Source organism: Bombyx mandarina, chromosome 28, assembly GCF_030267445.1.
Source record: "Bombyx mandarina strain Sakado chromosome 28, ASM3026744v2".
NCBI lineage: Eukaryota > Metazoa > Arthropoda > Insecta > Lepidoptera > Bombycidae > Bombyx > Bombyx mandarina.
Window position 1 is genome coordinate 1,221,799 of NC_143233.1, and position 536,766 is coordinate 1,758,564.

The 536,766-nt window shown below is 39.8% G+C and overlaps 8 protein-coding genes and 1 pseudogene across 15 annotated transcripts; 2 read left to right on the forward strand and 7 right to left on the reverse strand.

The window, feature by feature from the left end:
• Positions 1 to 3,437: 3,437 nt before the first annotated feature.
• On the reverse strand, positions 3,438 to 4,853 carry LOC149499672 (uncharacterized). Its single transcript, XM_089739128.1, has one exon. The coding sequence runs from the start codon at positions 4,507 to 4,509 to the stop codon at positions 3,439 to 3,441; it is 1,071 nt and encodes a 356-aa protein (XP_089595254.1). The 5' UTR covers positions 4,510 to 4,853; the 3' UTR covers position 3,438.
• Positions 4,854 to 26,751: 21,898 nt separating this feature from the next.
• On the forward strand, positions 26,752 to 403,372 carry nolo (ADAMTS-like no long nerve cord). 8 transcript variants are annotated; one of them, XM_089739120.1, is made up of 32 exons: positions 26,752 to 26,977; positions 83,755 to 83,782; positions 176,711 to 176,736; positions 251,608 to 251,697; positions 296,826 to 296,921; positions 315,684 to 315,830; positions 323,471 to 323,653; positions 324,903 to 325,019; positions 349,186 to 349,330; positions 355,779 to 355,908; positions 356,716 to 356,831; positions 358,049 to 358,149; positions 361,412 to 361,564; positions 363,015 to 363,139; positions 365,012 to 365,053; positions 365,792 to 366,034; positions 371,807 to 371,930; positions 373,273 to 373,394; positions 373,769 to 373,850; positions 375,390 to 375,557; positions 376,528 to 376,710; positions 377,333 to 377,485; positions 378,544 to 378,722; positions 379,649 to 379,755; positions 386,482 to 386,588; positions 389,574 to 389,666; positions 391,927 to 392,177; positions 392,876 to 392,987; positions 393,626 to 393,782; positions 395,263 to 395,408; positions 395,770 to 395,959; positions 397,276 to 403,372. In XM_089739120.1, exons 4-32 carry the CDS (start codon positions 251,656 to 251,658, stop codon positions 397,380 to 397,382), a joined length of 3,921 nt encoding a protein of 1,306 aa, XP_089595246.1. In that variant the 5' UTR covers positions 26,752 to 26,977; positions 83,755 to 83,782; positions 176,711 to 176,736; positions 251,608 to 251,655; the 3' UTR covers positions 397,383 to 403,372. The 8 variants fall into 8 exon arrangements, with proteins under 8 accessions (XP_089595246.1, XP_089595249.1, XP_089595248.1 ...); XM_089739123.1 differs by having other exon boundaries at positions 26,753 to 26,977; positions 386,485 to 386,588; XM_089739122.1 differs by having other exon boundaries at positions 26,753 to 26,977; positions 371,810 to 371,930.
• On the reverse strand, positions 41,891 to 43,120 carry LOC149499673 (uncharacterized; annotated as a pseudogene).
• On the reverse strand, positions 43,324 to 44,791 carry LOC149499674 (uncharacterized). Its single transcript, XM_089739050.1, has one exon. It carries the CDS (start codon positions 44,038 to 44,040, stop codon positions 43,324 to 43,326), a length of 717 nt encoding a protein of 238 aa, XP_089595176.1. The 5' UTR covers positions 44,041 to 44,791.
• Positions 208,501 to 215,622, reverse strand: LOC114240966 (uncharacterized). The gene is made up of 3 exons (XM_028171671.2): positions 215,494 to 215,622; positions 212,081 to 213,356; positions 208,501 to 208,682 (listed from the first exon to the last, which is right to left on the reverse strand). Exons 1-3 carry the CDS (start codon positions 215,573 to 215,575, stop codon positions 208,583 to 208,585), a joined length of 1,458 nt encoding a protein of 485 aa, XP_028027472.2. The 5' UTR covers positions 215,576 to 215,622; the 3' UTR covers positions 208,501 to 208,582.
• On the reverse strand, positions 282,313 to 285,664 carry LOC114240973 (cilia- and flagella-associated protein 298-A). The gene is made up of 4 exons (XM_028171676.2): positions 285,413 to 285,664; positions 285,007 to 285,177; positions 283,363 to 283,606; positions 282,313 to 282,681 (listed from the first exon to the last, which is right to left on the reverse strand). The coding sequence occupies exons 1-4, from the start codon at positions 285,617 to 285,619 to the stop codon at positions 282,428 to 282,430; spliced, it is 876 nt and encodes a 291-aa protein (XP_028027477.2). The 5' UTR covers positions 285,620 to 285,664; the 3' UTR covers positions 282,313 to 282,427.
• LOC114240967 (uncharacterized) lies at positions 366,030 to 370,897 on the reverse strand. Its single transcript, XM_028171672.2, has 2 exons — positions 370,060 to 370,897; positions 366,030 to 367,880 (listed from the first exon to the last, which is right to left on the reverse strand). Exons 1-2 carry the CDS (start codon positions 370,855 to 370,857, stop codon positions 367,419 to 367,421), a joined length of 1,260 nt encoding a protein of 419 aa, XP_028027473.2. The 5' UTR covers positions 370,858 to 370,897; the 3' UTR covers positions 366,030 to 367,418.
• Positions 403,373 to 504,477: 101,105 nt separating the features above from the next.
• On the reverse strand, positions 504,478 to 505,071 carry LOC149499675 (uncharacterized). The gene has a single exon (XM_089738941.1). The coding sequence runs from the start codon at positions 505,069 to 505,071 to the stop codon at positions 504,478 to 504,480; it is 594 nt and encodes a 197-aa protein (XP_089595067.1).
• Positions 505,072 to 509,480: 4,409 nt separating this feature from the next.
• LOC114240888 (uncharacterized) lies at positions 509,481 to 517,812 on the forward strand. Its single transcript, XM_089738943.1, has 8 exons — positions 509,481 to 509,533; positions 510,206 to 510,348; positions 511,956 to 512,027; positions 512,887 to 512,969; positions 513,481 to 513,600; positions 514,778 to 514,928; positions 515,833 to 515,948; positions 517,090 to 517,812. Exons 1-8 carry the CDS (start codon positions 509,481 to 509,483, stop codon positions 517,480 to 517,482), a joined length of 1,131 nt encoding a protein of 376 aa, XP_089595069.1. The 3' UTR covers positions 517,483 to 517,812.
• Positions 517,813 to 536,766: the final 18,954 nt, after the last annotated feature.

Genomic DNA, 536,766 nt, shown 5'->3' on the forward strand with positions numbered 1-536,766 from the left:
CAGTATATCATACTATATATACATCATTATACATTTTTACAACACGACTTGTTCTGTTTCAAAATAATCTAAGTTTAAGAGCCAAAACTTCAGATTATTTTTAACGTCATACCTATTTAAGCCATCTATCTGCTGAGATATATTTACTTTATTATAAATTCTGCTACCTGACGAATAAATCTGTCGTCTGGCAAATTCCGTCCTACAAACAATAGTGTCAAAGGCCGGTTTTCGTCTCCTCGTGGAAAGTGAAGTTTCTGGCATTGATGGGAGGCCGGAGTGCTGTCGCAGAACGGACCTGTGGATAAACAGTTGTCTAACCGTCAGCACTCCTGCGTCACGATACAGTTGTCTAGTAGAGTACCCAAAAGGCTTCCCCAGCATCACCTTAAGCACTGCCCTTTGCGCTCGTTCGATATTAATAAACTTTGTCTTGCAGGCACATCCCCAAATAGGGATGCAATAAGTTATAAGCGACTCGCAAAGGGAAGTGTATACGGTAAGCAATATTTGCTTATCTGCCGAGCCTCTTAGCTTTTTAAAAATAAAAATTAAACTTCGAATGCGCGTCGTCACAAGTTCCAGTTGATCATACCAATTGAAACAGCTATCCACCAACACCCCCAAGTATCTGATATTATCAGTCCTAGCAATCTCCGAGCAATTACATGCGGAATATCGTCCATTACATACATGGGCCTTGAGAGTAATGGAATCACGCGGGGGTTGGACAGATTTTCTGCTTGCAAATGTTAAAAATTTGGTTTTGTCAATGTTTAGAGTTAATAGGTTGCGGTTCAGCCATGTCATCGTCTGGTTCATTGCAAACTCAGCATTCTCAATTGCCTCTACCCACGTGTTGCCTGAAACTATAAGTGCTGTATCATCAGCATATGCAAAGAGACGACAGTAGGGGTAAGATTGACTAGAAAGATCGTTTACATAGAGCAGGAACAAAGTGGGCCCAAGAATACTGCCCTGCGGAACCCCGTACTCAATTTGCTCCGGCTTGCTTATATGAGGGCCGATCTTGGTACATTGTGTACGATTTGACAAATAGTCGCGGAAAAGAGACAGAACGTTACCTCTGACTCCCAGAACTTCCAATTTATTGATCAGAAGAGGGACACAGACAGTGTCAAATGCCTTAGACAGATCTAGAAAGATACCAAGACACTTTTGTTTGCGTTCAATTTCCGCAACAGTGTGCTTAACTAGCGAACTTACCGCATCTTCAGTGGAAATGTTCTTTCTAAATCCAAACTGATAATCTGAAATTATTTTATTGGAATCTAAAAAGCCACTCAATGCTTTATTCAGAATTTTTTCCAGAACCTTCGATAAAGTTGGCAACACTGAAATCGGTCTATAATTGTTAACACTGTCTCTGTCCCCACTCTTGTATATTGGATGGACAATTGCCTTTTTGAGTGAGTTGGGAAATTTTCCGGATTCAATAGCGAGGTTACAAACGTAGGTAATTACTGGGGCTAACGCAGGACAGGCGAGCTTGAATAACTTAGGGGGTATACCATCCCAACCAGAAGCACAGTCACCACGAAGGCAACGTATTACGTCAATGACTTCCTGTTCGGATACTCCCGGCAGAACCATTGAATTCAGTTGAGAATATGTCAACTTGGGAACAGTGGTTTCAGTAACCGAAGCATGAATTATTTTACTAGCAAGCTTTTTCCCAATATTTGAAAAGTAGGAGTTAACTGAGTTAATGGAGACCTGGCTATCACTAAAATTATTAAGAAGCTCTAGAGGCGGAATAGTTTCTTTTCCAGTTTGAGTGATACTCTTAATTAGCTTCCAGGTCTTTTTTGGGTTATTTTTTACTTTATTAAACTCTGATCTCTCAAACTCTCTCCTCAGCCTTTTAAGTAGATCATTGCAGAAATTGCGGTATCTTTTGTAAGTCTGGACAAGAATGAGGTTATTGGGATTTGCTTTTACACTTTTGTGCATGTTATCACGATTACGCATGCATCTTACTAAGCCTGTGGTTACCCAGGGTTTTATAGTTCTTAATCTACATGGGATTACAAAAGATATTGTGTGTGTTTGAAGCAGCGAGATAAGTTTGTTTAAAAATAGATCCGTAGCCAGGTTAACATCATGAGAGGTGTAGATTTCTGAAAAATCGTACACTTTTAGTTCAGCAATTAGCGTAGGATAATCTATTTTAGTACCAATTTTGTTAACGAGCCGTCTCATAGGTTGGAAGTTTAAGTTAAAAATTATAGAATAATGATCAGTTATAGTGGAGTCTGTGACAAGAGTCGTAGACTCCAGGCTCGACTTTATGAGTACGTGGTCCAGACAACTATCTGCTCTCGTGGGAAACAAATGACCAGGTAGAAGTCCATGAGATGCAGTTGTGTTCAAATACTCGTGCGAATGAGGATCTTTATTATGGGCCTTGATGTCAATGTTGACGTCACCAATGATGACGATATGTTTAAAAGAAGATAAATTTAAAAGAGCATTATTTAGGCTAAGAATAAAATTGTCTGTGTTTTTATAAGAAGGTGATCTGTACAATCCAATGATAGCAAGTTCATCATCAACTTTACATATTAAACAATTGGCATCGGTGAAAGATGGTTCTAAAATAACATGTTTCAGAGTGTTTCTTACATATATAACCACCCCTTCATTTTGGTTCCTCGCGTTTTTCGATGAATATGAGATAAAGCCGTCAAGTTTTGGTAAGTGTACAGTATTCATCAACCAACACTCCGACAGCACAAGAATATCATGTACAAAGCTAAAGGAGCTCAAGAGCACATAAAATTCGTCAAAATTTTTGTGTATGCTTCTGATATTCATATGTATAATCGTAAGAGACTTTGAGTGCGGGTTCAAGTACCTATCACAATGCTGAGAAGGACATTTATAAGCGTGAGAAATGACTAGCTCTTCGAGTTCATGATTTAAATTATCTAAATCAACCATTTTGACAGTGAAGTAATACGAAATAGACTACTCGCCAGCAAAGAAAGACTGAAGTATAGAGCCCGTGAGAATATAGGAAGACCTAGTAGATAAGATACTATAATTTTTATACTTGAAAAAGAACAAGAACTTAAATAAAGTGTCGCATTAAACATACAATTAATATATGTTGTGAGTAGGTTATGTTTGAGCGTGAATGTCCTTTGTATATATACTTTCCTAACGAAATCAAATGGTTCAATATCTGTAATAGGGTACAGCCAAGTTTCAGATAAACAAAGAATGTCTGGATCATTAGTATCCATTGACTCTTGGAACTTGTCCCAGCCAGTATTCATTGAGCGTATATTTAACAGTCCAAGCGAAAATGTTTTGAATCCTTGATGATTAATTTTTTTATGAGTAACCATTATTGATACATATATTTACTAAGACATGCATTAGAGTCCACAATTATTAACATACTAAGCTAACTTAAACTGCTAAATTGTCTAACGCACTTTTATTTAGCACTGGGATGTGACTGCTTTCCTCATTTTTTCTTATATATATCCGTCCGTTCCTAACCCACACAAACATGTAGTTTAATTCTTTCGCCTTTGCGCGTGCTGCTGCATGGAGTTGTTTATTTTCAGGCGTCAGGTGCTCTGCTATGAATATAGCTGACTTCTTTTCTTCTGCGATACCGAGATGGCCTGTATTGAGTCGGTTACTGGGGTTATTTTTATTATATTGTATTGCTGCTTTATGAAAAGATTCCTTGAAGCGGGGGCTGCTGAACTTCACTAAGATCGCTCTTGGACGCGGATTAGCAGGATTTAGTTTTGCTATTCTGGAGCAATATTGTAGGTCAGTGTCCTGGACAGGGTGGTTTATAACGTTACCAAGTTGTTTAACCGTTGATATCAATGATTCCGTTTTAAATTCCGGTACACAATGTATCTCCACGTTTGCCGCTCTCATTTGTTGATCCAAAGTCCTCAGTTTGGCAGTAATTTCGAGATTATTAGTCTTTAGTTGCTCGTTTTCTTTTTGTAGGTTCTCAACTATTGTTTTCTGAATAGACGCCTCATTTTTCATTTCTTCAAATTGTTCGTTAAAGAAAGTTATGGACGCCTTGAACTCCGCGATAACTTTCTTCATCTCTTGTAGTTGAGTAATGTTTCCTTCGGTTATTTGCCTCATTGAACTTTGGAACTCGGCTCTGAAGATTTTACGGATTTCATCAGCTGAAATGCATGGACAGATTTTCACATTGCTGTTCTTACGAAATGTCACATTGTTCTCTGACTCGGAAAAGTGATCGTCATCTCTTCCTGTTCGCGCAGGTGAATCCGTGTTATCACTCTTTGGTTGTTGCGACTTGCATAGCTGACAAATCCATTTCTTTTTATGGTCTTCCGTCATCGTACTATAGAACCGTGTTTCGGGAACATTTGCGCACAATAAATCGTACAATCTACTACATTTGGAGCATTGTAAGAATCTTCGGTCTTCAATATTTTCTTTACACCCAGAACATTTTTTCTTTGCCGGTGGCGCCATAACGTATTTGTATGTGCTAATATCAGAGTTTAAGCTCTTGGGACGCTTACTTTAAGGTTGCATTCAGTCTGTGGCGCGGTCAAATGCGCGTGTGTGAGTAGCAGCGAGCGGCCCGCGGGTTGCCCTAGGTCAAGGTCGCCGGCCGTTAATATTCAATAATAATATAGTTTTTCAATTGCTACTCACAGGTTTTTATGTATTTTGGAAAACTAATTTCACCAATATGTAGTCCAATAAACAAGCTTTCTTTTGATATATAGCACAGTAGGCACAATCCACTTTTAGCATGAAATATTTACAAAAAACCGTAGAACAAAGAAATATCGTGTTATTCGCACAAGACTCGGACAATGTATCATAACTTCATACGCGCGTATATAACATAATATAACTTCTTACGCGCGTATATAAGTACACGCACCCTTTTCTTTTGTTGCAATTACATTTTTATTGCAGACGGTAGGCGATCATACGGCCCGTCTGATAGAGAGCAGTTGATGATGTGGTGGACAAGAATAACGTGAGGAGCATAACTACCTTTGTCTATCCTTTTGAACTATTTTGAAAGATCGTTTGAAAAAGTGAAGCTATTATAATATGTGGTATGGTATTATATATTGTACCTTTGGGTCATTGGTTCATCGATAGGAAAAAAACCAAAAGTCGTCAATAGCTACTTGGACTTCTTTATGAGACGGCCAGGAAAGAAGTTGTCTGTTTGTTTTTATTTTATTTTTTTATAGCTTACATGGGTGAACGAGCTCACAGCCCACCTGGTGTTAAGTGGTTACTGGAACCCATAGACATCTACAACATAAACGCGCCACATACCTTGAGATATAAGTTCTAAGGTCTCAGTATAGTTACAACGGCTGCCCCACTCTTCAAACCGAAACGCATTACTGCTTCACGGCAGAAATAGGCGGGGCGGTGGTACCTACCCGCGCGAACTCACAAGAGGTCCTACCACCAGTAACATGCCTTGTAAATACCTTCTGATTACTGATTTGTGAAAAAAGTGTACTGTGCCGGACAAAAATGTTTTGAGAATAAACGTGTGAGAGAAATTGTCGGTCTTTCGGGGCCCCCTGAGAATGGGGGGGCCCTGGGCACGGGCCCCGTGTGCCCTTATGGTAAAGACGGTATTGCTCTTAGGCTACCAGCGAAGATTTAGGGAACAAAAAAGGTGTGGGTAAATGAAACAGAATTACTGAATGTGGTTTCTCAGCTTCTTGTAAAAAGTTCATTGAACTCTCATTAAATTATTATCATTTCGTTGGAACATTAACTCCTCTTACCTCATTCTTCTTCATCCAGTAAACAATTACGCGAATTCACAATTTTACGACTATGATTTCTCTTAAGCAATATTCTTGATGCACCATCATCATTCCAGAATTTTCTGAAATGAAAAATCAAAAGCGGTATTAAGGTTAAGCGATCGAAGTGAAAACGCCTTGGCCTTTAGCCATAGACCAACAAATCCGTGGACACGGCACGGCCGAAAGATCGTCGAAGAAAAAGAAAAAGAAAAAAAAACTCGATCCAATTTCATTACCGTAGTATTTTATGGGAGGCGCGTCCTGTCTGCGTACAGGCCGTATGTTTTACCGTTTACAAATAACTGAGTTGTGGATGATGCGAAACATTGGATATGCTTAAAGAAATAATTGTTATTGTTTGCTCATTGTCTAGGTTGCGGAGAGTACTCAATGGTAGGCTGCGGGATGGCTCTGCCCCTGGCATTGCTGGAGTCCATGGGCGACGGTAACCGATTATCATCAGATGGGCCGTATGTTCGTTTGCCTGCAAAGGCAATAAAACAAGTGTTTATTATCTATCATCATCATCATTCTCCTGCCCTTCTCCCAGTCACTTGAGGTCGGTGCAACATGTTTTCTCCTTCCATACTCGTCTATCATATACCATTTCTCCGCTCACTTCCCTCTTACACATATCGTCTTTCACGCAATCCATCCATTTATTATTAGGTCTACCTCTTCCTCTATATCCTTCCACATTTATGAAGGCGTCGTGGCCTAAAGGGTAAGACGTCCGGTGCATTCGTGTTGAAGCGATGCAACGGTGTTCGAATCCCGCGGGCGGGTACCAATTTTTCTAATGAAATACGTACTCAACAAATGTTCACGATTGACTTTCACGGTGAAGGAATAATCGTGTAATAAATAATATACATCGTGTAATAAATAAAAATCAAACCCGCAAAATTATAATTTGCGTAATTACTGGTGGTAGGACCTCTTGTGAGTCCGCGCGGGTAGGTACCACCGCCCTGCCTATTTCTGCCGTGAAGCAGTAATGCGTTTCGGTTTGAAGGGTGGGGTAGCCGTTGTAACTATACTGAGACTTTAGAACTTGTATCTCAAGGTGGGTGGCGCGTCTACGATGTAGATGTCTATGGGCTCCAGTAACCACTTAACACCAGGTTGGTTGTGAGCTCGTCCAACCATCTAAGCAATAAATAAATAAAGTTAAAACTCTTACCAACCTCATTGTCATTTCGTCTCATCACATGTCCATAACATCCCAAACGCGCACTTCTCAACTTTTCTGTCATAGGTGCCACTTTCAGCCTTCCTCTAACGTAATTATTTCTAGTAATTTAAGGTTATTGTTAATTGAGTGTTTGTGGCCGCATGAGACTCGTATCGATTGAAGACATTTTGTTAGGGCTCAAACCCTGGAGGCATATTGGATGTTTTCGAAAAAAATTCCCACGACGACTGGTGGTAGGACCTCTTGTGAGTCCGCACGGGTAGATGCTACTACCCCGCCTATTTCTGCCGTGAAGCAATAATGCATTTCGGTTTAAAGGGTGGGGCACTCGTTGTAACTATACTGAAACCTTAGAACTCATATCTCAAGGTGGGTGGCGGCATTTACGTTGTAGATGTCTATGGGCTCTAGTAACCACTTAACCGAGTGGGCTGTGAGCTCGTCCATCCATCCAAGCAATAAAAAAAAGCATTAGCATCATGTAAAAATGACGTCTAAGTTTAAGTTTGCCACTTCGAATAAAAGTGCCGCGTCCAAAATTAATGTGGTCAAAGTCACACATGACAAAAACTAAGTACAATCTAATATTTAATTCGGTTTAAACATGCGTAGGGTGTATTGCAAGCTCGCACTGATAGGTACTACAATCCTGTGTGCTAAGTCCGAGTTTTTTAAAGTTCTCGATAGCGTAAAAGTTAATTCAGATTTGTATGCAGTTGAAACAGCGCCCCTAGCGGCAAACGTAGGCAAACGTTCCAACTCGCATTAAGCACACTGATTAATGCTGTCTGAAGCAATCGTGCTTTCCGATTTGAAGGGTCCGACGGTGAGACCTCTATCTCATATCTGAAGGTAGGTGCTAGCATTAGCTTTTAGATGTGTATGGGCTTCGGTAAGCTCTAAGTAATAAGAGTCTGTGGGCCCATTAAATTATGCAAACAATAATGAAAAGTATCTTTCCTAAATAGTTGGAAACAGTAATAGTTCCTTTATTTGATTTTGCGCTTAATTCTTTGAAACAAGTGGTTTTGATACGGTTGTCATTAATATAGCGATAAATAAGAATAAAATCATTTATTGCCTTTCACATAAATTTAGATTATTATAGATAGATAAATAAAAGAAAAGAAAAAAAAGGCAAAAGGATTTGTTGGTAGTTTATGAATAATTAGACAAAACGGTTGAACAATTACGGTGTTATGTTAAAAATGTTTTTGTATGTCTACACGACAAACCCAGGCAACTGTTGAGACGGGCGAATTTGTTTGGGAAAAATTCGTTTAATTAGAATAGATTTTTACAAACAACATTTAAAACATCAGCCTATATATAGGACATTTTAAAGCAAGTTATAAAGTTTATAGGTCCGGCGCTATTGATACGAAGGCAACAAGACGTTAACGCATCCTTGTGCCTTCGGTGCGTTGGAACAAATGTTGGTTGTTGGGACAAAAGTATACAAACATTGGAAAACTACACTGTTTTGTTGGTCATCTTTTAATGTCTAGTCTTCTTTTTATTCACCTTATCCTACTAGGTAGGGTCGGCGCAGCTAATTTTTCTTTTCCATTCTCTTCTATCAGCCGTCATCTCAACACTCACTCCTCTCTGTCTCATACCGTCATTCACACACTCCATCCATGTCTTCTTCGGTCGACCTCTTCCCCCTCTACCTTGCACTACCATTTCCAAACGTCTCCTAGTCACATGCATTACATTTAATGTCTAGTATTGGAAGACTAGGCGTTATGTTAAATGTTCAATATTCCTAATGCAGCTAGACGCCACATTGACGCTGTCCACCTGAAGACATTAGTTTGAAGTATTGAATTTCATTAGCTCGGCGTCTCTTAAGCAGATTGCAAGGCTTAATCGAGCATCAATTTAATTTTTGCAATTTACAACATCTCGAATGCGCTACAGAATATATAAACTTTACTGTTACTGATGGTAGGACCTCTTGTGAGTCCGCACGGGTAGGTACCAACACCCTGCCTATTTCAGCCGTAAAGCAGTAATGCGTTTCGGTTTTAAGGGTGGGGCAGCCGTTGTAACTATACTTGAGACCTTAGAACTTATATCTCGAAGTGGGTGGCGCATTTACGTTGTAGATGTCTATGGGCTCCAGTAACCATTTAACAGCAGGTGGGCTGTGAAGTCGTCCACCCAAATAAAAAATAAAAAATAAAACAGATTTTTTAGCCTGATTTAGAAATGCGTTTGGAAAAGCCAGCCGTTGTTTATCATCGTTGTTCACAAAGAAAGTTTTGATACGGCCACTCTCCAACCACCACTGGTTCAACATCGTATTAGTAGCATTCATCATCTCATCTAACTTCCTCTAATCTTGCCTCAAATTCCTATTTTGACACCGGCATGTTGTGAACCCGCTCGGCTTCCACTGCTTAGTTCGACTTTAAGGAAATTGTCAGTCAAGAAATCCTTTAATTCAATAACTCAGACTCTGATGATTGGCGACCGAACCATCTCTTGTCTATGGGCTACCGGAGCCTATAGACTTCGCAATGCGGATCCGACCAGCTAGATTATTAAGGTCCGGAACAGTTGTCTCATCCTTCAAACCTGAACGCAATGTGTGCTTCACGGCAGAAATAGGCCATCTGTGTAGGCTCAAAAGACGTAGGATTACATTAAAAAAACTGAATATATCTTTCTAGGCGTGACCACAGGAGAGTGTGTACTTAGACTATATTGAGGCCTCCTTCGGAGGTGCTCGGGCAGTTGTTAGCTAATCCCACACCTCCTGGCTGAGCCTTTGCTCGCCCACTTGTCCTGGTGAAACTGGAAAGGCCTCAGGGCCACCAGTAATCCTTCAATCATAAAAAAAAAACTTTATTGAAAGTTACCAAGAATACAATCTTGGACTTATTGTTTCCAAATACTAAAAAAAGGGTAATGAATGCTTATGTTACAGGTTCCTGGAGATCTTTGAATTTTCATAAAATTATCAACCAACATTGGATCAAACAGTAATCATCTAACCAAATGTTTTATGGGCATGTAATCTTTATTACGAGTAACCCTTAATTTTAGGGGTTTGGCTTGTTGATCGCCTTTATGTCGGACGAGCATTCTGTAAGGTTTTAGTGGAATTAATGTTTATGTTGGCTTGTTTCGCGTTTAACGCACTCAAAGGATAATAACCGTTATTTCACTACAGTTAAGACTTCTTTTAAATCAAGTACAAACATATTTTTTTTGTTTTTTTCTACTTTACTGTAATAATAATGTCCCTGTGATATGACTGTATTTAGTTTATTAAGTTATTTTTTTAATTAAAATAACGTATAACATGAAAACATTAAGAATGTGCTCTTTGGCACTTTTATAACACTGTCTTTTTAATTTTTTTTGTAGCCTCTATAGGCAGACGAACACACGGCCCACTGACGGTAAGTGGTTACCGTCGCTCACGGACGTCAGCAATGCCAACTACCATTAAGTACTCTGCACAAGCCTCGTTTGAAGAAGGGCATGTCATAGCCCTCGGGAAACACTGTAGAGGTAGTTCATACCAAAGCCGGCTGGTACATGGCAGAAAAGATCTTTGGAAACGCACTGTCGATGAACGCAGCGGTTCCAGATAATATGGATGAACTCTGTCTCTGTGAGGACGAAGACAAAACTTCTGCGCGTTTATTGTTATATTTTAGAACTCACTAAACAACTTCTACATTCCTTTATCTATCCATAATGCAAATGGGTAAGTTCTTGTCCGTGAACTTTTTTTTTTATTGTATAGTTGGGTGGAAGAGCTCATAGCCTACCTGGTGTTAAGCGGTTAGACATCTACAACGTAAATGCCACCACCCACCTTGAGATGTGAGTTCTAAGGTCTCAGTATAGTTACAACGGCTGTCCCACCCTTCAAACCGAAACGCATTACTGCTTCACGGCAGAAATAGACGGGGTGGTGGTACCTACCCGTACGTACTCGCAAGAGGTCCTACCACCAGTAATATGTAATGTAAGTAATGGAGGGATCATCTCGAAAAAATTCTCAAAATACTCCCCATGGAACATACGGTATGGAACATGGAACATAATAATATGCCTTCAACATTCACATGGCCATGAAGTCTTCGTTCGGGATTTATGGGCTTATTCTCCTTCTGCTGTAATCATTTCGACAACTTAACTTCTTCATAGTAATCGATTCTAATTTACCATAGCACTCCTAGGGTTTCTCACAGTGCTTCATTTTCGAATCTCTGGATTATTGTACAATTGAGGCCTATGAAATCAAAGACAGCTAAACGCCATAATGTCGTAAAATTTATTAACAATGGCTCTATCTTGTTTAGTTAGTTGAACATGTTTTAGTGTTTTCATGTTATAACAAATGCAGCTAAATCTCTAAGAAATTCAGTTCAAAAAAGTTAAGTTTACTCTGTATTAAGTACTAATAAACGAAGTTTTATCATTTAAAATTCAAATTATTAGTAATATTCTCATTCTTTATAAATCTGTTTTAAAATAAAGAATATCGTAGCTATCCGGACAAAGTTATTTCAGATTCTCAAACCGGGAGTGTTGCTAACACTGGCTCTAGCAAGAGCAGTACTTCGATGGATCGGGAGGATCCGTAATGACGTGTTTAGGGCCGATTTTTGTAGTTTACCTGAATATTTGACAGACTTGGATAAGCTGCCTTTGATTTTATAGGCCTCAATTGTTTTTTGCAGTCTTATACTCGTAGTTGAGGAATGATAAGGATAGATTTGCGTCCGTCGTGCGTAAAACGAATTAGCTCCTGTAAAAACTTTTCTCGCTATAAGAACAACAGGAATGTGAGTTAAGAAAAAAAAGATTACATTGACAAGAATATCCTGAACTGTGCAGACGAGAGGCTCGACACAAAGTTCTCAACATTATTCTTACTTATTTCTGGGCCATAAAGATTGCGAGATAGCTAATGACCCGCATTGAGAAACTTTATTTTTGCCTACCTCGAAGGGCTTTTTTTTATTTTTTTATTGCTTATGGACGAGCTCACAGCCCATCTGTGAGCCACCAGCTTACAACGTAAATGCGTCACCCACCTTGAGATATAAGTTCTAAGGTCTCAGTATAGTTACAACGGCTACTCCATCCTTCAAACCGAAATGCATTACTGCTTAGCGGCAGAAATTGGCGGGGTGGTGGTATCTACCCGTGCGGACTCACAAGAGGTCCTACCACCAGTGTCAAGACAGTCAAGTGTTGGACAATCGGTCTATCAACGCAAGACCACTCAACTTTACACAGTTGAAGAATTTCTCTCTGTCGTTTCCCCGAAATATGCAGCCTCGCGTCATTGAAATATCAAATTTAAGGTGTCAATATTTCGGAGCAGTTGCTGTATCAGTAGAAGAATTTAAATGACTTCCGTTTTTTGGGTCGGAACATAGATCCAGAAATAGAATAGAATAGATAGAAATAGAGGAAGTTCTAATGATGGGCACACTGTTATTACTATAATAAAGCTATTCTTGAAATTGACTGGTATTGAAAATAAAATTTAATCTGGACAAAAATTCAATGACTTAGTTTACTGATTACGCTTGGTTTCTTAAAAGAAAGAAAAAATAAATGAATGTCGGGTATCCTTTTAAATCTGAAATTTAAAATGTAAGCTAATTTACCGCTCATGCTTTCCGCTGGTTTCATAGCTCCGGTCCAAGGGTATGTATTATTGTTGAATACGAATTGGCTTATATATCAAAATTGTGATGATATCGTCCCAACTTCGCCTCATTCCGACAATTTTTCTTTTCAAGGGATATTGTATTTACTAAAGCTACGTCAATTTTGATTTATCTTAAAATCTTAACATAATATATTTTCTTTTATTTTCCAACTCTAGACGGGATAGAAACATTTTTAGTCAAAAAATACTGGTGTTTTGTATTGTAAGCCCACATGGGTGGGTAACATCATCCTGTATATTTTAATGACGTAGTGTCATGCTTTCGGGTTTTAAGTGTGAGACAGATATTAAATAATACAACCGAGAGACTGATAACTTAACCCCAGATGGGCCGTGAGCTTATTCAGCCATCCGCTAATCTAGAAATATTTTTGAAGTGAAACTTCTTTAGGCGCGTTGAGAGTAAAATTTAACTCGTGACAGATTCGTTACGGCTAGAGAGAATAGATACAATTTAGGACAAGCGAGAGTGAGAAAATAGAGAGAGCGTCTCGCGAACCACTTGACCGTGGAGAGAGGGAACGGACAAAGCGAGCTAGGTCGTTTCTCTTATACACAGCATTTCCTCTGACAAGAGAAATTTTATTTAAGGACGAAAAAAAAAACCACAATAATACACACCGAAAAGAAATAACTCCGCAAATGTACTTACTGGTGGTGGGACCTCTTGTAAGTCCGCACGGGTAGGTACCACCACCCTGCCTATTTTTGCCGTGAAGCAGTAATGCGTTTTGGTTTGAAAGGTGGGACAGCTGTTGTAACTAAACTTGAGACCTTAGAACTTATATCTCAAGGTGGGTGGCGCATTTACGTTGTAGATGTCTATGGGCTTCGGTAACCAAAGGTGGGCCAAAAAAAGGCCAAAAAAAACCATCCTCCTAATCAGTTCGGTGCAGAAATCGCCCGCCTTATAGTAAAACAGCAAGCAAAACAATTAATTACAATAAAACAATTCAATTTGACTAACGAGTACTTTCTGAAGGATCTAAAGGAACAGGAAAATAGATTAATGGTGAAGTCCGGTGGTCTTAAACGAATGATAGGGCCATTCTTCACGAGTCTAGTTCCGGTAGAGGATATAAGTAATTCTGAAATACGCTGTGCTATCTTAAACTAGAAAAATAGAGCATCGTAGTGATTGTCATTTTAAAATGTTATAATCCTTGGTATGGGGCATATGAAGTCGCTCATAATTTAAAAAAGTTTTCTGTCTATCTATTATGGTATTTTTTTATGTATTTATGGTTGGCAGCGACTTATCTATAAATCTAGCATTGCTGACATCCTTGAGCGACTGGAACCTTTTACCGTCAGGTGGACCGTACGCTCGTCTACCTCATCACCGTCTCAGCCTGTCTACTGTCCACTGCTGAACATAAGCCTCTCCAACTTATGTCCAGTGCGGCCAGTCCGTTGCCACCTGCATCCAACGTGACCCAGCAATTTTCACCAGGTCGTCGTGGGTTCACCCCATCATTCGTAGGTGGCTGTCCCACACTGCGCTTGCCAGTACGTGGTCTCCACTCGAGGATCTTTCTGCCCCATCGGCCGTCCGCTCTTCGCGCTATGTGACCTACCCACTGCCACTTCAGCTTGCTAATCCTATGGGCCACGTCAGCAACTTTGGTTCTTCTACGGATCTCCTCATTTCTGATTCGATCTCGTAGAGAAATACCAAGCATAGCCCTCTATATAGCTCGCTGCGCGACACTGAGCTTCCTAAAAAGATTCCTTGTGAAGCACCACGTCTCGGAACCGTAAGTCTTCACTGGTAGCACACATTGGTTGTATACCTTTGTCTTCAGGTACTGAGGGATTTTGGACGAGAACACATTTCTTAATTTACCGAACGCTGCCCAGCCGAGTTGGCTCCTCCTACAAAGGCAATTAAAAAAAAACGATATATTTTAAATCAATTTCCCACCGAATCTTCGTGAATAGTTGGGATAGCCTCTTGCGCTACATACGATTAGCTAGGAAAAAAATAATCAATTATGGTTTCCTTTTGTCTTTGTGTTCACAAATCGGCAAAACTGCCAAATTTTAACAAATTTCTATTTTCTATTTAATATTTCGTGATAGTCTCAAATTGTGTCGGTAATAATTGGTTTTCTTATAATTAATCCAGTAGTAAAACTAACAATATTAAAGGAATTAAAATCAAATAATTGTCGTTTATTGGAACTTCAGATGAATACATTATCAGAATGTAATAAATCAATATTCCAACTACAATAACGGTCTAAGGCATTAGACGTTTATTAATTTCCTTCCCAAAAATATCAGTCACAAATTTTCTAATTTATTTTTTATTCTAGCCTACCAAAAAAAAAACCTTCAGAATTCGTAATTACAGTATCAAATAACTGCTTCAATTTCAGGCAACAATTTATCATGGACATCGTATATAAATTGGATGTTGTTAAGTGTGAAGGAACCAACACGAAAATAAATATTTATTTGTGAAAAAACCGTGTTATGTACATAAGTAAGTTTTTTTTTATTGCTTAGATGGGCGGACGAGCTCAGAGCCCACCTGATGTTAAGTGGTTACTGGAGCCCATAGACATCTACAACGTAAACGCGCCACCCACCTTGAGATATAAGTTCTGAGGTCTCAGTATAGTTACAACGGCTACCCTACCCTTCGAACCGAAACGCATTACTGCTTCACGGCGGCAATAGGTGGAGTGGTGGTACCTACCCGTGCGGACTCCCAAGAGGTCCTACCACCAGTGAAGTCAATGCACTTTTATGATGTGATTGAATTGTTTTAATATCCACATTGTTGTTTATTTATTGATATAGCCTCAAATTTTGACTACGAAACAAATTATTGGTTAAATTTTAGAATTCTGTTCTTCTTAATCTGTTTTTCCTAATGCAGAAAAATAAATATAATTCTGAAATCTGGCAATATAGGAATTGTGAATTAATGGTATGTTCTTAACCTTAGATTTAATTGTAAATAATTTTTAATATGCGGGACAGGTGAAGATTTTCTCTACGAGTAATTTTTTTGTCATTTGCGTTTCCAAAATCAAATCTTAGCCTATTCATATTTTTTCAAACTCTAAATACCGGTGGTGCGACTAGCTATGGAATTTGTTTATTAAGATAAGCTTGGTGTATGAAATTGCGATGTTAGTTGAAGTAAAACTTCTAACCAACAAGGTTGCGTTAAACGTTTAACGCTACCATACTAGAAAGAGAGTGAGATACGCATTTAGCGTAGCACTCGAACGCAAGCGCGTAGTTATACCTGTTAGGGTCAGCGCAGAGTATTTTTTGTCGGGTTCAAGCATTTATGCACTTTCTTTTTATAATTTGAAAGCTTATTTTCAAGTGCGTTAATAAAATCCTCTCCGCTGCGCTCCGTTCTGTCTGCGCTGACGCTTACAGGCCAGCGCGAGCGTAAGCAACGAGTAGCGTCCAATATTATGATGAAGTAATTAAAAAAAAAAAAAAAAACTATCTATAATTTAAATTTATACTAATATAAATGTTGAAGATGTCGCATCTCTTAAACACAGCATTCCTTATCACAAGAGCAATCTGATTTAAGGATGAAAAATGAAGAAAACCACAATACTACACATCGAAAAAGAAGTTTCACTTCATTGCATCAAGTTGTACACGCACCGTCTTTTAGCGTATTTTCTTAAAATCTTATGAAAACTGTTTGAATACATACCGCGAAGATAGGTTGCTATAGGAAAATAATATTGAGAACCATTATTGATGGCCTTTTACAAGTATGGTCACTAAGCATTCGTGGAATCATTCTGGCAACAAAAACAAATATGCATCATGCATCGACGCTGGGAGTGTTCAATTTCGAAATTTTGATTCAGTATTCCTTGTATCAACTACCATAATGAGTTTAGTTGGTTTAGCTATAAAAAAATGGCCTATTGATGAATTCAATGAATTGTTTGACCACTCTTCATATACCGTTGTCATTTGATAGGCTGACTGGAAATTGGGAAATACGTTTAATTAATTTTTTATACGAAAAGTAGGCGGTTGCTTTAATTTGTAACGAAACATGTGAAAGCACATAAGGCTGAGAGGCCTTGACCTCAAGTGAAACTTATATCGAAGAAGATTCTTCGGAATTCTTACCAGTATTTAACAAATGGCTTAGCGCTTTTTCGTTGGATGAAGCAAACATCTCTTTCGATACGTGATATAATATCTATATTATTGTCCTTATAGGCAGACTAGCATATGGTCCACCTGGTGGCAAGTGGTTACCATCGCCCATGGACGGATATAACGTATCTACATAAATTTGCTGTAATTGCCGGTGTTTGAGTCTATTATCCTGGACTAAATCAATCTTAGAGAAAATAAAGGCTCTTCACAAGATGGTACCAAAGTGTCTTGGGCTATTTTGGTAATATAGCCCGTCCACAACCTGATAATTACGATTCCAATTGCAGTGGAACGCAGCCTCAAGCTTGGTGCTATCTACAGCTGAAGCAACTTGAGGCAATAGATTCAAAATGGGACCAAAAGTCATGCCGCAAACAATCTTCAGAACACGAGTAAAAGAGAGATTTTATTATAAAAACTTGCCATTCTGGCCTAGAAGCATTCATATATTGTAAGCAATAGTAAGACTATTAAATGACATTTTTGCAACTTTACAGGAGAGACATTCCGAGTTTAAAATTTGAAAAAATATCATAACAAAAAAACTTCTTCAGCTATTTAAATCTGTTCCTCTCTCTCTCTCTTCCAAACTATTTATCCCTCATGGTGGTGGGGTCAGCTTTCCTTACTTGTAGATATTATTGCGGCCCACGTATAGGCCCAAGGAAAGGTACTTGAATTAAACTCCTCTGTTCAATGCCTGGATATGTTTATATTCAAATTAGTCAAGAATTCAGCAATAGAAAACTAATCATGATTATCACTCGCAAAGCTGAGCTTACGAGCCCATAAACACCACAACCTGATTGTGATTGTGGACCTTGAGATGTAGCCGTAAAGTTTCAATTGTTTTATCATAATGACGCATCGCATACGACTGCTTCGTCACAGAAATAGACATGTTACCTATACAGATTTACTACACGACGACATTCTCGTCAGCAAAATTGCATTCCCCTTTGTCCTTCAGCACTACATCCTTCCATCCTGTCTTGGATCCACCTCTAAGTCTCCACCGGGGAAGTCGAGCAGTAGTGCCAAATTTCCAAATTATCTTCAGCTGTTTGAATGCGGTAACTTAATTGAAGTTCAATAAAAAGTATCGTACTGTTGATCCTAGCACCAAATAAAACGGACTTTGAATTACAAAAATAAATGTCGTTAATATAATAAATATACTCACCTCTCAAATTATGTTCTCCGTATTTAAGATCAAATCATAGTTATAGATAATTCTGCCGTATATCTCAAGAAAGGAGATGAAATTTGCTAAGTGAAGTCAATCAACTACTACATATATTCAGAGTGGACAGCAAGCTCGTCTGCGCGTCCATTGTTAGTGCTTTTTCTTTAATTAACACGACCGAACAGCAGCAACAAATAATGTAAATGAAAAAATCAAAGATTAAACATTTCAATAAGAAAGCCGTGTTTGTGAAATCAATTGACGTACCTGTGTGGCGATTTACATTTTGATAGCGGTCCGGTCACGCAATGACACCGTAGCGCAACCGGATAGTTACTCATTCGATTTGCAGACGGGCAAATCAGATCACAGTCACCGATTTTTTTTGGAACGAAGTTCCTTATGGGACGATGCGGAGGGGTACCTTAACCGGGAAAAAACGTCCGTAACGTAAGATTTTTATTATTTCTATTTTTATTAATAAAAAAATCATAATAAAACATGTATACCCGAATAATTATTTTCTTTATACCTCGAATAGAACTTAAAATTAATATTTTTATAATAAGGAACTTCGTTCCTACCCGGTGTCCCACGACATGAACAACTTTTTTTTCCCTCCGGACGAAGTAGGCCGATTTCTGAAAGCGCATAGGGAATCGTTGGACGAGGTAAGTTATAGTCGAACTGATTAACGCCCCGTGTTACTCCACGACCCAGCAGGTAAGGCTTAGGTGAAGGCTTCACCTAGGCCCTGCTCTTCACCGTGAAGCGCTTAGCGTGAATTGAGTCTCTCGATTTTTTTTGTTTCATACCTATTCTGGGGATCTCGAGGGGTCATACCAGATTCACTGCACGAGTGGGTAAGCTCACGGGGCTCGAACCTAGCGAATTTTCTAACACTAGCCCTAGCAAGAGCAGTACTTCGCAAAATCTACCACCGAATCGGAAACGTGATCCACTGAGAAGATCCAGCGAGAAACTCAGTGGGCTGCGTGTGAGTTAGTTTACACGCCTTCATCAGAAGCGACAGGTTCGACGAGAACAGTGACCGGTGCTTGTGGTACCTAAAAGCACCGCTAGTGGATCGGGAGGATCCGAAATGACATGTTTAGGGTGACGTCAACTGATTACCATTCGGTCTGCAGGATCGCGTATGTCTCCCATTTATTTTTCCCTATCTATCTATGTATATAAAACAAAGTCGGGTTTGTTCGAACACTTATAACTCGAGAATGGTTGGACCGATTTTCATGGTTTTTGTTTTGTTCTATTTGTCTTCACCCCGAATAGCAGAGTATTTATTAAAAACATTGAACAATTCACGAAAAAAAATCAAATATTTAATATTCATTCGGTCGATACCGTTAACTCTTCTTAAATTAAAGTACGTATTTAAATAAAGGTTTTGAATCGACAAGATATATAAATAAATATTTATGGATGTTCAGGGAAGGTTAAAGCGGTGAGAAATATAAATAATAAATAAAGTAAAATAACGTCATCGAGGTCATCAAGGGAAAATACAAAGGAGAGATTATTTTAATTATTGCTTAGATGAGTGGACGAGCTCACAGCCCACCTAGTGTTAAGTGGTTACTGGAGCCCATAGACATCTACAACGTAAATGCGCCACCCACCTTGAGATATAAGTTCTAAGGTCTCAGTAAAGTTACAAAGGACACCCCGCCCTTCAGACCGAAACACATTACTGCTTCACGGCAGAAATAGGCGGGGTGGTGGTACCTACCCGTGCGGACTCACAAGAGGTCCTACCACCAGTAAAATGTCTTGATCCAGCGTATACCGATGATAACCACAGATCAACAACAAGAGAATAGCCTGCCTCTACAATTACCCGTGCGTCTGGCTTTTACGGTGACCGTTAATAAATCGCAAGACCAGTCGTTGCAAGTTCGGGGAATCAACTTGGAGTTTCACTGTTTCGCCCAGGGGCAATTATACGTCACGTGTTCGCGAATCGGAAAACCATCGTCTTTATAAAAATACTAGCAGACCCGGCTACGCGTTGCTGTGGCTAAGGTTTTTGTTTCTAAATAACACGTGGCCGGCTATACTAATACCAAAAAATAACAAAGTAAGAACAATTGGACTTCACTGTATTGCGTTTACTACGAAATAAATTTCACTTATACTTTAGCCTCGGCAACACGTGGTGTTAATGTCATTAAATTGTAGCTTATGTGAAGCGTTGGTATTTTTAACACAGCGCCATCTATGAGTTATTAATGTCAGACAGTATTACAATCGTCTGTAAAAACTGATTTAAGACGCCATCTGTTTTAGACTTACGAAACTTACAATTAATAACAATAATCAACATCAGAAAGCATTTTATTATTAATTAATAAATATTGCGACCATTAATCGAAATAAAAACCATCTTATTATGGCTTAAGTTGGAACAAAACACATATTTAAAAAAAGTTAAAGTTAAAATCGGTTCAGTAGTTTAAGTGTCCATCGCGGACAAACAACGTGACACGTGATTTATATATACAGTCAAACCTGGGTAAGTGAGAACTGGATAAGTGAGAAAACTCTATAAGTGAGAGTAATAGCCAGGACCCGTCATTTTAAGCTCCCAAAACCTCTATTAGCGAGAAACAGAAACCTCTGTAAGAGAGAGTCGTTTGTCCCTCATGGACCTCCGTAAGTGAGACTGCTACTTATCTATACCTCTATAAGCGACAGTCGAGCTTTATTTAAATATATTATTTAGGAGGAACAAATGACAAAACAAATTCTGCTATTTTATGACTCATTCTTAGCTTTCGTGGAACTTCCTACCATTGTTTTTGTATTGTTTTCTCGTCAATATTGAACCTATTCTATTTTGTGGAACTAAATAACGTTGTTATTTTATCGCATTCTTTTCGAATGGACACGTGTCCCTGTGTACCGTCCTGTTTGTCGGACTTACTCTTTTTTTTTTAATCGTTAATTGCGAAGGAAAGTTCTGTTCTGCATCATATCAAAACGGAAAATTAAAGTACTGTCATTAAGTGATAAACTTAAAATAGTGAATGCGTTTCAATCCGGAAAATCGCGAAATGAAATTCAGAGAGTGCATTAGCGAGAAACTCGGTTTAGTGAGAAACCTCTATAAGCGAGAATGAGATTGTGCTCCCTTGAAATCTCGCTTATCCAGGTTTGACTGTATTAAGATTTAGGCAAAAAAAAGTATATCAGAAAGCTTTACATTGATCAAGTGTATAATTAATTATGTTGCATTTAAAAAAGTAGATACAAAAATTGTATTATGTTTTGATTACATTTTGTACAAAATATAATTTAGGTGATACGAAGTTCACCGGGTCATCTAGTTTTATATAAATAACCGTAATACGATATAAGATGTCAAGGTGACGTTAGAAGAGAAGGGTTATCAAATGAAGATTTAAGAGTCAATATTATCTAATATATAAAATTCTCGTGTCACAATGTTCGTTCCCATACTCCTCCGAAACAGTTTGACCGATTCTCATGAAATTTTTTATGCATATTCAGTAAGCCTGAGAATCTGCTACTATCTATTTTTCATACCCCTAAGTGATTAGGGTTGTCCACCCCTAACATATTTTTTTTTATATGGATTTTTTTTTTGTTATAATGAGGTATTATGTGGTTGAATGAGGTTTTGTTATTTTTATTATATATTTCCTCATCGTTCACAGCACTACATACCTCTTTCACTCATTTACCACATCCTTACACACTTACAATAAGTTAGTTTTTTTTTCTACACTAGAAATTCCCTAGAAATCTTATTTAAGGCAAAACAATGTTTGCCGGGTCAGCTAGTATCTATATATTAATACGTGAAGCAAAAACTTTGTATCCCTTTTTACGAAAATTTCGCGGACGGAGGAGTATGAAATTTCTCACACTTATAGAGAATATAGAGAAGAAGTGCACAACGCTAATATTTTTTAAAAATAATGCATAAAAGATACATTAAATCAATAAAGAAAACATTACACACACTACATACCATGTATTTGGCGCACACACGCATGCATACTATAGGTATTTATTGTCAAGCTTTTGTTCTTGACGTCGTTGTCAAATTGAGAATAGATTAAATATTGTTTGTCTTTGTTAATCTTTTTTATAGTGTAGTCTTGGCGAAATTTGTGATTATAGAAGTATAAAATACAATCATAATAGTGTACAAACTTACAATTCCAATTAATTATAGTCGAATTTCGACTACTGCGGGATCGCTAGTATTTATTATTCAGCAAACAAGAAATTATTAATTAAAAAAAATGAATAGACAGTTCTGTTCTAATTTAACGCTCCGATCTAACATACATTTATTATAAATAATAAACGAAAAAAAAAAAGCCTAAGATATTAATCACTACTTATTGAAAAATATTACCTATGTCCATTTTAAGTTAGTTGTTAACTGCAGAGTGAAAGAGAATGCCTTGTCTCTATTTCTTTCCCTTTCCCGCCAAACACAATTCGGCATAGAAATTGTATCGACTTATTTTTTTTTAAGATTGAAGGATTACTGGTGGCCCGGTGGTCTCCAGTTGCACCAGGACAGGTGGGCGAGCAAAGCCTCAGCCAAGAGGTGTGGGATTTGCTAACAGCTGCCTGAGCGCCTTTGAAGGAGACCTAACAGCTCAAGAGCAGCTGCTTCGCGAATGAATCTACTACCGGATCGGAATCGCGACCCGCTGAGAAGATCCGGCGAGAAACTCAGCGGGCTGATGCATGGGTTAGGTTGCACGTCGAACTCTTTGTCGAGCTCGACGAGTACGGTTACCGGGGTCCCTAAGCCTTATCCTAGTGTTAGAGCTGAAGACGTTATCGACTTCTCGAAGGTTGATATAACTACGTATAACAATATCCTCTCAATTTTTGTGGCATTGCTGAGGTCCATGAGCCACGGTGACCACTCACAATCAGGCGGGCCGTAAGCTCGTTTTATATGGTTACAAAAAACAAGCTTGAATTATTATAGCAATTATATTACATTACGGTGTGAGGTGATGCCGATGTGCCGCATAAGTCAATACAGGGTTGTCTCCTAACGGTTATCTACAATCTGACGATAACATTGTCTAACCTGAACTTCATAGTCAGTTCATAGTGTTTTGTGTAATAATTACATTCCCGTCCACCCAACTTCAGCGCCGTCGAAGGTGCGTTATGATTTTAGCATTGTAACCGTTTCCTTGTAGCCAGCGGCTGTCAAAGTGTTTCAAAGATATTCTATTTGAGAATCTCTATAATTCAAATACGAATAGATTCAACGTAATTGTTATATGTTTATGTTGTGTTTGAGTGTGTATATATCATATGTGTATGTGAATATATATGATAGTGATTATATATAGATATATTTGTAAATTTTATATTATCATAGTTACGCGCTGGAGTTCGGGATAAATAAAATTCTACCGAATTACAAGCTAACACTGCATTAGCACTTAGAACACTTAAAACAAACACTTTAAAATATATATTTTATTATATTTAATATATTTAGTATATATTTTCCATGATAATGTATTATCTGTATTACACCGCAACATACCTGCTATATTTTTACATTTTCTAGAATTTCTGTAAATTAAACGGTTGTCTGGAAGAGATCGCTTTTAGCGATAACACCACCTATTGTACAAATGTATCTCCTTTTTTTGATTGTTTTTTTGAATGTAAATTGTGTTTTGGTGTGCAATAAAGTGCATTTTCTCTCTCTCTCTCTAAAACTCTCCATTCGCTTCTTCCGCTTCGCTTCTGGTGATTCGTCTTCGAGTAGTTCCGATTACTCACTGACTGCGTGCCCTCTCTGCAACACTTTTATAGCCGATACCACATCCCTAGAATTATCGAGAATTTTTTTTTATATTTTTTTTATTGCTTAGATGGATGGACGAGCTCACAGCCCACCTGGTGTTAAGTGGCTACTGGAGCCCATAGACATCTATAACGTAAATGCGCCACCCACCTCGAAACTTATTAACGAATATATATTAACGAATATTCCACACATTTCGAGTATTGTGTTTCCGCTATCTGACAATAGATGGCGTTGTACTTCTCGAGCGTTCTCGATGTTACTAGTTCCTTTGATATTGTTTCTGCTATTCGGCGATAAATGGCGTTATTTTTACCGGCGTAACATTATCATGATATAATATTGTGTACGTTGTTGTATGTGATGATATATATATATATGTGTGTATACCGTGTGTGTTGTATATGTATGTAATATTATTACCAATTTGGTTATTTTTGCATTAAGTAAGGCACCTACCACAGGTCTCTACACCGCCCTTGGTTGACTGGTAGAGAATGCCTCAAGCATTAAGTCCGCCATTGTAACTTTGTGCATGAAGTTGAATAAATAGATAACTAAATAATTCAGTTATTTGAGTAATTCAAAAGTTTTCTCAGTATTTTATGAGAATCGGATAGAACTAACGGTAATCTACATTAAGTAGATTGAAATGTTTGTCATCAGCGTCACGTTCGAAGTTATATTGGTGAAGCGTGCGTATAAATTCCGAGCAACTCGTTTTTAAATGATAAAATAAATTAAGATTTGACAATAATGCCGAGACCCTTTCCATACCGTGTGTCCCTTTATCTTTCCGAACCCTTTTGCAGGAAGTCTTATTCATATCGAGTGGAATTTAAGTAAAGGGCACGCGGCCCTTTTCATGCGAATGAAAGTCAAAAGATACATTACGGATTTAAAAGTTTAAAAGGAATTTGTGGACTTGTTGTTTTAAACGTTGTTACTATGTTAGGCATTGACAGTTCGTTGACAGTGTCCAAGCATTATTAATGCCTTGGGGGCCTTAACGACAAAGGATGATGACCGAGTTGGTGATATTGCTCGGTAGACCGACGGTCCGAATGTTGTTGTTCGGAACCGACGCCTTCAGCTCTAACACTAGGAGCAGGCTTAGGGACCCCGGTAACCGTACTCGTCGAACTCGACAAAGAGTTCGCCGTGCAACCTAACCCATGAATCAGCTCGCTGAGTTTCTCGCCGGATCTTCTCAGCGGGTCGCGATTCCGAACCGGTAGTAGATTCATTCGCGAAGCAACTGCTCTTGAGCTGTTAGGTCTCCTTCGGAGGTGCTCGGGTAGCTGTTAGCAAATCCCACCCCTCCTGGCTGAGCCTTTGCTCGCCCATCTGTCCTGGTGAAACTGGAAAGGCCTCCGGGCCACCAGTAAATCTTCAATCAAAAAAAAAGTTCGGAACTTGTATATGTGCAACCTTATCTTGAAAATGTCGTAATCTGGACATATCTGTCACATAATAAGTCAGATTTTTCTTGTCGAATAACGACATATTTACCGCAAATTTCACCAATGATCTTTAGCTCTTCATACGTGCTTAGCTACTTTTAGACAGGTATCTTAGTGCGAATTTTTGAACGTTCTCGGCAGCGTTAAAGTTAACGCAAATTCGTATGGAGTTGGAACGTTTGTTTGTCGCTAGAGGCGCTGTTGCAACTTCAAACAAATTTGAGTTAACTTTTACGCTATCGAGAACGTTAAAAAAACTTCAGAGGTGTCAAGGGACACCCGGAGGGAAAGAAGTTCCTTTCGATTAATTAGTGAAGGAATTGTAATTTTTTTTTTAAGTTATAATAATAAATTACGGCTTTATGAAGAAGAAAAAAACAATACTATGAACTAAATTACTATTGTTGAAACGCTATCTCGAGAAACTGTACTCATTACGCGGACCAATCGGATACGAGCAATGTCACGCGATAAGCGCCTACACGTTGATTGGTCAGAATGACGGATCTAAAAAGTGTCGTGACAACTTTTCGTAAGAATTTTTTCCGTCTAGCCCCCTTTCACAACGCGCGATAAGGGACTTCGTTCCAAAAAGCACGTACTAAGAACACTGGTCTCTTCTTAATTCTCTATTCATCAAACTGTCTTCTTTTATCTTATTCAATCTATCTTACATACATTTTTGTCTATCGGACATTTTTTATTTTCCCATCTTTCCGGCTCTTTTCGGTGACAACTGAATTCCACATGTCATATTAACATCACGAATTTAATTAAAAACTACATAATTGAGTCGACTATTATCAAAGCCGGCAATGTGACTTTTGTACAATTATTGGTAAATCAGAAAAACGAATTATTGACTTTGTATTCCATTGGCAGTCACAAAACTCTTCTGAAAGACATCTTAGATAAATAACAGGTTAAGTATTAACCTTTATTTAATGCAGGTTTTGAACCGTATTCTTTGAAGGAGACGATTATATTCAAATCAATCTGTATTGACATATCAATAACATTTTTTTGTCCAAATACACAGATTGCCACCTTTGATAATAGACGACTCAATTATCGTCCAAAACAATCTGTATACGGAAAATAAAATTTATTCCAAACTTGGACTATGCGTGTGTAACTTTTAGATTCAAAGGTTTCGGGATACATTTCGACATTATAATCAGTTTAAATTCGAAGTTTCCAACAAAACTTCTAGATTGTTTATTTTTTTCTTATTTTTTTCAATTCTCGAAATACGTTTCTCTATTATCGGCGAGTTTAGGGCCAGTTTTAAATATAATAACGCATTGCGACGTAAGCTGTTTCAGACATAAATGTAGAACCATGCGCATAAGGCATTCGGGACTTGGCTCTCGTGGGGTCAGGCTGCGTACTGGCTCGTCGTCAGCGCGGATACATCGGAAATAATTCGGTTGCAAACGATTATAATAATAAAAGCGTATGCGTTTTCGTGGGTGGAGTGCGTGCTTTTAGATTTGTGGTGTGTCGGGTGTTATTTTTTGGGGTAGCAGCAGAAAGAAGTGTGTGTGAATTTTTAGTGAATTATTTTTGAGCTGTGGAAATCAAAGAGCTGAGTGAGTATTTTCATGTTTTACGTGTTAAAAGTTTTGGTGTTGTTTTTTTTTTTTTTTTTTATTGAACTCACTACGAAAAAAAATGTCGCGTTGTTTACGACCGTCAAATGTAGCGAAAGAGATTAACGACCCTAATAAAATGAGCACTACAATGAAATTCCCGTGAAATTCGGTCGCCACCGGAATTTCTACGGGAATTTCTTTTTTGAGTAGCTTAATGTAATTTTTTTTTTTTTTTTTTTTCGTTACCAATATAAGGTTTTAGACATGCAATTTTTGGGCGTTTTAGAGCGTAAAAGTTTTGTATCTTGAAGTTTGAAGATTTTTAATGCGTAGTGAGTCTTGTGAGACTGCACGGGTGAGTTCCATAATTCTGCACATTTCAGACTTGATACAGTCATACGTTCTTGTTTGGAGGGTGGGGGAGACGCAATACAACAAAATTTCAAATTAAAAAAAAAATTGCTTAGATGGGTTGATGAGCTCACAGCCTACCTAATGTTAAGTGGTTACCAGAGCTCATAGACATCTACAACGTAAATGCGCCACCCACCTTGAGATATAAGTTCTAAGGTCTCAGTATAGTAACAACGGCTGCGCCACATTTTGAAACGAAACGCATTACTGCTTCACGGCAGAAGTAGGCAGGGTGGTGGTACCTACCCCTGCGGACTCACAAGAGGTCCTACCACCAGTAAAGGCGGTTGGCGATATTCTTGATGCGATTTCCATGGGCTCTGCTAACCAGTTAGCATCTCTCTCTCTTTCTAGCTATTTATCCCACATGGTAGTGGGGTCAGCTTTCCTTATTCTATTCCACCTCTTCGCTCTGTCTTCGACATCCTCGTCAGCAATATTGTATTCCTTTTTGTCCTTGAGCACCACATCTTTCCAAATTGTCTTGGATCTACCTCTAAGTCTCCGACCAGTAGTCGAAATCCGACTATAATTAATTGAAATTATAAGTTTGAACATTATTATGGTTCTATTGTCAGAGACTACTATGTTTCTATAATGACAGATTTCACGAAGATTACACTATAGACAAATAAATATTAATCTATTCTCAATTTTGACAATAAAATTAAATAAAGAGTTTAACACTGATCTACTAACACTTACTGATACCTATTTCTACCATAGCGGGTAGGTAACGGTATCCGATAAGTATTACTCAAAATAAACAAAACAACACAAAAAAATTATATAACTAGCGACCCGCCCTCGCTTCGCTTCGGAAACATTAAAACACACATGAAACAAAAACAAAAAAAAAAAGTAGCCTATGTTTATCAGGGACAATGTCGGCTTCTAATGGAAAAAGATTTTTTCAAATCGGTCCAGTAGTTTCGGAGCCTATTCGAAACAAACAAACAAACAAATCTTTTCTCTTTATAATATTAGTATAGATAACGATAGATTAATTGGTAAGAAAAAGTGATGAAGTCATATGTGCAAAAGCAATAAGATGATACGTGAATTGTTCAATGCAAAAGTTCAAAATTTTGACCCGTTACGGTATCTTTAGTGTTAAATATATTTGTTGTTTCAAATGGTAGTGAGTGTAATATTTTTTAATTGATTTTATATGGATATTTAAAAAAAAACTTAACATTCAACATTCCTTCCCTATATTCTCCATCAATGTGGAAAATTTCATACTCCTCCGTCTGCGCAATATTCTTAAAAAGGTTATAAAGTTTTTGCTTCACTTATTAATATATAGATATCAAATCGAATTGACTATAACGCGAGTTGTGCTTGAGAAATGAGGTCGGAGTCTCAACGAAGCAAACTTTTAAATTCACTATTAATTTTATTTAAAACTAGCTGACCCGGCAGACTTCGTAGTGGCTCAATCGATGAATAAAAGACCAAAAATTTTGTATAAAATAAACTTAAAACAAACAAAAGGAATCCGTCCGACGGGGGACACATCAAAGGAAAAACAAAATTGTTATTTTTATTTAATTCCTGAGCATTTTCATATTTATCTACCTATTAAACCTTCGCTGGACTTCCACAAATAATTGAAGACCAAAATTAGCCAAATCGGACCAGCCGTTCTCGAGTTTTAGCGAGACTAACGAACAGCAAATCATCTATATAATATGTATATAAAAGAAAGTCATGTTAGTTACACTATTTATAACTAAAGAACGGCTGAACTGATTTACTGAAAATTGGTGAGGAGGTAGCTAAGAACCAGGAGAATAACATAGGATACTTACTTTTTATCACGTTCCCATGGACCGTGACATAAAACGTGGTATAACAAAACGCAACTGATATGGAATAACAAAACGCAACTGACAGCTAAACGTAATTTAATCTATGGTTAATTACAGTAGAATTTTGAAGTTGACCGGTTGATGTGTTTGAAACAAACCGTGTGGCGGAACAAAGTTCGCCGGGTCCACTAGTTTTTATATATATAGAAGATTTGTAATCATTTAATTAAGAATTTGACTTAACCACACGCACGATTGGCATTTAATTATCAACGTGTTAAGAAAGTTAAAACATGGCGATGCGTTTGAATCGTTTAGTTTACGGGATATTACACGTGAGGTTTTTCTTTTCTGGTTTTGTTTCTTCGACGAGTATAGGAGATCACGGCCCACGTGGTGTTAAGTGGTTACTGGAGCCCATAGACATCAGCGACGTAAATACCACCCACCTAAAGATATGAGCTCTAAATTTTATTTTTATATCCCTTGTAGGCAGACGAGCTTACGGCCCACCTGATGGTGAGTGGTTACCGTCGTCCATGGACTTCAGCAATGCCAGAGGGAGAGTCAGGCCGCTATCTACCGAAAATTCTATTGCAATTTCATTTCTATTACAATGATCTGCCCCACCATTCAAACACATAGGAAAATGCTCGTAGTAGAAATATGCAGGGTTGTGGTACCTACACATGCGGGCTCTTAGGACCATTACTAAGTAAGGCAAAGCTACAGGGCAATAACAAAAAAGTATATTTCGAATTGCCCAGTTATAGTTAACGGGTTGCCGGAGTCTACACCACCCTGCCTATTTCTGCCGTGAAGTAGTGATGCGTTTCGGTTTGAAGGGTAGGGCAGCCGTTGTAACTATACTTGAAAAAATAAAATAAAAAAAAGAACACGTTTATTCCAAAAGTTATCCATTATCCGGCTAATATGACCACGCCATTGCCACTTCAGCTAATTAATCCTCTTGTAAATTGACTATTCTTAATAAATATTGAAAGTCCAGACGCTCCATTCTGATTATAGCTAAACAGTACCTACATGTCTATGCTGTAAGTACTACCACCACGCCTATTTCTGCCGTGAAGCAGTAATGCGTTTCGGTTTGAAGGGTGGGGCAGCCGTTGTTACTATACTGAGACCTTAGAACTATATCTCAAGGTGTGTGGCGCATTTACGTTGTAGATGTATGGGCTCCAGTAACTACTTAACACCAGGTGGGCTGTGAGCTCGTCCATCCAACTAAGCAGTAAAAAAAATAAAAAATAAAAACACGAAAACGATTAAGAATTGAACTTAATGTCTGTAAGGGCGCGACTATTGGTAATGATTCCTTCGCAGCAGATATAAGAAATATGTCACCAGTCCTTACTAATCCATATTATTATTCACACTTTTTGTTATTGCTCTGCAATGAAACAAAAAAATAGGTAGTTTAAAAACTATAAAAGCACATTTAAATCACGAATTGAACTAATAAATTAGTTTGATCTTTTCACTTGTCTTGTTGATGTTGGGTTATTAGAGCGATATTATAAAATTACTAGCTGTACCCGTCCGCTTCGCTGGGCATTTAAAATTAACATTATTATTTCTCACCCCCACAAAGATTCTCATCATTAACGTCCCCCGCAACTGGTGTAGGGAGTCCAACACTCATATAAATATTAGCCTATCCATTAAGTACATGTATTTTCTACGTGGATACCAAGTTTCAAGTCAATCGGATGCATGGTTCAGTAGTTATAACGGAACATCTGTAAAAACCACTCTAGATTTATATATTAGTTTTTAGTTATTATATATATTAGTATAGATTGTATCATCATTCGTCCTTGATGCGTGTGAAAAATTCAAGTCAATGTCAAGTCGTCCGGAAGTCAGTGAAAATGACGTTTAAATATTCTGTTACATATTTAAGTACCCACATAACCATAACGAGCAAATAAAAGCGTGTAAAAATATTTATTAGCCGGCGACGCCCGTCGAATGTTTATAGTATCATTTCAAAAAGTAGAACTTTGAGTTTGTCTACACCTATAGCTAAGGCCTTATGGGTGACGATCTTGTCTGATAGTCTTTGAGTAGTTTTAAGGTTGTTGATATTCACTTACAAGCTTAGTTGTTAGCCAGCGAAAGTAGATATATTTTTTTACAGTCCACCCGGTGTTAAGTGGTTATTGGAGCCCATAGACATCTATGATGTAAATGCGCCACCCACATTGAGATATAAGTTCTAAGTTCTCAAGTATAGTTACAACGGCTGCCCCATCCTTCAAACCGAAACGCATTACTGCTTCACAGCAGAAATAGGCATTAATAGGGTGGTTTACGCAAATTATAATTTTGCGGGTTTTCATTTTTATTACACGATGTTATTCCTTCACCGTGGAAGTCAAACGTGAACATTTGTTGAGTACGTGTTTCATTAGAAAAATTGGTACCCGCCTGCGGGATTCGAACACCGGTGCATCGCTCAACACGAATGCACCGGACGTTTTATCCTTTAGGCCACGATATTTAGATACATATGTGATCCTGAAGTACATTCCGTCTCTTTGTGTACACAACTCTGTTGTACGATAAGAATACCGAAACAGAATCTTTTATTTGCCAAGATAAAGAATACATGTTTATTTTATGGTTCAGATATGTCAGCGTTTTTGACTTACTAACGCGTGTAGTTCCATTTGTTTGTTTTAACAGAGAATACATTTCGTGATACGTCAAGAAAATGAACGGTAATTTTTTAACAATACTAGCAGACCCGACAGACGTCCTGCAAAAATTCATTCAAGTCGATCCGGCCGTTTAGTTGTAGTGTAGATAAATAACTGCAGCGCCATTTGCCGGGCTGATTTGTCAATCTAAACCATCCAGGGTGCCACCTAAACGCATACAAAAAAAAATATTCAAATCGGTCCAGCCGCTTAGGAGGAGCTCAGTGACAAAAACACGCACAGAAGAAATCTATACTAATACATATATAAATCTACAGTGGTTTTTACGGATGTTCCGTTATAACTACTGAACCATGCATCCGATTGACTTGAAACTTGGTATCCATGTAGAAAATACATGTACTTAATGGATAGGTTAATATTTATATGAGTGTTGGACTCACTACACCAGTTGCGGAGGAGTTAATGATGAGAATCTTGGTGGGGGTGAGAAATAATAATGTTAATAATAATTTTAAATGCCCAGCAAAGCGGACGGGTACAGCTAGTTTATATATAAAGATGTATATCGTTATCATCACCATCATCAGCTCACAGAACGCCTTTGATGGACATAGGCCTCCCCAAGGTTCGCCACACTGACCGCTCCAAAGCAGCTTGTATCCAGCGATTCCCACGATCTTTAGCAGGTCGTCGGTCTACCTCGTGGGAGGTCTACCTACGCTGCGTTTTCTGGTATGCGGTTGCCATTTGTGGCCATCTATTCTTCGACCTATGTGCTCTACCCGTTGCCACTTCCACCTCACTGTTCACTTTCGACCTTTAGGCTGTGTCAGTTACCATGGATCCTCTGCGAATATATCGAGGGGCGAAAAGCGAAATTTTTGTAACATTACAAGGTAGCCAGTTTAAATTTTGAAAGAAATATCATATTTAATTTTCATTAATCATTTCTGGAGCTAGAAGTAGCGTTGAGATTCGATAAGTTAAATTATTGCAACAAATGATTTTGCATCGATTCCAATTTAACGCCACGTCAAAAAATATTGTAATTCGTAGGCAGCGGCTTGGCTCTGCCCCTGGCATTGCTGACGTCCGTGGGCGATGGTATCAGGTATGCAGGGCCGTCTACCTACAAGGGCAATTAAAATATATATATATACATATTAACAGGAGAAACTGTGAACACTTTTGCATTCGTCAGTACTTAATTTAAGATTCCTTTTACAACCAATAACAACAAAATTTTCTAATTAAAATCTTTCCAAATGCGTGTCGGATGACCCGGGTTGCAGGGTTCCGTAATTTGCGCTACGTAAAACGAACACGGTTAGAATTTAAAGTAAATCATAAGTTTGATAAGTTTTGGTTAGATAGCGTGCTTACATTAAAACGTACTTTGTTCAAACTTCTATTAAATTAGGAACCTTCATGATGTTAAGACCTATTTGACCATAGAATACGTGCACGTTACAACTGGTCTAACAATTTTTATTTATTACTAGCTGACCCGGCAGACTTCGTAGTGCCTCAATCGATAAATGAAAGACCTAAACTTTTGTATAAAATAAACTGTAGCTGTACTTAAAGCTGCGTTTGAAATGTTTGGGGGGTGTTCTTCAAGTGACCTCTGGACACGTACTACGGATGACCCTACGATTCCCTTTAGTACTGTTACGCCGGTAAGAGTAACGCCATCTATCGCCGAATAGTCGAACGAATATCAATATTTTGTAATTGGCTCCCAATGTCGCGGTAGTCATCATATAACGCAAGATATTTGACAGATGCCTGAATTTCGCTTACGACATTTTCAAGATAAGCCTGCATATTGTTACACCGGTAAGAGTAACGCCATCTATTGCCGAATAGTCGAACGAATATCGAAGGATCTAGTAGCACCTATAACGCTTGAGAAGTACAACACCATCTATTGTCAGATAGCGGAAACGCAATACTAGAGATGTGTGGAATATTCTCGATCATTCTAGGGATGTGGTATCGGCTATAAAAGCGTTGCAAAGATAGCACGTAGTCAGTCAGTAATCGGAACTACTTGAAGCGAAACAGCGAACGAATCAACTGAAGCGAAGTGGGAGTGGCGAATTGAGAATTTTAAAGTGTTTGTGAAGTGTTTTAAGTGTTGAATGCAGTTTTTACTTCGGTAATAGCACGAACGAAATTTATTTTTGTGGTGGGTGGTACGAGTATTGACGTAAAAAGAAGATATGACGTCATCCTCTCGATTACTTACAAGCAAACGTGACATACAATCTGCGGACGAGAATAAAAAGGTTAAATCTTTCTCACTAAGCCAAAGGAACTCCCGAGATCTAATTCCAATTAGTGTACAATCAGAGAGAAGTTTGTATTGTGTGAAGCGAAAGTCATTTGTTTTGCGACCGTTCTCGAAACTTCCCAACTTTTAAAGGTTTTCCTTTGATTGAATATAAATTCGCAACTAATCAATACAGGTGAGCGAAACTGTAGAGCTATTGTATTGTAAGCTAAGTCAAATGTCTAAGCTGCCAATTACGAACAACCATGTAGTTTGAATGCAGGCGAACGTGGATATTTTAGGAGCGACTGGAATATAATCTCGGAAGACGAAAAATAATCTGATGACTTCTAGAACGTGATGATTAATAAAATTAAAATAAAAAAAGCGAGATCAAACTGTCGGAGTACTAAATATAATCAAGGTTTAAGCGACATTGCGCTTAACACGTGACATTTATCTTTGTAATTAAAGTTGCGTTTTATTTGGTACAAGCGGCCCGTTCCGGCTCCGCTCGAGTTTTTAAGAAAAATTTCAACGATATTTGACGTTGTTTCACTTTTTTAAATAAAAGAACACTTATTGCGGCATAACTATAATAGTTAGACATTGCTGTCGCGACACTTTTTGTAAATAATAATGTATTCTACAAAGTCGTGGTACATTATTTTATTCTATCATCAATAGTTTTCGCCGGGCACGCGATGTAAAGAATATTTTAGGTATTTTTTTTACACCTTGGGTTACATTATTGGAGTTTTAGTAGGGATTCCTATTTTTTTTTCAAAAAAGATTATAAGCCTATGTCACTCGGGAATAGTGTAGTTTCCAAACAGTGAAAGAATTTTTCAAATCGGTTCAGTAGCTTCGGAGCCTATTCAATACAAACAAACAAACAAATCTTTTCTCTTTATAATATTAGTATAGATTAGCATCAACAATTCGATGTTTTTAATTGAACTTCGATTAAGTTTGCCACATTCAAATAGCCGAAGAAGATTTTTTGTTATGTTATTTTGTGCAAATTTTAATCTATATATGGCTCTCCTTTAGGGATGCAAAAATGACGCTTAAAAAAAATTTCCTTTCACCACTCGTTATGTAAGCATATACGTCCATACAAACTTGGACTTTATTTATTACTAGAGGTCCCGCAGTAGTCGAAATTCGACTATAATTAATTGGACTTGTAAGTTTGTACACTATTATGATTGTATTTTATACTTCTATAATCACAAATTTCGCCAAGACTACACTATAAAAAATATTAACAAAGACAAACCATATTCTATTCTCAATTTGACAACAGACGTCAAGAACAAAAGTTTGACAATAAATGGTATACATGCGTGTGTGCGTCAAATACATGGTATGTAGTGTGTGTAATGCTTTCTTTATTGATTTAATGTATCTTTTATGCATTATTTTAAACAAAAAATATTAGCATTGTGCACTTCTTCTCTATATTCTCTATAAGTGTGGAAAATTTCATACTCCTCTGTCCGCGCAATTTTCGTAAAAAGGGATACAAAGTTTTCGCTTCACGTATTAATATATAGATATGATATTTCTTGACGTTTCACTAAATTTTATCGTCAATACTCAGACTGTCACGTCTCATTCTAGCGAAGAAAGAAGCCCGCTAACTCTTTCTGAAAACACAGTTCTAGTTCCCACGTTATGTGCGAATAATAAACTCGACGGAACGAATTAAACAAACAGTAAACAGTAAAGTATTACTGGTGGCAGGACCTCTTGTGAGTCCGCGCGGGTGGGTACCACCATCCTGCCTATTTCTGCCGTGAAGCAGTAATGCGTTTCGGTTTGAAGGGTGGGGCAGCCGTTGTAACTATACTTGAGACCTTAGAACTTATATCTCAAGGTGGGTGGCGCATTTACGTTGTGGATGTCTATGGGCTCCAGTAACCACTTGACACCAGGTGGGCTGTGAGCTCGTCCACCCATCTAAGCAATAAAAAAAAAAAAAAAACAACAGTGAACAGTAAAGTCTCGCTTCTTATATCACTCGAGATGTGTTAACGTACAGAGCGCAGAGCTTATAAAATTTGAATGCACCAAACACAGTTCAATTAAGTTCATAAGAACGCATGTGTTGTAGCTTTTCACGTTTACCGTATAAGAAATCACACGTGTGCGTATTTTGTACACAGATTTAGTTTAATTAATGACCATGTTGACATACTACGGGAATTATCCCACACTATTGTAAACGAAAATTTTGGAAGGCGCGCTCCGCGGTCCTGCTCGACTTATGACAGTAGATCAATTGAATTTTGTTTTGAAGATTGATTTTTGAAGTGAAAACTTCTTTAGAATCGTTGTGATTTCAAACCGAATGCAATGGAAAAAACGACAGGTAAAAGACAAATACAAAAATGTGTAGAATGAAGCCAGCAAAGAATGAGACAGAAATATACATACTATTTAATACAGCGCCATCTGTGAGATTTTTTAATACTAACGTGTGTATGAAAGCTCTTGTAGTGAATTTTAATTTAGGATTATACGTGAAATTAAAATATCAATTCACAGAGGGCGCTACCTTACAATTATTTACTAATGACAAAATTTTACATATACTTAAGACGTTTAGGATAATTGTATTTTAATTTTGGAAGGTTTCACTTCTAGCACGTGTGAATTGCACACATGTAATTTTTTTCTCCTACTTAAGCTGATAACCTTGAGAGGCTATTTTAGCTTCACCGTAACATGTAGGTGAGGAGGGGCTCAAACCGGAAGTATTGCTAACACTGGCCCTAGCAAGAGCAGTGCTTCGCAGAATCTACCACCGAATCGGAGACGCGACCCACTGTGAAGGTCCGGCGAGAAACTCAGTGGGCTGTGTCTATGTGTTGCTAATACTGGCTCTAGCAAGAGCAGTGCTTCGCAGAATCTACCACCGGGTCGAAGACGCGATTCACTGAAAAGATCCGGCGAGAAACTCAGTGGGCTGTGTCTATGTGTTGCTAATACTGGCTCTAGCAAGAGCAGTGCTTCGCAGAATCTACCACAGGATCGGAGATGCGACCCACTGGGAAGATCCGGCGAGAAATTCAGTGGGCTGTGTCTATGGGTTAATTCACTCATCGAGCCCTTCGTCGCAAGCGACGGGTTCGACGAGAACGGTGACCGGTGAAGAGTGAAACAAAGCCCTCAATTCATTTGAGACAGAGCTAGCTACAAGTCTCGTTATACAGATATTTTTAATAAAAAAAAAATGAAAACTTACTTCAAATAAAATGGAAACATCATCAATGTAGCATAGGTATGAAAAAAAAAGATGCTTCCTTCATAAAAAAAAGTATCGTAATAGTTTAAGTCTAAATACGACCCTGCATTCGCGTGTGATAATTCTCGGCTCATTACACACACACACCCTTGACGAACGCCGCTTACGTTTTCCTCAGTCGGTATTGATCAGAATACTGGAGCGTTCATAATTTATACACGCGTAATTAACATATGGTGCCCGATTCGTTATTTCTGGATCCGACTCTGGAATCAATAATGTTTGTTTGGCGTACTTTAATTTAAGAAATTGAACGCCTAAAATTCTAAACAGGCTCATGGAACACTTTATGGTATGTGATTCCTTTTTTATATTGCTTAGATGGGTGGATGAGCTCACGGCTCACCTGGTGTTAAGTGGTTACCGTAGCCCATAGACATTTACAACGTAAATGCGCCACCCACCTTGAGATATAAGTTCTAAGTTCTCAGTATAGTTACAACGGCTTTCCCTCCCTTCAAGCCGAAACGCATTACTGTTTCACGGTAGAAATAGGCAAGGTGGTGGTACCTACCCGTACGGAATCACAAGAGGTCCTACCACCAGTAATATTCGCAAGAGGTCTTACCACCAATGTGGTTATGGAAGTTCATTAATCTTTGATAATAGAACCATAATAGTGTACCAACTTATAATTACAATTAATTATAGTCGAATTTCGACTACCCGGGGACAACTAGTTACTCTAAATCGATATAAAATATTCTCTAGTACAATTAAGTGGAATACCACTCTATGATGATACGTCAGCTACTTTAGCTGAACTAATTGACTGCACGAGCACTTACCGCTAATTGCTACAACAATTTAACTATTCTGTTATTATTTAGTGAATTATAAAGTGTCACGATCGATATTGAATAAGCAATACGGCACTACGGGACCGGTGTATTAAATGATAAAGACGTATATATTTAAACAGAGTCGTACTCGGGTTCTATTAGTCAAGTTTCATGTCGCTGTGATAAGAGCATAAATTGTCCACTGATCTATCTGGTGTGTGTTTTTATATTATTGTTACGCGCTGGGGTTCGAGATAAATAAAAATTCTACTGGAGTGCAACTAAAAACTATTCAACACTTAAAACACTCAACAAACGCTTTAAAACTCTCAATTCGCTTCAGGTGATCCGTTCGCTGTTTCGCTTCGAGTAGTTCCGATTACTGACTGACTACGTGCTATCTCTGCAACGCTTTTATAGCCGATACCACATCCCTAGAATTATCGAGAATATTCCACTCATTTCGAGTATTGTGTTTCCGCTGTCTGATAATAGATGGCTTTGTACTTCTCGAGCGTTCTAGGTGCTACTAGATCCTTCGATATTCGTACGACTATTCGGCTATAGATGGCGTTACTCTTACCGGCGTAACATTAATTTCATTTCGCGTTAATTAAAAATCTCGATTTCAATTCGCGAGAGTTTTAGACATTTTCACCATAAAACTTATCATGGATGACGACAACTCATCAGCAGAATAGAGCTTTGCTTATTGCGGTGTGCTGTTTGGAAGGTTCGGAGACCAGCAATCATGACTATACTAATCGAGATGTTTTCTGCCAGTTACCATCCGAATTTGTAATTAACTTTCCTCCACGGAGTTTCCTAAGCGGAATGATATATCCTTTTTACTTAACTCACGATGTTTGAGGAGATTGGTAGATTCATTGGTAGACTACGGTTCGGTTGTGCCCCTGACATTTCTGACGCTCATTAATTCATGATTAGGTAAGTCCTATATTCGCCTATAACCCACCATAAAAAAATAATTACACACCAGCTTAAGTCAATGATGTTTAGAAGCTGAACTGCCATTTAGTAGAAACTAGAGACACATTACTACTTAAAGTACTTTTAGTGGTGGTAGGACCTCTTGTGAGTCCGCGCGGGTGGGTGCCACTACCCTACCTATTTCTGCCGTGAAGCGGTGATGCGTTTCGGTTTGAAGGCTGGGTCAGCCGTTGTAACTATACTTGAGACCTTAGAACTTATATCTCAAGGGCGGTGGCGCATTTATGTTGTGGATTTTTATGGGCACCAGTAACCACTAACCAGGTGGGCTGCGAGCTCGTCCACCCATCTAATCAATAAAAAAAAGTCGGTATCTTCATTACTGAAGCTCTGATTGAACCTTGCGTTGATGTGTATGGACTTGACATTGTAATCTATGGCTTCTACGGGGTTAAATACCCGTTCTCCTTCACGTGACCTTGTCTGCCCAAGCATCAACAAGCTAGTCGGGCCAGACAGTTGCCTTGATAAATTATCATTAACCAAGTCTAGGTTTGACTGCGTCAATGTCTTTCGTGTTCTGTTAATAGAATTCAATTGAATTATTTAGTGAATCGAATTATATTGAGCTTGATCAGTTTTAAATTTGAAACGTCTTTCTTGAAGTTAACCGTCCCCTATTATTACTGTTTAGTGCGTTGGGTGGATAGACCAGTTCACGGCTCTCATTGTATTAAGTCAGCGGTCGGGGAGCCGGGGTAAAAATGAAACTTTTGTGAGTAAAAAGTATATATTGAAGTTGTCGTCGTAAGTTGTCGTGGCCTAAAGGATAAGACGTCCGGTGCATTCGTATGTAGCGATGCACCGGTGCTCGAATCCCGCAGGCGGGTACCAATTTTTCTAATGAAATACGTACTCAACAAATGTTCACGATTGACTTCCACGGTGAAGGAATAACATCGTGTAATAAAAATCAAACCAGCAAAAATATTAATTTGCGTAATCACTGGTAGTAGGACCTCTTGGGAGTCCGCACGGGTAGGTACCACCACCCCGCCTATTTCCGCCGTGAAGCAGTAATGCGTTTCGGTTTGATGGGTGGGAGTAGCCGTTGTAGCTATACTGAGACCTTAGAACTTATATCTCGAGGTGGGTGGCGCATTTACGTTGTAGATGTCTATGGGCTCCAGTAACCACTTAACACCAGGTGGGCTGTGAGCTCGTCCATCCATCTAAGCAATAAAAAAATAAAAAAAAGTGAATCTTCTTTAGAATCGTTGTGATTTCAAACTCGATGAAACAAAATGAAACGAAACGAAAAAATAATAATTTTTTTTCAAAATTTTCATGGGGGCTATAATAATATGAAATATGCTGAAAAGAAGCGATTTCGTTTTTTTTTGTTCTTCGTCATGGGGTAATATCACACTTACACAAAAATATTTTGGGGTAATAACAAAAAAGGTTCCCCAACCGCTGCATTAAATGGATACTGGTGCTCCTACGCGTTGTGACCAGAGAATCTGCTATCCAGAGAAATGACGGAATTCTCTACGGTCTCATATGACAGTCATAACACACTTCAAAAGCTGTGTACGATCTTAGACTGAATGACAATTCACTATGGCCATTTAATACAGCGCCAATTTTTGAAGTGAAACTTCTTTAGGCGCATGAGGGTAAAATTTTTACAGAACGTCACGCAGGTATGCAACGAAAGTGACATCAAACCATAGACCTATATAGTAGGGACACGACATAAGAGAGCGAGATAGAGCATAAGAGAGAGCTAAGACGAGCTTAGATTTCACATAATATCTAAATCACATCATCTTTGCACATAACAATATACTTACTTCCTATTAAAGTATAAATTCTACAAATACATTCATACTCAACAATATTTAAAATAAAATAAGCCAAGAACGTTTATCGATAACACCTACTAACATTAAAATCTTCTGGGCAGCACTAAAACCGCCATGTTTTGTGGCCAGATGACGTCACAGTGGCACGAAATCATAGACCTATATCGACGGCAAAAAGCAATCCTGCTATAACCCACAAAATGAAAAATGTTCACCAGAGGCAAAAGAAAATTATTTATTTAAAAAAAAAAAAAAAACTCCTAAACTATAAAACTTAGAAGTATCATTTTAAGAACCAAAATGTATTTTTTTGTTTTCTATCAAGCCGAATACTAAGATTTTACCAGAAGTAAGTTTTATTATGTGTTTGTGTTGGTTACAACAATAGCAACTTTTTGTCTGTTACGTGAATTTGCTGTAAATGAAGCATATAAATGTATGGGAGACTCAAAATCAAACATTTACGCGTAAAGAATATTTGATGTAATTACATAAACCAATAAATTATCTGTGTCAATTCTGAAGTAAATGATATTCTTGTGTATAACTAGATGCATTTCATTTGTAGTTACTGCTAGAAATACTGAAAGGATGGTAAAACATAACGCTGTAACTATGGAAATTTATTTATTTTGTAGAGAACAAAATAAAATATTTATCTGGAAATTATCTGGAAAGAGCAAAAACAAAAGTTTATGTATGTTTTGTGAACAATAAATGTTGAATAAATAAATTATTTTAGGGTAAATTAAAAACATTATAAAATATCATAAAATCAAAATGTAATCAGTTTAACAATTTTTAAATCAATTTGCACTATCTATTTCTTTTATGTCTTCTTCATCTGTGTCCATTAAGTAATCCTTTGCTTTAATGCTTACTTTTTAAATTGTATTGTATTCTGCAGCAAACCTTGAAGGAATTATGTTTTTATTGACTAGACTCGTTAAATCCTTGTATTTTTTGGCAGATATTCCTAATGCTGTAGGGTATAACATATCCTTCAAACAATTTTTTAATGGACTCAAAGGAATTGTTATGGTTTCTGCGTCAGGTAACATTGAATTTTTAATATACATCAAGTTGGGTTCTTGATTCTTGAAGGTAGCAATACATAGTTTTGAAATTGATAGCTTTTGTTTTTTATTAAATGTAGAGTTAACAAGATCGTCAAAACCAGTGAAATCTTTTCCATTGAGTACTTGAACTTTGTATGGCTCTGGATCCAGACGTGCCAATTCCATTATAGTAGGCCATTGTGATGGGGCCCAAACGATACACTTTCTTATTTTAGTCTCAATGGTAGCGTGAACACTATCCACCGGCATATAGGTATGGCCAGGAATCAAATAATTAATTTGAATTGTCTTTATGTTCTTGCATTGAGACAGTGCGTAACGTATCATGCTAAGGACAAATTTATTTTTGTTCTGGCCATAACAAGAATCGCAATATAATAAAAAGGTTCTTGTTAAACCACATGACTCAATCTTTTTAATATAATTATATAAGCAAGTACAAATTTCGTTAGCTCCACGGTTTGCATCTATATCTGTCCACACATTGCAGTATCCTCTTCTAGTAGAGCTTTCGTAAATCGTAAAATTATAAACCGATAATTTTCGACTGTAATAGAGCATCATTGAATCTCCATGTGGAGTATTTAAAACTTTTTGCATGTCAAAACTTGCACAAATTATACTTTTATCCTTTTTATGTATATTTTGATGACATTTAAATCTTTTATATGATTCATCCTTTTCATTAGCATGATGTTGTATTTTTTCTGTTTCTTCTCCGGATTTCTCTTCATTATTTTTGGTACTCACACAAATGGCACATTTATCTTTTTTCGGCACGTGGAAACCGATATTGTAAGATTTTTTAAACCAGGTCCTAAATACTTGAAAAGACATTGCTTTTATTTCACTTTGCCTGCAGTTATCTTTGTATATACGATACAGGTTAGATACGTTCCTAAATTCTTCGGGAAAATACAATCGTTTTGAGTCTTTCCTGCAATAGTGCGATGGCATTTTCGGCAAAGATTCTATAAAGTTATTTGCATGTTCTGTAACTATTTCGTTAGTTCTATTAGATCCACCATTTGATACACGTCCATCGGTTTTCGCATACCCACCATCTGTGTTTTCCAATGTGTACAGAATGAATCGCTGAGTTATGTCCAAAGTACTTAGAAGATATTTTTTACAAACTCTTCTCCTTCCTTCTCCTTCATTTATGAAGTAATTGTAAGCGCAACTTCTTGTATCCTAGCCTCATTTTCTGATCTAGGCTCGTTGTGTATTTGTCTAGAGTCTAAGTCTAGAGAAAATTTCCCTTCACCATTATTATCTTCATGATTCTGTTCAATCAACGCTAATGTAATGTTATTTAAATTACTAAAACTATGTTTAATTTCCTCATTTTCTTCAGAATCGTACGGAGGAATAATTTTAAAGGCTTCTTTTATATGCGTCTTGGATGGTGTAGGGAATAATTTTATTGGTGTAATAATTTTCATCACTTTTTTAGTTTCTACTAAAAAACAGTCGGGTTTTCTGAATGTTGGAGTTAAATTTTCTACATCTAATCTACGTGATAACTGTCGGGGAGTCATTTCAATATTCTCATTGTCCTGTTTTTGTGTATCAGTATCATTGTTAGTGGGGACCACATCATTGTTCATAAATTGAAATTTTTCTTCAACATGAGACATTTCAGGAGTACAAATTACTGACCTGAGTGTACTTGTGCATTCTTGTATGGTATTATTTTTATTAATCGTATTTGTTTGCGTGGATGTCTTTTTAGTCTTAATACTAGACACAAGAGTCAATTTACCATTTTCATTTTTATAGGTTTCATCTTTTAAAATGTTTATTTTTCCTCTTTTTTTGCCAACAGTAACATCCGGTTTTAGCGATTCTTTCCAATCAAGACGGCGTTTAGACATCCGAAATCAATTAATGTTTATAGTTATACGAACTTACTTTGCAGTAGGTAGGAAACTAACATAACATTTTTAAATTATATAATAACAAGAACAATACTTACCTTTTAAAGTCACTCCAATTCCGCGAAGACACACAGTAACAGCAAATACGTCATACCTTCCTGGGTGCCGCGAAGCGACTGAGCGATGCGGTAAGCCGCGACCAAGTGAGCGCGAGCGCGCGTATTTAATGGCGGTAAACGCACATAATCAACACAGTAATATTGTATTAAAAATGGCATAGATAACAGGAATCTAAAAACTTTTATGTGTTTATGTTGCCGTAATTAGCGATTGTCTACAATATCATAGTTGTTATTCTTGTAGTACACTACAAGGATCAATTGTTTATTATATACTAAATGTCGTAAACGTGGTACCTTGCTAAAAAATAATATGCAATTTTGCTGTAAGCCGCACTAACCAGCGTACAACGGTGCTGTAACTACAATGATTACTTTATTAGGAAAAGCAAAGTTGGTGTAAATAACAAATGCTAGGAAAATGCTGTTTTTCATGTTATTTACTTCAAGTAACCAGTTGTCTTTTTGAAAAAATTGGATTAATTCTATTGCTGTACAAAAATTTCTAATCGTCGTTGAGCCACGGGAACAGAACCATTCGACTGAGTTTTTTTTTCTGATTCCAAATATGAAATAAAAAAAAATCGTGACTGATGTGGGTTACAGCAGGTTTGCTTTTTGCCGTCGATATAGTAGGGACACGACATATTGTTCTATACGTACAATTGCTTATATAAATAGCACCCATTTTGAAGGCACATACATAAACATATATCTATCTCGTTCTTACTCAGCACTTTAACTCGCAGGAAAACAATATAACAGTATTTCAGTGCGTACATAAAATGAAACATGAATATACGTAAATATCTCCGTCTCCGTCTAATGAGGCCGAAAATCCGCCATGTTTAGCGCGCCAAATGTCATTGTCACGTCAGTTCGGCCGTCTGTTTTGGGTTGTACATTATTTATTGACTTTGATATCGATTTAATATGATTGATTATATAAAATTTCATAATTTATCATGCTTAAAACATACAAAAATAATAATTAAAACGTATTTTATAGGATCTCAAGAAAGTCGATGCCCTAAAACTATTATCTATATGTATTTAAATTCATTATGGAGCCCTCATCCGAAAAATCCATTTTTCGGTCGGAATCTATTGATCATGACACTAATCATAAATACCACTTTAAAATATGTCATCAAAACATATTTAGACATTCTGTTTAGATATTTCGGGAAAAAGGCTACCGACAAAATCTCTTCGGAACTATTTAAATAAAATAGTTTTATTCCGCAGTGAGTAAAACACTATTGTAAATTTGTTAAATATTTAATAATTAAGTGATTTTAGAGAGGAAGTCACAAGGAATGACGTTTGTAATTAATGAATAAATGTTCTGTAGGTGTTTTTTTTTTCACGCGGTCCCTTGATAAGTTTAAAATTTGAATCACTCTCAAGCGAAAGTGATTCAAATGGTGCGGCGCACCTTCCTTGGGGTGCGCTGCGGTAGTATGTTACGGACTTTAGAGTCAGCAAAACAATTAAAATAGATTGTAATAGTCTAAGAAAAACACGTACTCAAAACACGATAACATTTAGCATGCTAGAAATGGGCTGATGGCTTTGAACTACGCCATATCTTTGTGTTTTGCGACAAACGACAACTTTATAAAATCAGTGTAGCAACTTTTAAAAATCATCATATCGTTTACTTGGCAAATTCGAAGGACGAACTTGTCTTAGATTTCACCCATCTAAATCATATCATATTTGCACATAACAATATACCTACTTACTTCCCATTAAAGTATAAATTCTACAAATAAATAATACTCAACAATATTTAAAATAAAATGAGCCAAGAACGTTTATCGATAAAACCTGATAACATTGAAATCTTTTGTACAGCACTAAAGCCGCCATGTTTTGTGGCCAGATGACGTCACAGTGGCACGAAATTTTGGTTGACGTTTCATTTCCATAGGTTTCCTACTTCATTGCATCAAACTACTATTGAAGTTAAGTACTTGTCAAATGTGAGTAGTAGTAGTTGTTGTATTTTTCCAACTGGAAAGGCAAATGTATCATACCATACAGCCTAATTTTTTATATTTTTTTTGTGAATGATGTTAATAGGAATTGAAACGAAATGAAAAGAATTTGGAACATTAATCAAATAGCATGAAATTAAATTAGTCAATTCAATTGGCAAAATATTAGTCATTTACAATTTAGAAATCTAAACATAATGTGACTGTCAACACTGAGGTTTGAGATTGACATTTGACAGACTTTTGGCGGGAAAATATCTTCCTTTTTCCCTTCCTCTAAGTCTCGGAAATCTAAACTTTTAGATTTGTATAAATATAAGCAAGACTTATAAATTAGTTCGCCAAAAATGTTTCACTTCTGACATGTGTACTTTGTACGCAGGCACTTTTTTTTGGAATGTAATCAGCATGGAGGGACATAATGAAATTAATAAACGTTAAAGGTTATGTACGCTAGGGTTGTCACACGTAAGATCTATTAAAATGAAAACGCAATAAAATTCTATAAAACGTTAACATTACTTGTTTATCACAAAAAGCCACGTCTTAGTTTTGACACAATCAGCCATTTTGTGTTGGTTATAGCAACTCCAACCTCCTTTATACAAATAAATGGAATCACTGCATTACTGCATATTTAACGGTAGGCAGTGGCTTAGCTCTGCCCCTGGCATTGCTGAAGTCCATGGGCGACGGTAACTACTCACTATCAGGTGGGCCACTCGTCTGCCTACAAGGGCAATAAAAAAACCTATACAATCCATAAATGTAACTTAATATTCACATGAAATATTTTAGTGATTTTTACATGACTCTGACATTAATTTATTTTACATAAATTACTTTTAACTAATATAAATTAATATCATTATTATCCAGCCTAATAATAGATGGCGCCAACAACATGATTTGCATAACAATTACAATACGTAATCAAATTATTATAACACTAGCGACCCGCCCTCGCTTCGCTTCGGAAACATTAAAACACACATGAAACAAAAAAAAAAAAAATAATAAAAAAAAAAGTAGCCTATGTTCATCAGGGACAATGTCGGCTTCTAATGGAAAAGGAATTTTTCAAATCGGTCCAGTAGTTTCGGAGCCTATTCGAAACAAACAAACAAACAAATCTTTCCTCTTTATAATATTAGTATAGATAATTTATTATTAATATTTATTCTTATTAATATTTGATTATTTGATAGTCATTTGTGTTTTTAAACAATAAAATAAACGTTAAACATACACATCAAAACAGTATCTATTAAATATTAAATATGGTAGAATAACAGTTCCTTTTTATTAATAATGAATAAATAAATAATAACATAGAATAAACTAAACTACATATAAGTATTTAGGTAAAGCTACTTATAAATAGAAAATCTGCGTTAGCTCACCGCCGGTTGGCAGAGTTCCCAGAAGGCTGGCAGCATTTCCACGCTGGATAGCAATGCTAATTCTTTGTGCAAAATACGTACCGGCCTTCTGGTCTCCCGAGGCCTCAAAAAGTTTTTTTTAAGGTCCTTAAAAAAGCTTTTAGCAGATGGTTATTTAAGTTATGTTAATTATTATCAATAGAAGTATTTGCGCTCATATGTACGCTTAGCGAAAACCTAAGAAATGACTATAGCATGGTTTGTGTTAAAATATCCTCAAATTGGGCGATCGACATTTTCAAGGAACGTGAGAACCCTATGACTACCATCCTCATTTCGAGAAGGCGGCACGATATGAGAACCCTCTTGTCGTGGCCGCTGGAAACTCTATACCCGATCCTGTAGACCGAATGGTAAACAGTCGACGTCGCCCAAAGCACGTCATTACGGATCCTCCCGATCCATTAACGGTGCTTTTAGGCACCACAAGCACCGGTCACCGTCCTCGTCGAACCCGTCGCTTGCGACGAAGGGCTCGACGAGCGAATGAACCCATAGGATATTCTCAGTGGTTTGGGTTTCCAATCCGGTGGTAGATTCTGCGAAGCACTGCTCTTGCTAGGGTCAGTGTTAGCAACACTCCGGTTTGAGCCCCGCGAGCTCTACTACACACACACGTTAGGGTGAAGCTGAAATAGCCTCTCAAAGCTATCATCATAGGTAGGAAAAAAAAGGCTACCATTTTAATCCTATGCACTCGAGAGGTGAGTCTCGCTCAGCTCTTTGTTTGGTGTGGACATCCGATGCGCTGTGTGAACTATTTATTTATGTTACTTTATTTCATGATTGACATCTTGTTTATGTTTTTGACCTCTGTTCCGTAACGTTCTTTTTGTCGTTTGTAATTAGACTATCGGCACGCTATGATGGCCGTTTTGACAGATTACAATAGTGATGTGAAATGTCGACTAATTCTCAAAAAAAAAAAAAACTTTTTTATTGCTTATATGGGTGGACGAGACCGCAGCCCACCTGGTGTTAAGTGGTTACTGGAGCCCATAGACAACTACGACGTAAATTCGCCCTCCACCTTGAGATATAAGTTCTAAGGTCTCAAGTATAGTTACAACGGCTACCCCACCTTTCAAACCGAAACGCATTACTGCTTCACGACAGAAATAGGCAGGGCGGTTGGTGATTCCGGCCAGGATGCTCGGGTTCGATTCCCGGTACGGGAACCACAAATGTTAACAAAACCAACTAAATGGTCCGCGGAAAACTCCTTTATATGAAAATTAATTGTGTACATGACAAAACGAATGTAATGACGCCGCCGCCGGAACAGGAAGAGAAAGAACGCGGTGCTGTTTTTGACAGATGTCAAATTCTAGCGCATTCCGATACACGGTGTCTCATATCAAATTGAATTAAACTAAATAAAAGCTTTCTTAACAGCGGTGGTACCTACCCGCACGGACTCACAACCATGGGAGGTCTGGAACTATCGTCGTGTGGTAAGCGATACTCACCTCTCGAGTGCAAAGGATTAATAACTAACCCACAATATTTGTTTAAGAAAACTTTATTTTTATTATTCGACCGAAATCATCACGGCAAACGAACTTAAACTGCATACGTAATCCTTCTATCTATATACCTATATAAGTATATAAAAATGAATTGCTGTTCGTTAGTCTCGCTAAAACTCGAGTACGGCTGGACCGATTTGGCTAATTTTGGTCTTGAATTATTTGTGGAAGTCCAGAGAAGGTTTAAAAGTTAAATAAATATGAAAATTCTCGGAATTAAATAAAAATAACAATTTTGTTTTTCCTTTGATGTTGTCCTCCGTCGGACGGATTCCTTTTGTTAGTTTTAAGTTTATTTTATACAAAAATTTAGGTCTTTTGTTTATCGATTGAGGCACTACGAAGTCTGCCCGGTCAGCTAGTTATTTATAAGTTTCACTTCTACCGTGTGTGACTTGCACACACACACACACACACTTTTTTTTATTATTCGACAAATATCATCACGGCATCACCTTAAACCGCATACGTGTAATAACGTTAATAAAAATAGCGCTTGAAGTAAGGCTCACTCATTACAGCCCTGTGTCGAAGCGGAGTTCGGACGCGCCTTGAATATTCAGACAATGAAATAAAGTTCCACACAGAAAGGGTTAGCGCGTTACCTACAAACGGCTTTAGAAGAAAACGCTTCTCGCATCGTGTTAATGAATTAATTTCGGGATGAATTCTTTTTGTTCGTACGATTTTGTTTTTGAGGTTGCTTTTTTTTGTTTTTTTGTTTTTTGTACATCTGTCACGGGTGATATGAAGCGTGCTTATGGTGTTTCGGACCGGAAAAGAAGATAGGAACAAAACGGTGTTGGTTGGCCGCTAAAATAATTGTTGTCTATTTTTTTCTACCTATGGTGATAGCCTTGAGCTCAAACCGGGTGTGTTCCTAACGCTGGCCCTAGCAAGAGCAGTGCTTCACAGAACCTATCACCGGATCGGAAACGCGACCCACTGAGAAGATCCGTCGAGAAACTCAGTGGGCTGTGTCTATGGGTTAATTCACTCGTCGAGCCCTTCGTCGTCAGCGACGGGTTCGATTAGGACAGTGACCGGTGGTTGTGCTACCTAAAAGCACCGTTAATGGATCGGGAGCATCCGTAATGACGCGCTTAGGGCGACGTCGACTGTTTACCATTCGGTCCACAGGATCAGGGTATGTAATTTCCGGCGGTGTTTTGCGCGACAATAGTCACTCGTATTTATAGTAGAAAGTAGGGGAAATTTAGTCTTGAATTCTCATGAATATCTTCTTAAACAGTTGTTGACATAAGTAACATTAAGGAAACAGTGATTTTTAACTATTTTTAGCTAACTAAATAGTGACGTTGCGCTCACATGTATAATAAAAATATATATATGTAGAATATTTATAATACATAATGGCAGTAAAAATATACATAAAAAAAATTTAACCTAATACATACCTATCATAAATAGTTAATATTCTATATTTAAAAAATAATTTTGAAACGATTCCGTCCATTTCCTTATGGCTTCGTCAAACAGAACGCGTACTTAGCGCTGCGTTTTAACGTCGAGCTCTTTTCTTACTTATAGCGCTGGGGCTCTGTTTGACGGAATGTTACCATAGTAGTACAACACATCTCGGCGTCATAGCGCGCCGTCAGTTTAGCGCTCTGATGCGCGCTAATTACGCGTTCTGTTTGACGAAGCCTTTAAAGTTGAACATATTCATTCTTAATATAGTTGATGTACATGCATAGGGCTGCCTCACACGATCCCGAAGTTAACCAATCGATTCCCCTCTATTTATAGGATGTGAGTATCTGAACGATTGTTCCACTACCCTACATTCGATAGCATCGCGTGACTAATGGCAATTAAACGAACGCTATTTTGTTAAAACTTAAATACGTGTACGGAATCATGTTTTAGGGATGTTCCGTTAATTTTATTTTTCTAAATACCTTCAATAAAAACAAATTTGTTTTTTGTTTGGAAAGCTTAAACGACGGAGGGAAGATCTTTTTTTTTTTTATTGCTTAGATGGGTGGACGAGCTCACAGCCCACCTGATGTTAAGTGGTTACTGGAGCCCATAGACATCTACAACGTAAATGCGCCACCCACCTTGAGATATAAGTTGTAAGGTCTCAATATAGTTACAACGGCTGTCCCACCCTTCAAACCGAAACGCATTACTGCTTCACGGCAGAAATAGGCAGGGCGGTGGTACGTACCCGCGCGGACTCACAACAGGTCCTACCACCAGTAATTACGCAAATTATAATTTTGCGGGTTTCACTTTTATTACACGATGTTGTTCCTTCACCGTGGAAGTCAATCGTGAACATTTGTTGAGTACGTATTTCATTACAAAAATTGGTACCCGCCTGCGGGATTCGAACACCAGTGCATCGCTTCAACACGAATGCACCGGACGTCTTATCTTTTAGGCCACGACGACTTCGTTCGATCTTCCACCGAGCGGGTGATATTGCTCGGTAGACCGACGGTCCGAATGTTGTTGTCCGGAACTTGTATATATGCGAGCTTATCTTGAAAATGTCGTAAGCGAGATTCAGGCATCTGTCAAATATCTTGTGTTCTGTGATGGTTACCGCCACATCGAATACGGATCTAAATTTTATTTAGTTTACTGGAGATGGGCGGGTTGCGATTCTACACGGTAAGGTACCCTTTGCATATTTCTGTTGTTTTTTTCCTACCTCTGCTGATAGGCTATATCAGCTTTACCCTAGCGTGTAGGTGAGCTCACGGGGCTTAAACCGGAGGTGTTGCTAATACTGGACCTAGAAAGAGCGGTGCTTTGCAGAATCTACCACCGGGTCGGAAACGAGACCCACTGAGAAAAGCCGGCGAGAAACTCAGTGGGCTGTGTCTGTGGGGCATATGCGAAGCAATCATGAATTCAGATTTCAAGGGTATGTTAGAAAATGTATTAAACTTACTTTGAGATGGTCTTTCTGTTGTTAACCGAAGCCCATAGAAATCATGACGTCACTGCTGGCAATCATGAGGCATAACATTGATGTGACAGCTGTATTGTAGAACGGATATCCTGCCGTCCAAATCGAAACGTATGGCTGCTTCGTTTCAGAAATAGGCAGAATGGCATAGGATGGCATAAACGGGAACTCTTATATGCTCTTCTTAAATACAAATAGTGTTATAAATTTGTATGGTTGGTAAGAACGGAACATATGAAAAGAGTGTGGAACGAAGCGTTAAGATCTGAGTGAGAGAAAACGGTAAGAACGGGAAAATATAATGATAGAGAAAAGCAAAATGGCGAAAACGATTGAATGAGCAAGGCGTTTATTTAGGATATTTTTTTTATTGGTTAGAAGGGTGGACGAGCTCACAGCCTACCTGGTGTTAAGTGGTTACTGGGGTCCATAGACATCTACAACGCAAATGCGTCACCCATCTTAGATATAAGTTCTAAGGTCTTAGGTATAGTTACAACGGCTGCCCCACCCTTCAAACCGAAACGCATTACTGCTTCACGGCAGAAATAGGCAAGGTGGTGGTACCCACCCGCGTGGCCTCACAAGAGGTCCTACCACCAGTAAATACGCAAATTATAATTTTGCGGATTTGATTTTTTATACACGATATTATTCCTTCACCGTGGAAGTCAATCGTGAACATTTGTTGAGTACGTATTTCATTAGAAAAATTGTTACCCGCCTGAGATTCGAACACCGGTGCATCGCTCAACACGAATGCACCAGACGTCTTATCCTAGGCCACGACGACTTCGAAGTTATATTAACATTTTGGAAGAGTACAATAAAAGTGCAATAAAGGAATAGTTTTATTTTATGCGCCGCCATCCCAATTCTACATAATTATATAAGAAGATAATCTTCTTCTACTGGTCCTTATCTAATGCTAATACAAGTAGTACTATATAACGTATAACTATTGTTATTCCGTAAGAGTTACGCCATCTGTGATTAAATAGCAGAAGCGAATATCAAAAGAACTAGTAATATCTAGAATGCTCGATAGGTGTAATGCCATCTATTATCAAATATCGGAAACACATATCGAAGCGACTGGTCCTGCCGGGAATGTTCTCGATAGCTGTAGACTTGTCGTGTCAACTATAAAAGTGTTGCAGAGATGACATAAAGGCTTAACCTACAGACACAGCCAACTGAGTTTCTTGCCGGATATTCTCAGTGGGTCCAGTGGGACCAGTGTTAGCAACACTCCGGTTCGAGCCCTGTGAGCTCACTTACATGTTAGGGCGAAGCTGAAATAGCCTCTCAAGGCTATCAGCATAGGTAGGAAAAAAAACACAAAGGCAGCTAGTAAACGGTTTTACTCGAAGCGAAACAGCGAACGGGTCATCTGAAGCGAAACGGAAGAAGAGAATTGCGAATTGTAAAGTGCTCCTTAAGTGTTCTAAGTGTTAAATAGAGTTTTAATTTGTACTTCGGTGAAAGTTTTATTTATCTCGAGCCCCAGCGCGTAACACTATTTATATTAATTATGGTATAGTATGGTCTGGACGATTGTTTTTTTTTTCCTACCTAAACTGAGAGCCTTGAGAGGCTATTTCAGCGTAACCTTAACTAGTAGCTGAGCTCACGGGGCCCAAGCCTGACGACGTTGCTAACATGAACCCTAGCAAGAGCCGTGCTTCGCAGAATCTACCGCCGGATCGGAAACGCGACCCACTGAGAAGATCCGGCGAGAAACTCAGTGGGCTGTGTCTGAGGGTTAATGTATTTTGGTGAAACGCGTATGGATTTCACAAAAAAAAAACGTGACAATCAACAAACTTCATTGATTTTAAACTACGCCATTAAAACCATAACAATGTTTGTTGTGTTTTAATAGTTCACTCCTATGAAATTGGCTGTTGGAAAATACGCGAATACGCACAAGCTAATGTGTCCCTTGTTGATGTGCGAGATAAGATGGAAATTCGTTTGTCAATACGAATCAATAAATACCGTAGAATAATGGGAAGTTAGCGGGTTATCTCCGAAGCGATCGTATCGAAATGCGATTACAAATTCAAATATTCGAATTATTTTTATCGTTTTTTTATTTTTTTCAATCGGTTACGAGGTCGCATAATGAGATTTAACAAGAATCACCCGACTTTTAGAATGGTTGGTTGCTATTTTTAGCCGACTTCAAAAAAGGAGAATTTTGACAATTCAACTGTATTTTTTTGTTGCTATTGTAGGCAGGTGAGCATACGGCCCACCTGATGGTGAGTGGTTATCGTCGCTCATGGACGTCAGCAATGCCAGGGACAAAGTTAAGCTGCTTCTTACCTTATCTTATCATTAAAGCGTCCAATTTGTTTTAATTACCTTATAACTTTTTCTAAAATAATGTAGTATTTGAGGGACGCAGTGATTCATGCGGTTTCCGACTTAAATTTGGACCGACCTTCTCGTGGGTATCGTAGAAGGCGACCAAGGTAATTTTACTGGCTACCATCTTATCTCAATGTTAGCATTGCCAAGGAGGGTCGACATTAGATAGGTGGTTGTGAAACTCATGCCAAATTCCTATGCAGTATGAAAAGATACATGTGTAGTAATGTAGAATAAAAGCAACAAGAAGAAGATGACCATAAAAGAGAACTAGTAATTCGAATTTTGAGTGACTGAAATCCCAGCCGGGTAATATCCTATAAACATTTAAAATTCATTTTTATCGCGACATTTTAGGGTCCTTTCCTAAACTTATTATACTTAAAGACCTGTTATAAATTTAATATTTTTCTCATTTAATTAGAGCCCAAGCTGCCTGATTACTTGGCTGGATCATTGGTATTGCGAATAGCAATGACAGCAATGACAGCAAGGCGATTAAGATTAGGTGGGATCTAGTCTTTGCCAATAAAAAGCTCGTGTATGCGAAATCGAAATTTTCAATTCATTTTAAATACTTCTATTTTGTCTTGATTCAACCTCTGCAAACCATTAAATCCCACATACCCGTGACGATGCGTGATCATTTACGAGCGCATATATCTGCCGCAAGCAAGCACGGCGTATCCGTCCTTCCACTGCAACTGAGACTTCAAAATTGACGTTTAATACAAACTTAGCCGGATTAGCGGATTGAAACCGCTTACCAACCAAATTTATGCTACTCTCACAGACGCTGCACTAGGTCCATAAATAACGCAAGTTTTTTTCGCGGCTTACGTTGCATTTTTACCTTTTTTGTAGTAAAATTTTAAAATGTATCGAATTTCTTCATTAGATTCACTCATCTTGACAGCACGAAAAATAAATAAAAATCACACATTTGAATTTGGAATTATCGTCTCTAAAATTTTAATGATACCAAAACCAGCCAGATACAAATAGTATATAGCCAAAGAGATTTTATTACAAGTGCATACATACTATAATGCGAAAAGACTTTTTCCCCAACCTATATGTATTATACATACGTTTAAATATATACCTAGTCAGGTCATAAGTATTGTCACACAGTAAAAACTTTTCTTTTAGAATGCTGGCCACAAAAAAGTTTATTGAATTCGAATTTCGAGTTGTTCATGAAAATAAAAATGTATACTTTTAGAATTTTTACTCATTTTTAAATATGGAGTAGACGCTTAAAGAAGACCGTGTTGCAGTTATTGCGTTGCATCGTTGCGGTTACGCGCCAATTAAAATTTTTAACATACTAAAAAATTTGAATATAACCAAAAGATTCGTTTATCGTACCATCAAACGATACAATGAAGACTCTAGTGTAGATGACAGGTCAAGAAGTGGTCGCCCTCAGTCTGTTAGGACTCCAGCAGTGATAAAAGCTGTGAAGGCGCGAATTCAAAGAAATCCCAAACGTAAGCAGAAACTGTTGGCCCTTCAGATGGCGTTAAGCAGAACCACGGTGAAAAGGGTGTTAAATGAAGACTTAGGGCTTCGGGTATATCGAAGAAAAACAGGACATCGTTTGAATGCTCGTCTAATGGACCTGAGACTGAAGAGATGCCGCGCTTTGTTGAAGCGGTACGCGGGAAAAAAAAATCCAGAAATTCTTTTTTCGGATGAAAAATTTTTTACCGTAGAAGAGAGCTACAACAAACAAAATGATAAGGTGTACGCACACAGTAGTGAAGAAGCGAGCAACCGTATTCCGCGTGTCCAACGAGGTAATTTTCCATCCTCGCTCATGGTATCGTTGGGAGTTTCTTATTGGGGCTTAACAGAGGTACATTTTTGTGAGAAAGGTGAAAAAACGAATGCAGTTGTGTATCAAAATATAGTCCTGACGAACCTTGTGGAACCTGTTTCTCATACCATGTTCAATAACAGGCACTGGGTATTCCAACAAGATTCGGCGCCAGCTCATAGAGCGGAGAGCACACAAGACTGGCTGGCGGCGCGTGAAATCGACTTCATCCGGCACGAAGACTGGCCCTCCTCCAGTCCAGATTTGAATCCGTTAGATTACAAGATATGGCAACACTTGAAGGAAAAGGCGTGCTCAAAGCCTCATCCCAATTTGGAGTCACTCAAGACATCTTTGATTAAGGCAGCCGCCGATATTGACATGGACCTCGTTTGTGCTGCGATAGACGACTGGCCGCGCAGATTGAAGGCCTGTATTCAAAATCACGGAGGTCATTTTGAATAAACTTTAGTGTCATAAGAATCTATGTTTTGTTAAGTTCATTTTGGTATATGAATGGTTACATAATGAATAAACTTGTTTCAATTATTTTACATTAAACATGTGACATAATTTATGACCTGACTAGGTACATATATAGATAATAAACAACCAGGGCAAAAGTAAACAAACCTGTTCATCACACGAATGTTTACCCGATGTGGGAATCGAACCTATGAACCTCGGTCCAACAGTCAGCAACTCCATTTGTTGCACCGTCAGCATATAAATATTCCTTCGTGAACTTCCTTTGCGTTAGTACTCATGAATACAATTTTCTTTAACAGAGATTTCGGTACGATATTGCCAACTGAAATTAATGATTAAAGAACTTTAAGCTTGGCACGAGGCAATTAACTTTTACCTAACCCCAAGTTCCAGCGGTCTGGCTCTTGAATGTATCCCTGGGTGTCTTATCTGATTAAATTTTACTATGAAATTTACAAAATGGATTCATATTAACTTTATTACATCTGCAGCGTCTGGTGTTGGCTAAAATAGGGATTTTATTCGTTAGCTATAAAGAACATGTACAGGAGTGTCTGTAGTTGTGTGAGAAGAACTCTTAATCAATAGAACTGCAGGGTGCTAGATCTATAGTGCTTGTAGTACAGGACTTTTGTCAAGATAAATATATTATGCTAAAGCTGTGATTTTATGATAAGATCTTTCTTCTTCATCCAATTTTTCTCTTTATTATTTTGTTTGAAATCAAATTAACATGCGGTCCACCGATGCTAATGGACATCGGCAATGCGAGGGGCATAGCTGAGCCTGTCCCTAATGCTTGAGATTTTTTCAGTTCTCCTTTGTGTTACGACATGCACTTTCTCCACCGATAAAGAAATTTGGAGTTGCTTCTACCGCTGCTTAGGTGACCTGTTTGTTCTGAGACTCTATGTTCGATCCCTAAAGTAGGTAAGCAATTATGGAAAGAAAAGTTTTGGAAAACTGACTTAAGCGGGGTCGCTCAAGTCTATAACAGTCTTAGTCATTGCGATCTGCAGTGCCTTTGATGCAAACCGGCTCTACCATTCAACTATAAAGGATCTTGTCCGCTAGTAATAATGACGTAATTACAATTGTCCTTGATGATTTTTTAAGTGCTTTTCAATTGATTATCCTGTAACAACAAGAAGATTCCAGAAGTCTAGGTTGATCACATTAGTGGACATTTGTCTCGGCCAATAAGTGGCTATTACATTCGTGAATTGGTAAGTTTCACAGCCAAGTCGTTTGGGGGGTAGGGTCCATAAAACACCATTAGGACTGTGGTCTGCTACCAACATTTGAAGTCGTGATACCTCACGCGTCCCCAGGCGTGGAAACCTTAAGTGAAATTCAGCCCTCTACCCGAAAAAAAGGCTTCACAGCATCTCTTTAGAAACCATTCTCTTTCGGGGGCGTTCAGTTAGTGAAAATTTTACGTAATGCGGTAGGGCCCTATAAGCCGGATGGCTATGGAAATAATTTCCTACCCAGAATAAAAAAAATACGTGGAACCAATGGAAATCATCAAAGGACAGTACATTTTCCCTCAACCAATTCGGATCGGGGGTAAAAAAAATACTTCTCTCACCGACGTTATAAAAATTGAAATTGTTTCGTGACGAATTAATATTGAATTTTTGTTTTCATTTCTGTTGTAAACGTCGAAAAAATTATTCCTTTGATATTCTGGAATTATGGGAGTACGTTTGGTGCTTTTTTTTTTGAGGGCAAATGTTAATTTAGGAACCTTTTCTGTTATAATATACTTGGATATGATGTAATACTAGCGAACCTGGCGAACTTTGTTCCGCCTTAGAGGCAATAAATGAGCAGACTTTTGATCAAGGTCAATTTTTTATTTGGATAATTAATGTAAATTAAAAAAGCAAGTATTTTAATGATCCTTTATTGGCCATGTATTTTAGTTATTATTATTATATTTTATTGTTCTTCTTCAGTCCTTTCACTCGCAAAGTTTCGAATCCTAGTTGCATTACGGTTTCGTCGGGAAAGATTTGATCGTGTTGGTCGCGGCATGGCTTTGTTAATGATTACCTATCTCGGCACAATAAGCTAATAGAAACTCGAAATAAACACATCAACCGATCAACTTCAAAATTCTACTATAATAATTAACCATAAACTACATTACGTTTAGCTGTCAGTTGCGTTTTGTTATTCCATATCTGTTGCGTTTTGTTATACCACATTTTATGTCACATCCCACAGAAACGTGATAAAAAGTATCCTATGTCCTTCTCCAGATCCTAAGCTACCTCCCCACCAATTTTCAGCCAAATCAGTTCAGCCGTTCTTGAGTTATAAATAGTGTAACTAACACGATTTTCTTTTATATATATAGATGTTATTGCTTCGACTTCACCAAGTAAAAGCCTTTAAAAGGCATAGGATTGACGACGCAAAGGCGCTTAATATTAGCTATCCTGTTCCTTCAGCGAGAATCAAAGGTTTCCAAATGATTCTTGTCCACCTGATGGTTGTCTGGCGGAGATCGCTCTTAGCGATAAGACCGCCAATTGTACTTTTTTTGTTTTTAATCGCATTGTTTATTTGTTTTTTGGTGTACAATAAAGAATACTTTCTCTCTCTCTCTCTCTCTCTCTCTCTCTCTCTCTTTCTCTTACTGTGGGTTGATGATGTACTCTGAAGTGGCTATGGCTTTGCTCTGTCTGTGGCATTTTTGATGGGCAGCTACAAGCATTTTTATTAGACGCCCGATCGCTTATCGACTTTGCTAAAGAATCCAGTACACGCGTTTAACATATTTCGTATCCGTGAACACGTCGAGGGTCAGAGGAGGCAACGCACACACAAGAGAACATTAATATGTATCTTTGAGTACCGTAATTTATTTAGATTCGATGATAAAATCTATCGGCTTCACTGCGCGATACTAGGTTAAGGGCCGTATACATTTTTGTTTTTTATTGCTTAGATGTGTGGACGAGCTCACAGCCCACCTGGTGTTAAGTGGTTACTGGAGCCCATAGACATCTTCAACGTAAATGCGCCACCCACTTCGAGATATAAGTTCTAATGTCTCAGTATAGTTACAACGGCTATCCCACCCTTCGAACCGAAACGCATTACTGCTTCACGGCGGAAATAGGCGGGGTGGTGGTACCTACCCATGCGGACTCCCAAGAGGTCCTACCACCAGTGATTACGCAAATTATAATTTTGAGGGTTTGGGTTTTATTACACGATGTTATTTCTTCACCGAGGAAGTCAATCGTGAACATTTGTTGAGTACGTATTTCATTAGAAAAATTGGTACCCGCCTGCGGGATTCGAACACCGGTGCATCGCTAGATACGAATGCACCGGACGTCTTATCCTTTAGGCCACGAAGACTTCGCCTAAAGGATCATATGAAGGTATTGTCGCATATTTCTATTGTGTTGTACTTGCCTATTATGTTCCAATTAAGTACAAGTAAGTAGATAGTTTGAAAATCAAAAAATTCATAGTTTACTTCACAATCTAATCTATGAAGGGTAGAGGTAAGGAGAACCGTCTCATATGGGAGAAGCTTGAAAAAGTGTCCCACTTTCAGCACTAAATAATAGTTCAAAAATCCTCCTGAATGGCGCTAGCATAGACACAGGGTATGATGATATGAATTGAGCAGTTGTTAACTGATTGAAGTATGCTGAGTTAGGAAATTTAATATATTTAATGACTAAAGTAGTTAGTGACAGTGTAATATATACAAGACCTCACACGTTTACGTAGTCCATAATAATTTCGTCAATATAACCTAAAATTATTGTTGTGGTAAAACGTGGAGACATCGATTGCATTTTCTTATCAGCTTTAAATAAAATACTTTTTGTGATTTTGTAGTGCTTACTGTTGTAAAAGTTTTTTCGTCCTATTTTATTTCTCTATCTTATTCTAATAGCTTTCAGCGCCTTTTTTAAAATTTACCCGGTTGCTAGTGTAGCGCCACTCTTATTTAGCAGATTTTAACGGACACTTTTTCACACACAGAGACTGTTCCCCTGACCTCTCCATAATCGAATCTAAGCATTTCCTATTTCTCAATAAATATACCGAAAAACAAAAAATATATGTACCAAATTTTTTTATCACATAATCTTTATCAACTGCATCGCGTCTTTGCGTATTAGATATGACGTATTTGTTGCTGGCATTGATTTAATGAGTTTACGACTCAAACACCGTACGAAAGTATCACTACTAGTGGTCCCGCAGTAGTCGAAATTCGACTATGATTAATTGAAATTATAAGTTTCAACATTATTATGGTTCTATTGTTACAGATTTCGCCAAGACTACACTATGGACAAATACTCGTAATATTAAAGATAAATAATATTAACCTGCTCTCAATTTGACTACAGAGTTTAAGCAATAACAAAAGTTTGACAATAAACAAAGAGTATATGTGTATGTGTCAAATACATGGTAGTGTGTGTAATGTTTTCTTTATTGATTAATGTATTTTTAAACCATAATTAAAAAAAAATATATTAGCATTCTGCACTTTTCTTTGTTCTCTATAAGTGTGGAAAACTTCATACTCCTCCGTCCGCGCAATTTTTGTAAAAAGGCGTACAAAGTTTTTGCTTCACGTATTAATATATAGATAAATCCTCAATCAGATACGCTGTGTGTTGTGATGAGTTGGTAGTATCATTTCGCCTATTTTAGCGATTTGAAGACAATAAATTTAATGAAACTTCTAATGCATGTAATGTCTTCGCATGGTCCGTCGCCGGAGTAGACATCGACGCATCAATTGAATAATTAACTAATTGATTATCTTTTACCCATAAAAAAAATTTGCACTTAGATAGAATTTTTATCCCGAACTCTAGCGCGTAACAATATGCTATGAAACTTTGAACAGTTGTCTCCCTTGTTATCTATGGGCTAAGATAACCAGAGCTATCCTCATGCATCCCTGCAAGAACAGGGAAGTCAAAAGCCTGCGATGTTTCAATAATCTCCACATAAACACAAAGTAAGATCGACCCGATTACGCTCAAGAGAGATTACTTTGCTCACAGTTTTGGTTGTAACGATAACTTCTTATAGCCGCCTTCTAAGTGAAATTGGGAAGTGAATTATAATAGCCTTTTAGGGCAATAAGAGTTTAGTTAAACGCGAGGAGTGAACGAACTTTCAAGACTTAGTTTAGGTACTGAATTCGACTTATTGAATTGACAAGGCATTGAAAACCATCCAGCCTGTCAAAATAAGAATATCGATGCTCAAACTCCTGAAACAGAAGGTATTCTCAATGGATAAATACTAACCTTCACACGACTTAGACGCCAATGCATGATGCAAGAGCATAAGTATTTTTAGTCTTATTATGTTCGATAATCTATTCAAGGAATTTTGGAACGAAGTTCCTTATGGGACGATGCGGAGGGGTACCCTAATCGGGAAAAAGTGTCCGTAACGTAAGATTTTTATTAGTAATGCACACAGTGTACGACTTAACTTTGTAATAACGTACAAAAAGTAACATATTTTTTTATCATTCATTGACCACGATCTCAGAGCGTTCGTTTGCGCAATACACTAACTCTTATGCAAACAACCGTGAATGAAGTGTACCACAATAAGTTCGCACGTTACCGAATGACCGTGGGTTATTGCGAAACCTCCAGTTTTGTTTTCTTTATACCTCGAATAGAACTTAAAATATATTTTTTTATAATAAGGAACTTCGTTCCTATCCGGTGTCCGACGACATCACACATCTTTTTTTTATATTTTTATTTTTATTGCTTGGACGGGATAACGAGCTCAAGGCTCACTTGATGCTAAGTGATAACCATCACGCACCATTAGACGTAAGTTGAGACTAACTTCTAGAGTGCAACGGCTGCCCCACCCATCAAACCGGATTCGATAACTGCTTCGTGGCGGTAATAGATATAGACTCCCCCTTTTAGTAGGGCGGTTAAAGATAGCCATGAAAAGCGAAACAAAGCCTAGTTTGAAATTAGTGTACTCGTAGTGTGTAGTGGGTAACGACATCGACCGGCACAAAGCGACCGTCTGCCAACACGGGAGCTTTTGACAACTTTGCTAATGTAGGGTTCGAGTACTAGCGGTTTTTAAAATTTATTTTTATATTGCTTAGATCAGCCTTTCCCAATGGGCGATGACGCCCCCTTGTGGGCGCTGCAGGCCTAAAGGGGGGCGGTAACCCAGAAAAAAGGGGCGTTGTGTAGAGGCTTGGGAGGCGATTTGTAATTTTATCTAGGAGGTCTCTTAGATACCAACTGAGGTCTCGCTATAGTGGTTTTTAGGTACGTGGGCGCGCTAAAAAATAATTTATTCTCAAAGTGTTTTTTTATTTTTTTTATTGCCCGAGCAGGCAGACAAGCATACGGCCCACCTGATGGTAAGTGGTTACCGTCGCTCATGGACGTCAGCAATGCCAGGGGCAGAGCCAAGCCGCTGCCTACCTAAGTGGGCAGTAGACAAAATAAGTTTGGGAGCCCCTGGGTTAGATGATTGGACGACCTTGTGTTGAGTGGTTACCGAAGTCATCTACAACGCAAATACTGCTACCCATCTTGAGACATGAGTTCTAAGGTATAGTTACAACGGCTGCCCCACCCTTCAAACCGAAACGCATTAGTGCTTCACGGCAGAAATAGGCGGTGGTACCTACCCGCGCGGACTCACAAGAGGTCCTACCACCAGTAATTACGCAAATTATAATTTTGCGGGTTTGATTTTTATTACACGATGTTATTCCGTGGAATTCAATAGTGAACATTTGTCGAGTACGTATTTCATTAGAAAAATTGGTACTCGCGTGGGACTTTGAACACCGGCGCATCGCTCAATACGAATGCACCGGACGTCTTTATCCTTTAGGCCATGACGACTTCAAATCTACCTACTTCTATCTTTCATTATCATTGCCTGCAATGATTGTATTATCCAATCATTCATTAATTAATTAACACGTGAAACTAGTTAAAGTTTATCTTCTTCGACTCAAGCCACTATCAACTAGAGCACGCTTAGAATTTTGGAACAGATAAACTCTAGAAATTTCAGTATGAAATTTACAAACTAATATAACTCAGATTATATTAGTTAAATTAGCCTAACTCGTACTATTATGATATTGTATACGACGCGCATATGAGCACTTAAAACTTTGATTTTGCGTGTGGGCGCAGTGTTAGCGTATTTCATTTTTTAACTGACTCCAAAAAAGTAGGAAGTTCTCAATTCGTCTGGTTTTTTATTTATTTGTTACCTCATAACTTTTGACTGGGTGAATCGATTTTGATGATTCCTTTTTTATTAGAAAGCTGACGCTTCCCGTGTGTTCCCATTTCAATTCTGATAATGGTATTCGCGAGAAAACCATTTAAGACGTAAATTTGCATTAAGTACGTGCGCGACAAATAGATGAATAACTCAATATCACGCCAACCGATTTCGATGACTATTCTTTTTAGTGTAGGTATATTAATTTGTTTTGGAATATCTTTTTTTTTCTATTTGAAGTCGGTTTTTGTTAAAGCATATCTATTTACAATTATTATCAAATATAGTCGATTTCAAATGCCTTAGGTAATTCGTTTATATCATCGTTTAGACAAAAAAATATTAATGCTTAGATGCCTGGACGAGCTCACAGCCCACCTGGTGTTAAATGGTTACTGGAGCTCTTGTTCTAAGGTCTCAAGTATACCTAGTTACAACGGCTGCCCCGCCCTTCAAACCGAAACGCATTACTGTTTCACGGCAGAAATAGGGCAAGGTGATGGTACCTACACGTGCAGACTCAGAAGAGGTCCTACCACCAGTAAACAGCTAACTTTCATACAGCACTTTTTTTAGAGTAGCTTCGCCCCATGGCGTCAACCGCGGTACGATAATAACCGCGGGTAACATCGCGGGACTCAGCTATCATCAGCAGCTCTATACTTCTATACTAATATTATAAAGAGGAAAGATTTGTTTGTTTGTTTGTATTGAATAGGCTCCGAAACTACTGAACCGATTTGAAAAATTCACTGTTTGCAAGCTACATTATTCCCGAGTGACATAGGCTATAATCTTTTTTGAAAAAAAAAATTGGGATCCTTACTAAAACTCCATGTAACCCAAGGTGTAAAAAAATTACCTAAAATATTCTTTACATCGCATGCCCTGCGAAAACTATTGATGATAGAATAAAATAATGTACTACGACTTTGGAGGACATATTATTATTTACGAAAAGTGTCGCGACAGCATATGTCTAACTATTATAGTTATGCCGCAATAACTGTTCTTTTATTTAAAAAAATAAAACAACGTCAAATATCGTTGTTTATTTTGGTACAGACCCGAGCGGAACCGGAGCGGGCCGCTAGTCAATAATCAAACACATACAGGCATAGTTAATTAATGTATCATTCAGAAAAATTACTCACCTTTTTGTTTTGACTTCTAGTCTCATATAACACGGTTTCGCACAACACGGGACTTTATAGGAATGTATCTACCGCGTTATAAGAGGGTTATCTGTACTGAAAATTAATAACGAGAGATAACCTCTGGGCTCTATAACAGTTTGTAGGTGTGAAGCATCTAGGAACTCAGATATATATGCCGCAGACCCGAGTTTTTTTTTTTTTGTATTGCTTAGATGAGTGGACGAGCTCACAGCCCACCTGGTGTTAAGTGGTTACTGGAGCCCATAGACATCTACAACGTAAATGCGCCACCCACCTTGAGATATAAGTTCTAAGGTCTCAATTATAGTTACAACGGCTGCCCCACCCTTCAAACCGAAACGCATTACTGCTTCACGGCGGAAATAGGCGGGGTGGTGGTACCTACCCGTGCGGACTCACAAGAGGTCCTACCACCAGTGATTACGCAAATTATAATTTTGCGGGTTTGGTTTTTATTACACGATGTTATTCCTTCACCGTGGAAGTCAATCGTGAACATTTGTTGAGTACGTATTTCATTAGAAAAATTGGTACCCGCCTGCGGGATTTGAACACCGGTGCATCGCTTCAACACGAATGCACCGGACGTCTTATCCGTTAGGCCACGACGACTTGTGAAAAAGTAAAAATATAAAAAAAAAACTCAGGCTACGGAGGGCTGTTTCATGAAAAATATTTCTTATTTAATCCATAACTGAGTCTGCCTTTGTATTCAAAACAAAATGGAATTTCGTGTTTTTTAGGCGTCCCTAGACTAAAAGGCTGTTATTACACTGGCGTTAGGTAAAATGAGATTTGCATGGACTAGGTTAGCAAGGCGTGTCGGCGCAAAGCAATAAACATGTACATTTTTCAGAACTATGCTTGTGGCGTGGTTTGAGTTACAGCGATTTTATAGGTTTATTATCATAATTTATTTTTGAGTTGGAATAAGATAGGTGATGTATTCGTTTGGCTTTGGCGACAATTCCTTAGTTAAATTCTAGGAGTTTTATTGGTAGTGATAGTAGGGTAGTTATGGGACACAGTTGGGATATAGTATTTTCTATGGTGAGACGGTCACCATTCATATAATCGGAATTTCGTGACGGTATTCACTGTAAGATATATATTGACTTCGGTAACAAGCTTCGACTGTCGAGCGTGAGCTTACCTGCCGTTCGAAAGCAATAAAAAAGGCTTAGCACGTGTTGAAACAATGTAAGCTTCAGGTATATTTTACAACTTTGTCCGTCTTATGGTCTGAGTCTTCGCGATTTTGTTCTAATAGAGTGAACTAAATGTGTTTATTAGAAAATCAGGGCGGGATAAGCGACTTTCATCAATTCACATAATGTAAATCTTTGAAATTCATATTAAAAAAATAATATTGAAATGTATATTGACAAACAGTAAGGTGGCTATTAAAGCTTATTATAAAAAGAATTTGAAATGTATATTGACAAACAGTAAGGTGGCTATTAAAGCTTATTATAAAAAGAATTATGTATAGGCAAATGGATAGAGCGATGCTACTTAGGCATGAAATTAAAATATGTACAAACAACAACAAATTCAAAACAATACTGGTTGCAAAGGAAATGAAAATAAGCAGGCGGTCGTTTGAAAGATGGATTACACGATCAAAAATATGAACTGGTTCACGAGGTACTAGAATGGGAGAGCGACCATACTGAAGCAGATAAAAAGTTGCCACGTCAGGTCGAAGTTAGTGACAGCTATAGAGACAGAAAATTTGCAATGAGGAGATTTTTTTTTGCCGTGAATCAGTAACGTTATATTTTTAAACAGTAACAAAGCAAAACATTAATTAACCGGCGTTGTTCCAACTGCACACACTGATAAGATCCAAACTAAAGTTATACTATATTAGTTATACTATGGTAGGACCTCTTGTGAGTCCGCGGTACCACCACCCTGCCTATAGCTGCCGTGAAGCAGTGATGCGTTTCGTTTTGAAGTGTGGGCAAACCGTTGTAACAATATTAATACCTTAGAACTTTTATCTCAAGGTAGGTGTCGGTATTTACGTTGTAGATCTCTATGGGCTCTAATAACCAGGTGGGCTGTGAGTTTGTCCACCCATCTAAGCAATAAAAATAAAAATAATCAGGTGTAATCAGTAATCGATAAAATCGCTATAAAACACACTGCGCCCTCAACCCGCATCTAGTTTGAAACTCCGCTCATATAAAAGGATTTCTTTAGGAAATTTTCATATTACTTTAGCGGCAATAAGTGTAGCCGAGGCCTTTATAGCCCCGAAGCGAAAGCCAATTTCAAACGGGGATTACTTGAACTGAAATGATCAATTTATTAAACAACAAGTACATATTACGGTTATTTTTTGTTGCTGTATACATAATTTTATTGGTTCGGTTATTAAGATTTGAGGTGGAAGGCTTAGAATTATTTGGGTGACGGAATACGAAATGACTTTTCTTTAAGCAAATCGAACTTGTGACTCAATTGGCTCTGTTTTAAATGACTCTTTACTACTGAGAAATCACCGCTGTAACAGTTACAGAGGCTATAGACAAAACAAGGCGAATGTCACCAATGTGTTTTCTACCAAGCTGGTAACCTAAGAGGTTTATACCAGCATAACCTGACTAGTAGGTGAGCTCACGGGGCTGTAACCTGGTGACGTTGCTTACGCTAGTTGACGACATTCTCTCCATCATTATCATTCCTTCCATAGCGGCAGTAATTAAGACTCACTTTTCCAATGAATTTCATTTATTACATTTCAAGTGCACAACGACAACAGCAGAGAGCTCCGCCTCCGTCGGTTGTTCGAGTCGGACTGTTTTGTACGTTTTTTCTTTTCTTTTCCTACAAATGCTGATAGCCTTGAGGCTGTTTCAGCTTTTCCTTGACGTGTAGGTGAGCTCACGGAACTCAAACCGGGTGTGTTGCTAACACTGGCCCTAGCAAGAGCAGTGCTTCGCAGAATCTACCGCTAGATCGGAAAGGCGAACCACTGAGAAGACCCAGCGAGAAACTCAGCGGGCTGTGTCTGCGCTTTTCAGGATATTATCAAAATAACCCTTCTACTCATATTTGTTCACAAAATATTTGTAACTAGTGATACCGTGCACCCCACGCTTTTTTTTTACATTAAAAACATTTTTTCTTACACTATTTTTAATTCAAATTTATTAAAATCTATTTTCTATTTTTTAGTTGGATTTTCTATAAAAGTGTATTTTGTTAGTTTCTTAAACTATTGTTTATTTTGCATTTTTTAGTTGAATTTCAATTATATTTTTTTCAATTTTTAATATTGCATTGTTATCGGTCCTTAATAAGTATACCAAATTTCGAGTTAATCCAACGTTTTGAAGGGGGTCAAAATCATGTTCAAAGATTCCGTTACATACTAACATACATACGTCTGAAGTTAATAAAAGCGTATTAAAAAGGAATGAAATTTTATTGTATTACGGCTGCAAACTCCCACTCGTGAATGTGCAAGAAATAGACACGAGCTGTCAAACCCCGTAAAATTAATATGGCTATTACATTAAGCGCCGGAAACTTTTTAGCAAGAAGAAAGAAAAAAATAATAAACTCACAGATTCAAACTTTAGACAACATCTGGACACTAGGCATATTTCTTGTGTCGAATAAATTCTGCTCGAATTGGAGAAGGGGTTTCGTGTGAGCGATTTTTGTAGCGGAGCGATAAATATAATAGTGTTTATTTGCATCTATTTCACACGATTTTAAGCACATGGCTTTGTTTGTTTACTATCTATACTGATATATAAATCTACAGTGGTTTTTACGGATGTTCCGTTATAACTACTGAACCATGCATGCGATTGACTTGAAACTTGGTATCCATGTAGAAAATATATGTACTTAATGGATAGGCTAATATTTATATGAGTGTTGGACTCCCTACACCAGTTGCGGAGGCGCTAATGATGATAATTTTTGTGGTGTGAGAATTAATAATGTTAATTTTAAATACCCAGCTAAGCGGACGAGTACAGCTAGTTTGTTATAAATATTAAGCTTTAAGATGTTTGTTTTAAATATTAAATTTGTTATCTTTTAAATTTCATGATTTTATAATTTATCGACAATGAAATACGTTTAAGGTTTGGCGAATGAAAATGTGAATAGTTGAGTAGCTTTAGTGATAGTACCATATATTATTATAATTCAACTATTTATTTTTAAACTGTGACTGAGTATGTCACTATTTTTTTAAGTTAAGAAGATCAGAAGAGCTTTTTATTCCACCTTTGAATTGCAGACTAGTTACCTACATAATTTCAATGGCGGTATTTCTATATTAAAATTTCAATTGGAGTAGAATGTTCATCAGAATCCATCAGAATCAGACAAAACTCGCTTGCCTTCACACCACCCTCAATAAGCACTTAAGTTAAAAATTAGCTGGAAATTAAGGAAGTCAGGTGTGACTGTAAATTCTGATACAAGATGAAGATCCCAGATGGAAGATGTCAGGGATGTGTAAATTCAGATTAGTACCATGCACAAACTTTAGACCCTAGTCTTCCTACTGGCTCCCCTACTATTGTTGTTGTAGTCCTAGGGTACCCCGCTGGTACATAGGCCCCTCACAAGTTGTCTCCACTTGACCCTGTCTTGTGCTTGCTCCTTGACATCACTCCAGGTCACGTTGGCAGTCCTCATCTCACTCTCCACAGTGCGTCGCCAAGTGTGCACAATACGATCAGGTCTTCTCCTGCCAAGCGGTTGCCACTCAAACGCGATTGATGCTGCGTTGACTCCACTGCGCCGTGGAGTGTGTCCTATCCAACGTCATTTTCGATGGGCATTGTCTTGTGCGATGGGGTTTTTGTCACATTTAGTATGTGACCCACCACTAATGTTAAGCATAAAGTTATTAGAGTGGATTCCATGTGGTGTTGTTGGCTTCTAATGGGAGAAGCAGGTGGCTGAACTGAAAGTGTGACAGCGACCTACATGTACGTTATGTCTATATTGGTCCATTGAATAAGAAACTGAAACTCCGAAAATGAAAATGAAAATCCATTGTAAGCATCCATTGAACAAATCGCTAAATGCTATGTAGAAAACGCCACAAGAAAACCTTTACCTTACATTTGGACATAGCTATAAATTTCTAAAACGCTGTTAGTTATTAGAACCTTTTTGTTTCAAGTACTTTAGAAACACTAGTATTTCATTGTGGAACTCAAAATTCCAGACAAATTCAAATCTAAAATTAGTTTGTTATTACCGAATTTCGTTTTAACATTTCCAATTTTAATCACGTAAATGAAAATTTGATTAAATCTTTTCTGGAAGACTTTGTATCAATTCAGTTCGCTTTTATTGGAAGGCGGTAGGTAGATTAATATTTGATTAATTTATTGTCTTTTATCGAGCTTTTGAGTCATTTTAGACACAGACAGACAGCAGGCAATTTAAGTGCAACGATTTTTTTTCTCCTACCTATGCTGATAGCCTTGAGAGGCTATTTCAGCTTCTCTTTGATGTGTAGGTGAACTCACGGGGCTCAAACCGGGAGTGTTGCTAACAGTGGCCCTAGTAAGAGCAGTGCTTCGCAGAATGTACCACCGGATCGGAAACGCGAACCACTGAGAAGATCCGGCGAGAAACTCAGTGGGCTGTGTCTATGGGTTAATTTACTCGTCGAGCCCTTCGTCGTTAGCAACGGATTCAGCGAGGACGGTGCCGGTGCTTGAGGTACCAGCGCAACGATCAGAAAGACTACGACTACTCTTTTTGACAATATTAGTAATAACACTGGCATCAGTACAATTTTTTACTAACTACCTTCAAACCTGCATTCTAATATAGTTCTTGTGACCTTTATCGGACCAACGAACAGAACGTAAATGCCACCAACCTTGACACATGAGGCCGATATCTCAATTATATTGTATAACAACTGTTTTGTGGTATAATTAGGCAAGAGGCGTACTTACAATACGTCCTACCGAAACGTATCAGACACAGCAATACAAGTGCCAATATCCAACCAGAAATACCAGATCAAGTTTATGTTTGCTCTGCAGTAACAGCTTCCGAACCATCTAATTGCGATGTGTGACTGCTTCGCGGGCCAAGCAAATTTACCAATCTGTTTAATTAAATTGACAGAAAGTGAGGTATCCATTTAGAAAAGCCACTGGTAGCAGACAAGGTATGTGGAAGAAGGCCCAGAGGCAAAAGTGCAATGCGTTAGCTAGCTGCGCAGGTTAGCAATTCTCTCAGGTTGAGCCCGTGAGCTCACCTATCCGTCGGGGCGTAGTCGGAATAGCCCCTTAGGCTTTTTTTTATTGCTTAGATGTGTGGACGAGCTCACAGCCCACCTGGTGTTAAGTGGTTACTAGAGCCTATAGACATCTACAACGGAAATGCCGCCACCCACCTTGAGATATAAGTTCTAAGGTCTCAGTATATAAGTAAATAGGCAGGGTGGTGGCACCTACCCGTGTGGACTCACAAGAGGTCCTACCACCAGTAAAAAGCGAACAGGTACCAGCAGGCTACCAGCGAATAGGTAGGGAAAAATAATAATTGCGCATCTGTTTTTTTGGGTTGAATAATATAGCATTTGGTCGATTTCAGAAAGTTGAAACTACATAATGTACGAACCCTAACAAATGACCTCCTAAGTTATAACCGAATTACGACACGAAACCAGATTTATCAAACAAACGCCTGTATATCCGGTTACGTCCGGTTACATCCGGCCTCGTCCGGTTCGACCTAATACAATTTAGCCGGTTACCCGGGGCAGTACCGTCTCAGATTATGACCGGGATGAAATAGATTCAGTTTGGCAACGCCCGGCTACAAGAATTACAGCGACGAAAAATGGTTTACCGTAATATCGGAGCTATGATTGAATTAACTAAAATATTTTGGGTTACTGATTTATTTGAAACTTTAGCTTGTTCAATATATACATATACTTCTAAGGTTACGATGTTAAAAAGTACTAAAATTAAATCAGCTATTGATATGGCCAAAATATTTTGCATCGGTACCCACCAGCGAACTCATAGCTTGATTGGTAATAATAGCAGAAATCATCTACATTGAGACACGACCTAAATGTTTCCACCCATATTGAGACGCGACCTTATCACCACCCACACTGAGACGGGAGTTCGTGAGCTCATCATCATCATTGTATAATCCCATCCTTATAGTCTTCCTACCCTTCATAGGAGAACTCATACCTGTTTCGTTGCAAAAATAAGCAGGATAATCGAGTTATTTTTACCAAACATTCTTGCTTTGATTTCGAGTGGTGTACATTGTAATTTGGTATTTATTACGCCTATAGGAGGATATAGCATCTACTTTTTCTCAGTCGTTTGCACTCTTGGCAGAGTGATCGTGGTCATCATTCCGGGTGGTGGTGGGCTTGATAAGACGTAGCCATTCCTCGTATGCCACGGCTTTTCTTGTGAGATAGGACTGCGTAGATCTGCCTTTATTTGGTCGATCCATCGTAACGGTGATTTGCCGGGCGGTCTTGTACCCTCAATCATGACCTGCACCAAAAGGTGCTCAACTTAATCATCACTCGTCGCGACACATGTCCGCATGCGGTATGGAAAATAAAAGCTAGTGAATCAAGCTATCGGCTAGTCAATTTTTCATTTAGCATTTTTTCTTGTGTGGAAATCGTTAACATTTACTTCTAATCGAAATATTGGTACATAAGCAGAGATCTGTTTAATATTAGTTTTTAAAATTCACGTTAAGATGTTGCCTTCAAATCTGAAGGCTAGCTGACGAATCAATGGTCTCTAGTTAACCACGCAAACCGAGATAGAAAGGTATTATTGAAATCCTGACACGTTTCAATTGAATCGTAACTATTCGCAAAATCCACAGAATAAACCTATTATTGATTTTGCTAACTGACCTAGTGAAAATTCGACACTGGAGTCTCGTATTTATTCGTATCGAGCCAGAAGGCTTTAGCTCAAAGTATTGCTGAAATTGAATTTCACGTGCCGTTTGACATTACGTTCAATCGAAATCTGAAATAGGAATGACAGCTGTCGAAAAGTCAGTTTGGCAAACATGTCAAACAAGTGTTGCTCGACTTTTGTCACGAAAAGGGTTGAGTGGTGAGGTTTTTGTATGAAACTAGTTGAACAGTGATGGCGGGTTTTGCCTAAAAATAAATTACATATTATGTTCTTAAGATTTGCCTGTTCTTATGTATGGCAGCGAAACACGGGCGGCAACCAAAAGGAACGTGCATACCATTCAAGTTGCTGAAATGAAGATGCTGAGGTGGATGGGCGGCGTGACTAGGCTCGATAAAATCCGCAGCGAGTACGTGCGTGGAAGTCTAGGTGTACGGGACATCGCCGACAAGATGCAGGAGAGTAGGCTGAGATGGTATGGTCACGTGAAAAGGAGGCCACCTGACTACGTCGGAAATTTGGCGCTACTGCTCGACTTCCCCGGTTGGAGACCTAGAGGCAGACCCAAGATAAGGTGGAGGGACGTAGTGCTGAAGGACAAGAGAGAATGCAATGTTGCTGACGAGGATGTCGAAGACAGAGCGAAGTGGAGGAGTAAAGTCAGGAAAGCTGACCCCACTACCATGTGGGATAAATAGCTGGGAAGAGAGAGAGAGAGAGAGTTCTTAAGATTTGCGATGATCCGGTTTTCATTTTGCTTTCTTATTATACATCATCGTAGTGGAGTATCTACCTGGAACCACTGCATTCATTAACAGTTCTTAGTTTTACCAAATACGATCTGACTTTGGAAAGAACTTCTCTCCACAATGGTCCCTGAGCTCTATGAGATGGCCCTTTTGGAACGAGATACAAAAAGTCTTCTTTTTTAATGCTTAGAAAGTTGGACGAGCTCACGGCCCATTTGATTTTAGGTAGTTACCGAAGCCCATAGGCATGTACATCTTAAATGCCGCCACCCACTTTGAAGTCGTCGTGGCCTAAAGGATAAGACGTCCGGTGCATTCGTATGTAGCGATGCACCGGTGTTCGAATTCCGCAGGCGGGTACCAATTTTTCTAATGAAATACGTACTCAACAAATGTTCACGATTGACTTCCACGGTGAAGGAATAACATCGTGTAATAAAAACCAAACCCGCAAAATTATAATTTGCGTAATCACTGGTGGTAGGACCTCTTGTGAGTCCGCACGGGTAGGTACCACCGCCCTGCCTATTTCTACCGTGAAGCAGTAATGCGTTTCGGTTTGAAGGGTGGGGCAGCCGTTATAACTATACTGAGGGCTTAAAACTTATATCTCAAGGTGAGTGGTGCATTTACGTCATAGATGTCTATGGGCTCCAGTAACCACTTAACACCAGGTGGGCTGTGAGCTTGTCTACTCATCTGAGCAATAAAAAAAGCCAAACAAAGAACTCAATTTCATTTTGTATTTTAAGCTATGACATGTCCTTCTTCAAACGAGGCTTGTGGAGAGTATTAAGCGGTAGGCAGCGGCTTGGCTCTGCCCCTGGCATTGCTGACGTCCATGGACGACGGTAGCCACTCACCATCAGATGGGCCGTATGCTCGTTTGCCTACACTGGCAATAAAAAAAAAACAAATGCTAACTAAAAAAAACGCTACAGTCTATAACATGGATCGCTTCTCAATAACAACCAAGGGATGGTCCCTATCAACTGTCAGAGGGAGAAATATATATATATATATATATTTTTTTTCTGGGCGTTTTTCCTGCTTCGATAGCGTCCCAAAACATTCGTACATGTCTGAGAGTAGAATACCAATAAATATCACGGTTTTATTGTTATACTGAGAGTGAATCGGGCGTTCTGTTCTTTTAAAAGATTTACAGGGATGTTACGTGTTTACAAGGTATGCCGGAAATTGGGTTGTGCACATCCTTTGGAGCACGCAAGGGCAAATTATTAGTAGGTACAGACCGATATATTTTTGTGTTCTAGTGCTAATTGTTTACCGGAACCGATAGACATGTACAGCGTAAATGCCGCCACCCGCCTTGAGATATAAGTTCTAAGTTCTCAGTATAGTTACAACGGCTGTCCCACCCTTCAAACCGAAACGCGTTACTGCTTCACGGCAGAAATAGGCAGGGCGCAGAAATAGGCAGGGCCCTCTTTCTTTTTCCTAGTGGGCCCGTCCATATTAGTACTTTTTTGTCCATCTCTGATCCCGAAGGCGTGCTACATGTCCAACCATTTCCATTTTAAAGTTAAGACTTGAACTAATACGGACTAATAAGGCTTAGAACGCAAAGTATACCAAAACTAGCTTTTGCCCGTGACTACGTTCGCGTGGAATACTTACTTTGGCGTATATCTACATATATCGTAAGCTCTGAAAAGGGAAAACTACCCCGATTTTGAAACATTATTTATTGGTGCTCCACTTGGTCATATTGATTCTATTGGTCTTAGCGTGATGTTATATAGCCTATATATAGCCTTGCTCAATAAATGAGCTATCTGACACTGAAAGAACTTTTCAAATCGGATCAGTAGTTCCTGAGTTTAGCGCGTTCAAACAAACAAACTCTTCAGCTTTATAATATTATAGTATATATAATATTAAACGAAAGTCATTAAAATGTAATTTTTTTTATTGCTTAGATGGGTAGACGAGGTCACAGCCCGCCTGGTGTTAAGTGGTTACTGGAGCCCATAGACATCTACGACATAAATGCGCCACTCACCTTAAGATATAAGTTCTAAGGTCTCAAGTATAGTTAGATATTATTACTTTTTTATTCATTTTCAAGAACACTAAATGATTTGAGCATTAAATGGCTGTATCGTTGTACGTAATACGGTTTTTCGATACGGGGCAGCTGACACTCCGGCTAGACGGTCAAAGAACTGAAGGTGACCCGGGGAATTTCTTAAGGCTACGTCGAGATGAGTGTAGAACTTACGAAACAAGACCCAACTAGACTTAATAGGAATCGCAACTGGAATAACAAAACAAATTCGTTTATAAATAATCTTAACTGAACGAACTTTTTTTTTGGAATTATTTAAAAATTTACTAGTGGTAGGACCTCTTGTGAGTCCGCACGGAGCAGAGTTCATCTAAATTATCTGGAACCGCTGCGTTCATCGACAGTGCGTTTCCAGAGGTCTTTCTTGCCACGTATCATCCGGCTATGGAATGAGCTCCCCTCCACGGTGCTTCCCGAGCGCTATGACATGTCCTTCTTCACATTTGAAGAAGCCTCGTTAGGCTTGTGGAGAGTATTAAGTGATAGGCAGCGGCTTGGCTCTGCCCCTGACATTGCTGAAGTCCATGGGCGAGGTAACCACTCACCATCAGGCGGGCCGTATGCTCGTCTGCCTACAAGGGCAATAAAAAAAAAGGTACCACAACCCTGCCTATTGCTGCCGTAAAGCAGTTATGCGTTTCGGTTTGAAGGGTGGGGCAGCCGTTGTAACTATACTTGAGACCTTAGAACTTATATCTCAAGGTGGGTTTACGTTGTAGATGTCTATGGGCTCCAGTAACCACTTAACACTCAGTAGGCTGTCAGCTCGTCCACCCACCTAAGTAATAAAAAAAAGAATAATTTTTTATTGTTGTATAACTAATCTCCAGACTCCCTCTTTCTTAAAATAGATTTGGTCGGGTTGTGTCGTGAACAGATATTATAGGTGTCTTTGGGATACCTAATTAGTCTTCGTTTCCAGTTCCCAATAGGCTGAATACAATTGTCTACACTGGAACCTGTATAAAAGTTCAGTTAACTAAAGCACAAGACAAATGGACTCTTACTAGATGATATTTATCTACAGAACCTCATTCGGTAAGGTCGAAAACTTATTGGACAATTTATTTCGTGTTCGCAATCGTCCTTAGCCCCGTTCCGGCGCCAATCCCGCAAGATATTGTGCGGGATTATATTTTGCTTTGAAATTTCTTAAAGCTAGAACAGTGTTGATTCAAATTTTCGGTATCGCGACATCATTGACCAGGCATTGATATAGTAATGTGTATTTCTATTTATTTATATGTTACGATAGTTTTATCTATATATTAATACGTGAAGCTAAAACTTTGTATCTCTTGCGAAAATTGCGCAGACAGAGGAGTATGAAATTTTCCACATTAATAGAGAACATAGAGAAGGAGCGCAGAATGTTAATATTTTATTAAATTATGTATAAATAAATAATACTTTAAAAAAAAACTAACAAAATGCGCTTTTATAGAAAAACCAACTAAAAATTAGAAAATAAAATTTTAATCAATTTGAATCAAAAATAGTGTAAGAAAAAATGATTCTATTCTAAAAAAGCGTTTCTATAAAGGCGTATATTGTTTGTTTTTTTAAACAATTTTTTATTTTTTATTTTTTAGTTGAATTTCAATTTTTTCATATTTTTTTAAACTTTTTTTTAATATTAAATTGTCCTCGGTTCTTAAAAAGTATACGAGTTATTCCGACGTTTTGAAGGGGGTCAAAATCATGTTCAAAGATTCCGTTACAAACATACTCATACGTCTAAAGCTAATAAAAGCGTATTAAAAATACATAAAATCAATGAAAAAAAGCATTACACACACTACCATGTATTTGACACACACACGCATGCATACTATTAGTTTATTGTCAAACTTCTCTTATTGCTTATAGTCTGTGGTCAAATTGAGAATTAAGATAAAATATTGTTTATTATTAATATTTGTCTAAAGTGTAGTCTTGGCGAAATCTGTGATTATAGAAGTTTTTATACGTCTTTGACAATAGAATCGTAATAGTGTACAAACTTATAATTACAATTAACACTAAACCATAACGGGACAAATGACTCATTTTGTATAATATTTTTACATTGAAAATGCACATATCATCTTAGTGCTTTTGCAAATTTTACTTCATGGCTTTTTCTTACCATTTAATCTAATTCTTTATTCTTTATTGTACACACAGTTAATATTACAGTAATTGCGATAAGATATAAAAATGGCGAGCTTAACTCAACAATTGAGTTTTCTACCAGCTAACCGTTCTTAAAGAAGGAAAGCTTTACATGAGTGAGTAGAAGAATACAATCTAATCAATTTACTTATTGATACAATACACAATAACAATAATAAAAATAAAAAACACTAATACATAATGTATCAGACTATATACATAAACATATACATACAAGTACATATATAATGAAATACATAAAATAAATACATATAAATAATACTAAATTGATAGATAGTGCTCCCTTAATACCTTCCTGAATACTTCAAGTGAGGGACTTGCACGGATTGAGTGTGGAACTGAGTTCCACAGACGCACAGAGTGCACAGTGAACGAACCGCCGTAGCGGCTGGAGGAGTGAGGGGGAAAATTAAGGAGAAGGGATCTACTTGTACGACAGGGTACACCACGGGGCATCTGGTACTCGAAGCGCTCACGGAGGTACTGGGTCTACAGTTCTCATCTGCAGTTTTTATACAATTTTTTTTGTTGTTGTTTTGTTTATTTTGAGTAATACTTGTCACGTACCGTTATCTAACCGCTATGGTAGAAATAAGTACCAGTAAGTCTTGGTATGATTAGTGTTAATTAAAGTTGAATTTCGACTACCGTGGGACCATTAGTTACTGTAAATGTGTAGACGAACTTACCACCTGATTGCAGTCAATTAGGCGGTCCCAAAGATATCGCATCGTGAATAGAGTCATTTTAGTCGATATCTAAACGAAATACAGACATAAATAAGAAGAAGATAGAAGTCGTCGTGGCCTAAGGGATAAGACGTCCGGTGCATTCATGTTGAGCGATGCACCGGTGTTCGAATCTCAGGCGGGTACCAATTTTTCTAATGAAATACGTACTCAACAAATGTTCACGATTGACTTCCACGGTGAAGGAATAACATCGTGTAATAAAAATGAAACTCGCAAATTTATAATTTGCGTAATTACTGGTGGTAGGACCTCTTGTGAGTCCGCGCGGGTAGGTACCACCCTGCTTATTTCTGCCGTGAAGCAGTTAATGCGTTTTGGTTTGAAGGGTGGGGCAACCGTTGTAACTATACTTGAGACCTTAGAACTTATATCTCAAGGTGGGTGGCGCATTTACGTCGTAGATGTCTATGGGCTCCAGTAACCACTTAACACCAGGTGAACTGTGAGCTCATCCACACATCTAGCAAAAAAAAAAAAGAATTAAGAAAACTTTTCTCCTAATACAATAATAATGTAACTTCATATAAATTGACGCTCGAAGATTCGGCTCCTTCGGTAAGGGCACTTCTCAAACTCGCCGATGTAACAAAACTAACGACAATAAAAGTGCGAACATGTAAAAACTCGAAAGGAACATCGTATTTTCCGCCTTCGTTTACAGGAAGCAAACAGCCGGCTGCTAGTGTTGGGACAGGCACGATAATATTCATGTCGACTCACTAAATAAATTAAAACTTTTATTGTGTTTTCTCATTTTTTTGTTTTTATTGCTTAGATAGGTGGACGAGCTCACAGCCCACCTGATGTTAAGAGTGGTTACTGGAGGCCATGGACATCTTACAACGTAAATGCGCCACCCACCTTGAGATATATGTTCTAAGATCTCAGTATAGTTACAACGGCTGCCTCACCCTTCAAACCGAAACGCATTACTGCTTCACGGCAGAAATAGGCAGGGCGGTGGTACCTACCCGCGCGGACCCACAAGAGGTTCTACCACCAGTAAAAACGCTTTCCGCTTTCCGTTTTTGAACGCTTTTGAACGCTTTCCGTTCGTTTTGATTAGAGACAGAAACGGGATTAACATACTAGTCTGATATAAATTGAAACTGTCATTTAATAATCTTTATATAATACTGGTGGTAGGACCTCTTGTGAGTGCGCGCTGGTGGGAACGACCACCTTGCCTATTTCTGCCGTGAAGCAGTTATGCGTTTCGGTTTGAAGGGTTGGGCAGCCGTTGTAACTATACTTGAGACTTTAGAACTTATATCTCAAGTGATACCTTAGATCTGAACTGATATACTGATACCTTAGAACTCTCAAGGTAAGTGGTGGCATTTACGTTGTAGATGTCTATGGGCTCCGGTAACCACTTAACACCGGGTGAGCCGTGAGCTCGTCCATCAACCTAAGCAATAAAAATAAAATATCGTAGGACTCACATGCATTCGCACGGACTCACATGTATTCACTATCATGTGAATGTGGAGGCTACTCAACTCCTCGACAACTCAGGCTTAGTAAGAATAGTCAAGAGGACTAATCCTTTTCAGTTTGTGTAGTGTTTTTCATTTTTCGAATTGATATTAAAGTGATAGCGACGTAACTATAGACATACGAACAAAGTGCTTACACTTAATCGTCACTAAGTAAGGTCAGTAGACTTTATTCTTAGATACATTACCTTAAATAAAAATTACTTATTGGCCTTATTGAGCTATATTGTAATTCTAGTATTATCGTGTGTTTTGGTACATTATATTAATAAAAAAAGAAAAAAATATCGCATTTGTGACGTCTATGAACTCCAATTATCCGGTGATGGTCGCGGGGCAACCTAAGGGGTTGAGGCTGCGCCGCACGCTACCGTCACTCTAGCGCGCTGGAACCAGGACGACGAAAGGGCGCGTCGGCGGCTGCGGACTGCGATGCGGTCAGCATTTTCGTAGTCGCCGTCGTCGCCGAACATACTGTTGAAGAACAACCCGGTCGGCGGTGTATCGCGTTCCGACCCGGCAGGCTGGTTCTGGTCCAGCGGGGTATCCCGGAACACCAGCGGCACCGCCCGGGCGGCCTTGTAGGGCCGCCGTACCGCGGAGACCGACGTCGTTGGTCGTCGACTATCGCCTCGACGACCCGTCGGTTGGGCGTCCTCGGGGTGGCGCCGCGTGTCTGGTTGTAGTGTTGGCCGCGGGAACCCCCCTGCTCTGAACGGGTTCTGACCCCGGACGGAGATCGGACGTCGGGTGTAAGAGCGCAGGGGAGTCGTTTAGTGAGTGGGCCCTAAGATCCTTGGGCCCGCGATCTGCTCTCAACACCTGCAGATCGTTGAGTCTCACATACCACGCGCGCCCCCTAGGCGCGGGGACCTCGTAGAAGGTTCGGCCCCCGGCCCGAAAAAAGAAAAAAAAGATCAATCCAATCAACCCAATCGAGCAATATAATATGTAAAACACTCAATGACTCACAGTTGATAAACGATGACTCAATATAGTCTCTTTCCCATCCCTATTTGTATTTTCGTGTTTTTCGTTTGCTCCTTTTCTTTTTTCCCTCTAAAAGATGTTTTTTTCTTAAACGTTTCTTTTGTAAGGGACTTCTATGAGAGCTGTAGAACGGCGTATTGAGCGAAATGAACGTCGACGAGTCCCGTTGACGGAACAAAAGCCGCGACGAGTCGTCAAAGAAAACGAGCTGAGTGCTGATCTGATAACGTATTAACCTGTATCTTTTGTTTATTAAAAAAAAAAAAACAAAAAAAAGATGTGTGGTGTCGTGGCACACCGGATAGGAACGAAGTTCCTTATTATAAAAATATTAATTTTAAAGTTCTATTCGAGGTATGAAGAAAATAAAACTGGAGGTTTCGCAACAACCCACGGTCATTCGGTAGCGTGCGAACTTATTGTGGTACACTTCATTCGCGGTTGTTTGCATAAGAGTTAGTGTATTGCGCAAACGAACGCTCTGAGATCGTGGTAAATGAATGATAAAAAAATATGTTATTTTTTGTACGTCATTACAAAGTTAAGTCGTACAATGTGTGCATTACTAATAAAAATCTTACGTTACGGACGTTTTTCCGGTTAGGGTACCCCTCCGCATCGTCCCATAAGGAACTTCGTTCCAAAATCTTTAGTGAAGCAATCATAATTATCGACGTAGCAGCTCATGCTTTGCTACTCCTATTATAGCCCTACAGACGGCCAATGTTGGCCATAGGCTATATGCCACCTCAAGGCCCTGTCAAGGTCAACTAACAGGTATTGTGCCGCCTGCATCCAGCGTATTCCCGTGATTTTCAACAAGTCGTTGGGAAGCCAAGCTCCGTTACATTACGTTCTTCATTCGACGGGACCTAATTGAAAAACGCTTAGAAATGTCAGCTGTTCAGAAAAAAAATCTTCTTTCCACCACCTGAATTATAGTTTCCATTTTTTTGGAGCACCAAAAACCTCTGAGTCTTTGAAGATATTCCAGTTTCCTGTGTTTGTGGTGTATATTCCGAGGGTGGTTCTTTCAGAGCATTCATAGAGATAATTCCGTTACCTCCAGTGCGTAATTTCTGGTGTTAGCCATGACTATTTAGTATTGCATATTTCTGCTGCGAATAAATCCGGCATTGTGGTCTTGAGAACGGGATAGCTGTTATTTCAACGTAATTGAGACGTTGACGCAAGCTTGTAATAAATGAACACTTCTGCCATTAGTCCTGTCTAAGCGTACTTTGGCGCAATCGTATCCGTCTGCTCTTTTAGCTAGTAAGCATTAGATTGAAGGCAAGCTAGTGTGCCGTTCGCTAAATAATGGTTCGCATGCAACTTGATGCAAGTAAAAGAAGTGAAACTTCTTTTGCGGTGTATAGTATTGTAGTTTTCTTCATTTTTCATTCTTAAATCTAATTTCTCTTGTAATAGGAAATGCTGTGTATAAGAGAAATAACCTAGCCCGCATTGTCCGTCTCTCCACGGTCGAGTGGTTCGCGAGACGCTCTGTCTATTTTCTCACTCTCGCTCTTCCTAAATTGTATCTTTTCTCTCTAGCCGTAACGAATCTGTCGCGAGTTAAAATTACATTCGACGCGCCTAAAGAAGTTTCACTTCAATAATAGTCAGTATTAAAATACAAACTACACTAAATTGAGAATGTAAGTGTGTAATTTAAGTTTCAAAATACTTCCTATATTTGTCGTATTAAGTAAATATTTATAGCGTTGAACTCACAGAACTTAAGACGAAGGAGTCCTTCTAATAATTTCTGCTTCCATTAGGGTATTGTTTTAGTGCAAGATATTTAATGTAACCCCTATATAATAGTAGAATTGAGATTGTGGTACATAATATAAAACTATTCTACTGTTTCAAATTGTTCTCTTCCAAAATCTTCTTTAATAATATAATAAAAAATTAACTGACAGCTTTTTTACGCCTGGCTCATTCCAATCGTCTTCGCCATCTTGCTTTTCTCTGTCATTCTCTTTTCCCTTTCTTACAGTTTTCTTTCACTCACTCTCTCTAACTCTTTTCATACGTTCCATTCTTACCCCTCCTACATATGTATATATTTATAATCGACTAAAATAAGAAGGCTCTCAATTCGTATCGTATATTTTAATTTAAAAATTCTAATGGAAACGAATTTTATGATCGGTCCTGTCATTGTGATACACAGTATTTCATTTTACCATTATTATTCACCATGAGTTCGAGGATTTTCACTGCTGGTCATATGGAAGTGAAATTTATGAAACCAATTTAATATGTTCTCGTATTATTGATTATAAAGTCAATATACATTGATGTTCTTTCTGTTCACAGATATCTGAACCACATTAAAGGAATTAAGGTAAGATTAACTATTTCATAATTAGGTAAGCAGAAAAAGTCTAAGATAATGTTTTTCAAATATTAATTTTTAATGAAATTATGGCGGGTTGCCATAACAGAACACAAGATATTTCGACAGACGCTTGAATCTTGGTTACGACATTTTTAAGATAAGCTTGCATATATACAAGTTCCGAACAACAATATTCGAACAGTCGGTCTACCGAGCAATATCACTCGCTCGGAGAAAGATCCTCCCTTTAACGTTAAACTCCCAAAAAATTAATGAAAATCAAATCCTATTTATTAGAATGTATACCGCGAATCATTCTCAGACCCACAACTTTTTTGTAGCAATAAATTAGAGCACATCGTTATCTAAAACTGTCAGAGAATTCTTTATAGCTAATCGCTTACGTTACAGTACGGAGCTAACCATTATTATCGTTGGCAAACTGAATTGCCTCCCCTATTCTCCTAATACCCTGTAATTGGAGCTTATTAAAAGCGACTCAGCTTTCCGGAGTGCACCTACGTAGTGCTTGCTTTGAAAGCCCCGTGCCGAAATACAAATATGCTCTGATTAAATTTGTGCTTTTAGGTGTGTAATTATTGGAAGTTTCCGAACTTAACAGCTGTGGTTTGTTTATTACATATTTTATTAATTATTAATTTTCAGACCTAAAGGCACGTGAAATTGTGAAATAATGAAAATCAGTTCATTTCAGAGTTATAATTTATTATTATATTTTTGTAATCGTTCTTAATTGCTGAAGTCCATGGGCGACGGTAACCGTATGCCCGTCTGCCTACAAAGGCAATAAAAAAAAAATCTTTTTTATTATTAATCGTTTTGTATTCGACTAAGTAGGTAATTTTAATTAAGAGCTGGTAACACCGAATAGAGTTGTGTTTGTAATGGCGGTCGCATTTGGTACCTAGTCATACATAAACCGATTGGCTCTAAATCACTATCACTAATTATATTATTATTGTAATCTCTCATTGTTTAAGTTATTTAATCGAGTGTATAATTAAAATAGTGAGCAGTGAGCCCTACAGTACTACGTGTCCGGACGTAGCTGAAATAACCCTTTATACCAGGGATAGGTAGGGAATATAAAAAAAAGAAGAAATTAAATTTAAACCATTAAGCAGCAAAAGCAAAGTCACTAAAAATGGAGGTCAATTATACATTTTTTTCTTTTTCTTAGATGAGTTGACGAGCTCACAGCCCACCTGGTTAAGTGGTTATTGGAGCCCATAGAAATCTGCCACGTAAATGCGCCACCCACCTTGAGATATAACTTCTAAGATTCCAGTATAGTTACAACGGCTGCCCCACCCTTCAAACTGAAACGCATTACTGCTTCACGGCAGGGTGGTGGTGTCTACCCGCGCGGATTCACAAGAGATCCTACCACCTTTTAAATAAGTGGGGCAGTTGTTGAAATATGAAGTGATTGATCTTTTTCTTTAAGGAACGATAGCCTCTTCAATACTGTATGAAAATCATTCTTTGTTAACGAAATACAAATACTCCCATGCGAGCCATGTCTCCACTCCATTACGTATGTCAAGTTACAAACGTTCCTAAACATTCGCCAATTAAAATGTAATTAAAATAGAAGGGATGGACGGGTTAAACTTTAGAATTCTAATTGAGTTTCATATTACACGTCTCCGCTTACGATTTGTTGAGCATCCGTAAGGGGAATAATGAAAATCTTTTTAGAAACCTTTTAACCCGTTTTGTTAGAGAAACGACGGTGAATACGTGAGCTAGAAAGCGTAATAATGTAATTGTGTCAGATTGGCTTCGTGGAATGTTTTGTACGGTTGAATTGTTAATTTTCCTGGGGCTTACTGATGTAGAACGCTGAAGAAAAGAAATACTATGTATTTTACTATTTTAGAACTTCGCTTCCAACAGTCAGGAAATAATACACAGATTGCAGTAGTTCACTTAATTCTGTATTGCTTTAACATGTCATTACGGATCCTTCTGATCCATTAACCATTAACGGTGGTGCCACAAGTACTGGTCGCCGTCCTCGTCGAACCCGTCGCTTGCGATAAAGGGCTCGACGAGCAAATTAACCCATAGACACAGCCCACTGAGTTTCTCGCCGGATCTTCTCAGTGGGTCGCGTTTCCGATTCGCTGGTAGATTCTGCGAAGCACTGCTCTTCCTAGGGTCAGTGTTAGCAACACTCTGGTTTGAGCCCCGTGAGCTCACCTACACACGTTAGGGCGAACCTGAAATAGCCTCTCAAGGCTATCAGCATAGGTAGGAAAAAAAAAAGAAAAAATTGCTTTAATTATAACTCCACTTGTACAATCTTTAGATATCTGCTCACTACTGAATGCACTGCTTTCTGTCCCGTTTTTTCAGACTACCGCCTTTTTTATTATGTCACGTCCCCACTACTGCCATTGCTCCCACCAACAATGTTGCTATTTGGCAATCTGAAAATTGCCATAACCTTAACATGTTAAATTTGATTTAATTATTTTACAACAAACCTATTTAATTACTTTTCACATAGCACATTTACAAGTCACTCTGCTACCACGTACGGGAATTCTCGTCTCATGTTAGCTGTGCCCCGCTGAACTTAGGCCTCTCCAATCGATCTCCAGTGCAGCCGGTCCTGCATCCGACGTGTCCCAGCGATTTCCACTCGGTCCATCTGGTAGAACAGTACATTTGCCAGTACCTGGTCTCCACTCATAAATCTTTCTGCACCATCGGCCGTCAGATCTTCGCGCTATCTGGCCTAATCACTACCACTTCAGCTTGCTAATCCCACGGGCTATGTCAGCAACTTTGGTACCGATCTCCTCTACTCTGATTCAGTCTCGTAGAGAAATACCAAGGATATCCTTCTCCTGAGCGTCCTATAAGATATTTTGTGAGGCACCATTACCAGGATTTCGAAAGGTATCATTACGGATTTTTTGAAGGTTTAGTCGGTAGTTCTCGGAAATCAGACACACGACGTAGATTCCACTGCTTTATCACTAGGGAGTCGTAGTTTCGATTACAGAAGAGCTGTGCTACACTTCGAACTCGAATTGAAGAAGGGTAATAGGACTGCTTAGCGCAGGACTGTAGCTTTTCTTTGGTCGTATCACCCTTGTGAGAGCGGTCGTGCTTGCCATTCAGTATCATTGCTTCGGGCAGATGCTAGGTGCCTCACGAGCAATCGCCACTTCTCCCGATTTGTGGTGAGCCTAGTACACTCATGTAAACAACCGCCAACTGCCGACTTGACTTGGTCGGTTGGTCGCACGGGCAGCCTTCCACTTGGTCTGGTGCCTACTAATTTGCCCTGGACGACAAAACGCTCTATGGAGTCATTTCCTCGCCTTTTTTTGTTGCATATATGTTTGGACGAGCTCACAGCCCACCTGGTGTTAAGTGGTTACTGGAGCCCATAGACATCTACAACGTAAATGCGCCACCCAACTTGAGATATAAATTCTAAGGTCTCAAGTATAGTTACAACGGCTGCCCTACCCTTCAAATCGAAACGCATTACTGCCACACGGCAAAAACCGCGCAGACTCACAAGAGGTCCTACCACCAGTAATAAAACATGCGCTCATGCACGTACGCCGACAGATGCTGCGTAATGCAGATTTCTTAAACAATGGAGATATTGGTGCAAAGTTCGATTCATGAAATACCAAGCATTCGTCTCCTGTACTACTGTACCTACCCACGTGGAATCAAGATACGCCCAGACGTTACTAAAAAATAAATTATATTACTTACACGTCTGTTGCTCCAAGCTGTATCCTAATTCCTACATCCATAGAAATATGTTGCTTCATTGTCTGTCATTGTTAAAGTTCAAACAATAAAAGGGAACACAACAAAAGCAAATCAAACATTTCTAAAAACATTGGAGACGGCGGTGCGTAATAGTTTTGAAATTTACACACGTCTACAAAATTTGTCTAAGTTACGTAATTTAACGAGCTAAGTCTGTGAAAATCAATAGCTTTTCATTTGGTTACCTCTAAAGATATCTTTCGTTCACGGAACGGAACGTCTCGATTCAGGTAAATTAGTTCAGGCATAATGTACTTTAGAGCAAAGGGCTTGGGGTGGAATTGGATTGAAGAAAATCAGTACTTGTTTTATTATCGATATGGAATCAAATGCACTCGGCTATTATGAGATAGTTTAGGACTTAGTGCTATTTTAAATGTAATAGTTTTATTGGTTCGAGATCGCTATAGAGCTGTAGAGTATTGTGACGTGTGTGCTTTCATAGCGGCATGGGTAAATGCGTCTAAAGTAACTAAACGGATTGATCTAGTGTTTATTCATTTGAATATAGTCTTTATTTTCTTTGGTTAAAGTTCTTTTAAAGTTCAGTTAAAGTTCTATAAGCTTTGTCTACAGTTTTTTAAGATGGCTTTCACAACCATGAATATGAGCTAGTAATACTCGTATTGTCCTGTGTCATTGCCCATGTCACCTTAAGAAATTGTATAATATAGCAACTGAGATATGAGGATAAATTATTTAAAAACGGTCATTCGGTAAGTAGTTTTTATTCAATTTAATAAGGTTTGTAGAAAAAAATCTATTCTTTTGTGGCGGGTAGCCATCATACAACGCAAGATAATTGACAGATGCCTGAATCTCGCTTACGACATTTTCAAGATAAAGCGCATATATACAAGTTCCGAACAACAACATTCGGACTGACGGTCTACCGAGTAATATCACCCGCTCGGTGGAAGATCTTCCTTTCGTCGTATACCTAAACTATTGAATAAAGAATTTCTATTGAATCGTTGAAATTGGATAAATAGTCTGGGTAATTAATGGTGGACCATTAAAGGGGCGGAGGAAAGGCGATTGCATGCAGCAGAGATGCGAATGTTGCGATGGATGTGTGGAGTAACGAGAATGTGTAGAATACGGAATGAATATGTTAGAGGAAGTCTGAAAATGGCACCCGTGACAGAGAAGCTGAGAAGTGCGCGTTTGGGATGGTATGGACCTGCGATGAGACGAAATGCCAATGAGGTTGGTAAGAGAGTGCTAACTATGAATGTTATAGGCTATAGAGGAAGAGGTAGACCTAAGAAGAAATGGATGGATTGCGTGAAAGACGATATGTGTAAGAGGGGAGTGAGCGAAGAAATGGTATATGATAGAGGAGTATGGAAGGAGAAAACATGTTGCGCCGATCCCAGGTGACTAGGAGAAAGGCAGGAGAATGATGAGTGTGGGTAATTAGGAAGTTCGTATTTTTAATAAAATAACTATGGTAGGGGCGGTCACGTGCACTGCTGCAGGAAATCAATCCTGGATGTCGGACCAGGGAGCCCAGCCACTGTGTTTCCCGGCTCACAGAATAGCTGAAATAGCCCTTTATAAAGCGAATAAAAGGTTATATAGGAATATGTTGGGAAACAAATTGATTTGAACATAGTTCTTGGAGATTTTCCGATAAAATTTCGCTTCCATAAAAGTCAAATAATGGCACAGGCCATTTACAGGTCTTTCGCCACTTCATTTGTGGGTAGTCTTATTTAAATTATATTCATTATAATTACAAGTTTAAAAACATGTACAATTCAATTTGTATCTATTAAAATATTGAAGTGTAGTCAAAAAATTGTCTTTTTTTTAGCCATTAACGAAACAAAAATGAAAATGTAGTGAACGAAATTAATTTAGATTTAGAGGTGTCAGTTATTTTGGTAGACCTTACTGCAAACATTAGCCAAACACTTGTAGAATCAGAAAAGGTCAATACTGTTCTTTCAATTCTAAAGTAATGGTGATAAAAAATACAACAATTCGTCAAACAATAGCGGGTCGTTGTGATCGTGCTTGGTTCATTAGTGCTCCGTAACATCGAAGGCTCCTAATTGGAAGACGTTCAAGGATTGTAGTATTGAAGACGAACTAAAAAAACAAGCTTGTAATGAAATATTGATAGAGTCTTCTTATAATGCAGAATAAGGACGAATTTATCTTAAAACTAAAAAAAGATGTTTGGTGTCGTGGGACACCGGATAGGAACGAAGTTCCTTGTTATAAAAATATTAATTTTAAGTTCTATTCGAGGTGTAAAGTAAATAAAACTGGAGGTTTTGGAAATGGACTGGAATAAAACTTGACCATGGGTTTCGCAACAACCCACGGTTATTCGTTAACGTGCGAACTTATTGTGGTACACTTCATTCACGGTTGTTTGCATAAGAGTTAGTGTATTGCGCAAACGAACGCTCTGAAATCGTGGTCAATGAATGATAAATAAATATGTTATTTTTTGTATGTTATTACAAAGTTAAGTCGTACACTGTGTGCATTACTAATAAAAATCTTACGTTACGGACGTTTTTTCCCGGCTAGGGTACCTCTCCGCATCGTCCCATAAGGAACTTCGTTCCAAAAATATTTCGTGTCCTCGACATCGGCTTTCGAGTCTTGGGAATAATAAATACTACATTTTATATTATCTTAGTGGCTTAACACGTCGACTGCCATGTAGGTCACCGGTACCCTACGCGGCGCCGTGAAGTAATTTTTTTTTATTGCTTAGATGAGTGAACGAGCTCACAGTCCACCTGGTGGTAAGTGGTTACTGGAACCCAGAGACATCTACAACCGTAAATGCGCCACCCACCTTGAGATATAAGTTCTAAGGTCTCATTATAGTTAGAATTATGTCTATTTCTCTCTTCGATATTGTTACTAAGACGTCCTAGGAAGAGCAGTGCTTCACAGAATATACCACCCGATCGGAAACGCGACCCACTAAGAAGATCCGGCGAGAAACTCAGTGGGCTGTGTCTGCGGGTTAAGTTATTCGTCGAACGCTTCGTCGCATGGGTTCGACGAGGACGATGACCGGATCGCATTTACTCATCATCATAAATGCTGATGCGATCCCGGATAAATCCGGGACCACGACAACTATGTCCCTGAAAGCTTATATAATTCAATTATTGTGTGATAACGAAGAGGTTTTTTTTTCCTACCTTAGCTGATAGCCTTGAGCGGCTATTTCAGCGTAACCTTAACCAGTAGGTGAGCTCACGGGGCTCAAGCCTGACGACGTTGCTAACACTAACCCTAGCAAGAGTCGCGGAATCTACCGCCGGATCGGAAACGCCGCCCACTGAGAAGATCCGGCGAGAAACTCAGTGGGCTGTGTCTGTGGGTTAATTTACTCGTCGAGCCCTTCGTCTCTTGCAACGGGATCGACGAGAACGATGACCGGACCGAGAGGATGTTTACAAAGAATGAAAACATTTTGAACACACGAAAAACCGCACCATATCTTTTGTTTATAAGCTTTAAAATGTGTTTTGAAATACAAATATGTAAAGTGGGCAGTACGTGAGTTACGTCAAAGCGAATGTCGTGAAATGTCGATCAGTCATCAGCAAATGTCGCGCATTCCGACCCGTGAAGCATTATGAGCATGTATATCTTTTTCAAGACATTTTCCCCCCCCACCCGATCCTCTCGTAAGCAATGAGCGGTAAGGTCAAGTGTCTATGAAAAAAAATGCTACTTCGTCCTTATGTCTCAATGTCAGAGGATTTTTTTTTATTGCCTATATGTGTGGACGAGCTCACAGCACACCTGGTGTTAAGTGTTTACTGGAGCCCATAGATATCTACAACGTAAATGCCGCCACCCACCTTGAGATAAGAGTTCTAAGGTGAAGCAATAACATCGTGTAATAAAAATCAAACCCGCAAAATTATAATTTGCGTAATTACTGGTGGTAGGATCTCTTGTGATTCCGCACGGGTAGGTACCATCATCCTGCCTATTTCTGCCGTGAAGCAGTAATGCGTTTCGGGTTGAAGGGTGGGGCAGCCGTTGTAACTATACTTGAGACCTTAGAACTTATATCTCAAGGTGAGTGGCGCACCTACGTTGTAGATGTCTATGGTATCCATTAACCACTTAACACCAGGTGAGCTCGTCCACCCATCTAAGCTTTAAAAAAACGGCTTAGTTTCATGTAGTAGCTTTGGTTTATCGAAAAACATTACGCAATGTTGCCTTACTGAAACATCACAACATCGTTCGCCAAGCAACGATAGACCAAAGACGCTATTGGCACGCAAGATTCACGTAACTCAATGATTAGTTCTGTTTTATTGGAAAAGTTTGAGTCTAGAGTTTAGTTTAAGATTTCGATTCATACAAACACGAACCGGTCCGCAAAGATTTTAATAATTAGTAAAATTTATAATACAATTAAAATGATATCAGGAAGTGAAATAATGAATGGCTTAAGCAATATTTTGGCGGCTTGACACGAGAGCTGTTTAAAGTTTAATATTTGGAAAAAATATCATAACAAACAATCTTCTTCAGCCATTTAAATGGACTAAACTTAATTGAATTTCAATTAAAAATATTAAACTGGTGATGCTAATACCAAATTACATACAACTGAATAATACATACACATTTACACATAGGTGTTAAAAGCCGTACTCGCCCGCTTTGCTGTGCGTTTAAAATTAACATTATTATTTATTGTCATTATTATTAGGGAGTAAGTATATGTATTTTCTTCATGGATACCAAGTTTCAAGTTAATCGAATGCATGGTTCAGTGGTTATAACGGAACATCCGTAACAACCACTGTAGATTTATATATTAGTATAGATTATAAAAAGAAAATTACCATTAAGTGAGTTGTAGGCTCGTCTGCCTATAGTGCAATATAGTGCATGCAAAACCCAAGAAACTAATTATATTTTTTTCATAAAATTGAAACCTCAAAATTTTTTTTACACTCCCATTTAAAACTCTACCCGAGTTTTTATAGTTTGAAATTATCATCTGAATCACGGAAAATTTCCATTCTTCTTAATCCGCGCCGATGAAATTATGCGTCGCGAGTAGCATCCCCCAGAAGATTCGGGGGCGGACCAGTAAAACCGTCCGATTACCCCATTAACATAATTAATGTCGGATATTTGAATTTAAAATCGGGTAATTCAAGTAATTACCGGTACAGTTGTAATGCCGAGACGTTTCTCGGGAGCACTCGCGAGCCGTAAAAGACATAATTACGATTGTTTCAATTTGAAGGTTCGACTTTTCTTTATCGGCAACGAATAATGTAATTTTTTATTGCCGGAATCGTGGGGCTGTTGAAATTCGTTGCGAATTAACGTTGAACAGAACTGAACTGATAAAACGATTTAACGGATAAGACGTCCGGTTCATTCGTGTTGAGCGAAGCATCGGTCGAATCTCAGGCGGGTACTAGTTTTTCTAATGAAATACGTACTCCACAAATGTCCACGATTGATTTCCACGGTGAAGGAATAATATCGTGTAATAAAAATGAAACCCGCAAAATTATAATTTGCGTAATTACTGGTGGTAGGACCTCTTGCGAGTCGGCGCGGGTGGGTACCATCACCCCGCCTATTTCTGCCGTGAGCAGTAATGCGTTTCGGTTTGAAGGGTGGGGCAGCCGTTGTAACTATACTGAGACTTTAGAACTTATATCTCAATGTGGGTGGCGCATTTACGTCGTAGATGTCTATGGGCTCCAGTAACCACTTAACACCAGGTGGGCTGTGAGCTCGTCCACTCATCAGAGCAATAAAAAAAATATATATATATTGCTTCATAAAAAACTGTATTATAACAGTTTGAAGGGCCCTTAGAGTATCGCCATCAATGCAAATGTAGCCTGCGAGCTCGGCCCAAAATGGCCCGGCCCATCGCGTTGGCCATTTGATCGCGACAGCAAATGTCAGAAAGAAAGCCCACTGAGTTTCTCGCCGGATCTTCTCAGTGGGTCGCGTTTCCGATCCGGTGGTAGATTCTGCGAAGCACGGCTCTTGATAGGGTTCGTGTTAGCAACGTCATTAGGTTTGAACCCCGTGAGCTCACTTACTAGTTAAGGCGACGCTGATATAGCCTCTCAAGGCAAAAAAAACAGAAAGAAATCGTAATAAGCAATCATATAATTTCCTTAAAACTTCTGAATAATATTGATTCACTAATACATCGTTCCACGTCGTGAAAAAAGTGTATACACCTGAAAGAATAATTGTTTTTCACGAGCATTACAAATAGCAGGCGATCGTTCAAACTGGATGCTCTCGGAGGCGGCGCGTTCGCCTCGTTTTCGGAATGTGGGGAATTCGTGTGGTTCGAAATGTAAGCGGAAGCGTTTGTCAAGTAAATACTGTTATCGAGATCGGATAACACTTCCAGCTTCACATAATATGTGAGCCAATATTTAATCATTGTTTTATAATATAATTAGTAATTTTATAATTAAGTAAATAGTTGATTCATATTTCTTTATACATATAATATTTTATTGGCGCCTTCCGCTAGACAGCTTCCGGGGCAATAAACCTTTTTATGCTATTTATGTTATATAATTCGATATTATTATTATTATTGTTTTATTGCTTAGATGGGTGGACGAGCTCACAGCCCACCTGGTGTTAAGTGGTTACTGGAGCCCATAGACATCTACAATGTAGACGCGCCACCCACCTTGAGATACAAGTTCTAAAGTCTCAGTATAGTTACAACGGCTGCCCCACCCTTCAAACCGAAACGCATTACTGCTTTACGGCAGAAATAGGCAGGGCGGTGGTACCTACCCGCGCGGACTCACAAGAGGTCCTACCACCAGTATAAAATAATTATTTAATATAATATTAAATAATTTTTGTACGTAAATAATCAACAGACAAACAACAACAATTAAAATAAACAATTGTTATCGAGTAACACTTCTGGCCTCACATAATATGTGAGCCATTATTTACAAACTAGCTCAGGTATATCCTAATGATTAGGTAATTTATAGAACTTATTGTTGTTTTAAAAGTAGTAATTTTATAATCAAGTAAATAGTTGATTCATATTTCTTTATACTTATAATATTTTATGGCAATGCACTTGTGTATATGAAAAAAAATAAATTAAAGCTTAATAGATATTCCTTAGATATTCCCCTTTACCAAAGATTTGTAGTGAATATAACCAAATATGTGCATTAATTGAGGGCATTGACATTTTTAACGACACGTGTCCTGGTCTCAAAAACAAACTAGTATCCGAGTTCCTTTGTTTATAATTGATGAGAGAATGTTAAGTAGTTAACTCTTGTTTTCATGTTATTTTCAAATATTCTTTTTTTGTCGTACTGTTAACATTTAAATTTAGCCTATTTTTCCGCTATTTGTAAAATTGCTGTAACATGTCATAGTGTGTTATAAGAGATTGTTGTACATGCCTGTAACAGGCTTACATACCAGTACTTAATTATATACATGTTAATTTTAAGCTTGAATGTTTTGTGTGTATTGCTGTTGGTGTGTCTAAATAAATAAATAAACACAAATCAATAAACAAAATACGCTCGTCGCTTACTCTCGTACCGCGGCCCACAGTTTTATTGCAAAAGTTTGAACATCCACGCCGCTCGGTGTTTGAACGTAAGTGGGAACTTTGTCCATTCGTACAATACAAATTTGGGTTCGTAATAACTAAACTGAAAAATATTTTTCCGTGAATTTTCATGGCACTTCGCGACTCGTGAAGCGTCGTGAGTGTTGGATAATGATTTTTGAAACGAAGTTCCTTATGGGACGATGCGGAGACGATACCCTAACTGGGAAAAAACGTCCGTAACGTAAGATTTTTTGTATTTAGTTTGTTATCAACAGATGTCGCTGCACGTAAGTTCAACAGTTCCTGCATCGCGGTGCTTCGCAACTTTCAAAGCTTTTCAAACCGGAAATCATGAGTGATTCGTTGCAGAAATAGGCAAGGGTACAAGAAATAGGCAGTGCTTTTTACGTACGGGTCACAACGAGTCACATCTTAAATTTACTTTTAAAGCTATTTGCCATTAATACGATCGGGCTTTCGCTTAACATTAAATGGACTGCGAAAACATGTGCCGTCTATAGAAGAAAACGTTAAGAGCTAGCAGTCCTTAGCCTTAAGCACTCGTGAACGCGTATCGCGAACAAGAAATATTTCATTTAGATCGAAAACAGCGTTTATCGTAAAATAGTCACGAGTGAAGCCGCTATAAAAGGAATACGTATTGTTTATTATAATATTTCTTATGTGCGCATACTACAAAAGTCCACGTTCGGATCGAAATAAACGAATCACAGATTAAAAAAAAACGGTTATCCACACGGCTACCTAACCGCGCGAACTCACAAGAGGTCCTACCACCAGTAAATTAATATATATAGATAGTATATAGATAGTCACGTATTAATATATAGATAAACAAGGCCATGTGAGCTTTCAATACAGCCGTCTTTTTACGACCGAGTCGCAATTAAGTCGGCTTTCGTATTGCGAATAAATAATTGGAGTGCAGTAATTTGTCTGAAGTGCTTAGGAACGAACAAGCTTCGCGGAGTCAGTGCGGTGCGAACTATTGTGATGAACACACGCTTCGTATCCTCGCGAATACTGCTGCTCATAATAAGGTTTTGTGTTACATAACAGTCTCATAACAGAGCTTATAAGGTTAAGGCTAAGGAAGCTCTTTTATGATTCAAACTTAGAAAGGCGTATTAAAAAAAAGAACAACTTAACGATATATAGTAATATATATTTCTTAGGGTTTTTCGCTAGGCTTTAGACATACTTATAATTAAACTAGCGACCCGCCCTCGCTTCGCTTCGCTTCGGAAACTGTAATTTATTATTGATTTCTCCACTATTTAATGGATGTTATTATACATATAAACCTTCCTCTTCAATCACTCTATCTATTAAAAAAAAACCGCATCAAAATCCGTTGCGTAGTTTTAAAGATTTAAGCATACCTAGGGATTTAGGGACAGAGAAAGCGACTTTGTTTTATACTATGTAGTGATACTAATTAGAAATTTAAATACAGGTATATTTGGGTTTTTTTTTAAATGTACCCCTAAGAAGGTAAATTTAGGAAAGCTTAGAAGTAAAACCACGAAATTCAATATCAAATATTGTCATGTATATTTTTTAATTTATATAAATTTTAATATTTTAATAATAAAAATGCGAAAGTAGCCTTATTTGTATGTAATGTTTTCACGTCTTAGCTATTCAATAGATCGCCAGGCAAATTTGGAAATACGTTGTACAGAAAATACGAAATTTTAATTAACAAAGAAATTCAACTTCAAAGTCGAAAGTCGAAGTAAATTGAATATGCATTATTAAGGATAACTCGATTATTAGCGGGCGTTACAATTAATAGTAATTACCTAATGGTAAGTAAAAAAAACATATTAGGGCTATCAACGTGCCATATTAATGACTAATGCATAATATGCGATATTAAATGAATGTAATCTATTCCTAGGTCGGTTATAGTCTAGATGTCGCTTTGGGCTACAGAATTCGCTGCTCCTAATGAGATATCCACTTGTCGTTATTTAATAAAACTAGCTCTATAAATAATTAAATCTCCAAGATTATAAATTAATATAAATTATAAAATACAATAAAAAATGCTTTATTGGACTTATGTACACCGAAATAATGACAATGTCCACGTTCGGGACAAATAATAAGTCGGTTTGTGGAAACGTTGTTATATATTTATTATTTATAGTCCAACAATCATTTGAAAAAAATATTTGAAAATTTATAAAAAAAGGCGCCAAATTCGTGGTTGAGTGAAAAATCCACAGATAATATAAAAAATGAGGTTATGCGTCTTGTTTCAAGCTGTTAAGATCTTGAACAGACAGTGTACAGGTACAAGTAAATGAAGAAAATTAACTTAAAATCGAAAGGGAGTAAGCCCTATCGTGGAAATGCATTGGGAACAGCGCCCCTAGCGACAAACGTAGGCAACGTTCCAACTCCACACAAATTTGAGTTAACTTTTACGCTATCGAGAACGTTAAAAAACTCGCACTAAGCAAACGGGTAGCTAGTTTTAAGATGAATTACACGCACACAAAGTAGCGACACAACAAAACAAACATATTACATTCACAATCCGCCCACAATCAACAATCAGGTGCTCCAGATTATTATACTACGTGACCCTTCCGCGTGAGGGCGCGACCTCTAAAACTTTTTCCATCTAACCTCGGTGTTTACTCGGCAACCGTCTCCCGGGTGTTTTAATTTTTATTTCGAACATTTACGACAGCTAAGCTTAGGGGGAAACCAAGTTTTGTTTCGCCGTGGTTTACATATAGGTATATATTATTATTATGTATGCATTGTCTATTCATGATTTTGTTTTCAACTTTATACAAGAATAAGTAAAATATTCTGTTAGTGAAATAGTTTTTATGCAATTATATATTTATTCGGTTTGGATGGTGGGTTAGCTGGTATACTGTAAAAACTGAGACCTTAGAACTCACATCTCAAGGTGGGTGGTGGAATTTACGTCGTCGATGTCTATAGGCTCCAAAAACCACCTTACATCAGGTGAGCTGTAAGCTCGTCCACACATTTATGCAATAAAAAAAGACATGCAAAATTTCAAATCACATGTGTTTGGAACGCCGAGGCTTGTGGAGAGTATTAAGCGGTAGGCAGCGGCTTGACTGAGTCCCTGATATTGCTGAAGTCCATGGGCGACGGTAGCCACTCACCATCAGGTAGGCCGTATGATCTTCTGCCTGCAAGAGAACTATAAAAAAACGTGCAAATTTTAAACATTAGCGGATTTGATTTTTATTACGCTACGTTCACCTTAGAAGTCAATCGTGAATAAGAGAACATAATAATATGTTTACTGGTGGTAGGACCTCTTGTGAGTCCGCGCGGGTAGGTACCACCACCCTGCCTATTTCTGCCGTGAAGCAGTAATGCGTTTCGGTTTGAAGGGTGGGGCAGCCGTAACTACCGTAGCCGTACTATACTGAGACCCTTAGAACTTATATCTCAAGGTGGGTGGCGCATTTACGTTGTAGATGTCTATGGGCTCCAGTAACCACTTAACACCAGGTGGGCTGTGAGATCGTCCACCCATCTAAGCAATAAAAAAAAAATGTACGTATTTCATTAGAAAAATTGGTAGCTGCCTGCGGGATTCGAACACCGGCACCGTGGCATCGCTCAATACGCATTCACCGGACGTCTTATCCTTTAGACCACGACGACTTTAAATTTAATTTAATCCAACTCTTATTAGGCGTAGATGAAAGTTCACCTCCACCAAACCTCACAACAATCAATCAACCGGGACGCAAGTAATAAATTATTTCTTTATTTAGCGACATATTGGGTAGGTATAAAATATAATTGTATTTTATAGCAACGAAAAAAATAAAACAACAACAAAAAAAAACTAGTCAAACTACCCTCAAAAGTCATTATTAAATAAATTCCATTATTAATATTTTATATTAATTGTAAGTATGATTAAGTTAAATTTAATAACTTAATTTGTAACGTATAAATGAGTTCATGAATGGCTTCAATAAAAAAGTAACGTAGTTTTTACAATATTTGTATCCTATTTTTATCACACGCATTGTAGTTATGAACAAAATATATATCAGTCACTAAAAAATTAATACGACAAACATCAGGAAATGCTTTTAACAACGCACTAGTTTTTGTTTTATGGTTTACTTAAATGTGATTACGTTATTACCCATTTAGGCGAGGCCGAGTCACAAAACCGACCTGAGATCGTAAGTTTTATCATAATGCGTCACTAATTAAACAGTTTTCGTTCAAGTTAAAATGGATTCGGGATGTGTGTTTGAAGGTGCTAACCGTATGCTTTATCGATCTACCGTTATCCACTTATTTGAACGAAACTGTGCTGAATTAGCACAATTTTTAAGCTTTTGCATAGCTTTTATCGCGGGCCTTGAGCGCGGCGACCGAATCATGAAATTCCGTAACGAAAAAAACCTTACACCCCTCACTCCGCCTACCATGTAGCTCGTGTTCAACACATTCACACGTTGCGCTTGTGTAGTGTATGTGAATAAGCACGTGGCGTGACGTCACACTGCATGCGCATCATGAAAAGTCGCCCATCTCTCTCTCGCGCGGTCTAGCTTATGAGTGTGAAGGGGACAGTTAATGTTTTGCTTTTGTTAATGTTTTTAAATATAGCGTGGTCGTATTTTTATTATTGTTTTAATATTAAATTATCATTGTCTAATTATAATTGCATAAGTTGATAAAAAATGCTATGCAATAGCTTTATCGCGGCAGTTCCCGAGTGCTACACGTTTTTTTAAATATAATTTTGACGTAACTACATGGGACCCGACGAAATCTTTGTCAGGACAAGGAACTGGATAAGTAATAAATAGCTTTCGTAACTTTTGTCAATCATTTCACTGCGGCTATAGCCCTATATAATGTTCTAGCCATACTCGCCCGCTTCACTGGTCATTTAAAATTAACATTATTATTTATTGTCATTATTATTAGGGAGTCCAACACTCATATAAATATTAGGCTATCCATTAAGTACATGACATGTATTTTCTACATCGATACAAAGTTTCAAGTCAATCGGATGCATGGTTCAGTAGTTATAACGGAACATCCGTAAAAACCACTGTAGGTTTATAGTTTTTTTATTTTTATTGCTTAGATGGGCGGACGAGCTCACAGCCCACCTGGTGTAAAGTGGTTATTGGAGCCTATGGACATCTACAACGTAAATGCGCCACCCACCTTGAGATATAAGTTCTAAGATCTCAGTACAGTTACAACGGCTGGCCCACCCTTCAAACCGAAACGCATTACTGCTTCACGGCAGAAATAGGCAGGGTGGTGGTACCTACCCGCGCGGACTCACAAAAGGTCCTACCACCATATAGATATAGATTAATTAAATTATTTTCGGGGAATTCTGTGAGCTCGCATGACTCTGTAGAACACACCTTACCTATCTATATAACATAAAATCATGTAAATTTTCTGATATATTATCCCTTCAAAACATAGCTCAGATAGAAATTAAAACAACGGATCAAACGAGATTCTTCACTTGTTTTAAAATGGAGATCTAATCGTCTGTTCTCTGTCAACGAAAACAATGTCATTCTGACAGCGACACTTGACACAATGACAGCTGTCAAACACGCGTTAACTCGTCAGGGAGCGCGTTAGAGGCCGGTAAATGTGTTTGTTAGTTTATTTTATGGTTTAGTTTAGCTTTATAGTTCACCGGCTTACGCGGGATCGTGTCAAAAAGTCGGCGCCGGCCGTATATTACAGTTTCGTAAAGACGGGCTATTGATTGTGAATGTAAGGTCAGAGGTAGTGAATTACGATTAAACTTCGCAGTGTAAGGATACTTTTTTTTATTGCTTAGATGTGTGGACGCGCTCACAGCCCACCTGGTGTGAAGTTGTTACTGGAACCCTTAGACATCTACTACGTAAATGCCGCCACTCACCTTGAGATACGAGTTCTAAGGTCTCAGTATAGTTACAACGGCTGCCTCACCCTTCAAACAGAAACGCATTACTGCTTCACGGCAGAAATAGGCAGGGTGGTGGTACCTACCCGCGCGGACTCACGAGAGGTTCTACCACCACTAAAGGTCCTATCACCTCTATAACAAAACAAAAGAAAAAACGTAATACGTGAAATTATTGAATAATTGTCTTGAGGTGTTAGTAATTATGATCGCTGTTTGGGGTTCCCACAGCGATCCCACAGTGGTCTTATTACTACAACTGTATTGGCGCAACGACCTAAACTGGATCTTGGCCTCCAAGATACGCCATTCTGCCACTGCCACGGGATATCTTGGAGTTGTCATTGGTCCTATTACACCACGGATTTCAAATTTGTCTAGCGCGTTCTCTACTCCCTACGGTATCTCAAGAATAACAGCAACTGTTTATTAATGGTAGAACAGTTTTTTTACCCATGCTGGTAACCTCAAGAGATTATGCCAGCTTCACCAAACGAGTAGGTGAGCTCACGTGGCTCTAACCTGACGAGTGGTTAACACTAGCAAGGGCAGTGCTTCGCGGAATCTACCACCGGATCGGAAGCACGACTTACTAAGATGATCCGGCGAGAAACTCAGTAGACTGTGTCTGAGGGTTAATTTGCTGGTCAAGCCCTTCGTGGCAAGCGATGGGCTACCTAAAAGCACCGATACTGGATCGGCAGGATCCGGAATCACGTGTGGAACAAATGATAATACACCCGATACATTCGATGCAAATGATATTATGTTAAATGCTTATGCAATCATACAATAAATAATTTGTACGACATTTGTGACAAAATCATCGACCAATCGCATCTCGTTTACACAATTAACCCAATCTAAGCCACGAATTAAATTATGGACACGGTTAAACATCGAAAAATTATAGTGTTTTAATGTAAAACGTATTGCGATGCGATTTTAAACGAATAATTTATAATCGATAGTTTGTCATTCCCGTGTATCATATTAAATTTCGATTATAATATTTTAATTCGATTCTATCGGATTCGAATGATGAATCGATTTTTATTTCGAACGTATTTTAGATTTGATTCGTAAAGTCCTCAGTTTCATTCCCGATTCTGCGGAAAGAATGGAAAGCAGTCGACGTCGCCCAAAACACGTCATTTCGGATCCTCCCGATCCACTAACGGTGCTTTTAGGTACTTCAAGCACCGGTCACCGTTCCCGTCAAACCCGTCGCTTGCGACGAAGGGCTCGACGAGTAAATTAACCCTCAGACACAGCCCACTGAGTTTCTCGCCGGATCTTCTCAATAGGTCGCGTTTCCGATCCGGTGGTAGATTCTGCGAAACACGGCTCTTGCTAGGGTTCGTGTTAGCAACGTCGTCAGGTTTGAGCCCCGTGAGCTCACCTACTCGTTAAAGTTACGCTGGAATAGCCTCTCAAGGCTACCAGCTTAGGTAGGAAAAAAAAAAAGTCCTCAGTTTTCGGCTATACGGCGACAGGTCGGTGACGAGAGAAAAGCGTTTACTCTTTATTCTTTCACCCTCGCTGCTTGTTTCATCAAGATTGTGCACTCGCAGAATTCGTGTATCGCTCAGTCGATGTGACGTTGACATTGACATATGCAATGAGGAAATGGCACCGCCCTAATGCGGGGCAGACTGCTAGCGTATATGTCAACCATGTCTCAATCGCATATACAGAGCGGTTCAGTTTTGATCCGGTGCAGGTTTTTTTTGAATAAAACCGTGCTCAGTTAGTCTATAGGTCATCGTCATCGCGGCCTAAGACATCCGGTACATTCGTATCTAGTGATGCACCGGTGTTCGAATCCCGCAGACGGATACCAATTTTTCTAATGAAATACGTACTTAACAAATATTCTCGATTGACTTCCACGGTGAAGGAATAACATCGTGTAATCAAAATCAAACTAGCAAAATTATAATTTGCGTAACTACAGGTGGTAGGATCTTTTGTCAGTCCGCACTGGTAGGTACCACCACCCTGCCTATTTCTGCCGTGAAGCAGTAATGCGTTTCGGTTTGAGGGGTAGGGCAGCTGTTGTAGATGTCTCTGCGTTCCGGTAGCCACTTAACACCAGGTGGGCCGCGAGCTCATCCACACACCTAGGCAATAAATAAAAATTTCGGGAAGTATCCTCAGTCTCCATTCACCTAGACTCCAAGGAGGAGACGAGTCACCTCAATTCTTCATAGGCCGATTGAAGGATCACTTGACCGTCTGGATAGAACCATGCGTATGGTACGGAACGCTCTGATAAGGCCTTTCTCGCGTTGACGACATCCTGATAGGGGACCAAGCCCTGAGCAGGGAGGTCGTTTCCCCGGTTGTAATTAGCATCGAGAGTCAACCATCAATAATCTTAATTATCGCGCCCTTAAAAGTAAAAGGTTCTTCCATCAGTAGCTAGTTAAATTTATAAATTCAGTTGGTTTATTTTATTACAAGATGATTTTTTTATCTTATTTACATATTAATACGTAAAAACTTTGTACCCATTTTTACGAAAATTGCGGCGAACGGAGGAGTATGAAATTTCCCACACTTATAGAGAATATATAGAGAAGGAGTGCAGAATGTTAATTTTTTTTTAAATTATGCGTAAAATATACATTAAATAAATTAAAAAAAAACATTACACACACTACCATGTATTTGACACACACATGCATGCATAGTATTTGTTTATTGCCAAATTTTTCTCAATAGTACGTATGTGGTCAAATTGAGACTAGAGTAATATTGTTTATCTTTAATATTATTTGGCTATAGTGTGATCTTGGCGAAATCTGTGAATAAAGAAGTAACGTATAATAGTCTTTGACAATAGAACCTTAATAATGTTCAATTTATAATTTCAATTAATTATAGTCGAATTTCGACTATTGCGGGACCGCTAGTTATTGTAAATAGGAAAAATATTATCTGTTTTTCTATTTGATCCCTAGTACTAGTTGTCGCACTGCGTATGTATACCAGGTATTTGCCGAATAGGTACCGGTATGTCACGGATGCTTCAGTCAGTAACAGTTATCCTACTCTTCAAACTGTAACGTGTGGTAACTAAATGGCAGCAATAGGCACGTTGTCCAACAAGAATGTAGCATACGAACCAACACAATTTAGACTAGGTATCCTGTACAGTGAAGTTCTTCAAAAAGTAAGAGGGGTCTGCGTCCCTTTGCGACCCTTGTTACGCGCCAATTATCATAAGTGTGGAACATTAGCGAATTGTTCAAGTTATTACATCGTTTAACCCCTTACGGTCGTCGAGTTGCGAGTTTGTTACGGCCTGATGTTGTGGCTGTTTCGTTAGTAGTGCCTATATGTTTTGAAAGTTTTTAAGCTATTGCATAGCTTTTATCGCGGGCCTTGAGCGCGGCGACCGAATCATGAAATTCCGTAACGAAAAAAACCTTACACCCCTCACTCCGCCTACCATGTAGCTCGCGTTCAACACATTCACACGCATGGCGTGACGTCACACTGCATGCGCATCATGAAAAGTGTGCCCATCTGTCTCTCGCGCGGTCTAGCTTATGAGTGTGAAGGGGACAGTTAAGGTTTTGCTTTTATTAATGTTTAATATAGCGTGGTCTTGTTTTATTATTGTTTTAATATTAAATTATCATTGTCTAATTATAATTGCATACGTTGATAAAAAATGCTATGCAATAGCTTTACCGCGGCAGTTCCCGAGTGCCACACGTTTTTTTTTTTAGAAAGTACCGTGTTCTTCTGTAATGTCGTTTTGAAATCTATTCTCTTTAGGTTGATAGCTGATATTAATTTGCATTTACGAATTATTTTTTGGAAGTAGACGCTTTAATCTTTGTTCATTTAACTTGTTCAAAGTTTGTTAACAGAAGCTACGTAGATTAGAAAGGAAAAAGTCTGAAGTGAAAGATCAAAGAAAGTACTATGCGATCAATTGTCACGATTACTCTTGATCACGATACCATGTAAATTGAGACCAGACTTAACCTTCGTTGGATAGGCTCAAAGAAGCATTGTTTTGTTTTCTTCTTCTTCTTCGTCGCTTTCTTCATTGGTGAAGGTCGTGTCCCTGAAACATGACCGTTGCCTGTCTCGTGAGCTGTTTCCGTCTCGTCCGGTCCTCAGCTGCTCGAATGGCGGTTTTGTTTTAGTAGTGTAATATTTTAAATAGTCATTTTCGTATTATTCTTTATTTATGATTGTACTGTGTATGTTCATTCTGAACTTCAGCCGATTGTCAGATGATATAATACTCAGCAGTCCTAGTAAATTTGTTTTTAAGGGGAACCCGAGAAATTGTACTCTTGGACTTAATTATCTTACACGTTGAGAAAAAATTGTAATTTTTTTTTATTGCTATATAGGTAGACGAGCTTACGGCCCACCTGGTGTTAAGTGGTTTCTGGAGCCCATAGACATTTACGACGTAAATGCACCACCCGCCTTGAGATATAAGTTCTAAGGTCTCAAGTGTAGTTACAACGGTTGCCCCATCCTTCAAATCGAAACGCATAACTGCTTCATGGCAGAAAGAGGCAGGGCGGCGGTACCTACCCGCGCGGACTCACAAGAGGTACTACCACCAGTAAATCATCATTCATCAGTCATTTTCGAAGAGGTAATAAGGGTTCCGCGCAAAAATTTAAAAACGCTTAATGTCTCCCTATTTATAATTACTTGAACTAGTTCGATTGATATCGAATTAAATCCAAAAAAAAATCATTAATTCAATTGAAAATTTCCCACGCTACAATTCAAGAAGTGAACGCGTATAAAGTAATTTTATATTCAAACATGCGTACAATTTCACTCTATACAACATAATATGTTGGTTATGCGGAGAGACCTATGCCCTTAATAACATTAATATCAAATAGTGACTTTCTAAACGGAATCCACTTTGGTGTGTCTAACAGAAAAGAACTTGGAAGTTTTTATTTCTTAACTAAGCTCTGTGGGTTGCTAGAGTGGTGGTAATTTTTTTTTAAAATACAAAATTACATTTTTTTGAAGTGAAAATTCTTTAGAATCGTTGTGATGTGATTTCAAACTCGATGAAACGAAAAAATGAAACGTGAAGTTAAAATATCAATTCACAGAGGGCGTTACCTCATACTATAAAAGATTATTTACATTTATTTTAATTTAGTTTCAGTTATCAACAGATGTCGCTGCACGTAAATTCAACAATTCCTGAATCGCGATGACGAGATGTTATACAGTTGATAGACGTTCTCGTATTTCTCTTGCTAAATCTTGCTTACGTGGTGTAGAGATACCGAGATAATGCAGGCGGTTCGCCCAGGGTGAGGCTGCTCCATTGCACTGCGGAGTGGTTGGTGGTTGACCCTTGCGATTAATCTTATTTTTTATAAGTTTCACTTCGGCACTTTTTTTTTGGTTTCCTTTTAATTTCGGTATATCGACTTAAGTGCGAAAGTCTATTATCGGCGCAATATCACTATTTGGTTAACTGATATTAGTTAAAGTTAACTGTTTCTTTAATGCTGAAATTGTTGGTTAACTATAATAAGTCCAACGCATGTAAACAATTGTTTAAGACGGTATTCAAGAGAATTTATGACTAAGCTACCACCACATTTCTATTATAAATAGAAGTGATAATTGTCGCACAAAACATTCCGACTCGAGCATCCGACAGAAGCGGAGCTTTCTGTTGTTATCGCTGTACACTTTGATTGCAATAAATGGAACTCATTGGAAAAGTGAGTCTTAAATATCGTCACTATGGAAGGCTATGCCAATGATGAAAAAAATAGCGTCAGCCTCGCTGACGTCATGATTTCAAAAAGACAATGGAACCAACCACTCCGTCATATATATTTTTTAATTGTATATGTATGTTCGCACCAAGGTCTTGTAGGGCCACGAAAGCTTTTAAGAAAGTTTTTAGAAGGTTCTACATTTGATCATTCTTTCACTCCCGTATATGAATTTGGTTATGAAGAACTTCAAACTTTGAAACTTGGAGAGAATCGGTAACATCCCTATAACCCCAATTTAAAAGGGACCCGGACAAACCAAGAACTCTCATTAATTAAGAGCTCTTTAAATATTAGTCACGCATCGACAACACAATATGGGATAATATGTTCAACGACGAGCCAGTTTGTTTTCATTGAATAAATAATTCAGTATTTTAATTTTAAATTCTTATATTTTTTTCACTTGTAACAAAAATAACACATAATATAAAAATGAAAGTGGACGCTTTCGTTTGGGAGCTTTTTATTAAGGTCGTATCGAAGTAACCTGGAATGGTAATTGATTACATTACAGCGTCATTAAGAGTGAGAATTTTAGTTTTTTTTTTATTGTGTTGGATCGGGGTACGCGATGTTGACAATTGAGCCTCTGTAGCGATTTTTTCGAGCTCACCGATTTCTATTCAATCCAATTCAATCACAGGCTTCCACTGCTGGACATAGGCCTCTCCCAAGCCTCACCACAAAGATCTGTCCTGCGCTACTTGCATTCAGCGGATCACCGCGGTCCTCAATAGGTACTAATAGGTAGGTGGTAATAATACCACTGATGGTAAGACCTCTTGTGAGTCCTCTTGTGAGGTGGGCACCTGATGCTGAGTGGTTACCGTCGCCCATGGACTTCAGCAATGCCAGGGGCAGAACCAAGTCGCTGCCTACCGCTTAATACTCTCCAAAAGCCTCGTTTGAAGAAGGACATGTCATAGCGCTTGGGAAACACCGTGGAGGGGAGCTCATTCCATAGCCGGATGGTACGTGGCAAAAAAGACCTCTGGAAACGCACTGTGGATGACCGCAGAGTGGCTCAAGGTAGTATGGATGAACTCTACTCCGGTGGCGGGCGGTGCGATGGTAAAAACGAGATGCCGGTATCAATTCGAACAATTCCTCAGAGCACTCCCCATGGAACATACGGTACAAAATACAGAGGGAACCGAAGTCCCTCCGCAAACCCAGAGGTTCCCAACGATAACTGGGAACAATTCACGCACGGTCATCCAGCCCCTAATTAGGATTCCCTGTGTTCGACTCTGGAGCGTTTTCCCTCCATCTTGCCTGTTCTCCTCTTTAGGAAGAGTTTAAAGTACAAATGGAATGAAGCCCTTTGATTTAGATTGAGGTATTTGCGTGTATCATTTCTTTATCTTTACGATCGTCTTCCCAATTATCACCGAACCAGACGATAACGTCCTTCGCTGACGTCCACAATTATCATCTATACATCTATACATATAAATAAAATTGTAGTGTCTGTTTGTAATATTGAAATAAACGTTTTTTACTACATGCATATGAATATATATACGGTACATACACCAAAATAACATTTTTTACAATTTTTGTCTGTCTGTCTGTCTGTTTGTTCCGGCTATTCTCTGGAACGGCTGGACCGATTTTAACGAAACTTTCAGTGATAGGTAGCTGATGATATAAGGAGTAACTTAGGCTACTTTTTTTTAGACTAGCTTCGCCCCGCGGCGTCACTCGCGGTACGACAATAACCGCGGGTAACATCGCGGGACTCGGCTATTAATAATAATATTTAATGTTTCCGAAGCGAAGCGAGGGCGGGTCGCTAGTCTTAGATAATATCCAAAATATTGAAGTTGCTCTTTAAATCATTAACGGCTGAAAACATAAAGCGCCACACCTAAATCCTTTTAACATATCTAATCCAACGAGAAGGCGCACTGAGCACATAAGTATATATATAAATAAATAAATATGGATGGAATTAATTAAATATTCATGTTTGTGTGTGTAATATTTAAACCGATTAGTTTGACGCGGAACCATTGAGTCGGATCGTTTCGTCTTATCGTTATACACCTGTTAAAAAAAATTTTTATTGCCCTTGTAGGTAGACGAGCATACGGCCCACCTGATGGTGAGTGGTTACCGTCGCCCATGGACTTCAGCAATGCCAGGGGCAGAGCCAAGCCGCTGCCTACCGCTAAAATTGAGGCAATAATGATTTGATTTGAGAATACTATAATGGACAGGTGATGTTTAATTTAAAATGGTTGCGACTTCTATTGTACCCCCAAGTGACGTCACTTTAACCGAATTAAATGAAAGGAAGGGGGTTCTTAATTCAATTGTATTTTTATGTATGCTATCTCTGATCTCTCTCTATGTGAACCGATTTTAATAAAGCTTCTTTTTTTTAGAAGTTATTACTTCTCATGTGGTTCCTTTTTCTAAAGATCTGACCAGTACTTTTGAGTTAGCCTTAATAATCCATATTAAATTGCCTTCGACTCTATTGACGGTATTCTAATATTATATTGTCTAATACTGTTTTTTTAAAATCGTTTGTGCCGTAATGTACGACTTTTACTGGTGGTAGGACCTCTTGTGAGTCCGCGCGGGTGGGTACCACCGCCCTGCCTATTTCTGCCGTGAAGCAGTAATGCGTTTCGGTTTGAAGGGTGGGGCAGCCGTTGTAACTATACTGAGATCTTAGAACTTATATCTCAAGGTGGGTGGCGCATTTACGTTGTAGATGTCCATGGGCTACAGTAACCACTTAACACACCAGGTGGGCTGTGAGCTCGTCCACTCATCTAGCAATAAAAAAAAAAACACAGTCGCAGCCTTAGATATGAGTGCAACGGACACCTTACCCAAAAGAGTAATTTTTCGTTACAAAAAAAATCTGGACCGAACAGCTAATCAAATATTACGAAATGAATTTAAAAGAAAAAAAAAACAAATCTAGGCCGGCCAATAACTTAATCGGATTGAAATTTACGACATTATTAATAAACGATTGGTTAAGAATCGAGTAGGGTTTATGGGATCGCGCCGCGGGAGGCGAGCTGACAATTGGCCAGCGCTTTCGTCATGTGCCGTTAAGGTGGTTTTACACTGGGCGGTTTGACGCTGCGATTTTTCTCGACCGCTTACTAGAAGAGGTTCATCTGTTTTTTTTTTTGAAGTGATAATTTCATATGGATGGGTGAACCGCTTCGTTACGTGACGCGTTACGGTGCCAGTCTGTCTGGCATCCCTTTCTCTCACGCATACGGTAGCGGTACTGAGAAGATATCGACGCTTGAAAGGCAAACGTGACTAAGCGACAATGCATGAACTTTACAGTAGACTAATTTCAAGTTGAATTACCTGAAAACGAAATTTATTTTAACGAATCCAGCTGTAGTAGAATCTAGCTAGTAGCTGTAGGATTGAAATGATATTAATAGACCTAGAAATAAAATTTTTTTGCGCATCGAATATGGTTATTGCCTATCATTTATGTACAAAGCAGTTATTGTCGCTTAGTCACGTTTGCCTTTCAAGCATCGATATGTAACTCCTAACTATTTCAATTTTTTTTTTAAATGATGTTACAGATTTTCCTTACGAACGATGTATGGAAATTGTAGTGCAAGGTAGAGTGGGAAGAGGTCGACCGAAGAAGATATGAATGGAGTTTGCGAGTGAGGATATGAGAGAGAAAGGAGTCAGTGTTGAGATGACGGCTGATAGAAGAGAATGGAAGAGAAAAATTAGTTGTGCGGACCCCACCTAATGGGATAAGGCGAAAAAAAAAAAGAGTTACAATTTTCCTTAAATTATCAAACTATATCCATAAAGCTTAAGTAACTAAGTTTTCTCCAGTTAAACAATTTAAATATTAAATACTTCAACTTGGATTAGTTTAAGTTACTTCTACACTACACTTCTTTCGGGCGTCTTAAGACGCACCCCTTTTTTTAAGTTATGTACCAAATTTCTCATATGGAATATTCTTGTAAATAGATAAACGAAATCGGCCGTTGTAATGAACTTACTCGGACTAGAGGTATCACAGCTTTAATAACATGAGACCTTCAGGTCCATGTCTCCATTGTATACTAATTACGTACACTACTTTATGGCGGCTTTGGTTTTTGTTTTAGGATGTTATTCGTTTTTTTTTAATCCGTACGTCATTATACATAAAGCATGTATTAATTATGTAAATGTTATTAGATTCTTGCGGAATTTGAACATCGGCACAGACGCATCGCTGGGCACGAGTACATCGGTTGTCTTTCTTATCGATATTGGGACATCGGTAATCACTGCGCTTGGTGACAGTGTAAGCTAACGAGGGTTGGCATATGATATAAAATAATACAGAAGCGACAAGCCTTCTGAGTTATTCTCAGCTCTGTGGTTTTTTTAGGGAAACGGCTTAGGAATAATGATCGATTTTTTTAATTCAATAAGTTCTAAGGTCTCGGTATAGTTACAACGGCTGCCCCACCCTTCAAACCGAAACGCGTTACTGCTTCACGGCAGAAATAGGCGGGGTGGTGGTACCTACCCGTGCGGATTCACAAGAGGTCCTACCACCAGTAATCGAAGTGTGATTTTTTTAGGATTACTAACCGCGAATTTGCAAGCGTAATGCAGGACGCCTTCAGGATCGGTGGAGTGTTGATCTATGCAGGATGGCTGCTTTTTCTGAAATAGTCTGAAATACCTCTTAGCGTTTATTCCAGATCTATGAACTTCCGTTACTATTTTAAATAGTGTTAAAAAAATCACGCTAACTGTCAATTTTCCAATTATTTACTCAAAAGCAGCTTTTTCTGACCTAATCTGAAATACCTCTTAGCGTTTAGTCGCTTCCCCGCTGCGTCTTCGCACTGAAGATAATATATATATATTTTTATTTCTTCTTTTGACAAATTGGGTATTTTATGTTCAGTCGCGCAAGCTACAACCCGCCTTTGTTTTATTACGTTCAATCGACAATTAGAATTTTTATTGTCTTTTCGAATGTTTATCGTTTCAGTGTCTTACTTCGCAATAAAAGAGAAAATGGTTTTGTAACCAATGTGTGACGTATGTTATGATACGAACGTTTTTAACTAACAAGAAAACCGATTAAGACGAAATAAAACGTGATTTTTTTTTTATTGCTTGGATGGGTGGACGAGCTCACAGCCCACCTGGTGTTAAGTGGTTACCGGAGCCCATAGACATCTACGACGTAAATGCGCCACCCACCTTGAGATATAAGTTCTAAGGTCTAGTTACAACGGCTGCCCCACCCTTCAAACTGAAACGCATTATTGCTTCACAATAGAAATAAGCAGGGTGATGGTGGTACCTACCCGTGCGGACTCAAAAGAAGTCCTACCACCAGTAATCGAAGTCAATTAAGTATGATTTTTTTAGGATAACACCGCGAATTGTCAAACGCTATGCAGGACGCCTTCAGGATCGGTGGAGTGATGATCTATGCAGGATGGCTGGTAGGAACTGGATGAGAAAAGGCGGGGATCGTGCTCAATGGAGAGCATTTGGAGAGGGCTAAGTTCAGCAGTGGACTGTTATAGGCTGATGATGAGTATGAATACCTCAAAAGGGTATATCTCGAGGTGAAGTTCATGATCCTCATCACGAGAAACGAGACCAGGAGAAAGACTATGGACTGTGGTAGCCAAAAATTCAACATCATTTATTTATTTATTAAAAAGTAAAAGTATTTTACGTTAATTTATCAGTTAAAATCGATAATAAATTATAATGGAAAACGCGGCAAAACGAATTAATGAACTTATAAATTGATTTCGAATGGATATAATCGATTTCTCGCGATCGGAAAAAAATAATTTAATCATTCGGTTGTAAGCACATTTCCGTTTCCTAATTTTTATGATGAGTTGATTTAAAATAGACGATTTCAAAGCTATAGAGTAGATTACTTGAGAGCTTTTCCTCTAGTAGAGTAGATGATACGTACAGTGTTAAATAGAGGAAGGTAATACATTCTTCTTTTGTGCCTCTGGCCAAACCTTCCAGTGGTTTGGCTCTGCCCCTGGCATTGCTAAAGTCCATGGGCGACGGTAACCACTCAACATCAGGTGAGCCGTGCGCTCGTCTGCTTACTTTCTTATCAGCCCACAGACGTCCACTGCTGGACATAGGCGACCCCCAAGCCTCGCCACAAAGATCGGTCCTGCGCTGCCTGTAGTGGATCCCCGCGAACCTCAATAGATCGTCGGTCCATCTTGTGGGAGGCCTACCCGCGCTACGTCTTCCGGTACTAACGTCTGCTTACTAGGGCAATAAAAATAGAATTTATTTATTTATTAAGTCGCACCAACAAAGTGATCATCAATACAAAACATTGACAAATTGACAAAATTGGCAGATGTCACCTCAATTATAGGTGCAATCGACAGTGCATTAACATCAAAAATAAAAAAAATATACAGCTAAGATTTGAATACATTTCATTCATTGCTTAAGATTAATTTAATTGGGAGATGATCCGCGACAGATTTTTCCTGTAAGTAGTGAGACAATCAGAAAAAACATCTATTTCACTTACAATAAGAATAAAAGAGAACTTCCCGCGTTGAGTATGTGAAGCTTGATGGTCGAAAATATTCAGGATGAACTGAAGATGGAAGAGACCCAAGAAGGCAATTTGCTTTTTGCACTTATCCAACACTATGCGGGGTCGGACAGCATGTCTTTTTTTTCTGTTCAGGCTTATGGTAGATCATCTATGGTCACCCATGTCCTTCTCTTGCATTTCTTCTTTCACACAGTCAATCCAAGTCTTTTTGGGACGCTTCATCAACAAATTACCGTCTAATTTCATTCACAGAGTATTTATGGCCATGCTATCTATCATCTTCTCTCGTAAAGGCAATACCTGCCCGGACGTGATTTTATAATACACTATGCTACTTCCTCACCATGGAAGTCGATCGTAATGTGCCCAATACATCAGTCCTTAATGATGGTTACTTGTCTGCAGGGTTTGAACACCGGCACAGCAGCATGGCTCTATACGAGTACACTTTTTATGATTGAGACATTACTGGTGGCCCGGAAGCTTTTCCAGTTTCACTAGGACAGGTGGCGAGCAAAGGCTCAGTCAGGAGGGGGAGGGGGGATTTGGTAAAATATGGCCGAGCGCCTCAAAAGGAGACCTAACAACTCAAGAGCAGCTGTTTCGCGAACGAATCTACTACCGGATCGGAATCGCGACCCGCTGAGTCAAGTTGTTGGATGTGATGGATCCGCAAGGACTTATCTAGGGCACGAGTACACCGAGCATCTTATTCTCTTATTTTTTTTTTGCTTACATTTGTGGACGAACTCACAGTTCACCTGGTGTTAAGTGGTTACTGGAGCTCATAGACATCTTCAACGTAAATGCGCCACCCACCTTGAGATATAAGTTCTAAGGTCTCAGTATAATTACGACGGCTGCCCCACCCTTCAAACCGAAACGCATTACTGCTTCACGGCAGAAATAGGCAGAGTGGTGGTACCTACCCGCGCGGACTCTCAAGAGGTCCTACCACCAGTAATTACGCAAATTATAATTTTGCGGGTTTGATTTTTATTACACGGTGTTATTCCTTCACCGTGGAAGTCAATCGTGAACATTTGTTGAGTACGTATTTCATTAGAAAAATTGGTACCCGCCTGAGATTCGAACACCGGTGCATCGCTCAACACGAATGCACCGGACTTTTATATATATTATTAAATCACGAGATGCTTCGTTGTTTTAACAGAGGAAACCGCAGGGTGTGTCGAGTGAAGATTATTGAAATACATTTATTTTTATCGACCATTCTCCGAGTACGCATTAGTGCATTGTCTGATCATGTCATTATCACAACATCGAGTGCTGTCAATCTAATCTGTAATAGCATATTAGGATTTGTAAATATGTTTACGAGAACACGGTTTTGTAATTATGAAAAACGAATTGCGTCATACCTTATTAGCAATTTGTAAAGTAAGTGAAGTATTCGTCGTAAGTAAAGTAGTCGTCGCGGTCTAAAGGATAAGACGCCCGTTGCATCTGAATAAAGGCGATGCAATAGTGCCGGTGTTCGAATCCCGCAGGCGGCTACCAATTTTTCTAATTAAATACGTACTTAACCAATGATTACCATTTAATTTCACGGTAAAGGAATAATAGCGTGTAATAAAAATCACACCCGCAAAATTATGATTTGCGTAATTACTGGTGGATAGGACGTCTTCTGAGTCCGGACGAGTAGGTACCTGCCTATTTCTGTCGTAATGCAGTAATGCGTTTCGGTTCGAAGGGCGGGGCAGCCCCGTTGTATCGCAAAAACAGAACCTTAGAACTCATGTCTTAAAGTGGGTGGGCGGCGTTTCGGTTGAAGATGCCTCTAGATGGACCGAGAGATTGTCAACCCATCTAAGCAATAAAATAAATACAGGCATAAACACATTTATAATAAATTTGGAGTAAACTTTTCGAAACATTCTCTATACCCTCCGTATCCGCCAGACCTTGCTCCAACGGACTACCATTTTAAGATCAGTTCAGTAGTTCTATCGCAAAGACATAAGTGATCTTCCTATTCGATGGCAGCAATGTATAATGGTAGATATTTTTATCAAATAAATATGTTGAATGAAAAAAAAGCAATTTCAATTTTTCAGTACAAATCGTCAATTTCACACTCTAACCCCTATTATATTCGAGAACTCTAGGGCAACTTCGGTCTGTGGAATGTACTGCGTACCCTAAGGGACTATTTTAACTACTCACGGACCAAACTTGAAGTCGTCGTGGCCTAAAGGATAAAACGTCTGGTGCATTCGTATGTAGCGATGCACCGATGTTCGAATCCCGCAGGCGGGTACCAATTTTTCTAATGAAATACGTACTCAACAAATGTTCACGATTGACTTCCACGGTGAAGGAATAACATCGTGTAATAAAAACCAAACCCGCAAAATTATAGTTTGCGTAATCACTGGTGGAGGGACCTCTTGGGGGTCCGCACGGGTAGGTATCACCACCCCGCCTGTTTCCGCCGTGAAGCAGTAATGCGTTTCGGTTCGAAGGGTGGGGTAGCCGTTGTAACTATACTGAGGCTTTAGAACTTATATCTCGAGGTGGGTGGCGCATTTACGTTGTAGATATCTATGGGCTCCAGTAACCACTTAACACCAGGCGGGCTGTGAGCTCGTCCATCCATCTAAGCAATAAAACATTTAATATTCAGTTCATAATGTAAATAAATCTATTTATGTATGTAACCATTTATGCAACCATGAATAAAATAGAATAGAGCCATTTTATTAAAGACCCTTTAATTTTAAGATCGGTTTTATTATTTTTGTCATAATCCTAATTAATTGTCGTCAAAGTTTTATAACATAATATGTTTTTTATTAATGTTTTTTCAATAAAACTAGCATTAAATTCTAAGTAGGTCTTAACCTATTTTGCGAATCATAAATTATGTACTAATCTCTCATTCTATAACATTGAGTATCTAAGATGATATCGCAGTGAACATTTTCCACCAAGCGGGTGTTGTAGTTTCTTTTGAAGAATGTATGAACGTTTTTCGGAATTTTTATGCAAAATTTCACGAATCAATTGCAACCGTGATTCAAAGTTTACTAGATTTCTTTAATTAGATGTTAATATCGATAGTACTAATCGTTTATCTCATTCTAAGACAAGTTTAAGAGTCAGGAAACTCCGCTCTCATCAGGATGGAATGCCTGTTATGAATTTTACTCACAAACAAAACGTGATATTAAATGAGACTAAAAAAAAGACGTGTGGCACTCGGGGACTGCCGCGGTAAAGCTATTGCAAAGCATTTTTTATCAACTTATGCAATTACAATTAGACAATAATAATTTAATATTAAAACAATAATAAAGATAAGACCACCCTATATTTATAAACATTAACAAAAGCAAAACATTAGCTGTCCCCTTCACACTCATAAGCTAGACCGCGTGAGAGAGAGATGGGCAGACTTTTCATGATGCTCATGCAGTGCGACGTCACGCCACGCGCTTATTCACAAACACTACACAAGCGCAACGCGTGAATGTGTTGAACGTGAGCTACATAGTAGGCGTAGTGGGGGTGTCAGGTTATTTTCGTTACGGAATTTCTTGATTCAGTCGCCGCGCTCAGGGCCCGCGATAGAAGCTATGCAATAGCTTAAAAAAACGGTTTGAAAGCTAATTATTATTGTGCTCATTTGAAACTAAACTTATGTCATCACTGGAAAATGCAACACCTCTCAGTCTTGGAGACAACCGAACGATTGAAATATTTTATTATATTCATGCGAACGAAGTTCATCTCTTAATGATACCAACGGGTCGGTGATAATTTTACGTAAACGGCGATTCGTAATCGAATCTGCCATATAAATGTTGATCTTACGATTGTAGCTGTCACGTCTTAAATGAAGAGCGCCACCCATCACATAATAGTGTCGCGACACGGCGGATTCGATTTGCATCTATAATTCAATCAGTTGTGTAAAGACCGGATTAATTTATTGGTTTCGATTTATAATCGGAGTGGTGATTCGCTCGATATGATGTTACAGATTAAATTAGATTTTAGGGTAGATGAATTAGATGATAGCAGTCCAGGTTATTTATCACAAAAATTTGTGACTTCGGGCTTTGAGCTTCTCGTACCGAGAATGATATCCTTCTGTAAAAGCAAAATCAAAATAATTAGATAAGACTTAATTCCCCCGTAGGGGTTCTATTAGATTCCACAAAGGATTCTTTATAGAGTAAATGAAGTAGTAGGAGTAGTAAGTTAAGTAAATACAGTACAAACTCCAACCTTAAACTCTTTGAAGTAAAAAAATGTGCACGTGGTAGAAGTGAAACTTCTTTTGCGATGTGTGTAGTATTGTGGTTTTCTTTATTTTCCATCTTAAAATCAAATTTCTCTCGTAATAGGGAATGCTGTGTATAAGAGGAACGACCTAGCTCGCTTGGTCCTCTCCCTCTCTCCACGGTCGAGTGGTTTGTGTGACGTTCTATCTATTGTCTCGCTCTCGCTCTTCCTAAATTGTATGTTTTCTCTCTAGCCGTAACGAATCTGTTGCGAGTTAAATTTTACTCTCAATGCGCCTAAAGAAGTTTCACTTCGAAAAGAAAGAACGAAAGCTACTCGCGTCCAAGGGTGTTGTACCCTGTAGATGTTTGAACTCGTTATGCATCCCATCGATATAAATATCAAAAACATTTCAATAATAAGCTATTCATTTATACAACAGTTCAATTAGACTTTCTTAATATTTGTTAAAATGGAAGATCTGTTAAAATTGGAAGCTAGTTCAATTTTATTAATTGCTATTTTTTTGTCTTTTTTAATTGCTAATTTTGATTATCCTAGTAAGGATAACGGGTCTAACTAAACAGATATTGAATTTGTCATCGGTCCTTTATAAGTATGTCGAATTTCGAGTTAATAAAATAATATTAATATTAATAAATAATAAGAATAATAATTTCATAACTAAAATATATTATTAAAAGGAGTCCCTTTAGGCAAGGTTCCGAAGATACTGGCAGCGTTCTCCCTTTGAATAGCTAGACTAATTCTTTGTCCAAGGTAGCTGCCAGCTCTTCGGTCTCCTGTGGTGTCGACTAACCTTTTTGCTATTTCTTTAAAAAGACTTATAGCGCTAGGACCCCACGGACCAAGGGTCTCGACACCGAATGGCATAAAAACATGTATAATGTAATAATGGCGAGTTAATTCATCGTTTTGAAAAGGGGACAAGATCATGTTACAAATTTCCGTTACAAGTTACATACTAACATATGTACGTATGAAGGTAATAAAAGCGTGTTAAAAAGATGATATTTTCTTGTTTATATTTCTGTGGTGCCCTTAGGAAATACGCAAATTAGTTAATTATTTTGATATGAGGGTTTTTGTTCAAGCTCTACCATCATAGGTAGGTGGAAGGTATTTGAGGGTCTTATAACGTTTTAAAGTAGATTAGAGAGGTACCAAATGAATAAAATGATTAGATTCAACTGAATCGTTAACGAGAACCGCGTCTACGTCACTAGACCTCGGTTTTGACACAGCGTAAATTAAAATTTGATCTATTTTGTCATTCAGACACCTGTGGTTACGAAACAAGTTGTAGATAAAAACCATGAAATAGTTAATTATCAGATAAAATAACTTATGAATGCATAATTAATTCGTATTAATATGTAAATCCGGGCTATTTTAGTGTAAATGAGTTTTTTGCCAAACGTAGGCTGGTGAGCGAACGGTTAACCTGATGTTAAGTGGCCAATGGATCTTAAATGCTATCAAGTGGTGGGCAATGTGCATTATGGGCATCATCAATAATGACTAAGGGATTTAATCTTCTTCCTAGTCGTACACTCTTGACGGAGTGGTCGTGGTCATGCATCAGTTGAAATCCTGCAACACCGATGTTCTGTGATGTTTCGCAGAGTGGGAGCAATCATTTATGTTGGAGTGAGTAACAGATTTTATGAGGTTGGTCTATGGTGCTGGAGATCGTCCGCGAAATCTTTTGCCCTCGACTTTCCCTTGCGCCACCAACCGCTCAATGGAGTCCTCATTACGATTTAAGGGATTTAATAGAGAATGGAAAATACTATCTTACTCCTCATCCTCGAGTCGCATTCCTCATGTCTGAGGGTTGTGACCATCTTCTCCCATTATTTTTCTCTGTATGATGTTTCGCCACCTTCCTCTGTCCTCAGCGGTGAGTATGGTATCGTAGACTATGGTATCCAGAGTGGTGCGGATTTGGTCGGGCCAGCGCATTGGATTGCGGACACGAGATCTTTTGCCTGCAATCTTGCCAGCTACCATAAAATTTTCAAGATTGTCATCACTCTTTCTGGCAATGTGGCCGAAGAACTCAAATATCCTCTTGAAGCAGGTAGTAGAGAGCCTGGTTTGGATATTGAGCTGCCTTAAAATGGATACGCTAGTCCGATATGCTGTCCACGGGATTCGCAGCATCTTCCTCCAGCACCACATCTCGAAGTCATCAATGCGGTGGCGATCTGTTGATTTCAGAGTCCACGTCTCAACACCATAGAAACATTCGCCTATAGAAGACCAAAAATATTTTTTGTTGTTGCTTATATTGGTGAACCCACCTGGTGTTAAGTGGTGGCCCATAGACAACAGCAACTATCGCCACTAACCTACGGTAGGCAGCGACTTAGCTCTGCCCTAGAATTGCTGAAGTCCACGGGGACGGTAACCAGTCACCATCGAGTGGCCTGTATGCTCGTCTACAATAAAAAGAACAACAGAATTAAAATAAAGTATTTAACGTAAAAAGCACGTAAAGCGTAACGTGAAACAACTTTGTTAATTTGAAAGTTTAATCGTTTATAGTGAGGGCTCGTCACAAGGTCTGCCCGTAACATGTTCGCGTGATTGATGACTCGGCTCGTACACTGCGAGCCAAAATAATTGTACGCTTTGATTATTTTTTTTGTCAAAACGTATTTGTGGTGTTTGTGCCATGCTGTTACGGAATGTATCCAGAATTTGTTTTATGAAAAATGAAACTTACTGACACTGAGTTTATTGAAATTAAGATATAAATGAAATAGTACCAATTACATCTAATATATAAAATTCTCGTGTCACAATGTTCGTTCCCATACTCCTCCGAAACCGCTTGACCGATTCTCATGAAAATTTTATGCATATTCAGTAAGCCTGAGAATCGGCTACTATCTATTTTTCATACCCCTAAGTGATTAGGGTTGTCCACCCCTAACATATTTTTTTTTATTTGGACATTTTTTTTTGTTATAATGAGTCGTGGTTGAATGAGGTTTTGTTATTTTTATTATATATTCCCTCATCGTTCACAGCACTACATACCTCTTTCACTCATTTACCACATCCTTACACACTTACAATAAGTTAGTTTTTTTTCTACACTAGAAATTCCCTAGAAATCTTATATATGGCAAAACAATGTTTGCCGGGTCAGCTAGTGTGTTTATAATACTAAAGCCAAATCTGTTCCGTTCTGTTTTTAGTAATAAATTGTCTTTGTATAATGCATCCGGGAATGCCTTAGTCGGCATTTTTATTTATATTGCGTTGGTGTTCAGGAGCATATGTAACTACCTACCTGTTTTTGTTAGATCTTTAAGCCAAACGATGTCCTACAGAGATATTGGTAGCGGAAACACCTCAGAAGGCACAAAGGGGTGTACTTCGATCATGCCTTTGTTGACCTTGTATATCAAATCGTATTAATAACAATGGCAGTCTCGACAGTGGGTCCACTAGACCAAAGAGACGACCATTGGGAGCAACTTGCATTTGGTACCTTGTAAAGATCGCGAGGCTGTTAGGTCGTATGGTACTTCTATCTGTTTTCAGGGGTTAGAAATTTTCAGTCAGTTAATCATTGAGACTTCCAATGTAGTCTCTATAGGTGGATGTATTTACGCTAGGACACAATATTGGCCGCCTCTGACTACTCCCCGACTCCGGCTCACGCAAGAATTAGCCACCATCAACGCCCTAGATACGTCCTTACGGATCCATCTGAACCACCAACACTGTTATTAGCCTGCAGCTTTAGCATTAGGAGCAGACATGAGGACTCTGGTAACCTAAACCTAACCTGCTGCTAAATAGCATAAATCAGCCCGCTGATTTTCTCGCTGGATCTTTTCAATAGTTCGCGATTCCAATCCGATAGTAAATGCATTCGAAAAGTAGCTGCTCTTTAGCTGTTAGATCTCTTTTGTTCAGGAAGCTGTTAGCAAATCCATCTCTCCAGGCTAAGCCCATGCTGATCCACCGATCTTGGTGAAACTGGAAAGGCCTCCAGGACGCCTGTATCTTCTCTTCGCTATCGGGAACTCTTTCTTTCCTTAATTTATATTTACGCCTTTCCGAAAATTGTGAAGCTCATTTTCTTGGTTGTTGTTATCACTTGGATCTTTATAGTATATTTTTTCGTGAAATTATGAACGCAATCAATAGAACGAATATAGAAACGGATTTTTATTTAGAAACACAACTTTATTCGGCCTCCCTTCTGTATAATATATGTTACTCCAAGACCACTCTTACTTGAGTGGCCACTTTTTTCTCGCTTCCAACAAATCTTGATGAGGACGTTATCAGACCAAAACCATTGGTCTCAAAATAACTATATTTACAAAATCGCATAATGTTGGTGTGCACGATTTATAACTCAACCGTTTAATAATTTTTTTGTAAATGTTCGTTGAGGTAGGTATCATAAATGTGTAATAGGCATTGAAGGGAAAAGAAAAGGAATGTCATCCATGCGCTCCTATTTAACTGCGAAGATTTTAAAGTGATGCATCCCTTGCACATAGTGTAAATAGTCATGAAAATTAAATATACGTGACCAATTTTTTTTCGTGCAAGTGTATCAAAGATTTCCCTCATACGTTTTCCTCAATTTAGGGTAGAAAACGTTATGGAGCAAACGCATTAGTTTTACAATGTCCGAAAACACGGGCTTAATATTAACGATGCTTCGTCTAATTTAACATTTTTGAAATATTTCGTAACTTTTCATTTTTTGTGTGCAGTTTTTTTGTTTGTTTTCATATCTTCTACCACGAAGCAATACTTTGACGTTATTTATGCAGTTACTCGAATTAGTTTACGGGCCGAAGAGAGTGATACAGGTTCATTTGATTCGGGGAATGATATGTACTTCTAAGTGTCCTTGCTGGTGGTAGAACGTCTTGTGCACTAGCACAGTTAACTAATGCGTTTAGCTCTGAAGAACCCAAGGCTTAAGGTGAAGGTCGTGGCATTTCGTGGAGTCCCGTGCGCTTACCTACGTAAGCGATCGCTTACGCTGGCATAGCCTCTCAAGGCTCCCAGCTTAGGAACGCAAAAAAATGTGTGGTGTCGTGGGACGCCGGATAGGAATGAAGTTCCTGATTATAAAAATATTAATTTTAAGTTCTATTCGAGGCATAAAGAAAATAATTATTTGGGTATACATTTTTTATTACGAATTTTATATTGATAAAAAAAAACTACTTTACAAAGTTATCAATTTTATTTTATTCACAATGATTTATAAAAAAATATTTAATAATAGTATACAAAGAAACATCTATTTATATGAATAATATAACCGTCATCACGTAGACTATACATTAGACACTATATAGCCATCATACTAAGACTACATAAATAATGAAAATCTTACGTTACGGACGTTTTTTCCCGGTTAGTGTACCCCTCCGCATCGTCCCATAAGGAACTTCGTTCCAAAAAAAAAGAACGCGTATGAGCACCTTTGAAATGTGAGCCTCGCAAGCGTTTCACATTCCGAGCCAATTAACAAGCTGACCCTGTACGGTTCAGTTAGGGAACAGCTTAATCCCTTAAGTAAGCTCGGGTTCAAACGTTACGAGGATCACTTTATAGATCAATCCAAACAAGGATATGCGAATTTCTAAAGAATCTACTGCAGTTGATACGTTGAACACAAGATGGATTTTTGGAACGAAGTTCCTTATGGGATGATGCGGAGGGATACCCTAACCGGGAAAAAACGTCCTTAACGTAAGAATTTTTCTATTTAGTTTGTTATCAATAGAGGTATGCATGTAAATTCAACAATTCCTTTATCGCAATGACGAGATGTTACACAGTTGATAGGCGTTCTCGTATTTCTCTTGCTAAATTATACTTAGCTGGCGTAGGGGATGCCGTGATTATGCAGGCGGTTCCCCCAGGGCGAGGCTGCTCCATTGCACTGCGGAGTGGTTGACCCTTGCGATTATTTTTATTTTTATCAATAAAAAAATCATAATAAAAATTATTTCCTTTATACCTCGAATAGAACTTAAAATTAATATTTTTATAATAAGGAACTTCGTTTTTATCCGGTGTCCCACGACACCACACTTTTTTTTTATTGTCTCATAGAATACCATGAATGGGCCGGCGACCTATTGAGAATCGCTGGATCACGTTGGATGTAGGTGGCATTGGACCGGCCGCACGCTTCTTATAAGATAAGCTGGAGAGTGAGATGATGCATAGGCAGACCATACCACCACTCACCATGATTACCGTCGCTTACGTCAGCAATGCCAGGGGCACAGCCAAGTCGCTGCCTACCGCAAATGAATGGTAGCTTTTTAGTTTTAAATGTCTGAATACCTTAGATTGGTGAACGATTCACGGCCTAGTGTGAAGTAGTTATCGCAGGCCGTAGATATGGAGCGCCGCACGCTACCGTCACTCTAGCGCGCTGGCACTAGGAGGACGGGACGATGCGTCGGAGGCTGCGGACTGCGATGCGGTCCGCATTTTCGTCGTCGCTGTCGTCGCCGAACATACTGTGGAAGAGCAACCCGGTCGGCGGTGTATCGCGTTCCGACCCGGCAGGCTGGTTCTGGCCCAGCGGGGTATCCCGGAACACCAGCGGCATCGCCTGGGCGGCCTGGCAAGGCCGCCGTACCGCGGAGACCGACGTCGTCGGTCGTCGACTATCGCCTCGACGACCCGTCGGTCGGGCGTCCTCGGGGTGGCGCCGCGTGTCTGGTTGTAGTGTTGACCGCGGGAACCCCCCTACTCTGACCGGGTTTTGACCCCGGACGGAGATCGGACGTCGGGTGTAAGAGTGCAGGGGAGTCGTTTAGTGGGTGGGCCCTAAAATTCTTGGGCCCACGATCTGCTCAACACCTGCAGATCGTTGAGTCTCACATATCCCGCGCGCCCCCTAGGCGCGGGGACTTCGTAGGAGGTTCGGCCCCCGGCCCCGGAAAAAAAAAGGCCGTAGATATGGAAACTTGGATACTGTCACCCACCTTGAAAGATGAGATCAAAGTCCTTTTACTTTTACTGGTGGTAGGACCTCTTGTGAGTCCGCGCGGGTGAGTACCACCACCCTGTCTGTTTCTGCCGTGAAGCAGTAATGCGTTTCGGTTTGAAGGGTGGGACAGCCGTTGTAACTATACTTGAGACTTTAGAACTTATATCTCAAGGTGGGTAGCGCATTTACGTTGCGGATGTCTATGGGCTCTAGTAACCACTTAACACCAGGTGGGCTGTGAGCTCGTCCACCTATCAAAGAAAAAAAAAACCCAGACTCGTTCGGTGGTGCAATTACCTAATCTGATTTTTGCGCCGTGGTTCGTGGGTTCGATCCCCACATTGGACAAACATTCGTGTGATGATTAGATTTGTTTGCCCCTTGTCTGGGTACTTACTACTACGTATCTAATGGTTGTCAGTTTCTGGTATACATAGCACAAGAAATTCTAATTTGGGGCCGGATGAACGTGCGTGTTTTGTTCCCGGTTATTTATTAGTTATTATTATTATATTTGTATTGCGACCATCATATCTTCCAGACAGGAACGTTAGACTGCTTTACGGCAGGATTATGTCCACACGTCGTGTTATCCTAGGATAATATATACGAGAACTTAATGCTATTACTGAGAGCAGTAAACACAACTAGTGCTCCCCCGGTTGTCTAATTTCGACCGTAATAACTGGATACATCAAATTATAAATTCATTATTTAGAGTATTTACGTTTGTATTCGCGTGTCGCAGTCGTAATTAATTGTAAATAATTTTACTAAATAATTATGAAATATTATTTGCGTCGTTACGAATACTATGATACAGTTTTTAAATTTAAAATTGCAAATTTTATGTACACGCTACATTTTAGCTTTTGTTTTGTTATTGAATTTTTAAAGAATATAAATTTCTATTCTATTGATATTACTAAAGTTCGTAATAATAATTAGATAGGTATTATATTATTATATATAATGTATTTTTTTTTATACTAGAGGTCCCGCAGTAGTCGAAATTCGACTATAATTAATTGGAATTGTAAGTTTGTACACTATTATGATTGTATTTTATACTTCTATAATCACAAATTTCGCCAAGACTACACTATAAAAAATATTAACAAATACAAACAATATTTAATCTATTCTCAATTTGACAACAGACGTCAAGAAGAAAAGTTTGACAATAAATAGTATGCATGCGTGTGTGCGTCAAACACATGGTATGTAGTGTGTGTAACGTTTTCTTTATTGATTTAATGTATCTTTTTGCATTATTTTAAAAAAATATTACCATTGTGCACTTCTTCTCTATATTCTCTATAAGTGTGGAAAATTTCATACTCCTCCGTCCGCGCAATTTTCGTAAAAAGGGATACAAAGTTTTTGCTTCACGTATTAATATATAGATCAAAATATAGTTTAGCTCAGTAAAACTATAGCACAAATTGAGTTGTTCGAAGAGAAACAACATTTAAAGTTATTGCTTCACCACTATTCTTATATCTTTTTTTATTTCAAAAATGCTTTTATAATATGTCTAATGTTGCTTCTGATGTTTTTTATGTTTCAATATTCGAAATTCTATGTATGTCATCTTTATATCATATTAACCTCTTTTAAGATTAATCGTATAGAGGTTACATATACAAAAAAGTTGTCGTGCATTCATATCTCACGATGCAACGGTGTTCGAATCCCGCGAGTAGGTACCAATTTTTCTTATGAAATGCGTGCTTAACTAAATGTTCACGATTGACTTCCACGGTGAAGGAAAAGTATCGTGTAGTAAAAATCAAACCAGCAAAATTATAATTTGCGTAATTACTGGTGATAGGACCACTTGTGAGTCCGCGCGGGTAGGTGCCACTGCCTTGCCTATTTCTGCCGTGAAGCAGTAATGCGTTTCGGTTCTAAGGGTGGGGCAGCCGTTGTATCAAAACTGTGACCTTAGAACTCATATCTCAAAGTAGGAGGCATTTTTTACGTTGTAGATGTCTATGGGCTCCGGTAACCACTTAACAACAAGTGGGCCGTGAGCTCGTCCACTTATATAAGTAATACAAAAAAACGATTGTCAATTAGAAAGATATTGCATAGTATTGTTTGCCAATTTAAATCTAAGCTTAATTTTTTTTTTTTATGTCTTAGTTGGGTGGACGAGCTCACACCACACCTGGTGTTACTGGTGTGGTGTGAGTGGTTACTGGAGCCCATAGACATCTACAACGTAAATGCGCCACCCACCTTGAAATATAAGTTCTAAGATCTCAAGTATAGTTACAACGGCTGCCCCGCCCTTCAAACCGAAACGCATTACTGCTTCACGGCAGAAATAGGCATGGTGGTGGTACCTACCCGCACGGACTCACAAAAGGTCCTACCACCAGTAAATAATTGTCGCTCTGTAACTAAATAATTGTCGTAATAAATTTACCAAGACATTTGCCGTTTTAATTGTTCGATTTGATGTAGGGCGGTAGGTAATATGCAAAAACTTGGATATTCGTTAACTTCAATGTAATAATAACGTATCCGTTTTTGGGCTCCGGGAAATTTTAGCGGGAATTTTCTCTTGGCCGCACTGGGTCTCGTGCGCGGCGCGAGATATAAGCTTAAGCGATTTTGTTAAATTAAGACAATGTTCACTGGCTGTGACCTGCAATTTATTTTGTCTATGGTAGTAGTTGTTAGTACGCGCTACCAAAATCACATGAGCTGATGGAAAATCATAGAGTGTTAAAGGAAGTTGTTTGTAGGAGTTTCAAGGAAGAACTGGACTAAAGTAAAAAAAAAAGAATTACTTAACTAAGCACTTTATGCTTAATTTTTTTTTATTGCTTACTTGGACGTTGATGGTTACTTGGGTGGTGAGATCGTCCAACCATCACAGCAAAAAATAAAAAAAAGATGGCACAATTCTCTTACTACTTATTTTGTGCGGGTCGCTAATCATCCTAAGTCACAATTGGTATTAAGATGCATCAGTACCAACGTCAGTGTTATACTGGATTTGCCACTACAATTTATTAAAACAAAAACCTTATAAAATCTTTTTTAATTGAAAAACTATGACCACTCGATTTAGCACTTTTTTTCTTTCAAATCAAAGAAGGAACATCGGAAATTTAAAATAAATTCCATCAGTACGACTTTTAACTAAAAACTTGTTTTTAAAACATTCCTACCTACTATAATTAAAATTTTAAATTTAAACTCGGATCGTAATGAGTTTGATAGCATTTTTAAATTATTGAAATCTTCAAAAACGCCTTTCGCTTATGACTTTAACAGGCGAACTTAAATAAGAGACATCACTCACAAGTTTAGGGAGAAATTCCCTATCTGTCAAAATCGTAACGTGGCGCCAACTGTGCTCAGACGTTCGCCACGATTCCAAATGTTATGGGACATTAACAATTTAGATAATTAAAGGGAATATTGGATAGATAATTATCCTTAAAACGTTTGAAAACAAATTATATATCGTATTTTCCCATTAAAAGTGTAAAATTTCCTAAAATATTCGAAATTGAGTTAATAATAATATGCGGAATCATTTGGTATCACCAGAATTTTTCTCATAAATACTGTCAAAAGAGCGTAGTTTAGTTTTAATTTTTTTTTAGTTTTACCTATGTTTTGACTACTATTAACAAAATTAATACATAATTTTATCTTAATTTTAAAGGCAGATAATGTAACTGGTTAAAAAAAATGATGCAAAGATGATTAATATTAAAAATATCACAATGACATGTTAAACCTCTAAAACACTCTCTTATAAAATTAGTACGCTTTGAGATTAAACAGTTTTAATGCGAGAAGACGATATATTCAATTCCGTTGGTCTTTTTAATAATTTCACTATCTAGTTAACTGTTTTACAGCAGTGTGCTTAGTGCGAGTTTTTAACGTTCGAACGTTACGATCTCAATGGTTATTGGAATTTTATTAAGGATCCCTAATTTCTGTTAAAAAATAATATAGCCTATGTCACTCGGGGATAGTGTAGCTTCCAAACAGTGAAATAATTTTTCAAATCGGTTCAGTAGTTTCGGAGCCTATTCAATACAAACAAACAAACAAATCTTTCCTCTTTATAATATTAGTATATAAGTATAGATAGGTACGTTGACACTATTTTACGATAATTCCTCGTATTCGCCATATTTATAACCACCAATATTTTATTCAAAATTTTGGTCGCCACAGCAAGCCATCTGCTTCATAAGGAACGAGGGATTTGTGTTATTTTAATGTCCTGCATAAACTTGTCAAACATTGTCGCCCCGCACAACCCAGCGAATGTTTGAGTACGAGTCATTTGCGTTTACATCCGGCCGCCGGATTATCCGGTTTCATGACCGGTAGTTATCGGCTTTCGATCAGTTTATTTTCTAGTTTTAAATTGGTTTTTGTTTGGGAATCCTTATTGATGATGAAATATGGTTTCAGTTTACTATATTACGTAAAGTTAGATTAATTGCTTTCCATTGGCTGTTATTATGTAGAGACGTATTCTTGGTTATCTTGTTGATTGTAGATTTTTTTTTAATTGTTTACGTGGGTGGACGTTATCGGAGCCCATAGACATCTGCAACGTAGACGCGCCACCCACCTTGAGATATAAGTTTTAAGGTCTTAGTATAATTACAACGGCTGCGCCACCCTTCAAACCGAAACGCATTACTGCTTCACGGCAGAAATAGGTAGTGCAGTGGTACCTACCCGTGCGGACTCACAAGAGATCCTACCACCAGTAAGCCTGTGTCGACATCATCATCAACCCATGTTCGTCCACTGCAGAACATAGGTCTCTTAATTTACACCACTGAGTCCGGTTTTCGCCTCTTCTAGTCCATTTCTCATCAGCCACCTTTCGCAAGTCCTCGCATCACCTAGGCGGAAGCGGCTCAGGTTTCATTGGACGCAGCGCGGTTTCCACTCAAGATACCGTCTGCTCCAGACTATATCATAGGAATAAGACAACAATTTTGTATCCGTTCCATCGAATTCTTATTGGCGCCGAAGGCAGCCCAGCAACTAAAGTATTTTTTTTAAAAACTCATGTAATAAAGACAGTGTTTAACACAAAGGACTAAAGGTGGGTATATGTTAAATTGTCTCTTGAAACATTCCATCGTGGGTCGATTTTAACAGTGATACAGAGATGGCTAAAAACTTGAAAGGTATGTTTGCTTTGCGGCCGAAATATGCAGTCAGGTGAGACTTTCCCGTCTGGGTTTACAATAGGTCCACCAAGCAATGCTGCTGTCGTTTCTCCTCGCTCTTAGTCACTTTTTATGCCCCTCCGGGAAGATAAGGTAGTGCTTCTCAAGACACCATACAGCAAGCACGTCTACTGCACAGCACGTGATAGTGTTCAGACGAATAGCGTGCATACGATGGCATCAGCAACAAACATAAAACGTGCACTGAAATTGCCTCGTTGTAGCGTAGTAGATAAGAGTTGCTTGATACCCGGATTATCCGGTAATAATTTATCCGGAATCCATGCCAATTGTCCGGTTTCATGGCCGGTTGTTATCAGCTTTTAACCGGCTTTAATAGTTTATAATTGCTGTTCAACTCCGGCGTTTTAATGTACCTTTGGGGATAGATGGAACTTTAAAGCTAGCGCAAATGGGGTGCTTATTTGACTAAGGGGACTGTAATTATTCCTGTTATTTACGAATATATTTTGAGCTCGATCAAGGTCAGAATATAGGTAAGGGCAAAGACTAGGCTGTTACCATATCAATATCTATGATATATTAGATAGAGTATGATATTTTGTGTGCCGAATGGGCTGTCGTTTTATGTATGAGGGTATTTGACAAAAATATTAAAACATTCCTTTTGATTTGTTCTTCGATGGGTTGTACTTCCTACTGCCTTTCTATTACACATTGATTGATTTTGATCTCCCTGACCGAGCACAAGTTGAAGGTTTACTCTGTAGTGTGTAAACATTCAACCATGTATACAGCCTTATTTAAAGTGCTTATTCAGCACTACTGTCTTACTGTCTTGTAACTAAATACATCTTTTACACAATAAACCGGACCATCAAACTGAATGGACGTATTATTTACACTCGTCTAATCCATCGTGACCAGACCATACCACAACTCCATAATCGCGCAGTTTTGCAAAAGTTGCCCGCCCACATCAATGCGACTATCGCCTGGCAACTTTCAAAACGTCTTTTAGTCTTTGTCATTTATGAACGAAAAAAAAAAATCAACACAATAACGTCATAAAGTCTCGATTGAGAAAAGAGCCCGCGAATTTTTACGTTGGAAGTCAATTTTTTATCCATCGCTCTCCCCTCCCTTTCCTTGTTTGCCGAAGTGAGGAACATTGACGTAACATTTGTTGTCTGTATTCTTTTTGTTTTTAATACGCTTTTATTAGCTTCAGACGTATGTATGTTAGTATGTAACGGAATCTTTGAACATGACTTTGACCCCCTTCAAAACGTCGGATTAACTCGAAATTTGGTATACTTATTAGGGACCGATGACAACTCAATATTTAAAAAAAAATGAAATTTTTTTTTAACGAATTGATGTACAACTATAAAATGAACAATAAATAATAGTTTAAAAAAAATAACAAAATACGTTTTTATAGAAAATCCAACTAAAAATAGTAAATAAATTTTAATGAATTTGAATAAAAAATACTGTAAGAAAAAATGATTTTATTACAAAAAAGCTTGGGGTGCTTTTCAGGATATTATCAAAATATTAATTCTATTCATACCATGCACCCCGCATCTACAATAAAATCATTTTTTCTTACACTATTTTTGGGTAGGTGAGCTCACGGGTTCAAGCTGAGAGAATTTGCTGCTCTTGCTTCACAGAATCTACAACCGGCTCGGAATCGCGACCCACTGAGAAGATCCGGCGAGTAACTCGGTGGGCTAGCGCTGTGTAACGTCAATGCTTACGGATAACATTTTATTGTTCCCGATTTGTATGAAAAATCCCATTGTTGAAACGAACAATATGTCGCCAGGCTTTTATCATAATCACTTATTTGGAATTTCAACTTGTTCCATCCAACGTCAAATTTGTTACGACAAAATCTCATTTTTCAGTCCATTTAGGTAGCTCCATCGCATCATTGTGCATACACATTGTGGTTTTGACATTGATAGGTGTTGTTCGCTATCGATAATTGTTCACGGTTATCATATTTATTTATTTACTAGCGACCCGCCCTCGCTTCGCTTCGGAAACATTAAAACACACATGAAACCAAAAAAAAAAATAAAAAAAAATAAAAAAAAGTAGCCTATGTTCATCAGGGACAATGTCGGCTTCTAATGGAAAAAGAATTTTTCAAATCGGTCCAGTAGTTTCGAAGCCTATTCGAAACAAACAAACAAACAAATCTTTCCTCTTTATAATATTAGTATAGAAGTATAGATTGCATATGTGTCTAAATGAGCTAGCTCATTGCGGCACATCCGGTGTAAGCTGGTTACCGGAGATCATTAGAATTAGTGTTTCATTAAGTACATGTATTTTCTACATGGATACCAAGTTTCAAGTCGATCGGATGCACGGTTCAGTAGTTATAACGGAACATCCATAAAAACCACTGTAGATTTATATATTAATACTAACTTTTTTTTTTTTTTTTTCCTACCTATGCTGATAGCCTTGAGAGGCTATTTCAGCTTCGCCCTAATGTTTGTAGGTGAGCTCGCGGGGCTCAACCGGAGAGTTGCTAACACTAACCCTAGCAAGAGCAGTGCTTCGCAAAATCTACCACCGGATCGGAAACGCGACCCACTGAGAAGATCCGGCGAGAAACGAGAAACTCAGTGGGCTGTGTCTATGGGTTAGTTCGCTCGTCGAGCCCTTCGTCGCAAGCGACGGGTTCGACGAGGACGGTGACCGGTGCTTGTGGTGCCTAAAAGCACCGTTAATGGATCAGGAGGATCCGTAATGACGTGCTTTGGGCGACGTCGACGGTTTACCATTCGGTCTACTGGGTCGGGTATGTAGTTTCCAGCGGCTACGATGAGAGGGCTCGTGGTCGAGGCGGTTGGCCAACCCCACGTGGGGTCTATGGACCGTCGAGGCGGTTTACCCAGTGTTTTATGACTGGGTGAATCGTGGCCGAGGACGCCTCACCTTCCGTCTGGTGCAGGTGCTGACTGGGCACGGATGCTTCGGAAAGTACCTGCACCGGATAGGAGCTGAGCCGACGACGAGGTGCCACCATTGTGGACACGACCTGGACACGGCGGAGCATACGCTCGCTGTCTGCCCCGCATGGGAGGTGCAGCGCCGTGTCCTTGTCGCAAAGATAGGACCAGACTTGTCGCTGCCTGGCGTCGTGGCGTCGATGCTTGGCGGCGACGAGTCTTGGAAGGCTATGCTCGACTTCTGCGAGTGCACCATCTCGCAGAAGGAGGCGGCGGGGCGAGTGAGGCAAAGCTCTCCTCACTACGCAGAAACCCGTCGCCGCCGAGCAGGGGGTCGGGACCGGGGTCCCGTCCGTAACCCGGCCCCCTAAGGGCTTCGGGCTCCACCCGCTTTGTGCGGGGAGCAACCTAGGCGTGGGGCGGCGTGGTAGGTCGCGTTCCCCCGACCGCTCCGGGGGAAGGTGTAGCGCGGCGCTATCAATCGGGCTCTTGGCCCGTCGACCGAGGGAACCGGCGGTCGTGTTGCTGGCGGCCGCCGGTCCGGCGTCTGGGGGACGGCGGGATGGATGTAATGTGCACTGCGTAAACCCTGTCCCGCCGTCTCAATAGCTCCGACTGGGTTCCCACCCGGTCCGGGGTAGGGCGCCGGCTGTGAGCGGCAGGAGTTTTTAGTGAGGTTCGACTCCCACATACCCCACCTGCTGTGCGGGTGGGGATCCGGCGATTTTCTCCTGTGGAAAAAAATAAAATAAAAAAACGATGAGAGAGTTCTCATGTCGTGCCGCCTTGTCAAAATGGCGCAGTTAATACTAACTGACCCGGCAGACTTCGTTGTGTCTCAATCAATAAATAAAAGACCTAAAATTCGTGTAAAATAAACTTAAAACAAACAAAAGGAATCCGTCCGACGGAGGACACATCAAAGGACAAACAAAATTGTTATTTTTATTTAATTCCGAGCATTTTCATATTTATCTTTTACCTTTGAAACCTTGTCTGGACTTCCACAAATAATTCAAGACCAAAATTAGCCAAATCGGTCCAGCCGTTCTCGAGTTTTAGCGAGACTAACGAACGGCAATTCATTTTTATATATAGAGATAGAAGATAGAAGATTTCGAATTCCCAGATCGTTTTCTCATATATGCGACATTAGCATAACCATTATTTAACTAAAGTAATAATAATTCGAATTATCTCTATTCCGATCTGTTTCGTGATGTTCCGGTAACAATTATATCGTCTGATTCTAGAGATATGATATGAGCATTTTAGTGGTTTACTTTGAAAATTAACGCTTGATACTTGCTTTACACTGGCGGGAGATGTTGACACGTATTCGTTCAATTAATTCAATTGACAATAATTACGCAAATTTTATGATTATTAACGACTTTGATTTTTAAACTATGTTATTATTTTCTTTGAGAAATTGTATCGAGTATGTAATTGCTTTTTTTATTTATTGCGTATATGGGTGGATGAGCTCACAGCCCACCTGGTGTTAAGTGGTTACTGGAGCCTATAGATATATACAACGTAAATGCGCCATCCACCTTGAGATTTAAGTTATAAGATCTCAGTATAGTTACAATGGCTGTCCCACCCTTCAAACCGAAACGCATTATTGTTTCACGGCAGCGTGGTGGTACCCGTGCAGACTCACAAAAGGTCCTACGCAAATTATAATTTTGCGGGTTTGATTTTTATTTCACGATGTTATTCCATCACCGTGGAAGTCAATCGCGAACATTTGTTGAGTACGTATTTCATTAGAAATTTGGTACCCGCCTGCGGGATTCGAACACCGGTGCATCGCTACATACGAATGCACCGGACGTCTTATCCTTTAGGCCACGACGGCTTATTCATATTGGTATGCCTGCAGGATTTGAACAACGGTATAGGCCGGCGCATCTTTTGATACCAGTTCGTCGGGTGTCTCATCTATTACGCTATGACTTATTCCGGAATCTATAGTCCGCATCCACACTCTCATAATTACGATTTCGGTTAATTACCAACGTAGACGCGGAGATGTCGTCAAACTTCTCAAAAAATACGCAGTGCATTTATTTACCGAATTACCGTTTTTTTTTCTGTCTAAAAAGATTAACGGCTGTGAATATAAATCAGTAACACTAAACCAAGCACTCTCGGTTAGTTTATTTCGATGACTTTACAAAAAAAAAAAAGTACTAAACGTGTCAGTTAGATTAAGATTCGACGCTCACCACACAAATACGTAACATACGAACGATTGAGAGCTTATCATTATTTCAACGCAAAGCTCTAAGTCACGCATCAGTCCACTGAGTTTCTCGCCGGATCTTCTCAACTGGTCGCGATTCCGATCCCGTACTAGATTCATTCGCGAAGCAGCTGCTCTTTAGTTGTTAGGTCTCCCTTGAAGGCGCTCGGGTAACTGTTAGCAAATTCCACCCCTCCTGGCTGAGTCCGACCACGCCCACCTATCCTGGTGAAACTGGAAAGGCCTCCAGGCCACCAGTAATCCTATATTCATTAAAAAAAGTTCTAAGTTCGCTTTTCGAGGTAGCAGCATAATCAGCTTAGGTCACGAAGCGTTCGTACAGTTTTCGTTTATACGACAGAACACATTTTGCTATATATTTCCATTAACGGTGCTTTTAGGCACCACAAGCACCGGTCACCGTCCGCGAATTAACCCATAGACACAGCTCACTGAGTTTCTCGCCGGATCTTCCCAGTGGGTCGCATTTCCGATCCGGTAGTAGATTCTGCGAAGCAATGCTCTTGCTGGGGTCAGTGTTAGCAACTCTCCGGTTTGAGCCCCGTGAGTTCACCTACAAACGTTAGGGTGAAGCTGAAATAGCCTCTCAAGGCTATCAGAATAGGTAAAAAAAACTTAGCTATATACTAAGATCGAATACTCCACAGTTTTCGTAATCACTGACGAGAATGTCCGCCAGGCGAACCCGGTCCGCTTAGTGAACGGCAAACCGTCGCCACTTTAATTTAGTTAACGATACTTACTTAAGAAATAGTTTTATGATTTCGTTAGTAAATCTCTTTACCGAGTTTAATAGCAAATAAAATGGTTTAGAAAGTATTGACTTATTCAATATAGAATAGTCTTTTTTGACGCATTACTTAATTAGTTGTAGTATGGAATAATTAGAAATAAAATGCAAATTAATTGTAAGCTGATATAGCTTCCGAGCTATATAAGTCAATGTGAGAAAGAAAGAGATAAAACTACCAATCATAGAAACACAAGTTGAAGACGAAACAAACATTCTTTCTCTGAATTTTCTTGAATTTCTTTCGCTATGATTTCAATCACCAGGTTCAAAGACTCGTTTCAAATAATTGTAAAATTTCATCAAAAAACAAAACTAAAATAAGCTAACCAGGGGCGTATTGTGAAATCGCACGTGTAGATACCATTATTGCCCCCGTTTCCGCGGTTTGAAGGCTAGAACAATGATAGGTAGTGGTTTAGCTCTGCCCCTGGCATTGCTGAAGTCCATGGGCGACGGTAACCACACACGATCAGGTATGCTCGTCTGCCTATAAGGGCAATAAAAAAATTATAGAATACTGCTTCTATATTGTATAAAGTGAAGACTTTGGGTGTTAGCTTTGATGTGTATGGCATAGCGAAAACACTAGGCGGATCGTGAGCTTTTTGACCCATCCAGCGCTAAAGTAAAGTTACGTAACTCTCGGAAAATTCCCCGAAATTCAGTGAACTTAATTCCGGAATATTTCTTAATTTATTTTGCTTTACAGCCGGCTATTCTATTGAGAGTATTACTTCCCTAAGTTTCCTCGGGGAGGGATGAGTCATATAGAATTTCGTTTTTGGGGAGTTGTATTTTTCTTTCCTTATTCGACTTCGCCCTGTTTTAGCTACGTATTTTTCTAATTTGATGTATTTTTTTATTATTTTTGTAATTACATAACGATGCATCACGAATTGTGATTTTTAAGCGGTTCTAATGATTGTTGTTGTTATGGAAACCGAAGCCACACTTGAGAAGTGTTGAGGCCCATCCACGGACATATTATATGTTGAGGCATCAACCTCATTTCTCAAGTTGGGTTATTTTTTTATTTTTTTTATTGCTTATATGGGTGGACGAGCTACGAGCCCATAGACACCTACAACGTCAATGCCGCCACCCACCTTGAGATATAAGCTTTAATGTCTCAAGTATAGTTACAACGGCTGCCCCGCCCTTCGAACCGAAACGCGTTACTGCTTCGCGGCAGAAATAGGCGGGGCGGTGGTACCTACCCGCGCGGTCCTACCACCAGTAAAAACGGAATGGTGACGGAATCCACATTATAGATTGAGGGGCGCTAGTAATAACGCCCATTAGCAAATAACGTTAGACGACTTGTAACTTCGTTCATTTATCGATACAACGAAAAAAAGGTGCGTGTACTTATGTACGCGCGTAAGAAGTTATACTTTATTTTTATTAAATTTATTTCTTTTATTTTTTTATTTTAATCAATTTGAAAAAAAATCGATTAAACAACATCCTCAAACACGCACATTGGACATCCCTTTTCTTGACATCGTATAAATTCGGTAATTCTCGGTACGGTTCGGAAAGTTCACCTGCGACTATATTCAGACTCGCCAAGCTACGTCGGTCGTATTGTAATGAGCGATTTAGTGGGCAACTTCATTTGTGTTAATTTTGTGTCACGGTGCGCCCTCATCGTAAAATTTCACTCTCATAAATTTTTCATAACGCGCCTAAAGACTGGTCTTTTTTACTGGTGGTAGGACCTCTTGTGAGTCTGCGCGGGTAGGTACCACCGCCCTGCCTATTTCTGCCGTGAAGCAGTAATGCGTTTCGGTTTGAAGGGTGGGGCAGCCGTTGTAACTATACTTGAGACCTTAGAACTTGTATCTCAAGGTGGGTGGCGCATTTACGTTGTGGATGTCTATGGGCTCCAGTAACCACTTAACACCAGGTGGGCTGTGAGCTCGTCCACCCACCTAAGAAATAAAAAAAAAGAAGAAGTATAACTTCAAAATAATCTATAAAATTGCCTCGAATCGTTGTATTTTATCACAGAACGTACGTATGTATACTGTAACGTCGAAATCTTCAATCCTGTTTGTTCGAGCATCCTTCGTTTACGCAGAGAAAAATCGGCTACACTGTAAATAGTAGTCGTATGACGAGGTCCAAGTTATAAGCGAATGTATTTATGTCGATAAAAAGATTGGTGAGATTGGAAGATAAAAAGATCTGGTGGTAGGACCTCTTGTGAGTCCGCGCGGGTAGGTACGACCACCCCGCCTATTTCTGCCGTGAAGCAGTAATGCGTTTCGGTTTGAGGGGTGGGGCAGCCGTTGTAACTACACTTGAGACCTTAGAACTTATGTCTCAAGGTGGGTGGCGCATTTACATCGTAGATGTCTATGGGATCCAGTAACCACTTCACACCAGGTGGGATGTGAGCTCGTCCTCGAATTTAATAATTTTTGTTCTTCGCTGCTTTTACTGAATGTTTTATATAGATCACTGGTCTGGTCCCAGCACGCAGCTACCGATTTGAACTAAGATTTCATTCTTAGACCAAAACACAATAGCAAAAATTCTTTTGTTCACGTATATTCGGGACAAATAATAAATTAGTTTTGTGGAAGTAATGTTTTATTTTTATGTTTAGTCCGACAAATTACAATTTGCTTGTACAATTAAAAATAATTATAAAAGGCGCCAAGGCGGTTGGTGAGTGATGGAATACACAGATAATTAAAAAAAATCATAAACGTCAAACCTCACTATGCGTTTCGTTTTACGCTATGTAGATTTTGAACATCTTTAAGCTAGTAACAAACTTTTCAGCTTAGCTTAAAGCGTTTTCAAACTGTACCTTGGATTATAAATTAAGAAATAGTTAATGGGGTCCATTTAAAATTGATTTAAAGCACGTCGGCAATAAAAAATAAACTGATATTTATAATTCAAGAGAACATTTATTGTTATTAAAATAAAATCTCCGAAAAATTTAAAAGAAAGTCTAACTCAAATTGAAATACGATAGGCTTATATTAAGTTTCGTAAAAAAAATTAACGAAGCATACCAAATAAAGTAAATTTATCAAAAAATATTTACTAAATCCCGCTTCAGCTTACGTTTTGAGCCAAACTCGAAACAGGCAAGCGCTTAGGCCTCGTTACACATCGCCCTCCGTTCTCCTCGCTCCCTCAAGCGCTTAATTAGAGACACGCGGCTGAACCCTCGACGTCAACGCTTGTGGATTACGCCAAACTAAGATCCGATGTGTGCCAAAGAGATTCCTTGTTTAGGCTCTCTTTCACAAAGGGGCTGATCAAATAATTTTGACTGAATATTCGAACTATTGTGCGTATCATTTCGAAAGTAATTAGGTTTTTTTGTTTATTGTACACGACCAAACATTAACTAATTTATTGACAGTGTTCACATTAATGTTATTCAGTTGTGTAAAATAGTCAATAAAGAGGCTTCGCTTTAACACGTTGAATACGAGACTATACGACGGATTTTTAGACAGTGCTTATGAGGTCTTTCCGAGGCAAGATTGGACTTGTTTACGTTACTCATACAAGTCTCAAGCAGATAAATTTGAGGAATTGTTTGAGATGATAACATCATCTCGTTTTTACCATCGCATCGACTGGCACCGGAGTAGAGTTCATCCATACTACCTGGAGCCACTGTGCTCATCCACACTGCCTTTCCAGAGGTCTTTTTTGCCACGTGCCATCCGGCTATGGAATGAGCTCTCCTCCACGGTGTCTCCGGAGCGCTATGACACGACCTTCTTCAAACGAGGCTTGTGGAGAGTATTAAACTTGGATCTGCCCCTGGCATTGCTGAAGTCCATGGGCAACGGTAACCACTAACCATCAGGTGGGCCGCATGCTCGTCTGCTTACAAGAGCAATAAAAAAAGCAAAGATAGGCCTCAAAAATGTTTTCGAATATACCCATATTTATAGAAATGTAGACTTTTCGCCTTACACACCAAGCGAAAAGTTATGACTGCGGCATCAGGGAATAGTCGCGTGTGGGGCTTTGAAGTCACATAACGTAGTCAACGTGTTAAGGATAATTAATTCGATGGCTGTCAAAAATATGGTACGATTTGTTTAGTTTGCATGTGAGTCCGTTTGACATACGTACAAGACAAAGGGCCAAGGATTTTGTTCACAGCTTGCCACATTTTTTTTCCATTTCTCCATGTTCTCGGACAGCTGTTAGCAAATCTCCCCTCGTCGATGAGCCCCTGGGAACGACCACCTGTTCTGGTGAAGCGAGAAAGGTCTCTGGGCCACTATCGTCGCTTGCGACGAAGGGCTCGACGAGCGAATCAACTCACAGACACAGCCCACTGAGTTTTTCGCTGGATCTTCTCAGTGTTCGCTGGATCTTCTCAGTGGGTCGCGTTTCCAATCCGGTGGTAGATACTGCGAAGCACTGCTCTTGCTATGGCCAGTGTAGCAGCACTCCGATTTGAGCCCCGTGAGATCACCTACACGCTAGGGCGAAGCTGATATAGCCTTTCATAGCTATCAGCATAGGTTGGGAAAAAAAAGAAACGGGCCACCAGAAATGCTTAATGTTTCCATCTTAAAAAGCGGTTTCCTCATTGTTCGTCACGGCTGCATTGGCTCTAGGTAGATTTTTTGTTGATAAATTCCTATTGCGGGTCTTCATCAACTTCTAGCCATCATCAGTGTCGAAGGTAATGATTTTTAGTACCAAATGCTCTGAGTATTCAATCCAAATATTTGTCCATGATATCAATTTTAATTCTCTGGTTCAGACGTAATTATAGTACAGAAGAAAGTTTAACTATAAGACGTTTATTTTAATCATAAATAGGATATTAATAGAATTAAATTATATTCTCATCTAATTTCAGCTGTTGTGTTATCAACAAACTTTGTAAATGTGTTTCTGACGACAATACAATTAGTAATGAATCGTACTACTAAACTATCCAGCGATTGTTTCTGAATGGAAAAGACATATTAATCACATTCAATGAACGAAAAAATTCAAAATTATTTGATTTAAATTATAACTTGCGTAATTACTGGTGGTATGACTCCACGTGAGTCCGCACTAGTATTTTTTTTATTGCTTAGATGTGTGGACGAGCTCACAGCCCACCTGATGTTAAGTGGTTACTGGAGCCCATGGACATCTACGACGTAAATGCGCCACCCACCTTGAGATATAAGTTCTAAGATCTCAGTATAGTTACAACGGCTGCCCCACCCTTCAAACCGAAACGAATTACTGCTTCACGGTAGAAATAGGCAGGGCGGTGGTACCTACCCGCGCGGACTCACAAGAAGTCCTACCACCAGTTGCAGTAAGTACCAATTCTGCCGTGCAAACTATTTCTGCCGTGAAGCAGTAATATGTTTACGGTTTAAAGAGTGGGGCAACCGCTGTACTGTAAAACCTTAGAGCTCATCTCTCGAGGTGAGAGGCGGCATTTACGTTAGAGATGTCTATGGGCTCCAGTAACCACTTAACACCAGGTGGGCTGTGAGCTCGTCTACCCATCTGATCAATAAATAAAAAAAACGTTAATACAGATCGCATAGATCAATCACGAGGTCTTTTGACATTCAGATCATCCTTACTTTTAATTAATTCTTATTAATTCTTTTACTCTTCCATTTTTAGGCTGGACCCGTTAAAGCCTAAAAGCAGCGTGGGCGGTGAGCCGGTGAATACCTGAAACATTGTAACAAGCGCGTCCGCTCGGCGACTGCGTGCGACCAAATATAAATATTGCCGTAGCTCCACCGGAGATTTGTTTAATTTGACACGCCCGATGTCTGTCTTTAAGTCATAGAATACGCAGATGTAGATGTCCCTATCTTTTTTTTTCTCCCTACCTATGCTGATAGCCTTGGGAGGCTATTTCAGCTTCTCCTTGACGTGTAGGTGAGCTCACGGGGCTCAAACCGAAAGTGTCGCTAACACTCGCCCTAGCAAGAGCAGTGGATCGCAGAACCTACCGGAGGATCGGAAACGCGACCCACTGAGAAGATCTGGCGAGAAACTCAGTGGGCTGGGTCTATGGGTTAATTTACTCGTCGAGCCCTTCGTCGCAAGCGACGGGTTCAGCTAGGACGGTAACTTGAGGTACTTAAAAGTACCGTTAATTGATCGGAAGAATCCGTGCCGTGACGTGCTTAGGGCAACGTCTATTCACCATTCGGTCCACAGGATCGGGTATTGTCCCTATCAAGGACTTGCTCTGTAAAGCTTAGACTATCTTTATTGTTATTTACTGACGTGCTTACCTGATGATAAGTTGTTTTCTGTGGGCCTGCGCCACCATCCTAGTTTTCTGCCGCGAAGCTTTCACACGTTCCGGCCATATGATCAAATTTAAAACAAAACTAGGGAATCTCAACCCGCTGTAACTGTTACGAAATAAATAAAATCTACTCATTTATTGAAAAGACTCTAGCGCCATCTATTTTACATTAATGCGTTATATTGAAAGCCTTTCATGAAATATCAAATACCAAGTTATCATATAGACTCAATTGGCATAATAATAATATATCTGGAAAAAATCACGCATGGTCATTCGGTCTCAATTTAGGGTTCGCTGTGTTATGGGTACCAAAGACTGATGAACATTGATCAAGTTTAAATATATACATTATAAATACCCAGAAAAAGAGTAAAAAAACCTGTTCACCAACAGTGTTTGCTCGATGTGGGAATCGAACCCACGACCCTCGGCACAGCAGCCAGGGCTGCTAACTACAACACCACCGAGTCAGTCAATAGCATAAAAACTGGACAAATCATAAACTAATAAAATTGGAGAGTACTTATCAGCAGGCAGCGGTTTGGTTCTGCCACTGGCATTGCTGAAGTCCATGGGCGGCGGTAACCACTCACCATCACTGGTGGTAGGTTACTGGTGGTAGGACCTCTTGTGAGTCCGCACGGGTAGGTACCACCGCTCTGTCTATTTCTTCAGTATAGTTACAACGGCTGCCTCACCCTTCAAACCGAAACGCATTACTGCTTCACAGTTGGTCTCAGGACCACAAATTTTTTTTTCTGTGACTGAGACTTTAGGCCTTATATCTCAAGTGGGTGGCGTGTCCACCCATCTAAGCATTAAAAAAAAGGTGGGCCGTATGCTCGTCTGCCTACAAGGGCAATAAAAAAAAAAAACAGCGAACGACAAATGTTTTAAAACACACATTCTAATAAATCGCATAACCCGCACCATCACTTTTAGTAATAACTAAAACTAGCTATACAAATACGTAGGAACTATAAATACGAAATCGAATATGTACTTACCACTAAAATGTTTCTCGTTCACACTTATATTCCGTTCGAAAATATCCAATAAAAATATGATCGTAAACAAGGCATTAACGCCGAATAACCCATCTATTCCGATTTATACATCGTAATCTATGACGCGCGCTGCGAGCCCGAGATAAGCCGGCCAAATAGAGAGGTAATCTTGCATGACTTTATTATGGAGCATTACTCGATTTAAATACGCCGGTTTATTAAACTTTTTTTTTGACTTAGGCATCAAACTCTAGGTTTCGTGTTTATACAGATACATACAATAAACAAAGAGCATATATATGTGTTGTGTCAAATACACGGTAGCGTGTGTAATTTTTTTTTAATTGATTTAATGTATTTTGTAGCCATTATTAAAAAAAAAAATTAAAAATAATAACTTTCTGCATTTCTTCTCTATATCACTACATAGTATAAAACAAAGTCGCTTTCTCTGTCCCTATATCCTTATGTATGCTTAAATCTTTAAAACTACGCAACGGATTTTGATGCCGTTTTTTTTAATAGATAGAGTGATTGAAGAGGAAGGTTTATATGTATAATAACATCCATTAAATAGTGGAGAAATACTGTTATTTTTGAGGTTTCTAATGTGATGTCGTAAATAATCGATAATAAACTTTCATGTTTCCGAAGCGAAGCGAGGGCGGATCGCTAGTTCTCTATAAGTGTAGAAAATTTTGTACTCCTCCGTCCGCGCAATTTTCGTAAAAAGGTGTACAAACGTTTTTGCGTCGCGTATTAATATATAGATACTCAGGGGGTCGCGATTCCGGTGGTATATTCTGCGTAGCAATGCTCTTGCTGAGCCCCGTGAGCACACGTAAATGTTCAGTGAAGCTAGTATAGCCTCATTAGATTACTAGCAGTAGATAAGTGTATAAGTAAGCTGGTGGTAGGACCACTTGTGAGTCTGCGCGGGTAGGTACCACCGCCCTGCCTATTTCTGCCGTGAAGCAGTAATGTGTTTCGGCTTGAAGGGTGGGGCAGCCGTTGTAACTATACTGAGACCTTAGAACTTATATCTCAAGGTGAGTGGCTCATTTACGCTGTAAATGTCTATGGGCTCCAGTAACCACTTAGCTCCAGGTGGGCTGGGAGCTCGTCCACTCATCTAAGCATTAAAAAAGAAATAAGAAAATAAAAATTTTACGATTAGGATTAATGGAATATCATTGAATGATACTTCTAGGTAATCATTTCAAGCAATCTTCTGATTCATGGACAACAAAACGATTGCGAATCTAAAAAATATCAAGTAATTAAAACTATATTCAGATTGTTAAATGAAGGTTGCTTTTTTTTTGGGTCATAACCTCCTCCAACTTGCTTCGATAATCCTCAATGCTGAAGGTCGTGGCCTCATTTAATAACTTTCTCCTGGATTATCTTGCGCCAGGTATTCCCTATTCTTGGCTGCTCGGATGGTATCGTAATATATCAGGTATTAAAGCAAAGAAAAATGAAAGTTTTTAAGATGTATAGGCAGGCGATCGAATTAAAAAGGGGTGCGTGTACTTACGTACGCACGTAAGAAGTTATACTTTATTTTTATTAAATTTATTTCTTTTTTATTTAAATTTTAATTCATTTTGAAAAAAAATCGATTAAACAACATCCTCAAACACGCATATTGGACATCCCTTTTCTTGACATCGTATAAATTCGGTAATTCTCGGTACGGTTCGGAAAGTTCACCTGCGGCTATATTCAGACTCGCCAAGTTACGTCGGTCGTATTGTAATGAGCGATTTAGTGGGCAACTTCATTCTGTTAATTTTGTGTCACGGTGCGCGCGCATCGTAAAATTTCACTCTTATCAATTTTTAATAACGCGCCTAAAGAAGTATAACTTCAAAAATATACACAAAAATCTTCGTTTTAAAAGCTTATTCAAAGTGAAGCTTTTACGACAATTTTCTCTGTTTGGACGCTTACGAAAACACGATTAGAAATTCTTATAATTACATAGTTAATACAATGTTTGCTTTTCATAATGACGCCTTAATTCCAATACGTTTGTAAAGGCCGTAACTACCATATAATTTGGTGAATAATTAAGAGACACTAGCTCTTCGAAATTTCTAGTATTTTTACATCATGGATGTGTGGATGGATGGATGGATATACTCTTGACTAAACCAATGCTCGCCCACCTGTCCTGGTGAAATTGAAAAGGCCTCAGGGCCACCAGTAATCCTTCAATCATAATAAAAACAACAGAGGCAAAACGAAATGATAAATATAGCTTTAATTATGTCTATAAGTCGCAAAAGCCGAAGTAAATACTAATTACATTTCATTTTCGCTGATATCTAACAGAAAAACGAATAATTAGCCTAAAAACAGTTGACTGATAACTAAACCAAAACATTGATAAATTAATTATCTGAAGCTTGGAGATCCATACAAGGCCAGAATTAAATATATCAATGTTTGTGATTAGTAATTATTCAAAGCAAAAGAACATTCACACACATATGCACGAATTACAATGAAGACTTTGGTAATAAAGAAAAAAGTAAGATTTTCCACCGAGCGAGTGAATTAGCTCGGTAGACCGACGCTCCAAATTTTGGTTTTTAGAACTTGTATAAGCATATGCTTATTTTGAAACTGTCAGATATTTTGTTTATCATATTATATTGCCTTTATAGGCGACGAGCACACAGCCCACTTGATGTTGAGTGGTTACTGTCGCCCGTTGGCTTCAGGAATGCCAGGGACAGAGCCAAACCGCTGTCTACCGTTAAATATTCTCCACAAGCCTAGTGTCAGTGATAGCTATTGCCACAGCACCAAGTTAAAACCAACTGACCGCGCGCATAAGCTTTCTACTCATAGTCCCACCTGAAAATTTACATCTAAACCAATATTGGCTTTAGAAAGCACCCGACTGTCAGGATTGCGAACATAAAAACTCGAAAATTATCATACAAAAACAACAGAATTAAAAAAATAGTACTTAACGTAAAAAAGCACATAACACGTAACGTGAAACAACTTTGTTAATTTGAAAGTTTAATCGTTTATAGTGAGAGCTCGTCACAAGGTCTGCCCGTAACATGTTCGGGTAAACAGAATTAATCAAAAAAGGTGCACGTGAAAGAAGTGAAGTTTTGCGGTAGGCAGCGGCTTGGCTCTGCCCCTGGCATTGCTGAACTCCATGGGCGACGGTAACCACTCACCATCAGATGGGCCGTATGCTCGTCTGCCTACAAGGGCAATAAAAAAAAATCCTATTACGGTTTCACGAAAACGTTAATGCTTAAAACTCCTCCCGAAGCTTGCAATTTGAAAACTGAATTAAAAATCTAAAAGCTATCAAAATTTAATTCAACTTGTTTTACGGTGTGCAGTATTGTGGTTCTCTTCATTTTTAACTCTTAAATCAAATTTATCTTGTAATAGAGAATGCTGTATATAAGAAAACCACCCAGTTCGCTTTGTCCTTTCCCTCCCTCCACGGTCGATTGGTACGCGAGACGCTCTATCTATTTTCTCACTCTCGCTCTTCTTAAATTGTATCTTTTCTCTCTAGCCGTAACGAATCTGTCGCGAGTTAAATTTTACTCTCAAGGCGCCTTAGGAAGTTTCACTTCAAAAAAGTATCACATATCTTATGTTCTGTGATAGCTACTTGCTACAAAAGTGTGTGATTAGTGTATAAGATTCAGTTATTATGTGCAGCAATTAGTCTCAGGATAGTAAGCAAGACAATAAAGTAATTACTGCAATTGAGTCCTAGGCTATATTCCACGCGTTCAACAAATCACCGCTCCCAACCAGAGACCAGCTGTTCTTACTTAAACTACTCCAGCCCACTGAGTTTCTAGCCTGATCTTCTCAGTGGGTCGCGTTTCCGATTCAGTGGTAGATTCTGTGAAGCACTGCTCTTGCTAGGGCCAGTGTTAGCAACACTCCCGATTTGAGCCTCGTGATCTCACTTACACGTCAAGGAAAAGCAGAACTAAGCTTCTCAAGATAAGGTAAGACATAGCGGGCATTGCAGTGGCTGATAACTTTACACTTAAATTAAGAGAAACAATAAGAACCTTAGTCTAATTAGGGGCCAGTGTATAGGATTTTTTTCTAAATAAATACAGTACCCGGCGATAAATATCACACATCAACTGCTAGAAAGAAACAATCGGCTAATTTCGGCTTCGTAGAGCGTTGTCTCTGTCGCACGAAACACTAACAGTTAGCTTAGTGCGAGTTTTTTAACATCTCGATCGCGTAAAAGCGCCCCTAGCGGCAAACGAAGGGAAGCTGTTCCAACTTTTTTTTTATTGCCTTTGTAGGCAGACGAGTACACGGTCCACCTGATGGAAAGTGGTCACCGTTGTTCATGGACATCAGTAACACTAGGGACAGAGCCGAGCCGCTGCCTACCATTAAGTACTCTCCGCAAGCCTCGTTTAAAGAAGGACATGTCATAGCGCTCGGAAAATTTTAGTTAACTTTTACGCGATCGAAAGGTTAAAAAACTCGCACTAATCATACAGGGTCTGCATCGATTCCTGTTGGAATCAATTAAAGGTATTTTTTTTATTCCCGATCCTGCGGACAGAATGGAAAGCAGTCGACGTCGCCCCAAACACGTCATTTCGGATCCTCCCGATCCACTAACGGTGCTTTTAGGTACCTCAAGCACCGGTCATCGTTCTCATCGAACCCGTCGCTTATGACGAAGGGCTCGACGAGTGAATTAATCCTCAGACACAGTCCACTGAGTTTCTCGTCGGGTCTTCTCAGTGGGTCGCGTTTCTGATCCGCTGGTAGATTCTGCGAAGCACGGCTCTTGCTAGGGTTCGTGTTAGCAACGTCGTCAGGTTTAAGCCCCGTGAGCTCACCTACTAGTTAAGGTTACGCTGAAATAGCCTCTCAAGGCTCTCAGCTAGGTAGGAGAAAAAAGGTGTTCTTAGTACTCGTAGCATTGATGGAAATCTCTGGTTTGCGACGTCCCTGTCTACCCCGGAAACATAGATGAATAAACAGTAGCGAAACGTGCTTGATGTTTGTCGAACGCGTCACTCCGTGATACCCCTCGTACAAACATACAAACACATTTCTTTCCATCGACAGCAAACATTTGACATTGAGCTCTGTTGTTCATTTTGGGTTCGTTAAATAGGGTGGACAGACGAGCCGTTTTTGAAGCAGCGTATGCGATTGAGACGACTCAGCACTCTATTAAATCACAGACTAACCTCGGGAGATAACGTAGCAATTGATTTTAAAACAGCTGATATTCTGATATTTACTAATATTTAATTCAGCAAGCAAGAAATGAGTAAGAGAGGAGTAAGTGTTGAGATGACGGCTGATAGAAGAGAATGGAAGAGAAAAATTACCTGTGCAGACCCCACTTATTAGGATAAGGTGGAGAAAGTGAGACAGAGAGAGAGAGAGCAAGCGAGAGATTAAATTCGAATTTTCCAGATTTTTATACATAGGACTATGCGAATATCAATGCCACAATACACTCTGAGATATATAGTCGAAGTTACATTTAGTTTTAACTGAAACCCATGACTGCTTCGCGATAGAAAAAGGTGAAACATTACTAATAGTGATTACATAAATTTATAAACCGTTTATTGTACTTCTATTTAGGGCGGTTAATGGTGACGACGGACGCGCGTTAAAAACGCGGCGTTTTCCCGCTCGTTAGTAACACGTCAAGTTCGTTAGCCTTTCGTACCTGTACGCGATGTCTTTACTTTATCACTTCCTAGAAGCGAAGATACACAATATGCTTATGAAGTCATTGTATACCATGACGTATGTTAAAAAAGCTTTTCAATGTATAGAGCTTTTTGACGCGGATTTAACTGAGCGGCTTTGAGTTTTCATTAGTATTTAGTGGAGATAATAATTTATTTTCTGGAGGTGTTATTTTCTGTATGTAGATTGACGACCTGCAGCCTACGTGCTGTGAAGTGTCTACTAGAGATGCTCCAAAGAATCCTATTACTCATATTGAGACTTGAATTCTAAGTCACTTACATATAAGCACTGATTTATTTTTAGGAATTTAACCTATCAATGTGTCGGAAATATAAAAGGATTGGTAGCTTTTTGCAGGGCCAGGACAAAACTTTTTTTTCAAAGTGATTGAGGTCTTGGAAAAGCGCTGTATTCGGTGTGTAGAGAGACTATGTAGAAAATTAAATTATTAAGTTATCAATAGTCATTATATTCTTTCTCATTCTCACTACTTTTTGATCATAGTAATTAACAATTTTTAGGGTGTTTTCTTTTTTTTTCTTTCTCACCTCTAAATCACGAATGGTTTCCATGACCTTCGCTTCAGATCTGCATTTGAAATAACTATATCGAGGGGTTGAAGGTTATTTATTTTTAGCGACATTTCACTTAACATGCGACATTTATTGTAATTAAAAGTTTCTTTTATTTTGCATCAGCATCAACAGTTTGATGTTTTTAATTGAACTTCAATTAAGCTTATTCCATTGAAATAGCTGAAGAAGTTTTTTTGTTATGATATTTTTCCAAATTTCAAATGGTGCTCCTGTGAAGTTGCAAAAATGTCACTTAAATCTAATAGCATTTCACCCGTCAATAATATTCTATAATATTCTGTTCATTTTCCTCTTTTGTCCCTTAGGTCGTCATCAAAATATTTCGCTTGATGACTAAACAAAATACAAACATCTTTCGAAGAGTTATATGCGTTCACTCAATAGAGTTGTTATGATGCCTTATTCTTTTCTTTTTTCTCCGCCTTATCCGACTAGGTGGCGTCGGCGCAGCTAATTTTTCTCTTCCATTCTCTTCTATCAGCGGTCATCTCAACACTCACTCCTCTCTCAAATCGACATTGACACACTCCGTCCATGTCTTCTTCGGTCGACCTCTTCCCCCTCTACCTTGCATTACCATTTCCATACATCTCCTAGTCGAATGCATCTTCTCTCTACGCATCACATGTCCATTCCACGCTAACAGTCCGCTCTTTAATTTGTTGATTACCGGGGCTACTTTCACACTACCTCTTCCTTTATGGTACCTTATTCATTTATTATATCGTGATCAAACTGTTAAGGCTCATTGTATCTTATGTTCGAAAGCGGTACTTTTTAGATTCAATGCTCAGTTTTGTATCTATTGATACGTTAGATACAGATACATTATAATGATACATATAATGAATTTCTTTTGAAGAACTAGATCCAATAAAATGAGATGACGGAATAATTTCGAATGATTCCACATAACGCTTACCATAAAACAAACGTAACAGTAGATTGAGACCGAAAATTCCATCAAAAATTCAGAATTCAGCAAAATACTAGTCAAGACACAGCCATGTCGTTAAAAGCCCATAACATTCGGTATTAACTAAACAAAGTCGCGCCATTAGAAATGCCCTTTAGAACGATTAAAACGGAAACGACAGGACGATTGTATTGAGATAATTGGGCTCAGAAATGGTAGCACTACAGCGATGAGCCGAGCATCGAATTCTGTATTGAAGAGTAAGAAATTTTGTGTCAGTCAACAAATTTGGAATAAATGCCAACAAAACGGTACTCAATAAGATAAAGTACGTTTTTCTCGTTTCTTTAAGTAGTCGCCCGCGCTGGCTTCGCCCAATTGTGTTAACAACTTCTTACGCACGGTTTAGTATGAGAGAACAGTATGTTAGAATTTTCATTATTATTTGCGTAATTATTATAATTTGATTAATTACTGGTGATAGGACCTCTTGTGAGTCCGCGCGAGTAGGTATCACCACCCTGCCTATTTCTGTCGTGAAGCAGTAATGCGTTTCGGTTTGAAAGGTGGGGCAGCCGTTGTAACTATACTTGAGACCTTAGAACTTATATCTCAAGGTGAATGGCTCATTTACGTTGTAGATGTCTATGGGGTCCAGTAACCACTTAACACCAGGTGGGCTGTGAGCTCGTCCACCCATCTAAGCAATAAAAAATTTTTTTAGACGTGCTGACGAGCAGTCAATCCGTCCGATTCTTAGGCCAAAATTGGAGCTTATGGCCCAGGCTGATGGCCTATGTGAGACACGAGACATGAGGTCACGTACTGCTTCTAAAAAAATAAGCTGATAAATGAGTTTACTAACTATTTCTTGTGAAGTAGTTATCGGTGTTCATATACCTCATAAAATGAATGCCGACTTGATACTTGGCAGAAGGTCGAAATTTCAATGATATTATATAGTGGCTGTTATTCTCTTCAAACAGTAACCCGTGAGTGCTACGCGGCAGATTTAGACAGTAGTGGGGGTAGAAGAAGAGGAAGAGGTAGACCTAAGGAAAAATGGATGAATTGCGTGAAAGGCGGTATGTGTAAGAGGGGAGTGAGCGAAAAAATGGCATATGATAGAGGAGTATGGAAGGGGCAGACATGTTGCGCCGACCCCAAGTGGCTGGGAGAAGGGCAGGAGAATGATGATGATGATGATGAGTGTTCCTACAATTAACCCTAATACTACTAATTACAAATTTTCAAGGACGAGTCTTATAATAAGTAACGATAGATGTGTAAAAACGTAATCGAAAAATGTTGTGTTACTGTTCTCATTGTACATTACGCCTACGGTGAAATCCCTCTCGAGAACGCAGTAGCCTATTTGTACAACTGTAAGATCAGTTTTTTCTCTCTAAAGAATTGTTTAATTTACGTACTTCTGTACAACAGAGACTGCGGTTTCTGATATCTCAAAAAAACAGCGTTGTATTGCGTTTCGGATTGGTAGATTCCCTCACGGGTTCAGCCTGGGAAGTCGTCGTGGCCTAAAGGATAAGAAGTCCGGTGCATTCGTATATAGCGATGCATTGATGTTCAAATCCCGCGGCCGGGTACCAATTTTTCTAATGAAATACGTACTTAACAAATGTTCACGATTGATTTCCACGGTGAAGAAATAACATCGTGTAATAAAAATCAAACCTGCAAAATTACAATTTGAGTAATTACTGGTGGTAGGACCTCTTGTGAGTCCGCACGGGTCAGTACCACCACCCCGCCTATTTCTGCCGTGAAGCAGTAATGCGTTTTGGCTTGAAGGGTGGGGCAGCCGTTGTAACTATACTGAGACCTTAGATCTTATATCCCAAGGTGGATATCTATGGGTTCCCATAACCACTTAACAGTAGGTGGGCTATGAGCTCGTCCATCCATCTAAGCAATAAAAAAAACTTGCTAACACTAGCTCTAGCAAGAGCAGTGCTTCGCTGAATCTACCATCGGATCAGAATCGCGATCCACTGAGAAGATCCGGCGAGAGACTCAGTGGGTTGTGTGTATAGGCTAGTTTTTACAGCGAACTATTGTCGACGTCGCTCTAAGCACGTCATTACGGATCCTCCCGATCCGTTAACGGTGCTTTTAGATACCACAGGCACCGGTCACCGTCCTCGTCGAACCCGTCGCTTGCGACGAAGGGCTCGACGAGTGAATTAACCCATAGACACAGCCCACTGAGTTTCTCGTCAAGGAGAAGCTGAAACAGCCTCTGAAGGCTATCAGAATAGGAAAAGAAACACCGAACTCTTCGTCGTATTCACCGAGTTTGACAGGAAATGTGACCAATGCTTGGAGAGCTGAAACGGATCGAATATGGATCCGACACAACTTGTTTAACAGTTTTAAATTGACAACACCGACAATAAAATTGTAACCGTTAATGTAACTTTACTAATTGATGTACATAAAAGTTTATTTTTAATTAAATCAATAAAACAGGTTATACTTTGCTTGTTCGTTAAATATAGGAAAGTAAATTAAATGAATTAAAATAAGATTTTTGCCCATCAAACTTGTAGCCTCACGATCACATTACCACTAGGCCATAAGCAAGTCTTGTACTAAATCTAAATACATTATATAAGCGTTCTATACATAACAATAAATACCAGATGACCCAATTTCTAAATTATGCCTTTGACATTCTTACCCCTATATTTTACTTTCAACCGTTTTTCTCTTCTAGCCTTGTATATGTAAGGGTTATTCTCCTATAACGATATCATAACTTAGGCTTTTATGTAATTGCTTTAATGTAAGGCGGTTTTCAGGGAGTGAGAAAAAAAAGTGAGTGTTTCTTTTTGGGTAGGTTTGAGATAGAATGGAAAAGAGCTAGTACATAAAATGCATTAATTTTAACATAGTAAAATGATGATGGTTAGCCTTAAGAATAATGTGATACGTCACGTAAGTAAATGTGCGGTAGGCTCATCTGATAATAAGTAGTTATTGGGGCCCTTACCACCTTATGACATAAGTTCGAAGGCTAAGGAATCTTATACTTAAGATACTTTTACTTACTCACCCATGCGGGTGCTACAAAAATCGAAGAAAAGTTTCTAGAAATGTTTATTTCAATAACATTCAATAATTCAGTCAATTTGAGTAATTCAGTAATCCTAGACATTCCCGAATGAATCGCAAAAAGTACAATTGTAGTTCAGACTTAAAAAAACTTAACAAAATATACTAAATTTTGATATTCCCATGTGACATAGCCCAAAATGCACTTTTTGTTTTCATATTTTTCAAAGAATTTATTCCAAGATTAAAAAAAATTCGTGTTAATCTCTGTTATATCTCTTAAGCTATTCAACAATGAAACGTTTTTGGAAGATATCGATGCAATTCAAATCTTGTATAGAAATTATCGGGTAGGCCCGAATGTTGTTGTACCGGACTTGTACATACTCAACCTTATCTTGGTAATGTCGCTAGCGCCATTCAGGTATCTGTCAAATGTCTTGTGTACTATGAGGACTACTGATAAACATAATTACACATACTCCTCCACCTTACGTCCTAAATCTCCAACACTGAAAATCGTGACCTCTGTGGGATTTTAGAATCTTCCGGCAGACAGAATTACACATATACACCCTGAAATCCAGAGACGTAATGTTTAGAATTAAATGAAATATTCGCTCAATTGGCAGTTACAACGGCTGCCCCACCCTTCAAACCGAAACGCATTACTGCTTCACGGCAGAAATAGGCAGGGCGGTGGTACCTACCCGCGCGGACTCACAAGAGGTCCTACCACCAGTAAAGTTACTGGTGGTAAGCCGTTGTAACTATACTTGAGACTTTAGAACTTATATCTCAAGGTGGGTGGCGCACTTACGTTGTAGATGTCTATGGGCTCCAGTAACCACTTAACACCAGGCAGGTTGTGAGCTCGTCCACCCATCTAAGCAATAAAAAAAAGCTTTTCCTTGGTTGGGTAAAAATAAAGGGGCGACATATGCACGAGCCCCTACTATAACTATTTAGAGATCAAAGGGTTCGACAGTTTCTCGATATACCGTTACTTTCACATAATGATATTTGATGTTTTGAATTTTCACTTAATGTCGGTTTTTAGGTGGTTAGGTTCAGGTGTGCTGTGGCTTTATTATTGTTGAAATAGCTCACAGCTTTTCACGGCAGTTTTAAATAGTCATCGGAGCTTATAGATGTTAATCTATATATTAATACGTGAAGCAAAAACTTTGTATCCCTTTTTATGAAAATTGCGCGGACGGAGGATTATGAAATTTTCCACACTTATAGAGAATATAGAGAAGAAGTGCACAATACTAATATTTTTTTAAAATAATGCATAAAAGATACATTAAATCAATAAAGAAAACATTACACACACTACATACCATGTATTTGATGCACACACGCATGCATACTATTTATTGTCAAACTTTTGTTCTTGACGTCTGTTGTCAAATTGAGAATAGATTAAATATTGTTTGTATTTATTAATATTTTTTACAGTGTAATCTTGGCGAAATTTGTGATTATAGAAGTATAAAATACAATCATAATAGTGTACAAACTTACAATTACAATTAATTATAGTCGAATTTCGACTACTGCGGGACCTCTAGTACTATGAATGTCACCATCAAATTTAAGACATGAGTAAGGTCACAGTTTTAACAGTACACCGGCTACCTAACGCTTCAAACCGAAACGCGGTACTGCTTCACGGCAGAAATAGGCAGGGCGGTGGTACCTACCTCTGCGGATTCACAAGACGTCCTTCCACCAGTTTTGATCATCGTTTTTACATAGATCGAATTAAAATAGCCATTACAATATTAGTGACCAACATAGCGTAGCTACGTCGTAAACAGTATCACGAAACTGGATTTATAACTGGAATATTCCTTTGAACCGTGTGGGATGCCGCAGGGACGAAAGGATAGCTTCGTAAAACGAGACGCACATTGTCCGGTTGTGGTTTAAATTTTTAACAGACTTCTAAATTCAAAATAAGACTGACTGGTGGTAGGACCTCTTGTGAGTCCGCACGGGTAGGTACCACCACCCCGCCTATTTCTGCCGTGAAGCAGTAATGCGTTTCGACTTGAAGGGTGGGACAGCCGTTGTAATTATACTGAGACCTTAGAACTTATATCTCAAGGTGGGTGGCGCATTAACGTTGTAGATGTCTATGGGCTCCAGTAACCACTTAGCATCAGGTGGGCTGTGAGGTCGTCCACCCATTTAATCAATAAAAATAAATAAATAAGAGAAACGTTCTTAATTCGACTGTATTAACTGAAAGTATATCCAATCTTGTTTTTTTTTCTTACCTACGCTGTTAGCCTTGAGAGGCTATTTCAGCATCGCCCTAACATGTAGGTGAGCTCGCGGGGCTTAAACCTGACGACGTTGCTAACACGAACCCTAGCAAGAGCCGCGCTTCGCAGAATCTACTACCGGATCGGAAACGCGACCCACTGAGAAGATCCGGCGAGAAACTCAGTGGGCTATGTCTGTGGGTTAATTTACTTCGAGCCCTTCGTCGCAAGCGACGGGTTCGACGAGAACGATGACCGGTGCTTGAGGTACCTAAAAGCACCGTTAGTGGATCGAGAGGATCCAAAATGACGTGTTTTGGGCGACGTCGACTGCTTTCCATTCGGTCCGCAGGATCGGGTATGTCAATCTTGAATGTATACCGGTATAAGCAACTTTATTGGCCAATAAAAGAATAGAAAATGATATACAATATTTTGTGGTATTAAATCATTTTCTTATAAGCGAACGTTGAGAAAGAATCATTTCTCAAAAGCCTCGACGTCTCAGCTCCAAGATAAAACAGAATGTATCTTATCGAGTAATTTACGACAATTAATCGGTAATTAATCAATGCCCCTCTATATTTCATTAATCTTATCAGAGGCCGTTAATTAAGTATTTGGAAACTGTATCAGATTTGTGTTTTGTTTGGATTTGATTTACTATGTCTTTGATCTTCTTTCAGGATTTGAAAGAAAAAACTATATTAATTAAGACTTTATCAGAAATCTGAGGATATATTCATTAGATGAACAGAAATTGTCGGGTAGATCTGAATTTCACCATGTAATATGAGGTTCAAAGGAAAGTCAGCACCAATCTATCAGTAATGCTAACAACAGGAGATGTAATCATTTATTTAGTTGTATCAATTAACTGATCGGCGATTTAGAGTCGAAACATTGTTCTAACCCATGCATCAACCCGCTGAGTTTCTCGCCGGATCTTCTCAGCGGGTCGCGATTCCGATCCGGTAGTAGATTCATTCGCGAAGCAGTTGCTCTTGAGTTGTTAGGTCTCCTTCGGAGGCGCTCGGGCAGTTATTAGCTAATCCCTCCCTTCCTGGCTGAGCCTTGGCTCGCCCACTTGTCCTGGTGAAACTGGAAAGGCCTCCGGGCCACCAGTAATCTTTCAATAATAAAAAAAAGAAACATCGTCACCAAACTAAAGATCTCGAAGTATTCGAAGTATATTTCTTGAGTAGTCGTAACGTTAAAAACTGTTCTAGAACAATAAAAAACGTTGACTTTAAATATTAATCATAACTACAAACATATCACGCACGGTTATTCGGTCCCAATTTAGGATTCCCATGTGTTATTTTACCAGAGACTGATAATCATACTGACATACGTTAAAATTATGGAGGGTAGAGGTAAGGAGAACCGTCTCTGTGTGTGAAAAAGTGTCCGTTAAAATCTGCTAAACAAGGGTGGCGCTACACTAACAACCGAGAAAATTTAAAAAAAAGGCGCTGAAAATTATTAGGATAAGATAGAGAAATAAAAAAGGACGAAAGAACTGTAAGCACTACAGAATCACAAAGAGTATTTTATTTAAAGCTGATGATAAGAAAATGACATCGATGTCTCCACGTTTTACGACAGCAATAATTTTAGGTTATATTGACGAAATTAGCTTGGACTACGTAAACATGTGAGGTCTTGTATATATTACACTGTCACTAACTACTCTAGTCATTAAATATATTAAATTTCCTAACCCAGCATACTTCAATCAGTTAACAACTGCTCAATTCATAATAACATACCCTGTGCCTATGCTAGCCCCATTCTGGAGGATTTTTGAACTGTTATTTAGTGCTGAAAGTGGGACACTTTTTCAAGCTTCTCCCATATGAGACGGTTCTCCTCACCTATACCCTCCATAGTTCAAATATATACATATATAGATAATAACCATCCAAATAAAGAGCAAATAAGACTGTTCATCACACGAATGTTTGACTGATATGGGAATCGAACTCACGATTCTCGACGCAAAAATCAGGGCCGCTAATTACTGCACCAACAAGTCTTAAATAAAGAACTCATTAATTCTTGTAATTCAATCATCGGCGTATTTGATTTGGACCCAAACTGGCGCTGGGACGATTCGAATTAGAATGAATTATTGCATCAGTTGCCTATCGTATTTAAAATTTAATTATTTAAATTCGTTCTCGCCACAGTAATAACTTTACAATAAACCATTGACAAGGGCTACTCGGATTTATTTTCACTACACAATGGTGGTAGGACCGACCTCTTGTGAGTCCGCGCGGGTAGGTACCACCACCCTACCTATTTCTGCCGTGAAGCAGTAATGCGTTTCGGTTTGAAGGGTGAGGCAGCCGTCGCAACTACACTTGAGACATTATAACTCATATTTCAAGGTGGGTGGCGCATTTACGTTGTAGATGTCTATGGGCTCCAGTAACCACCTAAGACCAGGTGCACTGTGAGCTCGTCCACCCATATAAGCAATAAAAAAAAAAAACACACACACACACGTGACAGTTATCTAAAAAGATTTTATCCATGAGATCTGCGAAAGAGGTAGGCGTATACTTACTACATTTTATGCCGAACTTAAAAAGAAAATTCTCACAATTTCCATTAGAATTTTTCGACTATCTTATTGTGGTTAGATTAATGTGGTCCGGTCCGTTTGTTTATCACTTCACATTGATTAGATTTTGGTCGAGTATCCGGACGATCTCATCTTATGTGGGTGTGAGATGTTATCTCACACGTCGCACGGGATTGCGCACACTACGCTGGCTATTCGATTTTTCTCAAATTATAGAGCTAAACTTTCAAATTCACTAACTATTAATTTGGAATTTCGCTTCATCCAAAAAAACAATACATTCCACACAAGAATAAGATCCCAAATGCTAGATATATTTAGAAACATGCTGAGATCTAATTGGGACTAAGAACCTCTTAAAATAGAAAGGAATTAGCAAGCAATAAAGTGATTATATCCGACAGTCTTTTGTTTTTTGGGGTGGCCAAACCTCCAAGAGGTCCCCGCGTTTAGGGGGCACGCGGTGTATGTGAGAATGGGCGGTCCGCAGACCCAAGGGACGCAGTTTAGGACCCTAAGGTCCTAAGTTCTCTTAGTCAATACTACAACCAGACTCGCGGCGTCACCCTGACGACGCCCGACGGGTCGTCAAGGCGATTGTCGACGACCAATATCCGTCAGCCTGGCTTAGCTTAGCTTTCCACACGACCCTTACAACTATCGGAAGCGAAACATCAACTAGTGGGCGTACTAGGAAACTGGAATTGCTCCTAAATTTACATATTTAAGTATCCCTTGTACTTGTCACATGCCCTATTGATCGTATCGCTAAGTTTAACAGCATATTTTATTAACGTTGCTTTGTTAGTTTATAAATTGAAAATTAATTTTTATTTTTATTATCGAACTCGTTTTGGTAGTCGTGAGTTCTTTTCTAACTGTATTTATACTTTTTAAATTACGGCCTTAGAATTTGTCCGTCTTGTCCGCGTTATCGCAATGCAAGCAGGATTCGACCCTATTACTTAAAGTTATGACACAAATTCGTACTGTGTTTTCAGAGAACATTTTCTCGCGTTCTTTCAGCTCTGGAACGCAATTTTATGTAGCTATGTCGTAGTCTGGTACAGCAGTCAAATCGGTAACTTAGCTGTGAGCTGATGTTAGTTTATATAAAGGCCCACAGGTCTTAAGTAGACAGCGGATCTCCTCGACCCTGCCACATCATCAGCCTTCTTCGTAGGGACCCTACCCACTGTACTATAATACAGAGACTCATGTCATTGTCCCAAGGTGGATGGTGCCATTTACGTTGTTGATACCTAAAGACTCCGGTAACTATTTATCACCAGGTCGGTCGAAAACTCGTCCACCCACGTAAGCAATTAAAAACTAACATCATATTTGTGGCAGGAGACATTTTTACCGATCACTACAATCTTAAGAGAGAAAGAGGTAGTCGTAAGAAAAAATTGATGGATTGCGTGAAAGACGATATGTGTAAGAGGTGAGTGAGCGAAGAAATGATATATGATAGAGGCGTATGGACAGAGAGAGCATGCTGCGCCGACCCCACGGACTGGGAGAAGCGCAAGAGAATGACTACAAACTTAAGTGATTCCATTATTACAGATCTCGTCCAAAATTAATAGAGTATCCTTTAGGCCACGAAGACTTCGAATGTAATTTATCCATGAATTAACTTAATGAGCTTATGGGCGTTTTCAAGACAAATAGGAAATTATTCTTTAATATTTTGGGCTTCTGTAAAGGCTTGCGGTGTAGGCTGGGAAATGTGGTGTTAGTTTAACGTCAGCACTCTTGAGTACGGCCGCCGAAAAAGGTGTGTCAGTCCGAATCGCAGCAATAACATTCAATCCAGTAAAAGCCATTGCCGCAGACTCGCGTTCAAGGGTAAGGCTTTTGGCGGTAATGGCGTAGCTTCAAATATCAGAGCTACTTGCTAATCTCAAGCTCTTTTGTTCTCTTCCTTCCACTAATTAGGTAGACGATATAATGTCTTACAGAGAACTAGCAGTTGTACTGCTGTAGCTGTAGCAGATTTTTTTATCTAATATTAAGACGATTGTCAATATTTTTGTGGGTTGGGTATTAACGTGTTTTACTTTATACTAGCTGACCCGGCAGACTTCGTTGTGCCTCAATCGATAAATAAAAGACATAAAGTTTTGTATAAAATAAACTGAAAAAAAAACAAAAGGAATCCGTCCGACGGGGGACTAATCAAAGGAAAAAACAAAATGTTTATTTTTATATAATTCCAAGCATTTTAATATTTTTCACCTTTCAAACCTTCTCTGGACTTACACAAATAATTCAAGACCAAAATTAGCCAAATCGGTCGAGTCGTTCTCGAGTTTTAGCGAGACTAACGAACAGCAATTCATTTTTATATATAGAGATTTTAAAGAGGTTTTTGGAGCCTATTGGCACCATACGCAAAAGCGGTCAGGCAAGTCGCAAAGTAGATAAAAAAAAAAACGCTTTCCACCCAAATTGGGACCACAGGGAAATTGACCCAACGACTCGCTCTCTGTAATTTAGGCTGTAATCACAGCCGGCTCAGGTGTGGACTCGTATGGGGTTATGATACGACCTGTCTGATTATATGAGCTGAGCCTATCTCAGGACATCTGTTTATCCGCTCCTTTTGCGCACGCGAGAGGAAATTTCGCTGGCTCCGTGGAACGTTGTTTGGCTTTCGCAGATTTTCGGGCGCGTCGTATCTTTTTCGGGTCGCGAAATTTGTTTTTGTCGAAAATCTTGATGGTTTCAGCGGATCGGGGTCGTTGCAAGTGTTGTGATGCAAAATTCAGATATGCTGCTCTAATTATACTTAAAATCGAGTGGTTTAAATGGAGCTATGCTTGGCTATGCTCCTAACATTGCTAATGTTCATGAGAGCCGGTAAACTTTGCTGGTTTGATTTTTATTACACGATGTTATTCCTTCACCGTGGAAGTCAATCATGAACATTTGTTAAGTACTTATTTCATTAGATAAAATTTGGTACCTTGCTTGAGGGATCCGAACACCGATGGATCGCTACATACTGCTACGCGCTGGGGTTCGATATAAAATTCTACCAAATTACAAGTTAACACTGTATTTATCACTTAGGGCACACTTAAAACACTCAACAAACACTTTTTAACTCTCAATTCGCTCCTTCCGCTTCGCTTCAGGTAATCCGTTTGCTGTTTCGCTTCGAGTAGCTCCGATTACTAATTGAATGCGTGCCATTTCTGCAAGGCTTTTATAGCAGATACCACATCCCTAGAATTATCGAGATTATTTCACACGTTTCGAGTATTGTGTTTCCGCTATCTGACACTAGATGGCGTTATTCTTATCGAGCGTTCTAGGTGCTACTAGATCCTTCGATATTCGTTCGACTATTCGGCGATAGATGGCGTTACTCTTACCGGCGTAACAATACGAACGCACCGGACGTATTATCCTTTAGGCCACGACGACTTCAATGTCTGCCGTTAAGCATTCTCCAGGGACCGCAAACCACATATCATTTATCAGTTCATAATTAACTGTAAACTCATTATTCAAAATAAATAAATAAATAAATAACTTCATTTTAATTCGGAAAGCAAAAACGTAATAATTATACACAAATCAAAACTCATATTAATTATATTCGTATTTACAAATTGAACACAAACAAACTAACTAAATGATGATAAACGTTTTAAGTTATTACGTACATATGTACATACGCTAACAACTGCATGTAAATTATGTGGGGTCATACTTTTATTTCTGACTCCAAAGGCGGTATAAATTATACGAAATTTCATGGTTTAAGTGTTGAGATTTTCGCGAGATAAGCAAAAAAAGTCGTCATTTGTTGAACAGCGTTTTCTTTCTCTTAACCTTAACCATACTGAGACCTTAGAACTTATATCCCAAGATGGGTGGCGCATTTACGTTGTAGATGTCTATGGGCTTCAGTAACCACTTAACGCCAGGTTGGCTGTGAGCTCGTCTACCCATCTAAGCAATAAAAAAAATACTTGATCTTATTGCCTGATTGATCGAGTGGTAGCGGTATTGGGAAAGGGACTTAGACTACATTGGGGTACGGGTCTTTCTTCTTTGTGGAAGCAGTTTACTATTCGGGGTTTGGTCTTAGCTCTTCATGTCTCGTATGTTTCTGTTATCAAAGATACAGGAGATAATGTTAACTTAACAGTAGATAGAAGGTGAGCTTTTTTATTGAACCGCTAAGTCAACATCCATTACCATCACCATTCTGCTTATATCTATCACGAAGCATTTATACCAACCGGTTCCTAAGGATGAAATAGCCGTTATACTGTAGAAACTCAGACCCCATAACTCAAGACGGCTGCATTCACATAGGGATGTCTATGGACTCCGAGAACCGCTTAACACCAGATGGACCCAGTACTTGTTCAATAATATAAGCAATAAATGAAAAAAATACATGAGCAAAATTTTATTTGAGTGAGTCATCATAGTACACAAGTCATCATCATCATCATCATCATCAGTACACAAGTAGTCAATAAATAAGTATATAATCAGGAATATATTACAATCGCTAATCTGGTCCCAAATTAGGATTCCTTGGACTATTGGAACCAGTAAAGGATGCATACATCCTTAAGTGTTATAACCATGTATAAATACAGCAAATAAATCTGTACATCATCCAATTGTTACTAAGGGGAAATCGAATCTACTCTTGATCTAAGATTGAAACATCTTAACTATTGCGCTACCGAGTCAGTCAAATAATAATAATTTTTTTTTTTTTTAAACTGTATTCTTAATAAATAAAAAATATATTGTATAATTAATAAGATTCTAATAAATATAGTATCTATATAATAGAAATCACCTTATTCGTCATAAATTGGACTATCCAAATTCTTTTAACTTACACCACACACCTCTATCACAGAATAGACTTAGAGAAAACATAAATATCACTAATTCACCATACCGGGATTGTGTTATGATTATAAATATTTTTTTCTAATTCTAACGTTTCATATATATTATTATGTATATACGAGAAATGTTTACATTGTATATGATATTATGTATCTGTGTTAATTTGTATATTTGGTATTCAATGATGTTACCGACATTAAAAAAGGAGGGAGTTTAGATTGAACAAGATTATCTGCCGTTTCATGTTATCTTTAAATTATTAATATATTATATTAATACGTGAGCAAAAACTTTATATCCCTTTTTACGAAAATTGCGCGGTCGGAGGAGTATGAAAATTTCCACACTTATAGAGAATATAGAGAAGAAGTGCACAATGCTAATTTTTTTTTTTAAATTATCCATAAAAGATACATTAAATCAATAAAGAAAACATTACACACACTACATACCATGTATTTGACGCACACACGCATGCATACTATTTAATTTTATTGTCAAACTTTTGTTCTTGACGTCTGTTGTCAAATTGAGAATAGATTAAATATTGTTTGTCTTTGTTAATATTTTTTATAGTATAGTCTTGGCGAAATTTGTGATTATAGAAGTATAAATTCAATCACAATAGTGTACAAACTTACAATTCCAATTATTTATAGTCGAATTTCCACTACTGCGGGAGCTCTAGTAGGTCTCAAATACACAAAAATTGTGCGTAATATTTCAGAAAAGCGATCAGTCTTCAGATAATAACAAGTCTAACACCAGAGTAAGAAATATCATATCTTTTTAATGATTTTAAATAGTCATATATCATGTTTTTGACAACATTTTTTTCTGTTAAAATGATTCACAGATTCTCACATTTTACATTACATTCTTACTGGTGGTAGGACCTTTTGTGAGTCCGCACGGGTAGCTACCACCAGCCCGCCTATTTCTGCCGTGAAGCAGTAATGCGTTTCGGTTTGAAGGGTGGGGTAGCCGTTGTAACTATACTGAAACCTTAGAACTTATATCTCAAGATGTGTGGCGCATTTACGTTGTAGATGTCTATGGGCTTTACTAACCACTTAACACCAGATGGGCTGTGAGTTCGTCCATCCAACTAAGCAATAGAAAAGACCACACAATCTATCGACAATTTCCATATATAAAATTGTCGCCTAAAATATCTAAGTGATCCAACACCTTGCTCGGTGAACTGCAGACGCGAGCAAAGACAGTAATATATTAGTATTGCCTTTTTATTTGTCGGACGCACGGACTCGCAATCAGGACCGGGCGTAAATGGGAGTCAGGATCGTAAACTGTCTCGGAGTTTGTTGGGCACGCGGGCCCTATAAGATACAAGCGTGTTTTTCTGGAAACCGAATAACATTCTTCCAGTTTTAATTGGATTTAGTTTTATTAGTCCCGTTTCAATGGAGGTAAGACGTTTCTATTTATTCCTCTTCTTCGGTATCGCTTCTCTAATTCGGCTGCGCGTCTGGCGTTTATGTGTGCAGGGTGTAAAGCTTTAGGACGAAAGGAAGATCTTCCACCGAGCGGGTGATATTGCTCGGTAGACCGACGGTCCAAATAGTGTTTTTTTTTTTCTACCTAAGCTGATAGCCTTGAGAAGCTATATCAGCGTAACCTTAACTAGTAGGTGAGCTCAAGGGACTCAAACCTGACGACGTTGCTAACACGAGCCCTAGCAAGAGCCGTGCTTCGCAGAATCTACCACCGGATCGGAAACGCGACCCACTGAGAAGATCCGGCGAGAAACTCAGTGGGCGGTGTCTGAGGGTTAATTTACTTGTCGAGCCCTTCATCGCAAGCGACGGGTTCGACGAGAACGATGACCGGTGCTTGAGGTACCTAAAAGCACCGTTAGTGGATCAGGAGGATCTGGAATGACGTGCTTGGGGCGACGTCGACTGCTTTCCATTCTTTCCGCAGGATCAGGAATGTAGTTACCGGCGGCCACGATGAGAGGGTTCTCGTGTCGTGCCGCTTTATCGAAGTGGCGCATCGACGCCGACGCCAGCACAAATCTTGTTGTTTGGAACTTGTATATATGCGAGCTTATCTTGAAAATGTCGTAAGCGCGTTTCAGGCATCTATCAAATATCTGGCGTTGTGTGACGGCTACCGCCACATCACTTCCCTCCGAGACTGGAGGTCGTGTCATTTAGTTAGCGTTGTGCGTCCTGAGATTAGCTTGCAAGTGTCAGTGATGCTCGAAGTCTGCGGTGAGTCGAAACTGAGCTTGAATGCTGCGTGAGTACCGTGAGTAGTCCATGTATGCAGAGCTGCATACCGGAGATGTGTGACCTCAAGCGTTGATGATCCGGTCGTGGGCTGCCATGAACTTTTCCTACACAGGGCTATCCCTGACTTGGTCAGTCTACCTGACGAGAGATCTACTGTGCTTGATACTCTATATTGCTTTATACTACCAGAAACTCGATCGAAAGACCCTACCTACCCTGTGATACATGTTAAAGAATGTTAGCAATTTGAGTTAGATCTTGAAGGCATATGCAAAATCACTTCATAACATCCCGAGCATTTTTCTCCAGAGTAATCTCCATCTTAAGTTCTCTAATCTTGCATTTCTCATTATCTCTCTCTCTCCAAGGTTCAGGTTTCGTTGGAACAAAAGAGTAGAAGATGTATGTTTTATAATATGGAGTTTATGAATAAAATGCGGTGAAAAAACTCTCTCAGAACATCAGTTCTGAGAGAGGTCTCAACCAACCTTCTTATTTTTGGCTTAGATGGGTGGATAAGCTCACAGCCCACCTGGTGTTAAGTGGTTACTGGAGCCCATAGACATCTACAACGTAAATGCGTCACCCACCTTGAGATATAAGTTCGAAGATATAAGTTACAACGGCTGCCTCAGCCTTCAAACCGAAACGCATTATTGCTTCACGGCAGAAATAGGCGGGGTGGTGACACCTACCCGTGCGGACCCACAAGAGGTCCTACCACCAGTTCAAATCTATAAAAGGCTAACGCAATAGAGACTTTCAATTAGACATACCAAGTAAAAGAATGCATAGTTTTAAAAAGATCACCCCGCTTCGGCAGTTTGATAAAACATCTGGACCGAAATTTTGTTGGATTGGATTATTTTCGGAGATCCTTCCCCAAAAATCTAGGCAAAACAAATGTATTATTCATGAGGGCAACTCCGGGCTAGTGAGCTGTTTATTTTTATTATTATCGTTATTACTGTACCAAGGGTGCTTATTGTCACCCTTTTTAATGGGACTAAATCGGATAGGACACGAAAATATTTATAAACTGTTCATTGACCTCGCTAAGTCTTTTGATGGTGCTAACATGAACTTTTCTCAATTCAGTTGAGTAACAAAAAAAGTGGAAAAAACTTAAGAATTTTTTAACCGACTTAAAAATGAAGGCGGTTGTCATTTCAAGACAAGTCAAAATAAAGACTTAAATCATATGGTACATAAATATTTTCTTTAGTGTTATCATGTCATCCAGGGTTGATGCAGAGGAATGCATTTGTGTGCACTAAACACAAACTTTCGTTATTTTAGGTGTTGCACTACCAGTCTTATGGAAATATTCTCTCCCGATCCACTAACGGTGCTTTTAGGTATTCCAAGCACCGGTCATCGTTCTCGTCGAACCCTTCGCTTGCGGCGAGTAAACCTTTTTTTTTTTTATTTTTTTTTTATTGCCCTTGTAGGCTGACGAGCATATGGCCTACCTGATGGTGAGTGGTTACCGTCGCCCAAGGACTTCAGGAATGCCAGGTGCAGAACCAAACCGCTGCCTTTAACCTTTAACAAACACATACTTTTTTTAATCGATCTTAAATAAGAAAGTTCTAGGTTCGGAATTTCTATCTTTTGAAACAGATGAGACTAATGCCTGAACAGCCTTGACCTTACCCAAAAGTTAATCTTTATCTACGAGGAAATACAACGTGAATGATAATTAATTCAACAAACCTAATCGAATCTTTGATCGGTCTTAACATTATAATTTCAATAATTATTGCAATTATTTTACCCCCTGATTGCTATGCGTCCCTTGTCCTGATAATTCCATTAGTACAATGAAATTCAAGCGATTTCAACTCTCATTCGCAAGGGTTAGGGAGCATTTTGGTTTGAAAACTAAACTTTGTTTAAGCTCTTGTGTTTTTCACGTAAAAGGCCGTAAGTGAATTTGTTTAACGAACCATTTTGTTCTCTAATTCCGAACGTAATAAAAAGTATTTTAGTTTGCCGGACTGATTCGTTTAGTTTCGACTACGTATGAAGGTTTGTTGATTAAGCTTTTGTAATCCCATAAAGTCGTAAGTGACAAATGGCGAAGAATCAAATTTTATCTTTCTATGTAGCTGTTATAGAATTCAGAATCTATTTCTTTATCTTATAAAATATATTTATTTATTAGAAATAGTATTATTCCGTTACCAATAACATTTAAATATATATTAATACGTGAAGCAAAAACTTTGTATCCCTTTTTACGAAATTTGCGCGGACGGAGGAGTATGAAATTTTCCACACTTATAGAGATTATAGAGAAGAAGTGCACAATGCTAATATTTTTTTTAAAATAATGCATAAAAGATACAATAAATCAATAAAGAAAACATTACACACACTACATACCATGTATTTGACGCACACACGCATGCATACTATTTATTGTCAAACTTTTGTTCTTGACGTCTGTTGTCAAATTGAGAATAGAATATGGTTTGAGTTTGTTAATATTTTTTATAGTGTAGCCTCGGCGAAATTTGTGATTATAGAAGTATAAAATATAATCATAATAGTGTACAAACTTACAATTCCAATTAATTATAGTAGTATTTCGACTACTGCGGGACCTCTAGTTTAAATTAATCTAAAAAGGAAATTAGTACGAGACTTTCAAAGTTATTGAAGTTTAATATTTTTATGTCAAATTAAGTTTGGAACAACAGAAAATTTAGTACCGAAATATATTAAAATCTATTGAAAGGTGAGGTACTAAAGAAAATCTTGTTAGGGCACGATCGGTGCTTGGTGGATGAGCGAGCGATTTTATTTAATGATCGCTAATAATACGAAATGCAAGGTGTGCTTGCTTAAGTGGCCGGGCGATTTATGAGATCCTACGGGTACTTAGGAGTATCCTACTTATTTCTGCCATAAAGTATTTCCTTTGTGCGAGTTTTGATGTAAAACATCTATAGCCGCACGTAAAACCGATTTCTGGTCCATATGATGGTATATACAGTCTATATTATGCAGTAGTGTGTACGGTGTGGCGACGCGTCGCCATGCGCAATCGACTGTGCGATTATCTCCCACTCGATCCGGCGTTAAGCCATCTCTCTCGCTACACTGAGCTCGGATACCTATAGTGTATACTCCGTAGTGTATACAGTGTTGTTTACTACAGTACACATAACCTGTGTTTTACTTGAAAACAAATTATTTTTTCGTAATATTTTATTTTTTCATTATGACATATTTAGTTCCTATCACAATCTGTTCTTTTCTGCATATTACTTTTACAAAATAATGTCGATGTCGAACATCTGCCAGGCGTCCCGTGACGGCTCACATTTTTTTTATGTTCTCGATAGCATAAAAATTAACTCAAATTTGTATGGAGTTGGAACGTTTGCCTACGTTTGCCGCTAGGGGCGCTATTACAACTGCATACAAATTAAAGTTAACTTTAACGCTATCGAGAACGTTAAAAAGCTCGCACTAAGCACACTGATTATTAATCGAAGAGAATTATCGTCGAAATCATCTATTTAACTTCAAAAACATTTCATGGGCTTCGACAGATTACTGGTGGCAGGACGTCTTGTGCGTCCGCACGGGTAGTTAACACCACCCGCCCATTTCTGGCGTGAAGCAGTGATGCCGTTCCCTTTGAAGGATGCGGCAGCCGTTGTGATGTAAAAACTGAAACTTACAACTCATGTCTCTTAAACAAGAGTCGAAATTAGCGTCATTAAGGTCTCCGTGGTACGGACATGTGATGCCTAGAGAGAAGATGCACGTGACTAGGAGATGTATGGAAATGGTAGTGCAAGGTAGAGGGGGAAGAGGTCGACAAAAGAAGACATGGATGGAGTGTGTAAATGACGATATGAGAGAGAGAGGAGTGAGTGTCGAGATGACGGCTGATAGAAGAGAATGGAAGAGAAAAATTAGCTGTGCCGACTCACCTAGTGGGATAAGGTGGAGATAAAGAAGAAGAAGTTCTCCGATAAGCACTTAACTTAGAATTTTTCTTACTGTGAAAGATTAATGTTTTTTTTTTATTTTTTTTATTGCTTAGATGTGTGGACGGGCTCACAGCCCACCTAGTGTTAAGTGGTTACTGGAGCCCACAGACATCTACAACGTAAATGCGCCATCCACCTTGAGATATAAGTTCTGAGGTCTCAAATATAGTTACAACTTAACTTTCGTCGTATTAAAACTTTCAAAACCACTGTCGCCTATCAACAAAAACACGATTCGAATCCCCGTGTTTTCTATAGTATAATGGATCTGGCGTCAAAAACAGCTGTCGTCTTCGGTTAGTCCGTTGGAAATTAATTTTGCTCTTGCATTGTAATCGACAATATTTGGCGCGTTGGATCAACATCGGCGAAGGTCGAAGGATATTTTTTTATTGCTTAGATGGATGGGCGAGCTCACAGCCCACCTGGTGTTAAGTGGCTACGACGTAAATGCGCCAGCCACTTTGAGATATCAGTTCTAAGGTCTCAAGTATAGTTACGGCGGCTGCTCTACCTATCAAACCGAAACGCATTACTGCTTCCCGGCAGAAATAGGCAGGGTGGTGGAACCTACCCGCGCGGACCCGCAAGAGGTCCTACCACCAGTAAAAATTAATGTTTTCATCTTAAATATTTCCCAGTTTTCCATATTAAGAAAAATAGGTATGTACAGCAAATTTCTTTTAGTGGTTACCAAAGCCAGCGGACGCTATCGCTGAAATTGGGAGACGAAGACGCAGTGGTATTGCATAACGATTGCGCCTTCGCGACTTCAAGTCGAAACACTGCTTCGCTGCAGAATGTCTGTTGGCACCCAGAATATGCCCCTTCCACCAGTATAATACCACTCAATGATAGCATTCAAAATTAATTATTATATAGGTATTAATAAAATAACCGACCCTTCGGGAGTTGTCTGGATGCAGGGTATTCTGCGTCCTTTTCTGATAATGTACGTACGTACGATATACCAATGCACTGTTACGCGGGTAAGAGTAACGCCATCTATCGTCGAATAGCAGAAACGAATATCAAAAGAACTAGTAAAATCGAGAACGCTCGAGAAGTGCAACGCCATCTATTACCAAATAGCGGAAACCCATATCGAAACGACTGGCCTTCCCGAGAATATTCTCGATAATTCTAGGAATGTCGTATCGTCTATAAAAGCTTTGCAGACATAACACGGAGCTAGTAATCAGATTTACTCGAAGCGATACAGCGAACGGATCACCTGAAGCGAAAGCGGAAGAAGTGAATTAGGAATTGTAAAGTGTTCTTTCAGTGTTCTGTCTATTAGATAAAAAAAAAAAAACATTACCACGCTTAGTTTCCGAGCACGACATTCACGGAACCCTCAAAGATACACATAATTTGTCCCATAAATATTCTAATTAGCGATTTCAGCTTTGATAACAATAAAACGAGTTCAATGGAGGGCGAATTAATTAATAAAAAGGTCCATCTGTGCTTGATCGGTCGAGGACAAAGGGAAACACGTTCCGTCTAATTATGAATATTAATTTTTGTTTCGTTGCGATAATTAGGAGGCCTGGCTTTGAGCGCACCCGGATTTTTGGGCTGTAAGCATTCATTGATTTCGCGATGTGATATATCTTATAGGACAATCGACCTGCTATTGCTGAATATATGAAATAAATCCACTTAGACAGCGGCTTGGCTCTGCCCCTAGCATTGCTGAAGTCCATGGGCGACGGTAACCACTCACCATCAGTTGGGCCATAAGCTCATCTGCCTACAAGGGCAATAAAAAATAAATAAATAAAAGCTTTGCATCCAAGCTATGAAATGAATTCCACCTATATCAAGGGGACTTTGTATACGCCATTACCCTCTTTGAGCATATAATTTGGGTGCTCACCTAGTAACACAAGATGGATCGTGAATTCGTTTGCTCGTCTACAGCTTGGAGCGAAGCAATGAAAAAAAAAATTGCGTTATCAGAAATCTCCAAACGCTTGAAGAAGGCTTTTTTATTTATTTTTTATTGCTTAGATGGATGGACGAGCTCACAGCCCACCTGGTGTTAAGTGGTTACTGGAGCCCATATACATCTACAACGTAAATGCGCCACCCACCTCGAGATATAAGTTCTAAGGCTACACGTGATGCTAAAAGCTTGTCCACAAGGAGCAAATTCGCCTCGATTCTCTCGTGCGTATCACGCGTGACCTTTTCGCCCAGAAAGAGCGTACCGACGCGCGAGCATTTGGGGATATTTGATACATGCACTCGCCCTGGAGTTCGCGCGTTAACTGGGCGCAACAAGGCGTCCCTAGTATCTCGACTTCTAGTATCAAGGCTGGTACTTTGTACAGAGTTGAGTCTGGCTGTCCAACGAGGTAATGCAGCCAGTATCTTGGGAACTGTGCCTCCCTCAAGCGCATTGATTTGTTCTACTGTATGAATTGATTTATGTTAAATTATTTTGATTTGTTATCTATATATCTATATATATAAAAATGAATTGCTGTTCGTTAGTCTCGCTAAAAACCAAGAACGGCTGGACATAATTTTGGTCTTGAATTAAGTATTTGTTTCCACAAACTTCCGTCCAGAGAAGGTTTAAAAGGTAGATAAATATGAAAATGCTAGGAATTAAATAAAAATAACAATTTTGTTTTTCCTTTGATGTGTCCCCCGTCGGACGGATTCCTTTTATTTAAGGCACTACGAAGTCTGCCGGGTCAGCTAGTCTCTATATATAAAAATTAATTGCTGTTCGTTAGTCTCGCTAAAACTCGAGAACGGCTGGACCGATTTGGCTAATTTTGGTCTTGAATTATTCGTGGAAGTCCAGGAAAGGTTTAAAAGGTTGAGAAAATATAAAAAAGGTTGGAATTATATAAAACCAACCAATTTTGTTTTTCCTTTGATGTGTCCCCTTGATGTGTCTTTTATTTATCGATTGAGGCACTACGAAGTCTGCCGGGTCAGTTTGTTTATTAATAAAGATTATTTGCGTAATTATTTCAAGTTCACGCGTCTTGAAAATTAGAAATGCATACCTTAAAGTTAAGTTCCAATCGAACTTCGATTTAATTTCTCAAGATGCTTGGCCGTACTTACGTTGTAATGCTTATAAGCTCAATTAGCCCTCAATGACACGTAGGGCGTGAGCTTAACCACTCTTCGACATCAAAACCTGCCCAACCGTTCCCAGTCATCCGTGACTGATCTGAGTCATCGACGAATTCTCCGCCATCGAACTACGAATAGGCACCATCCATTACCGTTCTTAAATCGCTCTAATTATTACAAAACGCGTACGAGCCACGAGAATCCGAGTGCACTTCCTTCAATTAGACCGTTTCAAAGGCATTTTAACACTTTAAAGTCCGGATATGCCGTTTTAGGTAATAGCACCGCTAACCGACACACAAACATCTCGGTTTCGCTAATATATAACGCAAGTTACGTGTTTGTTGGAGCTAATCGGCTTTGAGGAGAGACTCAACTGTTATTTTTGAGGATTTGTTGAATTAGATATAGGAATATCTAAAGATACCAGATCACAAACTGAATTCCGCCATCCGCCTTAAGACATAAGGTCTTTAATTTAATGTTATTGAGTGTATTCAAGTCAATGTGCTTAGTGCGAGTTTTTTTACGTTCGCGATAGCGTAAAAGTTAACTCAAATTTGTATGTATTGTGTAACATATTATACATATTAAGGCTTTCGTCGATTGTGCAATTGCGAATCCTTAATATGTTTGGACATATCATTCGTAATGAAAGCTCATTGGAACGTTTAGTGGTTCAAGGAAGAGTAGACGGTCAACGCTCTCACGGCCAATCATCCACAAGGTGGACAGACTTGATTAAGACATCTACTAAGTGTTTCCTTACTGAATATACACGTACCGCCACAAATAGAGAGAGATGGAGAAGTCTCTCAAAAGCCGCAACCAAGCATTAAGACATACGTAACCACGACCACTCCGCCAGGAGTGTACGACTGAGAAGAAGAAGTAACATAACGACCTTTGACCTTTCTAACAAATCATCAAAATAATTAGCAGCCAAAAAGAAAGCCGCCGCGGTAATGAAACGCGTTAAAACGCCCTTAGCTTTAATTTAATTAAACATGTCATCTGCTTGACATTGGGGTCGTTATAAAAAAATTATTCTACGTAAATTCATTTTAGATTCGAAGTACAAAATGTTTTTGTGTGTACTTGGAAATTTTAACGTTCCTTTGTGGGTATGAGCGTGTATTTATTAAATTTAACACCTTTTAATTGAATAAAAAATTATAAATACATATGTGTTTGGGGCGACAGCGACTGTCTACCATTCGGTCTGCAGGATCGGGTATGTAGTTACCGGCGGCCACGACAAGAGGGTCACGTCCACGGATCCATCAAATCCAATAGCCTTTGCATTAGACGCCTTCAGCTCTAGCACTAGGAGCAGGCTTAGGGACTCCGGTAACCGTACTCGTCAAACTCGACAAAGAGTTTGACGTGCAACCTAACTTCTTCTAGGATCTTCTCAGCGGTTCGCGAGTCCGATCCGGTAGTAGATTCATTAGCGAAGCAGCTGCTCTTGAGTTGCTAGTTGTCCTTCGAAGGCGCTCGGGCATTTGTTAGCAAATTCCAACCCTCCTGATTGAGTCTTTGCTCGCCCACCTGTCCTGGCGAAACTGGAAAGGCCTCCGGGCTACAAGTAATCCTTCAACTAATAAAACAAACCACACAAACACAAAAATTTGTAGAAATTCTTATTCTCGAAATGTGCACTGATGCCGACTGTAAATACTTGCTAATGGGATCCAATTCCAGGTCTCCGTGAAGATCCACGTTCTACACGAACCACGGGGCTCCGACGGCTATCCTGCAAAAACGGAATTGAATGACTTGAAGGGGTTTCTAATTAGTGCGGGCCGCGTGAGCGAACACTACACTTGCATAGGTCATGACGGGGCGTAAGCAAGTTTTGTAGAGTGTCGCCTTATTATGAAGGGACAATTTACATTGCTTGCAGATCATCGGATAGACAATTAAATGTTTAGCTTTTTTTTTCATACAAATAGAAAACCAACTTCTGTAACTTAATACATATCATTACGACTTTGAAAATAGCGCCAAACAGATTCTTAGACTTAGCCAATAGTTCAGCTTTGTATATTCATGTAGTAATTTTCTAAAATTAAATTATCTCATGCCGAGGGATCTTACGTGAATGTTTTCGGTTAGTCAGCCTTTTGTGGTTCATAGATTAAAGTTGTGACACCAAATAATTTGTGAACAGGCATCCTTTGCACCGAAAGTATTGTTAAAAACCGCACGAAATAATGCTAATAAATAACTACAATAACAAGGGACGCCATCTGGTGGAGAGTAGACGAATTACATAGAACGATTTTTTTTCCTACCTATGCTGATAGCCTTGAGAAGCTATTTCAGTTTCGCCCTAACATGTAGGTGAACGGGGCTCAAACCGAAGTGTTGCTAACGCTGGTCCTGGTAAGAGCAGTGCTTCGCAGAATCTACCACCGGATCGGAAACCCAACCCACTCGAAGATCCGGCGAGAAACTCAGTGGGCTGTGTCTATGGGTTAACAGAACGATCGAGATTATACTAGATTGAACGCGTGTCGCGCGAAGAACATACATCGAAAACGTTAGAAAGTCCTAGGGTCGAGCTCTGCCGCTGGCATTGCTGAAGTCCATGGGCGACGGTAACCACGGTGGGTAGTAAAAAAAAAGCGTAAATAAGCATGAACCAAAATGAAGATAAGGGAGAAACGGGGAAAGGGAAATGCGTATTAGTTCTAGTGATTACGAAGCAATATCTTGCGCTTTTGATCTGATGTCCGAACATGTTAATAAATATGCCAATTTTTTAATCTTTTCAATATTTTCCCCATTTAGACCTAAAATGACATATGCGTTAAAATTGCGCCGATATTAAGTTACGCATTGGTGTGACGGTCGCCCGTTTTAATTTGCGATCCAAGAGTTCATTTGAGGTCAGCTGGTCTCCATTTAGGATAGGGTCGGACATTACCAAAGGGAGCACTCTCCTTTTAACGTCGTTCCGCCATACACTGGTTGTGTGGCATAATTGCTGGTTATTTGTGGCCATACACACCCTTATTTTGGTAGGGTCGTTAGTTTTAATTTTATGAATTTCGGCGCTCTTTGTGTGGTTTTCGGTATCGATGTTTTGGGTCCAAGGTTGGCCGTTTGGGCCACAATATCGGCATAGATTGTTATGTTGATCGATGCTCCATTCAAAGCTGAATTCGGTACAAAAGATTGGTTGCGCTATTGTAGGAAAAAATTGCTATTAAAATCAATGGATATTCTGAAAGTAAGTAAGTCCGCACGGGCAGGTACCATCGCCCTACCTATTTCTGCCGTGAAGAAGCGTAAAAATTCATTAGTTTCCATTTGAGGAAATTAGCAAATAATTTACAAGACAGTAAATAGTTAAATATCCCATTTTATTATATACAGTTCCAAGCTAAGGTGAAAATGCATTATTATACGTTAAATATCTCTTCCAAAAAACCTACTTCCGACGTAATATGCAAAAAGGCTTGTTATTGTCAGTGCAAACTAACCTATCTGAAACTATATCGTCTAAGTTTTTTTAAAATAAATATCCAATTCAAAACATCTTTAGCACTTAATAAAAAAGCATATTACGAAATAAATAAAACCTAAGACTTATTTTTTTCTCCAATAAAAATCTCCTTTTAATTTTGGAAGTTCATCACAAACGTCCACTTCACTGAGACATGTTTTACTTAAGAAGAACCTAGCCTTCGTAGTTCCTTTCAATTTGGTAATTGTTTCAGCAGTCCATTTTACAAAGAGACATTTTTCTTAAGTGGATTGTACTTGTGCGAGGTCCAAGTTGTTTAGACGACTTAACAGATTCGCGCTTTCATTTTGTTTGTCGTGCAAAGTTGTTTAAAAGATTTCTCTTTTTGTTCCAGACTTTTGGAGTTCGGCGGGACTAGAGGTGAGTATTTTTGTACGATTAAACTTAAAAAAATGAGCTTAAATATAAAAGGTACGTAATTATTGGAATGCCTTCGGTCGTGGAAGCCACTCGTTAATGTATTTCAGGTACTTCTGAAATATGAAATGCGTGCCGAAATTTTTATTGCACTATTCTTGCTAAACCTTAGTCTATTTGTTGTATCCTTGTGCAAGATTGTAGTGTTTGCGCCATTACTCTACGTGTATCTTGCAACGTCTCCGCAAGTAGAAGGTTTAAGGGTATCGTAAAAACGTCTTTTACAGGATAAAATTATGCAGTTAAAGCATCATTTTGGCTTGCAGCCAAGTTTTGTGGCGGCTTCCCGGGATTAATTTAATCTTAGATAAGTTAACCTATTTTACCTTTTTGCACCCGGATATGGCCGTATTAAAGGCCCGTTTCGTGGTCACAGAAATCCGGATAATTTTCCATATTGTGACAGCTCAATATCCAAACCAGGCCCTCTACCATCTGTCTCAAGAGGATATTTAAGTTCTTCGGTCACATTGCCAGAAAGAGTGGTGACAATCTTGAAAAATTGATGGTAGCTGGCAAAATGTCTGGCTGGTAAAGGTCTCGTGGCCGCAAACCAATGCGCTGGTCTGATCAAATCCGCACCACTCTGGATACCAATGTCTATGATACCATACTCACCGCCGAGAACAGAAGAAGATGGCGAAACATCATCCAGAGAGGGATAATTGGAGGAGATGGTTACGACCCTCAGACATAAGGAATGCGAGTCAGGGAGGAGGAGCTCCGCTGACTTCTAGCAACGTTGCGAAGTCTCAGTTGCATTGTTCGACTCTAAGAATCGCTAAACACCAATATCACCATCTTGTTGTGTCTTTAAAGCGGTTAGTTGCCCTCAATTAAGAAAAATAGTATTATTATTCGCCAGTAGATGTCGGGAAGAATTGATTATTGAAAAACACGAATAAAACAACATTTTCTGAAAATAAATCGTAGCTAGATCGATTTATCGCCCCCGAAATCCCCTGTATACTAAATTTTATGAAAATCGTTGGAGCCGTTTCCGAGATTCAGATTATATATATACAAGAATTGCTCGTTTGAAGGTATAAAGATAAGATAATGAAGATCGAAAATTCTAAGAAACGAGAATCAAAAACATTGTTTAAACAGAATTAAATGAAATTATTTGTCGAAAATAATACAGCGCTGAATCATCGCTGCGACAGCGCGAGTTTTTAGTACGATTTCACGGCCGCCGTTACCCAAGTGACATCAGGAGCGCAAATGAATATTTGAGTATCGTTCTCAGGTTTCATTAGCTGTAGCCTGAATATTTAATGGTCACGGCTGTGTCGGAAGCCTTTGTATTATTTACATTCGTATTGTGCTCGCTATGATGTAGGTTATATTATGATTTTTAGAGAGTGCTCATGGCTTTACGCCGCTGATGTCGTGTTCGCGGGTATTTTTTTACGAGCATCGATAGTTTTTTTTTATTGCTTAGATTGGTGGACGAGCTCAAAGCCCGATCTGGTGTTAAGTGGTTACTGGAGCCCATAGACATCTACAACGTAAATGCCACCACCGACCTTGAGATATGAGTTCAAAAGTATAGTTACAACGGCTGCCCCACCCTTCAGACCGAAACGCATTACTTCTTCACGGCAGAAATAGGCATCTACTGGTGTGGACTCACAAGAGGTCCTACCACCAGTAAATAAGTTCAGCAGTTCACGTTCACCAGTTCAGGTTTGGTTTGTTATAATTTATTGCTCTGGTGTTAGGGTGTGTTGAATTCAGCTCAGAGGGGTGTGAGTGCAGAGATGGCCTGAACACAAAAAGAGGGCATACTGCGCCAACCTCTCATAGTGCAGTATTGTGTAGACATTACAATATTGGCTATTCTGGCCTCGAAGCAGTCGTGCGTTCTAGTTTGATGGATAGCAGGGCCGTGGTACAATACGATCGAGATTTCAACCCATGCACCTAAAGATATATCTCAAGATGCATCTGGGATCTGCGTATATGATTATTTATCTCAAGATGCGTGGTGGCTAATATGACGATGTGCATCTCTACGACAACCTCTTCTCACGAAGTGTTCGTCGACTGATCTGTTTTCTATAGTTTTAGTCTAGTTTCTATTCTATAGACAAAGGTATATCTATAGACTATACATCTTAGTTTGGAATATTTCGTTTTATTAAATTCCAAATGTAATTACTGTTTAGAGGCAACAATTCCGGTTCATTTTCTCTTATTTTTTCCAATTAGTTTTAATCGTAGCAACGAAATTTTTAACTTAGCATAACTTGCTATTGTCAATTTTATGATGGATAGAATCAACTGTCTAATCCCAGGGGCACTTTCCAGAATGGATCCATTTACCAAATATTTATGAGATTTTCTAGCTAAAGTTTTCGCGTAAGTTCACCATCGGCCGGCTAATAGCTCTCCAACTCATATTCTATAATTATGGCAAAACAACACATAGATATATGGACAATTCGTAGACTCCTGAAATATATCTCCAACATTTCCTAAATGTTCGGACGTTTGTCAAGGGTATTTATTGAAATGGTTTTGGTAACGATCCAATTTAGTTCGAAAGCTGAATAGCCTAGTAATCATGTCGGCGATCCAGTCGATACTCAGTGGACGTCTTTCACAAAAACTTCGTTGTTAATAAGCCGATTACAAGGACACGATCCAAAAGGCTCTTTCCAGAGGCTGTTAAAAGACTTTTATCAAGGAATTTGTCGGACCTCTTCTCCTCATCTTTCCCAGGATGCCTTGAGACGGTTGAAGTATGTAAGTATAACGACGAAAGGAAGATCTTCCACTGAGCGGTCCGAATGTTGTTGTTCGGAGCTCGTAATAGCCACTCAGCAAAAATTAAGAGAGCTTGGCTGGGAGGTGTTAATGCATCGGCCGTATAGTACTAACCTTGCACCTTCAGTTTTCCACCTGTTTCGGTCTCTTCAGAATTATTTAGGTAGTGTCAGGTTAACATCGCGAGAGGACTGCCAAACCAATTGGCGCGGCATTTTGATCAGAAGCCCCAAAATTTCTATAGCAATGGGACCATGTCCCTACCTACAAGATTGCAAAAAATTATCGAACAAAATAGTACCTACACAAACTTTAGTTAAATGTAAATAAACTATATTAAAAATGTTGTGAATTTTCTTTAAAAAATGCGAAGAAACTTTTCCCCCGATCTTATATATATGCTAGCTTATCTTGAAAAGCCACCCCTCCTGGCTGAGCCTTTGCTCGCCCAGCTGTCCTGGTGAAACTGGAAATGCCTCCGGGCCACCAGTAATTATTAAATCATAAAAAAAAATGGCGACCACGTACTGGCAAGCGCAGTGTGGGACGGCCACCTACTAGATGGACCGACGACCTAGTAAAAAGCGCTGGGTCTCTTTGGATGCAGGTGGCAATGGACCGGTCGCACTGGAAATCTATTGGAGAGGCCTATGTTCAGCAGTGGACAGTGAAAAATATCATCTTCAAAATATCGTAACCGAGATTCAAGCGTCTGTTAAACATCTTGCGTTGTATGTAGCTACCCGCCACACAGTACGTTAACCTTTTCCAGTTTTATTGATAAAGCAATCGATTCATGGGGGAACTGATGGAAAATAAGGCAGGAGAGAACGCATGTTGACTGGCCTAACTGAAATCCGCGCGGACGTAAGGCCGCATGGATGCCTATCACGATTCTGTCTAATTCTGCGAAGAAGCCCTCATTCGTTCCCGTTTTAGGAACGGGACAACCGTTATGTAATGTATTTACCTACCTCATGTGTCAAACGGAATTTCCTTAGTCCTTAGTTACGTCTGTTAGTTTCCAAATGATTTTTTTCCAATCGATGATTGTCTGGAAGAGATCGCGAGATCTTAGCGATAAGACCGCCAATTGTACTGTTTTGTATTTAATGTTTCGCATTGTTGGTGTACAATAAAGAATACTATCTCTCTTCCTCTCCCTCTCTTTCTCTCTCTCCTTCTCTCTTCTTCTTCTTTCTCTCTCTCCCCCTCTCTCTCTGTGTGCCTGTTAATGCCAATTGCTTGTCTAGAGCTAAAAAAAGAGAACATTTTGCTGGCCAGATTCAGTCTGGTTCGGGGAAACCTGCCAAGAAACCTGAAGAGTACGTGAAGGGTTTACATAAATGTCGAATCGGGTCATGAGTAACATTTTTCAACGAGACGATGTGAACGTGTACAGAGTATAATAGCGATAGAATGAAATAAAATGGCGAAAAGACTATGTTTTATCCTCTACGCTACTCTCTAAGTTGACAAGTTTACCAAAGAACAATTTTGTGTGTCGTCATCTAGTAAAACTACAATTCTTTTTTTATTTATTGCTTAGACGGGGATGAGCTCACGCCCGGCTACAACGTCTGCCCCACCCTTCAAACCGAAACGCATTTCTGCTTCACGGCAGAAATAGGCAGGGTGGTGGTCCCTACCGGTTCGGACTCACAAGAGGTCCTAGCACCAGTAATTACGCAAATTATAATATGCAGGTTTGATTTTTATTACCCGATGTTATTCCTTCACCGCGGAGGTGAATCGTGAACATTTGTTAAGTATTTATTTAATTAGAAATATTGGTATCTGCCTGTAGGATTCAAACACCGGTGCATCGCTAGATACGAATGCATCAGACGTCTTATTCTTTAGACCACGACGACAATTAATGTTATATCAATAACATTACCTGAGCGCCAAGATTAGTTTATTAATCTGACATTGAGTGGCCACAATCGTGACAAAATTTCCGGCCACACCGACATCTGGTTTGGTACACGTATATTTAGATATAAATAACGTGTTAATTATCAATTGGAAGAATGGCTCTACAAGTTTACTGATAATTTTTGGACCAGAGAGTGACGTGAGCAACTTCCACTAAAAATCAACAATTCTCATTTTGAATTACAAATTTAACGAAGGTGGAATCAATGACGCGTCTGGTCTAATAATGTTCTTTGTTATAGTTATTGTAGGAAAGTTTGGAATGTTTATTTCGTTACATTAGCTGACTCAGAAAGAAAGTCACATTAAACATATTAAAATTACTCGTTAAATGACAAAAGTTGTGAGTGAAAGGGCGTTACCACCATTTATCACTGCCGTTAAAACTTTCCAAGAAACGTCTGACTCAGGAGACATCACTCGAATTGTTAGGATGGATTTTGTCATTATGAGTAAACTTTTCCATTAATCTGCAAATAAGTTTTGTTTACATAACAATTAAAATCTCTCACTAAACAAACATGTACACAGTACATGTACAAAACAGTCATTTCAAATATCAAAACATTGGTTGAATCCTATGCATACGATGTCGAGCAGCTTGCAAAGGTATCTACTACCAGCACTCAAACTTCTGCATCTTGGGGTAGGAAGCGCTCGATATTTTTAGCAGGTTACGCGGAAAACTAACAGTCTCTAACCAATCCGCTGGGCCTGTGAACCATCAAAGGGATACGCCTGCACCTCGAAAGCTGGGTAAATTCCAACCGAGAAGACCTCGTCTTCTTGCTAGTGGATTTTCTGACCGAACTCGGCTGCTTTGGAATCTATCTATACCGGATCGGAGCTAAGCTGACAGTAATGTGTGTTGCAGCCAAGCGTTCTAGATCAGCAATGATTGGCAGCGTGGCAAGCGGTGGTAGACTCCTGCAAGTACACATCATGGAAAGCAGAGGCGAGTATGAGAAGCAGCTCTCTTCTCTCTCCGCGTGAATGAATCCGTCGCCATCGAGCATACATTGGAAGTGTATACGTAAATCTTAAACGATATAATAATAAAAACGGAGGCTTTTTATGGGTTATAACAGGACCTGACGTAGACCAATTACCCTGAAAGGTCTGACCTTGTTTCACTAACCGGTTACTTTTATCACTGGTGGTAGGACCTCTTGCGAGCCCGCACGGGTAGGTACCACCACTCCACCTATTTCTGCCGTAAAGTAGGTAGTAATGCGTTTCGGTTTGAAGGGTGGGGCAGCAGTTGTAACTATACTGAGACCTTAGAACTTATGTCTTAAGATGTGTGGCGCATTTACGTTGTAGATTTCTATGGGCTCCAGTAACCACTTAACCAGGTGGGCTGCGAGCTCGTCCACCCATCCTAGAGCAATGAAAAAATTAAAAACCGGTTTTGGGAACTTGAATGTTTCGTCTTCTCGAAGGGTAGACAAAGTTATCATGACGAATAACTACCGGATATACCGATGATATTACCGGCAGTAAAGGATGGAAAGAATTCATCGCGCATATCATCGTCTGGGAGAAGCTACTTATATTGGTGCACGGTTAGCTTTAAAGCTTCGACTAACAACATAAGTAGTTTCCGTTACTTATGTAAGTTAATAGACAACTAGTTCTTGTTTCAAAAACATTGTAAAACTTAATAATATTTACAATTTAGTTATTATAAATAATGATATTAAAGTTATTTTTGCTTTTACACACAAAAACGTAGATTTTAATAAATAACAAAATTATGAACAAGTACAAGCAAAAGAGGTCGCTCAGCTGTAAGATTTAGATATTTGTTTTTGGCTTCGTACTGTTTCTGGCGTCCACAGGAGAACAGTTGTTAGAAGTGGAACTTCTATGTACTTCTAAATGTACATTAAAAAAATTTGGTATAAATACCTAAATATATAAACACATACCGAAACCTTTTGATATTATAATATAGAGTACATCTCTATTTTATTCTGTTTAATCTGTTCAATACGACCGTTGGACAATATCAGAGTCGGGAGTACAAAGTTGATCATTAAAATGTATGATATCTTCATAGTTAATGGATGAGGCAGGCAAGCAAGGAGCTATAATATAGAAGCACCTTTTATTTATCTAGTTAATCAATATATAGTTTGTTTATTGTCCCGATGTGCTGTAGTTTATATTTCAATGATTGGTTTTTGATGTAACCGATCGAAATTAGGCTCTTCAGTTTATCGAAATGACCACTGAAGGGGAACATTTTCGGAATACATTTCATTTATAATTCAATTGGTAAAATCGAGGAGCTTTTTTGTGTTTACGGGCCTCGACGTGTACATTAAAATCGTCATAGCTTTACGAGTAACTCGGAATGCCCTCTCAGTGGGAGATGAATCGAAAAAATAAAACAATAATCCCCTTTTCCAAAAAAATATTGGTATGATATTGGTATTATGGGGTAGGGTAATGCATGCTACCTATTTTTGCCGCGATAACACGTTATGGTTAAATGGTAGGACACTTATCGCCGTAACAATACAATAAGCACGGGCTTGGTTCTCCCATTGGCATTGTTAATGTCCGTGAGCAAAACGTCTTCATAACATCCCTATGCTCATCGGTTTTATAATCTTATAAGTGACTAAAACAATCCAACTGAGATGCTTCTCTTAACTGCCTGTAACTAGGAGATGTATGGAAATGGCAGTGCAAGGTAGAGGGAGAAGAGGTGGACCGAAGAAGACATGGATGGAGTGTGTGAATGACGATATGAGAGAGAGAGGATTGAGTGTTGTGATGACGGCTGATAGAATAGAATGGAATAGAAAAATTCGCTGTGCCGACCCAACCTAGTGGGATAAGGTGGAGACAAAGAAGAAGATGCTTCTCTTAACGCGAGCAATTTCATTCAGATTAGTCTGTAAGCCAGCCACCAATAACAGTTTAATACCAGGCTGAGATAGCTTAATACCAGACGTTAATGAGAACTCATTTATCTGCAAAGCAATATAGAATTATTCTAGTTTCATTTACCTGACTTTCGTCCATTCGTGATCTAGAAAACCGAATGAACTAAGACTCTTAGACTTAATGCGAGTAACAAGGTAACGTGGAACAGAAAAGGGTTGACCTGAAAACTGGCACTCGACGCCACAAAGCCTAAGGAGTAAGCCTAAGGGTGGGGCATCTCGACAAGCGGTTTTATACAAATTAAAACGAATTCACATTGATGTCACACATGCCTTGCTTTTTAAGTTTTTGCAGGGCTTTTTTGTGTTTTGTAATCTATTAGATGTACATAAGTTTGAAGTCTTCGTGGCCGAAATAAAACGTCCGGTGCATTCGTTTCGTGCCGGTATTCGAGTCCCGCAAGCAGGTACCGATTTTTCTAATGAAATACGTACTTGACAAATGTTCACGATTGACTTCCACGGTGAAGGAATAAAAACCAAACCCGCAAAATTATAGTTTGCGTAATTACTGGTCGTAGGACATCTTGTGAGTCCGCCTATTTCTACCGTGAAGCAGGTATGCGTTTCGGTTTGAGGGATGGGGAAGCCGTTGTGCTGTTAACAGTGAAACATTACAACGCATATCTCAAGGTGGGTGGCGCATTTACGTTGTAAATTAAATGTCTATGGGCTCCAGTAATCACTTAACACCAGGTGGACTGTGAGCTCGTCCACCCGACTAAGCAAAAAAAAAAAACTGTAATAAATACACGCTCAACGTCATACCCACAAAGGAACGTTAAAATTTCCAAGTACACATAAAAACATTTTGTACTTCGAATCTAAAATGAATTTACGTAGAATAATTTGTAAAACTGCGATATCTTCTAAGATATTCATTGAAATCAAATGATGTAAAGGGCAAATTTCTTTAGAATTAAATAATTGTAATGAATAACTTATTTAATTGGATAAGGATTAATCTCATCTTTATAAAAACACGTTCATATTTTAGAACATTTTGGTTAGCATAAAAATTGCCAACCTTAAAATATAGACATATGCAGTCGCGGACTTTTTTTTAGATCTTTTAAAGGGGAACAATTCTGTCATACATTATTTTAGCGAAACATTATCCGTTTCTGCAGCGCACGCAGCGGAAGCTCTCAAAAGGGAAAAAAACCCCGATTTTGAAATATTCTTTATTGGTGCTCCGCTTGTATTGGTCTTAACGTGATGTTATTAGCCTATAGCCTTCCTCAATAAATTGGCTATCTAACACTGAAAGAGTTTTGCAAATCGAACCAGTACTTCCTGAGATTAGCGCGTTCAAACAAACAAACTCTTCAGCTTTATAATATTAAAGTATAGATGGTGTAACAAAAAAAAAAACATTAACATCACAAGACACCCGGAATGATGACTTACCGACCAAATTCACGCACTCTATCAAAGATCTCTTTGTATCACAAATATATTTAGTATTGTTGTCACACATAACCAGAACCGATTCGGAGTTAGCAAATTATATAAACTAGAGGCCCCTAGTAGTCGAAATTCGACTATATTTAATTGGAATTGTAAGTTTGTACACTATATTATGATTGTATTTTATACTTCTATAATCACAAATTTCGCCAAGACTACACTATAAGAATATTAACAAAGGCAAACAATATTTAATCTATTCTCAATTTGACAACAGACGCCAAGAACAAAAGTTTGACAATAAATAGTAGGTATGCATGCGTGTGTGCGTCAAATACATGGTATGTAGTGTGTGTAATGTTTTCTTTATTGATTTAATGTATCTTTTATGCATTATTTTAAAAAAATATTAGTATTGTGCACTTCTTCTCTATATTTTCTATAAGTGTGGAAATTTTCATACTCTTCCGTCCGCGCAATTTTCGTAAAAAGGGATACAAAGTTTTTGCTTCACGTATTAATATATAGATTTATGTTCTAAAAGCCACGCCAGGATGTATAGCAAACATTGTTTTATCTTAATATACGGCAAACTTTATTGTTTCACCGCTTAAACTGGAATGGTAGTACAAACCGCAGCGCCAAAGAACATTACTCAGTAATTAATTGTTTGCAGAGGCGATGGCAGAATTCTAAGTAACTGCTTCCCGTTTTATAGTGTAGCTATTTATGTTTTGGAATATCATGAGCATATATATAAGAAGATGGGGAGCTCTGTCATTCTGGCGGGCGACCTAAATTGTAAACACATCAGGTGGAACTCACACACCACAACCCCGAATGGCAGGCGGCTTGACGCGTTAGTCGATGATCTCGCCTTCGATATCGTCGCTCCGTTAACCCCGACTCACTACCCGCTAAATATCGCGCATCGCCCGGATATACTCGACATAGCGTTATTAAAAAACGTAACTCTGCGCTTACACTCGATCGAAGTAGTTTCAGAGTTAGATTCAGACCACCGTCCCGTCGTCATGAAGCTCGGTCGCGCTCCCGATTCCGTTCCCGTCACGAGGACTGTGGTGGATTGGCACACGCTGGGCATCAGCCTGGCTGAATCTGATCCACCATCGCTCCCGTTTAACCCGGACTCTACCCCGTCTCCTCAGGATACCGCTGAAGCCATAGACATCTTAACATCACACATCACCTCGACATTAGATAGGTCATCGAAACAAGTTGTAGCGGAGGACTTCCTTCACCGCTTCAAATTGTCCGACGATATTAGGGAACTCCTTAGAGCTAAGAACGCCTCGATACGCGCCTACGACAGGTATCCTACCGCGGAAAATCGTATTCGAATGCGTGCCCTACAACGCGACGTAAAGTCTCGCATCGCCGAAGTCCGAGATGCCAGATGGTCTGATTTCTTAGAAGGACTCGCGCCCTCCCAAAGGTCTTACTACCGCTTAGCTCGTTCTCTCAAATCGGATACGGTAGTAACTATGCCCCCCCTCGTAGGCCCCTCAGGCCGACTCGCGGCCTTTGATGATGACGAAAAAGCAGAGCTGCTGGCCGATACATTGCAAACCCAGTGCACGCCCAGCACTCAATCCGTGGACCCTGTTCATGTAGAATTAGTAGACAGTGAGGTAGAACGCAGAGCCTCCTTGCCACCCTCGGATGCGTTACCACCCGTCACCCCGATGGAAGTTAAAGACTTGATCAAAGACCTACGTCCTCGCAAGGCTCCCGGTTCCGACGGTATATCTAACCGCGTTATTAAACTTCTACCCGTCCAACTCATCGTGATGTTGGCATCTATTTTCAATGCCGCTATGGCGAACTGTATCTTTCCCGCGGTGTGGAAAGAAGCGGACGTTATCGGCATACATAAACCCGGTAAACCAAAAAATCATCCGACGAGCTACCGCCCGATTAGCCTCCTCATGTCTCTAGGCAAACTGTATGAGCGTCTGCTCTACAAGCGCCTCAGAGATTTCGTCTCATCCAAGGGCATTCTCATCGATGAACAATTCGGATTCCGTACAAATCATTCATGCGTTCAACAGGTGCACCGCCTCACGGGGCACATTCTTGTGGGGCTTAATCGACCAAAACCGTTATACACGGGAGCTCTCTTCTTCGACGTCGCAAAAGCGTTCGACAAAGTCTGGCACAATGGTTTGATTTTCAAACTATTCAACATGGGCGTGCCGGATAGTCTCGTGCTCATCATACGGGACTTCTTGTCGAACCGCTCTTTTCGATATCGAGTCGAGGGAACCCGCTCCTCCGCACGACCTCTCACAGCTGGAGTCCCGCAAGGCTCTGTCCTCTCACCCCTCCTATTTAGCTTATTCGTCAACGATATTCCCCGGTCGCCGCCGACCCATTTAGCTTTATTCGCCGACGACACGACTGTTTACTATTCTAGTAGAAATAAGTCCCTAATCGCGAAGAAGCTTCAGAGCGCAGCCCTAGCCCTAGGACAGTGGTTCCGAAAATGGCGCATAGACATCAACCCAGCGAAAAGTACTGCGGTGCTATTTCAGAGGGGAAGCTCCACACGGATTTCCTCCCGGATTAGGAGGAGGAATCTCACACCCCCGATTACTCTCTTTAGACAACCCATACCCTGGGCCAGGAAGGTCAAGTACCTGGGCGTTACCCTGGATGCATCGATGACATTCCGTCCGCATATAAAATCAGTCCGTGACCGTGCCGCGTTTATTCTCGGTAGACTCTACCCCATGATCTGTAAGCGGAGTAAAATGTCCCTTCGGAACAAGGTGACACTTTACAAAACTTGCATAAGGCCCGTCATGACTTACGCGAGTGTGGTGTTCGCTCACGCAGCCCGCACACACATAGACACCCTCCAATCCCTACAATCCCGCTTTTGCAGGTTAGCTGTCGGCGCTCCGTGGTTCGTAAGGAACGTTGACCTACACGACGACCTGGGCCTCGAATCAATTCGGAAATACATGAAGTCAGCGTCGGAACGATACTTCGATAAGGCTATGCGTCATGATAATCGCCTTATCATTGCCGCCGCTGACTACTCTCCGAATCCTGATCATGCAGGAGCCAGTCACCGTCGACGCCCTAGACACGTCCTTACGGATCCATCAGATCCAATAACCTTTGCATTAGATGCCTTCAGCTCTAATACTAGGGGCAGGCTTAGGGACCCCGGTAACCGTACTCGTCGAACTCGACAAAGAGGTCGACGTGCAACCTAACCCATGCATCAGCCCGCTGAGTTTCTCGCCGGATCTTCTCAGCGGGTCGCGATTCCGATCCGGTAGTAGATTCATTCGCGAAACAATTGCTCTTGAGTTGTTAGGTCTCCTTCGGAGGCGCTCGGGCAGTTGTTAGCAAATCCCACCCCTCTTGGCTGAGCCTTTGCTCGCCCACCTGTCCTGGTGAAACTGGAAAGGCCTTCGGGCCACCAGTAAACTTTCAATCATAAAAAAAAAAAAAAAAAAAAAAAAAAAAAAAAAAAAAAAAAAAAAAAAAAAAAAAAAAAAAAAAAATATATATATATATATATATAAGAAGAATAAAGTGTGCAAAGATTTCAGATCGAAAATTAATTAAACACCGATAAATTATTAAATGTAATATATTTATATACAGGGTGTCCCAGAAATCAACGTCAAGCCGAAACGGAGTGACAGGATTGATTGTAACCACCATGAGAAAAATCAGAAAGAATCTATGCCATGCAGTTTGGAAATTATGGGCAAGAAGGGCTATTTTAATAATGTCCTGAAAAGCACCTCGCACTTTTTTATTTTTCTATTTTTTTGTTGGATTTTCTATAAAAGCGTATTTTGTTAGTTTTTTTAAACTATTATTTATTTTTAATTTTTTGGTTGAATTTCAATTTTTTCAATTTTTTTTGTTTCATTTTTTTTAAATATTGAATTCTCATCGGTCCTTAATAAGTACACCAAATTTCGAATTAATCCGACGTTTTGAAGGGGGTCTAAATCATGTTCAAAGATTCCGTTACATATTATTACATACGTCTGAAGCTAATAAAAGCGTATTAAAAATTGGCACATACACAATCTGGTGTCAAATATGAGCACACAGGGATCTGATCGTTTAAGTTCCGATGACTTTGTACACACACACACACATAAAAGATTCGCCTAAAAGATAAGACGTCCGGTGCATTCGTATCAAGCGATGCAACGGTGTTCGAATCCCGCAGGCGTGTACCGCTCCACACGGATTTCCTCCCGGATTAGGAGGAGGAATCTCACACCCCTGATTACTCTCTTTAGACAACCCATACCCTGGGCCAGGAAGGTCAAGTACCTGGGCGTTACCCTGGATGCATCGATGACATTCCGCCCGCATATAAAATCAGTCCGTGACCGTGCTGCGTTTATTCTCGGTAGACTCTACCCCATGATCTGTAAGAGGAGTAAAATGTCCCTTCGGAACAAGGTGACACTTTACAAAACTTGCGGCCCGTCATGACTTACGCGAGTGTGGTGTTCGCTCACGCGGTCCGCACACACATAGACACCCTCCAATCTCGCTTTTGCAGGTTAGCCGTCGGAGCTCCGTGGTCCGTGAGCAACGTTGACCTACATGACGGCCTGGGCCTCGAATCTATCCAGAAACACATGAAGTCAGCGTCGGAACGGTACTTCGATAAGGCTATGCGTCATGATAAACGCCTTATCGTTGCCGCCGCTGACTACTCCCCGAATCCTGATCACGCAGGAGCCAGTCACCGTCGACGCCCTAGACACGTCCTTACGGATCCATCAGATCCAATAACCTTTGCATTAGACGCCTTCAGCTCTAACACTAGGAGCAGGCTTAGGGACCTCATGAATCAACTCGCTGAGTTTCTCGCCGGATCTTCTCAGCGGGTCGCGATTCCGATCCGGTAGTAGATTCATTCGCGAAGCAGCTACTCTTGAGCTGTTAGGTCTCCTTCGGAGGCGCTCGGATAGCTGTTAGCAAATCCCACCCCTCCTGGCTGAGCCTTTGCTCGCCCACCTGTCCTGGTGAAACTGGAAAGGCCTCCGGGCCACCAGTAATCCTTCAGTCATAAAAAAAGGCGTGTACCAATTTTTCTAATGAAATTCGTACACAACAAATGTTCACGATTGACTTCCACGGTGAAGGAATAACATCGTGTAATAAAAATCAAACCCGCAAAATTTTAATTTACGTAATTACTGGTGGTAGGACCTCTTGTGAGTCCGCACGGTTTGAAGGGTGGGGCAGCCGTCGTAACTATACTGTGAGACCTTAGAACTTATATCTCAAGGTGGGTGGCGCATTTACGTCGTAGATGTCTATGGGCTCTAGTGACCACTTAACGCCAGGTGGGCTGTGAGCTCGTCCACCAACTTAAGCAATAAAAAAAAAACACATTGGAAGCGATCAATTGCAATTTCAGAAAATTTCCAAATTGATGAAACGGGTCGCACATTGCGATCCTAACGTCGAGAATAAGCATTACGTTACATTGTTTTACAAGCGCGAATATATTCATGCAGCCTTCGCTTTATGGGTTTTCCGTTACAGCATAGTCGTTCATGACTTTGTATTAAAAATGAAGTTGTCATTTAGCGGCTACCACAGTTTTACGATTAGTCTCGTACGTAATATTGTGAAGAATTTTTGGTATTTGTGACATGGAAACATGTGTAAGTCGATGCACAAATAATATGTGCGTATTGTGTTGCTTTTGTTTTTTTGTAATTTAAATTTCTAAATTTCTCTTCTCTATTCACTTTCTACATATATGTGGTTTTGATTGTGGAAACATATTTGGTTATTGTTTTAGCTATATTTTTTATAAATATTATATCTTTGTATTGTACTGTTTGTTTCCCAAATAAATAAACGTATTTGGCAGCGGTTTCGGTGTGCTTCTGGCATTTTCAGTGTCCAAGACTGACCTCAACCACTCATCATGCAGTTAACTCAGTTGGCAATAAATAAACCAGCTCACGTTTTGTCAATAGTTAGTGTACAGTGGATACTGAAGCTCACAGCTTTTATGTGAAAGCTCTATCTCGGGAGAGGAAGTCTAGGTTCTAATTCTGTGGCTATAACTACCTCGCAACCATTTCTAGTTCGAAAGACAGTTAAAAAACCAAAAATATAACAATGGAATCGTCAGGAGATGCTAGTTATGATGTTTTTAATTCTTCTAACTGGATCACCTAAAGGCGAACAGTCTATAAATACGATTTTTTTTATTGCGCTTGTAGGCAGATGAGCACACGGTCCACCTGATGATGAGTGGTTACCGTCGACCATGGACTTCAGCAATGCTAGGAGCAAGCCAAGCCGCTGCCGCTTAATACTCTCCACAACCTCGTTTGAAGAAGGACATGTCATAGCACTCGGGAAACACCGTGGAGGGGAGTTCATTCCATAGCCGGATGGTAAGTGGCAAAAAAGACCTCTGGAAACGCACTGTGGACGACCGCAGTGACTCCAGGTAGTACGGATGAACTCTACTACGGTGGCGGGCGGTGCGATGGTAAAAATGAGATGATAGTATCATTTCGAATAATTCCTCAGAGCACTTTTCTTTTTGTTTCCCTTAGCTTCGTAAGATTAATATAGGTTGTTCTTGTTTTTTTTTTACTTTTACTCTAACTTACCACACAAGATGTGTTGGATTCCATGCGGGCCGGATGCGCGGGTCCGTATCGCGCAGGTAAACAAAGACTGTCAAAACGACGCGTCGTATGCAAGGTGTATAAGAATTGTTACCGTAAACAAAGATTGAGCGGGGTCGGGATTTGTAAGACGATACGAAAATCGCGTACGTAAAATTATTTTTTGACGTTTTTACACGCAATGGAACATCATCATGCGCGAGGTCAATGGACTAGAGGGAGCGCATGGTTAGCTACCGTCGCATTATATTGCGGGCTCAAAATCTTATACCTATATTTATATAAAAATGAATTGCTGTTCGTTAGTCTCGCTAAAACTGGAGAACGGCTGAACCGATTTGGCTAATTTTGATCTTGAATTATTTGTGGAAGTCCAGAGAAGGTTTAAAAGGTAGATAAATATGAAAATGATCGGAATTAAATAAAAATTAAAATTTTGTTTTTCCTTTTTTTTGTTTTAAGTTTATTTTATGCCAAAGTTTATGTCTTTTATCTATCGATTGAGGCACTACGAAGTCTGCCGGGTCAGCTAGTACATATATTATAATAATCTAAAGTATATTTGCTGTTTGCTTTAGATTCCTTTTCTTCGCTTGGGACTTTCTGTTCCGATCGCTTTGAGTACCACTAGTACTGGCTCAAGTCCAAAGTAATTTTAATAATTCTGTGTAATCTTTACGTCTGTTGATTTTATTGCCGTTATACTATTGGGACTAGATGACGAGACCATATTGGTAACCGTTGGGGTAAGCGAGTTCTTGAATGGAGACCGCGAATTGGAAAATGCAGTGCAGGATGCCTTCAGGCTCGGTGGAGTGATGATCTGTGTAGGCTGGAACTGGATGAGAGAAGCCAAGGATCGTGCCAAGTGGCGAGTGATTGGAGAGGCCTATGTCCAGCAGTGGACTGCTATAGGCTGATGATGACGGGACCAGATGTCTCAAGGTACGTGGTGGCAGTCGCGTTGCTCTTTAACATTAGATCGGCCATGAACTGGCATTAACAAGTCTGGTACTGGTGGTATAACAAAAAAAAGATGTGTGGTGTCCCACGACCCCATCTGTAGGAACGAAGTTCCTTATTATAAAAATAATAATTTTAAGTTCTATTCGAGGTATAAAAAAAAAAAATTAAAGTGGAGGTTTCGCAACAACCCACGGTCATTCGGTAACGTGCGAACTTATTGTGGTACACTTCATTCATGGTTGTTTGCATAAGAGTTAGTGTATTGCGCAAACGAACGCTCTGAGATCGTGGTCAATGAATGATAAAAAAATATGCTATTTTTTGTACGTTATTACAAATTTAAGTCGTACATTGTATGCATTACTAATAAAAATCTTACGTTACGGACGCTTTTTCCCGGTTAGGGTACCTCTCCGCATCGTCCCATAAGAAACTTCATTCCAAAAACTTAGTTGCATGTGAGTGATGCTGAAAAAACAAGAAATACGCTAGAGCACTTTCGGGATCGCAAAATACATTTTTTTTTTTACTTGGAATACGTGTACACAGTATAACAGGAGGGTGTTCCGATAATCCAAACTAGTTCCCGGATTCGGTCCCTTTTCAAAACATAAATATCGAAGGAAACTCGTTAGGCGGGAAAGCCGCAGTGTCTTCCATCCGAAGCCTGTTCTTTGTTACTGAATTTGCTATATTTATTTTAGTTGCGTTTTACTTTAGCTTCGAACGAAAATGTATTTTCTTATTCAAGATCTCTCTACGTACGTAAACCATTTAGATGTTTTTCTTCTTTCTATTTTTTTAATACTGCCTGCTTCATTAAGGCGTTTCAGTCGACAGGTGTGATAGTTATCTGATGCAATTGTAACTTCGATCTCAAAGTGGCCAGCGGTATTCACGTTATGATGTCTATACTCTCCGGTATCCAGACAACAATTAGCTACGTCAAGAACTCGTTCAAATGTATCTATACTAATATTATAAAGCTGAAGACTTTGTTTGTTTGAATGCGCTAATCTCAGGAACTACTGGTCCGATTTGAAAATTTACTGCCTATTTATCGTGGAACGCTATAGGCTATATAGCACGCTAAGACCAATACAAGTGGAGCACCAATAAAGAATGTTTCAAAATCGGGATTATTTTTACCTTTTGAGTGCTTCCGCTGCGTGCGCTGCAGAAACGGTTAAAGTTTCGCTAAAATTATGTATGACAGAATTGTTCCCCTTTAAAAGATCTAAAAAAAGTCCAAGACAGCATATGTTTATATATTAAGGTTGGCTCACTATAACGTTTTTTATGCTAATCAAATTTGCTCTGAAATAAAAAAAAATTTGTGAACTATTCCATACGGACGAAGCCGTGGGCAAAAGCTAGTCTAGTATAAAGACTGTACGGAATTGAGGTTGGAACTTCAAGCTGACCAAATCAGATATCGAGTCCTTCCTGTCTTCCGAGAGTTCTGTATGAACTAATAATTATCGAAAAAATGATATAATTAAAATTTTTTTCGCTGTTCACTCACGCGTTTATTTCTTGTGTCGTTTACAAAATTTTTGGATTTAAGGAAACAATTTATGGTAAAACAGAATAAGATGTAATAAAAATAGAAAATGGTAAGTTAATACAATAACATAGATTTTTATAGAAAAATATACGGTCATCATCATTCTCCTGCCCTTCTCCCAGTCACCTAGGGTCGGCGCAACATGTTTTCTCTTTCCATATTCCTCTATCATAGACCATTTAATTTTCTTCGCTCACTCCCCTCTTACACATATTGTCTTTCAAGTAATCCATTCCTTTCTTAGGTTTACCTCTTTCTCTCAAAAAGACGGTCAATTGCACAATATTAAAATATCGATAAAGAGCACCTTAGTCGACTATGACCACGAAAACTGTAAGGCATTCAAAACTTCGGAAATAGTATATTACTAACTTTTGCCCGCGACTCTGTCCGCGTGGAATAGTTACGCTAAATTTTACCCCCCACTTCATTTACGTAGAAAGTGAAAATATTTTTATATATTCTTTATTGGTGCTCCACTTGTATCGGTCTCATGATGTTATTATAGCATAAAGCCTTTTTCAATAAATGGGCTATTTAACATTGAAATAATTTTTCAAATCGGACCAGTAGTTCCTGAGATTAGCGCGTTCAAACAAACAAACTCTTTAGCTTTATAATATTAAGTATAGATAATGACAGTAAGAACGAGGAGATTAAAACGTAAACCTAAAAGGTTTTAATTATGTCCACAACATGCGGAAACCTGAGAAAATACTACAATCAAAACAATGAATCGATCGCTGTCTAAGCCACAAGACATTTACTGGTGGTAAAACCTCTTGTGAGTCCGCACGGGTGGGTACCACCACCCTGCCTATTTCTACCGTGAAGCAGTAATGCGTTTCGGTTTGAAGGGTGGAGCAGCCGTTGTAACTATACTTGAGACCTTAGAACTTTTATCTCAAGGTGGGTGGCGCATTTACGTTATGGATGTCTATGAGCTCCAGTGACCACTTAACACCAGGTGGGCTGTGAGCTCTTTCAAACATCCAAGCAATAAATAAAAAAAAAACAGGCTCAGACTACTTTGAGTGGAGTAATTAATTCAAGAAACGTTTCTGAATAATATTGTCTTATTTACGAGTTAAGAGAATCCTCAATTCTGGGCAGCAACATGGCGATGTTCTTGGCACTGCTCAAGTCCACGGCTGTGACCACACATGGCTCCCAATTTGGCTTTGCACATCCCAAATCCTGACAAGAAAATTTAAATAAATCGAGCCCAAGGATATTTTTCGGAAGGGGGATTTTGCCTTTGCGTTCATAGCGTAGTCTTGTCATAGATATTGACAGGAAACATCTTTTTTTTATTACCTGAAATATCTCGCAAGTATAACGGAGCCTAGGTATTACAATTGTATCTCGATCTTAATGAGGGTGCCTCTATTCAAGACGCGGTCATCCAAAGGAACCGCTTTCTGAGGCTCGTTAAATCACGAACTCCTATAGGTAAACATCACTATAACGTTTGGCCTTGCGGTTTTTCACATGCCCGTAATTTCAAATCTACTGCGACTAGGGAACATTGTATCTGCTCCGAAATATCGGTCTTTACTAGTATATACAAAGCTAAAATATTGTTACGCCGGTAAGAGTATCGCCATCTATCGCCGAATAGCCGAACGAATATCGAAGGATGTAGTAGCATCTAGAACGCTCGTGAAGTATAACGCCATCTATTGTCAGATATCGGAAACACACAATACTCGACTTTTGTTGAATATCCTTTATACGTCTAGGGATGTCGTATCGACTATAAACATACAGTTTTAATTTATACTTCGGTGGAATTTTATTAATCCCGTACCTCAGCGCGTAACAGTATAGATCTTTTTTTAATACTTTTTATTTCGACCAATCAAAATACGTACCTATGGCTGCATCGTTGCATATCTGCAACTGCAAAGATAATTTTTCAATGCCATTCTTGAAGAAGTGACGTGTACAGTAGCCAACAAACTCTTCAAAGGCATTTTATACTGCTTCTGGGATGTTTCTGAGATATCTGGGATTTCCCTACAAAGACCATTTTGGAAAAAGTAGAAAGTCTGATGAGTACGTGCTTGACGCAAATTTCCAACCTAGCTTTTGTAACTTGGAGACCCAAACATCTTGTCAATAAAAGAAACAAAAAACAGAAATGAAATATATGAGTCGAGAAATATCGTTATAGTAAAATAGTCAGCACTTAGCTCAATATTCAAAATAATATATAGACGAATAAATTAATAATACCTTAGTCATTTGTGAGCGTGAAAAATGCGAAATATTCGAAACTTCAATAATAATAACATGAAAATACTGAAAATAATAAAAATACTTTTACTGGTGGTAGGACCTTTTGTGAGTCCGCACGAATAGGCACCACCGCCCCGCCTATTTCTGCCGTGAAACAGTAATGCGGCTTGAAGGGTGGGCCAGCCGTTGTAACTATACTGAGACCTTAAAACTTATATTTCAAGGTGGGTGGTTACGTTGTAGATGTCTATGGGCTCCAGTCACCACTTAACACCAGATGGGCTGTGAGCTCGTCCACCCATCTAAACAACAAAAAAAGGTAAACGCTAAGTTAGTTTTAATTAAGTATTTTTGCTTAATTTTTTTAATTCGCCTTCTTAAGATCGCGTCGACTTTTCTATTAGCAACAATAATGGTACCAATAAATAAATTAGAACATCTACCGGAATTCGTTCCACAACAAAAAAGGGCCCATAGCAGCAATCCAATTGTTTTCGAGTGCACTCAGGTTCTTCAAGGGCGGGCGTAAATTAATATTCGGTCATATTTCATTGTTTGATCTTACAATAGATTTTAACAAGATATAATAGCGTCAATTACTCGTTATAAGGAATTTCATTAGCGAGGTCTCGGGGAGCGGTCTCGTGTTAGACGCGGAGACCACTCGAAAGTAAATTGGAAATATTTCTTTGACGGTTTCCGTTAGAATATTTAGTCTTTTTTTATTAGAAACTAGCTGACCCGGCAGACTTCGTAGTGCCTCAATCGATAAATAAAAGACCAAAATTTTTGTATAAAATAAACTTAAACAAACAAAAAGAATACTTCCGACGGGGGACACATCAAAGGAAAAACAAAATTGGTATTTTTATTTGATTCCGAGCATTTTCATATTTATCTACCTTCTAAACCTTCTCTGGACTTCCATAAATAATTCAAGACCAAAATTAGCCAAATCGGTCCAGCCGTTGTCGAGTTTTAGCGAGACTAACGAACAGCAATTCATTTATATATATATATATATATAGATATAGATGCTGATTATTCTATTCATTATGTTAGCTGATAACGCCACCTGTGGTACATAGAGGTACTATACCAGCTTTGAAGAAAGTCCGCATAACTGGACTATTAAGTCAAGTGGCAGATATAAAGCACGAACCATCAATAATAGTTTTACCAGATAAACTGACTCCTGACTAATTCGCTTTCATGGCTTTCAATGTAGTTGAATTCTATTGTTTGCTATTGCCAAAAATTCTTATGAATTCGAATTTGAAAGTAACGTCAAAAGAAAGAACAGCGTTTAAAATAGTTTTTATGTATGCTGATAGCCTTGTGTGGATATAATATCAGCTTCGCCCTAACGTGTAGGTGAGCTCACGGGGTTCAAACCGGAGGTTTTGCTAACACTGGGCCCTAGCAAGAGCAGTACTTCGCGGAATCTACCACCGGATCGGAAACGCGACCGATAAGATCCGACGAGAAACTCAGTGGGCTGTGCCTGTGGGTTGATTCGCTCGTCGAGCCCTTCGTCACAAGCGACTGGTTCGACGAGGACGGTGACCGGTGCTTGTGGTACCTAAAAGCACCCTTAATGGATTGGGAGGATCCGTAATGACGTGTTTTGGGCAGCGTCGACTGTTTACCATTCGGTCTACAGGATCGGGTATATAATTCCAGCGGCCACGACAAGAGGGTTACAATCTCAAAACTTTAATGAACCATTAAAAACAAAGATAAGGCTGTGAGCAAATTAAGAATCAAATTGCATTCAGTTTGTGGAAATTATAAACGATAAAGAAGGCTTGAGATATTGAGGTCAAGGACTCGGTATACACAGCATTGCACCCCTTCAAGCTGCAACAGCATTACGCGGCTTGAATAGACAGACCAAACGCTAAAACAACTAACTATATAATACTTTCCCTTATAATACAAGCGTAAATATCCAAATTTATATATTTGATATACTGCATATTACGGCTGCGTAGTAACTACGAGGCGTTTCGCTTTTTACGATCTAGTAAAATCGTTTTATTGCTTATATAAAAGCTCGGATTTATTTCTGCTCTCGGCGGAGTATTCGTTACTTGGATGATGTGCGTTCGCCGAAAGAACTCCAGCCTTTATTATGTGATTCGCTGCTTATTGATATTGTGTTATTTGATTTATTGAGGCGTTCGTGAGGCGGCAGGTGGGGTCCTGCGATAATTAGGCCTGTTTCGCTAGCGGCTCGGAGAAATAATATCCCTCCTTTTAATTATTCCGCATTATCTCACGTCAATTTCTGAGGGATCATGAGAGATCAAACGTTTGTCGTTTCTTTTATGGCTTTTGGCAATAGGTACCGCAATGACCCTGGTTATGAAGGCACTGATGTAATGGTGCCGTCCAATGCATATGTTTCCAGTAAAGAGCCCATTTCGGAAATTCGTGTGCACTTTTTAGGGAAATATCCCAGAAGATTGAGTGATGCTCAATCACTACCTGCCGATATGATTCAAAATGCTTATATAGCAGCCGATAGCTATCATAGAATAGAAGATGCTTGACAGGTACCTGAATCTCGCTAGCAACATTTTCATGATTAGTGAACAATTGGACTGTCGTCTACCAAGAAACTTCACTGACTCAGTGGAAGATCTTCTATAAGTAGATACCCCTAAACTCACACCAGTAGTATGACATAGAAGAAAACCTCAGTATAGTACCCAGGAAACTCCATGGCAGCTTCGCACAAGGCTAAGTGACAAAAGCGAAACCTAGAAATGCACTATGGATTTGGACCTTTGGCCTGGGAGACATTGGACTTGGAAGAATGAAATATAATAATATCTACGGTGATAAAAAATAGAGGATTTGATGATCTTGAACAAACCCGCAAGGGATACTTAAAGATATCGACGCTTGAAAGGCAAACGTGACTTAGCGACAATACCTAACTGCTTTGTACATAAATGATAGGCAATAACCATATTCGATACGGATAAAATATATATTTCTAGGTCTATTCAAATCATTTCAATCCTACAGCTACTAGCTAGATTCTACTACCGCTAGATTCGTTAAAATATTTTTTTTTTTCAGGTAATTCAACTTTAAATTAGTCCACTGTAAAGTTCACGCATTGTCGCTTAGTCACGTTTGCCTTTCAAGCGTCGATATCGATTCCTACTTAAAATTTAATACTCTTCTAGATTTTTCTAAGTATCTTAATGCTTAGAAAATGAAATAATGGAAACATATTAAAAGTTTCTAGCTCTTAGACTATTTAAGCGAACGGAATGATTTACGTGCTTACGGTGCTAAGCCATTGTTACACATTGTTATGGTATGTTCATTGAGGTCGTCGTAATGAAGGGAATGCCTTCAAGCTTAATGTTGCGAAAGCTCCTATCGATAGATTAAAATTTAATTTTGCAAAGGATTTTGTGAGATATTTTTTTTAAATCTACAACTTTTTTTATTGCTTAGATAAGTGGACGAGCTCACAGCCCACCTAGTGTTAAGTGGTTACTGGAACCCATAGACATCTACAACGTAAATGCGCCACCCACCTTGAGATATAATTTCTAAGGTCTCAGTATAGTTACAACGGCTATCCCACCCTTCATACCGAAACGCATTACTGCTTCACGGCAGAAATAGGTGGGGCGGTGGTACCTACCCGTGCGGACTCACTAGAGGTCCTACTACCAGTAATTACGCAAATTATAATTTTGCGGGTTTGATTTTGATTACACGATGTTATTCCTTCACCGTGGAAGTCAATCGTGAACATTTGTTAAGTACATTTCGTACGTTATCGTCGGTATTTCGGGATACTCCGCAAAACAGTCGCTATGTACTAAATTAAGTTACTGTGAGTTATTTTTACTGCAAAGACAAGCCTTGAGGAAGTACGCCCCCATGGCGAACAAAATATCACCAAACATTGATTTTTATTTATTACACATTATTTGCACCACCTTCGTATTCATCAGCTGACTTTATAAAGAACGTAATGCTTGAAGGATCATTGTATTGAGTTATTTTTTCACTAAACACCCACATCTGCTGCACCAAGAATAGTAGTAAAGTCTTTGGGAGACGTAATTAATTAGAGCTTAAAAGAGCATTAGATTTATTGTTTTCTGATCAAAGCTCTGCGTAAAACAGGGCCTTACATCACATTGTATACACTTAGGGTTGCCACCTTTTTCTTTTTCGCAAATAAAGTACCTATATTGGTTATTATAGGTAGGAAAAAAAAAGTACATATTATTTAAATGAAGTACATTATTATTATTATTATTATTATGTTTAAATACCTATTTTTATTACAATTGAATATAAATTAAACAAGAAATTGTGACAATTAATGACAGTGACATTGTTGACAGTTGAGGTTAAGTTGCGTTCAGAAATATTTGTTAAAAAACCAAATGCTTAGGTGACGTGGAATTGGCGAGTGGCGACATCGATTGAGCAATCGATGTATTACGCTTAAGGAAAAATACCAATGACTAAACTTCTCAAAATCCCAAAGAAACCAAATCATGCGAAATAAAGTATTTTTGTGTTCTTTATTGTTCACATAAAGTATAAAGTACAATTACCTGAAATAACGTACAATATTTTATTATAAAGTACGGGTGGCAACCCTATATACACCGTATACTTTTTATACGTTAGTTTTATATTGTAAGTCGTCCCTGCTTTTATTCAGCTGTACGAATTTGGATGGGATTGGAAATTAATTGTTAAGTTCAAAAGGCTCTGTCAGCCAGCCATATTTTATTTAGGTTAATATAACACAAGTCATAAACACATCAATGGCGGTCGTTGTAATATAAAAATTTTTGATTAGACTCATAACTCAACTTTTTTTATATTTGTTATTTATTGCCTTTGTAGGCACACAAGCATACGGCCCACCTGATGGTAAGTGGCAAAGCAATGCCAGGGACAGAGCCAAGCCGCTGCCTACCATTAAACCTGGTGTTAATTGGTTATTGGAGTCCATAGACATAGCATAGTGAATGCCGCCACCCACCTCGAGAAATGAATTGTAAGGTCTCAGCTTTACCAGTACAACGGCTGCGTCACCCTTCAAACCGAAACGCATTACTGCTTCACGGCAGAAATAGGCAGGGTTGTGGTACCTACCCGTGCGGACTCATAAGACGCTCTATCACCAGTAAATGATATCAGTAATGGATATGAATACACTAGGCATATTATCTTCTAGGCCACGACATTTTAAACTGTACAAAAATTGAACCAAGCGCTAGCATATTTGGACTGTTTGCCCGCCAATGCTTATCCAATGTGACTCCTTTGTAGCCTCAGTTGATGAAAAGTCTAATCAAAATACAACTGTATTCAGCAAGATTAAATCATAAAAATCGTTTTTAATTATGAATAAGAATCGCGAAAAAAATATATTGAGATTCAACTGGTCTTTGAGAAAGCTAAATTCCCCTAGACGAACTTAGTCAAGAAATCATAAGCGTAAGGACTTAAAGTCCGAATTTGCGTAAGGATTTTCAAAATTCGACGGCGCCTCACGTCTCGATACTCCAAACAAACATAAGCTCCGCAAATAAGTCACAAACTACAAAAAAGAAAAGAGATGAGATTGTCCAAAAAAAGGACCCGTTTTACCCTCTTAAGGGCACTCAAAGGATTAAAACAAGTCGGCAGGTTAACTTAAAATATTTGTCCAAGACATGATAACGTGTTAGGCCCTTATACCTGCAGGATTAGGAAGGGATTTTTGTCACTAGCGCTATTTGGATTGTGATTGAGAAGTTAAGGGGCGAATTTTGGGAGTTCTGTGTTTTTTTCTACCAATACCCTTTTGGGTTGTGTATACATGTTTTGTAACAAGGAAATTTTTAAGGGTAAGTATGTCACACGGCTAATATTGTCTTTTTTGTTGTGTGTAACAGAACTAAACAGCAATTTATTGGTAATGCGTATTGATTAGTGTCCTCCCCAACATGCTCAGCTCCTAACCCAATGGTTCCTATGTTAGTACATAGGGAAGAAACTTATTATCTATTGTACAGTAATTATAGTTTCATAGATTTTAGTTTTATGCGCATATGCGTTTTTATACTCTTCATCTATCTATTTCACAGCCCAAAGAAGTCCTGTTCTGGACATGGACATCCCCCAACCTGACAGCAGATCTCCGCGAACCTCACTATCTTTGATTACGTGTATATAATCAAAGGAAGCTGGTGCAAAAACTGGACCAAGGTGGTCACGACCCTCAGTAATGAGGAAACGACAGAGAAGAAGAAGAAGAAGAATATAATCAAAGCTCACTATATAGGTTGTCGGTCCATCTTGTGGGAATCCTAATACTTGCGTGTGCTAAAATGTTCAAAGGCGTTGCTTCAGTCTCTTTATGGACACCCTTACCAGACCTATTTGATGCATACTGTTACTAGTGTAATAGAGTTTGGTATGGGCTACAATCGTTTTTTTTTTTCTACTTATACTGATAGCCTTGAGAGGCTATATCAGCGTTACCCTAGCGTGTAGGTGAGTTCTCGGGGCTCAAACCGGAGGTGTTGCTAACACTGGCCCCAGCAAGCGCAGTGCTTCGCAGAATCTACAACCGGATCGGAACGCGACTCACTGAGAAGATCCGGCGAGAGTGCCTCAGTGGGCTGTGTCTGTAAGTTAATTTACTTGCCGAGCCTGCAAACGACGGGATTATAATTGTACTCCCTATTTCTGTCACCAAAAAAGTTTGCATTTCCACTCGGAGGCTTTATTTAAGGGATATTTAAGGAATTTATAAGGAAATATATGAGACCATGAGAGTCTACGGGAGTCTTCTATTTATGCCTCAGGTCAGAGCTGGGCGTTATGTACCACAAACTAATCTTGTCTATTACAATTTTTTTTCAGTCCAGATCAAAAGCTAATTTACATCTAGAAGTAAGGCATACATAACCTTAGCTGGAATGTATTTCTAACGCAAAAAAATATTATAACTACCTTCAAAAAGAACACAAATCATTTTAAAACTTCAGAAACATTTTTAAGAACGAAAATCGTGACAGTAGCGGCCATATCAGAAGCGATAAAAAATAATGTCTAACATTTTCGAACAGGACTTAATTTAAATATTCTTTTATTGGCCCTCTCTTTTTTACAACAGGCCTTCTGTATAGTCGCGTTTCGCTCTGGGAGCCCGCGATAACTCACAGAGCGAACGCAGCAAATGACTTTTTAAGTGAAGGGTACAATGTTGCTTTTTTGGACAAAACGTTCATTTTGTCCTTCTCATGGTAATTAAGTTTGTGTTAATAATTAAATGATCCGGTTTTTGTAAACGAAATGGACTTTCTTTTGACGTTAATAGATAGACGAGATGAATAACCTGATTTTAGATTATTATCTTGGCTCATAGGTATGTATGTAGCACAAAGAAAATATTACTGCCAACTTTGAGATACGAAGTGGTTTCTCTAGCAGTTTATATTGTACTGGAAATTCACACGTGGAATACACTTGGAGTGAGTGTAGAGCAAGCAAAATTATTTCACATGACTATTATTTGTATAGCATATTATTCCATTACTGGTGGTAAGACGTTTTGTGAGTCCGCACGGGTAGGTACCAGCACCTATTATTACTGCAGTGAAGCAGTAATGCATTTCGGTTTGAAGGGTGGGTCAGCCGTTGTATTGTAAAATTTGAGACCTAAGAACTCATATCTCAAGATGGGTTGATTTACGTTGTGTATAACTCGCATTACATGTTTCTATCAGCAATCATTTCGTGTATTAGAATATTTGCTTTAAACATCTAAGTATTTTCAGTTGCAACAACGCCTATCTACAACTACTACCTACCCTTGAGAAGTTCTAAGGTATCAAGTATAGTTACAACGGCTGCCCCACCCTTCAAACCGAAACGCATTACTGCTTCACGGCAGAAATAGGCAGGGCGGTGGTACCTACCCGCGCGGACTCACAAGAGGTCCTGCCACCAATAATTACGCAAATTACAATTTTGCGGGTTTCATTTTTATTACACGATGTCAATACCTTCACCGTGGAAGTCAATCGTGAACATTTGTCGAGTACGTATTAAATTAGAAAAATTGGTACCCGTCTGAGACTCGAACACTGGTGCATCGCTCAACACGAATGCACCGGACGTCTTATCCCATAGGCCACGACGACTTCAAAACTTCAAACCTTCAAACTCTGGTTTATTTGCAGCAAAAATATATGCGATCATAACACACGTAATTTACCCCAGGAATCTTCCCCAACTCAATTAATTTTTCAACGATCTACGTCACAAACTATTTGTCATTGAACACTTTAAAAAACAAATCCACAGACTTAAACCTACTTAGCGGGTGTTCACAATAAATCAAGAAAAATATTGTTAGAAAATTTCAAATTTTTTTTCATTCAGAAAGCTATAAAAAGTTTCTTATATTGTCACGATCATTAGGGCTTCTTCACGTGTCATTATTTGGGAGAATTCGGGCCAGATATTTATGTTATCTATATATTAATACGTGAAGGAAAAACTTTGTATCCCCTTTTACGAAAATTGCGCGGACGGAGGAGTATGAAATTTTCCACACTTATAGAGAATATAGAGAAGGATTGCACAATGCTAATATTTTTTTAAGATAAGCATAAAAGATACAATAAATCAACAAAGAAAACATTACACACGCTACCATGTATTTGACATAACACATACGTATAAATATACTCTTTGTAAAAATTGACAATTGTGAAACTTTTGTTATTCTTTAAAGTCTGTGGTCAAGTTGAGAATAAATTAATATTGTTTGTCTTTATTAATTTTGTCTAAAGTGTAGTCTTGGCGAAATCTGTGATTACAGAAGTATAATAAATAGTCTTTGACAATAGAACCAACAAGAATATTCAAACTTATAATTTCAAATTTCAATTAATTATAGTCGAATTTCGACTACTGCGGAGACCACTAGTCAAAATTAAATAGAAGTCGCCATCGTCAAAGATAAGACGTCCGATCTACTAGTAATGATGCGACTGTGTCAGTCTTAAAATCCAAGGGCAGGTATAAATTACTTTAAGGAAATATGTAGCTTCACAAATAACTCAATACGAACGATATTAATATAGGAATAGGATTGTGTAGGAAAAATCTAACCTGTAAAAGTTATATCGTACAGTCGAAATAGATCGCCAAAAACAATATGAATAATTTTGCATAATTACTAGTGGCTTGTAGGCAATCATGTATTTTGATTTGAAGGGGTGTATTTGTTTTATAATAGTGCCGAGAGGCAATATCGTTTGATGCCATGCCACAAGGCGGGTCACAGATTTCAAATTGTCCTTAGTTTTTTTTTTATTACCTAGATGGCTGAACAGTGATAGCAGTTACGGGAGTCCATTGATATCAACAACGCAAAGACTCCCACACATGTTGAGAAATGAGCTATAAGTGGCAGTTTTGTACAACGGCTGCCCCATCTTTCAAACTGCACCATATTACTGTTTCGCGGCAGAAATAGGCAGGGTTGTATATCCCTTACGAGCTCACTCGATGACCTACCACCTATCTTTCTCTCCTCATCGCGGACGATACACTCCAAAACCAGCCATATAAGTTATAATAAGCCCTTCTTGTGCATCAGCCCTTATAGTACATGTGGGCGTCACGCCCCGTCTGATTTATACGCACAGTTTTCTGTGATTAATTTTAAATTAGCCGTTATCTCATACCAGTCCTTTGTAATTGGGGATGCTTCGTTGAGATTAATGCGTTTTTGACAAATATGTCTCCCTTCGTTTGGATTGTGAATTAATTCTTGTTTTTACTGCATCTATGGGTTTTTTTTTTATATGATGCTCCAATTATATTTCTATAATATTGAGTGGAAACGTCCGTTGCCTAAAAAGTGAGATGCATTGTTTTTTTGAATTTGAAGGCTTTCACTCTGTTGTTCTATTATTGCATGTTGAGCACTCTCTCAGTGGGTCGCGTTTCCGATCCGGTGGTAGAATATGCGAAGCACTGCTCTTGCTAAGGCCAGTGTTAGCAACATTACGCTTTGAGCCCCAAGAGCTCATCTACACGCTAGGGTAACGATGATATAACCTCTCAAGGCTATCAGCATAGGTAGGGAAGAAAAAGAGCACTTTGGATTAAAAAAGGAAAGTCTTGTAGGTTATGGTAGTTTTGTTTTAATTTTATTCCGAAATTGTTGTTGGTTTTTGGTTTATTTTTGTATTCTATGTGAAATGTTATTTTTAATGTAATTTTGATGTAATATGTGAAGTAAAAGAAATAAATAAAACTAAAATAAATAATTAAATTGCGCGCAATGATAAAAAAGATGATCTCATTATCTCAAACAATACCCAATGGAGCATGTAACACAAAGTACAGAAACTATTGCGTTTTCGGAGATCAAACGATCTGTGAGATGTGTTTTATTGGCAATCCAGACGATGTTCTTCTTTATGGAGTTAAAACCGAAGCGATTACTGCAATCAGCAAATAATATTGTAATTATTGAAATTAAATTATTTTATTTAAATAATATTTACATTTTTTTCATTGACTCACAAATACTGCCATTTGGTTTATTTAATCTAAACAAGATGAGCGGATTTAAAATGACATTAATACTTCAAGTGCCTCCATACAATTAGTTTTATGTTATTTTTATTGGGAATATTCCTTTATTTATCAAAATATTAAATATAGCGTTAAACACGAGACAGTTGATTAAGTGATACTTTTAGGATAGTTGAACAATCGATATTTTTTACAGAACTTGTATTTAAGGCACTATTTATTATTGATTTCGATAGCTGATGTAATTAAAACTGTTGTCCACTTAAATTTATTGACAGCTTACAGGTTCTAAATACTAAAATACAATAGATTTAGAAATTACTAAACTAAAAAAAACTCTTTAACTATCTCGAATTATTTGCATAGTTGTCTAATTGCAAGAAAGAGATGGAAGAAGGTTTGTGACGTCATTATCAAAAACATGGCGGACCCTCTCTTATAGTTATGACATTTTGCAACTAGTTTTGGTACGCATCCCGTAGAATTTGCTTTTGCAAAATCTTCACGAAGTTCAAGATCGAGAGTCTATTGTTTGATAAGCTTCAGTGGTTTAAGGCTGTTTTTATTTAATTAATGTCAGTTGCAAATTAGATTCAACAAAAATACCTCATATCGAGGCAATAGCTAAAGATCTTCTTTGAATCATTTTCAAGAATTTAAATTTAATCATCAACGCTGTCTATTCTTTGAGGACAGCAGTCCGGATACTGTTGGTTTTGGTCACCCATCCTGAAGTATCCTGGCTGTATATCCGATCGACAGCTGGAACAAAATACATACATAAATGGATCACTCATTTTTGAAGCAGACTTCGCATAACATTTGCGATACCAACCATTATCCATATATTAATACTTGAAGCAAAAACTTTGTACCCCTTTTTACGAAAATTGCGCGGACGGAGGAGTATAAAATTTCCCACACTTATAGAGAATATAGAGAAGGAGTGCAGAATGTTATTTTTTTTTGTAAATTATCCATAAAAAATACATGAAATCAATAAAAAAGACATTACACACAATACCATGTATTTGATACATAGACGCATGCATACTATTTGCTTATTGTCTAACTTTTCTTATTGCTTATAGTCTGTGGTCAAATTGAGAATAGATTAAATATGACTTTTTGGCGGGAACGCGAAGAGTGAAGTTGTGTGATTTGTTTTATTTTGTCTATTTCGTGTTTCTTCAGGTTTAAATGTGTAATAACGGTGGTTTATTAACTGTTTAATATCTGTGAAAGTGCACAAATGTGGGAAAATGAAACAAAGCCGCTGGACGGAACTTCTCGGGTTCCTCCAAAAAGTCCACTGAAAAAATCTCAGTAAATTACCACCATTTTACTGCGATTATATTTCATTCCATATCATCTCATTTCATTTAATGTCATCACAGTTGATTAATGCCTCAAATTAATCATCTTCATTTCATTTCACTTCATATTATCATTTATCATAAAAATAAGAATATAAATTAAAATAAGACATGACTTAAAGGTTTTAGTTACCAGGTCATAAAATCCATAAAAAAAAATAGATTAAATATTGTTTATGTTTATTAATATTGGTCTAAAGTGTAGTCTTGGCGAAATCTGTGATTAGGAAAGCATAATAGTCTTTGACAATAGAATCATAATATTGTACAAACTTACAATTTCAATTAATTATAGTCGAATTTCGACTACCCGGGGACTTCTAGTTACACTTAATACGCTTTGAAAGACATTGAATTAAAAAGGCAAAGCTTTTCAAATAACTATATTCTAACTATCAAAGGAACGTAAGCACTCACGAAATCGACAAAAAAGTCAACCCAGCTTTTTGGAACAGCCCGTGAATGTTAAGTTAGTAAAACATTGATAAAATACCCGAAATTAAAAGGGTTGTGTGTCTAGACATGAAGACCGAATTCCAATGTTTTTTAATATAAATCCACGTTCATACAAAGCTTCTTATGCTTATAAACTTTAATATTACCATTAGAGATTCTTACCTTAGCTTCTGATACAAAAAATACGGACTCATTTCTGAAGATTATTTTATTTATTTTATTTTATTGCTTAGATGGGTGGACGAGCTACAGCCCACCCGGTGTTAAGTGGTTACTGGAGCCCATAGACATCTACAACGTAAATGCGTCACCCACCTTGAGATATAAGTTCTAAGGTCTCAGTATAGTTACAACGGCTGTCCCACCCTTCAAACCGAAACGCATTACTGCTTCACGGCAGAAATAGGCGGGGTGGTGGTACCTACCCGTGCGGACTCACAAGAGGTCCTACCACCAGTAACTTAACTTATTGAGACGTGGACTTTAAGTCTGAAGACGGCCGTAACGTTATGATGTCTATGGGCATCAGTGACCAACTAAGTGGTTGTAGACACAACTAAAACTAATTTTACAGTTTAATCTCACGTTTTTTACAGTCATTATTGTATATGCGCCATTACAAATACATAATAGCTTTGGTTACGTACCACTAAGGTGTTATTATTCGTCAATATTTGAATATTGTGCTAAAGATAATATTAATGAGTTCTATGTGAAATAAAATATAGCAGTTTAAGAATTATTTTTCAAATAGAGATTATGCCGTAAAAGTTTTCTTTTTATTGCCTTTGTAGGCAGACGAGCATACGGCCCACCTGATGGTAAATGGTTACCGTCGCTCATGGGTGTCAGCAGCACCAGGAGCAAAGCCAAGCTGCTGCCTACCATTGTATTAATATAGTTCACGATTGACTTCCACGGTGTAGGAATAACATCGTGTAATAAAAGTGAAACCCGCAAAATTATAATTTGCGTAATTACTGGTGGTAGGACCTGTTGTGAGTCCGCGCGGGTAGGTACCATCGCCCTGCCTATTTCTGCCGTGAAGCAGTAATGCGTTTCGGTTTCAAGGGTGGGGCAGCCGTTGTAACTATACTGAGACCTTAGAACTTATATCTCAAGGTGGGTAGCGCATTTACGTTGTAGATGTCTATGGGCTCCAGTAACCGCTTAACACCAGGTAAAAAAACTAGACTATTTAATGTAATAGTTGCAGACATGTCGTTTGTATCATTATTGCGTTATTGAAATGGTCATTGCCAGGGGCACAGAAAAGAATATGGCTATCCTACTCCAATATAGACTCTATACGATATCGTTTACAAAAAATATATATTAAGGCGGCCTATTTCCAAACTGTGACAAATGTTTGCAAGATACGTGATACTGAAAAAACGTTTCTCGAATCGTCTTGTGAACCTAGCTTTAGATTTATTTATCGTGTACGCCGTCAAAGCAAGTTTTTGAAGCAAAAAACAGTCTTCTTGTAATAAATAGTACAGAGAAAAATATTATCTATCGCAGAGATATCTTTTGATATCTAAAATAATAATAAAAAAATCGTAAAAAAAATATTAGAATTTGTGATTTGTCTGATGTTCTAAATGGAATATCCGTTGCTAAGAGCCCTAATGGCATTTTCGAGTATTTTCATATTTGTTATTGCCTATGTAGGCAGTGGCAAAAAACTGGAGCATACCATCCACCAGTAAGTGTTAACCATTGCTTATGGACATCAGCATAGCCAAGCTACTGCCTACTGCAAAATGATTACCTTTTTTATTGCATTTTTTGGGTGAAAGAGCCAACAGTTCACTGTGTATTAGGTGGGTACCAGAGATCTACGCTGAGCCATCAGAGGTCAAACTATTATTTAAATACTGTATCGTATTGAATGGCTGTCTTAATCATTCGCCCCGGAAGGGACAGTTGCTTTGTGGCAGAAGTAAGCTGGATGACGGTATCTATCTAAATGGGTTGGCAGTGGCCAACTAGGTTTACTGGTAGTAAGACGTCTTTTGAGTCCGCACGAGTAGGTACTACAACCCTGCCTATTTCTGCCGTGAAGCAGTAATGCGTTTCGGTTTGACGGGTGGGGCAGCCGTTGTACTGTAAAAACTGAGACCTTAGAACTCATATCTAAAGGCAGGTGGCCGCATTTACGTTGTAGGTGTCTATAGGCCCCAGTAACAACTTAACATCAGGTGGACCATGAGCTCGTCTATCCACATAAGTAATAAATAAAAAATAAACAGAAAAAAAAATAACTAGGAACATAACCTTTTTTTTTCTTATAAAAAATACTACTAATACTAATAAATCACTCACGTTACTGTTTCCAAATATACATCATACGCGAATTCATCACTGACGGATTTCAATTCAGCAGACCGTTTGGTTCTGGTGAATTCATCCAACTTAATCAATTTACCAACGCGCTCCAAGTTAACTTTTTTTCTTAGAGGAAACGGTTTGAGTAATTTGGACTTTTCGATATTGGCTCTGACTTCTTCCAGCACTTGATTGGACAGTGGATCCGTTTGCCATTCAGGAAGCTTTGTCTCCTTCACCTTAGCGAGCAAGCTATCCAATATATTGGCTTCTTCTTTCGAAACGCTATTGGTATCAGCATTACCGAGTCCTGAGCTTAAAGGGATTATGTTACTTGGTATTTGAGCTATGTACGCGTAAGGATAATTTCTATAATAATTCAAATAAGCCCAAGGGTTTCCATACATGGGACTGTACAGAGCAGTGTTATTATATTTCTGTATGTAAGGGAATGGATAAGGCACTGGAGCTTGGGGATTCTGATCAGTATGTTTTTTGAGTACTTTTTCTATTAACGAATGATCCATTTTATTGCAAGATGTTTGTGGATTTTCAGCGTTCGGCTTATGAACGTATGAGGAGCTTCGTTGGAAAGCCGACATCGGATAGTAATAAGGAAGTTTTCCGAAGTCACTGCTACTTAGGATTCCGCCGAAGTAGCCAGGGCTCCTGTTTGGCTTGTGAGTGGCTGGCTTGAAAAACGTTTCTTGTTTTTCCAAATCCACCGGTCCTCCTTTCTGAGGGCTAATGTGTAAGGGCTCGTACCAATACGAGCTTTGTTTTTCATTCGCAAACTTTTCGTCGTCATTGGCTGTGTTTAATGTTTCATCTAGAACACTGTCGGGGGTGGCTTTGTCCATTTCTTTATAAATATCTTGAGCTATTTTATATATTTCCACGATCGCATCCAAATCACTTTTCTTCACTGTATGAAGCATATCTGCTATGGACTTAATTTCAGTTTCAGTCAAGTACCTATCATTATTGAAATTCATTGCTTCTCTACCTTCTTGTTCATTAGCTTCTTTATGTGGTATACCCGGTAAACTACTGTCTATTTTTGTGTGTATTGTAACAGGGCTAGTTTCTAAATCAATGTGCTTTTCTTCTGATTGTAGGTTAGAAATGTTTATCTGCCTGATTGGTAAATATTCTGTTTCAATTTTATTTAATCTTCTAAGTTTGCACGAGTAATTTCCGCAGAAGGTTGTCGATTGCCATGTTGAGTTTACCGCGTGAAGTTTACCAGTATCAGGGTCTCTGCAGTATAGAGCTGAAAACAAAAAATGGATTAAATTTTGGTTCGCGATGGTGGGAATAGAATGTCACATTTATGATTTATTTCGTGTTGATTCAGTTCGTTTTTTTTATGATGTCGTTTTGAAAAATATGAAATTATAAAGTATTCCTTATTATAAAAACAATAATATTGAAATTTAACAAAGAATAATAGAACATAGTTATGGAAGCTGTACCTAATCCTAAAAATAAACTAATTGTAATTAAATAATTCTAATTAACCACGTTAAAGTTTAGGAATAAGAAGAGGTTTGTACACAGTAATTTAATGTTAGAATATTGGCAAGAAATGCACAAAGCTAGAAAAATGTTTCCAAATGTCGGCAACAAAGACACATATTCCGAATTGGGATCGTTTCTAGAGTGAGGCGGATATGAAAAATGTCACAAGCTCAACTCGCGAATGCTTACCACCAAATAGAAACGTATTCATCAAACAACAACAAACAATAGTGAGGCAATTATCGCATTGTTTTTAAAAATTCAGAGCATTGTTTAATGATCCAATTGTTTGGTTCAAACAATAATTTATTGGTTTTTGTCTTTGATTTTGGGTGTTATTGTTTGCTAATGAAGTTTTATGAGGCTATTATTGTTATATTCATTAGCTTGTTAGAATTCCATGCTTGATTGGCAGTTTGAAAATTACGATTAATTTAGTGCTGCTCTAAAATTATCTCTTAGAATGATCATAAATAGAGTTTTTACACTTGTTTTTGATGTTGAAATTCAATAGATATCTAACACTAGCGCTTAATTTCATAAGCTGGTTCATTCTTGTTAAAAAAATACGGTTTTTTGTTCTTAGCCTACAGCGCAGGTAGAAAAACATTTGGTGTCTTTCCCCACATACCTCTTCCTATCGCCGACCACGGTAAAGTGCCAAAAGATTTGGCTCTGTCAAATGACATCGCCAAGGTCATACCACCACGAAACACTGCTCTTCTTAGAGGACTCGAATGAGAAGGATCTTGTCTACGGCTAAGCAACCCTCTCTGAAGCCGTACTATTCCGCTTATTAGGGATAAAATATGACTTTTTTATTTTATCGATTAATTCGTCAAGTTGTTACGGAGTATTTGGGGAAGTCATACATTAGTTAAACATTAGAAATGACAGATATTTATCGTGATTTGTATTGCTAGTGCTAAGGACAGTGGCTGTTCTATGGAACTAATTCTGTCCTTGCGAGGAAGGGACATTTTGCATTGCGAAATTCCTAGTTAAGTATTATGCACACCAAACTCACATGGCATGAGTAGATAGAAATTTCGTACAGTTCTACACCACTATTGTCAATGTGCCTTGAAGTATACACAATGGTGTAAAGAATGGTGGTTAGCTAGTGCTCATAGATGTGACAAAGTTATGGCCACTGTCTACCTAGAGATAAAAAGTGGATGGGACTGTAGGCAGTGGCTTGGCCCTACTCCTGGCATTGCTGAAGTCCATGGGCGACGGTAATCACTTACGATCAGGTGGGCTGTATGCTCGTCTGCCTACAAGGCCAAAAAAAAAACATTGAAAGGCGGCTAACTTCTTCGAATTACTAGGCGTGAATGTTTCATGTCAAAATAAATGGAATGACGGTAATTATAGTCGTATGGACAACAGTAGATCCTGCCAAGTTGCCAACAGCAAAATCAGAGCTGAGGAACAAGATACATTTTCCATTCAGGATTATCATACGTCATTTCTGCACTGACACCCTTCTCTTGCATTCACCTTCCAAGCAGTCCACCCAAGTCTTTTTAGGACGCTCCTTCATTTATTGCTACTGTGTATCCAGTAGTGGCTATTCCTAGAGGTGACTAGGTTCCCCAATTTGTATAGCGTATAATAAAGAGCAGAAGCTTAATATCTGCCTTCATCCTGAAGTAACGGTTACTCCAATGCGGTTGAGACTTAGATCTTACCAATACGTGTCAAAAAAAAATATTGCCCTTGTAGGCAGACGAATATACGGCCCACTTGACGGTGAGTGGTTACCGTCGCCCATGGACTTCAGCAATGCCAGGGGCAGAGCCAATCCGCTGCGTACCAATACGCATTGGTAACTTATCTGAGGCTCATGTTTTCGCATTATGGATGTTATGAAAGAATTAACATACCTTTACCCGTGATGAAGCCACCCTCAACACATATGAAACACAAAATTAATTTAAATAAAACATAATATCTGTAGTACTCCATGCTGCGCGGTATCGTGTCGGCTTGTCCGTGTTGCGAATGAGGAATGTATGGACATATTCATACGTCGCTTATTGTTATGATTTTGAAGACTTGCATTTTCGTTAGGTGCATGTCAAATTTTTTTTATTTATATTTTTTTTGGCATATGTGTCTCCGCAAACTTACGTCCCACATGTTGTTAAGTGATTACCGGAGCCCATAGACATCAACAACCCTAAATAACGCCATCCAACTTGAGACATTGGTTCTAAGTCTTCGAAACGCATTACCGCTTCACGACAGAAATAGGCAGGATGGTGGTACCTACCTTTGTGGGCTCATAACACGTCCTACTATCAGTAAATACATATTGTTACTATGCACCGAAAGCTTTAAGCTTTATGATGTTAGATTTAAGCGTGTCGAAGAAACTTTCATAACTGCAATTTCTTCTCTGCTCAAAATATACAAAACATCTGATCTAAAAAAATCATTCCGATTGGTTAGAGTTAATTTAAATATCCGACTCTCTCAAGCCCACTCCAAAAGTTCAGAGAGCTTTAAAGAATCGGAGTGCCGCAAACGTGCAGAAAAAGTTTAGTCAAAAATTTGTACCATGAATATTTGCTTCAAAAATTTCACGTCATCGCAGATATTTCGCTCTAAAGATACGCTTTTACAAGTGCCAAAGCTTCCGAAATTTTACGAGCTTGTACTAAACTTTTGAATTCTGTTAAAGTAAAATTTTATTTTTCATTTGCTCGAGTAAATTTTTATTGGCAACTGAGGAGGATGGACATGCAGTTCGCCTGATGGATAGCGATCACCGAGGTTTATGGACATCAGCAACGCTAGGAGCAAAAAATGCTGCTTCTCATCTTGGTACACAACAAGGACTCATGTTTGTGACACCATGATTTTTTATTGCTTATCTGGGTGGACGAGCCACGGCCCACCTGATGTTATCGGTTCCGGAGCCCATAGACATCTATAGCGTAAATGCCACCACCCGCCTTGAGACATAAGTTCTAAAGTCTCACTTTTAACTACGGCTACTGCGCCCTTCAAACTGTAACGCATTACTGCTTCACGTCAGAAATAGGCAAGGTGGTGGTACCTACCCGTGCGGACGCAATCGCAAGACGTCCTACCACTATTAAAAAATATATAATAATATATATCTATGTAACGTAATTATTCTGTCTAGATGTTCGATTACCTTGAAATTTAACAGACGTATTAAAGACAACAATAAGTAATCCAATAATTTTTGCAAGGATAACTTGAAAATATTTTTTTAAGTTCGGTATTCTATTAAAGCATTCTCTTTTTAAATTACATACCTTTTTACCAACGTGAAATTACAGGTGCCCATAGAGTCTACAATGTGACAGTTTCTGTCTTAAAGATTATGAAGACATGAAACTTAAGGACCCAATGCCCCATACAGCTAAATCAGCCATCGGACCCAACAAAACGTGTATCTTCTTCTTTTTTTAAGAGATTTTATGACCTGGTAACTGAGACCTTTAAGTTATGTCTTATTTTAATTTACATTATTCATATTTTTATGAAAAATGATAATATGGAGTGAAATGAAATGAAGATGATTAATTTGAGACATTAATCAACTGGGATGAAATTAAATGAAATGAATTGAGATGATATGGGATGAAATATAATCTTAGTAAAATAGTGGTCATTTACTAAGATTTTTCAGTGGACTTTTCGGAGGATCCCGAGAAGTTACGTCCAGTGGCTTTGTTTTATTTTCCTACATTTGTGCACTTTCACAGATATTAAACAGTTAATAAACCTCCATTATTACACATTTAAACCCGAAGAAACACTAAATATACAAAATAAAACAAATCACACAACTTCACTCCTCGCGTTCCCGCCAAAAAGTCTGTATCTTCTTCTTAAAGCGTCGAACACAGATTACTTTCATTAATTTGACTTCAGCTCTAACACTAGAAGCAGGCTTAGGGACCCCAGTAACCGTACTCGTGGAACTCGACAAAGAGTTTGACGTGCAACCTAACCCATGAATCAGCGCGCTGAGTTTCTCACCGGATCTTCTCAGCGGGTGATTCCAATCCGGTAGTAATTTCATTCGCGAAGCAGCTACTCTTGAGTCGTTAGGTCTCCTTCGGAGGCGCTCGGGCAGCTGTTATCAAATCCCACCCCTCCTGGCTGAGCCTTTGCTCGCCCACCTGTTCTGGTGAAACTGGAAAGGCCTCCGTGCCACCAGTAATCCTTCAATCCTAAAAAAAAAGAAGTATAACTCTGTTTGCTCACACGTTCGTTTTTGCACCAATGAAAACCTACCGTATGAACACCCGGGTGATCGTACGTTAAAATAACGAATACAAGAAAACGTGCAGGACAATGCCGTGTGAACCCAACCTTAGATAGTCCACACAACTATGCATCCTTGGCACAATTACGTTTTGATTTGAATGTTTACTTTAGACTAGTAAGAAATAGGAAATAGCAGTGCGCGTGCAACTTGGAGCACATGAGAGAAGTGAAACTTCTTGTGTAGTATTGTGGTGAAGTGGAACTTCTTTTGAGGTTTATAGTATTGCGGTTTCTTAATTTTTCATCCTTAAATCAAATTTATCTTGTAATAGAGAATGTTGTGTATAAGAAAAACGACCTAGCTCGCTTTGACCTTACCCTCTCTACACGGTCGAGTGGTACGCGAGACGCTCTATCTATTTTCTCACTCTCGCTCGTCCTAAATTGTATCTTTTCCTCTATAGCCGTAACGAATCTGTCGCGACTTAAATTATACTCTCAACGCGCCTCAGAAATTTTCACTTTAAAATTGTGAAAGTTAATTTTTACGTCCGATATAGTTTCGGTAACTTCAATAAGGCATAAGATAAGTATGAATATCCTTTCAATAACTCAATTATTTAGTGTACCACGGGGCTCGCCCCCAGCGCCGGTAAGCTTTACAAAGCTCCAATTATCGAAAACCTCTCCGTAGCACGGCCAGCTGTACATTGCGGGGATCTTTTTGAATTTGTCCTTCGATGCCAAACTTCTAACAATAATAATAAGTGCGGACAAAGAGACTGAACGCTGGAGCCCAGAACTTTGGGCCTTTACACGCGAAACTTGTTCAATAACGATTTTGAACTAAGTATTTTCCGAGGAAAGTATAAACGTGAAAAAGATTACCGATTTATTTTATTTAAGGAGAAGAGGTTTTGGTGTTTTGATTTAAAATATATTATGTATAATACATATAAAAATTGGTTCTTTTGATATGTATTATGGATGTATGTGTTTAATATGTATTCGTATCTGACGATGTACCGGTATTCCAATACCGCAGGCGGGTACCAATTTTTCTAATGAAATACGTACTTAACAAATGTTCACGATTGACTTCCACGGTGAAAAAATAACATCGTGTAATATAAATCCTCTTGTTAGTCCGCGCTTGTAGGTATCAACACCCTGCCTATTTCTGCCGTGAAGCAGTAATACGTTTCGATTTTAAGGGTGGGGCAGCCGTTGTAACTATACTGAGACCTTAGAACTTATATCTCGAGGTGGGTAACACATTTACGTTGTAGATGTCTATGGGCTCCGGCGACCGCTTAATACCTGGTGAGCCGTGAGCTCATCCACCCACCGAAGCAATAAGAAATTGTAAGTCTTTAATAACTCTTTTGTTATTAAAGACTTATTGCGTCCTCTTATCGGTATACAAAATATAATTGAAAACAGCAATTTATCTCGAAGATCGCACGACTCATTCAGGTATATGGCAATATGCTAAAAACAATTAACGAATTCATGATATCGTAATAATATTAATAAATAAAACAACGTTATTGGGTTTGACAAGCGCTGTTCGTATTAGCGAACGTGTCATAATGCTGTCACAGCTATCGCGTTCAATCGGACACTTATTATTTCTTTTGTTTTCTAATCTGATTGTTGATTGACGATAATGATCGTCGACCTATATTGCTGTTTTTGATACTTTATGAATGTTTATTTGATTGATGATCATTTCCGCGGTCGTAGTGAGTTCTTGCTTGAACGTGCCCTAAACACGTCGTTACGGATCCTCCCGATCCATTAACGGTGCTTTTAGGTACATCAAGCACCGGTCACCGTCCCCGTCGAACCCGTCGCTTGCGACGAAGGGCTCGACGAGTAAATTAACCCATAAACACAGCTGTTTCTCGCCGAATCTTCTCAGTGGGTCGCGTTTCCAAACCGGTGGTAGATTCTGCGAAGCACGGCTCTTGCTAGAGTTTGTGTTAGCAATGTCGTCAAATTTGAGCCCTATGAGCTCACCTACTATGGTTACGCTGAAATAGCCTCTCAAAGCTATCAGCATAGGTAGGAAAAAAACAAGTATTTCTTAAACGTATGCCGCAGAATGGGCCGATATATCCATCATTTCTTGACACAGTCGGCGTATGGTGGGTAGTCGTGCAAAGAGCTTGCTCATCACGAAACGATCACAGTACCGAGACGTCTTCACGCTTCCTAAGTCAGGCAACGAATGTGCTTCGATTCATAGATAATACACATAAATTAGTTATAGATTAGCAACTCAAGAACTCAACAAAAATGTTTACGGGCGTCGGCCACTAGATGGCTTCGCTTCGATTAGTTTCTCATTGCTCCTGTAGATGGCAGTAATTTTGTAAATTTTTAGAAACCACAAATGGATAAAATTAAATCAAAATGTCTGTAACAAATATCCACTAGATGGCGCGCTTTCACTTCGTTTGTCGGGTCCAGATGCGACCTGTATTTTTTTTCCCTACCTATGCTGATAGCCTTGAGAGGCTGTTTCAGCTTCACCCTAATCTGTAGGTGAGCTCACGGGGCTCAAACCGGAGTGTTGCCAACACTGGCGCTAGCAAGAGCAGTGCTTCGCAGAATCTACCACCGGATCGGAAACGCGATCCACTGAGAAGAACGGTCGAGAAACTCAGTGGGCTATATCTATGGGTTAATTCACTCGTCGAGCCCTTCGTCGCAAGCGACGGGTTCGACGAGGACGGTGACCGGACGACCTGGATATTATGTAGTTCACTCACGCTGAAATTTATTCGGGAACCAATATAAAAACATCACTTAAATCTATTTATTAGCATAAAAACTCTACATAATTAATAAGATAGCAGAAAACATTATGTTTATTGTAAATAATTTCATAACCCAAAGAAAGTACAACGAAAGTCCTAAACACATCAAAACTTAAAGCTCCGGGTGAAATCCATTCAAAAACTTATTAAGCGCTTAAGACCTTTCTCCCGGTACGCATCGCAACAATCCATAAAGGGCCCGGTACAAATTATGCCTTTACAAGAACAGCGTGGGGTAACGCGTGATTTAAAGGTCATGCGCATTTCAAAGCTATTAAATTTGATCTGAATTTCTGGTGTTAGGACCTCTTGTGAGTCCGCACGGGTAGGTACTACCACCCCGCCTATTTCTGCCGTGAAGCAGTAATGCGTTTCGGTTTGAAGGGTGGGGTAGCCGTTGTAACTATACCTGAGACCTTAGAACTTATATCTCAAGGTGGGTGGTGCATTTACGTTGTAGATGTCTATGGGCTCCAGCAACCACTTAACACCACGTGGGCTGGGAGCTCGTGTACCCATCGAAGCAATAAAAAAAAGAATGAACTACAGGTAACTCTCCTATAGGATGGTAGATACGTTCCTACAAAGCCCCGTGTTGTGTGAAATCGTGTTATCGACTAGAAGCCAGAACAAAAAGGAGATCATGTTTTTAAACAAACAACAGACGAGAGGTTATGTTGTTCATAGTCCTCCTTTTAGCGTCGTTTATCTCATTACTGAGGGTCGTGACTCCCCCGCTGCACCAGTTTCTCCCGTACGATTTCCCTCCATCTGCTGCGATCCTTAGCTTCATGAAGGGCATTGTGGAATTTGATGTTCAGAGAAGATCGTATTTGGTCCGACCATCTCGTGGGACTGCGTCCTCTGGGACGTTTGCCATCTATATTTCCTGTCACCATCAGCTGTTCTAGACCACCCTCTTTAAGAGCAATATGTTGTTCATAGTGCATAATGTAATTTTCTAAATAGTTTTAAATATAAATCTCGTTATCGTGTTGTAGAAGTAGCGCGTTATAAAAGAGTTTGGAGGAGTTTTTCTTTTCGTGTTCGATTGGAATCGTGTTGTAAAATAGCGTGTTATAGCAAGGTCTCCCTGTAATTGTAAAGTGACAATTCACGCCTGTGTCTTTCGTAAATTATAGAAGGTTTACGGGTTGTACACGGGACGACTGCCACCCATTATTTGGGTGAAAGCCTATTTAGTTTAAGCGAATTTTTTGCATCTTTACAGGACAGCCATTAAAAGGTTAAAATTCGAAAAAAAAAACAATAAAAAACTTCTTCAGTTATCTCAATGGAGTAAACTTTATTGAAGTTCAATTAAATACATCGACCTGTTGATGCTAATACCAAATAAAATGCACCTTTAATTACAAAGATAAATCGCCCCTCAATTTCAGCCCACCTGGTGTTAAGTGGTTACCGGAGCTCATAGACATCTACAACGTAAATGCGCCACCCATCTTGAGATATAAGTTCTAAGGTCTCAAGTATAGTTACAACGGCTGCCCCACCCTTCAAACCGAAACGCATTACTGCTTCACGGCAGAAATAGGCAGGGTGGTGGTACCTACCCGCGCCGACTCACAAGCAGTAATTACGCAAATTATAAATTTGCGGGTTTGATTTTTATTACACAACTAGCTGATCCGGCAGACTTCGTAGTGCCTCAATCGATAAATAAAATACCTCAGCTTTTGTATAAAATAAACATAAGGAATCCGTCTAAACGGGGACACATCAAAGGAAAAACAAAATTGTTATTTTAATTGAATTCCGAGCATTTTCATATTTATCTACCTTTTAAACATTTTCTGGACTTCTACAAATAATTCAAGACCAAAATTAGCCAAATCGGTCCAGTAACCGCTTAACACCAGGTGGGCTGTGAGCTCGTCTGCCCATCTAAGCAATAAAAAAATTTCCTCGAAAATTTAAAATTTAACACATCCAAGAAACTGTACGACAGCTTACTCGTCATACCTACAAACAGATTAGAAATATTAACAATAAAAAATTTACCAATTGGGAAAATAATTAATGTTTCCTAAGTCTGGTTCGACCCTAACGCGTTAAAAACTCAGCGGGCGCTCGCACCCTTATGTGTCGAAAAAAGTAATCACACTCATGATTGAAAGTTAAATTGCCTGTAATTGCGTTTATAATCCTTTATCTTATCTTACGTATTATATTTTGTAATTATTTATGAGCTTTAACGAGATGGAGAGCGCGTCGATTTGGGTTTTGACGAAAACCCGCGATTAAGCCATGATAATGTTGAAAAAAAAAACCTTGATTAAATTTGTAATCATGTTTAATTTTTTTTGCGTGATCGAGTGAAGCTTGCTGTTCTTTTTTTTTTAAATTGCTGAGATGGATGGACGTGCTCACAGCCCACCTGGTGTTAAGTGGTTACTGGAGCCCATAGACATCTACAACGTTAATGCATAGTTACAACCGCTGCCCCACCCTTCAAACCGAAACGCATTAGTGCTTCACGGCAGAAATAGGCGGGGTGATGGTACCCACCCGTGCGGACTCACAATACGTCCTACCACCAGCAATTACGCAAATTATGATTTTGCGGGTTTCATTTTTATTACACGATGTTATTCCTTCACCGTGGAAGTCGATCAAGAACATTTGTTAAGTACGTATTTCATTAGAATAATTGGTACCCGCCTGCGATATTCGAACACCGGTGCATCGCTCAACACGAATGCACCGGACGTCTTATCCTTTAGGCCACGACGACTTCAAAACAACAAAAAAACGTCAGTAGTCAAACTTCTCATACGTGTAGGTAGTAAGCTGTAGTGCGAGCATACACAGGTAAGTATCATATGCCTGCCTATTTCTGCCACGAATCAGTCATGTGTTTCGTTCTTGACAGTGAAACATATGTCTGTCTTATGATAAAGTTTATTTTTTTATTACTAAGATGAGTGGATGAGCTCATAGCCCATCTGGTGTTAAGTGGTTACTGGAGCCCATAGACATCCACGACGTAAATGCGCCACCCACCTTGAGATATAAGTTCTAAGGTCTCAGTATAGTTATAACGGCTACCCCACTCTTCAAACCGAAACGCTTTACTGCTTCACGGCAGAAATAGGTAGGGTGGTGGTACCTACCCGTGCGGACTCACAAGAGGTCCTACCACCAGTAAATCATCATCAACATCTGTCTGTCTTATGATAAAGTTAAGGTGTGACCTAAACCAAAAAGCAGGTAGCAACATACAAGATATCTATGGACTCCAGTAACCACATAACAACAGATGGTGAGCTGCTTAACAACTAAATTGCAAAGGTAGTCGTTTTGCAAACTTTGACGTCACGACATTAGAACACCTTACCAATTTTACCATTGCTCATTTTGTGTTAAGTAATCACCAGAGTCGATAGATTCTACAATTTCCCACATTAATTAATACGTTAGGTTGAAGCCTCAGTTTTATTGTTATATCTTTAGACTAGCTTTTGCCCGCGACTTCGTCCGCGTGGAATAGTTCACAAATAATGCTTTATTTTAGAACAAATTTGGTTAGCATAAAAAACGTTATAGTGAGCCAACCTTAACATATAGACATATGCTGTCGCGGACTTTTTTTTTGATAATTTAAAGGGGAACAATTCTGTCATACATTATTTTAGCGAAACTTTAATCGTGTCTGCAGCGCACGCAGCGGAAGCTCACAAAAAGTAAAAGTAACCCCGATTTTGAAATATTCTTTATTGGTGCTCCGCTTGTATTGGTTTTAGTGAGATTTTATATAGCCTATAGCCTTCCTCGATAAATGGGCTATCTAACACTCAAAGAATTCTATCAAATCGGACCAGTAGTTCCTGAGATTAGCGCGTTCAAACAAACAAACTCTTCAGCTTTATAATATTACTATACAGTACATACTGTACATTGTATATTTACAAATTACTAGCCGTACTCGCCCGCTTCGCTGGGCATTGAAAATGAACATTATTATTTATTGTCATTATCATTAGGAAGTCCAACACTCATATAAATATCCTATCCATTAAGTACATGTATTTTCTACATGGATACCAAGTTTCAAGTCAATCGGATGCTACATTCAGTAGTTATAACGGAACATCTGTAAAAACCACTGTAGATTTATATATTAGTATAGATTAAGTATAGATAAGTATAGATTAACTTGCGGCCCAAATAAGCCGGATAGCAGTGACATCTCTAGCTTCGATTAATCTAAAGGTATCAAAAGGCGAGCGAGATTCCGAAAGTGCCTTTCAGCTTAGACTATCACGAAGCAGCCGGTTGTTGTCGAATTTGAAATTTCAGATCGTATCGCGTCCGATCCGGATATTGCGAATATTCGCCACTCGCGCTCTAGCCTTCGATAACGTCTTTTGCATTTAGGGCAACAGTCAGTTTCGGATTAGTTCGACACTTTTTGTTGTTGCTTAGATGAGTGGACGAGCTTACAGCCCACCTGGTGTTAAGTGGTTACTGGAGCCCATAGACACCCACAACGTAAATGCGCCACCCACCTTTAAACCGAAACGCGTTACTGTTTCACGGCAGAAAAAGGCACGGTGGTGGTACCCACCCGCGCGGACTCACAATAAGTCCTACCACCAGTAATTACGCATATTATAATTTTGCGGGTTTCATTTTTACTACACGATATTATTCCTTCACCGTGGAAGTCGATCGTGAACATTTGTTGAGTACGTATTTCATTAGAAAAATTGGTACCCGCCTGAGATTCGAACACCGGTGCATCGCTCAACACGAATGCACCGGACGTCTTAACTGTTAGGCCACGACGACTTTAAGGGCTTTAGTTATAGTTGCACCGCTTCGCCGATCCGCATTGGAATTAACTCTTTATATCATTTTTACTGTCGCGCCGCTTGGCTTAGCTTAGCTAGCTGGTAAGCTAAGTCAAACCTAACAATTCAGTTGACTTCGTTCACTCTGCAATGAACTCGAGCTTGGCTCTGATCCTGGCATTATTGAGGTTCGTAAATAACCAGATTATTGAAGTATGTTTCAAATGGAACAATAACTTTTCTTGATGACACACAAGCTTATGACCAATTTCGTAATCAGTGATTTTTTTTTATTGCCCTTGTAGGCAAACGAACATGCGGCCCACCTGATGGTGAGTGGTTACCGTCGCCCATGGACTTCAGCAATACCAAGGGCAGAGTCAAGCCGCTGCCTACCGCTTAATACTCTCCACAAGCCTCGTTTGAAGAAGGGCATGTCATAGCGCTCGGGAAACATCGTGGATGGGAGCTCATTCCATAGCCGGATGGTACGTGGCAAAAAAGATCTCTGGAAACGCACTGTGGATGACCGCAGTGGCTCCAGGTAGTATGGATGAACTCTACTCCGGTGGCGGGTGGTGCGATGGTAAAAACGAGATGCCGGTATCATCTCGAACGATTCCTCAGAGCACTCCCCTTAGAGGCCTTAGAGGTCAGAACGTTGAGACCACAGTCCTTGAGACGTGAGGTCGAAGTCTCAATTGTATTGCATAACAAGCGTCCCGTCCAACAACTGTTCCACCCTTCAAGTCAAGATGCTTGATCATTTCACGGCGGAATTACCGTACAGACTTTCTATGTAGTCACATTATCACAGGCAATAGTACACCGGACGACTTACCTATCGGGTCAAGGACGCTTTTAATACACCGAAGACCCAATAAATGAAAATAAAATAATATATAGTCTTGCCCTCAAAGTTCCTAAAAGACAAAGAACTTGTTGTCACGACATGCGTTCATGTGCAATCTAAAAGTCGATGTTCGATATTTATTTTCGCTGTTCAAATATGGCGGCTTCACGGCACAGTGTCTAATAGTGACGGATTTATTGCGTGTGCAATTTATTTTGCCGTAAATTCCTAGGTTTTGTTATAAGCTCTTACATCTGTAAGCATTTGGATTATTGCCATGTAATATGCCTTTAATATGTAATAGCGTGTTACCCTTTGCCTAGTCTGTGTGTCGTGTATAATCTGTACTAAGCTATTTAATCTGTAATTCAATTTAAGCTAACTAATCTGTAATTTTAACATAATCTGTATCTAACTACTCTCTCTGTCACTAACAAATTTTACGAGGGACATATCGCGCTTTTCTTCACTTCATCATTTAACTAAAATAAATAAAAAGTAAACATCTCTAAACAAATTATTGTGCAAATGCCCCGTCTCAACAAACAAAGTCTCGTAAGCAATAAAACAGAATTTCATTGTATCATCAGATACCCAATACTAGTTTGTTATAAGTACGAGGAAACTGTTTTGTGATCGTCCATTGATTTATATGAAGCTGGTGGTTTTTTATTAATATTCGTAGAGCGTCTTGTACGTCCGCGCGGTACCACCGTCCTGTCTATTTTTGCGGAGAAGCAGTAATGCGTTCCGGCTCGAAGATACAGCAGGGCGGCCATTGCAATATAATAGTGAGCCTTAAAGGATCAATTTGTCATTTACGTTGTTGATGTCTACTGGCTCCGGTAACTACTTTCTTTTCTTCTTTATTGCTTTTGTAGGTGAATGAACTCACGGACCACCTGGTGTTGAGTGGTTACCGGAGCCCATAGACATCTACAACGTAAATGGCGCCACCCACCTTGAGAGATGAGTGGTAAGGTCCCACTTTTAACATTACAACGTCTGCTCCGCCCTTCAAACCGGACCTACTTCACAGCAGAAATAGACAGGGTGATGGTACCTACCCGTGTACTTAATATGAGCTTGTTCTCTCGTCTAAGCAATTAAAAAAAATTTACGCTGACTAACATATATGTCCATGCCAGCCATAATGAAGATGCCAATTTATAACTAATTTTTCTTAAACTGTGAGACTAGATCAAATTGAAAGGCATGACTTTATTATTACCAGTAGAGGCGAACCTATGCAGGCCTCAAATACGCTGATCTATCATGGCACTAAGCATTTAAGGTTTGCTAATATGTGCCTTGACAAATTGGCTGTGGTGGGCAAGGTAGAAGGCAAAGACCCGCCGGCCGGCCGTCAAACTGTTGGTCGGATCAGGTAACGGCGCTCACGCACTAATGAATCTACTACCGGATCGCAATCGCGACCCGCTGAGAAGATCCGGTGAGAAATTCAGCGGGCTGATGCTTAGGTTAGGTTGCACGTGGAACTCTTTGCCGAGTACGACGAGTACGGTTACCGGAGTCCCTAAGCCTAGTGCTCCTAGTGTCAGAGCTAAAGGTGTCTAATGCAGGGGTTATTGAATCTGATGGATCCGTAAGGACGTGTCTAGGGCGTCGACGGTGACTGGCTCCTGCGTGATCAGGATTCAGGGAGTAGTCAGCGGCGGCGACGATAAGGCGATTACCATATGATGACGCATAGTCTTATCGAAGTATCGTTCCGACGCTGACACCTGACCAACTACCATCAGCTTCTCTAAGTTATCGGGGTTTCTTCATGTATATAAATGAAGAGTCTTAAAAAAATCTCACCGATTTATTTGTGATACACAGTGATTTTAGGTGGAACGAACCTCCAGTGTTCGTGCCTCAGTGCTTAATGCACTTCACACACGCGATATGAACATTCCGCTACGGAATATACGTTGAGCTTTTTTGTGCTTTTGTTGGATGCGAGCTTTGTTTCCGAAACGACACTACATAATAATCGGTCGATCGGAAAAGCTTTGGGATATTTTTCCTTCGAGAAAATTTGTTGAAAATTTGCAATTTTGTTTGCTCAATTTTAATTATGACGTGGGCGGTCCTGCTTTCGATTCTCAAGATGCGCCATTCCATCCACTTGGTTGTACAAAATAAGCGTTCACTTTAATTCTGAAGCCTTTAAAATACTTGTCAATTTAAAATAAACTGTATCACAATGTCAAACAGTTTAAAATTGTATACATAAATCGGTTCTATATTTTTTTAGATAAAAACTTGACGCCTCAGCCTTCACCCAATGCAATTTATTAAAAAAAAAAAGGTCGAGCCGTGTATCGGAAACACATAAGAGACAATAAGAAACTTGGTAAAGACTATAAAATTTTGAAGTTGTCGTGGCCTAACGGATAAGACGTCCGGTGCATTCGTGTTGAGCGATGCAACGGTGTTCGAATCTCAGGCGGGTACCAATTTTTCTAATGAAATATGTACTCAACAAATGCTCACGATTGACTTCCACGATGAAGGAATAACATCGTGTAATAAAAATGAAACCCGCAAAATTATAATTTGCGTAATTACTGGTGGTAGTACCTCTTGTGAGTCCGCGCGGGTGGGTACCACCACCCTGCCTATTTCTGCCGTGAAGCAGACATGCGTTTCGGTTTGAAGGGCGGGGCAGCCGTTGGAACTATACTTGAGACCTTACAACTTATATCTCAAGGTGGGTGGCGCATTTACGTTCTGGATATCTATGGGTTCCAGTAACCACTTAACACCAGGTGGGCTGTGAGCTCGTTCACCCATCTAAGCAATAAAAAAAAAAAAACACTGTCCATCAATTGCGGCGACTTATATACAGATGTGCCTTCCAAGATTAATAAACATGAAGGGAACTACATATTTTTGGTAATGGTAAACCAGAAATTCCGTAAAAAACCTAACGTAATGTAATATAAACTTAATTAGCTGGCATTCCCTCGAACACTGTCGACTTTATAACGAGTGTATAACAACCCTTTGTTATTTAATTAATCAACAATTCGACGTGTTGAAAAATCATCAATAACGTTAAATGATGAATGAGTTTGTACGCGCTTGGCCCAAGTCACGAGGTAAACGCGTTTTTATTGTTACGCCTTAAGGATAAGGTTAAGGTACTTTTAATACATTGATTTTTCACCGGATCTTCTGAGTGGGTCGCGATTCCGATCCGGTGGTAGATTCTGGAAGCACTGCTCTTGCTGTTGTGTGTGTGTGTTTTTTGTCTACATTTTTTTATTACCCTGGTAGGCTGACGAGCATACCGTCCATCTGATGGTGGATGGTTATTGGCGCCCATGGACGTCAGCAACGCCAGGGGCAGAGGTAAGTCGCGCCTATGGTTAGTCTTTCAATAGCCTTGAGCGACTATTGTGGTTTGTCAGGGCTCAGTCTGACTGCTAACACTAGCCCTAGCAGGAGTGGCTTCACTGATTCCAGCACCGATTTGGAATTACGAACCACAGGAAGATGCGGCGGAAAATGCGATAACATTTTCCTATTCTATGTTTTTACGCGTCACTCCTACGATTGCAATAAAACTGTACACAATTATTTTTGGTGCTGCTTCGAAATTTCCGCACATACTACCATAAAGTTGTAACTCGAATTTATTTCAACAAATTAGTGCATTTTATTTATCTGGGCCATGATAGCCCTCATATAATGTGTTTGTTAATTAACAGAATAAACTTCAGTGCCAGAAAGTAAAGCATGAAAGAGGAGTGCATGCGGCAGAGATGCGAAGGTTGAGATGGATGTGTGGAGTGACAAGAATGGACAAGATAAAGATTGAGTATATCAGAGGAAGTGTGAAAGTAGCCCAGGTGATTGACAAATCAAAGAGCGGACGTGAGCGTGGTATGGACATGTTGTATTGGAGTGTTGTAGGTGAAATAAAAGAGAACTGTTCAAGTCGTCAATTCGTGTAATTCTGTCATAATTTAGTGTGTGCAGTTACAAATATAAGGTTACGCGAGCTGCACACTACAATGTGATGTGTAGAGAGAAATTCCATGTGACTAGGAGATGTATGGAAATGGTAGTGCAAGGTAGAGGGCGAAGAGGTCGACCGAAGAAGAAATATATGGAGTGTGTGAATGACGATATGAGAGAGAGAAGAGTGAGTGTTGAGATGACGTCTTATAGAAGAGAATGAAATAGAAAAATTCGCTATGCATATCCCATCTGGGATAAAGTGGAGACAAACTGAAAAAAATTCAGTACCCGCTTTTGACTCGTGAATTAAAACTTTTTTTTTTTGTGAAAAGAAAACTAGTTAAATATTAACGGCCCGTTAACTCCAATTGATCGACTTAACTATGTCATCTGATAACCGTATGTGTGGTGTCCTCTTAATCAGTTAAGTACAGCAGTACATTGACATTGTTAATAATACATTGTTAACTTTATCAGAACCACAGCTAACAATTTTGTGATGGCGTAGTAACTAAAACTTTAGAAGTCATCGTGGCCTAAAGGATAAGACCTTCGGAGTACTCGTAGCGATGCGACTGTGCCAGTGTTCTAATCCCGCAGGCGGGTAACAATTTTTCTAATGAAATACGGGTTTAAGTAAATGTAATTGTGACATCTAGGTCATGTCTTAAGGTGGTTGGCGTGATTCTCGTTTTGATGTGCTCAAGGAAGCACTTAATACCAGGCGAGACGTCAGCTCATACGCCCGTCAAAGCAAAAAAAAAATATTATTTTTTTATTGCTTATGTGGATGGACGAGCTCACAGCCCACCTGGTGTTAAGTGGTTACTGGAGCCCATAGACATCTACAACGTAAATGCGCCAACCACCTTGAGATATAAGTTCTAAGATCTCAGTATAGTTACAACGGCTGGCCTACCCTTCAGACCGAAACGCATTACTGCTTCACGGCAGAAATAGGTAAGGCGGTGGTACCTACCTACCACCAATAAAAAATATATATGGTAAAAGTACTAACTAAAGACGTATAGGTGACAAATTCACATTATATAATATTAAGTTTTTCAGTCATCAATTTACCTAATTTTTCCCATAACTATTCGAATTAATTAAAAAATTTTTTAACAAAAAATATTGTACTATCTATAGTCTCCACGTTGAAAAAAACCTTTTGGTGTTGTTGTTGTTTTTTTTTTAATTTTTCCTCCCGCTGTGAAAAGGACAATTCTACTAAATCACAATAAGTATGTAAATTGGTCATCTATTTTAATTAGGCCCTTGAATTGTTGCTACAATGTGATGTATACGTTCACAGTACTACGAATGTTTAGATTTGACATTGTATTTTTACTTTCACATTTTAAAGACACAATTATATAGGTTTTTTTTGTTATTATCCTTGTAGGCAGACGAGCATACGGCCTACCTGATGGTGAGTGGTTACCGTCGCCCATGGACTACAGCAATGCCAGGGGCAGACCCAAGCCGCTGCCTACCACTGAGTACTCTCGCAAGCCTCGTTTGGAGAATGACAAGTCATAGCCCTCGAGAAACACCATGGAGGGGAGCTCATTCCAAAGCCGAATCCTATTGATTTATATAGATATATTGATTTTAATCTAAACGCTGTCAGTTCCGGTGGTTAATTTCAATGAGAGTAATCAGACTGATCGTAAACGAAGCAAGCTAACGGTAGGCAGCGGCTTAGCTCTGCCCCTGGCATTGCTGAAGTCCACGGGCGACGGTAACCACTCACCATCAGGTGGACCGTATGCTCGTCTGCCTACAAAGGCAATAAAAATATTTAAAAATAATAATAATACGGGAATCCTGCTATTCACGGAGTACCGTGAGCAACGAAAGCAAACTCTGTTTGAATACTGCTAAAAAAACCCACTATCATTGGGGGTTCCAACGATAAATAAGAAATTTACGAGTACCCGCGTATCATAAAAGAAAATGAAACCGCATTACAGAAATTTATGTCTTACGGAGTGCACAGCGCTAAATAAATCCTCTGTCGCGAAACGTTTCGGAGAAAATCGGCTTCGAGCTCCGAAAATTCGCTGACCATTCTTGTTTTCATACGACACCTAAGCTAAAGACGCTTCTGAATAGCACCAATTTTGGTTGGAGAATTGATGAATTGAACTGAAGTCTTAAAACATTTTTTTATTACTGTTGTAAATGATGCGACAAAAAAACCAGCAGCGTAACGACAAGTTCTTTTATTTGTGCGAGAAAGCAGAAAGCGGGGAGAAATGGCTGGCAAGGCTTGTTTTATTATAATATTCAAACGTCCTACCACCTATCTGTCTATATATATAAAAATGAATTGCTGTTCGTTAGTCTCGCTAAAACTCGATAACAGCTGGACCGATTTGGCTGATTTTGGTCTTGAATTATTTGTGGAAGTCCAGAAAAGGTTTAAAAGGTAGATAAATATGAAAATGCTCGGAATTAAATAAAAATAACAATTGTCCTTGATGTCGGAGGGATTCCTTTCGTTTGTTTTAAGTTTGTTTGATACAAAACTTAGGGTATTTTATTTATCGATTGTGGCACGAAAAAGTCTGCCGGGTCAGCTAGTCTTAAATAAATAAGCACAAACAACTTTTAAAGTATACGAAAGATAAATAATTGTGCCCGCTCTATCCGCAATTTCTAAATAGGTCTGTGGGCACTCGTTACCCTTCCGATTTAATTGGTAGATTCTTCGTCTGATATTGATCCTCTCTCGCCTCCGTTCCTGTAATTGTATTCGAACGTACAATATATAATGATAACCTTCTTTTTGTTCGGGTATTAATTTGTTTTTATTTTTTAACTAGGTTTTTAGGTAAGGTAAAATAATGGTATAAATAAAGTCGCCTAATCTACCATCTCCGAAACTATCATTTTGTTTTGTTAGCATGATTAGAATGACAAGTTTCCTGACATCAATTTAAGTTATGGTAATATTAATACTGCAATGTAAGTACGCATGAAATAGCACTCGGCGAGTAAATAAGCCCACAGACACAGCCCCCTGAGTTTCATAGTGCGAAGCACTGCTCTTGCTAGGGTTAGTGTTAGCAACGTCGTCAGGTTTGAGCCCCGTGAGCTCACCTACTTGTTATGTTTACGCTGAAATGGTCTCTCAAGACCATCAGCTTAGGTTTTTTTTATTGCCCTTGTAGGCAGACGAGCACACGGCCCACCTGATGTTCCCATCTGAAAATCTCATACGTGTTATTATATAAACATATACACATATATATTTCTTCAGATTTTCTTCTTGTTTTCAAGGTGGGTGGCGCATTTACGTCGTAGATGCATATACCCATAACTAGTAACCACTTAACACCAGACGGGCTGTGAGCTCGTCCACCTATCTAAGCAATAAAAAAATATGCAACTGAGATTTATACTTGCGTCCTAAGTGCCATATCTCGCCTACTCAGCAATAAAGTGTATTTGTAAATAGGACTATTAATAAAGAACCATGAATCAGCACAACATTATCTGGCCTCAAGAAATGAGCACACATTTAAAATAAGTCGTCCGGAGCTTTCGAAAGCTACGTACAATGGCGGAGTGACGTCGGCACCGGATGTGGGCCGTCGTTCGCTACTTCCGGCTTCCTGTGAGCTTCGAGCGAAATGTGTTCAGATGTGTTCACAGTAATATTGATTTCGTTTTAGACTTAGTGACCATGGTTTATTGGTTAGGCTTTCGATGATGCTTTCATTATTAGAAGCTGATAACTTTAAAGTCGTAGTGGCCTAAAGGATAAGACGGTGCATTCGTATCTAGCGATGCAACGGTGTTTGAATTTAGGCGGGTATTAATTTTTCTAATGAAATACGTACTTATCAAATGTTCACGATTGACTTCCACGGTGAAGGAATAGCATCGTATAATAAAAATCCGAAAAATTATAATTTCCGTAATTACTGGTGGTAGAACCTCTTGTGAGTCCTATCGTGTAGGTACCACTGCCCTGTCTATTTCTGTCGTGAAGCAGTAATGCGTTTCGGTTTGAAGGGCGGGGCAGCCGTTGTAACTATACTAAGACTTAGGACCCATATCTCAAGGTGGGTGGCGGATTTACGTTGCAGATGTCTATGTGCTACAGTAACCACTTAACACCAGGTAGGCTGTAAGCTCGTCTATCCACCCATTCAATAAAAATAAAAAAATTAAGAAAAGAGAATGAAAAACATTGTTTATACATAGGTGGGTATCTAAGCAATAAAAAAACATGAGATGACACTGCCCACTTGAAATGGATACTGGAACATATAAACATAATACAAATTGCTGGGTCACGTTGGATACGGACCGCACTGGACATCAATTGGAGAGGCTATATTCAACAGTGGACAGGATGAGCTGATGATGATGTTGAAATTTTTTTTATTTTTTTTTATTGCTTAGATGGATGGACGAGCTCACAACCCACCTGATGTTAAGTGGTTACTGGAGCTCATAGACATCTACAACGTAAATGCGCCACCCACCTTGAAACATAAGTTCTAAGGTCTCAGTATAGTTACAACGGCTACCCCACCCTTCGAACCGAAACGCATTATTGCTTCACGGCGGAAATAGGCGGGGTGGTGGTACCTACCCGTGCGGACTCACAAGAGGTCCTACCACCAGTGAATATGATATCGAAGTCTCAATCTATCGTGTAGCAGTGGAAATTAAGCTTTATTCAAATTGAGCCACTCAACTTTGAATGAAGCGGCATTTCGTATGCCCTTGCCAATGCCAATGATAAAACAATTACGATTTCAGTTCAACAACGAAATCACAAGACGCTCCGTAAGCTTTCACGAACAAAAGCTTCCGATACACAATAGACAATTCCTTAAAACAATAGCGTGAATCTTCACGACGCGACCTCGAGGGCGTGTGCAAAATGAGAAAATTGCTTTATTAACATAAAATGATCGTATAGTATTGTTTTGGAATTTCCCGATTCGTTGAAATATTTAAAGTTAACTTTACGATTTAATTACGGTTTTTTTAAATTTAAATTTAATTTTTTTTTATAAAAAAATTTAAATTTAAAAACTGTAAAAGTATTTTTATGGACTGTAAAAGTATTTTTAAATGGAATTTTAATTTTTCTTCATTTCAATTCATTGGTATCCAGAGTAGATAACAGCTATAGGGCATATTGTGAGTGCGCACAGGCGGAACCACCATCCTACATGAGTAGCAGTATTCACGTAGTGATGTCCATGGACTCCTACAATCGCTGAATACTGAATTGACCGTGGTACGAGCTCACCATCAAAACAATATTAAAAAGTGGAGTCTATGGTTGTACACTCCTATTACATATTCTGATCGACAGTTTTGGAAGACTCATCACCTTCGACTTCAAAACTACCTTTATATAAATAAGATTGTAAATCAAAACTAATAATGAAATTTGTAACTCAACTAAAAATATATTGTCATTTATTATTTGAAACATTCGATGAAAAGTAACAAAAAACTAGATCGATTCATCTGTCTAATGAATAAATTTATCTTAAAGTCTAAGCTAAATTTGGTTAAATAAACTGTACTATTTTATGAGGCTTTAATTTGTGGACTTAGTGATAAGCGCAAGAGTGAATTGTTGAAGACGTAAATTAATTTAAAATGTAAGTCGAATTTAAAATATTGCATTCTTTAAAATTTGTATACAATTTGTTCAAACATATAAATGTGATCATAATTTCGATTGATTATTTTAAATATTTGAATTGCGCGAACGATTTTAATATCTATTGTGCATATTTCTTATCTTATCGTTGTTTTTTTTTAATATGTTAAAGATTACCTCTAGATTTCCCAAGTCGTCAAGTTAATCTGATAAAATAGTTTACGATCTCCCGCGCTTTTACTAGTCATAAAAAACTAAAGTCAGATTTAAAATTGAAATCATTGAATTGGCTTACAATTAAGGCGGAATTATTTATTAAATATACAAAAAACGTCAAAAATTTTAAATTTAAATTAGTAATACAGAAAAAATATTATTATTAAAAACTATTAAAATATTATTAAAACTATTAAAATATTATTTTAATAGTAGTAGTTAAAATATTATTTTAATAGTTTTCTTTTTAAATCTGACCTCCGGACAGGTAGGTGAGCTCACGGGCTCAACCTGAGAGAATGTGCTGTACACTACACGTACGCTGTAACACTAACAAGAGTAGTGCTTCACACAATCTACCACCGGATCGGATTTGCAACACCGCTTAGATGATCCGGCGAGAAACTCAGTGGGCTGTGTCTATGGAGAAATCTGACTTCATTAAACATTTACGTACGGAACAGTTTTAATTGAAAAAAATTGGTTGTCCGTAAAATCGGTTTACTGACGATAGTTGAACGTGACAACGTCATAAGAAAATACTGATGGAATGGTTTCATTTTTCAAAAGAAAATTTTAATTTTATTTGTTTGATAGATATTTTGTATGGATATGGAGAAGGAGGTAAATGGAAAACACTGTTGAATTGATCGTGACGCTTCAACTTCTCTCATGACGTTTTCAATGTTCAAATTAGACTTGAATTGACTACGGCGTTCCATGATCGCGTCTTTGTTGTCGTCAAATAATTGGACAAATTTATTGCCAGTTTAGCCACGTGATCGTGGAACGCCTCAGAGCGAGGTAACGCCGCATGAGTCATGTTTTTTCGTGCGTGCAGCCGGCTCCATCGAATTATAAGACGTTGTCACGTCAAAAAATTATTTATGACACTATATCTAAAATAAAATAATAATAAATAGAATAGATATCCAAAAATCGATGGTCTACACAGAAACAAATCCGCTTTCGCTTATCAAAACAACCGCTTCCCCGCCCGCAGGCGAGTCACGCTCTCATCATAAACAGTGCGGGTTCGCGGAAAACAGCAAATTTTCTAGCTCCGTGAGCTTTTGGTAAATAATAAAATGTATTTTATAAAACATATATTATGGGTTCTGCTCTTTTGTTTAAGCTTCAAGACCAGAAGAGAGGTCGTACTCCGAACAGAGCTGAAGATGTTTGTGTCTATAGTGTTGTAGTATAGAACTTTTTTGGAACCGGGAAAAAACGTCCGTAACGTAAGATTTTTTTCTATTTAGTTTGTTATCAACAGATGTCGCTGCACGTATATTCAACGATTCCTGAATCGCGGTGACGAGATGTTACACAGTTGATAGACGTTCTCGTATTTCTCTTACTAAGTTATACTTGCCTGGCGTAGGGGATACCGTGATCATGCAGGCGGTTCCCCCAGGGCGAGGCTGCTCCATTTCACTGCGGAGTGGTTGCCCTTGCGATTATTTTTATTTTTATCAATAAAAAAATCATAATAAAAATGAATGCCTACCCGTATAATTATTTTCTTTACACATCGAATAGAACTTAAAATTTATATTTTTATAGGAACTTCGTTCTTATCCGGTGTCCCACGACACCACACATCTTTTTTTTTTATTGCTTAGGTGGGTGGACGAGCTCACAATTCACCTGGTGTTAAGTCGTTACCGGAGCCCATAAACATCTGCAACGTAAATTCCGCCACCCATGTCGAGATATGAATTCTAAGGTCTTACTTTTAATAGTATAACGGCTGCCCCACCCTTCAAATCGAAACGTATTACTCCGTCACGGCAGATATAGGCAGGGTCGTGGTACCTATCAGTGTGGACTCACAAGACGTCCTACCACCAGTAACTTAACTTGTTGACCGTATGTATAAATGTTTTCGAGCATTTGATAATGATTTTGTAACTTAATAGAACTGCGATGGACTGTGTCTATAGTAATGTAGAGATTACTGGTGGTAGGACCTCTTGTGAGTCCGCACTATACTGAGACCTTAGAACTAATATCTCAAGGTGGGTGCCGCATTTACGTTGTAGATGTCTATGGGTTCCAGTAACCACCTAACACCAGGTGGGCTGTAAACTCGTCCACCCATCTAAGCAATAAAAAAAAAGGTTGGCTAGATTTAGATCCAATGATACCCATAGTTGCAAGACGTGCTTAATAGCTCACAGAGTAAATACCATAACGCAAATATAACAGAGCCTTTCAGATAACTGTGATCAATGCTCGAACAGCAGGCTATTGGCTTACGGCCAGACGCCGTGCCTTCTGTAACAGAACGAAGCACTGATTGATATAGTTTCACTGTTGCAAGCGCCAAATTCGCATATATGAGACATTAGAATGTGCCAAGTAATTTTGAACAAATTTACATGCAGTAATTTTTGGAACGAAGTTCCTTATGGGACGATGCGGAGGGGTACCCTAACCGAGAAAAAACGTCCGTAACGTAAGATTTTTTATTAGTAATGCATACAGTGTACGACTTCACTTTGAAATAGTGTAAAAATTAGTAATGCACACAGTGTACGACTTAACTTTGTAATAACGTACAAAAATAACATATTTTTTTATCATTCATTGACCACGATCTCAGAGCGTTCGTTTGCGCAATACGCTAACTCATATGCAAACAACCGTGAATGAAGTGTACCACAATAAGTTCGCACGTTACCGAATGACCGTGGGTTGTTGCGAACCTCCAGTTTTATTTCCTTTATACCTCGAATAGAACTTAAAATTAATATTTTTATAATAAGGAACTTCGTTCCTATGCGGTGTCCCACGACACCACACATCTTTTCTATTTATTTTTATTGCTTAGATGTGTGGACGAGCTCACAGCCCACCTGGTTTTAGGTGGTTACTGGAGCCCATAGAAATCTACAACGTAAATGCCACCACTCACCTTGAGATATAAGTTCTAAGGTCTCAGTATAGTTATAACGGCTGCCCCGCCCTTCAAACCGAAGCGCATTACTGCTTCACGGCAGAAATAATCAGGGTGGTGGTACCTACCCGTGCGGACTCACAAGAGATCCTACCACCAGTAAGAAAGTCTACGTGAACCAAACCTTCGTGTTTTGTGTATCACTAGTTTTTATTGTCTATAAATAATTGTAAGGCATGCAGCAGAGATACGAATGTTGCGATGGATGTGTGACAAAGAAACTGAGAAGTGCGCGTTTGGGATGGTATGGACATGTGATGAGACGAAATGAAAATGAGGTTGGTAAGAGAGTGTTAACTATGAATGTGGAAGGATATAGAGGAAGAGATAGACCTAAGAAGAAATGGATGGATTGCGTGAAAGACGATATGGGTAAGTGGGGAGTGAGCGAAGAAATAGTATATGATAGAAAAGTATGGAAGGAGAAAACATGTTGCGCTGACCCCAGGTGACGACGGGCAGGAGAATGGTGATGAAATAATTTTAAGGCGTAGACCATTTGAGCTCTTGGTAAGTTTATTTGCGACTCTACTCTTACAATAGTGAGCTTTTAATAGAGTTCTTGATAAGATGTTGTAATTGTTACATTTTAAATTTAATTAACAGACAAACGGTTGGCCTGCGTGAATAGGTTTTCCGAACGTATTGATGTCAAAGTCCCATTTATTACTTTACTTACTGGTTACATGCACAGTTTTACTAACATTAATTGTTAAGTAGTTAATAAATAGTATTTGCATAGATTAATGCAAATAAACTCGGGTAATTTATATGTAAATATAAACGAAAAATTGAAATCTATATATTAATACGTGAAGCAAAAACTTTGTACCCCTTTTCACGAAAACTGCGCGGACGGAAAAGTATGAAATTTCCCACACGTATAGAGAATATAGAGAAGTAGTTCAGAATGTTAATATTTTTTTAAATCTATATATATAAAAGAAAGTCGTGTTAGTTACACTATTTATAACTCAAGAACGGCTGAACTGATTTGGCTGAAAATTGGTGGGGAGGTAGCTTAATATCAGGAGAAAGACATAGAATACTTTTTATCACGTTTCTGTGGGATTTGACATAAAACGTGGTATAACAAAACGCAACAGATATGGAATAACAAAACGCAACTGACAGCTAAACGTAATATATTCTATGGTTAATTATAGTAGAATTTTGAAGTTGACCGGTTGATGTGTTTATTTCGAGTTTCTATTAGCTTATTGTGCCGAGACAGGTAATCATTAAGAAAGCCATGCCGCGACCAACACGATCAAATCTTTCCCGACGAAACCGTAGTGCAACTAGGATTCGACACTTTGCGAGTGAAAGGACTGAAGAAGAACAATAAAATATAATAATAATAACTAAAATACATGGCCAATAAAGAATCATTAAAATACTTGCTTTTTTAATTTACATTAATTATCCAAATAAAAAAATTTACCTTGATCAAAAGTCTGCTCATTTATTGCCTCTAAGGCGGATCAAAGTTCGCCGGGTTCGTTAGTTATACATAAAAAATATATTAAATCATAAAAAAAAAACATCATGCACACCATGTATTTGACACACACACGCATTCATACTATTTCTTTATTGTCAAACTTTTCTTATTGCTTATAGTCTGTGGTCAAATTGAGAATAGATTAAATATTGTTTGTCTTTATTAATATTTGTCTATAGTTTGATCTTGGCGAGGTCTGTCAATAAAGAAGTATAATAATATTATAGTATTTGGCAATAGAACCTTAATAATGTTCAAACTGATAATTTCAATTAATTAAAGTCGAATTTCGAGTACTGCGGGACCACTAGTATACATTAAAATCTAGACAAATACTTAACAGAAGAAACATGTAATGAGATTCTAGGTGGAATTTAGTTCAAAAAATTTGCAGTTCTATTTACGCTAGTGTCGACTATTTTCCCTGGGTGGAATGGGATACCGCGTACCGGTGAGATAATAATGTACTTTTTGCTCAGTTCTTGTTTAGTTTCTAGGTTGAAATGTAATACGAATTCAAATGAGTGTAGCCTAGCTTAGATTAGCATGTGGGAAAATTTCGTTTTTTACGCTATTGCGTTGTTTTTATCGCGGGCTTTGAGCGCGGTAACCGAATCAAGAAATTCCGTAACGAAAATAAAACCTAACACGTTTCGCGTTCAACACATTCAGACATTGCGCTTGTGTAGTGTTTGTGAATAAGCGCGAGGCGTAACGTCGCATTGCATGCGCATCATGAAAAGTCTGCCCATCTCTCTCTCGCGCGGTCTAGCTTATGAGTGTGAAGGGGACAGTTAATGTTTTGCTTTTGTTAATGTTTATAAATATAGCGTGGTCTTATTTTATCATTGTTTTAATATTACATTATAATTGTCTAAATATAAATGCATAAGTTGATAAAAAATGGTATGCTATAGCTTTACCGCGGCAGTGCCCGAGTACCACACGTGTTTTTTTTATTTGTTTAATCTAGAATGGTGGGTAAGAATACTGCCCAAATGGTGTTACTAGTGTAACTTTTGTGCCTCCAGAGATATGGTCGAAATTTCAACCTACCCTCAAACTTTAAGAGTCGTCGCGATTTGTAAGATAAGGCGTCGGGTGCGTTCATATCGTGTGACGCATCTGTGTTTCAAATTCCGCATAGAGGCAATAATTTTTCTAATGAAATACGTACTGATGTTCATAAATGACTTATTTTCTTTTATTGCTTAGATGGGTGGATTAGCTTATGGCCCATCTGGCGTTAAGTGGTTATCAGAGCCCATACACTAATCAGACTCACAATAGGTCCTACCACCAGTAAAAAATATCAATCAATCATAGTCTCCGAGTAAATAGCAAGCGGGGCGAAGTTATCAGGAGTTCAGTATTAATTCAATTTTGGCCACGGAACCCTAAACTACTAGGGAGGGCTTGTGTCCAACAGAGGATATGTGTGGGTTGAAAAAGAAAAAAAAATATTAATAATTGTGCAGCGCCTTAAAGGATACTTGTACATACATTTGCAAAATTGTGCAGTACTAGTCATAGTTTCCGAGTAAATAGCGCACGGGGCGAAGTTATCAGGAGTTTACTATAAATTCCATTTTGGTTACGGAACCCTAAACTATACTAATACACCTCAGATAAAGTTGAGAAAATCACCACCCACTCCCAATTGAAAATTCAACACTTGTCTTCAACAAAAGCTGGATAAAAACTAAACGCTTCGTGCGAGAGCGCAACAAAAAGCTCCATTAAGACAGTCAGTGAAGCTCCTTCGCTAATTCACTAGCTTAATTAAAAGCTTTCATTATACAAAGAGGAGTCATGTTTTTTTTTCAATAAAATTACGAACCTATACGAATATAGAGATTAGGTCTCATTAAAAATAATTTGATGTTTTTTTTTCCGTTGTAATGAGAACTTAATTACGGGAAATGAAGCTTCTACTGTTATTTTTATTAGTACGTTTTTGTGCTTTGCTTTTCATTCGTTCCAATGATACCAAAAACTGTTGACTGAAAATTTTAAATTTCTTGATGTATTTTAAACGACCTAGTTCGTATACAGGGTGTTCTAAAAAATTATATTTCTTAAATTTTTTTAAATAATTAAATACAATTGTACTTCGGTTACAGTTTTTTTTTTATTTTTTTTTATTGCTCTTATGGGTGGATGAGCTCACAGCCCATCTGGTGTTAAGTGGTTACTGGGGCCCATAGACATCTACAACGTAAATGCGTCGCCCACCTTGAGATATAAGTTCTAAGATCTCAGTATAATTACAACGGTTGCCCCACCCTTCAAACCAAAACGCATTACTGCTCACGGCAGAAATAGGCAGGGTGTTGGTACCTACCACCTTTTTATGTTATGAATGTATTGTTTTACCATCCATTAGTATCCATTTTAGAATGGTATCGACAATGACGAAGCTTATCAACAACTCCTACGCAAATGAATGAACCATCGGATCAGACTTGCGATCCGACCACAAGAAAAACTTAGTAGACTGATGTTTTTTTTGGAGTTTACTCCTTTAGAATCGATTTACATATATAGGCCCGGGGTATGAAAATTATGGGGACCAAAATCGTACTAGCATGTCACACGAAATGCGTTATGCGCCTAGCATGTCACACGAAATGCGTTATGCGCCTGGTTGGCTCCTGATTGCGTGATGCGTGCGCGCGCCAATCAGGAGCCAACGCGCGGCCGCGTTATCGCAGGTGACGCCGGGCTGCTGCGCCGGCAGTCCGCCACAAAGCCTCGTACTGATCGCGCGTTTCTCTCATTATTGTATTTTCATATATTTGTTAGTCGTTTGTTTTGTGTCTCGTTAATTTGTTAATAATCTGTTGTGTATCGTGTTGTCGTAATATAGAACTATTTCTCGTATTGTTTCGTTTAATTTTTTATATCCAGTAAACTCCAGTCGTGCGTCGGAGCGGACACACACACTTTTTTTTTATTGCCCTTCTAGGCAGACGAGCATACGGCCCACCTGATGGTGAGTGATTACCGTCGCCCATGGACTTCAGCAATGCCAGGGGCAGAGCCAAGCCGCTGCCTACCGAAAATGTTTGATGTCTATAGACTCGTGTTATTAATGATGATAGTCCCTACTAAATCGCAAATGCAATCTACTAACACAATGATCGCTCAACCGTTTTCACTTATCACGAAAATAATTTAAAAGCCGCGCACGCTCAAAGCTCCGCCGCCAAAAAAGCTCTATTTTTAAACACCGAATCGATTCGCTCGACTCTGCGGCGTGCTTTGTTTCAAATCGATTCTTTCCTAATAAAATATTCATGGCAGTTGCCAAAACGAGCCGCATGTTACACATTTCATTCGATTATAAGCGATAACGGTAATAGGCTAAAACTTCGTGTCTGAAAAGTAAAATCCACGGCTCAGCCATGTTTTCTTGCACCGAATGGGCAGACTATCGCAACACAATTCACGTTCTGAAGCGTCTATATATAAATATATAATGTATTTATTTATTTAAATCAAAATACAGTTTAGCTTTGCAAAACTATAGCAATTGAGTTGCTCTTATAAAGAGAAACAACATTTAAAGCTATTGCTTCACCATTATTTTTATATCTTTTTATATTTGAATATTGCAAAAATGCACTTTATATGTCTAATATTCTAATGTTTCAATAATCGAAATTCTATTTATGTCATCTATAGAAGAATGATATAAATAACATATTAACCTCTTTAAGGATTAATCGTATAGAGGTTACAAATATAATTAAAAATAATGAAATGCAGTCGCTTAGCTGCGCTCACAACGGCAGCCCCGTTTTTTATTTTATACTAGCTGACCCGGCAGACTTCGTAGTGCCTCAATCGATAAATAAAAGACATAAACTTTTGTATAAAATAAACTTAAAACAAACAAAAGGACTCCGTCCGACACATCATCATTTTTTTTTATAGCTTAGATGGGTGGATGATCTCACAGCCCACCTGGTGTTAAGTGGTTACTGGAGCCCATAGACAGCCACAACGTAAATGCGCCACCCACCTTGAGATATGAGTTGTAAGGTCTCAGTATAGTTGCAACGACTGCTCTGCCCTTCAAACCGAAACGTATTACTGCTTCACGGCAGAAATAGGCAGGGTGGTGGTACCTACCCGTGCGGACTCACAAGATGTCTTACCACCAGCAATTACACAAATTATAATTTTACGGGGTTGATTTTTATTACACGATGTTATTCCTTCACGGTGGAAGTCAATCGTGAACATTTGTTAAGTACGTATTTTATTAGAAAAATTAGTACCCGCCTGGGATTAGAAACACCGGTGCATCGCTCAACACGAATGCATCGGAGGTCTTATCCTTTAGGCCACGACGAGTGGAACTTAGAAGTAGTATTAAGTGCTCACTGGAATCCCTAGGTGATGGGAGTGGCGTCATTTTTACCTCGAGACGCGAATGAATCTCAATCCACCCATCCTTCAAACCGAAACGCATTACTGTTTCGCAGCAGAAATAGACAAGGTGGTAGGTGCGGGGTTCATAAAAAGTCCATATATGTACAAGAAGTACATTAATATTGAATTTCATGCTTCTTCCTATAAAACTCACGAACTACACATCAAAACTTTCAAATACTATTAAAATTATCCTTTTAGCTTATTCTATTAATGGTAAAAACGCAAAAACTTATCTACATCTATTTTTAACTCGAAAACGGTAAATGAATTTCAAAGTCAGTGAAGTTTTAATTAGAAAATTAGCATTGAGAACACAAAAGGAATCAACTGCCAATGCCTCAAGTTTATAATATCGTAGCAGCTCAGGGTTTGCTTTGATGAATTAGTGAGTCGGAACAAGTAATATTTCATCAGATAGATACTATTATCTGTAATAAATAAATAAACAATAAAGGACATGGATAACTATGTATATATCTACTTTAGCAGACATAATAAATATTACTATAAAACTAGCAACTTAAAAGCAAACCGAACTAACAATTATTTTGTGTAATTGACGACGAAGGGACTTGTAATTGTAGGGAATTGTAACTACACTTGAGACCTTAGAACTTATATCTCAAGGTGGGTGGCGCATTTACGCTGTAAATGTCTATGGGTTCCAGTAACCACTTAACACTAGGAGGGCTGTGAGCTCGTCCATCCATCTAAGCAATAAAAAAATAATATATATATATATGGCCAAACAAAGCCCTAATTATGTGTGTACTAGAAAAACTTAAATAATTTCAAAATCCATTTGAAGTTAAATTAAGCTGTAGCTTTAACTTGCGCTCGATTCCGTTTCAACAGCTACATGCAATTTTAGCTCTTCAGTACTAAGTTACGGGTAAGTTCACTAACAATCGTTCAAAGTTAAGGTTGTGTAAAGAGTTGAGTCTCCGTCGAGATACGCTTCGACGCGCTAACTAAATGTAGCAATGTACCCACATCGAAGCTTAAAGCGTACCGGAATATAAAGCAGATTGTACAGGTTATTTTAGATATACGCTACAAAGGTTTTTTTTATGATTGAAAGATTACTGGTGTCCCGAAGGCCTTTCCAGTTTCACTAGGACAGGTGGGCGAGCATAGGCTCAGCCAGGAGGGGTGGGATTTGCTAACAGCTTCTCGAGCGCCTCTAAAGGAGACCCAACAACTCAAGAGCAATTGTTTCGCGAATTCTACTACCGGATCGGAATCGCGACCCGATGAGAAGATCCGGCAAGAAACTAAGCGGGCTGATGCATGGGTTAGGTTGCACGTCAACCTCTTTGTCGAGTTCGACGAGTACGGTTACCGGGGTCCCTAAGTTAGAGTGTTAGAGCTGAAGGCGCCTAATGCAAAGGTTATTGGATCTGATGGATCCGTAAGGACGTGTCTAGGGCGTCGACGGTGACTGACTCCTGCATGATCAGGATTCGGGGAGTAGTCACGGCTGTCCCACCCTTCAAACCGAAACGCATTACTGCTTTACACCAGAAATGGGCAGGGTTGTGGTACCTACCCGTGCGGACTCACAAGAGGTTCTACCACCAGTAAAAAATTATTTAATACGCGACATATATCTTTATAATTAAAGGTCCGTTTTATTTGGTATTAATATTTATTATTCGATAATTTTAATTGAACTTCAATTAACTTTACCCCATTCAAATAGCTGAAGAATTTTTTTTTGCTATGATATTTTTTACAAATTTTTAGTTTTGTAAAAAATGGTTCTCCTGTAAAGTTGCAAAAATGTCGCATAAGCAAATAGCCCAATATTATTAAAACACCGCGAAATGACTGTCACAATCTCAGACGCATAATGGCTAATGTCAGTGTCATGTTACAAGTTTTGTCATAATTTGGGGGAGTAACAGTGACAAACATAATAATTTCCCCATCTATAACAACAATCGTAAAAAATCTGAGATTGGAATGGTTTGTAATAAATCTATGTTCTATCTAATCTAATCTCATCTATCTATGGTTTGCTTAACTCAATTTGGTCCTAAAGCGTAATTAGTCAGTCTATTTTTTTTTATGATTGAAAGATTACTGGTGGCCCGAAGGCCTTTCCAGTTTCACCTGGATAATTGGGCGAGCAAATGCTCAGCCAGGAGGGGCGGGATTTGCTAACAGCTGCTCGAGCGCCTCCGAAGGAGACCTAATAACTCAAGAACAGTTGCTTCGCGAATGAATTTACTACCGGATCGGAATCGCGATCTGCTGAGAAGATCCGACGAGAAACTCAGCGGGCTGATGCATGGGTTAGGTTGCACGTCGACCTCTTTGTCGAGTTCGACGAGTACGGTTACCAGGGTCCATAAGTCTGCTCCTAGTGTTAGAGCTGAAGGCGTCTAATGTAAAAGTTATTGGATCTGATGGATCCGTAAGGACGTGTAGTCAGTCTATTATTCATTAAGCATGCGACTATTTTATAGATACAGCCCACTGAGTTTCTCGTCGGATCTTCTCAGTGGGTCGCGTTTCCGATCCGGTGGTAGATTTAGCAAAGCACTGTCCTTGCTTAAGCTAGATTTAGCAAATTCGCCAGACTGCACCCTGTGAGTTCGCCTACACGTTCGGTGAGGCTAACATAACCCGTCGAGGTTACTGGAATTGGCATAATGCGTTTATTTCTCAAATGGTTGTCGTGTTAATTTCCTCAAACATTATTCGTGTAGGATTGGTAAGAACGGAAAGTATGAAAATAATGTGAAACGGAGCGTTAAGATGTGAGTGAGAGAAAACGGAACGAAAGGGAGAAGAGAATGACAGAGGAAAGGAAGATGGCGAAGACGGTTAGAAAATGAGCAAGGCGTACATAATAAAAGTGGTAATTAATTTTTAAATTATTATTATAACAGAAGATTTTGGAACAGTGGGAGTTTTATTTTATGCGCTGTGCGATCCCTATTCTACATTTCTCTTCTTTTTCTCCACCTTATCCCACTAGGTGGGATCGGCACAGCTAATTATTCTCTTCCATTCCTTTCTTCATCAGCCGTCATCTCAACACTCACTCCTCTCTCTCTCTCATAGCGTCATTCTCACACTCTATCCGTGTCTTCTTCGGTCGACCTCTTCCCCCTCTACCTTGCACTACCATTTCCATACATCTTCTAGTCACATGCATCTATTCTACATTTACGTATTTCAAATTTTTCAAATCCCTAGAACTTCATCCTAAGTCCCAAACTGGACTACTCAAACACCTCAAAAGCCTCGTACGTGAACCGCTTCCAAACACCGATCAATTTTTACCAAACGTATCCATCCGGCAATAAAAACCGCCCTTAAAAATCAAAAAGCGAAAACGACGGATTATTCGGGTATGCGACAGAACAATAAAAAGTTTACTGACGACCCACGGAACCAATCCGGAACGATATACATACATTTGGCGGGTAATAAAATATCTCTCCCCTAACCTACTTCTATAAGGCAAAGACTACATAACATTAAATCAGACACGAATTATTATTATTTTTCTAATAAGTGTGGATATTAAAACTTTTGTTACTTAGTAAAAAAGTATTATTCTGGATTTCATTTCTTAAAATTAATCATTCTATTTTTCTTCAATTAGGTATTCTTAGTTTTCTAATTTCAAGATGTTGTCAACTATTGCACTGTCGATTGCACCTATAATTGAGGTGAGATCTGTCATGTACTTATTGTTAATTTCTCAATGGTTTTTAATGATGATCTCTTCTACTACCCAATATCGTGTCCCCTCTTTATGATATCCTTCCGAAAGACATCCCCCGGCCTAATAATAATATTTTTATATACCTTTAGTAAATTCTAAGCTCTTTCATGTAAATTTTTATCTATTAATAATATTTAACTTGAAAGTAGTTAGTCTAGCATAATTTTGTTTGTGCTGTTCTTAAAATTACAGATTTGCGTATGGAAAAACTGATCAAACTTATTTGTATTTAGATATTTTTTTCTCTAAGCGCCTGTAATTTTTGTGTATCAATGTGTATGCAATCCGTAAATTGCTTTAACTGTAACATGTTAAAATTTTAATAGTTATTATACAACAAACCTTACAATATTAAATACCTAGTTTTCATTACAATTAAACTTGTTAACGCGTCTAATTTAGTGCTTACAAGGTTTCTGAATGCCGAATTTAAACTTGTAAAAAAACTGAAAATATGAAACAGCCAGTCTGTCGAATACTCTATGACCTTTTATTACGAAACATGATAACTTTCGGATGATTTATGTGACTCTGAGCGGCCAAAGAAAATAGGCAACCAGGGTTGTTTGCGGAAGAAGTTTTCCACACAAACTTACACCAGATCCATTGAATTCTTATGCGAAATTAAAATGAAAAAAATTCACGTACCATTGAACTCAAAACTCTAAATTATAAATTATTGGTTTCGTTTGGCGACCTTTGACGATTGAGGTTCATTTTTATGGCCCCGTAGCCAAATGGGAGCTTTTATAACTTTATCACCTTCGTAATTGCCTGTTTATCGTTCTTTGCAAACCTAAGCTTTGAAGTCGTCATGGCCTAAAGCGATGCGATTATACCGGTGTTCCAATCCCGTAGGCGGCTACCTAATTTACTAATGAAACACAAACTTAGCTGCTTTCACGAATGACTTCCACGATGAAGGAATAACAAAAACATATAATTTACCTAATTGCTACTTACCTAGAACTGAGACACAATTCTCAAAACCCGCTGGGTTTCTCGCCGGATCTTCTCAGTGGGATTCCGATCTGGTGGTTAGCTCTGCGAAGCACTGCTCTTGTTAGGGCTAGTGTTAGCGTTTAGTTTTCTCTGCTTTAGCCCACGAGCTCACCTACCAGCAAAGCAGGAATAACCACTTAGGCTACCAGCTAATACGGGAGGAAAAAACCACAAATATCACTGTACCTTAGAACTTATATCTCAAAGTTGGTGGCGCATTTACGTTGTAGATGTCTATGAGCTTCAGTAACCACTTAACACCAGGCGAGCTGTGAGCTCGTCCACCCTTCTAAGCAATAAAAAAAAACTGCAACGTCCAGACTATTTACATATTACCGAAAAGTTGCAAATATGATTTATTATTGCGCAAAAATATCGATCGGGTTTTACGTTTTCACTTAATACAATATGTGTTTCAATACTTTGTGTTGTTGTTCTTGTATGTATGTTTGTTTGTACGTAACGGAAATTTTGAACGTCATTATCACCAACTTTAAGATATCCCATTAACTTGATGACTTGCACACGCATCAAGGACCGCCGACAATACAATAACTTTATAAATTTGCGTTGATATCCTGAACAGTATCGACAGCATAAAAACACTTAATCTTTTGTTAGTTCGGTTCGCTAATTAAGCGTGTAAGTGTTTTATTTAGTTTTTAAACTACAAAACGAGGGATAAAACGCTATTTAGTTGCAAGGAAATTGCACAATTGCACGGAACCGTCGCCATCATGATTTAAAAAAATTAAATTGCTGTTTCCCTTCAGACAAAGCCCTGATATATAGGCACGTACTAGTGCGTAAAAAGCATTCTCAGCTAAACGATCGCAGCCATAAAAAGCGTGTGTTTAAATTTAGACTTCGAAAATTAACGTTGTCAACGTTAATTTTGTTCCCAAATGAAATCGGGGAGGACGTTACGCTGCTTCGTTGCAAGCTATTGGCAGTGTAACGCGAATTATAACCATTTTCTGCTCTAATTGAAGTACTTTTGTCAGCGAACGCGTATTCCGTTTTGGCAAATTTCGTATTTTAATTTCCGTATAGTACACCTGTTAAAGTAGGTCAATGAATACCATTTGTTCATACTCAATTTATAATTTAGATGGGTGGACGAGCTCACGTCCGATCTGATGTTAAGTGGTTACCGGAGCCCACAGATATCGACGACGGAAAAATTTCATTCATCTTGAGACACGAGTTCTTAGTCCCAGTTTTATATACAACGTCTGCCCTACCCTTCGAACCGGAACGCATTACTGCTTCACGGCAGAAATACGCAGAGTGGTGGTACCTACCCGTGCGGTCTCACAAGAGGTTCTGAGGTACTCTCAGTTATTCCAGCTTATCCATGATATATAAATATCTGAGAAATGCCTTAATTTATAATGCGAATAAAGAAATACAATACTATTTTATCATGTTTGTTAAATCAAACAAAAAACAATTCAAAGATCCCGCCTATTTCTGTCGCGAAGCGTTTGTTTGCATTACTGGTGGTAGGACCTCCTGTGAGTCTTCTGCCGTGAAGCAGTAATGCGTTTCGGCTTGAAGGGTGGGGCAGCCGTTGTCATGGTGGGTGGCGCATTTACGTTGTAGAAATCTATGGGCTCCGGTTACCACTTAACACCAGGTGGGCTGTGAGCTCGTCTACCCCATCTAAGCAACAAAAAAAATAAAAAATAAAAATAAAAAATCTCGGGTAACCAGGTGTTCCATGACGGTGGGAATCTTTACTAAATATTGAATTATTTCGTTTCCAGGTACATATGTCGTGAAGCAGTGATGACACGTCTCCGTTCTTGACAAAAATGGCGATCCGGACATCTCTCGTTCTGCTTTGCTTCACACTGGTAAGCTTCTATTGTCACTTAGCTCTGTAGCGTTTAGAACTTAATGTTGAATACTTAGAGAGCGACGAAGTTTCCTCAACGTCAGACAGCGAATTGTTTGTGCCCCTGACATTGGTCATGCCTATGACAAACACTTTTTGGAACGAATTTCCTTATGTGACGATGCGGAGGGGCACCCTAACCGGGAAAAAACGTCCGTAACGTAAGATTTTTGTTAGTAATGCACACAGTGTACGACTCAACTTTGTAATAACGTACAAAAAATAACACATTTTTTTCGCACGATCTCAGAGCGTTCGTTTGCGCAATACACTAACTCTTATGCAAACAACCGTGAATGAAGTGTACCACAATAACTTCGCACGCTACCGAATGACCGTGGGTTTGTGCGAAACCTCCAGTTTTATTTTCTTTATACCTCGAACAGAACTTAAATTTGATATTTTTGTAATAAGGAACTGCGTTCCTATCCGGTGCCCCACGACACCACACGTCTTTTTTTATACAGGCCGGGTGCCGATCCTCCTACGCGCCTAGGGGACCTACGTTTGCCTACATTTGCCGCTAAGGGCGCTGTTCCAACTGCACACAAATTCGAGTTAACTTTTTCGCATTCGACAACGTTAAAAAACTCGCGCACTAAGCACAAAACAATACAGCGTAATTCGGTTTAGCAACAAACATGAGTACACGGAAAACAAGCGGTACACATCAAACGATACTAACGATGTTTTAAAATATAATTACGTATGAAATTATAAGCCATTTTGCATTCTGAGTGCAATCGTCGACGGTCACAGACTTCACTAATCGTAGACATGGCAAGCATATTTTCAATTATACTTTTTTTTTTAAATCAAATTATTAAATAATATATTTCCTTTTTTAAAGGCAACAGATTATAAAGTAATTTCAGGATTGCATTAACAAAAAACCCACCATCAGGTGGGCCGTATGCTAGTCTGCTAACAAGGGCAATAAAAAAAAAGAACTGAAGATAAATTCTAAAAGTTGATCATTAAAATGCGAAAATTATACCTTATTCAGATTTTTTTTATATCTACTACTTTAGGTGTAGATTAGTGAAAGGGTAGAAAGCTGATTTAAATAACATAATATTAATTTAAATAAACAGAAATATAATAATGTGATTTTTTTTATTTTTTTTGTAGTTTCTCTTCAGATTTAACATGTAATATGATTGGTTTATTAACAGTTTACTATCTGTGAAAGTGTGCAAGTATGGCGAAATTGAAACGAAATCGCTGGATGTGGCTTTTCCGTTTCTTCCAAAGATGTGTGTAAATAACAACAATTTTACCTGAGCCTTCATTTCATCCAAACTCATTTAGGTTCATTTAAATTTTATCCCAATTCGCTACGGTCTCAAAGAAATCAACTTCATTTCGTTTTGTTCCATAATATTTTGCATAAAATACACCTGAGTACGTTTTGATAGATCGGATTTTTTTAACTCTAAACTGGCAAAATTGGCGTCACAAGAAGCCTTTTTTTTCCCTTCCTAATCTGATAGCCTTGAGAAGCTATATCAACGTCGCCTTAACTAGTAGATGAGCTCACGGGGCTCAAGCCTGATGACGTTGCTAACACGAACCCTAGCAAGAGCCGTGCTTCGCAGAATCTACCACCGGATCGGAAACGCGACCCACTGAGAAGATCCGGCGAGAAACTCAGTGGGCTACAAGAAGCCAATTGCCATACTTAAAACAAGAAGAAGAAAAAATAATGTGTAAAGCTAAATAGCTAGCACTATTTACTCTGCACTACCTTTGGCTTACTGGTAGAGAATGTCATAGGGATTAAGTCCACCAATGTAAATTTTACATGAAGTATAATAAATCAATAAATAAATAAATAGCACTTTTGTCGATTCCTAGCTCTGTAATATTATAGCCCTGCTTAATTTGTTTTGTATGCAAATCGCTTGGAACTTACAGCGAACGTTCATGTTTCAATTTATACCGTTTTGACACCTCAATAAGACCGTAATTCAGTGCCGCAGTTCCATTAAGACGTAGTTACGTCAATTATCGAACTTATAATTATGAACTTTAATCCTTTCTGTTTAGCGTCTATATTATGATTGATAAAATTATAGGATTAGCAGCTTACTAATGTAATAATTGAAAATCAAAAATCGGCACAATTTACATACCATTCGCTAATATTATTACATACCACCCACTGAATTTCTCGCCGGATCTTCTCAGTGGGTTGCGTTTCCGATCCGATGGTAGATTCTGCGAAGCACTGCTCTTGCTAGGGTCAGTGTTAGCATCACTCCGGTTTGAGCCCTATGAGCTCACCTACTAGTTAAGGTTACGATGAAATAGCCTTTCAAGGCTATAAGCTTAGGCAGGAAAAAAAAAAAAAAATTACGTACCTGTCATTTTGCGATAAAATCGATTAATATAACTATTGTCTTGGGGTACAGCATACAGCGCACTCGATGCTGAGTGGTCACCGGGGCTTATTCACATTAGCTAAGCCAGGAAAGAGCTCACGCAAGTCGTTCACGACATACCATGGCTGGAGTTAATTCCAGAGCAGAAAGGTACAAAACAATAGAAGACCTGAATAGAAGATCTGGCAGATCCGACTGCTAGCCCTCAAATTAGTTCGCCCTGGCCTGACGCGGGTTCTCACGGGTCATGTTTTATTTATTTTTTATGACTGAGAGTCTACTGGTGGCCCTGAGGCCTTTCCAATTTCACAAGGACAGGTGGGCGAGCAAGGGCTCAGCCAGAAGGGGCGGGACTTGCTAACAGCTAACCGAGCGCCTCCAACGGAGACCTAACAACTCAAGAGCAGCTGCTTCGCGAATGAATCTACTACCGGATGGATCGGAATCGCGACCCGCTAAGAAGATCCGGCGAGAAACTCAACGGGCTGATGCTTAGGTTAGGTTGCACGTTGAACTGAGACATGGACTTATGTATGATACTTTTAGAACATTTAACCACGGTCTACCGATACGAGGACGCAATAACTCTTTAATAACAAAATACTTATTAAAGACTAACTTTTTTTTTTATTGCTTACATTTTATTGCTAACATTTGCATCTCGGCCGCGTGCATTCCTCTTTCATTCTTTACATTCGTCACCCAACATTCAGATCTATACATAAACTTAGAAAAGATTAAAAGAAAACATTCCTATGCAATAATTATTTTGAAGCCGCCGGCGATGTTGAACAACTTAAGACAATAATTCGTTAATGTTTTCAAAGCGGCCGGCTTCCCCCTCTCCAAATTACACTTATAAATAATTTTTAATATCCCTCGCCGAAGTACTAAAAACCGTAATGCACGTTTGATTAATTGTTTATTTTGAAAATGTATGTTTTTTACTTTTTTTAACGTCTCTGGCTTGATTTCTTCATTGGGTGAGCAAAAGGAATCCAGGGCTTACCTTGGGGTTAATTTTTTTTTTTTATTGCCCTTGTAGGCAGACGAGCGTACGGCCCACCTGATGGTGAGTGGTTACCGTTGCCCATGGACTTCAGCAATGCCAGGGGCAGAGCCAAGCCGCTTAATACTCTCCACAAGCCTCGTTTGAAGAAGGACATGTCATAGCGCTCGGGAAACACCGTGGAGGGGAGCTCATTCCATAGCCGGATGGTACGTGGCAAAAAAGACCTCTGGAAACGCACTGTGGATGACCGCAGTGGCTCCAGGCAGTACGGATGGACTCTACTCCGGTGGCGGGCGGTGCGATGGTAAAAACGAGATGGTGGTATCATCTCCAACAATTCCTCAGAGCATTACTGATTACTGAAACACAAACATCACGGTAAGCTAAATCGTATTGTAACCAAGATTCAAATGTCTTTAGACGGTCAATGCTGCGAGCTGAAAACTGTGCCAAAGTCACAAGGTGGGTGACCACAGTCACGTTGTTGATATCCATGTGCCCCTGTAGCAATTCAACAGTAAGCCCCACTACGAATATATTATGTATTATGTAATTGCGTAATCACTGGTGGTAGGACCTCTTGTGAGTCTGCGAGGTCCACCACCCCGCTTATTTCTGTCGTGAAGCAGTAATGCGTTTCGGTTTGAAGGGTGGGGTAGCCGTTGTAACTATACTGAGATGATAGAACTTATATCTCAAGGTGGGTGGCGCATTTATATTGTAGATGTCTATGGGATCCAGTAACCACTTAACACCAGGTGGGCTGTGAGCTCGTACACCTATTTAAGCAATAACGGGTACCTACCCGTGGGGACTCACATAACGTTAACACCAGATCACTGCACTACGCGCTACATTCCACTTCGTCCAGCTTAAACCAAATCTGTCCGCTTCAAAAATCATGTTGCCCCTACAATATCGAGCGTAGCAATGAAAACGCTAAGAGCCTTTCTCAAATATCAACGTGAGCTAAAGGAGGGCAATCAGTCGCGGGGACTGCGTTTGTATAATTCAATCAGTATGTATTCACTTGAGCGTTCCGTTTTGCTGCAATCAAAGGCAATAAAACTGCTTCTCGTAGCTTCCTACAATTTTTATATAGAGCTGTATTTTTATAGAATTGCTTTAGCGCTTTGTTGTCTGATGTTTGTTGTCAAACAACACAAGTACCCTTTGACAGAATATTTTAATTTGAATTTTGAAGATTCTTGTCAAAAAAAACATTTTTTTAATGCCTAGACAGGTTGACTAGTTCAAGGCCTACCTGCTATTAAGTGGGCACAGGAGCCCATACACAACGTAAATGCCACCACACACTTTGATACATGAGCTGTTCTAAGTTTCAGTTTTACAGTAGTGGCTGCATCAACCTTCAAACCAAAACGCATTACTGCTTGGCGGTCAAATTAGGCAGTTTTTTTTTTTTATTGCTTAGAGTTATGGACGAGCTCACAGCCCACCTGGTGTTAAGTGGTTACTGGAGCCCATAGACATCTACAACGTAAATGCGCCACCCACCTTGAGATATAAGTTCTAAGGTCTCAGTATAGTTACAACGGCTACCCCACCCTTCGAACCGAAACGCATTACTGCTTCACGGCGGAAATAGGCGGGGGGGTGGTATAATAGCCGGCAAACTTCTTGAGCATTTGTTGACGTAGTGGGGGTAAGTTTGCGCATGGTACACTCACATGCAAAAACATTATTTACTCTGCGTCATAATGCAATTAAATTATTAAAATCAACATATGTATTTATTTATATATTTATTAGAACATCAACAAAAAATATAGGTTAATAATTATAATAATTTAATCTTGGGGTAAAATAGATATTCCTTCTATTAAGTCAAAACTAGAGCTGTGCCAGGTTTTCGTTCAGTTGAAGCGAAGCTGGTATTTGTAATTTTTTTTCGTTATCATAATCTTGACCATTATCATCATCCTGTTTTCATCACCCGAGTCACCATCATCGTGATAAGTCGACATAGGGCTCATCGGTGTAGTTTACGACTCGGTCGGTTCGATCTTCTTTTTTGTCTATAATTAATTATTTTTTGAAGATATTCGATTCGTAGCAATCGAATGTTACTTTTTTTAATTACCAGCTTCCGATTATTTTCTGTTTTTTTTTTTCATCTGAAGCCTAGCTCTTTCATAATTCGTCGTAAACTTCATTCCGAGCCATTAAAATATATATCTTCTTTAAAATTTTCGAAGCCTTTCTACGGTACGGAGTTTCGCTGCTTGTTATGTAGTTATTATGATTACATCTTTTTATTACAGATTGAACGAAACTATCCATTCCGGTAACTTTCTTCTTCCCTGATCTTTTCTTACCCGGAGTCCCAAGCACGATGAGCAAGCCAGAGCCTTTAGCTTCGTTAATAATGCACCTAACAGTACTCACTGATGTTTTTGTTGTTTCCGAAGTCTGTTTTACTTTTTCCATAATATCATTCTTCCCCTGTTTTATAATGAAGCAATATACGTCGTACACAATTTTTCTACCCTTTCTTTTGAATACTACACCAGTTTGTCGCGGCATAGTGTATTTTTTATAAAAAATCAACAAACACTCAACAAATAGCAATGGCAACAAAGTCAACAAGCAATTATAACAAAATATAACTTAACGATTAATAACGATAAACTTTTCACTGTACGCAAGCGTACTTTTGGGAGCAAGCGGAACCAAGGCGCGGTGCGGGACGCAAGGTTCGACTGATCTACCAATAACGCGCTCGATACGATTTCCCCTGCCGTCGCGCCTCACCCTCACCACCAAAGTGATCTAAAATTCGGTTCTGCGCAGTCAAGGTCATTTGCTCACGATGTTTGCCGGTTACTATACCTACCCGTGCGGACTCCCAAGAGGTCCTACCACCAGTTATGTTACATACCCGTGCGGGTTCACGAGATGACCAACCACTAATTTATACAATAACACACCTATACAACCTATCACAATTTTAGTCTTGAATAATGTATACAAATTTAACATTAACATACAAATATTATACAATCATTGAATTGGAACAGACTTTGAGTCTGTATTATTTTATCGTTTGATTTGGCCTAAATTCTTCTGAATAACAATTAATGGCTTGGATTTCGCTCATAAAATATAGTACTGGGAATATACCTACTACTACCATTTAGTGCTCTTCGCAAATGTCTAAGAGAGGCATGTCGTAGCACTTGGGAAACACTGCACTTACACTTACCGCACGTAACTTTTAGGTACCTCAAGCACCGATCACCGTCCTCGGCGAACCCGTCGCTTGCGAGGAAGGGTTCGACGAGTAAATTAACCCGTAGTTTCTAGAGTTTCTCGCCGGATCTTCTCAGCGGGTCGCGCTTCCGATACGGTGGTGGATTCTGCGGAGCACTGCTCCTGCTAGGGTTAGCCTTAGCGAATTCTCTTAAGTTGTACCCTAGAGCTCACATACTCGTCCGCGAGAAGCTGACATAGCCTCTTAGACTACCAACCGAAAAGGTAGGCGTAATAACATTATAAAGCGGAGCTCATTCGAAAGCCGGATGATCAGTGGAAATAAAGATTTCTTTAAACGCATTGTAGATGACCGCACCGATATCAAATAGTATGGATGAACTCTGCTCCATCTCTGACAATGTACAATGTTCAGAAAATGAAAAAAAACTGATTATTTTCTAAAGCAGTATAAAATTTAAAATATTAACTTTTGAGATATATTTTAGTGTTAATTAGCAATTGAAAATTACTGGAATTATTATAAAATGGGTGTAGGTAAGCCTCAAAACTACATGTATATGAAAATACGTATTTGACAAAATATGCTACATATGCCCTTTTCGAAATTGCATATCCAATTAAGCAAAACAGTTGATTCGACTCACTATTGGAGCACCGTGATAAATAATTAAAGTCTTCGAACTGTCTACTAATCTATCAGACAAACACTAAATAATACACGAAAATGATGAAACTTATATTCCAACTTAAATAACAAAATTAGTTAATTGTAGAGTAACAATTTCGTGTGAAAACAACGAAAAAAAAACCACAAAAATTCAGTATCCGTCAAACTCTTTCAGGAGTTACGTTGAAGCGGTACGTTAATTAAAAGTTTCAACTCATTTTTGAACTTGCGAGGTCACGTACAAAAAAAAAAAAAAAAACTGCAAAACTTAAAAAACATTTCTGTATTTTTTTATTAATTTTGCTTCTGATGCATTCATCGAAACATAATATCTGTACTAAAACTATTTTCAGATTCCTATACTACACCTTGAGAAACTTTTCGTTCAAGACAGGTACAACGGTAAAAGACCTCGTGGACGAAGCCCCCATGCGCTGGACTAATGAAGTGAAAATCCTTACCAAAACATCATCAAGTGGTTACTGGAGCCCATAGACATCTATAACGTAAATGCGCCACCCACCTTGAGATATAAGTTCTAAGGTCTCAGTATAGTTAGTTACAACGGCTACCCCACCCTTCAAACCGAAACGCATTACTGCTTCACGGCAGGAATAGGCAGGGTGGTGGTACCTAACCGCGCGGACTCACAAGAGGTCTTACCACCAGTAAAAACCTTACCAAATCCCCACTTAACGAGTGCATGCGCCACGCCTCAATTCCCGAACTATCGAGAACAGCTGTCAAGGCTTAAACAAAAAAAGGATTCAACATGACCACGACTGCTTTGCCAAGAGCAACCGACTACAGCACCAAGTCTCTTCTTAGTCGCATACTTCATTGCTGAAGGTCCTTGAAAGGCCTTCGTACCTCTTTGTATAATCATCTTCCACTTCGTTCGGTTTTTGGTTTCCCTCAGGACGGTTGTAGCGGAGAGTCCGGTGAGCACGGTTACTTGATCTGACCAATGGTTTGGTTACCGATTGACTCGTCTTTTACACCACAACCATTTTTTAAAGTTATCTGTTTGGCGTCGAGCAATGTGACCAAAGTAACTAAGAGTGTCTTGGTAACGGATTTTTTTTTTTTTTTTTCCACCGGAGAGTATCGGTAACGGATAGTAAAAAGTTTCATTTTTACGCGAAGTTGCTCGAAGATAGATCGGTTTGTTCTCTTAGCGGTACATGGTATGCGGGTCCTTCTCCTCCTTGCATCGATAATCCTCAATACTGAGCGTCGTGGCCTCAAAGAGGCTTCCTTGGGAAAATATACACGGTGGGGTCCTGCGTCCTTCCACGACAGTGCTGTTAGGAGAGATTTAGTTCTTCAAGGCCGCTAAAACTTTATTTAGGTCTGACTAATTAACCGCCGCCAGACTTTCGCCCGCCTATTTTTGCCGTGAAGCAGTAATGCGTTTGAGCTTGAAGGGTGGGGCAGCCGTTGTAACTATACTGAGACCTTAGAAATTATACCTCAAGGTGGGTGGCGCATTTACGTTGTAGATGTCCATGGGCTCCAGTAACTACTTAACACCAGGTAGGCTGTGAGCACGTCCACACAACTAAGCTATAAAAAAAAAAACATTCGGCGTTGACCATTTTATGGAGGAAAGGTCGAACTCAAACTCTTTTCTCATCCGGGCTCGGGACCGGCATTGGCAGAGTTAATGGTTAATATTTGAAGGTTTGCATGTAAGTCCCATCTATATATATAAAAATGAAACCCGTTTTCCGTTGTCGCGACATAACATGAAAACGGCTTGACCGATTTGGCTAATTTTGGTCTTGAATTATTTGTGGAAGTCCAGAGAAGGTTTAAAAGGTATAAAAATATGAAAATTCTCGGAATTAAATAAAAATAACAATTTTGTTTTCCCTTTGACGTGTCCCCCGTCGGACGGATTCCTTTTGTTTGTTTTAAGTTTATTCTATATAAAAGTTAAGGTCTTTTATTTATCGATTGAGGCACTACGAAGTCTGCCGGGTCAGCTAGTTAAATATAAAACACAATACTACATTAACGCTGTCTGTATTGAATACGAACGTTTCTATTTCGGAGCACGTCGAGATCCTATCCGCGTGCGAAAATCTATTCGAAACATTAACACAGCCGGAAACTTTTCCGCCCAGGACGAAACAATCACCGAGCACTGATAACATTTGTGTTTCATAACGAAAAGTTTGGAGCGCGAGCTTCAACTCCACGTATGCAGACGGCGTTACGTTGGATAACTTTGTTTTATTTAGCACTAGCGACCAGCCCTCGCTTCGGTTCGGAAACATTAAATTTTATTATTGATAGCTGAGTTCCGCGATGGGTTATTGTCGTACCGCGGGTGATGCCGCGGGTGAAGCTACTCTAAAAAATGTTGCCTAAGTTACTCCTTATATTATCGGCTGCCTATCAGTGAAAGTCCCGTCAAAATCGGTCCAGCGATTTCAGAGATTAGCCGGAACAAACAGACAGACAGACAAAAATTGTAAAAAATGTTATTTTGGTGTATGTACCGTACATACATCAAAATAACATTTTTTACAATTTACAATATATATTCATATGCATGTAGTAAAAAGCGGTTACTTCAATATTACAAACAGACACTCCAGTTTTATTTATATGTATAGAGAGCCGAGTCCCGCTATGTTACACGCCGTTACTGTCGTATCACGGGAGACGCCGCGGAGCGAAGCTAGTCTAAAAAAAGTTGCTTAAGTTACTCCTTATATCATCAGCTACCTATCAGTGAAAGTCCCGTCAAAATCGGTCCAGCCATTTCAGAGATTAGCCGGAACAAACAGACAGACGGACAAATATTCTAAACTAAACATTATTACAACTATGCTTAAAGTATGTTTTTATTTTGTCACGTAGAATCCCATATTTGCAAATTACCATTACATATTCACAGTTTCTGTAGTTTTATTTCTCAAAGAATGATACATAAATGAAAAATGAACTATCATCTTCCTCCCCGCACTCTTTCATCCCTTTGCTTTCATTGGCATGGCTTTTGGAATCAGGATCAAAGTTATATGGCCAGGTTACGTCATATGTGAAGATTTGCCCGTATATCCTGATAGGTCATTATTTTGTTATTGTATTCGTGAGACGCGTCTTCGCTATTATCTTCGACAGTCTCAGCTGGTAGAGGGCATTAGTGAAATCAAATGGGATTACACGAAGCATTACTGAAAAATGTACGACCACAATTAAATGTTTTTTTTTTTTTATGATTGAAGGATTACTGGTGGCCCGGAGGCCTTTCCAGTTTCACCAGGACAGGTGGGCGAGCAAAGGCTCAGCCAGGAGGGGTGGGATTTGCTAACAGCTGCCCGAGCGCCTCCGAACGAGACCTAACAACTCAAGAGTAGCTGCTTCGCGAATGAATCTACTACCGGATCGGAATCGCGACCCGCTGAGAAGATCTGGCGAGAAACTCAGCGAGCTGATTCATGGGTTAGGTTGCACGGCGAACTCTTTGTCGAGTTCGACGAGTACGGTTACCGAGGTCCCTAAGCCTGCTCCTAGAGCTGAAGGCGTCTAGTGCAAAGGTTATTGGGTCTGATGGATCCGTAAGGACGTGTCTAGGGCGTCGACGGTGACTGGCTCCTGCATGATCAGGATTCGGGGAGTAGTCAGCGGCGGCTACGATAAGGCGATTATCATGACGCATAGCCTTATCGAAGTACCGTTCCGACGCTGACTTCATGTATTTCTGGATAGATTCGAGGCCCAGGTCGTCGTGTAGGTCAACGTTCCTCACGAACCACGGAGCTCCGACAGCTAACCTGCAAAAGCGGGATTGTAGAGATTGAAGGGTGTCTATGTGTGTGCGGGCCGCGTGAGCGAACACCACACTCGCGTAAGTCATGACGGGCCTTATGCAAGTTTTGTAAAGTGTCACCTTGTTCCGAAGGGACATTTTACTCCGCTTACAGATCATGGGGTAGAGTCTACCGAGAATAAACGCGGCACGGTCACGGACTGATTTTATATGCGGGCGGAATGTCATCGATGCATCCAGGGTATCGCCCAGGTACTTGACCTTCCTGGCCCAGGGTATGGATTGACTAAAGAGAGTAATCGGGGGTGACAATTAAATGTGTTAAATCAGTTAAACTGTTGCACGAGATAGGGTTCCATCTTGAAACGCGACCCAAAGTCAATTGTTACACTGTTGCCAATTTTTTTTTCCTACCTACGCTTGAGAGGCTATTTCAGCTTTTCCTTGACATATAGGTGAGCTCACGGGGCTCAAACCGGAGGTGTTGCTAACACTGACCCTAGCAAGAACAGTGCTTCGCAGAATCTACCACTGGATCGGAAACGCGACCCACTGAGAATATCCGGCGAGAAACTCAGTGGGCTGTGTCTATGGGTTAATTTAGTCGTCGAGCCCTACGTCGCAAGCGACGGGTTCGGTAAGGACGGTGACCGATGCTTGTGGTACCTAAAAGCACCGTTAATGGATCGGGAGGATCCGTAATGACGTGAGTTACCAATTAAAACCATGGCGGGAATCGTAAAAAACAATGATGCCAGTGACAGACCCTACCTTGTAAAAGTGGCGCTAAAAACAAAGAAAAAACATCACGACGCAATCTACCTCTTTAGATGATAAATAAGTTCTATCTTCCAATTTAGTACTAGTCTTTTAAGCGCCGCTTTTAAACTGATTAGTTCTGAAACTTTAACGAAGATTCATTATTATCGAATTGGTTTCGGAATGCATAGAGGACAGTTAATTATTTCACAAACGTTCAAATTTTATAAAGGCAGACGAACTCACCGTCAATTGATTGTCAAGAGTGAACAATGAACAAGAATGATATTTACAAAATAAATTTAAAAAAAACATTGCCTCCTTGCTAAAATATTGGTTCACGGAGATGACGTGATATCACCAGTGGTTCTCGAAGTAATCGAAATTCGACTATAATTAATTGAAATTATAAGTTTGAACATTCTTATTGGTTCTATTATCAAACACTTCTTTATTATACTTTTATTCACAGATTTCGCCAAGATTGCACCATAGATTATACACTTCATATTTGAGAGACTGCACTATAGACAAATAATATTAAAGACAAACAATACTAATCTATTCTCAATTTGACCACAGACTATAAAGAATAACAAAAGTTTCACAATTGACAAAGAGTATATTTATACGTATGTGTTGTGTCAAATACATGTTAGTGTGAGCAATGTTTTCTTTATTGATTTAATGTAGTTTTAATGCATAATAAAAAAAAATATTAGCTTTCTGCACTTCTTCTCTATATTCTCTATAAGTGTGGAAAATTTCATACTTCTCCGTCCGCGCAATATTCGTAAAAAGGGATGCAAAGCTTTTGCTTCACGTATTAATATATAGATATCATAATATATTCAAATCTATTCGGGCATTTCAAAGTTATTGTGGAATAACGAAACATCTGTACATAAATCAACTTTGAATACATTGCTATTGTTTTTTGGGCAGCCGTTTAATAATAATCAAAATACCCACCATTTTATAGATTTACGTACTCTCATGTAATCTGTGGCGAACTCATTCACCAACGAGCCAACCCACAAAAAACGCCATAATTCTCCGCATAAAACATAATTCCCCATAAACTCTTATCGATAACACAAACAGATAAGGCTAGGGTGGATCTCTGCATACCCCCGCGGGCCCGCCGTAATGATATGAGCCGAGCTAATAAATCTACTGGTTTTGACTTCGATGAATATTGATGGAGCGTGTACTATTCGCAGAACAACAATTTTAAATTCCTATTTAATAATTTTTTTATTGCTTAAATGGTTGGACGAGCTACAGCCCACCTGGTGTTAAGTGGTTACCGGAGCCCATAGACATCTACAACGTAAATGCGCCACCCACCTTGAGATTTGAGTTCTAAGGTCTCAGTATAGTTACAACGGCTGCCCCACGCTTCAAACCGAAACGCATTACTGCTTCACGGCAGAAATAGGCGGGGTGGTGTTACCTACCCGTGCGGACTCACAAGAGGTCCTACCACAAAGCATTTTTTCTATAGCGATAACAAGTATAACCAATAACCGATACTATGTTGTGAAGGTTAGGAAGGCAAAATGACTAGTTACTATGTTGCCCAAAGATCTATCCAGTTTCAATAGGACAGGTGGACGAACTCAGACTTAGCCAGGAGGAGTGTTTTGCTAGCCGCAGCCGAGCGCTTTCGAAAGAGAACTTTTAACCACAAATCGCGACCCGTTGAGAATATTTCGGCGCCTCGCCGAGTACTGCATTTCTCTAGGATTACTCGGCATAGTGCGACGACAGAGTAAATTTAATTTGCTTTAATAGATTTAATTTCAGAATATAGAATTCCGTAAGTTTTTAGTGTAATCTAGCTTATGTTTGGGATTGGAAAAGACCGCGGCGGTTTGGAGCATCGATTGGTCAAATGAATTGCGATTTATGTTTTGTAAGCAATTGACTGTAAGTACTCGACATAAATATACCTCTAATAACGTTCCAATTCCATACAAATTTCAGTTAACTTTTTCGCTATCGATAACGTTAAAAAATTCGCACTAAACACACTAAAGTGCATTTACTGAATTAGAACAGAATGATTGTGCGGACGGTATTTCGCGTTCGACACTACATCCAGCGATGCACGTAACGATAATGCTACGTAGCTTCAAATATAATGTGGATTTAAAACTACAAATTGAGTATTCTGGCTTTATTACATAACATACATGTCGGGGGAGATACAGATGGAACGTTTTTAAAAAGTGTGACGTCAGCATTGCTGACGTCACGGTTATTGCTTTGTTGACGATAACTCATGTTTGGGTTTCCGAAACAAAACTTCACGAGAACTTCACAAGAACTTCGTATATTGCACGAGAAGCATAACAACGTTACAGAGATATCCGTACAGTACAACGGCTCGGACACGAATCAATCAGTGCTAGACAGCACGGCCGTATTTATGGGGCTTCGTACCCGTGAGCGTGTTGACACGTTTTAAACACGTGAGCGTGTTTACACGTTTTTCAAACACGTGAGCGGGTTTACACGTTTTTCAAACACGTTTTAAAGTATTTAAATTACAATAAAAGGAACTGTTTAACATTAATTTCTTATCACAGAGTAATTAGTTGATGATCAGTAGGTAAATAGTCATATTTGCGCCGACATACATTATTGTATGTAAATATATAGATACTAGCTGACCCGGCAAACATTGTTTTGCCATTTATAAGATTTCTAGGGAATTTCTAGTGTAGAAAAAAAAACTAACTTATTGTAAGGGTGTAAGGATGTGGTAAATGAGTGAAAGAGGTATTTAGTGCTGTGAACGATGAGGAAATATATAATAAAAATAACAAAACCTCATTCAACCACATAATACCGCATTTTAACAAAAAAAAATGTCCAAATAAAAAAAATATGTTAGGGGTGGACAACCCTAATCACTTAGGGGTATAAAAAATAGATAGTAGCCGATTCTCAGGCTTACTGAATATGAATAAAAAATTTCATGAGAATCGGTCAAGCGGTTTCGGAGGAGTATGGGAACGAACATTGTGACACGAGAATTTTATATATTAGATATGCCGTGAAGCAGTAATACGCTTCGGTTTGAAGGGTGGAGCAGCCGTTGTAACTATACTGAGACCACAGAACTTATATCTCAAGTCGTCAATTATAAGTCGTCGTGGCCTAAAGGATAAGACGTCCAGTGCATTCGTAGCGATGCATCGGTGTTCGAATCCCGCAGGCAGCTACCAATTTTTCTAATGAAATACGTACTTGACAAATGTTCACGATTGACTTCCACGATGAAAGAATAACATCGTGTAATAAAAATCAAACCCGAAATATTATAATTTGCGTAATTACTGGTGGCCGTATTGTGAGTCCGCACGAGTAGGTGCCACCACCTTGCTTATTTCTGCCGTGAGGCAGTAATGCTTTTCGGTTTAAAGGGAGGGACAGCCGTTGTAACTACACTGAGACCTTGGAACTAGATGATGTAGATAATGTAGATGTCTATGGGCTCCGGTAACCACTTAACATCAGATGGGCCGTGAACTCGTCCACCCACCTAAGCATTGCAAATGCATTTTTTTTTTTTTTTTTTTTCTCTGTCCTGCAACTTAGCAATCTGTTTCTTGAAAAACAATAATCTAATCTGTTGTCAGATTTTCATCAGGAAAAGTTGAGTCAGCTGAGTTGTGTCCCCAGTGGTACCATTCTCATCTTATATCTGCAAATCTTTTTGCTAGGTCAAATGTATATACATTTTGTTTTATTTGACAAGAAATATTCTGTCAAAGGGTACTTGTGTTGTTTGACGACAAACATCAAACAACAAAGCTCTAAAATAATTCTACAAAAATACAAATTTAAATGAAAATTTCTAAGAAGCTACGAGTTATAGTTTTATTGCCTTTGATTGCAGCAAAACGGAACGCTCAATTGAATACATACTGATTGAATTATACACACGCAGTCCCCGCGACTGATTGCCCTCCTTTAGCTCACGTTGATATTTGAGCAAGAACGGGCTCTTAGCGTTTTCATTGCTATGCTCAATATTGTAGGGGCAAACTGATTTTGAAACACGAAGAGATTTTTTTTCTATATTTTCTAATTTACCGCTAAAACCCAGGTAGTTACAGAATCTATCATCGGTTAGAAGAACTTGATTACTCAAAGTTGATGTACAGAGTCGCTTAAAGTATGTTCATGTATGGGATAAAATTATTGGATTACGAAATAAATAATAGAACTAATGAAAAATCTGTTGTCTTATATGATTCACTAAAAAGCCGATTCTACCTTACGATGAAATGATCATTAATAAAGAGTAAAAAAAAGAAAAATAAATATTAGTTTAAAAAAAACACAAAAAATCACGCTTTTATATCTAGCTGAACCAAACAGAGGACAATTTTGAAAAACCATTGTACATAATTGGGGAAAAAATGATATTATCGTAAAACAAAAACGTGGGGTGCTTTTAAGATATGGTATAATGACTTTACATTTAATTTGTCATTAAAATATTAACAATAATTGAATTGTTCGAGATGATACCAGCATCTCGTTTTTACCATCGCACCGCCCGCCACCGGAGTAGAGTTCATCCATACTACCTGGAGCCACTGCGGTCATCCACAGTGCGTTTCCAGAGATCTTTTTTGCCACGTACCATCCGGCTATGGAATGAGCTCCCCTCCACGGTGTTTCCCGAGCGCTATGACATGTCCTTCTTCAAACGAGGCTTGTGGAGAGTATTAAGCGGTAGGCAGCGGCTTGGCTCTGCCCCTGGCATTGCTGAAGTCCATGGGCGACGGTAACCACTCACCATCAGGTGGCCCGTATGCCCGTCTGCCTACAAAGGCAATAAAAAAAAAAAAAAAAAAATTTGGCTCCATATGCAACTGTCGGATGAATCATCTATACATATAAATAAAATTGGTGTGTCTGTTTGTAATATTCAAATAGCCGTTTTTTACTATATGCATATGAATACGGTACAAACACAAAAATAACATTTTTTACAATTATTGGCTGTCTGTCTGTCTGTTTGTTCCGGCTAATATCTGGAACGGCTGGACCGATTTTGACAAGACTTTCACTGATAGGTAGCTGATGATATAAGGAGTAACTTAGGCTACTTTTTTTAGAGTAGCTTTGCCTCGCGGCGTCACCCGCGGTACGACAATAACCGCGGGTTACATCGCGGGACTCGGCTATCAATAATAAATTTTAACGGAAACGGAAGCGAAGCGAAGCGAGGGCGTGTCGCTAGTTTTTTTATAAATACTATTTTCTAGATATTTTTTCAGGGAGTTAACGACAAAGGGAAAATCTTCCACTGAGCTGACAGCTAACCTGCAAAAGCGGGATTATAGGGATTGGAGGGTGTCTATGTGTGTGCGGGCCGCGTGAGCGAACACCACACTCGCGTAAGTCATGACGGGCCTTATGCAAGTTTTGTAAAGTGTCACCTTGTTCCGAAGGGACATTTTACTCCGCTTACAGATCATGGGGTGGAGTCTACCGAGAATAAACGCGGCACGGTCACGGACTGATTTTATATGCGGGCGGAATGTCATCGATGCATCCAGGGTAACGCCCAGGTACTTGACCTTCCTGGCCCAGGGTATGGGTTGTCTAAAGAGAGTAATCGGGGGTGTGAGATTCCTCCTCCTAATCCGGGAGGAAATCCGTGTGGAGCTTCCCCTCTGAAATAGCACCGCAGTACTTTTCGCTGGGTTGATGTCTATGCGCCATTTTCGGAACCACTGTCCTAGGGCTAGGGCTGCGCTCTGAAGCTTCTTCGCGATTAGGGACTTATTTCTACTAGAATAGTAAACAGTCGTGTCGTCGGCGAATAAAGCTAAATGGGTCGGCGGCGACCGGGGAATATCGTTGACGAATAAGCTAAATAGGAGGGGTGAGAGGACAGAGCCTTGCGGGACTCCAGCTGTGAGAGGTCGTGGGGAGGAGCGGGTTCCCTCGACTCGATATCGAAAAGAGCGGTTCGACAAGAAGTCCCGTATGATGAGCACGAGACTATCCGGCACGCCCATGTTGAATAGTTTGAAAATCAAACCATTGTGCCAGACTTTGTCGAACGCTTTTGCGACGTCGAAGAAGAGAGCTCCCGTGTATAACGGTTTTGGTCGATTAAGCCCCACAAGAATGTGCTCCGTGAGGCGGTGCACCTGTTGAATGCATGAGTGATTTGTACGGAATCCGAATTGTTCATCGATGAGAATGCCCTTGGATGAGACGAAGTCTCTGAGGCGTTTGTAGAGCAGACGCTCATACAGTTTGCCTAGAGACATGAGGAGGCTAATCGGGCGGTAGCTCGTCGGATGATTTTTTGGTTTACCGGGTTTATGTATGCCGATAACGTCCGCTTCTTTCCACACCGCGGGAAAGATACAGTTCGCCATAGCGGCATTGAAAATAGATGCCAACATCACGATGAGTTGGACGGGTAGAAGTTTAATAACGCGGTTAGATATACCGTCGGAACCGGGAGCCTTGCGAGGACGTAGGTCTTTGATCAAGTCTTTAACTTCTATCGGGGTGACGGGTGGTAACGCATCCGATGGTGGCAAGGAGGCTCTGCGTTCTACCTCACTGTCTACTAATTCTACATGAACAGGGTCCACGGATTGAGTGCTGGGCGTGCACTGGGTTTGCAATGTATCGGCCAGCAGCTCTGCTTTTTCGTCATCATCGAACGCCGCGAGTCGGCCTGAGGGGCCTACGAGGGGGGGCATAGTTACTACCGTATCCGATTTGAGAGTACGAGCTAAGCGGTAGTAAGACCTTTGGGAGGGCGCGAGTCCTTCTAAGAAATCAGACCATCTGGCATCTCGGACTTCGGCGATGCGAGACTTTACGTCGCGTTGTAGGGCACGCATTCGAATACGATTTTCCGCGGTAGGATACCTGTCGTAGGCGCGTATCGAGGCGTTCTTAGCTCTAAGGAGTTCCCTAATATCGTCGGACAATTTGAAGCGGTGAAGGAAGTCCTCCACTACAACTTGTTTCGATGACCTATCTAATGTCGAGGTGATGTGTGACGTTAAGATGTCTATGGCTTCAGCGGTATCCTGAGGAGACGGGATAGAGTCCGAGTTAAACGGGAGCGATGGTGGATCAGATTCAGCCAAGCTGATGCCCAGCGTGTGCCAATCCACCACAGTCCTCGTGACGGGAACGGAATCGGGAGCGCGACCGAGCTTCATAACGACGGGACGGTGGTCTGAATCTAACTCTGAAACTACTTCGATCGAGTGTAAGCGCAGAGTTACGTTTTTTAATAACGCTATGTCGAGTATATCCGGGCGATGCGCGATATTTAGCGGGTAGTGAGTCGGGGTTAGCGGAGCGACGATATCGAAGGCGAGATCATCGACTAACGCGTCAAGCCGCCTGCCATTCGGGGTTGTGGTGTGTGAGTTCCACCTGATGTGTTTACAATTTAGGTCGCCCGCCAGAATGACAGAGCTCCCCATACCGAGCAGCGCCTCGATATCACTGCTTAGAACGATCTTATCCGGTGGAAGATAAACGGACGCGATAACGATCGGCGCGTGTCCCGTCAGTGAGATTCGGCACACTGATGCTTCGATATTAGCGAGCGCGGGAGGATCGAGCGGGACGCAATGCAGGGCTCTTCTATAGTAAATGACGGTACCACCACCACGGGCAGAGAGCCGGTCGTTCCTGACCATGTTATAGTTCGCGATTTTAGGGTCACGGCGCGCGGGCTTAAGTAGGGTCTCCTGTACTAAAAAGATATCAATTTGATGGTCACGCAAAAAGTCAGAAACCTGATCACGTTGATTTGCGAGACCGTAAGCGTTAAAAAATCCTATCGTTACGGATAGGGGCTTTATTCTACTTATATACGCCATTGATTACCGGCGGAGTGAGGGGAGGACGTACGTATTTAATGACGCGTATACGTCGGCGTATTCCTGCACAACGGCGATAAAGTGCTGTGCAGTGGAGGCAGCGCGAATGGCGTCGCCCAAAGCGTTAACGCGCTCAAAGTTGATCGACTGAAAGAAGTCGATCGCTAAAGCGAGATTTTCGGACGCGGTCGGAGGGCAAGTCGCGGGAGAGGGACGAGTCGCGGGGGCGGGACGAATCGCGGAGGAGGGAGTTGTAGCCGTGTTCGTGTACGGCAGCGGTTTTGCCCAGGCCGAGACACTGGGCACCGGCGCCGGAACGAACACTGGCTTAGCCTGCGACGCAGAGGGTGCCGAGGCTTTGATGTCTGGGCCGGAAGCTCGGAGGCGGGTTTGGCGGGCGACGCGGCGATTTATTTTAGGGGCTCGGGGGCAACCACGGTAAATCGCGGGGTGACCCTGTGTTCGACACAGGACGCAGCTAGGCGGTTCCGTCGCGGTTTTTTGGTCGCGAGCGCAGAGGGCCGTGGCGTGATCGCCCAAACACTTAACACATCGGGGGCGCGCGTGACAGTTACGGGAAGAGTGCCCGTACAATTGACAGTTATGGCACTGGCTAGGAGTGCCTTTTTTATGGGGGGCTTCGATGGCGATACCGGAGAGCCTACAGACGGTCTGTGTGTTGAAGATTTTCTTACCCTCGGGGGTAGGCTGGAGGGTGACTAGAACCATATTATATGGCTCCCTACCGCGACCGGTGTGCATACGGTGCACAGAGTTCACTGGAAAGCCCTGTTCTAACAGATCGGCCTTGACGAGCTCTACATCTAACTCTTTAGGGATTCCGCGTATTACAACGCGGAGTTCGCGCTCCTCCTGGAGCGTATAAGTATGGAAACTTATACGTTCCTTACGGAGGTAAGAAGAGAGGGCCCTATAGTCGTCGGGTGTTTGAACCTTAATTTGAATGCCGTTCGCGAGGTTACGGGCATTCGTGAAATTTATATTTTTGGCCTTAAGGGCCAGGCAAACTCGATCCCAAGCTGCCTTCTCCTGAAGGATAACCGGGGGAGGGGTCTGGGTTTTATTTTGTGCCACCGGACGCGGCGACGGAGTGGCACGGGCTGGGGGCGCAACGGGAGTCTGAGGGCGGGGGCGCGACGCGTTCACGGCTTTGCTAATTTTAGCGGCCGCGGGATTTCGAGACTCCGCGGCACGCTTCTTACCCTTCTGTACCAGGGTGAATCCATCCGTCGATGAGGCGGGGGCGAGGTCGACCTCCATGTCCGAGTCAGAGTCGGAGCACGAGGAGGCGGGTGCAGGCGACCTACGAGCAAGTGTAGGTGTTTTAGAGGGCGCGACGGAGGCCGCGGATGATCGCTCAGCTGAAACGATGGTCACGGCGGACGACGCAGCAGCTTTTCTCGCCAGTATAGGCGACACGGGAGCGGCAGGCACGACAGAGGCTGCGGTGCTCAATGCAGAAGCTCTGCACGCAGGTACAGGCGACGCAGGAGCAGCGAGCGCGGCGGAGTCCTCGAGAGGGCTCGCAGTGTGATTGGCCTTGAAGGCCAGAAACTCTGAGGCGAGCTGTGGGTGGCGAAGTCGGAGGAATTCCGCGAATACAGCGTCCATGATCGCTGAGTACCCAGGTGGGGCGGCCCCGGGTCTTGAAAACACTCGCCTTGCGGCGAGGCCCCAACTTCTCGGACCTGAGCGGTTCTATTGAACACAGGTGGCAATGCGGCGCGATTACTACAGGACAAAGAAAAAGCACAACAAAACAGAAATTAAAAAAAGAAACAAAACAAATAAATACTTGCAGGAAAACACTTTGTCGGCAAATGTTCCACGAACACAAAAATAACTAAAACAAAACAAATAAAAGCTTCCAGGAAACACACTTGGTCGGCAGATGTATCACGAGCACAGGCCGCGCGAACAATGGCCGGGCTAACAAAAGCCGGGCGAACAAAGACCGGGCGATCGAGTGGACGATGAGCACGTCCGCACGTGACGGGTGCCTCTATCGGAATGGGCCTGGCCACGGGGATCGGCGGTGCGAACAGCGAAGCGGTGGGCGAGGCGACCATTCGCGCAGCACCGTTTGCAGGCCACGGGTACTCACGTTCGCCGCCGCGACTAGTAAGGAAGTCCGACAGCGAAATGTCTATATTGAAATTATCTCGATATTGCTTACAAATTAATATTTTTTTGGTTCAGGACCTATTATTTGGAAAAGATTGTGAAGTACATGATTTGAATAAGAATCGGAGTATACCTATAGATGGAGAATTCCACAAGAAGTACGAGAAATACTTTGAGTGGCTAGACTTCCAAATAGCTGGTCTAGCTAGTATTTCAGCTATATATTTTTTTTATTGCTTAGATGGGTGGATGAGCTCACAGTCCACCTTGTGTTAAGTGGTTACTGAAGCCCATAGACATCCACAACGTAAATGCGCCACCCACCTTGAGATATAAGTTCTAAGGTCTCAAGTATAGTTACAATGGCTGCCCCACCCTTCAAACCGAAACGCATTACTACTTCACGGCAGAAACAGGCAGGGTGGTGGTACCCACCCGCGCGGACTCACAAGAGGTCATACCCCCAGTAATTACGCAAATTATAATTTTGAGGGTTTCATTTTTATTACACGATGTTATTCCTTCACCTTGGAAATCAATCGTGAACATTAAAATTTGTTGAGTACGTATTTCATTACAAAAATTGGTACCCACCTGATATTCGACTACCGGTGCATCGCTCAACACCGAACGTCTTATCCGTTCGGACACGACGAGTTTAAAAATATTAAAAAAAAAATTAATAAAAAATATAAAATAAAAAAATTTCGGCGTTCATTTTTCGCGGCGAAAACAACTAAACTCATTTAATCACTGCACTATTCGCCGCGACTACCGCTCGACTCCGTGGCTTGCGCCGTCCTTATTCATGCATTTGTTTTGCTCGCCCGCCGCATCGTAAGTCGCCCGCGCGATTCGCTCGGTACATTCCGCCGGTCGCTTCGCCGGTCGCCGGTGCGCGTGGCTTGTTAGGTACATTTCTATGCGCTTGTTTTAGTCGCTAGACGCTTCGCCGTTCGCACCGCGCGAATATTCGTATCCGCGAATGTCCCGTGGCCAGGCTGTTATATTTGTAATTAAAGGTCCGTTTTATTTGGTACCAGCGGCCCGCTCCGACTCCGCTCGGGTCCTTAACAAAAATTTGAACGATATTTGAAGTTGTTTTTTTTTTTTTTTAAATAACGCTTATTGTGGTATAACTATTATAATAGTCAGACATATGCTGTCGCGACACTTTTTGTAAATAATAGTGTGTTCTACAAAGTCGTAACACATTTTTTTTCTATCATCAATAGTTTTCGCAGGGCACGCGATGTAAAGAATATTTTAGGTAATTTGTTTTCACCTTGGGTTATATTATTGCAGTTTTAGTAAGGATCCCAAATTTTTTTCAAAAAAGATTATAAGCTATGTCACTCGGGAATAGTGTAGCTTCCAAACAGTGAAAGAATTTTTTAAATCGGTTCAGTAGTTTCGGAGCCTATTCAATACAAACAAACAAACAAATCTCTCCTCTTTATAATAATATATTAGTATAGATTAGAATTCAAAATTCGATGTTCTAAATTGAACTTTATGTTTACCCTATCCAAATGGCTAAAAAAGTTTTTTTGCCATGATATTTTTTCCAAATCGCAAACTTTAAATGCCTCTCCTGTAAAGTTGCAAAAATGTCGCTTAGATCACATAACCTTTCGCCCTGGATATGTATATTCACGCGGTCTAAAGTCAAGTGTCAAATAGCGAACGCGCCGGGAAGTCTAGTCAAAGTTTCAATATCTCAACCTCAATACTGAGGGGGCAAGGAGGGGCAAGGAAAAATCTTACGTCGACCGTTCCGAGCGTGACGACAATAAAAGAGTGTTACGCTGCCTTCGAACGAACTCACCCTACTCGCGAGTTAGTAATAACAGTGTTTATTGACAGCCACGTTTTCAATAGTTATAAGAATTATAAGACCGAATCAATTACTCTTTAAGTGAACTAAGGAGATAATTTTCAAAATGCCATCGCCAAAAGGACGTTTGTGATTTTTTTTAATTACGTTTGCGCCAATTACGTTACCGTAAAGTTCCTATGTCAAAACTAGCTCCAATTTGCGATTAAATTTTGTGGCAGACATTTGTGGCAGAATCATTGCTAAGGCATTGCCACTTAACACCAACTCGACGTTGATGCAATTTCTTTTCAGTTTCATATGGACATCTATTAATTTACAACTCAAAGAATCAACTTGTAAGCGACTATGTTGTTATTAAGAATTAGGACGGTGAAATTAGTGCCTAAAAGGAGATAAGCTGTAAACTAATCTAAGTCAATCGAAGACAATAAAAATCTGAAAATCATAATTGTATTGAGAGCTTTCTGCTATATAATGCGAGTATAAAATATGATAATACCCAATTCATTTGAGCGCTGGTCACTAAACTATTCTACTAAATGTTGCACTCGACTCTGCCGTGCGAGTTACTTGTTCTATATCAAACGAAGCACAACTAGACCGTCACGTTCTCGCACTTACGCAGATATAATTATTCGTTCGGGATTTGCTATTCCGAACTGATATTCAATTTTACAACCGCCCATAAAACTAAGAGCTACGACTATCCTGCTTTCACGAATAATAAAGACGTTGAGTGCAAGAGAGATGGACTGTTCGTGGACTTTATTTGGTTTTCAAATGTTTATAGCCGCGTCTGGACGACGACGGAGTACTGTATTAGTATTGCTAGTTCAGTGATCAGCCCTGATTTTTTTAAGCTATTGCAAAGCTTTTATCGCGGGCTTTGAGCGCGGCGACCGAATCAAGAAATTCCGTAACGAAAATAAAACCCAACACCCCCCACTCCGCCTACCATGTACTGCCATGTTGTATAGTGTTTGTGAATAAACGCACGGCGTGACGTCGCACTGCATGCGCATCATGAAAAGTCTGCTCATTTGGCTCTAGCGCGGTCTAGCTTATGAGTGTGAAGGGGACAGTTAATGTTTTGCTTTTGTAAATGTTTATTAATATAGCGTTTTTTTTATTGCTTAGATGGCTGGACGAGCTCACAGCCCACCTGGTGTTAAGTGGTTACTGGAGCCCATAGATATCTAAAACGTAAATGCGCCACCCACCTTGAAAGTTCTAAGGTCATAGTGTCTAAGGTTATAATGCCGCAATAAGTGTTCTTTTATTTGAAAAAAATGTGAGTGTGTGCAAGTCACACACGGTAGAAGTGAAACTTATAAAATATAAAAATAATCGCAAGGGTCAACCACTCCGCAGTGCATGGAGCAGCCGCACCCCAGGGGAACCGTCTGCATGATCACGGTATCTGGACGCCAGGTAGGTATGATTTAGCCAGAGAAATACGAGAACGTCTATCAACTGTGTAACAACTCGTCACCGCGATTCAGGAATTGTTCAATTTACGTGCAGCGACATCTGTTGATAACACACTAAGTAAAAATAAAATAAACATGGCGCGTAACGGAAGAAATTAAGATGGCACGTAACCGAAAAAAGTTACATACGTTTTTTTCCTCCCTACGTCGATAAAGAAGTTTCACTTCAATAAAACAACGTCAAATATCGTTGAAATTTTTGTTATAGACCCGAGCGGAGCCGGAGCGGGCCGCTTGACGAACAGTATTATACTGTGTAACCAAGAAACGGGTACAGCGTATAATAAACAAACGTGTAATACGTGTCCACAGAACATAAACACACAACAAAGACATGTCACACACATCATTCAACGCGCTCACAATAGACGAGAGCTCCGCGATTCAAATGGAGCTCAGTTTCCAGGGTTATTTCATGTTCTATTGCAGATTCTAGAGCATAAGGTGTTTACGAAACAGCTGTAATCGATTTAAAGGTGCTAGATACCGTTTATCTGGCTTGGCCGCCATTATTATCGTGAGCGTGTAGGCGAAGATGAAAAATAAAAATCCAAAATCGATTAAATCATTTACTTTCCTTATTATATAATATAATACAATATAATAATGCCTTCAGAGTGTTGTTGAGGCTTCCACCTTATTGTAGTGCCTCAGGCTTGTTCGCCGATGCGCAAACGGATGACTACCTCGCGATAATTTGCAACAAGGTGGCATCCATTATGCGTAGAGTAGGAGGAAGCACCAACAACGTCTTGAGGGTACTAGCTGAAAGACTGGATGGCCTGACCATGGGTAAGTTCATCAAGCTGCATGTTCTACATGCTGCTTGATGGGGCAGCCAGGGACGGAGTTGATAAGTTATTTGTAATACTAACACAATATGAGACTGATGTCTTGAAATAAAAGTTTTTTATTTTATTAAAAAAATTTATTTAATTTTATTTTATTTTTATTATTCCAGTCCATATCGAAATCCATATCCATGTTCAAATCCAAATTATACCAGTTAGTGTTTATTCCAAACATTAAACTACGATTTATATGGTCGGTTTTACTTTATGAATAAAATCACGATGAGCTATGAATAATCTTGTGATTATCAGAAATTTCTGGATGCTCCAGCAACTGGCTAACTTCGGGTGATCCGAAAACTCTGTTGTCGATCTTAGCTAAGAAAAGAAGATATTTTGAACGACTCCTGAACATAGAAAGAACAAACAAACATGCAACATATATTCAGCTTTATACACTACATTGAAATAGAAGATTACAAACGATCTTAGATGAAATGATGAAAGTACTCTTCACGAGAAAAGCAAACAAGAAAATTAATTATTGCTAAAATAAGAAAGCGACGCCACGGCGTGCCTCAATCCCGTGTTTCCTTAAGCGCTCCGAGAATTCTTAATCAACCGAATTGTATTATTTCGAGTTGAAATTAAAATTATTGTTCGTGATTACGGGCGAATGTTCGAGAACAATTTTGTTGTAAAACGTTCATTGCGAACCGAATCTTTGTTTTGGATGTGTTCAATTTAAACTTCCCTAGCTTGCCAAATATAAGACCAACGGACATCGGGGCATCGGATGGCCAAGCATTTATAGTGGCTTTTACTGGTGGTAGGACCTCTTGTGAGTCCGCGCGGGTAGGTACCACCACCCTGCCTATTTCTGCCGTGAAGCAGTAATGCGTTTCGGTTTGAGAGGCGGGGCAACCGTTGTAACTATACAGAGACCTTAGAACTTATATCTCAAGGTGGGTGACGCATTTACGTTGTAGATGTCTATGGGCTCCAGTAACCACTTAACACCAGGTGGGATGTGAGCTCGTCCATGCATCTAAGCAATAAATAAATAAAAACGTGATTCGGTCTGCCCAAGCCATCCTCATTGCCCAGTATACCTAAGTAAATTTTATATCCCATTGTACACTTCAAGCCTTCACAAAAATTCATCAGAGCTGAAGGTGTCCTTTATAAATATTTGCCAAATTCAAAGAACTCTCACGCAAAATTTATCACACAAAATTTCGCATAATTCTCCGGGACTGACGACATAATTGCGTAGCTCATTAGCGAAGACAGAACCGGATATGTCCGGATGTAACCGGCTGCAGCTGCCTTTAACCGGTTTAATGCCGGTCGCGGGTACCATAATCCGGTTATATCCGGTCTTCAGGGATAATGTTCGTCGTTTTAATCTCTCTCCCGCTTCCCTGTATATTCTTGATCGGTTATCATATTTATCAGAGGCAAATTTTTTCTCCGGGATAAATTTCCTATATGTTCGTGAAAACCTTAAGTTTCGTTCATTTATCTGTGACAGACCATGGATATCATAGCGTGAATTCCGTCGCTCGCATTGAAACGCTGGCTTACAATACGCTTCTGCCCCTGGACTGCCCCTGCCTTCTAAACCCAAATCAGGAACCTCAACATTTTGGGAAGAAAACGTGGTCAAACAGTCCCAACCACGAGTCTTGGATATTTGAAACTGCGCAGTTGGTATTGGCACTTTATAACACCATCAATGTACGATAGATGGCACATATGTAAGTGACATAAACAATATCTGCATTTAAATTAGTGATTAACAATGACTTTTGAATGTAATCGGATTATAAACTAGTAAAATAACACAGATTCATTTGCCACGGGAAAATGACAAAAGAGAAAATGACAGATTGAAATCACGTCTTTGTAGAATAAAGGATTAAATCTAGGACGACGCGCTGATGAATCCGTGATGGATGGTGGAAGGGAGCTGCGGTAAGGTATAAAAGAAATCGTAAGAATGACGTATGGCTTCTCTGATGGAACGAGACACACGGGCCGCTAAAACCGACAGTCATTTTAAAACATCCGAACTAAAAGCGATATTAATGTTGGCAATTTATGCTGTTTTTATTTATCTTAGTTACGTCAAAAATAAGTTGGAAGCAGTGAGGATTTTTGACGATTATTTTTATCACTTTTTATAAGTGTGACATACTAAATGAGCTTAAAAACATTGACCTACAATATTACAATTGTCATTTAAAACAAAATTGGGATCTCCTTTAATTAGATTTGATCCACACGCTACCTATTAACCTATTAATTAACCTACAATATTACCTCCCTTAATGTCACGAATGATTACTTATTTTTTAATTTACACTGTAAAACAAATATTAAACCATTAAGACCACGCAATGGCAAGGCAATATTGTGAAGCAATAATTATAATCTTAACACACGACTTGACGTGATGTGTATACAGGCAAACAGGCATGCACGTCCTTACGGATCCATCAGATCCAATAACATTTGCATTAGACGCCTTCAACTCTAACACTAGGAGCAGGCTTAGGAACCCCGGTTACCGTACTCGTCGAACTCGACAAAGAGTTCGCCGTGCAACCTAACCCATGAATCAGCTCGCTGAGTTTCTCGCCGGATCTTCTCAGCGGGTCGCGATTCCGATCCGGTAGTAGATTCATTCGCGAAGCAGCTGCTCTTGAGCTGTTAGGTCTCCTTCGGAGGCGCTCGGGTAGCTGTTAGCAAATCCCACCCCTCCTGGCTGAGCCTTTGCTCGCCCACCTGTCCTGGTGAAACTGGAAAGCCCTCCAGGCCACCAGCCATAATTCAATCCTAAAAAAAAACACCATGTATGTGCTTCTGGGTCATTCTCAGATATAATACTACTACTACTACTATTACTATTGCGCTGGCGTTATTATTCCGCAGTGGGTCTTGGCCTCGGACAATAAACGTCGCAATTCATCCCGGCGCTGCGCAACACCTTGCCAGTCCGACACTTGGAGCTCACATAAATTTCTTTCGACAGCGTCAGACCAGCGGTACTTGGGTCTCCCTACGGAGCGGCGTCCCTACCGGTACACCCGCGTACACCCGTTTCACAGCCCAATCCTATCCAAGCCACCGTGCCTTCATCTCCCCTAGAATATTTGGCTCACCAAAAAAGCCTCTCCACGTCCTTGTTTTTCCGGACGTGGCAAGCACTGTCATCTCTCTGAACTGGGCCTTGTATCTTTCTCAGTATCTTTCGCTCAGTTACATGAAGTTTTGTCTCTTCTTTCTGTGTAATATGGGCCAAATATTTCATACAATAGCTGAAATCCGCAAAATTATAATTTGCGTAATTACTTGTGGTAGGAACTTTTGTGAGTCCGCGCGGGTGGGTACCACCGCCCTGCCTATTTCTGTCGTGAAGCAGTAATGCGTTTCGGTATGAAGGGTGGGGCAGCCGTTGTAACTATACTTGAGCCGTTGTAACTTACCTTAGAACTTATATCTCATAGGTGGGTGGCGCATTTACATTGTGGACGTCTATGGGCTCCAATAACCACTTAACACCAGGTGGGCTGTGAGCTCGTCCACCCACCTAAGCAATAAAAAAAAAGTTTATAGTAATTAAGCTGAAATATCTTCTCAAGGCTATCAGCATTGGTTGGAAAAAAATACATATATATACAAAGAAAACAAATGGTGGTCTGTCAGCTAGTAATACGAACGCGTGCTCCGTGTGTCTCACACTTTAATGTCGTACATCATAACGCTAATAGCGACTCTGTGAGTGAAACGGAGTGTAAATAATGTATTCGTATGAAATATGAATATGCTATTTTCAAAAGGAAGCCGTGTCTTTTATTCGTAATGTAATAGGATTAACAAATTTACGTTTCAAATGTTTGTACAAATGTGAATATAAAATATTTTGATTTTTATTAGCAGTAGTTTATTTATATATTTGAATTCGAATCTTTGTTTGTAATTTTGTTAACTTAGAACGAATATATCGCATACGGCTCATGCTTTTTGGAACGATGAGAATTCTAATGTAGATCAAAGTATCCTAGTGAAATGACCTTAGTCGTCGTGGCCTAAAGGATAAGACGCCCGGTGAATTCGTATCAAGCGACGCAACGGCATTCGAATCCCGCAGGCAGATACTATTTTTTCTAATGAAATACGTACTTAATAAATGTTCACGATTGACATCCACGGTGAACGAATAACATCTAATTTGTGTAGGACGTCTTGTGAGTTGGCAGCACTACCCTACCTATTTCTACCGTGAAGCAGCAATGCGTTCCGATTTGAAGGATAGGGCAGCCCTTGTACTATTAAAACTGAGATCTTAGAACTCATATCTCAAGGTAGATGGTGGAATTTACGGTGTAGATGTCTATGGGCTATGGTAACCACGTAACACCTGATGGGCCGTGAGTTCGAACACCTATCTTAGGAATAAAAAAGTAAACCAGAGATATTCCTAATATCCTGTAGTCTACTACTAACTTAACTAGAATACTAGCATTAAAAACCTATTTCTGTAAACACTTTAAAAAAGATACACATTAATTAATTCCTTCTTTAATTGTCTTCAAAGTATATATTTGTTTCAAACAATGACAATTCATTTAACTTCTATTATGTTTAAGAGAGACGAAAAGCTACACAAAATCTTCTGCTCACTTCAAAATCGGCTTCCAGGAAATATCGTTCAAGCCATTCAGTTGCCTTTTTAGATTCCTTTTGTCTGCCCATTTCGAGTTCAAATAAGCGTCCTCATCATCCAACTCCAGTTTCTTCCACTCCTCTTGCTTTCTGTAGGCGTGGAGCATCAACTGCTTTCTTTCTTCCTCGGACATGATTGGCTCTCGTCCCGGAGCGCCTTCGGAAGCGGTGCATATCTTCACTGTTACTTTGGTCTTGTCATTTTTACCTGAAATTTTTATATTTTACTTTGAAATTAACATCCAAAAATATTTAACACTAGCTGACCCGGCAGACTTCGTAGTGCCAAGACCTAAACTTTTGTATAAAATAAACTTAAAACAAACAAAAGGAATCCATCCGACGCGGGACACATCAAACTGAAAACAAAATTGTTATTTTTATTTAATTCCGAGCATTTTCATATTTATCTACCTTTTAAACCTTCTCTGGACTTCCACAAATAATTCAAGACCAAAATTAGCCAAATCGGTCCAGCCGCTCTCGAGTTTTAGCGAGACTAACGAATAGCAATTAATTTATATATATATAGATTTGGAAATGGAGAATATTTAAAAAAAATTAGTTAAGTTAAACTAGCTAGGCTAAATTTTCTAATCTTATGTTAGGCATATTGTGAGCTCGCTCGGGTATAATCATTCTGTTTAAAGCTTCTGCGAATCAATGATGCAGTCTGGTCTTAAAGACTGAATAACCTTCGTTTTAATGCAACTAAAACATGGAGCCAATGCCTAAAGAAGCACGGCTGAATTCATTTTGACATGTCTAAGTCCAATAAAACCGTTTATCAGCAAAGGCGATTTTGTCTGGATAATAACACCAAGGATTTTACGCTATAAAATTATTTAAACCAAATTTCAATTAACTGAAACATTCAAATGTTTATTACCTAAATGATCACTCAGCTTATTTCCGCTGATAAATTTCTTCCCACAAGCCCACAAACAAGCTCTTGAAGGATCGATAACTTCATTTGCAGCCTGAGTCCCGGATAAATCTTCAACGTTATCCAGCTCCATGCGTACCGGGTCATGTGGAGGAAGTCCTGCCGGGAAGACTATCTTCGTAGCTCCTCGTAGCTCATCCAGGGCCCTTGCCACATCTTTTTGGGTCATGCACTCCTGTAGGTCCACCTTGAAAGAAAAAAATACTAGGCATAGTCGTCGTGGCCTAAAGGAGAAAACGGCCGGTGCATTCGTATCTAGCGATGCAACGATGTTCGAATCCTGCAGGCGGGTACCAAATTTTCTAACGTACTTAACAAATGATCACGATTGACATCCACGGTGATGGAATAATAACGTATAACAAAAATTAAGCCCGCAAAAAATATAATTTACGTAATTACTGGTGGTAAGACCTCTTGTGAGTCCACACGGGTAGGTACCAACCACCCAGCCTATTTTTGCCGCGAAGCAGTAATGCGTTTCGGTTGAAGGGTGGGGCAGCCGTTGTAACTATACTGAGACTTTAGAACTTATATCTCAAGGTGGTTCGCGCATTTACACTGTAAATGTCTATGGGCTCCAGTAACCACTTAACATCAGGTGGGCTGTGAGCTCTTCCACACATCTAAGCAATAAAAAAAAAAACATGATATAATAAATCTGTTATTTTGAAATCTACATTTTAAGTCTATGTGCGTAGTTAAATTTCCGGTAAGCCTTGAAACGGCTGGACCGATTTCAATGAAATCTTCAAATCAAGAAATCTTCAAATTTTCTTAGCGAACGATTCTGAGAAGTTTAGTAGCGATCGGATCAAAATCGGCCAACAAAGACCGGGTTTCCTATAAAGATTTTAAAAATAAAATAGAGAGCCAGAGTTTCTACTTTCCACAAACAGCGTACTTATTTTTCTAAGCGTATTGTTTGTGAAAATATTCGTTAAATAAGCTATATTTCGATTTACGGTAACATTCCTCTGATAACTCCAAAATAAATGAGAGCTTTTCCTTAGAATTCTTCGATGTTCGAGTAAATAATGTTTTTGTGTTACTATATTTGTTTATTGTTTTGCTGTTTCCTATCACAAAAAAATTAGATTTCACCTTTTTTTTTACTTAGATGGGTGGACGAGCTCACAGCCCACCTGGTGGTAAGTGGTTACTGGATAAGAGTAAGTAAGAGCTCATAAACATCTACAACGTAAATGCGCCACCAACCTTGAGATATAAGTTCTAAGGTCTCAGTATAGTTACAACGGCTACCCCACCCTTCAAACCGAAACGCATTACTGCTTCACAGCAGAAATAGGCGAGGTGGTGGTACCTACCCGTGCGGACTCACAAGAGGACCTACCACCAGTGAATACACAAATTATAATTTTGCGGGTTTGATTTTTATTACACGATGTTATTCCTTCACCGTGGAAATCAATCGTGAACATTTGCTGAGTACGTATTTCATTAGAAAAATTGGCACCCGCCTGCGGGATTCGAACACCAGTACATCGCTCAACACGAATGCACCGGACGTCTTATCCTCTAGGCCATGATGACTTTTAAAATTAAAATATATAAATTAATACATACATGCTTTTTACTGATAATGTCCTTCGCAGTTTCAGCAGCTTTCTTGAGTACTTCCTTAAGGTTCGGTGGAGGGGCGAGACCACAACGGCGACCCATTTCGTCTTTGGCAACCACGTATCCTTGAGGAGCGCAACGATTTGCCCACGGATCCTCCAGCTTAAGTTCTTTTATCTGAAATTATTTGAAGTACCGATGAGATCTTCGTAGATTGGGGAGCTGTTATTTTTCTATTGGCTCTCGTGTACTCTGATTTACATATTATATGTAAGTGTCTTTGAAGTCGTCTGAAATACAGAGTAGCGATTACAACGTTAGGAATACTTTTTAATACAAAATCATTTCGAGAACACACAAAGAAAAACACTAGTCTGTGCTTATTAGGAGAGAGCAAAAGAATATAGCTAACCTGTTCTTCGGTCAATCCCTGCATCTCCAAAGGAAGGAAGGTTCCGTGATCTGCCAACTCTTCCATTTCATGACATATTCTGGTAACCTTCAGCCTTCCATTGAAAATCGCCACAATGTCTTTTACCACATCATTAACGGGCTTTTCGACCTCTGTCCGATAGAGGAATTGACTTTCATCTCCTCTTTTTACGTGGAATAGTACCATTTTTGGGTAATAGATTCAAATATCTTAGTACGGTTTTTAGTTTAGTTTTTTGCGAGCCTCTTGTGTCGTTTGATCGATTTAACAACAATTAACCATGGCAACCGTTTTTGCTATGACAACCACAATGAACGCAAAAGCGAAATAACATATCGCACCTTTACATTTAAGCTGCTTTTAGGCTACGCTTTAATAATTATATATATAATACAAAGTGAACGGAAGAAGACCACGAGGTAGAGGCCCGACACGTTGGACTGACCAGATCCGCACTACCCTCGACACCACAGTCCACGATGCTCTACACTCGGCGGCAGATAGAGGCTAATGGCGTGGAATGGTCCTTAATAAACTCTTGTTGCGAGGAGGTGGTCACGACCCTCATATTAAGGAAACCGAAGAAAGAAGAAAGGTTACGCTATAATATACGCATATAGTACGTGGCTCATAGCACATTAATATCGCGCATCGTACATTGTTATGGACACGTTCAATAATATATATTCACTGTACTGCACTATATATATTTTTATTTATTTATTTATTATTAACATAGAAGCAGAAACACAAGCATAATGTGCATCTGTGCTTGAACTAGGTGATAAAACCTCAAGCAGCAATGCTCCTCGTATAAAGTACAGCTTTACTTCACATACACAGAAACAGAAAGTTAATAGACAAGAAATACACTGAAATTCATGGTTTACATAAAAGTGACAAAATGTAAGCTGGAAAATATAAAAATTAACAAAAAAATATTGAAATGAATGTATTAATGTACCCTCTGTGTGTAATGAGTCTGAGCACGAGTGAGTGAGTGTAAGAGGGCTATTATTATTGGCTAAGTATACGCTGCTATACTATATGGCGCTATAGTATAGCGTAGTCTGAAAGCAGCTTTAAAGTGACTAAACTAATAAAATTTAGGAACTGAGGTTTATACTTTGAACGACTTATAAATATATGTATCCTATCAGTTTATAAATATATTTTTTTATATTAAAAAATAAATTAAAATTTTTGTTCTAGAAAAGGACAAAGTAAACTTTTTGTCTCTTTTAAATCAAGCGTCATTTTCCGTTTCTTTTAAATAATTAATTTAAACTTTAAAGTGTGCGGTTTAAGGCTTAAAGTGTTTTAAAATCGAAACTGAAAAATAACAAATAAATTTTTTGGCGTTTACCAAAAAACAAGAATTTTGGATTAAGCTACATTAATTCTAAAGGGGCGATATTACAATTATTATTATACAATTTTACATTATATGTAGATTTTATATGCATATATAATATATAACCGTATAATATAGTACCGTCTAAAGTACTGCAATATCTATTCTCTTTTCAGATCTGATTTCCAAAATATCTGCAAGATATTCTGTATTCTGTAGTTAAGGCTCAAAAGCTTGCTTCCACAAATACTCTATAGTCATAGATCTGGCTTTAATTTGGCTTCATATTTTCTCTACACCCTACCTTAGATCATAAATGTGGTACATCTAAAATGGAACCATACCTTCAACACAATACGCGAGTATCCAAACTATATGCTGAAACACAAGTTGGTTCAGAATCTATGAGATTATTAACAGTAGATATTCTATTTGTCTCGTTCTTTATGGAAACTCTTCGCCTCCATTTCACATGATGAACTTTGTAGTAACTATAGACCAAAAATACGATAAAAGGTATTTTCTTTTTACTGCTTTGGTGGGTTAACGAGCTCACAGCCCACCTGGTGTTCATCATCATCATCATCATGTTTCTCATCATTAAGTCTCAGTTTAGCTACTACGGCTGCCCCGCCCTTCAAGCCGAAACGCATTACTGCTTCACGACAGAAATAGGCGGGGCGGTGGTACCTACCCTGTATCATGAAATACGGTGTTAAAATCTACATAAATAAAACAAAATAAAAAACAAAAAGTAATTAATGGAAACAAACGGATACATATTGTATAATAAAGTCAATTAACTCTGGTCATTCAACCGAGAGGCTTCACGTTACGGAGACCCCGAAATTTGAGAATGTATTTATAACGTGGATGAAACATAATGATTTAGAATCAGAATTACATTGAAGGAGTCACTAAGATAGGCATATGTTTTCATTCATTCATTCTTTACTTATTTATTCAATTCATTTCTTACTGGTGATAGGACCTCTTGTGAGTCCGCGCGGGTAGGTACCACCGCCCTGCCTATTTTTGCCGTGAAGCAGTAATGCGTTTCGGTTTTAAGGGTGGGGCAGCCGTTGTAACTATACCTGAGACCTTAGAACTTATGTCTCAAGGTGGGTGACGCATTTACGTTGTAGATGTCTATGGGCTCCAGTAACCACTGAACACCAGGTGGGCTGTGACCTCGTGCAACCATCTAAGCAATAAAAAAATATATATTCTTATTTAAATAATGAATAATTTAAATTTGCAAGCGTCTGTCAAATCAAATCAAATCAAAAAATTTTTATTCAACATAAATGAAAGTACATACTTGTTGAACGTCAAAAGAACTACCGCCAATTCACAAGAACTAGCCTCCGTCCTGAGAAGAATTGGCAAGAAACTCAGCGGGCATGTTTTTTTTTTTTTTTTTTAATAAGAAATTATTATTTATTAATTTTTTAATATTACATTTTTTACTTACTTACTCATAATCATATATTTGTATTTTGGTTTTCTCTATTGCTGCGTCACAGGTTGCATCCAGACAGTAGTGTGAGTGGGGTCTATAGTTAAAAATGTCGTAAAACATTTAGTATAGGATTTCTTTAGTAATTTTTTTTTATTGCTTAGATGGGTGGACGCGCCCACGACTCACCTGGTGTTAAGTGGTTTTTTTTTATCGCCCTTGTAGGCAGACGAGCATACGGCCCACCTGATGGTGAGTGGTTACCGTCGCCCATGGACTACAGCAATGCCAGGGGCAGAGCCAAGCCGCTGCCAACCGCTTAATACTATCCACAAGCCTCGTTTGAAGAAGGAATGTCATAGCGCTCGGGAAACACCGTGGAGGGTAGTTCATTCCATAGCCGGATGGTACGTGGCAAAGACCGTACCACTTATGTCCGTTTAAAAAATACTTCCACACAAGCAATGAATGTCACGCTAGTTATTCTATGATACATTCACTTGTCTCCATAGACAACTATTAATTAATTCGAGATATTAACTTCAAACCACAGATAAATCAATGTACAATTTCTCATAAGTCTGTATAAGATTGACTTTTAATCTGGAATCAAAGAGCGAATCGTTGATCGACAATTCCAATATGGATTCGGGAGACCTGACTTGGCCCCAAGCAATATTACTTATTTACCTTAAGAGGAAACGTCAATGAATTCTTCAGCATTTATTTCCTTTTGTTCTTTGCATGAATACATAGATTAATGTTGAAATAAAGGCGAATAGATCAAAGTCATGTTTGTGCTTATTTCTTAAGTTGTTGTGGGTGAACAAGCTAGAGAATTTCCTAGTGTTAAATTTGTAGAGGTAATGGGCATCACAACGTGATCACGGCCACTCACCTTGAGACACGAGGTCGATGTATCAACTGTGTAACGACTGTCCCGGTCTTTTGAATGGAATGCGACTGTTTCGCGGCAGAAATAGATTGAATAGATGATTGAAATAGGTGTAATATAAATAAAAATAAAAAAACTCGCAAAATTATAATTTGCGTAATTACTGGTGGTAGAACCTCTTGTGAGTCCGCACGGGTAGGTACCACCGCCCCGCCTATTTCTGCCGTGAAGCAGTAATGCGTTTCAGTTTGAAGGGTGGGGTAGCCGTTGTAACTATACTGAGACCTTAGAACTTATATCTCAAGGTGGGGGGCGCATTTACGTTGTAGATGTCTATGGACGCCAGTAACCACTTAATATCAGGTGGGCTGTGAGCTCGTCCACCCAGCTAAGCAAAAAAAAAAAAACCGTGCTGCCTACCACTGAAGTCCTGTGGTATGTCCCATCATCACTACACAAATTGAATTTTGTGGGCTTCGTTTATGATATACGATGTTATCAGTCCATTATGAAAGTCACTCAAGAACATTTGTGAAATATCTTTATTGCATTCGTTGACAAAGTCTTATGCAGACCACCTGATGGTGAATGGTTAGCGTCGCTCATTGAGGTCTGTTTTTACTGCCTGTGTCTACAGCGAAAAGGCTTTCAATTAAGAGATTACTTTCAATTAATTAATTAAAAAAGAGAGAGTATGCTTTGTTATACACCACAATAAATAAAAATGCAAAAATATTCAATACAAAAAAGTATAATGGGCGGTCTAAGACGTTGGATGTTTAATATTATTCCTCTGAGCCACGACTAATTAATTTAAAAAAGAAATACAAACACGCAATCAGGAAAATTCGAATCCAACATATCCGATATTACGCCAAACAAATCTATTACACTCCAATCGAAAGCCCTTATCATTTGACGATCTTATCTCCCGGTACAGATCTCACGGCCCGGCGCCTTTCACGCCACATTAAACCGAGCCCCGTCCCAGGGATGTTTCGATATATTCCGTAATTTATGCCAATCTCCCGCTTAATAACGTTTCGTTACTAACGGTCGTGTTGCTCTCGCATTTATGGTTATTGACTATTTTTAAGTCGCAGTAAATTCATGGATCCAAACTAAACTGTGTAACAAGTACCTTTCCCCGGGGATCTGTTGTCGGCTGTTTTGATATGGAACGCCGTGTATGACTCGATCCTGGGGACCGCCCTTGACATATCTATACTCTATACTAACATTATGAAGAGGAAAGATTTGTTTGTTTGTTTGTATTGAATATGCTCCGAAACTACTGAACCGATTTGAAAAATTATTTTATAGTTTGAAAGCTACACTATTCCCGAGCGACAAAGGCTATTTTTTTTTTATAAACAATAGGGATCCTTACTAAAACTCCAATAATGTAACCCAAGGTGTAAAAAAATTACCTAAAATATTCTTTACGTCGCGTGCCCTGCGATAACTATAAATGATAGAATAAAATAATGTACTACGACTTTGTAGAGCATATTATTATTTACAAAAAGTGTCGCAACGGCACATCTAACTATTTTAGTTGTGCCGCAAAAGTGCTCTTTTATTTAAAAAAATAAAACAACGTCAAATATCGTTGAAATTTTTGTTAGAGACCCGAGTGGACCCGGAGCGGGCCCCTAGTTCCTTATATACCTGTCGGGTTGAGCTCGTCCCGATCATCACCTGTGTCCTCGTGGTCAGTCACTTGTAGGTTAGACACGAAATAAGAACACAGTTAAATAATAGCAGACCTGAAATGCGGTGATCTCAGAGATGCATGCGATCGCAATGGTGCCTCCAAAGAGAATACCTTCTGTCTCAAATGACTGTACAGTCACTACCATCATAGACCAACTCTTCAAATATCACACGTCATCCACAGATTCACTGACAGTTGCCATACGTCATTGTCTATTGAACGATATTTCTGGAAGAAATTACGTATAAAGGACTTGGCTTCGGCCTTAATGAAATTTTTATTTCAGGATATAATATAAATCATACAATACCTGGCATCGGCTTTTTTGAAAATTGATTTCAGAAATTATATAGAACAGACAAGGCTGTATGGGCCTAGATCCCTTGCCATTCCTAATAAGGAAAAATTGTACCAAAAAAAAAGTCTATTGAACGAGTCAACAACAAGTCTACCCATAAACAATTACGATCGCAGCGCCATTTCCGATTCCACCCAGGTAATTAACCTGACGTTTCCAATTATATCACAGCTATTTCCACTGATGCTCCGATATACCCAATTCTTCTCGCATGTCCAACGTGGATGATATGATTGTACTAGATCAGTGCGATAATTTTTGCGAAATCAAATCAAATCAAATCAAAAAATTTTTATTCAACATAAATGAAAGTACATACTTGTTGAACGTCAAAAGAACTACCGCCAATTCACAAGAACTAGCCTCCGTCCTGAGAAGAATTGGCAAGAAACTCAGCGGGCATGTCTTTTTTTTTCTTTTTTAAGTTTGAAGTTATTATTTATTTATTTTTTAATATTAGATTATTATTTTTTTAAATATGAATTTTTTACAATGAGTATTATAACGTAACAATTACTACGATATTGAAATGCCCGGAGCGAGCAACTCATTGTGAAAGTGGCATTCGTCGGCAGACTGAGATGTGGCATGGCGGTTTTTTTTATTGCTTATATGGATGGAAGAGCTCACAGTCCACCTGGTGTTAAGTGGTGGTGGTTACTGGAGCCCATAGACATCCACAACGTAAACGCGCCACCCACCTTGAGATATAAGTTCTAAGTTCTCAGTATAGTTACAACGGCTGCCCCACTCTTCAAACCGAAACGCATTTCTGCTTCACGGCAGAAATAAGCGGGGTGGTGGTACCTACCCGTGCGGATTCACAAGAGGTCCTACCACCAGGGATGCTTATACATGGCTACAATTAAAGCACTGTTAGAGAGGTCCTGGAAATTGACGTTGAGTAGTTCGGTCGATGAGTCTGTGAATATCCTTGTATCCTGGCCGTAAATTGGCAAAACGGTTGCAGAGATCCCAGTGTTCTGTTAGGATCATTTGAGTCAATTAGTATTACCCTTAACAGACAGCCCCTAACTCCCCAGACAGCTTATGTTGCAGATCAGTTGTCCCTACCTACAAATCAAAACGCATCACTGCTGCATTGCATAAATGAGCAGGACGAAGATCCTTATTCGTTAAGGCTCTCATGCCAAACCAATATGATTTCCCTTACTATATTTTAATAATTCATTGTCACTCGTCAACACGTTTTAGTTTTTTTTATTTTTATTGCTTAGATGGGTGGACGAGCTCACAGCCCACCTGGTGTTAAGTGGTTACTGGAGCCCATAGACATCTACAACGTAAATGCGCCACCCACCTTGAGATATGAGTTCTAAGGGTCTCAGTATAGTTACAACGGCTGCCCCACTCTTCAAACCGAAACGCATTACTGCTTCACGGCAGAAATAGGCAGGGTGGTGGTACCCACCCGCGCGGACTCACAAGAGGTCCTACTGTGGTTTGTTATTCGTATGCTCGGGATACTATACTCCGAACACATAAAAGTCAAACACACCAATTAAACAATATATGTAATGTAATATGTGTACAATGTTCTATTGTAAAGTAAAAAGAGTAAACAAGTCGCTAGGCACTACAAGACACAAATTAAAACTAAAATTATAATACGTTTTTACAATCCACTTAAATCGACGCGCGCGAATTTCGCAGTATGACGTCACGGGACACCTGCGCGTTCGGGAACTCCGATCGCGACCGATGACGCCCGAGTGCAACCGAATGTTGCACGCTACATCACCACCAGTAATTACGCAAATTATAATTTTTGCGGGTTTGATTTTTATTACAAGATGTTATTCCTTCACCGCGGAAATCTATCTTGAACATTTGTTGAGTACGTATTTCATTAGAAAAATTGGTACCCGCCTGAGATTCGAACACCGGGTGCATCGCTCAGCACGAATGCACCGAGCGTCTTATCCCTTAGGCCACGACTTCAAAGGTATTTAATTGTTAAAGTCGGTATCTGTTTCAAGGATCCGATTCCCTTTCCATTTAATTTCGCTTGAAGAAGTAATCTCGTGAGCTTTTCTAAGAAACCTGGTATTGAGTTTCGGATAATGAAGCTTTTTCACGCAAAGAGATCCTGTGTTATTTGATTTTAGTATTCGTTATTAACTGCGACCAAGATATCATTACTTTGATGATGAAACATTATCAGTACGAATCGTATCGGGTCTGATTGATAAATATAAATAAAGTATTCAGTTAGGAATTATGAAAAAAAAACTCATCATCTTATCATTCTCAACTGAACATCTAAAAGTCACGTAAAATAAATACAAGCGTTGGTTAAATCTAAACATTTAATCCATGAACAACAAGACCAAATACAACGCGTATGCTGTATGCTCAAACAAAAACCTAACTTGATAAAATAATTTTCCGGGAGCCCTTTCGGTCGTTGACCCGATGTCCCCATTCACGCTATCAAGATGTCCCTTGGACGTATCGATTGCACAGAACAATAACTTACAGAATAGACTGGTTTCGACTAGAATTAAACTATGTTTATCATCGGCGTGCCGTTAGAGATAATGACGACTCAGTTTGAATCAGCTACAAACTATGTATTTTGAATTCTAAACTCACAAGGCGTATCTCATCGTAATAAAAGCAAACATCCCAATTTAGGAAATTGGGTATTTACGCATTGTAGGTATTAGTATTACAGGATCGAGCTTTGGAACCCATTTTCTACAGCGTGATGTAAGTTAGGCGGATCTTGTTTCTATGAAACTGTTTAACACTGGTTTGTAGGATACATTCAAGGGTCAGGGCTGCAAAGTGCTTGGCATCAAACTCAAAGATGTATATGTAATATATGTACTTTCGGTTTGCCTACTTAATTATGCTTGAGATCATGTAAGATTTCAGTATACTTCCCAATAACTGGGCCTATGTCACTTGCGTAATGCCCAATCCATATACAGAGTGTCTAAGCTCCAACTAGTTCCTAAGTACTTTTGCCTGAAGCACACAGTCCAACTAGGTAGGTACAACTTCGAGGAAGAGGTCGAGAGTCTAACTCAACTCGGGCGGACAACGTTAAGAAAAAGGGGAGAATGTCCCCAGCCCAAATACTGCAGGAGCTCAAGATGAAAGCCAAGATAAAAATTTTGTATGGCACTAAGACCTGGCCGCACACAATGAGCCTTATGAAGGCAGAGTAATCCAAAGAGCAAAGGAGAGGGCTACGACTGGTGTTCTTGCGAGATAGAATCAGGAACGAGAAGAATGTCACGAGTAACTGATATAGTCGGAAGGATTGCGAGTTTGGAGTGACACTGGACAAGGCATATTAACAACAAAAGGCCGCTAGTGTCAACAGTTCTCGAGTGTTGACAGTCCATGCATCATCATGGTGAACCTCAGGGAAGCCAATTTCTAATATTTGACATCTGTAGGCTTATAATAAGCAAGCATTCTGAGACCACACTAGCAGTTACCACCATACTGCCTATATCTACCAAATATTTTCGTGAAATGTCTTGGGCGCTAAAAATAGTCTGAAACACTACCTAATACGAATTTTAGTACTGTATTTAGGTGGAAATAATGCGAAAACAAAAACCTCATGTCTCAGTTGCTATAGAATCATCAGGTTTTGCAAGCTCTTCAACCCGGTTCTCCGATCTGTCTTTCTAACTTCTATATAGCCTTTGTTATCTGAAAGCTCATTCACATCTATAACAAAATCGACTTCTACGCTATACGTACGGCTCACCGCGAAAACTCCAACAAAAAAATTACGTCGTCAATTTGATGAGATCCATCTTCCGGGTCGATGGACGGCAATTCTGCGTAATATAAAATATTCTATGGTTCTATCTTACGTATTCGACAAGGACTGATGCATATCGATGGAATTGCACCAAAATAAATATTTGATGGATGAATGGAAATCATTGGAAAAGTTAATTTTTTTATTTATTGCTTAGATGGGTGAACGAGCTCACAGCCCACCTGGTGTTAAGTGGTTACTGGAGCCCATAGACATCTACAACGTAAATGCGCCACCCACCTTGAGATATGAGTTCTAAGGGTCTCAGTATAGTTACAACGGCTGCCCGACCCTTCAAACCGAAACGCATTACTGCTTCACGGCAGAAACAGGCAGGGTGGTGGTACCTATCCGCTCGGACTTACAAGAGGTCCTACCACCAGTAATGGGTAATAGGAGTCTTTGCGACAAGAGATAAGGCAGAGCTTAATTTTAGTCGAGAGCTCAATTGTCTATTGTAAGTCTACTTAGCGTCGTTTAAGTAGACTATTCAGTTACTCAGTAACAATTACCAGAAAACTATCGTAATATCAATAGCCTATATCAGTTGGCCAAATTGAAAGCCACCGAAATGCGATCGTATCGTCATAGATCGGTACTATCAAGACGGTCAATCACTAACCAATATAAATTCTGACGCGCTCCAATGCTTCTATAGGTATTGCCTATACGAGTATATACAAACAAACGTGCAGCGTTTGGGAATGACAGTTTTATCTGGTGCTCGTGAAAAAATCCGGCCGTTAAATTTGTCGTGACGGATATTGTTGGATGGATTTGTTTTTTGATTTAAGTGTTGATACAGTTTAGCTCTCAACATGTTTTGAACTCTCTTACTGTTGTTAGCTTGGCCTTTTGAAGGTCAGGGTTTCATTATAATAGAATTTTATACTAAACTCAGAGTATTTAGTAATTATGTTCCAAATACCATGTGCTTCTTCAAGTGCGGCTTGTGGAAAGTATTCAGCAATAGGCAGAGGCTTCGGTATTCTCTTGACGTTGCTGACGTTCATGAGTAACCACTCATCTTCAGGTGAGCCTTATGCTCGTCTGACTACAAAGACAGGTATAAAAAGATTATAATGGTGATTTTGGGATTTAACATAGGTGTGCTCAATATCGGCTGTTAATTTTTAATGAGTTGCATTCGATTATTTGTAAAGTTGCTGTCGGATTCTCATTTTATTGTTTCCTTAAATGTCAATGTTTTCAATTCTTATTATATGTTAATTATATTTTCGAAAACTACTACTACAAAATTCAGTCTTCATAAGTTGGTAGCAACATCATCGTTACCTTATTTTCACTCCTTCCTGTACTCCTCCTTCTTAGTTTTTTTTTAAATTTTTTTATTGCTTATGTGGTTGGATGAGCTCACAGCCCACCTGGTGTTAAGTGGTTACTGGAAAAGAACAAGAGCCCATAGACATCCACAACGTAAATGCGCCACCCACCTCGAGATATAAGTTCTAAGGTCTCAAGCTTAGTTACAACGGCTGCCCCATCCTTCAAACCGAAACGCATTACTGCTTCACGACAGAAATAGGCAAGGTGGTGGTACCCACCCGCGCGGACTTACAAAAGGTCGTACCACCAGTAACTTCCCCTCAACTTATTTTAGTTTCCCCCTATTTTGAACTACAGTGCCAACAAGAGTGCAACTGAAACCTTTGCTCAAACCCTTCCAGGGAATTCCCCTTTTGGTGATTTTAGAGTTCCAGTAAACACTTAGCATCTGTATCTTTAATAATATCACATTTACTGACATAACAATATTGATAAAATTCTGTTTTTATTTCAGATACTCGTCTGCAGTTCCCATAGACACGGCCATGATATTTCCACTGAGGATCCTGATATAATAGATATGTCGGACAATTCTACGCATCATGGCAAGGTAAGAGGTATTTTTGCGCATTTTGTTGGGCAGGCAAGTTCTTATCTATCGGAATGCTCCCACACCTTTATAGAAATAATATCGAATCGTATTAAAAAAAAGCTAATTGTATTCCATATTAAAAACGTCCTTTGTTTCAAACCAGAAAACATAACTGTTTCTTAAAAGATATAGACAGTATAGCTAACCCGTACGGGCCATAAACCCTATTGTTGTATGAGCTAGTCTGTAAAAAGTATGTTAGAATTGATTTTAACAAAAATAATACGATAAAAACTTTTTCCTGAATTCGATTTCGCGTCATCCGTCATTTTTCAACTATCATCACCGCCATCACATTAGAACAATTTTGACAGCCAGCAAGCAAAATGGTGTCTTATTATAATAGTTCCGATTTTGCCACCCCCATGCAGAGCTTTTTTTTCCTTAGATGGGTAGACTTGAGATCTTAGAACTTGTATCTTAAGGTGGGTGGCGCATTTACGTTGTGGATGTCTATGGGCTCCAGTAACCACTTAACACCAGGTGGGCTGTGAGCTCGTCCACCCCTCTAAGCAATAAAAAAAAAAACGAGCTCACAGTCCACCTAGTATTAAGTGGTTACTAGAGATATAAGTTCAGAAGTTCTAAGATCTCAGTATAATTACAACGGCTGCTCAACCCTTCAAGCCGAAACGCATTACTGCTTCACGGCAGAAATAGGCAGAGCGGTGATACCTACCCGTGCGGACTCACAAAAGGTCCTTACACCAATTATTACGCAAATTATCATTTTACGGGTTTGATTTTTATTATTTTTATTACACGATGTTATTCCTTCACCGTGGAAGTCAATCGTGAACATTTGTTAAGTACGTATTTCATTACACAAATTGGTACCCACCTGCGGGATTCGAACACCGGTGCATCGCTAGATACGAATGCACCGGACGTCTTATCCTTTAGGCCACGACGACTTCGTGCGGAGCTTTGTCTCTTCATCATCATCATCAACCCAGTCGTCCACTGCTGGACATAGGTCTTTTCCAATCCACACCAATGAGCCCGGTCTTCGGCTATCTTCGTCCACCTCTCGCCACAGGAAAGTACTGAAAGGTGCTGATTGTCACATATGTCGTGGAACTTCCAGACCGAACAGACTTTTGTACTAAAGATCGAAAACTACGGACTTGCTACCAACGTCACTCCGGGCACCCAACAGTGGAAATCTGTTTCCATCCGATTGATACGTATAGATTTCGATTTGATTATTTCGTCTTCTCGCATTAAAACTGTATAATGTCAAAACTTACTAATTTTACATGAGAGTGTTTTAAAGGTTTAACATGTGATATTTATAATATTAATCATCTTTGCAACATTTTTTTTTTTACCAGTTACATTATCTGTCTTTCAAAGTAAGACAAAATTGTCTTAATTTTGTCAATAGTAGTCAGAACATAGGTAAACTATAAAAAAAAACTAAACTACGCTCTTTTGACAGTATTTATGAGATTTTTTTTTTTATTGCTTAGATGGTTGGAAGACCTCACAGCCGACCTGGTGTTAAGTAGTTACTGGAGCCCATGGACATCTACAACGTAAATGCGCCACCCACCTTGAGATATAATTTCTAAGATCTCAGTATAGTTACTGCTTATACCAAAATATTCCGCATATTAACTCAATTTCGAATATTTTTCGAAAATTGTACACTTTTAATGCGACAAGGCGATTTGTTAAATCGTTCTAAACACACCGGAAGAGTGTATACTGTAAATTATTTCCACGATCAAAACATATAGAATAACCTTGGTAATGAAAGACCTACTACCGTCATATAAATTTAGAAGCGGCCCGCTCCGGCTCCGCTCGGGTCTTTAACAAAAATTTCAACGATATTTCACGTTGTTTTAGATTTTTAAACAAAAGAACACTTATTGTGGCATAACTATAATAGTTAGACATAAGCTGTCGCGACACTTTTTGTAAATAATAATGTGTTCTACAAAGTCGTACTACATTATTTTATTCTATAATCAATAGTTTTCGCAGGGCACGCGATGTAAAAGAATATTGTAGGTAATTTTTGTTTTCACCTTGGGCTACATTATTCTAGTATTAGTAAGTATCCCTAATTTTTTCAAAAAAAATTATAACCTATGTATTTCACTCGGGAATAGTGTAGCTTCCAACCAGTGAAAGAATTTTTCGGAGAAGAAGAAGTAGTTTCGGAGCCTATTCAATACAAACAAACAAACAAATCTTTCCTCTTTATAATAGTAGTATACTTAGTCTGGCCATAAATACTGTTACAATTAAAAATAAACAAAATATTACATTTGAATTTTGAATCTGTCATTTTTATATGATTTCTCATTGAGTTTTCTCATTTTGGCGCCAATATATTGTACAATATTTTGTGATATTAAAATGGAGTGGGGTGATAGAGAGAACAGAATCGCTGTGATTACATTACACAAAGTAGGTATGGAGCCAAATGCAATTTTTAAAACTCTCCATACGCTTGGTATTAGTAAAATGTTTGTGTACCGGGCTATTAATAGGTGCAATGAGACCTCCTCTGTTTGTGACAGAAAAAGATCTGACCGTCAACGTAGTGTTCGTACGAAAAAGGTGGTCAAAGCAGTAAGGTAAAGAATTCGAAGAAATCCTGTCCGAAAGCAAAAGATTTTATCTCAGGGGATGAAAATAGCACCTAGAACCATGTCGCGTATTTTAAAAGATGACTTAGGACTTGCAGCCTATAAGAGACGTACGGGTCATTTCTTAACTGATAATTTAAAAGAGAATAGGGTGGTAAAATCGAAACAAGTACTGAAGCGGTACGCAAAGGGAGGTCATAGAAATTTTTTGTTTACGGATGAGAAAATATTTACAATTGAGCAACATTTTAACAAACAAAATGACCGTATTTATGCTCAAAGCTCTAAAGAAGCTTCCCAATTAGTCAATGGAGTGCAACGTGGGCACTATCCGACTTCAGTGATGGTTTGGTGGGGTATTAGCTATGAAGAAGTGACTGGACCATACTTTTGTGAAATAGGTACCTTAAACATCGGCACAAGTGTATCAAGATGCCATTATTGAAAAGGTAGTGAAGCCCCTTAACAACACCATGTTCAATAATCAAGAATGGTCCTTCCAGCAAGACTCGGCGCCAGGTCATAAAGCTCGGTCTACGCAGTCTTGGTTGGAAACGAACGTTTCGGACTTCATCAGAGCTGAAGACTGGCCGTCGTCTAGTCTCGATCTTAATCCGCTGGATTATGATTTATGGTCAGTTTTAGAGAGTACGGCTTGCTCTAAACGCCATGATAATTTGGAGTCCCTAAAACAATCCGTACGATTGGCAGTGAAAAAATTTCCCATGGAAAGAGTGCGTGCTTCTATTGATAACTGGCCTCAACGTTTAATGAACTGTATTGCAGCCAATGGAGACCACTTCGAATAAGCTTTTTATACTTTAAATTGTTTTATATTTATGTATTAAACTAACACACTGTAATAGTAATAAATGTTATTTGCCATAGATTTTTTTTTTTGTTTTCCTTTGTAACAGTATTTACGGCCAGACTAAGTATAGTATACTTATACTATCATCGTTTCATTGTGAAAATGCTTAGCCAGAAACACAATAAACCGGTACTAAACAAGTTAGATTTATCAGCAATGCTCCTAGTTGAACCGAATGAAGATCAGTATTCAGGCAAGACCGCCTCGATTTGTCAACGTCTGCAGCACACCCCCGTTGTATGGGGTCGGAATAGATAAAGGGGTTCCTTGTACGTGTTGATGGCCCATATTTAGTTTGCGGTTTTGGTCTGACTGCGTTATGTGCATTTTATAATGGGAACATGATGTTTTGGTTAAATTAGTTACAGGTCACAGGTATTTTTGTCTATAGCGCTATCCTGAACCGCTTGTGGAAACAAGAAAATTGTTTAGTCTTAAATGTATAAGTTCGCAGATATGTGTTTGTATATTCTGTGTTTGATCGTACCCTTTTTATTCTCATCCAACTGCTAATAGTTAAAATATTAAAAGGGCCAAATTCCTCTGTTTTCCCAGAACTGGGTGGGCATTGAAGAACATCTATCAAAACTAGCGAACAGTAGCATTGACATTCTTGAGACATAACTCGACAAGGCGATACCCGTGAACGCGACGTTGACTGGTCCCGTGCTAAGTTCGTAAAGAACTTGTGTTATAGGTATCAGATAACGGAAATGAATGTAAGATTTTTATTATACGCATACATATATTTAATATACATCTATAACACTGGAAAAGATATTTTATATTTATTAGACAAATATCTTTCCTTGGCGGGATTCGAACCCGCGACCCCCTTGTGTAGTGACCATTTCACTTACCACTACACCAGACGGCCGTTGATATTACTCGTTAGTTCAACCCTACGTTGTTATGCCATTCTAAAAACGCAGTCAGCGTAATTTATTTGTATCTGTATCCGTACGGTTTCCCGATTGGGTTGAAACATTTCACAGTTTTAGCACTTTAAAGTGAGTTTCAAATAGGATTAACGCTCCACAAACAACGCGAAATTAGCCCCAAAACGTGTGCACGAACATTTCGGGACGGTCGTGGTCACAAATAGATTCACACATTGTTCTCATAAATGAACAAAGGCGTTGAAATCGTGCCGGATTTTAATCGATGATGACAATACAAAGCGGTCGACCATTATCTATAATAATGTTACGCCGGTAAGAGTAACGCCATCTATCGCCGAATAGACGAACGAATATCGAAGTAGCACCTAGAACGCTCGAGAGGTACAACGCCATCTATTGTCAGATAGCGGAAAAACGATACTAGAAATGTGCGGAAAATTCTCGATAATTCTAGGGATGTGGTATCGGCTACAATCGGGCTAACATAGCCCAAAGTAAAGCCCAAGACTGGTCGCGTAGGCGAAATACTGTCAAAGCCCTCTCTCTACCCAACCTGGGGCCTAGGGACATTAAACAAACAAATTGTTTTCTAGAATTTGTTTTGTTTTACTATGGCCAAGAATCTAGAAACGCCATAACGCGAGTGCCACAGCCTGCCTTGAGACATGAGGTTTCAATAATGTTAATTCAACCTTCGAACTTGAAAGTATGACAGATAATTTCACGGCAGCATTAGGCAGGATTATGAAGGTTCGTGATAGATTACTAAACGACAGTGGATCCTATAGTACATAATATTGTATTTAATTTGGGAAAAAATAGAACCTGAGTTGAGTTCTTTCTCGATTCTGCTCAGAAGAGGAACTGCATTCCGAGTCGGTGGTAAAGTCATAATTTAAATGGCCTATAAAGGCCTGTTTGAATATAAAACTTTTTAATTTTGATTAATTATTGAAGCAGGATTTTTTTTTGCGTACGATCACCTTGTCTGGTGCCTTACTTCCGTCACTAACCATTCCTTCAGTGGAGTGGCCAACTGACCTATGCATGAGACGGCAGATTGCACTTCATGTCTGCATTCGATTCTAATCCATAATGAGTGACCCAGATGACACGAGGTTTTCAATGAGGTAAGATTGAAATAGCATTCAATCTTTGGCATATAAAAAAAACTTATAAAGACATTTTTTAACATCTTCAAAATCCCTGACACACTATGCAGAACTTCTTATGTTATGAATTATCCAATTTATCATAAACAAGAATGAACTTCTGTGATTCTTGATCGCTTTTTGTATTTTAATCGCAATGTTAACCCACTCAAACTCGAATATTCACGAATGACCACCAAATCATTACCAAATTTACTATATACGTATACATATTTGGGTCAGAAAAGGCATAAAATTAAACACAGTTTCGTTCAGGCCTTAAGCTCATAAGTGCTTCACTCCACTCGGCGGTTTGAAAAAAAAAAACATCAAAACAACATCGTGAGGATTGACAAATTGAAGTTGTACCCCACGGGCTAGGAATTTGCATATGTTAGTACTGTTTTATACGTGGTCCAATTTACAAGAGCGCTGAGGTTGAAATTCAATTGTATTTTTGTGTGTAAGCATACCCATATGGAAGAAGACACAGTGGCAGAAGTCCAATGCGCTGGTCGGACTAGATACGCTCCACTCTCAACACTTCAGTTCACGTTGCCATCCAGATAGCCGAGGATAGGCAGGGGTGGCGCAGGATAATTCAGGAGAAAGTTATTAAAGGGGGCCACGAGGCCACGGCTCCATTAAGGATTATAGACGCAAGGTGGAGGAAACTCAATAATAATAGAAAGATTGCTAAAACGTTTAACATTTAATAATCAACACTATGCCTTTATTATGTTGGCTTACTTAATAATATTGGCAATATCAGAAATTGTGGTAGTGGAAGAGAGAGAGAGAGTATTCTTTATTGTACACCGACAAAAGAAACAATGCGACACATTAAATACGAAAAAAGTACTATTGGCGATCTTATCGCTAAGAGCGATCTCTTCCAGACAACCATCAGGTGGAAAAGAATCGTTTGGAAACTAATTACACGCGATGTACCAATCAATTGAGATTTTAATTATTGTATACACATAGACACATACATACTTAAATATACACAAATTACTTGCATATTTATATTAACTAGAGGTCCCGCAGTAGTCGAATTTCGACTATAATTGGAATTGTAAGTTTGTACACTATTATGATTGTATTTTATACTTCTATAATCACAAATTTCGCCAAGACTACACTATAAAAAATATTAACAAAGACAAACAATATTTAATCTCAATTTGACAACAGACGTCAAGAACAAAAGTTTGACAATAAATAGTATGCATGCGTGTGTGCGTCAAATACATGGTATGTAGTGTGTGTAATGTTTTATTTATTGATTTAATGTATCTTTTATGCATTATTTAAAAAATATATTAGCATTGTGCACTTCTTCTCTATATTCTCTATAAGTGTGGAAATTTTCATACTCCTTCCTCCGCGCAATTTTCGTAAAAAGGGATACAAAGTTTTTGCTTCACGTATTAATATTATATTAATAAATCTATATCTATACTAATATATAAATCTACAGTGGTTTTTACGGATGTTCCGTTATAACTACTGAACCATGCATTCGATTGACTTGAAACTTGGTATCCATGTAGAAAATACATGTACTTAATGAATATGCTAATATTTATATGAGTGTTGGACTCCCTATACCAGTTGCGGGGGCGTTAATGAATCCTTGTGGGGGTGAGAAATAATAATGTTAATTTTAAATGCCCAGCGAAGCGGACGGGTACAGCTAGTATACATAATATAAATAAGAATAAACAATTTACATATTATAAAACATACTTAAAATACCTATGAAACATAATACAATACTATTGAAGTAAATACCAATTCCAGAATCAGAAATAAGACAGAATATTTCGAACAAAACGCTGTCTCGTGTGTATCGCGCCATTAAATCCTTTGAAACGCGCGCACTTTGATTGTAAATTTCAATTGCAACGATGCGATGGTGGCGCGGCGCCTTGTTTACATTCACACTGGCGGCTCGTGTATTGTTTGGGAATAGAAGCCTGCAAAATGGCTTCGTACGAATTAAACTGATCTCTGTTGGCTTGCTTTTTTTAATTTTTTTAGATGTGTGGACGAGCTCACAGCCGGTGTTAAGTTTTTTACTGGTGGCAGGACCTCTTGTGAGTCCGCACGCGCATGTACCACCACCCCGCCTGTTTTTGTCGTGAAGAAGTAATGCGTTTCAGTTTTAAAGGTAGGGCAGCCGTTGTAACTATACTGAGATCTTAGAACTTATATCTCAAGGTGGGTGGCACATTTACGTTGTAGATGTCTATGGGCTCCAGTAACCACTGAACACCAGGTGGGCTGTGAGCTCGTCCAACCATCTAATCAATAAAAAAAAATAAAAAAATAATAACCATAGGCATCTACAACTTAGATGTGCCACCCACCTTGAGATATAAGTTCTAAGGTTTCAGTATAGTTACAACGGCTACCCCACCCTTCAAACCGAAACGCATTACTGCTGCAAATAGGCGGGGTGGTGGTACCTACCCGCCCGGACTCACAAGAGGTCCTACCACTAGTAATTACCCAAATTATAATTTTTCGGGTTTGATTTTTATTACACGATGCTTATTCCTTCGTCGTGGAAGTCAATCGCGAACATTTGTCAAGTACGTATTTCATTAGAAAAATTGGTACCCGCCTGCGGGATTCGAACACCGGTGCATCGCTAGATACGAATGCAATGCATGTCTTATCCTTTAGGCCACAAAGACGTCACCAGACCAGATTAAAGCAAACATAAACACAGCGAATGCTCACCCATTATAATAGTTTCTATGAACTCCAATAAACACTAAATGAGTCCTGATCGTCTAGGCTCTGCGTTAAAATATCCCTACCTACGACCAAACTGAGATCTAAACGCGCAGATACTCAAATTCACTATGTGTCAAACAGCTGGAACTGAAAAATCGATATTGTGATCACAGAAATAGCATTTTCATTAGCAAAGTCTCTACACTATAATGAGCCAGACTGGAAATTGACACTGAATGAGATAGGGAAGTGAATGTCATTTGACCTTAGCCCATAAAGGAATAAATCTGAACACATAAATCATTTAGATATAGGGTTTTATGTCAATAGGTTTTATCGGAATAATGAGAGGTATGCCCTTTTTTTTATTGCTTAGGTGGGTAGACGAGCTCACAGCCCACCTGGTGTTAAGTGGTTACTCTGGAGCCCATGGACATCTACAACGTAAATGCGCCACCCACCTTGAGATATAAGTTTTAAGATCTCAGTATAGTTACAACGGCTGCTCCACCCTTCAAACCGAAACGCATTACTGCTTCACGGCAGAAATAGGCAGGGTGGTGGTACCTACCCGCGCGGACTCACAAGAGGTCCTACCACCAGTAAGCCCCATACCCCATTGGCTTTGATACCCCATTGGATTTTGATTGTTACCACGTTTGTACGATGCGGTACATATCGAGGGGTAAAAAGCTATTTGGGTAAACAACATTTTTGCAACTTTACGGGAGTGCCATTTAAAGTTTAAATTGTGGAAAAAATATCTTTAAAAAAACAACTTCAGCTATTTGAAAAACTTAATTGAAGTTTAATTTCTTCTTCTTCCTAGTCGTACACCCTCGACAGAGTGGTCGTAGTCATGCATCAGTCGAATCCTGCGATACCGATGCTCTCGGGATGCGACGTCATATGGCACGATGCTTCGCAGAGTGAGAGCAATCATTTATGTTGGACTGAGTCACAGATTTTATGAGGTCCGTCCGTCGTGTTGGAAATCGTCCGTGAGATCTTTTGCCCTCCACTTTCCCTTGCACCACCAACCGCTCAATGGAGTCCTTATTACGAGCGATGTGCTCGAAGAACTTGAGGATTCGTATTTCAACTGTTGACGATACCACGGAATAGATAAATAAGGAATAGATAAATAAGGTTATTTATCTATTCCGTGGACGATACTGTCTCTCCTTGATGTTGAGCTCTTTTAGGATTAAAAAGTTGGTACGCTGCGCAGTCCACGGAATTAGAAACATTAAATTTGAACAATGATACCAAATAAAAAGGACTTTTAATTACGAAGGAAAGTGGCACGTATTTAGCAAAATATCCCTTTAACTAAATATAGCCTTTAACCCTCGATAAGTATGCGGCACATGTTTCTGTTATACTAAGGACAAAACAAACTTGAAATTCGATAGAAAGATTAGGTACTTCTCAATTCGATAATTTTACATTTACTTATTCCATTCATGGTGGTAGGACGTTTTGTGAGTCAGCACGGGTAGGTACCACCACCCTGTTTATTTCTGTCGTCAAGTAGTAATGCGTTTCGGTTTTATAGGTTGGGTAGCTGTTGTAACTATACAGAGACTTTAGAACTCATATCTCAAGATGGGTGGCGGCATTTGCTTTGTAGATGTCTATGGGCTCCGGTAATCACTTAACACCAAGTGGAGCTGTGAGCTCGTCCACCCATCTAAATAATAAACAAAAAATAAAAATCATGAAATACGAAATTTAAATTATAAAAAAAAAACATTACAAGACTTACATGTACTTTGATGTAGAAAAGAAAAATTTTTTTTTTTTTTTTCATACTAACTGTAATCTTAATACCTCATACTATATTTGCAAAACGCCAAATAAAAAATAAAGTTTACGATCGAAGCCATTTTCTTGAAGGAACGTTCTTAATTTTGCGCGAAGCTACGAGCGAGACATGAATACTTGAAACGACTATGAGCGAGCGAGACGATAAATACGGTACATGATTGAGCAGTTCCTTCGGTTGCTTTACGAGCTTGTAGCGGTCCTAACCTTTTTTCATTTCGGGCCAGAAAAATAGGGACATGCAAAATTGCATTATTTACCACTAGTTAACTAGAACTAGTTTTTAGTGTTACCGTATTGGAAAACCCAAAGACTATAGTTCGTTTTATTCTCCGAAAAGTCAGATTTGCTTAGGTCTTCTTTCTTCCACGGGAATTTATTAATATAATTTTTTTTATTGCTTAGATCGGTGCACGAGCTCACAGCTCACCTGGTGTTAAGCGGTAACTAGAGCCCATAGACATCTACAACGTAAATGCGCCACCCATCCTGAGATATAAGTTCTAAGGTCTCAGTATAGTTACAACAACTGCCCCACCCTTCAAACCGAAACGCATTACTGCTTCACGGCGGAAATAGGCGGGGTGGTGGTACCTACCCGTGCGGACTCACCAGAGGTCCTGCCACCAGTAATTACACAAATTATAATTTTGCGGGTTTGATTTTTATAACACGATGTTATTCCTTCACCGTGGAAGTGAATCGTGAACATTTGTTAAGTACGTATTTCATTAGAAAAATTGGTACCCGCCTGCGGGATTCGAACACCGGTACATCGCTACACACGAATGCACCGGACGTCTTATCCTTTAGGCCACGACGACTTATTAAGTTAAGTAATACGTAAAGCACACACACACTTCAGTATTCCATTTTGTACTACTGCAAAAAGAGAAACGAAATACGAAAGTGTTATTTTTCTTGTCACTATTCATTTTGTTTTCATTGGAAACGTTACAATTCATACTTTAGAAGTTGACGCTTAAGAGGGAATTTGTATTTTTTTTTCTTCTGAAAGTAACATCTAATATTTTACGGCATCCGATATTCCGCTACGCAGAATTCCGCCTTTTATCCACAGACCTGTTCTATTATCGTTCGCTTTGACGGACATTTCGCAGATTATTTCAGACTTCTCCACAGAGAGAGTAATGCCAATTACTCAGTCTCCGAACAAGGGTAGCATTACAGATTAAATTAGGATTTTATAGAGTTAAAACTACCGCATCTACCGCATTTTTTTGTCTATTATCTCTATTCTCTATTTCTCTCTATCATCGCTTATGTCAAGCGCATACCTTATAGTTATAAAATACAGAAACCAAAAAAGATTAATTTTTCAATTACTTTTTTGGTGTTTACTGTAAAATAAGAATTTCGAATTAAGTCATTTCAATTCTAAAGGTTTGATGTACTACGCATGCCTATTCCAAGCATCCTAAAAATGCCTTAGGACTACTTCTGTTCCATACAGCACTTATTCCAAACAAGCTAGTTATCGTGGAAGTTTACTGGTCACCCAGATTGACTGTATCCTTTTTTCATAGATTATAAAACTATTTATAAACGAATTTCATAGTCCGGGCTATCAGTTAAATAAAGCAATAAGACTTTGCAATAGAACGGCTTTGAAATGTGTGGTGTTTCCCGAGCGCTATGACATGTCATTCTTCAAACGAGGCTTGTGGAGGCAACATTTCACTGTAGACAGCGGCTTGGCTCTATTCCTGGCATTGCTGAAGTCTATGGGCGACGGTAACCACTCACCACCAGGTGGGCCGTATGGTTGTCTGCCTACATGGACAATAAAAAAACACTAAAATAGCGGGATCATCGAGCACGTCCAAGAGCTCACAATGAATGATTTCTGAAATAAAAGTTAGGATTGCTTCCAGCAATTTCATTTATGATGTCTAAGTCTTTTGTTCCTCTTCTACGGGTATGATTCTTTCAACGAAATGTATGTGAATTATGTAGGCAGCGGCTTGGCTCTGCCCCTGGCATTGCTGAAGTCCATGGGCAACGGTAACCACTCACCATCAGGTGGGCCGTATGCTCGTCTGCCTACAAGGGCAATAAAAAAAATATAAAAAAACGAAAATAGAGATAGACAGTGGTAATTCAATAAGATCCATCTTAACATAATATATCATGCTGAAATAGGATATTAGAATGATTTTGCGATTGCAAACTTTCAAATACTTTTTGATTTTCGTGATTACCAGAAAACGCCATCTTTTACTGTATGGTTGATTCTTAGGTATCGAATTTTACTGTATACTTTGCGAATCTCTTCAACAGCCAATTAGCGTAATAAATACTGTTACATAAACACAAAGCCATCTCATAATACCCGTAACATGAAAATCTCTTTCATTGCAATATTGTATCGGGATGTCGTCGCATTCATTATTTGGAACGCTTCCAACGCTCCGATTGGCTTAACTCGATTCCGTATATCCATGTTAAAAACACTAATTGTAATTTAATTAATTTCAATTAGGTGTCGGAACGCTTCGGTGTTGACTTTTCGAATCCGTTTGTCAAAATTAATGACATCGCTGGGATTTTGATTTTACACATTCACGTAAATTACGTATTGAGTTTTAAAAATGCTGGAATTGGAATTGGTAGATATTTTTTCATAATCATATTTTGAAAATTTTGATTTTAATGACTGATTGTGCTTTATCACTAATGACTCAACTAGAGTCTAACCAGAGTCTAACGGAATACTGGAGAAATCAATATAAGCGTTTGGCTTAAATTACCTTACTACTATATCTATAACCAACCACAATCAAGCTAAACTGAATAACTTAGTATCGTAACTAATACAAAGGTACTAGAATTTTAATCCTAGAGTAGGTATCAGTTTTTTGTCTAAGCAAATACAAGTCTAAGGTGTATTCGCGAAGCATAATTTAGTAATCCGCACCGGGAGGAGGGAATATACAAGATTGGTACCATAATACTATCTATTTTGACCGCCAATCGGCCCCTCATTCCAAATTGGAAGGGTAGGTAGGTCAGCCTGTATAAGCTTGGAAGTCGTCATGGCCTAAATGATAAGACGTCCGGTGCATTCGTGTTGAGAGATGTATCGGTGTTCGAATCCCAGACGGATACAAATTTTTTAACCAATGTCTTAACTCACGGAAGCCCTACTCACTAAACGACTCCCCTAGATTCCCGCCCAATTGTCCAAACCCCCGAGGCCAGAACCCGGAGAGGTAAGGGGATTACCGCGGTCAGCCCTTCACCCAGACAGCGCAGCTCACCCCAAGGACGCCCGGCCGATGGAGCCTTTAAGACGAACTCACCAAAGCCGGCAGAGATCGTTATTTCTAAACCAAACAAAAGAAATTAACAAAAAGAAAGGCGAAGTAATTGGAAACATTTCCTTGTTTGAAACCAAAACAGATATTTTTAAATCACAAAAGATCGCAATCGATAATTATAGTTATCCAAACAAAAAATCCGACCGAGAAATAATTCCGAATGACACATCCATTATATATCCACACTATAGGTGTAATCCAAACACACATTCCGAGTTTAACCCGGTTTAATCCCAATTCCGGGACGTCTGTCAGCCGTCAGTTTCGTGTAAACGCGTCCTGCGAAAACAAAACGAGAACTTGTGTCGCTTGTCGATCAAAAATAAGGTTGTGTTTTAGTTTAGCTATATTTTTACTGGCTTTGATAGGTATTGCTTTAAGTCTTAAAACTGTATATAACTTTATTTCGGGACGTCGGAAGGCCGATGCGACTTTGATTGGTCATTACAGGGATCCGCGGTGAACGTTGAAGTTCAGGAAACATTGAAATATATAGACTGTAGTGTTGATTGCGCACTATTTTAATTATACAATCACTGAAATTTCTTAAACAATCAAGGATTAGAATAATAATAAATGATTTAGAGTCAATCGGTTTGTGTATCTATACCACGTGCGACGGCCATTACAAACGCATTCTCCATTCGGTGTTACCAGGTAATGATTAAAACTACCATTTAGTCGAATAAGAGATGATGATTAATCATCAAAATAATGGAGTAATTTATCAATAAGTTAATTATACAAAAAAGTTAACTCTTAAAATTAACTGATTTTTTATTTTTTTATTGCCCTTTTAGGCAGACGAGTATAAGGCCACCTTATGATGAGAGGTTACCGTCGCTCATGTACGTCAGGAAAATCGCTCATGGACATCACCGATGCCGCTCATAGACGTCAACGATGCCACTCATAGACATTAGCAATGCCATTATTTGAAAATGTCCCGCGGAATTATTTATGATGATATGATAGCATGACTCAGTGTCACAATACTGTCCATGTCTATTGCGGAGCCGTCACATAATCCATTTTGAAGAATAGGAGATCCTATATCAATGGCTGGCAACACCACGCTGTGCTATCTATAGATTCAAGTCACCAATTAATACCAAGTTGACCATCCACTACCAACCTGCAATGCTTGTTGGCGAGTAAAATACTCCGATATAATACTCACAGAACGCTGTTTTTTCCCTGCCTATCCTAGTAACCTCTAGGCGCTATACTAGATTTTCTGGGTGAGTAGGTGAACTCACAGGGCTCTAACCTGAGGACGTTACTAACACTAGCCTTAGCAAGAGCAGTGCTTCCCAGAATCTACCACCGGATCGGAAACGCGACCCACTGAGAAGATGCGACGAGAAACTTAGTGGGCTGTGTCTATGGGTTAATTTACTCACCGAACCCTTTGTCGTGAACGGCGCAGAACGCTACTTACTACCTATACTATCGTGAATACCTTAGCCACCTCATACAACACCTAAGATACAAATCCTAATATGGCGAGCAACTTTTTTTTCCCACCCTTAAAGTTTGAAAAACGTAGGTTAAATAATGTACAACATAATCCCAATTACGTGTTCTCTCGACCCAAGTCATCAAAACAACTATCCAAAACTTCAATTCAAAGTTTCTCGCCGAAATTTTTTTGTACAAAAAAGCTATTTCCAGACCTTTCGGAGCTCGCATGTAATAATACGCCCTTAAAACAGAATTATAAAGTATTAGATCTTGTGTTCGGTACGCCTCATGGAGCGTGTCGCTCAGATTTCGTAACGAACGTTTCCATGCCCTCTTTGCATACACGCACTCGGAATATTAATTTTACTGGTACGAAAAAAGAGTACATCCAAAGGAACGAAACAATTTTATCGAGGGGAACTTTATAAGCGACTTGTGATTTTTAAGGGCGGGTTTTTTTTCTCATGCATTTTTCCGTTGTGTTTGATAATGGAATTTCAGAAGGTAAAACCGAAGTTTGTTTTTAAACTTCACGGCCCGTCGATTCCGAAATATAACGTTTGGTTTGGTAATTGACAAAGCATGTCTCTTTAAAAAAATATATAAATGATGCTCTATGTAAGTACTAAAATCGATAAGTCGACGAACTTAGCTGGTCACTAGCTAACTGAAATCGTATTTTTCTGTAGCACTAATCTATATATAAAAAATGAATTGCTGTTCGTTAGTCTCGCTAAAACTCGAGAACGGCTGGACCGATTTGGCTAATTTAGGTCTTGGATTATTTGTGAAAGTCCAGAGGAGGTTTAAAAGGTAGATAATTATGAAAATGCTCGGAATTCAATAAAAATAACAATTTTGTTTTTCCTTTGATGTGTCCCCTTGGTTTGTCTTTTATTTATCGATTGAGGCACTACGAAGTCTGCCGGGTCAGCTAGTTTAAAATAAACTAAACGGATGAAGCAGAATCTATCTTCCGTCGTTCAGAATGGCATATTCACTTTCTTTGGACATGTGTCGCGACAGGTGACGACTCAGTGGAACGCTTTATAGTGCAGGGCATGATTGACTGTACAAGACCGCCAAATCACCTTTACGATGGACCGAGCAAATAACAGCAGCTAGTGCACAAGAAAGGTAAAGGTATGCGAGGAATGGCGACATCTTGTGAAATGCACCACCACACGAACTGATGAAACACGACCACTCTGCCAAAAGTGCAAACGACTAAGAAAATTTAATGAATGGAATAGAAACAATTAGCGTTAATATCAGCTGTTGTTTGGAAGAAAAGGTCTTTATTTTCGAATAACATCAGATAACTCAATAGCCCTCTACTGAGCTAATGCTTAAAATTACTTCTATTGAAACAAGCAATAGGCCGCAAATACTGCTATTGAATGATACTAATGTTCCCGTAATAGTTCTGACACAAAGTGTGCTCAAGGTACTATGAACCAACCACGCACGGTCGCCCGGCCCTAAATTAGAATTCGCTATGTTATGGCTGCGAGAGACTGACATAGATGCTTGAATACGTTGAAATATCTACATATATAGATAATAAACACCCAAACAACAAACAGACCTGTTCATCACAGGAATGTTTGCTCGAAGTGGAAATCGAACCCACGACCCTTAACCCAAAAATTAGGGCTAACTAACTACTGCACCACCGAGTCAATGGATAAGAAAAGGTAGATTTGAAAGGAAAAGTCGTTATGAAGATTCTTAAAAAATGGAGTTTTTGTACATAAATCTCTGTAAGACGTACATTTTGGTAAAATTGTACCAGCGAACAGCATTAAAATGAAGTGCCATTTTTTTGGATGGGTGGATGAGCTCACAGCCCACATGGTGTTAAGTGGTTACTGGAGCCCATAGATATCTACAATGTAAATGCGCAACCCATCTTGAGATATAAGTTGTAAGATCTCAGTATAGTTACAACGGCTGCCCTACCCTTCAGACCGAAACGCATTACTGTTTCACGGCAGAAATAGGCAGGGCGGTGGTACCTGCCCGCGCGGACTCACAAGAGGTCCTACCACCAGTAACATATACGTATAGTATAACTGGGCCACATTTCAGTCTGTGAATATTATAATTTTATTGGAGAGAACGCACTGACCTCATTCGTTCCAATATTGGATAAAAACCAAGTTAAACACAATACGCTGAACCTTTAATCCCTTATTCAACCCACGACGTGACCAGAATCTGGTCGCAGCCAAGTAATTGTTTCCAGCTTGTCCCCGACGTTACTCGATGACTCTGCTGATTTATGTACGCGACTGTACAGCTGTGTAGTTGATTTATCGTCTACTGTTCGCATCGGAAAGTAGTTCGAACCCTAACAATAAAGTCGGTCTTTCATGATTTGCTATTTGGCTGTTATTGGAAACAAACTATGAAATTTCCAAATTATCTATACAAATAAATAAAATTGGAGTGTCTGTTTGTAATAATAAAATAACCACTTTTTACTAAATGCGTAAGTATGTATATGTTTGTCTGTCCGTCTGTTTGTTCTGTCTAATCTCTGGAACGGCTGAACTGATTTTGACGGGACTTTCACTGATAGGTAGCTGATGATATAAGGAGTAATTTATGCTATTTTATTTAGCAGCGTCACCCTCGGTATGACAATGACCGCGGGTAACATCGCGGGACTCAACTGGTACTTAATATAATCTAATATAATTTAAATACTTGCAATTACTAATTTTGTCAAGAATTTGGTTAGTAAATCCGTTTCTGTCCAAACAAAATAGCTCACGAATCGCGTGATATCCTTTCCTTGTTGTATTAATTAGCGATGACGGCAGGAAACAAAACAAGGGTTAATTCTATTTGGAAGATAACTTAAGCATTACTCCAATGAAGACTTTGACCTCACGTGTCTCAACGTCGACGATAACATACCTTTTTTTTTTTTTTTCGGGTAGAGGGCCGAACCTCCTACGAGGTTCCCGCGCAAAAGGGGCGCGCGGGGTATGTGAGACTCAACGGTCTGCATGGTGTTGTGAGCAGACCGCGGGCCCAAGGATTTTAGGACCCACCCACTAAATGACTCCCCCGCACTCTTACACCCGACGTCCGATCCCCTCCGAGGTCAGAACCCGGATGAGGTAGGGAAGCTACCGCGGTCAACACTACAACCAGACGGCGCGGCTCACCCCAAGGACGCCCAGCCGACGGAGCCTTCGAGGCGAATCGAAGGCTCTGAAACGTCGGCCGTCTCGGTACGGCAGCCCGTCGGGCCGCCCAGACGGTGCCGCTGGTGTCCCGGAATACCCCGCTGGACCAGAACCAGCCTGCCGGGTCGGGACGCGATACACCGTCGACCGGTCGCTCTATTCACTCCACGGCAGCGCGCTAGAGTGCTGGTAGCGCGCCGCGCGGCCTCACCCCCTCAGGTCGCCCCTTGACCTTCACCGGGGGGAGGCCGCTACCTACAGGGGCCGGGACGTACGGGCGTATTCCCGCCTCCGGCCCCCGGCTCGACGGCGACGGATCGGTGCGGAAAGGGAAGAGCTCTCCCTCTCTCGCTCCGCCGCCTTCTTCTGCGAGATGGTGGACTCGCAAAAGTCGAGCATCGCCTTCCAGGACGCGCGGCAGCGAGAGGTCCTCTCCTATGACCGCGACGAGGGCGGCGCGTTGCTCGTCGAATCCAGAGCAACGCGCCAGTGTGTGTTCCGCGACGATAACATACTAGATGACATAGTGATCTTTTGCAATCATTTTATACGATCTACGTCAAGGAACGTGACCTTTGTGCTTTGTATCTGTTGCTAAACTAAACTTATTCAACAGGATCGAGGAGGCTGGTCACAGTGGAGCGATTGGTCCATGTGCTCGAGGACCTGCGATGGTGGAGTGTCTAGACAACTGAGGACCTGCTCCTCACCGGCCGGCTGTCGTGGGGAACCTGTGCGTTACAAGATCTGCAATATGCAGGTTAGTTTAATTCAGCCATTTGTAATATGCTAACCAACAACATCTTTCGATTCGTTTAGGAAAAAAAAAATTGAAATTTCGGAATATCAATAAAAAAATTACTTGTAATTTCTCTCACTCATGCAACTACTTCTCTTAAGACACTAGACAATCTCATTTACAACCGGTAATTCCATCATTCGTGACTTCTGCGTCCAAGGAAACATGACTGTAGAAAAAGATAAACCAGTGCGGTCTCACACCTTATTGTAGTTACCTTACCCCCAGTTATTCCGCATAATCTTTTGCACTTATAAATTTCATTTCACAAAGTCATTCCTTCATCACGGCAAGCGTCCACGAACATGTGATAGTCACTGCTCGTGGGATTTAACCATCCTTACCATTTAAACCACGACGACTTTTTGACGTGACAACGTCTTTTAATTCGATGGAGCCGGCTGCACGCACGAAAAAACATAACTCATTGAGGCGTTCCATTTAAGGCTTGAAGTGCAAGCGAGAGCGCGCAACGAGCGACAAAGAGGCACAATCAGCCTCTGCGTTCGGCAGCGTTCGACATCTGTCTCTCTCCTACTTGAGTGAGCGATGCCTCCGCGTGGACAGCTGCTATACATTTACATGTTTTCGTCAAGTATGAAGTTCAGTGAAAAGTGAATGTGGTGTCAATTGTCCGTACAAAATAATTATCTATCAAACAAATAAAATTAAAATTTTCTTTTCAAAAATGAAACCATTCCATCAGTATTTTCTTATGACGTTTTTACGTTCAACTATCGTCAGTAAGCCGACTTTACAGACAACCGATTTTTAAAGTGCCAAATTTCCTCTTCTATTGCAAACTAATTTAAAATCATCATTCACGTGTTAGCGGTACGAATTCCCCTAGACCCTGACACGGCGTATCGATTAAACTTTAACGTATTTAAAGCAATATCAAAACTAAGTAAACAGGTTGAAACTTGGCTTTCATCGTTCAGAAATGCCCCTATGATTAATAGTTGAGTATTCCGGCTTCGACGTGGGACGGGTTTGCTCACACCGATAATTTAGATTTTATGAAATCATATGCGAAACTGTATCGGTAGGAAATAAGGTAGGATATCTTTAAACGTTTGTAATGTTGATAATGCATGCCTGCCTTTTTGAAAAACGGTTACGCCATAGTTCGAATCCTGCTAGAGACTAAGTAAAAAAAATAATTAAATATTAAATATATACGTATGTAAGACGTGCATGTGTACATGTGCACAAAAAACTGACGTATGAAGAAATATTATGTTGTAATAAACACGTCTGGCACTCGGGGACTGCCGCGGTAAGGCTATTTATTGCATAGCATTTTTTATCAACTTATGCAATTATAATTAGACAATAATAATTTAATATTAAAACAAGTAATAAAATAAGACTACGCTATATTTATAAGCATTAACAAAACCAAAAAATTAACTGTACCCTTCACACTCATAAGCTAGACCGCGCGAGAGAGAGATGGGCAGACTTATCATGATGCGCAAGCAGCACAAGCGCAACTTGTGAATGTGTTGAACGCGAGTTACATGGTAGGCGGAGTGGGGGGTATTAGGTTTTATTTTCGTTACGGAATTTCTTGATTCGGTCGCTCAAAGCTCGCGATAAGCTATACAATAGCTTAAAAGAAAATTCATAAACTTTATGATTATCATTTAATCGTCTATGAATATCTAGTCTGTTGAAAATCTGAGAAATGTTCTTGACGATTCTAGGGATTTCGTATCGACTATAAAATGGTTGCAGAGATGGCACACAGTCAGTTAGTAATCGGAACTACTCGAAGCGAAACAGCGGACAAATCACCTGAAGCGAAATGGAAGAAGCGAATTAAGAATTCTAAAGTGTTCTACGAGAGTTCTAAGTGCTAATACAGTTTTAATTTGTACTTTAGTGGAACTTTTTTTTTCATTCCTAACCCCAGCGCGTAACATTAGATTGTCAAGTCTTTTGTCGTTACGCATCGGTGTGTTGGAGGGTCGCGGTTAAACTCTATCAAAGTGTTCACAACTCGGCACAAACGCGTTTTATCGTGAACGAATAATTTGTATCCGATAGTTTGTCTTGGCTCGGTTTATGTTCGACGAAATTCTGGTGACACACAGATAGACAAACAAAACTAGTTTGTTGCTCCAAGATCGATAGAGTCAAAGAAAACGACAGGAATATTGATAAAATCTTAAAGGAATTTTGAAGTCGTCGTAAGGATAAGACGTCCGGTGCATTCGTATGTCACGATTTACTTCCACGGTGAAGGAATAACATCGTGTAATAAAAATCAAACCCGCAAAATTATAATTTGCGTAATCACTTGTGGTAGGACCTCTTGAGAGTCCGCACGGGTAGGTACCACCACCCCGCCTATTTCCGCCGTGAAGCAGTAATGCGTTTCGATTCGAAGGGTGGGGTAGCCGTTGTAACTATACTGAGACCTTAGAACTTATATCTCGAGGTGGGTGGCGCATTTACGTTGTAGATGTCTATCGGCTCCAGTAACCACTTAACACCAGGTGGGCTGTGAGCTCGTCCACCCACCTAAGCAAAAAAAAAAAGTGTTTTAAAAATATTCTCGATGCCAAAATGTTAATCATTAGACACGCAAAATCAAATGAAAAAGCTGGCAGTAATTTTACCGCCCCTGTACTCTCTCTGACTTTCGAAGGATATTGGAGGGTATTTAACGGTAGGCAACAGCTTGGCTCTACCCCTGGCATTGCTGACGTCCATGGGCGACGGTAACCACTCACAATCAGTGGGCTCGTCTGCCTACAAGAGCAATAAAAAAAGTGACTTAGCATGGAAAATGGTGCTTAAATTGCATTTATTAGATTGTTCTAATTAAGATCGGTTCCAGATCAACTTCTGCTGCCCATCTGATGGAAAATACCCATCCATGGGCATTGCCTCTACCAAGGGCATGGTCGCGTATCTACCTACCCCTGGTAATTCAATAAATTTCTCAAAACTCGTTGAAAACGAGACATAGCCGTTTAAGTTCTTATTTGTTTTCAGTGGTAGTTGAGCATATTCTCATACCTGTTATGCTGAATGTCAAGTTATTTTTTGGGTCATATGAGGGGCATTGGTGTATGTTAGTGTCGAGCGGAGTAAAATCCCCGGTTGAAACGGAACACAGCAGAGCCAGCCGTCTGACCAGCAGTCTGATCACCTTGCCTCCGTAGGCAAGGTGACGATTACCTGACCTTACATCTCTCTTCGCAAACCTAATTCCACAGGACCTAGACCGAGAGTTGTTTGTGAGCTATCCGTTTCCTGCCTCGATGGCAACAAAAAATTCTCCCTGATACCCGGTTTTCGGGATTTGGCAGGACACGTGCAGAGCAGCTTTCGTACGTCGTCTTCTTGGGTCTCCTCGCCGATTTTCAAGCCAGTACACGGAGGGAATCCAAAACATTTAGAATGCACCTTTGTGCCATATTGGATCATATACTGGTTTCCAGCTCAACAGCGACGGATGATTGATGGGGAGATCAAAGAACGCGCGTTCTCAGGACCCACCACCTAAAATGTGTGCTTGAAAAATACTAAAATAGAGGTCTTTTTTAGTTATTCACTCATGGCAGAGGGGTCGTGGTTGAGGACTCTTCATTTTCATTGGCTAAAGCGCCCCCACTGGTTGCGGTCTTCAATGCCTCTGTAACTTTGGACCTGGGATGTCTCTGTCACAGCTTTAATGAGGTCTGTCCAACACGTAGATGATCGACCATGTGACCGCCGACGATATGAATTGTACTCGCTAACTGGGTCATAATAAAATTATCGTGTTACACCTGTGTGTATACTGTGAGTTCTTAGCTTCAAAACCAAGGTCCCACATATTTGTACCACGTAATTATAAGTTTTCCAGTGTATTTTCCAGAGCATCTGATGGAACTCATGTTGGCGTTGTATATCGCCTCCGATAATCGTAGGTGGGCAGACGAGTAGGCAGCCAATTGAGTGGTTACCTAAGCATATACAAATGCATATATCACAATGCCCAACCATCGCCCACCCATCTTTGTGTCTGATATCCAAGTCTTCAATTGTATTGTGTAGATATAATAACAATCCCACATTTCCAACTACGCACGCTCTATTCGATTTCCAAAACTCATTACTCTGTATTTTTTTCCGTACAACAAAGAATAAGAAAAGTACCAGAGCAGTAAACTCCGAAGGGAAAACCAGATTAGGAATGGAACAAACAACGGACTGGACGATTCATCTTCAAGCAATTTACTTCGGAACAATTCTCGGAAAACAAAACAGGCTGCCCTATTGGATTTAAAAGAGCCGGTAGTCAATAAAGTAGAAGCAAATACTATATCTTATTGTCATTCAGCTCACGGTACCGGTTACTGTCGTACAGTGATACCAGGGGCGAAAATTTACAAGGATTCAGTTAAAGATAAAAAATAAAATGAAAATATAATACAAACATTATTAATTAGGGTATAATGGAATTATTGCGAATACCAAAGAGGTAATAATATTAGCATGTAGAAGCCGGACACCCTGTCCCTTTTTACAGCGATGCTATCATATGTTTCGGTTTGAACAGTGTAAACTTTTGCATCTATAGTATTAGTATTTATAGTATTATTATTTTTTACTGGTGGTAGGACCTCTTGTGAGTCCGCAGCAATGCGTTTCGGTTTGAAAGGTGTGGCAGCCGTGATAACTATACTAGACCTTAGAACTTATATCTCAAGGTGGGTGGCGCTTTTACGTTGTAGACGTCTACGGGCTCCAGTAACCACTTAACGCCAGGTGGGCTGTGAGCTCGTCCACCCATCATGCAATAAAATAAAATAAAAAGTGTATTGACGATTATACATTATAATGATTGCAGCACGAGGAAGCAAGTCGGATAGTGGTAGCATTCCAGGTGAGCTTGCCGGTTTGACCTCCAAGAGCTCACCTACACGCTGAGCCTCTCAAAGCTATCAGCATAGGTATGCAAAAAAAGGGGCATGAATAAAAGTATTGTAAAAAACTGATAAATACGCCTATAATACGACAACCCTAAAACCGCCCATCGGCACTCCAAAGAACTTCAAGCGATTAAACTCATAAGAAGGCTACATCCTTTCGACGCATGCAAATACTGCGGTCTGAGTGTAGACCCCCAGATTCGATGTGAAATATGGATGAGCTTACGATATCTCGAACTTTTTGTTCGTCTTTTAGAGCTGTTGATTCGTGATTTATTGTATCTAAATCTAAGTTGAATTGGGAGGAAGGGAATCCAAGTAAAAAGGGTTTTATAAATATTGGAGATTTAAGTAAATTTTGCGTGGATGATTACGTTTGTTGAAATGTTTTAGATTATTCTAGAACGTCGTCGAATGTGTGTATTTTTGAAATCGTCGTGACATATACTATGAGTGGTGGTCAAGGCTGTATGGGCTAAGCCCTTCGTCTGCCTATTGGCGAATTGATAAACTATGAATGGTGGAAGTTCTCCGTTTTCGGATGTTATCAAATAAATAATTATTTTTTTTGTAAAGCATTGCCAGGGTGAAAGAAATATTGATACATAAACAAAACAACGTGAAACAAATTAAGGCATAGTTTTTCAAGTACAAATAGTTTTGACACAAAGTTGGCCCTTTTCTGGGTATTGTCTTTTGTATTCACGAAAGATAATTCCAAGTTCGAAGCTTAACATTATTTTATATGATGTAACATTGTCTACGGACACTGAGCTCATCTGCTCGTCAATAAAACGTTGAAATAAAAAAAGTAAAAAAAATTGTTGACTGTAAAGTCGATTTACGGACGATAGTCTTACGTGATAACGTCAGTATCAGAACTATTCGAACTGCTAGCTCTGACGTCACGCGAGAAGAGAGACCAATGTGTCACAAGCCAACAGTTTGGGCCGATCGTGCCTCTCTATCCCTTGTTACGCGCTCTCGCTTACACGCTCAGGCGGAACGTGACACATTTTCGTGCGTGCAGCCTATGTTCATCGATTTATAAGACGTTATCACGTCAAAAACAGTTTGCAATTAAATAAACAACAAAACCCGATCGTGATACAGAATAGTCTACTTATATTCGTTAAAAACATATCAAAACTCATTAAAACAGGAAATGAAAAAGCCTGCACGCGAGCAAATATAAAACATAAGTAATCTTAAGGAAAATCATGGGATCATGTATCAAACTTCAAAAGACATTTGCCTCAAAGGAAGCATTTTTGTATGTGTATCAGGAGGTCTCCTATTAAATTCTTTTAAGACGCTTTCGTTGACAAAAGTTAGGAATTTTTTGGCCTCCTTCGATCTATCTTTTATGTTATAATTATTTTTGGTTTAAAAGACACAGTTTTATTGCTTTTTTCGTTGCTTGTAGCTCGTTACTTGGCAGGCAATGTAACACAATTAAAATTAATTGGCAAAATTAATTGGCAATAATCTCAAGCAAACGCGAGAGCACGATTGTCGCTTTCTGTAATACATTGCGTGTTCACGAAATTGAATCCTCAAATAAGACAAATATAAAGGCACATTTATATTGAGTCAGTAACTAACGTCAGTGCATTGCCGAGTCAGTGCACTGCCGAGTCAGTGCTGACCTGGCACTGCCATCGTGTAAATTAATTTCAAGTCAGTACACTACTGTCGCGTCAGTACTGATTTCAATATTTCCGCTTCATATTTTTCGGCGTCAGTCCGCTCCACATCACAAAATGACACGAAAAGTAAACGTCACGAAGAACTTAAAGATTATTCAAATATACCGCCACAATGAATACCTGTGCATTCTCAGATCATTCTCATTGCATCTCATTCACAAATCCAGTTTGTATTCCCCAGGATCTTCAAACTGGCCTGGGGCGCGCATTGTGCGGTACCGTAGGTTTCGTGGAGGCGGAGTGATGGAGCTCGATGGGGTTTAGTCGGTAGTCGGTTTTGCGGGGCGGGTCCTGCGTGGTAGACGCCGCGCAGCGCCTCGCGCGCCTTTCTCAAGGCGTAGTCTCCCGGTAGGAATTGGAAGAAGAGGAGGACTTTGGTCTTCCTCTTCTCCCTCTTCTTTTCTGGAGGCGCCGGAGTCCGACATAACCCGGTCTATTACCCGTCTCGACCGGGTATCCGTAAATGGATTCCCCAGCGTTAAAAAAAAAAAGGATCCTCAAACTGGGTTAACAATAGAGCTGAGCCTCCAGTTTGATCTCTGTCATCTATCCATTTTCTTACACAAATTTGCTTCTTTTTAGATATTTCTTCTAACATACCAATTAGTTCTTGCATCATCACAAAGGTACATTTTCTCAACAAATTATTAACTCTGATTTTTTGCTGTTTCCGAGAATTCATTTTCCCGCACTGTCTTTACAAACGTGTTTCCACCATAAGAAATATCCTCGACTACTGACGAAGTACTGACTCCGTTTAAATCGTATGGGTCAGTTTTCGGCGCCAGCACTGACGTTAGTTACTGAATGCCTTTATGCTCATTTTAAATGAGAAATATTTTCGGCTTACGAGGCTAATAAGGCCTAGTTTAGTTCCGAGTACTTTTCCATAAGCCCTGCATTAGCAATGCTCATTCAACTCCGAAGACAATGGTAAACGACTTCTTGTTATTTTCCACAGCCGTGTCGAGCGAACTCCTCGCTACTGGAAGACGATGTGTGGCGTGAGCAACAGTGCAGCGCTCACGACAGCACCCCGTATGGTGGAGAGCTTTTCCACTGGAGGGCTCATCGGGACGACGCCGAACCCTGCGCTCTGACCTGCAGAGGAGTTCCGCAGCATTCTGGCGTGAGGCCAGAGCCGGTAAGTTACATAAACCACTCGCGTTGAGTTTATATGGAGTATATCGTTTTGTTACACTCTCCAGCATATCTTCAAAAAACGTTGCCATTTTATATCGAAGTAGATTTCGATGGAGACAGAGCAGAAGCTGGATTTTACGTCTCAGTTATTGCAGAATGGCTTTTTTTTGGAACGAAGTTCCTTATGGGACGATGCGGAGGGGTATCCTAACCAGGAAAAAAGTCCGTAACGTAAGATTTTTATTAGTAATAGCACACAGTGTACGACTTAGCTTTGTAATAACGCACAAGTTAGTAATGCATACAGTGTACAACTTAACTTTGTAATAACGCACAAAAAATTACATATTTTTTTATCATTCATTGACCACGATCTCAGAGCGTTCGTTTGCGCAATACACTAACTCTTATGCAAACAACCGTGAATGAAGTGTACCACAATAAGTTCGCACGTTACCGAATGACCGTGGGTTGTTGCGAAGCCTCCAGTTTTACTTTCTTTATACCTCGAGTAGAACTTAAAATTAATATTTTCATATTAAAGAACTTTGTTCTTATCCGGGGTCCCACGACACCACACATATTTTTATTGCTTAGGTGGGTGGACGAGCTCACAGGCCACCTATGTTAAGTTGTTACTGGAACCCATAAGCACCTATAACTTAAATACGCCACCCACCTTGAGATATAAGTTCTAAGGTCTCAAGTATAGTTACAACGGCTTCCCCGCCCTTCAAACCGAAACGCATTACTGCTTCACGCAGAAATAGACAGGGCGGTGGTACCTACCCGTGCGGACTCACAAGACGTCCTACCATCAGTGCCTGCTCTACTTTGCTCAAACCAATGCGCAGAACTGCTTCAAGACAGAAAGAGCTCAGGAAATACTGCTCGCCGTCTTCCAGTAAATAAATTCTTTTATCGCTTTTTACGTTAACCCTATCTAGTGATGCAGTGGTGCTATTCTAAGATGACACCACAAATTCTAAACGAGCTAAAGTGTTCAACGCTCATTATCATTTTTCGTATAATTGTCATACTCTTGATCTACTTTTTTAATTATCACTAGTCAAAGCCAGTCTGCTTTGCTGTGCAATATTTGATTTGACTCTGATCCGATAGCTATCAAAATTCACTGAATCCCTCGTTAGACCAATCCGAAGTTTTTTTTGAAGATTTTCTCGAAATGGGTCCAGTTACTTCGGTTGATCCGGTTTCGATACTGAATAGGCTACGTTCTTTGGTTACAGACTGTGTCACTAGACGAAGACGATCATATCGTGGTGGCTGTGCTCGCCGCAAGAGTGTCAGACGGTACCAGATGCAGGGCAGGAAGTCTGGACATGTGCATTGATGGACGGTGTCAGGTAAGCTATGTTTCGGGCTTTGAAGAGTGAGTGTACTATTGTAAAGATAACACCAATTCCTGACTAAGTTGCTAATTTTAAGATTTTTCTCTTGGCAACCCTCTCTTCTGTTCCAGCCTTTTAGCCTCGTGCATGGCAAGTTGTAATTAAATTTTAATAAAATTAGAATAAACGCTAATTTACTGGTGGTAGGACCTCTTGTGAGTCTGCACGGGTAAGTACCATCGCCCTGCCTATTTCTGCCGTGAAGCAGTAATGCGTTTCGGTTTGAAGGGTGGAGCAGCCGTTGTAACTATACTTGAGACCTTAGAACTTATATCTCAAGGTGGGTGGCGTATTGTAGATGTCTATGGGCTTCAGTAACCACTTAGCACCAGGTGGGCTGTGAGCTCGTCCACCAATCTAAACAATAAAAAAAAACGTACCGACATCCATAACATATTATTACCTATATACATGTTACAGAACAATAACAGCTTATGGTTGTGGAATGTGGAACGTTTATCTGTATAAGATCAAATGTATAATTATAATTTTCTGTCTTCAAAGGCTTAAGGAAAGTATTCGCGGCACACAGTAGATAAAGATACAGTTTTCGTGTCATTCAATGAACAAAAACATATGGAGGGAGGACCGAGAAAGTCTCATCTATCGGCATAATGCTTTTTCCTTACGTGACGCTTTTGCCGGTCAACTCTGCATTAGTTACCGTCGATCCAAAATAAACGTAAAACCAAGGGCGGATCCAGCTTTGGCGCCAGGAGGGGGTCACATAGTCAAATTTTCGATGCCCTCGTTCCCAAACGCTTGCCATCATACAAAGTTATTATATTACTAGCGACCCGCCCTCGCTTCGCTTCGGAAACATTAAAACACACATGAAACCAAAAAAATAAAATTAAAAAAAAAATTAAAAAAGTAGCCTATGTTCATCAGGGACAATGTCGGCTTCTAATGGAAAAAGAATTTTTCAAATCGGTCCAGTAGTTTCGGAGCCTATTCGAAACAAACAAACAAACAAATCTTTCCTCTTTATAATATTAAGTATAGATATTAAATTAATTAAATATTGAAGGTATGTAGTTACATAAAATCTGTATAGTGACAAAATATATAAATAAAATCATTATGTTCAATTAGTGGTTCACTAAGTCCTGGAACCAGCTCAGGGGGGGGTCATGACCCCATGACCCCCCCGCCCCCTGGATCCGCCGTTGCGTAAAACACCACAGTACTCTTATCGATTGTTACATATGTACCAACATCAGAGCGAACATCAATTAATACAGTAAACCTAATTTCGATTTTGAGCACTAAATTCCCTATTTCGTAATTACACTAGGCAACATTATCACGCGCTCTGAACCGCGGCTCGTTCGTCCGGAATTAATCAATAATATGGTGCACACTTTGTTCGAAATTTGACGATTCGCAATAATAATTCCCCTTTGAATTTTGCGGAGTCGATGCGCGTTTACAATAATTGCCCAACCGATTTTCGAACGAAATGGCATCATGGCATATAACACTAAATAATTAAGACAGTTAAAACGAACTCAACTTTTTTTTTATTGCTTAGATGTGTGGACGAGCTCACAGCCGACCTGGCGTTAAGTGGTTACTGGAGCCCATAGACATGTACAACGTAAATGCGCCACCCACTCTGCAGAACCCATCATAATGTGGTCGTGAAAGCTCAAAGCAATTCGTAAAAGAACTTAAATTGGTTACAACAACCACTGAACTTCGGGTGGACCGCGAGTGACTCCCATCGCCATTGCAAACAGAGCCATCCAAGCGACACCTAACGCCGCACCCCAAATTTTCCACGTCATAATGTTAAATTAACTGTAGCAGAACGCTATTTTATTAATGGCCCACACAAAAAGGTCGTGTTTATTTGCGACCTGCGCTCCGTAAAGCATAACTAACTGAATTTACTACACTACGATGCTATTTCTCGCGTATGTCCTATTTTAAAAGAATCTAGCGTTTTTATCGTCCTGTCCGTACGTGTTTTAGTGTAGGGTAGTTGTTTGTTGCATAGGTGAATGAACTGTGACGTCACCATCAGCTTGAGACAAGCTGGATATCTCGGTTGTGGTAAGAACAGGCTCAAACCGGACCACACGATTGATAGCTTCGCGTCGGGAATAGGCAAAGTGGTGGCACCTTCACCTGCGAGTATCTAATACGCACTAACACCAGTATTTATGCAAATCATATTTATTTTATTCCACAACAATATATTTTTGTCGGTTTTAGTAAAAATAATTATTTTTTTACGATTAAATAAAGCGTTTTTACTGTTTTTGTTTTATTTGTGACTTTTCGAATACTGTTCAGTTTTTGTGGTCAAAAACATAGAAAAGCGTGAAAATCTAGTTTAAAATATGTCCCACAATGTGGTTCCTTCATCATGGAAATCGATCCAGAGCGGGTGTTGAGAATAACTATATATAAAAAAAAAAAAAGATGCTCGTACATGCCAGAAGGATTTGAACACCGGCATAGACATATCGCTTGATATGAGTAAGTACACGGGGCGTCTTACTACCTGGCCTAAAGAATAAGACGTCCGGTGCGTTCGTGTTGAGCGATGCACCGGTATTCGAATCCCAAGCGACTACCAATTTTTCTAACGAAATACGTACTTATCAAATGTTCACGATTGACTTCCAAGGTGAAGAAATAACATCGTGTAATAAAAATCAAACCCGCAAAATTATAATTTGCGTAATTACTGGTGGTAGGATGTCTTGTGTGACCTTAGAACTCATATCTCAAGGTGGGTGGCGCATTTACGTCGGAGATGTCTGTGGGCTCCAGTAACCGCTTAACACCAGGTGGGCTGTGAGCTCGTCCACTCAGCTAAGCAATAAAAAAGCTTCAGCAATAAAAGTACATAAAAAAAAGCTTGTAACTTGAACCAAACCACTACTTTGCTCATTAAACATTCACACGGCAAGCGCACTGGTTCACACTGAAAGCTAGACACATAGCACCGACCCGTTTTGATAACGAGTTTATTTTTAAAATAAATAACTCGCACCGCTAAAACAATGTGAAAGGAATATGAGCCGTAATGAGTTGTGAAATAAGAGCCCCTTTCGTGTTCGCGTGAAATGTACTCTTTTTTCGGAAATTAAGATAGAAAGAGTGTCTGAATTCAAATTAAGGGGATGTCGGTATTTTTTTGTAATGTCGCAATTATTTCTCGGGTCAAGTGAATTTGGGAATTACCTGACAATAGTAAAATCGAAGATATGGTTTTGGCTGAGGTGCTAATTTTTTCATTAGAATCATAGGTTAGACAGAGACAAATTTAAAAAAATTACACAGCAAAAACCCCTTCCGCTTTCACAATATTATAGTAGATTAAAAACAAAAAGAAAAAAAACACGCCGATATGTCAAATCTAACAAATAATTAACGTCATCTTTTTTTTATGCTGTCGATATTTCGAGAAGTCGTCGTGGCCTAAAGGATAAGACGTCAGGAGCATTCGTGTGTAGGGATGCACCGGTGTTCGAATCCCGCAGGCGGGTACCAATTTTTTAAAAGGAAATACGTACTTAACAAATGTTCACGATTGAATTCCACGGTGAAGGAATAACATCGTGTAATAAAAATTAAACCCGCAAAATTCTGGTTTGCGGGTTTGATGCGGGTGGTGGTAGGACGTCTTGTGAGTTCGCACGGGTAGGTACCACCATCCTGCCTATTTCTGCTGTGTACATTTGTTAAGTACGTATTTCATTACAAAAAAATTGTACCCGCCTGCAGGATTCGAACACCGTTGCATCGCTAAATCTTTACTGATTTGCTTGACATAATGATAAAATCAAATTGCAACTATAATTAATTCCGCGAAATGACACTATCACATACAAACAATCTGAAAAGGCAAAATCGCAATAAGCCCATATTCAAAACGCGATACATTAAAAATGAAACATTAACATAGACATGACCAATGAGCCATGTAAACTAATAAGTTTAAGCCAAAATAAACATTGGCACGGGTAATAATTTACTCTGACATTTCAAAACAGGCGACTTTTTGGCGGGAACGCGAGGAGTGAAGTTGTGTGATTTATTTTATTTTGTCTATTTAGTGTTTCTTCGGGTTTAAATGTGTAATAAAGGTGGTTTATTAACTGTTTAATATCTGTGAAAGTGCACAAATGCGGGAAAATGAAACAAAGCCGCTGGACGTAACTTCTCGGGATCCTCCAAAAAGTCCACTCAAAAAATCTTAGTAAATGACCACCATTTTACTGAGATTATATTTCATCCCATTTCATTTCATTTCATCCCAGTTGGTTAAGGTCTCAAATTAATCATCTTCATATAATTTCACTCCATAATATCATTTTTCATAAAAATATGAATATAAATTAAAATAAGACATGACTTAAAGGTTTCTGCTATCAGGTCATAAAATCCCTTAAAAAAAAATCAAAACAGGCGTTTATTCTCGCATACCTGTTTTAGAAATACGTAATTTACACGCTAGCTAGAGGGGGTTGTTTGATAATTGGTTGCAGGGGTAAAATAAAATTGATACCATTTTAAATAACTAGATCGTTTTATTAGAACATAAGCCATAGTTACGTCGTAACAAAGTTCTAAAAATATAATATCAATACCTAAAATCATTACATACACACAAACAAAACAACTAGCTGTTACAATGAATGAAAACCGCGCGCTTTAACTAATGATGGCTTCATAATGACCAGATAAGGTATTCGTTGGTAACAAACACCCCACGTCAGGTGGTCATAACAAGTGGCCACTTGATGCGTTTCGGTTTGAAGGGTGGGGCAGCCGTTGTAACTATACTGAGATCTTATTACTTATATCTCAAGGTGGGTGGCGCATTTACGTTGTATAGACATCTATGGGCTCCAGTAACCACTTAACACCAGGTGAGCTGTGAGCTAGTCCAACCATCTAAGCAACAACAACAAAAAAACTTGAATATTTTTTGAATGGCTCATATTTTTAGAAATCTGTTACAACATTACAGCCACCTAATGCTAAGAAGCCTGATAACACTATAACGAGAATGAGTGCACCCACTATGACGTCAAAACCTTTAATTAGTACCTAACCAACCTCTGAAACCAGAACCGAAGAAGATAATGAAACCTACAGCTACGGGTATCCCAAGAGTGGAAGGTATGGTCTGAATATTACTAGTGATAGGGCGTCTTGTGATCCGCACGGGTAGGTACCACCACCCCGCCTATTTCTGCCGTGAAGCAGTTATGCGTTTCGGTTTGAAGGGTGGGGCAGCCGTTTTAACTATACTTGAGACCTTAGAACTCATATCTCAAGGTGGGTAGCAGCATTTACGTTGTAGATGTCTATGGGCTCCAGTAACCACTTAACACCAGGTGGGTTTTGCTTCTTTACACACAAATAAGAATAAGCAATTTACATATAAAACATACTTAAAATACCTTTGAAACATAAACATACAATTGAAGTAGATAGATAGATACCAATTTCAGAAATCTACCTTATCACAAATGAAACTGATTGATAATTAATATTAAAAAATAAAAGATGTGTGGTGTCGTGGGACACCGGATAGGAACGAAGTTCCTTTATAAAAATATTAATTTTAAGTTCTATTCGAGGTATAAAGAAAATAAAACTGGAGGTTTCGCAACAGCCCACGGTCATTCGGTAACGTGCGAACTTATTGTGGTACACTTCGTTCACGGTTGTTTGCATAAGAGTTAGTAGTGTATTGCGCAAACGAACGCTCTGAGATCGTGGTCAATGAATGATAAAAAAATATGTTATTTTTTGTACGTTATTACAAAGTTAAGTCGTACGCTGTGTGCTATTACTAATAAAAATCTTACGTTACGGACGTTTTTTCCCGGTTAGGTTACACCTCCGCATCGTCCCATAAGGAACTTCGTTCCAAAAATGCTCCTTAATGAGGCGTTTGAAGTTACTTGGTTGATCATTTAACATTGCGACGCTACTCTCTGATCGACCAACGCACGTCATCCACGTCGCATTAAATGACAAGCAAACGCTTTAGGCTTTAATATTTACCGGAATTCCGAATATACATTTGCGGAGTATTCTCAAAGCTATTTTCGTTTGGGACACACTGCTATGAGGTTCGAACAACCAGACCAACGCAGAAAAAATAATTACCATTGCAAGACTGGGAATTATCTTTGTTTGTTGGAGAAAATGCATGAATATAATGCCTATTTCTGCCGTGAAGCAGTAATGCGTTTCGGTTCGAGGGGTGGGGCAGCTGTTGTAACCATACTAAGACCTTAGAACTTATATCTCAAGGTGGGTGGCGCATTTACGTTGTAGTTGTCTATGGGCTTCCAGTAACCACTTAGCACCAGGTGGGCTGTGAGCTCGTCCACCCATCTAAGCAATAAAAAAAAAAAAAAAAAAAAAAAGGGGCAGCCTAATCTCGTAAAATACCTAATACTCGGGTCTGTTCTAGTAGATCCGACTCATCTCTAGCCTTGACCAACTATGTTGTAGCCCCTAATCCTAGTGTGTCATTGTGTATAATACACCTTTTTCCACCTAATCTTAGTATTCTTAAAACATAAAATCGAATGTTCAGCATACGCTCCCGCCTGTTCCTGCGCTATCTCACTCATTTACACGTTGCAACGTATCTCACCAACTATGTGAATTTTATCGTATATTCAGTATTATTCCCTTTTGATTAAGCCGTAGATGTACCTACTGCTATTCAAGACTGCCTTTCGGAAAAATCAGGATCCATGAATGCAATGCAACATAGACTTTGTCTTTATGACGTACAAGTCGTCGTGGCCTAAAGGATAAGACGTCCAGTGCATACGTGTTGAAGCGATGCACCGGTGTTCGAATACCAATTTTTCTAATGTAATACGTACTCAACAAATGTTCACGATTGACTTCCACGGTGAAGGAATAACATCGTGTAATAAAAATCAAACCCGTAAAATTATAATTTGCGTAATTACTGGTGGTAGGACCTCTTATGAGTCCACGCGGGACCACCACCCTGCCTATTTCTGCCGTGAAGCAATAATGCGTTTCGGTTTGAAGGGTAGGACAGCCGTTGTAACTATACTGCGATTTTAGAACTTAAATCTCAAGGTGGGTGGCGAATTTACATTGTAGATGCTTATGGGCTCCAGTAACCACTTAACACCAGGTGGGCTGTAAGCTCGTCCATTCTTCCAAGCAAAAAAAAAGATAGAAAATCGCATTATTGTTTTAGGATCCACTGACTTTGAAAGTAGGTCATAGCATCAATCCTGAACTCAAATATACTAATTCCAATAATTTCGTTAGTCAGACGAACCATCCGTGTGTGAAATCAATTTTATATTTCCCTCAAAATCCAACACCGCTCCTTATTAATGGATTCTGAATCGCAGTTTTGATTTTGTATATTGAAAAGGCGCCCCGACTAGCATTAAGTACCCTTTTGTTGGCAACGCACAACGATAGGATTGCTACTGGCAATAATTAATTATCAACGGTTTACGCACGCCTATTCTGGCAACCCTCTCGGCTTGATTATTAGTTTGTTAATTGGCAACACACAATAACAAGGTTCAATCAATACCGCGCTGCTTTCCGTCGCTAACGGGTCCAAACATGCCAATGATTAATTTATATTTTGTTTACTTTATCAACTAAACTAAATTAGGTAGCCTTGGCAAAATCTGTGATTATAGAAGTAATGTCTTTGACAATAGAACCATAATAATGTTCAAATTTATAAGAATACTAGCCGTACTCGCCCGCTTCGCTGGGCATTTAAAATTAACAATATTATTTATTGTCATTATTATTAGGGAAATCAACACTCATATAAATATTAGCCTATCATGAACATGTAATAAATACAAATGGAAAACCGTACTAAAGTTAATCACTAATTGCCGAATAGCTACTACATATTCTGTAATGCCGCAGCGTAAGGCGAAAACATCTGGCAAAGACCCAAACCCATTTTCTTTATTAACCGTCCTTTCCACAATTCAATTGATATAAAATTGATTGAGTTCATATATGAACTAAATAAAACCAAACAGTGTATATCTAGCTCAGAACATTAACGACAATTATTTCAAGCACAGGTTCATTATAATTTCAAAAAAAGGATGACAACGTCCGGTGCGAATACGTACTTAACAAATGTTCACGATTGACTTCCGCGCATTAGACGCCTTCAGCTCTAACACTAGGAGCAGGCTAACAGCCTGGCCACGGGACATTCGCCGATGCGAATATTCGCGCGGTGCGAACGGCGAAGCGTCTAGCGACTAAAACAAGCGCATAGAAATGTACCTAACAAGCCACGCGCACCGGCGACCGGCGAAGCGACCGGCGAAATGTACCGAGCGAATCGCGCGATGCGGCGGGCGAGCAAAACAAATGCATGAATACGGACGGCGTGAGCCACGGAGTCGAGCGGTAGTCGCGGCGAATAGTACAGTGATTAAATGAGTTTAGTTGTTTTCGCCGCGAAAAATTAACGCCCAAATTTTTATATTTTTTATTTATTTTTTATTTTATATTTTTAAAGTCGTCGTGACCTAACGGACGTCCGGTGCAATCGTGTTGAGCGATGCACCGGTGTTCGAATATCAGGCGGGTACCAATTTTTGTAATGAAATACGTACTCAACAAATGTTCACGATTGATTTCCACGGTGAAGGAATAACATCGTGTGATAAAAATGAAATCTTCAAAATAATAATTTGCGTAATTACTGGTGGTAGGACCTCTTGTGAGTCTACACGGGTGGGTACTACCACCCTGCCTATTTCTGCCGTGAAGTAGTAATGCGTTTCGGTTTGAAGGGTGAGGCAGCCATTATAACTATACTTGAGACCTTAGAACTTATATCTCAAGGTGGGTGGCGCATTTACGTTGTGGATGTCTATGGGCTCCAGTAACCACTTAACACAAGGTGGGCTGTGAGCTCGTCCACCCATCTAAGCAATAAAAAAATAAAATAGCTGAAATACTAGCTAGACCAGCTATTTGGAAGTCTAGCCACCCAAAGTATTTCTCGTACTTCTTGTGGAATTCTCCATCTATAGGTATACTCCGATTCTTATTCAAATCATGTACTTCACAATCTTTTCCAAATAATAGGTCCTGAACCAAAAAACTATTAATTTGTAAGCAATATCGAGATAATTTCGATATAGACATTTCGCTGTCGGACTTCCTTACTAGTCGCGGCGGCGAACGTGAGTACCCGTGGCCTGCAAACGGTGCTGCGCGAATGGTCGCCTCGCCCACCGCTTCGCTGTTCGCACCGCCGATCCCCGTGGCCAGGCCGTAAGGGACCCCGGTAACCGTACTCGTCGAACTCGACAAAGAGTTCGACGTGCAACCTAACCCATGCATCAGCCCGCTGAGTTTCTCGCCGGATCTTCTAAGCGGGTCGCGATTCCGATCCGGTAGTAGATTCATTCGCGAAGCAGCCGCTCTTGAGTTGTTAGGTCTCCTTCGGAGGCGCTCGGGCAGCTGTTAGCAAATCCCACCCCTCCTGGATGAGCCTTTGCTCGCCCAGCTGTCCTGGTGAAACTGGAAAGGTCTCCGGGCCACCACTAATAATTCAATCATAAAAAAACAAAACAATAAAATGACTTCCACGGTGAACGTATTACATTGTGTAGTAAAAATCAAACCCGCAAAACTTTATAATAATTTGCGTAATTACTGGTGGTAGAACCTCTTGTGAGTCCACCACCACCCTGAAGCCGTGAAGCAGTAATGCGTTTCGGTTTGAAGGGCGGGGCAGCCGTTGGTTGTACTGTTAAAAGTGAGACCTTACAACTCATATCTCAAGGTGGGTGGCGGCATTTACATTGTAAATGTCTATGGGCTCCGGTAACCACTTAACGTCAGGTAGGCCGTGAGCTGGTCCACCTTTCTAAGCAATAAAAAAAAAAATCGTGTCATATAATACCATAGTATAGCACAACGTGGTAAAGTTTCCTAAAATTATGCAACGACCAAATAAACTCTAATGAACGAACATTCCCGAACTCAATTTTAAAAACTGCAACTTTCTAAAAACAAAACCTGAACTTTAGCTTCGTCGAAATGAATATAAAATAATAAATTATGCAGATACCGCAAATCTTAATTTGAGTCTTTAGTATAAGCACTTCGGAAGTTTTCTTCGGACTCACTAAACTGTAAAATATTATATCCCGGCCGCGGAGAATGCTTTTTCTGTTTCTTCAAAACTTTATACGAGCTTTTAAAAACTATATTTTTCAATTTCGGTTCGGTATTTAATTGTCTCTTATGCGTTATTTTTCATCTGATTTTATTACAGGTCGAAAGGAATAGTTGGACGTTTGATTATCATTCCAAGTTGCGGTTCTGAAGTGGTATTCTGTCCCGCTTCAATAAGTTTTCTATCTCTGTCTAAAACTCTGACTTATCCGTCAAAATCTTGCGTTTGGGGGTATTTACTGTAAAAATTTACGTTCAGATTACTTACGGTGGGCGCTGATAACTTCTATTGCACTAGTGGACGCAAGCATACGTACCTCAAACAATGGCAAAGAGTTTATGAATTGAAGCTTTGAAATTATTATTGTTAACGAGAAAAATAGTCATGTGGCCTTACAGCAGACATGCAAATTTGCTAGTCCACATCATAGCAATAGTAAACCAGAATTCTTACTGGGGTGAGTTCGATTGATATCACGGTAACTTCGTTCGTAAAACCCGTACTGTATTAAAAGCAGAAATAAAAACAATGACTATACTTCTTAACAGCCGTCGTGAACTAGCTCGCTGACAACAGTTCTGCTCTGTGAAGAATTAATTTGCGTTGCGACAACGGCTTGTAGTTCGTAAAGAAAGATTTCCGGGTTTTCGTTTTGTTCGAAAGGCAAACGAGATATTACGGACTCAACGTTCCGGGCCACATAGTTTTAATTTTAAAAAACGGAGAACAAACATCGTACCTAGGACAAAGCCGTACCGAGCGCCAACGACTCCTATTGCGGTGGAAGCCATGAGCTAAAGCGAGAACATGCCGCAGGACTTAATCGCGGCGAAAAAACCAAACTAAAAAAAAGAGATGTGTGGTGTCGTGGGACACCGGATTTTTTTTTTTTGGTCTGGAGGATATCGCCGTACTTCCGCCCTTCACTGGGGATGGCGGGCAGGGTATGTCAGAGTCGAACTGACTAAAACCTCCTGTCACTCAACAACCAACGTCCAAACCTCACATGAGGCAGAACTCATGAAAAGGCAAAGGGGGGAAGGGAAGCGTTTAGTGCGGAGCACATCTCTCCCATCACCCTCTGCCCTCTCGGTCAGCAGGCTTTCCGAAACCCGCCTGGATGGCGCCGGTTAGAGTGGGTGTGGGACACGAGATAGGAATGAAGTTCCTTATTATAAAAATATTAATGTTAAGTTCTATTCGAGGTATAAAGAAAATAATTATACGGTTATACATTTTTTATTATGATTTTTTTGTTGATAAAAATTCAAAAAAAAACTACTTTACTTTAAGTTATCAACTTTATTTTATTCACAATGAAATTTATAAAAAAAATATATTATAAAATATGTTATTTTTTGTACGTTATTACAAAGTTCAGTCGTACACTGTGTGCATTACTTATAAAAATCTTACGTTACGGACGTTTTTTCCGGTTAGGGTACCCCTCCGCATCCTCCCATAAGGAATTTTGTTCCAAAAATTATTGGTTATCTGTAAAGTCGGTTTACGGACGACAGGTTTACATGATAACGTCAGTAGCAGAAATAATCGAATTGCTAGGTCTGACGTCACGCGAGAAGAGGGATAAATGTGTCACAAGCCAACACTTGGGCCGATCATGTCTCCCTATCGCTTGTTCCGCGCTCTCGCTTGCACGCTCAGACTCAAGCGGAACGTGACACTTTTTCGAGTATGCAACCGTTATCACGTCAAAAGAAACTTCAACATTCTATATGTTATAATTTGATAATTGGTTTTAAAAAATTCCCACAAAACAGTTATCCAATTCACAGCAACGACAAGTTCATCGCGATTTGCGTCGAAACATGAGAACGAAGTCACAATTTCAATATAAGTACCCCAGCACCACCCACGAAACTATGTAGAATACAGAAATTGCATATTTAATTTTATAGAGAAAAACCTCTACACTCTCTCACTCGCTTATCAAGCTTAACACCCACTTCTCTTGTACCTTAGACCAGTTCCAGGCCTTATTATTTCGCGTCCCCATTCCCTGATGATGTCAGGTCGCATCCGGCATTGTGTCATGAGGTTTCAATACCCATTTTTTTTTCTTGTTTACCCAGTATAAAGGAATGCGTTTGGCTTTTACGATTCTATTGTGAGTTCCAACGCGATAATTTCCGTAGAACTTTCATTGCTGCGAAAATGTGTTGTGTTGAAAAAATTCAATTACTCGTAAATAAAATGGGAGGGATGAAGAATTGTTAATGACGTAAATAAACAAATGAGCCCCCAGCGGAACTGCCACTGCACCCGGAGTACGAACCTCTGGGTCTACGGAGGGACTTCGGTTCCCTCTGTATTTTGTACCGCATGTTCCATGGGGAGAGCTCTGAGGAATTGTTCGAGATGATACCAACGTCTCGTTTTTACCATCGTACCGCCCGCCACTGGAGTAGAGTTCATCCATACTACCTGGAGCCACTGCGGTCATCCACAGTGCGTTTTCAGAGGTCTTTTTTGCCACGATATTTCCCAAGCGCTATGACATGTCCTTCTTCAAACGAGGCTTGTGGAGAGTATTAAGCAGTAGGCAGCGGCTTGGCTCTGCTCCTGGCATTGCTGAAGTCCATCGGGGACGGTAACCACTTACCATCAGGTGGGCTGTGAGCCCACCTGGTGTTAAGCGGTTACTGGAGCCCATAGACATCTACAACGTAAATGCGCCGTCCACCTTGAGATATATGTTCTAAGGTTTCAGTATAGTTACAACGGCTACCCCACCCTTCAAACCGAAACGCATTATTGCTTCACGGCAGAAATAGGCGGGGTGGTTGTATCTACCCGTGCGGACTCACAAGAGGTCCTACCACCAGTATTGGAAGCCTGATTTAGATAGTTACCTCCATCCTGCATCCGGCTCCGTTAAGGTCCAGTAATCATTTAACATCAAGTGGGCCGTAAAACAGTTGACCTATCATTGCAAAAATATTGGAAAGCCGTTAGTAAGAACGTCTCGATATCTCGCATCCCTCATGCCATTAATAAAATCGAGTTAATTATCTCTACTTTCGGATTTAAAAGGTTCCTAACTTACTCACTGTTGAACGAATTGAAAACTGTCTTGTTACTTTGGATTAACTTAGCGTAACATAGATGTAAAAAGCTTGCGCTGTTGTGTAATACCGGTGGACGATAAATACAATCAGGATTTACGGCCGTCTGGTGTAGTGGTAAGTGACATGGTCATTACACAAGGGGGTCGCGGGTTCGAATCCCGCCAAGGGAAGATATTTGCCTGATAAATATAAATGTCTTTTCCAGGGTTATGGATGTATATTAAATATATGTATGTGTATAATAAAAATTTTACATTTATTTCCGTTATATGGTACCTGTAACACAAGTTCTTTACGAATTTATCACGGGACCAGTTAACGTGGCGTGATTGTTAGTAAATATTACTGCTGACTATAAAACTGTTTCATAGTGTAATCTCTTACTTCGTCATTTTCCTGGTTAAAAGAGAACTTTTCTTGTCGCTTAAATAATAAATGGGCCAGTCTTGAATTCCATTTTCACTGAAATGAAGGACTGAAACAATAAACTGAATCTTTAGTATTCGTGTCAATTGTTTCCCCAAAGCTTTTGAATTAGACTGAAAGGCGCCTTATGTCCTCGATAGCAATAAAAAATCGCCTCTCATGTTTTAGACCAAAACCCATTCAATTAGTTTTAACCGCCCCATTTATTCGGGTCTAAGTCTCGTATTTCCAATGGGCCACGTGTTTTTTTTCTCAGCTCGTTGAGAAAACGTTATTAGTAATAAAACACAGGTGTTGTGAACTCTAATTGCTTCTCTCTCAAAGTTTATGGCCGGAAGGTTTATAAATTACGATTCCCCTTTTTTTTTATTGCTTATATATGTGGACGAGCTCACAGCCCACCTGGTGTTAAGTGGTTACTGGAGCTCATAGACATCTACAACAAGCTGTTACGGGACGGAACAGTACATAGTGTAATTTTCTAAATGGTTTTAAACAAAAATTTCGTTATCGTGTTGTAGAAGTAGAAGTAATGGAAGTTGTAGAAGAAGGGTTTTTACTGGTGGTAGGACCTCTTGTGAGTCCGCGCTGGTGGGTACCACCACCCTGCCTATTTCTGCCGTGAAGCAGTAATGCGTTTCGGTTTGAAGGGTGGGATAGCCGTTGTAACTATACTGAGATCTTAGAACTTATATCTCAAGGTGGGTGGCGCATTCACGTTGTAGATGTCTATGGGCTCCAGTAACCACTTTACACCAGGTGGGCTGTGAGCTCGTCCACCCATCTAAGCAATAAAAAAAAAACAATATATCGGAAAAACCGAAATTTTGCTATTTATTTTTTATATTAAATACATGTCATAAATAATAGGTAAAAAATACGTAAAGGCAAAATTAAATTAAGTGGGAGGTAAAATTTAGCGCTATGCCAAAGTAACCATTCCACGTGGACGGAGTCGCGGGCAAAAGACAGTTCTTTTGTAAGCTAATGCGTAATTTTAAAATAGAAATCGACTTAGTTCCGTCAGTTTCCTTTCAATAACCCGGAGCGCCTTATCCTTATCTTATTCGAGCAAAGCTGTATTGAAAAACATCTTCGCTTCCTAATATCGAAGTACTAATCAAAGAGCAGATCCACCACGCGACAAGGTATCTTCGAAATTAGTTGCCGAAATCAATTCCAAAAGCTCCCCCCGAACTTTTACATTCCCTTCTGCCAACCAAAGAAACTTCAGACGCACAGCATGGCTACTTTATCTGACTGTTTTGCATAATTCCATATATTATTTAAGTTGAATTCTCAAGGAGATCGTTAGCATAATATCAGGATGTTACATCGCATATTAATGCAGGAGTTTTGGATTCGAACAGGATTTTCGTTAGGACTTTTTCGTTCCAGAGGGATTAATGATTTCCTATTGGTTTTATGTCTTACCATTACGGTTCAAGCGAGAAGAGGCTGGCTTTGGAAGTCGTGTGGGAATATTAAAATTAATATTACGGATGTAACGTACTGATAAATCTATACTAATATTATAAAGAGGAAAGATTTGTTTGTTTGTTGGTATTGAATAGGATCTGAAACTACTGAACCGATTTGAAAAATTCTTTCACTGTTTGGAAGCTACTCCCAAGTGACAAGGGCTATAATCTTTTTTGAAAAAAATTAGGGATCCTTACTAAAACTCCAATAATTTAACCCAAGGTATATAATAATGTACTACGACTTTGGAGTACTTACAAAAAATGTCGCAACAGCATCTAACTATTATAGTTATGCCGCAAAACAACGTCAAATATCGTTGAAGTTTTTGTTAAAAACCCGAGCGAAGCCGAAGCGGGCCGCTAGTATATTATATATTAGCACTAACTCTTTTGAACAATTGATTGACATAATCATGACGGTGCATGCCGAAAAGAAAATCTCAAAACTCTACAAAACATTAAATTTGTGGATGTCTAAAATTAAATGATACTAGCTTCATATCGGCCATACTAAAATCTAACATATGGAATGCAATTTTGGTGATGGTAACACCTTACAGAAGTGATCTTACCCAAAAGAAAACCTTATAGAAGACCTTACCTAAAGAAAATCTTACAGAAGTAATGCGATTTTAGTACCTCGCTCTATTCTAGACTACTTTTTTTTTTTTTTTTTTTATGATTGAGAGATTACTGGTGGCCCGAAGGTCTTTCCAGTTTCACCAGGACAGGTGGGCGAGCAAAGGCTCAGCCAGGAGGGGTGGGATTTGCTAACAGCTGCCCGAGCGCCTCCGAAGGAGACCTAACAACTCAAGAGCAATTACTTCGCGAATGAATCTACTACCGGATCGGAATCGCGACCCGCTGAGAAGATCCGGCGAGAAACTCAGCGGGCTGATGCATGGGCTAGGTTGCACGTCGACCTCTTTGTCGAGTTCGACGAGTACGGTTACTGGGGTCCCTAAGCCTGCTCCTAGTATTAGAGCTGAAGGCATCTAATGCAAAGGTTATTGGATCTGATGGATCCGTAAGGACGTGTCTAGGGCGTCGACGGTGACTGGCTCCTGCATGATCAGGATTCGGTGAGTAGTCAGCGGCGGCAACGATAAGGCGATTATCATGACGCATAGCCTTATCGAAGTACCGTTCCGACGCTGACTTCATGTATTTCTGGATTGATTCAAGGCCCAGGTCGTCGTGTAGGTCAACGTTCCTCACGAACCACGGAGCCCCGACGGCTAACCTGCAAAAGCGGGATTGTAGGGATTGGAGGGTGTCTATGTGTGTGCGGGCCGCGTGAGCGAACACCACACTCGCGTAAGTCATGACGGGCCTTATGCAAGTTTTGTAAAGTGTCACCTTGTTCCGAAGGGACATTTTACTCCGCTTACAGATCATGGGATAGAGTCTGCCGAGAATGAATGCGGCACGGTCGCGGACTGTTTTTATGTGTGGGCGGAATGTCATGGATGCATCCAGGGTGACTCCCAGGTACTTAACCTTCCTGACCCAGGGTATAGGTTGGCCGAAGAGGGTGATCGGGGGAGTGATATTTCTCCTCCTAATGCGGGAGGAAATAAGCGGTGAGTTTCCCCTTTGAAATAACACTGCTGTGCTTTTCGCCGGGTTGATGTCTATGCGCCATTTTCGGAACCACTGTCCGAGGGCTAACGCTGCGCTCTGGAGTTTACTCGCGATTAGGGACTTGTTTCTACTTGAGTAGTAAACGGTTGTGTCGTCAGCGAATAAGGCTAGCTGGGTCGGCGGCGACCGGGGAATATCATTAATAAATAAACTAAATAGGAGCGGTGAGAGAACGGAGCCTTGCGGCACTCCAGCCGTGAGTGGTCGCGGGGAGGAGCGGGTTCCCTCTACTCGATATCGAAAAGAGCGGTTCGACAAGAAGTCCCGTATGATGAGCACGAGACTATCCGGCACGCCCACGTTGAATAGTTTGAAAATCAAACCGTTGTGCCAGACTTTGTCGAACGCTTTTGCGACGTCGAAGAAGAGAGCTCCCGTGTATAACGGTTTTGGTCGATTAAGTCCCACAAGAATGTGCTCCGTGAGGCGGTGCACCTGTTGTACGCATGAGTGATTTGCACGGAATCCGAATTTTTCATCGATGAGAATGCCCTTGGATGAGACGAAGTCTCTGAGGCGTTTGTAGAGCAGACGCTCATACAGTTTGCCTAGAGACATGAGGAGGCTAATCGGGCGGTAACTCGTCGGATTATTTTTTGGTTTACCGGGTTTGTGTATGCCGATAACGTCCGCTTCTTTCCACACCGTGGGAAAGATACAGTTAGCCATAGCGGCATTGAAAATAGATGCCAACATCACGATGAGTTGGACGGGTAAAAGTTTAATAACGCGGTTAGCTATACCGTCGGAACCGGGAGCCTTGCGAGGACGTAGGTCTTTGATCAGGTCTTTAACTTCCATTGAGGTGACGGGTGGTAACGCGTCCAAGGGTGGCAAGGAGGCTCTGCGTTCTACCTCACTGTCTACTAATTCTACATGAACAGGATCCGCGGATTGAATGCTGGGCATGCACTGGGCTTGCAATGTATCGGCCAGCAGCTCTGCTTTTTCGTCATCATCGAACGCCGCGAGTCGGCCTGAAGGGCCTACGAGGGGGGGCATAGTTACTACCGTATCCGATTTGAGAGTACGAGCTAAGCGGTAGTAAGACCTTTGAGAGGGCGCGAGTCCTTCTAAGAAATCAGACCATCTGGCATCTCGGACTTCGGTGATGCGAGACTTTACGTCGCGTTGTAGGGCACGCATTCGAATACGATTTTCCGCGGTAGGATATCTATCGTACGCACGGATCGAGGCGTTCTTAGCTCTAAGGAGTTCCCTAATATCGTCGGGCAATTTGAAGCGGTGAAGGAAGTCCTCCGCTACAACTTGCTTCGATGACCTATCTAATGTTGAGGTGATGTGTGACGTTAAGATGTCTATGGCTTCAGCGGTATTCTGAGGAGACGGGGTAGAGTCCGGGTTAAACGGGAGCGATGGTGGATCAGATTCAGCCAGGCTGATGCCCAGCGTGTGCCAATCCACCACAGTCCTCGTGACGGGAACGGAGTCGGGAGCGCGACCGAGCTTCATAACGACGGGACGGTGGTCTGAATCTAACTCTGAAACTACTTCGATCGAGTGTAAGCTCAGAGTTACGTTTTTTAATAACGCTATGTCGAGTATATCCGGGCGATGCGCGATATTTAGCGGGTAGTGAGTCGGTGTTAGCGGAGCGACGATATCGAAGGCGAGATCATCGACTAACGCGTCAAGCCGCCTGCCATTCGGGGTTGTGGTGTGTGAGTTCCACCTGATGTGTTTACAATTTAGGTCACCCGCCAGAATGACAGAGCTCCCCATGCCGAGCAGCGCCTCGATATCACTGCTTAGAACGATCTTATCCGGTGGAAGATAAACGGACGCGATAACGATCGGCGCGTGTCCCGTCAGTGAGATTCGGCACACTGATGCTTCGATATTAGCGAGCGCGGGAGGATCGAGCGGGACGCAATGCAGGGCTCTTCTATAGTAAATGACGGTACCACCACCACGAGCAGAGAGCCTGTCGTTCCTGACCATGTTATAGTTCGCGATTTTAGGGTCACGGCGCGCGGGCTTAAGTAGGGTCTCCTGCCTGACTATAACTGGCGGGCTGACCTTCGTGCCCGGGGCGTGGCGCGTCCCAGCCCCAGTGTGGTCAGAGCGCGGAGGGGCCAATCTCGGCGGTCCGTGCTGGAGTCATGGTCCAGACGGCTGGCCGATCCTTCGGCTGGTCGTAGGACCGTCGAGGCGATTCGCCCGGTCCTTGTGGATTGGGTGAATCGTGACAGAGGACGCCTCACTTTCCGGCTCACGCAGGTGCTCACTGGGCATGGTTGTTTCGGTGAGTTCCTGCACCGGATCGGAGCCGAGCCGACGGCAGAGTGCCACCATTGTGGTTGCGACTTGGACACGGCAGAGCATACGCTCGTCGCCTGCCCCGCATGGGAGGGGTGGCGCCGTGTCCTCGTCGCAAAAATAGGAACCGACTTGTCGTTGCCGAGTGTTGTGGCATCGATGCTCGGCGACGACGAGTCGTGGAAGGCGATGCTCGACTTCTGCGAGTGCACCATCTCGCAGAAGGAGGCGGCGGGGCGCGTGAGAGACGCACAATCCCGCCGCCGTCGAGCGGGGGCCAGGGAGGCGGATCTCGCCCAAGCCCTGGCCCTCTAAGTGTTTCGGGTCCCCCTCACATGTCGGTCTGGGGACCGGCGAGGGGGGCCTAAGAAGACGACGTGCAAGCTGCTCTGCACGCGTTTTACGCAAGAGCATCCGGGTGATGGAAGGCCGGCTATCCTCGACCCATGCTGGTTCTGGCCCAGCGGGGTATTCCGTAGGGTAACCCACTCTAACCGGCGCCATCTAGGCGGGCTTCGGACAGTCTGCCGACCGAGAGGGCTGGTGGTCGTGGCGCCGACGACCGCCAGTCCGGCGTCCCGAGGGGGAGGGTGATGGGAGAGATGTGCTCCGCACTAAACACTTCACTTTCCCCCCTTTGCCTTTTCATGAGTTCTGTCTCATGCGAGGTTTGGACGTTGGTTGTTGAGCGACAGGAGGTTTTAGTCAGTTCGACTCTGACATACCCCGCCCAGTATCCCCAGAAAAGGGCGGAAGTCCGGCGATTTCCTCCTGACCAAAAAAAAAAAAAAAAAAAAAAGGGTCTCCTGCACTAAAAAGATATCAATTTGATGGTCACGCAAAAAGTCAGAAACCTGATCACGTTGATTTGCGAGACCGTAAGCGTTAAAAAATCCTATCGTTACGGATAGGGGCTTTATTCTACTTATATACGCCATTGATTACCGGCGGAGTGAGGGGAGGACGTACGTATTTAATGACGCGTATACGTCGGCGTATTCTTGCACAACGGCGATAAAGTGTTGTGCAGTGGAGGCAGCGCGAATGGCGTCGCCCAAAGCGTTAACGCGCTCAAAGTTGATCGACTGAAAGAAGTCGATCGCTAAAGCGAGATTGTCGGACGCGGTCGGAGGGCAAGTCGCGGGAGAGGGACGAGTTGCGGGGGCGGGACGAATCGCGGATGAGGGAGTTGTAACCGTGTTCGTGTACGGCAGCGGTTTCGCCCAAGCCGAGACACTGGGCACCGGCGCCGGAACGAACGCTGGCTTAGCCTGCGACACAGAGGGTGCCGAGGCTTTGATGTCTGGGCCGGAAGCTCGGAGGCGGTTTTGGCGGGCGACGCGGCGATTTATTTTCGGGGCTCGGGGGCATCCGCGGTAATTTGCGGGGTGACCCTGTGTACGACACAGGACGCAGCTAGGCGGTTCCGTCGCGGTTTTTTGATCGCGAGTGCAGAGAGCCGTGGCGTGATCTCCTAAAGACTTGACGCATCGGGGGCGCGCGTGACAGTTACGGGAAGAATGCCCGTATAATTGGCAGTTATGGCACTGGCTAGGTGTGCCTTTCTTGTGTGGGGTTTCGACGGCGATTCCGGAAAGGCTACAGACCGTTCGGATGTTGAATATTTGCTTACCCTCGGGGGTAGGCTGGAGGGCGACGAGAACCATGTTATATGGCTCCCTTCCGCGACATGTGTGCATGCGGTGTACGGAGTTAACCGGTAGGCCTTGTTCGAGAAGGTCGGCCTTGACTAGCTCGGCATCCAACTCTTTAGGGATGCCACGTATGACGGCACGGAGTTCGCGCTCCTCCTGGAGCGTATACGTGTGGAAACTTATACGCTCCTTACGGAGGTAATAAGAGAGGGCCCTATGGTCGTCGGGTGTTCGAACCTTAATTTGAATGCCGTTCGCGAGGTTACGGGCATTCGTGAAGTTGATATTTTTGGCCTTAAGGGCCAGAGAAACTCGATCCCAAGCTGCCTTCTCTTGAAGGATAACCGGGGGAGGGGTCTGGGTTTTATTTTGTGCCACATGACGCGGCGACGGAGTGGCACGGGCTGGAGGCGCAACGGGAGTCTGAGGACGGGGGCGCGACGCGTTCGCGGCTTTGCTAATTTTAGCGGCCGCGGGAGCTCGAGACTCCGCGGTACGCTTCTTACCCTTTTGTACCAGGGTGAATCCATCCGTCGACGAGGCGAGAGCAAGGTCGACCTCCATCTCCGAGTCAGAGTCGGAGGACGAGGAGGCGGGCGCAGGTGACCTACGAGCAGGTGTTTTGGAGGGCACGACGGAGGCTGCGGATGATCGCGCTGCTGGAACGGTGGCCACGGCGGACGACGCAGCAGTTTTACTCGCCAGTATAGGCGACGCGGGAACGGCAGGCACGACGGAGGCTGCGGTGCTCGATGCAGAAGCTTTGCAAGCAGGTACAGGCGACGCAGGAGCAGCGAGCTCGGCGGAGTCCACGAGAGGGCTCGCGGTGTGATCGGCCTTGAAGGCCAGAAACTCTGAGGCGAGCTGTGGGTGGCGAAGTCGGAGGAATTCCGCGAATACAGCGTCCATGATCGCTGAGTGCCCAGGTGGGGCGGCCCCGGGTCTTGAAAACACTCGCCTTGCGGCGAGGCCCCAACTTCTCGGACCTGAGCGGTTCTATTGAACACAGGTGGCGATGCTGCACGATTACTACAGGACAAAGAAAAAACACAACAAAACGGAAATAACAAAAAGAAACAGAACAATTAAACACTTCCAGGAAAACAGTTTGTCGGCAGATGTACCACGAACACAGAAACAACAAAAGGAAACAAAACAAATAAAAACTTCCAGGAAGAGCACTTAGTCGGCAGATGTACCACGAACACAGGCCGCGCGAACAATGGCCGGGCTAACAAAAGCCGGGCGAACAAAGACCGGGCGATCGAGTGGTCGATGAGCACGTCCGCACGTAACGGGTGCCTCTATCGGAATCACTAGACTACTAAGGCTCATATAAATGAAGATGTAACTAATGCTGCACCGATGAAATAGAAATCTATGTCTGGCGGTCTATATGACACTGTTATGCCAATTAAAACCAAAGACATCCTTTCTTTTAAATTGCCACCACTGCTTGACCATGCCGAAAGTGCCTTGAAAAAGCACCAGCAACTAAGCGAATACTGACTTTGACTGGCGGTAGGACGTCTTGTGAGTCCGCACGGGTAGGTACCACCCTGCCTATTTCTGCCGTGAAGCAGTAATGAGAATCAGTTTGCAGTGTGGGGCAGGTTTTGTACTGTAAAAACTGACCTTTGAAATCATGTCTCGGGGTGGGTGACGGCATTTACGTAGTAGATGTCCATGGGCTCCGGTAACCATTTATCACCAGGTGGGCCGTGAGCTCGTCCACCCATCTAAGTAACAAAAGAAGCAAAGCTATGATATGGTGTATGTGTCTATGTGTGTTAAAATAAAGTACGAAACGAAACTTAGATGGCATGGTCACATTAGGAGACAGAATGATAGTCAGTGTAAATGGTACACAAAATCAAGCTACGAAGCTACGAATGAGCGGCTACGAACCAATGCTGGCATGGCTACGAATCAAGCTACGAATTAGCAGCCGAAAACGAGTCTTTTAATGCACCACTGTCGAGTGAAACCTGAAATAGAAAAATATACCTTAATCGTGTCCACCCAGGATAGACTTTCCGTTGCATAGACGGATGATTAACTCATAGCTCACCTGGTGTTAACTTGTTACCGGAGCTCATAGACATTGTATCAAAGACAGTGCAAAAGCTCAGTACAAATTCTCTTATTAAATTCAGTTTTAAACTAATTCATACGATTTTGAAAGCAACGAAAACGAAAAGTCGTAACCGCCCTACTATATTATGATAATCGAAAGATCCAACACATTTGTGTGAATAGCCCTCCTCGACTCGATTTCGGCCCACTGAATAAATGATGAGCCCTCAACAGTTACATGTCCCACGTAATTTATATACGGCGAGGAAAACTGATTTTTTTTTGACGAGGTTTTTTTATGCGCTTTTTTCTCTTCGCTTTTTTCACGGCACGGTTTGGTCTAGCTTGGTCTTTGATATCCTTGTTCAAATATACTAAGTTTCAATGATTTTTATAGTAACTTTGACCTTGGCAAGCTAAGGAGTTCTGGTGCTATTTAATCTACACAGCCCAATTGATATTCATTGCGAAGTGCTTAACACTGACTTGGACTCAAATTCAATATATGAGTTAAGCAATTGCTTCTCGTTCCAATGTCTTTAGGCTTCTTATATGTATATAAGTTTATGTATCTAGATACGGTGCGTCTCTTCATATGTCACAACTAACAAAGATTATTGGCTCAATTTAGATGGCGAGATGCCAAAAAAACCTTAAGGAATGTGGTACTTCCTCAAGTAAAGGCCACCGTTGCACAGAACCCTAGACTAACGGTCGTCAGCACCACGTCAGGCCTCGGTCAACGGGTCAAGCTGGTGTCACGTGCAACCTCTTTCTTTTCCCTACCTTAGCTGGTAGCTTTGAGAGGCTATGCCAGCGTAACCGAACGAGTAGGTGAGCTCACGGGGCTCTAACCTGAGGACGTTGCTAACACTTGCTCTAGCAAGAGCAGTGCTTTGCAGGATTTACCCCCAGATCGGAAACGCCACCCACTAAGAAAATCCGGCGAGAAACTCAGTGGGCTGTGTACGTGGGTTAATTTATTCGCCGAACCCTTCGTTGCAAGCGATGGGTTCAATGAGAAAGATGAATGTAGTGCATCCTCAAAATACCGCGATGAGTCAGACAATCAAGTACTCAATTTTTTCTTTATGGTGCGGTAAAGTCGTAGAGATTTTTAAACAAAAAAATATTGTTGAAAAATATGTTTTTGAGTTAAAACTTTTAATTAGAGCCTCAAACGTTTATTACTATTTTTTAAGTCTCCAAAGATCAATTAACTTTGGTTTTGATACTTTAATTTTGTTTCAGCGTGTGGGCTGCGATCTTCGGGTTGGTTCAACGAGGAGGGTCGATGAATGCGGTGTCTGCGGAGGAGATGGGTCATCCTGCTCTCGACCGAGGTACCACTGGCTGGCTACGCCTGGATCTCTATGCTCTGCTACATGCGGAGGCGGTAAGTTCTGCATCCTCACCAGTGTCTAAGGTCTCGGAAATACATCAAAAGCAAATCAACGACAGTCTCAACTCTGCTCCAGGGTTCTTTGAATTATGATATACCTTTTTAAACACCTGAAAACCTTTTATCCTGATGATGAATGAAACACCTACGTTTTATTTTAATGGAAAATTACGGACCAACAACACCTTTAGTCTTCCGTGGCCAACCTAAAAGTAAAATATCAGAAACTTCGAAAATAATAACGACTAAAACCGCAAGATTAAACTGTAACAGTAGTTTTAAATAAGATACCTCATTTATTTTAACCAACAATGGGCAAAATAAAGCACCAAACCACGTGGACACAGCACGATCAAGTATCATTATAGAAGCAGTATCATATATAGCATTATAATATGTATATAGATATGACGGATAGACGCTGGTTCCATGGTGTTTTTAAAATGATGACGCCTTATTCTTCATCATTATCATTGCCTCCCATAGTGACAGTAATTAAGACTCACTTTACCAATGAATTCCATTTATTACATATCAAGTGTACAGTGATATCAACAGAGAGCTCCGCCTCAGTCGGCTGCTCGAGCTGGAATGTTTTGTGTGTTTTTTTTCTACTTATTCTGATAGCCTTGAGAGGCTATTTCGGCTTGGCCCTAACATGTAGGAGAGCTCACGGTGCTCAAACCGGAGTTTTGCTTACACTAACCCTAGCAAGAGCAGTGCTTCGCAGAATCTACCTCCGGATCGGAAACGCGACCCACTGAGACGATTCGGTGAGAAACTCGGTGGGCTGTGTCTGTGGGTTTAATCGCTCGTCAAGCGCTTCGTCGCAAGCGATAGGTTCGACCAGGACGGTGACCAGGTTTTGTGCGACAATTGTCACGCGTATTTATAGTAGAAACTGGGGGTAGCTTAATCTTCTTAGAATTCTTTTGAATACCATCTTAAGCAGTTGTTGACATGCGTAGCATTAAGGAAACAGTTAATTTTAACTATTTTTTAGTTAACCACATAGTGAGGTATAACATTATATACAGAAGTATCATCATAGCATTATATCGAGGGGTAAAAGGCTATATATAAGCAGTTTAAGCGACTTTTCGCTTAATATTTTGCCCCATTTATTTTTGTAATTAAAGGTTCGTTATAATTAATATTTGGTATTGGCATCAACAATACGATGTTTATATTATTATTATTATTATTAAAACTTTATTTCAGTTTTTTTTTTTTTTTTTTAAAACCATAACATTTTGTTAGTAATCATTACTTATAATCTATGTTAGTAACTTAAAAAAAAAATCTAACACATAACTATCATTATATACATTTTATACAATTTTTTTTTTTTTTCTCCTTCCAAGTGCTTTAATTTTTAATAATTTAATTTCCAATTTTTAATCAAACTTCAATTATGTTTACATAATTCAAATAGCTGAAGAACTTTTCTTTTTCGTGATATTATTTTTCAAATTTTTAATTTTATAGAAATATCGTATTGAAATAACTAAACTAAAAAGTAAAGAAATAATTATTTTACATCTGTCAGATAATTCATCTCATTCACTTTACCACTCTATCACTATCAAAATAAATATTTAAATATGAGTTATGAATCATTTAAATTACTTACAATCACATTACGTTTGTCGAATCTCCACGGAAGGAACCTCATTATAAATGAAGTTTCCAGAAAGGCTGACGGTAAGAAGTCAAATAATAGAGCTCTAAGTACTATCAAGAGTCACTTTAATTAAACACTCCTATGTAAAGGGTCTTTTATATCATGAAATAAATATAGTGTGTTTAGATATTGAGCTTTTTTTATTGCTTAGATTTGTTGACAAACTCACGGCCCAATTGGGGTTAAGCGGTTACTAGAGCCCATAGACATCAACAACATAAACTTACCTTGAGACATAAGTTCTAAAGTCTAAGGTTACGTGTTCGCGTTCCGCATATGTTCCCTTTATGTTCCTGATATTATTATTACCTTCCTTCCTTCTTTGTCGTCGTCTCTTTTCCACTTTCTTCCAAAAAAATTGAAATTTTTCTAGCTGGATGGTTTCGGTTTTATTCCTACCCACATTGGTCGGGGATTTTGTTTTCGTCACATGCTTTTCTTTCTTAACCTACTCTCCCGCGTTACCCATCAGCTGTTGCACGGAGTCAATGACCTCTAGAGACACGTCTGCCTTAGATTAGTTTCAATGAATTTATAAAATATGAATTAATTGTCTTAGGATAATTTACAAATGAAATAATCTATTACAGTAATTTTGAGCGTCAGAAATCCAAACCGCTTGTAGGCTAATATATTAAAGCAACATTGTTAATTGCAAACGTCGGCCTTCGTAATTTATATCACAGGATCCGCCATTAGTCGAAGCCTGCGATAAATCAGTGCAGAAATTCCTTTTGTCTTGAGTCGAGCAACAGTTTCTTGGCGGGAGCGGTCGACGGGCGATTTTTTTGTTGAAATTGCGTTGGTCGATTTTGTTCCGCTGAATAACGAATAAACAATCGATCTGATGGTTTTCTGCTCGAAAGATAAATTGTATAACTAACTGTCACTAAACCCTTTTAGCAGTAAGACAGTATTGTGACATGATTGTGGATTCAAAGTGGGACTACCCATAAATGGTTGGTTGGTTTTTATCATACTTTCACAATAAAGAAAATTCTTCTTCTTCTCCATCGCTCCCTCATTGCTGAGGATCGTGACTCCGTTTTAGCTTGTCTACTGTCAGCCTCCATCGGTTCCGGTCAGTTGCCTGGTGTAGTGCAGCGCTAAGTGGTCCGCTGGTTTGCTCGGAGATCTGGTCGGACCAACGTTTGGGGCTCCGGCCTCTAGGACACTTTCCTTCTACTTTCCCAGTGACCATCAGACGTTCCAAGTTGTCTACACCTCTGCGGGCAACGTGGCCAAAGTAGCGCATTATGCGTTGCAGACAGGTGGCAGACAGGCGTTACGTTAAAAAAAATTAACCTCTCTTATTATGTACCTGTAAGTACAAAAAAAATTTACAAACTCTGATCAGCCCGAACAATCTCTAGACTCTAAATGTTTTGGATAATCTAATAATGAAAGCTTAATTATTTGTGAATTTATGTCCGCGCATTACGTTATTAATATTTCAATTCCTTGTATTATATTTTCTTACCTTTCATGGGTAGCTTTTAACTTGTATCTGTCCTATATTTTCCGCAAAGCAAACATCACGAGTATATTGAAACTTTTCTAAAATTAGTTTTACGGTTGACTCCAATCAATTCGGTAATAGGCAGAATAAAATTAATATAAAAAAATTTAATCACTGCTTACAATCTATGTCCATCAAAATTCTGAACCAAAACAATGTTTTTTTGAAGCACAGGCGACTAAAAAGTTGCTCATTTGCTAAAACAACAACAAAATTTGTGAGGGTCGATTCTAATTAAGAACCCCGAGAAAGATGAATACCAAGATAAGAATTAGCAGCCGTGAATGTGGCTGGAGAGCTATTTGTATTGTTCTGACCTCCGGAAAGCGTGATGGACGGTTTGCCCAAAGAGTTCAACAAATGTTGCGTCCAAAATTGGCTAAGTACATTTTTTTTCATGCTCATCATGAATGTGCTTCTTTAAGGGAGTTTAAGTCCTAAATAATTATAATTGTAAATTGTGGGTATCAATAAATAGTAGGCAGCGCATTACCAATAGCTTCCGATATAAGGAAATAAACTTTACTTGTTGTGATGAAGTATCTGCATCCTTTCGACAACCTACTTAAACAACCCTTTATTTTTCTCTGGGGGTCTGCCTAAATTTGCCTAATCCATTGAATCCATAATAAATTATAAGAGCCTTAAGATATATTTTTAAATTACGTGTATTTTGATATCTTCTTTTCGCAATAATATTATGTATTCTCCAAATCATAACTTCATATTGCTCCGATGTAGTCTCTAACTGGGGCAGGGTCCACAGATATGGTAGCCTAGGTGGATAGATGACCCGGTTTTTGTGAAATGACCCTGAAATTAACACCACCAGACAAAAATCGATTGTTTTGTATCGGTTTTCGCACCTTTGAAGTTCTACATGATATAATATATGGATAAGCCGTACCTGCGTACAAGCCTTTCTGCAATAAGGTAAGCCTGCGCTTTCTCAATACTTCACAATTACAAAAATCTATATTATGTATATGCAGCTGAAAGATAACTATACATTACCTCGGGGTCGTTGAACCTACGAATCAATTTGTGTTACATTGCGTGCTATGCAAATAGCTTTAGAAAGCTACTTTTTTTACCATGATTGTTTTGGAATCATTGGCTCCATGTTTATAGCCGCCAATATATAACTACTATTGAACTTTTTTTTTATGCTTAGACGTGGGTTGGACGTGGTGGGAGACGTTAGGGTCGACGAGCTCACAGCCCACCTGGTGTTAAGTGGTTACTGGAGGCCAAAGACATCTACAACGTAAATGCGCCACCCACCTTGAGACATAAGTTCTAAGGTCTCAGGTATAGTTACAACGGCTACCCCACCCTTCGAACCGAAACGCATTACTGCTTCACGGCGGAAATAGGCGGGGTGGTGGTACCTACCCCTGCGGACTCCCAAGAGGTTCTACGATCAGCGTTGATCAATATTATCAAAAACTTCAATTAAATTCATTTTTTTATAAATGTACTTGTTTTTCATTTAGTTACCTTGGAACGCATCCCCTATAATCCCATATACGCATGTAAATTACCATTCCGTACTCACGATTTTTGTATTCACAGCATATTCGCGCATAACATCGGCAAATCAAGAACTTTTACTTTAAAATTACGTCGAGCAATGTATCGGCAAAAAATTCTCGATTTATATTACAAAACTGACTGGTGGTAGGACCTCTTGTGAGTCCGCACGGGTAGGTACCACCACCGCGCCTATTTCCGCCGTGAAGCAGTAATGCGTTTCGGTTCGAAGGGTCGGGTAGCCGTTGTAACTATACTGAGACCTTAGAACTTATATCTCGAGGTGGGTGGCGCATTTACGTTGTGGATGTCTATGGGCTCCAGTAACCACTTAACATCAGGTGGGCTGTGAGCTCGTCCACCCATCTAAGCAATAAAAAAAAAAGTTTTTACATAGTACAAATAACTAAAAAAACACGCTTAAATAGCAATCCGAATTAGCAATGAATTTCTTTTTTTTTTTAATATGCTGATACTCAGTAGTATCAGTGGTAATTAGTATCTGATACGTCTACAAATTTTCAAGTGAACCAAACGTCTTAGGTAATATAAAAAAAAGTGTGTGTGTCCGCTCCGACGCACGACTGGAGTTTACTGGATATAAAAAATTAAACGAAACAATACGAGAAATAGTTCTATATTACGACAACACGATACACTACAGATTATTAACAAATTAACGAGACACAAAACAAACGACTAACAAATATATGAAAATACAATAATGAGAGAAACGCGCGATCAGTACGAGGCTTTGTGGCGGACTGCCGGCGCAGCAGCCCGGCGTCACCTGCGATAACGCGGCCGCGCGTTGGCTCCTGATTGGCGCGCGCACGCATCACGCAATCAGGAGCCAATCAGGCGCATAAAGCATTTCGTGTGACATGCTAGGCGCATAACGCATTTCGTGTGACATGCTAGTACGATTTTGGTCCCCATAATTTTCATACCCCGGGCCTATATATGTAAATCGATTCTAAAGGAGTAAACTCCAACAATGATTTTTTGTTACCCTTAGGTTATTAAATGTCTCTAGCCGTGTATTAGTTATTTGAACTATGTAAAACCTTTCGCTAACCTTTTTAAACTAAAAAACACGTGTGGCACTCGGGGACCGCTGCGATAAAGCTATTGCATAGCATTTTTTATCAACTTATGCAATTATAAATAGACAATAACAATTTAATATTAAAACGATAATAAAATAAGACCACGCTATATTTATAAACATTAACTGTTCCCTTCACACTCATAAGCTAGACCGCGCGAGAGAGAGATGGGCAGACTTTTCATGATGCGCATGCAGTGTGACGCTGACGTCACGCCGCGCGCTTATTCACAAACACTACACAAGCGCAACGTGTGAATGTGTTGAACGCGAGCTACATGGTAGGCGGCACAGATCATACTTGTTTCTATGATCTGCGGTAGGCGGAGTGAGGGGTGCTAGGTTTTATTTTCGTTAAATTTAGAATTTCTTGATTCGGTCGCCGCGCTCAAAGCCCGCGATGAAAACTATGCAATAGCTTAAAAACACGCTTAAATAACAAACCGAACTAACAATTAATTTCTTTTTTTTATCATGTTAATACTCATTATACTCAGAGGTCAGTCAGTCAGGTTCGTTTGAAAGTTTTTACACGTATCAAACATCAGTGTTTAATCGAAAGTCTTAGGTGCTATTAATGAATTTTTGTTGCCCTTAGGTTACAAGATGTCTCTGGCCGTGTGTCGCGACCGGCTCACGGGATCAGACGCTCCGGAAGAACTCTGTGACGCCTCAAGCAAACCTCAAACTTCGGTCATGAGATGTAACACGCACCCGTGCCCTTTCAAGTATGTAACATTCCACTTATAATTTTATGGACGGTAGGACAGTTCGAAGTTCATTCAGAATTCAGAATACTCAACAATTGTTCACGATTGACTTCCACGGTTAAGGAATAACATCGTGTAATAAAAATCAAACCCGCAAAATTATAATTTGCGTAATTACTGGTGGTAGGACCTCTTGTGAGTCCGCGCGGGTAGGTACCACCACCCTGTCTATTTCTGCTGTGAAGCTGTAATAGGTTTCGGTTTGAAGGGTGGGGCAGTCGTTATAACTGTACTGAGACCTTAGAACTCATATCTCAAGGTGGATAGCAGCATCTACCTTACAAATGTCTATGGCAATTTAATATTAAAAAAAATAATAAAAAAATTGAAATTCAACTAAAAAATGAAATATAAATAATAGTTTAAAAAAACAAAAAAAAGGTTTTATAGAAAACCCAACTAAAAATAGAAAATAAATTTTAATAAATTTGAATTAAAAATAGTGTAAGAAAAAAATATTTTATTGTAAAAAAAGCGTGGGGTGCATGGTATCAGTAATTATAAATATTTTATGAACAGGTATGAGTAGAAGGGTTATTTTGATAATATCCTGTAAAGCACCCCGCGCTTTTTTTACAATAAAATAATTTTTTCTTACACTATTTCTAATTCAAAATTTTATTTTCTATGTTTTAGTTGGATTTTCTATAAAAGCGTTTTTTTTAAACTATTATTTAATTGGACTAATTCACTCCTATATGAAACACGGTCACCCCTTCATTGGTTCATCGATTCTGTTATTTCATTTCTATTAAACTTTCTCAGGTGGTATGTAGGAGAATGGTCATCATGCAGCGTGACTTGTGGCGGTGGCGTCCGCACTCGACGCGTGCTGTGCGCTAGATCGGCTAACGTCACGACCGCTGACACTTACGACCCAGGTAATTAAGTTTAATTTCGGGTAACACCGTTACCTTTAGTTATGTAGTATAGAAGCAACATTATATTGAGGGGTTATAGGCTATTAGGCTTAAGCGACATTTTTGTAACAGAAGAGCTTTGAATAAAAAATTTGGAAAAAAAAAACATGACAAAAAATCTTATTCAACTATTTGAATGGGATTTGAATGCTAATTGAATAAATTGAGTTTAATTAAAAACATCGAACTGTTGATCTAATACCAAATAAAACGGATCATTAATTATAATGCAAAGATAAATTTCGCTTAGACGAAATAGCTTTTCACCCCTCGATATCTTTCATCGAAGCTGTATATCAAATATTTCGTGACGTCACTTCAAGAAAGGATTACGTAATATATTTCAGAGTAAGTTACAATAATAACTTACTCTGAAATATATCCCGTAATCCTTCACTAACGATTCAAAAATCGTAAGTGTTTTTATTGATCCAAATAATTAAGATATTATTACGTTGATTTATTTATAATAATTGAACAAAAATTACATTATTTTTATTATTTGCAACATGTTTGGAAAGCACGCTATGAGCTAACTTATCTAGTGATTTCTTCCAGTCACTCTTCGAATATATGGAAATAAAATTAAATTGAAAAGTTTAGATAAAAGCTTAAATGAAAGCAAAAAAGGGAGAATAAAACATGAAAGTAGACAAGAGAAATTTAATAAGCCCCAAAAAAATAGTTTCCAGAAAAATACATTTATAAATTTATATGTAATGTTTTTTTTAAGGGATTTTATGACCTGGTAACTAAGACCTTTAAGTCATGTCCTATTTTAATATATATTCTTATTTTTATGAAAAATGATAATATGGAGTGAAATGGAATGAAATGAAATGAAATGAAATGATATGAGATGAAATATAATCTTAGTAAAATGGTCGTCATTTACTGAGATTTTTTCAGTGGACTTTTTGAAGGATCCCGAGGATCTACGTCCAGCGGCTTTGTTACATTTTCCCACATTTATGCACTTTCACATATATTAAACAGTTAACAAACCACCATTATTACACATTGAAGCCTGAAGAAACACTAAATAGACAAAATAAAACAAATTACACAACTTCACTCCTCGCGTTCCCACCAAAAAGTCCAGTTATATTAATGACTATTCACAAAACAATGAATTATTTTTTCTATCTTATATAAGCAATGCATATATTTTGTTATAGGCACGAGCACAGAGCCCGGATGCCTGACACCGTCTCCGAGGTCCTCACAGGCTTGCAACCAGCACGACTGTCCAACTTGGGTAGCCGGACCGTGGTCCGGGGTAAGTTCGCTAATTACAGACTTATTACACTAGCAGCAAAGAAAAACCAGCCTCCTTGACCTTCAAGTCACTGTGAAATTATACTGGTAGAAGGACGTATTGTGAGTCCGCACCGGTAAATACCACCACCCTGCCGTGAAGCAGTAATGCGTTTCGGTTTGAAGGATGGGGCAGCCGTTGTACTGTTAAAACTGAGACCTTACAACTCGTGTCTCGAGGTAGGTGGCGGCATTTAAGTTGTAGGTGTCTATGGGCTCCGGTAACCACTTAACACCAGGTAGACCGTGACCTCGTCCAAACATATAAGCAATAAAAAAAGGCAGACGAAAGGCAAGAGACCGAAAAGAATGGAGTGCCTTTGAGGATAGCTACACTCAGCATTGGATGGACAAGGATTGAAGAAGAGGTCCTATTTGGCAAAAAATATTTTAATTCAACCATGGACAAACGCAATTATTCCTTGAATGCGTTTTATTTCTAAAAACATAGATTAGTGTCATTTTAAGCAACTGCTGAGTGGACTGGAATATACAGAACAAAACATAAATTGAAAACTGGGAAAAATTGGTTGCGGACACATTAGTTTTTTTCGTATCCGAAAAGAATTCATGTCACAAACATTCTCTCTGATGATTTCGCCAAAGAAACGTCAACAAACTTATAAATCGTAGTTAATACCGGCCATAAAATAGAGCATACACTGCACGTGTGCTTAACGTTATCTAAAAGCATCGGAAACTTTACAATGTTGAAAACTTTGAACTTACAGTGTTTCTGTTTTACTCGCAATGATATAAAGACGTTACGTGTTCCAGTCTCTCATGTGGAACGAATTGTATCTGTTTGGAACATTAGGGCAACTTTGGGTAGTTCGCGTTTTGAGTAGCCAGTTTTCGAAGTTAACTGTTGCACTTCGGCAACTTTTAACTACGACTCGCCTAGTGTTATTGTGCCCTTAAAACCTTGAATAGTACTACCATTTGAATATGTTAAGCCCTTTTTGACGTGACAACGTCTTATAATTCGATGGAGCCGGCTGCACGCATGAAAAAAAATGACTCATGCGGCGTTACCTCGCTCTGAGGCGTTCCATTTAAGGCTTGAAGTGCAAGCGAGAGCGTGCAAGCGAGAGCGTGCAACGAGCGACAAAGAAGCACAATCGGCCTCCGCGTTCGGCAGCGTTCGACGTCTGTCTCTCTCCTACTTGAGTGAGCGATGCATCCGCGTGGACAGCTGCTATACAATAATACATTTACATGTTTTCGTCAAGTATGAAGTTCAGTGAAAAGTGAATGTGGTGTCTATTGTCCATACAAAATATCTATCAAACAAATAAATTTAAAATTTTCTTTTGAAAAATGAAACCATTCCATCAGTATTTTCTTATGACGTTGTCACGTTCAACTATCGTTAGTAAACCTACTTTACATACAACCGATTTTTTTTTAATAAGGAAATTCGGCTCCAATCCCTTTGGCATTGCCAATTTCACAATTTGCCATTGTTAAGCCTTAAATTTTTTCAAATCAAGATTCCACATCCCATTTGCTGCCCACGTACAGATACCGACAATGCCCGAAGCACGCCCAAGCCGTACCGTAAAGAACTTACGTAAAGCTTCAATTAAAATGGGAAATGTCACAGCGCTAAGAAAACATCGTGGGGGAGGTCATTTCAGAACTTGATGCTATTGGAATAAAAACATTAAACCGTATACGTAAGATTGTTTTTCAAATGAACAATATTGCAATTTCACCAAAAATACCGCCGACACATTTGTTTATTTGAAATCACGTTACATTTTAAAGATTGGGAGCGGTTATATTCCTTTTTTTTTATTGCTTAGATGGGTGGACGAGCTCACAGCCCACCTGGTGTTAAGTGGTTACTGGAGCCCATAGACATCCACAACGTAAATGCGCCACCCACCTTGAGATACAAGTTCTAAGGTCTCAAGTATAGTTACAACGGCTGCCCCACCCTTCAAACCGAAACGCATTAGTGCTTCACGGCAGAAATAGGCAGGGTGGTGGTACCCACCCGCGCGGACTCACAAGAGGTCCTACCACCAGTAAGTTCCTTCTTCAAACGAGGCTTGTGGAGAGTACTTAATGGTAGGCAGCGGCTTGGCTCTGCCCCTAGCATTACTGACGTCCATGAGCGACGGTGACCACTCACCATCAGGTGGGCCGTATGCTCGTCTGCCTACAAAGGCAATAAAATATATATATATATTAATTCTTTTGAGTCCATGACAACTTTCAGCTTCTTCCTTATCACCAGTAAGGCATAAGATTAATTAGAAAAATCAATTTACTGAATACAAAAAAAACAATTGACAAAACCCTTCGTTTTTAAAGACCCGTTCTTTCTGAAGTTGTAGAGTATTAAAGTTTTCTAATTAATTCGTTGGAGTCGAGGCAAGACAAACATCCGTTTTCCAATTAGGGAACTTTAGCGTTTTTTTCCCTTCTACCCATGAACTGTCATCAACTACTGTGAAGTTTGCAAGTAAGTTGGCTTGTTAACAACTCCTAAGATGTTTGAGTTTCCGTCATGTTTTCTGCTGTTCTCTTTCAAAAGGTGTATTGATGGCAGCTGAGATATTATTATCCGAAACATAATTTAAAACCAAACTGCAAAAAGACTCCTCAACATTTATCCTATAACAATAGATTAGATATGAAAACAGTTATTCATAAAGGAACAGATTAGTGGATATTATAGTCCTTCTTCGGATTTTTTATTGTTCCAATTAATGTTTAGACAAATCTTTTGGGATAATCATTAGAGTGAATAAGAATAAGAGTCAATAAGATGAAAATCAGCCAAAGGAATAATAGCTCATTGTTAATTGTAAGAGATCGTTACGTGACAATAAAACAAAATAGGAAAAATAGACAGTAGAGTCATCAAATTTTTTTTAAGTAAAGCTATAAACAAATATGTGTTTTCTCTTTAAAGTTATAAAAGAAGTGCAACTATGTGTCCAATATGTATATCGACGCTTGAAAGGCAAACGTGACTAAGCGACAATGCGTGAACTTTACAGTAGACTAATTTAAAGTTGAAATACCTGAAAAAAATCTATTTTAACGAATCTAGCGGTAGGATTGAAATTATTTTAATAGACCTAGAAATATATGTATTTTGTGCATCGAATATGATTATTGCCTATCATTTATGTATAAAGCAGTTATTGTCGCTTAGTCACGTTTGCCTTTCAAGCGTCGATATAAAGAACTTTTAATTTCGCCTCTAGTGTTCGGTATCTTGCGGTGAAGGCGTCCAAGTGAGAGGAGTGGAGTGTACTCCAGCTGGAGGTGGCTGCGACCCTTCAACTAGACCGGAAATCACCAGGCCTTGTTCCACTGGCATCAGCTGTCCCGCTTACAGGGAATCCGATGACCCTGAAGTAAGTGATTCTTCTTCGCCCTGCATTATCCTCGACGCTACCAGCACTACTGGTGGTAGGACCTCTTGTGGGTCCGCGCGGGTAAGTGCCACCACCCTGCCTATTTCTGCCGTGAAGCAGTAATTCGTTTCGGTTTTTTAGGGTGGGGCAGCCGTTGTAACTATACTGAGACCTTAGAACTAATATCTCAAGATGAGTGGCGCATTTACGTTGTAGATGTCTATGGGCTCCAGTAACCACTTAACACCAGGTGGTCTGTGAGCTCGTCCACCCATCAAGTCAATAAAATAAAAAGTACAAGTACAGTCTTCCAACAAGAAATGCGTTACAGCTTCATTGCTGTTAGGTATCAACTCACTTTGGTAAATTAGGCTAAGCTTTCGAAGAAGTGTTAATTAACGAATTAGTTGAAGGTATTAGGATAAATTACACGGTCGTAGTAAGAGCTGGATAAGGAAAGAAAATTAATGAAATTGATGCCAAAGAAATAATGAAAGTTAATTTCGTATATGTTGGTGTACGGTTGTGTTTGATGCTCAAATTAGTTATTTGCAAAGTGAAAACAGTCCTATATATCTTACCAGTAAAATAAATGAAGAACGAGGAGAGTGAAAAGTTGAAAATTATTTTCTTATGGCACTGGACGTGTGTGAAAAGGCGTTAAATTAGCGGAGTCCAGACATCACAATGTAGGATTACATGTAAATGCGGTCGTTCAAGGTTTGAGATATGCATTTGAAGTCACAAATCTATACTAATATTATAAAGAGGAAAGATTTGTTTGTTTGTTTGTTTGTTTGTATTGAAAAGGCTCCGAAACTACTCAACCGATTTGAAAAGTTCTTTCACTGTTTGAAAGCTACACTAAAGGTTTAAAATGTGATATTTTTAATATTAATCATCTTTGCAACATTTATTTTTTATTAGTTACATTATTTGCCTTTTAAAGTAAGATAATTTTTTTTATTAATTTTGTTAATAGTAGTCAAAATATAGGTAAACTAATAAATAAAAACAAAAACAAAACTACGCTCTTTTAACAATATTTATCAGAAAAATACTGGTGATACCAAATGTTTCCGCATATTAATTCAATTTCGTATATTTTTGGAAATTATACTCTTTTAATGTGAAAAGGCGATTTATCGTATATATTATATAGTATTATATAGTTCGTTTCCAAATGATTCTTGTCCACCTGATGGTTGTCTGGAAGAGATCGCTCTTAGCGATAAGACCGCCAATTGTACTTTTTTGTTTTTAATGTATCGCACTGTTTATTTGTTTTTTGGTGTACAATAAAGAATACTCTCTCTCTCTCTCTCTCTCTCTATCAGTCACTGGATACCATAGTACAGGGAATCCTAGCTTGAGGAAAAATGATCTTGTGTAATTTGTGCCGAATTATCTATTTATTTAATCCCATTATCATAATACAATCATTCGTTAGGATGATATAGACGACCTGCTACCAGGAGTTCTATACCACACGCAGCCTCTCATCCAACAATACCCACCTCCGCAAGCGAAGGCCGAGAGACTTATCGGCGAACCGGACGTGCCACTTGAAGCTACGTAAGTCCTACCAACTAAACTAATTGATAATTGTCATCAATGAACATTATACATTGTAAGGTCCAATGGAAGCTATCATTTCTGATATCATCTATCAGTATGTGGGGACATCGAAATGTAAACGGCTAAGATTATTTGCCTTTATGGTCAATATTAAAGAGAAGTTACTCGTAGAGGGTTATTGGTTGCGTTTGATTCCTTATACTTATTTCTGCCGTGAAGCAGTAATGCGTTTCGGTTTGAAGGGTGGGGTAGCCGTTGTAACTATACTGAGACCTTAGAACTTATATCTCAAGGTGGGTAGCGCATTTACGTTGTAGATGTCTATGGGCTCCAGTAACCACTTAATACCAGGTGGGCTGTGAGCTCGTTCACCAATCTAAGCATAAAAAAAAAACTCGTAGATAGATTTTCCGGTCACTGCCACTCATAGCTCTTACGTGCCAATTTTTGTTATTTTCAAGCCACAGCCTACGGGTTGAACTTTGTTTAAGAAAGATCATGCCCTATCTTGTCTATTTGTGTTGTAAGAAAATATATTATGCTGAAGGAATTATTATTTACTGAACTACATGTCACTTTAAAATGATCGTAATTGAAATCAGTTCCCAAATAAACGATATTTAAATCATTATCCATAACTTTTTACGATTAATTTTCACATGTTCATATTATCTTGGGACGAGTTATTGACAATTTACCATCAAAGCTGTACAAGCCTCCTTGTCACTATGTAAATAATATTAAATTGATGTGAGTTCGCTGTGTTACCTATTGAATATATTAAGTTTGCTTTATACATATAACATAATAAGTATTAATAAAAAAATCCTTGGTCCAAAAATGCTACCAGAACCAACGCTATAAAAAAATTAACTACCACATATCCTACCATATGAGGATAAAATAAATAATAAATTAAATTAGATACTAGCCTAACTTGTCAATATTTGAAGTATGTAGATTAACGCAGGATATTTGTAATGCATATAATGAAACTATTCATATATTCCATTTTTCATTATTATTATTATTATTTTATTAAAAAAAGGAAATATTTTGAGAAAAAACAAAAAACAAAAAAAAGCCCGCTGAGTTTGTTTCGCCGGTTCTTCTCAGGACTGTGGCTTTTTTTGGAACCGGTGGTAGAGTAAATATTGTTATTTTTATTTTGACATTCAACAAGTGTGTCATACTGACATCTAAGTTGAAATAAATGATTTTGAATTTGTATTTTTGAATTCTATCCTCTAATCATGTCAATGACCAATTAAAATCTATGATACACATAATTTCTTATTATTTTATTTATAATTTACTTGAGGTATTTAAGTCGAAAATAAAAGAGTACGCACATATGTTTGCTGTAAAAATAGACCCGCTGCAAAACATGAATCTTTCATATTTACAGTACTTTTATCGATTTTGATTTAAAAAAAAAACCGGTGTTTTAGTTGGCTAACTATTTTAAAGTATTAATTGTATTGCACATAACAAAGCCATTTAAAGAACAGATATAAAAGAACATTCATGAGTTTTTTTACAACGTTAGTTTCTAATAAATTATCTACGTTATTTTGTGTATATATATTATAATTTATTTCAATTTACACATAATTCTAAACAATTTGGGATTCTTTACGCTTAAACTCAAAAAGTCCGACGGTATTTTCGGTTACAAAAAAATCTCTAATTCATTAACACTGATTGCTACTTCGTGTTCTATAAATTGTGCAAAGGGCATAATATATGAGCACATAAAATCCTGTTCGCTCACATCACGCATGCACACACCTATGTCAATACTGTCTATAAATGTTGTGTTGTCAATAACGTCTGAAGCTTAGAGTATTTTGTTGTTGTCTCTTTCAGCAATTACAAAATATTCTTTGCCTGTGGCTGGTTGTATGTAAGGTATTGTACCTAATCAGAATAAAAATTTTAACGAATCACTTCCAAAATCTGACTTTCACACATCAATACAAGGAATGATATTAACCTTATCATTTACACGATGGCTGCATAGATTTCGTTATAGCTTCTTGGGTTGTTCAAGAATTTGGATTCAATCCTTGAGCAATTCTTTTAATAGTGATGGTTGATTTAGTTATCTGATCCCTGACGTGTGTTTAGACCTTAGACGTTGAGACCTTTGTGAATACAAAATACACTCCACATTCAATTAAAAAATCAAAATCACTAAACCTTTATTCCCAGAACAGATTTGTCCTAACCATCACACGTTGCTTTCACTCCACTATACTCCGTTTTCGACTATATGCACTGCACATTAAATTTTAAATTTCCTTGCACCGTTCTTGTACACGTTTGGTCTTGTGTCTTTTTTTCTTTGCCTTTACTATTCCTATATACTGAACATTTCTGGCACACGGCACACGGTACACGGCTATTTTATTCAAAACATACTGTTACAAAATTTTTGGATAAATTATTTATCAATTTGACATTGGCGGGGAAATTACACGCACTGGTGCATACTTCTACATATACCAGCCAGAAACGATTAGGTTTATAATGCCTTTGGACCCCAGCACTGAGCATGTCTAATTTTCGACCTTGTGTGGTTTTAATCTAGTATTTTATTAGGTTACAAAAACCTTTAGAGATTCTATAACTTAAATTGACTTTCAGCTACATCAAAGACGATGAGTGGGGTCCCTGTAGCGTCACATGCGGAGAGGGGTGGAGAAAAAAGGAGGTCCATTGCAAGATATTCTTAGAGTTTAGTCGGACGATTGCAAAATTGCCCGATAGTAAATGTATGGGACCCAAACCGACCGAAGAAACTGAAAGATGCGTGATGGAGCCATGCTCTATGGCTTACGGAACTTCGTTTGGGGACTCTAGCGCCCCTTCTTACAGCGGCGCTGATAGGTAAGTTAATGCTAATTTAAATATGGTAATATAGTTTGCTGACAGGTCTTGACTCCGGCGCCCGCGCCATTTTAAAGTTCATTTAAAATTAACGGTTTTTAATTCCTTCAACCAATTGTATTTAGAACATAACATACATATCAGTTCAAGTTTATACGAAGGCTAATAAGACAATAAAAAATTAAATAATTAGAGAACAATGTCTATAAGAACATGACCCTGCTTCATTTTTCATTCACACTAATCATATTCTGAGCTTAATATAAAATTTTAGGGTATGTGATAAATTGATCGTAGTAAATTAAATATATTAAGTGCGTAGTAAGTAAGTATTCATGCTAAGCTTAAGAAATATATAAACTGTTCACTTAACATATTAAAGAGGGTTAATATCAGACAGGCGATCGGTAAAACTCATTCCAGATTCTTACGCATGTGGGATAAGGACAAGAATAAGAAGGTCAATAACATCAAATACAAACAAATACAGGTGCTGATGATACACAAGACGACAAAATAAGTCGTATTATGACCCTGTAGGTACATACCAATTTCCTACCTAAGTCCGTCACAAAACAGTACATACAATTTGAAACTATTGGCTCAGATGGATCGTAGCAAAGCCTGCTAATCTAAAATAATATAGAAATTGGGGCTGAAACACCGATTATATAAATAATAATAGCAAGGCTATTGCCCTGTTTAATAATAATCAATATACGCAGAAGGGCAACGTCTTTGAGTGACGCGGAATTGCTTTTTTTCGATTACGATTATGGATTCGTGAATCTTAATAAAAGAATTAAAAAGAATTAGTATTTATGTTGATATTATTGTAAGTAAGTGCTTCTTTTAGCGTCGTATCAGATCTAAACAGAGCATCTATGGCGGCATTGGCCTTCCGCGGTGTGTTACAAGAGATTTTCCCCACTACGAAGCACCTTTGGAATGAATTTCCTTCTTCAATGTATGCCAAGTACTATAACATGTCTTCCTTCAATGGAAGTTTCAAGTTCTTACCCAGAGACAGTACTTTTACAACAGAGCTACTTATAAATCTATAAGCACTTAAGATCCCTGGACCGTTTTTTATTGGTTAGATGGTGGACTGGACTGGTGTTAACTGGTTGTTGGAGCCCATAGACATCTACAACGCAAACGCGCACCCACCCTGAAATATAAGTTCTAAGGTCTCAGTATAGTTACAACGGCTGCCCCACCCTTGAAACCGAAACGCATTACCGCTTCACGATAGAAATAGGTAGGGCGGCGGTACCTACCTGTGCGGACTCACAAGAGCTCCCACCACCAATAAAAAATATCCAATAACCATCTGTCAGGGATAACCGTAGAAGTCCTTATTTAATATTTCATCTAAAGAACGCTATAGTAAATTGTTAATCTTGTCCGACAATTTCATCAAGCTACCATTCGATATAGCTTCATCCACAACATCATTAACTCTAATTTTAAAATAATCCATTTCACCTGGAACCTCACCAGTATTTGAACCATCAACAATATTTGAACCTTTTAATATTGCTTCGTGTTCAGGGGTCATTATTATAATTCTAAGATCTATCATTGATATTAACAGGCCAAATATCAAATGATCATTTACGTCACTTTTGAATTCTCCCTCTGGATATGCAATATCAGCATCTATTTCGTATAGACTTAAGAATGATTTCAGGCTGTCATAGTAGATTTTGAGGAGTCTTTCGAAATTCTCAGATCTAAATTTAGAATCTGTACAGAGGTATATGAAATACATGATGTCTGTCACTGGATTGGCGTAGCGGACTGCTTGGAAATCTATGAAGCAGACTCTTGCCGGTTTGCGTTCCTGTAAATCAAATAAATATTGCAATTACTGTATTTAGCCAAGCAGGCGCAAAAGATGTATAGGTATTTGTATTGGAAGCATTTGAAGTCGTCGTGGCCTAAAGGATAAGACGTCTAGTGCATTCGTATCTAGCGATGCCCCGGTTTTCGAATCCCGCCGGCGGGTACCAATTTTTCTACTGAAATACGTACAATGTTCACGATTGATTTCCACGGTGAAGGAATAACATCGTGTAATAAAAACCAAACCCGCAAAATTATATTTGCGTAATTACTGGTGGTAGGACCTTTTGTGAGGCCACACGGGTAGGTACCACCACCCTGCCTATTTCTGCTGTGAGTAATGCGTTTCGGTTTTAAGGGTGTGGCAGCCGTTGTAACTATACTGAAACCTGAAGACTCTTATCTCAAGGTGGGTGGCGGCATTTACGTTGTAGATGTCTATGGGCTCCGGTAACCACTTAACACCAGGTAGGCCGTGAGCTCGTCCACCCATCTAAGCACAAAAAAATAAATAAAAAATAAATCACGGCTTTAGATTTAAAAAGTAAAGCGTTTATAATAAGACAGTTGAAACTTGGATTACATATCAGTATGACTAGTAGTTTATAGGTGACCAGACACTAGCAAACAAACGACAAGGGTATGGGATACTAAAATCAAACTAGATCCGCCTGTGATTAGTACTCAGTAATCCTGTCGACATACCCAAACCATACAGCCGAGAGAGAAAAGAATCATGAGTGTGAATTTATTTTTTGTTTTTTTTTATTTCACATTAATTACGAGCTCTCCAAATTCAATATTTAAAAATATATAAAATACGACCCGCCCTCGCTTCGCTTCGGAAACATTAAAACACACATGAAATCAAAAAAATAAAATTAAAAAAAATTAAAAAAAAGTAGCCTATGTTCATCAGGGACAATGTCGGGTTCTAATGGAAAAAGAATTTTTCAAATCGGTCCAGTAGTTTCGGAGCCTATTCGAAACAAACAAACAAACAAATCTTTCCTCTTTATAATATTCGCTTATACCAAAGAGCGTTTCACCCCTCGCATTATATTTAGTGAATCTTAATATTAATGGACTAAATTAATGGCTCTTAGATCTCATTACCCAAAACAAACACATCAATTAGCACTTTTTCCTGAACAGACATGTGCGCGAAATTCTGCCCTAGAACGCAAGATTAATGAATCAAGAATAAATGAAATAACAGTATCGGATACAAATCGTACAGGCATTAATCATACCAATGATCTGACAGAGCCTCGGACGATCTATGCCGCCCACTTTATTACCAGAAACAAAGACAAATTGTTTAGCCATCGCTCGGCGGTAGGGATTTGAAGGCTAGATATTATAGACAAGTAAATAGCATAAATATAAATAGTAGGTAATGATTTTGTTTGTTTTGTGTGCAAAAGGATATCTGCAAGTAGGACCGAATTTGAAAATTTTTTTATTTTTTTTATTGCTATTTGGGTGAACGAGCTCACAGCCCACCTGGTGTTGAATAGTTACTAGAGCCTATAGACATCTACTACGTAAATGCGCCACCCACCTTGAGATAAGTTCTAATAAGGTCTCAGTATAGTTACAACGACTGCCCCACCCTTGAAACCGAAACACATTACTGCTTCACGGCAGAAATAGGTGGGGTGGTGGTACCTACCCGTGCGGACTCACAAGGTCCTACCACCAGTGATTATCATCACGGATCAAATATATAAAATTGACAACTTATAAAAACTTGCATAACCTACACATTATTTTAATGTAATTGAAGCTTTGATGTTTTTTATATCAATTGAATTTCTATTTGACATACCTATTTACATAGACTTATATCTCACCACTCAATCTCATCACATTATAACAAATATTCTGAATGTATGACTTTGAGTTGTTTATTGCTTAGATGGGTGGACGAAGCTCACAGCCCACCTGGTGTTAAGTAGTTACTTGAGCCCATAGACATTCAATACGAAAATGCCGCCACCCACCTTGAGAAATGAGTTCTAAGGTCTCAGTATAGTTACAACGGCTACCCCACTCTTCAAACCGAAACGCATTACTGCTTCACGGCAGTAATAGGCGGTTTGCTGGTACCTACCGGTACGGACTCACGCGAGGTCCTAACACCAGTGTAAATAACTGTTAATTAAGTCACTAACCTCATGCTTAAACAGTATATTATTGATCCAGCAATCACCATGACACAAAACATTAGTTTTCCCTGCTTTACTGAAAAACTGAAGAGTTTTCAAAATGCTAGGCTTAATCTCCTCCAGAGTCTTCTGAGCCTTTACATCAGTAACAACACTCAAAGACATATCAAACGACTCTAAGAAATAGTTCTTCAATTTACTTTTATCAAGAAAGTGGTCCTGGTAAATAATATCGGAGAAATCACTTTTGATTTTCGAAAAACTTTCTTTTTCTCTCTCGTCACACACGAAGGACAAAGCGTGAAACTTTGCTAGTTCACTTATTACCACGGAACACTGTTCGAAGTCTAATACTTCATGTTTAGGCTTGGAGTCGAGAACGAATCCATAGAGCAACATATCTTCCAAAATCAGAACTTCATTAGATTTTTCTATCTTCCAATAAACACACCTAGGTAAAATCAATTTCGCTTCTTCAGCCAGAGTTTCTTGGATTTCATTAAATTTTGAGATCACTACGCGATAAAACTCAACCTCCTTCTTGTGTAATTCGTGAAATAGTTCTTGTCTCGCTGTATTTACTAACGTTTTTACTATAACACCAACTGTGTTGTTCTCACTGTTCGCTTCTTTCACGGACACTCTAAATATATTGGCTATAAAGTTGTCACCTTTTCCGCAGATATAGTCAACGTGATAGACGAAATCTTGAATACCTTTCAGTGCAGCTACAACTTTGATACTTTCATGTAATTCTTCACAGTTAAACTCATCGGGTTCACTAATGTTCACATCTAAAGACATGATATCTGACCTTCATTCAACACTTGTAAATACAAATGAAATTTTACCGTTCCTATCTTAATCGTCAAAGATAAGAAATCGTACTGATGATAATAATAAGATAACAATATCTATTTTAGTTAAACTTTTGCGAATTTTTCATCGGATTACGTGATGATAGATAGACTATGATTTTTCTATCTAAGATTCATAGACAAATTACTAGCTACTTTGGGAATATACACTTCGTTCAAGAATATTAAACGTTTGAGCTATAAAACGCTATTTAAAATCTGTATTATTTTTTTTAAACCAAATTCTATAATCATCTGGCCTTCGCGATGGGTAAAAACTTGTCCTGATTGCCCCTATCAATGCCTTAATTACTAGTATTAACCGTTTATGATTAAGTGGCAAGTGAAACCGTGACTATTGACAACTAGTCTATGTTGGCTGTCACTGTTTAAGCTTGAAGCTTTTATTGAGCCTCATCGCGGCAGAAATAGACTTAAAGATTCAAGGTTAGAATGAAAGAGAGTGTGAGAGAGAGAGAGTGTGAGAAAGAGAGAGAGAGAGAGAATGATATATATATATTAATGCACACCTAAACACAATATTGAAAAACGGTCAACAGGAATTAATAATAGTACATAACGCTAAAGGCGATCTCATCCAGGAGATCGTTTCATCTCCAGAAATTCTGAAAATGATACAGTTGAGGTGTACTATGATTAACAATATACAGAACGACAGATAGACAATTCAGAGGCGCTCGGGCAGCTGTTAGCAAATCCCACCCCTCCTGGCTGAGCCTTTACTCGCCCACCTATCCTGGCGAAACTGGAAAGGCCTCCGGGCAACCAGCAATCCTTCAATCATAAAAAAAGATAGACGAATGATGAAATGTAAACCAATTTAATTCCAATTATTCATTATTTTTTCGAACTGGAATTAACGGTAATCTATTCAGCAGGTCTTTAACTTATGGTACCTCAAGTAACATCAGGGTGGCCCCTGGATCTCCTGGCAAATCATACTCGTGGAAGGAAAAAGGCTATACCAGTTGCAGTGCGTCTTGTCTTAGTGGAGTCCAAGTAAGTTTTCTGCCATCTGGATTCACAAAAGAAGCAAACGTATTATTTTGATACCGATTTTTTTTCCCCCTACCTATGCTGATAGCCTTGAGAGGCTATTTCAGCTTCACCCTAACGTGTGTAGGTGAGCTCATGGGGCTCAAATCGGAGTGTTGCTAACACTGACCCTAGCAAGAGCAGTGCTTCGCAGAATCTACTACCGGATCGGAAACGCGACCCACTGAGAAGATCCGACGAGAAACTCAGTGGGCTGAATACCGATCAAAGAATTTATTTGTGCAACAAGAGAGCAAAGTTGTTTTTTGTTTCGAGTGCTGATTTTGAGTCCCGAGCAAGCGAAGGGATGATGAAGGGATATGATTGATTCACGAGCGTACCGAGTCATTAAATCATAGAATCCTGAGCGTAGTGAGGGACCCAACAGCACGAGATGCAAAAAACTTTGCTCTCGTGTACCACACATAACTTTTCACCTCAGCAATGAGAACATATGTTACTTAGAAGACATAGAAATGAACAAGAATAGATTGAAATAACTATTTAAAAAAAACGTATTTTTTTTATTACAAATTACTTTAAATTTTAGGGTATTACGCGTTTCCGAACGTATTTTCTTTGAGGTCGAATTCCAAAATCGAATTTCGAAGGGGTTTGTTTTTTTCACTCGCTTTTTTATATGCATGTGAAAGAGACAGAGAACAGCAAAATTCGAATTTTTCAAATTTATGGTGAAAAATGTCAATGTCGTGGCACTGAAGATTGAAAAATTAAAAAGCTACTTTGACCCACGCTCGAACCAAAATCTCGTTTTGTTCACTATTGTGTCTCGTTGTCATTGTCTCGCAGCAAAAGCGGCGTGTTTTAACTGCTGAGGTGAAAAATTTATTTCATTAAAGTATGTTGTCTCTACGATAAATGAATTTTTTTTTACATTTAATTATTAATTACGAGGTTCAGAACCTACATATACATAGGTTTAAGAAAACTATTAAAGAACATCTGTGCAATAAAGCTTACTATAAAGTCAATGATTATCTAGAAGATTGCACAAAGTGGGAATGAGTTGCTTGCTCCGGGCATTTCAATATTGCAATAATTGTTACGTTATAATACTCATTGTAAAAATGAATATTTCAAAAATATCTAATATTAATTTTTTTTTATCTAATATTTAAAAAAAAGACATGCTCGCTGAGTTTCTTGCCAGTTCTTCTCAGGACGGAGGCTAGTTTTTGTGAATTGTCGGTTGTTCTTTTTGACGTTCAACAAGTATGTATTTTCATTTATGTTGAATACATTTTTTTTTATTTGATTTGATTTGAATTATTTCACGTCTTCCCAGGAACTTATAATTCAATGCGTGCGAGATGAAGATGGTAAGAACGCATCACCCTACATGTGCGACCCTCACACCAAACCCGAGAACAGAGTTAGGACCTGCAATGATCACCCATGTCCACCACGGTTAGTAGCAATTTTTCTATTTTTATTTTTTATTCCTTAGATGAGTGGACAAGTTCACGGCCCACCTGTTGTTAAGTGGTTACGGAAGCCTATAGACATCTAAAACATAAATGCCACCACCCACCTTGACACATGAGTTCTAAGATCTCACTTTTATCAGTACAACGGCTGCCCCGCACTTCAAACCGAAACGCATTACTACTTCACAGCAGGAATAGGAAGGGTGGTGGTACCTACCTCTGTGGACTCACAAGACGTCCTACCACCAGTACAATTGAAGCTTCATTAAATCACATTTGGCTTTAAAATAAAATCGTATATACATTTTGATCAGTAATAAAATTTAAGTGTTTTATAATAATTCCTCTCCACAGTTGGAACTATACAGAATTCTCACAATGTACAAAGTCATGCGGCATCGGAATCCAGACTAGAGAAGTAACTTGCATACATGAGGTATCTATCACGATTCTATTCTTTTAACATTTATTTACAGCCCAGGAAAGATTTCTAGATTAATAGATTCAACCTACGATAGTTGATAAGAGGTATGCCAACATACTAGTGACAATTTGGCAATTTGGCATTGCTGAATTCCTTGGGCGACGGCAACCACTCACCATCAGGTGGTCCGTATGCTCGACTGTCTACAAGGGCGATAAAAAATAAAAAATAAAAATACGGTAAGCCCTGACCATGATTTGGTTGCGGTACCCAGTACTAAGTTATTTTAAATTGTAACTATAAATGCGTAATTATGTCGCCGCGTTAAGAACATTTTTTTTTTTTTTTTCCTACCTAAGCTGAGAGCCTTGAGAGGCTATGTCAGCGTAACCCTAACTTTAGTAGGTGAGCTCACGGGGCTCAAACCTGACGATGTTGCTAACACGAACCCTAGCAAGAGTCGTGCTTCGCAGAATCTACCACCGGATCGGGAACGCGACCCACTGAGAAGATCCGGCGAGAAACTCAGTGGGCTGTGTCTGAGAGTTAATTTACTCGTCGAGCCCTTCGTCGCAAGCGACGGGTTCGACAAGAACGGTGACCGGTGCTTGAATTACCTAAAAGCACCGTTAGTGGATCGGGCGGATCCGAGATGACGTGTTTTGGGCGACGTCGACTGCTTTCCATTCTGTCCGCAGGATCGGGAATGTAGTTACCGGCGGCCACGATGAGAGGATTCTCGTGTCGTGCCGCTTTATCGAAGTGGGGTTAAGAACAACTCCACGCCTTGCGCAATAATACGAACCCGAGTGCTTAGTGCGAGTTTTTTAACGTTCTCGATAGCGTAAAAGTTAGCTCGAATTTGTATGCGGTTGGAACAGCGCCCCTAGCGGCAAACGTAGGCAAACGTTCCAACTCCATACAAATTTGAGTTAACTTTTACGCTATCGAGAACGTTAAAAAACTCGCACTAAGCACACAGACTGCATATTATTATTAGTATCTATATATTAATACGTGAAGCAAAAAGCTTTGTACACCTTTTTACGAAAATTTCACTGACGGAGGACTATGAAATTTCCCACATTGATATAGAATATAGAGAAGGAGTGCAGAAAGATTTTTTTTAATTGTCCATAAAATACACTAAATTAATAAATAAAAAACATTACACACACTACCATGTATTTCACACTTACACACACACACGCATATAAACTATTTTGTTTAACGTCAAACTTTTGTTATTAGGTATTTAAAGTCTGCGGTCAAATTGAGAATAGATTAATATTGTTTGTCTTTAATATTATTTGTCTATAGCGTAGTCTTGACGAAATTTGTGATTATAAAAGTACATTTTTTGACAATAAAATCTTAATAATGTTCAAACTTATAATTTTCATTAATTATAGTCGAATATCGACTACTGCGAAACCGCTAGTTTAATTGAATAGTATAAAGCATACCGATAATTTTTATAACAAACTTAAATGATACTTCTGTGGATAGCTTTATCGTTACGTTAGTTAAGGCCCTAATTTAATTATTCAGGTAACACGTGGTGGTACCAACACGGTCGTGGTACCTAACAGCATGTGTCCGCAACCACCACCACCGGACCGGCAGTACTGCAATGTGCTAGACTGTCCAGTCAGGTGGCACACGGGGGAGTGGACCAAATGCTCCAAAACCTGTGGCGGGGGCGTTAAGCAGAGAGAGGTGAGTATCTAGTATAGTATTTAGCTTAGCCTAGACTGATTCGGTGGTGTAGTAGTTAGCGCTTCTGACTCTTGCGCCAAGGGTCGGGGGTTCGATTTTCGCTCGCATCGTAAAAACTATCGTTCTTTTTTCTCCTACCTATGCTGGTAGCCTTGAGAGGCTATTTCAGCTTCTCCTTGACGTGTAATTCAACTCACGGGGCTCAACCGGAGTGTTGCTAACGCTGGCCCTAGCAAGAGCAGTGCTTCGCAGAATCTACCACCAGATCGGAAACGCGGCCCACTGCAAAGATCCAGCGAGAAACTCAGTGGGCTGTGTCTATGGGTTAATTTACTCGTCGAGCCCTACGTCGCAAGCGACGGGTTCGACGAGAGAGAGAGAGAGAGAGAGAATACACTTTATTGCACACCAAAACACAATTTACATTCAAAAAACAATCACGAGAACGGTGACTGGTAAACTTTCTTGTTTTGAACAGGTTTATTTGGGTTCTCTTCATCTGGGTGCTTATTATCTACATGTGTATGTATTTAAACGTATATAAGTACCTAAATCAGTCTCTGCTACCCAAGGGATTCCTGATTTGAGGCCGAATGGTTTTTTTTCCTACCTATGCTGTGAGCCTTGAGAGGCTATTTCAGCTTCGCCGTAACATGTAGGCGAGCTCACTGGGCTCAAACCTGACGACGTTGCTAACACGAACCCTAGCAAGAGCCGTGCTTCGCAGAATCTACCACCGGATCGGAAACGCGACCCACTGAGAAGATTTGGCGAGAAACTCAGTGGGCTTTATCTGTGGGTTAATTTACTCATCGAGCCTTTCGTCGCAAGCGACAGGTTCGACGAGAACCATGACCGGAGGCCGAATGACCGTGCGGGTTTTGTTCTCAATTATTTATTATTATTATTTCTCCTCCGGCTCTCTATTAATCTCTTACATTTTATTCCTATATCCTCCATGTTTGAAAAGGTTGAATGCAAGCAAATAATGGCGCAGTCCCACGTAGTAGAACGTCCGGCATCACTATGCAGCTCACCTCGTCCGCCATCCACAAAGTCTTGCAACAGTCGACCCTGTTTACTGGATACGTCATCGCCGGAGATATCTCTCGCTAACTCGTCTTATATTCAGCACGACCCTAAGAAGAAGAAGGTGAGATTTGATTTTAAAATTAGAAAGCAAAACAAAGATATTGTACAAATTATATGAACTGGAATTTCATGATCTTTTGTGTTTTTGTAACTGTATGGATGAACAATGTTTTAGTTTATAGATTTTTATTACTTTTGCCCGCGACTTCGTCCGCGTGGAATAATAGTTCACAAATAATGCTTTATTTTAGAACAAATTTGGTTAGCATAAAAAACGTTATAGTGAGCCCACCTTAACATATAGACATATGCTGTCGCGGACTTTTTTTTTAGATCTTTTAAAGGGAACAATTCTGTCGTACATTATTTTAGCGAAACTTTAACCGTTTCCGCATGCAGCGGAAGCTATCAAAACGGAAAAAACCCGATTTTGAAACATTCTTTATTGGTGCTCCGCTTGTATTGGTCTTAGCGTGATGTTATATAGCCTTCCTCAATAAATGGGCTATCTAACACTGAAATATTTTTTCAAATCGGACCAGTAGTTCCTGAGATTAGCGCGTTCAAACAAACAAACTCTTCAGCTTTATAATATTAGTATAGATTACAATATTTCCTCTGGTCCTTTTAAATATGCCATTTATTTTAAGAAATTAAGCATTCAAACTCAAAGCTTTCCTTAGGTGACAGTAAAAGTGGGAGGTTCGGCGACTATTTTTTTCGGGACCCAAGTGAAAATAAAATGTCCTGTCAAAGGATACAACAGGACAAGGATACAGTGGGCGAAGGACAATCAGATTATAACGAAATCCAAGAAATACAAGATATCTAGGAAAGTAAGTTGAAGTATAAATAATAGTCAGAAATAGAATAAATTTGATACTAATTAGGTTTGTAATGAGCACTTTTGTTTGGACCATGGCAAATAGGACGCTATTTCTGCTACAGGCCCCTCATTGATTGACATCATGCTTTCATACATCAAGTTATTCTATGGCGATATTGCCACCACTAAGTCTATGATCAAAAACCATAGACCTATATAGTAGGGACGCGACATATTGTTCTATACGTACAATTGCTTATATAAATAGCACCCATTTTGAAGACACACACATAAACATATATCTATCTCGTTCTTACTCAGCAATGTAACTCGCAGGAAAACAATATAACAGTATTTCAGTGCGTACATAAAGTGAAACACGAATATACGTAAATACGTAATGAGGCCGAAAATACGCCATACTTAGCGCACCAAATGTCATTGTCTGTCAGTTCAGCCGGTTTATATTTTTTTTTTAGGTTTCATTATTCAGTGCCAAAAACAGACACGCGCTCAAGTCTCATTTAGTAAATTCCCCATATTTTAGCGTTATTGCAAGCGCCATGTTCAAGTTTAGACTAAAGACTGCAAGGATGTTAAAAGCAAACAAATCTATCTACCTTCAGTCTAGTTTGTTATTTAATGCCACCATTGGAACCCATTCCAGAAACAAAAACCAGTACCGAGCTTCTTCAAGAAGCTGTGTTCCCAAACTAAAACTTGTAGCAAGAACCCGATAAATAATAGTGTTTATACTATACTGATTATGTAATGGAGATTTATTTTGTCTGTGTCTATGCAAACTGGTTATAGAACCCATGTCTCCATACCTACCGTTGGTATCAATTATAATTAATTTGGTTATAGAACCCATGTCTCTATACCTACCGTTGGTATCAATTAATTATTTTTATTTTTTAATTTAATTATAATTAATTGTAATTGATACCAACGGTAGGTATCGAGACATGGGTTCTATAACCAGTTTGGACCGATACTTTTTTTTACAGAAATTCTAAATAAAATTTGCAATAATCATTGGCTGCGTTGTTTTTTCTTTCTTAAAAGGGTGCCCTACGAATCACGACCCTGTCGTTCAGAGACCACGGAGTGTACACCTGCGTCGCTGGAAGATCTAACGCGAATTTGACGTTACTTGTGAAGCCAAGACCTGGAGAGTTCCCTTCTAGCGAAGAAATCGAGCGGCATAAGGCTTTAGATGAACCGTCACCACCTTTATCCGACAGGTTTGTCTAACCGGTTTGGTAGTTCATAAGAATTCCATAAAGTTTATAGAAATTTGGAAACGTGGTTAGAAAGGGAAGTTGGAGAATATCGCCAATGACGAGAAAATTGTTGTGGTAAGTTATTGTGGTATGAGAATGTAGGGTGAAGAGAAGGTCATGGTGCTGTCAAAAAGACCCAAGGTTTGAAAGTTGATGATAATTTAATAAAGAGGGGGCATCCTAAAAGCTTTGAATGGACTGTATGAATGATATTATAGGAGATACATATGGGTAGGACATACTGTGCCTTAAATTTATAGAATGACCAGATATACCAGGTATGAAATGGTTGCTTATAGCAAAAAGTATAGGATCGTCATTACAAATGCTTCCATTGAATCATATCACTTATGAGCTAGTGATATAAAAATAGCGCTGCGTTTATTATTTATTCATTGTCTGTATTAGGCGATTGCATGCAGCAGAGATGCAAACGTTGCGATGGATGTGTGGAGTAACGAGAATGGATAGAATACGGAATGAACATGTTAGAGGAAGTCTGAAAGTGGCACCTGTGACAGAGAAGCTGAGGAGTGCGCGTTTGGGATGGTATGGACATGTGATGAGATAAAATAAAAATGAGGTTGGTAAGAGAATGTTAACTATGAATGTGGAAGGATATAGAGGAAGAGTTAGACCTAAAAAGAAATGGATGGATTGCGTGAAAGACGATATGGGTTAGAGGGGAGTGAACGAAGAAATGGTATATGATAGAAGAGTATGGAAGGAAAAAACATGTTGCGCCGACCCTAGGTGACTGGGAGAAGGACAGGGTAATGATGATGATATTTATTTATTGTCTGTTATGTATTTTGAAGAGTGTTATCTAAGGGTTATTCAACACGTACGTCTTATATAATAAGGTCACTTTTCCAATATACTAACAGCAGAGCGGATGGCAGATACAGAGCCATGACCGGTGGAGCTTCAGATGATCAGTCTCACGAACAACGACCTGGAGACCAAAGAAAAAATTACAAGAACCGCCAGAAAAGTGAGTAACAGTTAGCACGAAGGGACATTTCAATTTTGTACGGGTTTTCCAATGGCTCTGTATATAAGTAAAGTAAAAGATTTTTTTTTATTGCTTAGATGAGTGGACGAGCTCACAGCCCACCTGGTGTTAAGTGGTTAATGGAGCCCATAGACAACTACAACGTAAGTGCGCTACTCACCTTCAGATATAAGTCCTAAGGTCTCGATATAGTTTCAACGGCGGCCCACTCTTCAAACCGAAACGCATTACTGCTTCGCTGTAGAAATAGTCAGGGTGGTGGTATATACCCGTGCGGACTCACAAGAGGTCCTACCACCAGTAATTACGCAGATTATAATTTTGCGGGTTTGATTTTTATTACACGATGTTATTCCTTTACCGTGGAAGTTAATCGTGAACATTTATTAAGTACGTATTTCATTAGAAAAATTGGAACCCGCCTGCGGGATTCGAACACCGATGCATCGCTAGATACGAATGCACCGGACGTCTTATCCTTTTAGGCCACGACGACTTATTGACGACGACGATTTAAAATGAAATAGTATGTTTTTATTACTTAGACAAGTAGACGGCCCGCCTGGTGTTAAGTGGTTGCCGGAACCCATAGAACGTAAACACCGTCACCCACCTCAAGCCATTGGCTATCTCAATGACGGTACATAACCACTGCCCAGCCCTTCAAGATGGAACGCATGACTGGCTGAAATAGGCACGATGGTGGTACATACCCATACGGGCTTACAATATATCGTACTTAATCCATAAAAAAAATATAAATACGATAGTAGCTCTGTACATTTTCATAACCAAATCGGAGAACCAATTTTGACGAATATCTGTACGGAAATAGATTGGGGCCTGCGAAATAATATAGGCTACCTTTCAGCCCACTATTGAACACGGGTATCCGCCCACGTGATGTAAAGTTTTTTTTTTTTTTTTTTTTTTTTTTTTTTTTTTTTATGATTGAAAGTTTACTGGTGGCCCGAAGGCCTTTCCAGTTTCACCAGGACAGGTGGGCGAGCAAAGGCTCAGCCAGGAGGGGTGGGATTTGCTAACAGCTGCCCGAGCGCCTCCGAAGGAGACCTAACAACTCAAGAGCGGCTGCTTCGCGAATGAATCTACTACCGGATCGGAATCGCGACCCGCTTAGAAGATCCGGCGAGAAACTCAGCGGGCTGATGCATGGGTTAGGTTGCACGTCGAACTCTTTGTCGAGTTCGACGAGTACGGTTACCGGGGTCCCTAAGCCTGCCCCTAGTATTAGAGCTGAAGGCATCTAATGCAAAGGTTATTGGATCTGATGGATCCGTAAGGACGTGTCTAGGGCGTCGACGGTGACTGGCTCCTGCATGATCAGGATTCGGAGAGTAGTCAGCGGCGGCAACGATAAGGCGATTATCATGACGCATATCCTTATCGAAGTATCGTTCCGACGCTGACTTCATGTATTTCCGAATTGATTCGAGGCCCAGGTCGTCGTGTAGGTCAACGTTCCTCACGAACCACGGAGCGCCGACAGCTAACCTGCAAAAGCGGGATTGTAGGGATTGGAGGGTGTCTATGTGTGTGCGGGCCGCGTGAGCGAACACCACACTCGCGTAAGTCATGACGGGCCTTATGCAAGTTTTGTAAAGTGTCACCTTGTTCCGAAGGGACATTTTACTCCGCTTACAGATCATGGGGTAGAGTCTACCGAGAATAAACGCGGCACGGTCACGGACTGATTTTATATGCGGGCGGAATGTCATCGATGCATCCAGGGTAACGCCCAGGTACTTGACCTTCCTGGCCCAGGGTATGGGTTGTCTAAAGAGAGTAATCGGGGGTGTGAGATTCCTCCTCCTAATCCGGGAGGAAATCCGTGTGGAGCTTCCCCTCTGAAATAGCACCGCAGTACTTTTCGCTGGGTTGATGTCTATGCGCCATTTTCGGAACCACTGTCCTAGGGCTAGGGCTGCGCTCTGAAGCTTCTTCGCGATTAGGGACTTATTTCTACTAGAATAGTAAACAGTCGTGTCGTCGGCGAATAAAGCTAAATGGGTCGGCGGCGACCGGGGAATATCGTTGACCACTAAATAGGAGGGGTGAGAGGACAGAGCCTTGCGGGACTCCAGCTGTGAGAGGTCGTGGGGAGGAGCGGGTTCCCTCGACTCGATATCGAAAAGAGCGGTTCGACAAGAAGTCCCGTATGATGAGCACGAGACTATCCGGCACGCCCATGTTGAATAGTTTGAAAATCAAACCATTGTGCCAGACTTTGTCGAACGCTTTTGCGACGTCGAAGAAGAGAGCTCCCGTGTATAACGGTTTTGGTCGATTAAGCCCCACAAGAATGTGCTCCGTGAGGCGGTGCACCTGTTGAACGCATGAGTGATTTGTACGGAATCCGAATTGTTCATCGATGAGAATGCCCTTGGATGAGACGAAATCTCTGAGGCGCTTGTAGAGCAGACGCTCATACAGTTTGCCTAGAGACATGAGGAGGCTAATCGGGCGGTAGCTCGTCGGATGATTTTTTGGTTTACCGGGTTTATGTATGCCGATAACGTCCGCTTCTTTCCACACCGCGGGAAAGATACAGTTCGCCATAGCGGCATTGAAAATAGATGCCAACATCACGATGAGTTGGACGGGTAGAAGTTTAATAACGCGGTTAGATATACCGTCGGAACCGGGAGCCTTGCGAGGACGTAGGTCTTTGATCAAGTCTTTAACTTCCATCGGGGTGACGGGTGGTAACGCATCCGAGAGTGGCAAGGAGGCTCTGCGTTCTACCTCACTGTCTACAAATTCTACATGAACAGGGTCCACGGATTGAGTGCTGGGCGTGCACTGGGTTTGCAATGTATCGGCCAGCAGCTCTGCTTTTTCGTCATCATCAAAGGCCGCGAGTCGGCCTGAGGGGCCTACAAGGGGGGGCATAGTTACTACCGTATCCGATTTGAGAGTACGAGCTAAGCGGTAGTAAGACCTTTGGGAGGGCGCGAGTCCTTCTAAGAAACCAGACCATCTGGCATCTCGGACTTCGGCGATGCGAGACTTTACGTCGCGTTGTAGGGCACGCATTCGAATACGATTTTCCGCGGTAGGATACCTGTCGTAGGCGCGTATCGAGGCGTTCTTAGCTCTAAGAAGTTCCCTAATATCGTCGGACAATTTGAAGCGGTGAAGGAAGTCCTCCGCTACAACTTGTTTCGATGACCTATCTAATGTCGAGGTGATGTGTGATGTTAAGATGTCTATGGCTTCAGCGGTATCCTGAGGAGACGGGGTAGAGTCCGGGTTAAACGGGAGCGATGGTGGATCAGATTCAGCCAGGCTGATGCCCAGCGTGTGCCAATCCACCACAGTCCTCGTGACGGGAACGGAATCGGGAGCGCGACCGAGCTTCATGACGACGGGACGGTGGTCTGAATCTAACTCTGAAACTACTTCGATCGAGTGTAAGCGCAGAGTTACGTTTTTTAATAACGCTATGTCGAGTATATCCGGGCGATGCGCGATATTTAGCGGGTAGTGAGTCGGGGTTAACGGAGCGACGATATCGAAAGCGAGATCATCGACTAACGCGTCAAGCCGCCTGCCATTCGGAGTTGTGGTGTGTGAGTTCCACCTGATGTGTTTACAATTTAGGTCGCCCGCCAGAATGACAGAGCTCCCCATACCGAGCAGCGCCTCAATATCACTGCTTAGAACGATCTTATCCGGTGGAAGATAAACGGACGCGATAACGATCGGCGCGTGTCCCGTCAGTGAGATTCGGCACACTGATGCTTCGATATTAGCGAGCGCGGGAGGATCGAGCGGGACGCAATGCAGGGCTCTTCTATAGTAAATAACGGTACCACCACCACGGGCAGAGAGCCTGTCGTTCCTGACCATGTTATAGTTCGCGATTTTAGGGTCACGGCGCGCGGGCTTAAGTAAGGTCTCCTGCACTAAGAAAATGTCAATTTGATGGTCACGCAAAAAATCACAAACCTGATCACGTTGATTTGCGAGACCGTAAGCGTTAAAAATCCTATTGTTACGGATAAGGGTTTTATTCTACTAATGTACGCCATTGATTACCGGCGGAGTGAGGGGAGGACGTACGTATTTAACGACGCGTATACGTCAGCGTATTCTTGCACAACGGCGATGAAATGTTGTGCAGTGGAGGCGGCGCGAATGGCGTCACCCAAAGCGTTAACACGCTCAAAGTTGATCGACTGGAAAAAGTCGATCGCTAGAGCGAGATTTTCGGACGCGGTCGGAGGGCAGGTCGCGGGGGAGGGACGTATCGCGGGGGTGGGACGAGTCGCGGGGGAGAGAGTTGTAGCCGTGTTCGTGTACGGCAACGGTTTAGCCCAAGCCGAGACGCTGGGCACCGACGCCGGCACGAAAGCAGGCTTAGCCTTCGGCACAGAGGGTACCGTGGCTTTGATGTCTGGGCCGGAAGCTCGGAGGCGGTTTTGACGGGCGACGCGGCGATTTATTTTTGGAGCTCGGGGGCATCCACGGTAGTTCGCGGGGTGACCTTGTGTTCGGCACAGGACACAGCTAGGCGGTTCCGTCGCGGTTTTTTGGTCGCGAGCGCAGAGGGCCGTGGCATGATCGCCCAAACACTTAACACATCGGGGGCGCGCGTGACAGTTACGGGAAGAGTGCCCGTACAGTTGGCAGTTATGGCACTGACTAGGAGTGCCTTTTTTATGGGGGACTTCGACGGCAATACCGGAGAGCCTACAGACAGTCCGAATGTTAAAAATTTGCTTACCCTCGGGGTAGGCTGGAGGGCGACTAAAACCATATTGTATGGCTCCCTACCGCGGCCGGTGTGCATGCGGTGCACGGAATTTACTGGTAGGCCTTGTTCTATCAGATCTGCCTTGACGAGATCGGCATCTAGCTCCTTCGGGATTCCACGTATGACAACGCGGAGTTCGCGCTCCTCCTGGAGCGTATAAGTGTGGAAACTTATACGCTCCTTTCGGAGGTAACTTGAGAGGGCCCTATGGTCGTCGGGTGTCGTTACTTTTATTTGAATCCCGTTGGCGAGATTACGGGCGCTGGCAAAATTAATATTTTTGGCCTTAAGGGCCAGGGAAACTCGGTCCCAAGCTGCCTTCTCTTGAAGGATAACCGGGGGAGGGGTCTGAGTTTTAGATTGCGCCACCGGTCGCGGCGACGGAGTGGCACGGGCTGGAGGCGCAACGGGAGTCTGAGGGCGGGGGCGCGACGCGTTCGCGGCTTTGCTAATATTAGCGGCCGCGAGAGCTCGAGACTCCGCGGCACGCTTCTTACCCTTTTGTACCAGGGTGAATCCATCCGTCGATGAGGCGGGGGCGAGGTCGACCTCCATCTCCGAGTCAGAGTCGGAGGACGAGGAGGCGGGCGCAGGTGACCTACAAGCAGGAGTTTTGGAGGGCGCGACGGAGGCCGCGCGCTGCTGGAACGGTGGCCACGGCGGACGACGCAGTAGTTTTACTCGCAAGTATAGGCGACGCGGGAACGGCAGGCACGACGGAGGCTGCGGTGCTCGATGTAGACGCTTTGCACGCAGGTACAGGCGACGCAGGAGCAGCGAGCACGGCGGAGTCTTCGAGAGAGCTCGCAGTGTGATTGGCCTTGAAAGCCAGAAACTCTGAGGCGAGCTGTGGGTGACGAAGTCGGAGGAATTCCACGAATACAGCGTCCATGATCGCTGAGTACCCAGGTGGGGCGGCCCCGGGTCTTGAAAACACTCGCCTTGCGGCGAGGCCCCAACTTCTCGGACCTGAGCGGTTCTATTGAACACAGGTGGCAATGCGGCGCGATTACTACAGGACAAAGAAAAAGCACAACAAAACAGAAATTACAAAAAGAAGCAAAACAAATAAATACTTGCAGGAAAACACTTTGTCGGCAAATGTTCCACGAACACAAAAATAACTAAAACAAAACAAATAAAAGCTTCCAGGAAACACACTTGGTCGGCAGATGTATCACGAACACAGGCCGCGCGAACAATGGCCGGGCTAACAAAAGCCGGGCGAACAAAGACCGGGCGATCGAGTGGACGATGAGCACGTCCGCACGTGACGGGTGCCTCTATCGGAATGTAAAGTATAGTCCAATCGAGCGAAGCTACGGGCAGAAAGCTTTATATTATGATGTATATCGTATTTTTCAACTCATAAATACTTCTTTGTACCTATTTAAGTACAAAGATTTAATGGTAGTCTATTATTTTAAAAAATAATAGGACGTGCCTTACTGCAGCGAACACTTCATTCTCAAGTCATTAAATTTACAATATGCAAATTTTCATATTTAATACACTAATGGTTCTTCGAAGTTTATTTTTATTTTTTATTACTTATATGAGTGGACAACCTCACAGCCCACCTGGTGTTAAGTGGTTACTGGAGCCCATAGACATATACAACGTAAATGCGCCACCCACCTTGAGATGTGAGTTCTAAGGTCTCAGTATGGTTACAGCGGCTGCCCCACCCTCCAAACCGAAACGCATTACTGCTTCACCGCAGAAATAGGAAGGGTGGTGGTACCCATCTGTGCGGACTGACAAGAGGTCCTACCACCAGTAATTACGCAAATTATAATTTTGCGGGTTTTTTTTTACTTAAGTCCACGAGTATATTTCAGCTGCATAAAAAATATAGATAGATGAATTCTGTCGGGACGTAAACAAGTCTTGTGTTACATTTAATTTTAAATTTAAATATTGTCTAGCAGGTAAAACTGATAAAGTAAGAGAAACATTATACAGCCAAACGGCCACTACAAAAGCAACACCCAGCTTCAATCCCCAAGCCAGAGATATTTACGACGAAAATGAGGTGAGTGAAACAAGTGATTACAATTTAAAATTTAACGTTTTTGGTGTATACAAATCAGCGTTTTATGAGGAAATATATAAAGTAACGAAAGCACTGCTTAATTATCTAAACAATAAAAAGTCTAAGTTAAAAAATAGATCGTAGTAAGTAAACGGTATTCTTTCTTAGAGCAATATTTTTCAAACGAAAGATCAAAAGGACGGTGATTTCTGGTTTTTTGTTAAATTTTTTTTTCATAAAACGGTTAAATTTTATAGTTCGGTGATACATTTGATTGAGTTGTAAATTTAGACAATTTTTATTCGTACTTCAATGAATCGAATCTACCGAAATAAATTGGAAGTTTATGTTTTTGTTAGAGATCCGATATTGTGACCTCTACTCAAGTCAGCTTTTTGTAATTTGCGTAATTTCTGGTGGTAGAACATCTTGTGAAATCGCTCGTAGATAGGTAAGTACTACCACCCAGCCTATTTCTGCCGTGAAGCAATAATGCGTTTCGGTTTCAAGGGTGGAGCAGTCGTTGTACTGTAAAAACTGAGATTTTAGAACTCTTGACTTAAAGCGAGTGGCATTATTTAGGTTGATGATGTCTATGGACTTCGATAACCAGATCTTAGCAAATACAAAAAAAACTTAGATGTAGAATTTAGTTTATACGAGATGGTTCCACTTTACAATAATTCGTGCTTCCTCCTTCTTTTTTTGCCTTTTTAGGCAGACTAGCATACGCCCACCTGATGATAAGAGGCCACCGTTGCTCATGGACAGCAATTCCAGGGGCAGAGCCAAGCCGCTGCCTACCATACAATTAGCATACATTATACCATTTAGCACCAGGTGTTCCGCATTTAGCGTTTTATAAATCAACATTTGATAAATCAACTGGCTATGCAAAGTTAAATTAATTGGGTCAAAATTTATTATTGTTTCATGAAAACAAACTTGTTCCTAATTACAGTTCTCAGAAACTCTATCTAAAACAATAAAACAGAAATAACAATCTATTACCATACCCCTATGAACTCCCCTGTAACTATACTATTTATAAACGAAATGACAACAAAGAATGTTTGGGCACGAATGAACATAACAATAAGATAAACGAAATAAATATTTGATACCAATGATGATAATCCAATGATTTTACTGGTGGTAGGACCTTGTGAGTCCGCACGGGTGGGAATCACCACCTCGCCTATTTCTGCCGTGAAGCATTAATGCGTTTCGGTTTGAAGGGTGGGACAGCCGTTGTAACTATACTAGACCTTAGAACTTGTATCTCAAGGTGGGTGGCGCATTTACGCTGTAGAAGTCTATGGGTTTGGCTTCGGCCTTATTGAAATTAAAAATTTCAGGAAGAAATTATAAAGGACTTGGCTTCGGCCTTAATGACATTTTTATTTCAGGATATATTAATATATATCATATAAGACCTGGCTTAGGCTTTTTTGAAAAATTATTTCAGAAATATATATAGAGCAGACAAGGCTGTATGGGCTTAGATCCCCTTGCCCTTCCTAACAAGGAAAAATGGACCAAAAAAAAAATGTCTATGGGCTCCAGTAACCACTTAACACAAGCTCGTCCACGCATTTAAGCAATGAAAAAAATAAAAAAATAAAAAGATCTCTACTTAGGAAAATTTACATAGTTTTTAAAATTAGCTGCTTTATAAAGTTATTCATTACTTTGATCTAGTATATCCAGCAGTACAGACACAGGAGAATGCCGCTGAAATAAATAATACACTCCCCCTACTACAAAGCTTACGTTTCTCTATACAAGCAATAACAAACTTTATGAATGACATAAAATGGATTGTAAATTTAATGCGCGTTCGTACAATTGTGTAGACTTTTAATGGAGACATAAAATTCTGTGATGAATTCGAATGTAGGAATTGTGTTAACTAAATCTGTATTAATTTCAAACTTTTCGTTGATGCTTAAAATAAATTGGATGAGTAATTAACAGAGTTAGTCGCTGTAAGACCTAAAGAACACTACCAACTTCGTGTTTAACTGTTCATCTCCGAACATGATTGTCCAGAACTTTAAGAGATAAAGACACAAGTTGTATAAGTTTTTAACTATAATTTTTAAAGTGTCGTGTTTGATCTATTTATGGCCTAATCTCTTAAAATCGAATATCGTATTAACTATTTGATATGGTTATGGTCATTGGATATGGTGTCTTGGGACGCCCGATAGAAGTGATAACTAAAACTAATCTAAATTGAACTGTTTAATATTGAGATTGTTTAACATGTGAAAAGCTTAGGTTATTACTTAACTTTTATGTATATTAATGTAAGGATACTTGTAAAAGAACTTGAAAAGAATATATATAAACAGTTAGGAGTTAAACACGCTCTTAATGCCGCTGACGTATGCGTGAGAGAAAGGGAAGACAGACATACTGGCGCCGTAACGCGTTACGTAACGAAGCTTTTTTTTTCCTACCTAAGCTGAAAGCCTTGGAAAGCTATTTCTGCGTAACCTTAACTAGTAGGTGAGCTCACGGGGCTCAAACCTGACGACGCTGCTAACACGAACCCTAGCAAGAGCCGTGCTTCGCAGAATCTACCGCCGGATCGGAAACGCGACCCACTGAGAAGATCCGGCGAGAAACTCGGTGGGCTGTGTCTGTGGGTTAATTTACTCGTCGAGCCCTTCGTCGCAAGCGACGGGTTCGACGAGAACGATGACCGGTGCTTGGGGTACCTAAAAGCACCGTTAGTGGATCGGGAGGATCCGAAATGACGTGAACGAAGCGGCATACCATCTCATAAGAAGTTATCACTTCAATGTACAAAATACAGAAACACCGTCCTTATGAAAGTATGTTACAAATTACTGAATCCTCTATAATATTCATCGCGATACCTCGATAGTTCAAAGATTTTTATGCACCAAAAATAAAACTGTTTACTTAATGAGTTCTTAAAAATCGCACGCTGCTTTCGGACATTACAAATTGAAGGAAAGTGCTGTGTCTTCACGGATGCTACCGCCCAAACGTAGCAGTGCCGGCAGGCTTCTGCCATGCCTCCATTACATAGTCATGCAGCTTCAGGTGAGGAGTTACCGAAATAGAGGTTTTGGAGTGCCTTGTTTGCCTTACGTTTTGGCGTTCGATGGTTTTGTCACGGGTTTTTATAAAGCTAAATACGCTCACTGTTATTATGAGTACGCTTTAATCAAATTAGCTGAAAATACGATCTGGATTATCACAGTTGATAGCGTAACAATAGTATTTCTCGAAAATTTGGATTTCGAAGATATCGTTGCCTAGCTTGCCTCGCGTGCAGTAATACGATTTTATCTAGTACGCAAAAGGATAAAGATTTTTTTTGTTGAGTGCTAAAATACGGATAATTTCGGTATCACCAAACATAAATTACGTACTTACATACATATAATATATTACGTAAAATATAGGCAATGTCACATATAGACAGGATTCTTGACAACCAACGGAGAGTCACAGAAGACGAAGTCCAAAGAGCGTTTGTAATAGATCTCTCTTTTTCTCCACCTAATGCCACTAGGTTGGGTCAGCACAGCGAATTTTTCTATTCCATTCTCTTCTATCAGCCGTCATCTCAACACTCACTCCTCTCCCTCTGATATCGTCGTTCACACACTCCATCCATGTCTTCTTCGGTCGTTTGTAATAGATAGTAGTAGTAATGACTAGTGGCCAACCTATGGTGATGGCTGTACTGTGCTTCGCGAAAGCCTACCATGAGTGAGTTACTCTGCGGCCTACCAACTGAATAGCATAATGCTGTGCATACCACAATTACGATTTACTAACGAATAAAAACCTGATACAAAATTAAATTTCAATGCAGTGACAAAACAACTAAACTCCAAAAACTTAAGGCAAAAACGAGGCCCTAATTAATTGGTATCGGTGTGCATCTTGGCATGACAAGTTCTTCTCATCATTAACGGTAACTTATGTTGTTGAGATTAGCTCGTTTCGGTGTTTTTTAAGCAGTTGCTTAAAGGTGTTGTATTAATCAGTATGTGAATGCTATTTCATCATAAACTCAAAATTTTGAATAAAGCATTAAGATAAAGAGTGAATATGTCATAGTGGCAGTATTTAGAATGACAAGACACGTCACTACAGACAAATGAAGCTGAACATTTATTTCTCAGACCATTAGTTTACTTGGTAACTTGTGTGGTTGAAAGAATTTGTATCATTTTGCAAGGTATCTCGACATTAGAGGTATTGGATTGCTAGAAAAAAACATAATACAGTGCAACCTTAATATAACGAACCTCAATATAACGACGTCCTCGATTTAACAAATTCTTCGTTATCCCTTAGTTTCTTTTTTTTTAACTGTCCATAAGAGTCAATGTAAAAATACCTTTACGTTGTGAAGATGTGTTGCGAACAACCTCTTTATAACAAATTTTCAACTATCAAAAAAGTGTAAATACCTCTAATTAACGAATTTTGTCAACCCAAAACCTTTATACCGTTCCCACCAATGACCCTTAAATCTAAAGTATGTGAATCAGTCTCGACAGGTTTGAGAAAAATTGTTGCCTTCCTAATTGTTTTTAAATAGAAAAGTCATACAGTAGTTTGATAAAAATATGTTATCGTTTATTAGTAGAAGTTGTTCGCTATAACAAGACACACAAAGTTAAGGTGAATAAAACTATTTTTTTTAATCCTTATAACAAATGGCAGACCAAACTATCCTTAATATAACAAACCTCAGTTTACCGAATTACTTGATATAACGAATATTTACTAGTTCCCTTCCGATTTGTTATATCGAAGTTGCACTGTATATCCTTCATGAGCCCGGACCCCAAGCAAAAGAAGCTACACACCAATCTATAGATATAGAAGACGGAAACCTTATACCTCTCATCTCAAGCACCAGTCTGTGGTCTATTATTATATTATTCTATTGATATTCGATGAAATAGCATATTAGCAATCTTTTTTTCACCAATTAATCACGTTACCATATTAACCTTCACAGCATTTTGTGGAGAATAACTTTTATTTACCATAACACGTTTTTTTTTATTGTTAGATACTTCATTATTTCATTTTCTAGCATCAACTGAATTCATTATTTCACTTACCTAATAACGAATGGACAATTTTTATAGGATTCCTTATCATATTTTTTTATTGATTTGACTTCATTATTTCATTTTCTTTTACTATCATCAACCGAATTCATTATTTCAGTTACCTAATAACGTATGGATAATTAAGTTTAGAGTATTCGCTCCGGTTTCGGATATCATATTGTATGATTTTTTTCGAGAACATCTATAATTGATATTTGCAGATGTTTTGGAATTTTCAGACCGTAGGCAACTCGCGAGGGCAACGGACCGTCGATCCGATACTGATGTACCAGAACTACGGTTCCCAAACGAATCGAATTTTAAATTACGAGGACAAACAGATCGTATTCCCCGAAGATGACGATTCTGATATTATAATCGTGAACGAAGATTACGCTAAGCAGACGTATAAAGAAGACGATTTGAATTTAAAAGAAAATCTTGTTGAAGTTGAACCTACAACTGAAACGAGGTAACAATAGAAACAATCCTTGTAAGAAGTTTTTTGTCGATTGCTTACATAAATGAATACATCCAGCTGATGTAAGCAAATATATTTACGGGATGCCTTGGACATCTGAAAGTAAATCCCACAGGGCTTAATACTACTTATTCTTTGTCTCCACTTTATCCCACTAGGTGGGGTGGGCACAGCTAATTTCTCTATTGCATTCTCCTCTATCAGCCGTCATCTCAACACTCACTCCTCTCTGTCTCATATCGTCATTCACACGCTCCATCCATGTCTTCTTCGGTCGACCTCTTCCCCCTCTACCTTGCACTACCATTTCCATATATGTCCTAGTCACATGAATCTCCTTTCAATGCATGACATGTCCATACCACGCTAACCGTCTCTTTCACCAATCGTTCTTTAATATATCAATCACTATGTGTATTGTGGGCTCCGCCAATTGAACCATGTCTGTCAAAAAATTTGCAAATTTTGCGTATCGTGTTAACGCTTACATTTAAAATCAACCTCACACCACAATGGTGGCGTGCTGCCGTAATCAAACACCAGATGAACTATGTATTCTGCTCTCTATGAACAATAACTTCTAGTAGAAACAATCATTTAATTAAGTTGAAGTAATTGTCGTTTGAATTATTGAATACTCTGATTGTTGCTATTAAATATTTTGAGCACTTATCAATATTCTTTGACAGAATAACCACAGCTTCGGACATAATGGAATACGCTTGGAAGACAACGGACTGGTCTCCTTGCAATGCTGTATGTGGGCAAATCGGTCACCAAGTTAGAGGAGCAATGTGCCAGGTATCAAAATATTAATATCTTGGGTTAATATGGTGGTATTAACCCAAGATTTTGATGATTTCATAATATATCTAGGGATGATAGGTTATATAGTTTAATTGTATTTTTTTGACTTGTTTTTTTGTATACTGTAAATATGTTTTCTTGTTTAAAAAAAAAAAGAAAATAGTTGAGAAAATACAAAAAAAAAAAAAGCCCGCTGAGTTTGTTTCGCCGGTTCTTCTCAGGACTGTGGCTTTTTTTGGAACCGGTGGTAGAGTTAACATTTTCTTTTACATTTTGACATTCAACAAGTGTGTTTTTGATGACATCCAAGTTGAAATAAATGATTTTGAATTTGAATTTGAATTTAAGCGACATTCATCTATGAAATTAAAGGTCCGTTTTATTAAAATTTGGTGTTAGTATCAACAGTACGATGATAATTGAACTTCAATTAAGCTTAACGTATTCAAATAGCTGAAGATGTTTTTTGTTATGCTATTTTTTTTCAAACTTTAAACGTTCAATGGCTTTGTCTGCAAAGTTGCAAAAATGTCTTTTAACCCAAATAGGCTTTCACTCGTCGATATTATTTCAAATATTAGCTTAATTAGCTCCTAAATCTACCAATTTCACCATTCCATTCCACCCAACAGCATAAAACAGTGAATCAAACGACAACGGTCGAAACCGAAGAATGCCTATCCAGAGGTTTGATCCCTCCAAAGGTAGTGCTCGAGTGTGGCGGAGACAATTGCGCCAATTGGAGAACTTCACAATGGTCATCACGTAGATGCCTCAGGAGTGGAACTGGTAATCATTGAGTAACTTTTATATATTTTATTTTATGTATTTTTACGCCCCGGGATGAAAAGTTCGTTTTTAGTCCCTGGTACGCGGGACAAAAGTACCCGATTCTCTCCCGGTGAAACTGCAAATGTGCGCATACGCGAACCTTTCTTTATTTCCCGGTAACCTAGAGACTGCATGTTTATATCTTTATGTTGATGGAAGCTTGATCAAGAATTGGTTATTTTTTTGTCATAACATACAATTATAATAAAAAATGGATTCGCATAACTCGAGTGATAGTGATTTAGACGTAGAAGATATTATAAGAAATTTAGAACTAGAAGGAACAGCTATTACTAATAAACTACTTCCAGCAAAATCCAGACAATTATAATAAAAAATGGATTCGAATAACTCGAGTGATAGTGATTTAGACGTAGAAGATATTATAAGAAAATTAGAACTAGAAGGAATTACTAATAAATTACTTCCAGCAAAATCCAGACAATTATACGAGAAGCGATACAGTCAATTCTAAAATACTACTAAATCTATCTTTAATAAGTGCTAATATTTGTGCCAAATATAGTCTAATAATTATTTCCCTTTGTTTTTATTGCTTAGATGGGTGGACGAGCTCACAGCCCACCTGGTATTAAGTGGTTACTGGAGCCCATAGACATCTACAAAGTAAATGCGTCACCCACCTTGAGATATAAGTTCTGAGGTCTTAGTATAGTTACAACGGCTGCCCCACCCTTCAAACCGAAACGCATTACTGCTTCACGGCAGAAATAGGCAGGGCGGTGGTACCTAGCCGCGCGGACTCACAAGAGGTCCTATCACCAGTAATTACGCAAATTATAATTTTGCGGGTTTCACTTTTATTACACGATGTTATTCCTTCACCGTGGAAGTCAATCGTGAACATTTGTTGAGTACGTATTTCATTACAAAAATTGGTACCCGCCCGCGGGATTCGAACACCGGTGCATCGCTTCAACACGAATGCACCGGACGTCTTATCGTTTAGGCCACGACGACTTTTTCCCTTCCCCTTCTTTGTATAAAAGAGTACATATTATAAGAACTTTTCATCCCGGTTGAAAAAAAATTGTAAAAGCACCTAGGGAGAAAAGTAGAACATCCCCACCCGCGATTGTCACCCTCGCCCTCGGTGCGTAATAGACTATTATGTATTATTTTATGTATTTAAGTATCTATTTTATTTAATAATGTGTTGTTAATAGTACACTGCAACATACCTGCTGTATCTTTATCTGTCCAGAATTTCGGGTAATTAAAAGTTTATCTGGAAGAGATCGCTTTTAGCGATAAGACCGCCTATTGTACAAACGTATCTGCTTGTTGACTGTCTTCTAATGTTAATTGTGTTTTGGTATGCAATAAAGTATGTTCTCTCTTCTCTCTCTCTCTATAGACTTGCTGAAAAAGCCTTGATAATCCCAAATTCCGTTTATATTAGAGTACAATGTTTTAGCTATAATTCGTCGTCGAGTTGATTGCACTGCTGACAATGGAAGCGTCTTGCCGCAATCCTCATGTGACTTCACAACGAAACCCGAGAAGATCAGAAAGGACGGAAAGCCGTGCACGGCGACTTGGGACGTGGGTCCTTGGACTAAGGTACAAATCATTTCATCATTTAAATCTGTTAGTGAAAAATTTGGTGCTAGGTTCTCTTGTGAGTCCGCGCGGGTAGGTACCACCACCCTGCCTATTTCTGTCGTGAAGCAGTAATGCGTTTCGGTTTGAAGAGTGGGGCAGCCGTTGTAATTATACTTGAGACCTGAGAACCTATATCTCAAGGTGGGTGACGCATTTACATTGTAGATGTTTATGGGCTCCAGTAACCACTTAACACCAGGTGGGCTGTGAGATCGTCCTTCGATCGCAACCTTCTGATAACACAGGGAATCCTAAACTGGGGCCTTTATTATTATTTCATTTGTCAAAGAAAACTACTTTATTACGTCTGCTGTCACAGTGTAAGGGTGAATGCGGTAGTCGTGGCCGACAGCACCGCACCCTGCGCTGCGTGTGGCGTGCGGGGGGTGGGACGGGCGTGCGGGGGGCACCAGGAGAAAGGGGGGCGCGGGGCGCTGGCGTCGCTTGCCGTGACCTACGCCGACCGGCAGTATTGAGAGACTGTCCTCTACAGCACTGTGTAAGCAATGGTCAGTTTCGAATTTTGAATAAAAATCTACACACCAAGTACTTATTTTCTTCTCCAAACGAAAATTACCTAACTCACCAATTTTAGTGCTCCCTAAAATACCTTCAGTCTACTTAAAGGTAAGCGGAATTAACTGTTAGCAAATATGTGAAGTCTGTAGTTATAGACTTAAAATGAGAACTAGAATAAATCGTTTGGAAAACCAATATTGGTGTGAATAATTCTTTGGAATTCAGTGATTCTCAAACTTTCATTCCAATACACTTTGAACGATTTAAAAAAAATAACGGCACTCAACAAAAAAAATATACCTAAGAGCTGTTAATGTAAAACCTTATAATACACTGCTTAAAATAGAATATTTAGAATTTGAATTGTAAAATTTGGCAATACACTTCAATAATTTGACGAAACACAAAAGTGCTGCATCAAAAGTTCTCCTATACTCTAAATAAAAGTGACGCAAACATGCGCGTGCACTCATTGTCCGTCCTGTGTGCTTAGTGCGAGTTTTTTAACGTTATCGATAGCGTAAAAGTTAGCTCATATTTGGATAGAAAGGAATCGTTTGCGTACGTTCACCGCTAGGGGCGCTGTTCTAACTGCATACAAAATCGGCTTAACTTTTACGCTATCGAAAACGTTAAGAAGCTCGCACTAAGCACAATGAATGATAAAACAGCTTACACGATAAAATTTTAACTTCAACCTCATATCTCAAGGAGGTGACTAACATTCACGTCGTAAACTCATCTGTTTAAATAAAACAATATTCCAGTTTATACCAAAAATGCAGACCGACTTTGAACTTCACATTTCACTTTGAATCCATCTAGGTAGGTGCCGTATTGATTTGACAATGACTTAATTACTAATCTCGTTCCCCGAATCCTGATCACGCAGGAGCAAGTCACCGTCGTCGCCCTAGACACGTTCTTATGGATCCATCAGATCCAATAACTCTTTCACTAGATACCTTCAGCTCTAACACTAGGAGCAGGCTGAGGAACCCCGGCAACCGTACTCGTCGAAATCGACAAAGAGGTCGACGTGCAACCTAACCCATGCATCAGCCTGCTGAGTTTCTCGCCGGATCTTCTCAGTGGGTCGCGATTCCGATCCGGTAGTAGATTCCTTCGCGAAGCAATTGCTCTTGAGTTGTTAGGTCTCCTTCGGAGGCGCTCGGGTCTGTTCGCAAATCCCACCCCTCCTGGCTAAGCCTTTGCTCGCCCACCTGACCTGGTGAAACTGGAAAGGCCTCCGGGTCACCAGTAATCTTTCAATCATAAAAATAAAAATACTAATCTCGACCACTAGATGGCGTGTGCAGGGACACGTCACGATTCTGCGAGAACGTCAGGGCAATGAACATGTGCGCCTTGAAGAGATATAAGGAGCAATGCTGCAAGACTTGTTCCGACTGAATCCTTCACACGACGGTTCCGTAAATTAAAAAAAAATAGTGACATTAGAAGTGACGTTTGTGTAACGAATGAAAATGGCGGTATTTTTATTATGTTGGTTAATTTTTCGTGGTGATGTTTTGTGGCATTTTGAAAAGCAATGGAGAGATTTTGCAGTAAACAATCGAAACAGTTTGGCGGTCTCGTTGTAATTAATTTAGTATTTTTCGTGTGCCATATCGCGCCGCAAAGCATTGCAATTTAGATCTGATTTTTTTGTTGTTGTGATAAATGCGTCGTAATTTTCCCTGGGATTTTTAATAATCATAATGATTATTTTTATTTTTTTGGTAGTCGCAATTATTTAATTATTATTAAATAAAATTTACATATAACTGAATATTAATATTAAAATGCTAATCAGTTAAATCGGGGTAAACACGTGCGACCTCATCAGAAGTCGACGTTTAAATGTCCTATCTTCATTCCAATCCTACTAAGGTAATGTAGCATAGCATTAACCTACTACCCCCAATGATAGCACCTAATAATTTTGTAAGTAAATAATATTTTTTTTCTTACCATCAAACTAATAGGAAAATGATAAGGTTAAGTAAATTTATCACTACTGATGCGTTCAAATAAAATGCACAACTTATTAATGTTATACAACAGTTTAGCTGAACCCATTGCGTTAGTAAACTCGATCTTATGACTTTTTTTTTCCTACTTATGCTGATAGCCTTGAGAGGCTATGTCAGCTTACCCTAGCGTGTGTAGGTGAGCTCACGGGGCTTAAACAGGAGAGTTGCTAACACTGACCTTAGCAAGAGCAGTGCTTCGCAGAATCTACCACCGGATCGGAAACGCGACCCACTGAGAAAATCCGGCGAGAAACTCAGTGGGCTGTATCTGTGGGGATCTTATGACATGATTTATTACACGACTCAAAAATTTGCGTTTACGAACCGTATGACGCCTGAGCTAGAGAAAAAAATAAAGTCCAAATTCGGAAAAAAATCAGTAAAACTGACATCACAAATGGACGAAAAGAAAAGCGCTAAGAGAAAATTTGATAAGGGTTCCTTTGAAAAGGTTGATAGCGCTTCAAGATTATTTTCCCTTTTTTTATATTAATGAACGAGGGTAGACACGAGATCTAATAGTTAATAAAGCATTTTTTAATTCATCAGATTTCATTCGCTTGAACACAGAACATGTTTGATAAGAAAGAAAATTTAAGTCATTTGTCATTTAAGTCGTAACTTCAAGTTGAATCGCGTTTGCTTATTAACAGCTTACTAACAACTTATGGACAGTATTAATGACAAAGACAATAGCTTACATACGGGCTTACTTACAGCGTGGGCTATTAAAAATCGATCGTCATTGCATAGTCCTAGTAGGATTTAAAAGCTTTTGTTTCAATCCCGGTCCTACTTTTAATTAAATACTTTTGAACGCATCAAACTACACTAAAGCTTAATGTGTAAATTTAAAAAAAAATAGGAAAATTTTATTCTTATTTAAATTAAGCACAATTGTTTATAGTCTCTAGTCGTAAATTGCACTGATCGAGGACTATAATGGTTATTGCAACGTGTAATTGAATTAAAATTACACAATACATTGCCAAATGAACGGTTCTAACAATATTCAATATTCAAATTGTGAAATTTTATAAAAGTCATCAAACAATAACAAAACAATTTCAGTAATTCCGCATTTACAGTGAATTGAAGTAGGTAATTCAAAATTTTAGCTACGAAAAATAGTTTTATCTATTGTTGACAGAGTATAATGAAAACCAAACCAGATAATTACTACAAAAACTATCAGCTATAATGTAGATGTTTTTTTCTTTGAAAACTCCGAGTCCTCGAAATGATTACATGTAGAAATAAATTTTGTACTATGATATAGTATTTGAAATAAATGTAAATAAATATATTTATATTAATAAAACTTTGGCACTGTGCTACGCTTAGCTCATTATATTAAAATAAATGTAATGCACAAAGACATTGAAATCAGAGCCAAAATACACAGCAAAAACTACATAATGTTACTCTAGACAAGTCAACTAGCGAATGGAGTGCCAATGGGCGTTTATTACGTAACAGTAGTATTTTTATTTAGGAAGGAAGGATTACTGGCCCTTCCCTGGAGGCCCTTCCAGTTTCACCAGGACAGGTGGGATTTGCTAACAGCTGCCCGAGCGCCTCCGAAGAAGACCTAACAACTCAAGAGCAACTGCTTCGCGAATGAATCTATAATAACATATATATGCACTGATAGTGAATCCGAAGGAATTGAGGATTTATAATTGTTTTCTCAGAATTTATCACTTTTCAAAATAAATAAATCAATACGTAAAAATATTTTTATTTTACTATAATTTAAGAACAACAATTATAGCAAACAAAAGGTATATAAAAAATAAAATAAAAAGAATAATCAATATAAGCAACTCACAATAATTGTTTTAACAGCTCTTAGTAGATACCGGACTGTTAGTATTTCGTGCGAAAGGGACAACGCTCTACAAAGCCGAAATTAGCCGAAAGTCTCTTTCTAGAGGTCGATGTGCATTTTTTCTTGCATTGTTCACTGCACTGCACTCTATAAGCATCCAGTGAGACAACCGACAGCCTACTTCTCTACACCAAAAACATTGTGTATATCCGTGTATTTAGCTCTGATTTCTTTAATAATAAAAATATATATATTATTGTAGTTGAAATTGCCAAAAGCGTTAGTCGTGTACAAAGACACTGTCAATTTTTTTTTCTGTTCAGTTTTAATCACGACTGTTAAACATAGTTTATAGTATATGTATATTTGGAATGTAATTAGATATAAAAATATATTATAATTGAAATATAGGATAATTCCTGAAAGCAATACGATTCGCTTAATTTGTAAATAAAATGATGCATATACATACATACATACAGTTGTTATTATTATAATTGAATCATGTAAATCACAGTATATAATATGTAATATTTTAATTATAATCTAGAGCAATAAAACATTGCAGTATTATAATTAGACAAAAATGTTTAAAGAAGCAGTTTTATTTTTTTTGTTACTTTTAAAAATGTTTACCTTTGGTTTAAAAGCACTTTTACGACTACGTCACAGTTTTCAAAACTTCGTGTTAAAATCGTAAAAATGCTTTTAAACGTCACACGTAACTGATTTAAATTGTGTAAAATAAAAGCGTGTTTCTAGAATCAATTGAGGCTATCAGTGCAAAAGTGGCCCCTAATCTTACCATAGTATGGAGATAATGAGGTTCGAATTTACTTTTACGTAGGCAAAAAAACAATACGCGCAAAATAATAATTCCAATGCCATCTGTTATCTAGGGGTCAAAATATGGATAGGTTTGTTTTAAAAATGTATAAGGATTTAAATAAATTACAATATATATAAGCACGAATATGATTTTTTTTGGGTTATGTCACTTTTGCACAGACCGCCACAATTATTAGATGATATTGTCAATTATTGCCCGCTATCGCTAAAGTAATGAGACCGATACAGTCTTTAATATAGCAAAAAATCATTAACAAAACACATTAATATATTTCTTGTTGTTTTTCGCGAAGCCGCATTGTAACACAAAGACTGTTAATGGACGTTGACCCCGCGTCTCAGCTTATTCTAATAGCATTGTATTACATTGCTGTTTACTGCGAAACGTCATCTATCTCTATCTATCTAACGCGTTAGACAGGATCAGCGCTATCATAGATATATTCATATTCGGAAAGATTACACATACACGGCACGAAGTTATAATTGGGACGAACATTTTTAAAAGAATGATAATTTCTCAAATACCCTCACGATATAAATCTCTGAATGTCTCTTGGAAATCATTGTGAATCAGACCTTCTGGTTTGGCGATAAAAGAAGCCTTATGTTAAGTTCATAATTTACTTAGTAAATGAAATTTTAGTATTACGTGTTAATTAACTATCAATTGTTGTTACTGTTACAAAAATAATATCCAAAGTAAGCGGCATTACTATGATTTACGTTATTTTAGTTAAGGGGAACCGCAACTGCGGTGTAATGTACATTTTAAACGATTTTTAACTTTATTCCGAAAGGGCATTACGGTAAAATTTTGCTTTTATTTCGTACAGTTGAGTAATTGAAGACACGAAATCCTTAGTATCGTTTCCCTGACCGTTAAATCATCTGACCCATTGTGCCACAGAAAGAGATCTATTTTGCTTTAAGCGGCCAGACAAGACCATGGTTGCTCAACATTGCTAAAGCAACCACCCATGAAACATGACAACGAAGTCTTTATACCTAGTATACCAGTTGTTCAATCCTTAAAACACCTCAATCTTACAATTAAATCTGGAATTAACTAAACGCATATATTATTACTAAAAGCTGTTATTGTTGTCTCTTTCTAATGATCGCGTTAGAGACAGAGAGCGGAGTTTTTCGGACGGGTAGATATCTAATGCAAGTCAAATGCCATGCATCTAATGCCCGGGACTTTTGACTGAGATGTAGGTAACACTTAATCAGCAGTCATATTATTAATTACTAGTTACACTCTGTGCTATTGCCTCTCCGTATCCAAATTACTAATTTTTTTCCTACCTAACCGGTGCCTAAGGCCTCATTCGCACGGGTAAGTGTAAGTGTTCGATTAGTAATTTTTACTTTCATTTTTATCACTAACCCACATTTGTCATTTACAAAACTAAATACACTATCGGTAACGCTTATCGAAAACAATAATGCGCATCACTATGCCCGTCCATAAGGCCTGTGAGTGGAAGACAGAGTGAAATACTCTTTTTTTTTTATTGCTTTGATGGGTGGACAAGCTCACAGCCCACCTGGTGTTAAGTGTTTACTGGACATCTACAGGTAAATGCGCTACCCACCTTGAGATATAAGTTCTAAGATCTCAGTATAGTTACAACGGCTGCCCCACCCTTCAAACCGAAACGCATTACTGCTTCACGGCAGAAATAGGCAGGGCGGTGGTACCCACCCACGCAGACTCACAAGAGGTCCTACCACCAAGTGAACTACCACCGCTCCGATTATTTATGACCCAAACTGCACCGTCAAAATAATTCTACTATAGTATATGTTCATACGTCAGCGCTTTTAAAACGCGACGCTTTTTTATCGCGCAGTGTTGCATTTTGAACGCTAAGCGTTGGGCGTTACCGATTACGTCACATTGAGAACGTTTTTAAAACGCCCGTGCGAATGAGGGCTAAGAGGCTATTTCATCTTCGCGCGGACCGGTAGGTGAACTCACTTGGTCGACTTGAGACAATTTCTAACACTCACCCTCACAAGAGCAGTGCTTAAATGTACCACCGGATCGACATCGCGACCCGCCGAGAAGATCCGACGAGAAACTCGGTGGGTTGTGTTTATCTACTAGGTCGCAAGTCGAACTAATAGTTCTAAGAAAACGGTGACCGGTGCTTGAAGACCCTAAACGCACCGTGAGCGGATCCGAAGGATCCGACAAGACTATTTTTGGGCAACGATGGTTTTATTTTGTAATTAGCGGTGGTCACAATCATAGGGTAGAACTAAATAATGCTTCAAAAGTCTAGCGCAATTTTAAATAATATTCACATCTTGTATCAAATGGAGCTCTAAGTAGTTGAAGAAAGCACTGAAGTACAGCCCCGTTTGCTGTCGCCAATCTTCTCCAATCTTAGCCTTGGTAAGAACTTGTGTTCTAAATGTCCCACCCAAAGATGTTACCGTCAAAATACTTTAAAAACAGATGTTAATATAGTATGATACTTCGCAGATTACGCGACTTTCTTTTGTTGACACTAAAGTACAAAAACAACATCCTGTATTTTTTTTTAAATAAAACATTTAGTTTTAATTAGGAGCTGTTGTATCTTGATTGTTATCGCCGGTGTCCGTATATGTGTTTAATGAATTAATGTTTCTGGAAAATATGAAAATACAATTATATCGATAAGTTACAGAAATATTCGTGTTTCATTTATCAATAACCTAATTAGATGGTAAGTAGATCCTTAGTGAACTAATTTATGGGCGTGAGTGGATATCTCACAGCCCCCTCGACGTTCATGACCCGGAAACCCACTGACACATGAGGTTAAAGTCTCAAGTAATCATCATCATTATCCTGCCCTTCTCCCAGTCACCTGAGGTCGGCGCAACATGCTTTCTCCTCCCATACTCCTCTATCATATACCATTTCTTCGCAAACTCCCCTCTTACACATATCGTCTTTCACGCAATCCATCCATTTTTTCTTAGGTCTACCTCTTCCTCTAAAGCCTTCCGCATTCATAGTTAAAACTCTCTTAATAACCTCGAAGTCTCAAGTGATATTCTCGCTGATTGAAATATTGAATTACGGAAACCATTCAATGGATCTAACTGATGTGGCCTCAAAATGCCAAGTGCCACCAGTAACTAAATAATAGGAGAAGTCGAGAAGTTTCAGAACCGTCGTGACCTAAGGGATAAAGACGTCCGGTGCATTCGTGTTGAGCGATGCACCGGTGAAATACGTACTCAACAAATGTTCACGATTGACTTCCACGGTGAAGGAATAACATCGTGTAATCAAAATCAAACCCGCAAAATTATAATTTGCGTAATTAGTGGTGGAAGGACCTCTTGTGAGTCCGCGCGGGTGGGTACCACCACCCCGCCTATTTCTGCCGTGAAGCAGTAATGCGTTTCGGTTTGAAGGGTGGGGCAGCCGTTGTAACTATACGTGCGACCTTAGCACTTATATCTCAAGGTGGATGGCGCATTTACGTTGTGGATGTCTATGGGCTCCACTAACCACTTAACACCAGGTGGGCTGTGAGCTCGTCCACCCATCTAAGCAATAAAACAAAAAAAAACGAGAACTCTTATTTCCTTCTCACAGTTTTGTGTCAAAAACAATCGAAAGCGGGAATGAACTAGATTTGAAACGTCTCCAAAATTTTTGACATCAACTAATTGTATTTTCTGTTCGAATCGTGGTTACAATAAGCTCCTCTGATTGGCGAACGTCGTGCTGCGCTGCCCCTGATTGGATTAACAAACAATTGGCCTGATTGCGTCATAGATTGTATTAGTAGGTACGGAAATGCAAATGTATTTAATAGTGAAACGACAAACTTGGCAATAAAATATCACTGTATCCATAATATGTTTTATACCAATTATTTAAGTGAGTACATCTATACGAATATACAAATCTACAGTGATTTTTACGGATGTTCCGTTATAACTACTGAACCATGCAACCGATTGACTTGAAACTTGGTGTCCATGTAGAAAATACATTAATAATGAAAATAATGACATTAATAATGTTGATTTTAAATGCCCAGCGAAGCAGGCGAGTACGGCTAGTAAAGTTTTATTATTAGAGCACCAAAATCGCTACTATTAAGTATATGTATGAGATTGTTTTTAGGTAAAACCCATATATACTGTTACGCGCTGGGGTTCGGGATAAATAAAAATTCTACCGAAGTGCAAATTAAAACTCTATTTAACTTAAAACACTTAACGAGCACTTTAAAGTTCTCAATTCAATTCTTCCGCTTCGCTTCAGGTGATCCTCGAGTAGTTCTGATTACTAACTGACTTCGTGACATCCCTGCAACGCTTTTATAGTCGATACGACATTCCTAGAATTATCGAGAACATTCCTCACAAGTCGAGTAGGTATCTTCGATATGGGTTTCCGCCATTTGACAATAGATGGCGTTGTACTTCTCGAGCATTCTCAACTTTACTGGCTCTTTTGATATTCGTTTCGTCGGCCAATGAAACGACTCGCCTTCGAACAACGTAGCTACCTAAGGCTTTTTAGTTCGTCATCTGACTCTTTATTTTTTAAATAAGGTATGAGGGAGAGTAATGAGGGTGTTGGTGTGTTTCGTTTTCGTAATTATATTTTTGGATATTCAGATCAGAGGTACGCTGACAAATTTGACGTCTCTTTATAGTAATCTTGTTCTTTGTTTCCACCTTATCCCACTAGGTGGGATCGGCACAGCTATTTTTTCTCTTCATTCACTTTTATCAGCCGTCATCTCCCTCTCTACTTTGCACTACCATTTCCATACATCTCCTAGTCACATACATCTCCTCTCTACGCATCACATGTCCATTCCACGCTAGCCGTCCGCTCTTTAATTCGTTGATTACCGGGGCTCCTTACACAATTCCTCTGATAAACTCATTCTTCCACACTCCTCTCTCTCTCATATCGTCATTCACACACTCCATCCATGTCTTCTTCGGTCGACCTCTTCCCCCTCTACCTTGCGCTACCATTTCCATACATATCCTAGTCACATTGTCATGCATCTTCTCTCTACGCATCACATGTCTCTTTACAATAATTAGAATAATAATTGGGAACAAATCACGCACAGTCGTCCAGCCGCAATTTAGGATTTCCTGTATTATGGGTACCAGACACGGACAAACATATATACCTATATACGTTTAAATCATCGTCACACAATGTTTGCCCGATGTTGGAATGAAACCCGCGACCCTCGGCGCAAAAGTCAGAAGCGCTAACTATTGCACCACAGTCTATATACTGCAACAGTATTTATATACGTGGCGACTGTCGATATTTCCGGATATTCGGGTCAGAAACACTCAACGGATCTTAGGCACAATTAAAATTGTACCATCTATGTGATCCTAGATGGTTCTAGAACGTTGGTTAGATGCTCAACCTTCGTGTTCTCGGTGGAATTGTTCATATCGCGTATGTGCTTCCGACACACAACAGAAGAGAAAATCTTTGCATTGAGATGTTTAACCTGCGACAAGGCATTACCTTTTGTTGTACACTCATTTCCAAAAAGCGGCACGACACGAGATCATCGTGGCCGCAGGTAACTATATTCTCGATCCTGCGGACAGAATGGTAAACAGTCGACGTCGCCCAAAACACGTAATTTCGGATTCTCCCGATCCACTAACGGTGCTTTTAAGTTCCTCAAGCACCGGCCATCGCTCTCGTCGAACCCGTCGCTTGCTACGAAGGGCTCGACGAGTAAATAAACCCACAGACACAGCCCACTGAGTTTCTCGCCGGATCTTCTCAGTAGGTCGCGTGTCCGATCCGGTGGTAGATTCTGCGAAGCTAGGGTTAGTGTTAGCAACGACGTCAGGCTTGAGCACCGTGAGCTCACCCACTAATTCGATGAATCTAGTATAACCCCTCGAGGTCACTACAATAGGGAGGGAAAAACAAAAAAAAAATTACACTTCTGCTAACAACTAAACACTGGCTCTTATGCAAATGAAAATAAACTACAGAATAAAACCGAAGCATATTATCGATAACGATAAATCAAAACATTAATCGAACTTTCTACGTTCAATATAAATACGAAAAAAAGCACTCGAGTATGAAACAAATATTGTAATACTCTTTGTATATATCGTTGTATGCGATTTTATCAACGAGATCAGCAAAAGATTGAAGGAAAATGCGATGCAGCTCGAAACAGCTGAATTTGTTCTGAAGAGATTTATGATAGAGATGGGACCATGTGAATAAATTTATCGATGCACGGAAATAGTTCAGTACGTGATGCCGGATTCAAATCACTTGATTAATATCATTGACTATTTTTAAAGCAGATTTATACACAATTATTTTAAATGTTACTTGGGGGTAGGAACTCTTGTGAGTCCGCACGGGTAGGTACCACCACTCTGCCTATTTGCGCCATGAAGCAGTAATGCGTTTTGGTTTGAAGGGTGGGGCAGCCGTTGTAACTATACTGAGACCTTACAACTTATATCTCAAGGTGGGTGGCGGTACTTACGTTGTAGATGTGTATGGGCTCTAGTAAATACTTAACAACCAGGTGGGCTGTGAGCTCGTCCAGCCATCTAAGCAATAAAAAATAAAAAACTTGGACTTTCTTATTTGATCTAAATGCATAGAGCGCAAACAAACAATGACAACCAACATTTAATATAATGAGTAGTCTACATGTAGTAGATATGACGAATGTATCATCGGAATGTTGGAGACAATTGCATCATCTATGAACTCTGATCACATCATAATACCGGAGCCAAATTAACCTTGCTGTGGCAGAAATAGTCTAGCATGAATCATGAGATCAAATCTCTGATTTAGTTCATGAATCCATAATATCTAACGGGTACAACACTAAACAAATCTAAATGCAAGAAGAAATACGTTTGCTGTCTCAATACGCGAACAGAAAGCTTGAATTTGTATTATATAATCAAATTTTATGTGTCTTTATATTGTGGGAGCTCGGTATTGCCACAAGGCTGTTCACTGTTTTATTGGTGGTAGGACCTCTTGTGAGTCCGCACGGGTAGGTAGCACCACCCTGCCTATTTCTGCCGTGAAGCAGTAATGCGTTTCGGTTTGTAGGGCGGGGCAGCCGTTGTAACTGTACTTGAGACCTTAGAACTTATATCTCAAGGTGGCGCATTTACATTGTAGATGTCTATGGGCTCCAGTAACCACTTAACATCAGGTGGTTTGTGAGATCGTCCACCCATCTAAGCAAAAAAAAGAATTAAAAAAACACTATCTGCTTCCAATGTATTCTCACGTACTTCGGTCACATCGCTCGTAGAGGCCCCGATAATTTAGAAGCTGATGGTAGTTGTTCAGACTGACGGGAGAAGATCACGCGGACGCTCACCTACTCTCTGGTCTGATCTGGTAAACTAGCCTGCCAATAACCAAGGCTATAAATCCGCCGAGGACAGGAAGACGGAAGCATTGTTTTTTTTATTGCTTAGATGGGTGGACGAGCTTACAGCCCACCTGGTGTTACTGGAGCTCATAGACATCTACAAATGCGCCACCCACCTTGAGATATGAGTTCTAAGGTCTCAGTATAGTTACAATGGCTGCCCCACCTTTCAAACTGAAACGCATTACTGCTTTACGGCATAAATAGGCGGAGTGGTGGTACCTACTCGTGCTGACTCAGAAGAGGTCCTACCACCAGTAATTGTGCATCGAGGGGTCAACATTTCAAATTAGACACGGCTTCAGCAATGAAGAGACCGACTTAGAGGAAGAATATGGCAGGATAACGATAAACTAATATAGATTCCACTTGCGCAATGAAGTTGCAGTTTTGATTGTCTAATCCAAGTGAGGAGTTAAATAGCACCACCCAATCCCATGGAAGCCGAAAGGCAACTAACTAATTCGCCGAAGAACGAGAAGCAATGAGCAGCAATATTCTCTGAGTATCAGACCAGCCCACTGTCATCGTCAACTGGCATATACTGATTGATGGTAGAGCGTATTGTAATCCCACATGAATAGGTATCACCATCTTATCTATTTCAGCTATTATACTTTAGCGTATTTGTGCTTTTGGTAATGATTATATTATTTATATGACAGAGTAAGTTCAGACAAAGATAATAATATAAATATAATATAAGAGATATATAAGATAAATAAGAATATATAATATAAGAAATATATAATATAAGATAAATAAGAATATAATATAAGATAATAATTCGTCATGATAATTGCCTTATCGTTGCCGCCGCTGACTACTCCCCAAATCCTGATCATGCAGGGACCAGTCACCGTCGACGCCCTAGACACGTCCTTACGGATCCATCAGATCCAAAAACCTTTGCATTAGACGTCTTCAGCTCTAACACTAGGAGCAAGCTTAGGGACCCCAGTAACTGTACTCGTCGAACTCGACAAAGAGGTCGATGTGTAACCTAACCCATGCATCAGCCCACTGAGTTTCTCGCCGGATTTTCTCAGCGGGTCGCAATTCCGATCCGGTAGTAGATTCATTCGCGAAGCAGCTGCTCTTGAGTTGTTAGGTCTCCTTCGAAGGCGCTTGGGCAGCTGTTAGCTAATCCCACCCCTCCTGGCTGAGCCTTTGCTCGCCCACCTGTCCTGATGAAACTAGAAAGGCCTCCGGGCCACCAGTAATCTTTCAATAATAAAAAAAGATATAATAAGTTAAGATGAACGCTATTTATTTATTTACTTATTTTTATATAAGGTACACTTGCTGAACACTGATTTACGAGATTCTTATACAACGCGACTGTCTAACTTCACTAATGGCTGAATATATTTCAACCTTACTACACATACATGGTAAGCTAACTTCAGTCGGCACAATACTATTGCGACCTCGACCTCATGTCTCAAGACCAGTAACGAAAAACTCGTTGTGATATTTATGACCTTCGAAAGCGAGGCATTTTCCACGACGCTTAGCATAAAGCGCCATAAATACTCCAAAAGTCACTTAGGTCTTATGAAAACCTGTCCAATGAAGACACGTTTAATACGTCTAAAGCATTGTTAACGTAAATATACAGGTAAATTATGCTGTACCGTATGTATATAGGTCGCCAAAGACAGAGACAGGAACTAATGGGGCGATGCACTGAGTACAATGAACTAAAAGGATTTATATAGAGATGTCCCACAGACACAGCCCACTGAGTTTCTCCCCGGATATAGCAAAGGATATATACGTGCTCACGACTTACCCTTGTTTAATTGCTACTGAATACGTTCATTCACCCTAAAAGAGATTAAAGTCAATCAATGCATACCCGATCTTGTGGACCGAATGGTAAACAGTGGACGTCGCCCTAAACACGTCATTACGGATCCTCCCGATCCACTAACGGTGCTTTTAGGCACCACAAGCACTGATCGCTGTCCTCACCGAACCCGTCGCTTGTGACGAAGGGCTCGACGAGTAATTTAACCATAGACAAAGCGAACTGAGTTTCTCGCCGCATCTTCTCAGTGGGTCGCGTTTCCGATCCAGTGGTAGATTGAGTGAAGCGTGGCTCTTGCTAGGGTTAGTGTTAGCAACGGCGTCAGCTTTGAGCCCCGTGAGCTCACCTACTAATTCGTTGAATCTAGTATAAGCCCTCGAGGTTATTAGAATAGGTAGGAAAAAAAATAGAGTCGTTCCGAATAGAAAAGTAAAAGTGCCTTATATATACGTACTGACTTGCTGTTAAGTCAATAAATGAAGCCAAAAAACCATCAAAATTAGAAATTTGAGTTTGAATTCATTATTAAAGTTTTAAAGTTTTGTAGAAGCGTATTGTGAGTCCACTCTGGTAAGTTCCACCACCCTGTCATGAAGTAATAATGCGTTTCAGTTTGAAAGATGGGACAGCCATTGTACTGTAGAAACTAAAACCTTAGAAGTCATGTCTCGAGGTAGGTAGCTGCATTTAACTTGTAGATGTCTATGGGCTCCGGTAACTACTTATCATTAAGTGGGCTGTGAGCTCGTACACACAATAAGCAATAAAAAAAATTCGGAACTTTACTGGTTATTTTGTTAAAAAACGTTTTATGAAATCGTTAAAATTATAATATACCTACATAAATGCCTCACGTATTTACAATGGTTTCATCATCTCTATATGAGATGTGCCAAAAATTCTATTTGGCTGCAGCGAAGAATATGTCTGCCGCTCCCGGCTCCTAGACTAGCGCATTATGTAAAATAGGCCAGGAGTCCCCGCAAATTGCATATTCATAAATTATGATCATGCCATAAAATTTCACTTAGCTCATATTGTTTCGATTGACAAACATTTATTATGGAATTTCCTGGGGAAGCCTAGAGGATGTTATTAGGAGAATGTCCTTAAATAATGATTGACAAAAAGAAACAAAAATGCAGAACTAATTCACTAGAACATTTGCTAAATTAAGGCTACCCTCGCATTTGTAACATTGTTACATTAAACGAATGATATTTTTCAAAATTCCGAATCAAAAGGCCAGAAATAATCAACAGATCTTAAAGAAACTAAAACGGCACCTTTGACTGAAATACGAGCGGTCGAAATGACAATGAGGTTGTTAAGAGAATTTTAACTATGAATGTGAAATGCTTTAAAGAAGAAGTAGACAAAAGAAAAAATGGATAGATTGCGTGAAATACGATATGGGTAAGAGTGGAGTGAACGAAGAAATGGTATATGATAGAGGAGTATGGAAGGAGAAAACATATTGCGCTAACTCCAGGTGACTGGGAGAAGGGCAGAAGAATAATGACGATGACGAGCGGTCGAAAGGAGACTCAATGAAACAGATTTAATTACGGCAGAGAGACAAACAGAAAAAAAAAACATAACGACCAAATTGAGAACCTTCTTTTGTTGAAGTCATTGAAAAAGTGACACCAATCAAACGATTCTGCTCTTCTTATCAAAATGTAAATTACCTTCTGCATTGCGACGCAAGTAAGCTGGTTTAAGTATCCAAGAACATACCCATAATTTTCAAAGCGAAAACCTAATTAGCTAATGTAACGTTCATCAGATATACCCAGCTTTTTAACACATATATAGAAGAGTCTCCGGCTAATGTTATGTGGTTACTGGATTCCTGAGACAATTTGAAACCTGAATTTTAAGTCTTAACTGTATTGTTAGGACTATTTCGTCCTTCAAGTTTGAAGGCATGATTTCTTCGCACCAGAAATAGGTAAGGATTATTTTGAACTTTCTCATCGATTTTTTAATCTTATGGGGATCTTAGCATAGAGGATTTTTACAATTAACGAGTTTCCCTTGTTTCAGCGTTGTTGCAAGCTTAAAGTTTTTCATACCCGTCATCCACATTGACATACATGTCGGCGCAAATATGACTATTTATCTACTGATCATCAACTAATTACTCTGTGATAAGAAATTGATGTTAAACAGTTCCTTTTATTGTAATTTCAATACTTTAAAACGTGTTTGAAAAACGTGTAAACCCGCTCACGTGTTTGAAAAACGTGTAAACACGCTCACGTGTTTGAAAAACGTGTAAACACGCTCACGTGTTTGAAACGTGTAAACACGCTCACGGCTACGAAGCCCCATAAATATGGCCGTGCTGTCTAGCACTGATGCATTCGTGACCGAGTCGTTGTACTGTACGGATCTCTTTATAACGTTGTTGTGCTTCTCGTGCAATATACGAAGTTCTCGTGAAGTTTTGTTTCGAAAACCCAAACATGAGTCATTCGTCAACAAATTAATGACCGTGACGTCAGTAATGCTGACGTCACACTTTTTAAAAACATCACGGTGGTCCCTTCTCCGTCATACATTAATTGTGATGATACCCGTACTGCATCAATACGTCCTATCACAAGTATGTACGGAAATATATACGTTATGTTCACTATATAAAGGTTGATTTTCTGCTCATCTCCAATAAACGGAATATAATCGGTCAGGCATGTCGATTAATGGTATAGTTGTCCGCTAGGGCTTGTCTTCGCCAGCTCCATTGTCAGTTCGTCGGTGTTGCTAGGTTTTGAACAAAAAAATTCCTATCTCATTTATAAGCTGAAAATAGTTTCGGAAATAAATCAGTTATTGTAAAATAATCATAACAGCATTAAATTAACAGAAAAATCTCAAAGTTCAAATTTGAACTAATTATTATTATTATTAATCTTTCTAATTGCGTTATTGGCAATATCGGAAATCATAAAAGTATTTTAAATTATTTTACACATGAATACAGGCGAGAGTGCATCGTATTCAGAAACTTTAGTTTTTCTTCTAAAACCGACTTCTGTATTTTTCTGAAGTCTGACAACCCCAAAACGTTACCAGACCAAGTTTAACCATTAATCACAGTATTGGACATTAGATTGAACCGACCGACCTGTGTTACCAACACATAACATGGACACAACCTCTACAACACTACAAGTATTTGTGGCTAGATACATATATATCACTACCATGTATTGGGTATGACAGTAATTACAATTTAAAATCTAATATAAGATAAAGAAAAACCTATTTTATGTAATTTTCATGTAAAACCTTTGAAATTGTTTAGCTTAAAAAAAATGATTTTTCTTATATAGGTAGACTGAACTGTCTGTCATTGAGAAAAAAGAGGAGTTCAGTTTTACTTGATTCCATAATAAATAAATACATAAATAAGCCATTTATTTCTTGCTTTTACAAAGTTTTTTAAAAAGTAATAAATATTTAAATTTATTACTTTTTAAAAAACTTTGTAAAATTATGTATGTATTAATATTTAGGATGCAAAATAAAAAGTGTTTTTTTATTGAATAAGTTGTTGTAAAATTTAGTTAGCAAGAACCTCGGATTGGGTTCCAAATAATTCAATAATACTTTTGTAAAATAATAATTTAAAAAGGAAAATAAATGTTTTAAGTGTTGTTTTCTTAATATTTTACAGAAAACGCAATTAAGCCTTTTATTATTGTTCAACCATTTTAGAATATTCCATATCATTATATAACTATATATATTAAATATTTCTTATATAGCTGTGTAAATAGCCTAGTAGTAACTGTAAGTGGTTCTCATACATAATAAATGCTGCTAATTGTTAGTACGACACGATCGCTTGAGACACAGTCCACGACTGAAATCCCAAACTGTATGAGATTAAGTTAGACTAATTAATGCAATTATTACGTAGTACTGCTCACTTAGTTTACGACATTGCATGTATTTGATTGTTTGTTTGTCCGTATTTGGAAGAAGATTAAATAATCATCGCTCATAGATTTTTTAATAGCAGGGTCATTAGCCAAACCGGCGTCTACCAAAAATTATTCTTTGAACTTCAATCCTTCTATATCTGGCAACATACGATCTTGACTACTACTCTTGACTCTACTCTTTTTTTTGTTAAAGAGGTCCTCAATGCCATTTCATTAATATAAGTAGGTAACCTCTAGATGATTTACGACATACATCTTAAAAGAGATTATAAAAAGTTATACAAGTGACATAAATTGTATTTTGAATATTGAAACATAAGAAGAAGAAACATTAGAAATATGAAAACATTTTTTTTAATATTGAAATTTAAGAAACATAAGAACTGGTGAAGCAATAGCTTTAAATGTTGTTTCTCTTTATAGAGCAACTCAGCTTGTGCTATAGTTTTTTTACCACCATAAAAGAAAGTTTAGCCCAAACTTTCTTTTATGGTGAATAAAATAATGTATATATATAAAAATGAGTTGCTGTTCGCTAGTCTCGCTAAAGCTCGAGAACGGCCGGACCGATTTGGCAAATCGTGGTTAGCTTTAAAAGGTAATAGATAAATATGAAAATGCTCCGAATTAAATAAAAATAACAATTTTGTTTTTTCTTTGATGTGTCCCCCGTCGGACGGATTTCTTTTTTTTGTTTTAAGTTTATTTTATACAAAAATTTAGGTATTTTATTTATCTATTGAGGCACTACGAAGACTGCTGGGTCAGCTAGTACATTATAAATATTTAAGCTGAATGCGGACGGTAAGAGATTGAGAGATATATTATTAAACCTTCAAACATTAAGAGTTCTCAACCAATTTGCGTAGGGTTTTTCCGTAAAGCGCCCGAGGCGTGAAGTCCTCTGTAAATCTTTGGTGTGAAAGCAAAATCTGATCTAAGGAAGCCGACGGTCGCTCAGACTGAAACTCGCATTAATTTGCACAGAGTAGAACGAAATAGATACATTTAAATATCGTCTATGTGTAAAGTGAGCCGAGTCAGCGGCGACAAATCTTTTTGGGTTATATGGACAGATTTCTGGTGGGCAGGACGCCTTTTAATACGCTTCTATTAGCTTCAGACGTATGTGTGTTAGTATGTAAAGGAATCTTTGAACATGATTTTGACCCCCTTCGAAACGTCTGATTAACTCGAAATTTAGCGTACTTATTAAGGACCGATGACAATACAATATTTAAAACAAAAATTGAAAAAATTTAAATTCAACTAAAAAAATATAAAATGAAACTTTAATAAATTTGAATTAAAAATAGTGTAAGAAAAATGATTTTATCTTAAAAAAGCGTAGGGTGCTTTTCAGGATATTATCAAAATAACCCTTCTGCTCATATCTGTTCATAAAATATTTATAACTACCGATACCATGCACCCCACGCTTTTTTTACAATAAAATCATATTTTCTTATGCTATTTTTAATTCAAATTTATTAACAATTATTAGCTTTACAAGGATCAATGGGCGAGCACAGATCTGCCAGGATGGGTGGTAGATTCTAGCAAAGGCCTCGGGCGCTTCTTGTGTACCGGATTGAAATCGCGAAGAGCTGAATACTTGAACTATGCGATACTCATTCACCATTGTTTTTTTTTACTTAGATCGGTGAACGAGCTCACAGCCCATTTGGTGTTAAGTAGTTACTGGGGCCCATAGACATCTATGACGCCACCCACCTTGAAATATAAGTTCTAAGATCTCAAGAATAGCGGCGGCTACCTCACCCTTCAAACCGAAACGCTTTACTGCTTCACGGCAGAAATAGGCGGTATGGTGGTACCTACCCATGCGGACTCACAGGAGGTCCTACCACCAGTAATTAAATTCTCCTTTTTGTTTTAGTATTATTTAGTATCTCTGTATCCAGTGTGATCTGTACAGGCTTTCACATTTTAAAGTGAAAAGGCGGCAGCTCCTTTGTGCTATACAACGGGGTTTCCTTTCCAATAAACCCACGGCGTGATGCCTTTATATTTATTATAAGTAGACTACTGCTGCCCCCCCCCCCCCAAAACGGCCCAATTGAAGATAATAGTTGGAATTAGTTCAGAAATAAACGTCAGCTTGTATTTTATGTTATTGTAAACATACTTGTTGACGTATGTGAGGGTTGTCACGGAATAATTAATAAAAACAAAGACCGAGACTTTTTGGCGGGAACGCGAGGAGTGAAGTTGTGTGATTTGTTTTATTTTGTCTATTTGGTGTTTCTTCAGGTTTAAATGTGTAATAACGGTGGTTTATTAACTGTTTAATATCTGCGAAAGTGCACAAATGTGGGAAAATGAAACAAAGCCGCTCGACGTCACTTCTCGGGATCCTCCAAAAAGTCCAACGAAAAAGTCTCAGTAAATGACCACCATTTTACTGAGATTACATTTCATCCCATATCATCCCATATCATCTCATCTCATTTCATTTGATTTCATTCCAGTTGATAAATGTCTCAAATTAATCATCTTCATTTCATTTCATCATTTTCATAAAAATAAGAGTATAAATTAAAATAAGACATGACTTAAAGGTCTTAGTTACCAGGTCATAAAATACCTATAAAAAAATAAAACAAACACCCGGTATTGGTGATCGTTAGACTGCGTCAGACAAAATTGTTTCTTCGTTTGTTACAAATGAAGTCGTCGTGGCCTAAAAGATAAGACGTCCGGTGTATTCGTATCTAGCGATGCACCGGTGTTCGATTCCCGCAGGCGGGTACCAATTATTTTCGTAATGAAATACGTACTTAACAAATGTTCACGATTGACTTCCACGGTGAAGGAATAACATCGTGTAATAAAAATCAAACACGCAAAAAATTTAATTTGCGTAATTACTCGTGGTAGGACATCTTCTGAATCCGCACGGGTTAGTACCACCACCCTGCTTATTTCTTCCGTCAAGAAGTAATGCGTTTCGGTTTGAAGGGTGGGGCAGCCGTTGTAACTGTACTGAGACCTTAGAACTCATATCTCAAGGAGGGTGGCGGCAATTACGTTGTAAATGTCTATGGGCTCCGGTAACCACTTAACACTAGGTCGGCCGTGACCTCGTCCACCCAACTAAGCATTAAAAAAGAAGAGAAAGCTACTTACTGAAAAGCTTTAGTGCTATATAGTGTTAAAATATTTTCTAATTCCAAAATTTTCTATAAAATGAAGGCGACACAGAAGAGAAAATTTATAACATAAAACGAATCTAAGCCTTGAGGCATCAGCGATTACGGTCGGATTTCGATCATCGAACGCACACGCTAGATTAAAGAATAACGAAAAGAACTTATAATTTCACACACAAACAAACAAAAGCATTTTCGTTCCGCTATTTCTATACAAAAACGTAATCTCTTAACAGTATTGACAAAGATCGTTATCTGAAAACCGAGGCAAAGGGCCGCCCTTTCACTGAAATATGAATTATCTGCGGCGTCCATTAGCGAGATTAACGTTTTCTAGATTAGAAACTAAAGCTAAAAGTTACACGTCAATTTTACGAGTTTTTGTTAGTAAATGTTCACTCTTCATGCGTGTTTCTATCGCATTGATGTAAAACTTAGTGATAGTTTTCATGGATTAGACACGATTGACTTTTTTCCCTACTTATACTGATAGCCTTGAGAGGCTATTTCAGCTTTACCCTAGCATGTAGGTGAGCTCTTGGGGCTCAAGCCGGAGATGTTGCTAACAGTGGCCCTAGCAAGAGCAGTGCTTCGCAGAATCTACCACCGGATCGGAAACGCGACCCCCTGAGAAGATCCGGCGAGAAACTCAGTGGGCTCTGTCTATGGGTTCATTTACTAATCGAGCCCTTCGTCACAAGCAACGGGTTCAGCGAGAAAAGTGACCAGTGCTTGTAGTACCTAAAAGCACCGTTAGTGGATCGAGAGGATCCGTAATGACGTGCTTAGGGCGACGTCGACTGTTTACCATTCGGTCCACAAGATCGGGTATCCATTGATTGACTTTAATCTCTTTTAGGATGAATGGACGTATTCAGTAGCAACTAAACAAGAGTAAGTCGTGAGGACGTTCATTTATCCTTTGTTATACAAAAAAAAACACGTGTGGCACTCGAGGACTGCCGCGGTAAAGCTATTGCATAGCATTTTTTTTATCAACTTATGCAATTATAATAAGACAATAATAATTTAATATTAAAACAATAATAAAATAAGACCACGCTATATTTATAAACTTTAACAAAAGCAAAACATTAACAGCTATCCACTTCACACTCATAAGCTAGACCGCGCGAGAGAGAGATGGGCAGACTTTTCATGATGCGCATGCAGTGTGACGTCACGCCGCGCGCTTATTCACAAACACTACACAAGCGCAACGTGTGAATGTTTTTGACGCGAGTTACATGGTAGGCGGGGCGGGGGTGTTAAGTTTGATTTTCGTTACGGAATCTCTTGATTCGCTCGCCGCGCTCAAAGCCCGCCGATAAAAGCTTAAATGCAATAGCTTAAAAAACGCAAACTATAAATTAAACATAAAACATGTCGATTAAATCGAAATATCAATAACTGGTTATGGTAATGATGGATTTTATGACTAAATAAAAGTTATTGTTGCATTTTGCAAGATACGCAATTTTGTTTGTACGAGCATATTCCCATCGCGAATACGTGTTAAATGATAATGTTTCTTAGAAAGATAGTACTTCGTTTGTACATATCTCCGCAGATTTGAATACACCGTTGCGAATTCTTCTCAAAATTCACACGTGAACGATCACGAGTTGTCATAATAACAGATTCTCGAAGACTTATTGCCACTGTTTCTCAAAGTTTAAATGATTAAAAGAATAGTAATATGTCCGAGTGAGGCGCGTTACGGAGACTCAATAAATCCAAGCACATTAAACTTAATATTTCACGGAACAGAAACACTCAAATTGTAAATTATAAGCTAGTGAGGCGAACGATTTGTCGATGAAACGTTGCTGTTTTTGCGTTTTTTTTTTTATTGCCCTGTAGGCAGACGAGCATACGGCCCACCTGATGGTGAGTGGTTACCGGCGTCCATGGACTTCAGCAATGCCAAGGGCAGAGCCAAGCCGCTGCCTACCGTAAACCTTAGCGATCCCTAAGGACATTCTTCTTGTAATGACATTTGACAGTGCAGGAAGGCTAGATAAAATACATTATATGTACTAGCCTTAAAATCCTTGCAGAAAAAGCACACAAATGTATGGAATTGACGTAGTCTAACGGAAAGTTACGTGGTCTAGCCAGTACTGGGTAGCAGCGAGCAGAAATCTGACTAATATTTTGTGACCCTACAAAAATAATCCGAAATGTCTAGTATTTTTAATCATCTAACGCATTGCAGTCAAAATAAGCAAGACTCAACAAAATCTCCATTGGTCTTCGTTGGTACTTAATTTGAAATTATTAAGAGATTGAAAACATAGAAATGCTGTTGTTTGTGTGAGCAGGAACGTCGACTGTGTCCCGGCCTTTTCCATTCAATAACCGTAAAATTCCAAGTGTCCTCCATGAATAACTGAAGTGAGGGTATTTCAGAATTATGACGTCATCGCTCGACGGACCAACGGCCGCTGGTCGTGGCACAGAGTATGAACACAATTTAGAAGTTTTAAAACTTCGGATTTTTGCTGGAGACAAGCCTTTCGTATATGATTAGCTTCACTCGAGGCCAATGCTCCACAGGCCGCTAGTTACCGCTAAGAATTATTATTATCAAAGTTTGGCCCTTGATCAAAGAAGACCGATGCCACAGCGCTGAGAAACAACGAGAAGGCGAATTCATTCTAGAACACATGACACGACAAATTAGTCTCCGGATGATTTTTTGTAGGTATCGGTTTGTATTGTAAATAATAGAGGTGTAAGGTCAGAAAGATCACTTGAACGGTCGGTTCGTACTTTTGTCGCCTATTTTATGTATATACTAGCTGTACCCGTCCGCTTTGCTGGGCATTTAAAATTAACATTATTATTTCTCACTCCCACAAAGATTCTCATCATTAACGCCCCTGCAACTGATATAGGGAGTCCAACACTCATATAAATATTAGCCTATCCATTAGGTACATGTATTTTCTACATGCATATCAAGTTTCAAGTCAAACGGATGCATGGTTCAGTATCAGTAGTTATAACGGAACATCCGTAAAAACCACTGTAGATTTATATATTAGTATAGATGAGAACGGTCAATTCGTTCCTTGTCGTCTGGTTCGTGTCCGTCTTTTAGGAAGTCAAAAAAAGTACTGCCTGCTGCTAGTCACGTACGCCCTCGTTCCAATTCTCTCTTTATTTTTGAATTCTTGTCAAGTGTCTGTCTTAGTCTGTGTCTAGTCGTTGTAGGTCTTATGTCCTGTCAAATAGGTTGCACTCCACGACAAGAGGATAATAGAGATAATAGAAGCGATGTTCGCGCCGACGTTTGTGTCATCCGTATTTCAAAAAACAAACTAATATTCAATAGACATATTTCACAGATTATAAACCTCTTTGCCATTGCACTCAGGCACGCACGCACGTCACAATAAAACAATCAATCAAAAATTCAGAGTTTAATTTTACATAAATTAAATTCCAAATGTCCATACGAGACATAAGCCTAGAAGAATGCCGAAGACCGAACATAGCGGAGGAATTTAATTGGAAAACTTAAGTATACCAAGAAAACGCTAGGAAAAAGAAGAAGATCGACTTCAGATAATAGGAATATTATCCGTATCGATGCCGAGTGGTAAACAGTATCTGATGATGATATCTTGATTAAAACCAATAGAAATCGGTAAGATTGAACTTTTTTTCAAGCAACCACAGTCAAATTAGTAAAATATCTGCCGTAACACGCAAAGATTCTGGTGCTCAGGCAGGTTCATGAATCCACGATACATTAAGAGCTTGGTTTGATGAAATGTAATCTGAAAAACAATATGAATTGGCGCAGGTAATGTTGGACGTATTGTAAACTTATTTCACTAGATGGGTAGATAAGTTCACGCTCTCCCCCCCCCCCCCCCTCTGTTAAATTGCGACCAAATATCTCGAGACACGAGTTCTAAGGTCTCAGATTTACAGTACAATGGCCCCGCCCTTCAAACCGGAACGCATTACTGCTTCATGGCAGAAATAGGCAAGGTGGTAGAACCTATCTATGCGAACTCACAAGACGTCCTACCAGGCAGTATAGGCTCCAGTAACCACTGAACATCGGGTAGACCAAGAGCTTATCTGCTCGTGTGCAGGAATAAATAAATGTATGTCGCGTCTATGTCTATTGTTAATCTGTGACGCCTAGGTATTTGCGCTTGGTTTGCACTCTGAAAGGGGCCAGCCGGAAAATCCTTTGATACGCCGCGTGTTCTTGTCGGAAAACCATGATTGGTTATCGCATTCAATATTTATTTAACCTCTACATATTATATATTTATTTATTAAAGTTATTATTCAAAACATTTATTCAGACGCAAAAAGGATATTTACAAATATAAACTTAAGCTACGACTGTACTGAGTCAATGACATTGACAACTTTATCTGTTTGCCCAACTTTAGCAAGGGCCCCCTCATTCATTTCCACCCCACTCGGCTTAGAGCTTGCCTTGTCTATAGTTTTCCTGCTATCATCTTTATCTCGTCTTTCCACCTGTGAATCTGTCTCCCTCGTTTCCATTTTCTATCTCTAGGGTATCAAAACACTATGTTTTTGTTCAATTTTGCCATATCTCTTATTTTATGTCTTATAGCGGACCGGCCCGGCTTCGCTTGAGATATCGCTCACGCGATGTAAATAATTTTAGGTAATTTTTTACACATTGGGTTACATTATTGGAGTTTCGGTAAGGATCCCTAATTTTTTTAAAATATAATAAATATAGCCTATGTCACCCGGGGATAGCGTAGCTTTCCAACAGTGAAAGAATTTTTTAAATCGGTTCAGTAGTTTCGGAGCCTATTCAATACAAACAAACAAACAAATCTTTCCTCTGTATAATATTAGTATAGATATAGATATTGTGCCAGTTTAGTTTCCGTATTCTAGTTGAAACATTTTTTATCTTAGTGCGACTTTTAATGACTAACATTTATTAACAACTAAGAAATTCCCGGCCAAACTGTCTTGTTGTCAGTCGATGTATTTGTTAAACGGATAACACGCCACGCACTTTACATTGATGATACTAAGCCAAAAAGCTCTGTGTATTGCCAACAAGAACTGGTATTTGCTTTGAAAGGACATATTACAGACGTCATTACAGAGAAGATTAGCTTGGCGCCTGCGGTAAGATGACGCGATTCATGCCCACATGTCGCCATGGCTTAAAGGATAAGACTCCCGGAATACTCTGATCATACTAGTTTCTAATTCAAAGGACAGGTGACAAATTTTCTCAGGAAATAATTAAATCGTGTCCATAATATGTCCGTTTGTAAATATGTTCGTAAATATAAATGGAATCCTTAATGCTTTTCGGTTTCAAGGGTGCTACAGCCGTTTTAATGCTTAATGCAAGAGATCCTACCACCAGTAGTAATATAATAATAAGCATTTGACCCATCAATTAACGTAGAAAACCACATTACCTCGAACAGAAATCCGCAAAAACAAGATTATCAGAAGCTCGACATCAGTGGGCCCGTCAATCGCAACGCACTAATTGCCGAACGATGAAAAACATCTTCTGAGCCGTTGACCAATAAATCGTTGAATTAAGAAAGCATTTTACACCTCACGACACGAGCAGTTACAGACATAGATTTACTGGTGGTGGGACCTCTTATAAGTAGGTGGTAGGCATGCCGCAGAGATACAAATGTTGAGATGGATGTGTGGAGTGACAATAATGGACAAAGAATGAGTTTATCAGAGGAATTGTGTAAGGAGCCCAAATTAAAGAGCGGACGGAGAAGATACATGTGACTAGGAGATGTATGGAAATGGTAATGCAAGGTAGAACGGGAAGAGGTCGACCGAAGAAGACATGGATGGAGTGTGTGAATGACGATATGAGAAAGAAAGGAGTGAATGTTGAGATGACGGCTGATAGAAGAGAATGGAAGAGAAAAATTTACTGTGCCGACCCCACTTAGTGGGATAAGGTGGAGAAAAAAAAGAAGAGGACCTCTTGTGAGTCCGCAGACCTTAGAACTGTGAGACCTTAGAACTTATGCCTCAATGTGGGTGGCGCATTTACGTTGTAGACGTCTATGGGCTCCAGCTACCACTTAACACCAGGTGGGCTGTGAGCTCGTCCACCCAGCTAAGCAATAAAAAAAACATAGGTCCGATTTACATCTGATACGCTATGACCCTGGCATTGGTGAAGTCCAGGATGGACGGTCACCGCTGACTATCAGATGGACCGTATAATCACTCCAAGTACCACGTACACACCTGCGCCTTCCAAAAAAACTCAGCTTTTAGATTTATACTGTTACACCGGTAAGAGTATCGTTATCTGTCGTCGAATAGTCGAACAAATATCGAATGATCTAGTAGCACATAGAACGCTCGAGAAGTACAACGCCATCTATTGTCAGATAGCAGAAACAATACTAGAGATGTGTGGAATATTCTCGACAGTTCTAGGGATGAGGTATCGGCTATAAAAGCGTTGTAGGAACGGAACGCAATCAGTCAGTAATCGGAACTACTCAAAGCGAAACAGCGAACAGATCATCTGAAGCGAAGCGGAAGAAGCGAATTAAGAATTTTAAAGTGAAGTGTTTAAGTGTTTTAAGTGTTGAATACAGTTTTAAGTTGTACTTTGGTGAAATTTTATTTATCCCGAACCACATCGCGTACAATACTACTATGTATATATAGGTATATACTATTTTACACAGCCCTATGAAGCTTTATACTGGATACAATCATAGACGCAGCTTTGAGTTATATTTATCCGAGATTACGACACTACTACAGACACAGTTCTTTACTGGTCTCAAACTCTTCTCACACAGCCATAGACATTAAAATATCTCACTCATATCTCGCATACAAAATATTCTGCAGCTCTTTTTAATTCCGAACTTTTCTCATAGCGCCATAGACCGCGTTCCTATCTGCGACTAATCGTCAGATCTAAATTCCGCCGAGTATAGAAATCGTCTGGTTTAAACAGGACCACATAATCTCCCAGCGATTGCCCATTAGATGGAAACGGAAGAATTAACGATGGAATCCGGAGCCATCGTCAAAATCGTAACTTGCAGGAAAACGTAAATAACGAAGGGAATCCTATGCGACGGAGTTTATCGCCGAACTAATGTTATAAAGATTGCCAAGTTAATAACAGCGACATTCTTTCCTGTGTGCGGACTATGATTGATAGTGTTACGCACTGGGGTTCGAGATAAATAAAACTTCATCAAAGTACAACTTAAAACTGTATTCAACACTTAGAACACTTAAACACTTTAAAACTCTCAATTCGCTTGTTCCACTTCGCTTCAGGTGATCCGTTCGCTGTTTCGCTTCGGGTAGTTCCGGTTACTGACTGACCGCGTGCCATCTTTAGAACGCTTTTATAGCCGATACCTCATCCCTAGAATTATCTAGAATATTCCACACATCTCTAGTAGTAGTTCCCGCTATCTGACCATAGATGGTGTTGTACTTCTCGAGCGCTCTGGGTACTACTAGATCCTTCGATATTTGTTCGACTATTCGGCGATAGATGGCCTTACTCTTCCCGGCGTAACAATAGTATTGTTATTTAGACTTGCCGAAGCCACTTCGGGTCGACTTGTAGAATTAAACTTATGTTTTGGGTCAGTTTTGTAATTGCCATCAAAACCAAATAATTGCACACACAATCAAGCTATTTTCCCAGTAATATTTCAGGACAATTGTACCTTTAGTATTTCTGGAAATTCAGAGCACAATTAGCTGCTTATTGCAGTATTTTCAACCAAGAAAGGTAAAAGTCTAGAATCTTCAGTGAAATCATTACAAAAAGTTTTTATATAAGATTATTTTTTTAACATAAAGATTATAATTACCTTAATAGCAAAATACTCTCCAAAAAAAAACGGTTGTCTGTAAAGTCGGTTTACTGACGATAGTTGAACGTGACAACGTCATAAGAAAATACTGATGGAATGGTTTCATTTTTCAATTATCGCAATTATCGTTACTATAAACAATTGACACCACATTCACTTTTCACTGAACTTCATACTTGACGAAAACATGTAAATGTATTATTGTATAGCAGCTGTCCACGCGGTTGCATCGCTCACTCAAGTAGGAGAGAGACAGACGTCGAACGCTGCCGAACGCGGAGGCCGATTGTGCCTCTTTGTCGCTCGTTGCGCGCTCTCGCTTGCACTTCAAGCCTTAAATAGAACGCCTCAGAGCAAGGTAACGCCGCATGAATAATGGTTTTTCGTACGTGCAGCCGGCTCCATCGAATTACAAGACGTTGTCACGTCAAAAATTAAATTGAACCTAATACTTATATAGAAAAAAGAGATACTGATTTTAGTCTACGCAAATTTACAGAATATATTATTATTAAAAATACACATATATTATGTACAACTATTGAAACTAATAAATGCATATCAGATTAAAATCAAAGATCAATATGGACGACAAGTAACATCTAAAATAATTCCATTGTACTTCGAACCAATACTAATGACCGCTATAAAACCTACTTTAATTATCGAACAATACATGGGAATTGCATCCTTGTTTCTGAGCGAACACAGCACAGATTCGTGTGCGGTCGAACCACGAGCAGACATTGATATAGAATCCAATCAGTTGCGAGTTAGAATTGAACTATTAACTTGTTTGAAATTGTACAGGCAATTGTTTGGTTTGAACTCTATATTATCTGGATTTGTATCTGAGTGAGCATTCGGAGACTATGAACATTTATGACAATATTTGGTTCGATTTTATTACCAAGTATATTAAAGCTTTCAATGGAGAGTTACTGAATGTGTTGATAATATTTTCAGAAGTTTACAAGCACACAATACGTCTTCTCGCATTAAAACTGTATAATCTCAAAACTTATAAATTTTACAGAAGAGTGTTTTAAAGGTTCAACTGGTGGTAGGACCTCTTGTTAGTCCGCACGGGTAGGTACCACCGCCTAACCTATTTCTGCTATAAAGCAGTAATGCGTTTCGGTTTGAAGGGTGGGGCAGCCGTTGTAACTATACTGAGATCTTAGAACTTATATCTCAAGGTGGGTGGCACATTTACGTGGTAGATGTCCATGGGCTCCAGTAACCACTTAACACCAGGTGGGCTGTGTGCTAGTCCACCCAATTAAGCAATTAAAAAAAACTGTATAATCTCAAAACTTACAAATTTTACAGGAGAGTGTTTTAAAGGTTTAACATGTGATATTTTTAATATTAATCATCTTTGCAACATTTATGTTTTATTTTTTACCAGTTACATTATCTGTCTTTTAAAGTAAGATAAAAAAGTATGTATTCATTTTGTTAATAGCAGTCAAAACATAGGTGAATAAAAAAAAATAAAAAAAAAAAAAAACTAAACTACGGTCTTTTTTTTTTATTGCTTAGATGGATGGACGAGCTCACAGCCCACCTGATGTTAAGTGGTTACTGAAGCCCATAGACATCTACAATGTAAATGCGCCACCCACCTCGAGATATAAGTTCTAAGGTCTCAGTATAGTTACAACGGCTACCCCCCCCACCCTTCGAACCGGAACGCATTACTGCTTCACGGCGGTAATAGGCGGGGTGGTGGTACCTACCCGTGCGGACTCCCAAGAGGTCCTACCACCAGTGATTACGCAAATTATAATTTTGCGGGTTTGATTTTTATTACACGATGTTATTCCTTCACCGTGGAAGTCAATCGTGAACATTTGTCGAGTACATATTAAATTAAGAAAAATTGGTACCCGCCTGCGGGATTCGAACACCGGTGCATCGCTTCATACGAATGCACCGGACGTCTTATCCTTTAGGCCACGACGACTTCAGTACGTCAGACGTCTTTGGACAGTATTTATGAGAAAAATACTAGTGATACCAAATGTTTCCGCATTTTAACTCAATTTCAAATATTTTTGGAATACACTTTTAATGCGAAAAGGCGAATATATATAGGTATCATTATATAATATGAGGCCGTCAGCGCAAAAGTGGCCTTATCATAGTTAGTATGGAGGTAATTAGGTTTGAATTTTCATGAATTTGAATTTGTGTAGACAAAAAAATAATACGCGCAAAAATAATGTTTGCAAATTTATTTGTTATCAATGAGTGAAACTATGGATAATCCGGTTTTAGGTAGGTTTAGGTAGGACCTCTTCTGCGTTCGCACGGGTAGGTACCACCGCCCTGCCTATTTCTGACGTGAGGCAGTAATGCGTTTCGGTTTGAAGGGTGGGGCAGCCGTCGTAACTATACTTGAGACCTTAGAACTTATATATCAAGATTCTCGTTTACATTGTAGATGTCTATGGGCTTCCAGTAACCACTTAAGACCAGGAGGGCTGTGAGCTCGTCCAGCAATCTAAGCTACAAAAAAAAACACTGGCCCTAGCAAGAGCAGTGCTTCGCAGAATCTACCACCAGATCGGAAACGCGATCCACTGAGAAGATCCGGCGAGAAACTCAGTGGGCTGTGGCCATGCGTCAGTTCACTCGTCAAACTCCTCATCCTAATCGACCAGTTCCATTTACTTACTAATTAAGTTTAAAAAAAAAGGTATTATCAATTTATTTCAGCACTAGGTAGCGGCCTGGCTCTGCCCTGGCAATGCTGAAGTCCATGGGCGATGATAACCACTCACCATCAGGTGGGCCATATTCTCGTCTGACTACAAGGGCAATAAAAAAAATAAAAATGAAAAAAATATTTTCTTTGTTAATAACTAAAGCTCGTTACTAATTAACAAATATTATAAAGCTGAAGAGTTTGTTTGTTTGAACGCGCTAATCTCAGGAACTACTGGACCGATGTAAAAAGTTCTTTCAGTGTTAGATAGCCCATTTATCGAGGAAGGCTATAGGCTATATAACATCATGCTAAAGACCAATACAAGCGGAGCACCAATAAAGAATGTTTCAAAATCGGGTTTTTTTTCCCCTTTTGAGAGCTTCCGCTGCGTGCGCTGCAGAAACGGTTAAAGTTTCGCTAAAATAATGTACAACAGAATTGTTCCCCTTTAAAAGATCTAAAGAAAAGTCCGCGACAGCATATGTCTACATGTTAAGGTTGGCTCACTATAACATTTTTTTTGCTAACCAAATTTGTTCTAAAAATAAGGCATTATTTGTGAACTATTCCACGCGGACGAAGTCGCGGGCAAAAGCTAGTTAACACATAAAATCACAACTGACAGAGAAAATTGTACTTTTCTGTTTTTTTTTTCTATTTCTATAGAGATTGTAGGCAACGACTTGGCATTGCTACCGTCCGTGAGCGACTATAACCACTTAACATCAGACGGGTCGTATGCTCGTCTGCTTACAGAGCCAATAAAATTACATAAAATAAAAGTAGCCTTCATATTTAATTCACTGTGTTTACTTATCATTCGTCTCGTCTAAAAATCTAGGTTAAAATTGTTTTTTTTTGTTTGTTGAATTACTAAAAACGTTACAAATGGATTCCAAGAAAAACCTATTTTTGCAGAATTAGCTTTGACTTTGCCCTTTGTAAATATAATTTGCGTAATTACTGGTAGTAGGACCTCTTGCGAGTCCGCGGGGGTAGGTACCACCGCCCTGTCTATTTCTGCCGTGAAGCAGTAATGCGTTTCGGTTTGAAGGGTGGGGCAGTCGTTGTAACTATACTGAGACCTTACAACTTATATCTCAAGGCGGCATTTACGGCTCCGGTAACCACTTAACACCAGGTGGGCTGTAAGTTCATCTGTCCACCTAAGCAATAAAAAAAAGAAAAAAAATAACGGTGCTTTTAGATACCTCAAGCACGGGTCACCGTTCTCGTCGAACCCGTCGCTTGCGACGAAGGGCTCGACGAGCAAATTAACCCACAGGTACAGCATACTAAGTTTCTCGTCAGAGCTTCTTAGTGGGTCGCGTTTCCGATCCGGTGGTAGACTCTGCGAAGCACTGCTCTTGCTAGGGCTAGTGTTAGCAACGTCGTCAGGTTTGAGAACCGTGAGCTCACCTACTTGTTAGGTTACGCTAACATACCCTCCCAAGGCTAAGAGCTTTGGCAGGAAAAAAATCAAAATCAAAATCAAAGATTTTTTATTCGACATAAATGAAAGTACATACTTGTTGAACGTCAAAAGAACTACCGCCAATTCACAAGAAATAGCCTACGTCCAGAGAAGAATTGGCAAGAAACTCAGCGGGCATGTCTTTTTTTTTAATTTTTTTATATTAGATAATTTTTTTTTAATATTCATTTTTACAATGAGTAAAAGAGTGGCTCTAATAAATAAAACTTGTATATTAATCTGCAATGTATCGTTTACATCTAGGATTCTGTATGTATGTGTGTTGCTTCTTCCGTAGTCCCGGCGGAGGTTCCACGCCGACATGACAGGTGAAAGTTTACACCTGCTATCGACATAGACCTCCGTGGATCTGGACTTAAGCTAGTTCTGCGAAAATGTTGAAATTCGAGTATCTTTTTTCGAAAAAGAACTCCGTAATGTTTTGTTCGCGTTCCTGACCGCGGCTACTGTGAAATATTTAAACGAATTTAATGAGTGGGAGATTAAGCAGTGTTTTTTTTTAATTCGGTCCTCTAGAGCTTCTTTTATTTTATATATAGCGTGAAGTGTTTAGGACTGCTAAAAGGTACGAAAATTAAAACAACCTGTTTTTTAACTAAACGAAATTTGACAAAAAACGCAGAGCTTGCTCTTTACAAATACATGTGTCTTCATTGCGATACCGAAAATACCAGAAATACATACTGCCTTACTATATTACCGGCGTAATGTTCCACAAATACATTACGCTGGTAAGAGTAACGCCATTTATCGCCGAATAGTCGAACGAATATCGAAGGATCTAGTAGCATCTAGAACGCTCGAACGCCATCTATAGTCAGAAAGCGGAAACACAGAATACTGGACTTTTGTGGAATATTCTCAACAGTTCTAGGGATGAGGTATCGGCTATAAAAGCATTGTAGGAACGGCACGCAATCAGTCAGTAATCGGAACTACTCGAAGCGAAACAGCGAACGGATCACCTGAAGCGAAGCGGAAGAAGCTAATTGAGAATTTTAAAGTGTTTGTGAAGTGTTCTAAGTGCTAATACAGTTTTAATATATACTTCGGTCGAATTTTATTTATCCCGAATCTTATTTATCGCGTATTGTTACGCGCTGAGGTTTGGGATATATAATTAAACCCCTAGCCAAGTCATATCTACAACAAGCCGCCCGCTCCGGCTACTCGGGTCTTTAAATAGAAGAATACTTATTGCGCCATAACTATAATAGTTAGACATATGCTGTCGTGACATTTTTTGTAAATAATAATGTGTTCTACAAAGTCGTAATACATTATTTTATTGTATCATCAATAGTTTTCGCAGGGCACGCGATGTAAAGAATATTTTAGGTAGTTTTTTACACCTTGGATTACGTAATTGGAGTTTTAATAAGGACCCCTAATTTTTTTCAAAAAGGATTATAGCCGATGTCACTCAGGAATAGTGTAGCTTCCAAACAGTGAAAAAATTTTTCAAATCGGTTTTGTACTTTCAGAGACTATTAAATACAAACAAACAAACAAATCTTTCTTCTTTATAATAATATTAGTATAGATGAATACTTTAAATGACACGATAAATGAGTCGACTATTATCAAAGGCGGCAATCTGACTTTTGGACAATGATTGGTAAATCAGAAAAACGAATTATTGACTTTGTATTCCATTGGCAGTCACAAAACTCTTCTGAACGACATCTTAGATAAATAACAGGTTAACTATTAACCTTTATTTAATGCAGGTTTTGAACCGTATTCTTTGAAGGAGACGATTATATTCAAATAAATCTGTATTGACATATCAATAAAAAAAATTTGTCCAAATGTACAGATTGCCGCCTTTGATAATAGACGACTCAAATATGCTCTCATAAACGAAGATGCGTTTCAATCAGAAGATTCACCAAAAGACAAAAGACGGCGCTCATTATGAAACTAAAACTAAACTCGGTTTCTTGAGCGCTCCGGTACCCACTTAAGATCAGTTAGACCATGAGCTGGTTCATCATTTAATAAAAAAAAAATAACACAGTTCAATTTCAAATTGTTAACTTTCCTGCAATTCTCTTTATAGTGGCAAAGAAATAGTGTTAGACATTTTCCTAAAAAAATATTTCTCGCAATTTCAATCCGCCCAAGTCTCAATATTAAGCAGTCCGTACACACTCAGTCTCCTGTCGAATACTGAATTTCAGGCGGTATCCTATCGGGCGCTCCGCGGGGAACAGAATTGCCACCTTTATTATTCATACACCATACAACTTTGAAGATATCCGAAACGCAGATGCTCACGATTCAGAGTACTGTGCCTATTGTTTTATTGAATATTGTCCAGGGGTTAAACTATTACTTTTATATTTCTTTTTTTTTTGGCCTTGTAGACAGACGAGCGTACGGCCCACCTGATGATGAGTGGTTACCGTCGCTCATGGAGGTCAGCAATACCAAGGGCAGAGCCATGCTGCTGCCTACTGTTAAGTACTCTAGATCTAATTGAATATGCAATGTCGAAAAGGGCACATGTCGCATATTTTGTCAAATACGTTTTTTCATAATCATGTAGTTTTGAGGCTTACCTACAACCAATTTATAATAATTCCAGTAATTTTCAATTGCTAATTAACACAAAAATATATCTCAAAAGTTAATATTTTAAATTTTACACTGCTTTAGAAAATAATCAGTTTTTTTCACTTCCTGAACATTGTACATTTTCAGAGATGTGCCCTTTTCCAAATTGCATATTCAATTATACTTGAGACCTTAGAACTTTTATCTCAAGGTGGGTGGCGCATTAACGTTGTAGATGTCTATGGGCTCCAGTAACCACTTAACACCAGGTGGGCTGTAAGCTCGTCCATCCATCTAAGCAATAAATAAAAAACTATCTATCTTCTTCAACCTACGATGAGTGCAGGTCTCTTCATATGCACTCCATTCTTTTCGGTCTTATGTCTTTCGCATCTAGTTCTTACCAGCTATTTTAACCAAGTCGTCAGTTCACTTTATTGGTTTTCTACCCACTTCACGACGTCCAGTATTAGGTTTCCACTCCAGTACCTTTGTGCCTCATCGATTGGCAGTGCGACAGCGTATATGCCCATCCCACTTCCACTTTCTCCAAACAATCACTTTGGCTATATCAGTCAAACCAGTTCTTCTGCGGATTTCGGTATTACCTACCCTATTCCGTAAAGAAATGCCTAACATAGCCCATTCCATGGCTCTTTGCGTGACTTAATTTTCTTTGTAAGTACCATAATAAGGTTTTTTTTTTTGCTTAGATGGGTGGACGAGCTCACAGCCCACCTGGTGTTAAATGGTTACTGGAGCCCATAGACATCTACGACATAAATGCGCCACCCACCTTGAGATATAAGTTCTAAGGTCTCAGTATAGTTACAACGGCTGTCCCACCCTTCAAACCGAAACGCATTACTGATTCACGGCAGAAATAGGCGGGGCGGTGGTACCTACCCGCGCGGACTCATAAGGGGTCCTACCACCAGTAAGTTTGCTTTGTAAGTATCATAATAACTATACGAATGTAGTCTGAGTATAATTTTACTATAACTTATCGCTCGAAAATACCAGAGCCGTATATCAAACACACAAAAACCCAAGCCACCTACGCCCGCTAAAGAATATTTTCAAGCTTTACCTTACCTACAGGCCTCATATAACTAGTGAAGCTCAAGGACCATGTATAATTTTACTTCACTTGGTAGTAAGGCATCTTGAGAACCCAAATGAACAACCACCACTCCTCCTATTTCCACCGCAAGGCAGCAATACGTTCCGGTTTGACGAACAGGGTAGCTGTTCTACTAGAGACTACGACCTCATGTCTCAAGGTGGGTGACGGCATTTACGTTGATGCTAATGAGTCCGGTAACCATTTAACACCAGACGTACACACGTCTAAGCAATAAACAGAATATTGCCCTTGATGTCTTTTTGACTCTCTATCTGACTGTATAGATGAAAAAAAGCTGTTACCGGAACCGATAGACATCACAATATGCCATCACCTACCTGAAGACATCAGCTCCAAGCTATTGATTTCCATATTAAATTCCATTCGATCCAAAACGTGGAAAATTTGGCAAAAAAGTGCTACTCATCCCTCCGAACTCGCAATATACCCTACACCCCACAATGCCATTAATCTTCAGCAGAACCCAAAAGGCTGCACGTGCTAAAAATCTTGCTCCATCGTATACCCAAGAGCGAAGATATACATAAACCAAATTATTCACAACAGAAACATTAAAATAACGGCCATCTGCTATATTGGTAAGTAACATGGTCACTACACAAGGGGGTCGCGGGTTCGAATCCCGCCAAGGGAAGATATTTGTATGATAAATATAAAATATATTTTCCAGGGTTATGGATGTACATTAAATATATGTATGTGTATAATAAAAATCTTACATTTATTTCCGTTTTATGTTACCTATAACACAAGTTCTTCACGAACTTAGCACGGGACCAGTTAACGTGGCGTGATTGTTAGTAAATATTTATTGAAGTGAAACTTCTTTAGGCGCATGAGGGTAAAATTTTTACAGATGTAACGTCACGCAGGTATGCAACGGAAGTGTCGAAAAATTTTAATACAGCGCCATCTATGAGATTTTTTAATAATAACGTGCGCATCAAACATCTTGTAGTGAATTTCAATTTAGGATTATACGTGACGTTAAAATATCGATTCACAGAGGGCGCTACCTCATACTATAAAAGATGATTTACAATTATTTACTAATGACAAAATTTTACATATACTTAGACATTTAGGATAATTGTATTTTAATTTTTGAAGGTTTCACTTCTAACACGTGTGAATTGCACACATGTTTCTTTTTTTATTATTATTTATTTATTATATAACGCAGCAAAATTGATTAAACTGATTCCCTCTTCATAGTGCGAGCTAGATACATCAATCGCTTAACGTAGTCAAAACTGCCGGCCAGACTGCACAACAAAACTTCGGCATGAAGATGGCTTCAATTCAGTGTCTCGTAGCGATTTTAGATCAGCTTAAAGCCGAATTGCGATAACGATTGCCATTATTAATATGGACGCATCGAAGAATTTTCATTACTGGTGGGAGGACCTCTTGTGAGTCCGCACGGGTAGGTTTTTTTTTTATTGCTTAGTAGGGTGGACGAGCTCATAGCCCATTTGGTGTTAAGTGGCTACTGGACCCCATAGACATCTACGACGGAAATGCAAATGGTCTCGAGTATAGTTACAACGGCTGCCCTCATTCTTCAAACCGAAATGCATCACGGCTTCACGGCAGAAATAGTCAGGATGGTGGTGCCTTCGCGCGCGAACTCACAAGAGGTCCTACCACCAGTGATTACGCAAATTATAATTTTGCGGGTTTGATTTTTATTACACAATGCTATTCCATGTTATACTATACTATATGTTATACTACCACCCTGCCTATTTCTGCCGTGAAGCAGTAATGCGTCTCAGTTTGAAGGGTGGGGCAGCCGTTGTAACTATACTAAGACCTTAGAAGTCATATCTCAAGGTGGGTGGTGCCATTTGTAAACGTCTATGGGCTCCGGTAACCACTTAACACCAGGTGGGCTATGAGCTCGTCCGACCATCTATGCGACAAATAAAAAAAGGCAATCAAGCTGTCGGTGATCAGCAAGTCCTTTGAGTAATTGTTTGAGATCCCGTCATCTCGTTTTTACTATCACGGCTACTATACAACGCACACTATAGCAAGGCTTAATCACACTACTCAGAACCACTGCGTTCTGTTATAATATTATCTGATACATTAATTAATTTACCTAAGACCGAAAAGTGCCTCTATCAGCACTTTCCGGCCTAACATATACTGGAGTCCCTTTGGCTCGCAGTCAGTCACTCTGCGTCGTTACTATGAACCACACTCTTTCTAATTAGAATCTTTTGTATCTTCAAAGTCGATAAAATATTTTTTAAAAAGATTTTTTCAAAGTCCCGTATAACAGTTCACTCACAGTGCGTATTCAGAGACCTTTTCTGGCACGTACCATCCGTCTTTGGAATGAACTTCCCACAACGTTGTTTCCTGAGCGCTATGACATTTCTCCAAACGAAGTTGGTGGAGAGTAATGCGCCATAAGCGGCATTTTCGATGTGCTCTTGGCATTGCTGACATTCATGAGTGACGGTAACCACACGAACGTGGGTCATATGCTATCAAAAAAAAATCAAATCTCCCGGCTCAATTAAAACCTCTGGAAGAGGTGTGAAAAAGTGCTTTGCCTAAGAAAGTGCTTTGGTTTTGTATTGTATACCCAATGACGAATCCCCATGCGCTGGACTGATCAGGTGAAAGACCTTACTGAAACCCCCCCTTAACGAGTGTGTGCGCCGGGCCTCGGTTCGCAAAATGTGGAAAACACCTGTCAAGGATTTAATAAGCAAGAATTCCACATAACCACGACTGCTCTGCCAAGAGCAACCGATTATGATGATGATGACCCAATGATGAAGTACTTTAGATGATCTCATCACGTCCCCTCATTTCAAACTTACATATCTCACCACGGAACTGGCCTCATCCCCACAAACTGGAACCAATGCGTTCATTCGCAACGTGATTCTGGTAATCGCTTTTTCCTCATACTATCCGTTCTGGGTTTAAACTCCACAATATTCCATAACCAATGTAACATGGTCTTCTTCAAATACGGCTATTGGGAGTTTGACATAACGGTAAATTAATATCACGTTGTCAATTGATTCGCATCACATTAACTTGATTTAAAACATTTCTAATTCATTTTTAAATGTACAAATTCTTAAGAATCTTGGTATTGTGTGATTATGAATGACGTAATTCTTTTCTTAAACGAAAAATACGTTTAAGTTTCACGTTTGTGAATGAAAGCGGCTATTTTAGCAATAGTCCGAGAATTTTGTGAAGGCCACAGACCACGGAATACGTCCGAAGCACCCGACCACTGTAGTAAGTTAATAAAGATAGAACTTCGAACGTCAAAGCAATCAAAACCACCCTTATTTCGCCAATAGCAATGCTAATTCCCATCAATTTAATTACATAATACCCGCCCTTCAAAACTTTACCGCTAAATTGTCGGAGTCACTTTGCGGGCCCGTCAAATGTCTTTCCAGCTCAACTGACAAGGGTTAATTAAAGAGAGGGATGCAACTATGAATTAGCTAGAAGTTTGACAGAGCCGGCTATAGTTTTGAATTTCAATTCCCAACTTGATGGGAATACTGTTTACATGTTATTGAAGGCTCGAATGTCTGCGTGTCCTGTTGTAAAAACAACATTGACAACTAAAGGTCCTAAAAATTCTAATGTTTTTGAAAAATTCTGTGGTCGCCGTCTACCACAATCTTCTTACCGTACCGCATTTATTTATAAACTTCGGTATTTGTAATATATAAGTTCCGTATAAAAATTAACTGAAGATTTTGATGTTCAAGACGGCTTTCATCTAGACCGAAACGTAAGTATCATAAAGAAACTTCAGAACGCTACTTCGATAAAGCGGCGCGACACGATAACCCTCTTTTTTTTTATTGCCCTTGTAGGCAGACGAGCATACGGCCCACCTGATGGTGAGTAGTTACCGTCGCCCATGGACTTCAGCAATGCCAGGGGCAGAGCCAAGCCGCTGCCTAAAAATCGTGGCCGCCGCTAATTACATATCCGAATCAAACGACGGAGTAATGCAAAACTGCCATCGTTCTAAGCCCTTCTCCTCCCGATCCACTCTCGGGACTTTTAGGCTCGCACTCTTCAAGCAGAAGTTACCATACTCGTCGAACTCGTCAATTACGATGAAGAGTTCGACGTGCGACTTAGCCCATAGACAAAGAAAAGAGTTTCTCGCCGGATTTTCTCAGTGGGCCGTATTTCCGATCCGGTGGTTGAACCTACCATTCAGCGAAGCACTACTCTTGCTAGAGCCAGTCTTAGCAAGTTCTCTCAGAGCTTAGACCCCGTGAGCTCACCTAACCGTCCGTACATAGTAAGAATAACCCCTTAGGCTACTAAAGACTGGGCAGGGAAAAAAAACGGAACTACTTTTAAAATCTAACATCTAAGCAATACAAAAAAAACTTGCTATTTAATATCACCTTTTCTTTATTGCATTTGTAAGCAGACGAACATCCGGCCCACCTGATGGTGAGCGGTTTAACGTCGCCCCTGGTCGTCAGCAATGCCAGGAGCAGAGCCAAGCCGCTCTACAGTTAAGTACTCTTCGCAAGTCTCGTTTGAAGAAGGATATATCATACCTAGTAGATATTTAGCCATGTAGTTAATTCCTTAGTTTATATTGAAAGTAAAACAACTATGAATACTTCGGAAATCACCCTCCATTTTGTTGGGACGTCAAGTCGTGAATACATTGCAGAGGGTGGCGGCACGGGAAGACGGCGAGACTAGAATAATGCGCCATTGGACAAGCAAACAAGTTTACATTCGTGTTTGTCCATTGTTGACGACATTTACACGACGAAATATGAAATTTTATTTATTTTTTTGGAACGAAGTTCCTTATAGGACGATGCGAAGGGGTACGCTAACCGGGAAAAAACGTCCGTAACGTAAGATTTTTATTATTTAAGTATAGTCTTAGTATGATGGCTATACAGTGTCTAATGTATAGTCTACGTGATGACGGTTATTATTATTATATATTTTTTATAAATCATTGTGAATAAAATAAAGTTGATAACTTTGTAAAGTAGTTTTTTTTTTATCAAAAACAAAAAACATAATAAAAAATGTATACCCGAATTATAATTATCTTTATACCTCGAATAGAACTTAAAATTAATATTTTTATAACAAGGAACTTCGTTCCTATCCGGTGTCCCACGACACCACACATCTTTTTTTTTACTTTTTTTACTTCTATAGATTAGTAGACACGTTTTATATCCATCAAGTATTGAACAGTTATAGGTGTCTGTGAATACATGATACATGTGACTAGGAGATGTATGGGAATGGTAGTGCAAGGAAGAGAGGGAAGAAGTCAACCGTAAAAGACATGGATGGAGTGTTTTTTTTCTTTTTTATTGCTAAATGTGTGGACGAGCTCACAGCCCACCTGGTGTTAAGTGGTTACTACTGGAGCCCATAGACATCTACAACGTAAATGCGCCACCCACCTTGAGATATAAGCTCTAAGGTCTCAAGTATAGTTACAGCGGCTGCCCCACCCTTCAAACCAAAACACATTACTGCTTCACGGCAGAAATAGGCAGGGCGGTGGTACCTACCCGTGCGGACTCACTAATTACCACTAGTAATTACGCAAATTATAATTTTGCGGGTTTGGTTTTTATTACACGATGTTATTCCTTCACCGTGAATGTGAATCGTGAACATTTGTTGAGTACGTATTTCATTAGGAAAATTGGTTAATGGTAAATCATAAAATCAAAATATTCATAAACTTTCTCTAATTAATTATAATTGATAAAATTATTTCCTTAAACCTGCGAGCACTTAAAATCAAATTAATATTGGCTATCGACCTAACTCTTCTACGTGGAAAACGCAAAGTAGATGTCGTCGTCTACTAAACATTAAAAAGAAGCTAACGACAGCCATATCCGTTTCCTAAAATCCTGTTTAACGTTCGAACTGGTACAATATACGCTTTTTACAATAAACTAGACGTTAATACGCTATTCTTGGATTCAATTTATCTATTTTATAGAAAGACATTCGAATCGATATTATCCGTGTGAATTAATTTTATAATTTGACTAGCTGTACTCGCCCGCTTCGCTGAGTATTTAAAATTATCATTATTATTTATTGTCTTTATTATTAGGAAGTCCAACACTCAAATAAATATTAATCTATCTATTAAGTACATGTATTTTCTACATGGATACCAAGTTTCAAGTCAATCGGATGCACGGTTCAGTAGTTATAACGGAACATCCGTAAATACTTTTATCACTGGTGGTAGGACCTCTTGTGAGTCCGCACGGGTAGGTACCACCACCCCGCCTATTTCCGCCGTGAAGCAGTAATGCGTTTCGGTTCGAAGGGTGGGGTAGCCGTTGTAACTATACTGAGACCTTAGAACTTATATCTCGAGGTGGGTGGCGCATTTACGTTGTAGATGTTTATGGGCACCAGTAACCACTTAACACCAGGTGGGCTGTAAGCTCGTCCATCCATCTAAGCAATAAATAAATAAAAAATACCACTGTAGATTTATATATTAGTATAGATTGAAACGCGACACGAGCTCTGTGACATCGGGAGAATAAGTACAACAAAAAAAAAAGGTAGACAGCAGGTTGGCTCTACCCCTGGCATTTCTGACGCTCACGGGCGACGGTAACCACTCACTATCACGTGGCCGTATAGTAATTTGCCCACAGTGACAATTAAAAAAAATCGTAACCAAAATACTTCAAATCGGACCGTATAAATTATTTGAGTGACTTTTTGGCGAATCAGTCAGCGCCCCTGACTGCGACAAGGTGGTTTTTATTTATCTGAGCGTTTAATATTCATTTACCTCAACGGACTAGGATATGGTAGGACGTCTTGTGAGTCCGCACGGGTAGGTACCACCACCCTGCCTATTTTTGCCGTGAAGCAATAATGCATTTCCGTTTGAAGGGTGGGGCGCCCCTGTAACTATACTGAGACCTTCGAACTCGTATTTCAAGGTGGGTTGCGGAATTTACGTTGTAGATGTCTATGGGCTCCAGTAACCACTTAACACGTAACATCGTACCACGTAACATCTAAGCAATAAAAAATATATATATAAATATGTCTATCAAACTCTGATTCCTTTCATACCGGAAATCCTACTGTGGGGACAAATGATCGGATCCGATTTTTCCTCTTCGACTTTAAAACAAGAAAATCACGATACTAAAACCAAAAGCATGGCTACAACGTTTTTATTTCGGAAGACTGACGGTCTGAATCAACGACTGCGACTCGGAAAGCTTATTGGCTGTTGGCGCCGGAAAACACATCGACAGCGCAATTCACACTGCCACGTCACGACTTCCGACACGATTACGATACTATACATAAATAACTCACATTAAGTTAGATAAACGTATATATAATCTAAGATTTTCCATAGTTTTTCCGAGACGTAGACTCTAATAAATTATATTGTTACACGCTAGGGTTCGGGAAAAATAAATGTTCCACCAAAGTACAACTTAAAACTGTTTATCACTTAGAGCACTCAGACAACACTTTAAAATTCTTAATTCGCTTCTTCCGCTTCGCTTCAGGTGATCCGCTCGCTGTTTCGCTTCGAGTAGTTTCGATTACTGACTGACTGTGTGCCATCTCTACAACGCTTTTATAGCCAACACCTCATCCCTAGAATTATCGAGAATATTCCACACATCTCTAGTAGTAGTTTCCGCTATCTGACAATAGATGGCGTTGTACTTCTCGAGCGTTCTAGGTGCTGCTAGGTCCTTCGATATTCGTTCATATATACGGCGATAGATGACGTTACTCTTACCGGCGTAACAATACAATTTAATATTGTTTTGGTTTTCCCATGTAACCGCTGTTATGTGACGTTCTCTTTTTGTTCTACTTTTTCGGTGGTAGCCTAAGAGGCTATTTCAGCAACGCTTTACAACAGCAAGAGCAGTGCTTAGCATAATCTACCACTGGATCGGAATCGCAACCCACTGAGTAGATCCGGCGAGCAACTCAATGGGCTCTGTCTATGGATTAGTTCGCTCGTCGAACTCTTAAACATCCCCGATCCTGCGGACAGAATGGAAAGCAGTCGACGTCACCCAAAACACATCATTTCGGATCCTCCCGATCCACTAACGTTGCTTTTAGGTACCTTAAGCACCGGTCATCGTCCTCGTCGAACCCGTCCCTTGCGACGATGGGCTCGACGAGTAAATTAACCCACAGACACAGCCCACTGAGTTTCTCGCCGGATCTTCTCAGTGGGTCGCGTTTCCGATCCGGTGGTAGATTCTGCGAATCACGGCTCTTGCTAAGGTTCATGTTAGCAACGTCGTCAGGTTTGAGCCCTGTGAGCTCACCTACTAGTTAAGGTTGCGCTGAAATAGCCTCTCAAGGCTATCAGCATAGGTCGGACAAAAAAAAAAGCGTATAATTGGTGGGTGAACAAACTCTTAGCAGCAGCAGTCGCTCGCATGAATAAAATATTAATTTAATAAAAACTCCTTGTATTCGCCAAAGTAATTCGGAATGCGGCTGGAAAAAATCTATACAAAAATTACAGTATCACGCGGTGTGAACGGTCACCGTCCCCCCCTCTATAAAATGCGTCCGGAGCCTCGCGGAGTTCGAAAGCGCGACCGTTGCGCCGCAAAATAGAGCAAATGAAACGATTCAATATTTATTTGATAAATATTCCAGACGTAGGCAATCAGCTAGGGAGACGCTGTCACAGAAGAAACGCGAAACATTCGGATGTGGCAACGGACGCTACAGAAACCCGAAACATTCGGATATGGCAATCCGGAGAGTTTGCTTAATGTACAAGAATGTATATTTTCCAGTAAATTTATAATGTAAACATATTACTTCTGTCTTTGAATAAAGTGGAGCTTGTATCGCACAAGACCAACTCTCGTGACGCGTTGAACTAAATATGAATGGTAAACTAAAAAAAAAAAGGGTGAGTGTACTTATGTACGCGTGTAAGAAGTTATACTTTATTTTTATTAAATTTATTTCTTTTTTTTTAATTTAAATTTTAATCAATTTGAAAAAAAATCGATTAAACAACATCCTCAAACACACATATTGGACAACCCCTTTCTTGACATCGTATAAATTCGGTAATTGTCGGTAGGGTTCGGAAAGTTCACCTGCGGCTATATTCAGACTCGCCATGTTACGTCGGTCGTATTGTAATGAGCGATTTTGTGGGCAACTTCATTTCTGTTAATTTTGTGTCACGGTGTGCGCGCATCGTAAAATTTCACTCTCATCAATTTTTCATAACGCGCCTAAAGAAGTATAACTTCAACAAAATATATATGTATTATTACACATTAAAGACTTTTTACAAAATCATATGTGCCATATTTGTGTGTGTGTGTGCAGCAATAAAAACTTTAAGTTCAAAGAAGCCGTATTGTGAGCTTGCGTGCGCAATTTTTCCTACCCTAAGTGAGCGAGAGTATTGAGGGGGTAATGTTTGCCAAAAAATTAGGATACCAAATTTCTTTCATAAAGTACTATCAGCCTTAGTAAGCACTAAGACCATAGTCTATACTAATCTATACTAATATTATAAAGAGGAAAGATTTGTTTGTTTGTATTGAATAGGCTCCGAAACTACTGAACGGATTTGAAAAAATATTTCACTGTTTGGAAGCTATTCCCGAGTGGCATAGGTTAAATCTTTTTTGAAAAAAATTAGGGATCCTTACTAAAACTCCAATAATGTAACCCAAGGTGTAAAAAATTACCTAAAAGATTCTTTACATCGCGTGCCCTGCGAAAACTATTGATGATAGAATAAAATAATGTACTATGACTTTGTACAACACATTATTATTTACAAAAAGTTTTAGGACAGCATATGTCAAACTATTTATACCGCAATAAGTGTTATTTTATTTAAAAAAATAAAACAACGTGAAATATCGTTGAGATTTTTGTTAAAGACCCGAGCGAAGCCGGAGCTAGCCGCTATGTTAAATATACGTTTTTTTTTTTATGATTCAAAGTTTACTGGTGGCCCGAAGGCCTTTCCAGTTTCACCAGGACATGTGGGCGAGCAAAGGCTCAGCCAAGAGGGGCGGGATTTGCTAACAACTGCCCGAGCGCCTCCGAAGGAGACCTAACAACTCAAGAGCAATTGTTTCGCGAATGAATCTACTACCGGATCGGAATCGCGACCCGCTGAGAAGATCCGGCGAGAAACTCAGCGGGCTGATGCATGGGTTAGGTTGCACGTCGACCTCTTTGTCGAGTTCGACGAGTACGGTTACCGGGGTCCCTAAGCCTGCCCCTAGTATTAGAGCTGAAGGCATCTCATGCAAAGGTTATTGGATCTGATGGATCCGTAAGGACGTGTCTAGGGCGTCGACGGTGACTGGCTCCTGCATGATCAGGATTCGGGAGTAGTCAGCGGCGGCAACGATAAGGCGATTATCATGACGCATAGCCTTATCGAAGTATCGTTCCGACGCTGACTTCATGTATTTCCGAATTGATTCGAGGCCCAGGTCGTCGTGTAGGTCGTCGTTCCTCACGAACCACGGAGCCCCGACAGCTAACCTGCAAAAGCGGGATTGTAGGGATTGAAGGGTGTCTATGTGTGTGCGGGCCGCGTGAGCGAACACCACACTCGCGTAAGTCATGACGGGCCTTATGCAAGTTTTGTAAAGTGTCACCTTGTTCCGAAGGGACATTTTACTCCGCTTACAGATCATGGGGTAGAGTCTACCGAGAATAAACGCGGCACGGTCACGGACTGATTTTATATGCGGGCGGAATGTCATCGATGCATCCAGGGTAACGCCCAGGTACTTGACCTTCCTAGCCCAGGGTATGGGTTGTCTAAAGAGAGTAATCGGGGGTGTGAGATTCCTCCTCCTAATCCGGGAGGAAATCCGTGTGGAGCTTCCCCTCTGAAATAGCACCGCAGTACTTTTCGCTGGGTTGATGTCTATGCGCCATTTTCGGAACCACTGTCCTAGGGCTAGGGCTGCGCTCTGAAGCTTCTTCGCGATTAGGGACTTATTTCTACTAGAATAGTAAACAGTCGTGTCGTCGGCGAATAAAGCGAAATGGGTCGGCGGCGACCGGGGAATATCGTTGACGAATAAGCTAAATAGGAGGGGTGAGAGGACAGAGCCTTGCGGGACTCCAGCTGTGAGAGGTCGTGGGGAGGAGCGGGTTCCCTCGACTCGATATCGAAAAGAGCGGTTCGACAAGAAGTCCCGTATGATGAGCACGAGACTATCCGGCACGCCCATGTTGAATAGTTTGAAAATCAAACCATTGTGCCAGACTTTGTCGAACGCTTTTGCGACGTCGAAGAAGAGAGCTCCCGTGTATAACGGTTTTGGTCGATTAAGCCCCACAAGAATGTGCTCCGTGAGGCGGTGCACCTGTTGAATGCATGAGTGATTTGTACGGAATCCGAATTGTTCATCGATGAGAATGCCCTTGGATGAGACGAAGTCTGCAGCAGCTCTGCTTTTTCATCATCATCGAACGCCGCGAGTCGGCCTGAGGGGCCTACGAGGGGGAGCATAGTTACTACCGTATCCGATTTGAGAGTACGAGCTAAGTGGTAGTAGTACCTTTGGGAGGGCGCGAGTCCTTCTAAGAAACCAGACCATCTGGCATCTCGGACTTCGGCGATGCGAGACTTTACGTCGCGTTGTAGGGCACGCATTCGAATACGATTATCCACGGTAGGATACCTATCGTAGGCGCGGATCGAGGCGTTCTTAGCTCTAAGGAGTTCCCTAATATCGTCGGACAATTTGAAGCGGTGAAGGAAGTCCTCCGCTACAACTTGCTTAGATGACCTATCTAATGTCGAGGTGATGTGTGACGTTAAGATGTCTATGGCTTCAGCGGTATCCTGAGGAGACGGGGTAGAGTCCGGGCTAAACGGGAGCGATGGTGGATCAGATTCAGCCAGGCTGATGCCCAGCGTGTGCCAATCCACCACAGTCCTCGTAACGGGAACGGTATCGGGAGCGCGACCGAGCTTCATAACGACGGGACGGTGGTCTGAATCTAACTCTGAAACTACTTCGATCGAGTGTAAGCGCAGAGTTACGTTTTTTAATAACGCTATGTCGAGTATATCCGGGCGATGCGCGATATTTAGCGGGTAGTGAGTCGGGGTTAGCGGAGCGACGATATCGAAGGCGAGTTCATCGACTAACGCGTCAAGCCGCCTGCCATTCGGGGTTGTGCTGTGTGAGTTCCACCTGACGTGTTTACAATCTGGTCGCCCGCCAGAATGACAGAGCTCCCCAAGCCGAGCAGCGCCTCGATATCACTGCTTAGAACGATCTTATCCGGTGGAAGATAAACGGACGCGATAACGATCGGCGCGTGTCCAGTCAGTGAGATTCGGCATACTGATGCTTCGATGTTAGAAAGCGCGGGGTAAATATACGTAGACTCCGCGTCTACCCACGTAAGTAGAATATAAATTAATCATTTTTTTAATAATAAAAAAACCACATCCAAAAGGATTTAGTATTCCGTGTCTCCGAGGCAGAAGAGTCAATGAAATTAAGGTTATGCAAGACGGCATCAAATCTCCTTTGGCCTCTTGCTCGCTGCTCGCTCGATGGTTTTTTTTTTTTGAATGTCGCAAATTTAAAAACGGTATACGTAATGACAATTGCTTTTTCCCAAAAACTTTACATAGTGTAATAAACTACATATTTGTTTCGTTATTTACAACGCTAACCAGACTTTAATTTTGGTTAAATACCGAGCAATCTATAGTTTTAAAAAAACTGTTAGACTGTCAAATTAATCGTTAATCTGTAATAAAAATCATTTTTTTTCTTTTCTATTGCTTAGATGGGTGGACGAGCACACAGCCCACCTGGTGTTAAGTGGTTACTGGAGCCCATAAAATCTATGACGTAAATACACCACCCACCTTGAGATATAAGTTCTAAGGTCTCAGTATAATTACAACGGCTGCCCCTCCCTTCAAACAGAAACGCATGTCTTCAAATGACTTGTAATTAAATAGACAGTTATTTATTATAACTATATAATCTATTAATCCTAATACGTGTATTCAAAAATTTAAATTCGACCATAATGACCCTAACTTCTGAAGATTTACATTCATTTTATCTATTACAATTTCTCTTTTGTTTTACTATTGATATTTAAAAAAAACAACCCATTTTTATCTATTTTTTGTTAATAACATTAAAAACAATGTATATTTATACACATTTAAAAATAAATTGGGTTCACAAACAGAGGACAACATGGTAGATAACCGGCGTCATTTCTTAACCTATTTCGATACGGATTTGATAGAACGGAACAGTTAAATGAAAGCGAAATATTAGATAATTTTCAATGGACACAGTTACTTGACACATGCCAATAATACAGTTATTATAAAAACCTTTCAATGTTTTCTATTGAGGGCATAAACTATCTTGAATACTAGATTTTTTTTTATTGCCTAGATGGGTAGACGAGCTCACAGCCCACCTGGTGTTAAGTGGTTACTGGAGCCCATAGACATCTACAACGTGAATGCGCCACCCACCTCGAGATATAAGTTCTAAGGTCTCAGTATAGTTACAACGGCTACCCCACCCTTCGAACCGAAACGCATTACTTCTTCACGGCGGAAATAGGCGGGGTGGTGGTACCTACCCGTGCGAACTCCCAAGAAGTCCTACCACCAGTGATAAGACTAGACAACCAAAGAGACAATACAAAATCTCATATAACAACTTTTGCAACGTTTGAGAAACCAGCCATATTCACAAAGCGACGACGTTTAAGAAAACGACAAACATTCATACATCAAAACAAACATACAAATTGTTAGCAAACTTACAGATGAAAGGAGCATGTGTGAAAATTTCTAGCAATTTGTAACTCGCAAAGAAAGCTTCGAGGGAATAGACTGGGAGGTAGCACATTTTTATATAGCTTTTTTTATTGCTTAGAAGTGGGGACGGCCCATCTGATGTCAAGTGGTTACCGGAGCCCATAGACATCGAAAACCCTCAGTTTTATAGTCCAAGGACTAAAGTTGCCCGTGCGGGCTCATAATTATAATAAAATTTAAACAAAGTATCTTTATTCCATAAATAGTTAAAGAGAAAAGAGTTAAAGCCTTTTTCTCCTCTGTCTACCAAATGATTTTCTATTTAGACAAAGTTTATTTATTTATCAATCTATACTTATTTACAAACTGTCTATACTAAATACCAAAACAAAGGAGGAAAGCGTAATATGTGTTCTAATTATGTTTCAATATCTGGATAAACAATACATTAATAATTAAAATTGCTATGCCGGTGTTTGTAGTACTATAAGCAAAATTATTAGAACACATTTCAGATTCAGTAATCTCTTTAAGATTGCGCGGATGCTCAATTCGTTGGACCGAACAAGAGGCCAAGCCAAGAGTAGGAGGTCTCTTAAAAGAATTCAGCAGAATGGCCTCAATCAAGTAGAAATGGCGGGACATCATTAAACGCGTCATTTTTTTCCCTTTCGAGACTACATAACGACCCCGACCAAGAGTGAAATAAATGATTAAGAAGATTAAGAAACTTAGCTTGCTCACAGACTTCACTAGCAATAAATTATTCTGATACTAAGTTTCTGTTCGAATTGTATATCTAAGATAGGACCTGGCGGTAAAACCTCTTGTGAGTCCGCACTGATAGATACCACCGCCCTGCCTATTTCAGCCGTGAAGCCGTAATGCGTTTCGGTTTGAAAGGTGAGGCAGCCGTTGTAACTATACTAAGACCTTAGAACTCATATCTCAAGGTGGGTGGCGGCATTTATGTTATAGATGTCTATGGGCTGCGGTAACCACTTAGCACTAGGTGGGCTGTGAGCTCGCACACCCATATATGCAATAAAAAAGATAACGTAAATGTAAACATTTCGAGCTCCCGGATATCGTAAAGCCGATGTCCCCGCGAGGAGGCTCGTCGCACTCCACAGAGGCGCCGTTGATAAATGTAACTTTATGTTAGACTACACGTTTTTCATTTTCAGATCACTTCGTAAATAGCGGACGAATGGCAAAAAAAATAGGACACAAAATTTAATACGAAGGTAGTGTAGGGTGTGGATTTCTAAGTACTTTTACGGTGTAATTAAGCTTCAATTTTTTTTGCATAAAACAAAATCACAGCATATCTTATGTTAAGGGGCTACCAGAGCCCATAGAAATGAAACGCGAATTGAGGTCGTGCCACATTGAGGTCGAAACATAAAGTAAAAGCCTCAAATATATTGTGCCACCATTGTTCTAAAACTTCAAACCCGTTTCTACTACTTTTTCCGTTTACTATACATCCATGCTTAATGTCGTTTTAAAGTGAAACTTTTATTACATTGCCTCAAACTTTTTCGTCTGTGTGTTGCATGTCGCGTGACGGTCGGCCGCGAAGTAGGGATCAAGTGAAAGGCGCCCGTCAGAGCAGCAAAGGCCAATATGGCGGCGTCTATAGTTCGCAGCAGCTGACCGTGTAGTGTATAGACTATTACTCATTTGTGCCAGTGCACCAAGCTATTTTGTTATGTTTTTGTCAGTGTTTAATGTAAATGTTGTTTGTCAGAGTTAAATGTCTATAATGTGAAAAAAAATCACTTTTACTGTGGTTTCATAAAACCACACAATCCTTTTTTTAAGAAACTTTACTAAAAAATTCCAAGAATTTTGCGATACAGTTCGAAACGTAAGCAGACTGGTTAAAAATATAAATGTACTATCCGTACTCGGCATTTAAAATTAACATTATTATTTATTGTCAGTAAATATTAGCCTATCTATTAAGTACATGTATTTTCTACATGGATACCAAGTTTCAAGTCAATCGGATGCATGGTTCAGTAGTTATAACGGAACATCCGTAAAAACCACTGTAGATTTATATATTAGTATATTATTGTCATTATTATTAGGGAGGCCAACAATCATATTAGCCTATCCATTAAGTACATGTATTTTCTACATGAATACCAAGTTTCAAGTCAATCGGATGCATGGTTCAGTAGTTATAACGGAACATCCGTAAAAACCACTGTAGATTTATATATTAGTATATTATTGTCATTATTATTAGGGAGGCCAACAATCATATTAGCCTATCCATTAAGTACATGTATTTTCTACATGAATACCAAGTTTCAAGTCAATCGGATGCATGGTTCAGCAGTTATAACGGAACACCCGTAAAAACCACTGTAGATTTATATATTAGTATATTATTGTCATTATTATTAGGGAGGCCAACAATCATATTAGCCTATCCATTAAGTACATGTATTTTCTACATGAATACCAAGTTTCAAGTCAATCGGATGCATGGTTCAGCAGTTATAACGGAACACCCGTAAAAACCACTGTAGATTTATATATTAGTATGGATTAGCACAAAACGTCATTCGCACGAATATAATACACGAGAGCATTTAATCAGCCCGTTCAAGGTAGTGCACATCGCAGAACTAACACAAAACGTCCGTGCAAATTGCGCTTTACGAAAAAACAAAAGCACATTGCTCAAACGTGAACTGAGACTGCGAGCGAATTTCACATTTCAATTAATACGCACAAAGGATTCTCACACAGAGATTTAAAAACGTTTCGCTATGAATTTTATGCTACTGAGAACGGCCGTCTGGTGTAGTGGTAAGCGACATGGTCACTACACAAGGGGGTCGCGGGTTCGAATCCCGCCAAGGGAAGATATTTGTATGATAAATATAAAATGCCTTTTCCAGGGTTATGGATGTTCGCGTCGCCCGTCAAAACCGCCTCCGAGCTTCCGGCCCAGACATCAAAGCCTCGGCACCCTCTGTGTCGCAGGCTAAGCCAGCGTTCGTTCCGGCGCCGGTGCCCAGTGTCTCGGCTTGGGCGAAACCGCTGCCGTACACGAACACGGTTACAACTCCCTCCTCCGCGATTCGTCCCGCTCCCGCAACTCGTCCCTCTCCCGCGACTTGCCCTCCGACCGCGTCCGACAATCTCGCTTTAGCGATCGACTTCTTTCAGTCGATCAACTTTGATAGCGTTAAGGCTTTGGGCGACAGGCTCTCTGCTCGTGGTGGTGGTACCGTCATTTTCTATAGAAGAGCCCTGCATTGCGTCCCGCTCGATCCTCCCGCGCTCGCTAATATCGAAGCATCAGTATGCCGAATCTCACTGACTGGACACGCGTCGATCGTTATCGCGTCCGTTTATCTTCCACCGGATAAGATCGTTCTAAGCAGTGATATCGAGGCGCTGCTCGGCATGGGGAACTCTGTCATTCTGGCGGGCGACCTAAATTGTAAACACATCAGGTGGAACTCACACACCACAACCCCAAATGGCAGGCGGCTTGACGCGTTAGTCGATGATCTCGCCTTCGATATCGTCGCTCCGCTAACCCCGACTCACTACCCGCTAAATATCGCGCATCGCCCGGATATACTCGACATAGCGTTATTAAAAAACGTAACTCTGCGCTTACACTCGATCGAAGTAGTTTCAGAGTTAGATTCAGATCACCGTCCCGTCGTTATGAAGCTCGGTCGTGCTCCCGATTCCGTTCCCGTCACGAGGACTGTGGTGGATTGGCACACGCTGGGCATCAGCCTGGCTGAATCTGATCCACCATCGCTCTCGTTTAACCCGAACTCTACCCCGTCTCCTCAGGATACCGCTGAAGCCATAGACATCTTAACGTCACACATCACCTCGACATTAGATAGATCATCGAAACAAGTTGTAGCGGAGGACTTCCTTCACCGCTTCAAATTGTCCGACGATATTAGGGAACTCCTTAGAGCTAAGAACGCCTCGATACGCGCCTACGACAGGTATCCTACCGCGGAAAATCGTATTCGAATGCGTGCCCTACAACGCGACGTAAAGTCTCGCATCGCCGAAGTCCGAGATGCCAGATGGTCTGATTTCTTAGAAGGACTCGCGCCCTCCCAAAGGTCTTACTACCGCTTAGCTCGTACTCTCAAACCGGATACGGTAGTAACTATGCCCCCCCTCGTAGGCCACTCAGGCCAACTCGCGGCGTTTGATGATGACGAAAAAGTAGAGCTGCTGGCCGATACATCGCAAACCCAGTGCACGCCCAGCACTCAATCCGTGGACCCTGTTCATGTAGAATTAGTAGACAGTGAAGTAGAACGCAGAGTCTCCTTGCCACCCTCGGATGCGTTACCACCCGTCACCCCGATGGAAGTTAAAGACTTGATCAAAGACCTACGTCCTCGCAAGCCTCCCGGTTCCGACGGTATATCCAACCGCGTTATTAAACTTCTACCCATCCAACTCATCGTGATGTTGGCATCTATTTTCAATGCCGCAATGGCGAACTGTATCTTTCCCGCGGTGTGGAAAGAAGCGGACGTTATCGGCATACATAAACCCGGTAAACCAAAAAATCATCCGACGAGCTACCGCCCGATTAGCCTCCTCATGTCTCTAGGCAAACTGTATGAGCGTCTGCTCTACAAACGCCTCAGAGACTTCGTCTCATCCAAGGGCATTCTCATCGATGAACAATTCGGATTCCGTACAAATCACTCATGCGTTCAACAGGTGCACCGCCTCACGGAGCACATTCTTGTGGGACTTAATCGACCAAAACCGTTATACACGGGAGCTCTCTTCTTCGACGTCGCAAAAGCGTTCGACAAAGTCTGGCACAACGGTTGGATTTTCAAACTATTCAACATGGGCGTGCCGGATAGTCTCGTGCTCATCATACGGGACTTCTTGTCGAACCGCTCTTTTCGATATCGAGTCGAGGGAACCCGCTCCTCCCCACGACCTCTCACAGCTGGAGTCCCGCAAGGCTCTGTTCTCTCACCCCTCCTATTTAGCTTATTCGTTAACGATATTCCCCGGTCGCCGCCGACCCATTTAGCTTTATTCGCCGACGACACGACTGTTTACTATTCCAGTAGAAACAAGTCCCTAATCGCGAAGAAGCTTCAGAGCGCAGCCCTAGCCCTAGGACAGTGGTTCCGAAAATGGCGCATAGACATCAACCCAGCGAAAAGTACTGCGGTGCTATTTCAGAGGGGAAGCTCCACACGGATTTCCTCCCGGATTAGGAGGAGGAATCTCACACCCCCGATTACTCTCTTTAGGCAACCCATACCCTGGGCCAGGAAGGTCAAGTACCTGGGCGTTACCCTGGATGCATCGATGACATTCCGCCCGCATATAAAAGCAGTCCGTGACCGTGCCGCGTTTTTTCTGGGTAGACTCTACCCCATGATCTGTAAGCGGAGTAAAATGTCCCTTCGGAATAAGGTGACACTTTACAAAACTTGCATAAGGCCCGTCATGACTTACGCGAGTGTGGTGTTCGCTCACGCGGCCCGCACACACATAGACACCCTCCAATCTCTACAATCCCGCTTTTGCAGGTTAGCCGTCGGAGCTCCGTGGTTCGTGAGGAACGTTGACCTACACGACGACCTGGGCCTCGAATCTATCCAGAAATACATGAAGTCAGCGTCGGAACGGTACTTCGATAAGGCTATGCGTCATGATAATCGCCTTATCGTTGCCGCCGCTGATTACTCCCCGAATCCTGATCACGCAGGAGCCAGTCACCGTCGACGCCCTAGACACGTCCTTACGGATCCATCAGATCCAATAACCTTTGCATTAGACGCCTTCAGCTCTAACACTAGGAGCAGGCTTAAGGACCCCGGTAACCGTACTCGTCGAACTCGACAAAGAGTTCGCCGTGTAACCTAACCCATGAATCAGCTCGCTGAGTTTCTCGCCGGATCTTCTCAGCGGGTCGCGATTCCGACCCGGTAGTAGATTCATTCGCGAAGCAGCTACTCTTGAGCTGTTAGGTCTCCTTCGGAGGCGCTCAGGTAGCTGTTAGCAAATCCCACCCCTCCTGGCTGAGCCTTCTTTGCTCGCCCACCTGCCCTGGTGAAACTAGAAAGGCCTCCGGGCCACCAGTAATCCTTCAATCATAAAAGGTTATGGATGTATATTAAATATATGTATGCGTATAATAAAAATGTTACATTTATTTCCGTTATCTGGTACCTGTAACACAAGCTCTTTACGAACTTAGGACGGGAGCAGTTAACGTGGGGAATAAAAAAAAAATTAAAAATAAAATGCATGTGAAAAATCGTGTAAAAATACGAATATGTTGCCTAAAAGGAAATCCTATAATCATCATTCGCATACCCTTCTCCCAATCAACTGGGGTCAGAGCTACATGTTTTCTCCTTCCATAGCAGTAATGCGTTTCGGTTTGAAGGGTGGGGCATCCGTTCTAACTATACTGTCACCTTAGAACATATATCTCAAGGTGGGTGGCGCATTTACGTTGTGGATGTCTATGGGCTCCAGTAACCACTTAACACGAGGTGGGCTGTGAGCTCATCCACCCATCTAAGCAACGTCTACTTCAACAACCGCAGATTCTACGGCATATAACTATGTCCAGTCCACAACCAATGTAGCTAAGAACACTATAACCGCAGAATCAGATTGAGTCCTTCAAATTAAAATCCAGACAGAGGTTTTGATATCAAAATCCCGAAGCACTTTCCTGGTTTTAAACTCGTTCAAAGCACCAGCAAAATAAGAGTAAAATTTCCTATCATACAACACGTGGAGCGTTGTAAACAATTAAAGCGGTGAGCCTGTATATCACAACAGCAGTTAGGACTGTGCCACTATCGAGCTTCGGTTAAAATTCGCCACCCGAACGGAGGAAATCTGCCCAATTTAACGATGGATTCTAAGGACCGATTTTAAAATGAAAACCGAAAAGATATAGGCTATATTAAGGCAAAAGACTTGAATGCTGATTTAAATTCAATCATTCGTTATTCAATTGGGTAGGTGACCCTTACTGCACTATCGGATCCAGATTCAATTTCCGATCGGAGTTGCGATTTTTTGGGATTTAGGTTTAATTGTCTTTGTCATAGATCTTTTAGTTTCGAAGCCCCATTGAATAACAGACAATTCTATACTTTTTGACGAAGCATGTTGCTGATAACTTTATTTCTGTAATCTGACGAAGCATGTTGCGGATAATAACATGTACTTTTAGGTTAGGAATATTGGTTTTTTTTTTATAATAAATAAATTAATTATGAAATTATTCTATGGGTCTGTTGGAAATCTATTGATGTACCCACTAATAAATACCGTAGGTTAATCTTACCATATTATAGCTTATATTCGATTCTGATTTCTAAGCCCTTCTGGGATGGTATAATATAATATGTGAGCTGAATAGCTCGGAAGAAAAAGAGAGAGAAACGTTGTTCGTAACACCTCTCACTCAGACAAGATGATTTAGAATCTTTAATCGTCCAATAAGAGCTTGTGTACTATAAGCGAGGTTTCTTCTTGTAAACGTTGTTGTCCAGTTTCAGGACTTGCGAAATGAAACTCACGCTTTTTGACGCTTACGGCTTCTCTGTTCATCTAATAAGAAGTCTTATTTTCATACCTATTCCAGACGGGTAGGCGAGAGCTCACGAGTTCAACCTGAAAGAATTTGCTAGCACAAACCCTAGCAAGAGCAGTGCTTTGCAGAATCTACCACCGGATAGTAATCGCGATCCACTGAGAAGATCCGGCGAAAACAGCAAAAGAGTAATGTACTGTGCATATACGCCATAACGATGAACTGACCTAGAACTACAGTGGAAGGTACCCTAGATGAATGCAACAGTATGGCCTCGAGTAGGGAGAGACGGCGGTACATCGTGAGACTCGTGAGACATATCAAGTCTGCCCTCTCCAACACTACATGATGATTCGGACCACTTTATCAAGAGAACGCAACGTTCAAATTGGACCTGAAAATTTCTCGTCACCTAAACAGAAATTTCGACAAAATCGGTAAATATCGTTCTAATATCGTCCCTCAAAATACAAACGCTATCATCAATATTCCGGCAGCAAAATATGCAAAATACGGGCATAGTTAGACTGTCCGGCGTACCGGTCATACCTTAACGTGACCAGGAATACAACCGCTATTTCACGGATAAAAATATACCACCGCAAATATTCGCAATTTGTTCTTATGTTTCGAAAACATCGCCAAACACTTAACACTTTGCCACGTACCATCCGGCTTTGGAATGAGCTCCCCTCTACCGTGTTTTTCAAGCGCTATTACATCTCCTTCTTTAAAGAGGGCTTATGGAAACCCTGGCATTGCTGACGCTCATGAGGGACGATAAGCACAATCAGGTAAGGCCGCATTCTAGTCTGTCTACGACGGTAATAAAAAAAATTAACAGATGGTATGAAGCGTGAGATCCGAAGGTACTAAATGAGCTGCAGGTAGATACCGCAATGAAAAAGTAGGGAAAGTAGGTAGATAGTAGTAAAAACATCCTTGAGTCGCTACTTATGCCTATGCGATAACTTAAATTTATTTCTAAAATATAATATTTATATTATTATATATTTAAAACGTATTTTATTTTATTAATTTCATTCTCTATTTATCATTGGAGGGGGAAATTCACTGGAAACCCTAATTCCGAGCTGGATGACCTTGTGCGATTTGTGTGATCTGTGCCTGTTTGTTATTTATTTATTTATTTAATGGTGTTCTAAATAGTACTTTACAATACTAGTGCTCATATCTGTCGGTTTACTAATGCCCTTATCTACGTATCTTACTGTTTCAAAATTACCGTTGCGTTACGTCAGCCATCTTTGGGGCCAGGGCTTGAGTCGCCAGAGGAGTCTCCTGTCAGGAGTATTTGCTAACAGCTACCCGAGCGCCTCCAAAGGAAACCTAACAACTCAAGAGCAGCTGGTTCGCGAAGGAATCCAACTGCCGAATTGAAACGAACGCTCGGCGCAAGATCGTGTAATAAAAGTGAAACCCGCAAAATTATAATTTGCGTAATTACTGGTGGTAGGACCTGTTGTGAGTCCGCGCGGGTAGGTACCACAGCCCTGCCTATTTCTGCCGTAAGCAGTAATGCGTTTCGGTTTGAAGGGTGGGGCAGCCGTTGTAACTATACTGAGACCTTACAACTTATATCTCAAGGTGGGTGGCGCATTTACGTTATAGATGTCTATGGGCTCCAGTAACCACATAACATCAGGTGGGCTGTGAGCTCGTCCACCCATCTAAGCAATAAATAAAAAAAAAGATCTAATTACTGTGTGTATATATTGTCTGTATCTGCAACTGTAACTGTATCTTTATCTTTTCCAGAATTTCTGTAAATTGAACGAACAAATGGCTTTTAACGATAAGACCGCCTGCCTATAGTACACATGTATCTACTTGTTGGCTTTTAATTTTAATGTTGTGTTTTTGTTTGCAATAAAGTATATTATGTCTCTCTCTTTCTCTCTCTAAGTCAAATTTCGATTATTCTCCCTCTTTTTCTCTTTTCCTTTCTCTAAGTTAATTTTCGATCACAACGACCATCTAAAATTTGAAATGTTTTATTAAATCAAAATACAGAAACGTAATAATATATGGTTACGTCGGAGCGTCGTATTCACAGCTTTAATCATTCCCGAACTAGCTGCAGCGCTTGCAATACTACACCTGGATGTTGCCAAGTTTAATTTTAAAATCAGACATCAGAACTTTTTTCGTTTGAAATCTATATATTAATACGTGAAGCAAAAACTTTGTATCCCTTTTTACGAAAATTGCGCGGACGAAGGAGTATGAAATTTTCCACACTTATAGAGAATATAGAGAAGAAGTGCACAATTCTCATATTTTTTTAAATAATGCATAAAAGATACATTAAATAAATAAAGAAAACATTACACACACTACATAGCATGTATTTGACGCACACATGCATGCATACTATTCATTGTCAAACTTTTGTTCTTGACGTCTGTGGTCAAATTGAGAATAGATTAAATATTGTTTGTCTTTATTAATAGTTTTTTATAGTTTAGCCTTGGCGAAATTTGTGATTATAGAAGTATAAAATAAAATCATAATATGTAGTCTACAAACTAATTCCAATTAATTATAGTCGAATTTCGACTACTGCGGGACCTCTAGTTACGATAATTTCATATCACTGCCGAACTTCGTATGCGAATATATTTCCCGCGATTTGAACAAACTGCAAACTTCGCATTAGTCTGAAATCAGCAAAAACCTGATCATAATTCGCTGTGAGAATCTATACTAATATTATAAAGCTGAAAAGTTTGTTTGTTTGAACGCGCTAATCTCAGGAACTACTGGTCCGATTTGAAAAATTCTTTCAGTGTTAGATAACCCATTTATTGAGAAAGGCTATAACATCACGGTAAGGCCAATACAAGTGGAGCACCAATAAACAATGTTTCAAAATTGGGGTTTAAATAGCTCCTTAATTCAAAAATATTTTCACTTTCTAGGTGACACTAAATGAAGTGAGGGGTAAAATTTAGCGTTATGCCAAAGTAATTATTCCACGCGGACGCAGATAAAATAAAAATTCAATTAACAATAATATGAGTAATCCTTGGATACACTTTGTTTTAATATTCCACGGAATTCTGCCTCGGCTGGGATATGAACGTGAAGATAATAATAATAACAATAACAATAACTGGGAACACAACAGGCACGGTCATCCGGCTCCTATATAGGATTCCCTGTGTTATGGGTACTAGAGACGGATATTCATACTTATATACGTTTAAATAAATACATATATAGATAATAGACACCGAGACACAGAGCAAGCAAAACTTTTCGTCAAACAATGCGTTCCCAATGGGGGAATTGAACCCACGACCCTCAATGCAACAGTGAGGGCCACTAACTACAGCAACATCGAGTCAATCAGAAGATGGTTAATGAACTTTGAAAACAAATTATTATTGTTTTTGTGGAATACTAGCTGTATCCGTCCGCTTTCTGTGGGCATTTAAAATTAACATTATTATTTCTCACCCCCACAAAGATTCTCATCATTAATGCCCTCGCGACTGGTGTAGGGAGTCCGACACTCATATCAATGTTCATTCCGATTTGAGCACCCGACGCGCGTGGACGTGCTCATTGTTCGTTCGATCGCCCGACCTCGGTTCGTGGCACATCTGGCGTCTAAGTGTTTTGTCGGAAGTGACTACCGGTGATAATAGATCATGGTTCGTGGCACATCTGTGGCCCAAGTGTTTCTCGGAATTTGTACCTGCGCCTAATTGCAAGGCATTGCCGCCCGGGAACTGTGCAGTGGTTCTATTCACTCTAATTCGATTCTATTTATTCTATTCACTAAAATTTCTAAAATTCCTAGAATCGCTTCGGCCAATTTAGTGTTACCGACGCAGGGGCCTCGCCGCAAGGCGAGCGCGTGTTTAAGTCCCGGGGCAGCCCCCCCTGGGCAGTCCGAAGAAATGGAGTTCTCTCCAACCAACACATTGCTCGCGGAATTCTTAAGCGAGAAATACCCGACCCTCGAATCAGAATGTTTAGCTTACAAAGCTAAACGCGCCGTGAACCGTTCTGCTGTACCCGCCGCGCCCACCGTTTCCGCCACGCCTGCCGTTCCCGCGTCCCCTGCAAGCGCGCGCAAAACTCCCGCGCCGTACAGCGCAGCCTCCGTCGCGCCCAGCACACCCGTGTCCCCCATACTCCCGCGAAAAACTCCCGCGTCTACCGCGGCAGCTTCGGCTCTACCTCAGCGATCGTCTGCGGCCTCCGTCGCGTCCGCCGCTCCCGCGCCTTCCTCCTCGTCCTCCGACTCTGACTCGGACATGGAGGTTGACCTCGTTCCCGCCTCATTGACAGATAGATTCACCCTCGTGCAAAAGGATAAGAAGCGCGCCGCGGAGTCCCGAGCTTCCGCGGCCGCTAAAATAAGCAAAGCCGCGAACGCGTCGCGCCCCCGCCCTCCGACCCCCGTCGCTCCCTGTCCCCATGACACGCCGTCGCCGCGCCCGGAGGCACAAACGTAAAATCAGGCCCCTCCTCCGTTGATTCTTCAAGAGAAGGCTGCTTGGGACCGTGTCTCCCTGGCCCTTAAGGCCAAGAACATAAATTTTGTCAGTGCCCGTAACCTCGCGAACGGGATACAGATAAAAATAGCAACACCCGACGACCATAGGGCCCTCTCAAGCTACCTCCGAAAGGAGCGTATAAGTTATCATACGTATACGCTCCACGAGGAGCGTGAGCTCCGTGCAGTCATACGTGGCATCCCCAAGGAGTTAGATGCCGAGCTCGTAAAAGCCGACCTACTCGAACAAGGCCTACCCGTAAACTCCGTGCACCGCATGCACACAGGACGTGGGAGGGAGCCATACAATATGGTTCTCGTCGCCCTCCAGTCTACCCCCGAGGGTAAGCAAATCTTTAACGTCCGAACGGTCTGTAGGCTTTCCGGAATCACCGTGGAAACCCCTCATAAAAAAGGCACTCCGAGCCAGTGCCACAATTGTCAGTTGTACGGGCATTCTTCCCGTAATTGTCACGCACGCCCTCGATGCGTCAAGTGTTTGGACGATCACGCCACGACTCTTTGTAATCGCGATCAAAAAACCGCGACGGAATCACCTAGCTGCGTCCTGTGCCGAACACAGGGTCACCCCGCGAATTACCGTGGATGCCCCCGAGCCCCTAAAATAAATCGCCGCGTCGCGCGCCAAAACCGCCTCCGAGCTACCGGCCCTGACATCAAAGCCACGGCACCCTCTGTGCCGAAGGCTAAGCCTGCCTTCGTGCCGGCGCCGGTGCCCAGCGGCTCGGCCTGGGCTAAACCGTTGCCGTACACGAACACGGCTGTAGCACCCTCCCCCGCGATTCGTCCCGCCCCCGCGATACGTCCCTCCCCCGTGATTCGTTCCTCCCCCGCGACCAGCTTTCCGACCGCGTCCGACAATCTCGCTCTAGCGATCGACTTTTTTCAGTCGATCAACTTTGAGCGTGTTAATGCTTTGGGTGACGCCATTCGCGCCGCCTCCACTGCACAACACTTCATCGCCGTTGTGCAAGAATACGCTGACGTATACTCGTCGTTAAATACGTACGTCCTCCCCTCACTCCGCCGGTAATCAATGGCGTACATAAGTAGAATAAAGCCCCTATCCGTAACGATAGGATTTTTTAACGCTTACGGTCTCGCAAATCAACGTGATCAGGTTTGTGATTTTTTGCGTGACCATCAAATTGACATCTTTTTGGTGCAGGAGACCCTGCTTAAGCCCGCGCGCCGCGACCCTAAAATCGCGAACTATAACATGGTTAGGAACGACAGGCTCACTGCTCGTGGTGATGGTACCTTCATTTACTATAGACGAGCCCTGCACTGCGTCCCACTCGACCCTCCCGCGCTTTCTAACATCGAAGCATCAGTATGCCGAATCTCACTGACTGGACACGCGCCGATCGTTATCGCGTCCGTTTATCTTCCACCGGATAAGATCGTTCTAAGTAGTGATATCGAGGCGCTGCTCGGCATGGGGAGCTCTGTCATTCTGGCGGGCGACCTAAATTGTAAACACATCAGGTGGAACTCACACACCACAACCCCGAATGGCAGGCGGCTTGACGCGTTAGTCGATGATCTCGCCTTCGATATCGTCGCTCCGCTAACTCCGACTCAATACCCGCTAAATATCGCGCATCGCCCGGATATACTCGACATAGCGTTATTAAAAAACGTAACTCTGCGCTTACACTCGATCGAAGTAGTTTCAGAGTTAGATTCAGACTACCGTCCCGTCGTTATGAAGCTCGGTCGCGCTCCCGATACCGTTCCCGTTACGAGAACTGTGGTGGATTGGCACACGCTGGGCATCAGCCTGGCTGAATCTGATCCACCATCGCTCCCGTTTAGCCCGGACTCTACCCCGTCTCCTCAGGATACCGCTGAAGCCATAGACATCTTAACGTCACACATCACCTCGACATTAGATAGGTCATCTAAGCAAGTTGTAGCGGAGGACTTCCTTCACCGCTTCAAATTGTCCGACGATATTAGGGAACTCCTTAGAGCTAAGAACGTCTACGATAGGTATCCTACCGTGGATAATCGTATTCGAATGCGTGCCCTACAACGCGACGTAAAGTCTCGCATCGCCGAAGTCCGAGATGCCAGATGGTCTGATTTCTTAGAAAGACTCGCGCCCTCCCAAAGGTCTTACTACCGCTTAGCTCGTACTCTCAAATCGGATACGGTAGTAACTATGCCCCCCCTCGTAGGCCCCTCAGGCCGACTCGCGGCGTTCGATGATGATGAAAAAGCAGAGCTGCTGGCCGATACATTGCAAACCCAGTGTACGCCCAGCACTCAATCCGTGGACCCTGTTCATGTAGAATTAGTAGACAGTGAGGTAGAACGCAGAGCCTCCTTGCCACCCTCGGATGCGTTACCACCCGTCACCCCGATGAAAGTTAAAGACTTGATCAAAGACCTACGTTCTCGCAAGGCTCCCGGTTCCGACGGTATATCCAACCGCGTTATTAAACTTCTACCCGTCCAACTCATCGTGATGTTGGCATCTATTTTCAATGCCGCTATGGCGAACTGTATCTTTCCCGCGGTGTGGAAAGAAGCGGACTTTATCGGCATACATAAACCCGGTAAACCAAAAAATCATCCGACGAGCTACCGCCCGATTAGCGTCCTCATGTCTCTAGGCAAACTGTATGAGCGTCTGCTCTACAAACGCCTCAGAGACTTCGTCTCATCCAAGGGCATTCTCATCGATGAACAATTCGGATTCCGTACAAATCACTCATGCGTTCAACAGGTGCACCGCCTCACGGAGCACATTCTTGTGGGGCTTAATCGACCAAAACCGTTATACACGGGAGCTCTCTTCTTCGACGTTGCCAAAGCGTTCGACAAAGTCTGGCACAATGGTTTGATTTTCAAACTATTCAACATGGGCGTGCCGGATACAGGGCGGCATGGGCGGAGGACAGTGGTTCCGAAAATGGCGCATAGACATCAACCCAGCGAAAAGTACTGCGGTGCTATTTCAGAGGGGAAGCTCCACACGGATTTCCTCCCGGATTAGGAGGAGGAATCTCACACCCCCGATTACTCTCTTTAGACAACCCATACCCTGGGCCAGGAAGGTCAAGTACCTGGGCGTTACCATGGATGCATCGATGACATTCCGCCCGCATATAAAATCAGTTCGTGACCGTGCCGCGTTTATTCTCGGTAGACTCTACCCCATGATCTGTAAGCGGAGTAAAATGTCTCTTCGGAACAAGGTGACACTTTACAAAACTTGCATAAGGCCCGTCATGACTTACGCGAGTGTGGTGTTCGCTCACGCGGCCCGCACACACATAGACACCCTCCAATCCCTACAATCCCGCTTTTGCAGGTTAGCTGTCGGGGCTCCGTGGTTCGTGAGGAACGTTGACCTACACGACGACCTGGGCCTCGAATCAATTCGGAAATACATGAAGTCAGCGTCGGAATGATACTTCGATAAGGCTATGCGTCATGATAATCGCCTTATCGTTGCCGCCGCTGACTACTCCCCGAATCCTGATCATGCAGGAGCCAGTCACCGTCGACGCCCTAGACACGTCCTTACGGATCCATCAGATCCAATAACCTTTGCATTAGATGCCTTCCGCTCTAATACTAGGAGCAGGCTTAGGGACCCCGGTAACCGTACTCGTCGAACTCGACAAAGAGGTCGACGTGCAACCTAACCCATGCATCAGCCCGCTGAGTTTCTCGCCGGATCTTCTCAGTGGGTCGCGATTCCGATCCGGTAGTAGATTCATTCGCGAAGCAATTGCTCTTGAGTTGTTAGGTCTCCTTCGGAGGCGCTCGGGCAGTTGTTAGCAAATCCCGCCCCTCTTGGCTGAGCCTTTGCTCGCCCACCTGTCCTGGTGAAACTGTAAAGGCCTTCGGGCCACCAGTAAACTTTCAATCATAAAAAAAATCATATCAATATTAGCCATTGAGTACATGTATTTTCTACATGGATACCAAGTTTCAAGTCCATTGGATGCACGGTTCAGTAGTTATAACGGAACATCCATAAAAACCACTGTAGATTTATATATTACTAGCTGACCCGGCAGACTTCGTAGTGCCTTAACACACATCAAAGGAAAAACAAAATTGTTAATTTTATTTAATTCCGAGCATTTTCATATTTATTTAACTTTCAAACCTTCTCTGGACTTCTACAAATAATTCAAGACCAAAATTTGCCAAATCGGTCCAGCCGTTCATTTTTATATATATAGATTTATAGATTATGCCATTAAATTTCCGCAATCTAACATTTTGAATCTAGCAACATTCGAACCTGAACTAAACTGATGGCACACTCAAAGTCTGTCAACTGACTCTCCTATAGTTTCACTAATCTGCACGTTTGGACAGTTTGAGTCCTAAATCAGTATGAGCGAGCGCTTCCTACAGAGTACCTTAACTTGGACGGTCTTTGAAACAGTTATGGGATTATGTTGGCGCAACGTCACTGTTTAGTTAACTAAAAATAGTAAAAGTTAACTGATTAATTTAATATTTATTTATTAGGCTCGCAATACACATCACAAGCTAAAAGATACATAAAAAAGATGTGTGGTGTCGTGGGACACCGGATAGAAACGAAGTTCCATATAAAAAAATAAAAAAAGAATTACGAGAAAAAAATCGCGCGGTGAAATATCGCTGTGCGGAAAACAAGGCCTTATTCCACGGATTTTTTCTTACGGTTTTTACTATCACATTTTTTCCAGTTCGGTCGCGCAGCAAAATCTCTATCTCCTCCAAGCCTGCCGTAAGGAACTTCGTTCCAAAAACACAAGTAAAAAGAAACAAAATCTGGCTTGCAACATAAGTTATGTGCTCACGACAAAACAAGACATATAGTGCTGAATTTGTACAACAACGTTCCTTACAATTACGACAAAACAACACGATAACAAAAACTAATCTAACTTATAATGTAAGGGAAAAAAAAATTCACAATATAATACATTAAACTATTACATTAACCTACCTATTACTAACGTGGAGGATGCCCTTGAACATTTTTCTTAACGTAACTAACCTACAAGAAAAAATATCCAACTCAGTTCCAATTAATGTTGCGCATGTCAATAGCTGCTTAAGACGGTATTCAAGAGAATTCATAACTAAGCTATCCCTACTTTCCACTATAAATACAAGTGACTATTGTCGCACTAATACTATCCGATGATTTGCAAGCAAAGTAAATTGTCCCTTAGAAATAAGGTGACACTCTACAAAACTTGCATACGCCCCGTCATGACCTATGCAAGTGTAGTGTTCGCTTACGCGGCCCGCATTAACTTGAAACCCCTTCAAATCATTCACTCCCGTTTTTGCAGGATAGCCATCGGAGCCACGTGGTAATACACATACTTTTTTTATTTATTCCATAGATAGGTGGACGAGCTCGCAGCCCACCTGGTGTTAAGTGGTTAACGGAGCCCATAGACATCTACAACGTAAATGCCGCCACCCACCTTGAGATATGAGTTCTAAGGTCTCAGTATAGTTACATAGTTACATTAGATGATTTTTTATTTATTTAAAAACTGATGCTTCGCATGGGGTCACATTGATTTCCGAATTTTATCAAGAACTGATCGGTAGTTTTCGAGTTAATATAATTAACACATATTTAATTGACTTGACTGCATTTTCTTTGGTCGAAGCACTTTTCCTTTTTTTGTTAAAATTGTTGTATTATTTATTTATTTATTACACTTCATTTAAAATTTACATTGGCGGACTTAATGCCTAAGGCATTCTCTTCTAGTCAACCAAAGGTAGTGCAGAGTAAATAGTGGTAGGTGCAATGAAATTTATATCAAGTTACAAATACATACCTACACATATATATACATACACATACACACATACATACATACATACAATAGTTTATACTGTATTAAAAGGAACTAGAGGTCCTGCTGTAGTCGAAATTCGACTATAATTAATTGGAATTGTAAGTTTGTACACTATTATGATTGTATTTTATACTTCTATAATCACAAATTTCGCCAAGTCTACACTATATTTTTTTTATAATAAAGACAAACAATATTTAATCTATTCTCAACTTGACAAACAGACGTCAAGAACAAAAGTTTGACAATAAATAGTATGCATGCGTGTGTGCGTCAAATACATGGAATGTAGTGTGTGTAATGTTTTCTTTATTGATATAATGTATTTTTTATGCATTATTTAAAAAAAATATTAGCATTCTGCACTTCTTCTTTATATTCTCTATAAGTGTGGAAAATTTCATACTCCTCCGTCCGCGCAATTTTCGTAAAAAGGGATACAAAGTTTTTGCTTCACGTATTAATATATAGATATATCGACGCTTGAAAAGCAAACGTGACTAAGCGACAATACCTGCTTTGTACATAAATGATAGGCAATAACCGTATTCGATGCGCAAAAAAGAATTATTTCTAGGTCTATAAAAATCATTTCAATCTACAGCTAGATTCGTTAAAAAATTTTTTTTTCAGTTATTTCAACTTTAAATTAGTCTACTGTAAAGTTCACGCTTTGTCGCTTAGTCAAGTTTGCCTTTCAAGCGTCGATATTAATTTTCCTTAACAAATAACTACATCTATATTATATAATTACGTGAAGCAAAAACTTTGTATCCGTTTTTACGAAAATTGAGCGGACGGAGGAATATGAAATTTTCCACACTTATAGAGAATATAGAGAAGGAGTGCACAATGCTAATATTTTTTTAAAATAATGCATAAAAGATACATTAAATCAATAAAGAAAACATTACACACACTACATACCATGTATTTGACGCACACACGCATGCATACTATTTATTGTCAAACTTTTGTTCTTGACGTCTGTTGTCAAATTGAGAATAGATTAAATATTGTTTGTCTTTGTTAATATTTTTTATAGTGTAGTCTTGGCGAAATTTGTGATTATAGAAGTATAAAATACAATCATAATAGTGTACAAACTTACAATTCCCATTAATTATAGTCGAATTTCGACAACTGCGGGACCTCTAGTCTTAATAAGTTCATGACGATGATATCTATTATAGTTTCATTCTAGCAAGCTTAATTAACGTATTGACATTTTTCCCAGAGCGTATTCCGTGAACCAAAAACGTTTAGAGCAGACCCCGACCCGGACCCCCGCGGCTTTCACACCGAACGATTTACTTTTCCATTAAACAAGAAATGGCTTTCCGTGTGTTATATTTAGCATGAACTTTATAATGGAAAAGGCATGGTTCATTTTACCCTTTTCATAAATCGGATGACGTTTTCGTAGTGTTATTTAGCTTTCATGTTTATATCCGGATTTTCTTTGAACAGCACAAGGGCTAATAATTGTGATAAGTTTTTCAATATCAAGGACGTCAGATTTTTTGATGTGAAACATCTATAGCCGCACGTAAAACCGATTTCTGGCGTGGCGACGCATGCCGTGGCGACGCGTCGCCACGCTATATGATGGTATATATATAGTCTATATGCAGTAGTGTGTACGGTGTGGCGACGCGTCGCCATGCGCAATCGACTGTGCGATTATCTCCCACTCGATCCGGCGTTAAGCCATCTCTCTCGCTACACTGAGCTCGGATACCTATAGTGTATACTCCGTAGTGTATACAGTGTTGTTTACTACAGTACACATAACCTGTGTTTTACTTGAAAACAAATTATTTATTATTATAAATATATTATTATTTCGTAATATTTTATTTCATCATTATGACATATTTAGTTCCTATCACAATCTGCTCTTTTCTGCATATTACTTTTACAAAATAATGTCGATGTTTCACATCTGCCAGGCGTCCCGTGACGGCTCACATTTTTTTTATTTATTGCTTAGATGGGTGGAGGAGCTCACAGCCCACCCGGTGTTGAGTGCTTACTGGAGCCCATAAACATCCACAACGTAAATGCCCCACCCTATATTAGCACTTAGAACACTTAAAACACTCAACAAACACTTTAAAACTCTCAATTCACTTCTTCCGCTTCGCTTCAGGTGTTCCGTTCGCTGTTTCGCTTCGAGCAGTTCCGATTACTAACTGACAATAGATGGCGTTGTACTTCTCGAGCGTTCTAGGTGCTACTAGATCCTTCGATATTCGTTCGACTATTTGGCGATAGATAGATACTCATAGACGACGCAAGAAGAAAAGCTATCCATGAAAATCTGCGTCTTTTCACTTCAACAATGGCGTTACTCTTACCGACGTAACAATACTAACTAACGGCTTAATCTCGTGTTTTGATTGTCTTCATATTATTTCCGGTTTTTAGAATACTTTACATTTTTCGTTGTCGCAGACGACGAAGGCGGTTTTCGTCGACATTCAAACATCGTGGTTAATGCGCCAAAGAAAATAGTAATACAAATTTAGTTGAAAAATTACCGGAAAATAAATAAAGGCGAAGTCATTATGCCGCGTCATTCGCGTGCCGGGGAACTGGGTTAAGGACCAGCGTCTGTCGAACTACGTCTTAATATTTATACGTATATACGTTTTAAACCAGAGTTTTAGCGATGTCATACCATACCACCTTTTTTTCTTACCTATGCTGATAGCCTTGAGAGGCTATTTAAGCTTCACCCTAACATATAGGTGAGCTCACGAGGCTCAAACCGGGAGTGTTGCTAACACTGGCCTTAGCAAGAGCAGTGCTTCGCAGAATCTACCACCGGATCGGAAACGCGACCCACTGAGGAGATCCGGCGAGAAACTCAGTGGGCTGTGTCTATGGGTTAATTCACTCGTCGAGCCCTTCGTCGCAAGCGACGGGTTCCACAAGGACGGTGATCGGTGGTTGTGGTACCTAAAAGCACCGTTAATGGATCGGCAGGATCCGTAATGACGTGTTTTGGGCGACGTCGACTGTTTACCATTCGGTCTACAGGAACGGGTATGTAATTCTCGGCGGTCACGACAAGAGGTTTTTCATGTCGTGCCGCCTTTTCGAAGTGAATACCACAGATAATTTCACAATAGAAGTGAAACTTGAATCCTTTTAGTGCTGAGTTTGTCTTCACATATCTTACAGAAATTGCTAAAGGATTTTTTTTTAAAAAAGTGTACCTTATAAAAGACTTTAAATAAATAAATAAATGCAAAATTAAAACAGCAAAATAACTATAAATGATTATTTATAAATGTTATTAACTTGTTAAGAACGTTATAAATGCGCGCGCTTTTTTTTTTTTTTTGGTCAGGAGGAAATCGCCGGACTTCCGCCCTCCACTGGGGATAGAGGGCGGGGCATGTCAGAGTCGAACTGACTAAAACCTCCTGTCGCTCAACAACCAACGTCCAAACCTCGCATGAGACAGAACTCATGAAGAGGCAAAGGGGGGAAAGTGAAGCGTTTAGTGCGGAGCACATCTCTCCCATCACCCTCCCCCTCGGGACGCCGGACCGGCGGTCGTCGGCGCCACGACCACCAGCCCTCTCGGTCGGCAGGCTATCCGAAGCCCGCCTAGATGGCGCCGGTTAGAGTGAGCTATCCTACGGAATACCCCGCTGGACCAGAACCAGCGTGGGTCGAGGATAGCCGGCCTTCCATCACCCGGATGCTCTTGCGTAAAACGCGTGCAGAGCAACTTGCACGTCGTCTTCTTAGGCCCCCCTCGCCGGTCCCCAGAACGACATATGAGGGGGGACCCGAAACACTTAGAGGGCCAGGGCTTGGGCGAGATCCGCCTCCCTGGCCCCCGCTCGACGGCGGCGGGATTGTGCGTCTCTCACGCGCCCCGCCGCCTCCTTCTGCGAGATGGTGCACTCGCAGAAGTCGAGCATCGCCTTCCACGACTCGTCGTCGCCGAGCATCGATGCCACAACACTCGGCAACGACAAGTCGTTTCCTACTTTTGCGACGAGGACACGGCGCCACCCCTCCCATGCGGGGCAGGCGACGAGCGTATGATCTGCCGTGTCCAAGTCGCAATCACAATGGTGGCACTCTGCCGTCGGCTCGGCTCTGATCCGGTGCAGGAACTCACCGAAGCAACCATGCCCAGTGAGCACCTGCGTGAGCCGGAAAGTGAGGCGTCCTCTGTCACGATTCACCCAATCCACAAGGACCGGGTGAATCGCCTCGACGGTCCTACGACCAGCCGAAGGATCAGCCAGCCGTCTGGACCATGACTCCAGCACGGACCGCCGAGATTGGGCCCTCCGCGCTCTGACCACACTGTGGCTGGGACGCGCCACGCCCCGGGCGCGAAGGTCAGCCCGCCACTGATAGTCAGCGGCGAGCGCCTCCGCTTCCAGAACCCAAGGCGGCGTCCCAGCCAGTACACACGCCGCCTCAAAGGAGATGGTGCGATAACCACGGATGACCCTGACCGCGATGGTGCGTTGCGGCCGTTGCAGCAGCTTCGCCACCCCCGCGGCCAGGGACTGGCCCCACACAGGCGCCCCGTATAGGGCCATTGATCGCACCACCCCCGTATAGAGACGGCGCGTCACCCGGTCAGGCCCCCCGACGTTGGGCAGAAGCCGGCTTAACGCACCGGCCACCCCCAACAAACGAGGGACCAGGTGCTGAAAGTGAGCACGGAAGGTCCAACGACTGTCCAGAATGAGGCCGAGGTACTTCAACTGCACCCCGACCCCAATCCGGACGCCTCCAACCACGATATGGGCATCGACAGGTGGCACTCTCCGGGGCCTGTGGAACCACATGGCCTCGGATTTACTGAGCGCCACGTCGGGGCCCAATCTCCTGATTTTGCCGACGACATGCGCCACCCCAGCGGTAGCAAGACGGGCAGACTCAGCAAAACTCCCCCCCCGGGCCACGACCAACGTGTCGTCTGCGTAACAGATTACGCTTAGGCCCGGGAGGAGGGCACCCCTCAGTACCCAGTCATACCCGATATTCCACAAAAGGGGGCCGAGCACCGACCCCTGTGGAACACCACGCACGACCGGGAACCGGTGCACGATCCCACCGTGTCCGGTACACGTGACCGATCTGTCCTCCAAGTAGGAACCCACCAGCCGGCGAAGGTAGGGGGGCACTCCGTGTCGTTCCAGCGCCCCCCCTATCACGGACCAGGGCAGGGTGTTAAACGCATTGGCGATGTCGAGAGACACCGCCAAAGCCACCCCACCCCTGGAGACGGAAATGCGCGCGCTAAGACAAGTCTGTACAGGTCGATACTTATTACCTATAAACAAACTGTGCAATAATCGGTATTCCGACGCTCCACACTTTATACGCATTAATAGAGAGTCAATCTATCGACGGTTCGCGCTCAAAGGATTAAGAAGTAGTGCATCACATTATCAAATTAGAAATTTATCGGTTTTTCATTTTAATAAATTACAAAATCGCCAATAAGGTTTTCATTACTAATATATGTAGGTACACAGGTCTTTCTGTGCACAGCGATATTCAATTTCATAAATCTTGTTTCAGACGACTCCGACGCCCTGAAATATGAGGTTGTACCGTCATCAGAATAGGAATGAAATTAAGAAACTAAATCGTATTGGCTTTATGGTTAGATACCCAGTGCTTTTAATTAAGACTTAAGCATTCTGGTATTCAAACCCCAAAACTTTTTTTTTTGCTTATATGTGTAGACGAGCTCACAGCCCAGCTGGTGTTAAGTGGTTACTGGAGCCCATGGACATCTATAAGATAAATGCGCCACTCGCCTTGAGATATAAATTGTAAGGTCTCAGTATAGTTACAACGATTGCCCCGCCCTTCAAACCGAAACGCATTACTGCTTCACGGCAGAAATAGGCAGGGTGGTGGTACCTACCCGTGCGAACTCACAAGAGGTCCTACCTCCAACTACCGACCAATATTACTAAGCAAACACGTACGTAGTTCTATAGACTACAAAACGTCTTTGTTCAAATCAGTACCTACTTTGAATTGTTGTTCAAAAGACAGTGGTTGGTTAAAGTGAAAAAATATAGATAGTTCTGTGGTGAAAAGGTTTTTTTTAAGATTTAGACGTACCGCTTGGCAGTACCTAAAGAAGGTACATGGCGCAAAAAATACCAATTCAAGGCGCATTGTGAGAAAAAAAGGCTAAATACGGCCAGCCAATCTAGCGCGAACCAATCACAGGTTCGAAGAGTCAGTCAACAGCTATGGAATAAAATTTGAGTTTATTTCTTTCTGGTGGTAGGACCTCTTACCTACCGCGCGGGTAAGTACAACCACCCCGCCTATTTCTGCCGTGAAGCAGTAATACGTTTGGTTTGAAGGGTGGGGTAGCAGTTGTAACTATACTGAGAACTTAGAACTCATATCTCAAGGTGGGTGGCGCATTTACGTCGTATGGGCTCCGGTAACCACTTAACACCAGGTGGGCTGTGATCTCATCCAACCATTTATGCAATAAAAATATTTAAAAAAACAACTTAAGACGAGTCGTGTGCCCATTCAACCGTCCAGTCCAATTAAAGACCTATACTTATTGACTATGCCAACGCTACGACTAAATTTCGTTACATTTTCGGATATGAGCAATAATGCTACCGGAATTCCTAATCAGGGTTCTAGATTTCGTTACAGGTATGCGAGGAATTTCTATTACATATATATATAGATGAGTATAATTCACACTCCGATCACATGCCTTAGCGGGTATGGCGTAACATTATGTTTTTTTTTTGAAGTGAAAACTTATTTAGAATCGTTGTGATTTCAAACCGGATGCAACGGAAAAAATGACAGGTAAGAGACACAAATACAAAAATGTGTAGGATGAAGCCAGCAAAGAATGAGACAGAAATATACATACTATTTAATACAGCGCCATCTGTGAGATTTTTTAATACTAACGTGTGTATGAAAGCTCTTGTAGTGAATTTTAATTTAGGATTATACGTGAAATTAAAATATCAATTCACAGAGGGCGCTACCTTACAATTATTTACTAATGACAAAATTTTACATATAATTAAGACGTTTAGGATAATTGTATTTTAATTTTGGAAGGTTTCACTTCTACCACGTGTGAATTGCACACGTTTTTTTTTATTGCCTTTGTAGGCAGACGAGCAAACGGCCCACCTGATGGTGAGTGGTTACCGTCGCCCATGGACTTCAGCAATGCCAAGGGCAGAGCCAAGCCGCTGCCTACCGCTTAATACTCTCCACAAGCCTCGTTTGAAGAATGTTGTACCTCATTTATCGGTTGACTAAAAAAGCTTTTATTATCCATACGAAAATGCTGCCACTCACCTTGGGACATGAGGTCGAGGTCTCAAAAACTGAAAAATAAGGCTGGTAGTCTCCACAGAACGCTCCAGTAGCAGTTTTTTTTTTAAGTGATTTTATGACCTGGTAACTATGACCTTTAAGTCATGTCTTATTTTAATTTATATTCTTGCTTATACGAAAAATGAGAATATGAAGTGAAATGAAATAAAGATGGTTAATTTAAGAAATTTTTTTTTTTTTTTTTTTTTTCGGGCTGGGGGCCGATCCTCCTACGAGGTCCCCGCGCCTAGGGGGCGCGCGGGGTATGTGAGACTCAACGATCTGCAGGTGTTGAGAGCAGATCGCGGGCCCAAGGATTTTAGGGCCCACCCACTAAACGACTCCCCTGCACTCTTACACCCGACGTCCGATCTCCGTCCAGGGTCAGAACCCGTTCAGAGTAGGGGGGTTCCCGCGGTCAACACTACAACCAGACACGCGGCGCTACCCCGACGCCCGACCGACGGGTCGTCGAGGCGATAGTCGACGACCAACGACGTCGGTCTCCGCGGTACGGCGGCCCTACCAGGCCGCCCGGGCGGTGCCGCTGGTGTTCCGGGATACCCCGCTGGGCCAGAACCAGCCTGCCGGGTCGGAACGCGATACACCGCCGACCGGGTTGCTCTTCAACAGTATGTTCGGCGACGACAGCGACGACGAAAATGCGGACCGCATCGCAGTCCGCAGCCGCCGACGCGCCGTCCCGTCCTCCTGGTGCCAGCGCGCTAGAGTGACGGTAGCGTGCGGCGCAGCCTCAACCCCCTTAGGTCGCCCCGTGACCATCACCGGGAGGACACTGCCTCCTCATAGGGGCTGGAGCTGGACAAACGCCCTCCTCCAAACCCCGGCTCGACGGCGGCGGCACGGCGCCGAGAGGGAAGAAGAGCTCTCCCTCTCCCGTTCCGCCACCTCCTTCTGCGAGATGGTGGACTCGCAGAAGTCGAGCATCACCTGCCAGGACTCGTCGCTGCCGAGCATCGTAGCCACGACGGTCGGAAGCGACAAGTCCGGTCCTATTTTTGCAACGAGGACGCGGCGTTGCTCCGCGAAAGCGGTGCAGTACGCGAGCGTGTGCTCCACCGTGTCCTCGTTGCAGCCACTGCAGTGGTGGCACTTCGGCGTCGGCTCCCTCCGGGCGACGAGGTGCAGGTAGCGACCGAAACAGCCGTGTCCCGTGAGCACCTGTGTCGCTCGGAAGGTGAGACGTCCTCGATCGCGATTCACCCATTCCGAGAGGACCGGGCGGATCGCCTCGACGGTCCGTCGCCCGTAGGCGGGGTCCGCCAGGCGGCGAGACCACGCCTCGAGCACGGCACGCCGAAATTGAAGCTTCCGCGCTCGAACTTCCGCCGCGCCGGGACGCGGCTCCCCCCTGGAGCGGAGATCGCATCGCCACGCGTAATCCGCAGCGAGCGCCTCCGCTTCCAGGTCCCAGGGAGGCGTCCCAGCTAGCACGCACGCCGCCTCAAACGAGACAGTGCGGTATCCACGAACCGCCCTGACCGCAATCGTGCGCTGCGGACGTCGCAACGCCGCAACGTTGTCGCGGGTCAGGGCGTGGCACCACACGGGAGCCCCGTACAGTGCCATCGACCGCACCACCCCCGTGTAGAGGCGGCGCACCACCAAGTCAGGCCCCCCGACGTTCGGCAACAGCCGACTCAGCGAGCCGGCAGCCGCCATCAGTCGGGGACCTAATCTTTCAAAGTGAGCGCGGAAGCTCCAACGACCGTCCAGTACGAGACCGAGGTACCGCAACCCGGTTGCCTCGATCTCGACGCGAACGCCTCCGATCACGAGGTGGGCCCCCTGAGGCGGCGCTCTCCGGGCCCCGTGAAACAACAGGGCCTGGGATTTATCGAGCGCCACCTCCAGACCCAGCCTTCGGATCCTGCCGATGACGAAGGCCACCCCCGCGCAGGAAAGACGGGCAGACTCTCGCAAGTCCCTCCCCCGGGCCACGACCAAAGTGTCGTCCGCGTAACAAACTACGCTCAGACCCGGAAGAGGAGCACTTAGGGCGCTACGCAGGACCCAGTCGTAGCCGATGTTCCACAAGAGAGGGCCAAGGACCGACCCCTGTGGAACACCGCGCTGGACGGGGAAACGGAGCACCGCCCCACCGTGCCCGGTGCACACGACCGACCTGTCCTCGAGGTAGGACCCAATCAGCCGACGGAGATACGCAGGGACGCCGTGATACTCCAGCGCCCCTGCGATCACCGACCAGGGCAAGGTGTTGAACGCGTTGGCGATGTCAAGGGACACCGCCAGTGCAACCCCGCCCTGGCCGACAGCCTCATCAGAGAGGGCACGCACGCGCATCACCGCGTCGATGGTCGAGCGGCCCTCCCTGAATCCGAACTGCTCCGCTGACAGATCGGGACCCACCCCCGTCAGATGCTGGACGATGCGGGCGGCCACCACCCGCTCGAGCAATTTTCCAGCCTCGTCCAGCAGCACGATGGGACGATATCCCGCAGGTGAGTCCGCGGGGCGTCCCTCCTTCCTTAGCAGAACAAGTCTGCCCGTCTTCCACTGCTTCGGAAACCGTCCCGACTCGAGGCAGGCTTCATAGAGCCGCACGAGTCGGTCCCCAAGGGCACCGAAGGCCAAATCCCAGACCCGGCCGTGAACACCGTCAGGGCCGGGGGCCGCGTCCTTCCTCCGCATCCTCGACACGGCCGCACGAATCTCCTCCTCCGAGATGCTCGGAGGGACCACCTCAGCAGGGGCATCACCGCTCACGCTACTGCGTGGTGGCGCGCCCGAAAAAAAAAAAAAGACATTAATCAACTGAGATGAAATGAAATGAGATAAGATGATATGGGATGACTTAATATAATCTCAGTAAAATGGTGGTCATTTACTGAGATTTTTTCAGTGGACTTTTTGGAGGATCACCAGAAGCTACGTTTAGCGACTTTGTTTCATTTTCCCACATTTGTGCACTGTCATAAATATTAAACAGTTAATAAACCACCGTTATTACACATTTAAATCTGAAGAAACTCTTAAATAGACAAAATAAAACAATGCACACAACTTCACTCCTCGCGTTCCCGCCAAAAAGTCCCACTAGCAGTAATTACGAAATTTTATCAATTACCGTCAACTTAACAATAATTTATCGAATTCAAAATCGGAAAAAATCTCTTTGGAAAAAATCTTGTCTCAAAAATTTGTGGTTTGGTTTTTTATTTATTGTTATACACCTCCACACCGCCCACCTGATAAGTAGTTACTGTCGCAAGGCCAAACCGCAGCCTATTCAAGCAGAATCAGATCAATCTGATTTGGTGATGCTACAAATCCCACTCAGGAAATACCGTGGAGGGATCTCATTGAAATATTATCATTCTCCTGCCCTTCTCCCAGTCACCTGGGGTCGGCGCAACATGTTTTCTCCTTCCATACTCCTCAATCATATACCATTTCTTCGCTCACTCCCCTTTTAAACATATCGTCTTTCACGCAATCCATCCATTTTTTCTTAAGTCTACCTCTTTCTCTCCTTTCTTCTTCTTCTATCTCATTGAAATACCGTATGGTATTATTGATATAATTTAAAGGTCTTGGTAGCAGAGTTCAATCTTTAAATCGCAGAGTGCAGGCAGCTACGAAATAATATACTAACACACTTTTACAGTTTTATTATTTTGTTTTACTTCACGAACTGACTGACATTTTTTCACTTTTTTTTTAGACACCTATTGTCACTGCTGTCTATAGGGTTTTTTTTTTGTTAAGGAGTTTCTATATCTATCAACTCCAACAATTAATAACTCTTCCCGAGTAGCGGATAGTGCAATGATTTAAAAAAGAAGGTTGACTGAAGAATCTTGAACTTAGACATTCACAATACTTTTCGATATCGAGTCGAGGGAACCCGCTCCTCCCCACGACCTCTCACAGCTGGAGTCCCGCAAGGCTCTGTCCTCTCACCCCTCCTATTTAGCTTATTCGTCAACGATATTCCCCGGTCGCCGCCGACCCATTTAGCTTTATTTGCCGACGACACGACTGTTTACTATTCTAGTAGAAATAAGTCCCTAATCGCGAAGAAGCTTCAGAGCGCAGCCCTAGCCCTAGGACAGTGGTTCCGAAAATGGCGCATAGACATCAACCCAGCGAAAAGTACTGCGGTGCTATTTCAGAGGGGAAGCTCCACACGGATTTCCTCCCGGATTAGGAGGAGGAATCTCACACCCCCGATTACTCTCTTTAGACAACCCATACCCTGGGCTAGGAAGGTCAAGTACCTGGGCGTTACCCTGGATGCATCGATGACATTCCGCCCGCATATAAAATCAGTCCGTGACCGTGCCGCGTTTATTCTCGGTCTACTCTACCCCATGATCTGTAAGCGGAGTAAAATGTCCCTTCGGAACAAGGTGACACTCTACAAAACTTGCATAAGGCCCGTCATGACTTACGCGAGTGTGGCGTTCGCTCACGCGGCCCGCACACACATAGACACCCTCCAATCCCTACAATCCCGCTTTTGCAGGTTAGCTGTCGGGGCTCCGTGGTTCGTGAGGAACGTTGACCTACACGACGACCTGGGCCTCGAATCAATTCGGAAATACATGAAGTCAGCGTCGGAACGATACTTCGATAAGGCTATGCGTCATGATAATCGCCTTATCGTTGCCGCCGCTGACTACTCCCCGAATCCTGATCATGCAGGAGCCAGTCACCGTCGACGCCCTAGACACGTCCTTACGGATCCATCAGATCCAATAACCTTTGCATTAGATGCCTTCAGCTCTAATACTAGGGGCAGGCTTAGGGACCCCGGTAACCGTACTCGTCGAACTCGACAAAGAGGTCGACGTGCAACCTAACCCATGCATCAGCCCGCTGAGTTTCTCGCCGGATCTTCTCAGCGGGTCGCGATTCCGATCCGGTAGTAGATTCATTCGCGAAACAATTGCTCTTGAGTTGTTAGGTCTCCTTCGGAGGCGCTCGGGCAGTTGTTAGCAAATCCCACCCCTCTTGGCTGAGCCTTTGCTCGCCCACCTGTCCTGGTGAAACTGGAAAGGCCTTCGGGCCACCAGTAAACTTTCAATCATAAAAAAAAAAAAAAAAAAAAAAACATTCACAATAATAAACCCAAAAAAGTACCTATCTATATATTAATACGTGAAGCAAAAACTTTGTATCCCTTTTTACGAAAATTGCGCGGACGGAGGAGTATGAAATTTTCCACACTTATAGAGAATATAGAGAAGAAGTGTACAATGCTAATATTTTTTTAACATAATACATAAAAGATACATTACATCAATAAAGAAAACATTACACACACAATACACATCACACATACCATGTATTTGACGCACACACGCATGCATACTATTTATTGTTAAACTTTTGTCCTTGACGTCTGTTGTCAAATTGAGAATAGATTAAATATTGTTTGCCTTTGTTAATATTTTTTATAGTGTAGTCTTGGCGAAATTTGTGGTTATAGAAGTATAAAATACAATCATAATAGTGTACAAACTTACAATTCCAATTACATAATTATAGTCGAATTTCGACTACTGCGGGACCTCTAGTTAACATTATTACATTAGAACAAATCGAAATATCAAATTTGTTACATATCGATTTTACGTATCCAATTCGTAATTAACAAATACGTTGTTTCCAATCAACGATTTGTGTTTTCAACAAATGGATTACGTTTGTTTGTAAGCTTAGTACATTAGATTGGCCAATTAAACGGAGTTCCTAATTAATCAACCAAACCGAATCACATAATTATCAGTCTCTATCGCATTACTACGAACTGGCGTGTAAAAATTTATATTAATAGCTTTTTCCTGCGACTCCGTGAAATAATTACTTTGGCATAACGCTAAATTTTAACCCCCACTTCATTTACGTAGAAAGTTTTGGGAGGCTTAAACGACAATGCGAAGATCTTCCACCGAGCGGGTGATATTGCTCGGTAGACCGACGGTCCGAATGTTGTTGTTCGGAACTTGTATATACGCGAGCTTTTCTTGAAAATTTCGTAAGCAAGATTCAGACATCTGTCAAATATCTTGCGTTGTATGATGGCTACCCGCCACAAGTGAAAATATTTTTGAATTATACAATCTTAAGGAGCTATTTAAACCCCTATTTTGAAACATTCTTTATTGGTGCTCCACTTGTATTGGTCTTGCCGTGATATTATATAGCCTATAGCCTTCCTCAATGAATGGGCTATCTAACACTGAAATAATTCAAATCGGACCAGTAGTTCCTGAGATTAGCCCGTTCAAACAAACAAACAAACAAACTCTTCAGCTTTATAATATTAGTATAGATTATTTGATTGAGCCCCTAACTCACATGGAAGAAAAGGTGCATATACCTACAAAAATAACAAATGATATGATCTTTTTTTTCCTGTTAATATAAGATCGTAGTGCTTATTTAGAAAATAAATAGTAAATTTATTAAATAAATCTGTCCATGACGAGTATGCATATTTTCTAGTTTTGAAATCGGTAAAATGACATTCACAAAATAAAAAAATTATAAATCAATCACAAGTCTTTATTTGTAAATACAAGATACAAGTCTTTATTATAGACAAATTGATTAAATTTTATCTATTGTGGTTTCTGAAAATTTACAAAATCCTTCATTAAAAACAAAATTTAAGATACGTAATATGTTACTTCCATCTACAGGATCAATGAGAAACTAATCGAAGCGTAGCCATCTAGTGGCCGACGCCCGTAAACATTTTTGTTGAGTGCTTGAGTTGCTTATCTATAACAAATTTATGTGTATTATCTATGAGGTGTTGTCTGTTGATCACAGCCACTTTGTTATGAAAAATGATTTCATGGCCTTCTTCAGGAAAGCGGCTTCGACTCTCTTATCGTGTCCGCCCCGAATCTAGTGACGAGTCAATGCCCAGCCGACGTCACCCGAAACACGTCATGTGGGATCCTCTCGGTGCTTTAAGGCACTTCAGTCACCATTGGACCAAGATTTCCCAGAATTCGTCGTGCAACTTAACCTACAGACACAATCCACTGAGTTTCTCGACGGATCTTCTCAGTGGATAACGATTCTGATATGGTGGTAGCGAAATTTTTTGGTAGTGTTAGCCAATTCTCTCAGGCTGAGCCCCCATGAGCTCACCCTACCAAATCCTGCGTAGCTGAAATAGCCCTTCGACGCTACCGGCGATTAGGTAGGGTAAAAAGAAAGGTTTGATTGCTTTTCTATGAGCCACGACCAATGGCAGAGATCGGACATGGGCTAAGAGAGTGTCAGGAATTTTCTGTAAGTGACTATAGATCTGAACAAAGACAATGACAACCACCGGTGTAGACAATTAGATACATCTGATGTATTGTATATTCCGGTAATCAGGCTGGTAGCAGAGCATATTAGAAACTGCACAGATTGTAAGCCAACCCTAGCGATTCTGCCGCGAACCATTCGAACGATTCTCTCAGCTGAACAGGTAAGCTTTTTGAAATATTTATGAAGCTTCGGCTTCATCATTAAGTTGACTGTAAACGTTTCTGACTGTGTTTCTAATAGAAAAAGACGAGTCTAGAGCGTTGTACCTATTTGTGAATAATTTCAAATGCTACATTGTCAACTTTTACGTTACCTCACTTAAGGCGCTTATCATTTGCCAGTTGTCCCGCTCAGCTATTTTTCTTTCTTTTTTCCTACCTAAGCTGATAGCCTTGAGAGGATATGTCAGCGTAATTAACGTGTAGATGTAGGTGAGCTCACGGGGCTCAAACCTGGTGACGTTGCTAACACTAGCCCTAGCAAGAGCAGTGCTTCGCAGAGTCTACCACTGGATCGAAAACGCGACCCACTGAGAGGATCCGCCGAGAAACTCAGTGGGCTGTGTCTATGGGTTAATTTACTGAAAACAGTGACCGGTGCTTGAAGTACCTAAAAGCACCGTTAGTGGATCGGGAGGATCCAAAATGACTTATTTTGGGCGACGTCGACTGTTTACCATTTGATCCACAGGATCGGGTATGTAATTTCCGGCGGCACGGCAAGGGGGTTTTCTTGTCGTACCGCCTTCTCAAAGTGGCGCACTGATGCCGACTGAACATATTTACTCATGGAGTCAAGCTCCAGGTCATCATGGAGATCCACGTTCCTCATGAACCACGGTGCTCTGACGGCTATCCTGCAAAAACGGGATTGAATGACTTGAAGGGGCTTCAAATTAAATGACCACATGACCGGGTGTATGCAAGTTTTGTAGAGTGTCACCTTATTACAAAGCTCAGCTGCTATTGACCGGTTGCCGACCCCAACACTCATCGCAACACGAAAACCGTCGTTCAGTATCAGACATTAAGTCGAAATTTCAATGACTGCTTAAATCAACGAACATCAAAGATTCATTGACTAAAATGTTGTAGAAACTTGACAGTGTGTGAACGTGCCGACCCGACAAGGGAAAAGTGCACTCGACGCGGCCTCTTTGTTCGTGATACCGCCGTGCGACCGACGGGGTCAACGACCTGATCAGCGTTGATTGGAAAATCGATAGTCCTCATCCATAGCTAATTTTATTGACATCTATTCTACTTCAGTAGTTTTAAATTACAAAGGGTATAAAATTTTTATATAAGTGTGTTTTAAAACATCTATCTAGATTTAATAGATCTAGATTCCACATTGGTCAGTTCAAGTTAAAGCATAAAGAGATCTTATTCAGATCCGGCGAGCGCGAGATGACAATTTCAACTTAGTACAGTCGGCAAAACAAAAACGGAACATTTTCACTAATACAAACAAAAAGTTTGTGATAAAATAAAAGATAGAAGGAACCAATTTGCGACCACTCTACGGTATAGTGGAGTATGCTAAATGATCATCTATAATCGTGTGTTAGAGATGTCAAACAGGAGAAAACTGTATCTAATCACTATTGCATTTGATATCACAATTTTCACATATCCTGGTGAAACTGGAAAGGCCTAAGAGCCACCAATAATCCTTCAATCATAAAAAAAAGATATCACAACACACGGCTTATCTTTGTTAATACAAATCATGGTGTTACGGCGGTAAGAGTAACCCTATCTATCGCCGAACATTCGAATGAATATCGGAGGATCTAGTAGCACCTAGAAAGCTCGAGAAGTGCAATGCCATCTATTGTCAGATAGCGGAAACACAATACTCGAAATGTGTGGAATATTCTCAATAATTCTAGGGATGTGGTATCGGCTATAAAAGCGTTGCAGAGATGGTACGCAGTCAGTTAGTAAACGAAACTAATCGAAGCGAAACAGCGGACGGATCACCTGAAGCGGAAGAAGCGAATTGAGAATTTTAAAGTGGTTGTGAAGTGTTTTAAATGTTGAATACAGTTTTTAATTTGTACTTCGGTAGAATTTTATTTATCCCGAACCCCAGCGCGTAACAATATCAACCTTAACGGGGTCCGAACTACATAAAGATTATGTTCCGTAAATTCTTATAACATTAGAATTTGTTACGTCATTATGAGCTAGTTTTTTTGTGTGGACGAGCTCACAGCCCACCTTGTGTTAAGTGGTTACTGGAGCCCATAGACATCTCCAACGTAAATGCGCCACACACCTTGGATGTTAGTTTCACATGAAAATAGTAAAAGCAAACTTAAAACGCACAGGTGTGCTATTTCGTTATTTCTGTTGTCTGTACCGAACTAACAAGATCTCATATAACAGAGATAGCGCTTCTCCCGATGTGAGCATTCAAGTGAAACCATAATACGAGTCCAACTTGAAAACGGTCGTCAAGTCAAAAGCGCGAGCGAGTTTCAATTTATTATTTAATTAAAAACAATAAAAAAAAGACGTGTGGCACTCGGGGACTGCCGCGGTAAAGCTATTGCATAGCATTTTTTATCAACTTATGCAATTACAATTAGACAATAATAATTTAATATTAAAACAATAATAAAATAAGACCACGCTATATTTATAAACATGAACAAAAGCAAAACATTAACTGTCCCCTTCACACTCATAAGCTAGACCGCGTGAGAGACAGATGGGCAGACTTTTCATGATGCTCATGCAGTGCGACGTCAAGCCGCGCGCTTATTCACAAACACTACACCAGCGCAACGTGTGAATGTGTGGAACCCGAGCTACATAGTAGGCGTAGTGGGGGTGTCAGGTTATTTTCGTTACGGAATTTCTTGATTCAGTCGCCGCACTCAAGGCCCGCGATAGAAGCTATGCAATAGCTTAAAAATAGAGAAAAAAATTTACGCGATTAAAACAATACGAAACAGTGAAAACGTAGTCAAGTTGCGGGCCACGCGGAGGACATTTTAACAAAATAGAAATAGTATTTTATGAACATTTATTCAAATCTGACTTAAGACGAACTTATTACTAATCTTAATCTAACGGAAAGGGCATCGGACCACCGGTCCACAGGATGGCGTCGTTTGCGAATTCCACAATTCAGCAGTTGAGGTCGCCGAAGATCTGCCTTTGCATACTTGCGTCAGCAGAGGTGCCCCACATAGATGGTAGAACCACTTGAGAGTCCGTGCGGGTAGGTACCACCACCCTGCTTATTTCTGCCGTGAAGCAGTAATGCGTGTCGGTTTGAAGGGTGGGGCAGCCGTTGTAACTGTACCTGAGGCCTTAGAACTTATGTCTCAAGGTGGGTCTCAACTACATACAAAGCGTAGGGCTATCTTTGTGTAATAATGTTTCATCGGCAGTTAGCACATGCTTATTTTGACCCCAAATGACGTCATACGCAATTCAGCCAAGTTTAGCCGACATAAATATTGAACGCGGACTTTTGTAAAAGATATGACTTCTAAGGTCTCAGTATAGTTACAACGACTGCCCCGCCCTTCAAACCGAAACGCATTACTGCTTCACGGCAGAAATAGGCAGGTACCTAAAAAAAAAAAAAGGTACCTACCCGTGCGAACTCACTAGAGCACTAGCTCTTACCACCAGTAAAAAGATTTCGTCACCTAATATAATCAGTATTGTCCGCTTCGCTTATGACTTGCATGGCGATTAAAATATGAGCGGTTCGCGATCCGATGTATGCCCACTCGAAAGATATGCTCGTTTTTAGTAGTGGGACTATGCATTTAACGTGAAATAAAGCTGGGATTCTGGAAAAAAACATTCTAGTGTAGTGCAAGGTAAAAATCTAGAACTATAACGAATTAAAACTATCTAAGTCGAAGGTATAGCTTAATGATGTATGAACAACCAACAATGAATATAAAAGATAAGTAATTGAGTAGTAAGTAGAGAGTAAGTAAAAACAATTAAGTAGGCATGACTTACGTGAGTGTGGTGTTCGCTCACGCGGCCCGCACACACATACACACCCTCCAATCCCTACAATCCCGCTTTTGCAGGTTAGCCGTCGGGAGCACCGTGATTCGCGAGGAACGTTGACCTACACGACGACCTGGGCTTCGAATCGATCCGCAAACACATGAAGTCAGCGTCGGAACGCATGATAATCGCCTTATCGTTGCCGCCGCTGACTACTCCCCGAATCCTGATCAGGCAGGAGCCAGTCACTGTCGTCGCCCTAGACACGTCCTTACGGTTCCATCAGATCCAATAACTCTTGCATTAGACGCCTTCAGCTCTAACACTAGAAGCAGGTTTAGGGACCCCGGTAACCGTACTCGTCGAACTCGGCAAAGAGTTCGACGTGCAACCTAACCCATGCATCAGCCGGTTGACTTTCTCGCCGGACCTTCTCAGCGGGCCCCTATTCCGATGCGGTAGTAGATTCAGCTGTTAGGGTCCCAGATTGAGAAACTTCCTCACAATACGAGCCGATAATGTTTAAATATCTATATAAGAAAAGTTAATTCCACCAAATTTTGATTTCAAATTGAGCAGAAAGCGTATAAGCTAATATTTGTGTAATAATGTTTCATCGGCGATTAGCTCGTCCCTTAGTTTGGCCCCAAATGACGTCATGTAACTATACTTGAGACCTTAGAACATATATCTCAAGGTGAGTGGCGCATTTACGTTGTAGATGTCTATGGGCTCCAGTAACCACTTAACACCAGGTGGGCTGTGAGCTCGTCAATCCATCTAAGCCCTAAGCAATAAAAAAATAAAAATATACGCAATGAAATTCAGCCAAGTTTAGTAAAAAAATATGGTAATCAGATTATCGCAATTAATAGACAACAACAATAAATATTGGAGCAGTTTTTTAAATAAATTCGATGTTCCATGACTTACATTTAAGTACATACATTGCTAACTCCAGCACCCGTTCAGAGCCTAAGGACACTTCCAACGATTACAAAAAAAAGCCTTTAAACATTTCTACGAATTCGGAATAAAACAATGAACTCGCAAAGACTTGTGCTTTTCAAGGAACTGTCTTCGTAATCTTTTTCTCTCGCTCTCGTTGCTATTGAGAGCAGTTCCAACAATACTATCTATTAAAACTGTTTCCACTAATCTGCGGTTATCTTTACTGCATTGTGAAACACCCCTTTATTCTAAGGAAAAATTGTCAACCAACGCATTTGCATAATTTCATATCGCCTGCCACAGAACTGGAGTAGTCACAAAGACTTCAGAAATGAGGGTTATTTTCTATATAAAAATTACTATGTTTTTTAAAAAAAAACCGCAAGGAATGTTATTAAAGTTTGTGTAAATATTTTTACATATTTCAAACATATTTGTTTTAAAATATAAATTTATAGCTTTATAATATGGCTCCGTAGAAATTCTTGTGTAGATCTTCTTTTTATTTATTGCTTAGATGGTTGGACGAGCTCACAGCCCACCTGGTGTTAAGTGGTTACTGGAGCCCAGAGACATCTACAACGAAAATGCACCACCCACCTTCAGATGTAACTTTTAAGATCTCAGTATAGTTACAACGGCTGCACCCTTCAAGTCGAAACGCATTACTGCTTCACGGCAGAAATAGGCGAGGTGGTAGTACCTACCCGTGCGGACTCACAAGAGGTCCTACCACCAGTAATCCTATCCACCAGTAAGCCTGTTGTTTTTTGGCTTCCAATAACGTCACAGATACTGAATATAAGTTCAGTGGAATCTTGTATAATTTGCCAGATATTTTACATTTATATTTATATATATTTTATATATTTTTTTTATATTTTTGTTATATATTTTTATATTTATTTTTTATTTTTGTTGTTAATGCACTGTCGATTACACCTATAATTGAGGTGACATCTGCCATGAACTTTTATCAATTGTTCAATGTTTTGTATCGATGATCACATTGTTGGTGCAACTTAATAAATAAATAAAATAAATAAATATATAAAAGTGATGCCCGATCCCCTATTTTGAATTTCGCTTTTATTTCCATTACGTGCTCACACAATCATGAACGAAGCAACCTTCTATGACGAGCAGATTCATAGTTCACTCACCCTGTAGTTCAATCATCTCAATGCTAATTTCTTGAACAACTTTTGATATTCTTGTCGCTTTCAGTTTTCCCAGAGGTATAAGAAAATCTAATGCTGTTACTATATAAGAAGCTCTCGTTCGTTTTGAAGATAAACCGAAAAGCTTGGTTATAAACGAAATAAAATCCATACAAATGAATTAATAGGCGTGCCAATTGAAGTCGCAGATAATTCAATCTACTAGAGACAAATAAACAATATTAACCTATTGTCAATTTGACCATAGACTAACAGAGCAACAAAAGCTTGACAATAAACATAGAGTATTCATAAGTGTGTGTGTGTCAAATAGATGATAGTGTGTGTAACGTTTTTTTATTGATTTAATGTATTATTAATGCATAATTTAAAAAAAAATACCATTCTGCACTCCTTCGCCATGTCTTATACTTTTAAACGAGCAATTCTTGTATATTAATATATATATAATCTGAATCTCGGAAACGGCTCCAACGATTTTCATAAAATTTAGTATACAGGGGATTTCGGGGGCGATAAATCGATCCAGCTACGATTTATTTTCAGAAAATTTTGTTTTATTCGTGTTTTCAATAATCAACTCTTCCCGACATCTATTGGCGAATAATAATACTATTTTTCTTAATTGAGGGCAACTAACCAAGATGGCGTTATCATCATCATCTAGTTCTCTTTAAATGTGGGAAATTTCATGCTCCTCCGTCCGCGCGATTTTCGTAAAAAGGGGTATAAAGTTTTTGCTTCACGTATTAATATATAGATACTTAAGATAACATATCGAGGGGTGAAAAGCTATTTGGCTTGAGCGACATTTCGTTTAACACGCTAAATTTATCTTTGTAATCAAGGTAACAAAGGTCCGTTTTATTTGGTATTAGCTGACCCGGCAGACTTCGTAGTGCCTCAATCGATAAATAAAAGACCTAAAGGGATCCGTCCGACGGGGAACACATCAAAGGAAAAACAAAATTGTTTGTTCTTTATATAATTCCGAGCATTTTCATATTTTAAACCTTTTCTGGACTTCCACGAATAATTCAAGACCAAAATTAGCCAAATCGGTACAGCCGTTCTCGAGTTTTAGCGAGACTAACGAACAGCAATTCGTTTTTATATATATAGATTAGTATCAACAATTCGATGTTTTTAATTGAAATTCAATTATGTTTACCGCATTCAAATAGCTGACGAAGTTTTTTTTTGACGTGATATTTTTTCCAAATGTTAACTGGTGGTAGGACCTCTTGTGAGTCCGCACGGGTAGGTACCACCGCCCCGCCTATTTCTGCCGTGAAGCAGTAATGCGTTTCGGTTTGAAGGGTGGGGCAGCCGTTGTAACTATACTGAGACCTTAGAACTTATATCTCAAGGTGGGTTGCGCATTTACGTCATAGATGTCTATGGGCTCCAGTAACCACTTAACACCAGGTGGGCTGTGAGCTCGTCCACCCATCTAAGCAATAAAAACAAAACTCACAAATCTATAAGCAAATACTTACATGAATCTCCAACACATACGCTAAACATAAAGACTTATATCGCACACGTATTGGTAAGTTTGAAAGGAACATTTTAAATCTATGAAGGTCCAAAGCCGGTGTACAATGGAAGTATTTCCTCGGATTGAACGTACGGAACAAGTTCAAGTTTTAAGCTGTCCTGCGTATACTTACAAAGTTCGACGGACTTCATTTCCACCGTCACACATAATATAATAACATATCGACGCTTGAAAGGCAAACGTGACTAAGCGACAATAACTGCTTTGTACTTAAATGATAGGCAATAAACATATTCGAAGCGCAAAAAATATATATTTCTAGGTCTATTAAAATCATTTCAATCCTACAGCTAGATTCGTTAAAATAGAATTTTTTTTAGGTATTTCAACCTTAAATTAGTCTACTGTAAAGTTCACGCATTGTCGCTTAGTCACGTTTGCCTTTCAAGCGTCGATATATATATTTTTCCTACCTATGCTGATAGCCTTGAGAGGCTATTTCAGCTTCGCCATAACATGTAGGTGACCTCGCGGGGCTCCAGCCGGAAGTGTTGCTAACACTGGCCCTAGCAAGAGCAGTGCTTCGCAAAATCTACCACCGGATCGAAAACGTGACCCTCTGAGAAGATCCGGCGAGAAACTCAGTGGGCTGTGTCTGTGGGTTAATTCGCTCGTCGAGCCCTTCGTCGCAAGCGACGGGTTCGGCGAGGTCGGTGACCGGTGCTTGTGGTACCTAAAAGCACCGTTAATGAATCGGGAGGATCCGTAATGACCATAATTCGTGATCACGCTAAAAATGTTTTCATAATTTTCTATTATGATTTTCCTCGCCCGGTATTCTAACGTGGCCCTTGTCATTCTAAAGAGCTATGCAAGGCTTTCGTTGTAAAATTATATCAGCCGAACTATCTTTTTTTTATTGCTTAGATCGGTGAATGAAGTCCATAGACATCTACGACCTAAATGCACCACCCACCTTGAGATATAAGTTTTAAGATCTCTAGTACAGTTACAAAGTCTGCCCCACCCTTCAAACCGAAATGCATTACTGCTTCACGGCAGAAATAGGCAGGCTAACCGTGCGGACTCACAAGAGGTCCTACCACCCGTAATTACGCAAATTAGAATTTTGTGGGTTTGATTTTTATTACACGATGTTATTCATTCACCGTGGAAGTCAATCGTGAACATTTGTTAAGCATGTATTTCATTCGAAAATTTGGTACCCGCCTGCGGGATTCGAACACCGGTGCATCGCTCAACACGAGTGCTCTGAGGAATTGTTCGAGATGATACCGGCATCTTGTTTTTACCATCGCACCGTCCGCCACCGGAGTAGAGTTCATCCCTACTACCTGGAGCCACTGCGGTCATCCACAGTGCGTTTCCAGAGGTATTTTTTGCCACGTACCATCTGACTATGGAATGGCTCCCCTCCACGGTGTTTCCCGAGCGCTATGGCATGTCTTTCTTCAAACGAGGCTTGTGGAGAGTATTAAACGGTAGGCAGCGGCTTGGCTCTGCCCCTGGTATTGCTGAAATCCATGGGCGACGGTAACCACTCACCATCAGGTGGGCCGTATGCTCGTCTGACTACAAGGGCAATAAAAAAAGTAAAAAAAGTCTTATTAGGCCACGACGACTATCTCCCTATTTAAATCTTAACATCATATCTGGATGCAAACGCTACAGGCAAAGTTGTCGGTCACCAAATAAAAAATCCATTTTGTCTATCTACCAACTGACTATACTGGTGGTAGGACCTCTTGTGAGTCCGCGCGGGTAGGTACCACCGCCCTGCCTATTTCTGCCGTGAAGCAGTAATGCGTTTCGGTTTGAAGAGTGGGGCAGCCGTTGTAACTATACTGAGATCTTAGAACTTATATCTCAAGGTGGGTGGCCTCGTCCACCCATCTAAGAAATAAAAAAAAATTAAAACTGAAGCTAATTGTTATTACATTACGGTGTAAGCGCATGTCCTACACATCTGAATATAAGTTGTACGCCGTCTTCTGAACAAGTAGGATCGGAGCTTCGTAGAATCACGTAACTGCTTGTTTTTCAATTCAACGCTCCTGAAGGTTTTCTCAAGGTTTGTTTACATAAGATAAGTAATATATTGACGTTTGCGAAATTACCCTTGCTTTAGATGTGAACACGAATTAAACTGGGTTCTATATTTCCAGCAATTCAGCCATGGAGCAGTCACACGTCGTTGTGTTAAAATAGATAAAATGTTGATCTTTATTTTGGTGAAATGTGTATAAAGTCATCAAATACTCCATAAGACAATGAAAGACTTAACTGCCTTTTCCGTAATATAAATACGAATTTATTGACAATATAAAAAATAAAACTACTTAAATAAATTCATCTAACAAAATATTCACTCACCTGTAATATATGTAAATACGATAAAAAAAACATTTAAAGCCCTTTATATCCCTGTTTAAATTAATATTTATAATTGTTTGAAACAATACTATTATATTTAAGTAGTAAGTCTGAATTATTTCTCTTCATTGAATGCCAGGCGAGTGAACTTGTCTAAGAAAGATCTTTTTAAAATCAAAGAGGTTAAAGACCTTTCACATAAGATCTCTTTATTGAAACAATGCTTGTCGATGTAAGTACATATGTAGTGTACCGTATTTATTTTATTTTTTAACTCAACTAGTCTTTATAAATACGTGTAATTTTTCTTCAACCTTCTTTTTTGACAATGTCATCTGTCATTCTTCTTTTCTTTTTCGACTTCTTGCAAATAGGTTGAAGTATTTCTACCTAGATGTGATAGTGATCTTTTTAGTCGCCACAAGGTTTACATGTGTACAATGTAAATATAAGAACCATAATTTAAACTAAATTAAAAAAATTAACGATATAAAGCTATAAACAACGCATCGTACTGATATTCACTTTTCTTCTTCTTTGTCGTGTCGTGTGTTTGAAGCAGTAACCACTTAACGACAGGTGGGCTGTGAACTCGTCCACCCATATATGCGATAATCTAATAATTTATTATATATTGTGGTCGAGCTCGTTGAAAAGTATCTAGATAATGACAAAGAACGAAGTTAGTCTTAGAGGGTATTGAAGAATCAGAACGACACAAGTCGTTACAGTAAAGTTGCGGACGACAAGAGCGTCCCGTCATCTCTCTGCTGTGCATAAACTAAGCCAACTAAACGTAGGGTTGACAAGAATGGGTTTTAACAAATGGCCGTCACGTCAGAAAATCACTACCACAAATACTTCTGTCGATCGATGCCTTAATAAGCAACTAAGGTATTCACCAGAGCATTGGCAACAGCATACGCCAATTTTTTTTTCTGGCAGTGACCGAACCTCATTTGAGGTTTCCGCGTCTAGAAGGCACGCGTGGTATGTGACACTTAACGGTCTACAGATGTTGGAAGCAGACCGCGGGCACAAGGATGTGTTTAGGACCCAATCCACTAAACGACCCCCTTGCACTCTCTCACTCAACGTCCGATCTCCGCTCAAGCTCAGAACCCGGACAGAGTAGGAGACCGGTCATCGTTCTAGTCGAACCCGTCGCTTGCGACGAAGGGCTCGGTGAGTAAATTAACCCACAGACACAGCCCACCGAGTTCCTCGCCAGATCTTCTCAGTCGGGTCGCGTTTCCTATCCGGTAGTAGATTCTGTGAAGCACAGCTCTTGCTAGGGTTCGTGTTAGCAACGTCGTCAGGTTTGAGCCCCGTGAGCTCACCTACCAGCCCGGCGACGCTGACAAGGTATCTCTAGACTATCAGCCAACGACCAGCTTTAGTAGGAAACAAACAAAAGAGTAGGGGGATTCCCGTGGTGAACACTAAAACCAGACTAGCAGCGCCACTCAATTATCAAACAAACGTTACTGGCAGTAGGACGTAATGTAAACCCACACAGGTATCACCTATCCTGTCCATCTATCCATTAACACGTGAAGCAAAATTGTTTTATGCCCCTTTTTACGAAAATTGCGCGGTCGGAGGAGTATGGAATTTCCCGCATCCCATAAAGAGAATATAGAGAAGGAGTGCAGAATGTTAATATATATTTTTAATCATGCATAAAATTTACATTAAATCAATAAAAAAAAACATTACACACACTACCATGTATTTGACACACACACACATATATGCACTTTTTTGTTTATTGATAGTCTGTGGTCAAATTGAGAGTAGATTAATATTGTTTGTCTTTAATATTATTTGTTTATAGTGTAGTCTTGGCGAAAATTAATAATATTCAAACTTACAGTTTTAATGAATTATAGTCGAATTTCTTCTACTGGGGGATCACTAGTGTCTATAGATTTGCAGTCATGCGTTCCGATTTCAAGAGTGGGACCGCCGTGCATAAATCAATTGAGACCTCAACCTCATGCCTCAAAAAGGGCAGCGGCATACACATTGTGATATCTATGGAGTCTGACAACCACTTGATACTGGAGCGATGAATTCGTTCACTGATTTATACAGAGATTTTTTTTTTATATATTTTCTATGTCAAATGTAATTTTTAATAAATGCAATATGGATTTAATATCTGAAATAAATGAATATAAATAAACTAGCGACCCGCCCTCGCTTCGCTTCGGAAGCTGTAATTTATTATTGATTTCTCCACTATCTAATGGATGTTATTACATATAAACCTTCCTCTTCAATCACTCTATCGATTAAAAAAAACTGCATAAAAATCCGTTGCGTAGTTTTAAAGATTTAAGCATAGATAGGGATATGGGGACAGAGAAAGCGACTTTGTTTTATACTATGTAATGAAATAAAGTAATATAAAAAATAATGGAATATTGATTAAAAAAAAGGGTCATAGAGTTTGACTGTGAACAATAGCAATTTTTTTTTATTGCCATTGTAGGCAGACGATCATACGGCCCACCTGATGGTAAGTGGTCACCGTCGCTCATGGACGTCAGCAATGCCAGGGGCAGAGCCAAGCCGCTGCCTACCATTTCTCAAGCGTTTAGTTTTTAATCGATTTTGGAACGAATTTTTTTATTTATTTATTTCGTTTTTGTCAACCCTACGATGGAATCATTAGCGAGTTCGAAGTGCTGCCGATAGTTTCGCTTTTAACGATGTCACTCGCGTTGTTTCGTGACTTTTCGTACATTTAATATTCCATTGTTCATTATATTAATAATTTGTGCTTGTTACTTCTGGAATCTCGACATGGCACATCAATGGCTCTTAGTTGTCCTTCGCAGAACGGTCGGTGAGGATCTTACTTTTTTTTTTATTGCTTAGATGGGTGGACGAGCTCACAGACCTCTCTTTTTCTCCACCTTATCCCACTATGTGGGGTCGGCACAGACGAGCTCACAGACCACCTGGTGTTAAGTGGTTACCGGAGCCCATAGACATCTACAACGTAAATGCGCCACCCACCTTGAGATATAAGTTCTAAGGTCTCAAGTATAGTTACAACGGCTGCCCCACCCTTCAAACCGAAACGCATTACTGCTTCACGGCAGAAATAAGCAGGGCGGTGGTACCTACCCGCGCGGACTCACAAGAGGTCCTACCACCAGTGGAATTTATGTGGTATTTATGAACTTAATTACCACAGCGTCTCAGAGAACCGAGAAGAATTTTAACGGAACCCACATGAAACCTCCATTCTTCTCTGTTTTTTGTTAGAGCATCTCAGACTTTGAGGCTAACGAGATATCATCATCTATAAAATATATTTTCCATTCAGATTTTTTTTTGCCATTCAGTCAGTTCTGGCGAAAGAAAATTATCTTTACGCGTTTCGGAATTTTGACAAACCTCGAAGAGAATAAGGCAGCGGTGCTCAAATTTTTACTTATTTTTATAAAAGTTTTTATATTACCTACACGGATGGACAAGCTCACGGCCCACCTGGTGTCAAGTGGTTACCGAAGCCCATAGACATCAGCAACGTTAATAAAGCCAACCCACCTCGAGCCATGAGTTCTGAGTCTCCATTTTATTGTACAACCGCTGATCCAGCCTTCAAATGCCGCATTACTGCTTCACGGGAGCAATAGCCTTCAGCAATGTAGCAATGTCGTCATTTAAAAAAACGACTTTGCCTATACATATAGGTGAATACCTCCATCCTGATTATAGCTATCGCAAAGCAGTCTTGTATTCCGATTTTAAGGGAAAAACTGCAATTTCACTTATTTTATTGTGGGTAAAATCTTATGCCCCGAAGTGTACAGCGGCATCCGCGTTGTGATTCATGTCTGGAGTACACAGCTTGACATCAATTGAACGCCAACTCATACTTTTTCTTATTTTTGTGTTTTATTTGTCTCTTCCATCTATATATTAATACGTGAAGCAAAAACTTTGTATCACTTTTTACGAAAATTGCGCGGACCGAGGAGTATGAAATTTTCCACACTTATAGAGAATATAGAGAAGAAGTGAACAATGCTAATATTTTTTAATGCATAAAAGATACATTAAATCAATAAAGAAAACATTACACACACTACATACCATGTATTTGACGCACACACGCATGCATACTATTTATTGTCAAACTTTTGTTCTTGACGTCTTCAAGTTGAGAATAAACTAAATATTGTTTGTCTTTTTTAATATTTTTAAGTGTAGTCATGGCGAAATTTGTGATTAAAGAAGTATAAACTACAATCATAACAGTGTACCAACTTACAATGCCAATTAATTATAGTCGAATTTCGACTACTGCGGGACCTCTAGTTAAAAATAAACACAACTGCTCATTTATTCAAGTTTATAATTGCTACACTTTATAATTACTTTAAAAATAGAATTACGGTTCTGTTTGATTCTCGTACAAGCTAAATAAATCCTTATTCAAATGAGGCTTACATCGAGTGTTCTTTAAAAATCTTTAAGAGAACGCGTATGATTTTTTAAAAGCAAACCGAGTTTTGCGATTTTTAACCTTATTCCTTTTCGTTAGCCACCAATATTAATGTATTAAATTCATTTTTAAAAGACCTTAACGTAGCATTTATAAAGAACGTTTTGATAATTTTTTTCGTGGAGTTACTTAAGTCTTTCCGCGTCGGAAGAACTCGTTAATTGAGTGGTTACAGTTTGCGAAGTTTTTCCTCTCTGTTAACTTTTAAACGCTTTTAGTTTTTGTTGCGTACCCGTTGAGACTTTGTGGTGAAGCTTAAATAAGTTGAGTTTCGCAAAAAAAAAAAAAACTTCATCTCCCTTAATAACTTCCGAGAGTTTGTTCAGAGTTAAAAAGCACAATCAATGCTTGTGCTTTTCTTTTGGTACGGCACGGTTCTAAGCGCCATATATTACCAGCCTGCCTATATCAGTGAGACAGACATCATCCACTTAAGACTTCGACTTCAATATTCAAGGATTGCGTCACACACTCTGTGATGTGTTAACCATATAACTCACGCGCAATTGGTATAAGGGTATTGGTATATCAGAGGACTAGAAGGAAAGTGCTTCAATAGAAGTAGCTATAACTCGAGGAGTATCTGTAAAATAACTACTGGATAGGTTTTTTTTTTTTCTGGGCGTTTATTATCTATATATCGACGCTTGAAAGGCAAACGTGACTAAGCGACAATAACTGCTTTGTACATAAATGATAGACAATAACCGTATTCGATGCGCAAAAAATATATATTTTTAGGTCTATTAAAATCATTTCAATCCTACAGCTAGATTCGTTAGAATAGTTTTTTTTTCAGGTATTTCTCAGGTATATTTTAAATTAGTTTCAACTTTAAATTAGTCTACTGTAAAGTTCACGCATTGTCGCTTAGTCACGTTTGCCTTTCAAGCGTCGATATGTTTACTATGTTAATTATCTATATATCAGCGCCGGATAGTCGCGTTACGAACCCATGAATTAATAGTGCTTATAACGTAGATAGACAAGAAAGTTGAGAACTGTTAGATTAAATAAATAACACTAAGTTTTACACAGTTATACTTTTTATTTATTTAATATTTAATATAGATGAAAATACAATGCGGTGGATGTCACGGAGTAGAGAGACAAGAAGTGCCATAGATTATATATCATCTCATGTTCATATTGAGTTATAAGGCGCCAAATTTAAAATTATTTCAACAAGAACGAAACGCAACTGTCACATCTATCGAATGTACAGAGAGAGCACTACAGACAGTTTTTATCCGATGTCTGGTATTACTATCTGATGAAGTCGCGCGGCGGAGGCACGTCCGCGATCAGAGATAGCTTTGGTAAGCATTAGAAATACCCGCTATAAAGATATAAGTATTTAACTTTTTTTTTATTGCATAGATGGGTGGATGAGCTCACAGCCCACCTGGTGTTAAGTGGTTACGGGAGACCATAGACATCTACAACGTTAATGCGCCACCCGCCTTGAGATATAAGTATCAAGGCCTCAGCATAGTTACAACGGCTGCCCCACCCTTCAAATCGAAACGCATTACTGCTTCACGGCAGAAATAGGCAGGGTGGTGGTACCTACCCGTGAGCACTCACAAGACGTCCGACCACCAGTAATTACGCAAATTATAATTTTGCGGGTTTGATTTTTATTACACGATGTTATTCCTTCACCGTGGAAGTCAATCGTGAACATTCGTGAAGTACGTATTTCATTAGAAAAATTGGTACCCGCATCGTCCCATAAGGAACTTCGTTCCAAAAAAACTCGAATGCTCTACCGAGAAATGTCACCCGCTCAGTGGAAGATATTACCTTTATTGATCGCCCCAATAGCTTAGTTTTTAAATTAGATACTGGCAATAGGACGTCTTGTCCGCACGGGTGCCACCACCCTGCCGGGAAGCAGTAATTCGTTTCGGTTTGAAGAGTGGGGCAGCCGTTGTGCTATTAAATCTGAGGCTTGGAATTGGTGTCTCAAGGTGGATTTACGTTGTTGATGCCTATGGGCTCTGATAAACACTTAGCACCAAGTGGGCTGTGAGATCATCCACCCATCTAAGATATAAAAAATAAAATAAACCATGTTTTAGTGGTTGTATTATCAAGAAGTTGTTATTATCCGCAACATGCTTCGTTAGGTTACAGAAATAGAGTTATCAGCAACATGCTTCGTCGAAAAGTACAATACTTACTTTCAGCTGCAAGCGTCGTCATAAGTACATATAGGTCCACGCTAACAGCAATGCGCGCGTAGGCATCGGCTAGTCAAACAAGCCACTCCGAATGGCACCCGGCCCGAAAGTAACCATTACGCTAGCAGTATTGCCACGCTGTATGGCAATGGATAATCTCTGAACCAGGTACGACCTAGACCTAGGATCGTGGCCTTGCCCTCTAAGGCGGTGGCCAATTGCAGCAATAAACTTTTTGGCCTCCGAACTCCACACACCCGTCGTTTCCACTACCACTGGAAAAACAGGTATGTAGATTTCAGAGCATCGTACTTGGCATGCTTCGTTTTAGCCGACGCCTCAGCAGCAAAGCCTGCACATTGTCGGGTCCCAGATAAATGACACGCCCCGTACGTACAGCTACAGTTTGCGTCCCATAACAAACAGCGTCCTTTTTCCCAAGGAATCAGAGTCAAACCATCCGGCCTCTTTCCATCCGACCTGCTGAGGCCAGGTGGTTCCAACACACACGGGATATTTGCGGTGACCAAAGCACGTCGAATAATATAATTAAGTGCATGGTGTCTCGGGAAGCGGCCAGCCGATCTAACACAACTCAGTCCATGCAGTCCGGTGGCATCCACCATACTACCACAGACACATCGATGGGGCTCGCAAATGCTGCGGCCACTCTCAATAAATTATTATCAAGAAATGTCCCCAGCTGTGGTGAAGGAAATGCTTGCAACCAAGCACCAGATTCCGGACTGGAGACCGCTCTCAGACGCGCTAATTCAACCCAAGTGGCGTCTCCTAGCAAAGTTGACAAAGTCAGCTTGCACAGCACATCATCCCAACACCTCTGCGAGCTCCTGTTCACCGGGAACGCCTCATTCGGACATAAAAGGCCCCAAGTCGCCAAAGCCTCGCTCGCAAACGGAATCGTAGATCCATCACCATTCGTACCCAGTAACTTAGCAACAAAGTCTACAACCCCATAACACGAAGCCAGGAAAGCAGCGAGCCCAGTACGCTCCATTTGTCGCACCCCCAGGCCGCCATGACGTATAGGTAAAACAGCCTGGCACCATTGTCTGTCATCCAAGCTTACGTTTAAAATAGTCTCCAGTGTATCCCTCAACAAAGCATCAAGCTGGGCCACATCCTGAGTGAAAAGCCACGTTGGACAAGTTCTCACCAAATACGTCAAACGAGGCATCGAAAAGCAACAACGAAGCAAGACGAGAGCCACGTGAGATGATAAGCTCAATAGGTTGCCGCGCAATGACGACAATAACTGCCTTTTTATTTCCAGAGAACTTGGTACTCCATCCTGAAATATTGGAGAACCAAGCAAAATGAAATTACTTTTATTCAAAACTTTGATACCTGGAACCAACTTCTGAAAATCTTTAACTACGCTTGCTGATACTTCAATAGAAAAGTATACCTCACATTTCCCAGTATTAACCTCCAAGCCGACATCTCGCAACTTCGCAAATAAAAGTCTGATGTCGTCTAGCACGGAATCTGGGGGACCACCTATTGTGCCGTCATCTAAATACCATAGGTTTAAAGGTGACTTGACGGTCTTTATAATGCTGTGGATAGCAAGACTAAAAATTAATGGGCCAAGAAGATCGCCCTGTTGGGCACCTACCTCTGAGTCAATGGAAGATTCCATAAAGAATAACTTGCTGGAAGAGCTGTAACACTAGTACAAGAATGGGTATAAAGCCGGAATCTTTTCCTTGATTTTATTTAAAATTATATCTCTAAGCTATTAAAAGCATTCTTTATATCAAGCTTTACAATTGCACTGTTACAGCTCTCCCTGCTCATAGCAAATGCACGGGTAGCATGAATGGCGTTCCATTATCAAGAATGAGCTAAGTATCGATAGCGGATCACGGGACAATCAATATACGGTATTCGATAATATTTGTTTGCAATTCTCAAACATGGATATGCTCAATTAAATATTTACAACAAACATTCATTATATTATTTAAATCATTGATAACAAACATTTGTAAGGGGGCCACACATACCGATATTGGATTGAACATGTTTTGATTGTAACCTTATATGTTTATGATTTTATAACGTGCGAAGCATTTATTTCAGAACATCCTGAAATTTTAATGTATTCAAAGATACAATTCGAACAATAACACAATCAGTGCTCGCTGCGAAACTTAAGTTTACAATTAACTGTTATCGATTGAAACTGAATTCAGTTTTACATGCTGATGAGTTCGGAACTAGCAATGGAAAATATGAACGCAAAACTTATATGTAGGTAGCACATAATATGTACAAAGTGACGCTTGACACGATCAATGTGTAGGGAGAATCTAACTATCAATTTTATTAGTCTTCTATATTATAATATTAGCCTGTGTAAACATAGTTGAAATTAAATTTATGAATTTAACCTATTTTAAAATAAGCATTTAATTTAAACTAATTAAAAATTAAAATTAAGATTTTAAAAAAGGTTTTAATTGAAAAAATTTAAAAAAAGAATTTAGACATAAACTTAAAAAAAAATATATAATTAATAGAAAAATATAATAATTAAAGAAATATAATTAATTAAAAAAATAATAAATTGAAAATTAAAATAAAAAAAACGAATTAAGAATTAAAAATTAAATGTGATTCAACAACGCTCATATCGCAAAAACAAAAATCATGAAGACACATTTGATTGTAACAAACATTCTTAGCTGCATTTTTGGTGAGTTTTGTTTTATTTATTTTCTTATATAAAGCATAAATTGCTAGACCAGGCCTGGGCAAATGACTGGGAATTTTGTCTGGCCCGTGAAGCATTGTATATATTATTATTAAAAACACAAATATTAGTTTTTGTCTAACATAAATTGGTACATAAAAATTTTTAAATATAATATTAAGCAATACTGATACACATTATCAGGGCCGGTGGGAGCCAAAATTTTCTCCCGAACAACCGCTCTTTTCAACGCCTCCTATTCGAAAATATAATTATGATAATTGAACAATTACAGTATGTATAATAGTCGCACAATATAAAATTAGAAGAAAAACTGTTTGGCCCGAGGTCAAATTTTCATCTGCAATGTGGCCCGACTATCAAAATATTTGCCCACCGCTGTGCTAGATGATAGTGATAATCTTATCGTGATGTTGAAATTCCAAGTCAAACAAAGTGCCAGACCGCGAGATGATATTAGTTTGTTCTGTGTAGAAAGGAATTTAATGCCATGTAATAGAATTTTTTAATTAAAAATTTACGGTTGTTACCGCGATATTCAGATGTTGATTAATAGCATCTTAGTCGTTTATGGCGACGAAAACATCAGGATGAGCACAGCAGAAACGCGAGAGTAATTTTTTAAGTGAATCTTCTTTATCGATGTAGGGAGAAAAAAACGTATGTAACGTTTTTCGGTTACGCTCCATCTTAATTACTTCCGTTACGCGCCATGTTTATTTTATTTCTATTTAGTTTGTTATCAACAGATGTCGCTGCACGTAAATTCAACAATTCCTGAATCGCGGTGACGGTATTTCTCTTGCTAAATCATACCTACCTGGCGTCGGGATACCGTGATAATGCAGGCGATTCCCCCGGGGTGCGGCTGCTCCATTGAACTGCGGAGTGGTTAACCCTTGCGACTATTTTTATATTTTATAAGTTTCACTTCTACCGTTTGTGACTTGCACACACACACACTTTTTAAATTATAACTGTACATGCCCTTTCTATTAGAAATGTGTACTTAGCGGTAGCCATCATTCAACATAAGATATTTGACAGATGCCTCCTGAATGTCGCTCAGAAGTTTAGATATAATTATTACAAACTAGAGGTCCCGCAGTAGTCGAGATTCGACTATAATTAATTGGAATTGTAGGTTTGTACACTATTATTTTTGTATTTTATACTTCTATAATCACAAATTACGCCAAGACTTCACTATAAAAAATAATAACAAAGACAAACCATATTCTATTCTCAATTTGACAACAGATGTCAAGAACAAATGTTTGACAATAAATGGTATGCATGCGTGTGTGCGTCAAATACATGGTATGTAGTGTGTGTAATGTTTTCTTTATTGATTTAATGTAACTTATAAGTATTATTTTAAAAAATATTAGCATTGTGCACTTCTTCTCTATATTCTCTATAAGTGTGGAAAATTTCATACTCCTCCGTCCGCGCAATTTTCGTAAAAAGGGATACAAAGTTTTTGCTTCACGTATTAATATATAGATTCCGAACAACAAAATCGAGACAGTCGGTCTATCGACCAATTAAACCCGCTCGGTGGAAGATCTTCCCCTTATTTGAAAAACAACATGACAACTATCCATTTGTGTATACAATAATATGATTTTAGGAAACTGAGAAATATATTTGGATATTTCAGGCTCAAAATACGTTTGGAGTCTCTGGATCTGCGGAGGGACTTCGCTTCTCTCTGTATTTTGTACCGTATGTTCCATGGAGAGTGCTCTGAGAAATTGCTGGAGATTATTGCATCATCTCGTTTTTACAATCGCACCGCCCGCCACCGGAATAGAGTTCATCCATACTACCTGGAGCCACTGCGTTCATCCACAGTGCGTTTCCAGAGATCTTTTTGCCACGTACCATCCGGCTTTGGAATGAGCTCCCCTCCACGATGTTTCCTGAGCGCTATGAAATGTCCTTCTTCAAACGAGGCTTGTGGAGAGTTGTGGTTTGTTTATTCGTATTCTCGGGATATTATGCTCCGAACACATAAAAGTCAAACACACCAATTCAACAATAATATAATAATATAATATTATGTGTACAATGTTCTAATAAAAAGTAAAAAAGAGAAAACAAGTTGCTAGGCACTACAAGACACCAATTAAAACTAAACTTATAATACGTTTTTACAATCCACTTAAATCGACGCGCGCGAATCTCGTAAGATGACGTCACGGGACACCTGCGCGTTCGGGAACTCCGATCGCGACCGATGACGCCCGAGTGCAACCGAATGTTGCACGCTACATCAGCCCCCCCGGAGACCGTTACGGTCGATAAAAATCGGGAAAGCGCACTTGACGTCCAGATTTCGTTCTTTGCACTGAACGTGAAATGCTTGGAGGTGAATCAGCAAAGTGAGATTCCGAGTCGCTTAAGATGTACGCCGGCTTCAATCTGTCTAATGACACCGTGGCAGGCTTTCCTTTGATGTCTAATTTGTAATATTTATCTTGACGTTCTAGTACCGTATAGGGTCCTGTGTATGGCGGCTGCAGAGGTTTTCTAATAGCGTCTTGGCGGAGAAAAACTTGATTTGAAGATGATAACTGTTTACTTATGAAAACTAGAGAAGTACCATGATGTATCACAGGCGTTGGTTTGATCTTTCGGATGTAGGCTCTTAAACGGGAAAGAAAATCATTGTGGTCTACGACTTCTGTGGGCGAGGTGTTGAAAAATGTACCCGGTAATCGTAGGGGCTCTCCATACACCAACTCTGCAGATGACGAACCAACATCTTCCTTCCATGCCGAACGTATTCCGAGAAGTACCCAAGGTAGAACCTCATACCATTCATCGTTCTCGTGGCACATAATTGCCGATTTGAGCTGGCGGTGGAATCTTTCGACCATACCATTTGCGGCTGGATGGTACGCTGTTGTTTGAATATGATGGGTTCCTGTTAATCTAGAAAGTTCTTTAAACAAATGTGCATCGAACTGTTTACCTCTGTCCGTCGTAATTTTCTCTGGGCAGCCAAAACGTGATATCCAGCCCGTAACGAAAGCTCTTGCCACTGTCTCAGCTTTGATATCATAGAGCGGCATAACCTCTGGCCAACGTGTAAATCTGTCCACTACTGTAAGACAGTATTTAAAATCGTGTGAAGCTGGCAGAGGTCCAATGAGATCTATATGTACGTGACTAAATCTATTAGATGGAGGAATAAACGCATGTACCGGAGACTGTATATGCCGTGTGATTTTCGAGCGCTGGCATGGGAGACATGTGCGTACCCAGTTGCTGCAGTCCTTCTTAATGCTAGGCCAGACATATTTCTGTGTCATCAATCTTACAGTAGCTTTTACTCCTGGATGACTCAACCCGTGAATATTATCGAACGCTTGTTTACGAAACTGTGACGTCAGATAAAGTCGAGGAGAAGGGCTACGAGTATCACAATATAAGCTCTCACCCGAACCAGAAATGTTGATTTTCTGCAGGTCAAGTGAAGAGCCGCATTCTAGCAGTTTTTGAAGTTCTTGGTCGTCTTTTTGCGAAGATGCTAAAGCATGCATATCAAGCTCACTCGTAATTGCTTCTGTGCGGGAAAGAGCGTCTGCCACTACGTTTTGGTCTCCTGAAATATGTCGTACATCGGTTGTAAATTGTGACACAAAATCAAAATAGCGAAATTGCCGCGGAGAACAGTTTTCTGATGCTTTTTTGAATGCTGAGACTATTGGTTTATGATCTGTAAGCACAGTGAAAACTCTGCCTTCCACCATATGTCTAAAGTGCTTTACTGCTTCATAGATAGCTAACAACTCTCTATCGAATGGGCTATACTTTCTTTGTGCTTTATTCAATTTTTTTGAAAAGAATCCGAGTGGTTGCTGTCCTTCATCTGTCTTTTGCTGTAGTACGGCACCGATTGCATTATCAGAAGCGTCTGTACAGAGTATCAAAGCTGCCGATGGGTTAGGATGAGCTAGCAATGTCGCTTCAGCCAAACTTTTCTTACAAGCGATAAAGGCTTCCAGCAGTTCAGCTGACCAGGTAATAGGCGTACGGGGTTTTAAAGCTGGGCCGGACAAAACATTGTGGAGCGGAGCTTGGATATTTGCAGCTTTAGGCATGAAACGTCTATAGAAATTAACCATACCCAGAAATCTTCGTAATTCTTTAATAGTTTTCGGCTGCGGGAAGTTCTGGATCGCCTCCACTTTCTGAAGAAGCGGTCTGGTGCCCGAAGATGATACGGCGTAGCCTAAAAAATCTACCTGAGGCTCACCAAACACGCATTTCGAAACATTAATAACAACGCCGTGGTCCTGGAGACGTTGAAATACTTTCTTCAGATGTTCCAGGTGCAATGTCTCGTTCTGGCTCCCTATTAAAATATCATCGATATAAGGATAACAAAAGTCAAGGTCTCTCAAGATTTCATCCATGAAGCGTTGAAATGTTTGAGCTGCGTTGCAAAGACCGAAGCTCATAAACGGAAATTCAAATAATCCGAAAGGAGTCGTAACAGCTGTTTTCGCTATATCTGCTGGGTTTACCGGTAATTGATTATAAGCTCGGATTAAATCGATTTTGCTGAAGACGGTACACCCAAAAAGGTTATGTGAAAAGTCGCCTATATGGCGGACCGGGTATCGGTCAGGTATTGTCCGTGCATTTAATGCCCAATAGTCGCCACACACGCGCCACTCATTATTTTTCTTCGGAACTAAGTGTAATGGCGATGACCATGGACTGTCTGATCTTACTGCAATACCTGCTCTTACCATATCCTCGAACTCACGGGTGGCTATTCGGAGTCGATCCGGTGCTAGACGACGAGGACGACTGAATACTGGTGGCCCTGGAGTGGTACGGATGTGGTGAAACGTATTATGTTTAATTTTACGCTTAGACAGGTCCCCAGCCGGACGAGTGATGTCCGGGAACTGAGAAAGCAAATCATGATAGCGTGAAGTACCTGTAACAGACTTAATTTGATATAAATCGGTTGACGCAGGCTGAGCGTGAGCACTGAGCGACGTTATATTGTCTATCAAACGGTGATGTCTAGCATCCACCAATAAGTTATAATGCGACAAAAAATCTATGCCTATAATAGGCTTGCCGACGTCCGCTACAACGAAACGCCAAAAGAATGCACGTCTAAGTCCAAAATCTAAAGAAATGTTTATCCAACCGAACGTGTTTATGGTTGAACCGTTTGCTGCATACAGTTTATAGTCTGTTTTCACACATTGTCTATTTTGTACGCACTTATACGGGTAAACACATAAGTCTGAACCGGTGTCAACTAAATATTGCACTTTTGTCTTACGATCGGTTACAAAAACACGGCCAGCTGTCACACTACCGCAGTCAGGAGTCGCCGTCTTCACTGACTGCTTGTTTCGTTTCCCTCCCTGAAGGAACACGGCTCCCGGCACTTCGTAGATTTGTTACCAAAACGTCGATGGTACCAGCAGTGCCTTGTATCTATGCTGGAGCGGCTTCGGGATCGTTGACGCCAGCGCGGGGACTGTACTCGAGTTCTCGAGCGCGAATGGGAAATAGCCGACAGCTCGTTCATCTTCTTTGCGAGATCATCAATGCGGCGTGTCAATTGTTCCATAGTGAACGTAGAAGAAGAAACTTCGGTTGTAGGAACTGCCGTAGACGTTTGCAGCCACTTGATTGTGAGGTTGAAGCGTAATCTCATGAATTTTATCAACAATTTGAGCCACTGAGTCTAGAGGAAGGTCGACTTGCGCTGCTATAATCGCTTGTACATGACTGGGTAAACGACTCGTCCACAGTGACCGAATGAACTCGTCGGGTACATCCGATCCAGCTAGATTTCGCAAGTGTCGCAGGAATTGTGACGGTTTTCTGTCACCCAGCTCTTCATGTGTAAGAAGCTGTCTCACTCGTTGTTCTTGGGACGCAGATAACCGCGAAATCAACTCAGTTTTTATCTTCTCGTATTTGTTTTCCGTTGGCGGATTAGTTATAATGTCTTTAACTTCACACACGTATTTATAATCTAGATTTGCCAAGACGTGGTAAAATTTTGTCGCATCAACCGTGATATTTGAAAGCGCGAACTGTCCTTCTAATTGTACGAACCACAACGCGGGCTCATTAGGCCAAAATGGCGGGACTTTTACACCAACACGACAAACCTCACTCGTACTGTCCATCTTGCCGCTATTTGAAGTCATCACTTGTTAATGCAACGATTTAATATATTTATAACTTGTACACTGGATCACGTCGGGGTCACCACTGTGGTTTGTTTATTCGTATTCTCGGGATATTATGCTCCGAACACATAAAAGTCAAACACACCAATTCAACAATAATATAATAATATAATATTATGTGTACAATGTTCTAATAAAAAGTAAAAAAGAGAAAACAAGTTGCTAGGCACTACAAGACACCAATTAAAACTAAACTTATAATACGTTTTTACAATCCACTTAAATCGACGCGCGCGAATCTCGTAAGATGACGTCACGGGACACCTGCGCGTTCGGGAACTCCGATCGCGACCGATGACGCCCGAGTGCAACCGAATGTTGCACGCTACAGAGTACTCAACGGTAGGCAGCGGCTTGGTTCTGTCCCTGGCATTGCTGAAGTCCATGGGCGACGGTAACCACGCATCATCAGGTGGACCGTATGCTCATCTGTCTACAAGAGCAATAATAAAATAAAAAATATACATATACTGGAAAGCTCTCCTCCTCCGATCCTCAGTCGATCGCTCATTGCTGAGCATCGTGATGCGCCCGCCTGTGACCTTTTTTTGTAATTTGTAGCCACTTTTGTCGGTCAGTGGCACAGTGAAGTGCGTGGCTCAGTCCAGACACTCGGACACTTGGTCACTCCACCTTTTTCGGCTCCGACCTCTGGATCGTCTTCCATCCACTTTACCTGTCACTATGAGTCTTTCTAGATTAATGAAGAAACAAATATTTGATTATCAACATCGTTTTCCTCTCTCTATTGTAGTACCTTAAACAATCATTGTACAATTCTGTTGAACTCGCTCACGTGTACGTCTGAGTGACCACCGCGAGCGTAAATACCAAACTCGCAAAATGGCGTCAAAATTTTTTTTCGGAAGTCACGCGGCCCTGGCTATTGCATTACGTGCCAGATGAATTTGCTTGCATAAATGGTTCGTTTATAGATGTTGGTTTTCACGATTTAATCTCAATGATTGATCTTGATGTTAATAACTTTTTTTGTTTTTGTTTTGTACAAAATTTATTTATATTTCCATAGCGAAAGCCATTATCCCGAGCACGCAATCGTGCGGTGTGGACAATTCACCGATAAATATTGTTTACGAGGGCAGAGCTCGCATCGAGACCTATCCCTGGCTGGGAATACTGTACTATCCATTATGTGAGTACTGAAAACCGTTCGTACGTACGTTTTTCATTAGTTTGCATGAAGCTATTTAAAAAATGAACATCATAAAAATTGCATATGCATTTAAATTTATGAATACGCTTTTATTAGCTTATGTATATTTGTAACGGAATCTTTGAACATGATTTTCACCCCCTTCAAAACGTCGAATTAACTCGAAATTTGGTATACTTATTAAGGACCGATGACAATTCAATACTTAAAAATTAATTGAAAAAAAAAATTAGAATTCATCTAAAATGGAAAATAAATAATAGTTTAAAAAAACTAACAAAATACGCCTTTATAGAAAATACAACTAAAAAATAGAAAATAAATTTTAATAAATTTGAATTAAAAATAGTGTAAGAAAAAATTATTTTATTGTAAAAAAAAAGCGTGGGGTGCATAGTATCAGTAGTTATAAATATTTTATGAACAGATATAAGTAGAAGTATTTTTTTTCTCCTTCATTGTATAATTTTCCATTTTCAAACTGGCTTCTGACTATTGGCCTTTTTTTTTTTTTTTAAACTCCCTTAGCTGCATTGAGGCCTTCGTTTATACGTCACATGAAGATATTTTTCAGATTTCATTTGTACAATATAACAAAGTATTTGTGAAAATCAGACGCGGCACAAGTAAATGATTCAGAAGCTTTTTATCTCATTATGTCGCACGTAGCCTTCCACAAGGTGGACGCATCCTACCTACTCTAGTAACCTCGAGGGGTTATTCTAGATTCCCCAACTAGTAGGTGAGCTCACGGGGCTCAAATCGGGAGAGTTGTTAACACTGGCCCTAGCAAGAACAGTGTTTCGCAGAATCTACCACCGAATCGGAACCGCTACTCTCTGAGAAGATCCGGCGAAAAACTCAGTGGGCTGCGTCTATGTGTTAATTTACTCGTCGAGCCCTTCGTCGCAAGCGACGGGTTGGGCCAAGACGGTGACCGGTGCGTGAGGTACCTAAAAGCACAGTTAATGGATCGGGAGGATCCGTAATGACGTTTTCAGGGCGACGTCGACTGTTTACTTTCGGTCTACAGGATCGGGTATGAGCCTCCTCCGGGATGAACGATGACCTATTGAGGTTCACGGGAATTCGTTGGATGCAGACAACGCAGAACCGGTCGTTCTGACGAGGCTTGGGGAACCCTATGCCCAGCAGTGGACGTCTGTGGGCTAAAAGAAAAAAGATAGAAGATGTCGCACGTCAAATCAATTGATTCCGTTTGCCTCTTTTTAATGTCGATTTTTCGTTTCACCGAATACCAAATTACAGCATATCTAAAGTTTTTTTTTTACTCTAATGAATTTAGTTGTCAACAAAACAACCTAATTATAAAAGAAATGAAAAAATGCGATATTAAAATCACATGTCACATTTTTTTTTGTTATCTTTAATACGCACATAATTTATACAAAACGCGAGTTTTTATTAAGCTGCCGTGGGGAGATGTATGAATGATTGTCACTTCCGTGTTTATTTTTACGCTTTTTGGGCGTCACACATTGCTAATTTAAGAAATAAGTAACAGAATGTAATGCTTTGTTTAACCTATGTAATATAAGTGCGCGTATTTTCTGGGTTTGATAAATCAATAGTGTCGAACGAATACACAGGACAATTGGGTAGTTATATTTAAATAAGAATAATCAGAATACTCCCTGCTTATACATTTCATCTTAGTCGTACACTCGCGAGTGGTCGCGGTTATAGATATGTAACCTCTATACGATTTATCTTAAAAGAGGTTGATATGTTTTCATTGGTGGTAGGACCTCTTGTGAGTCCGCACGGGTAGGTACCACCGCCCTGCCTATTTCTGCAGTGAAGCAGTAATGCGTTTCGGTTTGAAGGGTGGGGTAGCCGTTGTAACTATCTGAGACCTTAGAACTTATATCTCAAGGTGGGTGGCGCATTTGCGTTGTAGATGTCTATGGGCTCCAGTAACCACTTAACACCAGGTGGGCTGTGAGCTCGTCCACCCATGTAAGCAATAAAAAAATAAAAATGTTATAAAGATGACAAAAATGGAATTTTGAATATTAAAACATCAGAAGAAGGAACATTAGAAACATAAAAGCAATTTGGGATTTTGAAATATAAATAACCTTTTTGTATGTGGTGAAGCAATAGGTTGAAATGTTGTTTCTCTTTATAGAGCCACTCAATTTGTGCTATAGTTTTATAAAGCTAAACTGTATTTTGACATAAATAAAATAATACATTATATATATATATATTGTCTTATTGCTTTGTTGCGGCTTTTGTAAGGCTGCTCCATCTTTCTCTGTTTGAAGCGGTACCTGTACATTAATATCCAGATCCAATGGCTTGTTCATACCCAATTTTCTAACACGCTTTTTGAAGTGAAAACTTTCTTTAGCATCGTTGTGATTCGAAAGTCGATGAAACGAAAAAGCGACAGTAAAAAGAGATAGAAACATAAATTCATAAGATTTAACGTAGGAGAAAATGAGATAGGAAGCATTATACAGTGTTCCTTATATTCGTGATTCTCTTTGTGCTTTGTGTACCTAATATTCGTACTTAATACATTCTAAATAAATCTATGTAATATATACGAATAAAATGTAAAATAATTATCAACATTTGTATCACTGTGATCATTACTAAAACCTACAACTATCTTCTTCCCGAAATTTTACATTGGTCTCATTATCTTGATGCCAAAATTTTTGAAGGTTTCACTTCTACCACGTGTGAATTGCACACATTTTTTTTGTATAAAATCGAATAGCACCGTACCTACATTTTTTTGCCATTCACAATTTGTTTTCATTACACATATGAACAATCTCACATCAAAATGACATCACATCCATAATGAAACATTAGATTTGAGTCTTAATTATGTAATACTAGCGATCCGCCCTCGCTTCGCTTCGGAAACTGTAATTTATTATTGATTTCGCCACTATTTAATGGATGTTATTATACATATAAGCCTTCCTCTTCAACCACTCTATCTATTAAAAAAAACCGCATCAAAATCCGTTGCGTAGTTTTAATGATTTAAGCATACATAGGGACAGATATAGGGACAGAGAAAGCGACTTTGTTTTATACTATGTAGTGATAAATGACCCCAGAACATACTTTTTATGTTAACACAGATCAGAAGCGTTTAACAACAGCCGTAGTTCTGATAACGAGGCAAATGGTTCTTGCCTCCGCAGCAGAAATAGAGAAGATGCCAAAGAACAACTTCAGGTATTTCTTCGGTCTTCTCTTTACCGCTATTATGCAAATTGCCTCTTGTGAGTCCGCACGGGTAGGTAGCAGCACACTGCCTATTTCTGCCGTGAAGCAGTAATGCGTTTCGGTTTGAAGGGAGGGGCAGCCGTTGTAACTATACTGAGACCTTAGAACTTATAACTCAAGGTAGGTAGCGCATTTTCGTTGTAGATGTCTATGGGCTCCGGTAACCACTTAACACAAGGTGGGCTGTGAGCTCGTCCACCCATCAAAGCAATAAAAAAAAGATAATTAGTTAGACCTAATCTCTTGTATTAATGTAAAGCTTAAAGTGAAAAACGCGAATCAAGGAAGCGCGAATAAGCAGATTTTACCGTATATCGCAAAACAAATCTCATCTTTAATATTTTTATATTATTCATCAATTATATTTGGTTTTTTTTTATTGCTTAGATGTGTGGACGAGCTCTCAGCCCACCTGGTCTAAAGTGGTTACTGGAGCCCATAGACATCATCAACGTAAATGCACCACACACCTTGCGATATAAGTTCTAAGGTCTCAAGTATAGTTTGATTATAAGAGCTTAGTCTTAGCGTGTCAGGAAACCCATCAATCTTCTGTTTATCGCAATAAGGTAAGTGTATTCTCAACTTAACAATTCCAAATCAAATTGGTTTGCATTACAGAATGCTTTCCAAAGTCGTACTGGGTTGCAACTGTAGTGGTCCTACTATCGGAGTGAGAGACTACATCAACCACCCCGATTATGGCAGGCATAGTTATAATGCTCTAACAATGGTGCAGTTGGAGACCGATGATTTAACAATAGGTATTTTAACACGCTATAATTAGCTTGGTATGTATGCACGTTTGTTTGTGTGTAACACCCTCAGACACGCCCACTGAGTTTCTCGCCGGATCTTCTCAGTGGGTCGCGTTTCCGATCCGGTGGTAGATTCTGAAAAGCACGGCTCTTGCTAGGGTTCGTATTAGCAACGTCCTCAGATTTGAGCCCCGTGAGCTCGCCTACTAGTTAAGGTTCCGCTGAAGTAGCCTCTCAAGGCTATCAGCTTAGGTAGGAAAAAAAAATGTGTGTAACGGAATCTTTGAACCACGTTTTCACTGACTTCAAACCGTTTGATTAAATTGAAAATTAGCACACGCATTAACAACCGATTAATCCACAAGCTTTTTATTTTTATTGCTTAGGTAGGTGGACGAGCTCACAGCCCACCTGGTGTTAAGTGGTTACTGGAGCCCATAGACATCTACAACGTAAATGCGCCACCCACCTTGAGATATAAGTTGTACCACCAGTAATTACGCAAATTATAATTTTGCGGGTTTGATTTTTATTACACGATGTTATTCCTTCACCGTGGAAGTCAATCGTGAACATTTGTTGAGTACGTATTTCATTAGAAAAATTGGTACCGCCTGGGATTCGAAAATCAGTGCATCCCCTATAGCAGGGGTGGCCAACTTGATTAGAACCAAGATCTACTGTCTACTGACGAAACACTCTGCGATCTACCAATGACCTTTCTTGAAATTTAATGAAACTATGTAGTTCAGTATACAAATAAGTAGCATATTATTTTCTTTTATTAAAATAAAACTGAAATTATATAGTAAAAAAGAACTATTGGGTGGAAGAGAGGATAAATAATATGACGTAATGGTCATTGACAAATGATACAAGATGAAGATGATGCGTGCAGCAATTGGTGATTACGTTGCGCAGTCTGTTCTATATATGTATCTTATACCTTTAAACGAGCAATTCTTGTATATTAATATATATATATATATATATATATAATCTGAATCTCGGAAACGGCTCCAACGATTTTCATAAAATTTAGTATACAGGGGATTTCGGGGGCGATAAATCGATCTAGCTACGATTTATTTTCAGAAAATGTTGTTTTATTCGTGTTTTCAATGATCAACTCTTCCCGACATCTATTGGCGAATAATAATACTATTTTTCTTAATTGAGGGCAACTAACCAAGATGGCGTTATGATCATTATCTAGTTCTTTTTAAATGTGGGAAATTTCATACTCCTCCGTCCGCGCAATTTTCGTAAAGAGGGGTATAAAGTTTTTGCTTCACGTATTAATATATAGATACTTAAGATAACAATATCGAGGGGTGAACAGCTATTTGAGAGAGCTATTTGAGATTTCTTAATTGAGGGCAACTAACCGCTTTAAAGACACAAACAGATGGCGTTTAAAAAAAAAACCGAGCAAAGCTCAGTCATCGTCTAGTTCATATTTATTTGTCTTGCCACGATCGACTGAACTAATAGCCATGATTGACCGGTCGATCGCGATCTAACGGTTTGCTACCCCTGCTCTATAGGTACCTCGCGCATCTAATCCTTAGTAAACAACTAGCTAGCTTTAATTATAATTTTTACGTTTCCAGAATTGCGTCCAATATGTCAGCCACCCTCGCATTTTATGAACCCTAGAATATATGCTATGGCGCTCTCTAATGGTGGGTACAGAATTACTTTCTTTTTGTTACTGCATAGATGGGTGAAAGAGCTCACAGCCCACCTGGTGTTAAGTGGTTACCAGAGCCCATAGACATCTATAAAGTAAATGCCGCCACCCACCTCCATTACTTTATCCATTTAATTCGTTAATTTTACTCGACAGTACTTATGCAGTATAGTAGTATGCAATGCTATTTTTAACCGACTTCAAAAAAGGAAGAGGTTCTCAATTAGACTGTATGATTTTTATGCTTGTTACCTCATAACTTTTGACTAGGTGAATCGATATTGATGATTCTTTTTTTATTAGAAAGCTGACGCTTCCCGTGTGGTCCCATTTCAATTAGTCCAGTTCTGTTAATGGTATCCATGAGAGAACCATATTTAAGACTTTTAAATTTGCATTAAGTACGTGCGCGACAAATAGATGAATAACTCAATAACTCAATATCACGCCAACCGATTTCGATGATTATTGTTTTTAGTGTATATTAATTTGTTTTGGAATATCTTTTTTTTCTATTTGAAGTCAGTTTTTGTTAAAGCTATCTATTTATCAAAAGATCTGTTATGATGGTCGAGTGAAGAGAAACAGTTGATTACCCATTTTTGGCCTTAGCGTAATCTATCACAGAATCTGGAAATAATGTGACCCGTTCGAATGACAAATGTGAAATGAGGACTTACCTAACTGATAATACAAAACTGAAGTCGCCGTATAAGATTAAAATTGCTGCATTATGTAATAAATTGCTAATAAACCACTATAAGAACGTAATGTTTGCAGAACATAAATTTAAGATTTTAAATACATAATATAATATAATACTGAACGTATTTTTACTTTTTTACTTTCAGACTGTACAAAGCCTATTATAAATGTTTACAAAATGAAATATGTCGGCGATGAAGAGTGTGGACAGTACTACAGAAGGGCAGAGGTAAGGGAAATATAGGGAAAAGGTCACGTAAGGTTCGTTATAACTATTACTGGTGGTAGGAAGTCTTGTGAGTCTACTACACGGGTAGGTAACAACACCCTGTCTATTTCCGCCATGAAGCAGTAATATGTTTCGGTTTGAAGTGTGGGGCAGCCGTTGTAACTATACTGAGACCTTAGAACTTATATCTCAAGGTGGGTGGCGGCATTTACGTTGTAGATGTCTACATGAACATCAGGTGGTCCATGAGCTCGTCCACCAGCACAAGCAATTAAAAAAAACTCACATTATAGCGAACATTAAAATTGTGTCCTGTCATTTCAACACTCACTTCTCTTCCTCTCATATCGTCATTCACACACTCCACCCATGTCTTCTTCGGTCGACCTCTTCCCCCTCTACGTCGGAAATAATATAATACCATAATAAAACCACAAACAAGCGTAAAATTAAAGCGTAAAACTAGTTAAAACCGAAGCTTAAGAATACTTTAGTGCTGTTTTCATTTCAGCTGGACATGGGCAGCTTATGGCCGAAATACGCTACGTGTGCACAAGCCATTATGGGCAGAGAATGTGTTTGGAGAAGTGGCACCGCTTTAGTTACGAAAACTAATGGAAGATGGAGACTGGTATTTAGGATTAATTTCTTAAAAACCAGTCCCGTCATATCTATGAATTCGGGCAATGCCCTCATTTGTGGCTCATTCTTACTCTAAATAGCCTCTGATTATATTGTGTCGTTGTCCTTATTTGTACTATACCTAACTAGTTTATTTTTAATATGTTTCACACAGAGATTTATCTCGAAAGAAATCGGCTTTCATTATACATTACAAAAAAATTATGTGAAAAAAAACGTGCCTTTAAAATAAATCAAGAAATGTGGTAAAGAGGAATAGTTAAAGCTTAATTAAATCTACTTTTACGGTTTAATATCCCATTTATTAAACTCATTATAACTGTTTCTGTTATTTGGAAAACTATACAGTTACGGACGGACGGTTATGGACGGCTAGTTGAATATTGTGCTGACAATGTAATTAAATTTTAATTTACAATACACAATTAACAAAAAGATATTTAACCTGTAAAAGTAGCTTTAAATGTGTCGCGAAAATCGAAGAAAATAATAAAGGTATAGCAATCAAATAGACTAGAATCTAGATTTAGAATCATGGGCCGAACACCAGCTGGATGGTCAGATCTAGTAAAGGAAGGGGTTAGTGGTAGTCTATACCGTGCGATCCATGCCACCCATGATCGAATAATATGGAGGAAAGTTACATGTGGTCGCGATCCTCAGCAGTGAGGGAACTATGAAGAAGAAAGAAAAAAAGAAAGAAATCATTTATTCGCTAAGCATAGTGAAAATGAGATAAGTTAAAAGCAGCGTGTATGCTTTGTCATTATTTGACAATTATTTGCGAATTTTAGTGCAGGGCAAGATATTATGATATTACGTAATTTACCATTCATTCATCCATAATTCAACTAATAATTAAAAAATCCATTTATTTTCAATGTCGTCCCTAAGAAATTCATTTATTTGGTCATAGTTTTCACTAATAAGATTATCTTTTAGTTTTTTCTTAAAATGAAAATCGTCTAGGTCTCTTAATTTCTTTAGTAGTTTATTAAATATCCTAACGCTCATACCTAGTATACTATTCTAGAAGAAAATCAAATAGCTGTCTGGATTTTCCATTTGCCAATTGACAATTAACCACATTGTAACCGCAAAAGTCCATAAACTACATCTAGAAATTCAGAACTTGATAAAGAAAAAAACCACTCTTCTCCGATCAGATTGGTTTTGGTATTTACGGACCTGGTTGCGGTGCCCCGGCGAGGTTCTTGGACTACGGCATGTACGAACGCTGGGTGAGTCGCAGTGTTGCCAGGATCGGAAGACCGGCAATCTCACAAATGGATACCGATTACATCATATTACGACGCAGTAAGTGAAACAATAACCAGTTGCTTGGATACGGAGAAAATACGCTTTTGATGCTCAATAAATGGATATAGGACTACTGAAGAGGTTATATATTACATCAGGTACGATGTAATAAAAATGAAATAAATAAGAAAATAGTTTGAACCAATTCAAAAGCTTTGTAAATTTGTATGTCGACAGGCATGCAACTTTTTTGCAGGTGTTTTAACCTCAAAGCCGGTGCCCTGAGTGCTTTGAAGCTAAAATAGACAGGACCTATCCCCGATCCTGCGGACCGAATGGTAAACAGTCGACGTCGCCCAAAACACGTCATTTCGTATCCTCCCGATCCATAACAGTGCTTTTAGGTACCCCAAGCACCGGTCACCGTTCTCGTCGAACCCGTCGCTTGCCAGTATATTAACTTAATCGGTCAGTAAATTAACCCAGAAACACAGCTCACTGAGTTTCTCGCCGGATCTTCTCAGTGGGTCGCGTTTCCGATCCGGTGCTAGATTCAGCGAAGCACTGCTCTTGCTAGGGCTAGTGTTAGCTACGTCCTCAGGTTAGAGCCCCGTGAGCTCATCTACTCGTTCGGTGAATCTAGTATGACCCCTCGAGGTCACTAGAATTCTTCTTCCTCTGAGTTGCTCTCTTCATTTCTGAAGGTCGTGTCTAGTTTGAAATGTTGAACACTTGATGCATTATTATTCCCCACGTCTTCCTGTCCTCGGCGGTCTTTATAGTCTCGGTTATTGGCAGGCCAGTGAGTGTCTTTACCAGATCAGACCAAAGGTTAGGTGAGCGTCCGCGTGATCTTCTCCCGTCAACCTGACCAACTATCATCAGCTACTCCAAGTTATCGGGACCACTAGAATAGGCAGGGAAAAATCAATTGAATGCGAACGATGCTATAAAATTTCAGCTTTTTCAAACGTCCAAAGATACGGCCCGTGTGATCCAGAGGAAACCAAAACGGAGATATTCACTGATACAACCCAGATCATGAGAGAAGGACACAGTTTTAATGTTCGCTATAATGTGAGTTAGTTTTAATTGCTTATATGGGTGGACGAGCTCACGGACCACCTGATGTTCATGTAGACATCTACAACGTAAATGCGCCACCCACCTTGAGATATAAGTTCTAAGGTCTCAGTATAGTTACAACGGCTGCCCCACCCTTCAAACCGAAACGCATTACTGCAGAAATAGGCAGGCTGGTGGTACAGCTTTTGAAGTCGTCGTGGCCTAACGGATAAGACGTCCGGTGCATTCGTGTTGAAGCGATGCACCGGTGTTCAAATCCCGCAGGCGGGTACCAATTTTCCTAATGAAATACGTACTCAACAAATGTTCACGATTGATTTCCACGGTGAAGGAATAACATCGTGTAATAAAAATGAAACCCGCAAAATTATAATTTGCGTAATTACTGGTGGTAGGACCTCTTGTGAGTCCGCACGGGTAGGTACCACCACCCTGCCTATTTCTGCCGTGAAGCAGTAATGCGTTTCGGTTTGAAGGGTGGGGCAGCCGTTGTAACTATAATTGAGACCTTAGAACTTATATCTCAAGGTGGGTGGCGCATTTACGTTGTAGATGTCTATGGGTTCCAGTAACCACTTAACACCGGGTGGGCTGTGAGCTCGTCCATCCATCAAAGCAATAAAAAAAAATAAAAAAAAAAAATACCTCCCGTGCGGACTCACAAGAGATATACCACCAGTAAAGGTTAGGTAGGTTCAACTTTTATTCTAGATGATTACATCGGCTATATTAAGGTAGTGATTTATTACGGCTTCATTTGTTATGTAATTAAAAAATAACCTAACGAGGTTACATACCTCATTTATATAAACGTAGCCTAAATTCGACTCTAACAACTAACATTTTTAACCTTAGATTTATTTTTTGCTCTTTTCTATCGTTATTGACAATTTTCTTAGGGAGTCAAAACGAAATTATTTCCAAAAGTTTTTCTCGATATTACTAAAACTCGCTAACAATGTACTGTAGTAGTCAGAAAAAAAAGATAATAGGTTGACATTCACGAAAAAAAAACTATGAACCGTTTTGTCACTGAAGTATGAAACTTAAGTCTATGTGTTTTGTTTGTTTATTTATACAAATTTTTTATACGGTCAATAAAAACTAAAAGAATTCTTTCATTTTATTTCAGCTATCTCTGTATGCGTCAGTCGAGTACTCCTGTATAGTTTTCCGTGCAAAAAATGTCAGACAAATCCAAGATGGCGGGCCGTATGTAAATTCCTTTCGCAAACCAAAAATCAGCTTAAGACGTTGGTGTTCGGGCCCCGCAGCGCTTTGCCACGACTTTCAATACATCGAAATACATTTTTACGTTGAAATTAACTTCGAAAGCGATATTTTATTCAAAGTCAGCGCCTACGGGAAGGAGGCAAAGGTTATCGACCCTTTGAAAGCGACATTATTCGCCAACCAAAGATATTCGCAACCTCACATTCAAAATTATCGAAGACTGAAACATGAATTGAAAGTAAAAAAGCTAGGGAGAAACAATTTTTGGTTTTATAAAGAAGATTTAAAGTGAATTAGTTTATAATCCATCAGTTTTCTGTAATCTAATTATATAATTTTGTTTCCATCGATTATAGGGTTTTCTATCAAATGACTGACACCTTGTTTTGTATGTTCTTTGTCTGGGTGTTAGATATTTAAACGTGTTATATTTAATTTAGTATGTACCTAAGTATATAAGTATGTTTCCCATAGTACAGACTATCTTAATTCGGGACCATTGAAACTTGTCTATTGCTATTAGTATTAAATAAATATGTTATTAAAACAATAACACAAACAAACAGTTTTTAATTGCTTGTCGGAATACGAAGCATGCGATAAAAAACAGCATAAAAGCAAACTAGGAATCTTCATTTATTTCATAATTTGTTTGCGCCATACCACACCCATAAAAAAGAGGAAAAACTGTCAATTCATGATCTACAAATCCCAAGGAAGTTGATGTGAAGAAGGTGACCGATAGATGAACTACCAACTTAATTGAGAGTAAAATCGTTTACTCCTGAATTTAAAATAATCCTAAGTACTTTTGGCCTCTTTATAAGATACTTTGTCATAATCGTTTTCTAGTTCAAATGGAAGACTTGGTACTGACGTGATCTGTCCACACGGTAGATAACAGTCCGAACGAAATAATTTTTTAATCCCTAACATATAATACTTCTTCTTCTTGAAATTTTTGCTAGCGCGATTTGATTTCCTGTCGGATTCGTCAATAAATTATTGTTACAAACGGTATATTTACCAGGATTTTCACATTTGTTGATGATAATTCGACGTGTTACAAGTGCCATGCCCAGTAGACTCGGAAACAGCGCCTAAATATCACGAACTCCTCATAAAATGTGGTAAAACCCATTAAATAAAGTATGTATAATGCAGATAGCTGTGAAAGCTTAAAACAACCAATCCAAATATTAACCAGCCAATCGCTGCACCCCAAATAATAGATCTATTGAGGTAACCCTAAAGTATTAAATATATTTGGCAAGCCCAAATTCGACAAGATCTATACTGTCTTCGTGGGACATTTTCAACCAAGTCAACATTGAACAAATTAGATTCTTCAAACTAATTTCTCTACCTTTGGCATTGCTGACGTCCATGAGCGATGGTGACCACTTACCATCAGGTGGGCCGTATGCTAGTCTGCCAACAATGGCAATAAAAAAAAATAAAAATAAAAACCTCCTCGGGTCAATGTGATCTCAAAGCAATGAGTGTATGCATAAAGCACTTGTACACTTGCTATTTTAATAGAGGGTTTTAGTGCCTCTCCATGCATCCGTTATTTCGTTGCGCCTTTTATTTTCCTACCTAAGATGATAGCCTTGAGAGGTTATTTCAGCGTAACCTTAACTAGTAGGTGAGCTCACGGGACTCAAACCTGACGACGTTGCTAACACGAACCCTAGGAAGAGCCGCGCTTCGCAGAATCTACCACCGGATCGGAAACGCTACCCACTGAAAAGATCCTGCGCGAAACTTAGTGGACTGCCTCTGTGTGTTAATTAACTCGTCGAGCCTTTCGCCGCAAGCGACGGGTCCAACGAAAACGATGACCGGTGCTTGAGGTACCTAAAAGCACCGTTAGTGGATCGGGAGGATCCGAAATGACGTGTATCGTTGCGCCCTAGACCACTGTATTCCGATATCCAACAAAGGATCAACATATCACTAAAACTTTCCATATTCCCGCAAGTAGAACGAACCTCCTTAGATATTCCCCTTTATCAAAGATTTGTAGTGAATATAACCAAATATGTGCATTAATTGACGGCATCGACATTTTTAACGACACGTGTCCTGGTCTCAAAAACAAACTAGTATCCAAGTTCCTTTGTTTATAATTTGTGAGAGAATGTTAAGTAGTTAACTCTTGTTTTCATGTTATTTTCAATTTTTTTTTGTCGTACTGTTAACATATAAATTTAGCCTATTTTTCCGCTGTTTGTAAAATTGCTGTAACATGTCATAGTGTGTTATAAGAGATTGCTGTACATGCCTGTACCTAACTGGCTTACATACCAGTACTTAATTTTATACATGTTAATTTTAAGCTTGAATGTTTTGTGTGTATTACTGTTGGTGTGTCTAAATAAATAAATATTATTGCCGCCAGACTTGTTTAAAGTTTCGCCAATCGCCAATACGTCCAGTTACACCAACAATTTCTAGATCTATTGTATAAATAGAATACGTTCCGCTGAATTCGCGTGAAGGGAATCGTTATTGAAACGAACTAATCTAGTGGAAGCGTCGTCCGGTACCGTTCACGGTTGCACTGCAGGTATTTTTCCGCACTAGACCTCTTGAATGTTGCGTTTTTAATTGGTACAAGTGGTCCCGTAGTAGTCGAAATTCAACTATAATTTATTGAAATTAAATGTTTGTACACTATTATGATTCTTTTGTCAAAGACTATAATCACCAAAATGATTTCGCCAAGACTACATTAGAAAAATATTAATAAAGACAAACAATATTTAATCTATTCTCAATTTGACAACAGACGTCAAGAGCAAAAGTTTAACAATAAATAGTATGCATGCGTGTGTGCGTCAAATACATGGTATGTAGTGTGTGTAATGTTTTCTTTATTGATTTAATGTATCTTTTATGCATTATTAAAAAAAAAAAATAACATTGTGCACTTCTTCTCTATATTCTCTATAAGTGTGGAAAATTTCATACTCCTCCGTCCGCGCAATTTTCGTAAAAAGGGATACAAAGTTTTTGCTTCACGTATTAATATATAGATAATTTATGACCATTGAGTGTTTTGTGAATCCTCTCAGGTGAGTGTCACTTATCTGTCATGCGTTGTGTTTTAAATAACATAATAAGCGTCATTTCATTTAACAGTAACTTTGACGGCGAGTTTCCAGGTGGGTGGGTAGCATTAACATTATATTATGTCTATAGGCTTCAGTAACCACTAGAACTACAATCTTTGAGCTAGGCATCTAGTACAAAAGTAAATCGGAAAAAAAGATTAACGTAAAAAAGGAGTTTATTTATCCAACGTTGGAAATTATACACGCTATGACCAGCGCCTTAAATCTCGGTACTCTTCGGTACACTCCTCGTCCGGTACTCTTATTCAGATCGCTAAAGAACACTAGAAAACGAAAATGATGTAGAAAACATGCTTTCTGTGAGTGGCGCCCCAGGGCATAATGCCCCTTCCCCCTCGCTATGCCACTGCAAGAAGGACGCCGTTACTCACAACTTTCCATCTCCGGAAATCGGTAAAGCTAATGCTGATACAATCTCGGGATTTGAGTTCGTCTACAAAAAAAAAGCTAAAGAAACCACACACGTTATTATAACTCCAGTGTGAATCTCATGTAGTATTCCAGGTTCGACTCAGTACAATGTTGGCTTTCAGCTTCAGTTCGCGTTGAAAGAGCTCAAAATGTTTTAACGTAATTGAAAGCTCTTCGGTTAACCGTTTTTTATTGAGTTGATTTATATAAACTAAATTTATCAAATTAGGACTTAGTGACAGTTTTTTTTTTAATAAGTTAATTAATTACTAGGGCAATTGCGGATATTTTTTGCGAGAAATCGTCGTGGCCTAACGGATAGGACGTCCGGTGCATTCGTGTTGAGCGATGCACCGGTGTTCGAATCTCAGGCGGGTACCAATTTGTCTAATGAAATACGTACTCAACAAATGTTCACGATTGACTTCCACGGTGAAGGAATAACATCGTGTAATAAAAATCAAAACCGCAAAATTATAACGTGCGTAATTACTGCTGGTAGGACATCTATGAGTCCGCACGAGTAGGTACCATCACCCCGCCTATTTCTATCGTGAAGCAGTAATGCGTTTCGGCTTGAAGGGTGGGGCAGCCGTTGTAACTATACTGAGACTTAGAACTTATATCTCAAGGTGGGTGGCGCATTTGTGTTGTAAATGTCTATGGGCTCCAGTAACCACTTAACACCAGGTGGGCTGTGAGCTCGTCCACCCATATAAGCAATAAAAAAAAAAACTCCTAAACGAGACCCACAACGACTAATAAATCTTTAAAAATTACAAAGCAACACAATGTTCGTGCTTTAAAAGCCTTCGCTCGCGGACGAGCTTCGAGTTAAGCTCTCGTACCGGCGCCGTCAACAATGCAAGCGAATACAAAGTTTCTAAACTTCGCGAGTGTGCATCCAACAGATAATTTAATATAAAACTAAACGAGCTTTGCAGTTGTTAAATTTTAGTGGTGGACAGCGGTTTGGCTCTGCCCTGTCAATGCTGATCTGGCTTGCTCATCATGGGGGGGGGGGGTACCTGAGCTCGTGAACCCGTCCAGCAATTTTTTTAAGTGAAAACTTTTTTAGCGTCGTTGTGATTTGAAAGTCGATGAAACGAAAAAGCGACAGTAAAAAGAGACAGACACATAAATCCATAAAATTTAACGTGGGAGAAAATGAGATAGGAAGCATAATGCAGTGTTCCTTAAATTCATGTTTCTCTTTGTGCTTCCGAGTCGTACCTAATATTCGTACTCAATAATCGAATCAATCTATGGATAATTTAAACGAATAAAGTGTAAAATAATTATCAACTTTGTATCACTATGATTATTACTAAAACCTACAATTAACCTCTTCCCGAAATTTTACATTAGTCTCATTATCTTGAAGCCAACATTTTTGAAGGTTTCACTTCTACCAATTTTGTATTGCACACGTTTTTTTTAAATCTATACTAATACTATAAAGCGGTAGAGTTTGTTTGTTTGAACGAGCTAATCTCAGGAACTACTGGTCCGATTTGAAAAATTATTTCAGTGTCAGATAGCCCATTTATTGAGGAAGGCTATATATATATATATGTCGCATCCGGGTCAATAGTTCGGAATATCAACGATACACAAACGTCAAAGTGACAGAATGGCCGTGTCGTGATTGACGACTTTTAGTAATATTAAGACGGTGGTTTTGATTATTATTTTAAATGATGAAATGTTGTTTTGATAAATATCACAAAATGAAGGGTAGACTCCGTAACGCCAAAGTAAAAAATGGCGGTACGTGGACAGAGTCGTGGCATTCGTGTCAGACAGTGATTCCGTCCGTCTCAGCAGTGAGTCTCTGACGGTCAGTTAGTCAGTCAGTCGATCTGTCGGTATGTGCAACGAACTGTCGGTTTATCCTGTCATTGTGAAAGTTGTGTGTGTTGAGTTTCAATAATTATTATTGTAAAGTTTTATTGACTAAACTGAGTTCAATCGAATACGAGTGATGACGAAACTACCGCTCAGCCATCCCTGGCGCTGCCGCCGACATATATATATATATATATATATATATATATATATAACATCACGCTAAGACCAATACGAGCGGAGCACTAATAACCTTCTCTTTTGAAGTCGGCTACAAAGCATGATTTTGGTACCTTAAATAGCTCCTTAACATTCTATTATTCAAAAATATACTTACTTCTACGTAAATGAAGTCGCGGGTAAAATTTAGCGTTATATCAAAGTAACTATTCCACGCCGACGAAGTCGCAGGCAAAAGCTAGTTAGTTTATAAGTACTAACCATCATTTTCTTTATCAGACCTGGACTAAATGTGTGTTGGATTAAAAAAACCGGTATGTGTCTTCCCTAACTCTCGACTTGAATAACAAAGTGTATAAAGTACCTGCTTTCGAAACAGTATTAAAGGTGGAAGCAACATCTTAAGATCGTTAATGAGAATTGTAAAAATAAACTTTTTCATGGCGCTTGAAAAGATTGTTTTTGAAGTTATACTTCTTTAGGCGCGTTATGAAAAATTTATGAGAGTGAAATTTTACGATGCGCGCGCACCGTGACACAAAATTAACAGAATGAAGTTGTCCACTAAATCGCTCATTACAATACGACCGACGTAACTTGGCGAGTCTGAATATAGCCGCAGGTGAACTTACCGAACCGTACCGAGAACTACCGAATTTATACGATGTCAAGAAAAGGGATGTCCAATATGCGTGTTTGAGGATGTTGTTTAATCGATTTTTTTTGAAATTGATTAAAATTTAAATAAAAAAAAGAAATAAATTTAATAAAAATAAAGTATAACTTCTTACGCGCGTACATAAGTACACGCTGTACACGCACCCTTTTTTTTCATTTTCGACTGGCACATGCTTCACAGCGCGCTCTTACATTGTTTTTTTGCATTCCTCGCATATTATTATATCTGTCTATGTTTTTAAAGATTATTCGTAACTTAAAATGAAACGAAATAAAATTATATTCAAATCGCAAAACTCTTATGTCCAGAGTGTCGTACTCAAGAAACCTTTTAGTTTCCTTTTAGTTTAGTGTTTAAGTTGTCGTCTTCTTTTAAATCATTTCATAGTTTGTTGCACAGCTGTACTCTTTCCATTCATTATACCTATCTATGTTCCATAGTTTGTCGGGACTTTTATGATTTCGGTTTTATGTTTTTTTTCTTAGATTGTGCTTTTTCAGCTATTGCATAGCTTTTATCGCGGCCTTTGAGCGCGGCGACCGAATCATGAAAGTCCGTAACGAAAAAAACCTAACACCCCTCACTCCGTCTACCATATAGCTCGCGTTCAACACATTCACACGTTGCGCTTGTGTAGTGTTTGCGAATAAGTGCGCGGCGTGATGTCGCACTGCATGCGCATCATGAAAAGTCTGCCCATCTCTCTCTCGCGCGGTCTAGCTTATGAGTGTGAAGGGGACAGTTAATGTTTTGCTTTTGTTAATGTTTATAAATATAGCGTGGTCTTGTTTTATTATTGTTTTAATATTAAATTATCATTGTCTAATTATAGTTAAGTTGATAAAAAATGCTATGCAATAGCTTTACCGCGGCAGTTCCCGAGTGCCACACGTTTTTTTTTATTATTAGGTACGCAACATTCCTAAGTTTTTATTTAAAAAAAATCTTCATCGTAACATTAAGACCGGCGTTATAAACCGATTAAATCAAATACGTAATTAAAATTTAAACCTTAGCACAAAATGCGATGTCAAGAGTAGCCATAAAAATATTTTATTGATTCCGATCTCCGTGCGTTAGACACGGGTCTCCTACAATAGGCCCCGGACAAATACTTAACCAAACAAAGGCGTCCTATCTTGTAATTGAATACATCCAGGATGCCTAGCTCTGAAACAAAGCGCCTTCGAACAATACACGTTTAGCTTTGTCTTGATTTGGCAGGATAATGTCTCGTTAGACGTTTTTATTATAAATTAGCATTAAAAATAAAATAATTAATTCCGAATAATTGTTATAATATACTAGCTGACCCGGCAGACTTCATAGTGCCTCAATCGATTAAAAAAAATACCTAAACTTTTGTATAAAATACACCTAAAACAAACAAAAGGAATCCGTCCGACGGGGGACACATCAAAGGAAAAACAAAATTGTTATTTTTATTTAATTCCGAGAATTTTCATATTTATCTACCTTTTAAACCTTCTCTGGACTTCCACGAATAATTCAAGACCAAAATTAGCCAAATCGGTCCAGCCGTTCTCGAGTTTTAGCGAGACAAACGAACAGCAATTCATTTACAGTCAAACCTGGATAAGCGAGAGTTCAAGGGAGCACAATCTCATTCTCGCTTATAGAGGTTTCTCACTAACCCGAGTTTCTCGCTAATGCACCCTCTGAATTTCATTTCGCGATTTTCCGGATGCATTCACTATTTTAAGTTTATCACTTAATGACAGTACTTTCATTTTCCGTTTTGACATGATGCAGAACAGAACTTTCTTTCGCAATTGATTAACGATTGAGTAAGTCCGCCAAACAGGACGGTACACAGGCACACGTGTCCATTTGAAAAGAATGCGATAAAGTAACAACGTCATTTAGTTCCACGAAATAGAATAGGTTTAATATTTATGAGAAAACAATACAAAAACAATGGTAGGAAGTTTTTTTTTTTTTTATAACAACTAAGAGGCAAACGAGCAAGACGGGTCACCTGATGGTAAGTGATTCACCGCTGCCCACGGTCACCAGCGTTTACGCCAGTGCATTGCCTACCCTTCAGGTAAGAATATGCTCTTTTCTTGAATAACCCAATGTCGCAGTTGTTGGGAAAGACCGCTGATGGTTAAAATAATAAATTAATTAATGATGATAAGTTCCACGAAAGTTAAGAAAGAGTCATAAAATAGCAGATGCTAAATTTGTAATTAATTTTTTCATTTGTTCCTCCTAATAATATAGATAAATAAAGCTCGACTGTCGCTTATAGAGGTATAGATAAGTAGCTGTCTCACTTACGGAGGTCCATGAGGGAAAAACGGCTCTCTCTTACAGAGGTTTCTGTTTCTCGCTAATAGAGGTTTTGGGAGCTTAAAATGACGGGTCCTGGCTATTACTCTCACTTATAGAGTTTTCTCACTTATCCAGTTCTCACTTACCCAGGTTAGACTGTATATATATATATATAGATTTACACCTGTGCTGACCGAAACATTAACTTCTCGGACAAAATGTAGTTAAATCGCCTATTTTAATATAACCTCAAACACTTATTGAATCATTGATAGATTTAAGTAGAGGGCGATTCAAAGTCCAATCATTCTTTTGCTATTCAATCAAATAAGGACAATTAAAATAAAATACTCAAGTCCACTTATATTCTGTTGACATTAATTTTATTCGTAATTCGCATGGCCAGTATCTGATTGAGCTAAAATCTATCGGTCTGCGTATAATGCTTCTAAATTGTAAATGACCTATTCGACTTTGAGCGAACTTCGAATTTCGACTGTTTTAAATTATTCATGTTAAATTGGCAACATCGCCACGCGCCGTGCGGTTTACCCTTTTGAATTTTTTATCGTTCAGAGATGAGCTACGTTTGGGTCCCTTTACGTGTACGGGTGTTTAAAAATAACGAGTATTTGCCCTTCAATTTGGACCTTCGTCGAATTTAGGTACAAGCAAATGACGATATGAAATCCATTACTACATAGAAAGTACGTAAGCGTGCGTTTTTTTTTCTTTTACCTCTCGATAGGTTAATATAATTTTTAATCGAGTAGGCAGTGACTTCCCGTGTAATCGTCGTCAAAGATAATCAAAAGCAGGAAACAAAATCTTAATATTTTTCAACATGGCGACAGGATTCAACATACATGTAGGTATGTATATCCCATAATGAATGGCATTCGTGTTGCAATTATATATCAGTAACATTTCAATAAACCTTTACACATTTTCCTCTGCTCGCATACGAATAAAAAAGCTAAAGGAAATAGAAAAATCTTCACACGAAACGACTTAAAGAAAACCTCTACGCAACTAAAATACCGCAAAATGCAAAAGATCAGAGAACCTTTTGTTTTTTCTGCGAAACGGCGCGGCGAAAATTCTTGATTCGCGCCTCAGGGCGGCGCGGCGGCGAGACGCTTGGTTTTTTCCCGCTTACAAACATTTTTTTTTTTTGAGACCAAGGCATTATGTGCTTTGCTTTTATCTTGAAACTTTTTGGAAAACGAAGTAATAGTAGCGAATTTTCGTAAAGGACATATTTTTTATATCGTGAAAATTTTAAGGGAGTGACTGTGACGGATCCCGTAGAGGCTAACATTTTAAATATCTACTCCCACAAATACTTGCAATATTACATTTGATTCCAAAATTAAGCCTGAAAAGGAAAAAAGTAAAAGGATTTTAAGAAAAAAAAAACGAGTAGGATCACTTTGTTGTCAGCCCGTATGTGTGTCCGATGCTTAAAACCATTTTTCTCGCCAATTACCACAAAATACTAAGGTCTATGTTGAAAAAAGGTCATACAAATATCAAACTCGAGTCGAGTCCAGTCGTCGTGGCCTAAAGGATAAGACGTCCGGTGCATTCGTATTGAGCGATGCACCGGTGTTCGAATCTCAGGCGGATACTAATTTTTCTAATGAAATACGTACTCAATAAATGTTCCCGATTGACTTTCACGGTGAAGGAATAACATCGTGTAATATAAATCAAACCCGCAAAATTATAACTTGCGTAATTACTGGTGGTAGGACCTCTTGTGAGTCTGCACGGGTAAGTACCACCAGCCTTCCTATTTCTGCCTTGAAGCAGTAATGCGTTTGGGTTTGAAGGGTGGGGCAGACTTTGTAACTATACTGAGACCTTAGAACTCGTATCTCAAAGTAGGTGGCGGGATTTACGGTGTAGATGTCTATGGGCTCCAGTAACCTCTTAACACCAGGTGTGCTGTGAGCTCCCATCTATGCAATAAAAAAAAACTTGTCGGTCGTTACCTATTGATCTGTAACCGGGAAATTCGAACGGAAATCGAAACAAGGTCTTATAGCACAAGTTAGAGGAAAACCCTGAAAGTAACTTTTTTGTGTCTCTGGTACATTAAAAAACAAAATGTGTGCAATTCACAAGTGGTAGAAGTGAAACCTTCCAAAATTAAAATACAATAATTATCCTAAACGTCTTAAGTATATGTGAAATTTTGTCATTAGTAAATAATTGTAAGGTAGCGCCCTTTGTGAATTGATATTTTAATTTCACGTATAATCCTAAATAAAAATTCACTACAAGAGCTTTCATACAGACGTTAGTATTAAAAAATCTCACAGATGGCGCTGTATTAAATAGTATGTATATTTCTGTCTCATTCTTTGCTGGCTTCATCCTACACATTTTTGTATTTGTGTCTCTTACCTGTCGTTTTTTCCGTTGCATCCGGTTTGAAATCACGATTCTAAAGAAGTTTTCACTTCAAAAAGTTATATTTTGTGAATTACGTTTGCAAATATCGACAGGCACGTAGTAAACTTATAAAAGACTAGCGGTCCGCTCCGGCTCCGCTCGGGTCTTTAACAAAAATTTCAACGATATAATTTGACGTTGTTTTATTTGTTAAAATAAAAGAACACTTATTGCGGCACAACTATAATAGTTAGACATATGCTGTCACGAAACTTTTTGTAAATAATAATGTGTTCTACAAAGTTGTAGTACATTATTTTATTCTATCAAGAATAATTTTCGCAGGGCACGCGTCTCCCGATACGACGTCCTTCGGGATATTCCCGGAGATGAAATCCCGTCTTATCATCAGGACGGGTACTGGCGAAGGCGGACCTTCGACGCGGTACCGTAGGTCTGGTGTAGCCGGTGTGGTGGAGCTCGATGGGGCTCAGTCGGTAGTTAGTTTTGCGGGGCGAGCGCCTCGTGCGCCTTTTTCGAGGCGTAGTCTCCTGTGACGAATTCGGGGAGGTGGAGAAACTTGGCCCTCCTCGTCCCCCTCTTCCTCTCAGGAGGCGCCGGAGTCCGACATAACCCGGGTCGTTACCCCCCGGACCGGGTATCCAAAAAGGGATTCCCCAGCGTTAAAAAAAAAAAGGGCACGCGATGTAAAGAATATTTTAAGCAATTTTTTACACGTTGGGTTCTATTATTGGAGTGTTAGTAAGGATCCCTAATTTTTTTCAATAAAGATTACAGCCTATGTCACTCGGGAATAGTGTAGCTTCAAAACAGTGAAAGAATTTTTCAATTCAATACAAACAAACAAATTTTTCCTCTTTATAATATTATTACTATAGATTGGTTTTATTCGACTACAAAGTTAAGTTTTCCTTTTGAAAGCACCAATATAGAGTACCAAAATCGATTATAAGTGACGTTACTGTTAATGTTTTTCAATTAAAACGAATTTAATGAAAACAAAAGTAAAATCGTAATTTCCTCCTCTGTTAATAAGAACGAATGGCCCGCAGTAGTCGAAATTCGACTATAATTAATTGAAATTATAAGTTTGAACATTATTATGGTTCTATTGTCAAAGACAGCGGCTTTGTTTCATTTTTCCACATTTGTGCACTTCACTGATATTAAACAGTTAACAAACCACCGTTATTACATATTATTATTTAAACCTGATGAAACACTAAATAGACAAAAGAAAACGAATCACACAACTTCACTCCTCGCGTTCCCGCCAAAAAGTATCTTTCCATAATGCATTTTTTAGACGTGTCAGATTAACTGGAGCGCTTTTCTTTTCCAAATTTCCATGCCTTAAATTATAGCTAATAACATGGAGAATATATTCCAACTCTTTTCTATTAGAATTTTGACTAAAACTACTGGGTGGATTTTACCGAAATTTTATTATAATATATCTTACACATCAGAATAACGCAAAGGCTATACCTACTCGTATTTTATAAAGATACAGAGTGAATTATCCAAATTAAAACATTACGTGTCAAGCAAGTAGGAAAAAAAACTGCCATCTGCGAGATATTTTGGCGTGCGCTACAAAAACGTTGGTTAGTTACACGTGTACAATGTAGGTACAACGGAAATGTTTATCTTAAATATTTTAACAAAATATTTAAATGTAAGCCATTATCGCTAAAATAGTGAACCATAAATACAATAAAACTTCATAATTACTTTCTAACGCACATTTGGTAGTAACAAATTAATCCTTATATCAAAATATAAACTTTTATCGCATCTGGTATTTAAAATAGATAAACTTGTCTTTTACGCTACATCATTTGGACAAATATTTGAATAGTTTAGGTTGGTATATACTAAGTGTATTTATTGTCTATGGCTATAACTATACACATCTTCTCGTAGAACCCGTCGCTTGCGACCAAGGACTCGGCGAGTGTAATTCACTCGCCGAGTCCGAGTAGGAGACCGGTCATCGTTCTAGTCGAACCCGTCGAAGAAGAGCTCGGTGAGTAAATTAACCCATAGACACAGCCCACTGAGTTTCTCGCCGGATCTTCTCAGTGGGTCGCGTTTCCGATCCAGTGGTAGATCCTGCGAAACACTGCTCTTGCTAGGGGTAGTGTCAGCAACGACGTCAGGTTAAGCCCCGTGAGCCATTAGTTAAGGTTACGCTGAAATGGTCACTCAATTTCATCAGCCTCGGTAGGGAAAAAAAACTATAAACAACCGAATACCTACCTACGCGATTATAGTGCGATCCGGCGACGGGTGAATGGTCAAATATTAAGTGTATTATCTATGGTGAATAGGACGAGCGCGCGTGCGGTGGCAGTAACTAAAACGGGCAGACATCGTTGACGGTTCTATAAGTAATGCGAATTTTCAAGGCACTAGATCAGGTTTAGATTTGTATATAAGAAAGTTCAATAAAATCAATAATAAATTATAGTCCACGAACCGAAGCGAGGGCGGGTCGCTAGTAAAAAAATAAAGTTACAACGAATCATACTGTAAATTGATTAAACCGCCATCTATTGGGTTTTGTTGTTACCACATGACAAATTCTCTATTAGATGTATTATGAAGGATAGAACTAAGGAGCACACTCTCTGTTAAAAGTAGAGCTAAAGGTAAAGAGAATGATCTCTTAAAAAAAGGGAGAATAGTTGAAAAAGTATCCAGCTGTATGCTTTTACATTGTATAAAATAATGCAGTAACTTAAATAATTATTACAAGAAAACCTGTACTGAGGGTGATTTTATTTCGTAAACTGTGAATGTTACGCTTATTGATTTATTAACATTTCATTTTATGAAAAATTATCTATCGATCCTACTCTAATAATATATGGCGCTTCCTTGAAAATTTACCCTGATTATAATGTGGCGCCACCCTAATTTAATACATTTCGACGGACAATTTTTTCATATACCTGCACAGTTTATTCTGCTTACCTCTATCCTCCATGCTCTCTGTGATGAAAAAGGGTCCCTCGAAAAACGACTAATTAAGGTGGCGCCACCGTAGCAAGTGTGATTTCAAAGACAGCGCTAGAAGTTCTTTTTTTAAATTTTCCAACTCATGACACTTCGCTTCGTTTACAACTGCTACATTCAGATCATACATACCAATTGCTACGTTGGCGCTATTTTGGTGGATTTTTGAGATGTAATTTGCTTCTTTAAACTTGACACTTTGAAACCATTCTCTCGTAAATCTAATCCGAACAAAAACAGTTTCACTGTAAAAAATTGCGCCAAGTCCACGTTTATAAAACTCATCTCAATAACATTTGCACTTTACAAAAAAAAGAAGACTTCAATAGCTTTCATTCTCTACAAAAATATGTGAAATACAAAAAAATACCAAGAAACCGTCATAAAGATGAAAAAATTAAAAAAAAATTGTTGAAAATTTAAAAATAAAAAAATAGAAATTTTATCGTACTTGGCGCGCGTCATTGAGTACCCCAAATTTTTCAGGATAAATGAACATCCTTTCAATGTTTAGAAATTTATAAGTAGGTCAACCTATGAAATGCATAAATGTAATTAATGAATTATTATTTCATAATAAGTTTTACAAAAGTTAAGTAAAATCGACATCTCATACGTATGTTATTTGAATTTTTTTCATTTCCCACTCATCTTTTATGATTTGAACTAAACACCCTCTCGTGTTCGCTTATACAAATACAAACTACTTACGAGTCGATACGTATGTATACGTTGGCTTCAAAACATTTGAAAAAATTCTCAAATATGTTTTTCAAAGGGTAGAAAAGAATAATAAACTTTCAGCTGAATCTAAAGGGGTCGAACGCAAAAGTGGTCGATTTGGCATATAATAGCCCATAGGTATATAGTGAGAGCTGTTGAAAATTACCGTAGTTCTGTCTCAATTTCTCATAAAACGCTAACAAGAGCGAAAAAGACAACCTGGGTAACTTTTTCAGCTTTCACTGTATATTAAAGCAAAATGGTTTTTTTCTCGGGTTGAAATTCTTCCGAAAATTTTTGGGGTACTCAATGACGCGCGCCAAGTACGATAAAAATTTTATTTTTTTATTTTTAAATTTTCAACAATTTTTTTTTAATTTTTTCATCTTTATGACGGTTTCTTGGTATTTTTTTGTATTTCACATATTTTTGTAGAGAATGAAAGCTATTGAAGTCTTCTTTTTTTTGTAAAGTGCAAATGTTATTGAGATGAGTTTTATAAACGTGGACTTGGCGCAATTTTTTACAGTGAAACTGTTTTTGTTCGGATTTCATATCTTTTTGTTAAGTATTATTTTTTGCTCATTTATTACTTAATAAAAATAAATTATAAATAGTCACTCAGCTTAAGAGCTAATGAAACGCTCAATTAATTAGTGTTTTAATGTTAGGTGCCCGACTGGCATGAGACTCTCGGGTTGTCAGTTCCGGTATCGACCGGGGACGCGTGTATTCCGCTTCAAAGTCTGGCGCGCACTAATTGGGGGTGCGAATGATGCAACAGATGCGCGGGCGCGGGTAGCGCGGGGTGGGTCGTCGCGGCACGGACCTGAGTCACATTCCCTTTGGCTGCTGTTGCCCCGCGAAACGGAACGCTGCGTTACATACTCCCCCTCCAAGTTGGGAACGCGTCCCGAGTCCAACTTGGGACTGTTAGTCTGAAGACGCGGCCTTCCTCTCTGCCTCTTTGGCATAATTGGATCCGTACTTGAATTTGACGGAGAGTGGGTTAAATCCGCGGTGTGATACTTGCCGATGACATTGTTTGACAAGTCTGCTATGAAGTACGTTGTAGGACTAACTATCTTTACTACGCGATACGGGCCATCCCGTCGTGGCATGAACTTACGTGTTACACCCCTAGACGCATAAGAAAGCCATAACGAAGGAAATACTCTTCCAGTAGGACTCGGGAGCAAGCCACGGCGGTGGCATCAACAAGTGCGTAGAGTTCTACCCATCTTGTAGCTACATCCTCTACCAGGAGTACCCATCGCTCCCCCTGCTCTCCTTCTGGCAGTGGCCCGAACAAATCGATTGCGAGAACCTCTCCTCGCTGTTGAAGCACAGGAGTGAGCCTATACGGCGGTACCGATATAGGCGGATGATCACCGGTATCAATGTGGTGCTCGGCGTAAAGGGTTGGGGCTCCCCCCACCCTAAAGATGTCTCCATTCTGCTGCAATAAATGTGATAGCTGCTGCCGTTCATCGGAGCCAAGCATAGAACCCTTATCATCACGCAGGAAGTCAGCAGTAGAAGCAAACATGCATGGCTTAGGGCACTCATATTCAGTTGGATAGGTAACCCGTTTTCCCGAAAAATGCCAAGTGGATGAAGCAAAGTCAAGCACAATACCTGCCGCCACCAAAAAATCCATGCCAAGCAAAGTTTCATTATTTTGAGCATCTGGAAAAACAGTAAATTCAAGGGTTACTGACCTTTCGGGACTTATCCTTACTTCTGGAGTAGTGAGCAAAACTCGGCGGGTGCGCGCGGAACCGTCTGCAAGGCTCACCCGACGCCTGGTTTCCTCACACGGATGGTTATGCTTTAACAGCAATTCATAAAGCAACGCACCGGCAACGCTACTCTTAGCTCCCGTATCCAACAAAGCATTACCTCGTATACCTAAAATTTGAGCACTTAAAATTGGTCTTAACCTAACCTGGTGCTCAGTAGAGTTACTCTGGGCAACACTTTTCACATTAGAATTAATCGTCGAAAAATGTCCGACGTTTTCCATGGTCACCCTATTTTCGTTCATCATGGTCACCCTATCGCGGCCACTTGGTACCTCGGAATAACTATGTTTTGGTTCGGTACCACTCGAGTAACGCATCAGGGGCCTATTCCTAGAACTAATATTATTGTTTATATTATGATTAAGTCTAGAATAATTTTGAAGCCTAACCTTGTTATCAGTACCGAAAAAGCGCGGAGGAAGAATCGCCTTAAAATCGGTAGGATAATAATTATTTTCACTATCAACAAAACATTGTTTACGATTATTAATATAAATGGACGACTTTACGGTGTTTGAAGTGCAAGCTGTATGCAACGAGCTGTCGCGATGAATAGAGTTCACTGAACTTGACAGCTGTGTATTTACTTTACCAATAGGTAAATCGGATGTGACTGATCGGGTCCGTGCAGCGTCGACGGCGTAATAACTTGCGTTACACTTTGTACACTGAGACCGAGTAACACCTTTGGTACCACACCCGTAACACGAGGATACAGCTTGCGTATTTTCGTTGTCGAATTTCGTTTTTGACGCTAATTTTAAACACTCATCACGAATATACTACCTGTTCATAGATTTAAGAAAACTGTTAAGGAACGTTTGTGCAACAAGGCATATTATAAAGTTAAGGATTATTTACTAGATGGCACTACGTGGGAATGAGGCGCTCGCTCCTGGCCTTTTCATTTTTCATTATTATTATTATTTTTTTAGACTTGTTTTTTCTTTGATTGTGAATATTTCTATTTATTTAAAAAAAAGAAAATATTTGAGAAAAAACAAAAAGAAAAAAAAAGCCCGCTGAGTTTGTTTCGCCGGTTCTTCTCAGGACTGTGGCTTTTTTTGGAACCGGTGGTAGAGTTAACATTGTTATTTGTATTTTGACATTCAACAAGTGTGTCATACTGACATCTAAGTTGAAATAAATGATTTTGAATTTGAATTTGAATATGTCCGTACTTTTTGCAATAAACACAGAACAGTCTTTTAACAATCGACGTAGATGATACATTATCAGTGTTCGTGTAGCGAGGCGCGGGGACTCGAACGGTGCTCGGCGCAGCGCTGTCGTCGCGTGGCGGGCCGCCAGCGGCGCCCGAGTTGAATATTTTCCGCGGCGTCATCCGCGCGTATGTATGCTGCGAAGTCGAAGCACCGGCGGGAACTTCGCCTACGGTACTACCCGATGAACGTGGCGTCGCTCGCTGAGGATGGTGAATAAATTCAGGCGGACTGGTCTCGTGGATGGAGTCCTCGATATGGCGCGTTTTCTTTAATAACGTGTCGTATGAAGTTATTTCGTCTCTTCTTAATCTTTTACGAACACGACGGTGTAGAAGGCCGTAAAGCATATCAATTTGAACTTTCTCACTAAGTTCACCAGGTGGGAGTCGAGCTAGTAGGGCTCGTGCTCTGGCAACGAAGATCTCCGTCTTCTCTCTTTGTCCTTGCGACATTTTGAAGAGCTCTAAGTAGACTCGATGGGGCGGTCTGCAATCACCGAAAACGCTTCGTAACGATGATAAAGCGTCGTCCCAGGAAGTGATGCTAGCTTTAGCGCCTTGCCACCACACGGCTGCATTTCTGGTTAGTAACATCGAGAGTCCTCGTAACGCGATGGCGTGTCCTACGTCAGCACAATCTTTGTATGATTCGACCGCGTCAAGGAAACCGTCGAGTGAGTCGCCGGGCGCTCCGCTGAACCGCGCCGTGCATGACGCGAAGTTCCCAGAATGGTGAGCGGGCGTCGAGGAAGGCGGCGATGTCGGCTCCGACGTCGGTGTTGCTGATGATTCGAGTTGAGTTTTATGCTCAAAAACTCGGTCGAGTAGGCGTTCGAATGCTGCCATTTGACTTTCTTGTAATGACGCCATGTTGTTTGCGGTAAATGTTGGCGTCGGTCCCGCGGTTGAACCAATTTCTTCTTCAACGTCTTGAAAATCGGATTGACGCCGTGACTGACGACGAGTACGTGTCGTAATTACGTAGATTCACTCCGAAATACTAGTTAAAGGGCCCGCGCTTGGGCTGCCAGTTTAATGTTAGGTGCCCGACTGGCATGAGACTTTCGGGTTGTCAGTTCCGGTATCGACCGGGGACGCGTGTATTCCGCTTCAAAGTCTGGCGCGCACTAATTGGGGGTGCGAATGATGCAACAGATGCGCGGGCGCGGGTAGCGCGGGGTGGGTCGTCGCGGCACGGACCTGAGTCACATTCCCTTTGGCTGCTGTTGCCCCGCGAAACGGAACGCTGCGTTACAGTGTAATAATAATCAACATCAACTTTTACAAATTTAAACCGAATTAAATTTTGTTTCAAATGTGAAGGGTAGATGACGCTGTTCTTAATTATTTCAGAATTTAAAATTAAAATCTGAAAGCCTTGAAACATCAATCCGCATAAATGTAATTTAAAAACTACAGTAAGAGGCTTAAATAAAAAGCTGAACTTAACTCAGCCTTAATTAGAATTTTCTTCGGAATTCAGTAGTAAAGTTCAAGTTATTTTGATGAAATCAAAACCGAAATATTCATAGCATCTTAAACAATCACCTACGAATAAATATTAGTTATTATATTATTTATTATTCGTAGACAATCACAACGGTTTTATAGTTTTGGGAAGGGATTTTTTGTAACGCCATCTCGTAAAGTATTTCGGTATTACATTACAAAACAAAATTGTTTCTCCAACAGTAACAACAGTACTTGCTTCGGCAGTACTTAAACTAAAATACTAACAGTAACAACATTAACGTTATTTAATGTATAAACCGTTCAATAAGAACTGCAAACTATCCCCTTGAAGCTACAGTTTATGTAGGAATAA

Bases quoted from the DNA above. Each gene is read 5' to 3' on its own strand.
- LOC114240888 (XM_089738943.1), top strand. From the start codon at position 509,481: ATGGTTCTTGCCTCCGCAGCAGAAATAGAGAAGATGCCAAAGAACAAC. The intron at 509,534-510,205 runs GTATTTCTTCGG...TTTGCATTACAG, and splicing joins ATGCCAAAGAACAACTTCAG to AATGCTTTCCAAAGTCGTAC. The intron at 512,028-512,886 runs GTGGGTACAGAA...TTTTACTTTCAG, and splicing joins TGCTATGGCGCTCTCTAATG to ACTGTACAAAGCCTATTATA.
- LOC114240966 (XM_028171671.2), bottom strand. From the start codon at position 215,575: ATGGAGTACTACAGATATTATGTTTTATTTAAATTAATTTTGTGTTTC. The intron at 213,357-215,493 runs GTATGTTAATTC...TTTTGTTTTCAG, and splicing joins TGGCTTCATCACGGGTAAAG to CTCTATACTGCAGAGACCCT. The intron at 208,683-212,080 runs GTGAGTGATTTA...ATTTTGTTCCAG, and splicing joins GTATATTTGGAAACAGTAAC to CTGTCGATCGGATATACAGC.
- LOC149499672 (XM_089739128.1), bottom strand. From the start codon at position 4,509: ATGGCGCCACCGGCAAAGAAAAAATGTTCTGGGTGTAAAGAAAATATT.
- nolo (XM_089739120.1), top strand. From the start codon at position 251,656: ATGGCGATCCGGACATCTCTCGTTCTGCTTTGCTTCACACTG. The intron at 296,922-315,683 runs GTAAGAGGTATT...AAACTTATTCAA, and splicing joins ATTCTACGCATCATGGCAAG to CAGGATCGAGGAGGCTGGTC. The intron at 365,054-365,791 runs GTATTGTACCTA...ATTGACTTTCAG, and splicing joins TGTGGCTGGTTGTATGTAAG to CTACATCAAAGACGATGAGT.
- LOC149499674 (XM_089739050.1), bottom strand. From the start codon at position 44,040: ATGTCTAAACGCCGTCTTGATTGGAAAGAATCGCTAAAACCGGATGTT.
- LOC114240973 (XM_028171676.2), bottom strand. From the start codon at position 285,619: ATGGTACTATTCCACGTAAAAAGAGGAGATGAAAGTCAATTCCTCTAT. The intron at 285,178-285,412 runs GTTAGCTATATT...AAATAATTTCAG, and splicing joins AGGGATTGACCGAAGAACAG to ATAAAAGAACTTAAGCTGGA. The intron at 282,682-283,362 runs GTAATAAACATT...TAAAAATTTCAG, and splicing joins TAAGCTGAGTGATCATTTAG to GTAAAAATGACAAGACCAAA.
- LOC149499675 (XM_089738941.1), bottom strand. From the start codon at position 505,071: ATGGACAGTACGAGTGAGGTTTGTCGTGTTGGTGTAAAAGTCCCGCCA.
- LOC114240967 (XM_028171672.2), bottom strand. From the start codon at position 370,857: ATGTCTTTAGATGTGAACATTAGTGAACCCGATGAGTTTAACTGTGAA. The intron at 367,881-370,059 runs GTTAGTGACTTA...TTTGATTTACAG, and splicing joins ATATACTGTTTAAGCATGAG to GAACGCAAACCGGCAAGAGT.